Source organism: Cupressus sempervirens, chromosome 1, assembly GCF_028749045.1.
Source record: "Cupressus sempervirens isolate cs-2001-9-10 chromosome 1, ASM2874904v1, whole genome shotgun sequence".
Lineage (NCBI taxonomy): Eukaryota > Viridiplantae > Streptophyta > Pinopsida > Cupressales > Cupressaceae > Cupressus > Cupressus sempervirens.
In genome coordinates this window covers 811,017,327-811,594,042 of record NC_143118.1, presented here as the reverse complement: position 1 = coordinate 811,594,042, position 576,716 = coordinate 811,017,327, and the positions used below count along the sequence as shown (strand labels likewise).

At 36.1% G+C, this 576,716-nt stretch overlaps 2 protein-coding genes across 4 annotated transcripts; one reads left to right on the top strand and one right to left on the bottom strand.

The window, feature by feature from the left end:
• Positions 1-150,310: 150,310 nt before the first annotated feature.
• Positions 150,311-401,482, bottom strand: ARP8 (actin-related protein 8). Of its 3 annotated transcripts, none has more exons than XM_089790359.1 (12): positions 400,940-401,480; positions 363,373-363,461; positions 351,729-351,790; positions 329,334-329,401; positions 329,172-329,233; positions 296,343-296,440; positions 294,531-294,612; positions 248,048-248,190; positions 231,013-231,161; positions 151,368-151,507; positions 150,827-150,945; positions 150,311-150,702 (listed from the first exon to the last, which is right to left on the bottom strand). In XM_089790359.1, exons 1-12 carry the CDS (start codon positions 401,233-401,235, stop codon positions 150,607-150,609), a joined length of 1,404 nt encoding a protein of 467 aa, XP_089646485.1. In that variant the 5' UTR covers positions 401,236-401,480; the 3' UTR covers positions 150,311-150,606. The 3 variants fall into 3 exon arrangements, with proteins under 3 accessions (XP_089646485.1, XP_089646483.1, XP_089646491.1); XM_089790357.1 differs by having other exon boundaries at positions 351,729-351,799; positions 400,940-401,479; XM_089790365.1 differs by lacking the exon at positions 150,311-150,702 and having other exon boundaries at positions 150,821-150,941; positions 351,729-351,799; positions 400,940-401,482.
• On the top strand, positions 209,460-210,430 carry LOC149580346 (uncharacterized). The gene is made up of 2 exons (XM_089790369.1): positions 209,460-209,845; positions 209,953-210,430. The coding sequence occupies exons 1-2, from the start codon at positions 209,516-209,518 to the stop codon at positions 210,337-210,339; spliced, it is 717 nt and encodes a 238-aa protein (XP_089646495.1). The 5' UTR covers positions 209,460-209,515; the 3' UTR covers positions 210,340-210,430.
• Positions 401,483-576,716: the final 175,234 nt, after the last annotated feature.

The following is a 576,716-nucleotide window of genomic DNA, read 5'->3' as shown; positions in this document are numbered from 1 at the left end:
TGGAGTGCCCTCAACTTTTGTTCCTTTCCACTTGTCAATTAAGTGATGATGCTTAATATTCCTGCTAAAAGCTTTGACCATCATAATGAATAAAGCCATGGAGAGTGGATCACCTTGTTGGACACCTTATGTAGAAGAGAAGAAACCTAATGTTGATCCATTAATTATGAGTAAAAACCAAGCCCCATAAACGTATGCTTTTATCCACTTACACCAACACTTAGAGAAACCCATTTTCTAGAAAACTTGGAAAAGAAAATTCTAGCATGCTCTATCATATGCCTTTTGCATATCTAACTTGTAGAAATTGGAAAAGAAAATTCTAGCATACTCTATCATATGCCTTTTGCATATCTAACTTGATTACAAAATTGGAGGATTGACTAATGTTGATTGAATGAAGGACTTCATGAGCTACCATAACTCCCTCCATTGTTTCTCTGCCTAGAACAAAGCCACCTTGTTTGGGAGAAATTGTGAGCGGAAGAAAATGTTGAAGGCATAAGTAGATAGCTTTGGTGATGATCTTATATGGCTGATTGTAAAGTGAAATTGGGCAGAAGTCTACAAAAGTTTTAGGCTCCTTTATTTTTGGAATGATTGCAATGTTTGTAGAATTAAAATACTTGAGCATAGAGTTGAATTTTCTAGATTCCTCAATAGCTGTTAATAAATCCCAACCAATAAAATCCCAACATCTCTACAAAAAGAGCGCTGTAAAACCATTTGGTCCCGAAGCTTTGTCATTTGGAAAGGAGAATACTACCTCTCTGACTTCTTGAATAGTGAAAGGGGCCATGAGCTTAATATTCTCAGTGGGAGATACCATTGTTGGTATATTCTAATGAAATCCTCAACTTGTGTAGGTAGGGGCATTGGATATTTTGCTAGCACAAGAAGGTTCTTAAAAAACTTGACAGCTTCATCTCTGATTTGTTGTGCATTAGTTAAAATAGTACCCAAATCTGAATCTATAATTTGAAAGATTAATTTATCTTCTCACTTTTCTTGGGCCGAGGCATGAATTTTTTTTATGTTTTTATCTCCTTGTTGTAACCATTCTTCTCTAGACTTTTGTCTCCAATACTCTTCCTCCCTACTACACAATTCCTCCCATTCCTATTGAAGATTTTTTTGCTTTATATAAGTATCATTATCCATCCCATGTTGAATGATGTTACTATAAATTTCATCCAAATGCAATTTGAAAACCTCTTTCTACTTGAATATATTCTTAAATACATGTTGGTTCCAATTTTTGATCTACTCTTTAACATGTTTCAATTTCATGGAAAACTGATGCATCTTAGAACCTAGGACAAAGGGAGCACTGATCCACCATTGTTTTAAAAGTGGATGGAAGTGTGGATGTCACAACCACATTCTTTCAAATTTAAAAGAGGGCCTATGTTGATTTTGATCTAGAGATATTGGTTGACTAATATTTAGGAAAATTGGAAAGTGATCAGATTCTGGCATTGACAAAATCTCATATTGAATGTTGATGACTTTTCTAGAATTATGTGGCTTGCATTTCTTAAAGAAAAATTTGACGCATTTAACAAGTTCAAGATATTCAAGAATAGAGTTGAGAATGAATCATGTATGAAGATTAATTTTTTAAGATTAGATAGAGGAGGAGAATTTACTTCAAATGAGTTTAACATCTTTTTTGAAGCTAATGGAATATAAAGATAGTGATCAACTTCTAAAACCCCTGAACAAAATGACATTGTAGAAAGAAGAAACATGTCAATAACATAAGCAACAAGAGCTATGTTAGTTGAGAATGATGTATCCAAGATGTTTTGGAGAGAATCTATGAATACAAAAGTCTACATTATGAACAGAGAGCAAGTTACGAAAGACACAAACAAGACCCGTTATGAACTATGGTTTTATCACTCACCTATAGTTAAGTATTTCAAAATTTTTGGTCGCAAATGTTATATCAAAAGAGATGACGATGTTGTTAAATTTGGTGCTAGAAGTGATGAACGTATGTTTCTTGGTTATTCATTGAAAAGCAAAGCTTATAGATGTTATAATCTGAGAACTAAGACTATTATTGAAAGTACAAATGTAAGAGTTGATGAGAAATTTAGGATATAAGAAAGAATAGTTAACTACAATTATGATGATGAGAATGTTATTGTTACTAAACCAAGGAATGATGAAGTATTTTTTGAGACTAACAATGATTTGTAGGCAGGAACAAAGTTTGGAACCTAGAGTTGAGATAACAACTCTTACTTCTGGTAAGAATATGACAAAGAACCATCAAATAGAGAAGATAATTTGCAACAGAGATAAGGTGTTATGAAAAGAAGTAGAATCAATGAAGAACTATGTATAATATCTCAAGTAGAACCAAATAATGTAGATGAGGCATAAAAAATGACTATTGGAAGCAAGCTATGAAAGAAGAATTGGCTCAGATAGTGAAGAATGAGACATGGGAATTGGTCCTTAGACCAATAGATAAGAATGTGATAGGAACAAAATGGGTATTCAGGAACAAGATGAATGAACAATGTGAAGTTGTAAGGAACAAATAAAAATTGGTATAAAAAGGTTACTCACAACAAGAAGGAATAGACTATGACAAAACCTATCCTCCTATGAGAAGAATTGAAGCAGTAAGGTTATTCTTAACCTATGCATCACATAAGAAATTTAAAGTATATCAAATTGATGTCAAATCAATATTTCTAAATGGAGAACTTGAAGAAGAGGTCAAACATTAGACATTCAAGCCTCAACTACAACACCTTGTAATAAGTCATCTTGTTAAATCTCATCAATAGACAAGTGTGTACCTTATTTTATAGACAGAGAAGTTAAGTAACTCTAGTTGTCTATTAGCTTTTTGGTATAGTTAATCATTTCATACCAATACAAACTAGGAGTTAAAGAAACCAAGGAGGAAAATCTAAAACTATTGAGAGTCTTTCTATCGATATTCATTTATCTTGGAGATTGAGCCTCTTAGTTTGATCTCTTTTCAAATCTAAGTCTAGATCCCAACCATAATATTTTATGCCTCTAGGATTCATTAATGAACCCTAATGTTAACAATACCATGTATAAACTTCTTGAAAAGGTGAGACAAGACCAATTCTACTAAAGACAACATGCACAAAAAATCTATGGACAAGATGAGTCTCAATGCGCACCTCAATATGTATCCTAACATGAATCTCAACCTATTGACTCATGCTTTGATAGTGATGAGGAACTAACCAATGAGGAAATTATTTGGTTTGAACTATACAAGAAGACCTAAATTCTTATGAACATCACCCTTAATTAGGAGAAACAAAAATACTTTATGCATTTTGCATCTCTCGAAGAAAATTCCCCCTTGATTTTAATGTTGAGGGGTTAATCCAAAAAGAGAATCCATCTCCTTTCTCAATCCTAAATAAGAAAGTAGAGGAAATGAGCAAATAATTAATGCAACTAAAAAAGGAATAAAGGAAAACCTTAAATAAACTACTTGCTTGAGGCTATCTTTCCTTTCCTATTTGACAAAGATCTCAACATGTCCCCTTTTACTTCTAAAGTTGAGATGCCAAAGTATGAGAAGTATGATGGACCAATGATCCTCAGTAGCATGTAAAGGAAATTTGTGCCCTATTTATGGATTTCATGTGTAAAAAAACATACTTGATGAGACTTCTTTCTTGGAGTCTTAGCGGTCAAGCTATGGAGTGGTTCACCAAACTACTCCACCCATTCAATCCTTTGAGAAGTTGGTAAAATGATTCATCCAATAGTATTCTTACAATATCCAATATTTTGTGACCATGCTATATCTATGCAACATTAAATAAAAAACTCATAAATCATATATCACTTTCCTTAAGTGCTTAAGGAAGATATCCTTGTTCTACCCTTAGAAAATTTCAAAAACCAAAAATATTGACATCTTTTTTAATAACCTTGTCCTAGAATTACACTATAACCCATGAAAACAACTACACACTACCTTTAATTAAATGATAGAAACTATTTTAAGAATCAATGATGTCCTAATTAGAAAGGGAGAACTCTCCCTGATAAAGGACAAATCCAACAAATGTAACAAAAATAATGGAAACAAGGACAATAATAACTTCTAGAACAAGAATAAAATGTGGTTTTCGATGGTGTAGTGGAAACTTCCATGACTAAACCCAAAGAACCAATCTTCAACTTAACTAGCAAAACTTAGGTTACGAAACAAAAAGAAAACCTAAGGTTGAAAAATAATTTCAAAAAAGGTAAACCACATTGGGTACTTCAACTAGAGTATAATTTCACTCCTTTGAGGGATTCAATTGATGTTACTATAAATGCATTATTGTCTAACAAGATCATCACCTTACTTGAAAACTCAAATCTTTATAAACCTGAGGTCAAGCCTAGGTTTTAGAATGATGACTATTACTATTATTATTATAGTAACAAGGTCACAACAAAAATAAATGCATGAAGATAAAATATGTCATTCACGACTTAATCGATAGTGAAAAAATTAAAGTGGTCATAAAAAAAACACGGATATGAAGACATATTAAAAGTCATCCCCTAAGTATGAACAGGGAGAAGGGTAAAAATAAAAAGACTAAAATACTAAAGTCAATTACACATACACAAACTCTAATAATGTCATCAATATGATACAACTCATCTATGACTTTGTAAACCTGATCAAAGGAAACAAGGAATCCTCCATTCTAACTCATCTAAGTCACCTTAGAAGAGGGTTGTTCTCAAGGGTGTCAATCCATTTGGAATGCATCTTCCATCTCACATAGTGACAAATGAGAACTTGAATGCAATGATTTAAAATCAACCTATGGTCATTGTCAAGGAAGTAGATCCCTCAAAGATAACAATTAATTATTCAAATGTTGTTATACATAGCCAAGATAAGGTCACCATAAGGGGCTAGGTCCCTCAAAACAACCATATGCTACAAATATAGAAGCCTCATACTCCAAACAATCATCCACTACCTCATTGGCTAATTGCAAACTAATGGACCAACTTGAACATACAACAACACAAGTCTCAATTCTTGACTTGCTACTAATATCACCCACCCATTAAGAAATTCTAGAGAGGCAACTTCTCACTACTAGTATACCCAAAGACATCTACTCTGATAAACTCTAGACCATGGTGAATCAGTTGACTTTACCTCACTACCTCTCTTTTTACGAGGAGGATAATATATTCATTAACCACCCCTATAATTTTCCCCTTGATATTGTAACACTCATTCACAAACACCATTTAAAATTCATTCTAATAGATGAAGGTGTGAGTTTAAATATATGTATATGTACAACCTAATCTAACAATTGGGTTTTTCTAAGAATTCCATTAATTGGAGATGAAAATTTGCAATTAAGGCATATGATGAAGAGGAGATATATTTCAAAGGTCTTGTAGTGCTACCTATTTGAGTGTGATCTATCAAACAAGATGTGGTTTATTAAGTTATTGACTTACCTTTAGCATACAACATATTGTTGGGAATCCCATGGATTCATGAGATGTAGGAAATTCTATCAACATATCACTAGTGCATTAAGTTTCTCTACAATAGACTTGAGGTTACCATTCTAGGAGACATTGCAATTTATTGCAATGCTCTTCATCAAATAGAAGACACATTGGTCCTAAATAATAAAGACGCTGAAAGACCCAATGCTAGAGTAGTAGTGTGAGAAGAAACTTAATTTTCTAAATATAGGCATGGGTGAGTGTTAATAGAATCTATAAGACCACACTAGTAGAGTGTGAGAAGAAACTTAACTTTTTAAACATAGGCATGGGTGAGTGTTAAAAGAATCTAAGGACAAAAAACCTACTTCATCTAGAATGACTACTCGTGTTGGTTTATTTATACAATCCTTTGTCTCATTTACTAAAAAAAATGATGAAAAAGTTGTTTGTTCTTGGATCTACAAAGGAGGGCATAAAGAAAAAAATAGCTAAGCACACTAAGATCACCCTAGAAAAGTATGTAATGGTATTTGAATTCCTTTTAAAGATAGATATTCCTACACAATTAGTGAACTCATCTCAACCTAGAACTATAGTCTTGTAACACAATACTCTTATATTATCAAGGCACAATAATTTACTATTTCACATAGCTCATACATATTAGAAGCTTATAAAGTACCACATTATATTCAGTCTCAAGATTCATAAAACACCTTCACAATAGTGATCTCATCTGAAAAGATAATTCAAATACTAATCTCTATCTACTATTAGTTCAATCTATAATATCACATTAATCCCCATAATAGATAAATATTAACCCACGCATAAGGGTCCTACCCCAATCCTAATACTCTAGTTCCATCAATCATCGGACAAACATATATAGATACAAAGCATACAAAGGTGCCTCGACCTTAAAATTTCTAAATCATGTTTCCATATAGTGGGTCAAATCAGGACAACAAGGTTATTTTAATATTTTATAATGTAATATTCTCCTACAATTACTTTCATAATAGTTTACCCCAACTTTAATATTAAGTTACCTTATGAACACTACATAGTGTGATGAAAGTTTTATATTCATGTTTCTTATCAATCCTAATGAGAGCATGCAATAAACCATAATATCATAATACTTATCCATTCCATTATCACATCCCACTCTTCTATCCATCCTATTCTCCTATGAGATAATTACTAAAGAAATTCATATTTAATAAGTGTGTGTGAGGAGAGGTCTTACAACCTAGTTTTCCATAGTGATAGCATGTAGGCTTCTTGTTCTTTGGTTTTTCATTCCCTTGTTCTTCATGCTTTGATGATTCTCCTTACTCAGTAGATGATATGAACTTAGTATAGCTTAATCCAATGGTATCATGAGGTCTCCTTTGTGCTTTTCACTTTTCATCAAGTTATCTCATAGGCTTACCATATCTGTTCATTCTCTCAATGATTTCTTTTTCATCTCTTAACTCATTTTTCAATTATTTGTCCTTGGATATCATATTTTCAATCTCTTCCACATTCCCATCAATCTTATGATTGGCACTTAATAATTGATTGAAGATTTCAAATTAATTATGAGTTAGCCTTTATACATCATTAATGCTCTTATCAAGACTTGTAGCTATTTTCCTTTTGTCTTCATCGACCTTCACCTTGTCTTCTTCAACATCCCTTTTCTTTTTCAATCACTTCACATAGCCTCATCGATTGTATTTCATGTTCTCTTTTTAGTGCTCTTACCTCTTCATTCAATATTTTCTTTTTCTCCAATAGATCTTCTATTGTTGCATTAGTTTCACTAGATCTACCTTCATCACATAAGTCTTCAATTCTTTCTTTCTTGTATTGTGTGTCATTTTTTTGTTTTTCCATCTCCTTCCTTTTCTTCAAGGGTTTCTTCAATTCCTCATTTTCAGCCTTGAAATTCTCAAATTCAAGCTATAAATCAAGACTTTGATTCTCAATACACCTTTTCCATCTTGTAGGCTTCCATCTCCAAGATCTTTGACTCTCAAGTGGTTATAATTCTTTCTTAGAGAACTCTTCTCTAATAGTAATTATTGGAAATCTAATGGGAGAGTAAGACACTAAAGGGGGGAGGGGGTGAATCAAGATCTTCAAAACTTTTACCACATAAAATGTAAATTATTTTCAACATCTTCACCATAAACTTTAACCTTGTATGTAATCAAACATGAAACTTCATGATATATTAGATCTAACTACTACTTGCATGAATAAAACACATAAACACATAATCAATACATAAAAATAGATTTAGTAATATAGAAACCCTACAAGGTGAAGATAAAACTATGGTGTGGACGAAACCCATAAAATCTTCACTACTACAACAACAAGTGTTCCTACTAGGGCTACAAATATTGATCATTTCTAATGATTTACCCTATTAGGGGTCTACCTTGCTAAGATCTTACAAGATTGCTAATTCTACCTTGATTAAAGGATTTAAACTACACAATTAGGTGAGCACTCTGTTAAGATATTTACATAGGCCTGTTAGGACCACTTTGTTAAGAGATTCACCCTGTTACATCTATTAGAAGGTAACAATACCTTAATCCTTTGGTTTGCACTTGAATGTTGATGACATATATTCTCTTTCTAGTATGTAATCACATCTATGTGATTGATATACAATAACTACTCTGTGTATTGCTTGGTCACCTTACTTCACAACTTACCAATTTACCTTTAGCTTTGCACACATGAAAAATACTAACTCATGTCAACAAAATTATAGCTTGAAATCATTCTTAAATATACATCTTAGAAGTTTCTAGATCTAAAGAAATGATCCATATTCATCTTCTTCTTTTTTCTACTTAGTCCTTCTAATTTTTTGATTGGTTGATCTCATTGCATATGGATTAATTATGTGTAATTATAAATGTAATTACCTCCTTGACTAATGCTTTGATAATACAAACATGTTTCTATCTCAAAAAAAATAGTTTACATAAGATTTTGTGTCATTCTAAACATATATACAAAAATTGTCTAACTTGACACATATACCTTATGATGCTTGGTCATGCTTGTTCTTCATGTTGTCCCTTGACGTATACTATACTCAACTTCTATTGTATTTCTCAGCTTCTATAACACTCAACTCATGTGTTACTTCTTTTATAACTCAGAGACCACTATATACTCAGTGACTATTGATTTGTTTGGTAGTTACTACTTCTCGACAACTACTAAATGTGTACTTTTCTTGTTTACATAATTTGTTTTATATAGAGTAGCTTGGTCATAGTGTTGACTAGCCAACTTTTCCATGTAACTAAGTGTTTCACACTAACTAACAATACTATGATTTCCTTTAGGGTCAATAACCATGAGCTCAAACTATCAACCAGTGGTCAGAACACAAGCTACTAAGTACATTTCATGGGGGGAAAGTTAACTAGTTCTACACACGAGGAGGGTTGAGCCAAAAATCTTTGCCCTAGACAAATAATGAAGGGAAACAAAATGATAAAAAATTGAAAGAAAATTGAATGACAACCACTAAAAAATATCAAAAGGACAATGAAAGAAAAGGATGAGAAATAAAAATCTAGAGAAACCCATGAAGTGCAAAAAAAGAAAGTACAGAGAAAAACACCAACCCACCCATGTACAAACATGAACCATAACTTGTCTAACCCACCAGAGCACTTGTAGACTTGAGAAATGATTGCTTATAGGTGAGGTGGCAACCCAAAATAAAAATGTTTTTTTAATAGAGCACAATTGTGATTATTAAACAAAGCAACAATTAATCCCTTTATCTATCTTTAATAACCTATCTATCATGGTAATTAAAGGGTGTATTAATTTTACTTCTCCTTTACTAATAGACCTTGCCACATGTTTTCTTTGAGACCACAAAATAATTTTCATCTTGTTGAAGACATGAATGAAAGGGTTCCTAACGTATCTAGAAATTGCCTTTTCATTAGTTGTAGACCCCTTAGCATGAGGTTGGGGATCCCTACTTTCTTCTCCCACACACAAGGGACCGACAACCTAGACAAGGATGCAGGGACCCAAACATTGAAAGATGAAAGAAAACACAAAGGACTTGCCTCAAGTAAGACAAGGAAAAAAGCTAAAAGGGGTGACCCAACTTATTTCTCACAAAAAGTAGGGATAGTTACACAAGGGTAACAACAAAATTCCCTAATAATTGACTCATTCAACTCCTTGAACAATGTAATACATTTTTCATGTTGTCTAGATTCATTGAATCATTCTTTTTCATGTCAAATTTAGCCATTTAATCAAAACATATTAATAACCTTTGACTTTTATCTATTTATTATGTTGACTAATTGAAAATATATTCACTTTTTCCTGTACTAGTAGTTCACTTGTTGCCTTTCCTATTCACCAATAAAAAAACCCATTTCCTATTACCAATAAAACCTTCACCTATTTTCCTATCCACCAATTTCCTTAATCTCTTTACTGATAAGGTACAACTTTATATTGATTGGTGTAACATCACATACTTCTACAAATCACTCTCACTGATATAATGGGATGTTGGTAATGACAACCATACTTATACAAAATCATCATCAATGTCCAACACTAATGAGTTCCAATTTTTTTGGGGCCTACTCTAATGTAATAAAATATGAAAAATAACAATAATTTAGGGTTGTTTGGCCTTAGGGTCTAGGGTTAAATTTCTAGAACCTTCTTGGGTGGTCAAAAATTGTTTATTTAACGAAGGCTTTTAGGGTTATCTAAGATAGTTCTTGGATATTGGCGGTGGCTCTAAAGTACAAAATATTGTAAGGGAGACATGCATGTGGATTTGAAAGTTTCATTTCTAAAATTCTTAATTTCATTCTTTTGGAGATAGTAAGAAATTATCTTTTTATTCTCGCAACTTCTTGTTATTTCTCTATTTTTGTTATGTGTTTTTGTTATTAAGGAGACTACCCTTCATCAATAAGGTGAGAGATAACATTTGTAACTGTCAAAGGAAGGCTGGGGTCTTTTTTAGGACAAGAGGCATTAGGACATCCAAGGATGACTTTAATTGTTTTGTTGTAGATAATTGTTAGCATTAAGAAAGCGAATTTAACTCTTCTCATAGTTGATATATTGGCCAAACAAAACATCCTTATTATTCAAACATGCATCTCATATCTTAGCCTCTAAAGTAGTACCAAAAAGTATAGTACCATTAATAGATTTTTTGATAAATGAAATATTAAGAGAGGTTGTGTTGAAGAATCAACAAAGGATATAGTTTTGATCCCCTATTGGATACAAAATTTAATATTTTAAATGTATGAATTCATTGACTCTATTTTTTATAAACATGAAGATAAACCATGTTTTTCTTGGAAAACGTGGAAAGTCACTAATATATTAATAATAAAAACTAGTTCAAGGACTCATGAAGGAAAGAACTAGCAAAGAAAACCTCCAATCCATACTAAATATAAAAAAATATCATTTGGAGTCATACTATCCTAATTCAACTACAAAAGTTATATCAGATTATAACTATGGAATGAGCTTTATAATTTGGCCTTATTAAAATGGTCTTATAATCCTATTTGAAGCTCAAGGACCATTTATAAACTTCCTACCCAATACATATGATTATAATTCAAAATAGGCATTAATCGTCCATCTTCTTGATTACCCATTACATTAAAAAAAACCAAATAAATGCAAAAGGAGATCAATATATTATGGCACCAAACATGAGTAATATGTACATCTAATTAAAAATAAGGATCTCTTCATGTATGGAGAGTAATCAATAACAATCTACATATAGATAATAGGATCTTGATAAAAAATTAATTGGGAGTTATATGAGCAAAATTAGGAACTAGGTTGTGTATGTACTTCCCATAGCCAAACATCACCATTAGTAGTTCAAAAAAAAAAATTCTATCAAGCTAAATATTTATCATCCACCAAGGATTAGCTAAGGCATATGGATAATTCATTTTCTCATATCTCAAAATTTCATCCTTCTAAATACAAAGGACTCCTTAGATGGGATTGAAGTATATGAAGGTGATATAAATCCTCCCACAACATGCCAAACTACTTCCATCATTTCCAAAATGACAATTTGTTTGAGAAGATTAGTTACATATTTATATCACTCTTTTATGAGCATAAAATCTATATGACCTTCTATAGCTAGGGCTTGTTCATAATCATCCATATTATCAAGAATTGTCAAAATGAGTAAGAACTATGTGACAATGTTAATTTGGTAGCCAATTTTTGTATGAGAAAATTTTGAAACTAGCTTGTGCATTTGAATTTCCAAGAACCAAAAATTTACATTAAGAAGTTCAAAAAAAAAAGAAACATATCAAATTAAATATTTATCAACCACTAAGGATTATCCAAGGCATCATTTCCAAATACAAAAATGTATTGTTTGGAGTCCTACTATCTTAATTCAACTACCAAAAAAATACCAAATTATAACTATGGAATGATCTTTAATAATTAGCCTTATAAAAATGACCTTACAATCTCATTTGAAGCGCAAGGGACATATATAAACTTCCTGCCCAATATATATGAATAAAATTTAATATAGGCATTAATCAACCATCATACTAATGTGTCCCATTAAATAAAAAAGATACCCCAATAAAATGCAAAAGGAGATCAATATATCAAGGAACCAAACATGAGTAATATGTACACTTGATTGAAACATGAACCTCTTCATGTACAATTAGTAATCAATAACAATTTTCATATAGGTAATAGGATCCCACTAGGTTTTTACTATGGTAAAAAATGCTTTGAAGGGACCCAAAATTATTTACATCATCATTACATAGAGATATTCATCAAAGATTAACATGGACTAAAATATGAAATAGAGTCAAATAGAGAAGAAAGTTGGCATACAAAAATAGACCAAGATAGCACCAACATGACACAAAAGACAAAAAAAAGCTAGTGGATAGTCACAAGAAGACTAACAAAGAAAACGAAGTTAAGAGAAGTTCTCAAAAGATATGTCACCTCCAACAACTCCACATTGAAGACAAACCATTAGTTAATCACTAGGTAAGTTATTAAGTAACTTCTCTCCAAGTTTTCATAAGGTGCAAATATTGGACACAACAGATGTTGATAAAATAAAATGGGAGATTGTTAGATAGAAGTGAAGCTGATGAAGAACAAGGTAAGAACCAAGCTACAAAGTATATGTAGGAGAGTTAGACCAACTATTGTAATGTCATTGATATCAACTTTCTTAATAGTATTAATTCATGTAAATTGAAATCATCTAAAGGATGTAATGTTGGATAAAGAAGTGGTAGAAAAAGTATGAAGACATGTTTAGGCAGTGATGATAAGTATGTGAACCTAAATGAGCAATTGATGAATTAGTCTATGACAATATAATATTGGCTTGATTTTTTTATTTTATTTCATGAAGTATTGAGATAATGTATAAGCAATTTATTGTGGTTGGTAAAAGGAGTGAAGTTCAAAAGGAAAAAAGGAAAGGCACACCAAGCTAAAGATAGTGGTTGATAAAATAAGAGGATTAAAAGTAAAGCAAGTCATAATAGTATTGACCAAGAAAGTCAAGTGTTAACTAAATAAGTATAGTCTCAACCAAGTGCAGTATTAATTGAGTAAGAAGAAGGTTGATAGAGGAAGAAAAACATTCAAGAAATGAAGAATAGTTTGAGAAAGATTAATTAAAGGCTAACATAGTGTGAAGATTAGGGTTGTTCTAGAAGTTTCTTAAGATAAGGATGAGGTTTGTTAACAAGATCAATAACTGAAATAATTAAGACAAGATATAATGATGGATATTTGAAGTGCATATAGAGATCCAAGGATAAAATCAAAGCTCGAGGTAAAAGCATATCTAGACTCAATGTGTCTAAGCTAGAAAAGATTAATCAACAATTTTGATTAAGCAAAAAATCCTATGAAGGATATGAAGAGGTAAAAGCTTGTCTATATAAAAGATAAGTGAGAAGGAATTCTCTACTGGTCCATTTGATAGCCAAGTTGATGTGAAGAGATAAAGGAGATCATACTGAGTAGATTAGATTGTGAAGTTGAGATGAATTGAATAGTTGATGTGATGACCACTTAAAAATTAAAGATATTGAATAGAATGGAGATCTAATCAAGAAAAATGAGTTATTATTTTTAACAAATCAATTCATTGTTACTTTCTAACCATTGCAATAGAAAATATTTTAACTGAGTGGAATTAATAGTCTTAATTTGTAAATGTATTTGTATGGTGACATTTCATTGAATGTTTGTAAGTCCTTTAGAGAGGCCACTTATTGAAGAGTGAGAAGGTCAAGATGATATTTGGTGAAAATCCCCTAAATAGGGTCACATGTAGCAATGTTCTTGTAACCTTTGACATGGTTAGCTCTTAACTGAGCTCACTTTAGAAGAGTGAATTATTTTGGGTGACTAGTTCGAGATGGTTTTTACCCTAATTAGGTTTCCATGTTAAATTTTTTGGTATTCATATGTGTATGGATATTTTCATGTTATTCTATTTTATGTTAGAAATGTTATCATTTCTATAGGTTGGTTAATAAATCTAATATTTGGTATACGAAGATTTCTTTTATGAATAAGAAAGATTAAGTTTGCTATGATTGTCAAGTTGATTATTGATAAATTAACGTTGTTATATATATGGTGAATTGTTTAAAATGGCCAAAGGATAACCAATTCAACCCCATCTTAGTTATCTAACAATTGGCATCAGAGCATTGGGGCTTAAAGGAACAAGTTTAAACGACTTAAGCTAAAGATTTGAAGATGTATAAGAGAGAGGCATCAAAGATGAAAAAGAAGAACTTTACATCATGCTAATGAAGAGCGAGGTTGTACTTATCTAGAATTGGAGAATCTCCATTGTATTACCTGGACAATCAATACTCAATGCCACCTCTTTGTCCAATGATAGTTGTGCTGATGTGAAAAATAGAACACAACTTTCTAGTGATAGTGATTACTTCTTTCTTGAATGATGCAAAATTTGTTGATATTAAAGATAGTGCTACTACCAAGGAGATTTTGTAAAACTTGATACTTTTACATGCAGGAGATCAAAATGTGGTAAGAGAAAAGACTAAAATCTTGAGAGGTAAGTTTGATGACATGAGAATGAAAGAAGGTGAAAACATTATGCAATATAATATCAAATCAAGGAAATAAATTCTATCAGAGGAGATGGAGTAGTCATAAGTGATGAAGTTGTGGTAATAAATCTTCTTCAAAAACTTTTATCTATCTAGGCTATTAGAGTTTCTATTATTCAGGAATTGACATCTATAACTAGAAATATCATTACTCTTCATGCTTTAGTTGGTCAACTATGTGTTTTTGAGTTGAATAACTTTGACAATTGTATTGTAACTAAGATTTAATTTGCATATAAGACATCTCTAATGATTGGAAGTTCAAGGAAAGAGAAGAGAACTCATCACAGTAAAGATTATTGATGTAGGAGCATCCTAGCCTTTTTTGCAATCTTGCATGTTGGAGCTAAGTGCTAGTAGTTTCCAATTTTCTATTACTATCGAGCTGGTTAGTGGATGCTGAGTTACTATAGCTCTGATGGATGTTGAGTTACTATAGCTCTAATGGATGCCAAGTTACTATAGCTCCTAGTGGATGTCGAGTTAGTGTAGCAATCTTGTGTTGATCAAGTGTTCCTTCATGTGCTGAGTGAACCTGTTAGTGCCGAGTTTTCTTAGTGGATGTTGAGTGTTCTTGTATGTGCCAAGTGCCAGTATTGGTTTTGTTTCTATTCATGCCAAGTTTTATGTGAGATAACTTTTGGCATTTAATTTATGTATGGGTATTTAATTTAGTGTTGTAGCTGACTTGTGGCTTGACCTATATTTAATGTAAGGGATTTAATTTAGTTTTTAATGAGCTGGCCTGACTTGTAGCTTAGTTAGGTATATGTAAGGGGTTTTTGGATTCTTTAGGGAGTATTTATCATTCTATCTTAGAGAAGGGGATGAAGTGTAGATGCAAATTTTGAAGAGCTAGGGTTGTGGCTTGAGAACCAAAGAATTACTTGGTGGATCTGAGGGTACAAGTGTTGATTCTTCTTGGTGTTCTTATCTAGTTGTGTATTTAGACTAGCTAGGATTGGATTTGTAAGTGGATCTTATTGGATCTAGTAGAACTGATTTTATAATTGTTGTTTGTGTTTGGCCCTAACCCGGAAGGCCTTACAGTTGAGCATATTGCATGTAATCAGTTATGCCTATGAATAAAGAGTTGTGATTTGGTATCAAATCTTGCATTATTGTTGCTTTGTTGTTGAATTTCCATCATGTGGTTATTTTTTGGGTGGTTGGACTTCTTCTTTTGGGATTCTCTTTCCTTTCACTATATCAAGTGGTATCAGAGCAGGTTGTTCTTGAGTATGTGGACAGATCACCAAAGCTAAGGTAGTTTGCACTAGGATTTACAGAGAAGGTTGATCTAGTGGCTGATTGATCTTCTAGCTTTATGAATCTATTGCTTTGGGTTTACAAAATTTTTGGAAGATACCTCTGAGAAGATTGGACCCTAGGGCAACAGATGATCTTAGTGATGTTGTAGAAGAAAGGATCTTAGAGAAGATTAGAGAAGAGTTTAGATCTAAGATTACATTGATGAAGAGTGACATAATTGCTGAAATTGTATGTGTTTTAGGTGGTGTACCTAGGCATGTGGGTACTAAAGGTAGTTATGAGGAAGTTTCTAAAGACTTTGAAGCTACTAGATCTAGTGGTGAGGACATGACTGATCATATGAAGAGACCTATTGAAACTAGGTCTGGTCAATTTGCTAGACCTAGATCTTAGTTGAAGTTGAAGCATAAGATGGAGGTTTCTAATTTTTTGTGTAATTTGAATCCTATAGACCTGATTGATTAGATTGGTGAATTGGAAGACTACTTTGAGCTTGAAGATATTGAGGATCCACTTAGAGTAAGGTTGGCACAAACTAAGATGAAGGGACATGTTGCTCTTTGGTGGAAAGAACTAAAAAGAGACAAAGAAGAAGAAGGTGAATTAAAGATCTCTAGATGGAGATTGATGGTGACTAAGTTGAAGGCTAAGTTATTCCTTCTGATTATGAACTTGAGCTGTTTAAGAGGTTGCAAAATCTAAAGTAGAAGGATATGACTGTGAAAGATTATACCAAGGAGTTCTACAAATTGATTATTTAGTCTGGACATAGAGAATTGTCAAAGGAGAAGGTAGTGCGATACATTAATGGTTTGAGATTCAATATTTAGCATGAGATTGGTATGTTAAATATTTTTTCAATTGAGAATGCTTATCAATATGCACTGAAGACATAGAATAAGCTGAAGAGGTAAGGTCAAGGTAATGCTAGAGGGAAAGAGAAGTAGGATAGCTTGGAACAAGCTAAACTGAGTGCTGAAAGTGAACAAAAACCCATTGATTAGAAAAGGAGGATAGGTAGAGGTGAGTTTAGAGGTAATTATTTTAGATGTGGGAAAGAAGGGCATGGATCTTTTAAATGTCCAATTAGTAGGAAAACTGCTATTGTAAATGATGTAGTTCAAGATAGTTAGCTTGAGCAAGGAGAAAGTTTGTTGGCTCGACAAGTGGTTGGTGAGAGGACATTGGATTCCTTTCAGAGGACTAGTTTTCTTAGAACTCATTCTAAGTCTGGTGTTAAAGTCTGTAAGGTGATTGTGGATGGTGGTAGCACTGATAACCTTGTCGCTAAGGAGATGGTTCAGAAACTTGGTTTGAAGAGAGTGAGACATCCTTACCCTTATAAGAATGGGTGGTTGAAAGGTGAACATGATTTGGAAGTGAGGGAGCAATGCTTTGTTGATTCCCAAATTGGGCAGTATAATGATGCAAGGGCATCCGAGGGTCAAGGGTGTTGACTTAGATGTGGGTTTTGGTCGAGATTTACTTCTAGGGGCCAATTCTTTTGACTCAAATGTGGGTTATGGCTGTAATTTTATATGTAGTTATAGTAGAAGGAGTTATTTGGATTGCCAATCAAGCTCAGCTAGATAGGTAGTTGTTTCAACATTTTTCTGGGAGCCTAAAAACTCATCTTGATCTCTAAAATTGGCTTTTAGTGTTTTTTTCAATTTTTTTAGAATTTTGTTTTTATAATAAATCTGAAATTGTATCTTTGATTTCGTTGATTAGTTGGCAATTCATCTTGCCTTAGTTGGGGGATTTTCCTAGGAAAAATTGGGATTCATAGGATGAGTTTTAAAAATTACCAAAAATGGAAATTTCCATTTTTTCCAAAAATATGCCAAATATGGTAATTTTTGGATTTGTAATAAGTAGGTGTTTGTTTTCATTGTAGAGGAAGAGTAGAGTTGCAAAATTTTTAGTGAAGAGTTATGGCATTCTAAAACATTTGTTTTGTGTCAAATTCTAAATTATTCTTTAATGATATTAGGGTTACATTATTTGGTAACAAAGTAGTAAGATGGCTAGGAGAGAAAGAGGAAAAGGTAGGAGTTGTCATGTCGATGCAAAGATTGGTACTAGATATGCAAAGGGAGATTGAATGACTTATGAGCGGCTAGATCATCAAGAAATACAAATAGGAAATGATACTGATGAAGAGGGAGAAAATGAAGATGAGAGACTAGGGGAAATGAGCTACAAAGATAGAGTTCTCAAGGCTTTAGAAGGAAGGAGTGAAGTAATAAAAATTGATGTTTCAAACTATGCTAGTAGTCTTAAGCCAAAAGAAGAAAAGATGGGAATTTTTTTTGAATGGAAGCCCACGACAGAAGAAAAGAAGATGAAGTTTGTGTGCATAAAGCTAAAAGGACATGCAATGATATGGTGGAATCAACTCCAAAAGGAACGAGTTAGAAATGGAAAGGAGAAGATTAAGACATGGCTCAAGATGGAGAAAAAGTTGAGGGAAAAATTCTTACCCATGGATTATTCACAAACCCTCTTTCATAGATTCCATAATTTGAAGCAAAACTTGTCTTCAATGCAAGACTATAAAAATGAGTTCTACAAGCTATCCATGCACATAGACCATCAAGAAAATAACAAGCAGATGGCTGCTAGATATGTTAATGGCTTGAAATTCTCCATTCAAGATGAACTGAGCATGCATTGTGTTAACATTATGGAGGAAGCCTACCAATTAGCTTTGAAGGCTGAAGAAAAGCAGAAATAGAGGTGGTCGAAGGGGTACATCAACTCCATTTTGGGGAGGTTTTAATAATGGCCAAGGAGAGACTTTTCAAGGCTCTAGAAAATTTATAGATGCTAGGTAGGATCCTCCAAATCAAGAAAGAGGAAGGGGGTTTCAGCAAGGTCAAGGCTATGGAAGTGAAAGAGGCTGGGATTACCAGAGAAGGCCTTTCACTTGTTTTAGGTGCAGAGAAGAAGGCCATAGGGCTTTTGAGTGTTCCAATTTCAACATGCAAGATATAAATCAAGGAGGTCCATGTAGAGTGAACATAGCTCAGGCTAACAATGAACCTGAACAAGAAGTATCTCCAAATATGGGAGAAAGTCTCATGATGAGAAGGACAATGATTATTCCAGCCAAGGAGGATGTAGAGGAGAAAGGCATTGATGATTCATGGCTCAGGACCAAGATATTTTGAACAAGGTGCACCTTAGGGGGAAAGGTATGTCAAGTAACTATTGATGAAAGTAGTTGTGAGCATATGGTTTCTAAAGAAATGGTAGATAAACTAAATCTCTAGTGTGAGAAGCACCCTCATCCTTATCGGATTGCATGGTTTAAAAAAGGAAGTGAAGTCACAGTAGATAAAAGATGCCTTGTTAAATTTTCCATAGGGAAGGTCTACAAGGATGAGCTATGGTGTGATGTGATTCTAATGGATGCATGTCATGTCCTCTTGGGTCGTCCCTGGTAGTATGACAAAAAGGTTATTCATAATGGGGAAAAGAATACTTACACCTTCTGGAAGGATGGATCTAAGGTAGTCTTATTACCTCTTAATGGTGATAGAAAAACTGAAAGTATGCTATCTGAAAAGGAACTTGTCAAGGAGATGAAAGTGATAGGGTGTTGTTATGCATTGGTAGTACAAAAGGGGAAAGAAGAAGACTTGGCTATACTACTAGAAGCAGCTGTAGTGTTGGAAGAATATTTAGATGTCATTCTAGAGGAGCTACCTACTAGACTTCCCCCAAAATGAGATATCCAACATCATATTGATCTTATTCCAGGAGCAAGTCTCCCCAATCAAGTGGCATATAGAATGAGTCTAACACAACATGTAGAACTAGACAAATAGATGATTGGGCTAATACAAAAGGGCTTAGTAAAGCATGAGCCCTTGTGTCATCCCAACATTATTAACTCCAAATAAAGATGGAACATGGAGGATGTGTACAGACAGTTGAGCCATCAATAGGATAACCATCAAGTATCGTTTTCCTATCCCACATTTGGATGACATGCTAGAGCAAAGTATTTCTCTAAGATTGATCTATGAAGTGGGTACCATCAAATCTGCTTCCGAGAGGGGGATGAGTGGAAATCAACTTTGAAAACTAGGCATGGTTTGTATGAATGGAAGGTTATGCCTTTTGGTTTATCCAACACACCTAGTACTTTTATGAGACTCATGAACATTGTGTTGCATCCCTACATTGGTAAGTTTTTAGTAGTTTATTTTGATGATATACTGATTTTTAGTAGGGGAAGGGAAGAACATCTACAACACTTGAGGATAATATTGGGGGTATTGAGGAGAGAAAAAGTCTATGCTAATTTAAAGAAGTGTAGGTTCATGCAAGAAAGCTTGGTTTTTCTAGGATTTTTCATTTTTGTAGATGGTGTCAAGATGGATCCAGAGAAAGTTCGAGCCATTCTTGAATGACCTAGTCCACATAGTATCACCGAGGTGAGAATTTTCCATGGCTTGGCTACTTTCTATAGAAAGTTCATTCGTAATTTCAATAGAATTGTAGCACCTATGACATATTGCACTAAGGGTCGAGAGTTCTTATGGGCCAAAGAGGCTAAAGATAGTTTCCAATACCTAAAGAAGAAGGTCACTAAAGCTCTAGTACTAGCACTACCAAATTTTGACAAAGTGTTTGAAGTGGACTATGATGCCTTACATGTGGACATTGGTGCTGTACTTAGCCAAGAAGGTAAACCCATTTCCTTTTTTAGTGAAAAATTGAATGATGTGTGGAAGAAATATTCTACATGTGATATAGAATTCTATGCAATTGTGCAAGCTTTGAGGCACTAGAAGCATTATCTAGTATCCAAAGAATTTGTGTTGTTTATAGACCATATTGCTCTGAAATACTTGAACACACAAAAGAAATTAAACACTAGACATACAAAGTGGATCTCTTTCCTACAAGGGTATACCTTTGTTCTAAAGCATAAATCACAAAAATACAGTCAAGTTGTAGATGCCTTACGTAGTCGAGTTGTTCTTCTGAATATCATGGAAATAAAGGTGGTTGGCTTTGATGTAATCAAAGATTTGTATGAGTCTAATAGTGACTTTTGGGAAGTTGTTGATTAGTTGAAGAATCCAATACTTGGACATGCAGACACTATTCAAGATGATTATCTAATGCAAGATGGTTACTTATTCAAGGGAAAGTAGCTATGTGTTCTTGTAGGTTCAATGTGAGAAAATATTATTCAAGAATTTTATAGTAGTGGTATGGCTGGGCATTTTGGGAAGGATAAAATAATAGCTTTGGTGGTAGATAAGTACTATTGGCCAAAAATGAAGCAAGATATCACCAGGTTTGTGGAGAGGTGTCGAGTTTGCCAAGTAGCGAAAGGGCATTCCCAGAACACTGGATTATACATGCCATTACCAGTACTAGTTAGACCATGGATAGATTTGAGTATGGATTTTGTATTGGGATTGCCACATACACAGCGAGGTAATGAATCTATTTTTGTAGTTGTGGACAGATTCTCCAAACTGGTTCATTTCATTGCTTGTAAGAAAACTAGTGATGCTACTAGGGTGGTTGAGTTATTCTTTTTAGAGATAGTCAGATTGCATGGGGTTCCCAAAATAATCACCTCTAACTAAGATACCAAGTTCTTGAGTCATTTTTGGTGAACGTTATGGAAGAAAATGGGAAAAAAATTATAGTGTAGTAGTGCTTACCATCCACAAATAGATGGACAAATAGAAGTTTTCAATCATAGTTTGGGTAATCTGTTGTGATGTATTGTTGGACAGAACCCCAAATAATGGGATTTGGCATTGCCTGAAGCAAAATTTTCTTATAACAATTTAGTGAACAAGTCAACTGGTAAGTCACCATTTTAGGTTGTTTATGGACATAACCCTCAAGGTGTTCTCAATTTGATGCAACTTCCTTTAGGTGATTGAGTAAGTGATGATGGGGAATCCTTTGCACAACAACTCCACTAGTTGCAAGAAAATGTAAGACAAAAGTTGCAGGATAGCAATGAGCAGTACAAAGCTTCTATAGATGCTACTTGAAGGCATCAGGTTTTTAATGTAAGGGATCTAGTGATGGTTTACCTCAAAAGGGAGAGGTTCCCTACTAGGACTTATCATAAATTGAAATATAAGAAAATTGGTCCCTGCAAGATTTTGAAGAAGATTAATGATAATGCATATGAGGTAGAACTCCGAAGTGGTCTTGATATATCCCCTATGTTTAATATTTCTAATTTGTATACTTTCCATGGTGATGATACCTCTGTTGAACAAGAGGATGAGGTAGACTGGACACATACCACACCCATCAAAAAGAGAGAAAAGGTTGCATAGATTCTAGACAAGAAGACTGTTCAGACTTGTCAGGGTGACTACAATAGATATATTGTGCAGTGGGAAGGGTTGGCACTGACAAATAACACTTGGATTACCGAATGGGAGTTGCAGAGGCTAGATGAGCCTAAAAGGAAGTAGTTTGAGGACCAGAACTTGCAGGAGCTTCATTCTTTTCAAGCAGGGGAGAATGATGTAGGGGCATCCAAGGGTCAAGGTTGTTGACTCAGATGTGGGTTTTGGCTAAAATTTTATAGGTAGTTGCACTAGAAGGAGTTATTTGGATTACCAATCAATCTTAGTTGGATACGTGGCTATTTCAACATTTTTCTGGTAGACTAAAAACTCATCTTGACCTTTGAAATTGACTTTTAGTGTTTTTTTCAATTTTTTAGAGTTTTGTTTTTGTAATAAATCCGAAATCATATTTTTGATTTCGTTGATTAGTTGGCAATTCATCTTGCCTTAGTTGGGGGCTTTTCCTGAGAAAAAATGGGATTCATAGGATGAGTTTTAAAAATTACCAAAAATGGAAATTTCTTTTTTCCTCAAAAATCTGCCAAATATGGTAATTTTTGGATTTGTAATAAGTAGGTGTTTGTTTTCATTGTAGAGGCAGAGTAGAGTTGCAAAATTTTTAATGAAGAGTTATGGAATTTTGAAACATTTGTTTTGTGTCAAATTCTGAATTATTCTTTAATGATATTGGGGTTACATCATATAAGGATCAAGTGTTGTATGATATTGTGGACATGAATAGTTGTCATGTGTTACTTGGTAGACCTTGGTAGTATAATAGTAGGGTTGTGCATGATTGTGTCAAGAATACATTTACTATTGAGAAAGGTGGTAGAAAGTTTTCCCTAATTCTTTTGTAGAATGAATAGCTCAGTAGGAGTAACCTGAGTATTGGCAGCCAAGTTGAGTTGGTAGATTTTGAGAATGTTGAAGATTAGTGTGGAAAATAGACCTACAACACACCTAAGATGGATGTGAAGAAGCATAAGAAGAACAAGGGAAAGAGTGTACAAGTTGAAAATTTGGAGGATATGTATGCAAATAACTAGTTTGGGATTTATATGTTGAATCCCAAAAGATGTTCTTCTAGTTACTAGAACATCTTTTCAAACCTGGGGTGTCTGAGGTAGGAGGATCCTAGTCTTTCTTGCAATCTTGCATGTTGGAGCCGAGTGCTAGGGGTTTCCAATTTTCTATTACTGTCAAGCTATTTAGTGGATACCAAGTTACTGTAGGTCTAATGGATGCTAAGTTACTATAGCTCTAGTGGATGTCAAGTTATTGTAGCTCCTAGTGGATGTCGAGTTACTGTAGCAATCCTGTGTTGACCAAGTGTTCCTTTATGCATCAAGTGAACCTGTTAGTTCCAAGTTTTCTTGGTGGATGCTAAGTGTTCCCATATGTGCAGAGTGCTAGTATTGGTTTTGTTTATATTCATGCTAAGTTGTCTGAGAGCTGACTTTTGGCATTTAATTTATGTGTGGATATTTAGTTTAGTTTCGTAGCTGACTTGTGGCTCGACCTATATTTAATGTAAGGGATTTAATTTAGTTTGTAATGAGTTGGGCCAACTTGTGGCTTAGTTAGGTATAATTAAGGGGTTTTTAGAGTCTTTAGGGAGTAGTTATCATTCTAGCTTGGAGAAGGGGATGGAGTGTAGATGCAAATTTTGAAGAGCTAGCGCTGTGGCTTGAGAACTAGAGGTTTGCTTGGTGGACCTGAGGGTACAAATGTAGATTCTTCTTTGTGTTCCTATCTAGTTGCGTATCTAGACTAGTTGGGATTGGATTTGTAAGTGGATCTTGTTGGATCTTGTAGAACTAATTTTGTAATTGTTGTTTGTATTTGGCCCTAACCTAGAAGGCCTTATAGTCAAGCATATTGTATGTAATAAGTTATGCCTATGAATAAAGAGTTGTGATTTGGTATCAAGTCTTGCATTATTGTTGCTTTGTTGTTGAATTTCTATTGTGTGGTTATTTGTTGGGGGTTTGGACATCTCCTTTGGGATTCTCCTGCCTTTCACTATATCAATGACCATGGTTACAAGTTTGATTGTGATGACCTATAAGAACTTGAAGCATTGCTTGCTAAGAGGTTACTAAGAGCAAAAGGAAAGTATAAAGGTAAACTACCTTTGAATTGGTTTAAATGTAAAAAGGTTGGTCATATTGCATCTAGATGCCCTGATAGGAACACATATGAAAGTAATGACAAAAAAGAGAATAGATATAGAGGAAACAAAGATTACAAAGACAAAGGAAAGAAGGCTTTTTGAAGAGGAAGACACTAAGTATGAAATTGATAATCAATATGAAGGAGAGGAAGTTGTATATGTTGTAATGAAGGAAGATTTGGAAGGATAAGAAAGGTATGAAGTGGAAAAGAATTTTATTTCTAAAGTAAGTAAAAATGATACATGGATTTTTAATAGTGATTGCAAACATCATATGATTGTTGATATTGGTAAATTCATAATCTTGAACATTATGATGGTGGATTTGTTAAACTTGGAAATGATGTTCCATGTCTTGTGATAGGAAAATGTTCTATTATGTTGAATAAGAAGATCAAATGTGAGAAATCATATTGGGTACAAGGACAAGAATACAACCTATTGAATATGGCTTGATTAAACAAATAAACTCACTAACTAGAGTTTCAACATTGAAAGGTGAAGATATATGATGATGCTAGAAATCTGATTGATACTGGTGAACAATCAAGAGGTAATCTATTATACTTGGATGATATCAAGAATACATGTCTTATTGCAAGAATTAAAGATGTTTGATTATGGCACAAAAGGCTATGCCATGTTAATATTGACAACATAATAAAGGTTAGTAGAAAGAAAAGAGTAAGAGATTTGCCAAGCTTATCTAAACTTGATAAAGTGGTGCATAAACAATAAAAAATGGAAAAAATAACCAAGTTTTAAAAGTAATTCTTACTCATCTAGTGATATATTTGAATTTTTTCATACTGATTTATGCAGTCCTATGAAAGTGCAAAGCTACTATGGTGATAGATACTTTCTCTTATTTGTTGATGATTTCTCAAGAATGATGTTTGTTATGTTTCTAAAAGAAAAATCTGATTCATTTTAAAATGTTTAAATTTTATTGTTGTGGTGTTCACAACACATGCCCCATTCTGCACTAGGAATGGGGACCCCCTACTTTTTTCTGACTCCCAGACTCACAGTTTGAGAGTTGGGAGAAAATTGTTAGAGTTAGAATCTTAGAGTCATATAAAATTTAAAATAAAATAAAATAAATAAATAAATAAAAATTAAAAATTAAAAATAAATAAATAAATTCCAATCATGTACATGCACACGCACATAAAAGAAAGAGGACCTCTACTGAAAGGATTCAGATAGAACATGCCCCTCCCCAGCAGTAGGAACAAAGGCCACAAGGGTCCCAAGATACTAGAGCTACCCAAGTCTAGGATGAACCACAATTGCCTCCTCTTATGTCCAGCCAACCAAAAGAGGGAGAGATTTTGCAAGTCTCCATTCCTCCTACACAAGATGAACCAACTTCTCCTTCTACCTCCAAGAAGTAGAAGAAAAGAATTAAGATTCAGATGAAGAAAAGGAAAAGGATCAGTAGAAGATTAGTGCATAATCCATCTATTCCCGAAAGTATTTTGGAGGGAGATGAAGAGGAGAAATAAGAAGAATCAGAAGAGGAAGAGGAACAAGTGCCCCTATAGGGAAGAACTCGGCTAGCTAGACCCATAAAGTTGCAAAGGAGAAAGAGTGCCATGGGTACCCCACCATCCACTCAAGAAGAATCCTTATAACTCTCTTCTTTAGAAGATGAAGTACAGTAGTGGGTGGATGAGCAAAGTGAAGAAAGCAATGACATTTTCTCAATGTCAAATTTTGATTTCATGCCCATAGGTACAAAGTTGATCAGGGATAAGATCAGGGACACCCCTATAGGTGAACCTCAATAAGAAGACTAGACACAAATGCTACTAGATACATAGGGTCCTCATCTTACTCCTCCATCTCCACCATGAGTTAGAATGGTAGAAGAGAGCTCAATAACTCTCCCACCTTAGAGTTTAGAGGAAGAACATGTTCAAAAGGAACCATTACCAAAGGAGATACCAAAACAAATGGTGACCAATGAAGTGTTAGAAGGACAAATGGTGAAATATTCTTAACTACTTTCCCAAGACATCGAGGTATAGGCTACATGGTCTATTGAGATTTTGGCTACACAAGGAGAGCCCTCCCAACAGGATATGACTCCCAATAGGAGTGATAAAAGGGAAGGAAGTTGCAGAACATACTCATTCATCATTAAGAGCCAGGTCTTGAGTAGGACACATCCTTAGATGGATTCAAAAGGAAATAATGAGGAGTACTAAGCCTCAATTTTGTGCTTCAGAGGAAGACATTTGTGACATTGCAGAGATCTTAAAAAAACTTGAGTCTCCATCACATGAGGCAACACCATTGGTATTTTTCACCATCATATGAAACTAGGATTTATTTGCACAAGTGGCTCTCCCTCCTAAAGGTATAGATGTGGAAGGCCTTAGCCTTGAAGTCTATGAGTTAAAGCATGTTATGTTGGGAAGGCCTACACGGGATTCAACACAAAAAATGATGACTATGGGAGTCAAAGAGGTCCTCAAGTACATGGAACAAGAGGGATTGAACTCCAAGCACTTTGAAGGGAGGTTGAGATCCTAAAAGGATATTTAGCTGAAGTCATTGGTCCTTTTGATCCTAAAAACCCTGAGCAAACTTTGAACACTATACTTAGAGAAGGGGGAGGTGTGCAACTTGACCCATTTTTGAAAGATTTTTAGGAGTAGCAAGAAATTTTTGAGGAGAAAGGTATTACAATCATCACAGGGAATTTGAAGTTACTGCATGCTACGCAGGGGAACATGAATAAGATCATAGCAATTTTGAAGTAGGACTTCAGTATCATGGATGAGGTACATGCCTAGAGTAAGGATTTGTAGACTCTACAAGCCATAAAAGGCCAGAGATATTGAGTTTTGATTGATGTATATACTGGAGAAGAATTAGACATGATTGATGATTGGATAGAGAGAATAGATGATAGAAATAAAGTAATGAAGACATCACATGAGGAGATTCATTGGCTCAAGGACCAAGCCTGAGAGAAAATTTTGGAAGTAGAGAGACATTATAGTGATGCATGCTTGGATATTTTTGAAGATGAGGAATGAGAAAAGTTGTTACCTATAGAGATAATAGTGGAGAATTTCAAGAAGATTTTTGTGGAGGTTGTTGATGATGAGGATATCTGACAAGCCTTTAGGACAAAAGAAGCTTTGTTAGAATTGGATACCAAACTCAGGGATTTTGTTGATACTCAGATTAAGGTAGACAATTATAGATAGAAGTAAAAGATAAGTATGAGGCTTTAGATCTTTTAGATGTAGCTAAGATTACTGAGATGATAGAGAAATTCAAGGGCAAACATCCAAACATAGCTTTAGGATGAAGAAGAACAAAACCCAGATGCCAGAATTTCAGTTTTGACACTTAGTAAAATTTTGAGATTTTTTACCCTATCAAGGTCCATAGCTCCGCAAGTTCGTGGGTGCGTAGGTCCGAAGTTCCACAATTCAGAGGCACACTAATAGTTAACTTCTTGTTCCAAAAATAGTGATTTCTATGCAACAGGAACACATTCTGATGGTAGTTTAACTTTGACACACGCCTAGTGAAGGACTAGCTTCTATTTTTGGCACCTCCAGACACTCCTACTTCAACTGAAGGCTTCCTCCTACTTTCTCTCTCATGCTTTCTCTATTTTTTGACATGTAAAGGGCTCATGCATCCATGTAATGAATAAAATATGGATAGAGTCCCTCTATGCACCCAATTAATTGTTAGTCTATATATATTTAGTTTGTTTTAATGTTTTAAAAGCATTTTATTGCATAAAGATATCTCTCACTCTCAACTCAAATTGAGGAGATGATTTCTTATAAATATCCCATTGTAAAATGTAACAAGGGCTGTCATTATTATGCAATACAAATTATTCTTTTGGTGCTCGCATTTGGAGTGTAGTGATTCTTGCCTGAATGTGTCATATTTTTGTGAATGCTATTCATGAGATTGCGATTGAGCCGAAGGTTTATTGCATTATTTTTTATTGTGCAATCTCTTAGTTCTAATGTCTATTATAGATTTACAAATTTCATTGATGTATCTAGCTTGAGGAGAGATCACAAATTGTACCTACATAACTCTTTGTCTCGCATGAGCACACTTTTTGTGGCCTTGTCATTTGACAGAGAGTGAAACATCATTCAGTTATTGAAATTTCCCATCGAGGATTACATCAGTGGATTCTAGGAAGTGTTGCTCCTGTTTTCATTGGTTTCCTACCAATTTATTTGAAAGTTTAACTTGCAACATGCTGTTTTATATAGCTTATGTCCATTTAGGATTTCAATTTCATGTTATTTGCTTTCAGTTTCATTTTTTTCTTTACTAACCCCTTGTTAGAATAGGAACTCATTTTAGTTGCACTGTTAGAATTGCATTAATTGAAAAACTAGAAAATACAAAAATATTGTTCTTTTGTGTCTGATTTTGAGACAACAAATAGATTTACTTCATTCTAAGATTATAATCAAAACCAGAAAAGGCCTCCTTGTGAACAATCACATTTATCTTCAACTAAGAAAATTTTTGTACATCACAAGACAAATATCGAACCTTGGAGTTGATCCCAAAAGGATTAGCTTTTCAAGAGAGGAATTGCATAATGGATTCCTACCATTGACCTCATGTAAAATGATTGCACAATAGAAGTGACATTAGAAGGAGGGCCCCTTTTGATTCCTGGAAAGGAAGAAAATTTGTCAAAGTTTCAAATTTTTTTCACTTCTACAATAATCTGCACTTCACAAAAGTTCAAAAGATTTCCTAAGTTTTTGATAAATTCAGGTTCGCAGCTCTGCAACTCCATAGGTATGTAGGTTTGTAGGTTTGCAACTATGTAGTTCTATAGATTCACAACTTTGTAGGTGTGCAGGTGCACAAAGCTTTGTGGTGCACAAAATTCAGAAAGGTGAGAAAGTGTACTTCTATAGAGAGGTGCGCTTTTTCTAGAATTGATGCAAGCTAGAGGATATTGATCCAAAATCCCCGTTTCAGTGAGCATTAAGGTCTACACCAAGTGCACATGAGTTTCTTGAGCTTACCCACTTACACAAACCACGTAGTGACAAGGGAACATCCTGAGTTCAACCATTTCCATTTGAACTTTCATCATCTTCTTCAACTCCACCTCCACTCCAACCACCTGGTGGACCACCACATATTCCAATAGCTACTCCTCAAAAGCCACTGTTAGATCTGCCAAACCCTCCAATGGCCTTTTTTGTAAATGCCATATACTCGCCAATAAACATGAGAGGTGCACTCCATGACCTCCCTAAGAACCCCAAAAAGTTTTTGCCAAGATTCATCTATGGTGAGACACAAACTATTGAAGATCATTTTAAGGTATTCAAAGAAATTTGCAACCACAAGTAGGTTACCAATGAGGATGTGGTTCTTCATTTATCCCCTTACTCTTTGGGGGAAATTGCCTTCAATTGGTACATCAATTTGCCACCTAGATGCATTAGAGATTGGGATACATTTGAAAAATTGTTCTTGGAACAATTCAAAATATTCATCAATCTAGCTATGATACATCAACAATTCATATCAATCAAAAGGGACCCAGCTGAGATAATTTCCTGCTTTAACCACTGCTTTCATATGGCCTATCACAAGTTGGAAATGTCATAGACCATACCGGTTGAAGCCGCTATTCAGATTTATTTGAATGCTATGGATCATCTTACTGTGATTTTTCTAAGAAGACTTCCTGCAGCAAATATCGACACATTGGATAAAGTCTTCACAGAGGCAATCATGTTTACAAAGCAAGCCAATCCTAATTGAGGAGGAATGATGCTTCCAATGCAAGTAGTCACTACAATACCAACATACCTTGTGGGAGCACCTATGGTGCCTAGCCAATTCATACCTATGAACCCAGTTCCATTATAGTAGGCACCCACTCCACAAAATCAAGCGATAACATATCCAGGGTATGAGCCTCCAAAAATAGCTTTCTTTGAATAGAAGGCCACAGTTCCTATGGAAATAGACAATAACCTCATTTTAGAAGTTGATCAAATGAAGAAGGCTATGTCACAAATAAACAATGAGTTGACACATCTTAGATTATCACAAGGAAAAAATAACAACTTCCAAAGAAATAATGCTAGCCCCTACAACAACAATTTTGGTCAGAATTACAAGAACTTCAACAGGAACAATAACAACAACAATACAAGAAACAAAAATAGAGGAAACAACTTCAATCCTTCTTATCACAACAATGGCTTGCAAAGATAGAACTAATAATGGAACACCTATCCAAACAATGGAAGCATTTCTGCTGATAACAACAACAACGTTCAATATGCTGATATCAATTAGCATGATGATAGCCAAAATGTGCTTAACAATGATGGTTCTTACTATAATGGTAATTAGGAGATGAATCAAAATTCACAGGTAAATGACAATCCTCCTCCTATACAATTCAATGCTATGCTATTGGAATCTTGTGATTTTGCACAAAATACACAAGTGGAACAATCAACAAGTGACAAATTCTCATTCCCATTTAGTGAGGAACCTGATATTCAACATGATGAGATGTTTGCTTTTTTTAATGACAATTGGAACACATACAATCTCAGAAATAGAAAGGATCGCTTGATGGATGGGATTCCTCTAGGTTTACAACCAACTCCACCTGATCCAAGAGCAAGTAACAATCCACCACTAGTAAGACCAACATATGGAGGACAACATAATCAAAACCTAGTTAATGTACCAACTATACTAAAGAATCTTGCTTGGTCCACTAAAAAGTACAATGTGGGAGAGGATTTGCAAAGAACTAAAGCCAATATGTCCATGTTTGACATGTTACAGAATTGTCCACAACAATGATAAGTTCTTATGAAGACATTGGATCATACAAAGGTTTCCCACAATACGAATACTATTCCTCAAAAGACAGTATCTCAGCAATTGAATGTTGTAGAAGCAATGCCCACTATGTTCAAGGAAAAAGTTGAGGTACTCCCATTTTTGCTTAGTATCAAGATATATGGGAAGAATCTTCACAATTGCCTCATTGATTCAGGAGCTTCATGTAATGTAATGCCATTATCAATAGCTCAAAGGCTAGCAGTCAGTCCTCAACCCTCTAATCGAGTTGTGACACAGTTGGATAAAACAGAGGTAAAAGTCATTGGTGTAAAAAAAAGATGTGTAGATATAGTTAACAGTTGACCCTTAGATTTAGGATGTTATTGATATACATGTGGTTGATATTCCAAAAACATATGGGTTACTTCTAAGTAGAGAATGGACAAAATGTCTGAGAGGATGGTTTTCTATAGACTTTACTCAATTGTGGTTGCCATGGAAAGGATTGAACAATCAAATCAAGATAGATGCTATGCCCAAATTGAAAATAATGATCACAAATTACAATACCTTGAATGAGATAACATTCTTACAATCAAATTTGGGTTCATACAGAGTGATGTTATTGAACATGGTTCCAACTGACACACCTCAAGGTTAGAATGAAGAACCTAAGGTGCCAGTACCCAAAAGTGAAACCATGACATAGTTCATAGACAATATGGTGACTAATTTAGAATGTTTAGGAGAGGAAGTTGATCCCAATATCCTCCTCCTTCTAGGATTTTTTCGGTTACACAAAGTTAGTCACTCTAAGTTTGAATGCTCATCATGTCAAGAAGCAGTAGCAAAGGTATTGACACACACAATGGAAAACAAGGATAAAAGGACATCAACAATTGAACTCACAGAAAACCAAAATTTAGTGAATTCATCCAAACTTGTTGAAAAGATTGAAGAAGAAATTGAAGATTTAAATGTGTCATACAGTGATACCTTGTTAGATGGGGGAGGTTTGTCTTCTCCTCCTCTAGGGATGATTAAAGTACAAAGAAGAAGATGGTATGTGAAAGGTAAAGGATGGACTTTAGTAGTCATTCATCCTTAACCTAAAGTTGAGAAAAGCAAATAAATGATAGGGGAAATTCAAGAAAAACAAGAAAAACTCTATCTACAAATTACAAAGGGGACTCATCTAGTCCTACACAAGGAAAGTTACAATGGGTTCCTAAGAAATAGTCATTCAAGGCTCAAGTGAAATAGAAGTTAAGAACAAATAAGCATAAGGTTAGAAAACCCAAGGAAAATGCAATTTGGACACTTTGATTTGATGGTTCTAGGTGCAAGGTGGAAGCCTATGTAGGTATCAAATTGGTCAACCCAAAAGGTAGGTCTTTCTATGTTGCATATCAATTATAGTTTAGATGTACTAATAATGTTGCAGAATACAAGACATTAATTTGAGGACTTCTCTTTGCATTGGAGAAAGGAGTCACAACTCTCATAATTGAAGGGGATTCTCAATTGGTTATACGACAAGTAAAATCCATATACTCTTCCAAAGATAAAAGATTACTTGCTTACAAAAAAAGGGTATGGGATATATTGGATGACTTTGAGGCTTTAAACATCAAATCCATTCCAAGAATAAAGAACATGGTAGTAGATGCTCTCACCATTTCAGCAAGTGCTTTACAACCAGTTGAAAGAACCAACTTAAAAAGATTTTCAGTGGAATTGGTTGCTATTCCATCCATCTTGGACAATATCAAAAAAATTTAGGTCTTTCAAGATGATCAACATATACTTGAATTTATCATGTGCAGTCACCATTTTGAGGAACAAGAAATTGATGATACACCAAATGATAGACCTGAAGATGATGGGCTTGAAAATGAAGATGGGATTCTTAATCTAAAGACCAACACTATTCCAAAATGAATGGTTGAACTAGAATGCATCTTTGATCATGATGAATCAACACTCAATAGAAGGGTAACCCAAGAAAAGGGAATCAAAGAATGTGACTCATACAATTTTGGTACTAATGAAGAACCAAAAATGGTACAGATAGGAAAAGTGTGCAAGTCACAGGAAAGGGGAGACATGCTCAAATTACTCACGGAGTATAAGGATATCATTGTTTGGAGCTATGAAGAGCTGAAAACTTATGATCCTAAGATTATCACACATGAAATCCCACTAAAACTAGATGCCAAACCATTCTGACAAAGAAAAAGACCGGTAAATCCTATCATAGAACCACTAATCATGAAAGAAGTAAAGAAGCTATTGGATGCTAAGATCATATTTCCTATCCACCATTCCACATGGGTGGAAAATTTGGTTCCTGTGTGGAAGAAGACTGGAGAGATTCGTCTTTGTGTTGACTTTTGTAACTTGAATCTAGCATCCTAGAAAGATAGTTATCTTCTACCTTCACTTGATGAGGTTTTGAAAATTATAAATGATTCAAAAATGATGTCTTTCCTAGATGGGTATTTTGGATATAATCAGGTGATGGTTGATGAAGAAGATAGGCTAAAGATGGCCTTTACAACTAAATGTGGAACTTTTTCCTACATAAGAATGCCGTTTGGACTAATTAATGCAGGAGCTACATTTCAACGAGTGATGGATGAAGGTTTCAAAAGATTGATTAATAGATGTATAGTCATCTACATGGATGACTTGATTGTCTTTTCAAAAGATCAAAGTACCCACATTGCTGATCAAAGATATGTATTTAATAGATGTCATAAATATGACATATCTCTCACTCCTAAGAAATGCTCATTTGGCATTACTAAAGGAAACCTCCTAGGACATGTTATTTTTGAAGCCAAAATCTCCATTGGTCCAGATAGAGTTGAATATATTCCGAAATTAGCAGCTCCACATAGTTGAAAGGAATTGAAGTCTTTCTTTGAGAAGATCAATTTTGTATCAAAATTCATAAGTGGATTTGCAGAGATAGTTTGTCCCCTTAATGATTTACTCAAAAAGGGGGCTAAGACATAATGGGTGCCTGAGATAAAGAAATCATTTGAAGATATCAAGGTTGCCCTTTCTATGGCTTGAATTTTGATGAGTGAAGATTATGAGTTACCTTTTAGAATCTATTCCTTTTCTTTTGAACATTCTTGTGTAGGGATCCTAACATAGAAAAGGGAGAAGGAAGATGAAAGACCAATTGCTTTTATGAGTTGTCATTTGAAGAATGCAGAGTTGAATTATTCAAACCTTGAAAACAATCTTTTGCATTAATCAAGTGGTAAAGAAGTTCTGTCATTACATATTGAGAAGTAAGGTGTATGTAATTGTACTTGATCCACCAGTAAAGACATTTTTGATGCAGAATGAACTTGGTGAAAGAAGAGGAAAGTGGATGGTTATACTTCAAGAGTTTGACCTTGAAATTCAACCTATGAGATTAGTTAGAGGTCAAGGGTTGTCAAAGATAATAGCTAATAACCAAGATGGAAATGAAAAGGAATTTGAGTGTGACGATGCAACAAATGAAGATGATCAAAAAAAGATGGTGGTATCACAAGTTGATATTAATCAGGGAGTGGTAACAAATGTTTGGTATCAAGACATTGTTTATTATCTCCTACAAGACCAATTCCCAAAGTGGATGTATAGTTCACAATGCAGGGGACTTAAAATGAAGTGTGAATCTTATATGCTGCATGACAACAAGTTGTACAAGAGAAACTATGAAGGGATTTATTTGAAGTGTTTAGGCTGTGAGGAAGCAAAAGAAGTCTTAGAACACTTTCATGATAAGTATGGTACAATACATGGTTCAGTAGAAGCAATGACCCACATGATTTTGAGGTCAGGCTATTTTTGACCTTCTATATTCAAAGCCACTTTTGAGCATGTACAAGATATGCCCCTTCACAAAGTGGGAATTGGATTTCATTAGTTCGGTCAACCCACCATCATCAACTAGTCATGTATTTATTCTCACAGCTACATATTATTGTACATGATGGATAGAAGCAAAAATATTCAGAAATTGCACTGCTAAGGTGGTAACAAACTTCTTAGAAGAACACATTGTCACTAGATTCAGGATGCCTTTCACTCTCGTTTGCAATAACAAGTCTACATTTACATCCACATTCTTCACCCAATGGGAATTTGAAAATAAAGTCATTATCAAGTTTTCTTCAAATTACTACATACAAGGAAATAGGGTAGCAGAATCTACAAACAAGAACTTGATCACGATGATAAGATGGTTGTTGAAAGAGAACCTTAGGGATTGGCATATAAAACTCAAATATGCTTTATGGATAGATCGAGTGAGATTCAAAAATGCTTTGGAAACTTCTCCCTACTTGCTCATTTATGGACAAGAACCAGTGTTCCCACTTGATCTCAAAATTCTCATTTTGAAGTTCATGAGTGGGTATGTTGAAGATGCTGACAAAGTAAAAATTAGATTGATGAATCTTTTAGAGATGGACAAGAAACAAATAGCTGCATTGGAGCACATGGCTAAACATCAAGCTGTTGTGAAAAGATGATTCGACAAGAGAGCCACGATTAAGTCATTTAGGATTTCTGACCTTGTTCTACTTTGGGATAAGGCAAAAGAAAAGCTGAGCAACCATACCAAGTTTCAATGCTTATGGACAGGCCCTTATCAAATTGTGGAAATTCTCGAAGAAAACACTTTTAGGCTCATTTCCTTATAGGGGGAATTTCTACACTTGCCTATAAATGGGTAGTTCTTGAAACATTTCTTTGAAACCTAAAAGACAAAAAACCAAAAAAAATTAGTTAGATTTTATTTCTACATTTAGCTTAGATTTTCATTCCTGCAAGTGTGTTTATTTCTACAAGTGTGTTCACTTTCATGTTGTGTGTTTGCTTTCAGTCATGTGTTTCCTTTCAAAGTTGTGTCAGTACTCAGGGGTAAGGTATACTTGAGATTTTTCTCAAGATTTTACTAACCACTCTTTGGTTCTAATTTCAGGAGGAGGTATTTCTTTGTCAAAATATTTGGACAATTGTGTGTCTTATACCAACTGAGCAACAAACATTTCTTGTGGAAATAGGGGATTTTTAGTCTGAAAATCAAAAGTCTAGACCAAAAAATTCTCAACACTTTGAAAATTTTAAAATTTGATTATCTAGGTGTTGTTGGATTGAAGTTGAAGATGATAAGGAATGATCCAAACTTCAACTAGTTCAAACAAGAGGAGTCTCCTCGAGAGGTTGCTAAGATCATTGATTGGCATGAGAGTTTCTAAAAATATCTAAAAGAGGAATGCAATGGATGTTGATTGAGTCCAAGAAATGACACTGATGTCCTGACTACACAATTTAAGCATAGTTAGGATATAGAAAATAAAAGAAGAATTAGAAAAAGAAGAGAAAATAAAAGAAAATATGGTGTTAAGACTAAAGGATTCTAAAGATCTGAAATGACAAAAGATACATTCTCAAAACAAAGTATCTTGTATTCAAAATATTTCTTTGTCAAAAGTAACATTTTGAATGACATCGAGCAATTATTCAAATGGCTAGAAAATTAAAAGAACGTGGCATCCTGCCAAGAGCCCTCGAATTGATTCTCTCATCTGGTCAACCAATTGATTGATGAAAAGCCTTCATGGAGATTCTGAATGAATGAGCTGGAAGGAGTGGAAGATTGTGTCAAGTTGTCAAAAAACTCTAATAGATAACATCCTGAGGTGTCAAAGGGAATGAATACACAACACACACACTGAGTTTGAAGGTTTCAAATTCTAAGATTTTGATCATAAAGTCATCTAAAAAATGCTCAAAATGTTCAAAGTTTGGTTGGTGTTTGACACACGTTGGAGGAATGTTTTCTGATGAAGAAATGCCTTGGTCTTTTCTTCCTTTTTTGGGGCTATTTTTCATGATGTTCACAACACACGCCCCATTTTGTACTAGTAATGGGGACTCCCTACTTTTTTATGAGTCCCGCACTCATAGTTTGAGAGTCGGGAGAAAATTGTTAGAATTAGAATCTTAGAGTTGTATAATTTTTTTTAAAAAAATTAGAAAATTTAATTTATAAAATAAAATTTCAATCACGCCCATGTGCGCGCAGGCAGAGTGCATGTTGCGCACCAATGCACACATCGAGGTGAGCCGTGCAATGAGCCTAGTGTGGGGTTATAAACCCCCCCAACACTTCTTTTGTTTTCATTTGTTTTACATCAAGTTTGGCATAATGATCTCCCACGCAAGGTAGACCCATGCAGTGGCACTTTTTGCATGCCCACGCTAACTCATTTGCAATGGCATTGTTTATGCGCGTATGCTAACTCCTGCATGGCGGTGCTTCTTGCGTGCCTGCACCAACTCATTTGCGGTGGCCCTATTTGCATGCTCGAGCTAAACTGGCATGAAGATTCTTTTTTCATGTTGATGCTAACTCATTTGTGGTGGTGCTATTTGCGTGTCCACACTAACTCCCATGCGATAATGCTTCTTGCTCACCCGCACCAACTCATTTGCAGTGGCACTGTTTGCATGCCCGCGCTAATTCTTTTATGGTGGCACTTTTTTCCCTCCTATACTAAACTCGCATGGTGGCATTTTGTTGCACACCCGTGCTCACACCCATGTGATGGTGCTTCTTGAATGCCCATGCTCTTATGCCAAAGCATGACGGTGCTTTGCGCCTGCACTCAACACTTTGCGCACCACTTGCTTTGGCATTCATGCCTAAATTTTTAAAAAAATAAAAAATTATATATATATATATATATATAATTTTTTTTTTAAAAAAAGGGATAAAATAAAACATAAATAAAATGCCCAAATGGGACTCTCTTTTTTCTCATGTTTACTCATAGCTTTTACGTTATCTTTGGACTAATAACATTTTTTCTCGCAATGTATAGGTAATCAAATGGCATCCACATCTAGAGTAACACCCAAACCTATTGTGTTCAAGTTCTAAGGTGTACCCTCTAAATCAAGATTTTATGACAACCATGTAGAAATTAGAGATACTGACCTCAAAAACATAGATCTAGGAGAATTTCTCAAAATTTACAACAAAACAATAAAGAGGTCAGCCTTGGTATCTGCATTGATCCATGCTGGATTGGTGAATGTAGCTTCACCACCCATTTTAGTATAGTCAGCTAAACTAATCATGGCCCTGTCACAACATTTTGTTCTTGATGAAAGAGTGGTCAAAAGCATAACAAGGGAAGTTGTGTTGGATCTTCAACTCAACAAAATTGAAAGGGTCTTCCATCTCCCAAAAATGGATCAGTTCATCAGACTTTCCTATGAAGCAATTGAGAGATGGTATAGGGAACACCAACAGGAGGCCATAGACGTCATACAATCTTCTTACCTCATTGAGAAGCCTCCTTGGGGAAAGATAACAGGCAAAGTGGATATGACTTGAGGATACATGAAAGAAGACATTAGATACTCTATCATTCTCCTGAGAAAAATCATGGGCTTACCCACAGTAGGTCACCTTAATACATTTATGGTCAACATCATTGAGACCATCAGACAGGTGAAGATACCACTAGATTGGGCCACCACACTAAGTGAAAACTTGTGTGAGAAACTAAGGATGGTGAAGTACAAGAAGAAGTTTTACATGACTTCTTACATGGTGTACCTACTTGTAGCAAGGGCGACAAACTATCCTAGTTTGTATATGAGAGGTAGTATGTAGGATCCCAATGCCTAGTCATACATAGTCTACCCTCTGTTGGTGAAGAAGAAACTCTCAGCGTAGAGTAAGGAATATAGAATCATGAATGATGCATTCATCTTTGTGATCATTCGATTCATTGAGGGAGACCATGGGAAGAGGTTATCTAATGAAGCCAATGCACAAGTCATAGCTCTTGGAGCTAACTTTATCCAGTTCAAAATGTTCACATATCTACGGGGAGCTGGTGCATCCATCAATCCTAAGAAGCTCTCGAGATACCCAAGAGACAAATTTGTGCTATTAGGGATTTTTTAGCAAATTGAGTCAGCCTATGAGAAGATAAAGAGGTAGCAAAGACCTTGATGGGCATGGCCACTAGTCATTGGACCATATTAGGTGAAGAGGAAGCATGATATTCCATCCTTTGAATGGGAGTGGGAGAACTATCCTCTTAAAGAATACAACTCTCCCCAGCCATATTTTGACAATATCAGGAAAGTGGAGAGTCTGATAGGAAGAGACTTCCATCATGAGGATGCTATTGAAGATCATTGGATGAATACCACAAATGACTATGATGTCTACATTAGGGACTATTTTAGGATGACTTTGTATCTAGCAAAAAAGGCTCTCTAGTTGAATATCCCAGAGGAGATAAAGCAATAGGATTATAAGGAGTTACTAGACCCCTTGTTCAACACTAACAAAATTGGTGAAAGACCCATTATGAATGCTAAGGTTGACAGGGAGGAGGCCGATGATATTTATCATCGAGCAAGGCATATCATTAGAATGACAAAGGATTGGATCAAGAAACCTTTTCCACTTGATCTAATTCCTGACACAGTGATTTTCTATGCACATGCTCACCCAGAAAGAGGAAGAGGAAGGAAAGTAACAATTCCTACCTTCACAGCTCAATCTCCTATCAAGCCAAAAATAGTGTACCAACTTGATCACTTAGTTGGCTATGATCACTCAGTTGGCTATTATCACTCTCCTGAAAGGAAGGGAAAAAAAGAAAGAAAGAGGACCTCTCCTTAGAGGATTCAAACAGAACATGCCCCTCCCCAACAACAGGAATAGAGTTCACAAGGGTCCCAAGATACTGGAGCTACCCAAGTCTAGGATGAACCATAATAGCCTCCTATTATGTATAGCCAACCAAAAGAGGGAGAGATTCCACAAGTCTCCATTCCTCCTATGCAAGATGAGCCAACTTCTCCTTCGACCTCTAAGAAATAGAAGAAAAGAATTAAGATTTAGATGAAGAAAAGGGAAAGGATCAATAGAAGATTAGTGTCTAATCCATCTATTCCTAAAAGTATTTGAGGGAGATGAAGAGTAGGAGGAAGAAGAATCAAAAGAGGAAGAGGAACAAGTACCCCTACAGGGAAGAACTCAGCTAGTTAGAGCCACAGTGTTGCAAAGGAGAAAGAGTGCCATGGGTACCCCACCATCCACTCAAGTAGAACCCTTAGAACTCTCTACTTCAAAAGATGATGTACAACAGTGGGTGGATGAGCAGAGTGAAGAAAGTGATGATTTTTCCTCAATGTCAAATTTTGATTTCATGCCTGTAGGTACATAGTTGATCAAGGATAAGATCAGGGACACCCCTACAAGTGAACCTCAACAATAAGATTGGATGTAGATGCCACTAGATACACAGGGTCTTGATCTTACTCCTCCATCTCCACCACGAGTTACAATGGTAGAATAGGGCTCGATGACTCCCCCACCTCAAAGTTCAGAGGAAGAACAAGTTCAAAAGGAACCATTATCAGAGGAGAGACCAGAACAAATAGCGATTGATGAAGTGTTAGAAGGAAAAATGGTGGAATATTCTCAACCACTTTTTCAAGACACCAAGGTATAGGCTACAAGGTCTATTGAGACTAAGGCTACACAAGGAGAGCCCTCCCAATAGGATACAACTCCTAGCAAGAGCGACAAAGAGAAGGAAGTTGCAGAACATACTCCTTTGTCATCAAGAGCTGGGTCTTCAATAAGACACATCCTTAGATGGATTCGAAAGGAAATAATGAGGATTACTAAGCCTTAATTTTCTGCTTCAGAGGAAGACATTTGTGACATTGCAGAGAATTTGAACAAATCTAAGTCTCCATCACATGAGGTAGCACCATTAGCATTTGTCACCACCATACACAACCAAGATTTATTTGCACAAGTGGCTCTCCCTCCTAAAGGTATAGATGTGAAAGGCCTTAGCCTCAAAGACTATGAGTTAAAGGATGTTATGTTAGGAAGGCCTACACAGGATTCAACCCAACAAATGATGACTATGGGAGTCAAAGAGGTCCTCAAGTACATGGAACAAGAGGAGACTAAACTCCAAGCACTTCAAAGGTAGGTTGAGATCCTCAAAGGATATTTAGCCAAAGTTGTTGGTCCTATTGATCCTGAACACCCTGAGAAGACTTTGAACATTGTACTTAGAGAAGGGGGAGGTGTACAACTTGACCCATTTTTGAAAGCTTCTCAAGAGTGGCGAGAAAGTTTTGAGGAGAAAGGTATTACAATCATCACAGGGAATTTGAAGTTATTGCATGCTACATAGGGGAGTGTGAATAAGATCGTAGCAATTTTGAAGTAGGACTTTAGTATCATGGATGAGGTATGTGCTTAGAGTAAGGATTTATGTACTCTACAAGCGATAAAGGGCCAGAGATATCAGGTTTTGATTGATGTATATAATGGACAAGAATTAGACATGATTGATGATTGGATAGAGAAAATAGTAGATAACAATAAAGTAATGGAGGCATTACATGAGGAGATTCATCAGCTCAAGGACCAAGCCCGAGAGAAAATTTTGGAAGCAGAGAGACATTATAGTGATGCATGCTTAGATATTTTTGAAGATGAGGAATGAGAAAATTTTTTACTTGTAGAGATAGTGGAGAATTTTAGGAAGATTTTTGTGGAGGTTTTTGATGATGGGGATATCTAACAAGCCTTTAGGATAGAAGAAGCCTTGTTAGAATTGGATACCAAACTCAGGGATTTTGCCGATACTTGAATTGAGGTAGACAATTACAGACAGAAGGTAGAAGATAAGTATGAGGCTTTAGATCTTCTAGATGAGGCTAAGATTATTGAGATGATAGATAAATTCAAGGGCAAACATCCAAACATAGCTTTGGGATGAAGAAGAACGAAACCCAGATGCCAGAATTTCAGTTTTGACACTTAGTAAAATTTTGAGATTTTTGACCCTATCGAGGTCCATAGCTCAACAACTCCACAACTTTGTAGGTACATAGGTCTATAGGTCTATAGGTACATAGGTTTTTAGCTCTATAATTTAGAGGTGCACGGATAGTTAACTACTCATTCCAAAAAATAGCTTTTTCCATGCAACATGAATGCATTCTGACGATAGTTTAACTCTGACACATGCCTAGTGAAGGACCAACTTCTATTTTTGGCACCTCCAAACACTCCTACTTTGACTGAAGGCTTCCTCCTACTTTCTCTCTCATTCTTTCTCTATTTTTTGATATGTATAGGGCTCATGCATCCAATTAGTGAATAAAATATGGATGGAGTCCCTCTAAGCACCAGATTAATTGTTAGTCTGTATATATTTAGTTTGTTTTAATGTTTTAAAAGCATTTTATTGCATGAAAATATCTCTCACTCTCAACACAAATTGAGGAGATGATTTCTTATAAATAACCCATTGTAAAATGTAAAAAGGGCTACCATTATTATGCAATAAAATCATGCTTTTGGTGCTTGCATGTGGAGTGTAGTGATTCTTGCCTGAATGTGTCATATTTTTGTGAATTTTATTCATGAAATTGTGATTGAGCCAAAAGTTTATTGCATTGTTTCTGGTTGTGTGTGTAATCAAAATTGCAACAAATAATATAACCATTTCCACATAACCCATAATAGATCTGAAATAAACATGGAATTAAAGTCCACATGCAAGAGAATAGACAACATGCCCACAAAATTGTGACACAAGATATACCCTGGGAAACCCTCATTGAGAGAAAAAAACCAGCCTTCAAAAGCATCCATCACCATGTATTATTCAAAAAAAATGTCATTATAATACAACCATGGAAGCCTTCAAATCCATAGCCACTATCGAGAAATCTATGTAAATAAGCATGAACCCATACATCCCATGCCATGCTTCCAACCTTCACAAATGCTCCCTTGGCTAACCTGTCAAGCCTTGTCCCACTCGACTCTTGCCTTTTTGCCTTCTCCTTGTCACTCCAACAACTACCCTTGTGGCTTCTTATATAGTAGCAAGTCCCACAAAACCACCAAGTGGTATGTGCTAAAACCATGTGTTACTTAACCCACTGACCCCACATTTAATATTGGAAATTTAATTCTTTTTCCTAATATTAAATAATTACATCAAATATTATTACAATGTTATAATACAACTCATCAAGTATATCCCATGGGAATCTTTACATGTTGCACATCCATCTAGGTACAACATTACATAATAAAATAAAATAATACATTATAACAATATTATGCAATGTGTACAACACCCATTATCTCAACAATCTCCCACTTGTTGTATACATTGCATAAGGTCAATCCATAGCCACATAAATGAACAAGGGAACAATCCCTCCCAACACATCCACCATCTGGGATAAAAGCACACCAAGTGCTCCATCTTGGTACTCGCAACAAAAAATCAAAGTATTCAGCATCTCAAACATGAATGATCTAACCTCCTATTATGCCACTACCACTAGACATACATAGAAGCCATACAAAGAGAAAGCCACCCAACTTATCACATTAGAAGATCATAAAATCCTGTACCAAATAAAATGCCAAGTACAAAAACCTGATCCAAAGGTAATAACATGTATCCATAGTTGTCAAAATATCCATAGCTGAAATAGCACCCACAACAAATGTCAAAGCCATCCAACTATCCATACCTCCAAAGGTATACCAAGTGAATCTCACATCATCAACATATTCAAATTTTAACCTGCAATCACAAGCCTTAAGAGCAATACCTGCACATATTCCAAGAAGCTCCCATTGCAAAAGATAATGTCAAATCTATAACCAATCCATTCAACACATCTCAAAAAAGTGAATCCATGTAGTATCAAGGACATCCAAAATACATAAAATAATATCCTATAAGAACAACTCTCATAACAAGTCTCCAATAGTCTCCAAAATCCTCCACAACCAAAAGAGGAAAGAGATAAAGGAATAACCATGTCATCTCTCACATGAAATACATGAGCACAAACCAATGATCACAATCTACAACCAATCTCAAATCCAATGTAAGTGAAACTGAACAACCAAGAGAATAACCAAGACTAGAGAAACCATGCAAATCATAACCTGTATCATGTCCTTCTATGAACACCTCTAGATGTAAACTATGCAAGTATGATCTCTTTCATAAAACCCCAACAAGAAGCGACAACAACACCCAAATCATAATATATAACTAATCATGGATGTAATCCTCTCACAAGAAGATCAAACTCATAAACCATTCCTAATCTAAGGAATATGCCCAATATAAAACCATCTCCTAAACTCAACCAGCATAACAACATATGCAAATGGAGATAACCAATTCTAAACCATCTCCCAAATGAACCCTCTAGAACTAACTCATATACCATAGCTCAAGATCCATATCCATAAAAAACAAGCGTAAATAAAATGCACCTGAGAGAAACAATGGGCTATACCTCTCAAGTAGCAAACCACCAAGTAGACCAAGAGTGGGGAATGAGAATTCTCATCAAGATACCCAAGTCTCCAACCAAGACTCATCTAAGAATGATCTCCTCTCAAGTCCATATCAGGTGATTGCCCCTCGGACTTCTTGCTAAAACCATCAACCATTCCAACAAATACTTCTCTAATCCAAGAGAAATCAACATCACCTCTATTTCTAAGTAGCTATGAGCACCTATAACCAATCAATCCATGCCAACTCCAAATGAAACATAGCAATATCATAAATTATCTAGCTTATGATCAATGTACTCAATACCAAGAAACTAAACCAAGATCAATGTCAAAGTTCCAACCATGGCCTCAAGAACATAAACATGGCAACATGATCTAACCATCTCAACCAAAGAGATAACATGCTCCATATGAACATACCATAACATGTCACAACTCTAAATGTGTATCAAGAATATACCATAACATAATAATGAAACCATCCTCATACCAAGGATAACATGCCAAATAAAAGCATAAACCAAACCTTTACCAAGAACCCTATGAGTCCTCAAGATGCAACCATCTTCATACACCATGAAGAAAACCAACAATCCAATGAGTCATTAAGATCTAAGACAAACTTTAAACATCTACAAACACATAGTAAAATATCAGTGCCAAAAAACTCCCACTCAACCATGGTACCAAATCACCTATGGCATCATAAAATCCATCTTTTACATGAAGATCCTCCATGTCTACACTTACACAACCAAAATGTCAACACTAAGTGAAACCAAGATCTCTAAACCAAGAAGATACAAACAAAACTAGGAACTAATCCTACACTGTCACCCCATCATTGTCACAATCTCCCACTAAACCATGTATCCAAGCTATCCATGACATCATGATGAAAAATATCTTCTAACCATGAGAATCAACCAAGACATTAAGCCATCAAAGAACTCAAAGTACACATCAAGAGCTTCTCAAAAGAAACCAAATAACCATGATCTTCAACCAAAAAGATATACCACCATAAACAAATAAAAAATCCAAGCTAATGAATATCAAGCATGTACCTATATATCCAATTATGTCATTCCAAAGTCCATGGCACCATGATTACATCCATGAATCGAGAAACTAACTCTCAATGTGTCCAATCTATCAACATAAAATAGTCAACCACAATCCTTCACCATGACTATACCTAGTAACAACATCTCATACCTTCTACATGAAAAAAATTTAGCAAATCATGTGACTTAGGGCATAGAAAACCCAAATCCAAGCCACCAATATGAATATGCATCAATAATAAAAGATCAATGGGCAAAGACAACCCATAACCAAGCTATAAATGCAACCTATAAGTATAGACCGCTTAAAACACGACACAAGTTGTAGATCCGATAATTCATCATACATATTCAAAACAAATATTGATAATCATATCATTATGAGACCAATTTAAATAATGAACTAAGTATACAATGACATCAAATCTTAAATCTCCAATGCCATAAACTCACAATGTTACCATAGTTAAAATATATCTATAAACTATTTAGATGAATATATCACCAAATAAACCATGCCAAACTTACACCAAATCTAAACCAATGTGTAGAGTTCTCTAAGAGCTTTCCATTGACTACTCAAAGTCCAAAATCTGACTCCATATGCCCAAGTTATTCCCTAATCTATGCTCAAAATAAATAACTTCTAACTTTAAGGCTTTTAAAACCTAACAAAATCTCAAAATCATAGAACCCCACCTAAACTAAGTTGTAGTTTTCTAAATTATCTTTTTAACGACTATAAGAACTCAAAAATCTAATATCTTGAGAGAAAGTTATGGTCGTTTTACTAAGAAGGTCTTTTTACCATTTTCACTGTGATTTTTCATTTTTTCTTTTTTTTTGTGACAAAACTTCCGACATGATTTAATTTGATGACCATCACAAGCTGAAACTAAAAAAATTCTTTCATTTCTTCTAAACATGGCCAAACTAAGGCATATTATATATCAAAGTTTATGGAAATGTCAACTCAGATCCAATGGTGAGGTCTGTTTTTACCTAAGAGGTCATTTCTGGAAGCTCCCCCCTAAAACCCTCATTTAAATGCAACATCCAAAAAAAAAAAAAATCCTTTTGTCCAAAAATTTCACATGCCCAAATCTTATAACATTTCATCATAATAGCAAACTCAAAATCCTCAGATCTGCAATAAACAACTCATATATCTTGCCCTTTCTTTTATCTTCTCATACATTCCCATGGATTCAATCTAGTATTACAATAATAAAACTATAGCTCTGATACCATTTGTAAGGGAACTTGCAACAAAGAATATAACCATTTACACATAACTCATAAAAAAATTTGAAATAAACATAAAATTAAGATCCACATGCAAGAGAATATACAACATACCCACAAAATTGTGACACAAGATATACCATGGGAAACCCTCATTGAGAGAAAAAACTCAGCCTTCAAAAGCATCCATCACCATGTATTATTCAGAAAAAATACCATTGCAATACAACCATGGAAGCCTTCAAAGCCATAGCCACCACCAAGCAATCCATGCGAACAAGCATGAATCTACACATCCCATTCCATGCTTCCAACCTTCACAAATGCTCCCTTGGCTAACCTGTCAAGCCTTGTCCTACTCGACTCTTACTTTTTTGCCTTCTCCTTGTCACTCCAACAACTACCTTTGTGGCTGCTTATATAGTAGCAAGTCTCACAAAACCACCAAGTGGTATTACATAAACCATGTGCTACCTAACCCATTGACCCCACATTTAATATTGGGTATTTAATTCTTTTCTCCAATATTAAATAATTACATCAAATATTATTACAATGTTATAATATAACTCATCAAGTATATTGCATGGGAATCTTTACATGTTGCACGTCCATCTAGGTACAACATTACGTAATAAAATAAAATAATACAATACAACAATATTATGCAATGTGTGCAACACCCATTATCTCAATAGTGCGATCTTTTAGTTTTGGTGTTTGCTACAGATTTACACATTCTGCTGAGGTATCTAGCTTGAGGAGGGATCACAAATTGTGCCTGCATAACTCTTTGTCTCACATGATTGCACTTTTTATGGCCTTGTGATTTGATGGAGAGTGAAACATCATTCGATTATTGAAATTTCTCATTGACGATTGCATCAATAGATTCTAAGAAGTGCTGCTCCTATTTTCATTAGTTTCCTACTGATTTATTCAAAAGTTTAACTCGTAGCGTGTTATTTTCTATAGCTTATGTCTATTTATGATTTCAATTTCAAGTTATTTTCTTTCAATTTCATTATTTTCTTTGCTAATCCCTTGTTACAATAAGAACTCATTTTAGTTGCACTGTTAGAATTGCATTCATTGAAAAACCAGAAAATACAAAAATATTGTTCTTTTGTGTGTGATTTTGAGACAAAAAAATAAATTTACTTCATTCTGAGATTATAATTAGAACTAGCAAAGGCCTCCTCATGAACAATCACATTTATCTTCAACTAAGCATATTTTGGTATGTCGCAAGACAAAAACTGAACCTTGGAGTTGATCCCAAAAGGATTAGCTTTTTAAGAGATGAATTGTGCAATGGATTCTTACTGCTGACCTCATGCAAAATAACCGCCCAACAGTTATAAGGAAAGAGTTAAGAAAGAGAATGGTAAGAAATTAAAAATTTTGAGATATGAAAGAGGAGAAGAATTCATGTCTGATGTGTTTACTAACTTTTGTAATGAGAATAGAATTATGAGACAATTATCAACACCAAGGACACCACAACATAATGGAATTTCCAAAAGAAGAAATAGATCCATTATTTACTATGCTAGAATACTATTGATTGAGAAGGAAGTTGTACACATGTATTAGAGAGAGGATATTAGCATTTCCATCTATACACTAAACCAGTTTGAAGAAAGGCACACATAAGAAAACCTATGTGTTGTGGTACGTGCATACACTAAATCTAAGTTACTTTAAATATTTGGAAGTAGATGTTAAATTCTGAAAGATGCTGGAAATGAAAAATTTGATTATAAAGGTTATAAAGGTATATTCATAGGTTATTCCATCAGGAGAAAGACATAATTTTTTTAATAAGGCTACTAACACAATGATTGACAATGAAAATTTAAGAACTAACAAGTTTGTGGAAAAGAATGATGAAGAAAGAAGAAATAACCTATAGATTATAGAAGATTTATCTATATTCAATAATGATAACCATGTACATCACCTAAGAAATAAACATAAGTAACTAACAAAAAATAGGCAACACTCAAACAATAGAAACCTCCTACTAAGTAACCTATTGAACCTATTATAGAAAGGTATGTCAGATGGAACCACACACCAAACCAAACAATTGAGATAAAGATGCTAGAGTTATGACAATAAGTAAATTAAGGGACACAACATGCTTGATTTTATGAAATTGAGCCTATAATTGTGAAGGATGAATTGGAGAATGATGACTAGATCAATGCAATTAATGATGATATTGAAAAAATTGAGGAGAATAATACATGGACATTGATATCGAGACCCAAAAATAAGAATTTGATTGGTAGTAAGTGTATTTTCATAAATAAGTTGAATGAAAATGGAGAAGTAACAAGGATCAAGACTAGATTAGTTTGCAATGGATATGCACAAGAAGAAGGAATTGATCATGGAGAGACATTTTCCCCTATTGCTAGACTAGGAGTGAGAATACTACTTGCATATGCTACTTTTAAGGGATTTGAAGTTTATCAGATGGATGTCAAGTTTACATTTTTGAATGGAATACTAGAAGAAGAAGTCTACATTGAGAATACTACTTACATATGTTTCTTTTAAGGGATTCAGAGTTTATTAGATGGATGTCAAGTCAACATTTTTGAATGGAATACTAGAAGAAGAACTCTACATTGAGAAACCTGAAGGTTTTATTGATCATGATTAGAGGAACATGGTATTTAAGCCACACAAGGAACTATATGGATTGGAGCAGGAACCCCAAGCATGGTATGAAAGTTACATTCATATTTGATAGAAATTAGTTTTGTTAGAACTAGTGAGAATAATAATATGTACCTAAAAAGTCAATTTGATGATAAGATCATTGTTGCTGAAATATTTATTGATGATATTCTATTTGGAGGACATGGACTTATGTGCAATACATTTTTTGATGAAATGATGAAATAATATGAGATTTCAATGACTGGAGAGATTAATATTTTTATTTGATTGTAGGTTCAACAAGTGAAGGATGAAATATACATAACTTAGTCCAAGTATATCAAGGAAATCTAAAGACATTTGGCATGAAGATTCAATATCAATTGGTGCACCAATGGTCACAAGGTGTAAACTATCAAAGGAGGATGATATGCCCAAGGTAGATCAGACACTTTACAAATATATGATTGGTAAGCTACATTATATTGTCCATACCACACTCGATATTGTTCATGTTGTAGGTATTGTGGCAAGATTTTCTTCTAATCCTAAATAGAAACACATGATTGTTTTGGAGGGAAACTTTAGATATTTGAAAGGAACAAAAGACTATGGTTTATGGTATAAGAAAGAAGGAGATTTTGAGTGAAAATTTTATACTGATGCCGATTGGGATGGAAATGTTGATGACAAAAAGATTGATAGTGGTGAAGCTTTTTGACATGGATAGAAAGAAACAAATTGGTATCTCATGTAGTCCACTACTAAAGCTAAATATGTAATTGTTTCTATTAATTTCTCTAATATTGTATAAGTTTAGATAATTATTGGAAGGTATGCAAGAGGAAGTAACTATTATTGTAACAATCTATTATGACAATACAAGTGCTATAAATATTTCAAAGAACCTGGTGATGCATGTAAATACAAAGCATATATCTATCAGGTATCTCTATTAGAGAGAGAAAGTGTTGGATAAACAAGTTATATTAGAATATGTGAAGTCAAAGGAACATATAGATGATATATTTACAAAGCCATTACCTAAGGATGCCCTTGAATATCTAAGAGGTAAACTAGGGTTCCTTCCCCTATCTAATGTTTACTAAGAGAATATGCAATTTGTATCAATTTATGGTTTATCATGTTATCTATTTTTGAGTTGATGTAGGAGTTCACTCTTTAGGATATCCTAAAATTGCAAAGAAAGTAGAAAGGATGTAATAAAATAAAAGTGATTAGTACATGTAAGGTACAAGGTATAACTACATGGAAAATGTGAATGTTTGTAGTTACCTTTGGCATTGTTGTCAAACGGGGAGGGAATGAGTAAAGGGGGAGAGGAATTATAAAGGAGAGAATCTTTATGAATGAATAAAGGAGATTTATTGTCAAAGATGAAGATGCTAAATAATGAATCATATATACCGAAAGGGGGAATGTGTTGTAGAAGAACTAAATAAATGATAACTTTTTGAAGAATAGAGCTAAGATGAAAGATCAAGTTGAATAAAACTAATGTATTTTTTATCATATGATGATATTTGGTATTGGATGGTATGTTTCATAATGTGTTTCCATCAATGCCGAAGGAAGAGATTATTGGACACAACTAATGCCAATGAAAGAAAAGGGGAGACTATTAGATAGAAGTGATGTTGATGAAGAACAAGATCAAAACCAAGTTGCAAAGTATATGTGTAAGAGTTAGATCAGTTGTTCTATAGTCATTGATGTAAACTTGATTGATATTACTAATTCATGTAAGTTGTAATCATCTGAAGGATGTGATGTTGGATAAAGAAGTGGAATAAAAATTATGAAGATTGTTGAAGAAGTGATGCTAACTATGTGAAACTAATGAATCAATCTATGATAGTACAATTTTGGTTTGATTATTGTATATGATTTCACTAAGTATTAAGATAATGTACATGCAAGTTATTATGGTTAGTAAAAGAAGGAATGAAGTTGGCAAGTGAAAAGGCAAGGTGCACCAAGCTAGAGATAATTGTTGACAAGTGAAAAAGATGAAAAGTGAAGTAAGTTAGAATAGTATTGACCAAGTAAGTCAAGTGTTAATCGATCAAGTCTAATATTGACTGAGTGAAGTATTAATCAAGTAAGGAGAAGGCTGAAAAATGAAGAAAATCACTCAATAAATGACAAAAAGTTTGATAAATATTTATCAAAGGGGGACATAGTGCAAATATCTAGATTGTTCAAGAAGTTTCTAAAGGTAATGATGAAGTTTGTTAACAAGATCAACGAATGCAATAATGAAGAAAAAAATTGATGATGGAGGTTTGAAGCATTTTTAGAGATCCAAGGAGAAATTCAAAGTTTGAGGTAAAATCATGTTGAGATTTAATGTGTTTGAGCTAGAAAAGATTAATCAACGATTGTGATTAAGTGCAAAAGTCTATGAAAGAGATGAACTAGGAAAAGCCTATCCATATAAGAGATAAGTAAGAAGAAATTCACTATTGGTCCAATTGATAGCCAAGTTTATGTGAAGATATGAAGGAGATCATATTGAAAAGATAAAAGTGCAAAGTTGAGGTGCAAGTGAAGAGTTAATGTGATGGTTAGTAAGTAAGTAGAGATATTAAGCAGAATGGAGATCCAATCAAGAAAAATGAGTTGTTATTTTTAATAGATTACCTTACTAGTACTTTATCACCATTGTAGAAGAAACTATCTTACCTCTAATTTTCATTCTCATACAAATCCTTTTTTCTTACCTCATATTGAAAAACACAATTAGATTATTATTATTTTATGGAATTAAGGTGGTGGAAACTTGGACCTAAGTGCAACTTATTCTTGAAAAAATATTTACTATCATAGTGAAAACTCATTTTATGAGCTTTGATTTTATATTTGACTACATTTATCTCAATATTGAGGGCATCTAAATGTGATTAATAATATCCAGGACTAATCAAGAATCGGATGCATCTCTTATTTATTTTTTACACTTATCTTATTGACTTTATCTACCTTCTTGCATATTTCAATGAGAAAAAAATTGTTCTCTACATACTTCCAAAATTTATAGGGAAAACCATCATAGGTGCCAACTTTTATGTAGGAAAACCTTTAAAAGTGAATGAAGTGGCTGCCATATATTTTCACTAGCTAAATTTCCCTAGGAGAAATCATTTTTTCCTAGATCTCCTTGCAAAGATTTGAACAACCTCACGGTGAATGCATTAATTACTCTTGTGAACCTATGCCAACTCTTCTCTAGTTTTAAATATATGTAATAATTTTATACCTAAATATTATAATCAAATAATTCCATAGTTTGAAGTACTAACCAATCCCCCATGCAAGCTAGAAAAAAATATAGGAAGGAACATAAAATAATTTGTCCAATAGAAAGTTGGAAATAATTGAATGCAACTTAACACTAATAAGATTTTCCCTACCCATGTATTTTTATCTAAATATAGTAATTTAAAAAAAGAACACATTTTTATCAAAATCATGGGCATTCACATTTCCCCTTAATCTATAAAGATAGACTACAATGTGTAAAATCTCTTAAATAAAGTGTAATTTGTGCAAATTCCTAGATAATCATGACTAACCTTTCTTAGAGATAAAAAACCATTCCTTGAAAATTTTGTTATTATAATTCCACTTCTTCTTTTTGAAATATAGTTGGGATGATGTAAAATCAAAATCTACATTGACTTTCCTCTAAGACAAACAAAAAAATTAATAGTTGTCGCATTAAGAGTGATGAGAAATTATTATCATTTATACTAATTTCCCAAGTCTTTATGCATTAGAGGACTAGATATATGCATTGCATAACCACATAGAAAGTAGCTAGCTCCTACAAAACCCTCTCTACCATCCTTTCAGTTATATGAGACCTACTTCCTCTATTCACCCTTTCAAAAAAGATGGTTAAATTAATGTGCTTGAGCCTAGTATTGCCATTTTTTTGGCTAAACATTAAAAATATTCATACTGAAAATATGAACACTTCTTTTTACTATAATTTCATCTCAAACTCTTATCTTTAGAATTTGTTAAAAAGGATAAAGTGAAAATTATGGAACACAATTTTCACAATTGAATTTTCTTTAAAAATGTAGTTTTTTAGTGATGAGTGGAGCTAAATGGATGTAAGAACCACAAGTTTATCACCTTATTGTCATTAGTATGTATTTTATTTTATTTTTATTTTTAAAGTCTCTCAAATCTTCTATGCAATTCTTTGTTAGTAGGTTCTTTAAAACCTTTGTGAAAAGGAACATTGAGTACTAGATTGTTAACAACTAGTTGATTTGGAGTAGTACTATCAACGAAACTGGCCAAAATTTCAGCAAAAGGTTGAAGACCACTTGTATCTAGAGGTTCTGCTCTTGAGGATGATTTTGTGCGAAAAATAGGGCTTGCGTGCTCAAAAGAAAACTCGACTTCTTCTTCAATTTCTTGGTTCATATTCATAGACTCTCATGGAAGAAATCTCCCATATTCATCTTGTTGTATTCCTCTTTGATGCATGCAATTGATTGGTGACTTGTTAATCAAGCACACAATCTTGTTGTTTCTAACTAACACACTAATCTAAAAATAAAGGACTCATGAAGGTTCCTAGTTTGACACCATCCCTAACAATGGTGCCAAAAATGTAGGGCTTCCACAATAGATAAAGATAATCACACTGCTATTCCCCTTGAGAATACTATGTCTATTTTGAGAATTATCTCTTCCATCATGAACTACACTTAAATTGTCAACCCAAGGACGTAGAACTTGAAATGGGTCAACACAATATGTGCACTAAGTTCCTTTAAGTCTTAACATCTATGCTATAGGAAAGTAAAATGCATGAAAGGAATCCCTACTACTGATACTGATTAGCAAACATGCTTGGACTAATAATAGATAACTGTAGAAAACTTCAGAAAAGGAATTCTAAGCTAGTTAACAACTCAAACGTCCACTACGATCATTTTCCACAAGTACTATAGGAACTTTCACAGTAACTATGCTATAAGACTAATACAGTAAATCTATCTTAAAATAAGAAACTATAAGAAATGAATCTACTCTACCTAAAACTATTCCACCTCCCAAGTCGGCCCTCTTGGTTGGCTTCAACTAACTAAGAACACAAAAAGTATTCCAAAATCATTTTGTCATTAGAATTCTTCTTTTGTTACATTGACTGAATAATTCATAGAGAATAGAAAAGAGCAACTTCATAATCCCTCTAACTAACTAACTAACTTTCCCCCTCTTTCCATATATATAGAGGAGGATTGGAACTTATTACATAACATAAAAACTGTGAGCAAACATTGTCAGAAGAAAAAGGAAAAATGTCGATCATGACTTTAAAACATTGATTGAGCAACAAAATAATAGTCTACAAATAATGTAGCAGGTTGGGTCTCCTGGAATAAATCTTCTTGTAGACATGGCTTAATACTCGAAACTAACCTACACTTCTCATGCTATGACCGGTCTTCATTATTCCTTTAATACATTGTTCACCACTCTTTGTGCCACTTCTCCATTTCTTAAAAATTAGAAACATTTAAGCACATATGCACAATAACATTTCTACTCTTATTCAAATATTAGAACATAGCTTTAAATATTTATATGAAATACTATACTTTATATATAATATTAAGCAAGGTTTGTCATATCCATTATCCATAGGTTTAATAAGTTCTAGCTACATATAGCATAAGACAAATATGTTGGAAATGTTTTTGACAAGGCTCAAAGAGTAAGTTCAAACTATATAGAACTATATCAAATTTGAGACATTAATATGCCTCTTATACTCAATGAAAATTTATAACACTTCCACTATTTAACATTGGCAACGGGTGCATATACGTTTCCCCATAGCCACTACCCAAAAAGATCTGACCACACAAAAATGATTGCCAAATGTCATGTGAAGTACCAAATACATATGCATCAAAAAGATTTTAGGCAGTACCTAAGTTAAATGAACTAATCTAAAAATAATGATAAAGACCGAGGAATTTGTGTCATCATTAATTCATAAGCCAAGTGAATTCATCAACAAATCATATTTGTAAAAATTGTGCGAAGGATAAAAGTAATCAACTATTAGTACATCGTGGGACATGGAGTATAGATGGGAAAAGATTGCACCTCGTGTATATAATAGTTCAAAATCTTTCTACCAAGTTGAATGGATCCTAGAATAAATACTTATACTACTTGTGTGCCTAGCCTCATTTATTGGTCTAGTTCTCTTTAGCCACTGGTTACTACTTTTGAGCCCATCTATTACTAATGAAATCCACCTTGTCTCTGTTGTTGTCTTCTTTCAAAGTGTGCAAATTCTGCATTGCTTCCTCCACTACTACCATATGCAAGAAAATTAGTATAGAGTAGAATAGATGAATATGTCTCAATGGTTAGTGTGGGATTGGGGTGGGGGATTGGATTTGGTAAAACATTTTCAATGATAATAGGGTGGAATACACTATGGCATTGGTTTAGGTCCTTCAAAATCAAAGGGTTTTGTGGAGTTAGAGGTTTGCTTTGAATACAACATAGTTAGATTTCACTTGGAAATGTAATTTACACTCCTATATCATTTTCTTGGAAATTTGGAAAACATATTTGACAAATCCATTTTGTGCATCTCACGGAGCCAATCAATCAAACAATTCATAACATATTTGACAAATCCATTTTGTGAATCTCATAGAGGTAATCACTCACTCAAACATTTCATGTGCCTTGTTTGTGCTTTCGCATTTGCATTTTCTATTACAAGATTTAACAAAATAGTAATTCACCGTCACTTTTCTGTAAATATATTTTTAGTCAAATTATTTCTCCATGTGACCAGCTTTTATCTTATATGTGGAGAGATTTTATAGACTTGGAAAACTTGAGGATTGATTATAAATATAATAGTTGTTGTTCTCAAAATTCATTTACAAATATAGATGCTATGAAATAGAATAATGGAAGTTGAAGGCAAGAGATAGATTCATGTGTAACCTTAAATGGAAGGAAAGGCCTAGAGCACTAACCTAAAATGGCTCCCATGCAAACCAAATAACAAACTCCCACCACTAAACAAACTCGCCAAATAAGAAATGATAGATTTTAATTTTTTTCATTATGAACCTGATTTGGTCAAAATTTTGACCAACTTCGGTATTAAAAAAAAAAGAAAAAAAACATAGGGCAATATGGCCTTTAGTCAAAAAATTTGATTGAAAAACAAGGGGAAATGTACTAGTTCCATGAAGAACTGAGACTAGATCGAGAAGCTATACAGCAAGCTGAAAATCTAATAAGAGAAAAATAAAAAGAAATAGCTCTCACGATCAAAGAGCTTAGATGTGTAGAGAAAGAAAACATGATACTGCAAGATTGTGATCATGAAAAGACTAAACAACTAAGTATTTTGATTGAAGAAGCTAGACATGTGGAGGATCAAATTCAGTAGCTGATGGGTGAACTAGAGGTAGTGAAAGAAGAGTATGACATACTTGCCAGGAAAAGGGAGAATAACTCAAATGAGAAAAAAACACTTGACACTCAAGGAGAAGCAACTAACTCAACTGGTCAAGGATTCCAAGGAATCCATACATCTAAGAGAGGAGAATCCTTAAAGAATAACAACTCAAGGACCACACAGAATAAAAGAAAATAAAAAAGAGGTATGTCACCAAAAAAACCCACTTGTCTTTACTATGGAAAAATTGGATATAAATTAGATAAGAGTTGGCATAGGCAAGCAAAAACTGATAGAGTTAATACAAATAGAAAATTATGTTATAGTTATTTCTGATATGGACAAAACTAACATGAATGCAAATACCTTACAAATGAAGAAATGGGAGAAAAATATTGCTGCTACTATGACACATATGGTCATAATGAATAGAACTATGGATCAAGCACTAGATCACATTTGTCATCCCTTCCAAATAGAAGACAAATTTTTTTTGCCTATGGGAATGACAAACACATTGCATCACAATGCAACTGGTGGATGAAACAATAGAAATAAGAAATACCATGGAACAACAGAAGAAATACTTGCTACAGATGTCATAAAGTGGGACATGTAGTCAAAGATTGTTAGGTAAAGAAGAGACCCAAATAGTGCCACAATGATAAAAACGGAAAAGGCAAGGCCATTGATACCAAGTATTTCAACCAAGAGTTCACCAAGGTGTGGATTAGAAATAATGAGAAAAAAATAGAATAAAAATTGGAGAAGGAAAAGGTTTACCAATAAGTGGTGAGTTTTCATGATCAAGCTAAGAAAGATGGAATTAATAGAGACTAGGAAAGAAAGATGAGTCTTGCATTGGTCCCCTCCTACAAACTGGTACGTCATGACTAAGTGACTCCAATAGTAGTGTTTGAGCCGCATGCAAAAAGTAGAAGACAATTTTCCTTCAAAATTTGACTATTAGATTGATCGTCAAGAAATATTTATTGCACAAGGTTAGAGGTAGGTGAGAAACATGGTTACCATTTGAAGTGTAACATCACATTTTTTGACAAATCTATAAATAGGTATTTTTCCAAAGAAGGATTAAATTTGTAATCTTGAGATCAATCGAGCTCTTTCTTGTAAAACCCTAACTATCAAAAGGATACTCTATGAAGTGAGTTTGTGCAAGAAATTAACAATGACTTTGAAACTATAGGTTACACTCACTGCAAGAGATCTAGAGATAGAATCAATACTAAAAGGTCTCTATGGCACAATACAATGATTTTTTTGATGTAGAACTGGTGGACGAACATGATGAGGAATCACATATCTATGAGCTCATATTGTTAGATGCTACTAAAAGGAATATGAATGAAACCCTATCCTCAATCCCAAGAAGTGTGTTATTGCTAGAGAATGTTAATGAATCTGATGAAAAAGGTAGTAGAGATGGGAGATGAAATATTGATAAAAAATATATATATGAGAAGATTTGAGAAAAGGAAATAGGTGAAAAGTTTGTCAAAGTACTAGAAGACACAACCTTGAATCAAGCCCTTGATATCCCAAATTTATTCAAAGAGGAATGAGCAAGATTTGTGCTTAACCAAGTACACAATGAGTACATGTGGTTGGAAAATCCAAACAAAATAAAAAATAAAGTGATTGAGAGGGTAATAGGGCTCAATAAAATCAGAGAAAAGTTAACCACCAAAGCACATAGAATAAAAGAGGTGGCTAGACTAGTAGGATGCTGCATAGATGGAAGAATGTGCACCATAAAATAAATTCCAAATGATAGGGTGCAATTTGTCAAAAGATTGATAGCACATAAACTCTATTAGTCAAGTCATGCTACTAGTGTAACTGTAGGAATAGTGTATGAAGTGCACCAAATAATAATGAAACAAACCAAGCTAGATTTCAGTGGATGGTTTCATAGAAAAATGATGGGAAACCTATGAAAGATTAAGATAGTGTAGCTCACACTTTCAAATTTGGAGCTATATTGGTGTGCATCATTTTCTATTTCAAAGGTGAGTAACCTAGATACAAGAAATTTTAGTAGAAGTCAAAGAGCATGGTTACTGCACAAATAACAAGCATGCAAAATTGGTCAGGAGATAAAGGCATAGAGAAAATTAAAGTCTACTTCAAGAAGTTTAAGGAAGATATGTAGAAAATAAGATGAATATTGATTAATCTGATAAACAACTATAGGATTAGCATTTTCTTCCTGGTAGACACATACAACTACTTTATATAAATAGTTGAATGAAGATCTCATTAGTTAAACTTACTTATGAGGTAGAGGAAGAATTAATCCACCAATAGCCTCATCAAAAAACTACTGGAGAAGCTAGTTGGCAAGCAACAACAAAGATTTGGAACAATAGATGAGGTGAATAAAAAGCTCATCAAACAAGAAGCAGAAGCTTGAAAATAATTAGAGTCCAAGAAGAAGAAAAGAGTGAAATACCATACAGAGAAAAGAGAGAAAAGGACAAAGAAAAAAGGTGGAGAAATTCTGTAGATTGAAGAAGAGAGAAGCTTTACCCCTAAAAATGAGTGAGAAGAAGAGGAAGAACCAAAGAAAAAGAGGAAACAATCAACTTCTAAGCCTTCCATAGTGGATACTTACAAGAGGAAAGGCAAAAATGGAAGGAAGAAACCCCCTACTCAAATGGAAGAAGAGGAACAAAAAGAAAAATTAAATTATGAAAGTTTAAAGTCTATGAAAGGAGGTAAGAAGCTTTCATTGCAAAATATCATAGAAGATATTGAAAATAATGACAATTATAATACCATTAGAGATAGATTATTGAAGCTTAACAAACTAAATATAAATAAGATAGTACACTTTGTACTAGTAAGTTTAAGAGTGTTTAGCAGAACACCACAAAATATGGAATCTTGATTTCTTGAAGAGTTATTTGAAATAATCAAAGAGAAGTGGTCCAAGGATACCATTAAATGGAAAAGTACATTGGAAGAAGCTCTTGTGAGAATATGATTAGACCTAAACGAAAAAGAGGTCACAAAATTGGTAATTAATTCATGCAAAGAAACAACTAACCCACCCAATAATATAGCTTTGATTAACATAGGGTTGAAGGCTAATGTATACAACAATGCAAACAAATTTTGGTCACAACTCTACAAAAATGAGAAAGGATGAGCTCAAGGCAAAAAAAGAAAAAGAAAAGCCCAAAACTATAGGTCCCAAAGTCACCAAGAAGAAGCTAGTAGAGAAGTTTTCTAAATAGATCAAACAAAGACCCAGATTAGTCAAGATTTCAATTAGAGACCAAAAGAAAGTTGAGAAGTGCAACAAGCCTCTACAAGACAGAATAGCAATGGAAGTAACATCCCCAAATGATTGACATAACCGTGGGGGAAGTAAGAGAAAGCATGTAGGAAACAAGTGGTCAAGATGCATGCACAAGCCAAGAAGGAAAGGGAGATGCACTCAAAGAAAGGGAACTGGAGAAAGAATTCACAAAGTTGCATTGATAAATTACATTCATCATAAAATAGAATGTACAAAATAATTATTTTTTTGTGGTTACGTTTTAACAAAGTTGTGCAAAATTGGCAGATACTAGCAAATGCGTCCTTGTGAAAATTCACATTTATCTTCAATAGAGTTACCCAGTAGGTTGAAAAATAACCATCTAGAACCTTAGAGTTGGTCATTGATCATCTTTTCACGAGAGATTCAAGAGAATTTATGTTGTTAGTATCATGTAAAATGATTGCTCAACACAAGTGGCACTAGGAGGTCCAAAAAACATCCTTCCCAAAAAAACCAAGTTCCTATTTGATAGTTTTGCAATTTTGGAAGTTCTATGTTTTTGAAAGTCTATCACTTTCAGAAGGTGTACATTTTAGAAGGCGCACTTTTTAGAAAATTCTATTTTTAGAAGGTGCACTTTTTAGAAGGTGTGCTTTTTAGAGAAAACACAAATTGGAAGATCTTGACCCACCATCTCTATTTCAAAAATCTTTAAGGTCTTCACCCTGTGGACATGAGTTCCTAGAACTTAGTCACTTTCACAAGCCTCACAGTGATAAGGGGATACCTAGAATCTAACCACTCTCATTTCAAATCCCATCATCTTTATCTATTCCACATTCAAACTTATCCCCACATATAGTTCCACCTAACGCTCCATCCATGTATTTCTTTGCAAACATAGTAGATTCACCAATCAACTTGCAAGGTCAACATGATGACCTTCCCAAGAACCCTGAGAAATTCTACCAAAGGTTCTTCTATGGAGAAATACAACAATTGAGGATCACATCAAGGCTTTCAAAGAAATATGCAATCTAAAATAGATTCAACAAGAAAACATGGTCCTTAATTTGTTCCAATATGCATTGGAAGAGGTTGCATTTAACTGGTATGTAAATGTGTTTTCAAGATCTATTCTAAATTGAGAAACTTTTGAAAATCAGTCTTGGATCAATTCAAAACATTCATCAATCTAACCGTGTTACACCACCAGTTCATATCTATCAAGAGGGATCCAACAGACATCTCAATCATCATTTTCACATGGCATACTACAAGTTGGAAACCCCTTATACCATATTATTTGGGGCTGCAATTCAAATTTATCCAAACTCTATCAACCACCTCATTGCTATCTTCCTAAGAAGGTTGCTTGCTACAAATATTGAAACATTAGAAAAGTCCTTTCAAGAAGCAGTCACCTTCACTAAATTGACTAACCTTAATGGAGGAGGTATGATGGTTCTAACTCTTGTTAGTATGATACTACCACCATACCATATTGGAGCACAAGTGATACCTATTTAATTCATTCCATTAGCTCCAATCCCATTACAATGGGCACCAAATAATTCAGCTCTAGCTATAACCTACCCAAAATATGAACCTCCCAAAGTTGCTTCTTTGAGCAAAAGGCCATGCCATCCATTGAGGTAGAAAACAATGTCATGACCAAGATAGATCAAGTAAAAAAGACCATGCCACAGATAACCAATGAGCTAACCCATCAGAGGTTGTCACAAGGGTAGAACAACAATTTTCAAAGAACCATGAAGCCCTGTACAATAATAAATATGGTCAAAAATGGAAGTTGGATTCTAGATGGCTTGTGTTCCCACTCCCATGAAGGCTCCTACATCTTCTCCCACCCACACTACTTCTACTCCTGCTCACATTGGGGTTCAAAATGTTTCTCCTGGGGTTCAAAATGTTTCTCTTGCCTATTGTCTACAGGTTTCTACTAGGGATACCCATTGTCCTTAGGCCATAGTTGTTAAAGCTTTCTGTCCTCCTACTATGGCTTGATTCACTGTCACAAGTCTTGCTCATATTGTAGATGCTCTCTATTCTCCTAATGCTTAGCCTAGGTCTCAGGTTTTTGTGGAGAGATATGCAATTTCTTATGCAAATTTGGTTGCTTTTGAGGTAGGTATTGGTAGTCCTATTCTGATGAAGGGGACCCATTCGACTATGTCAATTTCTATAAGTAACCCACTTGTGCTTCATTTAGATCCAAAAATTGTTGATGAGATTTCCACATATGTGAATGATTACTCTTGCTCTATTGTTATTTTTTATTTTAGGGGTTTTGGCCCTCTCTTTTAGATTTGCATGCTTGAATTTCCAAATATTAGGAACCAATCAGTTTAGATTTAGTTTAGATTTAGCCTGTGGAAAGGGGTCTTTTTATTGTGAAATTTGCAAATTCCGAAGATAGAAATTCCATCCTGTGTTGTGGTTTCTCTTGGGAGGAGAGTTTCCCCTTGATGGCCAAACCTTGCTATCAGGATTTTGATCTAACTATTGAATCCTTCAGTAAGATTCCTCTTTGGGTAAGGCTAACAAATCTTCCCCTTCACTTTTGGATTGATTCAATCTTGGAGGTTGTGGGGGATGCCCTTGGGGAATTCTTGTTGGTTGATTTAGTTTCTTCCAATATCTATAAGATGACATATGCTCACATCCTAGTGGAGATTTATGTCTCCAAGGTGTTCCCTAAAATGATTAAGTTGGCTTCTCCAAATGCTTATTGGATTCAACTTCTTGATTATGAGGGTATTCCCTTCAAATGTAGAAAATGTCATAAGACTGGCCATCTCGCTGCGAAATGCTCCTTGAAAAAGGTTATATCAAAGAAATCACCTTCATGGTGGTTAGGGGTTTTGAATGATGACTATACAATTTAGAAAGCATCCATGGATGTGGATGGGTTGGATAGCTCATTCGCATTGATCTTTGTTTGGCTAAGGATTATGTTACTTCCTCTGATGATTTGAATGTTGTCCCTATGATGGTTTTGACTTGGAATATTGATGTTTTCCTTTCTTCTACTACTGAATCTAATGATTTGAATGTTGTCCCTTTGGTGGCTTTTATTTAGAATCTTGTTGTTGTCCCTTCTTCTACTGCTGACTCTATCTAGAACAATTTTTCTGGTGCCGATTCAACTATTTTATCTTCTTCTATGAGGATTTTGGGCATTGGTAGTGGGGCTACCCTTTGTCATGGGCATTGGCAAAAGGTTTTCAAGAAGATGGAGTATCGTTGGGCACTAGTTAAAGGAAAAAAGTCAAATCCTACAAACCTTCATTTGATATGTCTTTACATTCTTAAAAGACTAGGCCAAAATGTAAATCGTGATGTTCTGTGGTTTTCTAGGCTATTTTCCCTCTTGTTGGGAACTTTGGTGTGTCCCTCTAGTTTGTTAGGTGGTGTTCCACAATTATTTTAAGATCCTTCATTGTTATATCTTTCTTGCCATTTTGTACAAGGTTTAGGGTCCTTTCAAAACCTATTTTTACTTAATCAAAACAAGTATAGTTAAAATTACAACAAGAATTTTAGCAGAAATAATACCATAGGTAACAATTTCTACTTGCCAGATCGAAACAACAGTTTCTAGAGACATAATCAATAATGGAATACCCATCCACATAATGGAAGTATCCCTGTAGACAATAATAACAATGCTCAATTCATTGACATCAATCAACTTGACACCATTCAAAGTATACCTAATGATGACAACTCATTTTTCAATAGAAATCAAGAAATAAACCAGAATTTACATTGTGCTAATAATGAGTTCCCTATTTAGTTCGATACCATGTTGCTAGAATCTTATAATTCTCCAAAAAATACTAAAAAAGGAGACTAGGTCAATGGAGAATTCATCTTTCCATTCAACCAAGAATCAGACCCTGAACTAGTAGAGATGTTTGCAATTCGAAATGAAATGATAATTGGAATACTTACAACTTACACAATCAAAGGGAACCCATGACTGATGGAATTCCCATTGGATTATAGCCAACACCACTTGACCCAAGAGCATCCTTCTCAAGACAACAAATTTAGGCATAAGGAAACATACCTACTATGTTGAAGATACAAACCAAATCAAGAAGATACAAACTAAGAAGATTCCAAGATCTCCAAACCAAGAAGATACAAACCAAACCAGGAATTAATCCAACACTATGAACTCATCACTATCACAAGATCCACCTAAAGCATGCATCCAAGCTATCCATGACATCATGATGAAAAAACCATTCTCTAACCATGAGAATCAACTAAGGTATTAAACCATCAAAAAACTCAAAGTTCACATTATGAGCTCCTCAAAATAAACCAAATAACCATGATCCTCAACTAAAAAGATCTCCCATCATAACCAAATCAAGAATCCAAATCAATGAACATCAAGGATGTAACCATATATCCAATCATGTCATGTCAAAATCTATGGCACTATGATCACATACATAAAACGAGCAACTAACTCTCAATATGTCCAACTTATTAGCATAAAATAGTCAACCACAATCTTCCACCATGACTATACCTTGTAACAACATCTCATCCCTTCTACATGAAGAAAAATCAACAAATCATGTGACTTAGGGCATAGAAAACTCAAATTCAAGCCATCAATCTAAATATGCATCAATAATGAAAGATCAATGGGCAAAGACAACCCATAACCAAGCTATAAATGCAACCTATAAGTATAGACTGTTTACAAAATTGCACAACTTGTAGACCCAATAAGAAATCATACATATCCAAATGGAACACTAATAACTATATAATCATGAGACCAATTTGAAATATGAACTGAGTATACAATGACATCAAATCTTAAATCTCTAAACATACAATGTCATAAACTCATAATGCTACCATAGTCAATATATACCATAAACTATTCAGATCAATATATGACCAAATAAATCATGTCAAACCTAAACCAAATCTAAATCAATATGTAGATCTCTTTAAGAGCTTTCTATTAACAACTTGAAGTCCAAAAACTGACTTTGTATGCTCAAGTTATGCCCCAATTTGTACTCAAAATAAACAACATTCAACTTTCAAGCTCTTAAAACCTAAAAAAATTTCAAAACCATAGAACTAAACCTATACCACGTTGTAGTGTTCTAAATTAGCTTTTCAATGCCTATAAGAAGTCTAAAATATGATATCCTGAGAGAAAGTTATGGTCATTTTACTAAGACAATCATTTTTACCATTTTCACTACATTTTTTTCATTTTTCTGTAACAAAATTTTCGACGGGATTAAATTTGATGGCCATCATGGCTAAAACTAAAATCTCTTTATATATTATCTTTTCATGGCCAAACTAGGGCATATTATATATCAAAATTTATGAAAACATCGACAAAGATCCAATGGTGAGGTTTCTTTTTGCCTAGGAGGCCATTTCTACAAGCTCCTCTAAAACCCTCATTTAAATGAAACATCTGAAAAACTCTTTTGTCCAATCATTTTACATGCCCAAATTATATTGATATCCCATCATAATAGAAAACACAAAACCCTCAGATCTGCAATAAAATAATTCATATATCTTGCCCTTTCTTTTATCCTCTCATGCATACCTATGGATTCAATCTAGGGTTACAATAATAAAATTAGGCTCTGATACCACTTGTAAGGAAACTTGCAACAAATAATATAACTCTATAATAGATCTAAAATATATATGTAATTGAAATCCACATGCAAGAGAATAGAAAACATACCCAAAAATATGACATAAAATATACCGTAAGAAACCCTCATTGAGAAAAAAATCCAACCTCCAAAAGCATCTATCACCATGTATTATTCAACAAAAACACCATTGCAATACAACCATGAAAACCTTCAAAACCATAGCCACTAGAAAGAAATCTATGTGAACAAGCATGAATCCACACATCTCATGCCATGCTTCCAACCTTCGTAAATGTTCCCTTGGCTAACCTATCAATCCTTGTCCCACTTGACTCTTGCCTTTTTGCCTTCTGTCTTAGTACAACAACTACCTTTGTGACTGCTTATATAGTAGCAAGTACAACAAAACCACTAAGTGGTATTACATAAACCATGTGCTACCTAACCCATTGACTCCACATTTAATATTATAAATTTAATTCTTTTCTCCAATATTAAATAATTACATGAAATATTATCACAATGTTACAATACAACTCATCAAGTATGTCCCATGGAAATCTACATGTCGCCCATCCATCTAGGTCCAATATTACATAATAAAATAAAATAATATATTATAACAATATTATGAAATGTGTGCAACACCCATTATCTCAACAAGGTACATATGTATTCTCATAAATTCATGTACACACTCTTACAAGCCTAATTTCTTTGAGCCTCATTATCTATTTTTGATATGATCATTTGAAATTTTAATTTTTTATGATAACATTCAATATTTTTTATAATATGATCATATTTGAAAGCCAATTTCCTCCTATCATGAAACATTTAAAATCATTGAGACATTGCATTCATATCAACTAAGTATAATATTTCATTTTTTTATTTTGAATAAGAAAATTTAAGGTCTAAATGATTTATTCAAAATGTGCCTACCATGAAAGTTTTAATTTATCTTTCAAATTGATTATATTCAAATTTCTTTAGATATATATTTCTTCAAATCATTTTGAAAGATTATAATGGTGAATTATACACCATTCCTATCATGTTTTCGAAGTAGATAAAAATGTGTGCCCTACTCTAACATTTGTTGAAATGATTTAGTGGATTATTCCACAATAGAGAATGGATGTATAGAATTTTATTTATTATCTAATTGACAATGGTATCATTTTTTTGCAAGCCTAATGAAGATGGGCTCTCAAAATGGCAAAGGTGTCATTTTTCATGTGCATTGAACCAAAATCAAATCAAATGAGATAGTTTTGGTTCCAAAATTAATTTATGGTGCTCAAATCAATATAATACAATTGACTTTAAAATTTCATTAATTTTACTTTTGTAAATGTTTGTAGTGATCTTTTAAAACCCTATATTTCTTCACTGAATCATAGGAGGGAGTGGATTCACCTTGCGATGTCACAAAATTATATAAGTATGGACCAAATCATCATCCATGTAATGTGTTGTATTGAATATTTGGAAAAGGAAGAATTTTTAATTGTTCTAAAGCATCTGTGGCTAAAACAAGATTAGTGGGAGCAACAAGAGCATCTGGAGGTGTGATCTCATCTAGAGAGGATGCAGCTGCAACTAGAGGTAAAAGATCTTTTGGGAATGGAGGAATGTGTGGATCTCCATACGTCTCCCAAAGATGGATCTGACTATCATATAAATCTTTTGACTTCAAGTCATCAAGTGAATCCATAACCTCCATATCCATAAATAGAAAGAGTGCACGACAAAGGATGGAACATGTGTCCTCATCGTATAAAGGCCCTCTTGCATATGGTAGTGCATTATGATGAGTAAGATATGGGATAACCAATTAACTCCATTCCTAATAGTTGTCTAGTGTCAAGTAAATCAAATATTCCTCTTCCATGATGGACTACCGCCACACCCCCCCACCCCCCCCCAAATGTATGATTTGGGCACTTGGTAGCCACTTGCCAATTTAGGGCCTATTTCTGAAAGCAGTATTCCTATCCACAGAACCTATAATCTGATTGTAGATCTGGAAGTAGGAAAAAAAAATGCACTTTCAAAAAAATTAGAACCTGATTTGGAGTCTAGATGAGCCTATACTAAGTATTTTAAGTGGCAAAAATTAGGATTTGCGAGTTGTATAAAAATTCAAGAATAGAGATGTCAAACCACCTGCACTAATATGTAGATCACGAATTCTACCCTAAAACAAAAAAAGAAATTACTTGCAAAAAGGAGTCTGTATGAGGGAGATATCACTATTTGAAAATCACCTCTAATGTTATTCTTCCCGAATCATTGCCATCGTGCCTCCAAAAATCAAATGGCTCTAGATTTTGCCTTAGAGGTTTGATTTGGATGAAACAAAATTTGATTTGGGGGTTTTTTGACCTTCTAAATGTGATGCAAATATATGATTTGCACCAAAAAGCTTCAATCTTCACCTACAAAAATCTCTCCTACTGGCCTTATGGCCAAAAAATTTCTTGGAAAATAATGTAGATCTAAAAAAAATTGTAGAGATGCAGATGAAAAAAATTGAGATCTAAAAATTAAATTCAAAGATCTAAAATGATCATACCAAATTTGCAAATTGGGCCTTCAGGTGTCGGTTTGCAAAAAAAATTTGCCTCAAATTCAACTATGGCCTAGGGCAGGCGAATTTATAGTCGATTTACACCAAACTGACATTCTAGATGCAATGGCAAGGTCAGATCTAGCTCTAGACGCTCCTAATTTTTGTGATACTTTGGATTTAGGCCAAGGTGCTGAAGCAAGAAGATGGTCTTGAATGGCTTTGTGAAGAGAAATTCTCCAAGAACTCTGATACCATGTAAGAATTTATCTTAGGGAAAATTCACCCAAGATCGAAGAACTCAAACACAAACACAACTGTAGACCAAAAAAGAGTATGATTAGTATATCAAAGCATGTCCTCATACATCACTTTGTATTGTATGTTCAAACACACTAGGACTGCCTGTATATAAAGGCCTCTCAGGAAGCACCTAGAATGTCTCTAGAAAGAGCCAGGAGATAAGATAAGCATAAAAACTAAGCACACATCTTATCCATCATTCTAGATGAGAGGATGACAAGGTGTATCTCAAGTGGAGATGTTGTAGGCATCATATGCTTAATTAGTGTGCTAACTCTTGTGTTGTAGACACCATCGGCATAAAAGAGGTGCGAACTCTTGTGTTGTCAACATGACAACTCGCAAGAGTGCACTTTCTCCTAGGTGACTAAATAAATAAATATTAAAATAATGCATTAACCTAAGTAAACTTAAGTAAGTGTAAATAGTGAATAATTATTTACACCAATAGGTATTAAATAAAATATTTTATTTTTCATAAAACATTATTAAATAGAACATGTGAAATGTTAAACATATTAAATAAAATATTTTAAATTTATAATATGTGAAATGTTAAACATATTAAATTAAAAAAATTATTTTAAGAAAATTATTTTGTAGAGTTCCTTATCTAATATGAAAAATTCCATTAGAACAATATCTTATTAGTTCCTGTCATAGGCAGGAAACTATAGCATTGAATGCACTTCAATTTTTTAATTAGTTTGTCCAATTAGAGCAATTTATTCTTCAAATAATTTTTGAGCTATAAAGTTTGCATATTTATTGCATGAAAAATAATTCACCACAATATATTTATAGACACTTTGATTGGTTGTTTTTGTTACCGTAGGGAGTGCAACTTTTTCATATTTTTGTCCAATCAAAATAGTTTATTATTCAATTACCTTTCAAAATTATAAAGTTTTCAAAGAAAATTGTAACTGTAGACTTTTTGTTCAAATTTTTAACATTTTATTTTTCAGCATTTTTTGGTAAGCATGTAGTTTAAATTTATGTTATTTTTTTATAATCTGGAAGAAATTATTTATCTGCCATGTTCATAAAATAATCTATCCTCAATATTTGGTACCGACTATAACAAAATTTGTAACATTTATTTTAATTGTTAAACAACACTTTACATGAATATTACTTCTTTCAATTAAACTAAACAAAACTCAAAACTACTATCCGCAACACAAATCAAAACTGCTAAACTACTATAGGCAAGAACTAGACGCATTGCATCCTTGTTGATTATGTCTCGAGTATATTTAAGATTGTATGTATTTATAATTTGATTTTTATAAGTGAATTTTTTATTATAAATATTACAAATATACTTACAAATAGTGAGCAATGCGAATATCCATCAATTGAAAGAGGTTTGATGTTAAGAAGAAGCCCTAAAACCTAATATTATCGCCCTTCGATAAGTAAGTATTTTACCTTTCAAAATCACAAATAGGTAAGTCAAAGGTAAAATATTTTTATTTCATGATTCATTATTTACTATGAATTTACTTCATTGGTTTTCTTTATTGCATATAGTCCTTCTAATATTTATTTTCAAATGGCAAAATATTTGAATAATGGGATTATTTATAAGGAAAATATTTTAATTTATTATTCTATTCAAGAAATAATTAAAAATTCAATCCTGTAAAAATATATATTATGCTTTAGTAATAAAATATTCTTCAAATATAAGTTTTAATATTCTCTTTTTGAGTTAAACCCCAAATTTGCCTAATTGGAAAGCATATACAGGAATCCCAATTTCACAATTTTGCAAAGGTAAAAACTTTGGCTTCCCAAAATTTCTAAAGATAAGTGAAGGTAAGTGAGTTTTAAATCTAAAATACTAATGTCTTATCTTTACTTATTATTTAGTTAAATGTTTTAAGGAATGATTCAATTTTTCAATTATTTATTTCCATAAACTATTGTTCTTCACATTACATTTTCCAGATCTCTGAGATTTTATTTATTTGTTAGATCATTATCCTCTAGAATGTACTATTGAAAGATATATTTTCTAGAAGGCTTGAATTATGAATTGAATTTTTTTTTAAAGTGTTTAGGTAAAGTATTTTCAATTTATATGGAAGGAAAATATTGCAATTCTACAAGGAAGCATCACCAAGGTCAATATTATAAATTCCTTCAAATGAATTATCTTCTTGGCATTTCCTTTTCACCCCAAATAATACTATCTTAAGGTCAGCACATCATTTTATTTTCCAAATGATGTTGAAGGGTTATATATATATTTGGAATATTGTGACAGGTTTACTCATGGCATTGAAAGGTATAATTTTAAAATTATTTATTTTCAATTAAGTGTCCTACTAGATTACTTTTTGTGTAGGACATATTAATCAAACAAATGTTATTTGAAGCACACAAATTTATTTCTATAAGAGATCAAGGATGACCAATACAACGTTAGAGATTTAAGCCAAAGGATGTGACCTTTCATGAAGTTGAAAACAATACCAAACTTATAGATTAATTATTTCAACATTGTAGTAATAGGGTTAAGTTGCATTTTAGGTTTTAGTTAGGAAGTCTCACAATGATTGGAAGTTTGTTTACATCCTTTGGATTTCTATAAAGGATACCAAGATCATTCACATTAGATATAGGGACATAGCTAAATATTATAAGTTATGAGACACTAGATGGATTCTTATAACAGTTTGATTAGATAATACAACTTGAATACGACTCAACTGTACTTCCTTTTTTGAATCAATAAAAGATGTTTTTTTCCTCAATTTGGTTAGATGTTTTTCCAATGCTTGTATGCTATATTGTCTTCTTCAATCTAGAACTATTGTTAGATAGATTGAACTTCATGAATACTCTCGATTATCAAATATTTTCATAGTATGTTCATCTAATTGGTCTCCTTTAGTTGGTATTACATTCATTACACTAGGGTTTCATGTTTAACAAAGTTCTCTAGGAAATCAAGCTCATAGGAAGTCAACCAACAATTTTGTACACCAACAAGATGTTTGCATATAGTTGACTATAGACCCTCGGATCTAGGATATCATTGGCATACATGTGGTAGAAATTCTAGAGACATTGGTCTATTACTAAGAAGAGAATGGACCAGGTGCCTAAGAGGATGGTTCTCAACAAACTTCACACAATTATGGTTTTCTTGGAAGACACTATGCAACCGAATTAAAATAGACATCAAGCCAAAATTAAAGACAATGATCACAACGTATAATGCTTCGAATGAAGTGGCATTTCTTCAATCAGCCTTATGTTTTTACAAAGTAATGACTCTTGATATTTAACTACAATTAAAAAATCTGATAACATAATTACAAGATCACGGAACCCTACCCCATGGGAAGAAATTGTAACTCAATTCATAGAATACCATGGTTGCAAATTTATAGTGTTTGGGGGAAGAAAAAAATCAAAATATCTTGCTTCTTTCAGGATTTTGCAGGTTACACCATATAAGCCACTTAGAGTTTGAGTGCCTAGACTGTTAAGAAGCTATTACTCAAGTGCTATCTCAAATAACACATTCTACAACCGGCCAAACCACAAATGAAATACCCAAAGATAATTCAAGTCACCTATGTACACCTGAAATCACAAACAATGAAGAGGAGATAAAACAATAACTAAATGCTTCATATAGTGACACCTCTTCAGTTGGAGGATCTTTATCTTCTCCTCCACTAGGGATGATTAAAGATCTTAGAAGGAAATGCTTTATGAATGGTCAAGGTTGGACCTTGGTGGTTGTTTGACCTAAACCACAAATAACTAAAATCATGGAGCTGATTGAAGAAAATGAAGATGAACAAAATAAATGAACAATGCCTATATCAAGAGCAACCATCGGTGACTCCTCAAGCCCAACACAAGGAAGAATGCACTAGGTTTCCAAGAAACATTCTTTTAAAGACCAAGTGAAACAAAAGGTTAAGACAAATATACACAAGTTGAGGAAACCAAAATAACAACCAATATGAACACTCAAGTTTGATGGTTCCAAATGTAAACTAGGAGCCAGAGTAGGTATTGAATTGGTTAATCCCAAATGTAAGTCATTTACACTACATATCATTTACAATTCATGTGTACTAAAATGTTGCAGAATACAAAGCCTTGATATGTGGACTCCTCTTCACATTAGAAAGGGATGTCAAAGCTCTCATAGTTGAAGGAGACTCCCAGTTGGTGATTCAAAAAATCAAATCAATCTATTCTTGCAATGACTAAAGATTTCTTGCTTATAGAAAGAGAGTTTGGGACTCGATGGAAGATTTTGAAGCCCTAAATATAAGATCTATTTGAAGGAGGAATGTGGTAGCTGATGCCCTTGCAATTTTTGTTAGTGCATTACAACCCATGGAAAGAACAAAACTCAAAAGATTTTGAGTAGAACTTGTGGCTGCTCCATCCATTTTGGATAATATTACTAACTTCTAGGTCTTTCAAGATGATCAAAACATTTTGGAATTCATTATGAGCAATGGTTTGTTCGAAGGACAAGAGATTGATGATACACTTGCTGACAAACTTAAAGAAGATGAATTGGAAGATGAAGATGGGATCATAAATCTAAAAACTAATACTATTCCTAAGGGGATGGTGGAGCTGGAACACATTTTTTTATCAAGATAAGTTAACATGCAATAAGCAAGCCAATGAAGAAAAGAGAATCAAAAAATGGGAATCTTATAACCTACGCACAAAAGACAATCCTAAGATGGTGTGAATTGGAAAAACTTGTAATTCCCAAGAATGAGTAAATATGCTCTAATTACTCATAGAATATAGAGATGTTATCGCATGTAGTTATGTGGAGCTCAAGACATATGATCCTGAAATCATCACTCATGATATTCCTTTAAATCTTGATGCTAATCCTATTCGCCAAAGACAGAGGCTAGTAAATCCCATTATTGAACCCTTGACAATGAGAGAATCCAATAGTTGCTAGATGCCAAGATTATTTGTCCTATCTGACATTCTACATGGGTCGCCAACTTAGCGTGTGACGAAAAAGACCAAAAAGATTCACCTTTATGTAGACTTCCAAAATTTAAATCAGGCATCCAAGAAAGATAACTACCCTTTTCCTTTAGTTGACAAAGTATTATAGATTCTAAATGGGTCTAAGATGATGTCTATTCTAGATGGATACTTAGGATATAACTAAGTGATGGTATACGAGGAAGACAGATTAAAGACAACATTTACCACCAAATGGGGAACATTTGCTTACATAAGGATGCCCTTTAGTTTAATCAATGCAGAAGCTACATTTCGAGTGGGGGCTAGATTTTATTAGGGCTATAAATGCACCATCATCAATAGGGCATATGTTTTTTCTAACAAATACAAATTAATGAACATAGTGGACTAAAGCTAAAACATTTAGAAATTGTACAACAAAAGTGGTCGCTAACTTCCTAAAAGAACACATTGTGACTAGATTTGGAATGCCATTATTCCTATAGTGTGATAATGGGTCATCTTTCATATCAACTTTTCTTACTTAATGGTCATTAGAGAATAAATTCATAATCAAATTATCATCCAAATATTATCCATAAGGGAATGGCATAGACAAGTCCACCAACAAGAATTTGAATACAGTCATAAAATGTTTTCTCACAAAAAATTGAAAAGATCGGCATACCCAATTAAAATATGTTTCTCAACCATGCTATTGCACCTAATATTTGTGGTTCACCACTTTTTTGAGTGGGGGCTAGATTTTATTGGACATGTAAACCCATCATCATCAACAGGGAATATGTTTGTTCTAACAACTACATATTACTATACACAGTGGATTGAAGCTGAAACTTTCAAAAGTCATACAAAAAAAATGGTCACTAACTTCCTAGAAGAACACATTGTGACTAGATTTGGAATGCCATTATTCCTAGTGTGTGATAATGGGTCATCTTTTGCATTAATTTTTCTTACTTAGTGGGCATTAGAAAATCAATTCATAATCAAGTTATCATCCAATTATTATCCACAAGGGAATGGCATAGCCGAGTCCACCAACAAGAATTTGATTACAGTCATAAAATGCTTGCGTGTAGAGTATCCAAAATATTGGCATACCCAATTAAAATACATGTTATGGACATATAGGGTTAGGATAAAGAATGCCTTGGAAACATCCTTGTATTTACTAGTTTATGGCCAAGAACTAGTACTCTCACTAAATCTCAAAATTCCAGTGCTAAAACTTATGAGAGGATACACTGAGGATTTTGACATGGCCCAAATCAAATCAATGAATCTCTTAGAATTGGATGAGAAGAGGACAATAACTTTAGAACATATGTCAAAACATTAAGCTATCATAAAACGTTGGTTCAACAAGAGAACCACAATCAAATCTTTCAAAATCTTGGACCTTGTTTTTGTATAGGATAAGGAAAAGAAAAATCAAGTTGTCATACCAAGTTTCAATGCTTATGGATTGGTCCTTATCAGACTGCAAAGATTCTAGAAGAGTTTGGCATAAGAGTTTCGCAATAGTTCATTCAAATAGGAATAGAAGAGTTATCAAACTAGAAATTGATTTGGAAAATGAACCAATGCCTTGGCCACACAATCTAAACAAGATCAAGGTAAGAAAAAAGAAAGAAAAATTATAAAGGTGCCACATAAAAAATTCTAGACAATTGTAATGGTAATCAAATACAGAACCAACATTTCAGTGTGTAAGGTATGCATGTGCACATTGTTTTGGCATAATTAGGAGTTTTGGTTATTTTCTTTTGTTTTGGATAGTCTTTTATTAGTTTGAGTCATGTTTTAGGGTTGTCTTAAGATTCCACCATCAATGATATTGATATTTCTCATTTAAATAGATAAAATGGTGTCATCTCCATCCTCTATGGCCATGAAGATTACACTGAAACCAATGACCTTCAAATGTCAAGGAGTGCCTAAGAAATCCCAATTTGGAGATAAGCAATTAGAAATCGAAGACACAAAACTTGGACATATCAAGTGGAATGCCTTTCTACTATTGTGTAACAAGCCCAAGGAGAGGTTAGCCATCGTATTAGTTTTGATTTGAAGTGGATTAGTAAATGCAACCTCTCATTCGGTGTTAGTTCAATCATCAGAATTGATTATGACTCTAGCACACCATTATGTGTTGGAAGAGAAAGTGGTCAAAAGTGTGCCTGGGGATTTTTTTTTGGACATTAGACCTTGAAACATTGAGAAGGTGTTCCATCTACCATAGGTATAAAAGTACTTACAAATCACCTATGATATGGCAGATAGATGGTATAGAGATAACAAGTCAAAAGCAAAGGAGTTGATACAAGGAAAGTACCTCATTGACAAGACACCAATGAATAGGAGAAGTGGAAAGGTCAACATGATCCAAGGCTACATGATAGATGGCATTGGCTACTCTATAGTCCTTCTAAGTATAGCCATGGGCCTCCCTACAACTGGTCACTTAGAGACATGGATGGTGTACTTCATAGAGAATATTAGGATGGGGAAGATGCCCATTGATTGGGCTACTACCCTCTGTGACAATCTAGTTGAACATGTGATTTTAGTGAAGAATGATCCCTACTTCTATATGACTTCTTATATAGTATATCTTCTAGCAGCAAGACCTATAGATTACTTGGGATTATTTATGAAGAGAAGCATGCAGGATGCAAATACCTGGTTGTACATAGTTTATCCCCAACTCATGAAGAATAATCTCCCCTTAATGTGTCCTAAATATAGGCTATTCAATGATGGGTTCATATTTGTCATCACTTGGTTTATAGAAGGAGATTATGATAAGAGAATGTCGATAGAAGTAGTGGCATGGATAGCACAAATTGGAGCATATTTCATTTAATTTAACACATTTTTTTATATCTGGGTAGCTAGTACTCTCATGTGCCTGAAGAATCTCCCAATGAGTCCATCAAATATACTACTAATATAAAAGATAGCAAGGGAATTGGCCTCTACCCATGATAGGGTGAGAAAATATCATAAGAAGACATGGGTTTAGCCAATCACCATTGGGGCTTGTAAGGTCAAAAAAAAGTAGGACATTGTTACTTTTGACTCAAAATGGGACTAGTATCCTCTTAAGGATTATCAATCACCTCACTCATATTTTGACAACATTAGAATGGTACAACATTTGGTAGGGAAAAAGTCTATACCTGAGATGGCGCTTGAGGATCATTGGATGAATTTTGTAGATGACTATAATTTCTAAATTAGGACTATTGTAAGATGATTCTACAACTTGCAAAAAATATTCTTAACCTAGAAATACCTATAAAGACATGGATCAAAGATTCCCTTGAAGTGTTGGGTCCCTTATACAATAGGGATATGATATATGAGAAGCCCATTATGAATGCATAAATTGGGCGAGAGGAGAATGATATATTCATCACAAGGCCCAACATGTCATCAGATTAACAAGGGAATGGGTTAGGAAACCTTTTTTATTAGACCTAGTTCCTCAAGCCTCAACCCTAAAGGCCATGAGTTGACCCAAGAAGAGAAAAGGAACAAAACTTAATATTCCTACCTACCCCAAGAAGTCACTAGTAAGGCCATAAATGTTACATCACCATGAATGGTAAAGTACTTTCATATAGAGAGGGTAAAGAGAAAGAAAAAAAAGAGAGTCACTCGAGTAAGAGACCAACAAGAGTAGGCCCAAGTAGAGCCAGCCACAAAAGAAGAAGCTCAAGCAGAGTAAGAAGAGGCTCAACCCATAGGAGAAGGGGTATAAATATAAGAAGACCCTTCAATGCCAACAAAAGTATCCTTGTCAATGCCAAAAAGGGCTAGAAATAAGATTACGATGGTAGGTGAGACGAAAAGGAAGTTGAAGAAGAAAAATCTATCACTTGAGGTTCTAGAAACCATTCAATGGTATAGGATGAAGAAGAGGGGGAACAAATTGAATATATCCCACTTAACAAGAAGACTCGTTCAAAAAGGGCAACAAAAGAAGAAAGGAGAAGTTTGACTCAAACACCACCTTCTATTCCCCAAGAGCCTTTCTAAGTAGAGGCCTCAGAAGAACAAGAAGGATGGACCACGTAGATGGGAGGAGAAGAAGCCGATGTCTTTCACATTTAGGACTTCGATATTGGACCAAGAATTAATTGCCTTACCTCCTATGGTAATAGAGCCAAAAAGTTAGACCTTAGAGGAAAGGGAATATGTCCAATTACATACTAATGAAATATCAAAAGAGGGACACATTGCTAAGGAAAGGGAAAAAAATCTTCCCAGGACAAATACTAGGTCCTCGACTAGAGAAGATATAGAAGCTCAGTCCGTAGTTCTCCCTCAACAAGAAAAGACTCCAAAACAAGGCGATAAAGGGAAAGGACCAGCTTTGGAACCTATTGATCTCTAAGCATAAGTTGTCTATTAGTGTCAAAACACTTAGTCATTTACTAGGTAAGATTACAAGGTCATCACTATGATTAAGTTATCTAGTAAAGGTTGAGCATACAATACTTATACTGAGCATGATAGCGATTTTTGAGCATTCACTAGAGACCATGTAGATATGAAAGCTGAGCAATATAGTATGAGCCAAGAAATACAATGAAGACTAGGCATATTGATGAGTTATCAAGAGCTAATCAAATAGGTATATAGAAGATGAGTAACATCATGAAGGTTTATGCATGACCAAACATCAGAGAATTCAAGTGTTGAGTAGTTCATTTTTGATATGCTAGTTTTTAATTCCACAAACTCATATGTAAACCATTTTGGTCAACTTTTATAAGACATTTAATATTTGTAGAGTGAGATTAGATGTTGATTTCATATCATTACAGAAGGTAATGATCCCTAGGCACGCAATTCAACCAATTAAAAAATTAGAAATAAATGACAAAAGATGATGAAGTGTGAGTTGTTGATCAAGATCTAGAAACTTCATAGAATGCCTATTTAAGAGGGATTCTAACCCTAGAATCATGGTTGTTGTTGTTGAGGATTTGAAATGAGTAAGGAGTATGCACATGTGAAGGATTAAATCAAAGTTTTAGAGAAAGATCAAGCAGAGAGAAATCAAAGAAGTGAAGGATTGGACAAAGTTATTAGATTAGGAGAATCAAATTGGAGATATAGGAAAGAGGAGACCCAAGATGAGCTTGCAGAGCATACCAAATATCAGGTACTAAACAATTATTTTATAATTGATACAAGGTAAATCTCTTAATAGAGTGGTAATAGGTTCATGTAAACCTCCTAACAAAGTCCTTACTTCATTGTGAGTGTAAAATCCTTAACAAGGTGAGACCTAATAGTCTCTTAAGCTTTTAATAGGGAAGACATTTCACAGGTATATCATATCTTATGATCAAACATTATAACCTTAATAGGTTAAGTTTATTGTTGCAACAGTGAAGTTTTGTGGGTTTCATCTCCATCCTAGTTTTATCTTCATCTTGAAGTGTTTCTAGGTAACCAAATCATTGTGTTATGTGTTAAACTTTTATGGATGTGATGTATTTCACTTATGTTTTGGTAGTACAATTTTATTGATAAATATATGTGATAATTTGGATATGAATTAATGAAATTGGTTTTGAAGTCAAAAGTTAAAGATCTCGATTCAAACCCCCCCCCCCCCCCCCCGAACCCTCAATATCTTGTTCCCCATATGCTCATTCCAACATATGATATTAGAGCTCAATTCTCTTATCAAGAAGTTTAACAGCTTGGGAGGGTTAGATCATTGAGATGGAAGTATATATGATGGGAAAATCATTGACAATTAAATGATTGAAATCCAGATTGTGTTGCAACAATTAGAAACAACAAAAGAAGAGTTAAGGAAAACCCTAAAGAGAAGAAGAGAGATAGCTATTCAGCTAAATGACACTCAATACACAAAAGTTGACACAAAAGGACTATTGGACAGTGTAAAGACTGGTAACAATAATAGAGCATAGATAGAACATCTAGATAAGAACAATAACTTGGTAAAAGAAGTAAAAGATCTCAAGATAGAACATGAAACTCAATTAGTTGCACTATGTGAAGAAATTAAGAAAAAGAAGAAAGAAATGGAAGATAAGAACATGGCTGATGAAAACAAAAGGAAGATGGCTACCAAATGTGAAGAAACATCATTTGAAGTTCAAAAGCTTACAAATAATCAGCTTGATATGATAGATCAATTAGTGATTGAAAACCAGGAAGCAAACAAAAAGGATGCGGAGATCACAAATCTAAGGCTACAAAATGAGCAATTGAAAATTGTGTCAAGGCATGAAAAAGAGCTCATAGAGAGAGGGTGAACAAACCAAATAAAGAAATCAAGAACTTTGAAGACATGATGAAGTCACCAAGAGAAAAAGACACCTTTGGACTTGGATACAACAAGTAATCTTCATCTACTGAGGAAGGAGAATCATTCAAAAGTGGAGAACAAAGGAATGCAAAATCATAAAGCAAACCTACATGTCAATATATTGTAGGAAAATTGGACACACAACTAATACTTGCAGAAGCAAAAATGGTAAGCAAAATCCTAAACTAAAACCAAGTGGTAATTTTTGTAATTGCAAGAAAATAGGACATCAAACACATGAATGTAGATCGAAGAACAACGATTCAACTAGAAAGGTATCTAGATTCCAAGGTCATTGCTAAAATTGTCAAGAGTATGGACATAGAGCTTATGAGTGTAGACTTAAGAAAAAGTCAAAATGGTTACCTAAAAAACAAACTCATATAATAAGGAAAGGCAATTCCTACAATTGGAATCACAACATATGCTACAATTGTCATTATTATGGAGAGTATGGACACATTCTAGAGAATTGCATCATGACACATTTCAGAGGAAATTACAAGAAATGTTTAATTGGAAAGACAATATGTTTCAGTTGTCTCAAAGTTGGACACATCAGTAAGAACTACAAAGCTAGAACACCTACACCAGTTCTAGGGAGTGGAAATGACAAACCTAAAGGGAAGAAGACATGGATAGAGATAGTAAGAGTTGGAAGTAGTAGGGCATATGAAACTATGGTCACCCAATCTAATGGATATGGTGATCACACCACATCTCACTAAAGAAAGAAGGTATGTAGGAATTGTATTCTTAAAGTTATATTTTACATCAATTCCTAGCATAGAAGTGATGAAAAGTTAAATCTGCATGAATAAAGATGCATTAAGAACTGTTAGAAGTAGAAAATAAAAAAGTATTGAGCATCAATGGTATAGTCTAAATTGATTTAGAGTTGTAGTATAGACCAAGTGATCAAGGAAGATTACATACTGATCAAGTGACATGGTTATGACCGAGTGAGTAACCTTGACCTAACTAAAATGGAGACCATGTTAGTTGTCATACACCAATGAGGTATGAGGACATTAATTGTAGACCTAAAAATGAAAAATGAAGGTATTTATTGAATTTGAACATTCATTTTTACTCACCAAGTGATCAGAGAGCTCACGAGAAGATTTAAAGGTGATCAAAGTGATTTCAGTGACTAAAGCAAAGAATCTTAGTAAGTTATCAACAAATTTGTGACGTGGAGTAAGTATCATTCTTGGTGATAAGTAAAGTATTTAGTGAAGATATTTGTGAAATTTTTGTTTAAAACCTAGTTCACAATGGTATATGGAAGTGAAAGGATAAAGGATAGTAGTGTGCAAATCATTAGGATTGATCAGAGACCTCCACCCAATTTTAGAAATACAGTTAACATTAAAACCCATGTTGATGATGTTGGAGCTTTGTCATCAATTCCACCTAGATTCTTCATTGTTCAAGACATTAGATAGTACTACCAATATAAGATTGGAGATATTGGAGATTTTCAAATTAGGGAAGCATATGATAAGCTATGCATTGATAGTATTTTGAAAGATGAATTCAAGATTGTTGTTGATAAAGGGCTTACCAGTGCACTAAGATTTCCTAAAGTTTTCAAGGTCAAATGGATCAATATTGTGCTCAACCAAGTACATGATATGAAAATTTGGTTGGAAGGTGGGCCAATCAAGATCAACAATGCAATCATTCAAAGGCTAACTGGGTACCCTACATTAGATCGACCAAAGAGCATAAAAAGTGGAATAAGAAATTAAGTTGAAAACCTAACCAAGGTGAAGTGGAATGGTTGTGGTATGGCAATTGATGGCATTAAGAATCTAGTAATTGATTTTTTTGTTCTTATGATTGCACACAAGTTCTGTCAATCAAGTAGAATGTATAGTGTACCTTGTGTACCAGTTGATTTGGGCTACAAAATTGTGAAGAAAGATAATTCTAACGATCTTTCTGAGCTATAGCTTCACCAACTTAAAGAGAACCTAAAGGCAGTGAGAAAAGAAAAGAACACCTCCTGTAAGTTTGGTTCCCTACTAGTTTGTATATTTTTCTATGTACAAAATTATTTTCCTACAATTAGAAGGATTGCATGGAATATGAATAGGACTGCTATGAAGCATCTAAGTGCCTAATAGATAGATTGGGAGAGAGTTTTGAGCTAGTAATGGACAACTACTTTGAAGAATTTAAAGCTAAGATGAAGAATAGAATGAGGATTCCAAAGTTAGTTGTAAACAAATATAATGATGAAATATGTTTTATTGTGGACATAAATTTTGTCTATGCATAGGCAATTTACCGATGCCCTATGAGGCAAATGTTGATGATGTAACTACAACAGTTATTGCACTTTTAATAGAATATATTGATGCTAGTTCCAAGAAATTTGACACATATGTGACTATTATTGCCAACTTGACTATTGAATTTGGCACACCTAAGGTAGGGAAGCAAACAAAAAGAAAAGTTGACAAAGCTAATAAGAAGGAACAAGGAGAAGGGTCAGGAAAACCCACAAAAGTCAAGGAAGGCAAAGGAAAAGAGCTTGTAGTTGTGAAGCCAAAGGCCACTAAATAGAAAAAGGTTCTTATAATAGAACCTAAGGTGAAGGTAGACCTCTAGAAAAACATGCAAGAAACAATGACACCACAAGGTGTTGATATTGTGGCAACTGATCATGTAATAGGTGTTGATCTTGAATCTAGAATCCTTAATTGCTTCCACTCAAATTTGTATGTTGCCTATGTTCATTTTGTATTCTTTTGTTTCTACATATAACTATTTATTCTTGTATTGCTTTAGATCTATCAAACCGTAACAATTGATATTAGAGCAAGGTTTGTTGTTGTAGATTGACAGGTGTAAGAATTTTCCTAAGGGAAAAATTCACCCAGGAACTAAGAACTTAAACACAAGCACATAGTAGACCAAAGAGAGAGAGTATGATTAGAATGACAATGTATTCAATATGCCATGATTCAGAGTACACTAGGAGAGCCTGTATATAAAGGCCTCTCAGGAAGCACCTAGAATGTCTCTAGAAACAACTAGAAGATAAGACAACTAAGCACCTTATCCAACATTCTAGATGAATGGATAAGAATGACAAAGTGTCATATGTGTGTAGAAGATTCTTGTGTTGTGGATAACATGTGCTTAAAAGAGGTGTGGACCCATGTGATGTCATCATAACAACTCACAAGAGTGCACATACTCCTAAGTGTCTCACAAATAAAATAATGCATAAACTTAAGTAAACTTAAGTAAGTGTAATAAGTAAATACTTATTTACACCAACACCCCACCTTAAGTGCAACTTAGGGGAATGCCCTTAAGCTTACGAACTAGGATGAAGATGCATAATGGGTCCCGACTACTAGGCCATATTAGGTACCCATGTACATAATGAAAATGCAATCTCTCATAAAGTGGGGAAAGAGGAAAAACCTCATGGGAAAAACCCTCCCCCAAAAAGAGAGATAAATAAGGATGCATCGATGGATGGAGTAATCAAGACCCCCCCATTATGACATACATCTAGTATATACATAAGAGAATGAAAGAAGGAAGAGAGAAAGAATAGGCTCCCCCCCCCCCCCCCAAAAAAAAAAAGAAGAATGCCCACAAGTGAAAGCCGCTCCGATGAAAAAGTTGGTCCATGAATGTAGAATAGTGTTCCTCCCCTTAGGAAGAAACAAAGGAAAAGGTACACTCTTGAAGATGTGTGTTGGCCCTGAAACCTGCTCAAGTATCCCTATACTGATGTGGATGTTCACCCCTTCCAATTGTGCTAAAAAGAATGAATACAGATCTGGCAAGGATGTTTATTGAACTTGTTCCACTGAACCATCTATCTCCTCAACTGACAAAGAGACCTCCACTAATTGTTGTTCATAAGGATCCACAATCACGCCAACTTGTAAAGATTGATCATGTAGAGAATGGAAATGAGGGTCAAAGTGAGCCCTCGCAACAATTGTAGAAGGATCAACTTCATCAATGAGAAGATGAAAGTCCTCAAGTCTGTCTCCCGAGTCAACTGAAGCTGTAGCTAGAAGATGAGATGTACCATGATGTGATGGATCTTTCACTGTGGTAATGCAAGCATGTGGACTAGACTAATGTGACCTCTCACTGCAACTGTCGACAGAACCCCACATAGCTGAACCTATTGAATCACTATCACTGGTGTCACTATTAGTTTCCACTGTATACGACGTGTGGAGAGGATTTGAGGATAAGCTAGGAGAAATTTCCTCAAAGTGAACATCCTTCTCCACAAAAATCTCATGAGTCTCTGGATCCATAAGTTTGTAAGCCTTTGCATTGTCTTCATACCCGATGAAAGTACAAGGCCTAGGTGCTAGTGCCTTGCAACTCTTGGAAGATAGGTTAGCCCATGCTAGACAACCAAAGACACTAAAGTGACTCACAACTAGTTTTCTGCCGCACCATGCCTCAAAAGGAGTCTTGCCATCTAAGGTTGGATGAGGAGACCTATTAAGTATGTAAGTAGCACTGCTCATGGCTTCAACTTCAAGTGTAGGATCGAGCGACTTGGCTTTAATCAAGCAACTTGCCATGGTCTTGAGAGTCCTAATCCTCATAGCTACAACATATGTCTTGTGTAGAATGAATGCTAGTAAATTCTGAAGATCAATCCCCTCAATTCTACAAAAGTTCTTGACTCTTCTATCAACATATTTGTTCTCATTGTCCACCCTTAGTACCTTGATGGCTTTTCTTGACTTGTGTTCAACATGAGTCTTGAAGTCTTGAAGCTTATGAACCAATTCATTCTTGTGATGAAGGAAGAAGACCCAAGTGAATCTTGAAAATTCATCAACAAATGTGAGTATGTAGTGGCCTTGGCTGACTGAAGTCACTACAAAGGGTCTCGCTAAAACCATGTGAACTAGCTGAAGAACAACTAGAGCTCGAGAAGACTTCCCTTTATCATACTTCTCCTTGAGATTCACATCCACTGAACAAGATGAACATTCTCCCTTAGAAAAGATGATATTAGGTAGACCTTTGACCATATGTTTAGAGCAAAGTTGTTGAAGAGAGTGGAAGTCAAGGTGACCAAACCGCTCATGCCATAAGTTGATTTGTGAAGTAGAGTGAGTTAACAAGGCTTGAGAAGGACTCTTAGGCACAAAGTGGGAGAAAGAATAAAGCCTCTTGTCATCATTGAATTTCCCCACTGCTACCAATGAATCATCTTTGAGACATCGCACCATCACTGAATCTAGAAGGAACTCAACCTTATGACCATCTCCAAGGTGAGTGATTTGGTAAAATGATAGGAGATCAGAGCTTAGATTGAGAACGTAGAGAAAATCTTTGAATTCCCCATTTTCCATTTCAACATGTCCTTTCCCTTCAACTTCCATCTTAGTATCATCTCCCACGAAGATGTGTGGTACCTTTGACTGCTTCAATGAAGAAAAGTCTTCTTTTGAAGAACCCATGTGGTAAGAGGCACCTGAGTCAAGTATCCATTCTGAAGAAGAACTAGTGTTTTCCATAAGTGCTTGACCTTTACCCTTTGAAGAGGTGGGAGTAGAATCCTTGGAAGTACCTGACACTTGAATCTTGTTCTTCTTGAGTAGATTTTCTAACTCATCGATTCTTTTTGTCTTGCAATGATGCTCGTCATGATTTGGCTTTTTGCAGTACGCAAAAAAAAGTTTGTCCTTCTTTTCATTACTTCTCTTCTTGTTTGAAGAAGAACCGCCTTGTTGAGAAGTGGATTGGTGTGTCTCAGATTGTGTTTTCTGCTTCCACTGCTTCTTGTTGTTGTTTCTTTTCCCCCCTTGACTAGATTTCTGATCATCACTAGCCACCAAGGCTTTGGTCTTTGATGACTTGAGAAGTCCAAAATCCACCAAGTGAGATTGTTCAACAATCAACATGTCTGCAAATGCATCAAAGGAAGGCTTGAGGTAAGCAGATCCCATGGTCAACTTATGAGTATTAAAACTCAAAACAAAGTTGGCGTACTCAGAAGGTAGCATCTTCAGGATGTGATGAATCAACCTATCATCCTTCATGGGATTTCAACAATCTTTCAAAAGTGCCCTATACTCATTGAATTTAATGATGTAATCCTAAATTGTGTCATAATTCTTACGATCCAAGAGAAGTAGATCATCTTCAATCTGAAATCCCTTTTCTTTATCCACCTTATCATACAATTGTTCAAGTTTATCCCAAACTTCTTTAGAGTTTGAACAATTTTTAATGTGAAAGAGAAAATCCCCATGTACACAACTCCTGATTACTCCTAAAGCCTGTTGGTCTTGAATTTTTGAATCAATGAGTTCTTTAGCATCAGTAGGTTTGGTAATTGTACCATCAACATACAAACTATATCCTTTTTCCATTAATCTACTCCATGCAATATCTTTCCATGTAAAATAGTTGCATGAAGTTAGAGGAGGACGTTTAAAACCCATGATGTAAAAATGAAAAGAGCACAAAAGAGAGACACAAAAAACACAGTACACACCCCCACCCCCCTTTCACTCAATCAAAAGACCCCCCCCCAAAAGAGATGTTGTTGGCACTTTATAAGTAGTGCGTGTACGATGGGCCACTTTTCAAAATGAACAAAGTGGACTTTCTAATTTTGATTTTACAATTGCCTTATGAGGCTGAAATCTGTCACTTAAGCACTGTAGCTTAGTTTTACAAAAATTCTAAAAAAGAATCAAAGATTTACAATGTCGAAAAATGCCTAATTCTGAAAGTGAGAAATTGGTCCATACAACCCTAGATTCTAACTTCAAATTTGAAAAGTAGATGAAAAAATATGCACTTTCAAAAAAAAAATCTAAAAAAGTGATCAGATGTGCCCGTACAGAGCTTCTGAAGTTGCAAAACGCAGGATTATGCAACTACAGTTGCCAAAAAATGCAATTTATGAATTGGAGTCTGGATGTCTGAGTTATGGGCTCACAAAGTTAGGCTACCAAATTGAAAAGCAATCTGAAGAGGGGTCTGGAGGGAAAACTGTGAGTCTAAATTTGACGGTCAAACGACTGTCACTACAGTTGTAAAATGCCTAGAAATGACGGTCAAATGGCTATCAATTTTAATACCAGAAAAAGATTATGTCAGCAAAAAATTGCACCTTGGGGTGATGTGGTAGTTGACTATGCATCCATACTGTATGAAAAAGTACACATGTCAAATTTCGTACGTTGACGTGTCAAGTAAAGATCGACTGTCCACGTGGATTACATGGCAATTTCGGCTAGCGTGAGAAGGCAATCCGAGGTGGCAAGGCTAGTCCACCTGTTGCGGATGTGGATGAATCTGAGGTGGGTAGGGGTCCACGTGTCACTGTCTGGAGGAGCAATTGGGCAGGATTTTGGAAAAAACAACAGAGTTGGACTATACAACCCTACCGAAATACGCTTCCTCGCTATCGAATTTCGAGCATAGCATGTCGAAAAATAGCGACCAATGCCCAAAAAAGGTACAGAATGTGTGCCGAATTATATCCAAACCACGCCCAAAATCCTGTCAAATGGCCATTGAAAGAACTTGGTGCTCAACAGAAGTCTAAATGTGAATATTCCAAGATTCTGCTAAAGATGCTCTACCTCAATCTGCAGTTTGTGCTACTGGGATCTGCTTTGCAATGTCCAAAAAATACTAGAGCCGTCGAGGTTTGAAACACAACACCAAGTTTTATAAAACATCTACCAGAAAAAGGAGGTTGCTGGTGAAGTGGGATTTATATATCCCACATGTATGTTGTGGGTTTCCTTAGCGTGATTTATAAGAAAAATGTCGCCACCTATATGTTGAAGTTGGCTGCGGGATTTGTAACGACCGAAGTGGGCATTATATGTGCCGGATTTTTAGAGATGACCACTGCCAGTAGAATGTAAGAGGGGGTTAGTCTGCTAGATTTTAATCGTCAAAAATTAGTGGTATGGCCTACTGTATTGAGTCCAAAAATTTAAGGGCCACGGACTATGCCAAATTTTGACCATACCTTCAATACTGTTCTCACCGAATTTAAATGCCTTGAAATTAAATAATAAATCCCTCCAAATGGCAGATCTGGGGTGTCACTACCCGGGTCTGCTTAAAAAGATTTCTCCAAATTTTCACAAATAATGTGACAAAAATAAATAGAATAGAAATAATAAAGTTGCAGATTTGAAATAAATCAATTGAATCTGCGAAAAATGACCATACCCAAATTGCAAATCGGGGCCTCTAGGTTCTGATTTGCAAAAAAGATTTGCCTCAGTTGAATTTGGGCCAAGGTAGCTGAGTTTATAGTCAATTTTCACTGGTTCAGTGTTCTAGACACAATGGTGAGGTCAAATCTAGCTCAAGATGCTCCCAATTTCTGCAACACTCCAAATTCGAGTTGAGGTGACAAAGCAAGCGTGGTCTCGAACGACTATGTGATGAGAAAGTCTCCAAGTTTCTCTGATACCATGTAAGAATTTTTCTAAGGGAAAAATTCACCCAAGAACTAAGAACTCAAACACAAGCACACAGTAAACCAAAGAGAAAGTATGATCAGAATGACAATGTATTCAATATGCCATGATTAAGAGTACACTAGGAGAGCATGTATATAAAGACCTCTTAGGAAGCACCTAGAATGTCTCTAGAAACAACCAGAAGATAAGACAATTAAGCACCTTATCCAACATTCTAGATGAATGGATAAGAATGACAAAGTGTCATATGTGTGTAGAATATTCTTGTGTTGTAGACAACATGTGCTTAAAAGAAGTGCAGACCATTATGATGTCATCATGACAACTCACAAGAGTGCACATACTTCAAAGTGTCTCACAAATAAAATAATGCATAAACCTAAGTAAACTTAAGTAAGTGTAATAAGTAAATACTTATTTACACCAACAACAGGACTTTTAGATTTGAGAGAGAGCAATGGAGGATTCTAGATTCAAGATTGAAAAATTCGATGGCCAGAATTTCCAATTATGGAAAATGTAGATAGAATATTATCTTTATCAAAGGGATCCATGGAAGCCATTAGAAGGAAAAGCCAAGAAATAGGGAACTATCATAGATGAAGATTGAGAGATCTTGGATAGGAAGGCACTGGGATCTATTCGACTATGCCTTGCACAATCTGTAACTTTCAACATATCAGAGGAAAAAATGACTCTATAGTTGATGGAGACATTGGATATGTTATATGAGAAACCCTCAGCTTTGAATGAGGTATTTCTTATGAAGCATTTTTTTAATATGAAAATGGCTAAGGGAGGATCTATAGAAAATCATTTAAATGAATTTAATACAGTCGCCAATCATTTGCCATACGTAAAAAATTCATTTGATGAAGAGGTTATGGTTCTCCTAATATTATGTTCTTTGTTAGAAAGTTGGAATAGCTTGGTTATGGTTGTAAGTAACTCTATCTCTAGTTCAAATACTTTGAAATTTGATGTAGTTGTTAGTGTTATCCTAAGAGAGGAAATGTGACAAAAAAACATAGGTGAAACTTTGACCTCATCAGGTTCTTCTTTAAACATGGATAGAAGAGGAAGAATAAGGGAAATAAGAAAAGGGCCTTCACATGAAAAGTCACAAGTGAAGTCAAAGAAATAATGTTCTCAATACAAAGGAAAGAAAGATTGTTGGTACCGTGGAAAGCTTGGTCACTTGAAGAAAGACTATTGGTCTTGAAAAGCCAAACAAGGAGATGAAAATGAAGATGACAGTAAGAAAGCTAATGTTGCAAGTAATATTCTACAAGATGCTTGAATCTTATGTTTGGATAATGTTAATACTTCCTGGGTAATAGATTCTGGGGCTTCATTCCATGCTACATCCCACATAAAATATTTTTAAGATTATTTTCAAGGTGATTTTGGACAAGTATATTTGGGTGATGATGAACCCTGTCTTATTATTGGGAAAAGAAAAATAAAGAACAAGTTGCCAAATGAAAGTGATTGGATATTGCAGGAGGTAAGGCATGTTCCTAATTTAAGAAGAAATTTAATTTTTGCAGGACAACTAGGTAGTGAAGGCTACATAGTCACATTTTCAAACAATATCTAGAAGGTCACTAAAGGTTTATTAGTAGTAGCTAAAGGTGCAAAGGAAGGCACATTATATCTTTGTACTAGTAACACTTATTGTACCTTAGCTACTACTGATAATGTTAATGCAGGGAAAGCTACTGTAGATGTTGCAAGAACATATTAAAAAATGTGGCACCGTAGGCTTGGTCACATGAGTGAGAAAGGGATGAAAATACTTCACTCTAAAAACCTATTGCCAGGACTAAAAAAATATCAATTTAGAGTTCTGTGAAAATTGTGTTTATGGCAAATAGAAAAGAGTTAGATTTCTCAGAGCTGGGAAAAAGAAGAAGAGTGAGATGTTAGAGCTAGTGCATTCAGATGTATGGGGACCAACCTAGGTATCATCTCTTGGTGGCTTTCATTATTATGTTATTTTTATAGATGATTCAACTAGGAAAACATGGGTATACTTCTTGAAACAAAAATATGATGTTTTTGAAACATTTAAGAAATGGAAAGCTTTGGGTGAGAATGAGACAAGAAAGAAGTTGAAGTGGCTTAGATCTGATAATGAAGGTAACTATAACCCTTGAAGATTACTGATCTATTAATGGAATTCAAAGGCAGAAGACAATTCTAGAAACCCCACAAGAAAATGGGGTGTTAGAAAGAATGAATAGGACAATCATGGAACGTGCAAGGACCATGAGATCGCATGCTGGTTTGCCCCTTCATTTCTAGGTAGATGATGTAAACATTTTTGTCTATTTGATAAATAGAGGACCTTCAACCCCTTTGGATGGTGGTATTCTAGAGGAAGCATGGACTGGAAAAAAGGTAAATTATTCATTTCTGACAACTTTTAGTGGCGAAGCTTTTGTCCATGTTAATTAAGAAAATAGAACCAAGCTTGATGCTAAATCTCTAAAATGTACATTCATTAAATATGGAGTAGATGACTATGGCTATCGATTATGAGATTTTAAAAATCTGAAAATAATTAGAAGTAGAGATGTTATATTCAATGAGAAGCTCATGTATAAAGAACAGTTGCAGGAAAAGAACCATGAATAGGTGAAAAAATAATATGTGGTGTTGGATGAGACTCCTAAAAATGAAAAGCCATTGGTACCTAATGCTCAACAAGAACAAGTTATCCTACAAACTCCTATAAGTGTAAGACATTCTACAAGGTCTAGTAGACCTCCTAAAAGGTTTTCTCCTTCTTTGCATTCCATTTTATTGATTGATTCTAGTGAATTATAAGAATATGAAGAAGCAATGTAGGTGGATGCCAAACAATAGTGGAAGTTGGGCATGAAAGAGGAGATGGAATCCTTATTGAAAAATAAGACTTGGTACATAGTCCCTTTACTTGAAGGTAAAAGGGTCTTTCCTAAAAAATGGGTTTATAGGCTAAAGGAGGAAGATGGGGGAAATAAATGGTATAAGGCCAAACTTGTGGTAAAGGGTTTTGCACAAAAAAAAGGGTCTAGATTTTGATGAAATATTCTCCCCTATTGTAAAAATGACTTCAATTAGAGCTATACTAAGTCTTTTGGCTGCAGATGACTTCCATCTTGAACAACTAGTTGTCAAGACAAATTTTCTCAATGGAGATTTGGATGAAGAAATTTACATGCAACAACCAAAGGGATATGAGGTCAAGGGTGAGCATAATTTGGTGTGCAGGTTAAGGAAAAGTATGTATGGCATAAAGCAAGAACCTTGACAATGGTATTTAAAGTTTCATAGTTTCATGGATGAACAAGGTTACCATAGATGCCATTTTGATCATTGTGTATATTTTAAGAGATCGGGTAATGGGAGTTTCATTATCCTGTTACTCTATGTTGATGACATGCTTGTTGTCGAGTTTAATTTGCAACAAGTAAATAAACTTAAATAGAAATTAGCAAGGTCATTTTCTATGAAGGATTTGGGTGCTGCTAAGAAAATCCTTCGTATGAGGATTACACATGACATTAAAATAGAATCTTGAATTTGTCCTGAACAGAGTATATAAATAAGGTGTTGAAAAGATTTAATATGCAGGATGCAAAAGTAGTCAGTACAGCTTTGGTTAGTCATTTAAAATTGACTAAGGAAATGTGCCCAAAGGCATAGGAAGAGGTAGATAAAATTTCTAACATCTTGTATTCATCTGTTGTTGGTAGTTTGATGTATGAAATGGTATGCTCATGACTAGATATTTCTTATGTAGTAGGAGTTGTCAGTAGGTTTATGAGCATTATTGAAATTTGGTTTCCACAATCCATTGATAATATATTCTATAGTTTTTCTAAAATTTGATTGTGTACAATTTTTTAGCATCAACGTTTCGGATCACACACAGTGATCCATCATCAGGATGAACAACAAGAGAATATAAAAAATAAGTTAGTAGACTAGGGGAGAAACAAAGATATAAAAAGAGGAGGGAGTGTGGGCGGGGGGGGGGGGGGGGAGCACAGAGACCGAAAGGGGAGAAAAAAAGGAGAAAAAAGAAAGAATAAGATAGAAGAGCACGAAGACTGAGAGGGGAGAACAAAAGGAGAAAAAAGAAAGAAGAAGATAGAAGAGCACAAAGACCGAGAGGGGAGAACAAAAGGAGAAAAAGGATAACAAAAGGAGAACAAAAGGAGAAAAAATCCTTTTTCTCCTTTTGTTCTCCCCTCTCGGTCTTCATGCCCCCCACTCCCTCTTCTTTTTATATCTCTGTTTCTCCCCTAGTCCACCAACTTATTTTTAATATTCTCTTGCTATTCATCCTGATGTGTGATCCGAAACATTGATGCTAAAAAAATTTGCACAATCAAATTCCAGAAAAACTATAGAATATAGGTATATGAGCAATCCGAGTATGGAGCATTGGAATGTTGTCAAATGAATTCTTTGATATTTCAAAGGCACTACTACAAAGACATTATGTTTCATAAGATCCAGTTCTTCTCTGAGTGGATTTGTTGACTTTGATTTGACATGAGATATTGATATAAGTAGAAGTACTATAGGGTATGTTTTCACTCTAGGGGACACTGCAGTCAGTTGGATTTCTAGATTGTAGAAGGTTAATGCAAAATTACTATAGTAAATTGCATTGTATTTTGTTGTAACCCAAAAGGCCTTATAGTCTGGCATGCTAAATGAAAATCTTATGATTCTATTATGAGAATTGGCATTGTTTTGGATCTTAATCTATGTGTTATTGTTTATATTCCACTGTATGGTTTTTTTTGGGGGCTAGGACATCTCCTTTGGGGATTCTCCTACCTTGTACTACAAAAAATCTTCATCTTGTTTTTGAAATGTTTCAAAAGAATGAAATGATGTGTACAAATATGAAAAATCTAACATCCAATGAAATGTAGTACACAATATATTTGATAATGAAATGTCATGATTTATTGATAGAGCCAGGGGAAAATAGGTCTTACCATCCTTAATCAGGGCTTCACCTTCATCGTCCTCCATAAAATTCTCCACCACAACCTCTGAAATCTTTACATCTCTCTAGAAATTCTTTCCCACAATAGGAATTCTCATTGTATGCCAAAGATGTGACACTCATATAAACCATAATACTTGAGAGAACCCATGGAGAGAGAGTCTCAAGAGGTAGCTTATAGCTTTGTATCTATGATGCACAAGAAAAAGAAGAAGCAAATAGAGTATGAGCATGGCTCTCAAATGAACCTCAAAAGGAGAAGCTTGCAAGGTGCATCATAGAATGGAAGATTCAAAGATAAGAGAAAGAATGCCAGTATTCAAGAACCTCAAATGCAAATGCAAGCTAGAATGAGAGTGCAAAATTAAGCTAGATGCAATGAAAGAACATAGAAAGTAAAGTTAATTTAACAAGACCAAGATTATAATACCTCCTAATTAAAATTATGTGATCTAATATAATTGCAATAAAGGAAATACTAATCTAAGATGGAAGTAAAGTAAACTAGTATGCAATTAAACAAAGTGCAAGTGGGTACTCAATGATCAAGAAAGAAAGTAATTAAAATGGAAGCATAATGATAGCATGACCATGACATTATCTAAGATAGTGAGGAGAGAGCCTCATTTTAAATAGATGGATAATAGTGATTAAGTGGAAAAATCTACGATGGAGAGATATTCTCTTTTTGACATTTGGTGCACAAGATTCTCTAGAAGAAAAGTCAATGGATGTGGTTAAGAGGCAAAAGATGTGTGGAAGAGAACAAGAGGAAAAAGAGATTCCTCCCACCTAGAAAAGTGTCCATTCAATGTGTAGACAAAAAGTTTTTAAAATTTATTTTTTTAAGAAAATATTTTTTCATGTGCACACATAGGATAAAGAGAATTTTAATTACTTGATGTGGACATGTTTTTATAATTAAATAAAGACTTAGGATAAGGTGGTCAAACCATAGGATAAAATCAAATAAATGATTATATGATGATTTGGTCAAGGATTGATGATTAAATAATTATGCAAAATTGATCAAGCATAAGATGTAGTCTACCATGTAGATTAAAAATGATAAAAATGGGGCTTATAGTTAAACTAGATCATTTTGGGTGATTACATTTTTCCCTCTTTGACTAATGTATGAGCAATCTAGGAACACATTAGGTCAAAGAATGATGATGTCAATATGACAAGAGATCTAACTCCAAACTTGATTGAACAAAGCATATATGGATAACTAACCTCGAAGTTGATTAAACACAGACTATAAAAGATACCAAGATTCTAATGTACAATTTGAAGTGAACATAAAACACTGAAATAGAGATTGATAGATAAGAAAATATCAAAACTAATATTAAGCAATGAGAACTAATATGCCCAAAAGGTAATACATTAGATGAAGAATATGCTCCAAGGGAAGGAGAAAGAAGATAGATAGCAAAATCAATTCATAACATTAAGCATAGAGTATTCCTGCACCCTCAGAATTGAAATCAAAATGAGGTGGAGGAGATACAAAAAATAAGATAGATATGATCAAATTAAGATAAAAGGTCCATGATGATAAATGAGCAATTCAAAGAGCACGCAACAAAGTTTGACCCCCAACCAATGAGAATGTGCCCCAGTTTGACTAAGTTTAATGAGAAAGGTTATAGTGATCAAATCATGCCAAAGTAAGGAAAAATGAGATGGAAATGATAATATGGAGACATATAAATGATGAACTGATTGTTGCCTCAAAAAGTTAGTCAACTACACATAATAGGAAAAAAGAAAAAAAAACAACTAAAACTGAATTTTGACAATCAAGATGAAGTCAAATTTTAATTTTTATCCTAAAAATGGATCTAGGACATCGAAATTACGTTAAGGTACAATCTTTGTAGAAATATATGACCTAAAGAATTAGGTCAAAATGCTATATAAGGGGTCCAAAAGGTCATTTTCAAATCATTTATGCATTTGTCTTTTTGTGATCTAAGAGCCAATAAAGAGATTTTTTGTCATGTCCCCTTTTCAAATAATTAAAAAATAATAATCTTTGCTAAGGTAGGCAGGCCAAAAAAGGTGAAGTTTCAGCAAAAGGGGATAATCTTTGGAAGCGAATGGACTAACAAATGAAAATTATTATTAAAATATGTTTTATTAACCCCTCTTGGACCTGAGTTAGGGTTATGCCCTCTTTTAAGGGGTTTGGAGGCATTTTGGGCCGATTCCAGAACTTGATTTTTGCGCATTGCTTTGTTGTTCTTTAGAGGCTGCCAAACCTGTGAAGAAGGAGACCCAAGAATGGGATTTTTTAGGTTTTTAGGAAAGCTAAGGATAGGATTTTGAAGCCATTCCATGTGCATGCTCATGCAGAGTTTGCCTTTGTGCTGAACAATGTAGATTTGTGGGTTTTCGAGTGTAATTTTTGTAAGAGTTTGGTGTTTTCGGTTGAGTATTTCATATCAGTTTAGGTTGCTACTGTATATCAGACTTTTAAATGTTAAAATAGAGCTGAACATATGTATTTGGATATGATTATACTTTCGCGATAGATTATTAGGTTTTTGTGGTGATTCCGGACTATTTTGTGCTATTTTCGGGAGCCCGATGAGCATTGTTTTTGTCCTCCATTTGGGAGCTATTGTGTGCATGTTATACAGATCTGAAAATGTCATTTTATAGGATGTTACACTACTCAAATTTCTGTAAAAATGTCCACTTTCAGATTTATTAATAATAGGTGAAGCTGTGAAGCTTTTGGCACTATTTCTGGCATACCCGATTTGGGGTTTATTGAAAAATTGGTGGATCTTTGAAATATTGGTTGTTTGATTTTAAAGATCTGATTTGAGGCTTGAAATATCATATAAAATCAGAGAAAGAGACATTTCAGTGGTATCAGAGCTATGATCTTGCTAGCCTGAGGGTTTGTAGAAGTTTGCATGTCAGTTTTGACAACTACCCAAATCTTGCATGTCATAATTTATGGTTGCATGTTGCTTCTAATCAGCTACATGTCAAAATTTATGGTTGCATGCAACTAAGTGAAAGAGAAAAGGGATACTTGCAGTGAGAAAAGAATAAAGAAATTTTGATCAAACCTCCAGTTGAAAGTAAAAGTACAAAATCCAAAGAAGGAAAAAGTATGGCTTATCCAGATGAGATGGCAAAGAAATTCTTCCAAGACATCCAAGGTATTTGTCATAATTACTAGTTGCTGTAGCTGCATATTGCAAGTAGTTTAAGTCTCATATTTGTATTGAATATTGCCAAATTAGTTGCACATTCATGTTAAGTTACTGTTTAGACAATCTGGAGTCTTTTTGTAAGCATTCTCTTTCATGCAAATCGAAACAAGAGTCCTTGCAGCAATCTAAAAAATTAAATCAGTCATATGACCCCTTGCTTGCAAAGTGTTTGACGAAATGTCAAACAACTGAAGTATAAAGATTCTTGGTGTTTGAAGAAGTTATAACATATTGGGGTTACACTCTACTTTATCTAGAATGGACAAGTATAGTACAGAGTCTCAGAGAACACGATCTTGGACAATTGATATCCAGAGTCAGAACAGTAGAAAGGATGGTTATTTAGACATTCAAGATAAACTGAGGAAAATAAGCCATGACATGTCTGAATAGTTGGTTAAGCACCACCGTATGATGAATGACATGCTGTCTGACCCAGCTAAGGTGGATAAGTTGACTGGATTTCTATTTGGCAGATTTTCTCATAGGATAGATGACACAATTCCCAAGAACTTGCATGAGGAGTTTGAGAAACTAGCTTACAGCCAGTAGAGGTCTCAGATTCTACTCCGCCATAGGAGGTAGTGAGAAAGGATATTACACAGATTGATAGTAATGGTCAACTTGATACTCAAATTGAGACAATTGTATATAGGTCATCAAAGGGTGATGTCATAGGTATTCAAGATGGTATAGTTACAATAGGCAGTGACTACAACGTAGTGGGTTCAGATGATGATTATGAGCATGTTGTTGTGCATGATGGTGAGATACCTGGCAGAGATGAGAAGGCATTGAGCATTCATGAATTTGCTGAGAAAGAGTACCAGGCATAGTTAGACACTTCATCACATGAGGTTGAGGCTAGTAGTACTTCACATGATTTGTCTAGCCAGCTGAAAGTGAACAAAGACAGTATTGTGACTTCATTATCTCATCATGACAGGTATGTGGAGTTAGTTGGTATTGGTCATATTACTCAGGTGAGGAGTTTTCTTGAGTTACCAGCTGATTCTAGTTTACGGATATGGACTCGAGATTGTTATATTGGCATTTGGGATTCAGTTGACTGGAGATCTTTAACACTTTTTCGTAGCAGTGTTTGTTTGGGTACTATCATGGATTTGATTAGCAGATTGCACGGTGTTGTCTTTTCTTGTGCCAACAGCTTGTTCGATGTTGGTATTAGTTTTTATACACCGATGTTGGGCTTTGTTCATATATCTAGTCGACCATACTTGCTAGAATGAGTTGATGATCTTTCATATTTGGCAGTGTGTACAGATGAGTCCTAGGATCATATTGGCATTGATGACATCCAGGAGGATGCAGTGGGTAGTTTTGAAGACTTAGTTTCCTTGGAAATTTCTTTTGGTACAAAGGAGTTGGACAACAGTGCTACAATTTTTGATACTCCATATGTTGATATAAAATTTGGAGTTGATTCACAGGATATGGATGGTAATACTCTAGAGACTAGTAACTTTGAGGATACTCCTTTAGACAATGCATCAGAGGAGGTTTGTAGGAGACAATCTAGCCAGTGCCATCATGTGTCTAATTAGTTGAGAGTTAGTGAGCGAGACATTGCTATCACTTGCTAGCATTTTGATGTTGCTCGTTAGTTGTTAGCAATTTATGGATGGGGTTCTCCTACTAGTGATGAGCAGGAAGGCAGTTATCTTTCCTTGACAGAGATCCACTCTTTATGGGAGGCTATTCAGATTTTGAGACAAAATTATATGCAGTTGGTAGCTGATAGAGATTAGCTTATGGAGTGGGGGAGTACAACATATGACGCATTATTGGCCAAAGAAGATGAGGTGAGTGAGCTTACTCAGCAACTCGAGGTGACTTCTGAGATTCTTGAGAGTACACAGTTGGCTTTTGAGGAGTCGCAGTTTCATTTGACTAAGGTGACCATGGAGTTGGAGCGACTGCAATCTTTACCAGATTCTGTACAGTCACAAGCTGTGGTGTCTAGTGATCTGAGGATGTCCATGGTCAAGATTGTCAGAGACAGTGGAGATGGGGATGCATCCATCCTTGATACTAACTTTGGCATATCGGGTTCATTCCCACTAGAGTTAGGTTCAGTTGAGTTGGGTGCTGCAACAAATTGTTGTGGTATGCCTGACACGGTGGTGGCCTCTAGTACTAATGGCACAGAGACTAGATATGTTGTATCAAAGATCATGTGTGATGTTGGTGAACCGGCAGTTGGCATGGTTCCTGGTAGTAATATTACTCCCTTGGAAATGTCTTCAGAGGTAGTAGTCAATTCCAACTTGGTTAGTGATCGATTGCAGTTAGTTTCATCTGGATTGCAGTCTGAGCCACCGACTCAGATTGGCACATTCTATCAGCACTACACTGTGAGGCATGCTCATCAATTTACCCTTGATGACCATGTTGATGAGATGATGATACAGAGATGTACTTTGGTTCCTAGTGCTTGTCATCAGTTATGGGACGGTTTGACGCCTTGGGATGAGAGTTGTGATGGGCATGACATGGCAATAGGTTCTGCAGTTGACAGCTTGATAATACATGACTTAGAGCAGGAGTTTGGGAGCGATGCTTCAGCAGTTGTTGTTACTGATTCTACTCCTTTGGCTATGACATCTCCTGACTTAGCTGGTGGTCAGTCATACTAGGCTATATCACTTGTTCATGGAAAATTTGGTTTGGGTTCCATTTCTTGCTCTTTACCTTGTAATGTCTTTTCACCATCAACAATGCATGGGAGTTATGGTTATGAGATAGTGGCCAGTGATTTGCAGAGTTGTGTTGACTGCAGGAGTTGTACAGTGTGTGGATTCTCCATACTTGGTATAGTTTCATTCGAGAGCGTTCACCATTGTTGCAGAGTTGGATTTTACATTCCGTATAGGCCAGTGGAATACGTTGATGGTATTTACTGTGTTGGCAGTTTGATTTGTCCACTTTACTTGGGTTCTGATGTTCTAAGAGTTTGTGTCTCATGGGTTTCTAACGGTGGCAGTGGTGATTTTGGAGTTTGGTTGAGCTGTAATTGTCAATTTGATTATGGATTCCTCTTGGTCATATTGCAGAGGATATTGCAAGAGCCTGTGTTAATTGGCAGTAGTATAGTTCATGACTACATTTGGGATCCAGGTGGATTGATTGGTTTATTGTTCAGTCATTGCTTGAGGACAAGCAATATTTGGGAGGGGAGGACTTGTCATGTCCCCTTTTCAAATAATTAAAAAATAATAATCTTTGCTAAGGTAGGCAGGCCCAAAAAGGTGAAGTTTCAGAAAAAGGGGATAATCTTTGGAAGCGAATGGACTAATAAATGAAAATTATTATTAAAATATGTTTTATTAACCCCTCTTGGACGTGAGTTAGGGTTATGCCCTCTTTTAAGGGGTTTGGAGGCATTTTGGGCCGATTCCAGAACTTGATTTTTGCGCATTGCTTTGTTGTTCTTTAGAGGCTGCCAAACCTGTGAAGGAGACCCAAGAACGAGAGTTTGCAAGTTTCTAGGAAGGCTAAGGATGGGAGTTTGAAGCCATTCCATGTGCATTCTCATGCAGAGTTTTCCTTTGTGCTGAACAATACAGATTTGTGGATTTTCAGGTGTAATTTTTGTAAGAGTTTGGTGTTTTCGGTTGAGTATTTCATATTAGTTTGGGTTGCTGCTGTATGTCAGAATTTTAAATGTTAAAATAGAGCTGAACATATGTATTTGGATATGATTATACTTCTACGATAGATTATTAAGTTTTTGCGGTGATTCCGAGCTATTTTGTGCTATTTTCGGGAGCCCGATGAGCATTGTTTTTGTCCTCCATTTGGGAGCTATTGTGTGCATGTTATACAGATCTGAAAATGTCATTTTATAGGATGTTATGCTGCTCAAATTTCTGTAAAAATGTCCACTTTCAAATTTATTAATAATATGTGAAGCTGTGAAGCTTTTGGCACTATTTCTGGCATACCCGATTTGGGGTTTATTGAGAAATTGGTGGATCTTTGAAATATTGGTTGTTTGATTTTAAAGATCTGATTTGAGGCTTGAAATATCATATAAAATCAGAAAAAGAGACATTTCATTTTTGATGGTAGATAAGAAAGTTCTCATTGATCAACATTGATTTGAGCTTAGTTGGATGCATAATTAGTCTTGTCACTACAACTAGATGATAAGTAACTGAACATTTTGACTAATTTGAGCTCGTTTTTGCCAAAAAAATTCTTCATGTTTAAACACTTTTATTCAAAATTTTGTACGATAGAATATTGTATGGCATTTATGTGAAATATCATATGATAGTTTTGATAATAGGAAAGCGTCATTTGTCTTTCTTATGATACATTGTATGCATATCACCCCTAAATTGTGTGATCTAGTACGAAGTGTCGCCTGGTAATAAAATATTGTTGTCATATTATGTGAAGTACCATACGAATCTAGTTTAGTAGATGAAATATTGTCTAAGTGAAAAAGTTTCTTAACTACTTTTAGTGATTGTGCATTTGTACTTTTAGATGTCTCTGATGATTCTTTGATCTCCTTAGTTGCTTTCTAATATACCACTATTGCATTTTGATGTGTTTTTTCTTATGTTTGTAATGCAGAGATGATTTCTTGATTTGGTCATTATAGCATCATATTTAATAAGGCTAAGAATTGTGCCCTAACTGATAGCTGAGGATAGAGATATCTTTACTACCATGGGTCTTAGAGAGCTCCTACATATGCCCTATGTTAAGGAAAACTATGGTTTTCTCACAAAACTAGAAGAGTGATTTCATTCTGAGCATAACACATTGCATTTTCTTATAGGAGAGGTGACAATCACTGTAGAGGACATGTATTGTATTCTTTGCATTCCATGCCATGAGGAGCTAGTGAGTATCTTAATAGTTATTTTCTTTACTTGAGATGTATCCATATGATTCAATACTAATACTTGGAATTTTTTGTGATGTAGGTATACTTTGATCAATCACCTTGAGATCTGATCAAAGCTTTGGAGAGAGTGTTTGATGACCACACCATAGTAGATTGTATGGGAGTCCTTAATGGATGAGTATAGTAATGATTATATAGTAGCATGCATCCTATGTTCATTGATTAGACATTTACTCGATACTAACCAGAACTAGAAGGGCTTCTAGTTTGAATGAGGTTGTCTCATGATGGATTTGTTAGCACATCCTTGTCATATGGCATCTGGACCCTCTCTCTTGGAAGATATGTATTGTGATCTGCATGACATAGTCTTAGAAGGAGTGAAAGAGTTGGGCTTATAGAGAAATGTTTGTACAGATATGGTTGTGGGAGTATATCATTGTGATTTGCCCTAGAGTTTAGCTAAGAGCAAGAGACAAACCTTTCATTTAAAGATAGTTTGATTTCATTTAGAAGAATCAAATGGGAGAGACTTCCTACTAGCAAAGGAGGTTGGATGATTTATCACTAGTAGTTTGAAAACCTTATGTAGATTGCCAATAGTGGGTCGAGGCAAGCGACAAGTTATCACACATGTTCTATAGCTAGCCAATGGAAGGGAGACAAATAGAGGGGTTTTTTTTAGCAAATTATTGTCACAATTTGGACACAGACAAGGTGTGAGAACAAAGTTAATAGATTACACCAAATATCTTGTAGAGGAGTGTCTAGGATGGAAACCAATGTTGGGGTATGTTGTAAGTCTGCATAAGACTTACCAGCTACATCTAGTGACATGGGATCTCCTACTAAGAGTGCTAGATGCAAGGAGGTCTCTAGAGTACTAGACATGGGAGTGATAGCACCCATCCCCTAGATTCATAGATCCCACTTAGCTAGAGGGAGGAGATGGAGATAGTGAGGACAATAACAATGATGAGAATGGAGGTGGAGATGGAGGGCGAAGAGGAGGCTATATTAGTGGGACTAGGGGCAATGCCCCTTCTATTAGTAGGGCAACCACTTGATCCAAAACCAAGGGGTGACAATGGCGATGGAGGACTAGTTAGTACAGAGGCCAAAAGTAGAAAGGGGATATAGATTACAATTATGTCATAGGCAGCCAACTCAACTAGGGTAGAGAGGATAGAGAGATGATGGTCAAGTAGTACAATTAGAGGAAAAGTTGAGGGCACTCGTAAAGCTACAAAATGTCAATACTATCATAACTATGGGGACCAACTACTACTAGATGAATGAGCACAAGTGTAGGAGTTCCATCAAGAGAGGGACCAAATAGGATAGGATGCAAAGAGACATGGGACTAGAGAAGCCTATTATTATGAAACATATATAACCATGGTTCCTAAGGAACAAAGTTCTAGATTACTCCCAACATGCTAGTAGATCAGAGGGCGCTATACAACTACTAGATAGAACCCAGGTTCCTCCCCCTCGACCCACTCATGAGGGTAGGAGCCAATCATAGAGTTAGGGTTTCTCATCTTGACATTTGAGATTTTGAGACACTTTATCTAGATTTTGATCTCATGTTGTACTTGTACTTGATTCATCATGATGTATATATGAGATACTGGATTCGAATTTTGATCATTGTTGTGTATTTGTCTCATTTTCTTTATGCTCGTGTCATTGATATCATAGATGTAAATTTACTTGTAGCTCGTATGTCTCATGTGATGCTGATTATACTCATGTCTCTTTCGTTTCTTTTCGTACCATGATATGTGATTCTCTCCTAGGTATTGATACTCTAACTCTGATATATATGATATGCACTCATGATTTAAAACTTAACACATTTGGATAGATTAGGTGTGATGATATTGCTTAACCCCTTGTGATTGTTGGATAGAAGAAAGATGAAAGAAAAATGATGGTGAAAGACCAAGAAAGTGATGAAGACATGATTTCAAGATAGACAAAAAGATGATCGAGAATAGTTGATGATGCATATAAAAAGTGGAGACTCTCTGCTAACTCAAAATGAAAACTAGAATGAAACCCTAAAATGCAAGCTAACATGAAATGTGATGTGCGATTTGCAAGGGTCAGTCAAGGAGGTCCTAATTATTACCATCAAGCCTTATTAGGGACATTGCAAGATCATACAACCATCACTAGTGCAAGACTATATAGATATGAATATGATTTGTATTAGATATCATGTGGGAACCTAACTAATACATCAAAGACATAGAGGTCAAGATGATGGTGCAGTTAGATTCTTAGGTTTAATATAGAAATATTATGCTTGCATCGAGACACAAAATGTCGAGATGGCCATAAGAATGGTTTTGCAGAGCAGACACAATGTAACAAACAAGGACATAGCCCCAATTCTCCTAAGTTTCCAATAAGTCAAAGAAAGAGATGCCTAGGATCATCAAAGACTACCCCATAGGAAGAACTTGAAAAAAAGAAAAAAAATGCTCCAAGACCCTAATCCTCTAGTGAAGTGACATCCTGAAGAGACTAAGAAGGGAACACTTCCATAAACCATTATACATGAGAAAATCCATGGAGAGGGAGTCTCAAGAGGCATCTTATAGCTTCCTATCTATGATGTTCAAGGGAAAATAATAAAATAAATTATGAGTGTCACTCTCAAACAAAACTCAGAAAAGGACCCTTGCAAGGTGCACCATAAAATGGTAGATTCATAGATAAGAGCAAGAGTGGTAGTATCCAAGGACCTAAAATGAGTATGCATATGCAAATGCAAGCTAGAATGAGAGTGCAAAACTAGCATAGATACAATGATAGAACAAGGAAAGTAAAGCTAATCTAACAAGACCAAGATTACAATACCTCCTAATTAAGTTGCATTATCAAGCTAATTGCAATAAAGGAAATTGTAATCTAAGATGCAAGAAAAGTAAAGTAGTATGCAAGTAAACAAAGTGCAAGTGAGAGCTCAATGCTCAAGAATGCAAGTAGTTAACATGACAACATAACAATAGCATGAACATGACATTATCTAAAAGAGTGAGGAGGGAGTCTCCTTTTAAAGAGAAACATATGACAAAGATTGAGAGGAAAAATCTACAATGGAGAAATATTCTCAATTTGACTTTATTGCACAAGATTCTCAAGAGGGAAAATCAATGGATGTGGTTAAGAGGAAAAGGGTGTGTGGAGGAGAATAAGAGGCAAAAGAGATTTTTCCCACCTGTAAAAGTGTGCATTCAATGTGTAGATAAAAATCCTTTTCTTTTTTCATGTGCGCACATAGGATAAAGGGGATTTTATTTAATTAAAAGGGGGCTTGTTATTCTAATTAAATAGAGAGTTAGTATAAGGTGGTCAAACCATTGGTTAAAGACAAAATCTACAATGGAGAAATATTCTCAATTTGACTTTATTGCACAAGATTCTCAAGAGGGAAAATCAATGGATGTGGTTAAGAGGAAAAGGATGTGTGGAGGAGAATAAGAGGCAAAAGAGATTTGTCGCACCTATATAAGTGCGCATTCAATGTGTAGATAAAAATTCTTTTCTTTTTATCTTTTTTAAATAGAAAATTCTTTTTTCATGTTCACACATAGGATAAAGGGGATTTTATTTAATTAAAAGGGGGCATGTTCTTCTAATTAAATAGAGAGTTAGGATAAGGTGGTCAAACCATAGGATTAAAAAAAAATGATTATATGGTGATTTGGTCAACGATTGATGATTAAATAATTACATAAAATTGCTCAATCATAAGATGTAGTCTAGCATAGAGATTAAAAATGTTGAAAAGGGGCATATAATTTACTAGACCATTTTTGGGTGATTACACCCGTAACTTGAGATATAAGGTCCTTTGTTATAGTGATTTTCTACCATGAAAATTGAGAGTTCCCTCATCCCAATTTTATGGAAGAATTTGGTAACATTAGGATTGTGATGTTGTCCTTGGATTTCCACAGGAATTTCACAAATCTAGGAAACTCTACCTTAAATTAGAAGAATATGCATACCAATATTGCTCCAAATTTAAAATGTGTGCACTACTGTATCTCTTGATTTTTATCTAGTTCTCCATCATTTGCACATGTAGCCACCCGCTTAGGTTAAGATTTGATTTCTAGATTACGAGTTGGTGTGCTCCATACACTGCTTCACTAGGTTTTTTTTTTTTTGGTCTTCTAGACTAGTATAGCTTGTGGGCTATTAGCCTCACAACAAATTATTCCTTCTTATCTAGTATGCCATTTAGAGAACACATTCTACCATCATGATGGCATCCCATCATCTTGATCACTTTAGTTGGCTTGTATTTCTTGATTGACAAGTCAATCCCAATTACATTAAGCCATGCAACCCTTTCCATCACATCCTTTGTGATTTTGTAGAGTTTATTGAGCCACATATACTCGTGCACCTTGCTCAACACGAATCTCACCCATTCATCTCTGAAGAAATTTGCGATATTTACCACTCGGGCTAGGGTTGTACCTTCCAGGTCTTTGAATCTTGGTGTCCACTAGTCATCAAGACAAAACTCCTCATACTTTGATCTTATCTCTCTCTCCCAATTCCATGATCTTTTCTTTCTAGAATAATCACTAACATTTTTGATAAACAACACATTACTTGGAAGTGAATATAGGGCTCCCATCATGTCTTTTTCATCAATGCTCTTCAAGATTGGCTCATAGACTAATGCCTCTCTATTGTTTTTGTCAATCAATTCAATTTCATCTAACTCAGAATATTCTTCCTATGACATTATTTCCTTTTTGTGTTGAATAGATCTCCTTTTCACACTCTATTTCACTAGTCTAACTTTAGGGTTTCTTATCACTTTGATGCGTAGATTCACACAAAGGTTTCTCTTTTAGGTAGCTAAGGTTTTGCAAATAAAACCTCTCAAGATCTCAACTTTGCAAAAGTATTTTCTACTATGTCATGTTTCTATTTATAGATCTGGCATAAAAGGTAACATGCAGCTCCAACAGTAATCACATTTCTTACCTACCCCTATCTTTGTGCAATAAATGCCTTCTAGCAAGTTATTACATGATCAAATTTTAGAGATAAAATACCCATGACTACTTATGAGCAGGTACTTATTCATGTAGGTCTGCCTATCCACTTGTAAGTCTACAACTAGACTTGTGTCCTTGTATCCTTATGTTGCTTTCATTGCTTCTCTATGCATGCATGTCATGTCACTTCCAAACTTTCTCCTTGTTTTGTCACATTAAGGGTGAGTAGGCTATGACCATCAAACTTCCATGTGTGTCTACCTGTCATAGGCTTGTCATCCCATTCACCTTTATCAAGGCTGTTATGCCAATCCACTAGTGTTGCACTCTTTTGCAATACTTCAGTCTTCTTGTTAACCAATTACCAATCAATGAAAACACTTTAGTACTTACTCAATGTTTCTATTCACTCCTCACCATTTTGTTGGTCAACCATGTTAGTGACTTGTTTAGTCCAACATAATCCATGTTGCAATTTTGATCTAAGTTTATTTTCTTTGTGTCAACTTCATAGATGTTCTCATTTGCTTAATGCTTTCATTTGTTGATAGTAAGTTGTTTATTAGTTGAAGGTTTTAAAGGTGGAAGAGTTGATTATTTGGTTGATTACTTATTCACAATGCTCAACCATCCTCTTCTATGGGCTCTATACTATGAGTATTGGGACCCCTATCCAATTTCTAAAGAATTTACTTGCCTTTGTAAACCACATCAACATCAATGATTTGGGATTTAGATTACTCTATATTTTCCAATTTGTATGCCATGACTTTTGATGTTCTCAACACTACCCCTGATAACCTTATAGTTGAAATTAACCAAAGTGATCAAATTGTTATTAATTTTTTTATTATTCATTTCCAACCTCGAGATTTTGTCATTATAATCATAGATGAACCACTCGCAGGGCACTTGGCGAGTTGCAAAAAGTCATCGAAGCTTTGGGCCAAGTCAGGTTTTACCACATTTACTCACACCAAAAACTTGTTGATTACTTGCCAATTTTTTGCAAAAATCAAGCAACTTTTCATTAAAACTCAACCACAATCTAAAATCAGCATTTAAAGGAAAAAATTGTTACGGTTTAAATAATGACATATATCTAACAATTCCAAGCAAATTTAACTAATAAAGCGAAGGAGAATATTTTTCAAGTCCCTCCAAAAACCTACCTTGTACAAAGTCTCAGGCCTGTATAGGTGCTCTTATGATCCCTCTCCTATTTCACATCCTGTGTTTCCCATCTATCAATGTCTAGCCTCTGTGCCTAGGTCTTTGTCACTGGTAATCTCTATCGTCCATGATGGTATAGTTGGTGAAGGAGATGTTGCTTGTGTCACCTCTTGTGCCTTCACTTTTGCTTGTGTTCGGACCTCCTCTTCGAGGTCTTTCATGGCTTAGGGCGTGCTTGTTCTAGTGGCTATCCCAATTGGCATAGGGGATGCCTTTGTGGCCGTTCCTATGTCAGGCCCACGTATACATCCTTTTTCCTCAACGAAGGTGATTGTTGATGCTCAAAGTATGAGATCGATTTTGTATGTGCAGGCTATGTGTGGTCTTTTCCCTAATTGCACGTCTCAGTCAGGTGTTGGTTTACTGTAACCTATGAATTTGGGTGGTTTTGGATCTTTTTCCATGATTAAGGGTTCTATATCTATTGAGGTGGGAACAAAGGGTGGTTTTTCTTATGCCTAGACTTTAACAAATAGCAAGGGTTTGGGTCCAGTCAAGAATCAAGCATATGCTCTCACCTTTGTTGCATGCCACTCCATTTTCATGGATTTGGACAAAGAAACTATATCATATATTGATCAACAAATTGTGACTCTATTACAAGATGTGAGCTCTCTTTGGGGTTTCTATGTCACTCTCCCAGGTTTTCATGCTTCGACTAGAAAGCATTGGGAACATCTTTTGTTAGACGATTTTCAAAATTTTCCTCTTGTAAAGGTATTTTTATTACCAGTTTCGATAACTTGGAGGATGCAAGGATTGTCCTCTATAAGCACTTCTTTACTTGGGAAAACCGATACCTTTTTTAATGGTTAAACCATGGCACTAGGATTTTAACCGTTCTTCTAAATCTTTTAAAGTGCTCGTCTTGCTTCACCTTCCTAGTCTCTTGCTTCATTTGAGGGAGGAGGAAATTTTTGAATCTATGGGTGACGGGTAAGGAGATTTTTTAATGGTGTATTTTGCATCCTCTTATATTTTTTATTTGACCTATGCCTGCATCCTTGTTGATTTTGATGCATCTAAAGGCCTTCCTAAAAAGATTCATCTTCATTCTCCAAAGGGATCTTGGATTCAACCCTTGGATTATGAAGGTCTTCCATTTAGACACATAAAATGTTTCAGGATTGGTCATGTGGCAGAAAAATGCATTGTAAGAGCTAAAGCCAAGATTCTTCTTCTTGGTGGAAGGTGTTCTCATCTAAGAGTTACAATGTTGTTAAAAACTTGTATCTAGTAGTTGGGTTGAAAGAGTCTCCACGTGTTGTCTCTATTTCTATTGGCTTTGACCACCTTGATGATTTATGTTTTGGTTGTTGCCTCTACCAATGGTGCTAACAATGGTCTATTTTCTATTGGTATCAATGGTCCTGCTATGGGGGTCCAACCCCTCTCCTTTGTTGTTGCATTTGTCGGTCATCCTTCTATTGCAATTATCTCTTCTCATTCAAATTTTGTCGGTTCTCTTGAACCTATTGGCATTGGTGTTGTCTCTGTTGTTGGGGTGAGTGCTTCTAGCCATGTTGATCTTTCTTATGCCCCTATTTTACATGACCTCTTGCAACTATCGTGGTGAATTTTGGTTGTTTTTTGGATCCAAGGTCTTGGCAAGTTGAGGGCGCCAAGGTTAAAGAAGGATGGATTACTACTAAAAGCTAAACATTCAAAGAAGACATCTCCTTTTGTTATGACCTTGAGATCCCAAAATAAGGGATCAAAGGGGAAGTCTTAGTTTTGTTGGTTCCTTGTGTTGGGTAGTCTTGAGCTTTCTTGTTTCATATTTTAGTGGCTTCCATTTCTATATTGAGGGAGTAAGCATATTTCCTTGGTCTCTCATTCTTGATTTTGTCTTGTTTCATGTGAGTTCAGTTTCTTCTAGTAGAGCTCAATGCTTATCTTCTTTAGATGGGTTTCAAGTCCCCTTGTTTTAAAACTTGTTTTGTAAAGGGTTTTTTATGGCCTTTTAAAAAATTGTTTCCGTTTAATAAAACCCTAAAAAAGAAAAGGAATAAAACACAAAAATTAGAACAAGAAAACACAAAGATGTAGCGTAGTTTACCCAAAGTCACACTACATCCACCAAAAAGAGAGTCCAATATTATTATCCAGTAAATCAATTTGATTACAATCTGCAATTTCTTGTAGCTTAATATTGTTGCAAGAAGCTACTAAATTCTCATATTCAAAACCCTAACCCTTGTAGACATTCAAAACTAGTCCACATATACATGCCTCCTTTTTAACGTCTTGTATGTCTAATTTTCATTCTAGATTCACATCATAATTCTTATTAATTGACCTAGTCAATTACTTTCAAAGCCTTTTTTAGTCCTTATCAAAATCGATTCAACTTCACGTCAATGTCTTAGTTTTAGCCAAAATCAATTAATTTTCTCTTTAGAGGTAAAATAACCCATTATTTATCCCAATGTCATAGTTTGGATAAATAAATAGATTTTATTTATCTTCTTTATCCTACCTCCACAATTAACTAGTTTTACATTAATTAATTGTGCATCATTTTAGTTTACGAAATCTTACTAATTCCTAGTTTTCTAATTTGGCAGGAATAAATGAGTTTTAAATTCAAATATTCCACTCTTCCATTTCCTATAATTTAGCCTCCACTTTTCCTACTAATTTGCTTTAGCTTTCTATTCCAAATTTCCACTAATTTAGCCACAACCTTTCCCTTCAACTTATCCACTAATTTATGCATTCCAAATTGTGTTATCAATTTGTCACACTTATGACATTCTTCTATTTTGTGCATCCAATTGCCAATTTTTCAATTTGGCTTAGAAATCTCTATAACTTGAGGGCATTTTCTCAATCAAAACAAGTTGTCATCTCATGCCATCATCCTGATCATGGATCATAGAGTATGATCTGAAACGTAGATGCAAGAAATATATACACAATCAAATCCAAAAGTTTTGAAGTTATTCACAATCATCTTTCAAGTATTTCTCATCATTATAATCATTTTCTTTCATAGTCAAATGTGTTCTGTTAATATGGGAGCTACACCACTTTACTTGGAGAAGCAAGAAAGGACACGGGAGTCCAATTAAGGGAGTCTTGTTTATGTTTTGCATATTTTGTTTTTAACTCTTTCTCAATAGCTTTCATGTTTAGGATAAGATTGTTTATGCATGTTTTTATGGTTTGATGGTTGCCTTAGTATGCAACTCAATACCACTGCAAGAAGCTACTGAATTCTCATATGAAAAGCCCCAACACTAAGCCCTTTAACTACATATGTTAATTATAAAAATAGGGATAGAATATGTCGGCTAATAGAAAAATAACTTTTAGCACCTTTGTACGATAAAGTTGTTTCCCCTTTGGACCCCACAAGGGTTGTTGCCCCTTGACCCCATCTTGGGGTATTGCTCCCAAACCGAGTTGTAAAATATGGTGGGAAACTGCATTAATAAAAGTGGGGAAAAACTAACCTCTTAGCTTGATTGGGCTCCTTATAGCACCAAAAAATGACCCCAATCAATTTCATATTTCATCTCTTCACTTGTATTTTGGGAAATACTCTTTCAAACACTTGCAAACTGATTTCCACCAATTTAAAGCAGATTTGAGGTGGTTTTCTAGTGCAATTGGAGATTGTTTGAGGCCACCCACACAAAAGAAGATGAACAAGTTAGCTCAAAAACACCTCAATTACCTTGTCTTCATCTAATATAATATTTGATTGGACATAAGGAAGGCATAGAAAGCACAATATGGTCTAATTGATTTGTATGATATAGATCCTTAAAGTGATTGGACATCAGAGGAGTACCCTCCACTATTTACAAAAGATGATGTCAATGATTGGGAGAGCTAGGTTATGGAGGAGGGGGTGGAATTGGTTTTTTAGTAGATGACAATGAGGAGGATGAGTCGAATGATCAGTCATTATCAACACCATAAGAAGCTATAAGTGGAGCTACATCCCAGATAGATCATGAGCCACAATGTTATGTGACTTTTTCTCCAAGAGAAGATAAAGTTATGAAATAAAGAAACAAGTATTAAAAGGTTTATAGAAATAAAGGATATTATAAGCCTTTGGTTTAACTAAACATTATTAAATAATGTTCATGAAAACTCTCTTACAAGAGAGTAATAATAATATTTATGAAAGGGTAAATAAAAGGTGAGCTTTGTTTCCAATCCTTTGAGAGTTATATAAGTCATTTTTATAAGGCTTTGAAGGAGATCATTTAGAAGAGAAAAAGAGAAGGAAATCTTGAAGAATGGTACAAGAAGACGAATTACAAAGGGCACATAAGAGGGCATAGTTAAGTTTCTCTACTTGGGCATTAGGCATTGGAGAAGGGGCACATAGTGTGTGTCCAACTTGGGGTAGAACGTACTCTAGGGAGTGTCTTGGTCAGGGTTGTGTTATTTTTATGCATGAGGCATGTGTTTCATACCATGAAGGTATGTGGGATTCTATGTAAAACTGTGTCCTCTTGTGAATGCTTATTGCCCACAAAAAAGCCAGTACCTATAACTAATCCTCTACCTACCAATCTTCTTCAATGGACAATGACTTCCACATTGTTCATAGATATGTATCAATCCATTATTATATTATAATTATTAAGTTATTTATGATTGAGATTGCTATTACAATGGTTCTTTCATCTTATCATTGCTACATTAATAATTATAAAAATCATTGATTAACATGTTTTGAGCACAAATGTTATTTCAAAGAAATATTCAATTTAAATTACATTAGATAACTTACTTTTAGGAAAGTGATTAATTTTTATAAGAGCCTATAACAAAAGATAAATAATCTTAGTCTCAACTTATTTTATTTGGTGTAAAATGTTGAATTATACCCTAAGTCAGACATATAGATAAGACAAGATAAGATAATATTATTAATGTCCAACAAAAGACCACAATGAGGGTCTATGGGACTGGAAGCTTACATCAAGAATATAGCAGACAAATGGAGCACCAAAAGGTGACCACAAAAGAACACGTACAACAAAAGAAGAATAAGAAGAAAGTAGAAGACAACACAAAAAAGATTAGGTATCCGTCCTCACAGGGAAAAGGTCCAACAACGACTAATCAATGCGGCTACCTAGGTCCTATCATGAAGATGACTGTTACGAGAGGAGTGTCGCTGGCAAAGAGGCACCCTGCGGGGTCTCACAAATCTAGAATCACCCGTATTAAGGAAACTGTATGGACGCTTCACACCCTGAATCAAAGTTGAGGGTGAGAAAAAGGTCTTAATAAGCTTTGTTTGGGCCTAACTCCTAGGAAATGAAAGCTGCAAAGTATGATCATGAAGCTGCAAGGACTCATAGAGATAGAGCGTAATGTAACACTAATCGATGTACTTGAAAAAATTCGAGAGGGATCTTAAATCTCTAAACAAACAGTAAAATCTCCCTCTAATCTCGTAGTATACAAGGCATCTAAAAGGAAAATGAGTCTTAGATTCTGCCTCAGCTAAGTACACAGTGTGGACACCCGATCCTCTCTAGCAATATGGTGATTGACCTAGATCTGGAGTTTGTATGAGCCCACCCTGAAGGAGCCAAGGGAGATACGTAGGGCATGAGTACAGTATTTGTGTAAGTATTTAGAGCGAACAATAATCCCATCCCGAATATCTAAGAAGTGCTTGGTGTAGAAAGCCATCCTCGAATGTAGTCCCCCTGGAGGATCCACCCAGGTCCGTATGATATACGGCCTGTAGATGTCAAGTATGACATGCCCATTTAACTCCTGCCAAGAGGGGAGTAGATGAGCATGAGCATCTAATGAGAACTAGTATGGAGGGAGACAGTCGATGTCAATCCCAACTGAACTCACTACGATAGTAGCCTGAGCATACCAACAATGAGCTCTAATAGCTAAATCAGAGTCTACAATAGCAACTAAGGAGCAGTAGGCTAAGTAAGGGTATCTATGTTGGCCTTCAAATGAGTCTACTAATCACTGCCTCATAAAACCTCATGATAGACATCAATAAGATCTCAGAAATACTAATATCTCTTAGTCTCTCAAAAAGGTCCGCTTTGGGGATGGAATCAAAAGCCTTATGAAAATCCATAAAATAGCAGTAGACTTTCTTCAAGTGGTGTCGAGCCTCCTCAATAATAGCCTGAGTGTAAAGATACGATCCATGGTCTGGTAGACTGGCTTGAATCCTGCTTGATCCTTAGCCCTGCAATTCCTCCTATCAAGCACACTGGATAAAATAGTATTCAATGTTGTAGCATAAAGTTTGGCAAATGTATGCCCAATCATGATGTTCCTATAGTTTCCAAGATTAGAGGTCAGCCTAGACTTATGGATTGGGTGAATAACATGTCTCAACCAAGAGTCCAGAAAACCAAAACAAACCACTCTATAAAAGAGTGTAAAGAGATAAGAGCCCATGATCGTAGTGTCGAGCTTGAAGAGCTCAACTTGAAAACCCTCTTCATCAGCCACCCTACTACATATCGTAAGTCTAATGGCCTCGTAAATGCTGGAAGTGGAGAATAAGTGACAATGGGGGAGTAAGCTCGGAAGGGGAGTGAGCTGACCCGAGATATCATACAACATGGACAAATGAGAGGCAAGGAGGCAAAGGTCAGGGGTGGACTAGGCTTGGCTATGTCAAGGGAACATGATGCGCCAAAACAACTTGGGATACTAAATAAGTGTGTCATGGAGGGATCTGCCCTATGAAGCAATAAATAATCGCTTCTTATGGCAAAGAAAGCGTTCGTAGGAGAGGCATAAATTGGTGAAAGTGAGGGAATGAGTATCAAAAGCCAAGCGTAAGGAGCGGTGGAAGGTTTTATAGGCCTCATCAAACCACTGATTCATGGGACAAGTATTCTGTTGAATGGATCCGAGAGTGTTGGGAATGGAGCCATGAGGGATAGAGAGGAGAGTCGACTCCCAAATCGTGGTAGCTAGTGAGTGAAACATGGTGGACACCTGACTGTGATCTATGAAGCGAGCAGGGTAGAGGAATCTTCTCAAATGGAAAATGAAGAGGTCTTGATCACTATCCTTAAAATAGAAACTGGTAAGGGGGTGGTTCTGGGCAGGATGACTAGAGATGGGTGATAGAGGGTGGGAAGAAACATGAACCAAAAGGCTAAGGGCATGATCTGCCAAGGGAAGATGGGAGATAGTAAAGTTTTTGATGGAGGGGAGGAAAGAAGCCATAATGAGGATATAATCAACCATGCTCGCACCCCCACTATGAGGCCAACACATAAAAAGCTCAGAACTTGGGAAGCAAGAGAGGCCATTTAGAATCATCAGATCGGAGGGCTCACAGAGCTGGAGAAGGTGGCAACATAGCAAGTTAGAGGTCCACTGTGATCCTTGGACAAACACTGAAGCCCCATACTAGTAGGATCCCTCTTAGTAGTACAAATCAAGTCAGACCCACAATCATATTGGGGGGTTTGGAGATCTTTAATTCATGAATTAAAGTCTCCTAAGATGATGATGTCAACCCTAGCTCCAAACTTGGAGATGCTCTCGAATAGGTCTGTAAAAGGGTTCCTGTCCTTAACTCTATGAATGGCGTAAGGTGAGGAAGTCGGCAAAAAGTAACAAATGACAATGAAGATATCTCTTTGACAGTGACTGGTGCCACCAACCTAGATCCACATAAATCTGGCCCGAGAGTTAGAAAGAACTAATGTGGTAGTATTGAACAGATCATCTCTAATCAAACAAGCAACCCCACTAGAACCATGCACACCACTTGAAGCGCAGACTTCCTCTCTACAAACTAAAAGCCATTGATATCTTGTGTAACTTGCAAAGAGTCGAGCAACACTCTCACGAGTCTCGGTAACAACCAAAAAATCAGCATACCCAACTACATCATGAAGTAAACCTAGCAAAGACCACAGGGAGCCATTGCCATTCCAATTGTTGATAAGCAGAGAGTCAATGGAGGGCTTAGACTTGCCCAACTATTGGTGCTCAAACTGTATTTTGGCTTGGGTATATCTCACATCCCAACCCTTGGGAGGTGAGTCACGAATAACTTCTTTTAGATTCTTTATTACTACCCATTTCCCGTTAGTCCTTGCTTCTACCATGAGGCTCCTAGAGTGCTTTAATTTAGCTACCTGTGACTTTGTGAGGTCCTCATCAAGAAATATTTTTGTGGGAAGAAGGAAAAGCTTCTTCTTTGCCTTGAGAGCTTGTAGTCAATCAACTAGTGAGAGAAACCTAATAAAAAGGGTGCCATTGTGTCCAAACCATGCTCTGTCTAATGTAATATCTTATCTTATCAAATTATGGAAAATAGAAACTCAAATTTGGAGGATAGGGAGCCCCCCTATTTTGAGGAAATAGACTGGCATACAAAAGATAATGAAGATTCATAAGGAAGATCTTTTGTGTGCTAGTCTATTTCCTCAAAATAGGGGTACTCCCTATCCTCCAAATTTGAGTTTCCATTTTCCATAATTTGAGGAATCTTACCCTTTTATGAGTTTAAAATGCTCCATTAATAACAAGATAGCCCTTTTATGTAAAATTAGGCTTTTTTGGTTCTTATAATCTTTAATGCCTATGTAGTAGAGAATAAAATTGTATTTAGCACGTGTTAAGCTTGAGCAGGTTGGTAGTTAGAAAGTGAGTGAATGTGTTGGTTAGTCTTCTCAACTCACCAACCCTTTTATAAGCACTTATGATAAAATTAGTTTAAAATGCTCCATTAATAACAAGATAGCCCTTTTATGTAAAATTAGGCTTTTTTGGTTCTTATAATCTTTAATGCCTATGTAGTAGAGAATAAAATTGTATTTAGCACTTGTTAAGCTTGAGCAGGTTGGTAGTTAGAAAGTGAGTGAATGTGTTGGTTAGTCTTCCCAACCCACCGACCCTTTTATATTGATAATGTACTCATGATATTTTAGTATGAATAAAGTAAATCATTCTCTCATGATTCTGATATCGTGGTAATCAGGTAGATGCCATGGTATTACTATGTAGGCATATATCTTTATTAATCTATGAATTTAAGTAGTATTTTTATTCTACATTTTGGCGTTGTTGCCCAAGTCCGAACCTTGAAGTCATTGGCAAGACAAAATGGAGTAATAAGAAGACCCTTCCTACCATGTATACAAGTAAAAAATAGTGACGAAGAAGAGGAGGAAATAACCAGAGAATATCAGTTGACATGCGATTTGGTGACAACCTGGGATGTTGTGGTTGATCAGTATGTGCAAAGGGAAGCCCATGAGAGAACAATTCCTTAGAGCGTGATACACGATGACATTTTTCTACCACCAACAGTGTATGATCTACTAGGACAGATTCCTCACCTGTTGGCAAGAGACTTGGTACATGTTGAGGAAGAAAGAGTTGAAATAGTATGGGAACAAAGGAGGCAACAAGTACTCCAATAGTTTGCTAAAAGAAGGACAAGGGAATACAACTTAGAGGAGTGTGATAATCCTAGGAAGTGAAAAAAAAACCACTAAACCAATTCATTCCCCCCTAATTCCAAACAAATGTCCAAGGTGGGTATTAGAGGAAGAAACCAAGGAGGAAGTCACCTTGAGGGCATTATGTCTCTAACATCAAGAGGAGAGACGTCGTAACTTAAGGGGACAAGGGGACCCCACCCGAATCCAAGAAGGGTTGATAATGCATACAATTGAAGGAATATCCAATTTGGCTATCTCTGAGACGCTAGGAAGGAAGTTAGGCTGCAAAAATTTGAAGACCCCTACATGCAGAGAACTTCAACAAGAACAAAACCTAAGCGTAGGAGAAGGAGGTACTCTATGATTGAGCCTGTTGAGAGGGAGCTTCCAGTCAGGAGGGAGTGTTCCATCTGGAGGAAGTGTACTATCAAGGAGTGTTCCATCGAGAGGAAGTGTTCAAGCTTGAGGAAGTGTTTCACAAAGAGGAAGCATCACGCTTGGCAACATCTTGTCAAGAGAGGGTGTCCCACCAAGAGGAAAAATGGGCAACATAATGGCAATGGACAAACAAAAATTGCCTAGATTCACTAGGGATGGTTTAGAGGCCTGCTCGCCACTAACTATATGGCAAACTAATGGAGAGAATGATGCAAATGAGTGGCTAAAAGTATTTCCCGTTGCACTAAGAGGTATAGCCATCAATTAGTACATAGATTTGGAGGCAGGCAAGAAGAGGACATGGAATAATCTCCTTATGACCTTCAAAGAAGATTTCAGACTCCTGAGGGACAATGATGAAATAGTGACAAAGATTTATAATACAAGGCAAGGTAAGAATGAATCAGTTAAAGCCTATAGTAGAAGGCTAGAGGAATTGATAGGAAAAATTGACAACAAGCCCGTGGATGCACTGAAGAAAAAGTGGTTCATTAAATGACTGACACTGTCCCTAAGGAAAAAGATAAAAATAGTTCCACCATCAACATTTGTGGATGCATGTACTCGCGCATGGACATAGAAAGTGAGAACAAAACCTTCAAGGTAAGAAGGCATTGAAGCACGAGTGAAAGTTTAGAAGAAAGTGAGGATGAATCAAAAACCATCCAAGACCTGAGAAAGGACATGAGGCACTAAATGAAGGAGGTAACAAGGAATAAGGAAGAGAAAAAAGAAGGGAGGGGGCCATGGTGCACAGACTGTGAAAAGGAAGGCCATACAAAAGGGACATGCCCGACGAAAGCATTTTGTGAGATTTGTCAGGTGTTAGCACACACAATCAAAGACTATCCCTACAATCTAAAAACACGGAACACACAAGTATTATTATTCACATAAGGAGAGCAATCCACACTACCCTCCATCCCTACAAAGAACACAAATACAAAAGCGTCATTGTGAGGATATAGAAGTAACAAAAAAGAGAATAATAATAGCAACAACAACAACAATAACAACACAGACCAATGAGCAATCCAGTATGATTCTAAGGAAAGACCTATGATCCAATGTAGGCAGTGCAACGAATGGGGACATTTTTCACGAGATTGTCAAATTGGAGGAGGACAGAATGGGGGAATGTTGTGTAAATGGTGTAAACTAGGTAAACATGAGGATACAAATTGCCCCAAACAAAAGGGGGTGAAAATGTTAGACATTAATAAACTAGAAAGTGAAATACTTCCCATCACAAGCATGTAAGCCAGGAAACTGATCTACCCAAATGCTACTATGGAGAAGGAACGATTTCATGAAGCACAAAAAGTCATTGAAGTTAACATGCATGAGGAAGGGAAGGCAAGGCCAGATAAACTTACTACAGATGAGGGTGTACTGAATATTGTGACACAAGTATTGGAGACCACCATTCTAGTGAAAATTGATGATTTGTTGGAAACATTACCTCAGTTGTAGGTAGCATTAACACAAGGAGCAAGTCTAAGAGGGATAGCCTCTAAGGAAGAGAAGAAAGAAGAAGCATAGGTTGGGAAAGAAAACAATAACCTATTCACTATAGGAACAGGGAGGAGACCAACAATAGTAGAAATAGAAATATCGGGGTATAAAATATCAAATACTATTGTTGATGGAGGTTCTCATGTAAATGTCTTATCTGAAGAAACATGGAAGGCAATAGGAAAACCCGCACTCTGACCACCTACATTTCAAATGGTGGGGGCATACCAACACAAGATTAAGCCAATAGGAACCTTGATATGAAAAAAGGTAGTAATTGGTACACAACTTAAGGTATGATGCTTTGTAGGGAAGATGATGGCTGAATAGAGAGAAAGCTACCTATAATTGGAAACATAACACTCTATCTATTGAGTTAAAGGGCAGAAAGTACAATGTAGACCTGAGGAACCAATTGGTAAGTTAAGAAATGACATTGGATTTAGAAGAAGAGGGGGAAGACCGTGTAGGGGTGGAGCTAGATGAGGAAGGGGTTCTCAGACTTGGGGAATGCTCTAAAGATGAAATGAGCTCGCTCAATGGATTATTTCATTGGTAGATGGGAGACTATGAAAATTTCTAGTTAGAATGTAATATTTTGTAGATCCAAGAACCAAAGTCCAAAGAAAGGTACTCAGAAGGATATAATGAATAAAGAGAGGGTACGACAACCCTTAATAGGACACTAACACACATATTTGAGAAAGAGGTAGTATACAAGCAGGCCAAACTCGAGACTATAAACCTTGGGGAGGAAGATCAACCTAAGGAAATTCTAATAGTGGATGACTGGGATCCAGTGTTGATGGCAAAAAATTTTAGAATCTTTCTAGAGTACAAGGATTTCTTTGCTTGGACATATAGGGAGTTGAAAAGAGTGCCCCTACAACTATATGTCCATTGGATACCATTGGTCGCTGGAGCAAGACCAGTACAAAATTGACCTTATAGAATGAATAAAAATTATGTAGCCAAGGTCTAGGAAGAAATTACAAAAATGTTGGAATTAGGGATAATATTCAAAGTACAAAAAAGTGAATAGGTATCTCCTATAGTTATATCATTGAAGAAGGACGACAACCAAATTTGGATATGTGTTGACTTCAGATGTCTAAATGCAAGAGCTATAAAAATTTCTTTTCCCATTCCCTTTAAAGATACCATCTTAGACATTACTTATTAGCTACACCCTTATTAGCTAATAAGTAATGTCTAAATTTAGACATTACTTATTAGCTACACCCTTTACATTTTTTGTTGACCACCAAGCACTAATGTACCTAGTAAACAAGTCAGTGATTCTAGGAAGAGTAAGTAGATGGTTAATCATGTTGCAAGAGATAGGTCTACTATTGATAAGATTGTCACATTTCAATAGTTACCTTCTGTTCGTTATCATAACTTCTGACACTCCAGGACAACAACTTAATGTAGTTTGTTATGCTAACAGGTCTAACTATTGATAAGATTGTTACATTTCAATAGCTCCCCTCTAAATATATACATCAATGAAAAATCATCACCTTTCATAAAATAATCATAACAACACCATGTAGTAACTCACATGATATCCACCATGAACCAAGTTAGAGGGTGGACCCACCATAGTTGCTACTAGAGGGTGGAACAAGAGTTTTCATCTCAGACTTCTCTCTCATATAGGAGAGTGCATTACATAAAAAAATTGTCTTAGAACTTCTCCTCATAGAGAAGATATCATCCACAAAGGATTGCATCTCAAAATTTCTCCCTCTTAACATCGATCTAGGGAAATCAGGTCCTCTAGTTACTTCCTCATAAACTCTCTTCATCCAAGGATGCCTGTCAAACTCACTCTGAATTTTATATCGATTTTCTAATTTTCTGGTGATAAGTCATCACTTCCTCATGATATACATAAGAGTAAACCAATCAACATCATGCAGTCACCCACATGTATTTTTAGACTTCCTCTGAGTATCAAGATTCTAAGCTTTCACATTGCCTTAGGAGAAGTTTCATACTCCCTCTTAATGTAGAAGGATCTCATAATTTCAATCATCAAAGATGTTTTCTTCAAGAGGCTCACTTAATCCATCCTGATCATAGAGGTCTTTAGAGCTACTATCATTAAATTAAGTTTTCAGAATATTTAGTAAAGTACCAACTTTCTTTTCCTACAAGAACATCCTCAAACATAAAGGAAAAGACCAAGGCAAATAACTCATCATATGTATAGAATTACAAATAAGAGAGAAACTACAATGAGTAGATAAATGCAAAAGATGAGAGTCCACAGACATTAAATCAAACATTTCCTTCTTAGATTATATGAGAATGGAACATATACCCTCTAAATATGGTTCAAGTAAGAATGAACCATTGATTATTATTCCCTCGCCCCCCACAATATAAAATTCTCATTCTTATATCGTTAACCCATAAGATCCACTTCAGTCTTGTGTCTCATCATTGCTTAGGATTACACTTTCCACTTGTTCATAAGCTTACAATTGATGACTCCCTCATCATAGGAATATGGAGATTCAACCATGATAGATAACAACAATAGAATTCCTTCTACAACAATTTCTCAACAACACGGCCTAGGTTCTCTTACCAACTAATATGAATAGTGATCATGTGTGGTGTTTCTTACTGCATTAGTATGCAATTCACAATAAAAACAATTTACAAAAATACAAATAAAGATTCTGTGAAAAATGTCCAACAAAACTATATCTGAACTTTATTTACTATGGTACTCCTTACACAAGACATGATAATCTTGTTTCTCCAAAGGTTTCAATACTAATAGTAACTTTTATACACCGACCACTTTGAAATCCTTTTTCCATGCATGCATGAAGCTCTAGTGCTCGAACTCTGAGCAGTCAATAAATATATTTAGTACTTTGTCTCTCTTAGTTGGCCAACAACACCCATACTCACAGAGAATCTGCAAGTTCACATGGGTGAATCAAGTCAACAATACTCCCTTGCTTATGGTGGCTTGTTTCTTCCTAATTTTCAGCGATGATGATACCCAATGCTTGTGCTGGTTGCACTCAAACTGCTCACTGTTTGGTTAAACAAGAATGTTGTTTTGTAATGATTTTTAGTAGACCACTCATTCAAGATGAAGACTGTTGTTAGCCAAAGAGTTCCGCTTGATTCAGATATTGCAACCCTCTGTCACCTCGTGTCATTTGAAGCCTAAACATCTCACATATGATTATCTGTTTTTTCCTTTAATTCCAATCCACCAATACCCAATGGAACACCACAATCTGACGTCACAAAGTGAGCAAAACCACAAATGAAAACATTTACAAGAATAGTTTCAATGTTCAATTTGGATTTTTATTCTTAAGGATTATGTCTGATGATAAGAGGAACATTCCCGTAGAAAGTCCAACTTGATAAAATGGAGTATGAATCACTCTCTTTACTCAAAACATTAAGAATTAATGAATGGAGAGAACATAGAATATTACTACAAACCTTAGAGACACTAAGCATCAATGGATCTTCTCAGGAGTTGTGATTGCTTTGGGATGTGCATTAACACTAATGTAGATTAGTGAATGCAGTTACTCATCATAATTCATTGATCATGCTCCTTATATTTTGATGTAGTGCCAAATATGCTCTAGAGCCAGCATGTGCCCTTGAATGTAGTCTTCATTCGATGAGTTGTTAATGATTCTTTAATCCAAAGTATTTTTTGAGCCCAATGAAGCTATTGTAGTGAATCAAGCATGACAAACTTTTTTACTAGTGACTATATTTGTACCACTCCACCCATAGTTTCTCTTTGTTCTTTGTATGTATTGCGTTGACCCTACTATTGGCAATTGATCTGATTCTTAGACGATTACAAGAATCTTGACAAAACTAGTTAAACAGTTGATGGAGATCGAATATGGTTCATAATTATAGATTATCTAGTGATATTGTTAAGTATATTTGTATTTCTTCATTGATGATAATTTACCTCTTTCTACACTTCATCTGCTATAAAACTTACCTCAAGTCAATGACATAAGTCTGATGCCTTATCCTTTTTCCTACCAATGACCTGAATTGTATTCAACAAAATGGAAAATTCTGAATGAAGTTTGGATCAAGCCATACACTCTTATTAAACATGGATGTTTTCAATATCTTATCATTGCCTCTATGAACTTCTTTTACTCTTACATTGATTCTCTTGTAATTGAATGCTAACATGTGATGGTTATATCAGTCCCTTTATCATTGTTTTTGTAGTGTCTTGTCACTACTTTTCTATGATCAAGTCTACTTTTTCTTAAGCCACTAATTTATGTTTGTTTATGTTCTTGTCAATTTCTTTGATCTCCTTTCCTTTCCTTTCCTGCGAATTGGTTATTTGTTCTGAGTTCTTTATATTATTTGAATCCTATTTATCTTCGATTGTATTTTCTTATAGTTGACTCCCTGTTCCTCTATTCATATTACTATATGTGCCCAATTTTAAGAACTGTTGGTTTCTTCTTAGTATATTTTGCATCTCATTCTAAAATTATTGATAGTCTTCATAAGCTATATGAATTGGAAATAACCTTTCCCAATTAGAGAGATTAAATTCCATGAGTGTAAATTAAGCACCTGTCACAAAGAAAGGAACAATGGATCTCAAAAATAGAAAGGAAATGGTGATGCTCTTAAAAATCTGAGTCTCTTGCTTTATTGCATTTGTGACCCGGCCCTGATACCATGTTAAGTAACATGGATCAGTTTTGCAAATGTAATTATATTGTCATTGTTATAGATATGTTCCAAATGTAGATTTGGAACTCTTATAAACATGAGAGGAGACATATCTCCAAGGTTTAAGCATCATTAGTTAGTATATTAATAATATAAATAACCATATATATATATATACAATATGATGATTTACCATCAATAATGAAACTCGTGATAATATCAATCTAACTGTAACTACAAATTTAACACATAGTAGTGGCAACTGAGTATCTTACAAAATGGGTAGAAGTATGGGCTCTACTAGATAACACAACTTTAATATAGCCGAATTTATGTATGAACAAATAGTAACTAAATTTGGGATTCCATTCCAATTGACGAGTGACAAAGAGGTGTATTTTCTTAATCACACCATCAGAATAATGACAAGTGAGTACAAAAAATTTCATTCCTTTTCCAGACCTTGTTATCCAAGAGCAAACAACTAAGCACAATCCACGAATAAAATATTAGAAACAATCCTTTAAAATATTTGTGGAGTCGAAGGACAAGATTGGGAAGAATAGTTTCCAGCAATGGGATGGGTGCAGAGGACTAGTTACAAGGCTACCACTAGGCACACACCATTTCATTTAATGTATGGGCAAGAAGTAGTAATGCCAATGGAACACACAATACCAAGTTTAAGAGTAGCAATTCATAATAGATTAGGAGTTGAGGAGAGTCTAAAGGAGAGACTCCACACCCTCCTAGAACTAGATGAAAGGAGGACACTTACTCAATGGGCTATGGAAGTAGACCATCAAAGGCAGAAATATTGGCATGACAAACACTTTAAAAAGATGAATTTCAAACCAAGCCAATTGGTACTCAAATATAATGGAAAGAATGAAATAAAGCCATGAAATTTTAAAATCCAGTTGTTGGGACCATACATAATAGTAGAGGTTAAAGAAAATGGGACAGTAAAATTGTCAACTCTAGACAATAAACTAGTGAAGGACTTAGTCAATGGGTCAAAATTAAAGTCATTCCAAGAATGAAGAAAATGCATAAGCAAGTATTATATCAATATAAAGGACACTTCCAAATTTAAAAAAGATATAATAATACGAAGGGAGAAAAAGTCAGAAGACCTAAATGGAGAATATAAGGAGCACAACTGACCTACCACATTATTTTCCAAGTCTGAGCCTTGTGGGAACAAAGAAACCATAGAAAGTTGTAGGAAGGAGGAAGCTCATACTCACATAAAATTAGTGGAAGGAAGGACGTGCAACTTACGGATGACAAATAGATCAAGGGCGTACAAGCAAGGCCATACAACCAAGAGGACCCATGCAAACAGTCGTACGTACAATTTCTTTTGTAAAAAATTGTACGAGGTAGAGGTACGAGGAAAGACCATACACAACAGCCGTACAAAGTAGAGAGGCCATACAAGTGAGCAAGGACATACAAAGGGTCATATGGAAGGCATTTGTACCGAGAACGGGAGAGGAAGCCATATGAGGCAGAAGCATAAGGAGGGTCATATGGAAGAACATAGGGAGTAGAGCTGTATGAATCAAGGCTGTACGAAAAGTGGTATGAAGTAGAGGCATGGGTGTACAGATTGGTTGCAGGAAAGTGGCAAGAGATGAAGTTGTAACAAAAATCAAGGCAAGCCACGTATATAATAACTGCTGGAGTAAGAACCAACTTAAAGTCACCGACATTCCTCCTAAATGCTACAAAATGTCAAGCTAAGTTTGGGAAATCCAACTAAGGGAAAGATCTTCTAAATGCTACAAAATGGTCAAGCTAAGTCCAAGAAATCCGAGTAAGGGAAAGATCTTCTAAATGCTACAAAATGGTCAAGCTAAGTCTAGGAAATCCAAGTAAGGGAAAGACTTTGATTCCAAAATGAAGAAATTGGTCTTGCCAGTGAAGATGAAGAAGGTGCAAAAACCTATAAGCAAGGGGGACAAAGGGAAGTTCACAGAAACGATCACAGTTGCCAATATTACTTTTGAAAGTGTCATGGGCAATGAATGTTGCACTTGGTGGGAGTGTTTAGAGGGAAATCACCCTCTCAAAGAGGCATTAAGGAAAGATGATGTAGACAATTATTTGATGCCAATAATTGGTTCAAAGGAGTTTGAACCCATATTACAAAATATGGTGATAGGTTATGATAAATCATGCCATCAATCTATAGTCTAGTATTTCCAGCATTTGGTGACAATTTCTTAATTTCTTACTTAGCCAAGGAAATAAATAATATATTTGGAATCCCAAATAGAGGACAGGAACTGTAAAAAACCCTAATGTCAGTGGAAGAAAATAACAAATGGTTGAGGTTAATATGCAGGAAGAACCTTACAAATCAGGAATTGAAAGGAATTCTGAAAAATAGTAGGGGTCTTAAGAAAATCTTCATCGCCAATGATGAGTGGTGATGCATTGTGGATTTGGTGAAAAGTAAACTCTCAGCCAAAAGTTGCACCCTAGACATTGCCCTTTGGATGTTGCTTGTGGTTGACGATTTGTATAAAGGGTTGGCATATAATAGGGCACAATTCCTCTTAGACAAACATTAGATATTCGTGCAGTTAAAGTACAAAGCATTTTACATGCCCCACCATGCTGTAGCCTTATTTCTGTAAGCAATACAGACCTAGGTGGGTAATGAGCATAGAGGGACATTGATTCTAGCCAACAGGGTGGAATCCTACAAGCCAACTATGACATATTGGCTCCACATGGACACTATAGGAGTAGGATCTCACAGTAGAGAACCTTGAAAAAGAAACCAAAATAGGAAGTTGTAGATGAAGAGCAACAACAAGAGTCATCAGTTGGTAGTCAGGAAGATCAAGGACAAGTATGAGGGAGAGAGTTCTAAAGGGGATGCGAGTGACACAAATTCATCTTCCTCGGACTCCCAAGGGGCAGAAATCCACCTAAGTCACCTAAAGGGAACTTAGAGGGAAGTTGCCTTCTTACCACCAATGGAAGCGCCACTCCCAACAGGAATATCAAAATTTGTTGAGATTTACCATGATCAAAGTATTTCTCACGACCTCGAAGGAGTTTCTTTGGGGGTAGGGGAGGTAACCCATGGTTCTAGTATGATGGCAATGATGCATACGAACATCCTCGAGTAGACTCAGGAGGGAGGGCCCATAGAAGGGGATTGTAGTATGGGCCAATAACAAATTCCGCAATGAGGGGCCTCGAGATTGTCCCTACCGAGGGTGGTGCAATTGATCCCCCCAAATCAGCAAACCCATACTAAGGTGATAGACTTTAGATGCCAGACAAAGTGTGCACATAAGGCGAGTTTGCAAACACCATTAGGCCCTGAAGTAGTTCACCCTATTGCTCTCATAGTATAATCAATAGGGACAATGGATACCCAACAGGAGGGAGAGATTCACACTAGGGAGAATATGCCTATGGAAGATACAATCCTTGAGGAGGTCGACAAGTTGCTTGAGGAAGAAGGGATGGTATCCCCCCTGGCAGTAGACAACGAGGACCCAATCATATACAAAACGACGAGGTGGAATCATCTGGTACATTCCCATTTACAACTAAGGTAGAATTATTTCTCACTCAGTTGCAAGCGATGGAGTATTCCACCAGGGAGATCATGCAATAGGCTAGGTCTCAGAATATAGAAGCCATAGTGAAAGCAACGAAATCATTGGCCACATTTACGCATAATGGCTACCATATAGATTGGGAATTGTTACATTAGAGTGGACATGTGCAGGAGGAGTAGGCTGCCGAGTGGACAAAGAGGTACACCATTCCTTCTACTTGGGAACACCCACCTCTCATGGAGACCCTTGCAGATATGGAACTTTCTTTTGCCAGACATACTTGGAACTCCAACTAGAAAAAAGCTTGGCTAAGGAATGGGAGTTGGAAAGGACTATCTTCAAGATAAGTGAAAGGCCCTTAACCACCCAAGGATGGGTGGGAGGCCCTTAAAATAGTAGGGGTTGCATGGATAAGAAAGGTTGAAATGGGATGAGTGGAACAAATCTGCATGTCGACTGTTTAGATTGGATCGATAATGAGAGGAGATTGCATTTGAACAACTTTTGACCCCAAGGTCAGGTGAAGGGCTACTAGTTGGTCAGTTGAGCACTCGCCCCCATTCAATACTATCATTCACAACTCTGCATGATGATTGATATAGTGGAGTTGGTGAGACGTATATAATGCAATTCATTGTTGGTAGCCCCTCGAATCCACCAACAGTGGATCTTTTTCCGAGAGAAAGCTGCCATGGAAGAGACTTGGAGAAAGGAAAAAACTAACTTGGAAAATAGGATCACCACAGTAGAGGCAAAGAAGATGGACACCTTGTGGTCATTACTACAGGGAGTTTGGGCAAACCAAAAGGTAGTTGAACACGACCTGCAATGGCTCCGAGGAGCTTCGAGTACAGGGATGTCTTCCCAACCCTCTTCTTAAAGTCGAGTTTAGGTTCTAATTTGTTTGGTAGTCATCTAGAAGATGACCTTCTTCTTCTTCTTCTTTTCTGGTGGTGGGGGGGGGGGGGGGGTGCGGGGGCGGCGGGGGACGGGGGGTGGATAGATGTACTAGAGAATAAAGTAATATTGTATTTAGCAATTGTTAAGCTTGAGTGGGTTGGGTAGTTAGGAAGTGAGGGAATGTGTCGGTTGGTCTTTCCGACCAACTAACCCTTTTACAAGCACTTGGAATATTGATAATGTACTCATGATATTTTGGTATGAATAAAGTAAATCATTCTCTCGCCATTCTAATATTGTAGTAATTAGGTACATCCTATGGCATTACTCTATAGGCATATATATTTATTATTATGTGAATTTAAGTAGTATTTCCATTCTACAGCCTAGATCCAAAGATGATAATGGACATAATAAAATGAGATTCTATCCTTATGCTTAATATAATGACTATAAACAACTGAAAAATGACCAACATGATGAAGTATTAAATAATTGCCTTCAAGACTGGTACCCATAAGAGTTTAGTCAAACTCATGGTCATTATTGCTTTGCTTGATCAAGAACTTTCTCTCTTTACCCTTATTGAAATTTTAAACCTCAATCTCAAAAAGCTTTCTATCCTTTAAGAATTTCCTCTGCTTCAAGGACTATCTAGTCACTTGGATCAAATCTTTCATGATACTAAAGCTTTGCCAATAGACTTTAACCAGACTATTTTCCCAACCTTGAGCAAAAGCCTTGTTGATGCGAGTTTTGTATCACTTACATAACATATTACTAATTGAATATCCGATACAGAGTATCAAACATACAATTCCTCTTTTGAAAAGTTATTGCTCATGGAATGAGAGAATAACTCCAATGTTCCTTACACTTGTGGATACTCACTTAGTTTTATTGATGTGATTCGTTGGTAATCACGTAGGCGACCTTACACAAATTGTTCAGGATGACTTGGACTTTGGTGGGATGATGGAGATGATGGTGGGTTTGTGAAATATACAACCGGTAGATAATTTTGATGATGATGATGATGGAGGATGTGTCTGCCAATGATGATAATGGGAAAGCGATGGTGGTGGAAGGTGAATGGATGTGTTCTGATACTTGACTTACTTCTCTAACTTCCTTCTCTAAACTTCGACTACTTAGCTACTCACTATTCTACCCCTACTCCTACAAATGGAAGGTTAGCAAATGGACAGGGATCGAACCTAATGAAAGCTGACCAGCGGCCTCACTTCCACAGGTGCAATGATTCAAAGGAATAATCAACTAGTTTACCACACAAGGCTTCCCAACTAGCTGCTAGGATGCTAGTGGTCAAGTATTGATCCCTATCAAACATCTACCAATGATACCATGCAACTATCCATCTACTTTAACCTCACTTAAACAACTTCAAATGCAACCAACTTTAACAACTTGAAAAGAAATCTAACTATGTGGAAGTAGAAAACATGCAATAACACCTAATGTTCTTAATCACCATGCAAGTCACAACAATGAAAAAGAGAGTGATTTTGGTATTATCTTAGAAACAATTTTTCCAACACTTTACAAATGAGAGCAAATGACTTTATATAGGGGCCAAAAATACAACGGACGGTGGAGATCAAAACAAGATCAACTATCTAGATTGGATCCTCAAAACTGTAATTAGGGTTGCCACCCCATCGACCAATGAGAAGATGCCACCTCATCAATGGACCAATGAAAAAAGTGGCAACCAATGAGAAGGCACCAAAATGGTGGCCATTTAGAAACAGACACTTGTCCTATTCTAGAAGAAAAGAAAATTTACCACTTGGGCTTACATCAAACGATCTAATATAACTCTTCCCTTTTCTTTCATTTTCTTAGCTAAGGCAATGAACTTAGCTAGCCTTTCGTTAACTTCTTCCATAGGAGGTCAAGGTGTGTGCTTCGCCCTGAGTTCTGCTGACTTCACCACATTGCTTGCTGCTTGTAGTATCCTTTCATGGTCCTTCTCATATTCCTTCGCAAATCCAATAAAAGCATTAAGAGAGGAAAGGGTGCCTAAATGCCTCTTCTTGATTGCAACCTTTCCTAAGTCATCCAACCTTGATCCAAAATCTGTCTCATTGATATCCTAAAAATCAAGTGCCACCCCAACATTGCTCATCATGGTTGAAATGGAAACGTCGATGCTTGGGTTGTGTCGTGCAATCTCATTATGTATTTCTTCAAGTGTTCTAAATCTGGTAGTTAGTGCAACAAACCAAGATTCAACTGTACTCAATCCTCTCTCATTCACCAACTTGGCCCTCTCCAAATATGCTTCTGGTAGACCAATGAATGCTTGTAGCCTAGGAGTAGCCAAATCTTTGATAGGAAGGAAACCTTTCCACTCCTCTTCGAACAATCTAGACTTGTATCTGACAATCACTAATGATTGAAATGTCGAGATGAAGGAAGGCAAGAAATTTTGCCCATCTTGGATTGTATCATCGATCCAATCCTCGACTTCATGTAGCTGAGCTGATATCTCTTTTGAATTGCTCTCGCTGTCTTGAGGAAGGGTTTCCTAGTGTAGCTATTGGATGGGCTGGCAATCTCTCCAATATTTGTTCTCGGCCTCCAACTTTACTATTCTTTCATTTTCCTTCCTCAACCTTTCTCTAATTGATGCTATACCTTCCTGGATCTCCTCACATTCCATATCATCCATATTTCTTCCCAAGTTGTGTTCTGTTATCTCGTATTCCTGGGCCACAATCTCACCCACTACCTTATTGACTATTGGTATAGCAAACTAAACCTTTCAGTGACCATCATCGTCATTCCTAATTACCTTTGCCATCGTCTTTGCCATTTGTTTTTGGTTCTCACTATCACCTTTTTCTATTAATCCCTAGATGTCTTCAATTGTATGGGCAGTTACCACCTTGCCTCTTGGCATAAGCATTTGCCTTGACCATAGTGGTGCAGTGCATCTCCCCAAATCTAGATTCAGTTCGACTTACAAAGCATCACCAATAGCCTCGGGTGCCTGATTTGTTGCCTCAATGTAGCCACTTGATTCTGAATCAGAGCTCACCCACTTGATTCTGAATCAGAGCTCACCTCTACTGCGGCCCCTTTATCACTTGAATTGACTTCTTCGCTTCTAGCCTCAATTATACTCTCTCTTGAAGGCATTTCGTGTTGTATCTTGGCCGGAGGTTCTAGATGTTCTTTGCCCCTCTCGACCTCCAAAGCCTTCTTCTTACAGTTTCAAACCATTTCCTATTGTCGGCTACTTCCTTCGTTCCTCTGTCTAACTGATTTTGTTTGTCTCTCCTTTGCCTTCATCATCTCATAGGTAAGGAGAATCCTTTGCCTTTGCAGCTTCCTTAGTCTTTTATTATACCATGACTCAATATGTAAATCTACTACCCTTGTAACTACCTTCAAGGAAGGATCCTGATGGTCATCCCAATCCACTAGATTCAATTATGTTCCTTCTACTGTACCATAATACTCTCTCAGCAAATTTCCACAATCCTCCAGTTGATCTGGAATATCGAGGCCTCTCCATTTGATAGCTCTCATCATGTTCACCGATAGCCTTGAGAAAGCTAGCATTCTCACATGAAAGTCATCCTTGGCATTGGCCCAAAAATCTTCTATGGTGGGTACATGCTTGAATTCATTTTCATGAGATACCTTGATAAGACCATTAGGATCAAATCCTTGCCTTGCTATGTACCATCCTAGATGATACCATTCCAATTCCTTCTCCGCAGTTGCAAAGGAGTGGATTGGGGCAATAGAAGATAATGCCTATTTTTCCTTCGTTTCTCATTATTCTATCATAGTGCTCAAGTTGCCTAGCCAACCACATTAAAACTACCTTGTCAGGAGGGTACCTTGGAAGTCTCTTGGGACAAACTATACTTCTTGCCACTCTAATGTATGTAAATTGTGGAAATTGGATAAACCAACTCCCATACTTCCTAATTCTTGCTTCTGCTTCCGATGAAAGTCTCTTAGCAGGTGTCCGTTGTAATACCCTTACTGTCTTCATGGCGAAGGCATCACAAAATATCTTGTAATCCTTCTTGTTGTGCAAATGTAGCTGCGGATAGCATTCATGTACCAAATATTGCCCCGACCCACTTCCAATATCTCCTAAAGCCTTAAGTCTAGGATTTTTATACAATCTAGCAATCAAGTAAAACAAATAGGATCCCATGTAGAATTGTCTTTGGTTTTGTGTGATTCTAAGTTGCAATTCTAAGTTCTCGCTTATGATCCTAGCCCAATCAAATCTTCTTTTTCCCTTTTCAATTTCATCAATGAAGAAGTACATCCAGTTTTTGAATTGCATACCTTGAGCTAAGCCCACGATCTAGCTGAGAAGAACAACGAGATCACCATATTTCGGTTTGAAATCTGCCATTGTGAACCTTGATAATCGGTTAACTCCCTTCTTTCCATCGTGAATCCAATTCTGCTTTAGGTGCGTAAAATAGGCCTCTTGGTTATCTTGAAATGATTTGGTTGCCTGATCCATCATCACAACCATCATGCCTTTGTACTGGGGAATGTTTAATGTTTCTTCGATTGCTTGTTCATCGATGTTGGCCAACACTCTCTTCCCTCCATCAAAAATGATGGATTTACTATTTAGATCAAATTTGGATGCACATTCCATAATCCATTCCGAACACGGCAATGTGGGAGGAAAAGTTGTTGCGTGTACAATTCCACTTTTGTATTTCAAGGAAAATCTGCACTTGCAAGGAAAATCGCCCAACACCAAAAGCTGCTCCAAGAAGAAAATTTTCCAAACAATGGATAAATCTTCCTTGAAACAAATTCACCAAACACCAATCTACTCTTCACTAAAAAACTCGCCCAAGCATGGAGAAGAAGATGAGAAGTGAGGAATGAAGAGGAAGGGGCTTCCTCTTATAGCCAACTCCACATATCTTCCCAGCTGGCCGACTTGGTCCTGGAGGGGAGAAAAAACAAAAATTAAATCAAAATTATGGCCCACAATAGCTAAGAATTAACTTTGCCAAATGAAAACTGCCCTTTAAAATTTGCCAATTAGCTCTAAATTGTGAAGAGAAATTAAATAATGCCTGAGGGGGGGCAAGGGGCGAGGGGCGTTGTTAAATATTTCCATTTAATGAGGATTTAGTAATTAATACGTCATTCAAATTGGATTTTGGCTAACCAAAAGCCATTTTTCAATATTAAAATACCAATTTCATTAAAGGCAAAAGGTTTTCAAGGCAATTTTAATCTATTAAAACAATTTCTAGCAATTCCTATCCAAATCAATTTTGCTATTCTATTTAGAATTTTTTTTTTGGAAAAATAAAATAAAATTGCCTCTAGAGCCAAAATTGATTTTTGCAATTTAGCCTCATTTCTACGAAATTAAAATTTTCACCAAAGAAAAATTTAAGATTTACCAAAACTCAATTCTAAGATTATTCAAATTTACACAATTATGTCTGAATTTTCAAAAGAAACGTCTAAGTACAAATTTACAATTTTATGCCGCCAAATATTGCATGTTGAAATTTTGTCCGGCCCAAGGATGAAATTGGTTGCTCTAGAAAATCAAGCGAAACCGGGTGAAAATAAGCTAAGTCTTTCCCACATTTGGCTTGAAGGTGTCCAAGGCTCAAAAATCTCAAAAAAATCAAAAAATTGTTGGACAATCCAAAATTTCGCCAAGGCGATAAAGAAAAGGGGGTCCCCAAAATTTTGGGGCGATGGTGTGAAAACCTCACAACATTTGGCAACTCCATGGGTGAGATGTTCCTAAACATTTCAAGAGTAATATAACTTAGACCAAAATCTCAGGATGGCCTACCTGAAAACCTACTTAAGGATGAGCACTCAATGAGGGCAAAACTCTCAAGTTGAACCTAAGCACTCTGACCATATGTTACTCACGTGTGTGCAAATGATTTATTCCTTGCTCAACAAGAACTTGGTAATTCCTCAGATCCATCAGACTTAGCTATTATAATATCCTTACTTCAAAAGCAACCTAGATAGAGCCCTGCTACTAATCAGGCATCTATAGCCCCGACGGAGTTATCGTTGTGGCACCACAATCACAGTTCTACCTTTAGTGATTATTTTTATAGCACCAATAGAGATGATTGCACACCGTTGAACCAAATTTCATCTTTATTTTCACTTTGATACTGCTTTTTCTCTTTTCTCATGATATTTTCTCTTTTTTCTTTTCTTTTCAATCTTTTGTTTGGTTTGCAGGCAATGAAGCTTGCGGAGGGTTTGGAAGACCACAGTGGCACTGAAGCAGGTATATGATTTTTACTAAGTCTAATTTCACTGCGAAACATCAAGAACTCAGAGCAATTAAGTGTGAGTAGAATGTTGTAACCATGCCAGAGATAACTCAAGAACCTCTATCAAGTTAAACCCAAATTTAGTACAAGTCCTACCATAGACTAACGACTAAACACATCCTTTAATCTTTGAACCTCGTCAAATGTATTCAAGAAATGAACAAAACGGACTCCGTTCTGTCACCAAAATGTAAAATCTACACACCTTGCCCACAAGTGATAACATAGACCCCTTTTGCACTTGCAAAAGCCCAAAACCAAAACTACTATTGACTGAGGGAAACTAAAAGATCTCAAGTCAAATGACTTGATACAAATAAGCTTGAACTCCCTCACAAACCTAAACTAAATGATTGAGAGAAAACTACTCTAAACAACTGAAAGGGAAACTACTCTAAAGAAAAGAAAAAACAAACAAATAACTATGTACAAAAGACTCTAGATGGAGTCCTAGTTTTGGAAATAATGCTTGAGGAATTTCCCATTGATAGGCAATGGGACATCCTCACCAGTAAGTGTCTTAAGTCTAAATGCATTATCTCCAATGATCTTGAATATCTGGAAAGGACCCTTCTATAATTTATCGAATTTGTCATGTTGTCCTTTCCTCTCATGGGCTTTGTCCCAATATAAGACCAGGTCTGAGATCCTAAAGGCCTTATTTTGCGCTCTCCTATCGAACCAATGTTTCACTACCCATTGATGTTTTGCGAATTTCTCTAGGTTTCATCTCTTTTCTCATCTAACTACATCAATTGAGCCAACCTAACTTGCACTCTGTCTTCGTTCTCATCATAATATTCATGTATGAACCTTAAAGTTGGAATTTTCAATTGAATCGGGAATACAAGATCATGTCCATAAACCAAATGATAAGGCATGATTCCTATGGACTCTTTCACTCTAGTTGTGTTTGCCCACAAGGCATATCTCAGTTGTGTGTGCCAATCTCTTGGATTCCTATCTTAAAGTTTTCCAATCACAGTCAAAAAGCTCTTATTTGTAGATTCCATTAGGCCATTACCCTACAGATAGTATCCTGATGAAAATTTTAAAATAATCTCATGGTCAAATGCCCAAGTATGAAATTTCAAAGAAGTAAAAGTAGAACCATTATCACATACAAAACCAGAAGGACAACCAAACCTGGTGGTGATCTTTTCCTCTAACAACTTAATGACAATCTCAACAATGCAATTCTTGAAAGCTTGAGCTTCTAACCACCGAGTACAGTAGTCAGTTGCGGTTAGAATATACCTATGTTGTGCTAAGGAAGGCAGATTGATGGGACCAATGTTGTGCTGAGGAAGGCAGATTGATGGGACCAATGAAGTCAAGTCCCCACATTGCGAAAGGTCTCACCTCAATGATTGGCTGCAAAGGCATCGCTAGGTTCCTTTGTCCCTTTGTTGTGGTTTGGTAAACATGACAAGTCTTCACATGCTCGTGAGTGTTTTTGAACAAAGTCGGCCAGTAATATTCAACTCTTAGTATCCAATGTGTTGTGGCCAAATCTGATCCATGTCCTCTCTTCCCCATTTATCATGAAAATGTTCCAATATGTTCCTAGCTTCTTCCTTTCCGACGCATCGCAAATATACCCCTTCATGATTCTGCTTGTACAACACTGCTCCCTATAGCATATATCTTATGCTCTTGAATTTCAATGCCCGCTTTTGCATTGGGTTCAAATGTGAAGGACATCAGTGATTTAACAAATAGTTAATTATGTCCTGGTACCATTCATCGAGATGTACCTCTTCCAATTCATAAATTTGCTACACAAGTCCAGGTCCCTCTGATGTCATTGTCTGCGCCAATTGTTGTCCTCTGACCAATTTCATCAGTTGGATCTTTATGTCATATTCCTGAATAGTGGTGACCCACTTGCCTCTTCTTTCTCCAAGCTCGCTTTGCATTAAGAGTCTTTACTGCTATGTCAGGCACAATTGCATGTACTTTGCTTCTCAAAATGTAATGCCTGAATTTCTTTACTGCTTTCACCAAGGCATAAGTTTGGTTCTTCACATTTGGGTAGTTCAATTTGGCCTCCCTGAAAGGTGCACTCATGAATGCAATCGAATGCTCTTCACCTTCCTTATTCTTTTGTGTTAAAATGGTCGCACATGTGTGATCAGAGGCGAAAGAATATATGTGGAATGGCCTCTCATAATCCAAGCTTACTAGGACTGATGCATTGGTAATAGCATGGTTTATCTCCTCAAATGCCCTTTTCATTGCTGGAGTCCAATCCACTTTTGCATCCTTCTTCAACATGTCATTCATTGGTTTCACAATCTTAGAAAATACAGATATGAACTTCCTTACGAAGTTGATCTTTCCAAAGAACAATTTGAGCTCCCTTTTGCTATCTGGGATGCCAAGTTTAGAAATTGCTTCCACTCTCTTTGGATCTATCATTATACCCTTCTCTGAAATCACATGTCCCAAAAGCTTTCCTTCGGTAACTCCAAACATGCATTTTTTTTGGATTCAAAGAGACTCCAAACCTTCTACATCTCATAAAAACTTTCGTCAAGTCCATTATGTGATCCTCTCTATTTTTTGAAAATACTGTTATGTCATCCCTGTAAATGATAATGCATTTGTCTTTTAATTCCTTGAAGGCATAATCCATGGCTCTTTGAAACATTGTGCCTACATTGATCAGGCCAAAAGGCATCCTTATGTACGCAAAAGTTCCCCACTTTATGGAGAAGGTCGTTTTCAATCTATCTTCCTCTTCAACTATCACTTGATTTTATCCTGAGTATCCATCCATGAATTACATCATCTTAGCTCCATTCACAATTTGCAAAACCTCATCTAGGGATAGCAATGGGTAATTGTCCTTCTCTGATGCTCTATTCAGGTTTCTGAAATCAACACACAACCTTCTCTTCGTTCTTCTTCCTGACTGGGACAAGATTGGTGACCCACATTGAGTGTCTCACCGGGAAGATGATTCGTGCATCCCATAACTTCTACACTTCATGATATATCAATGGTTCCAACAAAGGGTTGACTAGCCTTTGTCGCTGCCTGAATGGCTTACTCCCTTCCTTTAGTGGAATCGTGTGTGTGATAATGGCAGGATTGTATGTCTTCAAATCTTCATATCCCCAAGCAATCACATCAGGGAATTCCCTCATCAAACTCAATATATCCGCCTTCTCTTTAGGTGTACAAACATTCCCAATGTGGACAATTTTGGGACAATCCTCTGTTCCCAAGTTAATTTTTTCACTCATCACCTCTTGTAGGTTGATACTGTGTTTTATGGAATTGGTCCATGTCGAATATTCTTTCCAATTCAATCATTCCCTTTGGAATGGTGTTGGTCTTTAGGCTCATTACTCCTACGTCAATTTCTGCTTCTTCATCCACTTCACCATCAATGATTTGTGCAGTGAAGACATCTAAGTTAGTCAAGAACTTGAGGATATGTCTATCATCTTTGAACACCTAGAAATTCTTGACGTTGTCTGGTACTGATGGAATCGATGCCAATTCAACTCTAAACTTCTTGAAGCCATCCAACTTAATTGGTGCTAGTGAGCTTGTAGTCTGTGTGAGGGCATTTGTCACCTAATTGTTTACTCTATAGCTGAACTTGATGTTGAAGGCATCAAAGCTTTCTATCAAATCCCAGACTCGATTTCTATAACTCTTCAACCTCCTATCATGGCAAGCGAACTTATGCTTTATCTGTTCAATTATTAGATATGAGTCCCCGAGTACATGAAGTATTTTGGCACCTTTCTTAATAACACACAACAAGCCTAGAATCAATGCTTCATATTTTGCCATATTGTTGGTGCATGGGAATTGTAATCTGTGTGCCTCCAAATATGTTGCCCCTGTTGGGTTGACTAACTCGAATCCAGCTTCGACTCCTTGCTTTGTTTTGGAGCCATCGAACCTTAGAATCCATACTCCATTGCTTTCTTGATACTTCTCTTGTAAATTCTTCAACTCATATGTTTCCTTATCTTCTTTTATTTCTGCATTGGGTGGTGTAATTTGGTTTTTCGTTTTACCCATAACGCTATTTGCAACTTCTTCAACTTGTTGAATCTCAAATTTCTGTTTGTCATGTTGATCTTCTTGTTTTAGAGCCCTTGGGATTCTCTCTTCCACTTGTTCTGAGGCCACTGTACATAAAGAGCAAGATAATTCTGAATGGAATGCATTGTGGATTTTGCACCAATTGGGAAATAATAAGTTCTCTACTGATATTCAATTACCTGACTTCATTCTTTGCTACACAGTTCTAGTCACAAAGTTCTTGAAGTTTTCAAACATGCCTTCACCCTCATCGGATGAAGCATCTAGGTCTAACTCAATCAGGATCTCAATGGAATCCCTTCCTTCTCTTATGATGTTCATAGTCAACACTTCTACCTTCTTTGGTCTGTAGGTGCTCATATTTGTTTCAACAAAAAATATTTTGTTTGGTTCTTCATATTCTGTGATTGTCAATCTCAACCTTGGGGTACTATTGATTCTGATTTGATTGGCTAGTCCTTTCCATGGGAGCCACATGTGACAGAAGTCCCTTGCCATATATCCATTCAATCTTCTAGCCCAATCTCTACCTAGGATCAATCCATAGGTATCGGCCACATCTACCACGAAAATATCTACCATGTGTTCCATTCTTGGATCAGATGCCAACTACATGTGTATATGGTGTAGCTCACCCACTACTGGCACTTGTGTCTTATCCAATTGAGTAACTCTTCTGTTGGAGCCCAAAGGCATGATTCCTAATCTTCTGCAAATGTTCAAAGGCATGGTGTTACTTGATGCTCCTGAATCTATTAAGCAATTGTGAAGCAACTTCTTGAACATCCTTACTAATAGCAAAAATGGGGTTGGCTCATCCTTTCCTTGATAATACACCACGGGTGTCTTATGTACTTGCTTTGGCTTCACTCTGAAATCTGTTGGTTGAGCAACTTCTTCTTTCTTCACTTTTTCTTTATTGTTTATCAAGTCTTGACTCCTTTGAGTTTGTTGTTCCATCGACGTTGATCCTTGAGCCACGTAAACCGGTTGAGGTCCAGACTATCTATTGAATTCACTAATATCACCATATGCAATCTCTTGTGTAGAGCTTCCTATCTCTCTGTGTGAAATATCTTGAGATGAATTTGTCATATTTGCTCCTAGAGTATCTTGGATTACATGTACCAAGTTAGGAGGTCTCCCTTGAGTATGTGTTGTTGCACCTTGAGTGTGAGATCCTTGTGATTTACTATCTTTCAAATTGTCAAGGAACGTATCTCTAATCTCCGCTAGCTTCAATAATTCGAACAAAGGGAGGCTAATTTTGACCTTCTTCGTCTCCTCTGTCACACTTTGTCCTAATCTTTTCAACTCTTCACTGTTCATGGCAATGTTTCCAGTTCTTCCTCTACTTGCCTCTTGTGTCAACTGGACATTTTGCAATTTTTTAGTACCTTGATTGTTGTGTTGTGTGTTCTATTGAAAGCTCAGTTGTCCATTTCCACTACCAAGGTTACCTTGTCTGTATTCAAGTGCATCCCTTGAAGGATTTGGTATATTACTCACATCAGGGTGCGGAGGCGTATTGAAATTGTTTGGGGGTATAGAGGATGTCAAAGGTCCATCATTTCTTTTGTTGTTCCTCTTGTAGAATCTTGCATTGCTAGCCGGTTGAAATGTTTGGTTCCCACCTGTTCCTTTGACTAGACCAGTGTCTTCCAAAGGTGGGAAAGAAAATCTGACCCATTGTTATACCCTTTTGATCTATTAACTCATCAACTAGTCCACTTGCTGACTCGAGAGGAAATCTCCCTTGGGGTTCTTCATAAGCCTCAAATTCTGGTGGGAATGAAAACTCCTCAAAAGTCAGACACTGATCGTATCCTAGGGAAGGGACAATCTCATACCTCGTAAACTTAACATCTTTCGGGTTATTCGACTCATCTATTATGTTTTGAAACAGGTTAGATGCTCTCTTGAATTCTACACATCCTAACTCCGGATGTTGATCAGTCTCATGGAATCTGCAATACTTGGACATGGCGGACTCAGCTAAGAATATTCGGTCCACTAGTCTATTATCTGTTGAAGCTTGATTATCCACTGGACCATTGTTTGGGCTTGTATTCCAAGCTCTCCTCTGGTTGGATTGATTGTTATATCCTTAGTCTTGCGACTTGTTATTGCCTTGGTAGTTATTGCTTTGATAGTTCCTTTGATAATCACCACCTTGGTTATTCCTTTAGTAGTCCCTGTCTTGATAATTCCTCTGATATCCTCCTCCTTGATGGTTTCTTTGATATCCCCCTTGATAACCTCCACCTTGATTCTAGTAATTATTCCCTTGATTATTTCTTTGGGAACTTTGGAGTTGATTGTTCTGGTTTCTCAAATAGGTGACTTCCGTAGACAGCTTCTTGACTTGGTCAATCAACTCTTTCATCTCATCCTTTTCTTTTCGCATTCTTGTGGATAAATTTGCACCTTGCAGATAAATTGGTACTAATGGCGGTGCTTGAGATAATGGAGGACCCGAATGTACTACTAACTGATTTGCTGGTGCTTGGTATGCAAGCTGTGGAATTGGATTGTTTGGATATCTTGCACCTTGGGGTTCCATTCCTTGTTGGTGCCATTGTCTTCCTATCTCAATTGCTTTAGTGTAGGCCTCGGTTAACGTTGTGGGAGCAGGATTTTCTATTCTCGTGAACATAGTCATCTAGTTGTCTAAGGCACTGCAGTATGCTTCCAATGCACAAGTTTTCGTCATTGTGTAAGGGGCTTGCAATCTCGTGTAAGCCTTATGAAAACGAGCATTGAAGGAACTTATCGTCTCTCTATCATGTCTCCTTATGTCCACAAATCTTCTATGTAACACCAATGGTGTGGTGGGCATACCAAACTTTGCAATAAAGGCTTCTTTGAGTTGAACCCATCCCATTATTGATGATGCTAGTAAATTGACAAACTAGTAATAAGGTTCTTCCGCTAATGAATAAGGGAAAATCCTACACACGACATCTTCCTCTTGAATTCTTCTATTGCACAATGCCTCTTGGAATACCTTGATGTGCTCCTTTGTTGTATGATTAGGGTCATTGACAAAAAACTTGGAGTAGAATACCACCAGATTGTTCAGTAGATCATGGTATTGTTGGAATAAGAGGGGTGAGGCATTGTTTTGGATCCATGGTGGTTGAGCCATCGTTGGTTGATTGATCTGAGCTTGAACTGGCTAATTGACTGGGGTCTAAATTGGTGGATTAACTTGAGCCTAAACTGGTGGACCAACTTGATGCTGAACTGGTGGATTGACTTGAGCCTAAACTGGTGGACTACTTGGGCAACTAGCTAAGTTTGAGGTATCAACTACCCGACGATTCCTTGGTTTCTTGGGAGATTCTAACACAACTAAGTCCTCTTCTTGGTGTGGTGTATTTCTCAATATCCTCTGCCTCCTATCAAATATTAGTCTCTCAAATCTTTCGGGGTAAAAAGACCCAATCTTCCTATCCAACTTGAAAATAATCCCAACTTGATTGTCTCTCTAATTCGAGTTCTCTTCAAAAATAGCTTGAGCTTGTCTTTGTGCTTTCCTTTCTCTCTCAAGCTTCCTTTCCAATTCTCTTTGATGTTCTAATCTCCTTTGAATTATCCTTTCAATAGCTCTTGCTTTCTTTCTTCTTGATTTAGCACATCAACGGTGTCAAGGTACTCTCTAGTGTTCTCACTTTCCTCCTGAGCGGTTGAGCACAGAATTGCTACAATGTGATTTAGAAGTGTTCTCCAAGCTACTCTAGGCTGATTTGATCTAGGAAGCACCATTCTTCTTCATAATTGAATGCCAACAAATCCTTAAAATGAAATTTTTAGGCCCTCCTAGTGCCAGATAATGTTGATGCAAGTTTTGTATCACTTACATAACATATTAGTGATTGAATATCTGATACGGAGTATCAAACATACAATTCCTCTCTTGAAAAGTTATTGCTTATGGAATGAGAGAATAACTCCAATGTTCCTTACACTTGTGAATACTCACTCGATTTTATCGATGTGATTCGCTGGTAATCACATAGGCGGCCTTACGCAAATTGTTGAGGATGACTTGGACTTTGGTCAGATGATGGAGATGATAGTGGGTTTGTGAAATATGCGAGTGCCAGATAATGTTGATGGTGACGATGATGGAGGATGTGTCTACCAATGATGATGTTAATGGGAAAGCGATGGTGGTGGAAGGTGAATGGATGTGTTCTAATACTTGACTTCTCTAACTTCCTTCTCTAAACTTCGACTACTCAGCTACTCACTATTCTACTCCTACGAATGGAAGGTTAGCAAATGGACGGCAATCGAACCTAATCAAAGCTTACCAGCGGCCTCACTTCCATAGGTGCGATGATTAAAAGGAATAATAAACTAGTTTACCACACAAGGCTTCCCAACTAGCCACTAGGATGCTAGTGGTCTAGTATTGATCCCTATCAAACATCTACCAATGCTACCATGCAACTATCCATCTACTTTAACCTCACTTAAACAACTTCAAATGCAACCAACTTTAACAACTTGAAAAGAAATCTGACTATGTGGAAGTAGAAAACATGCTATAACACCCAATGTTCTTAATCACCATGCAAGTCACAACAATGAAAAAGAGAGCAATTTTGGTATTATCTTAGCAACAATTTCTCCAACACTTTACAAATGAGAGCAAATGGCCATATATAGGGGTCAAAAATACAACAGACAGTGGAGATCAAAACAAGATCAATGATCCAGATTGGATCCTCAAAACCCTAATTAGGGTTACCACCCCATCGACCAATGAGAAGACACCACCTCATCAATGGACCAATGAAAAAAGTGCAAAAAGTGGCAACCAATGAGAAGGCACCAAAATGGTGACCAATCAAAAATAGACACTTGTCCTATTTTAGAAGAAAGGGAAATTTGCCACTTGGGCTTACATCAAATGATCTTCTAATATAACTCTTCCCTTTTCTTTCATTTTCTTAGCTAAGGCAATGAACTTAGCTAGCCTTTTATTAGCTTCTTCCATAGGAGGACAAAGTGTGTGCTTCGCCCTGAGTTCCGCTAACTTCACCACGCTACTTGTTGCCTATAGTATCCTTTCATGGTCCTCATATTCCTTCGCAAATCCAATAAAAGCATTGAGAGAGGAAAGGGTGCCTATATGCCTCTTCTTGATTGCAACCTTCTTAACTCATCCAACCTCTATCCAAAATATGTCTCATTGATATCCTCAAAATCAATTGCTACCCCAACGTCATTCATCATGGTTGAAATGGAAGTGTCGACTCTTGGTCTATGTCATGCAATCTCATTATGTATTTCTTCAAGTGTTCTAAATCTGGTAGTTCATGCAACAAACCAATATTCAATTGTACTCAATCCTCTCTCATCCACCAACTTGGCCCTCTCCAAATATGCTTCTGGTAGCCCAATCAATGCTTGTAGCCTAGGAATAGACAAATCTTTGATAGGAAGGAAACCTTTCTAGTCCTCTTTGAACAATCTGAACTTGTCTCTGACAGTCACTAATGACTAGAATGTCGAGACGAAGGAAGGCAAGAAATTTCGCCCATCTTGGATTGTATCATGGATCCAATCCCTGACTTCATGTAGCTGAGTTGATATCTCTTCTGAATTGCTCTTGTTGTGTTGAGGAAGGGTTGCTTGGTGCAGCTGTTGGATGGCCTAGCAATCTCTCAAATATTTGTTCTCGGCCTCCAACTTTACTATTCTTTCATTTGCCTTCCTCAACATTTTTTTGATTGATGTTATAACTTCTTGGATCTCCTCACATTCCATATCATCTGTATTTCTTACCAAGTTGTGTTCCATTGTCTCATATTCCTAGGTCGCAATCTCACCCACTACCTTATTGACTGTTGGTATAACAATCTGATCCTTTCAGTGACCATCATTGTCGTTCCTAATTATCTTTGCTATTGTCTTTGCCATTTGTTTTTGTTTCTCACTATCACCTTTTTCTAATAATCCCTGGATGTCTTCAACTATATGGGCAGTTACAAACTGTACTACCTGCCACTTTAATGTATGTAAATTGTGGAAATTGGATGAACCAACTCTCATACTTCCTAATTCTTGTTTCTGCTTCCAATGAAAGTCTCTTAGCAAGTGTCCCTTGTAATACCCTTACTATCTTCATGGCGAAGGCATCACAAAATATCTTGTAATCCTTCTTGTTGTGCAAATGGAGCTGTGGATAGCATTCATGTAACAAATATTGCCCCGACCCACTACCAATTTCTCTTAAAGCCTTAAGTCTAGATTTTTTATACAATCTAGCAATCAAGTAAAACGGATAAGATCCCATGTAGAATTTCCTTTGGTTTTGTACAGTTCTAAGTTGCAATTCTAAGTTCTCGCTTAGGATCCTAGCCCAATCAAATCTTCCTTTTCCCTTTTCAATTTCATCAATGAAGAAGTACATCTAGTTTTCGAATTACATACCTTGCGCTAGGCCCATGATTCGGCTGAGAAGAACAACAAGATCACCATATTCCAGTTTGAAATCTGCCATTGTGAACCTTGATGATCGGTTAACTCCCTTCTTTCCCTCGTGAATCCAATTCTGCTTTAGGTGCATAAAATAGGCCTCTTGGTTATCTTGAAATGATTTGGTTGCCTGATCCATCATCACAACCGTCATGCCTTTGTACTGGGGAATGTTTAATGTTTCTTCGATTGCTTGTTCATCGATGTTGGCCAACACTCTCTTCCCTCCATCAAAAATGACGGATTTACTATTTAGACCAAATTTGGATGCACATTCCATAATCCATTCCGAACACGACAATGTAGGAGGAAAAGTTGTTGCGTGTACAATTCCACTTTTGTATTTCTTTGCCAAGGGGGATTGTCCTTCCTTTAGTCGGTCCTTCATCCGTATCATGTCCACTGCACTGATGTTAGTGTAGGTTATTCACTTCATTTTCGAGAAGAAAGGTGTTTTGGGCATCATATCCTCTTTCTCTTTTGTAGTGTTTGTTCGCTTGGGATTCTTACTTGCACTAACATCCTCCATACTCGTCACCCTATTACAGGATGGTAGAGTGGTGGACCAGAAGGCAAGTAGAACCAAGGGAAGCAATCCTTAGACTAGAATGAAAGAAGGATGTCAGCTTAAGGACCCCCTTCAACTCTAAATGATTAAAATTTACCTTAACCAATAACCAGGGAGTGACTTTTGGGAATTAGGACTAGACCTCAAGAACTTCAAATCCACTTGCAAATTAGAATTTTACCATGTAATTCACCTCCAAATAAAATTATCAAACCTAGGGCAAAAACCGCATCTCCTTGCAAAAAATCAAAATTTGCAAAAAAATGCCAAAACCATGAAAAATCTGCCTTCTCACCAAAAATCGCCCAAGACAAGGGCCAAATCTGCCCTTAAGAAAAACCGTCAATGGAAGGGAAATCTACCGTCGACCAAAATCGCCAAAAATGGAGAAAATTTTGCACTTGCAAGGAAAATCGCCAAACACCAAAATTTGCTCCAAGAAGAAAATTTGCCAAACAATGGAGAAATCTGCCTTGAAACAAATTCGTCAAACACCAAATCTGATCTTCACTAAAAAAACTCGCCCAAGCAATGAGAAGAAGATGAGAAGAGAGGAATGAAGAGGAAGGGGCTTCCTCTTATAGCCAGCTCCACGTCTTCCCAGCTGGCCGACTTGGTCCTGGAGGGGGAGAAAAAACAAAAATTAAATGAAAATTATGGCCCACAATTAATTACTTAGCTGAGAATTAACTTTGCCAAATGAAAATTGCCCTTTAAAATTTGCCAATTAGCTCTAAATTGCAAATAGAAATTAAATAATGCCTTTGGGGGGCTTAAATATTTCTATTTAATGAGGATTTAGTAATTATTACGTCATTGAAATTGGATTTTGGCTAACCAAAATCCATTTTTCAATATTAAATTACCAATTTCATTAAAGGCAGAAGGTTTTCAAGGCAATTTTAATCTATTAAAACAATTTCTTGCAATTCCTATCCAAATCGATTTTGCTATGCTATTTAGAATTTTTTTTTTTTTTGAGAAAAAAAAATTGCCTTTAGAGCCAAAAATGATTTTTGCAATTTAGCCTCATTTCTACAAAATTAAAATTTTCACCAAAGAAAAATTTAAGATTTTCCAAAACTCAGTTCTAAGATTAGTCAAATTTACATAGTTATGTCCGAATTTTCAAAAGAAACATTAAAGGCAGAAGGTTTTCAAGGCAATTTTAATCTATTAAAACAATTTCTTGCAATTCCTATCCAAATCGATTTTGCTATGCTATTTAGAATTTTTTTTTTTTTTGAGAAAAAAAAATTGCCTTTAGAGCCAAAATTGATTTTTGCAATTTAGCCTCATTTCTACAAAATTAAAATTTTCACCAAAGAAAAATTTAAGATTTTCCAAAACTCAGTTCTAAGATTAGTCAAATTTACATAGTTATGTCCGAATTTTCAAAAGAAACATCTAAGTACAAATTTACAATTTTATCCCACCAAATGTTGCATATTGAAATTTTGTCCAGCCCAAGAATGAAATTGGTTGCTCTGGAAAATCAAGCGAAACCGGGTGAAAATAAGCTAAGTCTTTCCCACATTTGGCCTAAAGGTGTCCAAGGCTCAAAAATCTCAAAAAAAAAAAAAAAATTGTTGAACAATCCAAAAAAAAAGGGGGTCCACAAAATTTTGGGGCGATGGTGTGAAAACCTCACAACAAGCCTTAAGAGAGGTTATGATCAAAACCATGTATGTAGTCTTTCAAGTCGACCCTCCACACACACCCACCCCCGTGCGCATTCAAAATCCTCTAGATGATACTATTTTTCTTGTTCTCTTCACATGTCAGAGGCTCAGCCTATTTCTGTCTCACACCATATCAAAATTCCTAGGAATAGCCAAGAACAAAATCCTAAATTCACTGATATTTGCAGCTCTGAAACAACAAAATCTGCGAGCATTACTCTTCACAACCTCAAAGAAAGCACATAACTCACCCACAAAGTATGTCCTGATCAGAAGTAATAAAATCACAACAATATTACACATCATTAAACAAGGCTGGGATTATCTCGCACCACAATATTTGCAAGAAAATCACAAGCCCCATTGGCTTCTCTGTATTTATGTGTAATGATTACAATATCGAATGAGCTAATAATATTTGAAGCTTAATTTAGAGGCTTAAGAAGCTCATGGTTGGCGACCACTACTTCAGCTAGGTGATTGGTCAAGTTTCTCAAAGGGTGTACCACAATAAGATTTATTATTATATTCTACAGACATATATAACTAAACAATAGTCATCTAGACATATTAGTGCTCCACAAGCACAATACCCTTTCTAAAAAAATTCATTTCCAAGACAAAGATATCCCCAAGATGCACAGATGTTGAAAAAATGTACCTGTACCACCCTTCCAACGGCAGCGCCAATGAGGATATTCCCTAGGATGTTTCGTTAAAAAGGGAAACATTTCCAAGATGTCATCCCTGATGGAGAAGCATCCTTACAACAACTTCAGTACTTCCACAAGTTTGTCTCGTGTCCCTGAAGCTGTAATTGTCTCCACAAATTCTTGGTGCCATGCTAATGATTTGATTAGACTACAAGCTTTGAACAGATAGACAACATGTTAACATCTACAAATGGTTGGCCTAGGAAGAAAGAAAGAATAGTTACATGCTATCAGAGGTAAAACAGACTATTAAAATTGTTGCTATTTTTATTAGTCAAATGCACACACTTGATCTTTAAGAAATTTAGATATTTGGAAAATTCAGGAATGACGATATTCTTGTATTTAACTGCATAGCCTTCGTTGAGATCAATGAAATTCTATAGCTTCATCATTGGCATTATGAAGATTGAAGATTTGGTCAAAATAATCTCAAAATTTCTCGGAGAAAAAGTTAAAACAAAGCATGAAAAATTGATGAAAGATGGTGTTAACCATGAAGATTTGTGGTTTAGGTGGTCTAACTTTGGGTTTGTGGTGAGGGTATCACCCCTAGACCTTGTCTAGAACTACCACCAAAAATGGGTTTAAGTCAACTACCCCAAGATCACATGAGGAGCACTTGCCCTAAACCCCAACGGATCACCATTATTATGGGTGCAAATATATAAAGCCACCATCGCCCTCCTCTCTAAAAACTCTATGGAACTATGCCTAATTAAAAACAATTCTCAAGTTACTATTGATGCTTTTAGGAGATGTGCTGAAACATGAATAAATTTCATGTGGCGTTTTCTAATCTTTAGAGACGTCCCATTATGGGTACAAGGATGCATTTCTGGTATATGAGACAAAAAGTAGGAAATGTGATTAGCAAGTTTCTATAATTGTGTTCAAAGCTGAGTAGGCAAAATCGGTCATCTCATATCAGTTGCCTGATAAGCTGTATGGTCTAAAAAGTAAGCTTAATCATCATGAATACTTTTCAAAAACTGAGTGAATAATAACATGTACACATGAAGGTGAATTGCCTAAAGATCAAAACATTTGATTAAGAGCTAAATAATTAGTCCATTATACAATCAAAAAGCTCTATTGGATTATGGCTGATCAATATGGCAACTGTGACTACTAAAGACCTAGGTTCAAATTTCAGCTTGTCCCCATAAGAGACCAAAGGATGAATTTTAATGGAGACAACTTTTATCAGATTTGAGTGGATTTAGCAATTACCATGAAGAAATTTATTCAGATACTCTTAGGGGTTACCTATTCATGGTAAAGCCTTTGGGAGTGGAAACATGCCAAGACATTCTTTTCAAAGTATGCATAAGAGTTGGGATCAAAAAAATTATGGTATTCTTGACCATAAGAGATAGTTGAGAGAGTGGGAAATGCATGCAATTATAGTACCAGAGTGAACATGAATATTTATGCAGTCTTTTTGAAATGAAACAAAGAAATGACTTACAATTTGATTATGAACCTATGATATTGAAAAATGTAGCATTAAAGATTCAATGGAAACATCATAAAATCATTTTAATTAAAATTATGCATTAAAAGACCATCTTACTTTCTTATGTTCAAGTCTGGCTTATCTTTAGATAGCTATGACATCTAATAGATAATGACACAGTAATTTGCATGATTCATATAATCGGATTGCTATGATACATATACATAATGATATATAAGCACAAGTGATATGTATATTACAGAAGAGGACTCCGCTTGTATGGTTTGTTTCAATTCAGATCCACAGATATGTCAGTTGTCATGATATCAAACTTACTGAGCCTCCAGTTTAGTTCAGTCATCATCAAGAGCCATAGCATGAATGAAACTTGGACCATTTCTTCGGAATTGTTTCTTTGTTGTGCACCAGACCTGAGGGAAAGTACTCATCTGTACAATTCATTTACATATGTATGAGATCATATGAAATTTAAAGGCTGCAACATTAACTTAATATAGTGATTGAAACATAGTTTGGTAGTGGTAATATTATATTTAGCAGGCACTAACTTACATTGCTGATCATCTTTGCTCCAAACCACACAGATTCAGGTCCAGAAGGAGGTGAAAGCACTCTAATACCATTTGATATTGGAATAGGCAATATTTGGTGCAGTTCTCTTTCTAACCTTGCTGAAGGAATTTTTGAAAATTCATTATTGAATATTAAATGTCTAGCTACAAGGATAGTAATTACTTTCATCTCAAAAGTACTTAAGGCATAAAACAGAAAAGCATTACTCCATTCATAGAATGTCATAATAAATGTGTGATGAAAAAAAATCACAAAATTGGTTTTCCCAACATTATTCATTTTAAAATGCTTGCTGTTATAATAGAGTAAGAAGCTTCACTTAATGGCATATGCAGGACATAAGCACCCTTCACCTACAAGTCTAAATTTAACTACTCTCAAATATCCTGCTCGGAAAGGGTACAAAACCCAAAAGGGCTTCTAGGAAATAAGACAGACTTGTATGTACATTCTGGATTAGTTCTTAACAAACGCAAGGTCCATAACATTATTGTCAAAAAAGCCAATTTACGTGGCATACCTGCAAGGCCAGGCAAACACGCTGAGCCCCCTGCCAAAACAACAGTCTTGAACCATCCTGCATCTACAGCCTTCTCCATTTCAAAAGAATGACAATGCTCGATGCAGAGTGCAACTGCCCGATGCAAACCCATTGCTTGTCTATCACCAAATCACAAATAAATACACAATGTCAGCTTTTCAATCAAAAGTAAATTGCAGAAAATGCACGCATGTGCTGAAGAAAAATAGATGCATATCTTCTCCAAATAAGAAAACCTGCAGAATGTTGGCAAAAAAGAAAAGAAAACTTAACAAGCCTAGCTTAAGAGAAATCCGCAGCTACATTTCAACTTAATGAAATGCTCCTAGGAGAAAATAAGATGGTAAAAAGGGATATTACCACTCTTTATGAGTACATGTCTTCAAGAAGCATGCAACATTACAAGGAAAATTGTTCCAGCACCTACAAACATTCGAAGTTTAATATCCTAAGAAATGTTTCAGACTGAAAGACGAAGAGACGATCCAATACTGAAGATTGTGAAAGGTCTGGTCTGAAGCTGTGCTCCATAGGGACTCAACCCTTGGTTTGGTACACTGTCCCATTCCCGAAAATGTTTTGGGTAATCAGGGACTCAGGGTTTCATCGCCTAAGCCAGCCCTTTATAGTAGCAGTGACAAACTTAAGCTCCTCTTTTGATACAGATCTACCTTCGCTGATTAGGGACAGCCATATATTTTCTTTTTCTTTTTTGTCATTTTATAGTTGAAACTTGGAGCCTTTGGCCATTTTTTTCCAATTCTAGTATAATATATATGCACATTGACAAAAAGGCATTTGAATTTTGTTAACATTGACAATTAAAGTTTACTCCAAATGCATATGTAGAATGACAATATAACTATAATGTCTTCCGTACAAGGCAAATGTTGTTCAGCAATTGTGTAAACAATAGATGTATAAATAATGTATTTGTAGTTTCTGATATAACAGGGAATATATGCAACACTAAGATGAGTCTCAATAATTAGATACCAATTGCAATGTTTGGTCTACAATTAATTATATGCATATGTAGGTTGTACTGGATATGGCAATCGATATGTGTAGTGGTAAATGTTGATAAGGTTGTGTCTGATATGGCAACAAAACTATGCTCTGGAATGTCATTTCTGACTATGACTTCATATGCTTGCACCAAAGGGAATGCCAAAAGGCAGAGTGCTCTTGTACAGAAAATCCTTACAAGATAACAAGTAGTAAGATTCTATTCATATATATGTCTTTTATTGAATAAAGCAAACAACATTATATACTTGTGATTAAGGGAAAAAGGTGCACTTGGAAAGATGCCTCGCCTTAATTGACTTATAACGAAAATAGTTATGGAATGATTATTATGGTTATCAATTGTTAACTGATTAAAATAAAAATCGTGTCAACATCAAATGAATATTATTCCTTAGTATGCCAAGTATCGATAATGGCAATGCAAATGTGATGTGATTTCTATGAAGACATAAGCATAATATCGAATTGTTATGAGTATATGCAGGACAATATGATGTCCATATATTATGAATACGTGTACAATACGATGATGTCAATTCGTTATTAGTATATGCATCATAGTATGATGCTAATGTTGTTTACCGTACAAGTAAAGTAAATGAACGCATACAGACAATGAACATGAATAGCAGAATAATATTCGCAATAGTAGATGAATGAATGATTTACAATGATCCCAGACGGGATATTAGTACTACCGCTGAACCTTCCTGAAGGAGTCTGTCGGCCACAAATATTCTATCCGCTACAAACTATTCACTGACGACGTCGGCTGCAGAATACAAAAACACCGCCGGACCGTCGGCTATAGAATACAGAAAGACCGCCGGACCGTCGGCTACAGAATACAAAATACTGCCGGACCGTCGGCTACAGAATACAAAATACCGCCAGAACCATCCAGTCGACTAACACCATCCCCCCCAAAAAGAAAAGTCGTCTCCGAACAACAATTACAAAATATCTGAGACAAATTAATAACAAAATATATTATCAGAGTGACTACAAAAAGAAAAATCTGCTTCCGTCACATCACTTCCACATTCATCCCGTTACATCTAGAGCCTCTGCTAATACAATACTGTCTCCTCAAGCTGACCTTGATAGCCACTTGTGCTGCTTTCTCTGTTTTCAATTCCTCGGTACCCTGAGCCAAGTGTCGCTGCACTGTCTCCAACTGGATGATCAGCTCCTCCCGAGCTCTCTACGCATCCACCAAGACAACCTCACAGCCAACACCTGCTCCCACTGCCTCTGGTACACAGAAAGTTCATGCCTGCAGCAACTTCAACTCTTCTCAACTGGTCAGACTCCCACAACTGATATCCGCAACGACTGGGTGTCCAGGGGGCAACGCCCCCACGGGGAACACACCACAGAAATGCACGAAACACACCATTTTTGTCATTATCTGCCGATTCTGCACTCTTTCTGGCAACCACAGATGCATCCCCTTCCCTTTGGCATCATCTGTCACTCATTTTGAACAACTTGATTCTGTCGTTTTTTTTTTTTTTTTTTTACTGCTTCCTTTACAATCCACCACAAATCCCTCTGCACACAGAAATTCTTCTCCTTCTGGCTGAACAAGCACTCTTCTTTATGTCTCTACTTCCTCGCGGAAGTCTAGCTGGAGGAGGGAATGGAGTCTGGCGGGAATGTTTTTTTACCCACGGCCTTGTTTTTGGCGGAGGAGAAACTCTGACTAGCGGAGCTGAATCTTTTAATTTAACCCGCGTCCTTTCCGCGGCCTATCTTTCCTTACCCGCGGCCTTTCTTCTCCTACCCGCGGCCTGGTGGAGGAACAATTGTTTTATACCCGCGGACAGGTTGTTGCCCGCGGGGCTTATATTAACCCGCGGGCAGGCTGTCCGCGGGTCTTTCTTTAGTCGCCCACGGACAGGCTGTAGTCCGCGGGCCTTGTCTTCTTCACCCGCGGGCCGTCAGTTGCCCGTGGGGCTTTGTTTGTAACACCCGCGGACAGACTGTTGCCCGCGGGGTCCTCAATTTTTCTTTTTCTTTTTCTTTTTTTTTATTTTTTTCAATTTTTCTTTTTCTTTTTCTTTTTTTTTATTTTTTTCAATTTTTTTTTTTGTTTTTTTTTATTTTTCAATTTTTTTTAATTTTTTTTTTAATTTTTAATTTTTTTATTTTTTTTAATTTTTTATTTTTTTTAATAAAATTCGAATACATCAAATAACAAGGGTACCTGGGGTACCTTTGGACAACGTCGCCGCCAGAGAGTGCTGTACTGACGACGAGGGAGGATTCAATGACAGCGAGAACTTTCTTGCACGATATGGTTTCAACTTGGATCCGTTAACTAACTGAGCTATCTCCTGTCCGTCCAATGATCCAACCCATCGCACTTTGAATTTGCTCGGCTTGATTTCATTACGGCCATCATACTTGAGTACCAACTGCCCCGGCTGAAACCTACTGAGTTTGTCATACCGCACCTTATATCTGTTCTGTGTTTCCTTCGTCGCCCACTGTGCCTGCGGTCGTCGCACATCTAGCTTATTTCCTTGCTGTCAGCACCCTTCCACCAATTTTGTACTGCGGTATAACCTTTTCTTTCCGCGCGGTCCATTCGCCATGTACCAAACAGTGGGATCTTTCGTTTTTCTGTGTTCAAACTTTATATTCTTCCCCTCAGCTTCAGCCATGGCAGCTTTTCCTTCTTCCACTTCCATGCATTCCTCCGGACATTCGTTTTCCTCCTTTTTCTCATCTTCGTCGACCCTTAGCATATTGCAACTCGGAAAGAGTTCGTAGTCTTCTATCTGCCAGTAGTAAAGGCCATTCACCGAGTCCAGGTCGTCGTCATTCGATCCTCCGTCAAGTCTCAATACTCCTTCATCCAATTCCATTCTCCTCTTTCCTTCGTCATCACTCTCACCTTCACTATCAGAATCTGACAATGCTGCCTCCTCGCCAACCATTTGCGTGTGCAGGTCAATTATGAATCTTTTGCCTCTGTGCTCCATTGATAGGGTATTGCGTTTCCAATCATGTTTTACTTTTGCTTGCACCAACCAATCCCGTCCCAGAATAGCATCATAGCCTTTTCTTTTTAATGGAATGACCACAAAATTCAATAAAAATGGTTGCGTACCAATTGTTACCGGTTGCGCTTTCAGAATTCCCAACGGTTTGATTCCATGTTGGTATGCCGTGAGCAACTGAAATGTAGGTGGCCACAATGTCGGCTTTCCCAACTTCTTCCAAGTATCCTCCGGCAACACATTCACGCCGAACCCTCCGTCGATAATTGTGTCTGTCAAAACATTTCCCAAAATCCCCATTTCGACAACCGTCGGATGCCGTCCGGATGTGAGTGCCAGCAGCATTGGGTCTGTTGTCATCACTTCCCTACTATCCCTTCCTGTGTCCTCCGGTGCTTTCGGAAACGGTGTATGATTCAGAATGGCCGTCCATAACTGGGCCATTGTGAGAAGGAGGTCACTTATCTTGAACAGTATCTCCGTTTGTAAGATCTGTCGTACAATGTTTTGTTTTTGAAGTTCCTTGCCAAAGTGCCAGTAATATCCTTCAACTGAGATGTCCCCGCCGACGATGCCTTTGCAATGTCCGCCTGCGCTTCCCCCACTTTTCTCTTTTCCTTCGCTTGCCTCTGTGTAATTGCCAGAACCTCCTCTACATCCGTGCCAATAGTGATCAAGTTTACTCCAGCCTTTGGACACTTGGAATCTTCATGATCGCCGGGTCCGCACCATCTGCATAATAATTTTGGTGTGTTTGTTGTTGTACAATCCCGCGCAAAATGACCCCATAAATTACACGCTCGACATTGAACGATCAGCCGTCCATTTGCATCATACTGAGTTCGACTTCGACTCCCATTATTGTTGTTATTGTTTACATTGTTTTTATTTTGCCCTTTGTTATTATTCCTGTACCCTCCGGATGTGGCACCTGCGCTATTCATATTTCCGCTACTGCCCGACGGGGAAGCCTCCTGTGTGAAAAACACCTGCGGAGATCCTCTTGTCTTCATGTTAAAGGGGCACTCCTTTGTTGAATGGTCCATGATCTGACAAATGTCACAGAATTGGTTCTTGGGACACGATCCTTTAGTATGCCCGTCTGTCTTACACTCCGTGCACCACAGCTTACTGCCTTTTGGCTCTTTCTACATATTTTTAAACTCCTTCATCATTCGAACCATATCCTTCTGTAAGGCACGAACCTTTTTGCTACTACCTTCGTCGTCGCTACTACCATCTCCAGCAGATTCATCCTCATCAGAGTCAGAGGAGCTAGTTTTCTTCTTCTTTGTCTTCTGTACACTTTCAAGGTCTAGTGTTCTGTTATAAGCATCCACATATGACGAGGGTGGTACAATTTTCATTTTCCTCCGCAACTGTGAACGTAGGCCGTCCACAAACCACCTTTTCTGCAATCCGTCCGCCGGTTTGCTTGAAATTTTGTTTATTAAGTCTTTTAATCTCTTGGCGTAAACGCGGGCAGTTTTGTGCTTCCCTTGTTTCGTATTGAAAATCTCTGCTATGATTTCATTATCATCCCGCAAGAGTTTAAATTCCGCCAAGAACTCCTTTTTAATGTTATCCCAGCTATTTAGCTTCTGCGGATCCATATTTGAAAACCAATCAATCGCGACACCCCGTAGGGTTGCCAGAAATTGCCTGGCCCATTCGTCGACATTTGTGATTCCATTTGCCCGCCAGATCATCTCACATGTCTTACAATGTCGGATAGGGTCGGCTGTACCATCGCCTTCAAATTTTGGCAGCTTCTCTTTAGGTCCTGCCATCACAACCCTGGAGGTCTGTACTATCACACTGGAGGTCTGTACTCCAGACTCCTACACCGGCAATCGGCACTCTCGCACCGGCAGTCTGAACTCCCACACCGGTGGTCAACACTCCCACACCGGCAATCGGCACTCCCACACCGGCGGTCGGCACTCCCACACCGGTAGTTTGAACTCCCACACCGGCGGTCTGCACTCCCGCACCGGCGGTCTGCACTTCCGCACCGGAGGTGTCGACAGCTACGAACCTTGGTGAAGAAGAAGGATCCTCTAAAATTGTTTCCCACGGAAGTCTATCCTAGACAAAGACATCACTCCACGCTCGTGCTCCGTCGGCACTGCGAGCCATGCAAGTTGATGCTCTTCCGTTAGAGTTTTCCTCCCTTGGCGAACACAAGTTCAAGAACTCCTCCCATGCTTCTTCCACCAATTCCACCCGCTGCCGAGTCTCCTCCAACAATTCTTCCGCGCTCCGGTGTCCGTCGGCAATCTTCTGAAATCTCCGTCGGCGTTCGGCTTGTTGTGCCAGAATTAAATTCTCTTGTGCAGTACGGATTCCATCTTTTCCCTTCGCCTTATTTCGATCCTTGTTAAGCTGATTTGGCATTAATCTTCATTCCTCCCACCTTCTAGGTTCATAAGGCAACGGCGCCAAATGTTTACCGTATAAGTAAAGTAAATGAACGCATATAGACAATGAACATGAATAGTAGAATTATATTCGCAATAGTAGATGAATGAATGATTTACAATGATCCCAGACGGGATATAAATACTACCGCCGAACCTTCCCGAAGGAGTCCGTCGGCCACAAATATTCTATCCGCTACAAACTATTCGCCGACGACGTCGACTACAGAATACAAAATACTGCCAGACCATCGGCTACAGAATACAAAATACCGTTGGAACCATCCAGTCGGCTAACAAATGTTGGAAATATAAGAGGAGTAACTGAGAGGGGAGGGATGAATTAGTTAGTACAAAAATAAATCCCAGATCCCTTAGATGTCAGTACAAATCAAACTTTGTGAAAATTGAACTCTGTTGAAACTTGGCAAAACACACAGACAAAATGTTGTAACTCAGTAGACACTGAAATAGCTCAGAAAATGTTTAACATGAAAATCTTGTGATTAATATTACTTTAACTTAGTTAAAAACACATAAGAGAAATAGCATGAACACAATTGACACCAAGATTTAACGTGGAAACCCAATTTGAGAAAAACCACCAATTGCAACTAGTTACTAATTTTCACTCTTCTAAAGTGAGCCCTATTAGAAGTCAACCTTGTTAAATGTTACAAAACACGCTGTTAGGTGTGACCCTGTTAGAGGATTTAATCACCCTATTAGAAGTGGCCTTGTTAGAGGTCATCTAATAATTCAATAAAATGCCACCTTGTTAGAGGATTTACAAATAGTTGTTATGCTAACTCTATTAAGAGATTTAAATCACTGCTAGAATGGTTAGAGAGTAACAATGAGATGACCCGATTTTTTATGCAACTAAATTGCTGATTACAGATCTCAATTCTGGCTTGAATACTTGATCCTTCTTGATCGAATGTAGCTTTGCATCTCAACAAGGATATTTTGCTTATCCTTCTAATTTTCTTCCTCTTAGCATTATCAAATCTTCAATTATGTTCCACACATTCAATCCTTGACCTTATATTTATATGTTACATATTGATAAGTAGGAGATGATTTCCACAGCTAGTCAAATTGTGATGTGAATATCAGGATTTAACTGTGTGATTTTTGAGTCAAACTCGATGACTCATGTTTCATGAGTAGTGATTCAACATGAATCCATCTCTCATGAGAATAAATGGAACACTTAGCACTCATTGGATCTAGGTGATGCTCACAGGGGTGAAGCACCGGGACTTCCCGGGAGGTCACCCATCCCAGTACTACTCCAGCCTGAGCGCGCTTAACTACGGAGTTTCCTCCACAGTTAAACCCAAAGCTTGCAACCCCTGTGAGCATCACCTAGATCCAATGAGTGCTAAGTGTTCCATTTATTCTCATGAGAGATGGATTCATGTTGAATCACTACTCATGAAACATGAGTCATCGAGTTTGACTCAAAAATCACACAGTTAAATCCTGATATTCACATCACAATTTGACTAGCTGTGGAAATCATCTCCTACTTATCAATTGATGAGCTTAAGGGGCTTTCTAATGAATGGTTCATAAGGCACAACACTTGGTGAAGGTTTTGCAAATGGGGTTGCAAGCTTTGGGTTTAACTGTGGAGGAAACTCCGTAGTTAAGCGCGCTCAGGCTGGAGTAGTACTGGGATGGGTGACCTCCCGGGAAGTCCCGGTGCTTCACCCCTGTGAGCATCACCTAGATCCAATGAGTGCTAAGTGTTCCATTTATTCTCATGAGAGATGGATTCATGTTGAATCACTACTCATGAAACATGAGTCATCGAGTTTGACTCAAAAATCACACAGTTAAATCCTGATATTCACATCACAATTTGACTAGCTGTGGAAATCATCTCCTACTTATCAATTGATGAGCTTAAGGGGCTTTCTAATGAATGGTTCATAAGGCACAACACTTGGTGAAGGTTTTGCAAATGGGGTTGCAAGCTTTGGGTTTAACTGTGGAGGAAACTCCGTAGTTAAGCGCGCTCAGGCTGGAGTAGTACTGGGATGGGTGACCTCCCGGGAAGTCCTGGTGCTTCACCCCTGTGAGCATCACCTAGATCCAATGAGTGCTAAGTGTTCCATTTATTCTCATGAGAGATGGATTCATGTTGAATCACTACTCATGAAACATGAGTCATCGAGTTTGACTCAAAAATCACACAGTTAAATCCTGATATTCACATCACAATGTTACATATTGTCAAGTCGGCTTGAATACAACTTAAAATAATTCATATTCATCTTCTCAGTTAGCTAGAACCAACAGACAATTCAAGTGAACTCAATATGCCAAAACAAAAAAATCCTTCGTTAGCCAACCCTACTCAATAGACACTAACACAAAGCGATTTTCCTGTGTTAACCAAGTGAACTCGGTTGACACTGCATATTCACAAATTTCCTTTTGTAACTGAGAGAGCTCGGTTAACACTGGTGCCATCCAATATTTCCTTCGTTAACCAAGTGAGGTCGGTTAACACTCAACTTTCGCAAACTTTCCTTTGTCGTCCAAGTGAACTCAGTAGACACTGTCTTCTTAAATAAGCAAACACTGAAATGCTCGACAGACACAAAAAATTGTCTTTAATGCCCAAGTGAGCTTACTATACACTGACTGGTAATGATATGACATTTTGTGTACAATCAAAGACAATACACAGTTAATCAATTGTTTCCAACAATCTCCCTCTTTGGCATTAATGACAACACGTCATAATGCAATGAAATTTTAGAGCAAGAATAAAGTAAGGAACATATCCTTAGTTTCATTCTGATTCTCATCCATGAGAACTCCCTTTATCAATGTGAACTCCTTTTGCCTTTAGTTTCTCCCTCTGTCAGAAAACTTATGCTTTTGATATTTCCCTCTTTGTCATCTCTTGAAGTGATAAAATTTCTGTGAGATATGACAACAAACTTCTCCCTCTTTGACATCTCATGCCAAAGACAATATTCAGTATATATCAATGTACCTCATGTGCTGATTCATTTGCAATGTTTCTTTTGTCAATACTGCATCAACTGATTAATCTTCAACATGCTCTAGTTGATGCATCATTAAACTACATTTAGTGAGCTTCAAATAGGGGAATGACCCCTAGCTTATCTTTTAGATACATAAATGTATCCTTAGGTAATGGCTTAGTGAATATGTCTGCAATTTGTTCTTTAGTATTCACATATTCCAATCTTACTTCTTTATCTTGTACCAATTCTCTAAAAAAATGATATTTTATAACAATGTGTTTTGTTTTTGTATGCATCATTGGATTCTTTGATATATTAATTGCACTGGTGTTATCACATTATATAACCATTGGATCCTTGATCTCTATCTTCATACCTGCCAATAGTTGTTTGAACCAAACAATATTAGAACAATTAATTGCTGTTGCCACATACACTAGCTCTGCTGTGGACTGAGAAATACAATTTTGTTTCTTACTTGTCCAAGAGACTAGTCTTTTATCAAGAAAGAATGCTCCACCACCGGTGCTCTTTCTGTCATCAATACTTTCTACCCAATCAGCATCAATGAATACTTTTAAATCCAAATTGCCTCCTATTTTGTACCATAAACCATAGTTTTCAAGAATTTTAGGATATCTCATGATATTTTTATTGCCATCATGTGATTTTCTTTGGGATTTGTTAAGAATATTGCCACCATGCTGACTACTAATGCAATATCAGGCCTTGTATGCACTACATACTGCAATTTTTCAATCATTGATCTGTATGTGCTCTGATCTACCTCTTTGGAATCATCATATTTGAAAAGCTTCTGTCCAGTAGACATAGGAGTTTCAACTGGGCTTGATTCTTCCATTCCAAATTTCTTTAGTATCTCCTTGATATATTTAGATTGAGTAATGTAGATTATCATCTTTCTTCTGTTGGATCTGCAATCCAACAAAGAGTTTTCTCTCCAAACATAGACATCTCAAATTCTTTACTCATTTCTTTTGAAAATGCTTTGTGCAAGTCATCATTTCCTGTGAATAAAGTGTCATCTGTCATGTCCCCTTTCTAGCGACATGATTCCCACAGTAGATTTGCCTATCATTGACTCTCGTAGGCAAATAATTTTGGAGAGAGAGTCATCCTGTTGCCAAATGATTGCATATAGCTCTCGGAGCGTTATAATTGAGCCTACATCCTGTAAGTGGGGCCTACATGTTCTAATTTTGAGTTGTGATGGCACTTTTATTTTATAAAGTTGTTTTATAATAAAGTGCATTATAATAAGGTTTTATAAAAGATGTTTCTAGAAGTTTCTAGTGACTTCTTAGAAAAGTTAATAAATTGAAGACTGGAGGCACCCATTTGGACAAGTGATTTTGTAGATTCAACTTCTAATTATATTGGAGCAATTTGTGGTCTTTGGTCTGCAAATTTCCATGAGGTCTTTGGGAACGAAAACTCCCTTGGGTCTGCATAACTGAGGAAGTCTATACATGTCAGAGCCGTACCAAGGCTTGGGTCATAAAATTGTTCATACTTCACAAACTATTCAGAGTTTCCTTAATGTTTTTAGGGGGCTATCTAACCACCCTAGGCGATTCAGTACATACCAGTTTCGGCACTATTTTGAAGGCTGGGAATTATATAAAAAAATCGCACCAAGGCCGTACAAGTACGGCAGTGTTGACAGGCTCTAATGCCCAGACAGGAATAGCCCTGAGTTTTCCCTTCAGTTACCATTTAGTAAACTTCATCGGCAGGGCTGCAATCAGGCAGGGAGAGGTGCCATTTTGAGAATTCATGCATATGACAACTCATGGAGGCGAAAATCCCAGGTTCTTGATGTTGCTTACATTGTTTAAAAACTAAGTACATAATTGTATATGCTCAGACGTTGTTATTCATTTACCTTCAATTGAATTGTTTCAAATATTGTAAGAATTTGCTATTACCATTGGAGCATGTAACAGATCAGTCCTTAAATGCAAATTACAATAAGATTTTTTATAAATATTGTTGGTGCTACTATTCTTCATTGCATTAGTTATAGCTATCTTATTTGGTGAATTTGTTTGAGACATTACATCCTTACCCATTTAACAGTTGCATGCCAAGTATTTGACGAATTGCCATAGTTCAGTATTGGGGTTTTTAGTGGCCTTTATAGTAAGGGTCATTTCATCATCCATGAATATTTCTACCAACACAATCTTCTTGTCTGGTCCTTTGATATACAGACTACTATTATCATTTGTTCTTTGAAAACCAATCTGTATTAAGTAGTTATGAAGTCTTTTATACCAAGCGTTGAGAGCTTGCTTGAGACCATATAATGCTTTGTGTAATTTGCAGACCATATCTCTTTTGCTAGGTTTGTTCTATGTAGACTTCCTCATCAAGAATTTCATTCAAGAATGCAAATTTTACATCCATTTGATAAACTTTAAATCCTTTGTGAGTTGCATATGCTAGTAAAGTTCTAACACCTTCTAATCTTGCAACAAGAGCAAAAGTTTCACCATAATCAATACCCTCTTCTTGAGAATAACCTTTACATACTAACCTTTGTTTCTGAAAACTTCTCCATCTTCATTTAGCTTATTTTTGAATATCTATTTTGTGTCAATTATATTTTTACCCTTGGGTTTAGGAAAAAGAGTCCCCATTTTTAGCAGGTTCTTGCAGTTGGCCAAGTCAGTTCACCATCGCGACCCTCATGAGTTGACAGTGAGAGGGTCTCAATTGTGTGGTTATAGGCTTTTCAGCAACCTATGGTGTGTTTTGGCACTATTTGAGGGACTTACAATATATAGTAAGTCGATTTGTTGGTTCCAATAAGCTCAGTTGAGTTAGAGGAGTTGGAAAATGCTCTCAGTTTTTATTTCAAGCTTCCAATTTGAGTTGCAAGAATCTTGGAGGGAGCGTCTATTTATAGTAAGTGACCTCGTCAAGTTCATCCATCATCTTTCATCATCAGGATCACTATTGTGTTGTCAAATTTTGATTCTGATGTCTCTTCAGATTATTCATATTAATACACTAAGGTTGTTATTTTTTATAGTGTTGTTGGTTGGTCACCTCAGTATCATAGCTCAATAGAATTGTTGGTTGGTCACCTCAATATCATAGCTCATTAGAACTAAAATGAAAAGTTTTAAATCATGGGAACAAGAAACAGTGGCCTTACATGTCAAAATTTTAAGTTATGGTGGAAAGGGTCATTTTTGGAGCCAAAGCAATTAATAAATCAGATTATAATGGCACTTTAATATATGTTAATGTTGTGTGTGGGAAGCTTCTTAAGTGAAGTTCATTTGGGAAACTTTGGGCCATTTGAAGATTCTAAATATGAGCCCATTTGATGAGTAAAGCATCCAATTATTTGATTATCTTATTTTGCTCTTGTTGTCTTTGTGACATGTCTGAGTTTGAAGTTTGTGCCCTTGCTGAAGTATAAGTGTTTGGGATCTACAGCTGAAGTATTGTAGATTTAATTCTGAGAATCCACAGTTGAGGTATTGTGGACTTTTGAGTTTTATTATTGTCTCCTCTTTCTATATTAACTGTGCTAAGAAGCATTTATACAATTGAATATTATAATTTCTCTATTGTTGGATGAGGGTTTGGTCTGCAGATTGGAGTTTGTTTTGGGCAGCATTTGTAAGGGTAGACTGTGAACAACAGATTGAAATTGGACCAACTGGCTTTCAGTTTGACTTTGCAATTACATTCTACAACAAAGACCAGGTTCTTAATTTGTAAAATTCAGTTTATATTACGTACTTTGAAAGTAAATAGGCTGGCTTCAAATTCTGATTTATAATCAGCCAACAGTTAAATTCCCTTTCAATTATATTGTTGTATGGTTTGTTGATGAATGAATTCAGAGGCTTGTGTGAATCATTTCATAATTGTTTATAGGCATTTTGTATATATTTATTCAAAACTTATAAGGCCAAAATTAAGTAAATTTGCGAACAATTTATTGTACATCCTGATATTGTGTTTGAAAATTTAAGACATCATAGATTCAATGGTAATTGGGCTGCTTGCCAAGTGTTTGACAAAATGCCAAACCATCAAAATGTGAAAGAAATTGATCCTTGATTTAGCTATAACCATACAGGGTTACTATAGTGGTATCAAAGCGGTTTCCTGCCATCCTGTGGGGGAGAAAAATGTTATTTATTTCAGATTTGTTGTGATTGCAGTGATCAGCACTCTTGTTATTTCCAACTATGGACAGATACATGAAGCCTAGTAGTTCCAAAAGCTGGTGGAGTAGTGAGGAAGATAGCAGAAAATTAAATGCCTTGAGATAGAGTATAGAGAAACTTGAGCTTCATCAAAAGAGGTTGGCAGAGAGCTTGTCAAATCCTAAGAGGGTTGAGAGAGCCACGAGATATATGGTTTCCGCCTTTACAAGGTTGGTGGGAAGGAGGCATGATTTTTTCCCAACAAGTGTCTATGATGCAAATGGACCTCTATTTAGTACGGCACCTGCTAGTCTTATCCACAGTGTTGATGATGGACTTATTTCACAGGGGCATGTGGTTGTGTCAGTAGTAGAGGATAGCGGCACTGAGCTTCAATAGGTTGAGGCTCAAAGTTGTTGTTGTAGTTAGTGTACAGACAATTGATACAGTTGTTACTATTGATACTTCACACTCTCTCGAGGAGGGGATTATTATTGGAGATTTGTATGTGAGCTGTCAAAGTGTTGCTCTGATGCAGGAGGCAACTGCTTCCTCAGGCAGGACCAATACATGTATGGAGTCACCCAGCTGTGATGTTGGTGATTTGGGTAATACAATGGAGTCAATAGACTTGGGTTCATATTCTAGCATTATTGATTCACAGGTTGACATTGAGTCATGTGAGTAGAATCAAATGTCAACAATTGAGGCTTTATTAGGAGATGTGGATGTAGATAGTATGGACACATCTGATGATACATTTGATGATGCTATGAATTGCACTAGGTACGATGTCCCTTGCCAAGTATCAGCTAATGACTCTGAGGAGGTTTTGGATGGGTCCCAAGATCAGTGTTTACAAGATCTATCCTTTGAGGTGGAAGCTGAGACATGTGGGGATATTGATATTGTGAGGGCTTCCATTTCTTCAGATGAGGAGTTGATTGAGGTACATAGTAGTTGTATCTCGGATGTAGAGTTGTCCAAGGATGATAGCACACATGCAGTGAGTGATCTTGTGGTGGGCAGTTCTGAAATGGTTTCCTATCATAGTGCAATTAGTGAGACAAAGAGCTTCCATAGGAGGCAAGGGTTACAAAGGCATCATGTGACTTGTCAGCTGAAGGTGAGCGATAGTGACATTTCTTCAGCTCTTGAGAATTATGATGCTATTCGTCAAATGCTAGCTACATTTGGTTGGGGTGCTCTTGTCTTAGATGAGCACGGTGATAGTAATCTTTCCTTGGCAGAGATTCATATGCTTCAAAAGGATGTCAAGATCTTGAAGTATAGTTACTCTCAGTTAGTTTCCGACAAGGATTACCTTCTAGAGTGGGGTAGCACCTGTTATGAGACATTGTTAGGGAAAGAGGAGGTAGCTGAGCTTACCCAAGAGCTTGAGGTAATTGTGGACCCTCTTCAGTATACTCAGTTGGCTCTTCAAGAGTCACAGTCATAGTTGTATGAGGTCATCGTGGAGTTAGAGAAGATACAGTCGACACCAGCCCTAGACCCTGTTCAGTTACATATTATGGTTGGTGGTGAGTTTGCTTCCATGGTTGGGGATGAGGGATGTGATGATGTGGCCGACACATCCATCTGGTATATGGGTGCAGTAGGTACAAACGAGGTGAGAGCATCAAGGAAGACGAACTCTCATGGTGATTTGCTTCCTTCTACCAGAAGTAGATCTATTTCTTCATTTCATAAAGCTGGTACCATTGGACAGATGGTAGTGCCACATTTTCAGTGGGACCAGTTGTGGGTCATAGGGGAGCAAATTGATGCTTCCACATATAATTTCTACTACACAATCTTTCATGGTGTATCTTTTGGAGAGTTCAGATGTGCAGGAGGATTTGTATAGAGTGTCTAAGGGTACTTGCATCCGAGGCTCTTGTGTCATTCAAAGGTTGGTGAGAAATATTGTAGAGACGCTATCTACTATGCTTCCCTACATGGATTTCGATGTTGGGTTTGGTGAGAGGATTGCCCACGATCCTACATGACCAGTAGTTCAGAGACAGCGATTGGAGCCATCTTCTGATTCTCAGACTAATACTGATGAGCACTTGATAGAGATTGGGAGTTTTTATCGACATTACACTGTAAGGAGTGCTCATCACTTTTATTTTAACCCACAGGTAGAGGATTTGGTTTCATGTTAATGTAGGTTGGCTCCAGTTTCATACCATCCATTATAGGATGGGTTTAGCACCATCTTTTGCAGATGGGATTGATCGCTGCAAATTAGACCCCTTGCAGTATCTCCACACCCAGGATAGTTTGCCAGAGGTTGGATTTCGTGGTAGTGTTTCAGGTAACTATGGTTGTTACCATCGCCACAATGCAATTGGGTGTGAGTATCAGTTTGATGGGGACTCAGGTGTGGACAAAGTTGGTGTTTCAGTTGGATTGAGTTTTGATGTGTTGTCATCACCATCAGCGTCTACAGTTAGTTTCCAGATGATTCTGTAATTCATATCAGTTATATGGGTGCTAATACTACAAGAGTTTCTTGTACACATCAGGGATAGTACTCAGTTCTACATTTAGGATCCAAGGGGATTGCGATGTTCATTTTGCTCTAGGATTTCTTGGGGACAATAAATCTTAGGGAGGGAGGACTGTAATGTCCCGATTTTTAGCAGGTTCCTACAGTTGGCCAAGTCAGTTCACCATCGCAAACCTCGTGAGCTAATAGTGGGATTTGAGGGTCTTAGTTGTATGGTTATAGGCTTTCTAGCAGCTGATGGTGGTTTTGTCTCTATTTGACGGACTTATTATTTGTAGTAAGTTGACTTGTTGGTTCCAATGAGCTCAGTTAAGTTAAAAGAGTTGGAGGATGCTTTCAATTTTTATTTTGGGCTTCCAATTTGAGCTTTAAGAATCTTGGAGGGAGCATCTATTTATAGTAAGTCACCCTATCAGGTTCATTCATCATCTTTCATCATCAGGATCACTTCGGTGTTGTCAGATTTTGATTATGATGCCTCTTCAGTTGTTTTCGCAAGATGGGTAAATTATTATTTTTATTCATACAAATACGCTAAGGTTGTTATTTATTATAGTGTTGTTGGTTGGTCACCTCAGTGTCATAGCTTGTTGGAACTAGGAGGAAAAGCTTTAAATCATGGGAACAATAAATAGTGGCCTTACATGTCAAAATTTTAAGTTATGGTGGAAAAGGTTATTTTTAGAGCCAAAAGCAATTAATAAAACAGATTATAATGGCACTTTATTATATTTTAATGTTGTGTGTGGGAAGCTTCTTAAGTGAAGTTCATTTGGAAAACTTTGTGTCATTTGAAGATTATAAATATGAGCCCATTTGATGAGTAAAACATCCAATTATTTGATTATCTTATTTTTCTCTTATTGTCTTTGTGACATTTCTAAGTCTGAAGTTTGTACCCTTGCTGAAGTATAAGGGTTTGAGATCTACAGCTTAAGTATTTTAGATTTAATTCTAAGAATCCACAGCTGAGGTATTGTATACTTTTGAGTTTTATGATCGTCTCCTCTTTCTCTATTAACTGTGGCTGAGGAGCATTTATACAATTGTATATTATAATTTCTCTATTGCTGGATGAGAGTTTAGTCTGCAGATTGGAGTTTGTTTTGGGCAGCATTTGTAAGGGTAGACTGTGAACGCTAGATTGAAATTGGACCAGGAGGCTTTCAGTTTGACTTTGCAATTACATTCTATAGCAAAGACCAGGTTCTTAATTTGTAAAATTCAATTTATATTACATAGTTTGAAAGTAAAAAGGCTGGCTTCAAATTCTGATTTATAATCAACTAACAATTAAATTCCCTTTTCGTTATATTGTTGTATGGTTTGTTGATGAATGAATTCAGAGGCTGGTGTGAATCATTTCAAAATTGTTTATTGGCATTTGGTATTTATTTATGTAAAGCTTATAAGGCCAAAATTAAGTAAATTTATGATCAGTTTGTCATACATCTTGATATTGTATTTGAAAATTTAAGACATCATAGATTCAGTGGTAATTGGATTGCTTGCCAAGTGTTTGACAAAATGTCAAACTATCAAAAAGTGAAAGAAATTGATCCTTGATTTAGCTATAACCAGACAGGGTTACTATATTGATCTTCTCTATCTGTTTTATTTCCTCATTCATTGCGTCAATCCAACTTTTATTATCCAAAGCATCTTTAACATTTCTAGGTTCAAATTTAGCAATTAAACATGAACCTTTCAATTTGTTTCTTGTCATTGTTCCATTTGACTTGTCTCCAATGATCTAATCAGGTGCATGATGCCTTTTGACATATCTTGCTAGCACAGGTGCTTTGGATATGGAGTTTGTTTCACTGATTTCTTCATGATCTTCTGTATTAAGCTCGGCTCCTACTATCTATGAATTGGGTCCATCAGACTCAGCTCACTCTAGTAATAGCTCGGTAACTACTGACTGTGACTCGAGTTGCACTGATTGCAACTCGGTAGCTTTTGGAGATTTTGGGGACTTGGGAGGTGAGGTCTCCTATCTTCCAAATAGATTTCACAAAGTATCATGTTCATAGTAAACAAATCTTCTGTAATCCTCAGGCTCTTTGTTGATTTCTTCTTCACTCTTTTCTACAAACTTGTTAATTCTCACATGTGCACTTTCTATGATTTTATAAGTAGACAAATTCAAACATTTGTATGCTTTACTTCTGTAGGAGTATCCTAGGAATATGCCTTCATCACCTTTAATATAAAATTTATCTTTCCTAGATTCTTTCAAGATATAACATTTGCTACCAAATACTTTCAAGTAACTTACATTAGGTTTGTAGTCATACCATAGTTCATAAGGAGTTTGATTTGTCTTTCTTCAATTGTACTCTGTTAAAGGTATCCACTACAGTACAAATTGCTTCTTTCTAGTATTTGATTGCAACATTCTTTTCTATCATCAATGTTTTTGCACAATCCATAATGGATCTATTTCTTCTTTCAACTATACCATTCTATTGAGGTGCACTAGGGGCTGATACTTGTCTCTTAATTCCTTTTTCGATGCAGAATTCATTGAACTCATTGTAAATGACTTCACCACCTCTGTCTGCTCTCAAACATTTCAATTTTTTCTTGTTTCTTTTTCTACTCTTGCCAGATACCACTTAAATTTTTGAAAAGCTTCAAATTTTTCTTTTAGATACATTACAGTCATCATTCTAGAATAATCATCAATAAAAAGAATAAAAAACTTATCTCTACTATAACTCTCTATTCCAATAGGTCCACATAAGTCTATATGTACAAGCTCTAAAACTTCTTCATAATGATAGTTATTGTTTTTGAAACTAGTTTTTCCCATCTTACCAATTTGACAATTTTTGCATGGACCCATATCAAGTATCCTCAAGCTAGGAATACCTCTTACTCTTTTTTTTTTGCTTAGCTTGACTAGGTTATCAAAGTTCACATGACAATCTTTAGTTCCATAACCAGCTTTTTTCTACTTGAGCAATAAAACATGAACTTTCACTGAGATCTAGATAGAATAGATTACCTTTTATTTGTTTGCCAAATCCAACCAGATTTCCTTTTCCATCCAGTAGTTTGGCCTTTTCATTCATTAATTCTACTTTGAATCCAATGTTATTCAATTGTGCGACACTCAGTAGATTATGCTTTAGTCCTTCAACTCAATAAGTATTGTCACATCTAAGTTCATTGGTTAATGAGATGCACCTTTTTCCCTTTATGCAAAGGTTCATTGTTCCAAATTTTATAACACCACCATTATAATGTTCCATGTGTTCATACTTTCTTTTGTCTCTAGTCATAATGTGAGCAGCCACTATCAATAATCCGTATCATTTTTGCTAACATGAGAGATAAGTGCTATTTTATCTCCTTCATCATCACATTCATCTTTTACAGCAATGTATACCATTTATCTTCACTGTATTCAGAATATTTAGCCATTAAACAATATTTCTTACCTTTGTCCTTATAGTCCTTGTAGTTTTTGAATTCCTTCTTGCCTTTGTACTTATTGTTTTTCTTTTCATCCTTGTCTTCTCTATTTGGGCACCTTGCAGCAATGTGACCAACTTCTTTACAAGAAAAACAGATAAGAGGAATTTTGCCTTGGTACTTTCCTTAGGCTTTGGAGTGTTTCCTTGCAAGTAGGGCTCCAACAGCTTCAAAATCATTGTCTAAACTTTCTTCTTCTTCTTCTACACTTTCTGATTGACTGGCTTTTGATTTCTTACCCCTTTTCTTAAGTGAAAGCTTGGCTTCAAATGCAGACTCGATAATTTTGGAACTATGGATATAGTTATCATAGTTATCCAACTCAAAAGTTGTCAATCTCCCAACTAGAGCATCCAAAGTTATTTTCCTATTTGGATCACATCTCATCTCTTGAATAACAGACACTCTAATTGCATAGATAGGAAGAAGGGTTCTGAGTACCGTGCTTACAACTGTTTTGTCATCAATGTCTCCTCCAGATGTTTTGATTGCGCTCACACTTGCTTTAATTCTTTCAAAATATTTTACAATGTTATCAGCTTCCATAATCATCATCTAATCAAATTGTCCTCTAAGACTCTCAGTTTTAACACTTCTTACATTATCATATCTTCCATAGATGGCTTTCAGTTTGATCCACATATTATAAGCTGTAGTACAACTTTTGATTTCATCAAATTCAACATAATTAAGAGCAGAAGCAGTGTCAATCATCATGATGTTTTGATTTTTCTTTTCAGCAATATCTTCAACTGATAATGTTCCAATAGGAGTTTTGTATTCATTATCAAGATATTTACAACTAGAATCACTGATAGTTGTCAAATGTAATCTCATAAGTATTAGTCATGCTGCAAAGTTGTCTCAGTTCAACTTGGGAATCTCTCTTCTATAAGACATCCTAATCTTTAACTTTGGTCCTTAAAACCTTCTCTGCAAGCGCCAAACGCTCTGATACCAATTGTTGGAAATATACGAGAAGTAACTGAGAGGGGAGGGGTGAATCAGTTACCACAAAAATTAATCTCAAATCCTTTGGATATCAGTACAAATCAAACTTTGTGAAAACTGAACTTGCTGAAAGTTGGCAGACAAACAGACAAAATGTTGTAACTTGATAAACACTGAAATAGCTCGGCAAATGCTTAACACGAAAATCTTGTGATTAACATTACTTTAACTTAGTTGCAAACACATAAGAGAAATAGCATGATCACAATTGACACCAAGATTTAACGTGGAAATCCAATTTGGAAAAAACCACCAATTGCAACTAGTTACTGATTTTCACTCGTCTGAAGTAAGTCCTTTTAGGAGCCAACCCTGTTAAAAGTTACAAAACACATAGTTAAGTGTGACCCTGTTAGAGGATTTAATCATCCTGTTAGGAGTGGCCTTGTTAAAGGTCTTTTAACAATTCAATAGAAATGCCACTTTGTTAGAGTATTTACAAATAGTTGTTAGGCTAACTCTATTAAGAGATTTATATCAGTGTTACAATAGTTAGAGAGTAACAATGAGATGACCTAATTTCTGATGCAACTAAATTGTTGATTACAAATCTCAATTTTGGCTTGTATACTTGATCCTTCTTGATCGAATGTATCTTTGCATCTCAACAAGGATATTCTGCTTCTCCTTCTAATTCGCTTCCTCTTAGCATCATTATAACTTCAAATATGTTCCACACATTCAATCCTTAAATTAACCTTATATTTATATCTTACATATTGTCAAGTCGGCTTGAATACAATTTAGAATAATTAATATTCATCTTCTCAGCCGGCTAGAACTAACAAACAATTCAATTGAACTCAATATGCCAAAACAAGAAAATCCTTCATTAGCCGACCCTGCTCAGTAGATACTAACACAAACGGATTTTCCTGTGTTAACCAAGTGAACTCAGTTAACACTGCATATTCACAAAGTTCCTTTAATAACCGAGTGAGCCTGGTTAACACCGGTTCTATTCAATATTTCCTTTGTTAACCGAGTGAGCTCAGTTAACATTCAACTTCTGCAAACTTTCCTTTATTGCCCGAGTGAACTCTGTAAACACTGTCTTCTGAACTAGGCAAACTTTGGAATGTTCAGCAGACACAGAAAACTATCTTCAATGCCTGAGTGAGCTTGGCATACACTGACTGGTAATGATATGACAATTTGTGTAACATCAAAGACAATACACAATTAATCAATTGTTTGCAACAGCTAAACTATTATGGATATGTGCATGGTAGTGTATGACTATTATGGATAAGTGCATGATAGAATGCAAATATGGTGTTGTGTCATGTAGGAGCATCATTGGTGTAAGGGCAAATCTTGCATCATCCAAAAAAATTATCTGGTATGTCTTTTCAACAGTGTTACCCCAACGCAGGGGTGCGGGGGGACGGGGACGAGTTTCGGGTCGGCAAAAAAATGGCCTCAATTTGGGGACAGCGGAGGGACGGCAAGGGTGTGGCAGCAAAGGGGAGGAGGGGGAGGTGGTTGCATAGTATATATATAATATATATGACTGAAAATGCTAATTATGAAATGATACTTCAATATATTATATAACATACCAAATATAGTTAGATAGAGAAAATTGAAATGCAATTCACAAACCATAAGTTCAAACTTGAAATTTGAAACTCCATAACCATTACCAATGACCATTTAACAAATTAACTTAGTTCAAGATGCAAGATTCAAAATTCATTGTTCAAATATGAATATCATATATGATATATCATAAAGATGCTCATAATGACAAGGAGTTGAGTAGCATGAAACAATGAAATGAAATAATGTATCGTAACCATATCAAAGTGCGTACAATCAACGAAATGTGAAAATTTCAATAATGAGAATGGAATCATCCCAAGTGCTCTAAGCATGCATAAAAAACAAATTAAAAAAGAAAAGGAAAAATTATTTTTTTTAAAACTTTTTGGGCCATTCTGTCAGTCGTACCCCGTGAGCACCCTAGGAGTACCCCGCAAGCACCCTAGGAGCACGACCACACCCAAGCACCCACAAACCACCCAAGTGCTCGATCGGTGTGGCCAAGGTGCACGACACATTTTTGGCTAGCGAGGGTACTTGGGTGCGTGACACACCCACACCGAGTGTGTACGTGCATCGGGTGCTTTGGGTTTTTGACCCAGGTGTGTGCACTCGGGTTACACTGCTTTTCAATAAAGGTTATCTCAATGCAAAGTTGCTATTTTCTAGAAGCTTACTTGACGCAAGGCTAGGATGCCAAGAGGAGGCAATCCCAAGCTAGCCTTGCTAAGAGTTATACACGAAAGCCAATGTATAGGAGAAAACACAAGAAATTATATAGATTCCAATGCAAACATGATGAGACAATCTTCCATTAACATGCTAGCCTACCAAGCAGAACGCTTACCTAGTTGCAACCATAAACATCCAAATTAAAAATTGTGAGCTTAGAAGCTCAAGCTTATAGAGCCAAATCTTATTATCTTCCTTCTATCTAACTTCATTGATTGCTTTCCTAATCATAGATCTCAAAATATAGAGCCAACAAGACCATAAGTTGGCTTGTCAGGCAGATTATTACAAAATATATGTCTTGCCCGAAAAGAGAAATCTAGGACCTTACAATTAAGAAAAAGAACATTTGTGGGGACAAATATAGGTCGGCACGTAATCCAAGATGAGATTACCAAGGTTGCAAAAAGCCTTAATACCATACATAACCTCACCAAAGCCAAACCCGCACTTTACTAAAGCTGCTAGGAAAGAACATGCCACAAGCAAAGAGAAAGGATAACTTATGCATATAATAGAATTAGGTTCCGTGAACATAGGACAAGGATCCATGATAGGTCCACATTAATGATCCAACTGCGCGGTAAGAGAAAACACAAACAACAAAAGCCATTCCTCGAGCAACAAATAGGAACAATTGAACAAAAATTTATTTTGGATAATGTGAGATTGCCAAAGAATCCAAGATGCTCCTACAGCAGACACCTAGGGTACATAGAGACTGATGTCCACACCAAGTTATGTTCTTAGATGTATCATAAAAATCCAACTCAGCTTAAGAAATCTTAGAGCTGTCTTCAACTGGCTTATTCTTCCATTTCACTAAGTATTCTTTGTGGTCTTTTCCTCTGGTGCTTTTACCGACTTTGGTATCCAAAATTCTATCAATTCCCTTTGTCTTCTTAGGATAATCAAGCTTATCAGGTTTTTCTTCATCAAATTCAAAGTACTCATAAATGTCTGAAATATTGAAAATAGGCGCAAAATCCATATCGTTAGGCAATTCCATTGTCACATTTTCTTAATATCTTAAAAGGTCCAAATTTCTTCATCTTCAACTTCCTATATGTACCAACAAGAAATGTGTTCTTCAAATGTACCATCACTTCATCTCCAACCTCAAAAGTCTTATGCCTTCCCTTATTTGCACTTTCCTTCTACTCTTGATTACTATTATTCAAATTACTCCTCACTTCCTCATGCAGATTCTTCATAAAGCCCACAAATTCCTCAACTTCAGCATTATGTTTCAATTCAATGTTCAAGTTCCTCAACTCTGTAGTTCCTCTAGGACGTATTCCATTTACAATCTCAAAAGGTGTCTTCTTAGTACTTCTGTTCACCGAATGGTTATATGCAAATTCTACATGTGCCAAGACCAAGTCCCAATTAGTAGGGTTGTCTCCAATCAAACATCTCAATAAGTTACAAAACTTCTATTTACAGCTTCAGTTTGTCCATCTTTTTGTGGATGAAATGTAAGACTAAACTTGCACTCAATATTCAACTTCTTCCAAAGTATTCTCCAAAAGTATCTAGTAAACTTAGTATCTTTGTCTGAAACAATAGTCTTAGGCAGTCTATGTAGTCTCACAATCTCTCTAAAAAATAAATTAGTTGTGTACTACGTCTAATGTCTTCTAACATGGTATGAAATGTGTAGTCTTAGAAAATCTGTCAACCACTACAAAGATAGAATCATTACCTCTCTGAGTTCTAGGTAATCTCGGAACAAAGTCCCTACTGATATTTTCCTAAGGCTTACAAGGAACAGACAAAGGTGTGACAATCCAACATTCCGACTAGTTCCCTTAGCAACTAGTCAAATTCTACAACTTTTCACCATCTTTTGAAAATCCTTATATATTTGTGGCTAAAAGTATCTCTTTGAAATCAACTTTACTATCTTATCACCCCAAAATTTCCTACAAGTCTACCACTATGTTTCTCCTTAATGATATTTTCTCTCATAGATCCTCTAGGTATACATACCTGAATCCAGTTAAACAACATATCTTCCCATATGAAACAATCAACCCACTTTTCTTGCTCATCAGTTATATGGTTCTTATAAGCTTTCCAAGGTTCTGCAAAATCAAAATCAGTTTCATACAAGTTCTTCAAACCATCAAATCCAAGCACTTCAACTCTCATCTCTATCAATAACCTTCTTCTCCTACTCAAAGCATGTGCTACTCTATTTGATTGTCCACTTCTATGTTTCATAACAAAAGAAAAGGTTTGCATGTATTCAACCTATTTCATGTCTCTAGCTCAACTAATTCTGACTTCCCAGATATTGTAAAGCTTTATGATCAGTGTACAACACAAATTCTGGGAAGTCAGAATTAGGAAGTACAACACAAAGATCAGTTTACTTGATCATGTTAAGGACAATAGGATTTTTGAGGGTCATTTCCAAGATGGGAAATCCTAACCTGGAGGAACTAATCTACTAGACCAATGATCTAAAAGAAAATTTTGAGTATGAAGATATCGAAGATCCTGAGAGGGTCAAATTTGCAAAGGTCAAATTGAATGGCTAGCCAAAATTTTGGTGGCAAAAGATTCAATTGGAGAGAACTAGACGTGGAAAGGAGAAAATTACAAGATGGAATCAGATGGTGGTGAAATTAAAGAGAATTCATTCTCATTGATTATGAACTTGATCTATTGTTGAAAATGTTAGGATTACAGTTAGCGAAAATATCTGTTGAGGACAATACAAAAGCTTTCTATCAAGTCCTCATCAAAGCAGGTCATGCAAAAGCTTACAAGGAGAAAGTTGTTTGTTACCTTAATGGGTTAAGGCCAACTATTCAGGAGCAGTTAAGTTTAATTAGGATGACTAGTATTGGAGAGGCATACCAGTTTGCTTTAAGGGTGGAACAAAAGCTGAACAAAAAGGTTGAAAATGAGCAAGGTGGAAGAGGTCGTGGTGGAAGATCCAGCAAATGGTCTTACAAAGGCCAAAATGAAGATCAGAAAAAGAATGATTAGTTAAGTAGCAATCACAAGCAACGGGGAAACAATCTTAATCGTTCATGTGATCAAAATAATAGGGATCAAAAAAATAGAGGATGAATGTAAGGACATGAATAGAAGGTTTTTGTGGCACGTGTTTGCATTGTGGAGATTGTAGAGCTTACGAGTGTCCTCGACATCAAGGGTGAACTAATAGAAGACGAAAAGGCAATGCATGAGTTGCACATGTAGACAAAGATGCCAAATCATTACATTCTAAAGATGCTAAAAGAGGATCTTAGTTACCTGTAATAACCCTCAACCAGTTATGGCTCAAACAAACACTAATCTTTTTCTTATAATTTAATGGTTTGACAATTCATCAAACATTTGGCGCACAAATCTGCCTTTACTGTATATAACATTTGCTTTGGTGTTTTATATGATCTTTTTTGCATATGAATTATAAAATGAAAACAGTATGATCCAATTTGTAGTAGGAGGTAATTACAAATAATTATTGATAAGACCTGTAGTTTTCCCATCCAATTTTGCAGTCATAAATGACTTCAATCCTTAGGCCAATTGCAGGAAATTTACTAAAACAGCCCCCTGTCTGTTTGCTTCAATTTCATCAACCCCTCGCTAATACAAGCACCAATCTTTCAAGAAATCCTGCCCAATTTGATCGTAGCAATTCCCTAATGCAAGCAACAGTCATGCCCAAGTCACAGGCTTAGACCAACGTCCAGTAGTATCCGAAAAGTCGCCTCAATAGAGATTCACGTTAGAAAAATTTAATGAATAATCACAACACCCAAAACGTGCCAACTTGCAGCAGTGGGATAGATATGGTAGCAAGAATTAATTTGCCAAATCAGATGCATGATCTCCTACTGGTAAAATGCCACAATAACCACTTCTTGAAACTAAAATGCACGCACCTCAATAATTAGACCAATACTTCGTATTCAAATTGCTCTTACGCAAGAACAATCTTTATACTCATAGGAGAGATTTCAAAACATTTTCCCAATCAACAACACCAGACAATTAAGAGCATTCACAATTCCCAAATTACCAGCTAGCAATCACTTCTCCTAGCCATAGGCAATAACAGTAGGGATGTGAAAGTTACGGTGCAGGGGGCTATGTGAACTACTTCTTGCGACACATCCTGGCCTTCTAGTGTCATCTATCGTCCCTCTGTGGTCAACATCTAAGTCTCTCTAGTTTGTCAGCACCAGCAATGATTCTGAAATACCTCTCAACTTCAAACCTTTATACTTCAACAAGGGCACAAAGTTCATCAAACTCAAAAACTCTCACAGGCAACAAAAGCAAATAATCAATCAAATGCTTTTATCATCAAATGGGCTCATATTTATAATCTCCAAATGGCACAAGTTTCCCAATTTAACTCCACAACATTAAAATATAATAAAGTCCCATTATAATATAATTTATTAATTGCCTTTGGCGCCAAAAAATGACCTTTTCCACCATAACTCAATCCAACTAAAATACCAACTCTATCAATATTTGACTCCCTATCAAACTGACACTCACACCCAACTGCACTGTGGAGATGACAACAACCATATGCACTTGAATCACTATCACCTACTCCAATCTCCGATAAATTGTCCTAGGTGTGTAGATACTGCAAGTGGTCTAACTTGTAGTTGCCAATCCCATCTGCAAAAGATGGTTCTAACCCATCCCATAATACATGGTATAAAATTGGAGCCAACTTACACTGACGTGAAATCAAATGCTCTACTTGTAGGTCAAAATAAAAATGATGAGCACTCCTCACAATGTAATGCTGATAAAAACTCCCAATCTTTGTCAAGGGCTCATCAGTATCAAATTGGGAATCACAACATGGCTCCAACCTCTGACTCTGAACTACTGGTTAGGTAGGATCCTGGACAATCCTCTCAGTAAAGTCATCCTCAAAATCTCTGTGGGGAAGCATAGTAAACAACGTCTCTACACTCTTTCCCACCAACCTCCAAATGGCACGAGAGCGTCGGATGAGAGTACCCTCAAACACTTTGTATGAATCCTCCTACACATCCGAACTCCACAAAAGATACTCCATGAAAGATTTTGTGTAGTAGAAATTATATGTGGAAGCACCAACCTGCTCCCCTACGACCCACAGTTGATCCCTCTGAAAACACGACACTGCCAACTATCCAATGCTACCCGCTGTATGAAATGAAAAAATAGATTTGCTTCTGGCAGAAGGAAGCAAATCACCATTAGAGCTCATCTCCACTAATGCTCTCACCTCCTCTGTACCTACTGCACCCATATCCTAGACAGATGTGTCGGACACATCATCACGTCCCTCATCCCCAACCATGGAAGCAAACTCACAACCAACCACCATAATATGTAGTTGAACAAGGTCTGGTGCTAGTGTCGACTACACCTTCTCTAACTCCACAGTAACCTCATCCAACTATGATTGTGACTCCTGAAGAGCCAGCTGAGTACACTAAAGAGAGTCCACAGTCACCTCAAGCTCCTGGGTGAACTCAACAACCTCCTCTTTTCCTAATGTCTCATAACAGGTGCTACCCCACTCCAGAAGGTGATCTATGTTAGTAACTAACTGAGAGTAACTATGCTTCAAGATCCTGATAGCCTCTCAAAACGCATGAACCAGTGGATCTACTTACAAACTTGATTTGCTGATTAGATCCTTGAAGTATATATCACCTCTTGTGATTGATGAATCATTACTGCTCCTTGTAGACCTTGTTGAATATTCTGCTCTTCTGTTGATTCACATTTACACTTCTCAAAACATTACATGTCTCTTTTTATACTCTCATCCATATTTCATACATCTTGCAAATGATATAATACATTACATATATACCATTCCAATAATTACAATTGAAAGGTCGGCTAAAACACAAGTGAACAAAATATTACTGAGTCGGCCAAACAGTAAATAACTCGGGTTCACTGAACTGACTCGGTGACCTTCTACTACTCGACGTCCACTGCATTACTCGGCATCGTCATGTACTTTGTAGAAGTGAAGGCTCGGTCCATACTAATCACCTGACGTAGTTCTGAACTCGGTAACCATTGGAGACTCGGTGGATATAGTATCACTCAATAAAAATTGAATCCTTTGTTTACCTTGCTTTCACTCAGTAAACATTATACTTTCATTACTCGGTAAACACTACACTTCCATCACTCGGTAAACACTGCGCTTCCATTACTCGGTAGACACTGTGCTTCCATCACTCGGTAAACATTGTGAAGCTCGATGAACACTGTAAACTCGGTAGGCACTGCTGGATTGCACATTCACTCGGTAGCTATACTCAGCTCGATTAACACTAGAATGCTCGGTGTGAACTGCGAAGCTCAGTGTAAACTGCTTAAGTGATGAATGTACAAGGTAACCACTGAATGCTCGGTATACATTGTAGACTGAATGATGAGCTCGGTAGCTATACTGATACAGATAAGTGTTGTCACTAATGGCAATAATAACTTAATGCCAACAATCTCCCCCTTTGGCATTAGTGACAAAACACATATAAGTCAAAACATATGTACATAACTTGACTGAATGAATTTAGGTTTATTTCAAAATTGATCTTTGTAGAACTGCTGCATATACAAATATACTTATGTACACATGCAAACTTTATTGTGTGCTAACTCCTCCTATCACTTATAGTGATAACCCTCCTCATTTATTATGTTGAATCTCTGAATTTCTGAAATCTCTGAATCTCTACCCCTTTTTGACAATAATGCCAAAGGACTGCATATATACAATTTATATGGCTACACCAAAGTGAGATAGAAATTCTTGATGTACCTTAAGAATGGTTGCAAAAGTAGTATCCCAAGTCTGCTGCAAAATTTGACAGGTGGAGAGAGCAATTTAAACTTCTACTGATAATTGGATCAAGTGATCAGCCACTGAGAAGTTCTGATCTTGGACCAATGTTTTGCAATGCGCAAGATGTTTCTGCATTGTGTCCATGATAGGAAGGATCATGTTCTGGATGTCTATGAGTTGTGATCGGATCCTAGCTTCCTCTCTCAATAATTCTGCCTGTACATCAGCCAAATATTTGATCTTGGTGTGATGGGAGGTTGTGGAGGAGTCCACCTTCAACTTGGATGCACTTGATTGCATATCAATGTCAATCTTATTTAACTTATCCTTTATTTCTTTGGTAAAACCAGAAACATCACAAAGTTTAGCAAAAAGTGATGCTGCATTATTAAAAGAATTTTCAAAATTTCCCATAAATGTTGACAATTCAACTTGCTTTATTGCTATCTTTTGAGCAATATGCTCTAGCACTTTATTATCAAATTTCTTTTCAGCTTTCTCAATAAGTTTTTCTTGTTCGGAAGAATCCTCATTAAATTTTTGTACAACCATTTCTAACTGAATCAAAATGTTTTGAGTAGAATCTACTTCAACACCTATAGCATCTGTAATTATATTCTTGGCATTTTCAATTATTCTATATTCCTTATCCCTTTCTGATCTTAACTGTTTCTGCATAGCTTTCATCTCTATTAGTTGACTAGCTAACCTCATCTCTTCAATGGTAGCAGTGTCATAGTCAATCTTAGGTATCACTATCTCGGTGTCTAGGTCGAAGTCTTCATCAATTTCTTTTCCAGTGATCAGAAGTTTTAATGGATGCTTTTGTTTGACTTCTGTGATGACTGGTTTGACCTTAGGAACAGACACAATAGTGGAGATGGAAGGGCTAACAGTAAAAGCTGGGACAGGACTTGAGGATTGAATGCCAATAGGAGTACTAATCGGATCAAAAACTGAACCACTTCCCAAAAATGATGATACACTCGGTATAGCAGTATCTTAACTAATTGGATTTAAAGTAGATGCAGATAATGCCGACAAAACTGTAGAACTTTCTAAAATCAAAATTGTGGAACTTACTGGTACATTCACTGATGATGGAGCTGAGGAGGTTGACTTGGTGGCTGAAGAAGTGATAGACAGCTCAGTAGATGAAGTGCTTGGCACCTTTGTTTCAGATACCTGGAGCTGGGAGGAGGTCGGTGAAGATTGAGCAATTGATGTAACTGTTCTGCTCACATTTTCACTTGCAGAGGCTGTCTCCATAGTGGATGTAACAGTCTTTGTTGGAGAGTGAGGAAGGGATGCAATGTAATGTCCCCTCTTTAGTTCGACATGACCTTGATCATGGATTTTGCCTATTCTAGACTCTCGTAGGCAAATGGTGTGGAGAGAGAGTCAATTCTGCGGATCAGATGGTCATATCTTGCTCTTGAAGAAGTGTTAAGAGGTTATATTTTATTATTATGTATTATTGGGGCCTACATGTTATAATTTTAAGTTGAGTTGCACTTTTTATTTTATAAAATTACTTTATTATAAAAAGTGCATTATAATGAGATTTTATAAAGGATGTTTCTAGAAGTTCTAGAAAAAGTGCATTATAATGAGATTTTATAAAGGATGTTTCTAGAAGTTCTAGCAACTTCTTAGAAAAGTGAATAAATAGAGGGCTGGGCCTCTCATTTTGGACATGCTTGGATTTGAGATTTCTTCTACTTCTTCCATTGTGGAGCAAATTTGTAGTCTCTTGGGTCTGCAAATTATTATTTGATCTTTGGGAACGAATCACTCCCTTGGATTGGCGACTTTGAGGGTGTGAAATATCACCTAAATTGTTGCATTTGAGGAGTTGGTAATTCAGCCATCTCATTTGGACTTCATTGAGATTCAGTTATAAGGGTTTACTTTGGTTGGAATAAGGGTTTCAGTTGTGCCCTAGCATTTGTGGATTGATTAACAGGGTTTGTAAACACAGTTGTGCATTATTTTCAGACTGCCAGTCCAGGGTTTGGACCTACGTTTTTGCTCATAACTCCTAATTGGCTTGACGGATGAATTTCATATTTTAGGGGGTTATTCAGCAAGCCTAGGCGCCCAGATTTATTGCTTTTGGAGTGACAAAAAAAAACGCTGCAATATTTTTATCTAGCAGCCGTACCAGACCGTACCTGTACGGCCCTGTCAGTTGGGCAGCAGCAGCAATTTGGTGAGTCGGTTTGGGGCAGATTGTGAGGTCTTCGTGTGGCATTAATTTAGCATTCATATCCGGCAAAATTGGAGCTATTCCAGGTGCACAAAATATTGATTGCCAAAATATTGCATGTTAAGGATTAGAACAGTTAGCACTGTCATTGCATAAATAGTTATTTCCAGTCATTAATAACTGTTGTAAAAGTTTCATCATTTGCATTCCAAATCTGAACTGGGTTATTGTTCATGTCATAACATTGCATTGTCAAGAGCTTGATGTATTAGAAGTGCATAGTTGTGACAGTCTCTCATTGTAATCAGTTCTATTTGCTGTCATAAAATCAGAATTGCATTGGACTTCATATTTGAGTTTCATATTGTCATCTATCTCTTAGATTGGTAGTGTTATAATCTGAAATTATTGTTCATACATTATTGGCATCATATATTGTGGTTTCGTTGTACAACAATTAGTAATATTGCAGCCTTATTCGGTTACATGCCAACTGTTTGACAAAACTCCTAAGTCCAGTTTGAGGGTTTCAGTGGCCTTTATAGTAAGGGTCATTACATGCAATCACTTCTGCTGCAATTTTAACTAGATCCTCTTCATCTTTATCTTCCTCATGTGCTTCTTCCTCCTTGTCTTCTTCCTCTTTTTGTTCCATTAGTGCATGCAGCTCTCCTAGAGTAACTGTGATGGATGGAGTGCTATCAAAATCACCACTGTCACTGCTATCATCATCCTTGATTTCAACTGGATCTTCACTGGGCTTTTGCAGATGATAGATGTTCTTCCACATGTTTGTTGCATCATTTACAACATGCTCAATGTCTTTAATTAAAATCAAACATGTGTGAAATCTAATCATCATTTTACCTTCATGTTTCTTAATAGCTGCCTTAATGTCTGGTCCAGTGAGACTCGGTAGAATATTCCTCAAAGATTGCTCATATATGTCTTTAGTCGTTTGGGTGGCTGACTCCCATCTCGGTTGCAATCTCTCGAACAGTTCTTTGGAGATTTGAGAGGCAAGCTGGTTCGGGGAGTATTTCCATTTACCCATCTTATTGAGTACCAGTTCCTCAATCTACATTTTCTCAGCATCAGTTCTTGTTTCAAATTTCAATGCCTTGAAATTTGTGATGCTAGCTCCCTCTTCCAATTGTTTAAGCCTTTCCTCGAATGTGGGTGGAGGCCTGACCAATATAAGTTCCTACTTGCCTTTTCTGGTTCTTTTGGAGAATACTGCAGTAGGCTTTTAGGTTTGGTAATAATTACCTTACCTTTCTTCTTTGGCTATTCCTCTTCAGATTCATGTTCTTTTTCTTCTTCTCCTTCTTCTTCTTAATCATCTTCTTCATTCTCACCTTTTCCCTCGATAAGCATAAGAGGACCGATTGCAGTTTTCAATTTGGCTATCTTCCTCTTGCCTTTGCTTATGGCCTGGGGTAGCTTGATTTCAAGCTCAATTCTGGCCTTTGCCTCATCGTATGTTTCGAAAATTGGTTGTCTTGGGTCTACTGGCTCATTCACCAGTGCTTCAATAATGTCCCTCGCCTCATCAATGTTTACCTCATAAGGAAGAGGTTTCACCCATGCAACTCGGGGTCTGACTGCCTAAATGTATACCTTATCACAGTCAACCATAAAGCACACATCATCTCTGTAGTCTTCAACTAATTTTGGTGGAATCCGGAACCTGTTATTCATTCTTTCCTTGAAATCTTCAAAATAATTATCCATGATGCTATCAAAATTTTCACCCATTTCTGCTACAAACTCATTTATTTGATACAAAATTGGAATGTCTTTTCTCCATACAACTGTTCCTTTTGATGAAAAGAATTTTTGAACATAGAAAAATAAATAGATCAATAGAGAGCCGAATTTACAAGGATTATTCTTTGAAGTCCTTATACTATCCATATTTTTATTTAATTGTCTCAACAATAATTCCGACAGATCAAATTCAAGGTTTTTCTTTACAATTTTAAAGGCCAAATCCACAGCCTCACAAGGTACACTGTTCAGTCGACTAGAGCTATAGATTTTGTGGGCAATGACATGAATGCCAAATCTTAGTTCGACATCTGATACATTGCTGACCTTTAGACCTCTACCGTCCCACTCGGCTAGGGTTTGCTTCTGTAACTCCTCCCGACCTAGGGTTTTGGTGGTTTTTGCTTTGCTGAGCATAAAGAGACTCGTGATTTTGTAAATCATCTTCTTTGTAATTAACACTGGCTGCTCTAGCCATAGTTGCCCATTGTGCACCCGACTCAAAATATACCTAATCCACTTGGTTTGGAAATTTCTTGGCATATGCGAGATATGAGTCAAGCCTTTGGTTTCAAGATGCTTGTACTCGGGTTTCAGAGACCCATCTACACTCATTTCTCCTAGGGCATTGTCCATTTCTAGGTTTCCAATTTCTTGAAGAAAACATCTGAAATGAGTATGAATATCATTGATAAGAAGTACCTTAGGTGGAATTTGCGATTGAGCTCCATTCGGGTCAAGCGATTCTGCGATTGCTGGAGCTAGCTTGATATTTGGCGCCTTGCACTCTACACCTTTGACTAGCATTACTGAAACTTTTTTTGCCTTGGTGCTATTGCTACTCCCGGATGCCATTGCTGCTCGGTAAGTGTAAGAAAATTCTGAACAGATTTTCCACTTTAAAATCGCATGAAATCGCTTGGAGTCGCTTGGAATTTGCTTGAAATTTCTTAGCTCTGAAATCGCAATGAAGAATGAAATCGAATTCTGTCCTTTTGACAAAAATTTTGCCATAAATGCTTGGTACGAAGGTAGTTGAGATGACATAGTGTTTGACAAGCTGTCATTCATTTGCTCGGTAGAAGCTTGCAAATAGGTGATCGAACAAAACTTTTAGTTACTCCCGACCTAGCTCGGTAAGGTCTTCAACCGACTTTCTTCGGTAGATGCAACTCGGCGAAAGATATGCTTTCTTTGATCTTTGTGTATCTGGAATACTGATTTGATTATTTTGCTTTCTTGCATTTGGAACTGCTCTGGATATAGCTTGATGATACAGTTCTAGATCCTTTATGAATCTAATTGGAAATGATGGAGTCACCCAATTCTTGAGTGACATTGCCATCACTTGAACTATCTTGCTCAGTAAATTTTGGAATCCACTGTTGCCTCATTTGCTTCCGAATGTTTTCAGCTTTAGCTTTCTTTTCAGCTTCAATTCTTCCTATATTCATGCAGTTTTTAGCTATATGACCGAGTTCAATGCATGTATAACATCTTACTGTTGTGTCTCTTTTCCTCAAGTGATGCCTTGAGCAGTCTTTGCCTATGTGTCCATATTCTTCACAATAATGACATCTACACCAAGTATTGTAATCCCATCCAAAGATTGCTTTAACAAATTGTTCAGCTGGATTGAATGATTTGGATCTGCAGTGGAATGCCTTGTGACCATGCTTCTTGCACTTGTGACAATTGCCTTCAAATTTTGGTTTCTCCTTGCATTCATTAGCTTTATGACCATGCTAACTACAATTGTAGCATTTACCATTGAATTTACCTATTCCATTGCTCCAACACTTGTTTGATTTGTGACCTAACTTACCACAATGATTACAAGTAGGTTTTTGATTCCTTTGGGCACCTTGTTTGGAGGTTTCACCTTCTTCCTTATAACCAAGTCCAGCTTTACTTTTTTGTTTATGAAGATTCTACACACTTTGCTGATTTAATTGAGTCATGTCTGCTTGAGATTTCATCATTCTCTCATTGATTTGCCTTTTAGTGATCAAGTCATTTTCCAAACTTTCACTGATTTGTCTTTCAGATCTCAAGTCACTTTTTAAGCTTTCATTGATTTGTCTTTCAGTGATCAAGTCATTCCTCAAGCTTTCATTTTCAGATCTTAGATTCATAATTTCTTCATTTGCATTAGATAATTGACCTACAAGATCTTCATGCTGAAGGAATTGATTATTTCTTGTCTCTAAGTCTTCATTTGCCTTATTTCTCTGTTCCAAAACTTCACATAGCCTGATTGATTGAATTTCTTGTTCTCTTTTAAGCTTTCTTACTTCTTCCTGCAGGGAACTATTCTTTGCTAGGAGTTCCTTGATTGCCTCATTAGCTTCATTTGAACTGCTTGATGGTAAAAGGTCTTCAATCTTTTCTTCAACATACTGATGATCATTCATTTGTCTTGCAAGTTCCTTCCTTCTCTTCAGGGATTGAGAAAGATGCTCATTTGCTTCTTTGAGTTGAGCCATGGCTATTTCCAGATCTAGCTTTTCATTTTCAATACCTTTGTCAAGTCTGAATATCTCCATTGTCCTTGAACTTTGCTCAAGCTATCAAGCTTTGTCTTGAGAACCAAAATGCTCTGATACCAATTGTTGGAAATATTCAAGATATGATATGTTACTGAGAGGGGAGGGGTGAATCAGTAACATCAAATCTTTATATCAATACAACACTTTAACCATATATACTATTCTTAATTCATCCATCTAATCTACTGCATATATGAGAGAACAAACATTTATAACACATGTACACAGTGATTTGGTGACCCAAAAACCTTCCAAATAGAAAGTAAAACTGGGGTGGGGATGATACCCACAAAACTTCATTACTGCAGTATGAAGTTGGCCTGTTAAGGCTTACATTGACCACTTCCAGTGATCTGCCCTGTTAGGAGCATAAAGGACTGCTAGGTCCACCTTGTTAGAGGATTTACAAACATACACTGAAGTATGCACTATGTTAGGAGATTTATACAAAAGACTGTTAAGTCTACCCTGTTAAAGGATTTACAAAATTGATTCACTTGTTAGGATGAAACAGTGGATCTACTTACAAACTTGATTTGCTGATTAGATCCTGGAAGTATATATCACCTCTTGTGACTGATGAATCATTACTACTCCTTGTAGACCTTGCTGAATATTCTGCTCTTCTACTGATTTGCATTTACACTTCTCAAAACATTACATGTCTCTTTTTATACTCTCATCCATATTTCATACATCTTCCAAATGATATAATACATTACATATATACCATTCCAATAATTACAATTGCAAGGTCGGCTAAAACACAAGTGAACAAAATATTACTGAGTTGGCCAAACAGTAAATAACTCGGGTTCACTGACCTAACTCGGTGACCTTCTGATACTCGGCATCCACTGCATTACTCGGCATCGTCATGCACTCGGTAGAAGTGAAGGCTTGGTCCATACTAATCACCTGACGTAGTTCTAAACTCGGTAACCATTGGAGACTCGGTGGATATAGTATCACTCGATAAAAACTGAATCCTTCGTTTACCTTGCTTTCACTCGGTAAACATTATACTTTCATTACTTGGTACACATTGCGCTTCCATCACTCGGTAAACACTGCGCTTCCATCACTCGGTAGACACTATGCTTCCATCACTCGGTAAACACTGCGCTTCCATCACTCGATAAACACTGTGAAGCTCGGTGAACACTATAAACTCGGTAGACATTGTTGGATTGCACATTCACTCCGTAGCTATACTCAGCTCGGTTAACACTAGAATGCTCGGTGTGAACTGCGAAGCTCGGTGTAAACTGCTTCAGTGATGAATGTACAAGGTAACCACTGAATGCTCGGTATACATTGTAGACTGAGTGATGAGCTCGGTAGCTATACTGATACAGATAAGTGTTGTCACTAATGGCAATAATAACTTAATGCCAACAATAGCATCATCCAACATATCATTAGAGGTGTCCATACTATATATATCCCCATCGCCTAACAGAACCTCAATTGTTATCACCTAACTCTGCACACATGGCTCTATGCTACAATGTGAATCAATAACACTAGAGCATGAACCCACATCTACTGACTCTATTGTAACACCCAAATCACCAACATCACAGTTGGGTGACTCCATACATGCATCGGTTCCACCTAAGGAAGCAGGTTCCTCTGCACTAGAGCAACACTATGACAACTCACATACAAATCTCTAGTAATAATCCCTTCAAGAGATCCAAAATTATCAATGGTAACGATTGCATCAACTATCTTTGCGCTATCTGTAGCAACAACTCTAGGAGCCTCAGCCTATTGAAGCCCAATGTCGCTATCCACCGCTGCCACCACATGTCCCTGTGAATAAGTCCCTCATCAACACTGTAGATAGGACTAGCAGATGCCATACTAAATATAAGTACATCTACATTATGGACACCTATTGGGAAAAACTCAAGCCTCCTTCCCGCCAACCTCCTAAAGGTGGAAACAATATACCTCGCTGCCTTCTCAACCATCTCTGGATTTGACAAGCTCTTCACCATCCTCTACTAATGAAGTTTAAAGTTTATCTACACGGCAGTCTAAGACTATGGATCGTCCTCGGGTTTACCCTTCAATTACTAACTTCTTTGTGACAAGGAAGGACCCTTAGTCCTTACCTTGTCTTCTTTCTTGTTTTGTTTCTAGTTTTTGTTTCTTTTCGGTCATTGTTTGGTGCTTCTGCTTTGGCCAGCTCTTCTGTTTGTATGCTCAGTCTCATACACCTTGTTGGTTTTCCGTAGACATTAATATTATTATCTTATCGTATCTTATCTTATACTCTCTCTATCTTATCGTATACTCTCTCTCAAAGAATTTAGTTTCCTTCTATCTTCCTCACTACTCTGCAGCTCCCAAAATTACTAAGCCTCCTGTACCTGTCCATAGCTAGAAAAAAGCTAGAGTGCTCGTCACTCCCAAAACAACAACAAATATGAAATAAAAAATATTTTCCTATCCCACAGGATGGAAGGAAACTACTCTGATACCACTGTAATAACCCTCAACCAATTATGGCTCAAACACTTATATTTTCTTATAATTTAATGGTTTGACAATTTGTCAAACACTTGGCTCACAACTCTACTTTTACTGTATACGATATTTGCTTTGGTGTTTTTTACGATCTTTTTGCATATGAATTATAACTGAAAACAGTAAGATCCAATTCGCAGGAGGTAATTACAAATAATTATTGATAAGACCTGTAGTTTTTTCATCCAATTTTGCAGTCATAAATGACTTTAGTCCTTCGGCCAATTGCAGGAAATTTACTAAAATGACCCCCTGTCTGTCTGCTTCACTTTCAGCAACCCCATGCTAATACAAGCACCAATCTTTCAAGAAATCCTGCCCAACCTGATTGTAGCAGTTATCTAATGCAGCCAACAATCACGCCCAAGTCAAAAGCTTAGACCAATCCCAAAAGTCGCCACAATAGAGATTCATGTTAGAAGAATTTACTGGATAATAACAGCAACCAAAATGTCCCAACTTGCAACAATGGGATAGATATGGTAGCAAGAATTAATTTGCCAAATCAGATGCACAATCTCCTACTGGTAAAAACTTCCACAATAAACACTTCTTGAAACTAAAATGCAAGCACCCCAATAATCACACCAAAACCTCAGATGCAAATCACTCTAATGCAAGAACAATCTTTATACTCACAGGAAAGATTTCAAACCATTTTCCCAATCACCAACACCAGACAATTAAGAGCATTCACAATTCCAAAATTCTCAGCTAGCAATCACTCCTCCCGACCACAGGCAATGACAGTAGGGAAATTCAACCAGATTCAAAATTAGAGCACTATACCTCAGCAATGATTTTGAAATACCTCTCACTTCAAACCCTTATACTTCAGCAAGGACATAAACTTCATCAAACTCATAACCTCTCATAGGCAACAAAAGCAAATAATCAATCAGATGCTTTTCTCATCAATGGGCTCATATTTATAATCTCCAAATGGCACAAGTTTCCCAATTAAACTTCACAACACTAAAATATAAAAAAGTGTCATTATGATATAATTTATTAATTGCCTTTGGCTCCCAAAAATGACCTTTTGCACCATAACATAATATTTTGAGTCCTAACACACAAGGCCACCGTTTCTTGTGCCCACGATTTAAAACTTTTCGACTTGGTTCCAGCAAGCTATGATATAGCGGTGAGTAGCATACAACACCAACAAAAATAGCAACCTCAACATATTTAGATGAATAATAATAATAAATCACCTATCTTACAAAAACAACTGTAGAAGCATTAGAATTGAAATTTAACAACACCAAAGTGATTTGATGAAAAAAGACAACAAATGAACCTGACAGGGTGACTTAGTATAAATAGACACTCTCCAAGATTCTTGAAGCCCAAAATAAAAACTAAGCGCATCGCTCAACTCCTCTAACTCAAGTGAGCTCATCGGAACCAACAATTTGACTTAATATACATAGTAAATCCCTTAAGTGGACTCAAAACACACCATGGGCTACTGAAAAACCTATAACCCACAACTAAGACCCTCAAATCCCACTATCAACTCACGAGGCTCATGATGATGAACTAACCAAAACAACTATAGGAACCTGTTAACAATGGGGACATTGCATTACTAGAAGAGCCTTGTTGGATGATGTGAATGACCCTCAACAAAGGAAGATTTTATTTTGCACCAAGTGCAAGTGTAATGCTAAGTATACAATGTCATTATTGATAGTGGTGGCACAAATAATCTTGTTTCCAAGGAAATGGTTAATAAGTTAAAGTTAGAAAGACAGAAGCATTTGAATTGATAACAAATCGCTTAGTTAGAAAAGGATCATAAGGCCTTGGTTAATGACAAATGTCTAGTAAAATTTAAGATAGGGAACTATCATGATGAGGGGTTGTGTAATAATATGCCTATGGATGTTTGTCATTATTTGTTGGGGAGGTTGTGACAGTTTGATCGTCATACACTACATCATGGGTATCGTCGTACAGTATATGATGGGTATGCAAATACCTATTCTTTGACAAAGGATGGAATCCAACACAAGCAGAAGCCATTGAAGGAAGCAAAGGAAAAGGTATGCTAGCAATGCTAAAATATGTGTAGCTGATGGAAGGATGGTTTTAGAAGGAATGAGGCATGAGCATATGTGTTTTTCTTTAATTCAAAAAGTTGGTAAAGAGGAAGTGGGAGATATACCTATAGAAGTTACAGATTAGTTGGATGTGTTTTACGATATTGCATCTTGATAATGTGCCTAGTGGATTGCCACCCATGAAAAAGATTAGTCACTAGATGGACTTGATTCTACGGGCTAGTTTGTCAAATAAGGTAGCACATAGAATAACACCAACGGAAAGTGAAGAATTCAACAAACAAGTGCAAGAACTATTGCAAAAGGGGGTTGATTCGAGAGACTCTAAGTCCATGTGTTGCACCAATAGTATTAGCACCAAAGAAAAATAGAGAATAGAGGACATGTACAGATTCTCGAGCTATCAACTAGATCGCTATCAAGTATAGATTTCCCTTGTTAAGGATGGATGATGTTATGGACTGTTTGAGTGAATCTATGTATTCTCCAAAGATAGATCTGAAGAGCGGATATCACACAATTCAAATCAAAGAAGGAGATGACTGGAAGATAGCCTTGAAGACAAAGGGGGGCTTTTATGAATGGCTAGCCATGCTTTTATGGCTAAACAATACATCAAACACATTCGTGTGGCTCATGAACGATGAATCGAAAGAGTTTCAAGGTAAGTTCATCATGGCTTATCTGGATGATATTTTGATCTTCAATAAGACATTGCACGAGCATATAATGCATATTTGTAGAATGCTTGAGTGGTTAAGGGAAGATAAATTGGTGAATAAGCTAAAGAATTGTAGTTTTGTGAAGGATGCAATGTTCTAATCCCCGTAGTTGAAGATGTGACTCTTCTCTAATTTCGTCTCCATTAGGTAGTTAGAAGGCATTGGAGGGAGCGAATTGAGGCAACGTAAGGCCTGGGGGAGGAGTGTTTGATTCGCATGGTAGTGGTTGATAGGTTGTATGGTGAATGTTGAGGGGTCGTAAAGCTGTCACAGAAAAGGTCGTACAATGGAGACTGGGTGGTAGTACAGTTGTTACTAGGAGGCCGTACAGTGAGGAGGGAAGATGTTGTATGGTGATGGAGATAAGTATACAATAAGGAGTAAAAAAATCATACGGTGATGGAGGTGATGCAGTATAGTGTTGTTCTTCAAATTCGCTAAAACGACTTCAAGGAAATTGTACAAAAGAACACAACAGTATATTGAGATAATCACAGATAGATATATTCCAAACTAAAATGGAGTTCAAGATTTGCCAGATCTGGAGAAAAGAAATACAATGGATAGAACAAGGTAAGGTTTCATTCCCACCGAAACCACAAGAGCCAAGTAGGGAAGATCTCTCAATTTTGAAATGATGAACAACAGAGAACTCTAAGCAAGAATTCGTAGTACAAAGAAAATAATCCATATCACATACCAACTACTACCTACATCTCGTGCTTAAATACCCTTCAGAGGAGTTTCCCGAGGGTTTACAAAGATAGTCGATGGCCACACCTACGGAAATAGTTAAATAAAAATGGGTCCGAGATATACTAAAACAGTCGGCCCATAGACAATGGTTTGATTAATTATTTATTTTATGACGGGGACATTATAGTCCTCCCATCCCAAAAGTTGCTTGTCCTCAGGAAAATGCAATGCCGGATGCTGTAGAATGTGTTTATCTTCCCAAGTCGCGTCATCCCATGGCAAGTGTTTCCAACGTACCAAGTACTCCCTCAAGGTACGGTTCCGCAAAGTCTTCTCTAGTACATCAATGATCTCGGTTGGTTCTAACACAAACTTCCCTTCTTCATTCAGCAGCGGAAGATCTGTGGTTACTGTGATGTTTTGTCCCATGACTTTCTTCAATTGAGAAACATGAAAGACATTATGGATGCGGCTTCCTTTTGGAAGTTCCATTTCATAGGCAACTACACCAATGCGGTGAGCTACATGATAAGAACCAGAAAAACGTGGCTTCAATTTTTCTTTGCCTTTTGCCTTCAATGAGGACTACCTGTATGGTTAGAGTTTGAAATAGACCAAGTCTTCCAGTTCAAAACTTCTCTCGATCTAGTGTCTGTCAGCATAGATTTTTTGTTGATTTTGTGCCCTTTTAAAGTTCTCCTTCAAGAATCTCAGGATGTCTTGCCCTTCCTAAAGCCAGTCCCTTATCCTTGGTGTGTGGCTGTCACCTAGTATCATGTCAATAAATGAAAGGGGTTTGTACCCATATAGTGCTTTGATTGGTGTCATCCAATGGGCATGTGATAAGTGGTATTGTAACAGTATTCCCCTAAACGGATCCATTTCACCCATGCCCATTGCTGTGCTTAAACATAGTTCCGAAGGTAGCCTTCTAGCCACTTGTTTGCAATCTCCGTATGTTCGTCTGTTTGAGGGTGGTAGCTAGCACTTGGTGACAATTTTGTTCCGACTAAACTGAAACAATTTTGTTTAGAAAATATTGAAAAAGTGACGATCCCTATCACTAACAATGTTTTGAGGTAACCCATGCAGACGAAAAACTTCTCTAAAAAATAAGTCAGTTACCTGTGCAACCTAGAAATCAGAGGAGATGGAGAAGTGTGCATTCTTCGTCATTTTGCCAACCACCACAAAGATACAATCCTTCTCGTTTACCTTAGGAAGTCCAGTGATGAAGTCGATAGAGACAATTTCCCAGTTTTGTTCTAGTATAGGCAAGGGTTGTAGTAACCCGACAGGTAAAGTGTGTTTAGATTTGTTTTGCTGACAGACTGCACATTCCCATATCTCCTTTAAGTCCCTTCCATGAAAACCTCTCCCTAAGTTGTCTATAGGTTTTGAGAAAACCCAGGTGTTCAGCCAAGGGTGAGGTATGTGTTTCCTTCAGGACTCTCTACTTCAGATTGGATTCAAGCACTAAGTATATCTAATCCTTATAGTAAATGACATCATTTACCACCTTGTCTTGATCATCCTAAGTGTTGTCGTCCATTAGCTTACATGCAAATGTATTTTTGGAATATTCCACCAATAAGTGTGCTTTCCAAACTAAAATCTGAGACAGTAAGCAGATGGTGGGTTTTGTTAATGAGGCATCGTCGACCACATTGTTCTTTCCCTTCACATATTCAATGTCAAAATCAAAAGCCTGAATCTTACACATTTATGTTGCCTCTCGTTCTTATCCCGCTACTCCAAAAAATATCTGAAACTATTATGATCGGTTCGGAAGACAAACTTGGCACCTACCAGATACTGTCGGAACTTGGTCAGTGTATGCACGATGGCCAACATCTCTTTGTTATAAATGGAATATAAACGCTCTGCTTATGTAAGCTTCTGACTTTCATAGGCTATAGGGTGTCTAACTTGCATTAATACCACGCCAATGCCCTCTCCTGATGCATCACACTCTAAAATGAAAGTTTGAGTGAAATAAAGTAAGGCAAGAATCAGGCAAGTGCTCATTGCCTCTTTTAACTTATCAAAAGTGTGTTGTGCTCTTTCATTCCACTAGAAGGAACCTTTCTTAGTCAAATCTATTAATGTTGCGCTAAGAGAAACCGTTTACAAACCTCCACTAATAACTGCATAGTCCCAAGAACACTCACAACTCAGAGAGCGAATTTGGTGGGGCCAATCTAGGATAGCTTGAATCTTCTCCTGGTCTGCACCCCATATTTACTGACAACATGCCCTAGGTACAATATTTCCGATTTCACACTTGGATTGCTTGAGGAACAAAGATTGAACCTTCATGATCCCTAGGACTTCATCCAAATGCCTCAAGTGTTCTTCCCAAGTTTTGCTATAAATAAGGATATCGTAAAAAAATACCAACAAGTACTTACACAATTGTTTGTTGAAGATGTGATTCATGTAACATTAGAAAGTGGTCGGAGCATTCGTTAATCCGAATGGCATGACCAGGAACTCATAATGCCCATTGTGACAATGAAAAGCCATTTTCTCCACATGCAGATCTGATGGTATCCGGAACATAGATCTATTTTAGAAAAATAAACTGCACTATGCAGTTCATCCAATAATTCATTGATCCTAAGAATAGGGTCTCTATTTTTTGTCTTCTTATTCAGCGCACGGTATTCCACACACATGCATCGTCCCATCCTTTTTGACCAATACTACTAATGATGCAAAAGGGCTAGAGCTGGGACGGATCCATCCTTTCTTAAGCAGCTCCTAAATCGTCTTCTCGATCTCATCTTTGAATTTTTTGAGGTGGCGGTATGGTGTGGTGATAACTAGTTTAGCTCCAACTTCCAACTCGATGGTATGCTCAAACCCACAATAGGGGGGTGTGCCAGGAGGAATGTCTATAAAAAATTTATCATGGGTACTCATGATATTCTGAAGATCATCATGCCAATGGGGTGTCTGTTCTATTATTGGTTATGTCGAAACGAAACAATGTGCAGCCCATGCAATGTCATCATGTCGAAAAATGGCCTCCATCTGCTGTGACAAAACTTTCTTCGGTCCCTCATTGGCCATCCCATGGAGAAAACCTTCTTCCCATCAACAACAAAAGTGAAATCCATCCGCTTGAAACTCTGTGTGTATTCATCAAGTGTCTCCATCCACTATATGCCCAAAATAACCTCCATATCATCTAGGTCCACTATAAAGAAATCATGTGTCACCATGTGGTTAGCCATGGTGATACTCAGTTGGGGAACAAGGTGCGTACAGGGAAAAACTATTCCTTTAGTGACCTTGACCTCAAATCCTGCATGCATCTCAATAAGTAGACCTCTTCTTTTCACCAAAGTTGAGTTTATGAAGTTTAGAGTGGCTCCGCTATCGAGCATCACAATGACCCCCTACCCTTGAAGGGTCCGCTGTACAAAAAATACAGTACATCTCAGGCTCCCAGCTATAGCAATGTTATCGTCTTCTGTGAGTAGATTCTCCTGATCATCCTCATCATCAGATATGACTTCGATGTAGAATATTTGTGCCCAAGTACCCACGATCCCTTGCAATTGAAACATAATTTCTTCCTTTGGAGCTCCTGTCTGGTAGCTTTGTCCAACAAAGGCTCTTCGGCAGAGGGTTGTTATCTTTGTCCCTAGGAAATATTGGCAATTTGGAGTGGGAGTAACGTCGAGAGGATGATGTCGATGATGATGCCATGCTTTGCATCTTTTTTATAGCCTTCGAAAGGGTGGTAAGATTGAAACCTTTTACCCAACCCCTCAATGGTTTCGTCAATCCATCCATGAAGAGCACTATCTGTCTCCTTTTGGAAATGTTCGTAACCAAAACAAAGAGTTTTTGAAATTCTGTGATGTACTAGTCGATCAAACTGATTTGCAATTACCATCAAATTGATCTATCAACCTTTCAACGAATTCTGCATAAGTATTTACTTGGTCATGCCCCAATATAATAGTGCCATGATGCCATCATTCATGCACCACTCCATCCAAGTGAAGTGCTGCAAATTTAATTGCTTCTTCTTCTGGCATTGGATTAAGCTGGAAGCATCAGCCTTCATCTGGATTCGTCAAATGGTGACAAGTTTACTTTTCTCAACTTTCTTCTGAGATTGTCATTAAAATATCCTTAGTTTCCGCCTCCTAAATATCGCATTCTCAATTCTTGTCATGTCCCCTTTTTCTTAAATAGAATTTAATAATAAATGACAAAACAATTTAATAATCAATAAATTGTAACTTATTGGAATAAGTAAATAATATTAAATATAATAAGATAAATATATGTATATAATATAGCGTATACTCTATATCATTAGATATAATAACATGAACAATGACTTAATTGAAGCTTTAGAAACTATATTTGCAAGACAAACTAATTACAACCCAAACAATCTTTTCAAGCATCGAAGAGGTCTGATCTTAAGAAACACCTCTATCCAAAGAGTTTTCTCATAAGCTTTATATGGCTGGAGAGAGGTAAGGAGGGACAGAGAACAAAGGTCAGGGATTAGAATACAGACCATGTCTAGACCCATCCAACATAGCCAGTCTACTATGTTGACAATCAAAAGGAAACATCCAAGTCATTCAAACAACCGTTAAATAAGACAAGGATCCGATATATAAACTGACTACCGTCAATGGAAAGAAAAAAGAATAAGGTGAAAACATATTTGGAAGAAGCGAACATCAACTTCAGACATAACATCGAAGAGAATGATGTGAACGATACTTATTATTAATGCCCAAAAGATTATACTATGGATTTTGTTGACATTTACTGTGGAAGAAATAAGATAAATTGTTTTATGTGAATTGTCTCACAAAGAGTAGTCGACAAGGAAGATTCCAAGTCAAGTTTCATCTACCAATCCTAAGTAAGATTTAATAGGTCATGATTGAGTATTGAAGGTACATCAAATACGATCTATGTGAGCCTCTCCAATTGAACAAAAATTATAACCAAGCAAAATAGAAATATCCATCGAGAATCAACTAATCAGATCAAAGGGAAGACATAAGCGAAGAAAAGAGCAAATAGATTCTATCACCTCTGATATGAGTGGACAAAACTAGCATCATTGCAGTTATAAGGTATATCAAATACAATTATAATTGGGAGCAAGGAACAAGAAATGAGCAAGTACGAGAAGGAGACAAAATTAGATGACTACGCTACACACAAATACCCTGATCAAAAGGAGTAGACCAAGGGTTGCATACGGAAAAGACAATATAAGCAACAAAGGCTAATAGCAGTTTGAGCCAAGAATAGAAACGAAAACCATCGAATATTCATTACACACAACAAGAGGGAGCAGAGACACAGAAATACCGATGCAAACCCATTGCATAATATCACTTCAATACAAACCAAAATGAGCACATAATCATCAATGCAACGTAGATCACAAAGACATTATGGATAACTAAGGAAATAAAGTGATTTAGACAATTGCAGTCTAACTAAAAAAGTTCCAGTCTAACGAACAATAAGAGAAGCATATTATTCATATATATATGTGTGTGTGTGTGTGTGTATTTCCTTTCTGAGAGTAAGAGAAAAATCCTCTCATTAGGGGCTAAGTGAGAACCTGGAAGAGAGCACTCGTTTGAATGTCGAGTTCCTAAAAAGGGTACTCAATGAATAGAGGATATTTAAGAGTGAATGTCAAGATTCCTAAGTGGAATCTCAGTGAGGGGTTTATGGAGGATCCTTCAGAGACAATATATATAGTAGTTGTCAAACTTATGCATATGTCAAAGAACAAACACTTGGTTAGAGGTGGGATCCTTACAAGGTAAAAGTGCTTATTCAGAGATCCCAAAAAGAGGCCTTAGAAAGACACTCCTCATATGATGATCTCCTAATCGAGAAATAACTCTCACTAGAGGGTTAGGAGATTTGAGAAGAGTCTCTCTCCAAAGGATTAGGAGGGGTTAGCAGGGGTAGTAGTTAATCAATTTTAATTAGTTTAATATTTCTAATATGTCAATAAATATTTATTACTAACAATGTGTTACAGGATTCCCCAATCATTCCTCAGAAAGAGGGAACATTACAATTCTACATAGTCTTTGTAGGATATATCCTCTTCCAAGTTTGCATTCTTCCAGTCTTCTTTCAACTATTCTTGAATTTCCTCAAAGGTTGGTTCTTTCGTTCGTGTAGGAAAAGTCCGCATGGAAGGTCGATAGCATACTGGGTGAGGATTTGCCTTTTCTAAAACCAAGTCAGAACTGTGACCATTTTGTTCCACATATATCTTATTGTCTACTAGTTTTCAGAGAGTTTCTTCCATAAGTCGCTGAGTGTCAATGATTTGTGCCTGATTCCTCGAAAGAACCCTCAATAGTGCCATGACTTCCGCAGGAGTGGGTTCTTGATCTGCCATTCTATCAACTGAGTGGGACCTCCTTCACTTTCTGCAATAAAGTTTCATTTATTGTCCATAGGCTGGCAGGATCTTTGGCTCTGATACCACTGTAATGTTCCAATCCCCGCAGTTGAAGATGTGACTCCTCTGTATACCTAATTTTGTCTCCGTTAGGTAGTTAGAGGGTGTCAGAAGGAGCGAACTGAGGCAATGTATGGCCTGGGGAAGGAGTGTTTGATCCATACAGTAGTAGCAGATAGGTCGTATGATGAAAGCTGAAGGGTCGTACGGTTCTCAATGTCACAGAAAAGGTCGTATGGTTGTGATTGAGTGGTCGTGCGTAGTGCCTAGGTGGTTGTATGGTTGTTACTGGGAGGTCATACAATGAGGAGGGGAACATCTCGTACAGTGATGGAGATGAAGCGTATGGTGAGGAGTAAAAAAGTTGTACTGTGAGGGAGGTGATGCAATATGGTGTTCTTTAGATTTGCAAAAACAACTTCAAGGAAAAATACAAAAAGGACACCAAAGTATATTGAGATAATCACAGATAGATATAGATATATTCCAAACTAAAATGGTGTTCCGGATTTGACAGATCCAAAGCAAAGAAATACAGTGGACGGAATAGGGTGAGGGTTGATTCCCATCGAAACCGCAATAGCCCAATAGGGAAGATCTTTCACTTTCGAAATTGCGAACAACAAAAGACTCCAAGTGGGAATTCACAGTACAAAGAAAACAATCCAAATCCCATAGCAACTACTTCCTACATGTCGTGCTTAAATACCCTTCGGAGAAACTTCCCCAGGGGTTTACAAAAATAACTGACAACCACACCTATAGAAACAATTTAATAAAAATGGATCCGAGATATACTAGACCAATCAGCCCATAAACAATGGTTTGATTAATTATTTATTTTATGACAGGAACATTACAAAGGAGTTAGTGTACCTAGGATTTGTAGTTTCAACAGGTCTAAAAATGGACCCAAAGAAGATGAAGGCTATCCTTGAATAGCTTATACCCCAAGTAGTGCTACAAAGGTAAGATCTTTTCATAGTTTGGCTAGCTTTAGTAGGAAGTTTATTAGAAATTTTAGTATTTTTTTCGAACCCTTGACTGAAACAATCAGAGGGGATAGGAAAGAATTTAAGTGGACAATAGGAGCAAACAAGAGTTTTGAATTGTTGAAATTGAAAGTTATAGAGCAACCTGTTTTATCACTTTTAGATTTTAATAAGGTGTTTGAAATAGACTGTGATGCAAGTTGTAATGTTATTGGAGTTGTTTTGAGTCAAGAAGGTAGGCTTGTTGCTTATTTCAATGAGAAGTTATATGATGCCAAGAGAAAATAATTTGTTTATGATTAGGAATCCTATGCTATATTTCAGGCATTGAAGAAATGGAGACATTAACTTTTACCTAGATAGTTTTATTTACTGACCATCAAGCTATGCAATATTTGAGAAATCAAGGAAAGTTAAATCAAAAACATTTGAAATGGGTTGGGTTTTTGTAGAGTTACACATTTGTTTTGAAACATTTGAGTGAGATGTCTAATAGAATTACGGATAATCTTAACAAGATACAGATTTTGTTCACAAAGTTGTAGATTGAGGTTGTTGGGTTCAAGCAACTCAAGAATTTATTTCCAAACAATCCTAATTTTGGCAAAGCTTGGAAAGCTTGCACAAAACCTGTTACTCTAGAAAGAACAAAACGGTTGAACTTCATAATACAAGATGGTATGTTATTTAAAGGCAGTTAATTGTGCATTCCTAAGAGTTCTATGAGAGAAAATCTCAAAAACGAGAAGCATAGTGGAGGGTTGGCTAGACATTTTGGTCGAGAAGAACCATTGCTCTGGTCAGTGAGAATTATTATTGGCCACAGTTGTGACAAGATGTTAACAAATTTGTACAGAGTTGCAAAATATGTCAAATGGCAAAAGGAGTCAAGCATAATACAAGGTTATATCAGCCATTACCTATACCAAATAAGTCATGGGAGGATATCAATATTGACTTTGTTCTATCAAGAACTCAGAGAGGGTGTGATTCGTTTTTTGTGGTGGTTGAAAGGCTTTCAAAGATGACACATTCCACTCCTTGCAAGAAGACTAATAACATTGTTCATGGTGCAAAATTATCATTCAGAAAGGTGTGAGATAGCATGGTCTACCCAAGAGAATAGTTTCAGATTGGGACACCAAGTTTGTGGAGTACTTTTGGAGGACATTGTGGAAGAAGTTAAAGACATATTTGAAGTTCATCTCAACATATCATCCACAGCCTGATGGACAGACAAAAGTGGTGAATAGGAGTTTAGGGAATTTGTTGCAATGCTTAGTTAGAGATAAACAAACCAAAGGGATGGGATTTGATTTTACGACAAGTGGAGTTTGCATATAATAACTTCGTCAATAGGAGCACTGGTTAATCACCATTCCAAATAATATATGTAAGTAGTCCTAGAAATACGTCTAAATTGAGGAAGTTGGACAAAGAGGAGACAAGTAGTGTCAAAACGAAAGACTTTGTAGAACACTAGACGAATTTGCATTAGGAGGTGAAGAAACAAATTGCTAAAATGAATGTACAATACAAGGCTAACGCTAATGAGACAAGAGGCTAAGCAATTTCAGATTAGAGAAAAAGTCATGGTTCATTTTAAAAAGCATAGATTTCCAGTGGTAAAATATAATAAGTTGAAGATGAAGAAGCTTGGACAATGCAAGATACTGAATAAGCATGATTCAGGAAATGCCTATGAAATAGAATTGCCCAGTGAATTGAATATTTCACCAATATTTAACATTTCAGATCTGACAAAATATCATGAAGGAAATGTTGAAGATGAGGTCACAAAAGCATAGTGTAGTATTCCAACAACTACTCAAGCTACAGAGGAGATTGAAGACATTTTGGATAGTCATGTTGGCAAAACACAATAGGCAAGGCATATAAAGAATATCTGGTCAAATGGAAAGGAATACCTATTGAAGATTCATCATGGTTGTAAAGGGAGGAGGTGAACCATTATGGTTTTCCTATGAATAACTAAGATGTGACAAGGTCACTTCTCAAATTACCCCAGATGTCTGATGCAAGAGCATCCTAGGTGTAAGGGAAATCTTGCATGACCCAAAAATATTATCTAGTTTGTCTTTTCAATAAGGGTTATCACAGTGCAGAGTTGCTATTCTAGAAGCTTAATTTTTAGTAAGTTGGTCGTTGGAGTTCAATATGTTATAATTTCTTCACTAAAGGTTTACATTTTAGCATTGTTAACTACAATTCAAATTCTTTCCCACAAGCATTTGAATTCTTTGATCTAGTAGGTAATTTCTTATGATTTAGGCAACATCTAAATGTACCATCCTTTTTCTTGAACATTTCAATTACCTGGTAGGATGTTTCCTTATCAATTAGCTTGATTTCCCTAAAGATGATCTCCTTAAGTTTTTAGAAGATCCTACAACTAACTATTTTTATGATGATATTTCTTAAAAGATGTTACATATGTAAAAAAATTATGCTACCAATTTTAATACTCTTAGTGTGTGATTCTATCATAAGCTGATTGCATATGTTTGGAGCTATATCAGCTTTGAACTGAAAGGTGTGTTGTTCAATCTTGTTTGAAGTGGCCTATGTTCTTCATCCATTGTATGCCAAGAATAACAACTATACCTTCAAGCTCTAGAATGTGGAATTGTCTTGAATACTAGTGGTCTCTTATGGTAAGAGTGAGTGTAACAGTTATGGTGTCAATTTTTAGAGATGCCCCAATTGCCATTATGATGTCACCACCCTTTGCGATATCACCTAACTAGTATAGGATTGAATGATAAATCACAATAATAAATAAATGAACAAAAAGTGATAATATAATGTAATGTATTATTAGTATAATGATATAATATATTATTAATATAATAACAATAATAAAAGTATAATATGAATTAAATAATAGTATTAAATATAATGTATAAGTATACTAACGTTATTGTATTGTTTATATAATAATAATACAATAATAAAATAGGCAAGAGCTAGCCTACAACACAATGGTAACTTGTGAGCCTCTCATGTGGAAGGTCTTGGGTTCGAGCCTACTTGAGCTTAACACATTAAAATAATTAATTACAAGAAATAATAATAATTAATCTACGCTTCGGCCTATTACCGATCAAGAAAAATAATAATATTTTTAACAAATAACTATTATAAATCTAAGATTGATTGTGTCATATAGTTGATAAACTATAGTCGACAATTAAGGGCCAAGCACTAGACGGCTAAGGTATGGCACATTGGGCATTATACACATCAAAAAAAATCACTGCTGCCAGAAGAGAATAGTAAATCCGTCAAAGATTAATCCACTAGTATCACTGTCCCAGGAATGTGTAAAACAGAATCAATTTCTGTCCATAAGGATACAATACAAGACAATTGGACAAGCAATATCCTTCTAATCACTAACAAAGAAACTATTCCAGATTGACCTCCGAACATGAGATTATCCACTATATTATCAGTCTAATGAGGAGAGTTTCCTATCTGCATTAGTTTATTAACTAATGACAAATTAATCATTAAGAAGAGGCACAAATTGGTCAATGGTTACAAAAGGTTGTGGAAGTTGGGACACAACTTCTCACATCATATCCAGAATACATAAGGATGATCAGAAGTTCCCTCCAGGGGATGAAGGTGGTTTTATCATTGGATTTTCATATTCATCACAAGAGTGCCTTTATCATACATGTTTGAGGGTGTATCAAGCTGTCATATTGCAAGGGGTAACACACATAAGTAGAAGGCAGTATTCAGACACAATGCATAGAGTTATAGAAAAGACACAAAGATAAATCAGGCATAGCTACTCATTTGAGGACAAGCCTCTCTTATTCTCATCACATGAGCACATGGCCTAATCTGAAATAGAAATTTCTTATTCAGGACACTTATCATCTCAGATTTCATCTAAAATAATTCAGTTAGATTGTAGCACCATTTTTAAGTTAATTAAGTTAATTGTCTCTATTGATACACGCACACACAAAATTGATAATCATAACGATGATTAAGATAGAATTGTGTCCTTAAGCAAATTGATGGTAACATCCTAGTATTGGTTTCAAGCTGTAGCCAATATCTTAATTTGGAGACAAATTCTTGAGTTTCTCTATAAAGGACTCATTACACCCTTGTAACTAGGTACATAGTCAGCATCAACCCATTTTTGGCTAATAAAGTTATGAATGGATCCCCTGCCTACTAGTACCCTTATCTCTTTTCCATCTAGTTGGCCCTTAACTCGGAAGATTTGTTGGGCAGACCCTTCTAAGGTGGCTAAAAACCCTCCTTCCTCATATTGTATTGGTGGCTTTCCTTCTGAGTTAGAGTCAGAGTCTTCATAATCTTCATTGTTTGGTCTTACTTCAACATAGTGGATTTGTCCCTTTCCTTTGCAATGATATCTAGGACCGCACAATTCTTTGCAAGTAAAGAACAAGTTTTGCTTCCTAAGCTCTTGTTTTGTTTCAAAACCAAGATTGATTTTTGAGGGGGGGTTCCTTGTTAGGGGATCCATTGCATTCCTTGGGGCAAATGTTTATTTATTGTAAGCCTTGTTTGTGGTAGGACCTAAGTACATATCTTTGGCCTTTTTGATAGCTTGTTGTAATGAATGGGGGTTTAATACTTCTGCCTGTTACCCTGTAGCCAACGGTCCGGCGGTGTTTCTGTATTCTGTAGCCGATGGTCCAGCGGTGTTTCGGTATTCCGTAGCCGACGGTCGAGCGGTAAATAGTTTGTAACAGATAGAATAATTGTGGCCGACGGACTCCTTCAGGAAGGTTCGGCAGTAGTATTTATATCCCGTCTGGGATCATTGTAAAATATATTGATCTACTATTGCGAATATAATTCTGCTGTTTGTGTTCATTGTTTGTATGCGTTGATTTACTTTACCTGTACGGTAAACATTTGGCGCCGTTGTCGGGGAACGAACCCGTAGATCAATATATTTTACAATGATCCCAGACGGGATATAAATACTACTGCCGAACCTTCCCGAAGGAGTCTGTCGGCCACAATTATTCTATCCGTTACAAACTATTTACCGCCGGACCGTCGGCTACGAAATACCGAAACACCGTCAGACCGTCGGCTACGGGATACAGAAACACCGCCGAACCGTCGGCTACAGTAAACACCGCCGGACCGTCCAGTCAGCTAACACCATCCCCCCCCCCCCAAAAAGAAAAGTCGTCTCCTGACGACTGACAAAATATCTGAGACAAATTAACAAACAAAATATATCATCAGAGTGACTACAACAAGAAAAATCTGCTTCTGTCACATCACTTCCACGTTCATCCCGTTACATCTGGAGCCTTTGCTAACACAATACTATCTCCTCAAGCTGACCTTGATAGCCACCTGTGCTGCTTTCTTTATTTCCAATTCCTCGGTACCCTGAGCCAAGTGTCGCTGTACTGCCTCCAACTGGATGATCCGCTCCTCTCGAGCTCTCTACGCATCCACCAAGACAGCCTCACAGCCACACCTGCTCCCACTGCCTCTGGTATACAGAAAGTCCATGCCTGCAGCAACTTCAACTCTTCTCAACTGGTCAGACTCCCACAACTGATATCCGTAACGATTGGGGGTCCAGGGGGCAACACCCCTGGCGGGGTCGAGGGGCAACGCCCCGGGTGCGCTCCCTGTCGCAGTATAGGGCGGGGTTGCTTGCCGCCAAGACCAAATTAGCACTTCGAAACCCACACAAAAATGCACGGAACACACCATTTCTGTCATTATCTGCCGATTCTGCACTCTTTCTGGCAACCACGGATGTGTCCCCTTCCCTTTGGCATCATCTGCCACTCATTCTGAACAACTTGATGCTTCACAAAAGCAAATAATCTTAGTTACCGGATTCGCCTGGAAAAGGCCAGATCCGGGCTCGAGTCCGATTCGGATCCGGATCCACGTATGGATCCGTGAGGATCCGGGCAGGATTCGTAATCCTGCCTGTGGATCCGTAAGGATCCGCGGCCCGCAGATCCTTACAGATCCACAGGCAGGATTACGAATCCTGCCCGGATCCTCGAGCATCCACGCGCGGATCCGCATGAATCCGCGGCAATGAAGGAGGAGAATGCAAAAACGTGGGCCCATTATCATTTTTTAATGTTTTTTTTTTAGCCCTAAAGGCCCTAAACCCTAAAAACGACCCTCTAAATCACAATGCAAGTTCATTTGCTCTCTATTTTGCTCTCTCATTTGCTCTCTCATACTTGCTAGTTTGAAGTAAAGTGCTTGGATTCGAAGGAGATCGGTTGTGGAGCTTCAAATACCTTGCAAGAAGTGTTTAAGGTATGCATTTCAACCATATTCTTGAATTCTTTCATAGATTATTGATTTATTTTTAGTTTTCCAAATTTTCAAGTTTTTGTGCAAGTGTGAAGTATGGTTTTCTTTCACTTTTTATAGATTGCAAGAATAGAACAATGAGTAGTCAAGGCTCAGTGGGTGGGGGTGGGGCTGCATCACCAAGCTTCAAAATTGATAAGGGGTCTCCTTTATGGAGACACACAACAAGAGTTGCACAATGTCCTGGGGGTGGGGCATACATATGGAAATGTAATTTTTGCAACATACAACATAGAAGCTCCTATTCCCGAGTGAAACTACATTTTTTGGGCCCTGCGGGTGAAGGAATTCACATGTGTCAAGGTAGTGATAACAAGGGATTACCAGCTGCACAAATAGCAGCATTAGCAAAAGAGCAAGATGATGCTGATAGAGCAGTTGCAAAAGCAAAACGTGGTGCTTCCCAAAAAACAAATATACCAACACCATCATTTGATCAAACAAACACAAGAACACATCCTTTTTTGCCTATGCCAACTACAAATGATGAAGATGAAGACCCATCTCCACTCACCCGCAAGAGAGGCCCACTAGATAGGGCATTCCAAATTGAAAAGAGAGACATTGCTGATCACAAAATTGGACGTTGTTTAATTACAAATGGTGTTTCATTTAATTTTGCTAGATCACCTTATTTTAGGGAGATGGTGGAAGCAATAAATGATGCACCCCATGGTTACAAACCGCCTGGTTATGAGAAGTTGCGCACTACCATATTACATGATGAGAGGAAAAATGTAGAGGCTCAACTTCAACCAATAAGAGATTTTTGGGTTCAATCGGGTGTCTATTATTTCGGATGGTTGGAAAGATTGTAGAAACCGTCCATTGATCAATGTTATTGTTGTATGCCCTAAGGGGGCAATGTTCTTGAAGGCAGTTGATTGTGAAGGGCAAGTGAAAGATGCAGAATTTATTTCACGCATTCTCATTGATGCCATAGAGTCAGTGGGTCCTGATAATGTTGTTCAAGTGGTCACGGACAATGCAAAAGTTTGCAGGGCTGCAGGGATAATTGTAGAGTCTAGATATGATCATATCTTTTGGACACCATGCACCGTCCACTCTCTCAATTTAGTGATGAAAGCAATTGGCACCGAAATAGATTGGGTGAAAAGGATATATGAGGAAGCTGAAGAGATTCAAATGTTTGTGACAAATCACCACATGTCACAAGCAATTTTTAGGAGTTTCTCGGACTTGGAGTTATTGAAGGTAAATTTTTATATTTAATATATAATTGAATATTATTGGATTCCACAATTATTAATTTTTGTTGTTGTTTACATTAACATGTTTTAATTTTTAAATGTTTTACTAACTTGAGTTTAACATGTTCTTAGGTTGCTGAAACCCGCTTTGCCTCTCACAAAATCGTCTTGAGACGACTTGTGAAGGTAAAAGAAGCATTGAAGCATATGGTCATTAGCCCCCAATGGGGCATTTGGAAGAATTCCAATACAGCAAGGGCTTTAAATGTGAGAAGAATGATACTAGATGAGGATTGGTGGGGTCTTGTGAGTTATGTGTTGGAAATCACCAATCCAATAATGGCAATGCTTCGCTTCGCAGATAGTGATGAGCCATGCCTTGGGGATATTTATGATTCCATGGATAGTATGCTGGAAAAAATTAAAATGGTAAGTTTTACGCTCTTTTACAACAATTTTTTATTTGAGAGATATCTAGATTCTAAAGTTTAAATTGACATATTCACTAATTATAATTATTATTCATATTTCATATCTTAGGTCATACAGAGGAGGGAGAATGATCCTGAGGACACCCTTTACAAGAAGGTGGAAAAAATTGTTCATCATCGATGGAACAAGATGACCACACCTTTGCACCTCTTTGCATATGCTCTATCCCCGAGGTACTGTAGTTCTTATCAAATGTTTGTGCTTATTTTATCCAATGTTTGTGCTATTGATATTTGATAGTGTTCAATTGTCTTTTGTTATCCCCAGGTACTATAGTGCAGATGTACTTCGCCTTCCAGGTAGAGTGCCACCATTTAGAGATGCAGAGGTTGCAGATGGGTATAAGAGGGCACTAGCTAAGATATTCCAAGATCCAGAGATTGGGGCAATTGTGAGGAGTGAATTTGCTGCTTTCAACTCAGGTGAGGATTTCGACCCTATTGCCATAGCAGACCAAAGCAAGATGGGTGCCATCAAATGGTGGTACCTTCATGGGCAAGCCTTCACGTACATCCAACCTCTTGCCATAAAGGTCCTATCCCAAGTAAGTTTGTAAAATTAAGCTTAAGGTTAACATTCTCAATTCCTTGAATTTATTATTTAATTTATTTATCTTGATTGTTGTATTGATAATTTTTAATTTCTCTTTAGGTTGCCAGCTCTTCTGCCGCTGAGCGGAATTGGAGTACTTACTCCTTTATCCACTCAATCAAACGCAACCGGTTGGCTCCAAAAAAATCAGAAGACCTTGTGTTCATTCACAACAATTTGCGCTTGTTGTCACGGAAGGATCCTAAGTACAAGAAGGGGCCCGAAAAGCTTTGGGATGTAGCACCCAAGACTCCTGATTTAGATATGACCATCCGAGATCTTGCTAGATCCACTTTGATTGATGTGGATGATGAGGAGGAGGATTATGAGTTAACAATCCCCTCTACTACTAGTGGTTTGGGTTCCTCTACTAATACAGATGCAGCACTTGCAGCTCACCAGTACCCCTCTGATGCGGATTTTCTTGAAAATCCATTTGATGATTAAATTAAAAACTTTAGTGTTGACTCTTGACTCTTTTATGAGTAAATCATGTTATAAACTTTAAGTTTAATGATCTATATTTTGAATGTTACAAGCTTTCACTTTCAGTAATTCAATGTGAATGTGTTAATTTTCTTTATAATCGTGAAAATAGTAATTTATCAATGTCATTGATCAAGTATACTAGATTCATACTATGAAATGATTTAGTTTTAGAATTATGTATATTTCTCTTTTTTTTAGTATATATAATGCATATATATATATATATATATATGTGCACGAATCCTCCACGAATCATAATTGGGAAAAAAAAAAAATCCCGAATCCACGGATCCGATTCACGTGCCCGAATCGGATTCGTGTCACGAATCGGCAACTAAGCAAATAATCAATCGGATGCTTCACTCATCAAATGGGCTCATATTTATAATCACCAAATGGCACAAAGTTTCCCAAATGAGCTTTATTTAAGAAGCTTCCCACATAAAACATTAAAATATAACGAAGTGTCATATACTAATTTATTAATTGCTTTTGGCTGCAAAAATGACATTTTCTGCCATAACTTAAAATTCTAACACATGAACCTATTGTTTCTTGTTCCCGTGATTTAAAACTTTTCGTCCCAATTCCAACAAGCTATGATACTGAGGGACCAACAGAACACACCAACAAAAATAACAACCTCAGCATATTTAGATGAATAATAATAATAATTCACCTATCTTGCGAAAATAGCTGAAGTAGCATTAGAATCGAAATCTGACAACACCAAAGTGATCTTGATGATGAGAGATGACGAATGAACCTGACGAGGTGACTTACTATAAATAGAAGCTCCCTCCAACATCCTTGGAACTCAAACTAGAAGCACTAAATAAAAAACGAGAGCATCCTCCAACTCCTCTAACTCAATAGAGCTCATTGGAACCAACAGATTGACTTACTATAAATAGCAAGACCCTCAAATGGAGCCAAACACACCATAGGCTACTAAAAAGCCTATAACCACACAACTGAGAACCTCAAATCCCACTGTCAACTCACAAGGGTCGCAATGGTGAACTGACCTAGCCAACTGTAGGAACCTGCTAAAAATGGGGACATTACAGTCCCCACTCCCTAAGATTGTTTATCCCCAAGCAATCTTGTAGCAAAATGAACATCACAATCCACTTGGGTCCCAAAGGTAGAACTGCATACTATCCCTGCTATGTAGAAGCAACTCCTGTAGCACCAACACCCAAATAACAAACATCACCATCTCAAAATCATTTGAAACTGACCTGAGCTGCTGATGAAGGCAACAACCCATCGGAACTCAACCCAACTGAAATACCAACTCTGTCAACACCTGAGTCCCCATCAAATTGATACTCACACCCAATTGCACTATGGAGATGGTAACAACCATAGGTACCTAAAACACTACCACCAACTCCAACCTTTGCCAAACTATTCTAGATGCGTAGATATTGCAAAGGGTCTAATTTACAACTACCAATCCCATCTGCAAAAGATGGTGCTAACCCATCCCATTGTGGATGGTATGAAACTGGAGCCAACCCACACCGATGCGAAACCAAATCCTCTAACTATAGGTCAAAATAAAAGTGATGAGCTTTCCTCATAGTGTAATGTCGATAAAAACTCCAAATCTCTGTCAAGGGCTCATCACTATTATTCTACGAATCAAAAGGTGGCTCCAATCTCTGACTCTAATCTACTAGTCAGGCAAGATCCTAGGTAATCCTCTCAACTAACCCAACCTTGAAATCCTTGTGGGTAAGCATAGTAGATAGAGTCTCTACAATCTCTCACACCAACCTCAGAATGGCACAAGAGCCCCGGATGAGAGTACCCTTAGACGCTCTATATGAATCCTCCTGCACATCCGAACTCTCCAAAAGATACTCCATGAAAGACTCTGTGCAATAGAAATTATATGAGGAAGCATCAACTTGCTTCCTTGTGACCCACAGTTGATCCCTTTGGAAATGTGGCCCTGCCAACTGTCGAATGGTACCAGATGTATGAAATGAAGAAATAGATCCACTTCTGGCAGAAAGAAGCAAATCACCATAAGAGCTCGTCTCCACTAATGCTCTCACCTCCTCAGTACCTACTGCACCCATATGCTAGACAAATGTGTCAGCCATATTATCACGTCCACCATTCCAACCCGTAGAAGCAATCTCATCACCACCCACAATATGCAACTGAGCTGGATTTGGGGCTAGTGTAGTCTGAGCATGCTCCAACTCCACAAATCACCTCATCCAATTGTGATTGTGACTCCTGAAGAGCCAAATGAGTACACTAAAAAGAGTCCATAGTCACCTCAAGCTCTTGGGTGAGCTCAATCACCTCCTCTTTCTCTAACAATGTCTCATAACAGGTGCTACCCCACTCAAGAAGGTAATCCCTATCAGCAACTAGCTATAAATAGATATACTTCAAGATCCTCACAGCCTATCGAAGTGAATGAACCTCTGCTAGAGAAAGAGTACTATAACCGTGCTCATCAGAGATAGGAGCACCCCAACCAGATGTAGCTAGCATCTGACGGATCACATCATAATGCTTGAAAGTTGAAGAGATGTCACTTTCACTCACCTTCAACTGATTGGTCACATGATGCCTATGTAACCCCTGCCTCCTATGCAAGTGCTCTATCTCTGTAATGACCCTTACTATAAAGGCCACTGAAACCCTCAAACTGGACTTAGGAATTTTGTCAAACAGTTGGCATGTAACCGAATAAGGCTGCAATATTACTAATTGTTGTACAACGAAACCCCAATATATGATGCCAATAATGTATGAACAACAATTCCAGATTATAACACTACCAATCTAAGAGATAGATGACAATATGAAACTCAAATATGAAGTCCAATGCAATTCTGATTTTATGACAGCAAATAGAACTGATTACAATGAGAGACTGTCACAACTATGCACTTCTAATACATCAAGCTCTTGACAATGCAATGTTATGACATGAACAATAACCCAGTTCAACTTTGGAATGCAAATGACGAAACTTTTACAACAGTTATTAATGACTAGAAATAACTATTTATGCAATGACGGTGCTAACTGTTCTAATCCATAACATGCAATATTTTGGCAATCAAAACTTCAGTTTGTGCACCTGAAATAGCTCCAATTTTGCCGGATATGAATGCTGAATTAATGCCACACGAAGACCTCACAATCTGCCCCAAACCGACTCACAAAATTGCTGCTGCTGCCCAACTAACAGGGCCGTACAGGTACGGCCTACTACGGCTGCTAGATAAAAATATTGCAGCGTTTTTTGTCCCTCCAAAGAATTAAATCTGGGCGCCTAGGGTTGCTGAATAACCCCCTAAAATATGAAATTCATCCGTCAAGCCAATTAGGAGTTATGAGCAAAAACGTGGGTCCAAACCCTAGACTGGCAGTCTGAAAATAATGCACAACTGTGTCTTCAAACCCTGTTAATCAATCCACAAATGCTAGGGCACAACTGAAACCCTTATTCCAACCAAAGTAAACCCTTATAACTGGATCTCAATGAAGTCCAAATGAGATGGCTGAATTACCAACTCCTCAAATGCAACAATTCAGGTGATATTTCACACCCTCAAAGTCGCCAATCCAAGGGAGTGATTCGTTCCCAAAGATCAAATAATAATTTGCAGACCCAAGAGACTACAAATTTGCTCCACAATGGAAGAAGTAGAAGAAATCTCAAATCCAAGCATGTCCAAAATGAGAGGCCCAGCCCTCTATTTATTCACTTTTCTAAGAAGTTGCTAGAACTTCTAGAAACATCCTTTATAAAATCTCATTATAATGCACTTTTTCTAGAACTTCTAGAAACATCCTTTATAAAATTATTATGCACTTTTTATAATAAAGTAATTTTATAAAATAAAAAGTGCAACTCAACTTAAAATTATAACATGTAGGCCCCAATAACACATAATAATAAAATATAACCTCCTAACACTTCTTCAAGAGCAAGATATGACCATCTGATCCGCAGAATTGACTCTCTCGCCACACCATTTGCCTACGAGAGTCTGGAATAGGCAAAATCCATGATCAATGTCATGTCGAACTAAAGAGGGGACATTACAGTCCGCCCCTCCTGAAATTGCTTGGCCTCAAGCAATCTCAACGCCGGGTGCTGCAAAATAGCTTCCCCCTCCCAAGTAGCATCCTCAACAGGTAGATCTTTCCACTTAACCAAGTATTCTCTGATCACTCTTCTGCGAAGCTGCTTTTCTCTGCTCTCCAGGATGGATTCTGGCACTAAAATCAATTTTCCCTCATCGTCTAAAGGAGGTAATACTGCGGAAGGCACCACATTCTGACCCAACGCCTTCTTGAGGCGGGACACATGAAACACATTGTGCACCCTGCTATCTGCCAGAAGCTCCAACTCATAAGCCACCTCACCAATTCGCCTGATAACCCTAAATGGTCCATAATAGCGTGGCTTGAGTTTCTCTGCACCACTCTTATTAAGAGTAGATTGCCTGTATGGCTGCAACATGAGGTAAACCATATCATCCACCTCAAAACTACGCTCAGTCCTCTTCTGGTCTGCATACTGCTTCTGCTAGTTCTGAGCTCTCGCAATATTATCTTTGAGAGTAGCAACTATATCCTTACTCTCCTGTAATAATTCTCCTGCACTGGGTACCCGGCTGTCGCCCAACAACAAATCCAAGAAACTAGGTGCTTCATAACCGTAAAGTGCCATGAAGGGTGTCATCTGTATAGTGATGTGATATGTAGTATTGTAACAATACTTGCAGAGATATATCCATCTGACCCAAACTCGCTGCTGAGCTACCACATAATTCCTTAAATACCCTTCCACCCATTTGTTCACAATCTCCGTCTGACCATCGGTTTGTGGGTGATAGCTAGTGTTGGGTGTAAGCTCCGTGCCACATAACCGGAATACCTCCTGCCAAAAATGACTCATGAAACGGCTATCCCTGTCACTCATAATGTTCCGAAGCAATCCGTGTAATCTGAAAACCTCCCGAAAGAAAACCTCTGCCACCTGAGCTGCTGAGTGGGTAGTGGTGATAGGAAAGAAATGAGCATATTTTGTTAATCTATCTACCACCACATAAATACAATCCCGTCCTTGTACCTTGGGCAAACCTGTCATAAAGTCCATGGAGATGCATTCCCACTTCCTGTCAGGGATCGGAAGTGGTTGTAGGAACCCTGCCGGATAGGTGTGTTCTTGTTTGTTTTGCTGGCAAACAAGACACTCTCGAACGTACTGCAAAACATCAGCTTTCAACCCGTTCCAAGTGAACCGCTCTCGAACTGACCTGTAAGTCTTGAAGTACCCGGGATGGCCTGCTGTCGGTGAGTCGTGAAATGCTCTCAAAATCAGTTGCTTAACCTTCGATCCTGGGACTAGGTAAATCTTGTTCTTGTAAATGATTAAATCATCTACAAGTGTGTATCTGGTATCAATCACTGTTCCCTCCACTATACTGTAATAACCCTTACTATAAAGGCCACTGACAAACCTGCGATAGAAACCACATAAACCAAGGAACCCCCTCAACTGTGTAAGCTTCTCTGGTGGAGGCCAATCAACAATAGCGCGAATCTTTTCAGGATCCATCCGCACTCCATCTGCACTAATAATGTGTCCCAAATATAACAGCTCGGTCATCCCTAAGTCACATTTGGACTCTTTTGCATACAAGGACTCCTTCTGTAAAATGCTCAACACTATCTCCAAATGCTCTAGATGCTCCTGCTATGTTCGGCTATAGATCAAAATGTCATCAAAAAATACCAGCACGAATTTCCTCAACTGATGGTGGAAAACTCTGTTCATAGTGGACTGGAAAGTGGCAGGTGCATTGGTCAGGCCGAAAGGCATGACTACAAACTCAAAGTGCCCACAATGACATCTGAAAGCAGTTTTCTCAATATCCTGTTCACGGACTCTGATCTGGTGATATCCTGATCTCAAATCAATTTTCATGAAATAACAAGCCCCATGCAATTCATCTATCAACTCATCAATGCGAGGAATGGGATACCTGTTCTTAATGGTTCTCTTATTTAATTCCCTGTGATCAACACACATCCGAAGAGTTCCATCCTTATTTTTTACCAAAACAACAGAAGATGCAAAAGGTGACTTACTTGGTCGGATGTGCCCCATAGCTAGCAACTCCTCGATGGTCCTTTCGATCTCATCCTTGAGTCGCTTTGGGTGTCGATATGGTGTGATCATGATAGGCATAGCACCTTCCTCCAACTCAATAACATGCTCAATGCCTCTGTCCGGTGGCCTGCCTGGTGGGATCTCACTGAATACCTTTTCGTACTTAATCCTCAATTTCTGAATATCAGGATGATATTCCGTCTTATGTTGCTCCTCCTGTGTAGGTGTCAAAGTACAAACTACTGCCCACTCTATATCATTATGCCTAGTTAATCTCTCCAGCCGCCTAAATGAGATAGTCCTGATGTCTCCATTACGGATAGCCTTAAGCACATGAGTCCTACCATTCACTTCGAATTGTATCTCCATATCCTCTAGTCTGAGGGTAACCACCTTCAATGAATGTAGCCACTGCATTCCAAGTACTATATCCATGTCACCCATGTTGACCACATGATAGTCCACCTTAAACTCATAGTTGTTCAGGCGCAAAGGTAGGTCTCGTACCATCCTGTCACAACGAAGAGTGTATCCATCAGCTACCTTGACTCTTAGTCCCACGAACTCCTCAGTAATGAGTCCACGCTTCTCCACGAATCGTGCATCAATGAAATTATGTGTGGCACCTGTGTCCAATAATGTAATAACCTTCTGCCCAGCCAAAACTCCCCGAAGTCTAAAAGATCCCTCTCTCTGGATACTAGACAGTCGTGCTTCCTGTAAATGTAGCTCTGTTCCCTGATGTTGCCCTACACAGTCTATCTCCTGCTCTCCCTCTGCTTCATCAGGATCCTCATTATGATGTTCTGAACTATCTGAATCTGAGCCTTCGTAATAAGCCCACATTGCTCGGTTGGTCTTCCCTTTTGGCCTCATAGGACAGTCATGGCCATACTCATACGGGCCTTTGCAATAGAAGCATAGCTTCTTCCTACGCAAGTCATTAAGTGTCTCCTTGTCCAACCTCTTACTTTCCTCCTTAGGTAGCTGTGCCTCTCTATGAAAGGGTTTCCTGTCCCTATCTTTTCCTGAAGGGAAACTCTTTGCCTGGAATTTATTTTTAGAAGCTGAAGAGGAATCCATGTCACGAGCTTTCTTAATGGCTTCCTGCAAAGTGGGAGGGTTGAGAGCTTTAATCCACCCTCTCAATGGATCAACTAGCCCATCCATAAATAAAACCAATAGCCTCCATTCAGATACATCTGTTACTAACACTGCAAGTTTCTGAAACTCTGAAATGTATGTTTCCAATGATCCCCATTGTTTAAGCTGAGCTAACTCCTTGAAATGGAGTTCTGGATCCTTCTTATCAAAACGTTCAATCAGTCTCTCTGTAAACTCCACATATGAGGTAATGTGTGCATGACCCATAGTGATCATACCATGATGCCACCACTCATGTGCTAACCCATCCAGGTGAATTGTTGCATACTTAATAGCTTCTTCCTCAGACATAGGGTTCAATTGAAAGTATGTGTCAAGTTTTTGAACCCAAGCTCTTGCTGTAGACTTCCCCGAGCCATCATAATATGGTAACTGAAGTTTCCCTACTTTCTTTCGTAGCTCATAGCTCTGAGTCCTGTCATGTCCACGGGGCATATGCTTCATCCGCACATCCATATACTCTCTAAAGGTGATTGCAGCTGTAAAATCTGGACCTCCTGCTTCCCAATCTCTCCTCAGCTGATCCTGTATGTCAGTGATCTGGGGTTCTGGTACTGGCTGCTCTGGAGCTCTAGGAAGGAACGTGGGAATCATAGGTCTCGAACTCACTATCCTAGCTTGCTGGGGTGCATGACCGAAATTGTTCCCAATTTGTTCGCCTCCATTATGTATCCCATCCTGATTATTCCCATTCTGATTGTTACCATTCTGATTATTTCCTCCACCTATGTTAGCGTTCAACCCCATTTGACGAGCCATCATCTGCATCTAAGCTCCATTCTCTGATTCTGTTCCTGTGCTCTTTGTTCGGCTAATCGCTGTCCCTGTGCCAAGGTGTCTAATAACTGTAAAAATCTTTCCTCTTGCTGATCTGGACCGGCATTCCCGCCTCTATCCATATTGAAGTCGTAGTCTTGATCAAAGAATACCTCCCCTGTGTCTGTATGACTGGATTTTATGTCCACCTGTACAGATGAGCTAGACTGTTCGCTTTGCAGGTCTGAAATCCTATCTTGTCTTGCTTTGGTATTGCGAAAATTATAAAGCCTCTGTCGCATGCTCATAAATGTTCTGATTTTAGTGTTTTGACATTTCGTCAAACACTTTCCCTTCTATCCAGCTGTTCCAAATTCCCTATAAGACCTCCACAGGATGGCAGGACTTATAGCTCTGATACCACTGTAATGACCCTTACTATAAAGGCCACTGAAACCCTCAAACTGGACTTAGGAATTTTGTCAAATAGTTGGCATGTAACCGAATAAGGCTGCAATATTACTAATTGTTGTACAACGAAACCCCAATATATGATGCCAATAATGTATGAACAACAATTCCAGATTATAACACTACCAATCTAAGAGATAGATGACAATATGAAACTCAAATATGAAGTCCAATGCAATTCTGATTTTATGATAGCAAATAGAACTGATTACAATGAGAGACTGTCACAACTATGCACTTCTAATACATCAAGCTCTTGACAATGTAATGTTATGACATGAACAATAACCCAGTTCAGATTTGGAATGCAAATGACGAAACTTTTACAACAGTTATTAATGACTAGAAATAACTATTTATGCAATGACGGTGCTGACTGTTCTAATCCATAACATGCAATATTTTGGCAATCAAAACTTCATTTTGTGCACCTGAAATAGCTCCAATTTTGCCGGATATGAATGCTGAATTAATGCCACACGAAGACCTCACAATCTGCCCCAAACCGACTCACAAAATTGCTGCTGCTGCCCAACTAACAGGGCCGTACAGGTACGGCCTGGTACGGCTGCTAGATAAAAATATTGCAGCGTTTTTTGCCCCTCCAAAGAATTAAATCTGGGCGCCTAGGGTTGCTGAATAACCCCCTAAAATATGAAATTCATCCGTCAAGCCAATTAGGAGTTATGAGCAAAAACGTGGGTCCAAACCCTGGACTGGCAGTCTGAAAATAATGCACAACTGTGTCTTCAAAACCTGTTAATCAATCCACAAATGCTAGGGCACAACTGAAACCCTTATTCCAACCAAAGTAAACCCTTATAACTGGATCTCAATGAAGTCCAAATGAGATGGCTGAATTACCAACTCCTCAAATGCAACAATTCAGGTGATATTTCACACTCTCAAAGTCGCCAATCCAAGGGAGTGATTCGTTCCCAAAGATCAAATAATAATTTGCAGACCCAAGAGACTACAAATTTGCCCCACAATGGAAGAAGTAGAAGAAATCTCAAATCCAAGCATGTCCAAAATGAGAGGCCCAGCCCTCTATTTATTCACTTTTCTAAGAAGTTGCTAGAACTTCTAGAAACATCCTTTATAAAATCTCATTATAATGCACTTTTTCTAGAACTTCTAGAAACATCCTTTATAAAATTATAATGCACTTTTTATAATAAAGTAATTTTATAAAATAAAAAGTGCAACTCAACTTAAAATTATAACATGTAGGCCCCAATAACACATAATAATAAAATATAACCTCCTAACACTTCTTCAAGAGCAAGATATGACCATCTGATCCGCAAAATTGACTCTCTCTCCACACCATTTGCCTACGAGAGTCTGGAATAGGCAAAATCCATGATCAATGTCATGTCGAACTAAAGAGGGGACATTACAATCTCACTAACTGCATGATGATATGAAAAAGAATCAAAACTACCCACCACAAGATCACTCATTGCATGTGTGTTATTGACCTCGCACAACTCTACATCCACGATATCACTACAATGTACCTCAATCAACTCCTCATCTAAATAAATGGAAGCCCTTGCAATATCAATATCCTCACATGTCTCAGCTTCCACCTCAAAAGATAGATCTTGTATACACTGATCCTAGGACCCATCCAAAACCTCCTTGCAATCATTAATTGATACCTGGCAAGGGATATCATACCCTGTACAGCTCATAAAAATCATCAATTAGATCATCACGTGTGTCCATACTATCTGTATCCACATCTCCTGACTTTGTTGTAACACCCATATCACCAACACCACAGTTGGGTGACTCCGTACATGCCTCAGTTCCACCTAAGGAAGCAACCGCCTCCTATACAAGAGCAACACTACAGTAGCTAACATATAAGTTTCCAATAACAACGCCCTCTAGAGAATCTGAATAGTTAGTGACAACTACATCAACTGCCTCTGAACTAACCATAGCGACTACTTTGGGACCCTCAACCTACTAAAGCTCAGTGTTGGTATCCACCATGGGCATCAACATTCAACACATCCACATGTCCCAGTGAAATGAGTCCATCATCAACACTGCGGATAGGACTAGCAAGTGTCGTACTAAATATAGGTACGTCTACATCATGGACACCTGTTAGAGAAAACTCAAGCTTTCTTCCCTGCAATCTCGATGTCGGCCTTCTAAATGCAGAACCCATATACCTTGCTACCCTCTCAACTATCTCTGGATCTGACAAGCTCTCTACCAACCTCTGTTGATAAAGCTTAAGTTTCTCCATACTCTCCTACAAAGCATTCATTTTTCTGTTAACTTCCTCATTACTCCGCCTACTTCTAGAACTGCAAGTCCTATGTCTGTCCATGGCTAGAAAATGCTAGAGTGTTGGCCACTCCAAATGCAATAGCAAATCTGAAAAAATAATATAACTTTCCTACCCCACAGGATGGCAGGAAACTGGCTCTGATACCACTATACTAACCTTTTGTCGGCTATACCTTTATAACACCAAACTCTTTTATTGAATTATTAGTTTGGCAATTTGTCAAACACTTGGCAAACATTCCCACTCTATGCCAACTCCCTTTGAGCTATAGCGTTAATGGGACATTTGTTGTTTTGAATTTTTGAATATAAATAATGGTAAAGTAAAGACAATGCTAAATTTTAGCAATTCACTAATCAACCAGTTCTGAAATCAAAATGCTATTGCAACATTACTTATATGAACTCAATGGACATTAAAAATTATATAGCGCGTAACCTATGATTACTCCAACATTCTTCAACGCTGATTGCAACAGTAAATATGAGCTCCTCACATGAAACATAGTCCCTAAATTGAGTTTGCAGTCAACTAATTAATGATTGCAGGTCTCTAATTGTTGGTTCCAGGCCTGTATTGATGCCTAATCTTGTCTTAGGAAAGGGATGGCAGCCTCCAATGCTAAGCAACCGCCTCTCAAAACAATCATAAGTGCTCTAAAACCTGATCGCTGTCCTCCAATAATTGATTGCACCCTTCCACAAAGTCTGAAATCACTGCCAAATACAGCGATGACAGCCACAGTGCATTCCTCTTATAACCACGCTAAACAGTAGAAAATAATGGCGTTCTAAATCACAAGTTCTCCAGCCACAATGAAATTCCTAGGTACAGTAATGACAGTCAGGAAACACTATAATTTAATTCAAACAATTCTCAGAACTAATTCACAATACGTCAGTTGTGAATTACCAAGCACTTCTTACTTCCAAACCCCTATACTTTAGCAAGGGCAAAAAAATCCGCAAACTCAAAAACTCTTCGTAGGCAACAAAAGCAAATAATCAATCGGATGCTTTACTCATCAAATGGGCTGATATTTATAATCTCCAAATGGCACAAAGTTTCACAAATCAACTTCACTTAGGAACCTTCCCACATACAACTTTAAAATATAATAAATTGTCATTATAAACTAATTTATTAATTACTTTTGGCTCTGAAAACGACCTTTTCTGCCATAACTTAAAATCTGACATGTGGGGCCACTGTTTCTTGTTCCCATGATTTAAAACTTTTCCTCCTGATTTATATGAATAATAATAATAGCAACCTCACTGTATTTAGATGAATAATAATAATAATTCACCTGTCACGCAAAAACAATGGAATAAGCATTAAAATAAAAATCTGACAACACCAAAGTGATCTTGATGATGAAAGATGACAAATGAACCTGACAGGGTGACATACTATAAATAGACACTCCCTCCAAGATTCTTGGATCTCAAATTGGAAGCCCAAAATAAAAAACTGAAAGCGTCCTCCAACTCCTCTAACTCAGCAGAGCTCATTGGAACCAACAGATTGACTTACAATAAATAGTAAGTCCCTCAAACAGAACCAAACACACCATAGGCTACTAGAAAGCCTGTCACCACACAACTGATACCCTCAAATCCCACTGTCAACTCACGAGGGTCGCAATGGTGAATTGACCTGGCCAATTGTAGGAACTTGCTAAAAATGAGAACAGGTTTAATACTTCTGCCCAACCATTTACGGGGTTGTGTAGGCCATCCATGAAGACTACAACAAAGCATCACTCTAATATATCTATCACCAACACTATGACCCATTGGAAGTCTATGATGTGATCCCTTACGTGTAACTTGAGTTATCTCCTTGAAGTGTGCTTTGAGGTCTTTATTGTCAAATCTTTCTATCAACCTTTCCGTGAATTCTATGTAAGAGGTGATTTTAGAATGTCCATGGTTTGCATTCCATGGTACCACCATTCATGTGTTGTCCCATTAAGGTGGAGGGTTGCATATCTAATTGCCTCTTCTTCTATCATTGGGCTTAATTGGAAGTATGTATCGAGATTTTGACCCCACGCCCAAGTTTTTTTTGTCGTTCCATCAAAATAAGGGATACTTAATTTCCCAACCTCTTGTTTTAGTTTAGATGATCTTTGTTTCCTCTGTGTGATGAGTATTTCACCCTTGACTCCTCATATTCTTTGAAAGACATTTTTTTCTTGTGAATCACCTTCTTCCTAATCATGTTTTATTCAATCTTGTATCTAGGAAAAAGAGAGATAGTCCCTTCCTATTTGACCCTCGTCCAATGTCACAATGGAAATTCCTGGATGGGAGTTTTGTATCCTTGGACTTCCATTTTGTGATTATCTATCTCTCCTAATTGGTACCCTATTGCTCTTTGCTCCTCGACTAGTGTTGTATGGGTTGACATGTATATTAACTGGGTAAGTTTGCTTTGTAGTTCCCTTTGTTCATTCCGAACTTGATCTACCTTGTTACTAAGGCCTCTGTGATATCCCCAACATTTTGGAAACCAGTTGTAGTTTTGAATAAGTTTGACAAGGATTGACAAACCTTGTCCTTGTACATAATATACATTTTTCTAGAAAAGCAATAAAGTTTGTGATGATTGATGAGCTTGGCAATCACCATGGCATCCATCCATCATGTAGCTAACATGATTATGATGCCATTTATGAGTGACCTAAAAAGATCACTTATAAATCACACCATAGCATAATGACTATAAGAGGGAATGATGATATGATAAATCAACCCCTTATATTGTAATCACCTTTATTATGCATTTCATTCATATGGTGATCAAAGTTGCCATCACATACCTGCATTCATACATCTATGATAGATCATACATTATTTGCATTTTGTCATGCCCATAGAAAGAACAGTCATAAAACTACCATGCCTATATATATATATATAACAGTTGCATCATATTATCATACATATATGCAATAACAAATCAATGCCACTTATCATTCATATGATCGTGCCAAGTTCTTAGTCATATGCACATGTTGCAAGTTCCATATTGTTACTCAGCATTACCTTTTGCATATAATTGCATCACAATCACATTACCACGTTAGCATATAAATCACATCACATTTGTAATTATCAATACTCAGCCTATAAAAAGAGCATTATGGTCTGATTAATAAGATAATTGGTTAAACACTTGATTACCTTAATATCATGGTAATAATTCAATCAAGAGAGGTGCATCTCCACACACGCCTCTTACTTTTCCTTTCAAATTGCACATATATTATGTAATGTTCCCATTATAAAATAAATTATTAATCAAACTATTGTTAATGGGTCGACTAATTTAATATATCTCGGACCCATTTTTGTTTTGTTTCCATAGTTTGTGTTGTTGTCGGCTATCATTGTACACACCGTCAAAAAGTTTTCCCCAACGAGTATTTAAACACGGCTTATAGGCAGTCATTGGGTATGCTACTTGGATTATTTTCTCTGTACTATGAATTCTCGTTGGGATTCTCTGTTGTTCGCCATTTCCGAAGTGAAAGATCTTCCCTATTTGGCTCATGCAGTTTCAGTGGGATTCAACCCTCACCCTATTTTGTCTTTTCCATCGCTTGTAATACTTTGTTCGGATCTGGCAAATCGGAGCACCATCATATTGCAAATTGAAGAAACCACCGCATTTAATTTGATCAATTGTCTGTTGTATGTATTGGGTAATTCAATCTCTTTGTTTATCTTAAGTTAAACTCTATGTTGTTACACCATTCATCCACCCTTCTCCATTGCCCTCAACTCAGTGCATCACAATACGACCCCTCCCTTTAGGCATTCCTTTCCAAGCTACCGTACGACTTGCTTTGTGTTGTACGGCCCTGCATCATTACTACCGTATGGCCTATTTTCTTGTGGACTGTACGACCAGGAAACATTCCTACCATACAGTCTATTGAACACATTTGTACGGCCGTCAAACTGCAGTTGACCGTACTTCACCCCTACTCCTCACTATACGACTCCTTGCATATACTTGCCAGTTCATCCGTATGACATTCTAACTCCCCTATGTGGTTGTCCTTCAGGTCGTATGACCACTTCCATCTACTTCTCATTGTTATTTTTTTGCAGTAGACGAAAATAATTAGTTAGGAATATTACAGTGGTATCAAAGCAATTGCCTTCAGATCAAGGTCCCCTTTGGATCGAGTTGCCCTTCGGACCGAGCCCCCCTTCGGACTGAGTTTCCCTTCATGTCAATTTTTCCTTCAGACCGAGATCGCTTTCAAGCTGAGTTCACCTTGGGAACATTATAGTGATATCAGAGCAATTGTCTTCGGATCAATGTCCCCTTCTGATCGAGTTCCCCCTTCGAATTAAGTTTCCCTTCAAATCAAGGTCCCCTTCAGATCGAGTTTCCCTTCAGACCGAGATCCCCTTCAGATCAAGATCCCTTTCGGATCAATTTCCCCCTTCGGACTGATTTTCCCTTCAGATCAAATTTTCGTTCAGACCGAGATCACTTTCAGGCTAGTTCACCTTGGGAACATTACAGTGGTATCAAAGCTTCGATCCTGCCAACCTATGGATAGTGAATAAGAGTTTATAGCCAGAAGAGAACATCAAGGTCCCCTAACGATCAAGTTCCCCCTTCGGACTGAATTTCCCTTCGGATCAAGTTTTCCTTTGGATCGAGATCGCTTTCAAGCTGAGTTCACCTTGGGAACATTACATATTATGTTGATTGCTTCATTCGATCAATTATATTGGAGAACACTTATTTATTTTTTATTTTGTAAGGATCACTCTATACAAGAACCTATTGCCTTATGCATCACATTTTGCTGCAAGCAAATAGAGTTTTAGTCAGAAACATCTTAGAGTATATTATTAGCATCCTATCAGACAGCCCTATAAGCAATATTCAGAGCACATATTAATCGACATATCAGAGATGACCTGATGAAGTTACATATTTATAATTACAAATCAAACACGAAAAGCAGTAAAAGGTACTGAGACTAATCTCAATCATTGCACATAATTCCTATATATCAAAAATAGAAAACAAAAACACATCATTTTGATATTGATTGTTATGCTGACATAATTGTTCTGTATATAAAATATTGAATATATACTTATTATATTGTGCATGCATTTGGAATTGAGTCCTAGTCAGCCATATCAGATTTTTAATCATTTGCCTGATTAGACAAAACACGAATACATTGCTCATAAAAGGTTGTGAAGAATTCAGTAGTGTTCCAAATTATTGAAAAATGTGACATTACAATTGCTATCAGAGCCGCACCTAAGAAGTAAATGAGCCAAAACAAAATCATAACATACAACAGAAGAAGAGCATGACAAAAAGGTAATGCACTAATGAGAAAGGTTGAAAACATTACTAACAAACTAGACCAAGTCTTGAATGAACAAAGGATGCTAGAAAACAAACTCACCCAATTGATAAATGTATTAACTCATACAACACTCCCTCGAGCAACCGAGACCAATAAAGGATCACTCGGTCTAGAAGAACAATAAAAAAATGGACGTGATACTCGGCCTATAGTGGGTGAAGCATATAAGTCACTTCAAACAAGATTTTGCCCAAAAAAACTTCCAATTCACGATATGAGGTCAAAGATATGTGTTGCGTGAATTACATGTAGATGAAGCTCTTGACAAATGTATAAACCCCCATACTAAGAGCTCTACAAATGGTGTCCAACACAATTTTACACCCCCTAAGAAACACCCTCCTAAACATACTTAACTGAAGCATCTTCTCAAAGATTAAGAAGGCCATCTTCATGGAAAGCATGTTAAGTAATTGTCCCAAGATTTTCCCACCATCACCTCATTGCAAATGGGGACCCCCTCATTTTTCTCTAGTAGGAGTAGTGGTCTTAGATGGTCTTAGGCAGTCATAGTTGGCAACATTTTTAAGTCTCTAAGTCTAAGAGTGAGTTTGAACAACTTTGGTCTATTGGGAAGTCATGTTATCTAGAGCATGAGAAACCATTGAGCTAAGTTTGTGAGGAACTTGGAATATAAACCAAAGGATTTGGGATGAAATGAGTTAAAACCTTTAGAAAATCTTTGGTCTAGATTCAGTTTGGTCTTAGAAAGCTAGGATAGATTATCAGAGGTAAGAATGCTGAAAATGTGATAAATCCTAAAATTTGGCTGAGTTTGGAATTTCTAGAAAAACCCCAAAAATCCAAAATCTACATCTTAACTCCTATGAACTGAAACCTATCTCAAACATCCTAACAATAATTATAAAAATATAACTTAAATTATAAATGTTATATTTGTATAAATCCTCCTGTCCCCAAGTGAAAAAATGACTAAGTGCTAGAATCCTCTGATAGGATCAGATCTGACCCTCCCAAAGAATTTTGACCTCTACATCCCCCAATTTCCTACCATAGAATTCACACTTCTATCTCTCCTCGAGACTTGATGTGACTTGAGGTGATTTGAAGTGAATTTAGGCATGAAAGAGTTGAAGACTGGTGAAAATGGGGGATGTTTTGATCAAGTTTAAGTGCTAGAATCCTCTGAGAGGGTCGGATTTCAACACTCCCAGAGGATTAATTCTCTGAGGTACTGAATTTCTGACCTCTAATTTTATGTTTTTCTCTCTCCATTTCAAACCGTAGTACAAGTTGAGGTGAATAGAAGTAAAGTTAGGCAGCATTGCAAGTCAAATTTACAAGGAGATTGGATGCAGTTTGGTATAACTCAACTATTAGAATCCTTTGAGAGGGCTGGATTTTGGCCCTCCCAAATGATTAATCCTCTGAGACACCTAATCAATTTTTGGCTGCAAAGCACCAAGGTGCCTTCCTAGGTTGACACACCCATTAACTCATCAAGATCATATATAAAGGTGGCCTAGTCATCTCATATTACATCCAAAACCAAGCAACCTTACCTCTGCTGATCAATAGCGAATCTCTTCATTTGGCAGCGAAATTATATAAGAGGTTGGGCAGCAAATCATATAAATAAAGTGCAGGTCCAAGCCCTGCCATTCCCATTACTTTGGGCACAGACCCAACGGGTAGTGCATTCCACTCTTGTAACAGCGATTTTGACTGGATTTACCTCTTGTAGCAGGCAATTTTGCCAAAAATCAGGGATTAAATATGATCGAACAACAAAATCTGGGTGTGTAATTAATGGGAAAGCAGACATGTAAAGACATTCAGCTTCCAGCTTGGGACAATCAATCATTTAGTCTACCCTCGTCAGATATGATGTGAATTCTTTCATGAAATTTTCAGATTTGTTGCAAATTGTTGATTGTCATCCCATGAACTTGATGCAGTTTCTCTCCTTGTTTTGTATGGGTTGACCATAGAAGGCACTTGGAGGGATGGAGATAATGGGAAGATGACAATCAAAGACTTCAAAGGGCTTCAAGAGGATAGTTCAAGTTTGAGCACTTTCAGATGAGAAGAAGTTTCAAGTCAAGTTATCAAAGTGTAATTCAAATTCAAATCAAGATCAAGGACGGATCCAAGAAGAAGAAGAATCAAAGTCTACAAGTGAAAGACTCTCTTTTCAACTTGGATTGCCTCCAAAAATCCAAGTCTGCTTTGAAAGAGGCTAGCTACATGAAGACAACCTTATCAACTCCACAAATACAATCAAGTACGATCAATTTCAAGTCAGCATTGAGAAAATCCCAGAGGACAGAGAAAATTCGAAAGATGAAATCATAGAGGTCATTATAGTCATCCTTAAGAAATAACCTAATATACAAAATATATGATTAATGCTAACCTGATTTACAAAATATATGCTTACTATTACCATTTTTCATTAGTATGGTTTACAGCCATGCCAAATAAATTAGAATTGTATATTTTTTTATACACTAAGAGCAAAAGGATGACACATTTCAATGCAAAGAAATTTTAAAAAATCTGCTTTTTAAAATTTAATGAAAACCTCAACTACATGCTTGGAATGTTCAACTAACCGAAAAAACTAAATGATGCAAGTACACATAAAGGTTGCATAGATTGAACTTTTTAAGCACAAAGAAAAAGACTCTGATTACTGCTGCTTTCCTGATTTTATCATTTTTCTTTTAAAAATAGCACTTTGCCACTGCTGAAGGCTGTCAAAGCCCTGTGTAATGAACAAATCTTCTTCTGTACATGGCATTCAGCTGTAGGTAGAAAAAATTATAAGAACTGATACAATCTTACATTGACATTTTTTGGCCAGAACCTGCTCCAGTTTTATAATCTGCTGAAGTCCTCTGTCCTGGACCTGCTTTCATTGCCTTTTCAACTTCAAGTCTCCTTTTAAGTGTGCCCCTTGATATATCAACTAGAAATTATTTTTCTCAAGTGCATGCATCATTATAATGGGTTTGAATTTTGCACTTGAAACATCATCACCTTCAAGGGTGCACACTCTTAAATACCACATGCACTTTTGCAAAGGTTATTTGTATTTGAATATTGATTTGGCAGGGATTGCATCTACACCACAAGCACACTAGCACATTTGCAGCTCACAACAACATTTTGGGTTTGTTGCAAAATGCAGTTGTTCCCTTTAACAAACTTATATAGAATTAAGTTTTTTCCTTTTTGAAATGTTAAAATGGGATTGTTTTTCATAAATGTGCACTTCTATTGCTTACGCACAACTCTTGACAACAAAATATTGCCTTTCTATTTTTTAACAATTTGAATTTAGTGCCACATTTAAGTGTGTGCTTATAGACTTAGATACAGTGCGCTCAGGTTTGTCCCGGATGCTGGTGCTGGTGCGCACGGATGCACGGATGTGCCTGGATTCTGCACCGATGCTCTCTCGTTCCTTTCATGCTATTTTACTGGGATCCAAATGCTTTCAATTTGCAGAATACAAGTCATTCCTTTCATAATATTTACTGGGTGTTTCTAGGTGCTAATGCATGAGCCCAAATTGAAATATAACATTGGAAACTGCATTGCTTGTCAATATCTGAGCTCCTAGATAACTCTGCAGTGCTCAGACTCACAAAATCCAGCAGTTCGGTTTAAATTTCAGAAATAATAAGAAGTCATTGGGGAGACACATGTATTGCTACGCTAGAGCTTGCAGATAAATACCAGCGAGCAAGTCTAAAAACAATCTGGGTGTGATAACTGAGATCGTTACTTGAATTAGCATTGCGAGTGCGGCTGATTTCTAGAAATAATGCTTTAATCGCACAAAATTAAAGTATATATATATATAGACACACACACACACATATGCATCCAAAATCTCTATAAAATATAATACACATCAGAACCCCGCACCAGCATCAGAACCAGAACCAGAATCGGTAACTTAACTTATAGAATAGAAATGCATCTCAAAATGGAAACTTTGTAATTGGAAAAGTCAATTTGAACAAAAGTGCCTTTATTCAAAGCTAAACAAAGTAAAGAGATGGTAAGGCATGGAACTCATCAGAATACACACTTTAGTTCTTCGTCACATTCACAGCAAAAAAAATCATCTGTGGATCATTACATGGAATCACATTTCTGTCTACGTATTACCTGTGATTCATGTGAGAAATATAATATTTAAACATTAAATCATCAGTAAGGACCAAGCACGGATTATAAAGATACTGCTGAGAGCACTACCCATAACACCTATGGACTGGGAACCAATATGAATTCAACACAGCTTTGTAGTAATGCCCCCTTTATTTCATTATCCCATACAAGAAATATAAATACAAGAGTGATTCTTACAAGCCACCAAGCTGAGGCTGGAAAAGGACCTCTGTTGCTTGGAAACGCTCATGTGATAGAGTAAACACCCCTTCATCTCCAACTGAATAGGATGATTTTGTATTCTTCAACATTTCTGCATTATAATCTTCAGCCACATAACACAATTTCTGCAAGTTTTGACATTTTGAGCTGTAACAGTTTGTTTCTTCCAAGCAGTTGAGCTATGAATACATATGCAGCTTTGAAACTAAAATGGCAATGTATTCACCAACATGAAGTCATCAATACAGAACTCAAACATGATAGGATAATTATGATAACATAAGTACACCCTCAAAAGTATGTTATGCAAGCATGCTAGATACTACACAGTGTGTAACGTAAGAATGTGAACTTGAGATTTTTAAGGAAATGGTAGATCTGTTTATAAATAATCAGTGTTACGCCGGCGCGGGGGTGCGGCGGTGCGGGGGGACATCGGGACGAGTTTCGGGTGCGGGAAAAAAAAAGCCTCAATTTGGGGACGGCGGGGGGATGGCGGGGGTGCGGCGGTGGGGGAGCGGAGGGGGGGTGGGGGGGTAGGGGAGGAGGGGGAGTGGAGGGAGGGGGTTGCATAGTATATATATAATATATATGACTGAAAATGCTAATTATGAAATGATACTTCAATATATTATATAACATTAACATACCAAATATAGTTGAATACAATGAAAAGAGAAAATTGAAATTTGATTCACAAACCATAAGTTCAAACTTGAAACTTGAAACTTCATAACCGTTACTAATGACCATTTAACAAATCAACTTAGTTCAAGATGCAAGATTCAAAATTCATTCTTCAAATATGATTCTATGAATATCATATATCATAAAGATGCTCATGATGACAATGAGCCGAATAGCATGAAACAATGAAATAATAATAATGTATTATAGCCATATCAAAGTGAGTACCCATGAAGCACCCTACAAGCACTCGGGAAGCACCCAGGAAGCACCCCGCGAGCACCCAGGAAGCACCCTGCAAGCACTCGAGAAGCACCCAGGAAGCACCCGAGCACCCAAGCACCCAAGCACTGCGTCCCCCCCGGGTGCTTGACGGGTGCGGCGGGGGTGCGGCAACAGAAAAACTCCCGGCGGGGGTACTCGGGTGCGTGACGCACCCGCACCGGGTGCTTACGCACACCGGGTGCACGCACCCGGGTTACACTGTAAATAATAAGCATACAGAAGCTAACCCAACTCAAGAAAAAAATGTGCTAGCAACTATTACATCTGATCAATAACTTGAAGATCCACTATTCTATACTCAATGTCAATTAGAGCACAAGTTACTTCTACCTTTTTCCTAGCAAGTATTTGCACCAAAAACCACAAGTTACTACAAATATGACACAAAAACTTGTTGACTAACTGCCAAATGCAGTCACCAGTTTCAAAAACAGGAAGTAGTTTTCTTAAACCTTGACTCTTGCTTTTGTTATTAGAATAAATGGTAAATGATTATGAGAAGATGAGGCATACTTTTGTGATGAAGCCACCTTAGAGACTTAAGTGAGTTTTCTATTTTCACTTTTAGTTTTAGTGCTTCAGGTGAATCATGTCATGTTTATACTTTTACATGTTTGTTTGGTTTCATCCTCAAACCTCAATTTAGGGAGATAAATATATATAAGTAGATAAACCTCATTGTGATCAGTGTCGTGATATGCGATAGAATAATAATAATTTGCACTCTATTGGGTTTTACAAAATGGTATCAGAGCAGTAAGTCGCATGGAAAGGACATTTTTCATTCCTGGTACAAAAGAAAATTCAAGGGCTTTTGATGCATAAAATTGCTTAAGGGAAAAATCGTGAATGTTTGCAAGGGAGGGGTCCGATTTTAGTTGAAAATCCTAGGTTTTTTTATGTGAAATATTATATTGTTCATTTCTACAAAGAATAAAAATCGTGACTGTTTCAGTTCGAGAACATCCAATTTTTTGTGTTTAAAACCATCAGTCTCTTTTTTTTGGAGAACCAATTTTTTACTCATAACTAAGGCACATATTCATGGAAGTACCTTTTACAAATTTCTTCTGAGGTCAACAGTTAAAGCATTACAACAGTTTTTTCCTCTGTTACCAGATCCTTGCCTGACAGCCCAGGGTCCCAGTCCGGTCCAGACTAGAATTCAGCCCAGGGTCCCAGTCTGGTCTGACCATAATTCTAGTCCGAACACAGTTCATCCAAAATTTACCTAGGGTCCTGTGAATTCACTTTGGATTCCCAGTGAAGCACCCAAGAAGAACATACAAAATTTTGAGCAAATTGGTGCATGAGCAGCAGAACCCAGAAGAAATGTGACCATTTCAGTCTTTTTTTTTTACTTAGAAGTTTTTTTGTCTATTTTGGTCAATTCAACCCTCCAACCCTAAAATAGACCACTAAAAAGGTCAAAATGATAAAACATCTCATTTGTGCACATGCTACATACACTCAATAAGGAAGAAGACTACAATCTAAAAAGGAAGAAGACTTGGTCTAAGTGAATTCAAACTCAAGGCTTCTAACACACAAAAGACAATGCCTACAATAAAGGGGAGGCAAAGCATTATTGGATGATTCCATAAACCACCTTGATGCACTTGCAGTTGATGATGATGGTGATCACAATCTTGAGACTAAGATTGCAAGTACCAATGCTAATGGCACTCCTTGTGCTTCTAATTTGCCACAGCAGGAGAATGATGATATGTTTGATGATTTTGATGATATTTGATAAAGTGATAGCTGATTGTTAATGTTGATATTATTATTTTTGAGCTGAGATGTTGATATGGTGGTGTGATTTGCTATGTTGCTTTATTAGCATAGTTGCATATGAACTTATTTGCTGTTGTGTGTGTGTGTGTAGTGCAGAAGAACATGGACCCAACCCAATATAAATTTAAACAAATCTCGCATCCAAATCCAAACATGGACCAGGACAGGCAACTTAGGTTTTTTTCTGATTTTAAACCCATATCTAGGGTTTTACCAATTGTGGATAGGGCTATGGAGACTACAATAACAGAATTTTAAAAAATCAGGAGCAATTTTTAAGCCCATTTTTCAAGACTACTAGGGTTTGAATTTTAGTAGGATTGTATATACTGATGAAGAAACCAATGACATAGGTTTGCATTCTAGTGAGTGTTTTGGGTATGATAGCATTTATACTAGACATTGTAGCCAAAGCAAAGCATAAAAGGCTAATTAAAACAGATTGAATGAAAGAAGATGCATACATCCGAAATTCTTACTTTTGCAATGAAAATAGAAGCAGCATTGGCTTTAATAATTGCATCAAATGTCCTTTTAGCTCTGAAACCACTGTAATATGCAATCTTGTTTGAGCTCTGACATTTTGTTTTTCTAGTTGGGTTTGAGTTGTTTGAATAGTCTTTGCCATACAAACAATGACAATAATAGTGCAGATAAAAAGAAAAAATTGTAGCCCCTTTACAAACTCAAACTCAAATAAATGAACAAAACTCAGAATTAACACAGCTGAAAAATCCCAAATTTAATTCATGATTTGATTTTTCAATATTTCTCAATTCATAAAATGACATATCAAAATCCCAACAAAGTGCAGCCAAGAAATATTTTAAGGTTCTCACAAAATATGCATTTTGAAGGTGTCAAAATGCTTCCAGAATGGATGGCTAGGTCTAGAAATGCCAAACAGCAACAAAGCAATCGAATAAATGAAGAATCAAACTCTTACAAACTTTGAAATGTCCCTATTTTCCTGTTCTCTTGGAGTACAGCTCATGTTGGTTATTTGAATTGGTGTCAGTCAAAGATGTATTTCATCATCACTGGTGCATTTAGTGTTAGACAAATTAATGACTTGAACGACACTTTCTGGAGTGATTTTGAACAAGTTGTTAGGGACTCACTACTTTTAGTAAGTTACTATTTCTATTAAGTGTCAATTTGTCATTTTGGACACCATCTAATCAATTGGGAGTTTTGACTGACTGAATAGTTTTTAGGAATTACTATTTACAGTAATGACTACATTTGGCAGTAGGTCTTAGTTTTGGTCTCCTTCCAGCTTCAACATGCAGTATCTTCAATTTCAGGCATTGGATTGTGATGGCTATATTCAGTGTTGGGTGGATATTTTGCAACTGACAATTTTGGGTAAAAATTCAGTCGCAAAATAGGATGACCAGCCACAGCATGTGAGACAGAGTCTCTCCTACCTTAAAGGGAAGGCTCCCCCTTCTCACTGTTCCTTGGATCAACTCAAGGTAAGCAAGAAATTGAGAGATTTATAAAGAAGGTGTTACTATTATCCTTTCTTCTTAACTTTCAAGAAAGGATCCACTTATTCGTAAGACGAATAATGGGCAAGGTGAATCTCTAATTACACTTCTATCACGAGCTGGAAACAGTGATACCGATAAATTTTAACTAACTCAAAAGCTAGCCAAAATGTACCAATTTGGCTCTAAGTCCTGTTGTACTTCTATGTGGTAAAACCTTTACAATTAGGGCACAAAGACTCCTAAAAGTAATAACAATCTAACTATTTTGTGAATTAAGACGAAAATACAAGCCACAGACAAAGCTTCTAGCTATGGATTTTCACAATTGCTCCTGGTCAAAGCTCGGGATTCAATTGTTTCTTAACTCTTTTCTATCAATTACAAGATACAATATCAATAACAAAAGATAGTACGAATCAAAGGTAACTTGAATGAATTATAGACACAGCTTACAATTCACACAAATAACAATTTCACTTAATCAAAGTTAAGTCTCAAATGCTCCTTTGTATTCACTTTCTCTCAAAATAGTGCTACACAAACAAAGTTCTGCTGGCACAATTTCTCCAGAGCTCTCTTGCATAAAGATAATGATGATTTTACAATGAGGGGGGCACTCCTTTATATAGGCAAAGAAGTTGAGAAAAAGAGGGAGAAAAAAGTGGGAGCAACTCAACCAACTTTGACCAAGTCTAACTACAGAAACTAAAGGGTTACATGCAACTACACATGCAACTCGCATTACATCTTTTACATACATGCAATTCGCATTACATGCAATTACACTTTATCATGTAATGCATCTTAAACAACTATGAAGTAGAAATTACATAACAATCTTAAAGATTGCTTCTTAATGCTTTGAATTTCACAATGACGTCACGCACTTTAGGAAGATCAGCAATCTCCATTGTCTTTGATATGGCTTCGATCCTCACTGCATTCTCATATGCTGATTGAACAACTTTAGAATTTGCTATTGTATTATCCAACAAGTGTTTTGTCAAGGATTTGTACAAAACGAACTTTTTCATTGTGTGCGAACCAAATTCTTCAGAATCTACATCAGCATTGATTCTAACTGTATATTCTGAATTCACTCTCTCTGCTGCCAAAAGATTACCAAGATTATCAGTAACACGGCATCCCAATTGCTCCAAATCACAAGTAAGGCTTGTTTCAACTACTTGACAATCTTCAAGAGCCACTTGCAATTTTGTGATCAACTTTCTTAAGGTCTCTTCCTTGTAACCAATGAGTCCTTGAAATCTGAAGAACATTTCACATGACGGAAGAACGTCACATGAGACCATAGCATTTAGATCAAATTTTATCATTTCATCCCAATCCTGAAGGATTTCCTTCAGGTTATCTGCTTCTTGAGTCAAAGAAGAAATTAAGCTTAGTTCCATTTTGTTCATCTCTTTGATACGCTTTAGAAGTGCAAGTGTTTCTATGATAGCTCGAACTCCTTCAACAATGATTTCCTGTATGCAAGACTTAACAATTTCAATCAACCTTCTTTCTTTAAATGTTTGTGATGCAACAACATTCTGAGAAGATTGCTTTTGGATGACCTCATTCAAACGAGCTATTTCCTGTTTCAATTGATTCTTCTTTTCCCAAAGCTCATGACCGCTTTTTGATACATTTGCCAATGCATCATGAGCATCTTGCAAAGAACTCAAACGAGATTGCCTTCCAACTTCAACCTTAGTAAATTTATAATCAGAGCTAGTGAATTCTTCAACAGGTTTATCTACTAAAGGCTCAGCAACCTCAACATACTTGGTTTTGTCAGAATCAACCAAAATTCTAGAAACAATCTTGTCCTTCAGAGATTTGGATTTAGTCTTCTTCACAGGAAGATTGTCAGGAGGAACAACCACCTTTCTTCTCTTTGTTGTTATTCTACTCAACCATGCAGGTAGGCTGAAACTTTCATCTGTAGAAGCAAGCACAGTGGAGACCATTGGCATTGATCTAGATTGTATATCTGTAGTGACTGAACAAGATTCAATTTGCACTGCTGTAGGCATAGGAACATGTTGTCAAGATTCTGTCATGAAAAGTTCAAATCCTGTCAAAGATGTATCAAGTTGGGAAACTTGACCACTAGTAAGAGTCGGAAAATCTTCAAACACATTTGTTAAGTGTTCAAATTGATCATGTGCAGGAACACGAGAAGCAGCAGATGAAATCGGAAGAGCCATGGTATTAACTTTTGAGACGGGAATAGAGTGAGTGAAAACAGTAGAAAATGAATCTACATCATCATCAACCTCATGCAAAAAGGGCTCTTCATGTGGAGAAGACGTATAAGCTTGTGCAAGGTTAGGAGGAGATATGATTTTTATTTCTCCTTCTTCATCTGAATCTTCTTTGTCGGATTTTGTTTCCAATTCTTCTTCTAATTCTGTCACTGATTCTTGAATTGGTTCAGGAACTTGGGATGATTTAGTCCCTTTTCCGCCTTTTAATTTGATTTTGCAAGTATTCTTGACATTTGAAGATGAAGCACCATCTTTCCCCATAATTTCCAGTTGTGACTTCCTGCCAGGAGGACCAAAGCTTCCACAATCCAGACCCATTTTAGGATTTACTCTTTTTAGGCCTTTACTTTTCAACCACTTGTTAGTGTTTGCTAGGATGGATTGAAACCTATCCATAATAGATGTACCTTCTTTTTGTTGCCATTGAATAGGAAAAGGACACATTTTATCAAAACCGGCTTGATGAAGTTCCAGATCAAGGATGTCGCTGTCATCTTCAACTTGGAAATCTGGAGGAATTTCCAACATATTAAGATCGATTATTTGTTGCAAGGTTAACCTGCAATAATCCATCTTCATAATACCAAGCTCTGTTCTCATGTCAATCCAAATGTCTTCAATGCGATGAACATGAGTATAAGCCCTCTTTATCTGAGAGTTCATCTCTCGATAATCAAAGTCAAATCTAGCCTTGAACCTCATCAATGTAATCAATTGCAACTCTGCTTCCATATTCTTCACTTTAGGCACAGAAACAATTGAATAATTGCCAATAGATAAAGGCCTAGTTGAGGTGATGCCAAATTCGGGCCTATGTGACGCATGCTGATTATTCTGCATGTCCATGAGTTGTCTTGCTAACTCCATTAGAATAATTCGATCTGTAGCATACCTAGGTAAGGTATACGGCTCTCCTTTGAAATATCCAACTCTCAAGTATGTGAAAGTGGAAAATTGAAGAAAAATGCAGCCATATTGGTTTACCTATTCCCATGCTGCATTAGATACTCTTTTGATACACAACTGTTTGTCGAACAGACACCTGTAATGTCCAAAGAAAGCATCTTGGACTCTTCTGTAATGATATTTACTGTTAACCAAAGTAATTTGGTCATAGTATTCCCAGACTGGTACTTGAAGACGATCACCTTTGGTGGAAAGCCCCGAAAAAGACCCCATAGCAGCAGCAATGTAAACTAAAAATGAATTCATGTAAAAAGGTACTGATGTTCCTACATTGCATATCTGCTGACAGAGTGCAGTACTAATAAGCTCTCCCCAAAAGATATGTTCTTTGTTCTCTATGATTTGAAACATAAATTTGTACATCCATGGCTCAAAGTCGGAAGAATCCTTAAGACTACAGATTTTGCTGAGAAGGATGAAGAGATTATTGTATTCCTGTTTAAAATTGGACCGATGAAGAGTCTTTGGCCACCTGGAAAAATTACTTCTTTTGTTGTCTAACCAGTAAAGGTTAACATACTTCTGATAGTTACTTTTTTGTTCATTCCAACAAGCCAATGAGGAATCTTTGGTCAAATCAACACATTTTGATTTATGAGGAACTTTGAAGACTTGTTCAATCACTTTAGGGTCAAGGCTAATAATAACCTTGCCGTTAGCATCTTTGATATGCCTTGTCTTAGGAGTGAAGCGCCAAGCACATTCGTAGACAAAATCAGGTTCTATGGCCGCCATGGGAAATGTAGAAACCAAATGGATGTTGCTTCTTTTAATACGTTTCATCTCATGCATAGCTGGAGCTTCAATCCTTTGTAAAAAATCGGCTACATCTACGTGACCAATCTTGGTGTCTAGTATGTTATCTAGAACAGACATAACTGAAGAAGGAACTACATGAGCCAATTCTTTGTCATATTGGTATTTCATCTTGCCCTTGGATTTGGAAGGTGAGGACATTTCTTGTGCTTGTACTGTAATACAAAAATTCCAAAACACAAATACATCATCAGAAGGAATCTCCATGTAAGTGAATTCCAGAGCAACAGTGAAGATTCGAAAATGAGTGACTTTTGAAGAGAAAGCGTATGCATATGCAACGGAATGTGAAATGAAATGAAATGAAAGTATGAATATGAAAAATGGAATGGAATGAAAATGCGCGAAAGTGAAATGCATGGGAATGCGTGCAAAGTGAAAGTTGCTGATTTCAAAAGTGACTTAAATGTTTTCAAAACTTTATTGAATGAAGCATGCATATATGTAAATGCAATATGTAACAGAAAGTGAAAAAAGAAATGAAATGAGGTGTAAGTGCGAATGCATATACTTAATATGTATATGCGGATGCGGATGGAGGGTAACATGTAAAATATGTTATGAGGTGGAAACATGTATGGAAACATGTATTTATTCATGTAAGTGCAAATGCATATATGAAGATGGAAATGAAACAATGGAGGTGAGATAATGAATTATATAGTCACTTTTGGAGGAAGAAAGAAGTCAAAATTCATGGAAAGCGAAAATAACATCTTTTTGTCTTTTCAAAATATGACTTTTGATCAAAATCGGACCTTTTGGATGCAATTACACGTAAGACATTTCGTGTAATCGTGTCTTGGAAATGGAAGTGAAAAATGAGATAGATGAAAATGGAAACGAAAAATGGGATTACATGCATGTGTGGATGGCGAATAAAGTGAAAAACATGTAATCGCATTTGTCGGATGAAATGTGAGATGTAATGACATGGAAACAGAATGTGAAATGAAATGATAATGCTTTCACATGTAGTGAAGGAAAAACAAGTTTTTGGGAAAAAACTTGCAACTTCTCCAAAATGGAGAAAAACCAGCAACAAGCACGCAAAACCAAAACAAGAGAAAAACATACCTTTGAAAACAACTCAAAACATGCCAAGATGTAATGCACTCCCAAAGATGAAATTCGAATTTGGAACTTGGGGAAGAACCAAAGACATCAAAATGAAGAAGAAATTCATATTTAAAGAAAAAATGCACATTCTAAGGCAAAGATTTTCACAAATGGCATCCATCCAACGATTTCAAGCATCAAATCAGCAAGGATAAGCATGAATTAAAACACAAGAAAGAAGAAGTCCACTTACTTGATGAATATGTGCCAAAAATGAAGGAAAAGATGCTCTTTCTTTAAAATTTTCTTCAAAAATGATGAGAATTTGTCAAATCTCCAAAATCCGAATGATAGAGGGCAGCAAACAAGGAGATTATTATGCAAGATCACAAAACGTGCCCTAAATTAGCTCCTCATTGCCACGTTTTAAAAATTGAATGTTCTTGAGCCGTTTTTGTCAAAACAAGCAAAAAACGTGATCTTCAAAGTAAAGTATTTTGATGATTTAACACCAAAATAATGATCCTCAACCAATGTAATCACCTAAAAAGGTAAAAACGACTTGATCTCATGAAAAAACGTGATCAAACTTGGCAGATTTATGAATTTTTATGCAAAAAACGTGCCCTAGCTTGAAGTTTCAAACACGTTTTTGGGTGCAATAACTTGATTTTTGATGAGGGCAAAATGATCACCTCTCGAAAACATGATGAATGCAATTGATTTCATTCAAATCCATAAAGAGAATCAAAAGTTATGATCAAAATAGGAGGTTTTTGGAACAAGAACATGTTTTCTTCACATAATAGGACATTTTTGTGTTCATTGCATATTTTAAAACATGTAATAAGGTAAAATAGGACCTTTTTGATGCAATTACATGTTTTAAAATATGTCTTTGGTTATAATCTCACTTTTTGAAACCCATTACATATTTTTTAAATATGCAAGTCTCCAAAATCTCACTTTTTGGAGTTACTTACATATTTTATAAACATATCTCACCTTTTTCATGCACAAGCATGAAAACTCAACTTTTCATGTCATTGCATCAAAAAGGTCCACTTTTACAAGCTTTAGATGTAATGACTTGAAAAAGGTCCTCAAAATGAATTTTTATATGCATTAGCATGAAAAGTTTCCACTTTTCATAGTTTTTTACATGCATATGCACATAAAATGTCCACTTTTAGACTTTTAAATTATGCATTTCATTTATTTTTATAAAAATGTCAACAATATGGGTCAAAAATAATATTTATGTATTATATTAATCAATATAAGTCATAAACATTAAGTTAAAGTGACATTTATATAATATTTGATTTAAATATCAAAAATTTAAAAAGTAACTATATAGTTCTATAGTCACTTTAAGTGAAAAATTAAAAAGTAACTGAACTTAAAATTATAACATAAAGTGCACTATAGTCACTTTAAGTTATAATTTAAAAGATAAAGTAACTTAAAAACATAACAAAAAGTGAGTAAAATGTTATATTTTCAAAAAGTGAATGTCAAAATAAAAATATAACATCATATTTTTAATTCATGCTGTTGCACCTAAAATGTCCACTTTTGAGGCACTAAAATGACCATATCTCTTGACTGACAACTCGATTGACCTCTAGGTTAGACCGAATCGAAGGGGAAAACGAAAGGCATAAGATGAGCGAATTCAAAGGACCAAAAACAAGCAAACACAAACTCAAAAGCAAAGAATGGACTCTGAAGACTTCAAAAATCAAGCAAAGGCTCGACAAAAAGAGAAACAAAAACGACTTGACGAAGGCCTTCAGTAAAACAATTTGATATTCGAATTGAAATGGATCAATCAATCAATATTAAGCAATTGAATATCAAATTCAAGCTTAGAGAGACACGATTTTGTGGTGACAAAATGCAGGACAACATTCAGTAAGTACAATTTTTAGTACTTGACAAATTAATGACTTGAACGACACTTTCTAGAGTGATTTTGAACAAGTTGTTAGGGACTCACTCCTTTTAGTAAGTTACTATTTCTATTAAGTGTCGATTTGTCATTTTGGACACCATCTAATCAATTGGAAGTTTTGACTGACTGAATAGTTTTTAGGAATTACTATTTACAGTAATGACTATATTTGGCAGCAGGTCTTAGTTTTGGTCTCCTCCCAGCTTCAACATGCAGTATCTTCAGTTTCAGGCATTGGATCGTGATGGCTATATTCAGTAAGTACAATTTTTAGTACTTGAGCATGGTCTCAATACCATCTTCAGTTCAGTGCAATGAAAGTCAATGGGACTTGGCAAGTTATACCTTTTATAGAGAGATTTAATTTATTTCATTCATTAAGTCCTTATAAGTGGTTTCCCAATCAAAACAACAACAAAAAGCAAAAAAGAGCTTTTTCGAGAAAGCAATTTAAAAAGCATAAAAGTATTTTTCAGAAAAAATAGCGAAAAAGTTAAAAAGTGCTAATCTGAGAAAGAAGCAAAAATGCAGAAAAGCAATGTTCCCAAAAAATAGCAAAAAAAAGAAAAACGCTTTTTCCTAGAGTAGCTTTTGAAAAGCTATAAGTGGGAGATAAGGTTTCTCTTTTGGCATGTTGAAGATGATATCTAATGTTATGTTGCCAAATGATGTTGGAGTTCATGTTTTGACTGATTGAGTATGATCCCCTCCTTTCAAATTGTTAATTTCAGTGATGAAAGTGTTAAGTTTTCAAACCAGAATATAATCAATGCAATAATCAGAACCTTTAACAAGAAAACACAAGAAAATCAGACATGGATTTACCTTGGGAAAACCCTCCTACTCAAGCGAAAAACCCAGCCACACCCAAAAGATAGATCCTTTATTTAGATCTCAAAACAAGTACAAGTATTCTCGCTTATCATTTAAGTCCCCAACTAGTCAATCAATAAGCCTCACTTTTCTCTTACCAAAAAGTTTCACAGAGACCGACTGATTACAAATGCTATAATTCTCATAATCAGCACAATAATCTTGCTCAGAACAATTCCAAAATTGCAATAAAAAATATGCATCAGAATTAGCACGTCTACACAGTGTGATAATACTCAAGACTCGCAAAATTTTGTGATTACAATAATTGAAAATATAATGCCACTGATAAACTCTCAGAGCCAAATGAATATGAAAACTCCAAGATGGTAACACTGCAGCCTATTACATCGAACAATAACATAAATTAAGAGTTTGATCCCAATAACATAGAAGAGAGACGATACTGCTGATACTGTAAGGTCGCACATCCACATTAAATGATGACAGTTACAATATACACATGGCAACATTTAATATATGAACCAACATCTTCAAGTGATAGATGACGACATTAAACAACAGAAAATACAATAATATACGCATGGTGCCAAGTCAGCACATACGATGCCAGATCACAAAGGCGGATACTATATGTTTCACCTGAGAGCTCTTCATACAGTGGAAAGAATAGAGCTCGAACTCGATAGCTGAGACATGATACAACACTGCTCAAACAGCAATGCTTAACGGCAATGACAATCAATCTTCATCTTAAGCACAACCAAATTTTAGAGGAACTGATAACAAATAGGGAATCATCTGTAATGAAAGAAGCTTCCGGACTGGACAAAGAAAATAGGTAATGAGCTCTTTTACGGCTACAAATACCTCAACAGAAAGACCTGCCCTAGCTGGTCGGCTCTCATAGTAGCAACTTCTTTAGTGTTCTTGAAGTTTTAGGAAGGTTTGCTTTGGAGTGATGAAGTACATTGAAATTTTCTGATGTGGGTATCTGGTATTTGGTGTGTAGTGTGGTTTTCAGCAATGTGGTGTGGTTTTCTAAGTCAAAACAGACTTTTTGGAGGCTGATATCTACTCATTATTGCATCTTTTCAGATATTTTCTGATTAAGTTTGAACATTGTTTGCTAGTGTTTCTGGCACTTGCATGTGCCCCATTTTATCAAGATTACGTGAGTTTATTGCAAACTTTATGGTCTGATTTTAATGATCCGATTCTGATTTCAATTTCTTATCTTTGTTACTGTACTTGAAACTAAGTCCATATTTGAAAGGTTTTCAAGTTATTTTGTAATAGTTTTCTAATTCAGTGGCGATGGTCTCAAAGCCCCACTTAACTCAACCAAACTTTATGTTTTGTTTTAACAAAGAGGTGAAGGCTCAGCCCCCTCTAATTTTTCACTAGCAAACACTCTTTCTTCCTTCTATGATTTGTACTGAGTGAGTGGGAATGGTTTCAAACCAGTGTTAGCCAAGGATGCATTTCCACCATAATTCGACCCATCCCAAATACCAATATGTCCTAGAAACTCAAAAAAATTCAGAGACCCATCACCAGGCTGTCCCATAAAATTAATGTTTGAATTTTGATAATTTGTTTGACTTCCATTCTCATGTGAATTCTCAATCTAAATTATTTAACACAAACATTATATGCTAAGTTTCTATAGTGTATATAACCATACTTTATCCATGTTTTCATACAAATATTTAAAGTTCCCCTATATATTGTAATTTCCCCCTATCTTTTATATAGCTGTCCCACTGCCATCCCCTTGGCATAGCAATCAGAACTGTGTATATGTGTGTCTGTGTGTGTGTGTGTGTATTTATGTATACAAATGCATAAATAAAAAAAACAGCAGTCGTTCTACTTCAGTTTCAATGTTCATTCCATATTTTCAAAATAAAATCAGGGGTGGTTTTTATAGACCACAATAACAGGGTTTTCAAAAATCAGGAGCAACTTGTAAGCTGATTTTTCAAGACTACCAGGGTTTGAAATTTTGCAGGACAGTATAATTTTGTAGGATGGTACCCTAGGATGAAGAAACCAATGACATGGACTTGCATTCTAGCGAGTGTTTTGGATATGATAGCCTTTGTGCTAGACATTGCAGCCAAGGAAATAGCATAAAAAGCCTAATGAATCAGACTGAAGAAAAAAGATGCATACATCCATAAAGTCCTACTTTTGCAATGAAAATAGTAGCGGCATTGGCTTTAATAATTGCATTCAATGTCCATTGTGTTGGAGCTGCTCTAAATTACCAGCAAAATGAAGAAAAAGTTGTAGGAGAGTGTAGGTACAAATATAAAGATAAACCTTTGTCCATCACGGAGCTAGTGTTCATAATATTGATGGACTGAGGAATACTCTCTTACTTGATGCAGACAAAGATGGAGCAGACTAGGGAGGTTGGACAGCCATGCACTTTGCCTATTGTATATAAGTATACAAAATTCAAATACATACATACATACACAAATGAAAAATTAGCAGTCGTTCTATTTTAGTTTCAATGTTGCATTCTATATTTTCAAAATTAAATCAGGGTTGGTTATTATAGACCAAAATAACAGGGTTTTCAAAAATCAGGAGCAACTTGTAAGCTGATTTTTCAAGACTGCCAGATGTTGAAATCTTGTAGTACTGTATCCTAAGATGAAGAAACAATGACATGGACTTTCATTCTAGCAAGTGTTTTGGGTATGATAGCCTTTGTACTAGAAATTGCAGCCAAAGCAAAGCATAAAAAGCTTAAATAGAATCAGACTTAAAGAAAGGAGATGCATACATCCAAAACATCCTATTTTTGCAATGAAAATAGCAGCAGCATTGGCTTTAAAAATTGTATTTGTGTCCTTTTTGCTGGAGCTGCTCTAAATGACCAGCACAATGAAGTTGAAGTTGTAGGAGAGTATATGTACCAATATAAAGATAAACCTTTTGTCCATCACGGAAATAGTGTTCATAATATTGACGGACAGAGGAATATTCTCTTGCTTGATACAGACAAAGAATGAGCAGACTGGTAAGGTTGGACAGCCATGCACTTTGCCTATGGGTATCATGGAGTGAGATGTGTAGAGGTCCTTGAATCCAATTCCAACACTCTTTGTCGCCATATTGAAGGTCGTCTAGATGCATTGGAAGAAGAGCTTGGAAAGATTACTATTCCAAGGTAAATGATGATTGCATGCATTTTAAGAAGTTCACACTTTGAAGACAAGTAGGAAACCAGCGTAGACAAAGCTCAAGATTGTTAGTTGGCTAGATAGCCTGGGAATCTGCAGACCTTGGTAGCTATACCCTTATGAGGATCATGACACAACTTGATGGAGCCTTGTGAGTGTAACTCAGCATCGACTGCTGTCGAATGGTTCTGAATATCAGTGATTCAAGACTTCAAGGAGAAGGGAATCGAGGAACTTGGGAATTCAGATTGAGAGCTACACCTTTATGAGGTGTTGAGGCATCGTGTTGGAGAGATGTTATGTATTTAGGGATCTGTAATATAAAATTTAAAGTATGTCTTTAAGGATCTATAATATAAATGATGAATAACTTCTCATGCTATCATATGAATATATAAAATTTCTCAATACTTCAAGCTTTTCTTTAGGTTTTAATATTGCCATCCCCTGTTATTTCATAAAAATGGCCTCAGAAAAAATTCATTCCAAAAATGCATCCCCAAATTCCTTACCTTCCACATCTCAGAAACCTAGTCGTACCTGGCTATAAATATGTTAAAAAAAGCCTACGTAACCACTAATTCTAATGTGACATATCTATCCACACTTGTCAGATGTTATGTATTTTGGAATCTGTAATATAAACTTTAATGTTATGTATTTAAGGATCTAAAATATAAACGATGAATACCTTCTCATGCTATCATATGAATATATAAAACTTTTCAATGTTTTCAAACTTTTCTTTAGGTTTTAATATACCCCTCCCCTATTATGACCTAAAATGGCCTCAGAAAAATTTTGTCCCAAAACTGCATCCTCCAATTCCTTACCTTCCTCATCTCAGAAACCTGGTGGTACATAGCTATAAATATACTACTGAACTCTATGTAACCACTAATTCTAATATGACATATATCTTGATTTCCACATTCATCCACACTAGTTTACTAGGGTGCTAATCTAGTATGACTTAAATATGGAAATTGTGTGCACATCTATATTTTAACAAAAAAGCACTTTCCAAACGTTTACAAAATCAGACAGTTATTCAGTATGAAATAAGTATATTCACCGAAGGTAGAGAAATGTTTGTTTGAACTGATCATGAACTCTATTCCTCAAATCGTGCAATTAATGCTCATTAAAATCCAAATATCTCAACAGTAGCATAAAATACTTTAGGAATTTGAAGTATGTTTCCTATTCTACTACAATCAAACTAGATATTTCTGATCGATGAAAAACATGCTATGACCAAATCACAAGTAATTAGGAAGGGGGTGACTAATAATTTATGCTAGGTGGAAAAATACATCAAGAGCAGCAACATTATCTTGTTAATTCAACAGTGGAAATGACATGAAAAATAATTTTACTCAAACGTCAATTGTTGCTTGCAAATTCCACAATAATCTCTCACTATTACAACCATCTATTCAAAGATTTGATTAGTGAAACCTAAATGTTTAAATCTAAAATCCTGCAGAAGTAGAATATCTAATTTATAACATTAAATTAGAATATTTATTTTTCAAAGTGACAGGTTTCTTTGCTATATTATTAGCCCACAATGTGCAATGCAGCAATAAGGACATTCTCAGTTTGAGTAATTATCAACTAAAAAAGAGTACAAAATACCTCCTTAAGAACTTTTACAGTGTACATTGAGCCAAATTCAATTCCACTTGCATGCATCAATTCACTAAGAAAACCAGAAATCCGTAATGCTCCCTGGCCCACAAGTTCCACACCCACATTGCGCATGATTTTACCATACAAAACTGAAAAGACAAATAAAAAACATAACTATATTGCCCAACAGAAAACTGAGCTGTGATCTCTTCTTGATTATGTTCAAGCAAAAATTTATAAAGAAGAATAGCTAACATTGCATACTTACAAGGACATGAATTTAATCTTCAACTGGTTTATTTCCTTATCAATGCGTAAATGTGACTTTTATATCATGCTGAATGGGACGTGTCTTCAATCTTGTATTCTCATATACCTAATCTAAAAACTCTATAACTTGACCATAAAATAGACTCTGTAGCTTTGCAATTGCTGGTTTTGTATATTAACTAAAATAGGATAATAATTTCTTCTAGATAAGGCATAGGCATTTGTTAATAGGAATAGGATTGGCTTTATCACTAACTGTGTAAAATCATAGCACCATCCAACAGAAATAAAGAATCCTACAAGATTGGTCATAAATCCAATAAACAGCCGGCCAATTCTGCAAGTATTTTACTTCTAGTTCAATGGAAGGAGTTATCCATAGACATATGAAGATTCAAGCTCATAACTTTAACTAATGGATAAGTATTCTTGATCTCAGGGGCCTACTTAATTCTCATGGTTTACAAGACTATGCAAAGGGTTAGCAATAATTCTTGTCATTGGATATGTTATTTCACAAATTTTTCCACAGCTATTGACTACTCAACATTGGTTTTGGGAAAGTGTGATTTTCTATCTTTCATCTTTACGTAGGGTGCTTGGCGTCGTTTTTGGGGTGCTCAAGGTTACCTCTCATTAGCATTTTCCTCCAACTTTGGGTTGTGCATCTCGTGTTTGGAACTGTGTAGATTGTAACCAAGCTTGGTGGATAGCTTCGACGCCTCGGCTCCTACTCCTTTTCGGGTTTGCTTTTCTTTTTCTTTTTCACTACTTCTCTCCATTTGGGCTCTTGCTTCTATCCTGTAAGTGTTAAACTTTGTGTGTGTAGGCACTGTTGTGCCTCTTCTCAATGTCATTTTTCTGTTTCAGACCTAGTTTGTCCTTCTTTGCCCTTCCCTGGGCTTTCTCCATTGTTTCCCTGGTGTGCCTCAACATACCACTCGAAGGTTGCACTTGACTCTGCTTGCTCATTGTCTTGGCTAGCTGTACACACTTGTGTTTGCTCCAACTCTCTTTAAACAACGCTTGGAATTCACTTCCCTTCACTATGCCTTCTAGTTTTTGACTAACATTTTCCTTGTTCCTGATGTGTTCGTTCACTCTCTATGCATTCCTACCACTACACTGTCCATGGAGACTTATATGTTGTCAATTTCAGCTTCAGCTTCAGCTTCACAACCATCACTAACCTTACAGAGGCTATTTGACAGACTACTCAAACCAGAAGGAATCAACACCTTAAGAACACCGTCCAAACACTCACTGAGACCATTGTTATCAAACAATGGGCTGATAAGAATTCTTCAATCGTCAACAACTTCTTTGCCACATTTACTTCTAAAACAATTGATATCAGAACCCGATTCAACTCAGTAATAGAACAGCTCTGGGATTTGGACACCATCAGAGAAACCACAATGAACTTGTGGTTAAAAATACTTCTATACTATCTGAGACGAAGCAGCAAGCCAAGTCATGGGCACTCATTTGCAACAATTATGGCCCTACAGCTCTAGCGTTTGTGGAAAAGATTGTCCAGGGCTAGATTGTTGCAGAATGCTAAAGATGTGCTTGCAAACTTAATCTAAGGGTCTAGGGCCTCCCTCACTTCATGTTCGATCCCTTGCTTGTCGGATAATCCTACCTCATTGATCAGCTCGGTATTTCAAATATCACTATGGACAGGTGTTGGCTGAGACCAAATGGCACCCTTTTCCTTTAGTTTCTCTCCCTTTCAGACAAGTTATGGGTTCTTAAAGCTGAGAGGAAGTCATTCCCTCTTCCCTCTAAGATTGTTTTGGATGAAGACCTTACAAAATCATAGGTTGCAAAGTTGAGACATTCCAAAGGTTTGGCAGTAGAAGCTAGACGGGGTGGGAAGTGGGCAATCATTAAAACCTTAGCGAAGGTGTACGAGACTGCCCTCCCAGTAGTTGGGAACAATGACCAGCTTTTATAGCCAATGACGGGTTCACTAGTAATTGGATAAAAGAGAACCCTCCTCTCGTTCTCTTCTTGTCAATTGTTGGAATGCTAATGGTGCCCTTTGGTCATTCCTTGGTCTCTTTCAAGATGCTATTGGCTCTACAGATATTTTGGTTATTACGAAGACTTGTGAGTCCAAATCGACCTCTCCCTCAATTTACTGGTTATCAGTGGTTGTCTGTCTATAGAGAGGTCTGTGGTTTGGGGGGTGTTGATTGCTTGATCAGGGATGAACTTCTTAGGACTATGGTTGTGGTTCACTCTGACGTCTCTCCTAGATTCATGCGGACCCATATTGGTCATACCGATCACTGTCACAGATATATTTTTATGGCAGTCTACTATTTGCCACTAGCAACCTCTCCTGGGGACCCCTCCTTTGACTTGTAGGAGTGCTTCTCCAAGTGTTCAGGCTTGGGTGACATCATCACTCTAGAAGACTTTGGTACACAAACTAGACATCTTCAAACTCCTCTTCACGACCGCATCTTTGACTTGACTTGTACTCGGAGAGATCCCACCAACATGGGCCTTCAGTGCCACCCTCAAGACTATCATGGGTGCCTCTCATGTTATGGTCGTCATCTCCTCCAGCTCTGTGAGTCCTTTGATTTGGTGATCCTGAATGATTTGTCCTACTCCTCGAGTTATGAGCTCTTCACTTGCTAGCATCACTGTACAGGGTGCATGTGGTTGACTACGCCCTCACTAGTACCTCCTTTATCTCCTCAACAAGCCACTTCACCATCACTCGCCTTCCTTTGGCTGATTATACCCTCCTCAGCCTCACTGTCCTCTTTACCTGTAATGTCTCTTGGGTGGATATTTTGCAACCGATAGTTTTGGGTAAAAATTCAGTCGCAAAATAAGATGACCAGCCACAGCGTGTGAGACAGAGTCTCTCCTACCTTAAAGGGAAGACTCCCCCCTCTCACCATTTCTTGGATCAACTCAAGGTAAGCAAGAAGATGAGAGATTTTGTAAAAAAGGTGTTACCAATATTCTTTCTTCTTATCTTTCAAGAAATAATCCACTTACTCGTGAAGCGAGTAATGGGCAAGGTGAATCTCTACTACACTTCTATCAAGAGTTGGAATAGCGATACCAATAAACCTTCATTAACTCAAAGGCTAGCTGAAAATGTACCGGTTTGGCCCTAAGTCCAGTTGTACTTCTATATGGGAAAACTTTATAAATTAGGGCACAAAGACTCCTAAAAGTAAGAATAACTTAACTATTTTGCAATTTAAGTAAGAAGTATAAGCTACAGACAAAGCTTCTAGCTATATATTTCCACAACTACTCCCAATCAAAGCTTTGGCTCCGATTGCTTCTTAAATCACTATGCTCTATTATTTAACACACAATAATAACATGAATCAAAGACAATAGGCACAAATTATAGTCAAAGCTTCTAATTTTCTCTATCACAATTGCTTCCAGTCAAAGCTTCGAATTTAATATTCACTTTCCTCTCAAATTTGTACTACACAATCAAAGTTATGCTTGTACAAATGTGGCAGAGTTTTCTTGCATACAATAAAAGATGATTTTTACAATAAGAGGGCACTCCTTTACATAGGCATAGGAGTTGAGAAAAAGGTGGAGGAAAAAGTGGGAGCGACTCAACCAACTTTGACCTAGTCTAACTAAAAGAGAAAATATAGAGTTACATGGAACTGCAAGTGCAACTCGCATTACATCTTTTCACGTACATGCAACTCGCATTACACATAATTACACATCTTCATGTAATACATCATTTTCAATTACAAACATGAAAAAAGAAGAAGAAGAAAGATAGAAAAGAATTGAAACAATCCCTAGGGATTGTCCTAAAAGGCCTTGTACTTGGCGATGCTATCCTAGATGATCACAGGATCAGAAGTTCCTATACTTTGAAACGCTGCATTCACCTTGATAACCAGAGTATTGCATCTTTTGATAACCTCTGACTTTGATAAATTGTCCATTGTCGTTTGAAAACTTGATGTGATCCAACTTTTCTCGCTTAAGTTGTCGTGAATTCTCCTTTGTAGATCAGCACAAACTGGAGTCTCTGACATTTTGAAAAACTTCTCGATGGTGTCCCGATGTAAATTCGGAACAACTTTCCATCAGCACCTTTACCTCTCCTTTTTTTCTGAAGTAAAGTGCTTGGCATATGGGAATACATGCAAATGGAGATTGCTGATTTCCAAAATGTGACTTAGGGTTTTCAAGACATTATTGCATGAAAAATGATTACATGTAAGTGCAACATGTAACAAGGCATAAGGATGAGATGGAATGCGAAGGCGGATGGTGGACGAGCTTTTACATGTAAGTGTGAATGGAAGATGAGGTGCAAAGCATGGAAAGATTCGGAAACATTTATTTGCGCATGGAGGTGTGAATGCATATGGAGAGGCAAAAATGGAATAAAGTTTGAGGGAAAATGAACTTTATAGTCATCTTAGGTGAAAAGAAGTCAAAGTGTATGAAAGATAAAAATGACAACTTTTTGACTTTTCAAAAAGTGACTTTTAAACAAAATTCGATCTTTGAGATGCAATTGCACGTAAGGCATTTCGTGTAATTGTGTCGTGCGAATGGATGCGGAAAGTGGGATGAGTGAAAATGGAAGCGGAAAATGGGATTACATGCATGTGCGGATGGTGAATGAGATGGAAAACATGTAATCGCATTTGTCAGATGACATGCGAAGTGTTGTGAGATGGAAAATGGAAGTGGAATGTGATGATGCTTTCGCATGAAGTGAAGCACAACAAGTTGTTGGGAAAGAACTTGTAACATCTCCAAAGTGGAGAAAACCAGCAAGCAAGCACAAAACACAAAAACTCAAAAGAAAAACCTACCTTTGGAAAGTGACCCAAACATGTCACGATGAAATGCACTTCAACACACAAATTCGAATTTGTAAATTGGGGAAAGACCAAACACAAAAAAATGAACAATTTCTTCATTTTTAAAGAAAAAATGCACTTTCCATGGCATTAATTTCAACAAGTGGCAATCATCAAGCAACAATGTGTATGGAAATAGAAAGATAAGCATGAATTGATGAGCAAGTTTGAAAATGTCCAAAAGAACCAAAATAGCAAGTTTTATAGACTTGAAGACCAATTCTCCCTCAAATCCAAATTTTCAAACAACTTTTTGACTTTTTCTGTAGTTGCATGTAATGGATATTCAATGGTCGAATTTGACATCAGAAGGCCAAAAATTGGTCTCGAATGACAAGAGCACACATTAAAACTCAAAAACAATGCCTCTTGATCCAAATGTATGGGCTGAAATGCCACTTTTTTAGTTTTTTGAACAAAAGCATGACTTTTTGATGCAAAAATCTTATTAGAATATTTCTAATAATGCTCTCTATCTATCGTATGTAGATAGTTTCTATTTTCTTTTAGTTTCTAATTTTTGTATTTCCGGTTTGTATATATGAGCTTGTAAGCTCATTGTAATTCATTTCATTTTTTATTATTCAATACAAAACCTACCTTGGCTCAACTCATCTTCTGAACTTGTGTTTTCTGCAACTCCTGTCATTTGCAAATCGCGTTTTTTTTTGGCCACACTCCTCTACACATCGCAGCTTCAGGACTGCACATTCATGTTTTTTTTGGGAGGTCTATGTGCATTTTGATAGCAAACACTGCATTTTTTGTACTACCGTTTTCAGACGGCTCAGCATTTGTTTGGTGGCTCAGTATCTTCGTCTCAACCACCATTTCTTTGTTTCAAACATCAAACCCAACTTCCTCTATGGCTTCCAGGAGTTTGCAGAGACGTCAAGACATTAATCTGCCATTTTTTCTGCAACTTCGACCTTCCAAGCCACTGATTAGGGTTTTGCCTGAAACCCTAATTTTTGGGGATGAAAATTTATTTTGTTTTTAGATTCTTGGTGAGTTTTTCGAGAGCTCAACTAGTTTGTTCATTTTTTCTGGGTACCTTGTTTTCTGTGCCTCAATTTTCAAGCTAGCGTATTTGCATTGTGACTACAAATTCCTTTTGACTTTTCCATCTACTCTTATGGGTACTTGTCATTTTTTCTAAGTCACCCTAAACATTGCCTCGAACTTCGTGCAAATGGCATCCTTGACCAACTTGATGCTGGAAAACAGTCAACAGTTTAATGGCAGCAATTACAACCACTAGAAGCAGCGCATGTTAACCATCTTCGAGTATCATCGTTTGGATGCACTTGTTCTAGGCACAGAAACTCGTCCTGCCCCCACTGGCACACCTGGTGGGACCTCCGTTACAACAGATCAGGATAAGTTTGATGATCAGAATCTTGAAGCTGTTATGCTTCTCAAGCTCTCTGTCATAGATGATCAACGACCTTAGATTCCCTTTGGCAAGTCGGCTACAGACATCTAGAAATATTTAAAGGAACTGCATGAAACATCTGACAAGAGTCAAGCATTCTTTCTAAAGAATCAGTTGTTTTCCATTATGATGGATGAATATATGTCCTTACAAGAACATCTCACGAAGATTAAGGACATTCGTGATCAACTTGAAGCCATCGGTCGGACAATGGAGGAAGAAGATATGGTAGTTATTACCTTGAAAAGCTTGCCAACATCCTTTGAGCATTTCATAGAGACTCTCAACATTACCTCAACTAATGTTGATCTGAGATTCCCATAGTTGTGCACCAAACTCCTACAATAGGATCGTTGGAAGCAGTAGTTTGGCAACCGTACTTCCTCACCCTCGTCAGAACAAGCCTTTGCAACTAAGTTTCAGCCATCTCAGCCATCTTCACATGGTAATTCCCATCAATCCTCAGGCAATTTTCAGCAGAAGAGTGTTCAGTGTCATTACTGCCGTAAGCACGGCCACATGAAGAAAGATTGTCGTCAGCGACTCGCTTCCAAGCAGAAGAAGCTGGGAGTGTCCAATCAGCAGGCCAATGTTGCTAAGCATTCTGAGACAAAGGAGTCTATGTTCTACGCTTTTATGGCTAAAAACCCTTCCGATTTAGCCTGACCTTTTGCTTGGTATATTGACTCTGGTGCTTCACATCATTTCTCTCATCAACATGACTGGTTTACGGATTTCCATCCATACAGTGATTCAGTTGTGTTTGGCGGAGGACAGTTCAAAATTATTGGCAGACAAAATGTTCAGATACAATCTGGTGGGTGTCAACTCATCTTTCTCAATGTTTGCTACGTTCGTATTATGGCACTCAATCTTCTCTCTGTGAGTCAGATCATGAGAAATTCTCCTTAGTTGGATGTGGTGTTTAGTGCCCACAAATGCTCCGTTATTGATTGTGAGACTCGTCTTATTGTTGCTACTGGTCTAGAGGATCATGGCCTATATCGGCAAATTGACACTGGTGATTCTCCTAAAATAGCTATGGCAGCTTGTGATTTGTATCAGCATTTTGTGGCATCAGAGATATGGACATCTCAAAATCCAGTATCTCTCTCAGCTATCCTAGGAGGAACTTGTTTCTGGACTACCTCTGATTCGGCTGCAACACCTTGGAGTATGTGACGCCTGTCAAGCTGGCAAACAACATCGGACTCCCTTCAAAGATGGAGATTCTTGGCGCACCTCTCAGGTACTTCAATTACTTAATGCTCATATTTGTGGTCCTATGAATACATCTTCAGTTACTGGTTGCAAATATTTTTTGCTTATTGTTGATGATTTTAGTAGAAAAATGTGGGTGTACTTTCTTAAACAAAAATTAGATGCACTTAGTACATTTCAGGATTTTAAGTTGTTGGTTGAAAATGAGTCTGGTTGCAGTATCATCTTGCTTAGAACAGATAACGGGGGGGAATTTTGTTCTCATGCATTCTCCAGTTTTTGTGTTGAACAAGGCATCAAGCGCCAATTCACCACACCTTACACTCCTTAGCAAAACAGTGTTGTTGAGTGTTGCAATCGTACAATTGTTGAGATGGATCGTTCTATGTTACAACGCAAGAGTGTTCCTAACAAGTATTGGATAGAAGCAATGTTTACTATTGTTTACCTTTTGAATCGTTCCCCCACTCAAGCTGTCAAGGACAAAAATCCAAAAGAATTGTGGTATGGTCATAAAAGCCCAAGATCAGCCACCTGAAGATTTTGGCTCTCTTGCCTATGTTTGGATTCTTGATGCTAAACGTTCCAAATTAAATTTTGAGACTCAGAGACTCATGATGACAGGATATTGTGACAACCATAAGGCCTACAGATTGATAGATATCGACACTGATCATCTTATCTTTAGTCGTGATGTTGTTTTTGATGAAACTTGAGGACCATTTCTGTCCTCTTCTAAGCAATGTTCTGAGAAACAGCCTCACAGTGTTCCCCTTCCTTTAGCACCATCTGATGGGCAGAATGATACAGATAATGCCTGCCCTGGGACACCTGATGTTGATCCTGTTGAGGCTCTTGAGAATGATCCTCCTCCAGTTGGTGTTCCTGAACCTCTTCCACCTCCTCCAGCTCCTCCAGCTCCTCTAGAGGTTAGCTCTTCTACTATCCGACCCAAATGGTGGGTTAAAACTATTAGTGATCTAAGGGATGATGAGCTCATCGAAGGTTTCTCGAAATAAGCGCAAACAAACAATTAATTTAGCTCTTATGGCTAACATTCATAGTGTTTATGAGCCCCAAACTTATTCCGAGGCTAAAGGTATTCCTGAATGGGAACAAGCTATGGAAGCTGAACTTCAGAGCATTCAAAAAAATCAAACTTGGGTTCTTTCTAATCTTCCTACAGGGAAGAAGCCTGTTAGCTGCAAATGGGTATACAAGGTCAAATATAAAGTTGATGGCACCTTAGACAAGTATAAGGCTCGTCTTGTTGCTCGAGGGCTCTCACAAAGGGAAGGTATTGACTATGATGAGGATTTTGCTCTTACAGCTAAAATGAGTACCATATGGCTTCTTCTTGCTCTAGCAGCACAGTTTGGTTGGAAAGTTCATCAAATGGATGTCAAGAGTGCTTTTTTGAATGCTGACCTACAAGAAGAGGTCTACATGACGCAACCTTCTAGATTTAAGGTTGCTGATCAGGAACACAAAGTCTATAAACTTGTCAAAGCCCTCTATGGTTTGAAACAAGCTTCTCAGACTTGGTACATGAAAATTGATAAATATTTAACCGACCATGGTTTTCAGAGGAGTCCATTGGATTCAAACCTATATATCAAACATGTAGGTGATGATGTCTTGTTTATCCTTGTTTATGTGGATGATTCGATCATCACTAGAAGTTCAGAACATTTGATCGTGAAATCAAACAGGATTTGTGCAACGCTTTTGATATGACATTTTTGGGACTCTTGCACTATTGTCTCAAAATTGAGGTTGCAGTATGCTAGAAGTCTTTTGGATAGGTTCAAAATGCAGGATTACAAACCTGCTCTCACTCCTATGGAACTTGGGCTCAAATTATTCGCTCAGTCTGATTCACCTATTATAGATGAATTCTTGTTTAGACAACTAGTGGGTAGTCTCATTTTTCTTACTGCCACCAGACCTGACATTAGTTTTGTTGTAAGTTGTCTCCCGCTTTATGACAGCACCCAAGACTGATCATTGGACAGTTGCAAAGCATGTCCTGCGCTATGTGAGTGGTACTCTTGAGTCTTGATTATGGTCTTTTATGCACTCAGAAGTCTAATTCTACACTGTGGCTACACAAATTCAGATTGGGTCGGCTTTGTTGATGATCGTAAGTCTACCGTCGGATATGTGTTTAATTTAGGATCTGTTGTTGTAACATGGACTAGTAAGAAGCAACAAGCAGTGGCCCTATCTTCGACTAAAGCAGAGTATTGGGGAGCAATTAAGGCAGCTTGTGAGGCAGTTTGGCTTCAGCGGATGCTTGCAGATATGCATGTTCCCCAAACAGGATTGACTCCTATATTATGTGATAATCAAGGAGTACTCAAACTGGAAAAGAATCCAGTCTTCCATGAACGAACCAAACATGTCGAAACACATTGTCATTACATTCGTCAGTTGGTTGAAGACAAATCTATCTAGTTGTTGTATGTTCCCACCTTAGAGCAGTCTGTTGATATCTTCACCAAGTCTCCCGATTCTGATAAATTTGTAAAATTCAGGTAGGCTATTGGTGTTATTGATAAATTTAAGCATTATGGGAGGGTATTAGAATATTTCTAATAATGCTCTCTATCTATCGTATGTAGATAGTTTCTATTTTCTTTTAGTTTCTAATTTTTGCATTTCCGGTTTGTATATATGAGCTTGTAAGCTCGTTGTAATTCATTTCATTTTTTACTATTCAATACAAAAAATAATCTTTCGATTATTTTGAATCTAGGCCTTTTTTGCAAAAGCATGGCCAAAAAATGCATGTTTTTTAGTCATTTTTGACTTGTGAATGCAAAAACGACTTCTCCAAATGCATATACATGTATCCAAATATTAAAAAATGGCTGCAAAACACATAGAAGTGGATTAAAACCCCAATTTTCTGGGCATTTTAAGCAAAAACGTGATTTATTATGTAAAAACCCTCAATAAGCTATATCCTTAACAAACATCAATTTGCTTTTGCTAATCAACAATTTGATATTTTGTCAAACATTTGGCAAGCAAATTGTTATCACTCAATAAATAGTTCTTTAAGTTTAAATTCACAGCCAGCTGCTCACAATTTTAATTGATTAAGTCTTTATCAATTTGGACAAATGAACACCACTAAACAATTCAGAGGTAATTCTATAATTGATGGCAATGGTTACTAATACCCAATTTAAAAATTGACTTCTGAAAATTTACAAGAATGCATAATGAACCTAGAAATTGCCTTCAAACAGATGAAATATGGACTACAGCTCTCAAGAAATAATCCAATTTACTCGCATGTTCAAAAATACATGCTTCTTGCTTATAATCTAAGTCAATGGTTCGCCGAATTTTCAGCTCCAGGTTTGGAATTTGGCGAACTGAAAAAATAAATTAAAAATTCGTAAAAATTCGGATCAAATTCATCTTAGGTTGCAGGTCATTGTTTCTACTGTAGCTTGCAGGTCATCGTTTCTATTGTAGATCGCAAGTCGTGGGATACAAATCGTTTGTGCAAGTCGCAAGTCGATGGACACAAATCATTTGTGCAGGTCGTGGGATACAAACCTCAGCTTTCCGTCTACCTTGCAATGAACAACGATGGAGAATCAAGGCTTTTCGGCACCGTCCAAAATCATTCCATCGTGAAACTCAATGGCGTCTGCGCATTTCTTCATTCACAGTTTGGGCACAAACATTATTTTTTAATGTTAGGAGATTATTTAATTTTAGTTTTGAGGTAATAGTTTTAAATTTTTATTATAGGATGTTTAATGTTTGGAGATTATTCAACTTTAGATTTAGTTTATAGTTATAATTTTTTATTATTGAATGTTTTTTTTAATGTTATTAATTTATTATTGTTATTAATTTTAGATTATTTATTAAATAATAAAACATGTTAATATTATTTATATTATATAATCATAAATATCATATATTTATAACTAAACATGTCAATACTTATATTTTTTATATTATTTTATCAATTATTAAAATATATAATAATAAAAATAGCATATATTTATTAAAAAAATTAAATTTAAATTATATTAGGCAAATTTAATGTCGAATTTTCTCGATTTTTTGGACTTGTCGAATTTTCTCCGAATTTCATAGTCGTCAAACTTGAACTCGAACTCGAACCTTGTGACTTAGCTTATAATCGCCAGTGCTCTAAAACCTGATTGCTGCCCCTAATAATTGATTGCAGCTTACCACAAAGTCTGAAATTGCTGCCAAATGCAAGGATGACAGCCATAATACTTCCTCTTTAACCACACCAAACAATAGACAATAATGGTATTCCAAATCACAAATTCTCCAACCACAATGAAATTCCCAAGTACAGTACATAACAGTCGGGAGATACTATAATTTAATTAAGATAATTCTCATAATTAATTACTAGGCACTTCTTAATTCCAAACTCTTATACTTTAGCAAAGGCAAAAAAAATGGCAAACTCAGAAACTCTTTGTAGGAAACAAAAGAAAATAATCAATCGGATGCTTTACTCATCAAATGGGCTCACATTTACATTCTCCAAATGGCACAAAGTTTCCAAAATGAACTTCACTTAAGAAGCTTCTCACACACAACATTAAAACATAATAAAGTGTCATTATAAACTAATTTATTCATTGTTTTTTGCTCTGAAAATGACCTTTTCCACCATAAATTCAAATTCTAACATGTAAGGTCACTGTTTCTTGTTCCCATGATTTAAAAATTTTCATCCCAATTTCGACGAGCTATGATACTAAAGTGACCAACCAACAACAGTAACAAAAATAGCAAGCTCAACATATTTAGATGAATAATAATAATAATTCACCCGTCTTGCAAAAACAACTAAAGAAGCATCAGAATTGAAATCTGACAATACCAAAGTGATCTTGATGATGAAAAACGATGAATGAACTTGACGGGGTTACTATAAATAGATGCTCCCTCCAAGATTCTTGGAGCCCGAAATAAAACCTGAGAGCATCCTCCAACTCCTCTAACTCAACTAAGCTCATCGGATTCAACAGATTGACTTACTATAAATAGTAAGTCCCTCAAATGGAGCCAAAACACACCATAGGTTGTTGGAAAGCCTATAACCAAACAAATAAGACCCTCAAATCCTACTGTCACCTCACAGGAGTCGCAATGGTGAACTGACCTGGCCAACTGTAGGAACTTGCTAAAAATGGGGACATTACATATTAAAAGCCATGAAACAAAAACATTTTGGCTTTTAAACACCAAAACATGAGTCACAATGCAATGTAAAACACTTAAAAGCCAAATTGATTCCTCTTTGGGCCAAAAATTGAGCCAAAAATGATGGGTTTTTAAGATTTTTCCAAAAACGTGCCCTTGAAAGGAGTTGGAAAAAACATTTTTTTGCAAGATAAATCCATTTTTTATGTTAGAGAATCCATTGCCAAGCAAAAACGACCCTAATGGGAAATATCTCATGCAAATCCACCAAATAAATCTCTCACAATGAGCAAAATCGGGTTCTTGGAGAGCAAATGCATGTGTTCTTCCAAAATCAAATCTTTTGAGAGGCACAACATGTTCTAAAATATGTTTTTAGTTAAAATTGGAACTTTTGAGATGACATGCATATTTTAAAAACTTTCAACAAAAAAAACAGACCTTTTGGAGTGCATAATACATTTTAAAATATGCATATGGTCAAAATCAGACCTTTTGGGATGCAATGCATATTTTAAGTTGTATCTCACTTTTTGGATACAATGACACAAAAAATTACCTTTTGATGTAATGAAATCAAAAAGGTCCACTTTTGATAACCTTTTGATGTAATGACATCAAAAAAGTCCACTTACGTTTTCAAGTTGAACTTTATATGCAGTGACATGTAATATGTCCACTTTTAATGGATTTTACATCCAATTGCATATAAAAGTTCCACTTTTGATAACCTAAAGTATAAAAATGTTACTTAATGGAACCTAAACAACAATATTAATATATTATATTAAAAATATAACACATAAATATCATTTTAAAAGTAACATTTAGATGAACATTTGAAATATCAAAAATTAAACTAAAATTGTATAGTTCATATAGTCACTTTAAGTGAAAAATCAAAAAGTAACTCAACTTAAAATTATAACATAAAGTGCACTATAGTTACTTTAAGTGAAAAATTAAAAGATAAAGTAACTTAAAAACATAACATAAAGTGAATTTAAGTTATATTTTTCAAAAAGTGAATGTCAAATTAGAAATATAACATGATATTCATGCTGTTGCATCAAAAAGGTCCACTTTTGAGACACTAAAACAGCCATATATCTTGATTGACAACTCCAATTAAACTCTAGGTTAGATCAAATCGAAGGCAAAAACAAAAAGCGATGACTTGAGCAATACCAAAAGACTAAAAACTAACAAACGCATACTCAAAAGTAAAAAAAATGACGATGAAGGCCTCAAAAATCAAGCATGGGCTTGACAGAAAGAAGAACAAAAAAGACTTGACGAAAGCCTTCAATAAAATGATTTGATATATGAATTAAAATTGATCGATTGATCAACATTGAGCAATTGAATACCAAATTCAACTTAGAGAAACGCGAAACTAGCTTTAAAAAGTTTTGTACTATTACCAACATTTTCTACATCTAGATACGAAGAAGACTTGACGAAAGCCTTTAGTAAAATGATTTGATATATGAATTAAAATTGATCGATTGATCAACATTGAGCAACTGAATACCAAATTCAATTTAGAGAAACATGAAACTAGCTTTAAAAAGTTTCATACTGTTACCAACATTTTGTACCTACAGATTCATATGGGATCCTGGTACTAATTGCTTGAGGACAAGCAATTTCAAGAAGGGGAGATTTGTAATGTCCCCTTCTTGGAACATTAGAAAAATTAAAAGACACATTCATATGATATTAAAATTGACTACGAAAGCATGGACTCATTATAAAAGGTTAATTTAATATTCAAAGTGGGCTAAAGATGACAAGGAAATATAAGACAAAAATCCAGGAGAGGAGTCAAAGAGTCACAGCTATGAGGATAAAACGAGAAGAAACTCTTGCATTTGGTATGCTTGACTTATGATTCAGATTTCGGTTTCTATCTTGCAAGAGTTATTCGGAAAGCTTCAGCTTTCAGCCAGTGTGAGGACATAGCCCCTCATGCCAGCAGACAGTGGACGCAAACCATTGTCCATCAAGACGTCACTCCAAGTGTCTCGTATGCACTTACAAGTTCTCTTAGTGTTCCAATCTGACTGTAAAACTGTGTTTAAGATTGGATTTTAAATAATGGTTATTGTATTGTTGTTGTATAATGCAATAACATGTTTTAAGGGGTTGTATGAGAGTTTATTGGTTTTATACTATTGGTTTGTAACGCATTTTCATATGCTTGAATCCTGAATATTATTTTGAGAAAGAAAGAACGATTTAATATCTATTGGAGAATCTACCGATTTCTATTGTCGTTTTGTAATACATCTATCTATGTTTAAATTCTGAATATAATACTGAGGAAAAATCGAGTCAATATCCATTTGGGATATTCCCGTGCTATCAGAGTTGGTCTTCCTGCTAGCCTGTGGAGCTATAATAGAGCCTAGTTATTCTGCCAGCCTATGAAGCTATAACGAAGCCTAGTTATCTTGCTAGCCTGAAGGGTTACATTGAAACAACGATATTCTTTTTTTGAATTTTAGAAGAAGATTATTATGATGAGATAATCATTACCTGCAGAAACTAAAAATATTGTGAAGTTTATATACCTCTGCATATACACTTGGTTATTTCAAGATAATAGCTCATCTTTCTGAACAAAGGAATCATTTTTCCAAGACAGTTTGTGTTGAGATCTAAATATTTCTGAAGCAACGCGTTAATAGAAAAGGGAAGATTTGCATAGACTAAGAGTTTCCAATGACAGAGAACTCACAAAGATTAATAAGTGAATCATTAAGGGGTGAATAGTTTGGGTAAAGCCACACTGGACAGAGAAATACATGCATATGAAAATCAAAGGAAATTGTGAAGTAGTAGCTGGGAATAACTAGTTGAATGTTGTATGAAACAGTTCTGGACCTCAATAAGTTTTGGATTCAACACTTTCAGACCCAATATAATGGACTGTTAGCGGAGGGAGAAAATATTTTCTAGGATCAAGAGCCTCATTAGAAATCACAATCTGTGGAAACAAAGTTCTTGGGAGTCATCGCACACAACCCAGAAGTCAAGATGATTAGGAATCAAGGTTTTGTTGTTGGACACTATTGATCTCTGGTGACGGAAAGATTTGTGTAATGTCCCTGATTTTGGCAAATCAACATAGTGGATGGAGTTAGCTCATTATAGCAACCCTCATGAGTTGACATGGTGTTTTGGGGGTCTCCATTGTGGACTTAAGATTTTTAGTAAGTCTATTTTTGGCAATTGTTATTTTTGGCAGTGCAGTGGGTGGCTTCAACAGTTGGTCGTCACCTGTAGTTAATAAAGTAATAATTGCACGAGCTCTTATTTTTATTAATCATTGAGTTGCATTATTATAATAATGACTTCAAGAGATGTTTCTAAAAAACGAGTTGAAAAGTTTCTAGTGTTGAGTTCTTTTGGGAAACGTCCACAATTTCTGAAGTGGAGTTTTAAGGAAACTTTGCCCAATGAAAAGCTTATAAATAAGGGCTCATTTATTGGGAAATGCATGCTCGAAAATTTATTTTCTTTTGTTGCCTTTGTGGCTTTTTCTAAGTTCTGATTTTTGTGCCCTTGTTGAAGTATAAGGATCTGAATTTTGAGTTGTTCCATCCTGGCATTACATGCCAAGTTGTGTTTGATGAGGAAGCTTGTTAGTTATTGTATATTTCATGTCCAGATTTATTGTGTCTACTTGCAACACTATTGTGTCATGTCCAATAAATGAAATTGTGCTAAGGCATTTAATAAAGTGGGGAGTTGCTCATTAATTGTTTGCCAATATTCTGATATCAAATTCTAGTCAATTTGTAAATGTATCAAATTATTGAAAGACTGGAGAGCCAATTCCCATATTGGTATTATATATAGTTATGTGCATCTATCCATCTCCAGTTCATTTGCTTGAGTTTCAAGCTCACTTGCCAAGTGTTTGATGAATAGTCAAACATCTAAATAATTGATGTATTTTGAAGTTATAACTAGCTAGGGTTATTACAGTTGTATCAGCGTGGTTTCCTACCAAAATACAGGAATTGGACTCAGTTTGATTGGTGCTTTATTTTGGAGATTTGGTTTTCAGCGCTATGGATGGTGACAGGAGATTTGGTATTCATTATACCCGCAGAGGGCATACTTCTCCGCCTAGGGATGGAGAATCTGAGATACAAGGTATTGTGAAACAATTGGATGTATTAGTGAATGAGCTCAATCAAAATCACAAACGGATGACCTAACTAATTTCAAATCTAAGATTTGAGTAGAGCCTGATATCACTTTTTCAAAGAGTAAAATATGATGATATAATTGCAGCTACAAATATGTGGGACTTTTCTTACGAGACACCGCATGAGAAGGGCATAGTTGTGGTGGAGTGTAATGAGAATTCATGTCAGTTTGAGTCGGATGATGCAATTGTTGGCATGAGTTCCCAGGATCATGGATTTGATAGTCATCGCACACAACCCAGAAGTCAAGATGATTAGGAATCAAGCTTCTATTGTTGGACACTGTTGATCTCTGGTGACGGAAAGATTTGTGCAATGTCCCTGATTTTGGCAAGTCAACACAGTGGATGTAGTTAGCTCATTATAGCAACCCTCATGAGCTGACATGGTGTTTTGGGGGTCTCCATTATGGACTTACACTTTTTAATAAGTCTATTCTTGGCAATTGCTATTTTTAGCAGTGCAATGGGTGGCTTCAACAGTTAGTCGTCACCTGTAGTTAATAAAGTAATAATTGCACAAGCTCTTATTTTTATTAATCATTGAGTTGCATTATTATAATAATGACTTCAAGAGATGTTTCTAAAAAGCGAGTTGGAAAGTTTCTAGTGTTGAGTTCTTTTGGAAAACTTCCACAATTTCTAAAGTGGAGTTTTAAGGAAGCCTTGGCCAACGAAAAGCTTATAAATAAGGGCTAATTTATTGGGAAAGGCATGCTTGAATATTTATTTTCTTTTGTTGCCTTTGTGGCTTTTTCTAAGTTCTGATTTGTGTGCCCTTGTTGAAGTATAAGGGTCTGAATTTTGATTTGTTCCATCCTGGCATTACATTCCCAACTGCGTTTGAGGGAGGAAGCTTGTTAGTTATTGTATATTTCATTTCCAAATTTATTGTGTCTACTTGCAACACTATTGTGTCATGTCCAATAAATGAAATTGTGCTAAGGCATTTAATAAAGTGGGGAGTTTCTCATTAATTGTTTGCCAATATTCTGATAGCAATTTCTAGTCAATTTGTGAATGTATCAAATTATTGAAAGAGTGGAGAGCCAATTCCCATATTGGTATTATATATAGTTATGTGCATCTATCCATCTCCAGTTCATTTGCTTGAGTTTCAAGCTCATTTGCCAAGTGTTTGACGAATAGTCAAACATCTGAATAATTGATGTATTTTGAAATTATAACTAGCTAGGGTTATTACAGTTGTATCAGCGTGATTGTCTACTAACCTACAGGAATTGGACTCAGTTTGATTGGTGCTTTGTTTTGGAGATTTGGTTTTCAGCGCTATAGATGGTGACAGGAGATTTGGTATTCATTATACCCACAGAGGGCATACTTCTCTGCCTAGGGATGGAGAATTTGAGATACAAGGTATTGTGAAACAATTGGATGTGTTAGTGAATGAGCTCAATCAAAATCACAAACGGATGACCTAGCTAATTTCAAATCTAAGATTTGAGCAGAGCCTGATATCACTCTTTCAAAGAGTAAAATATGATGATATAGTTGCAGCTACAAATATGTGGGACTTTTCTTATGAGACACCGCCTGAGAAGGGCATAGTTGTAGTGAAGTGCAATGAGAATTCATGTCAGTTTGAGTTGGATGATGCAGTTGTTGGCATGAGTTCCCAGGATCATGCATTTCATAGTGAAAGAGTGGAGAGTCAATTCTCATATTGGTATTATATATAGTTATGTGCATCTAACCATCTCCAATTCATTTGCTTGAGTTTCAAGTTCACTTGCCAAGTGTTTGAAGAATTGTCAAACATCTGAATAATTGATGTATTTTGAAGTTATAACCAACTAGGGTTATTACAATTTGGAAATGAAATAACCAGGGGAGCTATTGTAATTGATGGAAGCCATATGACTAGCGCACAACCACACAATAGCGAGAGAACTGATTTTCTCGACCTTAGAGTGATTATGTTGGAGCGAAGGTTTTTTCGAATTATGGGAAATCTACAAGCCGAGAACTTATTTGAGAACGTGAAGAGAGCCATTTGTTTACCATATAGGATAAATGGTTTATTAATGCATTCACACAATAGACAATAACATGTAACATTGAAGTATTCATTTTATTATTTGCATGTATACAGAAGAGACTACAATATTCGATATAATTGATTACAATGATGATTCCAAAGTCTATTACGGATGGTGCACATATACCTTTCCGAAGGGGTTACTCAACCGTCACGTGCCCATTTGGATACTATTCTACCCATCGGCTACAATATAGATTTTACTAACAGCATCATCCCCCCCCAAAAGAAAAGTCGTCTCCGGAAGACAATTAACAAAACGGAATACATTAACTGACTAACTATAGATCTATTTCTATCACACCACTTTCGCATTCGTCCTGTGCCTGCACCAAACTGACCTCCAAAAGCATGTTGCATCTGTAGCCTTTGCTAACACAATACTGTCACGTTAGCCAATCTGACCTTGATAGCCATCTATGCCGCCTTCTCTAATTCTAACGCCACTACCTCCAACTGGATGATCAGCTCCTCCCGAGCTCTCTATGCATCCACCAAGACAGGCTCACGTCCAACACCTACCCCAAGTGCCTCAAAGCGTACCACCCTTCTCGAAAGGCTTTCTCTAGTGCTCACTCCACCTCTGGCACACAAACACTGTATGCCTGCAACAGCTCCAAGTCTCATCAGCTAGTCACACTTCCCACAACTGATAACTACACTGACTGGGGGCCTAGGGGGCAACGCCTTCATGGGAACCTGGGGCAGAGCCCCAAGCGCGCTACCTGTCACGATATAGGGCAGGCTACCTAACTAAATTAGCACCCTCAAATGAACAAAACTCCATGGAACACACCTTTTTTGCGATTTTCTTCTGATCCGATACTCTTTCTGGCAATGGCTTATGTTTTGCTACCTTTTTATGTCTTTCCCTTCCCTCCGGTATCATACATTACTCATTCTGAGCTGTTTTGATTTATCATTTTTTTTTTTTAGAACATCTTGCTTCTTGAAGAGTACGGCTCCTTCCTCTTGAATGCTCTGGTACGGCCTCCAAAGAGTAACTTTATTACTGTACCTCTGCCCTTCTCTGATCCCTTTTATTATACCACCACTTAACCCCGTACAACAGAGTATGTCACTGTCCTTGTTCCGTAAGGTCCACTCCTTTGTGCTCCTTAAGTCCGTACGTTCGTATGGTCCACACGCATCTATTCTCTTTGTTCGTACGGTTGTATGCTTGTTTGTTCCTAGTTTCCTTTTCATAATTCATCGTTCATATGGTGATGCTTCTTGGCCATACAGTGCTTCTATATCTAACTGTACGGAACCCTATTTCCTAACCGTACAGTGTCTTCTCCTTGTCTGTAAGATGGTATTCTTGCTGGCTTCCCAAGCCATATAGTGTCCTCCTAAAGCCGTATGGTGTCCTCCCAAACTCTACGATATCTCCCAAGTCGTACGATGCCTCTTCCAATCCTCTCTTGTCGTATTACTATCCGTACAGTGTTACTTGATGTCCATACGGTACTCCTCTTTGGATCTACGATACTTCTCATGTCCGTACGGTAGGCATCTACTAGGTCGTATAGTGGTAGCTCCTTGTCCGTACAATGCCTCCAATTCCTACAATGTTATTCCCTTGCCCTGTGCTTGTCGTACGGTGCACCTCCAGGTCTCTTCTTGCAAAATTTCCAGCCAAACGGTGCACCTCCAAGTCTCTTCCTGCAAATTTCCAGTCGTACAATGTATTCTTCTCTTCTCTGCATAGGTCATAGCTCTCTCTGCATTTTGGTACAATCTTTCTTGAACATGCAAATTGTTGTTTGGTCTTTGTGATTTCCTTAAGGCCATATGATGCATTAACTTGTGTTCTCCTTGAGTCCGTACGATCCAATTCACTAGCTAGTTATTATCCATACGTTAATACTTGTTCCCCTCTTGAGTTGTATGGTGTGTTATGTACAATATCTTCTCCTGTCTAGCCGTACGATGGATCACCTATGATTTCGTGTCATCTTTTACCTAGTTGTACAGCATCCTTCCTAGGTTGTACAGCATTTTTTTTTTCTTTACTGCCTTCCTTTCTTGCTTACACTTCTGATAGGCCGTGCGGCCCTATTTTATGGCGATCGTACTCCCTTCTACTCTCCTCCACATGTGCTCGTACGGCCAGAATTCCTTTTGACGCTTGTTCGTACCGTGTAATTGCTTTGCTCTCCTAAAAGACCGTACTATTTTAAATACAGTTGTTTTTAATACTGGATTCCAGTTATCTCCCACCAGTATGTTCCTTGGTTCAGTATCATCTCCCAAATTCATGGTTTGTACTACGCTCTCTTCATATTTTATTGGTTTTTCTTTATTGAATACATGTGCAGGTGTTTCATCTAGCTGTGTGTTCCCTTCTTTTATTTCTCTAAATTCTTTTGGAAATCCGTCTTCATTGTGTTCTTCCTATAGACACCTAAATCTGATTACATCACTTAAGTAATCCTATTTAGTCATCTCCTAAGGCATCATTAATTAAGTATTTAATATTTAATTAATCTATTGTCATCCCCTAGTTAATTAGTTAATTTAATTAACTATAGTCCAATTGATAAAATTAAAAGATCACCCAAAATCAATTTATCAATTAAATCCCTATTCCTCTATTAAATTGAATAAATCCTCAAATCTATTCAATTTAATTCTATATCCTCATTTTATTAAATATCTCATTTAATAAAATATCTAAAATCCTAAAAGCCTCCCTAAACCCTATCCTAACCCCTAATCCAACCCATTCACACATACTAACCTCACTTAGCCACCTAACTAACCCATCCCATCAAATCTAAGTCACTTACCCCCTAATCCCCCTCTAATCCAAGCCTAATCCTCTTCTAATCATGTGCACAATCATAAACATGGGTTAAGACTTGCTAACCCAAGCCAAAGTCAACAATCTCATTCTCCCCTCACCCTCCAACATTTATGACCCAAGCCAAAGTCAACAATCTCATTCTCCCCCCAACCATCTCCATTTATGACCCAACCATCCCCATTTGTGGCTCAACCTCCCTCATTACTCCTTTGACCAACCCATATCCTACTCTCTCACATCCAATCACCCTATGACATGTGTCACCTCTTAATTGGCTTCAAACAAGCACAATCCATGTGCTCCCCTTTGGCTCCCCTTTGAGTGCATCCTAGCCCTCCCTCACCATCTTGCCATCCTTGCACCTTCACCGTCCATCCCTCTACCCCTTGGCCTATAAATAGAAGCCTCTCCCTTCACAAACATCATCCATTTCTATGCTAATGTTATAATGCTATTTTGAGACACTAAGGACTATCAAAATACCATCATAATGGCAAAATCCATCCACAAATCCACTTTGATCCATATTTTTCATTGAACCTTGAGCAAAATTATTGAGCACACATCTCCATCCAACAACGCATCTACATCAAAGGACGCATCTACAAAATCAAGGAGGCTTTTGGAGTGATATTCCTCTTAGTTTGCACTCTCTTACACCTTCTTTTGTCTAATCTTATATGTGAATATAGTTTTAGTTTGTGAATGTTTTCTTTATTGTTAATGTTCTTTGCACACTAAATCTTGTTCTACACTTCCTTTATCATTAGTATGTTGCAGCTTTGCAAGAGTTTATAATCCTCCATTTGCTAGTGAAATAGACCATTTACTGAATCCATATCATCGTCCTTCAATCCACCTTCCAACCGTAGGACTCCTTCCTCATCCGGTTCCATTTGCTTCTTCTCTTCGTCCTCTCCTTCTGAATCGGATGATCCGGCTTCTTCTCCCAGCATTTGTGTGTGTAAATCAATAATAAATCTTCGTCCTCTGCTCTCCATTGATAGTGTATTCTTCTTCCAGTCATGTTTAACCTTTTCTTGTACGAGTCATCCTCGTTGCAGAATGGCGTCATATCTCCTTCTTTTTAGCGATATGACTACAAAGTCGAGCAGGAATGGCTATGTTCCAATAGTCACTGGTTGTGCCATCAGGATCCCAAGAGGCTTAACGCCATCTTGGTCTGCAGTTACTAATTGGAACATGGGTGGCCAAAACGTCAACTGTCCCAACTTCTTTCAGGTATCTTCTAGTAGGACATTTACCCCCGAACCTTCGTCCACAATTGTGTCTGAGAGGATCGTTCCCACAATACCTTCGTCTATTGCACTTGTTCCACTTTGCTTCTCCTTCCTAGGTTCTTCTGGTAGTTTAGCAGCCGGAACCATGTTTGAGTGTCGTTCGTAGTTGGGGCATTGTGAGGATCAGATCATTTAATTTTACTGGTACTTCAATTTGTAATATCCGCCTTATGATGTTCTATTCTGTGCGGTTTCTCATTGAGGTACCTGTAGTGTCCCCCTTCTCCGTTTGTGATTTCTCTGTCTACATCCCTTTCTCAATTTTTGCCCGTGCTTCTTCAAGTCTCTTCTTTTCTTCCGCCAGGTCTGGGTATAGCTTTGCCTGTTTACATGTAATTGCCAGGACTTCCTCCTTGTCCGTTCCTGATTCAATACTAATCAAATTCACTCCTGATTTTGATTTCGGGCACTTGGCATCTTCATGCTCTCCAGGACCACACCATCTGCATAACAATTGCGGTGTTTTTCATTGTACAGTTTCGTGCAAAGTGGCCCCACAAGTTGCATGCCCAACATTGAACCATCGATCAGCCGTTTGCATCATACTGAATTCGACTACGGCCCCAATTATTATTATTATTGTTGTTGTCAGTGCTGTTGTTTTGTCCCCTTTTGTTGTTTCTATACCCACCCGAGGTGGCACTGTCATTGTTTGTGTTTCCATTTTCTTCTAACGTGGATGCTTCCTGTGTCAGGAGCACTTGTTGATGCCCTCTTGTTTTCATATTGAACAGGCATTCCTTTGTGGAATGTCCCATAATTTGGCAAATATCACAGAACTGGTTCCTCGGACAGGATCCCTTAGTGTGACCTTCTGTTTTGCATTTTGTGCACCATAGCTCGTTTTCTTTGGTCTGGCTATTCCCTATTTGCATATTCTTAAATTCCTTCATCATCTTGATTATATCCTTCTGGAGGGCTCGGACCTTCTTACCGCCCTCTTCATCACCACTACTATCTTCAGAAGAGGATTCATCCAAGTCGGATGATCTGCTTTTCTTCTTCTTTTTTGTTTTCTGTTCACTCTCTAAGTTCATCGCTCGATTGTATGCTTCAGTGTACGACGACGGCAATACAATCTTCATTTTCCTTTTTTACTCCGGGCATAGTTCTTCTATGAACCATCTCTTTTTCAGCCTATCTGTTGGCATACTTTCCATTTTATTTACTAATTCTTTTAACTTTCTAGCATATACATGGACAGTTTCTTTTTTCCCTTGTTTTGTGGTGTAGATTTCTGCTACTATCTCATTGTCTCGTAGCAATTGAAACTCTATAATAAATTCCTTCTTTATATTTTCCCATATCATTAGCTTTGTCAGATCAATGTCAGAAAACCAATTGATTGCTGCACCCCATAAGGTGGCTAGAAATAGCCTTGCCCATTCTTCTTGATCGTTTTCTCCATTCGCTGTCCAAATCGTCTCGCAAGTCAGTCGTGCCATCCCCATCGAACTTTGGTAACTTTTCCTTTGGACTGGCAATCGGTATCCTTTCTTTCTTTTGTTGTGCTCTGTTGTCTGTACCCGCATTGTTCTGTACTTCCATAACACTCTAAACACCCGTGTCACGGACACCTACATTCTCAAGTGGCATGAAGGCTTCCTCAAGGACTTGGTTGTTTTGACCAAACTATATCTACTTGTCAAGTGTATCAGGGACAAAGAGTTCACCCCACGCTCGAGTTCCTTCGACACTCTGAGCTGCGCTGGTCCTCTCCCTTCTGTCCAGATTCCCCCTAGGCGTATACCAATTTGCCAATTCTTCTTTTGTTCCTTCGATCACCCTTTGCCTTTCTCGAGCTTCTTTTATCAACCTTTCCCTTGATTTACTTGGCAACTGCACTCCATTCGTCAGTGCTCCCGTGGTACCGTGGTCACTTCCTATGCCACCACTACCGTACCCTTCGGCAAGTTGTTTGAGTCTGCACCTCCGGTCGCTTTGTTGTGTGCGGTTTAATACTTCCCATGCCACCCTTATGCCATCATCTTCCGGATTCTTATTTCTATCTTTGTTCAATGTGTTTGGCATTCATAGTACCCGATCCTTACAGGCAACGACGCCAAATGTTTACCGTACAAGGTAAATGGTTTATTAATGCATTCAGGCAATAGACAATAACATGTAACACCGAAGTATTTTTTTTATTATTCGCATGTATACAGAAGATACTACAATATTCGATATGATTGATTACAATGATGATTCCAAAGTCCATTCCGGATGGTATACATATACCTTTCCAAAGGGGTGACTCAACCGTCACACGCCCGTTCGGATACTATTCTACCCGTCGGCTACAATATAGATTTTACTGACAACACCATTATCATTGGCAAACATTCCTCCAAAATTTTAGTCAACAGACGATGGCTTGAGCAAGGCCAAGTTCTCGCGGAGGCGATTTGACTTCAGGAATAGAGAACTATCCCCGATTTGAAAGCTATAGGATTTGGTAACAACATCGAAGGTCACAATAGGAAGTATCGGTGAACATTGTAGGCAGAATCCGTTCATTGTAATGCCCATCATTAAAAGGAATGCCAGAACAGTTTGAGAAAGGGTCCATATTGGCAATGATAGATGGCATCCGGGGAATATTGTGAATGACTCTAAAAGCCATTCATAACAGAAGCAAAGGTTGTTAGAGTCAAAGGGAATTTTGTAAATGACTGATGGTGAAATTAATAAAATTATACTGTGAAGATGTTCTTTTTTTCCAAGGAAGAAAATTGATTTATTTTGCATTGTTGTGAATACCAAAGGCATTTTAATCCTCATCGGGCCCTGGATATTATATTCTAAAAGCCAGTCATTATCAATGAGATTTGAGGTCAACTTTAAACAGTAAATGAGTAATGGAAAGGGAGCACAGTCAGTAGATTTTGAAGATTGACCATATGTGTTGGCATTGGTTCAATTTGTGCATATATTCCTTTAAGATGAGACTATCTTTCTTTTGCTGAGACTGCAACTTAAATAGGTATGGAGAAGACAAGCGTGTCAGAATGTGAAACTGGTAGATTGAATTAGTCTAATGTCACATATCCACCAATACAAATGGCAGAAAACATCCACAGAGCTGTGAATAGAAAGTGACGGGAATTCAAGAATGCATGAATAACAAGTTATGATTTTGCTTCCATCACAGTGGGAAAGAGTATTTTTCCTGAGCAACGTATTAAGTGAAGTATTATTTTCATCAAATATAACCAGTGTTTTTGCATGGAGTGTAGAGGGATTCCAGAATATCATCGAGAGTTTATGGTTGCTATTTTAACAGCCTCTTCTTCTGTTGTCGTGTCTAGGGTACTGAATGAAGAATCAGTCGTTCTCTTGAGTTTTGAGAAAGTCTAGCCCAGATATATATACAAACAATAATAAGGGAATGGTTTGAACTTCGAACAGAAATGCAATTTCAGGTCTCAAACAACAATGCCCAATGCAGACAATTTTTCCTAAATGCTGAAACATAAGTCCCAACTCGGTTATTTTTGAAAGCAAGGATAGTGTACACTTAGAAATTGCCCGTATATGCCAGTAATCTTAATACAAGAATATACAAGGAATGTCACTATGCCTAACAGGGTCTATATATTCATATCAAATCCAAAATCAGACATAAACAATCTACAGGTGAGCCTAAGCACAGAACAATAATAACTATAAGAAGCAAGGCTTAGGAAACCAAATAAGAGAAGGTATTGTTATACAAATTAGTGTTATAGACAGTGATATTTAGACTTAGTGACAGCATGGCAATAAGAGCCAACCATTAAGCAAACAACATAGCCAACCCTCAATTGTTTATTGACAATTATCTTGTTCACTCTGTCACTAAGACCTTGATAATATAGGCATAAGACAAAATATTCATCGACACTGGTGAATCTCATCTTAGAAGGAGGGTACAAATACCAGCAAACTACATCCCAATCAGCATCACAGTCAACAGCTCAAGAATCCAAATTAATACTCTTGAAATCAGCTTAGGAAAATTGATTAACAATATTTCAAGGAAGTAGGCAAACTTGGCCCAAACACTCAAGACATCCCTTTGGTAAAGCATTCTCCAAATTACTACAACAGCATTGTTAAAGATCTTTGCACGTTGGTTTTCTTCTTTATTGAAAGAGCATCCATCTTGATAATTTGGAAAATATAGGGTTTGGATAAAATTAGGAAAGGCACTGTGAAGCTACAAGCATAGTTAGCCCAAAATAATGAATCCAATATAAGAGCCGAAATACTCGACATTTATAGAGTACAAAAAACTTCCTACCCAAGTTCAAAATGAATTATCATTCAGTGATTACATTGATTTTCATCCAGAGTAGCAAAATAAGACTGATATGGAAAAAAGGAAGTTTTTGGAATTGGTTTAGGATCTCCTTGCAAAAGACCAGTGCAAATATGTGGTTGAAGAATTTCCAGCAGACCAAAGTCATCTAATTAAGGGTCTTGAAAAAGAAAAGCAATCAACTACTATTGATTTATAGTCTTACCGTGATCACATAGAAGATGTTACACAGGGTGCAAGTTTCTACGTTGGTGATTTGGAGGTTAGCTTTGACAAGCAGGTTGATGAGGTCAGTTGCACACGAGGTAATAGCAGATTGGGGCCTCTGTATGATGAGTCTTTATTTACAAATAATAACATGGTAACACTTAGGTCTTTGCATACAAATCAAGTGAACAAGGGAAAGAAGGCCTATGATTTTGAGAGGTGTGATGAACCATATATTTCTGATGGCCATGACATGAATTTAGAGGAACAATCTACAACAAAACTGCAAGATGATGAACCACCTCAACATGACAATAATAAAATGCATACCTTAAAGAACTAGCTGAAGGTTAATGAAGACATTGTTGTAGCATCATTGGTACGTTATGACAAAACTCACAAGATGGTTGAAGATCTCTACAGGAAAGCTCAAAGGGAAGTGGAAGGAGATTGGCTTATTGTTGAACTGCAGGTGATCAAAACAGCCCTTGAATCTATGAAGTCAGATTACTTATATTTGTTTGCCAACAGGGATTATACTATTAAGGTGGTGGGCATATTTGTCGATCAGTTGAATAAAGAAAGCAATGAGATTAAGGAGCTCAACAAGGAGCTTAAGTATGCTCGTGAGGCAATTAGATGATACTTAGTTTTCTCTTCATAAAGCAGAAAATCAGATCACGATCACGAACCATTTTCGAGAACATGAGGATAAAGACAGGCAGGAGTTTTTCCAAGAAGTAATTGAAGAACTTGATAGCATTCAACAGACTTATGACTTGGCAATTGTCCCAAAAGACCAAGTACTGAAATTTCAAATCACATTCAGCTCATAGACAACCATATGTTTGAAGTGGATGCTGATTGGATTTTTGATAATCCTCTTTTTGAGATGAATGAGGGAACTCCTTTTGAATGTCATGAAGAGGCTGATTTTGATTTCAGAATATTGAATCCCGGTACAATTCCTAGCAGTGAATCTTGGTCATAGAATGGAAGTGATGAATTGACTATGGTCGCTTGTCATTGGATCAATCCAACTATGGTTCCCGATTTCACACCATACAGGAACTGGATGGATTTCCTACATCAGTCATTGAGTAGATCTTGGTGGAGTATTGATGAGAGCTACGTTGTAATCATAGCAAATGGCTTTTCAGCTTCATACTTACTCATAGCCCCTATGTACTTGGGAGTTCACCAGATTATGATGACCGTATGATTTTTGATGTGCCCGTGGTGTTAGTTTTAGCTTTTAAGAAACTCGTTTCTATCATCATCTATTTAGGTTGGGTCATCACCATCTACTGGGTTATACATAGCCCCTTGATACATTTCTACCTCATCATATCAGATGGTCATGACAACAAGGTTTCGGATCCAAGTGTTGACTGTATGTATCTATGCCTTGTCGAGGATGTTGTTGTAGCTCTACTTAGTTGGAGACTGGATGCGATAATAATCAAAGTTGTCCAATTTACAAGTGCAACAATATTCCATAGACTTATATGGGATCCATGGATCCGGTTAATAGATGGGATGCAGAGTGACACCTTGCTTCGCAATGTGGCAGGATTTGTTTTCAGATTGGGCTACAGAGCTACCTGCAGATTCATATGGGATCCTAGTACTAGTTTCTTGAGGACAAGCAATTTCAAGGAGGGGAGATTTGTAATGTCCCCTTTTTGGGACATTAGAAAAATTAAAGGACACATTCATATGATATTAAAATTGACTATGAAAACGTGGACTCATATTATAAAAGGTCAATTTAATATTCAAAGTGGGCCAAAGATGACAAGGAAAGATAAGATGAAAAGCCAAGAGAGGAGTCGAAGAGTCACAGCTATGAGGATAAAAGGAGAAGAGACTCTTTCATTTAGTATGCTTGGTTTATGATTCAGATTTCAGTTTCTCTCTTGCGAGAGTTATTCGGAAAGCTTCAGCTTTCAGCAAGTGTGAGGACATAGCCCCTCATGTCGGCAAACAATGGACACAAACCCATTGTCGATGGAGACGTCACTTTAGGTGTCTCATATGTGCTTACAGGTTCTTCTCTTAGTATTCCAATCTGACTATAAAACTATGTTTAAGATTGGATTTTGAATGCTGGTTATTGTATTGCTCTTGTATAATGCAATAACATGTTTTAAGGAGTTGTATGAGAGTTTACTAGTTTTATACCGTTGATTTGCAATGTATTTGCATATGCTTGAATCCTATATATTATTTTGAGAAAGAATGATTTAATATCTATTGGAGAATCTACCGGTTTCTATTGTTGTTTCGTGATAAATCTGCCTATGTTTAAGTTATGAATATATTATTGAGGAAAAATCAAGTCAATATCCATTTGGGATATTTCATTACTCCCAAGCCTTAACCTCCCCACTTCATCTCTCATCTATGCTTGTCGGACCCCATACCTCCTTCCACTTTTTTGGGAGTGATCGTGACCTCTTCATCCTCCCTCTTAGAGGATTCCTCCCCATGATCGCTTCTCAAACTTTTGCCTTGACATTCCTTTGTATAACTTGTTTTCTTGGAATCTTGATTTCTTGGCCATAATTTCCTTGAAGTAGTCAAGCCTTTCAAGCACTTAGATTGTCCTACTTGATCCAATTTAAGTTGATCCTCTTTTGCGTGTAGCCTTGTTTCTTTGATTTCATCTTTGCATTATCATTGAGTCTCGCATTTCCACCTTGACCTTTCAAGCCATCCTCCCACTTAAAATCTTGAGATTGATGTTGCCATGATCTTTCCTTGTTCTCAAGCATCTCCCTCCTTCATTTCACCTTGCAAAACAAGAAAAGAAACCTGAATCAAACTCATGACAAAAATGGAAACTAGAATCAAAACATATTAATCTCTAAAATATGTGTAATTTCAAACTTTCTAAATCTTATTTTCTCATAAATTTTGACCTTCACCATTGGTCTGATTGAATATGATGGTGCTTGAGATCTGATTTTCATTATTTCTCAATGCCTTCTCCAAATCTAAATTGTGGTCGAATTACTTGGTTCAAAGGAGTTCGCGGAAATCTTGGGCTTCATGTCCAACTTTTTTGACATAAGGATGGTGGAATTTGCCACCAATTCACCAACTTCATGTCCACTCCTCACTTGCTCATTCACATCAGGTGGTTTTCCCATTCTTTTCCAAAAAAAAATGTGGTGGGTTTTATCTCTCCCCCCATATTTCCGTCTCTCGCCCGCAACCATGTTTCCATCTCTCACCTGCAACCATGTTTCCATCTCTGACCTATCGCCCGATCGTGCTCCTCTCTCTTGCAAAGGTTTCCATCGCCGTCGTTATTGATTTGACTTTACAGGTGTGCGTGATTGGGTTTTCCCTCTACTCAAGTTTGGTTACAAGTGTGATCGTATGCCCTTTGTCCTAGGTATTTGTTGTCGTCATCATTGTCTTTGTTGTGTGTTATAGACTTAACAGATATCTCTTGATAATTGCTCGTCGTCTTTACTGTGCCCGTAATCGTCTACCCTTTTCACTTGGTGATTGCCATCACGTCTACCTTCCACTTGGGTTTTGTTTCGGATTTAGTCAGTTTCATTGCCCTTCATCCTTGGTGATTGCAACAGCGGTCAGCTCTATCTTGATTGCTTCCTCCTCACCTTCTATTAGCTGCTAGGGTTTCTTTGGCGAAGGCTTCCGTGTTTGGTTTTTCCATGAAATTTTTTTCTTCAAGAAAGTTTTCTAGGTTACTCACAGCTGCTACTAAGACTATTGTTTCTTCTTTTCATGTTTTGCGAGATTGTTTCTTTGCTTGCTGGTTCCGTGTGGACATCTTTCTCATGGTTTGCGGATTCTTGATTATGTCAAATATAGGTGACTCACGTTCCTCACAAGGCTAGCAATTGACCTATCAACGACTTTGCGATAGGATCTCCAAGCTAGAGATGGATAACCAACAGCTAAAAGAGAAAATTATCTCTTTAACGGATACTATTTTAGAACTCAAAACTATCTCGAGTTCCAATTCGTCCCAAATCCAATGTTTTTCCGACACTTTCACCTCTGAGACAGCAAGGTTACAAACCAATATTCAGTCCATTATTCAGCAGCTTGATAGTTTGGATATCATCAAAGAGCAACATTTGGAAATCGCAGCGAAGCATTCTTCTTTGATCTTTGAAACCGAACTAAAAGTGAAATCATGGGCCCCTCTCTGCAACAATACTGTTGCAACCATGCCTCTAGCTAGTATTGACAAGATGATTCAAGGGAAGATTGATGATGAGCAGATGAGGCGGGCTCGTAAACTCAATCTACGGGTCCACAGTCTCCCTCCTACTGCTGACTCTCACTGGTGGACACTCTTTTCTTTGTGATCAGCTGGGTATATCCGACATCATACTAGAAATGCTGGTTTGGCCATGGTGATATTTTGTTCATTCGGTTTCTCACACTTTCAAATAGGCTCTGTGCTCTCAGAGATAAGACGAAGTTGTTTTCTCTCCCCTCTAAGATTATTCTAGATGAAGATCTTACGAGGACTTAGGTTGCAGAGATGAAACATGCTCGTGGAATTGTGGCAGAGGCTAGATAGGCTGGTAAATGGGCAGTTATTAGGAATCTTAAAGCAGTTATTCAGGATTCCCCCTGTCGTCAGGAAATAATGTTTCAGGATGTTCCCGACGGTGTATCGGGAGCTTCCCGACAGTGTATCAGGATGTTCATAACGGTGTATTGGGAGGTTCCCGACGGTGTATCGGGAGGTTTCTGTCAGTGTATCGAGATGTGTGTCGTCAGGCCGACATGTATTGGGATGTATCCAGAAGGTTCTATTATTGTAGTTGACATGTTGTATGTGGCCGACGGATACCTTCAAGAAGGTTTCTCGGACAGTATTTATATCTCCCTTCGGGATCATTGTAATCATCATGATGAGAACCTAATGTAATATCTTGGCATATGCAAATAAGAAGAAGAGTTCTGCTGTTTGAGTTCGTGTTCATTATCTATGTGCATTTCTTAATTAACCTATGCGGTAAACATTTGGCGTCGTTGCCCGATGGACCTGAAAGGCAGGAGAATGAAGAGTAATGCTGAATCAGCTGAACAAGAATAAGAACAAAGTAAAGGACAAGGACGAAATACGCACAGCACACGGCGATCTGATTTTGGCGCAGCAAGCTGAACGCAGAAAGAGATTCCAGAAGATTGCTGCCGACGGATGCAGAAGTGCGGAAGCATTATTGGAGGAGACGCGACAGCGTGTGGAATTGGTGGAAGAGGCAAGGGAGGAGTTTTTGAATTGGTGTTCGCCGAGGGAAGACAATCCAGACGAAAGAGAATCGACTCGCACGGCTCGGAGTGCCGAAGAAGCAAGAGCGTGGAGTGAACTCTTCGTCCAAGATCCACTTCCAGAAGGAACAGATTCACTTAACGGAGACCCTTCTTCGCCAAACACAGTTGTCGGGATACCAAGTGTGAGCGTCGGCATACCAAATGTGAGTATCGGAACACCAAATGTGAGCATCGAAATACCAAGTGTGAGCGTCGGGATGGTGGGACCAAAGGAGAAGTTACCTAAATTTGATGGTGATGGAGCAGTTGATCCCATCCGACATTGTAAAACCTGTGAAACGATTTGGAGAGCTAATGGCATAACGGATACAAATGAATGGATGAGGCAATTTCCGGCAACCCTCCGGGGTGTTGCAATTGATTGGTTTACTGATACCGATCCACAAAAGTTAAACAGTTGGGATAACATTAAGAAGGAGTTCATCGCCGAATTTCAACTCCTGCGCGATGATAATGAAATTGTAGCGGAGATATTCAATACTAAGCAGGGGAAGAATGAAACAGTCCGAGTCTTCGCAAGGAAATTGAAGGATTTGATCAATAAAATGGAGTATAAGCCAACTGACGGGTTACAGAAACGATGGTTCATTGAGGGCCTTCACCCAAAGCTGCGGAAGAAGATGAAGATCGTGCCACCATCGATATACATTGAAGCATATAATCGGGCAATGAACCTGGAAAGTGAACAGAAGACCAAGAAGAAGAAGACTAGCTCATCCGATTCAGATGACGACGCCTCTTCAGGAGAAGATAGCAGTGATGATGAAGGCAGCAGCAAGAAGGTTCGTGCCCTTCAAAAGGACATGATTCGGATGATGAAGGAATTCAAGAACATGAACAAGGAGACTAAGGGCAATGAACTGTGGTGCACGAAGTGCAAGAAAGAAGGCCATACGAAGGGATCCTGCCCGAAAGAGCAATTTTGTGAGATCTGCCAGATTCTGGGACACTCGGTAAAGGAATGTCCTTTCAACTTGAAATCAAGAACACCACAGCAAGTGTTCCTCGCGCAGGAGGCATCCCCGTCAAGAGGGAACGGGAACACCAGTACGGAAGGTGCCACATCGGGCGGATACAAAAACAACCGGCACGGTCAAAACAACAACAATAGTAGCAACAACAATAATGGCGGAAGGAGTCGAATTCAGTATGATGCGAATGGTCGGCCGATAGTTCAATGCCGCACATGCAATCTATGGGGTCACTTCGCTCGAGAGTGTACAACGGTGAACACACCGAAGTTGTTATGTAGATGGTGTGGACCTGGTGATCACGAAGATGCTAGGTGTCCAAAGTCGGGAGTAAACTTGATCACCGTCGGGACGGATGAAGAAGAGGTTCTGGCCATCACACGACAGCAAGTGAAAGTGTACCCCAACCCGGCGGAAGAAAAGAAGAGACTAAAGGAAGCACGAGCAGAGATCCAAAGAGCAACGCAAGTAGGAACGACACCCCTGAAGGACACGCCGAGTACCTCCGTATGGAACTGCGCAGAACATAACATTGTACGGCAAATATTGCAAGCCGAGATACCGTCAGGATCAATGATCTGTTGCTCACTATGCTTCAACTCCGTACGGCACTCACGAATACAGTCCCAATTGCTAAGCAACCAGTAGAGCGAGAAAAGGAGAAACAGGGAGACACAAGTGCAAAAGACCCGATGCTATTAGCTCTTTCATCTGGACGCTATCCGGCGGTTGTCGAAACGGGCATTCTCGGAACTGTGTTAACAGACACGATCGTGGACGGAGGGTCTGGTGTCAATGTGCTGCCAGAAGATACCTGGAGGAAGTTGGGACAGCCAACATTGTGGCCACCCACCTTCCAGTTGTTAACAGCCGATCAACATGGAATCAAGCCATTGGGAATACTCACAGCGCAACCAGTGACAATTGGAACACAACCATTCCTGTTGGACTTCGTGGTGATTCCTCTAAGGCGGAAAGGATACAATGCCATTCTGGGCCGGGGGTGGCTGATACAAGCCAAAGCAAAACACGATTGGAAGAAAAATACTTTATCACTTGAAAGCAAAGGCCGGAAGTATGTCATCGATCTACACACTCAGATGGTTGGAGAAGAAGCTCTATCGTCGGATTCCGAAGGAGAAGAGGATGAGAGGAGGCAGAGTATAGAACCCGATCAGGACGGAGTCCTACGATTGGAAGGAGATGACGATCTGGATTCAGTAAATGGTCTTTACCACTGGCAGAAAGAGGATTACGAGCTCTTTCCAAGTTGTAATATGCTAAGGATCGACGAAGGTAAGAAAGAAGAAGGAAATGAATGTCCGAAAGCACAGAGAAGCCAAAGGAGGAAATGAAAGTCCGAAGGAACACAGAGAAGCCGACAAAGGAAAGGAATGTTCAAAGGAACATGGAGAAGTCGAAGGAGGAAATGAATGTTCGAAACAACACAGAGAAGCCGAAGAAGGAAACGCGGGTATGATTGAAGCTGAAGGAAAGAACATACAGTACGAACCTGAAAGGAGGAAAGATTCCACTGTACGACCGCGCAAGAAGAAAGTATTACGTCGAACCACAGATATAGTAGAAGGGTGCCAACAGCAAGGAAGACACATCATACTGTCCGCACAGGAAATAAAGCAGAAGGGTTTAATAAAAGTTGCAGCAGTACGGAGTGGATGTGTTATTGACGGACAGAAGGGGCAGCTGACGGAGTCAATGGTAGCGAGCTTCGGGAACAAACATGGCGATATGGAAATGACACAGTACAGGCGTAGCAAGTATCGACTCAGACAGTGGGTGTTGAAGTACGACAACCGGAATGAGATCAAACCAGGCAAGTTCAAAATTAAATGGGTCGGGCCGTACCAGATTTGGGAAGTGGGTGATAACGAAGCAATAAAACCATGGATATTAGATGGAAAGGAGGTGGCCAACGCAATCAATAGGTGGAAGTTGAATGTCTACCATGAAAGAAGTAACGGACCTCCGTGGATGTACAACTGAGACAAGAACGACTTTAAGTACTGTATATATGTAAATATTGTACAGAGTTATCTACTAAAAAAAAAAAAAAAGAAGAAGAAAAAGACATTGTACGGTCAAGTGACTGTACGGCTTTAGGAGCATGCAATACACACCGTACGGTATTCTCAAGTTCATCACCGTACGGCATTGAGAGGTTGTGTTACCGTACGACGCCCCTAGTCCTATCACCGTACGGAAGTCCTTGCCATTTCGAAATATGTTTGTGCAATGAGCCGTACGGCTTCCTTACGGCAGTATTCAAATTAAACAGCCTATGGCATTACATTCACTGTACGGCATCCTAGATGAAGCACCATACGTCATTTTGGCCTAAGTACTTTCACCACTGTACGGCATGATCACGTCCTCTAGAAGCCGTGTCCTAGTACGGCGCAAGGTATTGGGAGGACTTGCGTACAGTGGTCAATGAGGAAGTGAATCGCAACATTACAGAGTCCTACAGGAAGGCGGTATGCAGGCCAAAAGTAGGGTGAGAGGAGGTTTTCCCTCAAAAAAAAAAACGTCGACAAATCAAGAATGCTCAGAATGAGTAACAGATGATGTTAAAGGGAAGGGGAAGTATTAGCGATTGCCAGAAAGAGTGTGGAATCAGAAGAAATTGTAGAAAGTGTGTTCCATGCAGTTTTGTGTGGGTTTCGGAGTGCTAATTTGGTCTTGGCGGCGAGGGGCGCTGCCCCTCGACCCCGCCCTGTACTGTGACAGGGAGCGCACCTGGGGCACTGCCCCTCGACCCCGCCGGGGGCGATGCCCCCTAGACCCCCAGTGTTGCGGATATCAGCCGTGAAGTGTGTCCAGTTGAGAAGACTTGAAGCTGCTGCAGGCATGGATTGTCTATGTACCAGAGGTACTAGGAGTAGGTGTTGGCCGAGAGGCTATCTTGGCGGATGCGTAGAGAGCTCGGGAAGAGCCGATCATCCAATTGAAGGCACTTCAGCGACACTTGGCTTAGTGGACCCAGAGTTGGAAGCAGACTAAGCAGCATGGTTGGCTATCAAGGTCAGCTAAGGAGAGTTTTTGTTGTCTAGTCGTCGGGAGACGACTTTTCTTTTTAGGGGGGATGATGTCGTCAGGAAATAATGTTTCAGGATGTTCCTGACAGTGTATCGGGAGGTTCTCGACGGTGTATCAGGAGCTTCCCGATGGTGTATCAGGAGGTTCCCGACGGTGTATCGGGAGGTTTCTATCAATGTATCGGGATGTGTGCCGTCAGGCCGACATGTATCGAGATGTATCCAAAAGGTTCTATTATTGTAGTTGACATGTTGTATGTGGCCGACGGATACCTTCGAGAAGGTTTCTCGAACAATATTTATATCTCCCTTCGGGATCATTGTAATCATCATGATGAGAACCTAATGTAATATCTTGGCATATGCGAATAAGAAGAGTTCTTGTTCATTATCTGTGTGCATTTCTTAATTAACCTATGCGGTAAACACCCCCTATTGGTTGGGAAGTGAGATAGGCTTCCAAGACCAAATGACGATCTCACCAATAGTCTGACAAGGGAGAGACCACTTGCTCTCTCTTCGTTAACTACTGGAATGGTAACGGTTCCTTATGATCATTACCCGGTCTTTTACATCATGCAGTGGGGTTCATTGATATAGTTATCATCACTGAGACCCACGAGAGTCCTATGCATCCTCTTCCGAGTTTCACGGGTTACCAGTGGTTATTCATTTGTAGGGAAGAGGTTTGTGCTTCTAGTGGTGTTGCTTGTTTGATTAGAGATTCTATTTTCAATTGTACACTTGTTGTCCATTTAGAAATGTTTGCTAAGTTCATGTGGGTTCATATTAATCGTAAACGACACTGATAGAAAGATTTCTTTATTGTTGTTTGCTATTTCCCGCCAGCTTCTTCCCACTATGCTATTCATGGTATCGACAACGAAGACACTTATGTTAACCATTGCGAGAGTGTCTCAATTTGTTGCTTTGGGTGATATCATCATTCTCGTTGATTTCAATGCGAGGATTAGGGAACTCCAAACTCCACTTTTTGACTGATACTCTGATTCCATCTACTCCACTGAGATTGATCAGACTACTATGGGACTTCAGTGTACTTCTAAGGATGTTCTTGGACCGATTTCTTGTTATGCTCATCATCTTTTACAGCTATGTGAGTCCTCTGGTATTGTGATCTTGAACGGTCTTTCCCGCTTTCCTGGTTCTGAGCTCTTTACTTGTTGGCTTCATTATGGTGGTGCTAGTGTGGTTGATTATGCCCTCGCCTCTCCCTCTTCCAACCCCTTCATCCACAACTTTATCATCTTTCACCTTCCTCTTGCGGATCATGCACTCCTTCGTATTCATTTGCGTCTTTCTTCGCATTCATCGCCTCATCTTCATTTACCTCTTCTCGTCCCTTTTTCTTCCCATTCCCCTGCTCGCTTCCGTTTTCTTGACGGCAATAGCGAGCTCTTTCCCTTCCATCTTTCGAGATTCCTTAATCCTGTAAGTTTTGTTGACTCTTGTGAGGCCTCCTCTATATTTGACTTACTTGTAATGGCCATTTGGGAGTCCGCCATTCTTTCTATCCCTCACCGCCCTTCAGTTTCCCCCCATAGCAAATGTTGTAATACATGCCCTATGAACCAATGGTTTGATGTGGATTGTAAAGCTTTTCATCACTTAGAACATTCTGCTTTCGAGGCTCACTCCCCTGATTATGCTCATCTCCGATTATCCTACCTTCGTCTTCTTTGCTACAAGAAATGAACTTTCATCGCTTACTAGTGTAAATCCCTTTGCTCTATGTCGATCTGCAATCCCCAACTTTTTTGGCGAACACTTTTCCCTCATCGTACCCCTCCATCTTCCATCCTTGACTTTCGCTCCCTTACCACTCACACCTTGACTCTTTATGACATTCCCAACTAGCCTCCTATTCATCCCATTCCACCTCCTTTCTGTCACTTGTTCACCCCCTCTTATATTTGTGAGGCCATCAGATCCATGAGATGCAGTAGAGCGGCAGATGATGAGGGGTTCTAGGCTGAACTCTTCAATTTTTGTGCCTCCATTATGGGCCCCTATCTATCTATACTATTTAATAAGGTGGTTTGTACTGGGTTTCCAATTTCTTGGTCAAGGCATCTTATTTATCCAATCCATAAGATTAGTTCAACATCTGATCCTAGGAACTATAGGACTATCATGATCAAACACACATTTCCCAAACTATATGCTATAGCACTCAATGCTATGTTATCTAGTGAGCTTGATAGGAAAGGGTGTAGAGCTAAAGGGCAGGCTAGTTCCCGAGCTGATTACTAGACTATGGATCACATTTTCACTTTACATGCTATTAGACACAGATCGGAGAAAGTTTATTGTTGCTTTGTTGATTTTCGCAAAGCTTTTGATTTTTTTCCTAGGATGGCTTTATTTTAGAGGGTTCAAGAGATTGGGAATTCTGATACATTACTTACGACTATCATGAGATTATATGAAACTGTTGTGGGTAGATCCAAAACTCCTGATGGTTTCTCAATCCTGATCCATAGCACCATTGGGGTTAAGCGAGGTTGCCCTCTATCTCCCACTCTGTTTGGTTTGTATATTGATGAGCTTGAAGACTTCCTTCGAAGTCTTCACTTCCAACAGACAATTGCTTCATGCATCAGGTCTTAATCTCTATTATTTTTTTCGCGGATGATGTGGTTCTTCTTGCTTCTTCTCCAGAGAATTTGCAGAGGCTTCAAGATGGTTTGGCTTCCTTTTGTGTTCAGAGATAGCTAGTGGTTAACCTAGGTAAGACTTGGGTTATGATCTTTAATTGCTTAAAGACTTCTCATCTTCATTTCTTTTTTTAGGGTAGGAGATTGAGATCACTTCCTTATATATGTATTTGGGAATTAATTTTTCTGGTCCTCGCTTCAATATGAGACCAGCAATTCAATCCAGAGTTAGTAATGGTATGGGTTCTCTTGCTATGCTTGAGAAGCAGTGTTTTAGACACCATTTCCAGGATACCTAATCCAAGTTATCCCTCTTGGACTCCCTTGTTTGACTGACTGTTCTCTATGGCTCAGTGGTCTGAGGGCCTTCACTCCTTAGTTCTAATGAGGCCTTGATTGAGTGGGTTCAGACATTGCTTCTATGACGCATCATTCAATGTCACAGATTTACTCCTCACAGTATCATTCTTGTTGAGTTTGGTGCTCATCCCTTTAATCTTGTGGCTATATTTGATTTGATTTGGTTCCTTCATCGTTTGCATGGTTTTGCAGATTCGGTTGGTGGGCGTGACAGATATTCCTACCTGGCATATTGTTCTTCTGTTGACATTCCACATTCTGATACTAGCTCTCCTGCTCATTGCTGGTATGCACAGGCCTCTTCTCTGTTGAGCTCGATTGAGATTGACATTGATCATCTCCCTCCTTATCAGTTCTCTCTAAATGCCCCTGGTCATCTTCTCCCTTCTAGACAGAAGTTAAATGAGCATGTGAGACTTGTCATTTACAGACAGTATATTATTACTACCAGGACTAATCCTCATGGTGGCGTACGTCCAAGGATGGCCTTTTATGTGGAGCACTTTCTGGAGATCAGTGATGGGATTATTGTCCATCCTAGTTACCTTTCTCAAAGGTGGAGTCATGCTCTTCGTATCTCTTTGGGGTCTTTTAGAGTTGGTTCTCACCGTCTTCGTGTCCAGCCTAACCATCACATCCACAGAGTTAAATGGATTTGTAAGCTGTGTACTTTGGTTGAGGTCGAGACAAAGATTCATTTTATTTTCCAATGCCCTATCTTTTATGAGATCACAGGGAGATTTTATTGCTTATTCCAAGACTGCTTTTCTCTTACAACTTTCTTCTGTTATTATGATCAGTGGTTTCTAGCGCTCTATCTTCAAGAGGCCACTCTGCTCCATGATAGTACTCTTCAGTCACTACTTCCTCATCGGCATAGCTCGGATCAGCCTATTATTACTTTTTTTGCACCTTTATCTCCTTTACGAGGTGTGAAAAGACCGGCTAGTTCTATCAGTGGTCATTCCAAATCGGTAGACCTCGGAGTGGTTTCTTGAGTCAGCGATACTCCTCTATGAGTTCTCAGAGACAGTTCAGGGCTCCCGTTCACTTGCAGTCTTATCCTTTTGTGACTGATTTCTTTTTGCCTAGGAAGGACTCCTAGTCTTTCTCTTGTCCTCTCTCTTCTTCCGTTCTTCTTGTTGTTCGCTTTTCACAAACATTGTTTGGTGTTCCTGCTGTTGTCAATTATTTGGTTATAAACTCTCAGTCCACTAGACCCTTTATGGTCTTATGTTGGACATTAATAATGTTATCTTATCTACCTCAAAACCTCTTGCATTTTGACTTTTCTTGTTAGCCTCAAAATCATCTCAACGTCCCCCTAATGCAATGATTTTCTCTTCAATGTTCAAGTCTCGTTCATGGATTTTCATTCTCACTGATCTGATCTTATGCCTCCATACCCAAATCAGACTTCATTTAGGCGGAAATAATACTGGTTTTTATCTTGAAATGTTTGTTTCTAACTGCCATAAAGCCCAAGCAATGAAGATCTTGTGCCAAAATGATGGTGGAAAAATGAGGGTCTTCGTTCACTTGTAGACGAGCGAGTGGTGGAATCCACCACTTTCATGTCCACAAACGTTTTCAACATGGATTTGTTAACTTTTTTTCTTCATTCCCTTTTTAATTTCTATGACTTGAATCCTCATTTTGGAATGTTAGACATGGTGTTTTCTTCTTGAGTACAGGTCCGATTAAGGTGATTTCATTGACAAGTCGATCCTTTGATTACTCAAACCAAGCCTATTTTGGGAAGAAAAACTTGATCTCCACCTTGAAACCATCATATTTCACCACAAAGAGTCAAAACAAAATCAAAACTTGCTCAATACTAATGGGCAGAAATTTGAAGTCTGATGTCCATTGATGGGCATGAGAGTGGCGGAATCCAAAACCTCCATATCCACACCTTACTTGCCTTAAATGCAAATCAGAATTAAAGGGGCCATGTGGCAAGGTGAAATACATAAAATATAAGTCACATATTTTTATACTATAAGCCATATTTAATGTATATATTGTCGGAGTGTTTGAGAGTGGTTTCAGATTCATAGAATTATAATGGAGGTCCTATATTTTGGGAGATTCAAAAAAAAAAAGACTTGGCCAAATTTCTACAGTCAACATGCTTCCATCAGTGTTATTTTTTGAGTTAAAACTTACATCTCTTCTTGCTTTGCATCTTCACTTCATCTTTTTACACTTTAGCTAATTCATTTCATCACAAACCTCTTGACTTCAATTCCACATCCTCAACCTTGCTTTCACCCACATCCTTGACTGACTTGAGTCCCTGGCAATCCAAAGTTGCTCAAACTTACCTCTTCAACTTGGAGACTTCAAAAATTCTCACTGAAGTAAGACTGCCTGGCACAACTACCCTTCACTGCCCAAAGAGAAAAAAGGGGTTCCCCATTTACAATGAGATGATGGTGTGAAAACCTCACGACAAGGAGCACTATGAGAAAACCTCAAGACAAATCTCCCATAAATATTAGAGTAGCACAATGTGAGCATGATGGAGTAACCTCAAGTTCTAGTTTTGTGCAAAAGATCAACAAGATATGAAGGAAGCAAGTGATGATGGTATCCTGCAATCAAATTAAAGAGAGAAGACACTCAAGACAGCCAGAAGTCTATTTTTTTGCCTAGATGTTGTTGTCACCACCACTATTAGCCATCACATCACGTCATTTGCACTCATATAAATGTTGTTACAGGTGTTTCCAGTCACAAAAAGGATTCATTTTCAGTTTGTGAGCGCAAATCGTGTATTTTTGATCCGTTTTATTCTCAAAATCTACACTACTAGCAATTTTCTATTAGTTTCTAGTTTGCAACTATTGTACCAATGTCATGTCACGTGTGTTGAAAATATCATGCCTGGAACTATTGTTATAAATCAAGAATAGCTACAAATTTTCTAATTCTTATAAAGTTTCATCACTGGATGATATTGCTAAAATTTCAGCTAAAGGGATCAATCATTTCAGCCATTGTACAACTTATTCGGGTGAGATATCATGTGGTTTATGGCTGTTATAACTTTTTCAGACCCGTACAAAATCTGAATTGTGCAACTTTTTAGAAGGTGAAACTTGTAACATCATTGAACGATCCATTGGTATTTTGAATTCAAAAACCATGAGAAGTATTCTCAATTCTTCATACAGAGGAGGAACCAAGACATCCAACAAAAATACAGTGTAAATATACTTGTTGCAGCCCTTGGTATTGCCAGAGTTTACAAATTACGGATATTGGGGTACATCATATCAGAGAGGATCATCTTAAGAGTGAGTTGCATTCCTTGTCTCAATATCAGAAAATTCCTTCTTCTGACACCCAACATTAGAACCATTCATTTTCATGGGAGAGAACAACTTCAGAACAATCACTGAAAGTTGGTTATACGAATAATATGAACATTTGGGTACTGTTAATGTAAGAAAGCACAGCTGCAAAACTCGCCAAAAGCTGAGACGAAAAACTTGACACCTTAAAATTTTGCTTGAATTTAATTAGAAATGCATTTGTTTCAAAATTCAATGAGGGGATGCATCTAATGTGTACATAAAAGAAATAAGCTGTCTACATATATTTAATTGATTTAAAGCAAATTGGGTACAAAATGGCATCCCCATGTGAAAGTATGTCTGGTAACCTGATTGTCTGAAGCAAAATTAAAATAGTAAAGTGTGTTTGTAAAACTGAAAGTAAATACAACATCAAAACATTTTACATTTTCCTTATCCTAAATCTAGTAAAAACTAAGGGAGAAGAAGAAATAGAGGATCTAGTCCTAGGAGTTTATTGTGGTTGCACCTCCCCACTTGGGATGACAAGTTGTGCCTTGACCTCCATCTTGAATGCAGATCTTGACAGTGGCAGTGACTCCTCATCATCCTCAATCCAATGTGAATCAAAATCCGCCTCCCTACTCCTACATAGCCTGCCTCTCCAAATCATAGATATCATCCTTGGCAAGCAATGAAGGTTGCTCCTGCACTGTCCAATCACTACAAGGACCTATATTGCCTAGATCATCTGGACGACCTGATGTCTTCTCTACCTTCCTTATGCACAACCGAATTCACTACAAGGCCCCATATTGTCCAGATCATTTGGACAACCCAATATCTCCTCTACCTTCCTTATGCACAACCAAATATTATATTACAAATAAACAAGGTCATTGAGGCATTTCTTAGCTAGCTTATTCCTTTCCTTACATGTGGATGGCTTGGAATAAGCTCCAATTGCACTTACAATCAGATGAACTACAAATTATCACTCCGTGGTCAAAAATCGCTACAAATGACCTCGTCAAAGGTTGGGAGGGTATTTATTCACTAGTGAAATAGAAATAAGTCAAAATGATATTAGAATGAGCTTTTTTACATTCAAGGCATCATATTCTTCTGCTGTAGAGTTTTTTTCCAAAAATTCTGAGTTTTTGTAGAGATTTAATGGCGTAAATACTCAAAAGCCTGAAAAACTTGCAAGTTTTTTGGTAGTCAGCAAGCATTTCATGATCATCTATGCACAAAAGAATCAAAAGATAAAACAATGGTCATCAAGTATACATGTGATGTCTGCAAATCATATTCCCCATTTTTTCTTTGATGCAAGGAAGATATGTGCTGGGGTTTCACATAATGTCTCCAAGTTTCATCCAACTGCTGCATCTTATTAGCAAACTTACATCTGTTTTTTAACATCAATGACAAATTCTTCTAACAGATCCATACAGTGGGCAATGTGTTGTTTGATCATTCTAATCCACAATTGCTTGGGGGAAAGCAGTTCTGAGTGGTCGTTCATGTCTTCTTTCTGAAAATAGTGCCAAGGAGAAAACCTTTACCCTGTCCCCATTTCTTGCAAGCTGGAGGGAAAAGGAAGGGAAATAATTTTTAAGATTATTTCAACTTGGGCTTGGTAAGGTAATATTTAATAGGGGAACTTACTGTAATACTATTTTATTTAATTAAAGTGTTTCAAACAGATAATTATAAAAACCATATCTTTTAATACTTTTGAAGAAAATTATTATTGATACCCAACTTTGAAAGGTATATAAGTAGGGCACCTAGCTTCTTTATATATGCCATACGTCATTCACTTTTGCCTTTGATTCACTCTCCTCACTGAGCATTGCCACAGATTGGCAATCTCCTCATGATGGGCCACACTCCTCTTTAATGTAGCATGCGGAAGCCTGTGGCTCTGTGACAGGATGGAAAATGTTCTGTTGATGTGCTCTCCCTCTCTCTTCTGTTTCAGGGTACAGTGTAAAGGATGGAAGAGATTAGGTATTCCACATTATATATTATTTAATTGATGTCTTACTGATTTCAAAGAGTAGAGGACTCTTATTTCTACTTAAAGTTATCCATTGTAGTTTTATAGCTCTATTTTATTACAGAAGCCTATGGCTGCCATAATCAGATAGTTTCATATGTTGTCGATGTGTTATTCTGAAGGGATCTAAATGCACATTCACGAAAAACCAAAAACTAACATCAAGTAATAATCTTGTTGAAAAAATGACTGCCGGAATACCTTATTATAATATTTTTTCAGTCATGAATTTGTATAATATTACATTTGGAGGCTAGTGCAAAACTTCATTTACAGCCACCAGCATTCATTTACAACCTTTCCACAGTCATCTAGCGTGCTGTACCAGCACTGTGAAGGGTTACACCAGTCATAATCTGGTGTACGATTTTTCTAGGGTTATATCAGACATTTATAGTGCTATTCCTGACATTCAAAGTGTTAGAAAAACAGAAGGCCCTGCCAGCAGCCATATTGTATGTATCTCATCATCTGATCACATTTAAGGTTATTTTGAAAAAATTATAATTCTGAAACTTACTTCTCACTCGAATGTTAACATTGTAATCATGTTTTCACATTAAAATTCTTACTACTTTTCAATCAGCATTTATATTGCAAGTTAAGTTGGCATTCCAATTGTATTTATTTCAGAAAACTTTCGAAAAATAAGAAAATAGCAATAGTTATAAGGGACATTACAGAGTTTCACTTGTATTAGAAACATAAACTGAATACAAGAATTTGTTCTAAATGAAAAAATGGAACATTCACAAGCATGTATCATAAAATTTAGGAAAGAAATGTAACTGACTGGGAACTATAGAAGTGATTTGGAAACCGATGTGGACAACTATTCCAGAAATTTGTTGTGCAGCATATAGAGCTAAAACTGCCTGCAAGAGTTAAAAATTAGGACATATAAATAAAGATGCTGTGCACAACCAAAACAAATTATGATTAAATATCTATGGTTTTTCAAGTTTGAGTTTGAATCTAAATAAACTGCTTGAAGGGGACTCTAAACATTAAAGGGAAGAGGGAAAAAATGCAACAAAAACAATGTTTGCATCAGCAAGGTATTGTACAAAACCTTTAAGGCTTCATGACATTGTCGAATATGTTCCACTCCAACAAAGTTCAGACCGTTAGAATGTTCAAAGACATACCATAATAGAATATCTGCTAACTTATCATAAGATATGAACAAACTATTTGTTCAACACTCTGACCCTAGATCATTAAGCAATGACCTGACCATTATGTGTAAAATTGCCTACTAGAGTTTATCCATCTTCAAAAACTACTTGTCAATTCATTCAGACTAGAAGTAGTGTTTGATCTAACTCCAACAAGTAAACTTTTACATTTTGGATTACATAATATTTTACCATCTGATAAGTTTTGACCAAAATAGAGTACCATTGAAGCGAACTCTTGGACATTACAACTTAGCAAATGATTCAATTTGAACTTATAAATATTATTTATCATTAATAAAGTCGCTTTATTAATGATAAAGTTGTTTAATAAATGGAGCCAATTGATTTTAAAAGTGTATTAAATGTCCTTTTAGTACCCCTCAAGTCGGGTTGTAAACTTTCTTCAAGTGATATAATCTATGACTTCAGCCTCTTGCTTATCAAAAAAAAAGTGTATTAAATGAATATGATAATGAGAGGACCTATTTAATATTTTCCTAACTCAATGTGAGCATATGAAAAGAAAATAGCATTTAATGATTTAAAACGCAAAAGCAAGTGTTTAGCATATGAAACATATATAAGACAAAAAGAAAAGCCGACTTCATTATTAATGAATACTTTTGACATTGTTTGGCATTAAGATCATCTTGGGAATTGGTGCGAGTTCCAAGGGTTTCTGCAATTTGGAGTGATGTGGGTTTCTTTGAGGATTTAGCATTTCAGATGTTCAAGTAAACATTGAAAGTTGCTATAATGTGGGCTTCATTCTAAGATCCCATTCAAAGCTTACAGGTGAAGAATCGGCATAGGGTTTGAAACAGTTTGAAGGGCTTTTAATTCCAGAATTCTCCATAGGTGCCCAGCAAATAAAGAAATGCAGCTTCAAATGGAATTTGTGGTGAATTTGAAGTAGCCGTCCCAACATCACAGCCCACATGACTCATACAGTTTAGACATCCAGCTTATAAGACCCAACGCATGTCTACTTGGGGTTCCTTTATCATCAGGATTGACATCCAAGTATATTTCAGTAAGGTGCAATAATCTGAAGCAAATTAGTGTTTTTGAATTTTTATGAGCTGCGTTTACATCCATGTTCATGGTTAATGCAAAATTTCATTTCTTAACTTTCAATAATTGCAAATGTTGCCATGCTATCATCAATTGATTGAATAAAAGATAAATTCCTGCCAATATTTTGCAGGGGTTAAATTCATTTTTATATTGTCGCTTAATAGTAAATATTTATTTATTTATTCTCAAAGAGCCAAAATACACAAACCCTGCAAAAAATAATCAAAATTCAGATAATAACAAGAGTGGATAAGGTTGAGCCAGCTGGGCTCATCACATTGTACAAGTTATTGTATAACTAAATTAACTTAGAAGATCTTTTAATGCACAAAAAATCATTGAGATACCTGATCAATTGCACATATAGCAGGTACATTCATATCAAACAACACTTGATATATGGCTTCTCTTAATTGATGCCTAGCAGCTTTGTCAGACTCTGTATCTGAACAATCACATTTCAATAAGATGTTCAAAATAAACATTTATTTATAATGTAAACAAAGTTGGATGCATAAAGTTGCAGTACTGTAAATTAACAATGAAACGTATTATCACTGTAATCTAACATCTATAAACCTCTGCATTATGTCATTTTTGACAAACAAGGAAACATGTAATACATTATCAAACACAGGTTAAGCAATGAAAGGACGGATGAGCTGACTAAATTGTTGGCTGTTGATATGTAAAAATATTTTCTCTAGAGTGGATATGACCTTGCTACAACAACTTGCCTCTCTGTACCAATCTGATCACTCCGTCTTGCTCCCTCAACCTAAAATCAACTCAGCTTGAGATCACCTAGCCTGGATCTGATATATGATGGAAAATGCAGACTAATGATGACTTGAATCTAGAATATCCCACGTGTGTCTCAGGGTGCTCAGCCAACAAAGCTACCAGCCTTTCACATGTTCCAGTATTTTAATTTTCTGCAATGTAGATTGAGTTTTCAGGAAACCCAATATTCTTTCCACATTAAGAAGAATAGATACATAAAATAAACAATCAAAGGCACCCTTGAGATTGTGACTAACCTCTATAACCACAAATTCTAGTCTAAGCTGAGAAGCCACACTTTGGCTTATAGAGCCTATAAGAGGGATTTTCATACAGGTAACACACTGTTCTCCATGGAGTTTCAGAATTGAAAGTTTCAAAAACTGAGGACTTACATAGTGCTTTTAATCGTGAATTTGGGGTTTGTTTTTTAATTTGAATGCAGAGATGTTCTGGCGGTTTTGGCACAAGACTTCATGGCATTTGTATGGGCTGATTTTTAGATTAAGAAAAGGTCAACCCCCTTGTTTTGAAGAGAAAGTGTTGTTATTGTGTACACAGTAGAAAATCCTTCCTGGGGTTTTTTACTCTGCATGGGCAACCAAGTTGGAAAAGGTTTTGGATCACATTGCTGCAGGTTTGATTTTTCTAGATTAAATCACTTCATTCTTGGCTGGTCTAGCATATCTAGGGTACGGTGTGACGGTTATGAAGGCTAACAATTGGGTTTTCTGGATGAATATTGCCTGAGGAGGTGGTGCCTAGTCATTTAGCATAGCGAACAGATGTTTGGAGTAGGTTTTGAGATCAAAAGAAGTTGCTGTTATATATCGAGCAAACCTGCCTTGCACCAGTATTGAAGGTGTTGACTACCAGCAAGCTTTCCTGAGCAAAAAACAGATTCTACATACCACAAAGTTCATTCCATCATCAGGTTCGTCCAATTATTCATTCCACAAAGTTCTTCTCATCCTCAGGTTCTCTCATTTCTCTGGTCCATTAGGTGCATCAATAGCTTCTTCCAGAATTAAAGCATTTCTGCTACTACTTCCCATCTTCTTACCACAAAAGTTACATTCAAAAGCTCTATGTCCTTCGTCACCACACTTAAAACAAGTACCTTTAAACCAAGATCTATCTTCCCTGTTTCCATTATTGTTATTCCTAGAGTAACCAGTATGATTACCACTAGAGTTATTACCTCTTCCTCTGCTTCCACTATCTTCTTTCCATTCAGATTTGCCTTTTTCATTATATGTGCTATCAGATCTGCTACTTTCCCCATAAGATCTTCCTCTACTTTGCTGAAATCTTCCACCTCTTGTCCTTTTTCTAGGCTCTTGTTTCTTTGCTAACTTTCCTTCAGCCTTTAAGGCATACAAATGTGCCTCCTCAATAATTTTCCATCTTTACAAAACTGAGTTCATCTTTTATAGAAGCCCTTAAACCATTCAAGTATTGAGCAACTTTCTCAACTTCATCATCAACGGGTCCGGATCGAATGTCCAACTTATAGAATTCCTCGATAAAATCTTTCACAATCATATCTTTCTGTCTAGAATTTTGGATTCTTCTCAACAAATTAACTTGAATCATCAGCAAGAAGCAATAACTTTTTTAACTTACCAACCATCTTTACCCAAATCTTGATCATTTCTTTTCCTCTTCTTTGTCTATCAATTTGCAGGTATTCCCACCAACGAGATGCATGTCCTTTCAATTTTGTAGCTGCTATCCTCACCTTATTATCATCAAGAATACTTCCATAATCAAAATACATCTCAATCTCAGATATTCAATCCAACACAGCATCATTGTCAAGTTTCCCACTCTTAAGTAGAAAGTTCAAAAGTAGGTCTTGAATTTGCTCTTGCCAAAGCCTTAAAGAGCCTTTCCTCATCTTGTTCTTCTTTAGGTTCAAGATTAGGTGTTGTTGCTTCTTCTTCATCACTAACATGTTCGAGATGTACTCCTCTTCTCTAGGTTGTTTCAACAGCTTCAAGTCTAGCTACGATCTGTCTCAACATGTCCATAATAGCATTGTCAGCATTTTCTTAACCTCGAGCCATTTTGACAATAGTTCCTGCAATAATCGTAACCCTCTGCAAGTTATAGGTCAGAAACCAAGTCTACCACCCTACAACCAATCCAATCAAGGTTCTCGACGATCCCAAAACTTCGCAAACAAAGAAACCTTCGCACTGATACCACCTAGCATAAGACGGGAGGAGACAAAATCCACTCCCAAGCTACCCTTGCTAGAGTTACACATGGAAGCCAACCAATATAGGAGAAACCACATGAAGTTATAGAGATATCAATGCAAATATGATGAGACAATCTTCATTCAACATGCCACGCATAAGGCCTACCTAGTTATAGCAATATACATCCAAAATACAATCTGTGAGCTTCAGAGCTCAAGCTTACATATGCAAAACTTAGTAGTTTTCCTTCTATCCAGCTTCATTATGTTTTCCCTAGTCCTAGATCTTCAACTATATAGCCACTGAGATCACAAGTCAGCCTGTCAAGAAGAGTATTACAAAAATATAGGTCTCGCCCTAAAGGAGAAATCACCAACCTTAAAATATAGCAAATTAATTTCTACGAAGACAAAGATAGGTCCACATGTGATCTAAGAAGAGATTCGCACAATGTAACACGGGGACGCATCCCCCTGCAAAATCCGGGCCATCTCGGAGACGAGGACATCCCCGAGACAAGGGGGACGGCGTCTCGGCATTTCAGGCGGCGACACTCAGAGCGCCACCATTGTCGGAGATGGCGAGACGTCTCCGAGACGGGGAGACATCTCCATGTGTGGGGGGTGCGAGGGGACACCAAGGAATCTCCTTCATTGTGGGGAGCCGCCTGGACGTCTCCCGTGGCAAGCAAAAGAGGCACTTATAAAATTAAAAAGATGAACTCATTCTTTTAATGTTTTAATGTTTCTAATTTTATGGTATTGGATTGTGGGGCCGATCCATTCCTCCTCCTTTGTTTAAAACCCTTCTATTCTTCATTTTAATTCACATTTGCATATCTCATTGTTTGCAACAGCAAGAAGAAGAGTGAAGAGTTGAGATAAGGGTTTGTGCAAAAGTGAAGAAAGTGTTGGCAAGTGAAAAAGGAGAGCCTAGGAGCAACAAGAAAAAGAGGGTGGTTCCGAGTTTACCGAATCTTGTTGAAGGAGCTTTTCAAGCAAAAGGTAGGGTTTGTAACTTATTTTTATGATTTTGAAATGCATGTTTATGAATGTTTTCGTTTGTTTAAACAACTTCTATTATCTCTGGACTCTTTGAAATGTCTATTTTTGTTTGTTTAAACCGACAACTTCTATTCTCTTTCAATTGTAGTTATAAGGAAAAAAAAGAAAAAAGAAAAATTGACCTCCAATGGTTCCATAGGATTTGGGCTATTCTGAGTTGATTTCAGTACGTAAGAAATAACAAAAAAAGTTAATTTTTTTTTTAATATTAAATTATTAATAAACAATAAGCCTTGTCTATCCCGATTTTTTGTTCTTTGGTTGTAACTTGTTTCATTTTGTTATAGTCATGATTATCATTTATAAATTTAAATAAATTATAATAGATTAAGATTCTTGATGTTTTAGTTTTACAGTTTTTTTATTTAGCTTTATTAACTTTTGTTTTTTTCATTTTGTGAAATGCAGTGTCACAATGAGCTCCTTCATTGATACGCATAGTGATGATGAGATGGAATTTCATTCAAATAGTGGCAGTGAATCAGAATATGAACCTAAGCCTGAGGTTGGCGCTGAGGATGATGATGACACCATTGAGAGGGGTGACCATGAGAGTGACATTGGGGTTTCCGTTGGGCCAAATCAGCAAGGGGCCCAAACTAGTTCCACGTCCATGGGTACTAATTTTATACTATCTGGTACTCCATCTATTGATTGCCCCTCCCCAGCTTTGGCAGAGTGGACTACGGGTAAGTTTGATTCAAAATCTCCTTTAAAACAATTTGCCACTAGAATAACAAGCGAATTAGGAACATGTGGAACAAGAAAATGGAGATGCAATATTTGTGGTGAAGACTGGTATGGTAGCATCACTAGAGTGAATGCACACTTCCTATTTTGTACAGGTAAAGGTGTCTTACCATGTAAGTTTTTGGCTGAATCCAAAAACTCGAAGATTAGAATTGAATTCAACAAGCTTTGGGGAGTTCCAGAGGACTTGGGCCTTCTAGTGCCTAGCTTTGGGGAGTTCCAGAGGATTTTGGCCTTCCAGTGCCTACTACCTTGGCTGGTAGGCAATAGATTCAAACTATACAGGAGGTGCATGAGCAACAAATATAGGAGCAACAGCATCGACGCATGTCTTCTTCTAGACCACAGCATAGAGCTTCATCTACTTCATTGCTAGGGGCAGCCTCCGCACCTTCCTCTATTTATAGCTCTATAGGTGTAGCAGTAGCTAAGACAAGCAAGGGGAAACGTAGGGCACAGTCTAGTCACAAAAACCCTATAGCTGAATTGTTTGCAGCCCAGATGAGAAGGAAGTTAGATGCATGCATTGGGAGAATGTTATTTGCCAATGGCATTCCACTTCACATTGCTCGATCTCCTTATTTTAAGGAGGCATTTCAGAAAGAAGCGAAGGCGGGATTACCATCATATGTGCCACTAGATGAGCACAAATTGAGGACTAAAATCTTGGATGATGAGTATGCCAAGATTAGTGAGTCCATGGAGACCATGAAGGTTGTTTGGGAGGAATCAGGGTGCAGCGTTGTCATGAATGGGTGGACAGACATTAGACACCATCCACTCATCAATGTCATAGTCACATGTACAAAGAGCCCATTCTTTCTTAGGGCGGTTGATTGTTCAGGGCATCAAAAAGATGCTGATTTTAAATTTCAGATTCTTCAGGAAGCCATTAAGGAGATTGGGCCACAAAATGTGGTCCAAGTAGTGACAGATGTAGCTCATGTGTGCAGAGCTGCAAGGAGGCCTATTGAGGCCACATATCAGCATATTTGGTGAACTCCTTGTTCTGTGCATGCTATGAACAATGCTCTAAAGGACATGGGGAAGATTAGTTGGACAAAAGGAGTGGTGAGTAATGGTAGAGATGTGCAGATGTATATCTACAACCACCACACCTCAAATGCACTATTTAGGAGCTTCGCCAAGGAGTTCCTAAAGCCAGTTGAGACACGATATGCATCCTATTTCATTCTCTTGGAGAGAATGCTTGAGTTGCAGGAGCCACTGCAACTAATGGTTATGATGAATGAATGGAATAGGTGGGATGGTTCCAGGTCAAAGCAGGGGATGAGGGTGAAGGATATAGTTAAGGGTGATGTATTTTGGAGCAATGCAAAATACATTGTCTCTATTATTAGGCCAGTCTTCGAGGTGATCAGGTATGGAGATGGGGATGCGGCCACACTTGGAGAGTTGTATGAGTGCATTGATTCTATGCTTGGGCAAATGAGGGCAATTGTGCAAGAGAAGGACCCCACATTAGCCTTCTACAATGATCACATTCGGCCTATTATTCAAGATAGATTGGACAAACTTAACACACCCTTACACATGGCTGCATATGCATTGAATCTGAGGTGGTACATGACTAGGCCTGGTAGAGTTACACCACTTCACGATGATGAGGTGATTTATATTATATAACACTTTAAGACTTAGATTCTTATCATTTTATAAATTAAAATTATTTACATTACTAGCATCTTGATTCTTCTATTTGCTAATAATTTGTACTTTTTAAATTTTTTCAGGTGAAGGAAGGGTTCTTCAAGTGCATAGATAGGATGTATGACCTTGAGACAGCAGCTAAGGTTCACATTGAGTTGAGCAAATTTGCTACTCTTAGGGGTTAAAATTAAGCGGCAAAGGCGGATATCAAGACTATGGCACAAGAGGATCCCATTTTGTGGTGGTCAGCTTATAGAGCGAAATCTACAACCACCACACTAGCTATTCGTTTGCAGTCCCAGGTACTTAGTTCCTCAACTTTTAACTTTTCATTGTTCATTGTTCAATGATCATTGTTCAACTTCTAATTCCCGAGTCTTACATTGGCCAATTATTTTTCATCTCAGGTTTCTAGTTCCTCAGCTTCTGAGAGGAATTGATCTACATATAGCTTCATCCACTCTCTTAAGAGGAATAGACTTGCCTCTCAAAGAGCAGAGAAGCTAGTGGCTGTACACAGTGTGTTGCGTATCGATGACTGCAAGACAAGTGTGTACAAGGAAAGCGCAGCATCACAATGGGATGTAGAGCCTGAGGAGCCATCGCAGATTGATGAGGAGGATGCTTTAATCCAGCCACAGGGCTAGTTGGTGTTCCCTTTTCGGCTCTTGATCTTGGAGAGACTAATAGTTCCAATTGCGATGAGTTTCAACTTCCAACCTCTAAGGGATGATCATTGGTCATTGATTTGGCATTTTGATTTGGACTCTTGGAGACTTGTAGTTTTTGTTTGCATTATATACTTATTTTGATTTCATGATTCTTGGCACATGATACTTATCGTAATCATCTTTATGTCATGACTCATATGATCATTGATTACTATTAGATAGTAGAATCTAGATACTACTACTATTGATCTAAAGACTGATATATAGAATAATATTTATTATTTTCTGATGTTCAATGTTCAATGTTCATTGTTTGTTTGTTATTTGATCATGAATCATGACGTTCTAGTTGAAAACTTCAATGCAATGTTCAATGTTTGAGTTTTTTACATCTTTGTATCTTATATTGTATAATTGTAGTACATCTTTTCATAACTAGCATTTTAAGTATCATATGTATAGTATATACACCCCTGCTCCCTCCGCCACCCCCTGTCCCCCGCCGTCGTCCCCCCACCGTCTCCCCGCCATCCCCAAATCAAGGCCCCTCTGTCCCCCTGTCTTGGAAACTTGTCCCCCAGTCTCCCAGGGCAGTGTAACTATGGATTCCTAGAGTGCCAAAACACTTGATGTCAAACAAAACCTCGCTGAAGCCAAACATGCACATTACTCAAACTTCCAAGAAACAAGCACTCCTTGAACAAAGAGAAGTATAACTTCTGCAAATGATGGAATTAGGTTCTACGAGCTTAGGTACAGGATCCACAATAGGTCACATTAAGGAGTTAACTACACGAAAAGAGAAAATTCAAAGAACAACGGCAAACAACAAACAGGATCAATAAAAGGAAATCTTTTTTGGTTGATGCAAGATTGCCAAAGTACCTAAGATGTTCCTGCATCACAAAGTCAATGTACCAGTAGTATTAGCACCAAAGAAGAATGGAGGATGGAGGATGTGTACAAATTCTCGAGCCATCAACAAAATTACTATAAGTACAGATTCCCCTTGCCAAAAATGGATGATATTATGGATTGTTTGAATAGATCAATGTATTTCACAAAGATAGATCTCAAGAGTAGATATCACCAAATCTGGATTAGAGGAGATGAATGGAAGATAGCCTTCAAAACAAAGGAGGGCTTGTATAAGTGATTAGTCCTGTTTTTTGGGCTAACCAAGGCACCGAGTACAATCATGTGACTCATGAATGAGGTATTGAAAGAGTTTCAATGTATATTCGCCATTGTTTACCTAGATGATATTTTGATCTTTAGTAAGACATTGGAAAAGCATAGAATGCATATCTATATGGTCTTTGAGAGGCTAAGGGAAGAGAGATTGTTGATTAATCTAAAGAAGTGTAGTTTTGTGAGGAGTTAGTATACCTAGGATTTGTAATTTCAGAAGGTCTAAAAATGAACCCAGAGAAGGTGAAGCTATCCTTGAATGGCCTACTCGAAGAAGTGTGAGTAAGGTAAGAAATTTCCATAAAAATAGACCCAAAGAAGGTGAAGGCTACCTTCGAATGGCCTAGACCAAGAAGTGTGAGTAAAGTAAGATATTTCCAAGGTTTGGCTAGCTTTTACAAAATGTTTATCAAGAGTTTTAGCAATGTCTGTGGACCCTTGACTGAAACAATGAGAGGGGGAGCAAGCAAGAGTTTTGAATTATTGAAACAGAAAGTTATTGAACAACATATTTTAGCACTTCCAAATTTTAATAAGGTGTTTCAAGTAGACTGCAATGCTAGTGGTAATGCGATTGGAGCTATTTTGAGCCAAGAAGGTAGACTAGTTGCATACTTCAGTGAGAAGCTAAATGATGCCAAGAGAAAATATTTTGTTTATGATCAAGAGTTTTACGCTATATTTCAAGCATTAAAGGAGTGGAAACATATATTATTCCTAAGGAGTTTGATTTATGCACTAATCATCAAGCTTTGCAATATTTGAATAGTCAAGGAAAGTTAAATCGTAGGCATTTGAAATGGGTTAAGTTTTCGCAACGTTACACATTTGTTTTGAAACACAAGAGTGGGGAATATAATAGGGTTGCAAATGCTCTTGGCATGAGACAACTTTTGGTAACAAAGATGCAAATTGAGGTTGTTGAGTTCATGGAACTCATGAGTCCGTACTAAGAGGATCATGATTTTGGTGAAGCTTGGAAAGCCTGTACAAAACCCATTACTCAAGATAGAACCAAGTGGTTAGAGTTCACCATTCAAGATGGTATTCTATTCATAGGAAGTCAGTTGTGCATTCTCAGGAGTTCTATGAGGGAGAATATCGTCAAGCATTAGCAGAGGGATGGTGGGACATTTTGGTCCAGATAAAACCATTGCTCTGATTAATGAGAATTATTACTAGCCATAGTTGCATCAAGATGTCAAGAAATTTGTACGAACTTGCAGAGTATATCAAATGGCAAAAGGAGCAAAGCAGAACACAAGGTTATATCAATTATTACCTGTACCAAAGAATCCATGTGAGGACATCAGTATGGATTTTGTTCTTGATTTACCAAGGACTCAGCAAGGGCATTATTCAACTTTTGTAGTAGTTGACATGTTTTCAAAGATGGCACATTTCATTCCTTGCAAGAAGACTACTATTGTTTATATGGAAAAATTATTGTTCATAGAAGTGGTAAGACTACATGGTCTACCAAAGAGCATAGTTTCAAATCAAGGCACCAAGTTTGTTGGGTAGTTTTGGTACACATTATGGAAGATGTTAACGACAGATATAGTTCAACTCATCACATCATCCATAGACTGATGGATAAACAAAAGTGGTGAATAGGAGTTTGTGAAATTTGTTGTGATGTTTAGTTGGAGATAAACCAAAGTACTGGGATTTTATTTTACTACGAGTGAAATTTGCATACAATAATTATGTCAATAGGAGCACTAGTAAAACACCATTCCAAATAGTGCACGGAGGTAGTCCCAAAAATGCTTCTAAATAAGGAAGTTGGATAAAGAGGAGACACATAGGGCTGAAGCTGAAGATTTTAAAGGACACCTGAAGAATATCCATGACGAGGTGCAGAAGCACACCAACTAGAATACAGAGTAAAAGGCTTAGGAAAATGGGAAAAGGAGACATAAGGAATTTGACATTGAAGATGAAGTCGTGGTTCATTTGAAAAATGAGATTTCCAGTGGGAACATATAATAAGTTGAAGATGAAAAAGTTCAAACTATGCAAGACATTAAAGAAGCAAGATTCAAGAAATGTTTACAAAGTAGAATAGTCAAGTGAACTGAAAATTTCACCAGAATTTAAAATTTCAGATCTGACAGAGTATCATGAAAGAGGTGTTGAAGATGAGGTTATAGAAGCATAGTGGAGTATTCCAGCAACTATTTCAGCTACACAAGAGATTTAAGATATTTTAGATAGTCACATTGGTAGAAACACAAGAAATAGGACATGCAGAATATGAAGTCAAATGGAAAAGACGACCTTTTGAAGATTCATCATGGCAAACAAGGGAGGAGGTTAACCACATTCATTTTCCTCTCAACACTTGAGATGTGATGGGATCACTTTTCAAACTACCCTGAGTGTCTGATGCAAGAGCATCTTGGGTGTAAGGGCAATCTTGCATCACCCAAAATTATATATGTTTTGTCTTTTCAATAAGAGTTATTTAGTAGAATTACTGTAATGTCCCTAGTTTTGAGTCATGGCAGATTTGATGGATTTAATCTATTATTGGGTCCTTGTAGGTTGATACTTGTGTTTAGGGGACCTTTTTGCAGAGTTATTAGGCTCTCTGATGGCCTATGGTGGGTTTTGGCAACATTTTGAGGAACTTACTATTTATAGTAAATCCACAATTGCTTTTGATGAGCACTGATGAGTTAGGAGTTGAGTGATGCTCTTGGCTTTTATTTTTAACTTCCGGTTTGGGCTCAAAGAATCTTGGAGGGAGTCTCAACATTTAGTAAGTCGCCCTATCAGGTTCATTCATCGTCTTTCATCATCAGGAACACTCGTGTTCTTTCATCATCAAGATCACTCATGTGTTATCAGATTTTGATTTTGATGCTTCTTCAATCATTTCCGTGGGACAGGTGAATTATAAATATTATTCAACTAAATAGGTTGAGGTTTTTATTTTTGTTAGTATTGCACATTTGCCACCTTAGTGACATAGCTCATTAGAACCGGATTGAAAAGTTTCAAATCGTGGGCACAATAAACAATGACTTTTGTGTGTCAAAATATCATAATATGGTTGAAAAGGTCATTTTTGGAACCAAAGGGAATTAATAAATTGTATTATTCAATTATGTGGCGAAGTATAAAGAAAAGGGGGCTTTTAAGTGAAAGGTCACTTCAGGAAGCCATCTTTATTTATTATAAAAGAAATGGTTTGTGAGAAGGGAATTCATTCTTGTCTATAGCTTTTAATTACTTGTGAAGTTTCTTGAGGGTTTGAAGTTCGAGAAATCTTTAGTAATGATTCCTCTTGATTTAAGCATCAATTTGTTGTTGTTGTATAGCAAATTGATTCACCTTCTAGTCTGTGGCTACTATGATTTAGAAGGTAATTTTTATGCTGAAAATTTGGCATCATTCATCTTTGTTATTATCATCTCGCTGGGCAGCAATTCTGATGCAAGAGCATCCAGAGGTATAAGGGCAATCCTGTGTCACCCAAAAATGTACTTAGACTTAGTTTATGTTTCATGTGTTTTCATTTTTGGACACCCATTTGGGTCAAATAAAGGTTCCAACTCTCACAGGTCCACTATCAGTGTGCTAGAAAATCCCGAAAAAATAGGAGTATGTAATTGGGCCATCATTTCGGTAAACTAGAAGGTGTGAATTGGCCGGATGAATGTAATTGTGATTTAGAGCATTCCAGAAAAAGAATCAGGTCAAAAGGCCCCACGGTTTGAAAGTTATTGCAGTTTTTCGGGTTTTGGAGACCTCCTAAGAATGCTTCAAAGTCAGGTTAGGGGCATTAAATGACCTCGAAAAGGGCCAAAAAATGGGGGACGAGCAAAGCTAGTCCATAGGCCTATAGAGCGCTTCGAGAGCTTTCCGAAAATGTAAACGGTTCGTCAATCGGAGCTACGGTTCAAAAGTTATGCCTCCCGGAAGTTCGACTACCGTTTCTGGATTCTTCTAGATTTGCGCCGACTTCTAACGCAACTTCTGGAACCTTCTATTTGGTCGGTGGATGCCTACTAGCACTTTCTAGAATGTATTCCTAGTTCTTAACCCTCCGGGGTCTATTTAAGGAGATTCCTGGCATTGTAAAAGGCAGTTCGGAGTGGAGTTTGAGAGGAGGTACTGAAAGGAGAAATTATCGCCACATTTATGCTATTGTAAGCCCTTAGGGCATGTTTTGAAGTTTATTTTCTCTGTACTGAATGTACTAGCTTATTTTTTAGTTAATACAATTCCCCTTTTCTATTGTGTCTGTTCTGTTCTTGGGTTGTGTCCCCATCAAGTGGTATCAAAGCTGGTTTTCCTGAGTGTGTAGACAGAGCGCCGACTGTGAGGTAGTTTGCACCAGGACTGTGTGGTTGTGGGTTTGAGTTAAGAAGATGCCTCCACAAAAAGAGCGTGGCGGAAGGGCCAGAGCTATTAATCCTGAGGAGGTTAGAGCCCCCCAAAGGCAGGTACAAGCATTGCAGGAGGAGCTCCGTAGAGGAGCAACTGTGGCCGTAGGTGATGAAAGCGAAGATGACAACGAAGAAGATGAAATTGGACCAGAAGGGGAATTTGACAGGGAAGTTCTGAATCATGCAGAGGAAAGGCTTATTAGGGCCATTACTAAGTTTGGGAAAAGACCTACAATTGAAGTAGGTGTATTTTCAGGAAATCTGAAACCAGATGAGTTGATCGATTGGATCAATGAACTGGAAGAATACTTTGAGTATGAGGATATCAAGGACCTAGATAGGGTTAAGTTTGCAAAGGCCATGCCAAAATCTGGTGGCAAGAGGTTCAATTGGAAAGAAACAGAAGAGGAAAGGAAAAGATCACAAGATGGGATCGCATGGTGGACAAATTGAAGAAGCAGTTCATTCCTGTGGACTACGAGCTTGATTTGTTTAAAAAGATGCATGGGTTAAAGCAAGCAGGAAGATTAGTCCAAGAATATACAGAGGAATTTTACCGACTCTTGATTAGAGCGGGGCATGCAGAAGCAAATAAGGAGAAGGTTGCTCGTCATATCAGTGGATTGCGACCTAGCATCCAGGAGGAATTAAGTCTGGTAAGAATGACCAACGTTGAAGAGGCATACCAGTTTGCCCTACGAGTTGAAGAGAAGCTGAATAAAAGGTTTGAAGGAAGACAAAGAGGGCGCAGTCAAGGAGGACGGGGAAGCGGTAGATCATCTGGAAGCCGCAATGAAACCCAAAAGAAAAATGAAGATGTGGGTACTAGCAGGAACCAGAGGAATGAGAGTTTCAACCGCTCCCATGTTCAAGGCTTTGGAAATCAGAGAGGAAGAGGTAGAGGACGTGGTCAAGGAAGAGGAGGCTTCTGTGGTACCTGTTTCCATTGCAATGAAGAAGGTCATCGTGCCTTTGAATGCCCTATACGACAAGGAAGGACAGATAGGAGAGCTGAGGCCCAAGCTAGGGTTTCTCATATGGATGAGGATGCACAATCATCACATTCAGAGGATGCAGAAAGAGGAGAGACCTTGGTAAATGAAAGAGTCCTACTAAGTGGTGAGATTGAACCAGAACAACGGAGGAGTTTGTTCTGTACCAGATGCAAGTGTGAGGATAAATGTTGTGACGTGATCATTGATGGTGGTAGCACTGATAAGTTGGTATCAGAAGAGATGGTCTCTAAGCTGAAGCTCAAGAGGGAGAAACATCCCCAGCCATATCGGATTGCTTGGGTAAAAGATGATCATAAGGTCCTGGTAAGTGAACAATGTTCAGTGAAATTCAAAATTGGGAGTTACCATGATGAAGTTCTCTGTGATGTTATTTCGATGGATGTTTGCCATCTATTGTTGGGTAGACCATGGCAGTTTGATAGACATGCAGTACATGATGGACATGCAAACACATACTCTCTGACAAGGATGGAGTTCGCCACAAATTGAAGCCCATGAAAAAGGAAGGTGAAAAGGTATGTAGCAGTGCTAGGATTTGTCTTGTTGATGAAAGGAAGTTTTTAGATGGCATGAAACATCAGCATATGTGCTATGCTTTGATTCCTAGGAAAGATAAAGAAGGTAGTAGTGAAATACCACTTAAAGTTTCAGATTTACTAGGGGAATTTGGAGATATTATCTCTGATAATGTTCCAGATGGATTGCCACCAGTAAGGCAAATCAGTCATCAGATAGATCTGATTCCAGGAGCTAGTTTGCCTTACAAGGCTGCTCACAGGATGACTCCTACTGAAACAGAGGAGCTAAATAGACAGGTTCAGGAGCTGTTGAGGAAGGGCTTGATTCGAGAGAGCCTGAGTCCATGTGCAGTACTTGCAGTACTCGCACCAAAGAAGGATGGAGAGTGAAGGATGTCTACAGATTCTCGAGCTATAAATAGGATAACCATCAATTACCGGTTTCCTTTGCCAAGGATGGATGATCTTATGCACTGCTTGAGTGGAGCTCAGTACTTCACAAAGATAGATCTCAAGAGTGGCTATCATCAGATACGGATTCGAGAAGGAGATGAGTGGAAAACAGCCTTCAAGACCAAGGAGGGTCTTTATGAGTGGTTAGTCATGCCCTTTGGATTGACAAACGCCCCAAGCACCTTCATGCAGCTCATGAATGAGGTACTTAAGAAGTTCTTGGGAAAATTTGTTATTGTCTATTTGGATGATATTTTAATTTTCAGCAAGACTTTGGAAGAACATTTACTGCATATTCGTAGTGTCCTCGAAAGGCTAAGGGAAGAGAAACTGTTAATTAATCTGAAGAAGTGTATCTTTGCAAAAAGGGAGTTAGTCTATTTGGGGTTTGTTATATCACCCGAAGGTCTCAAAACGGATCCAAAGAAGGTAAAAGCCATCTTGGAATGGCCTACTCCAAGGTCTGCTACTGAGGTAAGATCATTTCATGGTCTGGTTAGTTTTTACAGGAAGTTTATTAAGAATTTCAGTGGCATATGTGCACCCCTAACTGTTACAATAAGAGGGGATAGAAAAGAGTTCAAATGGACTGCAGCAGCTGCAAGAAGTTTTGAATTGCTGAAGAAGAAGGTGACAGAACAGCCTGTGTTGGCACTTCCAGATTTTGGAAAGGTATTCTAGGTGGATTGTGATGCCAGTGGCAGCGTTATCGTGGTTGTATTAAGCCAAGAAGGTAAGCCTATTGCATATTTTAGTGAAAAATTGAATGATGCAAAGAAGTATTATGTTTATGATCAAGAGTTCTATGCAATAGTTCAGGCCTTAAAGAAATGGAGGCATTATTTATTGCCAAAGAAATTTGTTTTGTATACTGATCATCAGGCATTACAATACCTAAATAGCCAAGGTAAATTGAATCAGAGGCATATGAAGTGGGTAGAGTTCTTGTAGAGTTATACATTTGTGTTGAAGCATAGAAGTGGAAAATCTAACAGAGTTGCAGATGCACTAAGTAGGAGACAGTTATTGCTTACAGTAATGCAGGTTAAAATAGTTGGGTTTGATGAACTCAAGAATTTGTACCCCGAGGATCCTAATTTTGCTAAAGCATGGAAAGCTTGTAAATGACCTGTTGCTATAGATAGAACCAAGTGGTTAGACTATTTGATTCAGGATGGCATGTTGTTCAAGGGTAGTCAATTGCGCATTCCAAGGAGTTCCATGAGGGAAAATCTGATTAAAGAGAAACACAGTGGAGGGATGGCAGGACATTTTGGTCGAGATAAGACCATTGCCATTCTTAGAGAACATTATTTTTGGCCTCAAATTTCACAGGATGTGAAGAAGTTTGTACAGAGTTGCCAGGTTTGTCAAGTTGCCAAGGGGTTTAGTCACAATACTAGCCTATATCAGCCATTGCCTGTTCCATCAAGGCCATGGAAGGACATAAGTATGGATTTTGTTCTTCGATTGCGAAGGACATAAAGGGGTAATGACTCAGTATTCGTGGTGGTTGATAGGTTCTCCAAAATGGCACATTTCATTCCATGCCACAAAACTTATGATGCTGTCCATATTGCAGACTTGTTTTTCAAAAAGGTGGTAAGACTACATGGTCTTCCAAGGAGCATAGTTTCTGACAGAGACACTAAATTTGTGGGGTATTTCTGGAGGACATTGTGGAAAAAGTTGAGAACAGACTTGAAATTTAGTTCCACGCATCACCCACAAACTGACGGCCAAGCAGAAGTGGTAAACAGAAGTCTGGGCAATTTGCTGAGATGTTTAGTTGGGGATAAGCCCAAGGGATGGGATTTGATTCTACCACAAGCAGAGTTTGCCTACAATAACTCTATAAATAGAAGTACTGGAAAATCACCATTCCAAATTGTATATGGGAATAGCCCAAGGACTGCACCAGAATTGAGGAAGATAGAGCAAAGGGAGAGGACAAGTGCTGAAGCGGAAGAATTTGCTAAACATATCAAGCATCTACATGAGGAGGTTCAGGCACACATTACCAAGATGAATCAAGAGTATAAAGCTAGGGCTGATCAAAGGAGAAGACATAAGGAATTCCAAGTAGGGGATCTAGTCATGGTGCACTTACGAAAAGAAAGATTTCCAGCCGGTACTTACAAGCTGAAGATGAAGAAATTTGGCCCCTGTAAAATTTTGAAGAAACATGACTCAGGAAATGCATATGAGGTGGAGTTGCCAGATGGTATTCACATTTCTCCCATTTTCAACATTGCAGATTTAATAGAGTATCATGAGGATGGTGCAGATGAGGAGCTGGTGTTAGAGCCATGTCCAATTCCTGCTTCTAAGAAGGAGATAGAAGACATTCTACATCATCGTGTGGGTAGGAGTACCAGAAGCAGGCAGTATGAAGAGTATTTGGTCAAATGGAAAGGACGACCAATCGAGGACTCAACTTGGATTTCAGCAGCTGAGGTTTCCCATTTGGGATTTCCTCTACCATTCATAAAGTGACGGGGTCACTTTTCAATCTACCTTGGGTGTCTGATGCAGGAGCATCCAGAGGTATAAGGGCAATCCTGTGTCACCCAAAAATGTACTTAGACTTAGACTGTGTCACTCATTTTTGGACACCCATTTGGGTCAAATAAAGGTTCCAACTCTCACAGTTCCACTATCAGTGTGCTAGAAAATCCCGAAAAAAATAGGAGTATGTAATTGGGCCATCATTTCGGTAAACTAGAAGGTGTGAATTGGCCGGATGAATGTAATTGTGATTTAGAGCATTCCAGAAAAAGAATCAGGTCAAAAGGCCCCACGGTTTGAAAGTTATTGCAGTTTTTCGGGTTTTGGAGACCTCCTAAGAATGCTTCAAAGTCAGGTTAGGGGCATTAAATGACCTCGAAAAGGGCCAAAAAATGGGGGACGAGCGAAGCTAGTCCATAGGGCTATAGAGCGCTTCGAGAGCTTTCTGGAAATGTAAACGGTTCGTCAATCGGAGCTACGGTTCAAAAGTTATGCCTCCCGGAAGTTCGGTTACCGTTTCTGGATTCTTCTAGATTTGTGCCGACTTCTAATGCAGCTTCTGGAACCTTCTATTTGGTCGGTGGATGCCTACTAGCACTTTCTAGAATGTATTCCTAGTCCTTAACCCTCCAGGGTCTATTTAAGGAGATTCCTGACATTGTAAAAGGCAGTTCGGAGTGGAGTTTGAGAGGAGGTACTGAAAGGAGAAATTATCGCCACATTTATGCTATTGTAAGCCCTTAGGGCATGTTTTGAAGTTTATTTTCTCTGTACTGAATGTACTAGCTTATTTTTCAGTTAATACAATTCCCCTTTTCTGTTGTGTCCGTTCTGTTCTTGGGTTGTGTCCCCATCAAATTCTATTAGTATTTTGGAACTATGATTGGACATCTAAAACCCTTATCAATTCACTATTTCTTAGACACCAAGAGAGATGTTTTTGTGTGAGTCCCTTCCTCATGTTTTTGGTGTGAGTACTACTACTATCATGGGTGTTATTATAGTTGTTGTGGCTTCCTTTAAGAAGCCATGATCTGACTGGTGAGAACTAGTGTTTGGCTTGGTGTCAGCATTGATGCATTGACAGTTGTAATTTGATTAGTGTTGGAGTTGTACGTGGTTTTTCCCTATCTATCTGTTGCAATTAACTTCTAACAACAGCTACTTCTAGGTTCAATAAGTGTTCACAATTAAATTAAGTGTTATTTCATGACAACTGTTTGTTAAAATGTTCCTTGGCTATAGGTAAAGATTTATGTGTAACAATTCTAATATATGCACTTGAAATGATCAAGAGTAGTTGTCATTGCTTCTTGTTCTTTGCTTAGTCATTGTTGAGTTATTTTGCAAGCATTTAAACTTTATCAAAAATCATTTCAAGCAATCATTATCAATCGGAAAATAATTTAACATGAGATAGAGGATACATGCAAAATGTTTGACAAATGTCAAACATCCAAAAGTGAAGTAATTTGACGTTTATTGAAGTTAGAACCGATTGGGGTTCTTACAGTTACTATTTTTGGAAGCTTACTATTTTTAGTAAGTTGGTTATTAGAGCTTAGAATGTTTTCATTTCATCCCTAGAGGTTCGTTTTAGATATATCAACCTGCTAGTAATGTTTCATTGCAATATCAAGTGTATCTATGAAGTTATTGAAGAATTTCAATATTGGCAATAGGGTATAAAAACTTTGAACACAATTTTGAAGGCTTTAAAGGCTTTCAAAGGGGCTCAAACCTCAATTGATTGGAATTAGTGTAAGTCGAGCGCTATAGATCACATTGTATTGTTTTCGAAAGGGATAATAATAGTCAAAAAGAGCAACTGGCAATGAATTATGGTCTCCAGAAGTCGTGCTACCTGAAATCAAAGAAAATGAAATTCGTTCGAAATTTCTTTTGAGCTGTGAAAGTCATTGGGGCCTACTCTAATGTAATAAAATATGAAAAATAATAACTAGGGTGGCCTCAGGGTCTAGGGCTAAATTTGTGGAGCTTTCTTGGGCAGTGGAAAATTGCCTATATAAAGAAGGCATGTAGGGTTCTCTAGTATAGTTATGGGATGTTGGTAGTGACTACAACTTACAGAATATTGTAAGGAAATTGCTTGTGATTCTGCATGTATTATTTCTGATATTTGTAATTCCATACTTTTGGAGATAATAAGAAGCTAGTTTTTGGCTCTTGCAATTTGTTGTTGTTTCTCTATATTTTTATTCTGTGTTTGTGTTATTAAGGCTTGGGAAGAGATAAAGTCTCTACCAAGAATTATATAGATGGATAGTCCTAAACAAATATCCATAGAGGCCTCGAAAGGGATAAAGTCTCTCCCAAGAATTATACATATAAATAAATCCTAAAGGGATATCCATAAAGGCCTGGGAAGGGATAAAGTTTCTACTAGGAATCATAAAGATGGATACATCCTAAAGAAATATCCATAGAAGATTGGGAAGATATAAAATTTCTCCTAAGGACTATAGAGATGGATATGGCCTAAGGAGATATCCATCAGAGTCTGACAAGAGATAAAGTCTCTACCAAGAATTATAAAGAATGGATGCATCCTAAAATAGTAACCATAAGGTTTAGAAAGAGATAAAGCCTCTGCCAGGAATTACAAGGATTACTCATTAGAACTCAACATGGGACAAGACAATGCATAGCTAGGAGCAGGAAGTACTACAGTCGATCAAGATACCTTCAAAAATTCAATTATTCTTAGTATTTTTAATTGTATAAGATTTGATAAGTTTATAGTTGTAAATATATTACAATTCTAACCACAAGTTAAAATTTCCATTTCGAGGTCATCAAATTGGATATTGGAGACATCACTCACACCAAAGGTTTGTATTGCTTGAGGACAAGTAATTTCAGGGAAGGGTGGAATGTAATGTACCCTGTCTCAAATAGGATTTAATAATAAATAAATAGCAAATTAATATGGTTATTTAAATAATAATAATAAAGAAGAATTTGATAGATAAATAACAATATTACATATTTAGATAATTAAATGAGTAATACAATGCAAAACAAAATAATTACAATATAGTTCAATCAATAATACTAAAAATATGAAATTAAAATAGATTTAGTTAGTAAATTTATTAGTAGTTAAGAATTAATACTAATAAAATTAAATAAACATAAAAAGAGTAAAAATTTATATAAAATAATAATATTAGCATGATTAAACATAGTTAAGTTAATGAAGGGTCAAGAGGCATGAAAGGAAAAGTTGTGACTCCCACAAACATGAGATATAAAAAGGGAAGAAAAAACCTCATTTGGAGGGGGAGATAAGATAAGATAATAATATTAATGTCGAACAAAAGACCACAATGGGTCTATGGGATTGAGCATACAAATAAGAGAGTCGACAAAAGCGGGAACATCAAATGGTGTCCGAGAAAAAGCAAGAAAGCAAGAACTAGGGGTCCTTCCTTGGCAAAAAGAAATCGATCACAAACAAATCTGAATTGAGTGATACTGGATGACCTTTTCACGCCCCATGGCAGAGACATGGGGGAGAAAAAGGCGGTGATGAGCTGATCAGAGGTATGACACTAAGGTAGCAGTGACTACAAGGTATGATCACGGAGTTGGGTGGCCTCCCGGAGGTAAAGTGCAAGGCATCGTTGGTTGATGTAGCTAAAGAACGCTAAAAGAGAGAAATAATCACTGAATAGGCAATGGAATCTCCCTCTGATCTCATAGTAGATATGGCAAACAGAAAATAAAGTGAGTGTCAATCTCGACCTCTGCCAAAGTACATAGCCGACAGATCCAGTCATCTCTATCCATATGGTGGTCGGTCTGGACTCGAAGATGGTGGAAGCCAACTCTGAAGGAGCCTAGAGAGAAACGTAGGGCATGACTCCAAAGTCGAGATAAATAGGCAGGGCAAACAATAACCCCATCATGAGTCTCAAGAAAATGCTTAGTATAGAAGGCCATCCTCGAACATAATCCTTCTGGAGGATTATGCCATGTAGTGGTAATGTATTGTCTATAGATATCCAGTCTGACCTACTCATTCAACTCCTGACGTGAGGGGAGGAGGTGAGCCGGAGCATCTAGTGAGAACTCGTATGGAGGAAGGCGATCAATCTCAATCCCAATCAAACTCGAAAGAGAGGTAGCTTGAGCGTACCAACAGCAACCTCTAGTGCTAGTATCAGGGCTCATAATCGTAACAAAGGAACTATAAGCCAGGTAAGAATATCAGTACCGATTTGTAGTTGAATCTACAGAACCACGAAGGCAATGGAGAAACCAAATCAAGTCAAATATGGCTGCAAGTCTGAAGGGATGAGCACCGAACTTGACTAAGATAATACTATAAGGCATGAATCTGTGGCATCTGATTATACGTCGCAGAAGCAAAGTCTGAATGCGCTTGATTGAGGCCCAATCCGAGACAAGAAGAGAAGGCCCCCAAACCACAGAGCCATAAAGAACGGTCGGGTGAACCAAAGAACCCAGAAGAAACAACTTGGACGAAATGTCTTGAAAATGATATCTAAAGCATTGTCTCTCAAGCATGACAAGGGATCCCATGCCCATACTGACTCTGGACTGGATAGTCAGTCTCAAACAGAAGCGGGGTCCAGAGAACTTCACTCCAAAGTACATGTAAGAAGAAGTAATCTCAACCTCCTTTCCCTGAAAAAAGAAATGAAGATAAGAGATCTTCCAATAATTGAAGATCATAACCCGAGTCTTACTCAGATTGACCATGAGTTGACATTGATCATAAAAAGAAGCCAAACCATCTAAGAGTCTCTGTAAACTGTCAGGGGAAGAAGCCAAAAGGACCACATCATCTGCAAAAAGGAGAATGGAGATCAAAACCTGATGCAAATAACACCCATCACCGGGGTGAGAGGAGTTATGAGGAAGTCCTCAAGCTCATCGATATAAAAACCAAACAGAGTGGGCGAGAGGGGGCAGCCCTGCTTCACCCCAATGGGGCTCTGGATCGAAATAGAACAAAATCTATGATTCCTAGTAGAGACTTATCTTATCTTACCTATGATTCCTTAAAAAAAGGAAAAAAGAGTATATGAATTAATAAAAGAGATTAAATTGGAAAGGTTGTGTCTCTTCTAAAGGCCACGGTAACGAAAAATTATGACTCTCTCGAAGGGAACCAATGATGAAGGGTTGTGACTCCTATATATAAAGGGTGGTAATTATTAAGGTTGTGACTATTCCAAAGGGCAACAATAATGAAGCTTTGTTACTCTTCAAATGAATAGTAATTGTAAAAAGGTTGTCACCATTGCAAAGGACGGACATGATGAAGAGGTGCAACTCTTCTCCACCTTGAAAAATATAAAGGATAAATGTTTCATTTACGAGACAAGGAAGGGAGATAAATTTGGAGAATAATATATTACTCTCAAAGGCAATAATAAAAAGTGGTGGCTCAATTCTAATGAAGGGTGGTGACCTTTTCAATAAAGAAGATTTTATTCTAAGACATCAAGGAGCAACAAGAAAGGATTATTAATCAAATTTTGAGATTGGAGCCAAAGTAAACAGTGATCCTAAAAGGAGACATTACATTCAAGATGAAGAAGACATTAAAAAAGAGGGTGGTCTACCAAACTCTATCCAAAGAAAGAAAAGGTTGGAGAGAAGAAGAGAAGAAAATAAGTCAACATTCAACTAGAAGTGGTAGGGAACATCAAAGGGCAAAGAAAACTCAAAACCGGGAAGGGCTTTTCCCTTTCTGAGGAACCACAAGTCCATTACATGGAATGTCAGAGGCTAGAATGCCTCGAACAAAAGGCATATGATCAAATATTTTCTTTATGCATGAAAGCCGACAAACTTTATTTTTCTACAAGAAACTAAATCAAGTTTGCAGGAGTTTCATATTTTGATCAAGAAATGGGAAAAAATGGAATGGCCTTTGCAAAGTTGTTGGGGTTTCTAAAGGGCTAGGTTTCTTGTGGGATCCAAATATAGGACATGCTCTTGAGTTTAACAAAGCGCCTACTAGCACATTGTCAAAGTTACTTTACCTAGAGATAACACAGAGATCTTTTTCATCAATGTCTATCAACCAACACGAACATGACACAAGCATGTTTTTTGGGAGTACCTTGGTGGTCGTATTTGGGAGATCAGCTCTTCCCTCATTATTTAAGGTGGTGATTTAAATTCCACGCTTTTTCCCACTAACAAGAAAGGGGGATTTCAAAGCATTGGTGTCATTCAGTGAGAGTTTCAATCCATCAGTAGTAATAGTTTTGTGGAAATCAACCCCAAAGAATGGTGATTTTACATGGACAAAAATAAGACGAGGCTTTGCGAATATTGTTGGAAAGCTCGATAGATTGTATTTTGTGGGCAGCTAGACTTCATCCCCTTTTTTCTTCAAAATACATATCCTCCCTTTTTCTAGGTCGAAACACTTTCTAATTTATTTAGACTTTTTAGATGGCTCTTCTCCACTTAGGCCCCTTTTCAAATTTGAAATGATGTAGCTTCCCGACTCCAACATTCCTAGTCTAATTGAGTCCTAATGGAAGAATGCTCCAAATTTTCAAGATAAGAAAGGTTACATATTTTCAAGCAGCTATGATTTCTCATGGAAAAGTTGAAGGATTGGAACAACAAATGTTTTAAAGACATTTTTGTGAAGAAAGCGAGAATTGAAGGGGAACTTGAGGTGCTGAAATCCTATATCATCTCAAGAAGCATGACAGACATAGAGTTCCCTAAGGAAAAGGTTCTTTTACAAGAGTACTCAAGGATCCTTTTCAAAGACAAGATTGTTTGGAAGAGGAAATCTAGAGGATGTCAGTTCAAAGTAGGAGAGGCACATGACGTTATTCCACTCCTTCGTAAAATCTAGGAGGTCAAATAACGGAATTTTGGATACTCATAACAGGAATGGTACTATATTGACCAATCGGTATGACATCAATAATGAAGCAACGAGATTCTTCTCTTCCCTTTCGAGTCTGTCTAATAATTGGGATGTCGAGATGGATCAAGAAATTCATGTTGTTATCCCTCAGACTATTACCCAAAACAAAAACAACTTTCTTGTCACACCTATTGAATTGGGAGAGGTTAATTGTGTTATTTTCTCTTTGGGTAATGACCATGCGCCTAGACCAAATAGTTTCCCTACAAATTTCTTCCAAAACATTTGGGAGACAATTAAATATGATCTTTGGGATGTAGTAGAGGAATCACAAGTAGAAGCCTATATTTGTAAGAACTTGAGTAACACGTTTATTGCGCTGAATCCAAAAGAAGACGTGGTTTCTACTTTCAATGATTTCAAGCATATTGTGAAATGTAGTTTACAAAGTGATTTTCCAAAAACATTGTCAATGATTGAAAAGGATCCTTGTATTTATTATCTCGGAAGAGCAAAGCAGTTTTGTGCCAAGGAGTTGCATTTTTTAAGGAATCATAATAGCTTACTAGGTTGTTCATTCCATTAGGAAAGGAAAGATAGACAAAATGCTTGTGAATTAGACATTAGAAAGGCTTGTGATCAGGTTGATCAGGTCTTCCTTCTTAAAGTTCTTCGGACCTTTGGCTTTCCCTGGGATTGGATTGCATGGATTAGGAGTTACATGTGTACACTGAGATTTTTTTTTCTTGGTAACGACAAGCAACAAGGGCCTTTTGAATCTTCCAAGGGCATACATTAGGGGGATCCTCTCACAAGTTTCCCTATTTATAATTAAAGCAGAATTCCTAGTAAGCTTGTTCACAAAACAATATAGGGAAGTAATCTTTGCTATTCCCATCTATTCAATGATACGTGTGAAAATTCTAGTTAATATTCTAAACCTTATTGAAAAGAAAATGCTCAACTTCTTTTCAAATAGAAATCAAGATTAGAACAAAACTACAAAAGGTGAAGGTTTGTGTGAATGAAGTCTTTTGAATGAAGCTTTAGGGGTTAAATTAGTGTAGCATATGTACAAGAATGCAGACCAAAAGTGGGCTAAAATACTAAGCCACAAGCATTTAGATAGTTAGGATCACAAAAGGATTCTCACCATCAGCGATCCACCAAAAGGGTCTGTTATTTGGATTTATTTTGGAATGTTGACTAGTTTCACAAGCCACCACAAATGGAAAATTAGTAATGGTGTGAAAGAAACTTTTTTGAGATGATTCCTAGGAAGGCCTCCCTCTTAGTCATTCTAGAGGATGTGAGATTCAGAGAAATTGAAAGAATTCTTGCGTACATAGGGAAAGAAAGTTGTTTCTTATGTGGTTAAAGAGAATGCTGTTTTTTCATCAAATTGGCATTGGAATAACTGCTATAATATGAACCTAAGCCAGGATGATGTTGAAATGTTAAAGAAGATGATAACAAGTAGATGTTTCCAATTCCTACTCTCTGGAGGAGACGATGAGTTCATTTAATGTGGCTCGAAACGTAGGGAAGACTTAGTCAAAAATGGATACAAATGGTTGGAAGATGCACAAGATGAAGAAATTGGCAGCATCACTTGCACAAATTTTGTTTACTCAAAGATGGATCATTTTCATAGCTTGCTTTGAAAAGAATTTTCTATGGTAGAAGGCTCATGAGGCTAGGTTCAATGGCCATTACTATGTCCCCTTTGTGGTGATATTAAGCAAAGTGTTGATCATTTTCTAGTACACTACAAAGCAATGTTGCAACTTTGTCCTACAAAAACTTAATTTGACTATCCTTTTTCCTCAAATGCTCTTGCAGATGTTCCAAAGTGACGTTTGGACACTTTTAAACTGACATCTTCAACTATATGGCAAATATGCCCATCTTTAATCATTTGCAAGTTGTGGAAGGAGCCTAATTGAAGGTTTCTTTCAAAGGAAGGCTAAGAAGGTAGAACTAGAAAGAATTTGTGTTAGAAATGAAAATTCAATAATGTAGCTTGCAAATGTTGCAATCCCTAATCAAACTTTCATCAAGTATCCTTATAATGTCTATGATTCCTTAATGCAAAAACACTGGCCTTCTCTTAAAATTTTCCCATTTATGGATTGCCATGGATTAAACCCAATAGTGAGGTGAGAATGGAAGTAAAATGGATTTAAGAATTTAAAATCAACTTTGGTGGAGCCTTCAAAGGCAATCCCCGTCCATCAAGGGTTAGATGTGTTGCACATGACATGGATGGCGACATATTGGCAACGAACACAAGCAAGGTGGATGATGGGATCAACAATGGTCCGGAGGTAAAGGCGGCATTTTTGGCAGTAGAACTAGCATACAAGATTGAGGAAGAACAATTGCACCTGGAAGATGATCTATAGTGTCATCTGTCAAAAGCTAGGCCAATTCGAGAATTTCAAGGTCACGCACATTCTGTGGGAAGGAAATTTACATTGTTGATACCCTTTCAAAATGGGCTCTTTCATTCCAAAAAAATCCAATGGATGTTCGAAGACCTGAGGGCAATTAATATCTTGCACTAGTCTCTCTTTCTCCCAATTTAAATTTTAAATTTGAAGCAAAAAGTACACCATTGTCAATTCCTGCATGGTAACTTGTGCACTCATGTGATGGAAAGGCCTTTTAATTACTTGTCGATTCATCATTATCGGAGAGGTGTAGTTTAATGTTGAACATTCTCCGAGGTTGAACGTTGGAAAACGGTGGCGAACTTGTGCACACCAAATTTTTGGGCAATTATGTGACAAAACAGGGGAGCACATGAGGTGCATGACAGGTGGTTTAATATCTATCAAAGGTTTACAGGTTGCTTTATTAATTTTCACTCACTGTGATCCAATATTGTCATTTGGTGCATTGAGTGGATTTCAAGCATGGAGGCAAATTTTACCTTGCTTGTGCAAAACAAGCAATAATGTTTCCTTGGAAAGATTTCTAAAAAGAGAATGAAAGGCATTTTTATCCTGGAGAACTGAGACCTTTAGCAAATCATGGACCTGATGTTTAGGGAGGAATTCATGATTTCTGAGCACAAATATAGGGCCAATGTAGACATCGCATCCATGTTTATGGCTTGGGCATTCGAACTTGGCACCAAGGAGGAGGTTCTTTGGGTGATGAAATCATTTGTGCATCTGGAATGGTATTGCAGGTTGACTCCATTGATTTCCATGACTGAACCAGGCATTGGCTTTAGCAAACACAAGGGTAATTGGAGTAATATTGGGGATCACCTGCCTCCGATTCAACCTTTTTTGATCTCGAGTGCCACTACTAACAAAGATGAGAGGCATGAGGAGGCCACGATTGCATAGGAGCTCCTAAAAGACCACTTGCCGGAAAAGGAGATGACAAAAAAAAAGAGGAAACAGATGCGACAGCAGGCAAGAAAAAATTTAAGGTAGTCTTCAGCCCGGAAGACTATTGGGTTAATGGTCCAATTGGCAAACAAGGGAAGAAGCAGGCCTGGATCGTTTCTCGTAGTTCACCATTTTCACTATAAAATCATAAGGTTTCTTTTGTTTCTGATTGCAGCAATTTGGTGTATTTGAAGGGATTCATAGACATGGTTACTATAAGTGATATTTGTGTAAAGGGTAGGAGTTTTTTCTGTCTATGCACTGTAAGAATTGTAATTTTTGTTTCATACATTTTGTAGTTCATGAACATTATTAGGAGATGGACATATAGTTGAAGGCATTTAAAGTGCAGAGCCCTTTTTTGTACATTTGACATTATATACTAATAAGATAGTAAAAATTTAACCAATTAAAAAAAAAGTGGTTGAGGGTGCGCGTCATTGGACATTTCACTGATATGAAGGGCAAACAAGTTTGAATTATAGCTAGAAGCACTCAGAAACATGAACAACATGGTAATCAATTTGACAAAAACCTAGAACCTTGTTAGTGCATACAAAAGTCGTTGTAGGTCATAATAGTCATAGAATACTGTAAATAAATTCTCCAATCAGAAAGAAACAATGAATTGCTTGGAAATAAGTGTTTGAATGATCAACGTGAAGGCTGGAAACCACTTTGAAAAGCTAAAACTTAATTACAGGACTGATATTCAATTGTTTGCAGGTCAAAATAGCTACAAAATATATCAAACACCTTCCCTAAACATCGAAGAATACCTCCCAACATTACCCAGTAGCAACATACACCACCAGCACCCCCAAACAGCAACAAATGGGCCAAGAAATGAAGGAATTTGTACCGAGCAGTTCATGCCAGGTTACAAGAGGTACAACCTGTACTGGGCCATACTTTCCCAGAACAACTCGTACTCCTTTAAACCCAGTAGCAACATACACCACCAGTGCCCCAAACAGCAACAAAGAAGCCAAGAAATGAAGGAAGTCATCCCCAGCAATTCATGCCAAGTTACAAGAGGTACAACCTGTACCGGGCCATACTTTTCAGGAACAACTCGTACTCCGTCAAACCAACATGCTTGGGCTGGAAATGAACATCAACAGGATCGGCTAGTATAGACTAATCGTTACCATCAATATTAGTGATCAAACAAGGGGATGTCAATGAACACAAGTGGTTAAAGTTCTTAAATGTATATATACATGCTTTATCTATGTTGTCATATGAATATAATGTATATGTGCATGTTCTATCCATTTTTGCATATAAATATTTAAAAATTCCATATACATTTTAAATTTTCCCTACATCTTACATAACATCCCCTTTGTTGTCCCCTAGCCAACAAAATCACCATCCTAGAAATGCACCCCCCCATCCCCTGTCATCCCTGTCCTGGAAACTCAGGCTAATGAAGGAAATCATCCCTAAAATAGGCCATAATCTGTTATGTTGAAGGTTGGGGTCTTAAAAAAATTCAGTTAACTGTCACTCTGTATTAATCCGTTCATGGTTTTGTTAACTTCCTTGTTCTCTATTAAAATGAAAGGTCTGTAATTGAGTTTAGAAATGGGACTAAGGCAGTGTTACACAAGGGTGCGTCCCCCTAAACCCTAGCATTCCCGGAACAGGGACGTCTTCGAGACTTGAGGATGTTACCATGTCCCTAGTTGTGCCACTAATCAGCCACCAATCATCGCCTAAGGCCCAACCTCTTGATGGATGATTTGAGGCTCCAATCACTGTATCGTAACATTTTGTACTTGTTTTGATATCATCCTACTCATTTTAATCATTGATAAGTAGGAGATAATTTCCACAACAAGTCAAATTGTGATATTGCTATCAGGATTTAACTGTGTGATTTTTGAGTCAAACCCATTGACCCATGTTTCATGAGTAGTGATCCAACCTGAATCCATCTCTCATGAGAATAAATGGAATGCTTAGCACTCATTGGATCTAGGTGATGCTCATAGGGGTGAAGCACTGGGACTTCCCGAGAGGTCACCCATCCCAGTACTACTCCAGCTTGAGCGTGCTTAACTATGGAGTTTCCTCCATGGTTAAACCCAAAGCTTGCAACCCCATTTGCAAAACCTTCACCAAGTGTTGTGCCTTATGAACCATTCATTAGAAAGCCCCTTAAGCTCATCAATTGATAAGTAGGAGTTAATGTCCACAACAAGTCAAATTGTGATATTGCTATCAGGATTTAACTGTGTGATTTTTGAGTCAAACTCAGTGACCCATGTTTCATGAGTAGTGATTCAACCTGAATCCATCTCTCATGAGAATAAATGGAACACTTAGCACTCATTGGATCTAGGTGATGCTCACAGGGGTGAAGCATTGGGACTTCCCAGGAGGTCACCCATCCCAGTACTACTCCAGCTTGAGCATGCTTAACTATGGAGTTTCCTCCATGGTTAAACCCAAAGCTTGCAACCCCATTTGCAAAACCTTCACCAAGTGTTGTGCCTTATGAACCATTCATTAGAAAGCCCCTTAAGCTCATCAATTGATAAGTAGGAGATAATTTCCACAAGAAGTCAAATTGTGATATTGCTATTAGGATTTAACTGTGTGATTTTTGAGTCAAACTCATTGACCCATGTTTCATGAGTAGTGATTCAAACTGAATCCATCTCTCATGAGAATAAATGGAACACTTAGCACTCATTGAATTGTAATGACCCCAATAGGTTATAACTTCTTCAAACACCAAAAATCTTTATACTTCAGTTGTTTGACATTTCGTCAAACACTTTGCAAGCAAGCTCTGATACCACTGTAATAATCCTGCTCAATTCCGACCTTAAAATGCTGATTGAAGGCTCGAAGAATTTTGTCAAACACTTTGCATACAAGGGGTCATATGACTGATATAACTTTTCAAATTGCAGCAATGACTCTTGTTTCGATTTGCATCAAAGAGAATGCTTGCAAAAAAGACTCCAGATTGTCTAAACAATGACCTAACATGAATGTGCTACTAATTTTGACAATATTTAGTGCATATATATGATCTAAGCATGAAAAATGAATACCTACAGCCAACTGGCATTTTTACAAACAGTTGATATGCAAACTAACTAGCTGATAAATAATGATATTGAATTGCTTAAATGACACCAGCAACTATTATCTTCTTAATTGCAATGAAATTTCTAATTCAATGCTCATGAAATATGGCCAAGACTTTTGGCATTTACATGGATTACAAAATGATAATGCTGGTATAATGCACACTTACAGCTGAAACTTATAATGCCCTAAAAACAATACTAACAAGGTAACCTGGTTGTAGAGGGCTATAATAATTTCCTTCAATGCTGCCCCTTCTGCTTTGCTTTTCCAATTTGCTTTTTCGAACTGCTTTTTCGGATCTGCTTTTTGAACTGCTTTTACGGACTACTTTTTCAGCCTGCTTTTTCGGTTCTGCTTTTTTTGGATTGCTTTTTCAGTTCCGCTTTTTTCGGACTACTTTTATGGACTGCTTTTTCAGCCTGCTTTTTCGGTTCCGCTTTTTCGGACTGCTTTTTCGTATCTGCTTTTTCGGACTGCTACCATGTTAAATCTCAAGACCATATCTTTCAATAGCGTCAAGATTTCCAGCTTGAAGGGATTTCTTCCTTCAAACTATTGAGACAATCTCCAGAAAATTTCCCAATTTCTTTGATATTTCCAAGCATACTAAAAAGAAGCTCTTCCCTTTCTTTTATAGTGTTCTCACAAGAGCTCAATCCTTCGTTTTCTCAATGTGGGATAAAACATAACTCCCTTTATGTAATTTATGTCTCCAATGTGTTATAAAATAAAGGGGACTCTTTTAATTTAAATATTTCCCACAAACTATAGTCTATGCATTAATAAAGTTAAATATTTAAATTTAACTTTATAAAATAGCTTTATCAATGCATAACAAATCTTATCAATGATAAACAAATCTTCTTGTCGATTTTAAACAATTACCATCGACATACCATCGCCATTGGATGTCCGCCCATGCCCAAGATGACTTACTATAAATAGTATGCCCAAAGTTGTCTCAAAACCCCTCAGAAAGACCTGCAACTGAAACTATCTAAGCCAAATGGCCTCTAAGTCCCTTTAATGTCCTGGTTAGTCTACGGGACCGTGGAGAAATAGGCTAATGACAACATCATGCTATGAGTGCTAAAAAGGGGACATTACATGGATCTAGGTGATGCTCACAAGGGTGAAGCACTGGGACTTCCCGGGAGGTCACCCATCCTAGTACTACTCCAGCTTGAGCATGCTTAACTATGGAGTCTCCTCCATGGTTAAACCCAAAGCTTGCAACCCCATTTGCAAAACCTTCACCAATTGTTGTGCCTTATGAACCATGGAGGAAACTCCATAGTTAAGCATGCTCAAGCTGGAGTAGTACTGGGATGGGTGACCTCCCGGGAAGACCCAGTGCTTCACCCCTGTGAGCATCACCTAGATCCAATGAGTGCTAAGTGTTCCATTTATTCTCATGAGAGATGGATTCAGGTTGAATCACTACTCATGAAACATGGGTCAATGAGTTTAACTCAAAAATCACACAGTTAAATCCTGATAGCAATATCACATTTTAATCATCTTAATGATATTTTTGATATAATAGAACTCTTCAATCTGGTAATAGCAGAACTTTAAAATTTATTTAGTACTGAGTATTCTAATTTCTAATTTCTAATTTGATATTCAAAATTTCAATTTTCAAATATTTACTATCTACTATTTGGCATATGCAGTTTTCATAGATTACTTCTTAATAGTCATATATGTCTTTTCAAAACTAGCATTTTAAGTACAATATGTATAGAATATTGTATATAGAACAGTCCACCCCCCACCCCCACCACCCAGCTCCCCCCCCCCCCCCCCCCCAGGCACTACTGTCCCCACTTGCAGCCCTTTGTCCCAATGTTCCGTAAAAACCCTCCCCCCATTCTGTCATCCACGACAGTGGTATAGCTATGGAATAAGGTGCAGATGCAGTTAAGCTTCAAGGTGGAGTCAATTTCTGAAGAAATGGTCGATCTTTAAAACGTGTAAATGCACAATTAACCCATTGCAATTAGCTCTGTAAATAAAAATTGGTACTATCAATTATTCATTTTTGTTTCTCTATGAATGTTGAATATAACAAGAGTTATATGAAACCATCGTCATTGATAGTCAACTCTGAAGTGTTGTATTGTGGAGCTGTATGGAACCACCGCAAGCCTGAAAATACATAATGTTTCAACAAAAACCCTCTTTATTCAGAAGTATGCCACCTATTTGACAAATTGTTTGAGGTATAAATAAGGTGGCCTCTTACAATCGGTGTCTTGAAGATTTGTTTTGAATATGTTTCACATATATTGTTCCAGCTTCCACCAGTTTCATCCTAAATTTTGAAATGCAGTCCACTAGAGGCATCTTTCACCAAACAAAGAAAAAAGTATCATTAAATTATAATTATTATATGCAAAAGGACATTGTAGATCTCTACTCCAACATGAAAATATTCAAATAAGGGAAGGAAAAAGGAAAACAGGATGGTAGGGAAAACTTCACAGATAAAGGATATCGATGAACACAAAGATAAAGGAAAATGAATGACTCACCATCACAATGGCATATAGGAGTGGAAATCACAAGAGGTTGTGCTAATGGTTTTACATTCAACCTAACATCAGATATCAAGTAAACAGATGTCAAGAAATAGCTTCAGATGAATTTTAGGACAATAGTTGTTTAAAGTGACAAATATTCTTCCTTTTACTTACTTGCGATAAATTGTCAAAAAAAAATGTCTAAGCTTTGAATGCATTGGAGATTCAATGTTTGCAAACTCCTACATCCAACAAACAAATTAGTATTGCAAAAAACCAATGGCATTAGAAAAATGTCAAAATAATTTAAGTACCAGGCAGGATATTAAATAATCCAGTTGGTAAACCTGTGTGAATGAGAGAGTTCTGTCTTCTTCTGTTATGCATATTTGTAAGGTGAAATTATTACGAGAACAGTAACAATTCCTTTCATAATTGAGAGATTGAGAAACATCAAATTTGTAGCATGGCAAAAGCACATACATGCACAACAACCTCATTAATTAGAAGAATAAAGATGTTATCATGTAATTATGCATTTCTTCTTAATGTTTTGAAATAAGTGAATATAGGTTTTTTTTTTTTAAATGACTTTTCTACTTCAGTCTCTACTGAGAAAATGCCAATAGAAGAGAAAAACATAAATACAGTTTTGACAATACTGACTTAAGCGTTTAAAGAAATTGTCTAACTGGCATAACTGATGCCATGAGAGGTAGTCACTTGTTAAAGGAAGAAGCTAACCATAAGCCTTCACAACTTATCCTTATAAGTTTAAGTTGATTGCCATAGACTTCCCAAGAACCATTTTCTATTAAAGATGCAAGTTAGTTACAGACTTGCATTATCTTCAAACATACAACATTTTGCAGTATTGAAATATTCTTACCACAGATTATAAAAATGTATCTCTACTTTAAAATATTCAACTTTTAGCAGTATCCAAGATTCAAATCATAGATTAAAAATGCATTGCAAAAAACGGTGCATCCAAAAAATCATGACCAAGAAGATGTAAACAAGATCAGATTGTAGATATTGACACATCCCAGTCAGATTGTAGAAATTTATTCATCCAGATGTGATAATTTGTCATCAAGGAGTTAACTGCTGCCTGGCACACGGTACTTCAAGACTATGTACAATTTGCAGGAAGTTGGGTCACTAAAATTGAAAAATCCTTGTAGATACAGTCGCAACAGTTTCCAATTATCTATTCATTCTTTAATGTATCACAGAAGTACTAGATTAATACTATGCTCCATGGTGTTTCAGGGATGGGGAAGCTTTTGGGTACAGAGACGTGTTCCTGGTACAACTACGGTTTGGATCAAATTTTTAGGGAAAGGTAGGGAACAGCTAGTTGAGAAAAATTTATATAGAGACATTTCAAATATGCATATTGTAATATTGATAAAATATTCACCATAGCCATTTTAGAAGCTCATTGCATAGCAAATTGACAAAATTTAAATACTTTCATCGTCAAAATATGGCATACATATAGCAAAAATGTCCAAAGATTCCAAGTTTCATACATGCAAGTTTGAAAACTTGAAATGACATAGCAAATATTGTAAATAGTAGACTGTAGACATACTATTATAAGTCTATAACTTAAATACTAAACAAAACATAGAAGTACAACTCTGTAATCAGCTGTCCAAAATAATCATAGTCAATATGTATCTGCAAATATATGGCTGTCCATAAACAGCACATGGTAGATTTAGGAGTCTAAATTCAAATCAGAGCCAGACTTCGAGTCATTGGTAGGATGAAAGTCTTCCTCATCCAAAGGAACCCCAAGCAATCTTGGAGGTATATCATCCTCCTCAACCTGCATCGCATCTTAAAGATTGACATCCCAACATAAGGCTAGAGTCTGTTAATATTCGACACTTTGTCAATCGTGTAGTCGCAATGCACTATGAACAGCCACTAACTTCTTTGATTGTCTAGAGGTAGAGTTGTTCCTTGTGACAAAGTAGATGAAACTATATGTGGACCAGTTCCTCTTTGCAACAAAAGAACTGGCAACCTGTCAAAGAAGATGAACAAGTAGTATTCTCAGCTTTGGTGCATTTCTACCATGCCACATCCACTATCCAGTGGGGTCAGTTTGAGCGAATGTAGCTCTATCTAGTCTGCCAAAGATTGGAGCATGAAGATTGACAAATACAAACCACTGACCCCGAAGTTTACTAGAATCATCTTCATTGTACATTATAAAAGCCTTCACTTGAGTTGAACACTAGAAAACATAGTAAATAATAAAGACATAATCATAAGGGTTCTACTTTGCTATTAAAAATTTAAATTGAAAACTTGAGATTTCAGATTTGGCAATCGCCTCCTCATCACTGGAGGGAGCCATTATCCCAAGTCTCAATGCATACCATTCGGGACTGTGGGCATAGGCTCTCATGTGAAGCGTGGTGTTCATAATGTTCCTTCGTCGCATCACAATGGGCCTAAGATACTCATAAAATCCCAACATAGGGTCCCTTATATGAATAGTTTGCTTGATCTGTCCAAGCATGCTATCAAAAGTCTCATAAATCTCTCCGAGTTTAGGAGAGTGAATATCAGCATATCTAATGACCCGCACTATTTGTAAGTACTATTTATATGGATAGAAAGCATTAAAGAGCGACCATTAGGCCTCACTAGGTACACCACCTCATGAAGCATGAGGCTAAGGGGGACAAAATTTCCACTTTTGGGCTAGGGAAGGACAATGAGGGTAACTCTTCATGTCTTTCTTATCTCATTCCTCATTATGGTTGAGATCATGGAAGCTAAGTGCTATAAGTATGTTTCTTTCATAAACCTAAATATGCATTATATTGTTACCTAATCCCTAGGTTAGGATTGTATATCTCTTTGTATTATCAATTTATAAGGCAAATAATATTACACTAAAAATATAATAGTTTGTGTGTGTATATATTTATGCACTTGTCTCTTATTTTGTGATTACAAGACTTAAATTAAGATTTACCTTGTTAAAAAGCATTTTATGTGGTAAAGTTGCATCTCTATCCATCTTACTGTTGAAGATTGTAGTTACGACAGAGATTTTTATCTTTGGGTGTTAATGTTGTTGTGGTCACCTTCATCTTTAAAGGAAAATTATGATAAATTGTAAATTTGTAATATTAAATATAATGACATGTGTCACACAACATGTGTTGAGTGATGGAAATATGAAGTGTTGTATTTGAAAATAAGAGTTATGCTTTGGAAATTGTAGAGATCTTTTGTTGGTATGTGAAGAGTCTCTTCACGTACACTTCAAGACATATATATATATATATATATATATATATATATATATATATATATATATATATATATATATCTCACTTCAAGCAAAAGGCATTGTACACTCGAATTTTATCATTAATCAAGTGATCATTTTTGTGTGGTTGGGCTTTTCCTCTTCACTCTAGAAAGGTTTTTTCATGATATTATGTATGTCTCTTGCATCTATTTTGACTCTTCTATATATATATATATATATATATATCGCTTCAAGCAAAAGGCATTGTACACTTGAATTTTATCATCAATAAAGTGATATTTTTTGTGTGGCTGGATTTTTTCCCTTTATTCTAGAAAGGTTTTCCCAGGATATTTATGTATGTCTCTTGCATCTATTTTGACTCTTTCTTATTGTTGTTTACCTTAATTTTTGGCTTAAATCTAACATGGTATTAGAGCCAGGTTCTTTATCGGCAATGAGGAAATCTATCTCCAATGGTTGTCTTTCAATCTATGTTCATGATTGTATCTATTTTGATTCTTATCATTATGTTTTATGTGATGTCTCCATGTGGTTGATGTCTTTGTCACTAAGTCTACTTATTTCTCCTTCATATGATTTGCAACTATTTTCATATTCTATTTTACTATTTTGCATCTTTGTTAATGACGACATCAATATTTTAATTTGGGATTGTAGCTTTTGGTTCTGTATGTAAATCAAGCTATTTTTTCTTTCTATTTTTGTTCGACCCCATCTAGAATGTGATTCTGATAAGAGGGTATGATGATCTAAAGAGGAATGTTGGGTTTTGCTTAATTATCTTTGGCAGTCTCACAATTGTTTTATAATATTTCTAGCAGCATGACCCATTCAGTAATCCTTGTGAATTTATCCTTTGTTTTGTATTATATTTCTCATCACCTCATATTTGGTATGATTGCTTCAGGCGTAGTCATTACATGATATTGGTCATTGCATGATTCTGGTTGTATTCAATTCCTATATTTTTCCAATTTGAGGGTGGCGATAATACAATGTTAACCCTTTTACTTTGCGATGTGGGTCCACTTTCTAGCTATGCACATCGTGGCAAACAGGTGGCACAATTTCATTTCTTGGAGAATTTCCTTGCTTCGTGGCACATTGTGACTAGATTCTAACTATCTCATGGAATGTGATGGGACCAACAAGACGCATGTCGTTCTATCGCTACTTTGCCATAATTAAAACATCCCCATCTTTTCATAACGACAAAGCGACAGCCGTGGATGTGTCTTGAGATCAACGATCCTCGTTGATGTTTCCTAATTATTGCGCATGACCGAAAGGAGGTTTCACCTGTTGGGTCCCACAAATAGGTGTCAGCTTGTCGCTATCTCGCCATGACTATTCCTTGTACAACTTTTTATAATGACATAGCGACAAGCATAGATCTTTGATCTGACAGTCGACGAGATACATCATCGAATACTTATATTTCCATCATTAAAACATCACCCATTGATCTGGTCTTCATCGACGATCTGGATTTAGTCTTCTGAACCATTTGACTTGTCAACTTTGAGACTTATATGCGCAGATTAAATATTAACCATCGATTTCATTTGAAAAAGAGTCATACCACCTTTGACTAGGTTCTTTCACCATTTCTGATGATTTATTTTCTTCTCTTGCATTCTATCTTGATTATCTGCAATATCTACCATGAAAAATTATTATATAGCATAAATCCTTGTTTTCAACATAATTAGGAACAAAGAAATATGAATCAATAGAATATCCAAACATTCTTCTCATCAGGGAAACGTATAACAAATCCTCCAAAACCTAATCACCTAGCCATTGGACTAGTTCATTGCAAATATGATTTCCCACATCAGGTTAGCTCAAAGGAATGATGAGAAGAAGGCCATCCTATGGCCAATCTAGACTCAGACTTAAGACATTGACACTTCACTTGACTCAAAACCCTAAAGCAAAAAGATATGAACTGAAACTTGGGCAACAGTTCGCTCGGTCTAGGGATTTAAGCATGATAATGCTTGAAAGAACTCTAGCAATCTCTGGTTCCACACAAAAGGTGACAACTTGAAAACAAAAAGAACAGACTAGACTAGGAAAATAGCAACAAACTACCTAGGAAAGCAAGCAACTAAACTAAAGAAAATTGCATGAAAGGAAAACCTACCTAACTACTATGCAGGGGTTACCTACTTTCAATTATGCATTTCATACATCTTCAAATCCTACCCATTGTAAGAACCAGGCAGCATTTCTCCAATGGGATATGCCAATTTGAAGGAATTACTGGGATTCACTTGAATGATCTGAAATAGCCCTTTCCACAAAGACTAAAACTTAGAGTGCATACCTCTTGGCTCATGTCTCTTATCTCATAGCAACACTAAATCACCTTCTATAAATTTTCCAGGCCTTGCTCATCTATCAAACAACTCCTTTATCCTTCCTTGATGTTCAGTGATCTTATCAAGCATCTCTTCCCTTTCTTCTTGTAGTTTGGTAAGATACAAGATCCTCTTTTCTAATCCATCCTTGAAAACATCTTCTTCAATCATAGTCTTTAATTTACAAGTAGCAAGCTCCAGAGGCAGTGGCAAAATAGCTTCCACTCCATAGACTAATTCAAAAGATGAGATAACTATAGCACTTTTAGGTGTGGTCCTGTCAGCCCATAAAGCTTCATGAATCTTCTTATGCAAACTTTTTCTGATTATCTGAGACCAATTTTTTCAAAATATTAACTAGATTTGGCCTGTCCATTTCCTTGAGGAAAATAATCAGAGGAATGATCAACTTGAATACCATTATCATAACAAAACTCAATGATTTCTGAGGAAGAAAAATAAGAAGCATTATCCAATTATCAATTTCACAAGAACTCCAAACTTGATCAATACATGCTCTTTGAGAAATTCACATACTACTTCTGATGAAGTCTTCTTCATTGGCTTTGCTTCAACCCATTTACTAAAATAGTTTGTGGCAGTCAATATGTAAGAATGTCCTTGACTGGAAGGAGGATTAATTGGGCCTATAAAATCTAAACCCCATTGATGGAAAGGAGCTTTAATTATCACTGGCCTAAGAGGTAGAGCAGTAAGCTGAGGTTTACCAGTAAACATCTTGCATTTTTCACAATTAGCAACCCACTTATGCATCTTTAAACATGTTAGGCCAATAATAGCATTGTCTCAGAATTTTGAAAGCAGTGGCAATAGAAGAAAGTGTCCTCCACATGCCTCACTATGAAAAGATGTCAACAATTTTACCTACTGCTCTTTATCCACACATCTCAAAAATGTCTCATCAATCGCTCTCTTGTACAAGAGATCATCATGAATCACATACTTCAAGGCTCTTGTTTTTAGATCTCTTCTTTGCTTAGTAGTCAATCCATCAGGGCATTCACCATATGTTAGAAAATAAGCAATGTTTATGAACTAAGGATCCTAAAGACTTACCATAAGAACTTTTGGAATATCTTCTTCTTTGAATTGTTGATCTTTTGCCAAAGCTTTACAGAGTGCATTACCTCTTACAAGTTTGGTTGGCTTTATTTCTATATCATATTCTTGGACTTTTTCTATCCACACTCCTCTATTATTACAACCAACCTCTTGTTGTGTCGAAATACTTTTTACTGCAAGAACTAGCACATATATATCAATGAATGAGAATGCAACACATAAAACCTGAAATTTTTAAGGGCTCTCACCACTGCATATGCATGTTTTTCAATCTGTGAGTATTTCAATTCCTAATTCTTCAATGGTATACTCATAAAAGCAATTGGAGTTTGTATTCTTTCTTTATTTTCTTGCATTAATATAGCTGACATAGTATGTTCTGAAGCATAATAGTAAATCATGAATGCTTTGGTGTAGTTAGGATGGACAAGCATAGGGGCTTTGGCAAGGGCACCCTTGATATCTTCAAAAGCCTTTTTCCCAAAATCACTCCATTTGAAAATTTTATTGTCTTTCATCATATCAACTATACATTTAACTATTTTAGAGAAGTAAGGAACAAATCTCCTCAAGAAATTTACCTGGCCAAAGGACTTCACTCCAGTTTTACTCAATGGCAGACTTAATTATTGAATAGCTTTGACTCTGTCTGGATCAATCTTCACTCCTTATTGGGATACAATATGACCAAACAGCTTGCCTTCTATCACACAAAACATTGACTTCTTTGGATTCAGTGAGACACCATGATCTTTACATCTTTGCAACACCCTTTCTAAATCTCTGATATGATCTTTTCTCTTCTTGGAAAAGATAGTCAAATCATTCAGGTATATGACAATAATTCTATCTTTCAAATCTTCGAAGGCCAAATTCATGCCATGCTGAAAGGTTGCACCTGCATTAATTAAGCCAAAAGGCATTCTATTGTACGCAAAAGTACCCCATGGTGTGGTAAATGCAGTTTTGAACTGATCTGCTTCATTTATCTGAATTTGATTATATCCTGAAAAACCATCTAACATGGACATCATTTTTGATCCTACAACAGTTTGTAAAAGATGATCCATATTAGGGAGGGCAAAATTATCTTTGAGTGAGGCTTGATTTAGATTTTTGAAATCTACATAAATCTTTATCTCTCCATTATTCTTCCTCACTGGTACAATATTAGCAACCCAAGTGGAATGATGAATAGGGTATATAATCCTAGCCTGCAACATTTTGTCAATCTCCTTGAAGATTGCTCCTTCAACTATAGGATTATAGTTTCTTTGTTTCTGCTTGAATGGTGTTGCTTCTGGTTTAAGAAGGATTTCATATTTGAACTTTCCACCCATGAAATTCTTTAGGTCTTCATAACTCCAAGCAAATACATTTTGAAATTCAATGAGTAATTTCTTGATTTCTACCCTATCCTCTGGTGTGCAAAACTTTCATATGTTTATCATCTTTGGGCTGACTTTTGTCCCTATATTGATTCTATCATATTCACCACAAGTTTTTCCTTTCTTATCTCTTTCCTTCTTTATGTATGCATCATGCCTATCAAAAAGGTTTTCTAAAGAGATTAGATGGGGTGGAATCTTATTACCTTTCAATCGAATCATATCAGGCTCTGGTTTCTTTTTATCACCTATCACTGAATCATCAGAATTTGCATTAGTGCTTCCTTCAAAATACAAGTTTTCAAAAGTATCTTCCCCTTCAATGAATTTTAGTATGTGTTTATCATCTTCAAACACCTGCCATGAATCCTCATTATCAAGGACATTGGGCCTAAATAGAACATCTACTTTATAAACTTGATCTAAATCAAGATGTGGTAAGAGCAATGATGTAGAAACTACCAAAAAATCAGCTCTTGAATTAAATTCTCTAAATACTAATGTAATTGAGAAGGCATCAAAACCCTCAATTTCATCCCACACCTTATTATGATAGCTCCTCAATCTTGAGTTCTTTACTGCATATTGGTTTTTGACTTGCCTCACTACCAACTCTGCATCTCCTTCAACTTTAAGTACCTTGACTCCTTTTTGTTTTGTTGCCATTATTCCAAGGAGAAGAGCTTCATATTCTACAGTATTGTTAGTATTTTTAAAATCTAACTTCAAGACATTTCCCCACTAGGTGATGTCAACACTACCCCTGCACTTGAACCAGCATTAGCACAACTACTATCAAATTCCAGAGTCCACAACTTATCACCTTTATTTTGCTCTGATTCTTCTGAAATATCAGGGGTGTCAGAGAATCGCATGTAACACCAAACTACATTTCATGATACAAGATCTGAGATCTAGGGTCATCTAATTTCAGGATAGTAAATTTTGCCTTCTCTTTTGGTTCTAGCTTCAACTTTTTATCTCCAACTTGGATAGTGGCACAAGACCAGTCTAGTTTTATGTCTTCCCCCATGTCTTTGCAGAAACTTCTACTTAGGAGCATGTCATAGCTTGCACGGATGTCTACCACTAGGATAGTAAGTTTTAGCCTTTTGGAAGGATAGGTAGCAAGGGCAACCTAAGCATCTTTTATCTGTACTATCAACAGATAAATCTTATCAATCAGAAGAAAATTACACAATTCATAGATAGACATCTACCAAAAGCTTTAGTCAGCAGAAGTCCTAAATCTTTTGCTACAGAAGCACAAATTACATTATCAAGACCTCTTGAATCTATAATGCAGTTACTCAATCTATTTCCATTGATGAAGAAGGAAATGTAGAAGGGATCTGGTTTTTCATTTGGGCATGTGGCTAAGACAAGAGGTTCTTCTTCTTTAAACAACTTAGGGAGTGCAAAATCTTCATCAATCAACGAAGTTCCACTAGTGCTAGCTTTATTGTGATGATCAACATTAGCATTAATATTAACATGACCCCCATCCTTTTATTACAATGCTCAACTAATCTTTGCAATGGATCAGGATTAGACTTCAAGTAATCCAATGGAGATATCTGGATTCTTACCTCTTCATAGTATTGTATGATGTCAAAGGAATTAGCTATCTTACCTTTGTGCTCCTTCTGTGAAGATGAGGTTACTATTCCACTGTCTTTATCAATTTTGTTTGATGGTGCATTATTCTTGATAGGAACTGAATTGTCAGTCCTCCTATTAGATTTTATAACCCGACTCTTTGATACCCAATGTTTTGGAGAGACAAAAGGATGTTTACCAACAAATGGGTCAGTTTATGTATTCTATCGCTGTCCTCTAAATTATTAGGTCCAGCTCCCTATGATTTGCAATGATATGCAATGAATATGTTTTTATGAGATCAGAAGTTTGACATTATAAGATCTTAACCTGAGAACAGTAAAGGATAACCAAATTGTTTGTAGACACAAACAATTCAAGCAAGATGGATTTGAATAACCTATCATACCCAATGGAATGACTGTAGTAGATTATTTTGATTTCTAACCCTTACTTCTATTCTAAATGCAGATTAACTATCTAAATGCAAAAGAGGAATGAAGGAGGTATGCATATGAGGGCAAATGGAATTACTTTCACTATCAGCCTTGAATGAAATGGAATCCAACCAATAACTAATAGATTCATACATATTTATCTTTCATTTCCCAATGAAACTATCTAACATGATATGAAAATAATAAAAGAAGAAACAGAACCATTTATGAAGAAAGTAAATGGAATCACCTTCATTGTAATTACCAAAATGAAATGAAATCCATATAATTATCACAGAATCACATATGATTGTCTTTCAACTTTTAATGCAGAACTAATCTATGCATGGGCAACAAAACATGACAAGCAAATAGGGTAAATGGAATTATAGACCAATTCAACATCAAGTTTGCCGACCTTTGTATTGTTGATGAGGTTTTTATAGTTTTTTGTCTTCTCTTAGTTCAACAGAGCAACAGTCACAAAATAGAACAGAGAATAAAATATGAAATTATCTAATGATATGAACACGTGGCATCCTTTCCATCGATGATTATGAATCCATAGTACTACTGGAAACACTCGATGACATTTCAGCTTCTTGCAATCTCAAGAATCCTATAGGAAATCGTTGTTTTCTTCATATTTTGCTATTTTGCACCAAGTTTGTATTATTCATATTGCAACAGTCACTATAGTTTTCAATTCGAGCTGTCGATCATAAACCAACAATCGCGATTAAAACATTATAACTATTCCTTTAAAACTTCCTTCACATGTCCCTCTGTGTCCACGTGTTAAACTATCGTTACGTCACTATGAATAACAGTCGAGTAACTTTACATAGCGACATAGCGACAAACGTAGATCTTTTTTCAATCTAATGGTGGTGATAATACGATGTTAACCCTTTTACTTTGCAATATGAGTCCACTTTCTAGCTATGCACACCGTGGCAAACAAGCAGGACAATTTCATTGCTTAGAGAATTTCCTTGCTTCGTGGCACATCGTGACTAGATTCTAACTGTCTCGTGGAATGCGATGGCCTAGTAGGACACATGTCGTTCTATCGCTACATCGCCATAATTAAAACATCCCCATCTTTTCATAACGACAAAGCAAAGGCCGTGCATGTGTCTTGAGATCAACAATCCTCGTTGATGTTTCCTAATTACTGCGCATGACTGAAAGGAGGTTTCACCTGTTGGGTACCACAGACAGGTGTCAGCTTGTCGCTATCTCACCGTGACTATTCCTCGTGCAACTTTTTATAACGACATAACAACAAGCGTAAATCTATTTTTGATCTGACGGTCAACAAGATACATCATTGAATACTTATATTTCCATCATTAAAACATCACCCTTGATATGGTCTTCATGGACGATCTGGATTTAGTCTTCTGAACCATTTGACTTGTCAACTTTGTGACTTATATGCGCGAATTATAAATTAACCATCGATTTCATTTCAAAAAGAGTCATACCACCTTTGACCAGGTTCTTTCACCATTTCTGATGATTTATTTGCTTCACTTGTATTCTATCTTGATTATCTGCAATATCTTGCATGAAAAGCTATTACATAGCATGAATACTTGTCTTCAACATGATTAGGAACAAAGAAATATGAATCAGTAAAATATCCAAACCTTCTTCTCATCAAGGAAATGCATAACAAATCCTCCAAAACCTAATCACCTAGCCATTGGACTGGTTCATTGCAAATATGATTTCCCACATCAAGTTAGCTTAAAGGAATGATGAGAAGAAGGCCATCCTATGGGCAATCTAGACTCAGACTGACACTTGACTTGACTCAAAACCCTAAAGGAAAAAGATATGAACTAAAAACTTGGGCAACACAATGGAAGCAAGACCCTAAATTTCCTAATAAGGAAACTTCCCAAACATAAGTTTCTTCTTCTAAATTCATCGAAACGAATTCTAGAAATTCAATATCGGGTGCTAGGGCAAGTAGAATCCTAGCATTTAAATTGGCCAATGCATACCAAGCATCCTCAATCTGAAGAACAACACCAAGAGGTTGAACAATATGTGAAACAAAGAGCCAATACTCTAGTTGTAGGTTCTTAATTTCAATCTAATGAGGGGGGGAACGAGCAACAACTTGCTCAACCTTGCTTTTGGCCGACCACTAGTAAGCCCTAAAAAAGGATCAACCCACATTCTAGGATTTCTTTTTTAGCACTCTTTCATGCATTCCATGAGATTTGAAAAACACCACAAATAACCCTTTTTAAATCATTCTACAAAAACTTACTTGAATCCCTAGTTTCCTCCCCCAAATGTTAGCAATCTAGTCATCAAAAAAAAATTGAGAGGGTAGGGCATCTTTATGTAAACATACAAAGAAAATGGCAATATCTTTCAACCTCGATTGTTCCTTTGTAATGGCTAAAACCATGTCTTCGTTAGGGGATAAAGAGAGAATTTTGAAGTCATTAGGAATAGACTTACCATCTCTATCTTTTCCGACATCTCCATCATCGGTTGTTCTTCCCTCTAGTCTATCTCCATTGGTTGTGGGTCTTCGAAAATTGCCATCTTTCCTACAGAAAACTCCATTAAATGATGGAGACAATGGACACTCGGGTTTAGAAAGCTTCGACAAAACTGCTTTGTAAGAAGGTCCAGTATCACTTTTATCTTTCTTAACATTCTTTTGGCCATCATTATTGGGTATGTTCTCCTCAATATCCATCCCTGAATTAATATTCCATTATTAAACGACACTCCATTGTTGGACATGAGTGAACCAGAATGGGAGCCGAGGGCATTCAGCTGCGAAGTCATTAACCCCAATCACACACGCAGAAAAAGAAAGATGCAAACGCAAAAAAAGGATGGTTAAAAAATGATAATGTAGGAAACCAAGAAAACAATGAAAAGCCAAGCAGGGGTACAGAAGCCACGTAGAGGAAGGGTAAACACTCCACGGGTTCTAAACTGTAGACGATGAGATCGTATAGTTGCAGAACCTGATTCCAACGTTATTTAAATCTTTCATAAGTATGTTTCTTTATGTTTCTTTCGTAAACCATACTATGCATTATATCATTACCTAAACCCTAGGTTAAGATTGTATATCTCTTTGTATTATTAATTTATAAAGCTTAATGTAGATTATATTACACTAACAATATCATTACTTTATATAATATTATATGCACTTGTCCCTTATTTGGTGATTGAAGGACCTAAATTAGGATTTACCATGTTAAAAGTCATTAAGTGGTAATGTTTTATCTCTAACCATCCTACAATTCTTATTTTAATGGAATTTGTTATTCTAAGAGAAAAATTAGGATAATCCCAAAAAAGTGACATTATAACTTAACAACAGGATTCAATCCTGATGACTAAGTTGATTTCTCCAACAAAAAGTAACCTTCTTCGAGTAGCCCCCTATCCCCCCCCCCCCCCCACCTTAATTAGGTTTGCATAGAGCATTGGGATTGTATCTTGACCTTGAAATTCATTTTATCTTCTTTGGTTTTGTTCTTTGGTTTAGTGAACTTTTCATCATCTCTTCATTATTCACATTTTTGGAACCATCCAAAAATTATTTATCTTTCCCTACATTAAGACACAAAAAATACAACCAAAAAAATGACGAACAAAGTTCAAAACTCAATAAATGGATTTCAGCTTGCAATATGCCGTCATATGAATATTCATATCACTACAAACACTAACAAGAGCTCGTTACCATCAGATTTATTATAAAAGAAATGAAAGTGCTTCTTGACAAGACAATTCGTTTAACCATGTGATTTGCTCAATTCATTCAGAGATCGATTCCAGAATCAGGATCCTTGGATGTGAATTACATACATAGCTCATTGCATGATTGAAGATTTTCTTTTCCCAAATCATGACGACCCACCCTCTCCTATCTATGTTAAATAGGTTGAGGCACTTGTCTATTAACATCCATCTATTAAGCAATTTTCCTAATTTTCTGGAAAAGAAGATTTTGGCATTACAAATCGTTTTCTTTTTTTTTGGGGAAGACATGGCAAGCTACATACTATATTAATATTAACGCTGGTTCAAAGGCTCATGGAGGGAACAAATCATAAACTGCTTGACCTTCATTTTATTTTCTTTGTGATGAATATTCATATGGTTTGGCCTATTAAAGTTTCATAAAAAAAATACCAATAAATGGCAAACAAAATAAATGAACAACACGACACAACAAATACAACACAAGACATAATGAAATTATTCAAGGAAACCCCTACAAGAAATACTCAGCCACACATATATCACTTATGTGTATATGTGTATATATATATATAGAGAGAGAGAGAGAGATATAATGAATGTGCAGTAGTTTGAAAAACAATTTGCCCAAACACAAGGCTCAAACTGAAGTGGTGATTAACAATAGTCCTATGATCTGCAAACAATAATAAATACTAACTTTTCTATTGATGTTGAGAAAAAACAAGATATCAATTTGTCTATATTCATACAAATTCAAACTGGAAGATAATATAAAATTCACCTGACCCTTCATTGTCTTATTGTTGCAAAGTGAAGACCCTTCGTTGTCTTGAACCTCTGGTGTCTTGACTTGTCAATGTCTTATCCCTTCAAATTAAGGACCTTTCAATGTCTTTAATTTAAAAAAAAAATTATATATATATAACGATAGTTCTCAAGGCTATAACATCAACACTCCCTCTTAGGTAGGAAGGTATCTTCAAGATGTCCCTATCATGCAATCTCTCAACATGACACCCACAATGGCTAACCCATTTGTGGAAAAGAGTTTATCACAGAATCTCTCAATGTGATAATGTTGTGGAGTCGCTCAACATGACGTCCACCATGGCTACTCCCATGTGTGGGAAGAAGCATATGCACAAGTACCCATCACAGAGTCAATGTGATGTCATCACCGAGTCTCTCAACATGGTGTCCACAATGGCTATTCCCATGAATGGAAAGAGCATCAGCTCTCAAGGACTTTTACCTCGTATTTCAAATATGCATTTTTGCACATAGTAAGAGCAACATCAAGGGCTTTCACCTCATATTTCTCTAAGAGAAATATGATTTTTAGCACATAATAAGAGCAACATCTCTCAAGGGCTTTTAACTCATATTTCTCTATCCCGAAGAAATATTCATTTTAGTGTGTAGCAAGGATTATTGATGTTGAGTCTCCCTCTCAGCAAGAGCAACATTTTCACAATGGATTGACAAAAAGATTCACATAGCTTTTATTATAATAATTAATCACAGTTGGCTCCAATGTTTGACCAAACAAGGAGCTTTCAAAGCCACACCGCTTCATAAGATGTTACACATGTTGTAATATATCAAAGAATTGCTCGCTTTATCACTTCAAAAAGTATACATGCCTTCCTCAGTCCCAATAGATAGCATATCATGTGCCTTTTGCACGGAAACCCCCTTCTATAACACAACATTCTCATCTTGTTGATCCTCCACAAAGGACTTGGTGCTATCCAATTGCAGCTCAAGCTCCCTCTCAATCTTCTTAATCCTAAACAAATCCTCCCTTTATGTAATTAACAGTATTCACTAGTCTCAACATCATGGTTATGAATAGATTCAAATGTAATTGAATCTCTAATTTGATATGAAGGAAGGGTTGTTGCAGAGTATTTGTGCACACGAACTAGAAAATATAATACACATGCTTTGCCTAATGCAAGGAAAGAATCCATAGATTGCAGTCACATCTAGATACAACCCATTGTCTATAAATTCTTGCCCAGAAATAACACGAGATGAATATTCAGTGTCTTTGTTGATGAGACATGGCTTCCATCTTCAGCAGTTGATACAGTAAAAAACACAACGCAAATGCCCAATGCAGTGTCTCTCTTGACTTTACCAAGGTTTCCTTAATAATACTAACTCAATGGATTTAGAATTATACCACTATGGTGTCTCTACAAGTATATAATTTCCAGTTGCCAACATTAGAAAGTCTAGGCAATAAATATTAAACATCAAATGTAATTACGGAATGCAACTTGCATTAGAATATTGCACAAACACACCAAATAATATGAATAATAACAATTACGGATCATCTCATTACTTCACAATAGTAATTATTGACCTACGTCAGCTATAATTTTATACTTCTTTCAATTATCCCGTGAGTAATAATAAACTCACATAATCTGGTCACATATCCGTCCATGGACATATAATTACTTAAATGAAATATCCCACTTCAAAATACAAACTCTCCAAGCAGACAAAATATTAGATTTGATAATAAGACTTATCTTCAAATTTGTCTAGCTTCTAGTTGTGTTGCATAGAAAACAAGGGAAATCAATGGTATTGGTTGAATTCCTCTAAAAAATGCATCGCAAATTATGTGTTGCCAACAAGGACCCAATGTCATCATCACCACATAACAAATAGAAAGTCGCAATTCCCACAAGGATGAATCAAAATCTTGTTCTTCCATGCTAACATGTAGTTGTTGATTTAAAAGCATGCCCTCTGTTCGAATTTGTTGTGAGCAATGATTATCCCTAGAAATTCACAATCCACATCTTAGGATGTGCCAAAGAAAATATATGAGGTAAGAAATCCCCACTGTTGTTATCAAGAGTCGCGGATGGATGTACTCTCAAGTTCGAAAATGATGTAACCAAAGAATTCAAGAAAGTGCAATTTCTAGAACTAAGTCCTTGTCTCAACTCCATTAACCAGATTATGTTTCCCAAAAATAACACTGCCCCCATCTAAAAAAAAACATATTGCCTCCTCAATTTTCAAGCAATGTAACCCAGAGACTCGCACCCCCCACCCAAACCTTGAAGTACCCGTCCTTGAGATGTCCATGCACAAGGTACTTGAGTACCTTGGCCATTCCGCAACCATGTCGCCGCTGGGATGTGTAGTTGAATTTGTATTTGAATTTTGATTTTTGAATGTTACTATTGGGTATGTAATCCATTACTATGTTAAATGTCAATGGTCGTAATTCATATTGCAATTTTTCTATGTTCAAGTATTTTAACTTGGTATGTTCTAGTAAACTACTAAAACATCATTTCATAACTAGCTTTTCAAGTTCTATGTGTATACTATACAACACACCTCTCTAGCCCATCCTCCCCTTGTCGTCATGCCCAGGCGTTCCCCCCATCGTCCTGAAAATGAGGCCCATTTTTCCCGCTTCCCGGAAGCTCACCCCAGCGTCCCACCATCCTGAAGTACTCCCGTACTGGTGTAACACTGTGATTTTGTTGAATTGCTAATCTATTATTTGTTGTTATCTAACCTAGCTCTAATACTATGTTAAAGTTTAATATTGGAAATGAAGATAAACAACAAACAAAATAAATGAACAATAAGACACAATACATACAACATGAGACACAATGAAATTATCATGGGAAAACCCACCAATTTAAGAGAGAAAAACCCAGCCACAAATATATCACTTATATATATAATGAACGTGCAGTAGTTTGAAATACAATTTGTCCAAACAAAGGGCTCAAACTGAAATGATGATCAATAACTCTCCTATGATCTGCAAACAATAATAAATACTATTTTTTGCATTGTCCTTGAGAAAGAAAAACAATATATCAATCTATATGTATATTTACACGAATTCCTTTTGGAAGAATATATTTGCCTTGACCCTTCATTGACTTGTCATTACAAAGTGGGGACCCTTCATTGTCTTGACTCTTTTGTCTTGTCCCTTCAAACTGAGGACCCTTTGATGTCTAAAAAAGAAAGATAGCTCCCAACGTTGTATCATCAACATGGCCAAAATGCACCAATATGTAGAAAGAACAATCCTTGGTAGGTGGTTTATCTCTATGCCACATTAAAAAGAGTTTTGACATTATAGTCTTTTTTTGAGTTTAGGCATGTCATGAAAACTCGAACAAGTTGCAACAACAATCCATTTGGGAAAAGCTTCACAAATTTATTTATTTAAGTACAAATCAAGAATGGAAGGTTGTGGTAACTAGATAGTGGTAATTAATGTCTTCCATAAACAGATGGCTAAAATAAGAACCAACATGTTTGGCAAGAACTTTCAGTCTTTTGATCAGAACAATCGAAACTAAAATTAACAAATCCCCACCTACAAAAACACTAATATAGAAGTCCAATAAGCCTAAGTTAGGAGCCAAAAAGGGAAGCTAGCTCTGACATTAACTAGGGTAAGAAATATCCCATGTGGAAGGAAAACAAGATGTGTGAAGCATCTGACAATATCAACACACCTTCCTATTAATCCCAAATCATCAATTTCATCTCCACATCCAACCATCTGGAACAAAACAACTAAAGTTGGCTCCGGAAGATGGAACTGTTAATGCAAGCTGGCCAAACATAAATCATACAATAAATGGACCTTCAAGACACTTGCTCATGTACAACATAGCATCACTTGACACCAACGATACAATATCAGAGAGCTCCAACACCAAAAACCCATTCAATGATTGCCACAACTTGCCTAAAAATAGGTTTCTAGGGTTGAATCTATTAATAGCTCCTAAGCTACACCTAAAGGGTTGAAATACCCAAAAATGCCTAATTTTATCCAACAAAGTCAGAAAGTTCACGTAATATTAAAGCTGGGTCAAAATATAGTTCTTCAATATCTTTACATTGGTGGCCAACATACCTTCACTTTGGACCAGCAAAAAGTTTCGTTAGTCACATGCCAAGAGATATCAAAAGTTTGTAAACTCATCAGCTAGCCCACAACTCTGCTTTTAAAAAAAATGGTCTACAATAAAGCAACTATGTTTATCTTGAAAAAAAAATAAGGGCAGAGATGGACTTGAAATTGAAATAAGTCAGAATGGTGACTCTTTATCTTGAAACAAATAAGAGTGGCGATGAACTTGAAATTGAAATAAGTCAGAATGGTGACTAGGTTTATCTTCAAACGGATAAGAGTGGCGATGAACTTGAAATTGAAACCAAGTTACAAGTGATCCTAGTAAAAGAGTACAAACAACAAATAATAAGAGTCGAAATACTAGCACTTGCACCAAAGAAGGTGCAATAGTTATGCCGATAGTAAAACATATGATGAATAATATATTAGAAGGTGTTATATTGATGTCGATTTTTGAAGATGACCTTGTAATCATTAGAGTTGATTGCCACAAAATAAAATTATAAAATTTTATGTTAAATAATATATTAGAGGGTATGATATTGATGTCGATTTTTGAAGATGGCCTTGTCATCGCTGAAGTCGATTGCCATAAAATGAAATAATTTAGGATTACTTAAAAAGTTAAAGGTCTCATTTAAATTAATATATATGGACAATAATTATTTAGATTAAATGTTAAGACATAAGCTAGTCACTAAATCACATATATATTTATTATTCTATTTATAAAATTGCCTAAAAATTTCAACAAGCTTTTTACTTATTATTTTTTACTTTCTATTTTTTTTAATAAAAAATAATAATAAAATTATTCTTTCCAGAATCTATTTCACCAAATTATTCTAATATTACAATATCTACTTGTTTCATGTGATTTCCTTTTAATTTAAATTTTAAACTTAATCTAATAATAAATTTATGTTTAAAATGGTGATTAATTTTGTTTGTCAAATAAATTTCTAATATTGCTTATGGTTTTAGATCTATTATAAGTTTTTTTTAATTTTGTTACTGATTAATTCTTTTTTTTTAAGTATTTATGTTTCATCACATTTATTTACTTAAAGTTTGTTTTTACTTCAAAATAATTATATGAAAATTTAGATTATATATTGGAAATCTTTTTGACATATTTTCATTATATTCTAAAATAAAATTAGCTAAATATGATCACAAAATTGTCAAATCTAAATCTTAAATACTATTAGCTTAAGTAAATATTTTTTAAAATTTTCAGTATTTTGTCTTGAGCTAAAAAAGTTATTAAAAAGACAAATATTAAGATGATATAACAATGTTAAATCAAATTTTGTATATCTTGTAGAACATTAAATAAAATATTTATTTCGAAGACATGCAATTATCAATTTAAACTAATAATGCTCAACAAAATTATAATTAGCTATCCAAAAACAGATAGATTTTTGCACAATATCATTATTGTAGGCTCATTATTTAGTTAAAATATATATTTGAATATTGCTGGAAGTGAGTGGCTTCAACCTGTGGATTATGAAGGCATCCCATTTAGATGTAGAAGATGTTTCCAAACCAAGCATGTGGCTACTTCTTGTTCAAAGAAAAGAGGTTATAAGAAGGCAACTTGGTGGAAAAAAGATTTTTACCAATTCTATTTGTTGGAGAAAGTGGAGGATGAAGAATCTAAGGATGCATCATAAGATGTAGTTGCAGCCACCAATCAAGTTACAGTCTCAGATATTTCACATGTGGTCAGGCCTAGTAGAAAGCAGAGGAGGTGCAAAGGGAAAAGATTTTGGAGGCTTCAAAGGTCATGAAAAGGGATATTTTCAATGGAAGTTCCACTGTTAGCTCTCTGATTAAACAAAGGGGATCTTTGACTCTGGGTGTAGGAAATGGTACAAATTTGGTCTCAAGAAGTATGAAGGATCTAGGGATTGGGAATGCTAATATGAGCGACAGTTATGGTATTGTTGTAAAAGATTCAGCTGGTCAACATTGTTGTCAGGATAATGAGGAAATGTCATCCTGTCGTGAATCCCTGCTTTGGTAGAAGGAGGCTGCAAGGCTGGAGATGGATGGCATGTGGTTATACCGTTATGGGAAAATGGACAAGAGGACAACGAACAGGGGCTTTGATATGATTCTTCACTCACACACTCAAAAGGGTTGAGCACTGTGTTATTCTTAAGACTTGATTATAGGTCTTGTATGGATTTCTTGACTATTTAGGAAGGTGATTCCCCTTTGTTACCACCTCCAGTTCAGGTCAGGCTTAAAACCTAGATTATCACTAAAAACATGAAACTATCACTGATGCAAAAAGAAATTGTTATTACTCTATTAAAAAAGGAAAAGAATTCATTCTTTCTTCCCGTCACCCTGAATATGTCAAAGCAATACCAATTTTGATATTTCCTTATAGATCTGGACCTGAGTACTTGTGGTTCATCCACATTCTCACCTCCTACCATAACATCAAGGAAAAAGCTCATGACTAAAAACTTGGGAAGTATTTACCGTTTATTATTATTATTTTTAACTGCTGAATATTCAGCATTATTATTAACTATGATATTTTAAAAAATATATTATTATAATCTTTTTTCCCTATTTAAGAACTGATCAATGTAATCTTAGATGTTATTAAATAATTAAAGATCAAGAATTCAACTGAATTATAATGCTCTGAACTTTGAAGAGAAACAACTCTATTTAATTATCTTTAAACAGTTAAGGATCATCATCTTATACAATAGTATAACAATGATCTTAAATTTTCTTCAACATAAAGAACAAATAGATTTGGTTCACTTTAGCCAAGTCTTTTTTCCCTATTTAAGAACTGATCAATGTAATCTTAGATGTTATTAAATAATTAAAGATCAAGAATTCAACTGAATTATAATGCTCTGAACTTTGAAGAGAAACAACTCTATTTAATTATCTTTAAACAGTTAAGGATCATCATCTTATACAATAGTATAACAATGATCTTAAATTTTCTTCAACATAAAGAACAAATAGATTTGGTTCACTTTAGCCAAGTGTTCCCTAACTTTTCGAACGGATTGGATTGATTTTTTTTACGAATTGTTTCCCAGCTTTTCAATTTTATAGCTTTTAAAAACTTGAACTTAAATTAAAAGGATCTCATCTAATTATAAAACTTTCATTATAAAATGTTACTGGGCCTCAAGGAAGACCATGAACTCGTGGAGGATGCATCTTCTCCTACTGACACCTTTCCATGCAAACGGCCATGTTAATATCATTTTTTTATTGAATTTACAAATTCAGCAATATATTTTACAGTCATACTTTAATAGAATTTTGAAGGGCCACATGCTTCATTTCACATGCTAATGCTCAAAAACAAAAACCTCAGTAGACCGGCATAAGTTTGTTGGCCGCCTTGATTTTTCGGACTTTTTTTCTGACAGGTGAGACTTGATGCTTTTATGGCAGGAGTTCAACCCAACAGTAGCCTATCAGCTAATTAAGCATTTTTACCAAGGATTTTTGTACTTTTTATAAGTATTTAATTTTACTTCATTTAATTCCTGTCCTAGCTTGCATTATAAAAATTGAATAAGTATTAACAGTCAAATTTATTAACATATTAAAAACCCCATCCGGGTGAGTCTTTCAAGATCCAGATATCAGTTTTAGAGAACAATTGAGAGGATATGAATTGAAAGGCAATAAAGCATACCAGAAATGTGGCTGATCTACCTGATGGTCCAGAATTCTTACTCCATCCATATTTACAATAGCCTGATCCCCCTTGAATGTCAAACATAAATTGCAAAAAACAATGATTAACACATTCTAAATGCTATTTTAACATTGACAGGCAACCAAGTATAAATTATCTCCACTAAATTAGCAAATAATGTCAAATTTTGATTTTTGTGTTACCAAATGCTATTTTATTACTTTGAATTAAAAATCTATAATTGCAATAGTGCTTACTCACTTTTTGACATCTATATGTGCAAATTTATCATCATCCAACACACTAGCTTGTATACATAGAACCATAACAAAGGCCATATAACAGCTCCAATCTTGCATTCTTTTTGACAAGATTAACGAATTGTAGAGAGATAATAAAAAAAATCCATAAAACTTGCTAAACGATTTGTGCATATAATTAATCCTTACCATACACAAGCATAGTAACCAAGAATGGATAGTGTAGCTCATTATTCATCAAATCACTCCAAAATAAAGAGGCTCGAATACCTATTATCAAAAAAGCATGGTGTTTATTATATTTCGAGACATTTAATTTTAGGAAATGGCAATGCAGGGATTACGATTCACTATTCAATAAAATATTTAATTAATTGAAAGTTAAAATATTAAAATATTTTTATTTTCAATTTTTTTAATTTAATCAATAATTCTAACCTTCTACAAACAAAAGGGTTAAAAATAAAAAATCAATTATTTTAAATTTTTGATTAATGACATTGCCTTATTTTTATGCCTATGAGCATAAAATCAAATGATTTGACCTACTAGATATTTATATAGAGAGACTCCATAAAGCTTGCACTTATCCTCTTTTTCAAATTCATGTTTGACCTCAACCAGCAGACATCATGTGATTTTTCACTGATATCAAAAAACTTTTGGCAATCCAAAAAAAAAGTTTTAACTTAATCCGAACATTATTTTTAACCCTTATCTTGATGTTTTGATAGCTTTAGTCGAGGGAATCTCGACAATACATCGTCAATTGGCGATATTTATATTTAATATTATTATGATAAAAATATAATGACATGAGAAATATTAACTATGAATATATGTATATATATTCATAATTATAATTATAATTGTCATTATGTTAATTATATAATAATGAATAGACATGTCCTATGAAGGGACATGTCTCTTTTTGCTTTATTCTCCATATAAATGGAAGAGATCGCTGCCTTTGGAAAACACATACTGAACAGGCAGTGCCAATGCATTTGCAGCGATCCTCATTTAATTGGCATGGTATTAGAGCCAAACTGCAAATGGTAGAAAGGTTCATTTGAGAAATAGATGAATAAAATTGTTTCGTACAAAGACCAACTTGGATGAAGATAATTTGCATACTTTGACAATGAGCATAGAATGCTTTCAGTATATTCAAACCGAATTCAATACACGGCGGGGAATAGATTGGAAGACCAGGGAAGCAAGTGGAATATATTAACACTCTTAATAAGAGCGACACATACGGAAATGTAGCAAAGACCTTCCCCCGTAGATTGAATATAAAATATGTGTGTGTGTGTGTGTGTGTGTGTGGACAATGAACAAAGGAACCAATAATCAAAAAGGAATATTCTGATATCTCTGAATTTATACATTTATATCTTATATATGTATGTCATATTATCCAATAAGCATCGAACAAATGAATACTATTGTAAGACAAGACACAATCCATCCTTGAGATGATACTCCCACTAACATGACCTAATTCCACATTCTCAAGCGAGAATGAGACGATGAAAGAAGGTTGAAATTGCAATGGTTTATTCATCCACGATTCTGAAATACTCAATCCCATCGAATTTTGTGCTAAAAACATTGAGAACTAGGGACATTACAAGCAAATAGTAATTGAATTATGAAGTTGAGTATGCAGATTGGCAAGGTTTGATTATTAAATTAATTCAATGTGCAATAAGCAATAACGTTTCCAACGACATCAGACAATTACTATACCTAAGAACATGATTATGGAAGTTGCATGGTTAAACAATGATTATTATTAATCGATTTAAGGAAAGTAAGCGGACGAATAAACAAGAGCCACGTCAACGTGTAAGAAGTGGGCATAATTCCACGCGGTGGATCCATACATGACAAAGGAAGATAAAGAAAGGAACTAGTAAAGTACCACCCAAAACTTGCATAGGTATTTGGACAACGTGCGGTTAGCCTACAGAGCAGCATCCACTACCATACATCCTGGGTAAAAGTACAAAGCTATGTCACCTTTCATGCTGACTTATTAGAACGACTTAGTTTGAGTATTTTTGTCTAAAAATCAATTTTGTTCAAACATATGATCTAGATAAATTCATTATAGCTAAGTTATATATGTTCTCACACTTTTCCAATTGGAAATATCTATTAAATGCATGTTTTATACTAGTTTGTTTCCAAATACTAAAGAAATAAAATTATTTTAAAAAACTAATGTTTCAATAACTCTTACTCCTTTTAATGATATTTTTTTAATAACACATAAACACCATCTTATAGAGCTCAAAGTCAAGAAAATTCTCATATAGAGTTTATAGTATTGTAATTAAAAAATACCGCAAGTAAATATTTTGACACTCAAGAAGATGTTAATTTTAAGAAAAAAAATAGTAAATCATATCAAAAAAAATTTAAGGCATTTAATATTCTAGAGGAGAGAGTCTTCTTCCAGAATGCATAAATTTTATTTTGGATAGAATAGATTTGTTTTGAAAATTGTGGTGGGAGATGAAAACCATCGATTCCAGGTGAGTTGAAGTCTGAATTTTTATAAAAGATAAAATATAGGTCAAAAGCCAATTTTTATTTTTTATTGATCTAGCTATGTATGTAATCTATAACATATATGAGATCAAAGAGAAAAATGTTTATTTCCATATAAATTTGTCATGGGAACTAGACCCCTAATTTTCAGCATGTTTTAGAAACTAAAAAATATCCTCAAAAATTAGGAAAATAAATCAATTCTGATTCCAAATAATCATTAAGAATTATAATCATAAACTTCGTCCATTTCGACACATTTCATTAGTTTACTTCATTTTCAAATTTTAAATAACAATACCAATTTTATGTCATTGAAGTTGAACAATTATACTTTTGTTATCCTTTTCCTTTATAAAAGGGTGACACAAGTTTGTGCCTTTACCTCCTTACGTCAGCAATGGTTGTGTGGGGTCGGATACTGAGGGAAAATATTACCTATGAGATAATGTGGAGCGGACACCAATACATTTGGTCACACATATATAAAAAAAGATGGTAAATTCAAAGTGCATGGTAAGTGGTAGAGTGTTTTGGCATTTATAATGTAGCAACAAATAAGGTGGAAAAGGCGTTGCATAAGGAGGCGGATATAAATGTTAAAACCTATCCAATCACCGTTCACGAAGGAAAATGGGACAAAGGTGACATGTATGCACGTGGCACCTATATGAGGGAGAACCGAACTAAGACTAATATCCCACCATTCACAACCAAGGAAGGAGAATTTGAAAAAGATATAACATGAGAACAAATGAGTGGAAGTGTGCTAAATATAAAAGATATATAAAGTTCAAAATTATTACTTCAAGAGGGAGTAATGATAACAGCATCAAGAGGATGAACCAAGAAATATAAAATTTGCATCATAGATGATGTGTAGATAAGTAATTTCCTTGAGTATTACATTTATCTATTCATCGCAGTCTCTCTCTTATTTTTTCTATATGTACTTCAAGAGCTATTTGCCTTCATCTTTTCCTTTCTCTCCGAGGATGTTATTGCAGGAAAAGGGAGATTTATACCATATTCAAAGGGAGTCTGACACTTCTTTAAAGGCGACTTTGGATGGGAAACTCAAAAGATTGATATTTGGGGGGAGTTTAAAAATCCATGTGTGACTGCATGATTTTGATGACCCTACCCCTGACATCATGAGGAAGTGACAACTTTGAAATGATTGCCACTTGTACATGTAATAGTTATTGGAAGGCGATGATCTTTCAAAAACTTAATCTTCTATTGTGATAGACTTATGATGTCTGAAATAGATCATAACGGATTATAACTTGCATGATGGATCAAGTTCTTTAAACACACCATGGCCTTCTATTGTGATGACATTTTATGATGTCTAAAATAGATCACCATAGATTATATCTTGCATGGTGGATTAAGTTCCTTTAACAAACCATGGATGTTCCTATGGGTATCATTGAGGATACGTGAGCACAATACCTTATGAACATTTTTGATTACTTGGTGAATGTCATGCAACTTGATGTTCAGGAGTCCATTACTTAGAGTACTTGGTGAATATCATGTGACTTGATGTTCAAGAGGCCATTACTCAAAGTAATTGGTGAATATTATGCATCTTGATGATCCGGAGGCCATTACTCATAGAGTACTTGGTGAATGTCATGAGACTTGGCATTCAAGAGGTCATTACTCTTGATATCATGAGAAGATATCCACATGATCAAAGACATTCTTAATCATGCCAACTTGATGTTACATTGAGGTAATATCTAAACATGTGTTCCTCCATAGGTAAGAGGGAGTGTTGATGTTCTGATAGCTTTGGTCAAATGACAAAACCATTGGAAAATATGCATATATATGTTCTCTAATATAAATATTTATATTTAATATTATTATGATAAAAATATAATGACATGAGAAATATTAATTATGAATATATGTATATGTATATGTATATATATTCATAATTATAATTATAATTGTCATTATGTTAATTATATAATAATGAATAGACATGTCCCATAAATGGACATTTCTCTTCTTGCTTTATTCTCTATATAAATGGAAGAGATCCTTGCCTTTGGAAAACGCAAACTGAACAGGCAATGCTAATACATTTGCAATGATCCCCATAAAATTGACAATCTCTTGAGTCATCTAGCTCTAATTCTGTAGTTTTTCCAAGAAAGGAAAAGAAGATAGAAACTAGGTGAATGTCATTCAATAGTAAAAGTTACTTTTGGTGTGAGTTTATTTCACCATAACATTCAAAATCAGAAGCTCAATGTTTTGAAGTGAAACACCAAATGCTCAATTCTCTCTTGTTATAAAGTTACTAAGCTTACTGTAAGTACCCCGTTTGGTTACAACTCTTTAATACACCAATTATCTGATGATGCTGTGGCAGTCAATGAACCTAATGCCACCCCCTTTGAACCAAAATGCAAAACTCCAAACTGTAAGTCGTTGGTTTGGATCCTTCTGTGGCCTCCTCCAATTCAGATTATCAACCAGCCCACTAAGATGTGTCACCTGCCTTAGTATGACTACCAATAGGGACGTGACCCATTATGTAATAAAAATCACAGGCCTGGAATCAACTCATGGACTTTAAAATGTAATCACTGGGCATGTATGAAGTGGAGGCAAAATCTAAGTCCAAAAGCAGTTGAAATAATGGATGGTAAGTGCCACTAATGCTGATGCCAAGCTTGAACTCTTTCATACAGACCTAGGTATCAAACAATAAACCCGTCCACTATGAAATATGGCCTTCGAATTGGTGTGTTAGTTCAACCAATTGTCTTAGTTCCTTTGCAAACTCATCGCCTATTGGCTTCCATTAATTGTAGCTTTTACAATCTTTGACTTCGTGTTGCTTATAAATGATGTCACTCGACTTTGTACTTAACCCTGTTCAGAATTTATTTTAGCTGATGGATTCCTTCCATTATAATCTCCTAGTGCAATTCTTGTATTGCTGCCCGAATGTTAAACCATGTTGGTCCTTTAGTGCTTTAAATATGAATCATTGTGAATCACTGACGTTACTATTCTCGTGTATGATTAGAGAGTTTGTATTCAAACTGTAGAGAACTAACAACATTATACAGTCGGTGATTTGGCAAGTTTCCTTATCACTGTCAAAAGATTTCTTCTGAAAATGATTTCATACTCTCTTTTAATCTCCAAAACTATGGCACCTTTGCATATAATTCTACCTTGCAATCATTGTGTAAACTTTTATTATATGTCTTTATCAAATGCTGATATCTATATTTCCTTTGGATTTTTAGTCTTTGTTGTTCTTCGTGTGATAGGAATTTGATCGTATTTTTGAGGAATAAGTGTCATGTTTTATTCAATGATGTGAGCCGCCATTTCTGTAAATAACTAGAATTGAATCTTTTTCTTCCCTTATTTCATGTGGTAAGTGTATGTATCCACTACTTTGTGCTTCACTCATAAAAATAAAAAATGGAGACACTAAAATTAGGGCTCCATAGGTGGCTCTTGTTGGGAACATATCCCTCTAGCGTGCATAATGCGATTCCAACTATCTCTAGAGAAGCAAACCATACTTAACTTGATGCAAAGTAAATTGGGTGGCCCTAGCCCCCCCAAAAGTGAACCTTGATCCTTTCCTCTATCGAACACTTGATTTTGATAATGCAATAACTACTTCCTTTTGATCATGGTATGCTTCCCTTCATCACTTGCTTAGGATCAGAATTTGCCCTTTCTATATCAACAGGAGTATTGGCAAAGAAAAATTTCATAATCTTTTAGCCCCAACCTCTAATCCTTTGTTGTATTAGATGCATCATCTTTATAGACAATACTTATTTCTTCATCAATGTGGTCTTTGGTATCTAACTTTTGTTTAGCATTAGAGAGGTCATCAGGTACACTATAGTCTTTGATGAATGGAGGATCCCTATGCATTCGATCATCATCTAGATCAATTTTCTCTGCTCAAATGTCTTCTTGCACACAATTTGCTCCATCTCCATACTACAAATATTGTTTCTCCTCACAAAAAAGTTTTGAAGATAGCTCATGTTTAGGAAATATTACTTCTCTTTTATCAAGAATTTGATCAAATAGACATTTGGAAAATTTTCATAACTATTCTTCAATACATTCTCCTCATTGTGCCTACCTAATTAAATCTCATCTTCACATGTTTGATTCAACTCCTGCTCATAGGATGAACTAAAGAGTATATCACAAATTTTATAAACTTCAAAACTATCATTAGGCCTGCTATCTTCATCATGATGTTGATGGACTTGATTGCATGGGAAAATCCTCTTCAAACACATAGAGAACTCAAAAATATCTTCTTTTGCTTCCTCTTCAAACAATGGGTGCAAGAGAGAACTCAAAAATATCTTCTTTTGCTTCGTCTTCAAACAATGGGTGCAAGAACATAGAGAATTCACGCATATCTCCATAAGAGCTTTTTCTAGATCATCAAATGTCCCATTACACAAGATATCAGTAAATTGTATACCTTTACTAAATTCATCCTTTTGAGAATCATCATTTCCTTGATCAACAAGACTGAAATCTTCATTAACATTATCTCCTGAAATTTCCTCCTCTTCATATACCATATGCAATTCTATTTCATATTTTCCATTTGATAGGAATCATCATCTCCTTCATCTAGTACCCCTTGAATATGCATTGATCCATTTACCTGTTTACTGTGGTGGCTTGAGAAACAATTTGGACTGTTTTTCTCATCATGTTTTTGATATTCCATGTCCAACAAATCCAAAATTTCTGCTATGCTGAGAGAATCCTCTTACTCATTTTTACATTCACTAATATCTGTTGTCATAGAGTATCATTATGGGTGGATTCTTCTTCAATTTGGTCCAACATTTCTTCAATATTTGAATCTAAAACATCACTTAACTCATATGCATCTTCAATCTTACATTCATTATCTTCTGTAGAAAGATCATTAGATTTATATTCTACTTCATTATAATAAAATTCTGCAACATTATTTGATTCACAGCAGTCTTGCTCCACAATCTTAAGCAACATATCGAAGCTAAGCTTGTCTAAGATCCCCAATTTTTTGACCTTTCTTAGACTTCTTTTCGTGAAGGCAAAAGGTTTGCAGGTATCCTCTGATATGTATTTACCACCCTCATGAAAAAATGTACAGAAGACTCCCCTTCAAATCTCTCCAAACTGAAAAAGGCATCAAGTAGAGACATGTTAGGATCTTCATCCATGCTACGGCATTGGTCTTCATACATGTACTCTTGTTTGTAATACATGTTATCTTCATTACTTGCATCTGAAATTCATATAGGAACCCTTGTTCAAATTCTTTCCATTATGAGATACTATGTGTAGGTATTGATTCATATGCTTGTCTTGCATTGTTTTTTAATGTCCTGACAAATAGCTTCATCACCTAATCTTTTGCACAAGTTTCATAATCTTCTATAAATATATAAAATACATCCAAATGTCGAAACGTTGATTCATCCCATTCTCCATGGAACTTTGGTACAAGTTTTAAGAGCTTCGGGAATAATTTGTTAGGTAAACAATCAAATCTTCTGAGATCCAATGGCCCGATGCCATCTGGAATAAAAGGCTTTCTTTGAAATGATTGATACATTTGTAATAAAACTATTTACCATTTCCTTTTGAGTCTTCTCCCTCAACAAAGCTATCAACTGAAATCTTATTGAATAGAGTCACCACCTCTTTCAAGGAATGCATTGATTTTTTGATCTTTCGAGTTCTCCATTCCAGCAGAGTGTGCTTCCCAACAAATTGATAAAACTGCATTCTGATTTTGATCTGCAAAATCTGAAATTTTAGGTAACTTAACATATATTGTGAGCAACTCTCCCCAGCAGAGTCGCCAATATGTTGGTTCCCAAAACCAAAAATTGGAAATCCAAGAGCTTTTCCAATTCTCTAATAGGATTACTCAATCAGTTTTGGTCAACAAACGGGAATAACCTCCTAATTTAATTCCGCTGCACTTTCTTTAGGTTTCACTAAACCCAGGCGGGTAAACCTTCCTTAAACCCTTATGATTTGGTTCAAAGCTTTTCTATAGCGAATTTAAATCTTGTGAGCTCTTAAGTTGGAAAAATCTTTCAACTTGATCAAAATAAAGTTAAATGAATGTTTGAAATGATTAAATGTTTATATAAGATTTTATCAATAATTGAGTTGATGCTTGCAAGGAGATATAGAAAGGAATCGTTGACTTCAACTATAAATCCAATGATTATACTTCAATAACTCCAAAGATCAGTGCCTTGTTTATTCGGGCAATAGAGTCCACCACAATGAAGATTATTATGTACAACTTTATGAGACAATATATATTAAAATGTCATCAATTACTCTTGTGCTCTAACTGCAGAAGATAAATCATATATGCAATTCGATGTTAGTCCAAAAGGATTCTAACATCTTTGGTGGAAAGTCTGATTAGACACAGATGAAGAAACACATATATTTCACACTATCCCTGATTATCAAACAAAGAATGCTATGAAAAGTACATAGGCATTGTCGGAAATAATTCAATAATCACCTTATTGACCATAAAGGACAAATCCAAATTGTATTTTATTTCTTTGCCTCAAATGAACACAAACAAAGGGCTTTTATTAATCGTTAAAATATAATATATATCAGTTCATGTTACAAGCCATGCTTTGAAATTCACTGTCCTCCTTGCAAGGTCTGAATATATCTCAGTGATTTTATTGCTATTGCTTATTATCCCCCTTTGTTGTTTTTACACCTCTTATTTATATATCAAAGGAGAGGTGCTAAACTTCTACAGTAAAACATGTCCCTTTGTAATTAATTGGTTACATTTGTTACGGAATTTGTAAATGCATAATCATTTGCCAACCGATGATTATTCTGGAAAATATTGATTTAAAATGGAATGAGGCGTCGATATGTCCTTATTATGGATGGAACAGGTAGTCTGTCATGGTAATCATCCACAACTTAAATCGCATCTCCTACATTGATGAAACACTTTGTTTTGGGTGCCTTACTTGCCAGGGAATATACGCTGCATTTCGAGAATGAATCACTGAATTGAATCGCAGTTTTTGATGCCTCTAGTGTGCTGCAAAATTTGCTCTTTGACAATCTGTAGAAAATCTAATCTCATGCCTTCGTTGCCACAACCCGTGTAAGAATAAACTTGAGCGTGTTTATGATTTAAATTTATCATCTCCGGCTAAGACGAAATGTACTTTCTGAGACTACATAGCTTCTACGCAGGCAACTGTAATGATGTTCATTACTATTCCCATCTTCTCATTAATTCTCAGTCCTGCTGAACGTCCAAAAACCCTATCACCATCATTATAAATCCATTGCAAGTTTTCCTGGCTGTTCTTATCAGTTTATTGCTTCCCGTCCTTTACTTATTCCCCTTGCAGGTTCGGTAATGATGTTCAGCACATATTCAACCAATCATCTTAATTTCTCTGCAAACTCGTCGCCTATTGGCTTCAACTTATGATGGTTTTTACCATCTTTGACTTCGTGCTACTTAAATATGATGTTGCTTGACTTTATACTTAACCCTGGTCAGATTTTATTTTAATCAATGGATTCCTTGCATTATAATCTCCTAGTGCAATTCTTGTATTGCTGTCCAAATGTTAAACTATGTTGGTCCTTTAGTGCTGAAGATATGAATCGCTGTGAATCACTGATGTTACTGTTCTCATGTATGATCAGAGAGTTTTATTCAGACTGTAGTGTACTGGCAACATTATACAGTCAGTGATTTGGCAAGTTTCCTTATCACTGTCAAAACATTTCAACTCAAATCTGTTTGTACAAAACCCAGCTCTTCCATAACACACATTGTCAAGTTACCATCATAATAGCAAAAGCATTATTTATAAAATAATAAAGAACTTGGACCAAGAGGTGTCGTTAAACATTCCAAAGCGTAGATTATCTCTAAAATGCTTCCCTTCACATTGTATCTCAAATTTCCTGGAAGCTGCTTGGAAGGGCCCAGAAAACACAAAACTAAAAACAATTAATGGAACTTATAAAAAATCATAAGGTTTTTGGAAGCCAAAAGTTAAAACATTGTGTTTCAATGAGTTCCATTACACCATAGATTCTCTCACTTATTGCAGGGGCTGCGAGACACTTCCCACATAGGTTAAAAGACTCCCATGATGAGTAAACCTTTCGTTTACAATGACCATTTGAATTCTACATATCAATGACTTATCCCATTCTGCCTTTGCACCTACATCTATAGTTGCACATAACAAAGACCAAAATAAGACAGCATAGGGGATGGCCAATAGTCATTACCTCCGAATATAAATCAGAAATAGTAGAAAGCAGACTGGTAATGACAACTTCAACACTACTCTCAGACTACTTTGGTATCTGCAATAATTAGAGAGTAATGGCTCAAACTATTCTCAGGTAAAGCTGTAAATAAGTCTCAAATTAATAAAGCCATGAGTTACTTCATTCAAGTATTGTTCTCTACCTCTACATTTTTTCTAATTAATCACTTCCACCTATAATGCATTGTTCCATATATTTGAGTTTCGCAAATATGAAAGCCAATCAAATCTGGATAGAACATTGTCCAGTGGGTTACAAATTTTAAGCATAACACACTCAAATCTCTCTGACTGATTTAGATTTTCACTAGTCAAAGGCATTTTTAAAATCAGCTCATCAATTTCCATTTAGGATAACTACAAATTCAAAGGTAACACGTATGTCTTACTAGAAAAAAACAAAGTAGAAAGGCTAGTAGGACTCTAGATTCTCACCATCTATAATGACTGAGCGCTGCAAATGTGCCCGCTGGCTATATATATCACGGAATGGCAAGTGAGTAAGTTCACTAGGAATGACAGACCTGGCCAGTGCAAGCACTTCATTTCATCAGAATTTAATAAAAGGTAAAGAAATATCGTCAGTTTTGCTGATTTAATATACTTCACTCTCGGGATATATTATGCACAAAGTGACCAAAAAGATGGCAAACAATAAAAGACATGTGAACCTGCATAATCCTTTTCAAAATTTATCTTTCACTTAACACTGAAATGCTGTCAAGTTAGCTGTGTTAATTTATTTTGTGCATAGAAAATCTAAGAAATCTGAAAGAAAATTGTTTCAAAGTATAAATGTTTATCATGTCACATTATGCATACAATATCCAAACAACTAAATTACTGAAAATAACACATATATATAGAGATGCACATTTGTCATAAAATCAATTATAAAATATTAAACTTGAAAACAACTAAAGGGTCTCGGTAAAATAATTTTTAGAACTTCACAAGCTCTAATGTTTATTGGATCACAGTGTTTATTCTATAATGTCCACAATTTTTAATAAAATATTTTAATTAGGTTAATTAATTAAATGGTTCTAAAAAATTAAATAATATCACAAGAACTTGTTTAATTAATAAAGGAGCCTAATTTTTATTAATCATCCATATGTGTTTGCCGTGTCAGCAATCTTTGTAAAACCTTAGGAGTTTTCACCAAAGGGGTATTTATGTGTGGCATGTAGGAAGTTCTTAGTATGTGATTTGGATTATTTCTTTGTAATGTGAATTCCTGTTGGAGTTTTGTATTATTTTCCATTTCGGAAGTGAACGATCTTTCCTATTTGGCTACTTCAGTTTTGGTGGACTTCAACCCTCACCCTATTCCATTCTCTAGATTCCTTGCTCAAATCTGGCAAATCGGAGCACTATCTTTGTTTGCAAATACAATAACTCTTCATCAATAATTGCATATATCCATAATTGGTGTTTATTGTTTGGCAAATTTGTTTGTGCTCTATCACCGAAGATATTCCATTCTCAGCAACAAATATTTGTACTCTGCCTGCACACCCATCTCATTGTACACCCTCTACCCCCTATCGTACACCATATGTGCAAACTCCTACACCATGTGGTCACCTCTCCTACCACCCCACAACATCTACCCTCCGTATACCCATCCTCTCTAGCCAATAGTACGCTAACCCCATCTTCACCGTACGAACCATTGATTCCAATCATCATACCGTAAGGACCATAACCATACATTACTCTTGTCTCCACTATACGACCAGTATATAGTTGGGTTCCTTATCATATGGTAATCTTGTTGCACTATACACACAATCATCCTCCACCCTACATATCATATAGTCCATTCCACATAGCATTACATTGTACAACAAAACCCGCCATTCTTGTCAAGTTGACTGGTCTCACACTTTGGCATCCAACTGGGTGTGCAGGGGTCAAGAACATTACAATGGTATCAAAGCTGGTGATTTTGCCAACCTATTGGGAGAATTGAGAGTTTGGACTTGGATCACCCTGTGGCACCAAACGATGCCATATGGTCTCTATCTCAGATTTATGTTGATTGCAAGACATGTCTATTGGTCAAATACTCCAAGAACACTTTTGCATGCAAACTAGTGGATGGTGACATTCAGGGTGATCGATACAATATTAGTCTATGACATCATCTACTAAAAAGACAAAATCTATTCGATACCCAAGTCCAAGAAGAAGGAAAGGATTCTAGGAAGAAGATACTTGCACAAAGGGCATTGAACCAACGCCCAAGGATCAACCTGATGGATATAAAAGTTCTACCAGCAACCCTCTAAATAAGTAGGCTCTACCGATACTTGTTCAACTTCCTGGTGATATGGACTAGTTGCATGAGCAATGTTTACAGTTGGTTGAACATAGAGTTTACCCTTTAGCTGGGATCGATACATACATGATTGTCACCTCTTTGTACGAGGGTCATTTGCATGGAAATTACAAGTTGTACCTGAGCGATGAGATTCCAAAAGAAATTTATGATGATATGAAGGCTTTGGATCTGATCATCAAGGTATCCCAATGGGATCCTAATGACTCCGAGGATGACCATGTTTATATTAGAGTGGTGCAACAAAAGCTTGATGGATATTTACTTTTTTCGCCTACCTCCAAGTGCGTGTACGTGATCATAATGTGGCATCAAGACTTTAGTACATACGACAATCTGTGCTTGGTTTGGGATCTTGGAGTTGCAGATGATGGATTGCTTGAGGGCCAACAATGTTTGGCCGCCAAGGATTTGTAATGTCCCCAAATTTTAATTGGGTTGATTAATCAAATGGTCCTAAAAAATAATAATATCACAAGGACTTATTAAATTAATTGATTTAATTAATAAAAGGGGCCAATTTCTATTAGTTATCCATAGGTGTTTGCAGTGTTGGCATTCTTTGCAAACCCTTCGGAGTTTTCTCAAAAGGGGTATTTATGTGTACCATATAGGAAGTTGTTAGTATGTGATTTGGATTATTTCTTTATATTGTGAATTCCTCTTGAAATTCATATTGTTGGCCATTTCAGAAGTGAAAGATCTCCCCTATTTGGCTACTTCAATTTCGGTGGGATTCAACCCTCACCCTATTCCGTTCTTTGTATTCCTTGCTCAGATCTGGCAAATCGAAGCACTACCTTTGTTTGCAAATACAGTTACTCTTCATCAATAATTGCATATATCCATAATTGATGTTTATTGTTTGGCAAATTTGTTTGTGCTTTATCATCTTCACTATGGTTGGCATCACAAAGATATTTCACTCTCAGCAATACATATCCATACTTCGCCTGCACACCCATCTCGCCGTACACCCTCTACTTCCTACCGTATGCCATCTATGCAAACTCCTACACCATGTGGTCACCTTCTCTCCTATCACCCCACGACATCTACCCTCTATACACCCATCCTCTCCAGCCAACAACACACTACCCTTGTCTTCACCATACGAACCATTGATTCGAACCATCACCGTACGTTACTCATGTATCCACTATACAAACCATCACCATATGGCCAGTATATAGTCAACTACCTTACCGTTTGGTAACCTTGTCACACCGTACGCACAATCATCCTCCACCCTACATACCATATGGTCCATTCCAAACAGCATTACATTGTATGAGAAAACCTGCCATTCTCTTTCTTATGGCTCAAAGTTGCAATTATCAAGTTGATTGGTCTCACACTTTGGCGTCCAACTTGGTTTGCAAGGGTTGGGAACATTACATACTCTCCTATTGGATGAGATGAAATAGTGAAAATAATTAATAATGCATTCCAAATAGAGTAGTGGAAGTATATCTTATTTGCACATAAAGTTATTACAAAAGTAGGCCAAAAATGGGCAGCCAATGATCAAAGTCTAACTAACTATATCTTACTACTTTCCTTGACAATACCAAATTTATACAAAGGTTCTGACACTTGGCAAGACGAACACAACTACTAACACATTCTTAAAACTATCCAAAGTTGACAAACAATTAATACATAGTCAGATAAGCCATATTATCTAAACATAACAGTCATAAAGAAAAACAAGTAAACATGATGTCGGAGCAACCTTGGGTAGTTGGCAATCTTGCATCACCCAAAAATATTTCCTTTCAATTTATCTGTTTTCTATTCCAATTGGGTAGTTTCCTATGTTCTACGTAGCGATCATTTCAATTTTCTCATTATCTTATGTGATCCTTATGGTGTGTTCTAGACATCATGGATGTCATGATGTCTAGCTTTGCAACTCAATCTGATGTTTCTGGATAAAGATATCTTATGATTGGTCATGTCCTATAGTTCGTTTTATGTTCTAATGGCTAGGTTGGCAAATTTTGGCTTGCGATGGAGATTCACGCTTTGCGAAGCTTAATGGTGAATTGGTCTGTGTTCTTAAACATGTGGCTGACCTCCATGTATGTTCACAAGTCATGGTTTATCTACTTTGGAGTGTTCTTATGGATTGGGTCCGGACATATTTGATGTAAAACGTTTTCTTTATATTGTGGATTGTTGACTAGATAAGTTGATTTGTGGTTGGCGATCTTGTATATATGTAGAGTAGTAGTTCTTGTTCAATGCATCTCAGTAGGAGTCAAGAATAGAAGAGTAGCCAAGAAGATCAAATAGTGAAGATTAGGAATATGACTTATGTCCTCAATAATGAGACATGTTTGATTGAAATCTATAATCTGCTCTTGTAGGTTGATTTGATGATAATTGAAAGCTATCGTTCTTCATTTGTTGTAGTTCTTTATTGAGTTGTTTTGTCATTTATGTTCTGTAATCTCTAAGCTACAAAGTTAGACATCTCTATAGGGGATTTCTCTTCCCTTTATTAGGTCAAATGGTATCAGAGCTAGTTGCGGACTTGCATTGGAGATCCGAGTTCCTAATCTTGCAAAGTTGTAAATTTGTTGTGTGGGGTGGCAGAACCAAGGATCTGACCTAAATTAAAAAGATGTTGGTGCAAGGGGTTGAGATTAAGATTTGTTGTTGGTCGTATAGGACAAATAGATAAACAGAGTTCAGCAAATAGGAATTGATCAAATCGAGTTCCCGAGATTATGAATCCTGAGATCCGAGTACTAGGGAGGTAGAAAAGAAGCTCTGACTTGCAATTGCAAAGGATTGCACAAGGGAACCAAGGAAAAGTCAATGAATCAGTTGAAAGACAAGTAGGTGATTTCTAGCAAACACTTGATTAATGAACTAGAAGATTACTTTGAGCTTGAAGATGTTAAGGATCCACAGAGAGTTGGGTTAGCACAGACTAGGTTGAAGGGTCATGTTGCTTTATTGTGGAAAAAGTTACAAAAGGTCAGAGGAGATAATGATGAACCTACTAGGTGGAAAGTTATGGTTTCTAGACTAAAGGCCAAGTTCATACTAGAAAATTATGAATTGGAATTGTTAAAGAGGTTGCAAAATCTTAAACAAAAAGATTTGACAATTAAAGAGTATATATCGAAGAATTCTACAAGATGACAATCGGTTATGAACACCAAGAATCATCTAAGGAGAAAGTGGCTAGGTTTGTTAATGGTTTAAGACTTAACATTCACGACGAGTTGAGTGTGTTAAGGATAGTTCAATTGAGGATGCTTATCAGTAGTATTATAAAGGAAGAAGAAAAGTTGAAAAGGAGACAATGCAACAATGTAACCCTAGGGCAAGGGATAAATCAATTGCTAATAAGGGAAAAGACAAACTTAGATGAACCTGATCAAAAGATTCTCAAAAGAGGCAGTAAGAACAGAGAGTTCAAATGTACTTGTTTCAAATGAGGGAATGTTGGTTGTAGGGCTTACTATGTTCAGAGGGTTCTAACAAAGGTAAGAATAAAAAGGAGCCAAAGATTGCGTAGAGAAGGCAACTATTTCGAACTATCTGCAAAGCACAAGGCAAATGTTGTAAGGTGATTATGGATGGTGGCAATATTGATAATTTGGTACAGAAACTTAGACTGGTGAGACTCAAACATCCTTGTCCTTATGGGATAAGTTGGTTTCAAGATAATTACATAGTGGAAGTGAGAGAGCAATGTTGGGTTAAGTTTTACATTGGACCATACTAGGATGAAGTATCATGTGGTGTGGTTAACATGAGTACTTGCCATGTCTTGTAAGGAAGACCTTGGCAATATGATGTTGGAGTTGTTCATGATTGTTGAAGGAATGTTGTTTCTATTATGAAGAATGGCATAAAGTTCACATTAATTCCTTTGAAGGAGGAAGGAAGTAGCACTAGGAACTTGAGTGTAATGGAGACTTATGCCTTGGAGGAACAGACTATGTTAGATCAGAAGGTGATGGATTTCCAACAAATAACTGAGAAGGATTTTGAGGTGGTATAATAGATGAGGGAATTGATAGATGGAGTTAAACCGGTAGAGTTGAAGGTTAAGGACAATTGGAGGATGTTGCACCAACAAGTTATCGAAGTGGTATCACGTGAGCGGCAAGATCTCGTGAACAGATTAGAGGCAAAGAAGTTATTGAGTGCTAAAAAATGTGGAGTCAAGCAACAAAAAAGGAAGCAAACGTTGACTATTGACAATAGAAGTAACAAAGGCAAAAGCAATTGTTGTCCAATGGAGAATCAAAGGAGAGATTGTGGAAGCAGTAGCAGAATTTGTGCATGGTGATGGGAGGTATATTGTTGAGCTGGTGTAATTAAATAATCAACCAAGCCATTACCAAAGGATGTACCTTGCAGATGAAGAGGACAAGTGGATCAAGAATGAGCATGGGATTTATGTCTTGAATCCTATTAGATGTTCATAAGTTCCTCTTATAGAACATCTTATTCACCTGGGGTGTCTAATGTAAGAGCATCCTTGGGTAATTGGGAATCTTGCATCGCACAAAAATATTTCCTTTCAGTTTATTTGTATTCTATTCCTATTGGGCAGTTCCCTACGTTCTATGTATTGATCCTTCCAATTGGCTGGTTATCTTATGTGATCCTTGTGACATGTTCTAGACATCATGGTGATCCTATGTCTAGCTTCATAGCTCGATCTGATGTTTCTGGATAAAGATATCTTATGAATTTGTTTATTCCTATATTTTATTTCCTATTCTAAAAACCAAGACGCTGAGTTTCGGCTTGCAATGGAGATTTACAATTTGTGAAGCCTAATGGCACATTAATCTATGTTCTTAAACACGTGGCCCACCTCCATGTATGTTTGCACATCATGGTGATGTATGTTCGCACATTAATCTATGATCTTATGGATTTTGGTCCTGACCTATTTGATGTAATATGTTTTCTTTATCTTCAAGATTGTTGATCTGATAAGCCAACTTGTGGCTAGCGATCTTGTATATATGTAGAGTAGCAGTTCTTGTTGAAGTTATCTCAGTAGGAGTTGGGAATAAGAAACTAGCCAACAAGATCTAATAGTGAAGATTGGGAATAAGGCTTATGTCCTTAGTAATGAGGGATGCCTGATTGAAAATCTTTAATCTGCTCTTGCAGGAACTTGATGATAGTTGAAAGCTCTCCATTTGTTGGTGTTCTTGTGTTGTTTTGTCATTACTGTCGTGTAATCTCTAAGCTGCAATTTTAGACATCTCTATAGGGGAGTTCTCTTCCCTTGACTACATCAAAACAACAAGCAAACATCAAGGAAGGATTTACAAACTAATGACAATATTGTAGATAAAGACTTGAGGGCAAAGTTGGAAGCATAATTCGCAACCTCGTACATGAAGATAAATAGGCAAATCAAATGAATTTGGTGTGAATTCAAGGTTAGCACCCAAATTGCAGTCAAGGAGAAACATCCCTTTCACATTCCCCATTGCAATATGAGAGAAGGTCAAGGAGTGGAGCCCCCACCACAAAGCCAAAGCGATCACCTCCAAAATCACACAAGGCATATTGGCACATGTCATTTTCATGATGTTGAAGAAAACAAATATTAATGCTCATAAAGACAAAAAAAAAGAGTTTTTTTGGAATGTTTAACCAACATATGCCACTATATAAAAAATGCTTATAACCAAACAAGGGACATCATTAGATTGCACATTGATAATTAATAGTACTACACCCAATACATCAATGAGACCAAATAGTACTACGAGCACTTCAAAAGCATTTTGATCATGAAAATGGTGTTTAGTACCCCATAGTCCAAGGATGCACTTTCATCCAATTCACCAATTTGTATGAGTGATTCCCTATTTTTACTTAAGGCAAAATTGGAGGAAAAACCATCTACAATGTCCTTAATCAAAGTCTAAGAATAATTGTGATTTTTTTCTAAGGAGGAACAACATTTCAATGGGTTTTTTAGCAGATGATGGAGATACAAACCATACGAAAGAGAAATTCAGTTCAAGTGATACAATAATTAATGTTTGTGAAGTCCATGCAAAGGAAAACCTTTTATGAGAGTGCAGCATACAATAGAGCAAATCTGAGCAAAGACCGTACAATATAACATGACAAAATTCACACTTGAAGTCATACAACAAGCATTTATTAAAGGCAATATGGCAAAGGATGAAATTGAGTCATAGAGCATAGAAGCGAGTAGGGGTCATAAGGTGTTTGAAGCTCCAAATAGTAACAAATTTAAGGTGTACAAATGTTGACATTGAAGACTAGGTGATCAAGTCATATAGAGGAGACACAATTGGGTCATATGCTGGAATTAAAGAAAGATCATGCAATGGAAAATATAATCAACAAAATATGTACTTAAAAACAAACTATGATCTTACATCTGGCAAAAGTACAAAATATGCAAGCAGAGGGAATAGTACAAGAGGGAGTGGTACAACATATTTAATGAAGATTGTACAAACTTGAGGTAATGCAGGTGTATGACAATGTTGGAAGGGAGACATGCATTGGTAAGTGAGGACCACACAATAGTGCTCAAAAATGAGACAATGTGGTTGTGTTGGAAGGAAAAAATAAAGTTGAATGAGAATGCAAACAATACAATAGCAATCGAAGGAGCATATCATATGGATGTATACTGCAGTTGACAATGTCAAATACTGTGAATCTTTTACTATGTCACATAAACTATCTATTTTTCGAGTTCATATTATCATTGCATGATCTTTGTTCATATGCATTGATCTTTATGCCTCAAATAAGAATACAATTTGACATGAGTATTTCATAATCCCCTACTCACGAATGAAGTGGGTGACAAAAAGAATGTGTTTGATCCTTTGAACATGATTATACTTACCAAATTCCTTTATCATTCACTTCTATCATGCATTCTATTCCATAATCCAAATCTAACAAAATCAAGGAAGTTGCTTCAACACTAACTAGTTGATTCTTCAAATTGATTATATACTTCCAACCCTTGTTATCAGTGGAGATTGTATTGTTTTTGTAGTTCTGGTCAGATTTGGCGACCATCACCCAACCCTGACCAAAAAATGCACTGTATACTTTCTTTAGTAATGATATAACCGCAAAATTCAACAAGAATGCTTGGGTTCCATAATTACCTTTCGGCCACCTTAAAACTCCAAGTACCCTAATGGCTTGTACATGATCTTCCTCTTTCAATGAAGATATGTATCATCAATACAGTCCCATGACTACAAGCAGCAACTCTATGTTCATTTCTATAGTTTGCAAATAACCTCTCATCATCTCAATATTTCTTGCCCTACAAACATGAGTGATTAATAATAACTAACAAACTCAATTGATCATGAAGATATATATAGAGATCAATGCTAAAAGCAAACACTATTCACAATGCTATAAAAAAATCATAACCAATATTCAAAATATAATCATAGAATACTTATCACTTTGTAGTCTGGATTCACAAGAACTTGGCTCTACAAGAAAACATTGTCAAGAGATCATTATCACATACATCTGCCTCTCAGGAAATTATTGAATCCTCCTAGCGACTATATGCAAGAATATTTCTAGAACCATCTATTTGGTAACCTTTTTCGAATGACTCTAGGCAACCTTTGAATGTGTGTGACATCTCCCCAACTCTATGGGTGTGTTGTCTAGTTTTCTTAGAGCTCTCAACAACTCAAGCAAGAGGCAGACTTCATTACAGTAGTAGATAATCTTCCAAAACATGGCAATATGGTAGACTCAACACTATCAATATCTGCTACCAATTGGACGATGAAAGAAATCCATATGGCAATCTAATCAAATTGCTTTCGTACAAGGTTAACTTAATCTCAATTAATTAACACCCCCTCAAACGTAGATTAAATTCGAAAAATAGCTAGACATAGCCAAGATAAGCCATGAGATCTCAAAAAAATTGTTGACACAAAAATATTAGAGTTAACCCAGAACTTATGGGTTGCTTCAATATGCACTGACAAATACTCAAAATATATAAACTTTACAAATTGGACATGAATCACTTGCACAATACTAACTTCGAAAGATATGTGATATATGTTCTAAACAATATCAGACAATCTGAAATAATCAAATATTGTCCACAAATATATTTGAATGCAAAAACAAAAGTGATCACCTAAAGAATATCACACAGAAAATACCAAAATCATCTCTCTATTATCGATACTTGTCTTCTTTGCCAAAACAGTATAACATTTGTACTCAAGTGCGGCAGATTGAAGGGCCTTTGATCAACAAGAAACTTAGTTGGTGATCATTGGAATGGAGCACTATCCAGCATACCCATACCCATGTTTATTCCGCTAGTGTCTCCCTAGCAAATTGACAGAATTAAACAAATTGCCTGCCAAATGGTCACTAGCAAAAGAGATCATCAAATGAATTGTGACCAAAGAAATCCTCAATAAGACTACGTCCTCTTTCGCCAAAGATGCCAAATCCTTCAAATGGGTTTGGAAACCCTTCGCCAAAGAAGCCCTTGTTTCTATTACAATGACCATCACCTTTGTTACCTGAACCCATTCTGCTTAACATTTATGTGCTTTACACGATAAGAACATGATAACATTTTCTTTTCAATGACATCGTCATACAACCTTAGAATACAATCAATGCTTATTAAATGATAAAATTGTCACCCGTATCACACAACACCAATAATCCAAAGAATTAAAAAACATATGATCAGAAAAACAAAACATCGTGTAGACAAAAAATGAAGTGATGCCATATTGAAACTAACATCTTCAATAGCCAAATGGAATCATTGACACATGTAATAAATACACTTGCATATTGTCCAACTACCAAACAGTGAACCTGAACCATTAGTAGTCTGTTGAATGTGATGAATATCACTGCGGATGTATACGCACAATGTAAGAAAAGTTCATATGCTACAATGAATCGATAGATATTCTTAATGATACACAACAATATTAATGAAATGATGCTTCACACTGCAATCCACAATATAAATTGATGCCTTCACATATGCCATAATATAAACAAAATTATCACCCAAGAATTAGAAGCAACATGAGTAGGAGTCCAAATCAATAAATTGAGCACATCCATCACATGAATACACAACATGACGTTTCTCTACAGAATAGTTAAAGACAACAAGAAGCACACAATGAATTCTAAGAAGTATTAAATGTAGACAAGCATTATTGAACTTAAGTCTCTATCACGGCTATACTATACAACAATTATATATAGTTTACAAAGATACTCAAAGCATTTTGCAATAGAAAAACTAAAACAATAAAAAACTCCATTATATGTAGTTATCTAACCTGCTCTGATACCATGTTGATGTTTTGCCTAAAAATAAAGATAAGACACAAGAACTTATATTGGAAAAACCCTTCAACTTGAAGGGAAAAACCCAACCACACTAGAAAAATATCTTTTATTGATAATAAATGTTCAAGTACAATGCTTTCCACTTGATACAATATATAAACACACAAAACAATCACATATATATAGAATTGAGACCTTCATATCACAGCTGAAGGTCTCTTCAATTTCCAGAAGAAAGACTCTTTATAATTCCAAATGCATGATTATTCGTATGACACTAGTCTCTTTATATAATATTCTCAAATATTATCATAAATATCTTCTCCAACTATTGACACAATAGAAAAATCATAGAGAAAGATCTCTATCGTAGTTACAATCTTCAACATCTTCTACATCCGGTTGGGAGCATCTACCATTTGTGTACATTCTACATTGTAGGGGGGCACATGATCTCTCCTCTCTTGGGGGGGGGTTAACTTTTTCCTCGCCTGGTGTTTTGTTCTTTGCATTCTTCATTGAGACTATTTTGTATTTTTATGTCTCTTTTAGGGAGGAGATTTTTTCCACTCGGTTTTCTCCTTCCCTTTGTGATAAAATGCATTGTACTTGTACATGGGTGCCTCTAACATGGCCTAATAGTCAAGACCTGTGTTGCATTGTGTGCATACATTCTCCCTAAGTTGCACTTAAGAGGGGGTGTTCGTGTGTTTTGTACCTAAAAAGTAATTCTCCTATGAAATAGACATACATATTAATATAGGAGCTTTTAGGAACATCTCCACTTTAGGTGGTGTAAGCATGTTATCACATTCCACTTTATGTGGTGTCTCCACCTTTACTGCACTTATCACTTGTAATGTCCCCTTTTCTAGCTATTAACCTCGGATGCATCATTAGCCTTTTGCATCATTATCTCATGGGTTAACCTCGTCTTGCCAGGAATAAATGAGTTTCGACATAGGTATCTTCACTTTTAGGCAAATCGGAGTTGAAATAGCAAGAGTTTCTGATACTTACTATTTATAGTAAGTCATTTGGGGTTTGTAATTTTTGGTTTGCAATATTAGACTTTGAGCTTCTTGCAGAGAGCTTTCCGAAAAGGTATTATACATGGCTTTCTGAGTTCAACGCCATATTTATTTTAATGTCTGAAATTATTATTTTTAATTTACTTTAAAATTAATAAGTCACTTTAGCTTATAAAGTTATATTATTCTCTTAAGTGGGAAAAAGACAAAAGGAAAAAGAGAATTAAAATGAAGAGTCGGGCAAGGGAATACGAAGAGTCATGTTGTTGTGCTTAAAAGGGGAGAAGGAGCTCATTTTCAACATGCTTGGATATTGATTTGGTTTGAGATTTCTCTTGGAGAAATTAAGCTTCAACTTCTATTCAAGATTTGAGGACGAAAACCCTTAGGTTCTTCTTGGGTGGATTGGACGTAGCTACCCCATTCATCATCTATGGTGAATTCGTGACGGAGTTCACAGTCGCATTTCAGGTTCATTTATGGTTATCCAATTTGACTGTTGTCATTGTTTTTACAATTGGATTGTTATTGTATTGATGAATACTATAATACAATAACATTTTGAGTAATTTCTATAAGCATTTACTAGTTGATATTGCTGATCCTCATTGCATAATTTATCTATTTATATTCTGAATATTACTGTGGTAGAAATTAGGGAGAATATCTAACTGGGATATTATATCACTTTTGCACCTTTAGTGGTTGTATTGCACAAATATTGATGCAGGAGCATCCTAGGGAAGTTAGTAATCTTGTATGCAGGGGCTTCCAACTCAGATTTGGAGAGTTATGGTTTGCGCAATTCGCGGTGTGGTCGAGACATTTTGGGAAACCTTGTCCTAAGTGCGAATAGAGTTTGGAGTTACCATCTTGGAGTTAGAGTTGTTTTGGTGGATGCTGGTAACGTGTTCCTAATTTACAGGCAGACTTTGGAGATTGTATTCGCAAGCTTTGATCCAAGGGAGGTGGCATGTGCATTCCTAGATTTCAATCATTGGATAGCACGTGGATCTATCTCTAAATGTGCATACTCTTATGTGGTCTTTTGAGTTAGTTATGCATTGTAAACTTGGGGCTTGTCCTAAGTATTAAATTACTTCATGTATTTAATGTCTGTTGCAAGCCAACTTGTGGCTTGAGGATGTATTTGTTAAATTTAAGGATCTCTAATAGATAAAACTATTATATCAAAATTGAACAAAAATAAATATCCTTACTTGTTATCTCAGATTGTAGAAACAGAGATGCAGATCTTTGCCTTTGAATGGCAGTCGATGTATAGTGATCTTCAATTTATTGCACCAATGGAGGATCAACGAAACTAAATGTATTTAACCTATAGTGAAAAGTAGATTGTTGGGACTTGTATGCCGTAGATAGATATTTATCCTAATGACTTGCTTGACAGATATATAACAATGTGGAGAGTCATGTCTCCATAGACTCATGACTCTATGTGGTCAAAGGCCACGTAGGGTCATGCCTCTACGGAAGCATGATTAATCATTAGTTTGCTTCTTAAATGAGTCGACTTTCATATTAGACCTTTTGTAATCAGCGGCAAACTAATTGAATATAAAGTCCCCTGATAATGATAACAGTCTTCTCATGATATCAACCCGATAACTATAAAGTCCCCCGATAATAATAATAGTCTTCTCATGAACAATTTAATGTATCTATAAATATAAATATATACATATGTCTATATGTATAGGTATATATATATATAAATATGTATTTCATCTAAAAAAACAGAGTTCACATAAAACATGAACTCAAGTATTTAACATTATTTCAACTGATGCTATACATCAACACTCCCTCTTAGCAAGGGAGAAGTAATACACTATTTAATAGATAACAGAATAGAATATCTAAACAAATCATCTGACTTTAACACTCTGAAATAGTGACTTGTCAAATAATTAAAATCACCACGATATGAACACTATCATAACATATATTATGATCTATAACTGTCTGAAACAATATCTAGAGTAATCATAAGGCATTCATTATCAATGACTTCCAATGGTTCCGGAACAAAACATCATGATAACAAGCCTATCATTGCAAGATCGTCACCTTACAAAAGATTACCTTCTGAATATATATGTCCATGAAAGATCATCACCTTTCATTACATATCTAATGCAATTAAACAACTATAGAAGCATAAACACGTATAAATTGATTTTTAAATTCAATATTCAATATTACAATTTAATCATACCAAGTTTTCCTCTAAAGTATTCCAACTTCACTTTAGCAAGGGGCTTGGTAAAAACATCTATTGTTTGCTCATTAGTATTGATGTACTCTAGTTTAATGACACCTCGATCTACCATATCTCTAATGCAGTGATAATGAATCTCAATATGCTTAGACCGATTGTGAAAAATTGGATTAGCTGAAAGTTTGATACAACTCTGATTGTTGCAATGAATTATAGTGGCTTTTAAACAAATCAACTAGTAACTTCCGTAACCATATAGCTTCTCTGACTCCCAAGGAAGAGGCTATATATTCTGCTTCAGTAGAGCTTAATGAGATCGAGGATTGTTTTCTGCTAAACCAAGAAATCATCCCAGTTCCAAGACTGAAGCAACATCCAAAAGTACTTGTACACTCAGTAGTATTGCCTACCCAACCAGAATCTGAATATCCATGAAGATTTATTTCTACTTGATCATATCTGTTTCTTATGCCAATAGTGCATTTTAGATATCTTAAGATATATTTAGCTGCCATTAGATGTATCTTCTTTGGTGCACACATACACTAGCTTAAGGTGTTAGTAGCATAACATATATCAGGACGAGTATTCACCAAATACACTAAGGATCTGATAATCTACATATAGTGAGTAGGATCCGTGTATTCGGATTTAATCATATCATCCTTCAGCTTGTGCAGGTTGACTTTCATAGGAGTAGTAGCTGGTTTACAACCCATCATTCCAAATTTTGTCAAAATATCAATATTATATTTTCTCTTATTTAGAAAAATGTAGTTTCCATTTTGCTAGACTTCTAGTCCTAGGAAGTAGTAAAGAAGACCCAGATCTTTCATATCAAATTCAGTTGTTAGTTCTTGTTTGCACTTCTTTATGAGATGTTCTTCATTTTTTATCAACAAATAATCAACATATAATACTAGAATAATCATGTCATCACCATCTATCTTGAAGTACAAGTTAGGATCAACTTCATTTTTAGAATACCCTTTGTTAGATAGTTGTCTATTCTTTCATACCATGCTCTAAGAGCCTGTTTAAGACCATATAGTGCTTTCTTTAACTTACACACATGAGATTTTCTGTCATGAGTGAAGAACCCTTCTGGTTGCTCAATATAAACTTCTTCAATCTCACCGTTTAAGAATGTTGTTTTAACATCCATTTGATGAAATTTCCATCCATTGGATGTTGTGATTGCCAAGATAGTCCTAACGATGTGTATCTAGCAAATGGGGCAAATGTTTCTTCATAATCAGTACCTTCTTTCTATGAGAAATCGCGAGCTACAAATTTGGCTTTGTATTTTTCAATGCTGTCATCAGGTGCATGCTTGATTTTGAAAAATCACTTAGAAGAAACAACTGATTTTTTTTAGGTCTGGGTACAACATCCCTTACATCATTTTTTAGCATAGAATTATATTCTTCAATCATTGCTTCTTTCCAAGGTTTGTTTGATAAGGCTTCTTCAACATTTAAAGGTTTTGTTTTGATAAGTTCGGTTAATAATGCCATATAACATGACTGGTTTCTTGTTCTTTTACTTTCTCAAATTACTTCATTGGGTTCAACGTGATTCTCTTCTATCATTTTCCTAACCCAAAGTGGCCTCTTTTTATTGTTAATATTTTCAGTATCCTCACAATTTGAAATAGTAGGTGAAGGAGATTCATAATCATTCTCCCTCTCATTTTCTGTTGGGTGGTTTTCATCTATTTCAGTGATAGGTTGTGTATGTGATTTATCACTATTCTTAGAAAGATTAAAGGCAATATCTTCTTCAAATTTAACATCTCTACTGATCTCAATTGTCCTTTCACTTGGAACATAGGTCTTGTAGCCTTTGGTTGTTTCACTGTATCCAATGAGTATTCCCTTCTTTCCAGATGGTTCTAGTTTTGTTCTTGTCTCTTTAGGAATATGAATATAAACTGGACACCCAAAAATTCTTAGGTGACTTAGATCTGGTTTGATACCCATAAATATTTCTTCATGAGTGGTGTTTTCTAATACTGAGTCTAGACATCTATTTTGAATGTAAATTTCAGTGTTAGATGCTTCGGCCCAAAAAGAAGTATGAAGATTTTGGTCATGCATCATTGCTCTGGCTGATTCAACAATGGATCTATTTATGCTCTGCAACTCCATTCTATTGTGGATTATATGGTACAGAAAACTTCCTCTTAATCCCAACAGTAATGCAAAAATCTTTGAAAATTTCAAAGATTATTCACCTCAATTGTCTGACCTTAGTATTTTTATCTTCTGTCCTGACTGTTTTTTAACTAAAGCTTTGAATTTCTTGAATTTTGATAATACTTCAATAGATTTCTTTTGTTTTAGGAAGTAGATCCAAGTTCTTCTAGAATAGTCAACATAATAGAGGCACCCATTTAGAGAAGGTACAGACATAGGACCACATAGGTCAGTGTGAATAAGTTCAAATATAGATTTTGATTTGTGAACACTTTTAGGAAAGGATAGCTTAGTGTTTTTGCCTAGGGCACATCCTTTGCAAATGCCTAAGTGATCAGTTTTGAGACTAGGCAATTCTTTTACAATTTTCCCTATTGATGACAATGCACAAAAGTGAAGGTGGCCTAGTCTCCTATGCCAAATTTCAATATAATTTGAAGTTCCATGACTTAGGGCTAAATTTTGTTGATTACAAAGTTTATATAGACTTTTGTCTCTAAATCCAATAGATATAGTTTTCTTGATATTAGAGTTCTTTGGCCAAGATAGAACTCTATCCTCTTTAAAGATGACTCTGAATCCTTGATCACCAAGACCAAATATACAAACCAAATTTCTTTTTATACCAAGTACGTCTAAAACATTTTTAAGTTAGAAAGTAATATCTGAATTTAGATGAATTGAGCAAGACCCAATACCTTTGATCGGATGTGTAGAATTATCTCCAATTGTTACTTCTTCTAAGGAGTATTCTAAGCTTTCAAATTTGTCTCCAAAACCTATTATATGCCGAGATGCTCAACTATCTATAATCCAAATATTTTTGTTTGAGTTTAATTCACTTGAAAGAGCTAAATAAAATACAAAGTTTTCTTTCCTTCTTTCTCTTTTTTGACTTCTATTAGGGCTACTTGAATTCTTTTCTGTTCAAGGCAAAAGTTGTGAGAGTGACCAATTTTGTCACATTTGAAGCATTTTACTTTAAACCAATCTTGTTTCTTATATGGTTTGTCAAATTTCTTCTTATTACATTTGAATTTTCTTTTCTTGTTTGAATTTGCATGAAGAGCTTGAATGTCTTGTTGTCAGTAGATTCTATATAGTAGTCGACGGGTAGAATTGTATCCAAAAGCGTGAGTGATGGTTGAGTCACCCCTTCGGAAAGGTATGTGTACACCATCTAGAATGGACTTTGGATCATCATAATCAGAATTGTAATCATCATTGTAATCAATCATATCGAATATTGTAGTATCTTCTGTATACATGAGAATAATAAAGGGAATACTTCTGTGTTACATGTTCTTGTCTATTGTCTGAATGCATTAATAAACAGCTTACCCTATAAGGTAAACATTTGGCGCCGTTGCCTATAAGGACCAAGTGCTATGAACGTCGAACACATTGAATAAAGATAGAAATTAGAATCCAGAAGATGACGACATAAGGGTGGCACGGGAAGTATTAAACCGCACACAGCAAAGCGACCAGAAGCACAAACTCCAACAACTCGCCGAAGGGTACGGCAGTGGTGGCACAGGAGGTGACCACGGTACCATAGGAGGATTGACGAATGGAGTGCAATCGCCAAGTCGATCAAGGGAAAGGTTGATAGAAGAAGCCCGATAAAGGCGAAAGGTGATCAAAGGAACAAAGGAAGAATTGGCAAACTAGTATACACCCAGGGGGAATTTGAACGGAAGGGAAAGGACCAACACAACTCGAAGTATCAAAGGAACTCAAGCGTGGGGTGAACTCTTTGTCCCAAATACACCTAACAAACAAATACAGTTTGGTCAAAACAACCAAGTCCTTGAAGAAGTTGTCACACTACTTAAGAACGTAGGTGTCTATAACGCAAGTGTTCAGAGCGGTACGAAAGTACAAAACAATGCGGGTACAAGCGCACAACAAAAGAAAGAAATGGTACCAATGGCCCGTCCAAAGGAAAAGTTACCAAAGTTTGATGAGGATGGCACGGCTGACCCAATCAGACATTGCAAAACTTGCAAGACGCTTTGGACAGCGAATGGAGAAAACGACCAGGACGAATGGGCAAGGCTATTTCCAACCACCTTACGAGGTGTAGCAATCGATTGGTTTTCTGACATCGATCCGACAAAGCTAATAACATGGGGAAACATAAAGAAGGAATTTATTACAGAGTTTCAACTGCTACAAGATGATAATGATATAGTAGCAGAAATTTAGACCACCAAACAAGGAAAAAATGAAACAGTCTATGTATATGCTAGAAAGCTAAAAGAATTAGTAAATAAAATGGAAAGCAAGCCAGTAGACGGACTGAAAAAGAGATGGTTCATAGGACTACGCCCAAAGTTAAAAAGAAAAATGAAGATTGTACCGCCATTTTCGTACACTGAAGCATACAATCGAGCGATGGACTTAGAGAGTGAACAAAAAACAAAAAAGAAGAAGAAAAGCAAATCATCCGACTCGGATGAATCCTCTTTTGAAGATAGCAATGGTGATGAAAAGGGCAGTAAGAAGGTCTGAGCCCTCCAGAAGGATATGATCAAGATGATGAAGGAATTTAAGAATATGCAGAAAGGGAATAGCCAGACCAAAGAAAATGAGCTATGGTGCACAGAATGCAAGACAGAAAGTCACACTAAGGGATCTTGTCTGAAGAATCAGTTCTGTGATATCTGCCAAATCAGGGGGCATTCCACAAAGGAATGCCCCGTTCAATATGAAAACAAGAGGGCATCAACAATTGCTGCTGACACAGGAAGCATCCACGTCAGAAGGGAACAGAAACATAAATAATGATGGTGCCACCTCGGGTGGGTATAGAAACAACAGAAAGGGACAAAACAACAACAACAATAATAACAATAATAATGGGGGCCATAGTCGAATTCAATATGATGCAAACAATCGACCGATGGTTTCATGTCGGGCATGCAACTTGTGGGGCCACTTTGCACAAAACTGTACAACGACGAACACACCGAAGTTGTTATGCAAATGGTGTGGTCCTAGAGACCATGAAGATGCCAAGTGCCCAAAATCATAAGTGAATTTGATCAGTACCGAATCAGGAACGGATGAAGAGGAAGTCCTAGCAATTACACGTAAACAGGCAAAGTTGTACCCAGACCCGATAGAAGAAAAGAAGAGACTGGAAGAAGCACGGGTGGAAATTGGGAAAGGGATGCAGACAGAGAAATCACAAACGGAGAAGGGCGACACTGCGGGTACCTCGATGAAGAACTACGCAAAACATAACATCATAAGGCGGATATACAAACTGAAGTGCTAGTAAAATTAAATGATCTGATTCTCACAATGCCCCAACTACGAACGACACTCACAAACATGGCTCTGGTTGCTAAACTACCAAAAGAACCAAGAAAGGAGAAGGAAAGCGGAACAAGCGTAGCAGACCCAATATTGCTAGCCCTCACATCAAGAAGGCATCTGGCGGTCGTAGAAATGGGTATTTTGGAAACGATCCTCTCAAACACAATTGTGGACGAAGGTTCAAGAGTAAATGTCCTACCAGAAGATACCTGGAAGAAGTTGGGACAGTCGACGTTGTGGTCACCCACATTCCAATTGCTAACTGCAGACCAACATGGCATTAAGCCTCTTGGGATCTTGATGGCACAACCATTGACTATTGGAACACAGTCGTTCCTGCTCGACTTTGTAGTCATACCGCTAAAAAAAAGGGGATATGATGCCATTCTGGGACGAGGATGGCTCGTAAAAGAAAAGGTTAAACACGAATGGAAGAAGAATACACTATCAATGGAGAGCAAAGGATGAAGATTCATTATTGATTTACACACACAAATGGTGGGAGAAGAAGCTGGATCGTCTCATTCAGAAGGAGAGGACAAAGGGAAGAAGCAAATGGAACTGGATGAGGAAGGAGTCCTACTTTTGAAAGGTGGATTGAAGGACGACGATCTGGAATTGGTGAACAATCTATTTCACTGGCAGATGGAGGATTATGAACTCTTCCAAAGCTGCAACATACTAACAATAGAGGAAGAACGCAACGGAGACAAATTTTCAAAAGAATTTAGGGAAATAAAAGAAGAGAACACACAGCTGGATGAAAAACCTGCACATGTATTTAATAAGGAAAAGCCAATAAAATATGAAGAGGCCACAGTACAAACCATGAATCTGGGAGATAATACCGAACCAAAGAACATACTGGTGGGAGATAACTGGAATCCAATATTAAAAACAGCTGCATTTAAAATAGTACGGCCTTTTAGGAGAGCAAAGCAAGTATACCGTATGGACAAGCGTCAAAAAGAATTTTGTCCGTACGAGCACGTGTGGAGGAGAGTAAAAGGGAGTATGGTCGCCATAAAATAGGGCAGTACGGCCTATCAAGAGCGTAAGCAAGAAAGGAAGGCAGTAAAGAAAAACAAAACATTGTACAACCTAGGAAGGACACCGTACGGCCAGGCAAAAGACGGCCAAAAATCGCAGGTGATCCACCATACAACCAGACAGAAGAAGATATTGTACATGACACACTGTATGGTTCAAGAGGGGAATAAGTATCACCGTACAGGTAATAACCAGCTAGTGAATTGGACAATACGGACTCAAGGAGAACACAAATTAATGCATCATACAGCCTTAAGGAAATCACAAAGACCATACAGCAATTTGCATGTTCAGGAAATATTGTACCAAAATCCAGATAAAGCTTTGACCACGTGGAGAAGAGAAGGAACACCGTCCGGCCCATTTCCGTATAGCTAAAAGCTTTTGGGAAATTAGAACATTGTACGGCGAAGAAAAGCAAAAAAATATCTTCCATATGGCTCATAAAGAAGAAGAAGGCAGCGTACGGTGGTTCGTACGACAACCTTGGAGCACACCGTACAAGAGCTTTGGAGCAGTTACTGTACAGCCGTATGGCAATAGGAAATCACATAGAAGAGATAGACAGACATCGTACAGCTATAAGAAGAAGAATGGCCCCATACAGACAAAAAGAACACATGCGTATGGACCGTACGAACGTACGAGCTTAGGAGCACAAAAGGAGTGGACCGTACGACACAAGGACAGTGACATACTTTGTCGTATGGGGTTAAGTGGTGTTGTTGGTAAAATCATAAAACAGCCAACAGGTAGATTAGCATGTAGTCGGCAATTGTTATGTAGCCGACGAGCCCCTTCGGGAAGGTTCTTCGGCATGGTATATGTACAACTTTGGATCATTGTTTGTAATCATCATGGGAAGCACTATGTAATCTCTTTGGCATATGTGCGAATAATAAAAGAAGTATTGTTGTATTACATGTTCTTGTCCATTGTCTGTATGCATTAAACTATTTACCCCATACAATAAAGTGGTGAAGGAGCTAGAGGGAGTGGTATCTTTTATGAGATCAGGATGCCCGGTTGCCTTTACAGTTTGCTTTGAGGATAGAGGTTGGCCAAGTGTGGAAACTACGAAAATGCGTTAGGAATGGACCGCCACGAGGAGTCCGAGCTTGAGGAGCCGAATAAAGACATTGACTCAGGAGATTGTATAGATATACACGGAAGCATATTACACCCTTTGGAGGAGCCAGGCAAATCAAGCAGCAGTTGAAAGAGCTCGGGAGGAGTCAGTTGTCGGGTTAGCTGTGGAAAGGGCAGCCTGGGAATCCAAGAGGGCAGCCTTGCTAGAAAAACAGAGTCAGTTGCAGCAATTGGCAGCAAAGAAAGAGAAGCTAGCAGATGAGAAAGAAAAGGAATTGGGAGAGATTGTTGGGATGATGCAGTTAGCTCTGGAGCTTCAGATGGAAGCGGAAGCTGAATTGAAGGTTCAAAAGGAGCAGGTGTATAAGCTACGAGCTGAGTTGAGTGAACTGAGAGCACAGACACCTACCACCCCAGGGACACATCCCCTTGCCTAGTATCTGTGTATTGATGTAATTAGTTGTGCAATTTTCATTTTTGAGTTTTGTAATTGTCGTCTGGAGACGACTTTTCTTTTTTTGGAGGGGGGGGATGATATTATTGGTAAAATTATAAAATAGCCGACGGGTAGATTAGTATTTAGTCGTTAATTGTTATGTAGCCGACGGTCCCCTTCGAGAAGGTTTTTCGGAATGGTATATGTACAACTTTGGATCATTGTTGTAATCATCATGGGAAGCACTATGTAATCTCTTCGGCATATATGCGAATAATAAAAAGAGTACTGTTGTGTTACATGTTCTTGTCTATTGTCTGTATGCATTAAACTATTTACCCCATACAATAAACAAGTAGTGGTATAATAAAAGGGATCAAAGAAGGATAGAGGTACAGTAATAAAGAGGAAGGAGTCATATTCTTCAGGAAGCAGGAGGTTCTTAAAAAAAAACGACGACAAATCAAAACAGTTGACAATGGAAAATGTATGGTACCGGAGGGATAGACATAAACAGGTAATAAAGTAAACATAAGCTGCTGGCAGAAAGAGTGTAGGATCAAAAGAAAATCACAAAAATGGTGTGTTCCATAGAGTTTTGTGTGGGTTTGAAAGTGTTAATTTGGTCTTGGCGGCAAGGGCGCTACCCTCGACCCCGCCCTGTATCATGATAGGAAGCGCACCTAGGGCTCTGCCCCTCAACCCCGCTGGGGGCATTGCCCCCTAGACCCCCAATCAATGCAATTATCAGTCATGGGAAGTGTGACTAGTTAATGAGACCTAGAGCTACTACCAGAGGTGGAGAGAGCACTAGAGCAAGCCTTTCGAGAAGGGTGCTACGCTTTGAGGCACTCGGAGTAGGTGTTGGATATGAGGCTCTCTTGGTGGATGCATAGAGAGCTCGGGAGGAGCTGATCATCCAATTGGAGGCAGGGGCATTGGAAGTAGAGAAGAGATGGCTATCAAGGTCAGATTGGCTAAGGTGATAGTATTGTGTTAGCTGAGGCTATAGATGCAACATGTGTTGGAGACCAATTTGGTGCAGGCACGAGACGAATATGAAAGTGGTGTGACGGAAAAAGATCTATCTTGTTATAGTTTTGTTATATTGTCATCCGGAGACGACTTTTCTTTTGGGGAGGATGATGTTGTCAGTAGATTCTATATAGTAGCCGACGGGTAGAATTGTATCCGAAAGGGCGCGTGATGGTTGAGTCACCCCTTCGGGAAGGTATATGTACACCATCTGAAATGGACTTTGGATCATAATAATTAGAATTGTAATCAATCATATTGAATATTGTAGTATCTTCTGTATACATGCGAATAATAAAAGGAATACTTTTGTATTACATGTTCTTGTCTATTCTCTGAATGAATTAGTAAACCGTTTACCTTGTACGGTAAACATGTCTCCCTCTTGATTTATGTTTAATCCTCTTGAGACTAATCTTGATTCTTTTTGTGTGCACTCATTTTTGAGTAATTCAAATTTAGAAAGCTTAGGTCAAGAGCTTAGACCTCGAATAAAAGTTTTCCAAGATAGAGAAAGTCCTCTTAAAGCTATCATACTAAGTTCTTTGTCATCAACTCTATTTTCAATTGCTACAAGTTAATCTTTTAATTCAGAAATTCTTAGAAAGTAAGATGTAGTAGACTCCCCATTATTCATCTTTATGTATAGAAGATCTTGTTTTAAAGTTAACAATCTACTAGTATTATTGATTTCAAAAGTGTCCTTAAGGGCCCGTTTGTTTGCTGGAATTAACCTGGAATAGGGAAATGGGAATAGAAAAATTGGAATAAATCTATTCCAATTTTGGTCCAATGCAAGAATAAATCTAATTCCAAAAAATACTTGAAATTCGATTTATTCTCATTTTGGGCCAAAATTGGAATAGATTTATTCCAATTTTCGTATTCCCATTTTCCTATTCCAGGTTAATTCCAGCAAACAAACGGGCCCTAATAGAATGCAGTTTTAAGACTGGATATAAAAGGGAGAATATGATCCTTTACGAAGTCTATAATAATTTTCATAACCTTTTTGTTGTGTCTCTTCCATGTCGTTTTATCTGGATCGTTTTTAGGAATGGATTTGTTTGATTCTATGTATTCAATTAATTCCATTTCTCATAATATTATCATGACTCGAATTTTCCATGATGAAAAATTTGATGCTCCCTCAAGTCTATCCTATAATCTTACGTGATTAACCATCTTGAATTTGAGGATATGATTAAATTTTATAAATCTGAGATTTCAGATTTAATTCTGAATAATAGGGTTTCTTATCAGGATGGCTCTGATACCATGTTAAATTTAAGGGTCTCTGATAGATGAAACTATTAATCAAAATTGAACAATAATAAATATCCTTACTTGTTATCTCAGACTATAGAAACAAAGATGCAGATCTTTGTCTTTGAATGGCAATCGATGTATAGTAATCTTCAGTTTATTGCACCAATGGAGGATCAACGAAACTAAATGTATTTAACCTGCAGTGAGAAAGTAAGCAAATTGCTGGGACCTGTATGTTGTAGATAGATATTTATCCCAACAACTTGCTCAGCAGATATATAACAATGTGGAGAGTCATGTCTCCGTAGAGTCATGACTCTGCGTGGCCAAAGGCCACGTAGGGTCATGCCTCTACGAAAGCATGACTTATCATTAGTTTGCTTCTTAAATGAGTCGACTTTCATATAACACCTTTTGTAATCGGCGGCAAACTAATTGAATATAAAGTCCCCCAATAATGATAATAGTCTTCTCATGATATCAGCTCGATAACTATAAAGTTTATTATGTGAACAATTTTATATATCTATATATATATATATATGTATTTCATCTGAAAAACAAAGTTCACATAAAACATGAATTTCAAGTATTTAACATTACTTCAATTGATGCTATACATCAACAGCATTTAAAGTGAGTATTTATTTAATGTCTATTATGATAGGCCGACTTGTTGTTTGGTTTAGTATAAGTAGAGGGGTCTTGTGATGTCTTGAGTAAATATCATTATCATAAGGTAGATGGAGTAGCTGAGAAAAGCAAAGTTTGAGCAGAACTAGTAGCTAAGTGAGGGCTTGGGAAACAAGAAGGTTGCTTGGTGGCTTGCAAGCACAAGTTTAGATTCTTCTTAGGGTTTTCTACTAGATTGTAGACCTGGTCTAGCTAGAGGTTGGATCTTGCGAGCTCTTGCAAAACTATTATGGTAATTGCTGACGTATTTGGTGGTAAACCGGAAGGCCTTTCAGCCGGGCATATTGGATGAAAATCTTATGATTCTATTATGAGAATTGACATTGTTGTGGATCTAAATCTCTATGTTATTGTTATATTCCATTGTCTGTTAATTTGTTGGGGGCTAGGACATCCCCTTTGGGGATTCTCCTACCTTGCAGTGCGTCAAATACATGTGACACACTTTTCTACCTTGGGTGGGTGATAAGTTGTCTCTTTGATTATCATGTCATAAGTTGTGCTCCAAGGGGACATATCCCTTAGAGTTTTACCCCTAAACCCATCCCATCGACAGTATGGGGACACGAAGACCATTGTTTCTAGTACCCTATGCATTTCTTTTCTACGCCAACAGCTGGGACATTTCAAAAATGGGCAGCAGATGCGCCAGCAGCTGTATAGTTCTATGATGGACTGGAAACTTGTGACAGACTTGTCCTTGGCCTTTCTTAACAATTTTCGTATTGTTTGGATATTGCAAATATGATGCATCATTGATTTGAGTCTTTGCGAGGAGTCTACTGCATGTCTGCAGTTGATTCTGCATGATTTAGATGACTATGTGGAGCCAAACAGTTAATGGTGTGACAGCAAATGCATGACAATCCTACAAGATACCCTGTTTTGGCAAGTGTAAGTTGCTAGTGATCACTGTGTGCACGTGGTGCTGCTCAATCCAAATCAGTGATACCAAATGCAAGTTAGAAGGGAAACTTAAGGAGGTAATAAACTCCCATGCCGTGAAGAATACCAACAGCAAGCCTGTTACAGTTCATTCAAGTATTATTCAATCAGCAATAATTTCTTCATCCCTACTTACTAGGTAATTATGTTGGTGCTTGCATTTGTATGCCTACATTCAGATTTTTTTTTAAAAGACTATATTTTAACAGCCATTCCTTATTATCCCCTAAATTGGCCCAAAAGTACCTGCATACCGGAAATGTGTTTTGTCGTTCCATACCACCATGTCCCGTAAACTCAGTGGAGCACAATCACAAGATTATGACACCTATCATAATCTTGTGCACTCCTATATTTACACCTTGGCCTATTTAACCAGGGAATCTCCTATGTACTTTGAGTTATCTTATTGCATTCTTGGTGAGGATACAATTTCTTATTGTCATATTATTGTCTCTGATTGTGCTTTCCATTAGGCTTCTATATCTTGGGTGAATATCTCAATAGCCAAAACATACAAAAGGCAATCGGGAAGCCCAACTGACATAGAGGAAAAATATTCCAAATCTCAAGGAGCAATAATTTGCATGTTTCAATGTAAAAGTACCCTGAAAAAGTCTTTTTTAAAACAATCTTCCACAAAAGCAAAAAGAAAGAAAAACAAGTGATCCTAAACAAACCTAGAAAATGTAAAATTTGATAATTGCTCCTAAGGTTAGCAAACACTCTTACTCATGCAAGAAGTTGAAATAAAAGACGAGAAAAAAACTTGCCAATGAAATAATTTCAAACCATAGCAACTTTGCACATTCCCACATAAAATATTACCCCCAATAAATGCTTCTCAAAAACAAGAAGTCATAATCAAAAGTAAATAAGAAATACAAATCTTGAAAAGCATATTTTAAACAATCTCAAATGAATATTAAAGAAATTCCTTCTAATATACAATTTTCAAAACAACTAAAATAACAAATGTAATTAAAAGATTTTAGCTTTGCACATTAGATTAAAAAGTGTGTCTAGATGCAATTAGAATACACAAAAATCACTTTCAATTTTCAAACAGCAACCAAACTTGCGCATTTCAATATGGAGAGAAATTCCTCCAAACATCTTATTAAAGTGAAAAAAAAATCCTCAATACCTTATTAACATTTCCCTAAGGATATCAAAGGTGTTTCTTTACAAGCATCTATTTCAAAATAAATATTGTGTAGTTTAATGGTCAAAAATAATTTCCTAAACCCCCTGTTTATGGGGTAAAGCAGGTTCATGTATCTGGAGGAGTGAGAAAGGACATCAAATGGAAGCCATCTAACAAAGATTAGGTAAAGCGGTTCTCCGAACCTTCAACCAAAAAACAATCCTCTTCAAACATAACAAAATTTAACAATATCAAAAAAATCAATAATTAATAACATTTCTCCCATGAACATTTAGGGAGCTATTTGTTTGAAACTTTGGAGTGAAGAGTCAATAAGGAATAGGGCTAGACCATAATCACAAATCAAGAACCAATGAAGAAAACATTGAGAGGGTAATTACAAATCAAAGGTTAATAAAGAAAGAGGCTAGAGGATAATTACAAATCAAGCACCACTGAGAAAGGAAGTTGGAGTAAAAAAACTCAAAACAGGCCCAAACTAGTTGATTACATTCACCATTTCATCTCTATTAGCTTACATAATGATGCAAGAGCATCCTGGGTGTAAAAGCAATCTTGCATCACCCAAAAATATTTTCATTTCAGTCTTTCTATTTTAATAAGGACTAATAGACAGGGTGGTTACTATTAATGGGAACTTGCTATTTTTAGTAAGTTTGTCATACGAGCTCGGAATGTTCTCATTTTCTGCATGAAGGTTCATTTTAGAGTTATAAGTCTACCATAAAAATCTCATTGCTCCAGCTTAAGTATCAGAGAAGTTATTGCAGATTTTCAATGGAAAAATTTGCAAAAAAATCTATAGGCTCACTGTCGGAGGCCTTAGAGTGCTCAGATGAGGTTCGAAAACTCGATGAAACGCACTTCCAAGGTTCCACGCCCATAGATGAGGAGCTGGCATTTTCAAAAAGTGGTTATAAGCCAATCAAAACAACGGTTCGTGAGTGTAGGGCTACCCGAAATATCTAAAATAATTGTCAAAAATGTATTTGGCTGACTCTATATGTATTGTTAGGGTTTGTCGGCCCTAGGTATTAAGTTTCAATGTCTAGAACCTTCCCAGGCGGCATAAAATTGCCTATTTAAGAAAGGCCCGAACATTGTCTAAGACAGCTCTAGGTAATAATTCGCAGGCATTCTCTTGCAGATTATTGTAATGAAGGCGCCCATGTGGGTTAGCATATTGTGCTTGTGAATTTTGTAATTCTACATTTGCATTGCAAATAAAAAGTCCAAATTTTATTCTTGCATTTGTTGTTGTTTCTTTGTTTCTATTATGGTTTATGGTGTTAAGGGGAGCACCCATCATCAAGTGGTATCAGAGCTAGAGTTTTTGAGTGTGTGGACAAATCACCTACTGTGAAACAGTTCGCACCAGAACCGTGGTTTGGGTTGAGCGTGTAGACAGATTGCCGATTGTGAGGCAATTTGCACTAGGGTTTGAGCAGGAGCACGAAAATGCCTCCATGAAGAGAGAGTGGCGAAAGAGTTGTAGGTGTTACAACTAAGGGTTTTAGAGCCCTCCAAAGACAAATGCAAGCATTGGAAGAACAAATGCGTAGAGGAATAAATCTTCCCATAAGAGATAAAAGCAAGGATGAGGACAAAGTAGAAGAAAATGTCGAAGTAGAGGCAGTTCTAAACCCAAAGGAAGAGAGGCTTTTTAGGGCCATCTCCAAGATTGGAAAAAGACCTAAGTTTGAGGTTCCCACATTTTCGGGAAATCTTAACCTAGAGGAGTTGATCGATTGGATCAATGAACTGGAGGAGTACATTGAATATGAAGATATTGAGGATCCTAATAGGGTCAAGATTGCGAAGGCAAAATTGAAGGGACATGCAAAGATCTGGTGGCAGGAGGTTCAATTGGAGCAAAATAGAAAGGGAAAGGACAAAATCCCCAGATGGGAGTGGATGATAGCTACACTGAAGCAACAATTCATTCCTGTGGATTATGAGCTTGATTTGTTGAAGAAGATTCAAGGGTTGAAGTAAGCAGGAAAATCTGTTCAAGAGTATACCAAAGAGTTCTACCGAGTTCTCATTAGAACCGACCATGCAGAAACTGATAAGGAGAAAGTGGTTCGTTATCTTAATGGGTTAAGGCCAAGTATTCAAGACGAGTTGAGTCTGGTTCGAATGAACAGTATTGAGGAGGCATACCAGTTTGCCCTGAGAGTTGAGAAAAAACTGAGCAAGAAGTTTGACAACAAGAATAGAGGAAGAGGTTGCAGTGGAAGATCTGGCGGACGATTTTATGGTGATCGTAATGATGATCAGAGGAACAAGGATGAGAGTGGGAGTAGCAATCAGAACTAGATAGGGAACAATTCCAATCATTTCCATGATCGGAACAATAGAGATCAGAGGGGAAGAGGCAGGGGACAAGGATCTAGAAGAGGAGGCTTCCGTGGGAAATGTTTTCACTGCAGAAAAGAAAGCCATAGAGCATTTGAATGTACCCAACGCCAAGGAAAGACAAATCAAAGAACAGAAGGCCAGGCCAAAGTTGCACATATTGATGAAGATGTTTGATCCTCACATTCTGAAGATATAGAAAGAGGAGAAGTCCTAGTTAACAAAAGAGTCCTGTTGAGTGGTGAGAATGAACCTAATCAAAGAAGGAGTTTGTTTCACACAAGGTGCAGATGTGAAGATAAGTGTTGTGATGTGCTAATTGATGGCGGAAATACTGACAATCTGGTGTGTCATGCCCACTTTTTACTACCCAAAACTTACTTGAATTTAATTAATAAATAACAAGTTTTAGATTCAATAAGTTAGATATGTAATAGATATTTTGATAACATATCTTGAACATTAGTTAATAGTCTCTAAATGAAATCATCTACAAATTTTAAATCCAAAACAATTTCCCAATTATCAAAAACAACTTAACTATCAATACCATAAATAACAATAGCTTTTTAGAAAAGATTTACAATTTCTCAAATAGCAATAGCATAATTTCTATAATTTTTATCACAAACTTCGTCTCTCATACACAATTTAGATCTATTAACAAAGACTTTAAGATCTAATTTCCATTTATATTTATTTACAAGAATACCACAAAAATTACCAAAAACCATTCACACAAATGCCCGTTTCCACCCTACCATAATGGTATCAAGAGGCCTCTTGTGCCCTAGCCATACCCTCGGGCAAGAGAACTCATTTCAACCAAGAGATCATGGATGCAATCCTAAGAGTTCACTCTAAAACATTATAGAATAATTCTTCTAACAATATTTCATTTCAATAAGTAACAACTATTCTAAATGCATATTAGTTACTTATCTTTTCAAGAGCTCTCCCTTTAGATTAATCTTCATCTTCAACCAAGAATCATTCCTCCTCTTCCTCCATCTCCTCCTAACTCCATCAAACAAAATTTGTCTTCAAAATGAAGAATGGTTGCCTCCCTGAATGTTTTCCCCTACTCTTCTTAAAATTCTCTCCTTCCACATCTCCCAAGCGTTCTTGGGAAGGGTGTGGGTGACATTGGTTTCTCCTCCTTACCTATCTTATTCACATTAATTGTCTTTGGTTGGTGTTCCTCCTTTCACAATCTTCAAGAGAAGCTTTTGTCCTTCCAAGTCTTCACATTCTACAAGAACTGTCCTTCATTTTCGGCCACCTTGGTAAAACCAACTTTTGGGTGGTCCCCTAAGTCCATAATAAGAGTATAAATGATTAAAAATGTCCCAAACCCCTAGGTCTACCATGTGGGCATTCAAAACAAGTCCTAAACTACCACTAGGAGTCATCCTAACCCTCCAAAAGCTCACTTAAAGTTTGCATACGAATTTTACCTATGTTTGACCCTATTCAAAGCTACATAACCAAGGTTTCACATAAGGACCTACATGACCCAACCTAAAACATAGTTTCCAACCTATCCATCCTCCATAGGACTTCTCACTTTTCCACTTGATCGCATCACACCTTCCACTTGGCATGCCTTATAGGAGATGTATAATTACATAATTACAAATTTTCTAGTTTTCATTTGAGCTATCTTTCAAAGAATCTCCTTTACAAACAAGTTATGTTGCCACGAGGTATTGTAGGCCCAACTATCGCACATGAGTTTTATCCCTAGTTCACAGTAATTTTCCTGCACAATTTAACTTGTTTATCAGTAGCAAACAAAATCATATACATATTAGTGTAAATAAATTGCATAATCAACATAATTCCATCTCATGCTTCAACTAGATAGATCAAATCACTAGTATTCATTGTGTTATCTACATTCTAATCATTTCTGTACTTCTTTATTTTGAATTAAATGATACATAATTTATTTCAAAACAATAGTCACATAACCCAAGCTTGATTTCCATTTTCACAATCACCTTAAGTAGAATGTATTCATCACAACACAATATCTATTCAATTCAATTGGCCATAATTTCAATTACTAAAACTATCTAATTATCATGACAAGATAAGATGAACAATATAAGGTATTTATCCATAAGGTAACTCACATTAGCTAATCAAGATGTTAACATAAATTAGACAATCCATCATAGTGTGGATTAGGTCTAATGCTACCAGTCTCATAAACTATCTAAACTATTGTGTCATATGTAAAGATGTCCAACCATTTCTATTTGTAATCATTGTCAATTGTATGAACAAAATCCATAGTTGGTCATAAGTTGAGTCTAACTTTGCACATTAATTAAATAAGCAAAATTCTACTATAGGAAGTATCACATACACATTTGCACCTAATATTCAAATGGTTACAAATGATAAGTCAATCTTATGTAAATAATACTAATCATAGCAAGTCACATAAGGATTCTCCCTAATCATGTTATTGCATAAGCCATATAATGTTCTCTAATGACAAAATTAATATTTACTTCTAATCAAATTATATTGTAGACAAATTAACAATCCTTCAAGTCCTTACTTAGACGGGACCTTACATGGTGTTAGAAAAGATGGTCACCAAGTTGAAGCTAACGAGACAGAAGCACCTACGTCCATACCGTGTTGTTTGGGTGCAGGATGACCACAAGGTCATGGTCAATGAGCAGTGCTCAATGAAGTTCAAGATTGGAAGCTACTAAGATGAGGTACTATATGATATCATACCTATGGACATATGTCATATGTTGTTGGGTAGGTCGTGGCAGTTTAACAGACATGTTGTATACGATGGGCGAGCAAATACCTACACTCTAACCAAGGATGGAATGAAACATAAGTTGAAGTCATTGAAGGAGAAAGAAGAAAAGGTATGTAGTGCTGTCAAAATATGTTTTGTTGATGGAAAAGAGTTTCTCAAAAGTATGAAGCATGAGTATATGTGTTTTGCTACGATTCCTAAAGATAGTAAAGAAGAAGTAGAGGAGGTAGCTACAGAAGTTGTAGATATGTTAGAAGAGTTTTTTGATAATGTATCAGATAATGTAAACAAAATAATCCTTTCCTTCAATTCCACTGTCCTGTTACACTAAAACATGAGTATCTTTGTTTTGTACAATTTGTACTAACTTTCGAGGTTATACACGTCATCAGCAACATGTATACTATATCCATCTAACTTCGCTAGTCATAATATGACGTCAACAACAGGTTATAAACAGAACAATACACTGTCGTCACCAAATGGATTTGGTTCCAGGAGCCAGTTTGTCAATCAAGGCAGCGCACAAAATGACACCAACAGAAAGTGAAGAGTTGAATGGGCAAGTTCATGAGTTGTTGCAAAAGGGGTTGATTCGAGAGAGTCTGAGTCCATGTGTTGTACCAGTCGTATTAGCACCAAAGAAGAATGGAGAATAAAGGATGTGCACAGAATCTCTCGCTATCAACAAAATCACAATCAAATACAAATTTTCATTGCCAACGATGGATGATATTATGGACTGTTTGAGTGGAGCTGAGTATTTCACAAAGACAGATCTGAAGAGTGGATACCATCAGATTCGTATCAGAGAAGGTGATGAGTGGAAGACTACTTTCAAGGCAAAAGAAGTATTGTACAAGTGGTGAGTCATGTCTTTTGGGCTAACCAATGCACCAAGCACTTTCATGAGGCTCATGAATGAGGTACTAAAGGAGTTTCTAGGTAAGTTTGTCACTATTTACCTATATGATATTTTGATCTAATTCAAGACATTGGAGGAGCACTTGATCCATATTCACAAAGTGTTTAATAAGTTGAGGGAAGAAAAGTTGTTGATAAATCAAAAGAAGCACAGTTTTGTAAAGGAATTGGTGTACCTGGGATTTGTAGTCTTAGCAGAAGGTCTGAAAATGGACCCAGAGAAAGTGAAGGCTATCCTTGAATGGCCTACTCCAACGAGTGCGACAGAGGTAAGATCTTTTCATGGACTAGCTAGTTTTTATAGAAAGTGCATAAGAGGTTTTAGCAGTATTTGTGGACCCTTGACTAAAACAATGAAAGGGCATAGGAAAGAATTTAAGTGGACTGTAGGAGCAAATAAGAGCCTAATCTGTTGAAACAGAAAGTTACTGAGCAGTCTATTTTAGCACTTCCTGATTTTAACAAGGTGTTTCAAGTAAACTGTGATGCTAGTGGTACTGCAATAGGAGTTGTTATCAGCCAAGAAGGTAGACCTGTTGCTTATTTTAGTGAGAAGTTGAATGATGCAAAAAGAAAATATTTTGTTTATGATCACGAATTTTATGCTATAGTTCAAGCATTGAAAAAGTGGAGACACTATCTTCTTCCTAAAGATTTTGTTTTGTATACTGATCATTAAGCTTTGCAATATTTGAGTAATCAAGGAAAATTGAACCAAAGGCATTTGAAGTGGGTTGAGTTTTTGCAAAGTTATACATTTGTTTTGAAACACACGAGTGAGAATTCTAACAGAGTTGTAGATGCTCTTAGTAGAAGACAATTTTTGCTGATAGAAATGCAAATGGAGGTGGTTGGGTTCAAAAAACTCAGTACATTGTATCTAGATGATCCTGATTTTGGTGAAGCGTAGAAGGCTTGTATAGAACCTGTTACACTTGACAGGACAAAGTGGTTGGATTTCATGATCCAGGATAGTATGTTGTTTAAAGGAAGTCAATTGTGCATTCCTAGAAGTTCAATGAGAGAGAATCTCATCAAGGAGAAGCATAGTGGAGGGTTGGCTAGACATTTTGGCAGAGATAAAACCATAGCTTTGGTTGCTGAGAATTATTACTAGCCACAGTTGTAGCAAAATGTGAAGAAGTTTGTACAGAGTTGCAGAGTATGTCAGATGGCAAAAGGAGTAAAGCAGAATACAGGGTTGTATCAACCATTACCTGTACCAGAGAAGCCGTGAGAGGATGTCAGTATGGATTTTGTTCTTGGATTATTGAGGACTTAGCGTGGGCATGATTCTATTTTTGTGGTGGTTGATAGATTTACAAAGATAGCACATTTTATTCCTTGCAAGAACACTAGTGATGTTCATGTAGCAGAGTTGTTTTTCAGAGAAGTGGTGAGACTACGTGGTCTGCCAAAAAGTATAATTTCAGATTCAGATACCAAATTTGTTCAATATTTCTGACGTACATTGTGGAAGAAGTTGAAGACAAATTTGAAGTTCAGTTCATTGCATCATCCACAAACTAATGGACAGACAGAAGTTGTGAATCGCAATTTGGGAAACTTGCTGAGATGCCCGGTTAGAGATAAACCAAAAGGATGGGATATGATTTTACCACAGGCGGAATTTGCATATAATAATTATGTCAATAGAAGTACTAGTAAATCACCATTCCAGATTGTCTATGGGAGTAGTCCCAGAAATGTTTCTGAATTGAGCCAGTTGGGTAAAGGAGAGGCAAGTAGTGTTGAAGCAAAAGAATTTGCTGAACATTTGAAGAACATCCACGAGGAGGTAACGAAGCACATCATAAAGATGAATACACAGTATAAGGCTAACGTAGATGTGAAAAGGAGGTATAAGGAATTTCTGATTGGAGATGAAGTCATACTTTGTTTGAGAAAGGAGCATTTTCCAATGGGTACATATAATAAGCTGAAGATGAAGAAGTTTGAACCGTGCAAGATAGTGAAAAGGCATGATTCTTGAAATGCCTATGAAGTGGAGTTGCCTGCTGAATTGAATATTTCACCAGTATTTAATATTTCAAATTTGACAGAGTATTATGAAGGAGGTGATGGAGATGAAGTTGCACAAAGCGTCGTAGAGTATTCTAGCAGCTAGTTCGGCTACAAGGGAGATTGCGAAGATATTGGACAGTTGTATTGGCAAAAGTACTAGGAACAAAACTTATGAGGAATATCTAGTCAAATGGAAAGAGAGGTCAATAGAAGATTCATCATGGCTAGCAAAGGAGGAGGATAACCGTCTTGGTTTTCCTCTAAACACCTGATACGTGACAGGATCACTTCTCAAATTACCCCGAGTATCTGATGCAGGAGCATCTGGGTGTAAGAGCAATCTTGCATCACCCAAAAATATTTTCATTTCAGTCTTTTCTATTTTAATAAGGACTAGTAGACAGAGTGGTTACTATTTATGGGAACTTGCTATTTTTAGTAAGTTTGTCATACGAGCTCAGAATGTTCTCATTTTCTACATAAAGGTTCATTTTAGAATTATAAGCCTACCATAAAAATCTCATTGCTCCAACTTAAGTACCAGAGTAGTTATTACAAATTTTCGCTAGAAAATTTTGCAGATAAATCTTCACGGTCACCATTGGAGGCCTTAGAGTGCCTGGATGAGGTCTGAAAATTGGAGGAAAGGGCGCTTGCGCAATTTTAAGGCTATAGATCAGCAACTAGCATTTACAAAAAGTGGTTATAATAGCCAATCGGAGCAACGGTTCGTGAGTTATATCTAAAATAATTGTCAAAGATGTATTTGGCCGACTCTATACATATTGTTAGGCTCTTTCAGCCTTAGGTATTAAGTTTCAATGTCTAGAACCTTCGCGGGCGGCATAAAATTGTCTATTTAAAAGAGGCCCAAACATTGTCTAGGACAACTCTAGGTGATAGTTCACAGCATTGTCTTGCAGATTATTGTAATGGAGGCGCTCATGTGGGTTAGCACATTGTACTTGTGAATTCTGTAATTCTGCATATGCGGTGCAAATAAGAAGTCCATATTTTGTTCTCACATTTGTTGTTGTTTCTTTGTTTCTATTATGGTTTATGGTATTAAGGCGAGCACCCATCATCACATAATTTGTTATAATACTACAAATTGTACCAATAAAAATACAATATCATTATTACATTCGTAACAATTTTTCATATCTAGACCCACTTAACACAAATGCAGACCCAATTAGCCTTGTTTCTTGCTTGATAAATCTTTTTGGTGTATTACATCTAATCACTTTACTTTTTGTCCCTCCACAAAAAAATTAGATACACGGCATCTAATCACCTTCATAAACATCTTTCCACATTGACAAAACTTTTGGTGCATTGCATCTAATCACCCCATTTAGCCTCTTTCCCAATTGACAAAACATTCAGTACCTTGCATTTAATTAACCCCACTTACCGTCTCTCCCTATTAGCCAAGCTTTTACTAAATGCAATGCTCATAAGTCACTGGCAACAGTTCTCAATCACAAATTAATCATTTGTGTCTCAAGCAGATACAATAGAATCTATATTTTATTTATCTCCGCATTACCAATTACAAAAAAACCGCTCTAAACATGAAACAGCAAACCAATAAAGAAATTCAAAATCTCCTCGCAGAATTTGAAGAAACTGAAAAAGTCCTAAACCTTCAAAACGCCCACAAATTTCCGGTCATCATCACGGAGCAAGCGAGGCTCACCTGAGTGGAAGGCCAGCCCGCAAATAGGTCTCTGCAAAAACCGTAGCCTGCCACACCTCCCCGCACTCCTCCTTCAGGAAAGACTCCCAAAGCCTCTCGTCTTCGACAAAATTCCTCCATGTCCTGCAAATAACAGCAGCCCTAGCGGAACCCCTCGGCCCCAACCGCTTCAATATCAGCTCAAACAAATCCGCACTCAAATTTTCCGCGGGAGACAACTCTCCGGGCGCCGTATCCTCGCTGTTCTGCGACGGAGAACTTTTCCGCAAAGAATTCCAAACTCTGCGCAGCAACATGGCCTTTGAATTCTCAGAAACAACTGCCTGTCTCTGTCTCTGTAGAGTTTACGAGTGAGTTCGATGTAATTTAATGGGAGGAGAGTGTTTATGGGGATGACGTGGGTTGCGTCACCGAGATCATTGTTAACGGATAATTAGTCGCTGTTGTGGAGAAATTCTAGTCAAATTTATTTGACTATCTGTTAAAACATATGAGAGATGTACCTGCATAGGTTTTTGGTTTACTCTGAGACCTCGTCTTCGTTATCAAGAAAATGAACGCGGCATCAAACGGTCGACTTTTATCATTTGAATCGGACGTTTTCGTTTTTAGTTCAACATTTTACTATTCACCGCTTTTACCTACTCCAGATCATACCTCGACTTTCACGTAGACCTTACCTTGTCATATAAAATATATAATTTCTGAAAATGTTTAATAGTTTTATAGTTTTATACATGTTATCAATCATATAAGAAAAAATATCAATTTCTATGCTAGAAAAAAATTAATGTTTAGTTATATGAGTTGAATTAAGAAGGTATTTTCAAATAAAGAGTGTAGTAAAGATATTTTCCAAATCAAGTCAAATTGTATATTACTAGCAATCGCACCTTAGTGTGCAATAGGTACACCGTATTTTGGTGTAAATTTTTTTGCTTAACTAATACAAACGAGACATTTTATTTGTTTTTCATATTTAATACAATATGTTTGGTAATCAAAAAGCACTTTGATAATTAGGCAGGAGAGTGAAAGTGGCAAATATTAATGTGGAGGACTCTCCATACCTTTCTCTATATCCTTACTATCTATCTCTCTTACTCTTCCCTCTACACCTTGCCCTCTTTCTATCCTTATCTCTCCCTATATATTCCCTCCTCTCTCTCTATATCCCTATTTCTCTATCAATCTCCCTCCATTTCACTCTCTCCATTTTTATCTCACTATCTCTCCTGTCTCCCTCTATATATCTCCCCCTTTCTATTTTCTAATATCCCTTTACTTATCCTTGTTATCTCTCTATCAATATATTTCGCTATTTATATCTCTTCCTATCTATCTCTCCCTCTCCATGTATCCCTTTCTATCTCCCTATTTATCTTACTATCTTTACCTCTTGATGGATCTCTAACTCTTTATCCATTTTTCTTCTATCCTCTCACTCTATATCTATCTAGACATATATCCCTCTCCATATCCATCCATCTCTCCTCATTCTCTGTGTGTGTGTGTGTGTGTGTGTGTGTGTGTGTGTGTGTGTGAGTCTCCATCTCCACACCTCTATTTATCTCCTTACTCTCTCCTTCTCTTCCCTCTACATCACCCCCTCTTTATTTTCCCTACTCTCTCTCTCTCTCTCTCTCTCTCTCTCTCTCTCTCTCTCATGTCTCCTCTATAAATATTTTCTATATAGTATTAATTTAATTTATATCAAGACATTAGATTCTACAATCTATATTAATTACAATAGGCTTTGGATTCAACTATTCAAATTTTATTTGCCTCAAATAATGTTTCAAATCATACTCAATGAACCACCATCGAGAAATTGTATCAAGTTGACTTGTACAAATCTAATAGTATTATTTTCATATCTATCTTTACTTCTTTCTTCCAATCTATCTCCCTCCCTTGTTCGTATCTCCTTACCTTTCCTCACCCTCTCTCCCTCCATACACATATTTTCTCTCCTTGCTTTGTCTCTATCTCCTTACCTCTCCTCACCCCCTCTTCCTACATATGTAGGCTTTCTTTTTGCCTCCTTTGTTTCTATATCCTTACCTCTTGATCTCACCCCCTTTCCTACATTTGTATCCTTTCTATCTCCCTCCTTTATCTCTATCTCCTTACCCCTCCTCACCCCCTCTCTTTACATATGTATCCTATCTCTATGTATATCTATCTATCCAACTATATGTTATTAATTTTACATGTCACATATTCACTCTAACTAAATCTCACTATCTTTCCCCACCCTCTTCTCTATACATATCTTATTAACTTTATATGTCCCATATTCATTTCTACTATAACACATTATCTCTCTATCTCTCTCTTTATCTTCTCATGCATATTTATGGTCTTCCCATATATATCTATATTTCACTCTTTTTCTTTCTCTTTCTCTTTCCTCCCCTCTATCTCTTGTATATCTCCACCTCCCATCTCTAGATCTCCTCTTCTCATCATCTCTATTTCTTTGTCTCTATCCTCTTTCTATATGTTTGTATCTTTATCTATTTCTATAAATATCCCTCTAAATCCCCTTATATACCTAACTCTCTATCTCACTATCTCTATATATGTTTGTACCCCTTCCTTTCTATTTATCACTATCTATGTCTTTATATATTTGTATCCTTTCCTTTTTATCTCCCTATCTATCTATATTTATATCTCTTTTCTTGCTCAAACCGACTGCCACATAATTGTACGAGCCTCGAAAGAGGGGATGGAATCACCAACTGCTTGTCAATGCACCACATAAAACTCTACTTATCTTTTCTTTCACCACGAACTCTGATATACAACCCTCATTGTTGTTCACGTCACTGACACCTCTCTTCTGTTGCCCTCATCTTTGTCTCTTACTCCTAAGCTCACCAAAGTATTTGAAACTCCCTTTATAATTTCCTCATCAGAGAGTCATTCAAGCTCCAAATATTCTTTCCCAACGAACCAAGCAAGCAATTAACAATCTCATTATGCTTGATTCATCTCGAATAGCAAGTCCTATCAACAAAGGAAAAAAAAACACTTGAAAACAAACTTACAATCGAGCATGTCGTCAAAACCAATTGAATACCCAATATCCAATTCGTTAATCACACGGCAGAGGAGATGGATAGAACACATACCAAAAGTAGCCTGAGCTGGAATGAAGATTTCATGCTGGTATGATCTATGGGATACCTTGACTTTAATCATAGGGCCAGTTGTAGCAGCTCCATCATCTCTTCTCTGCACTAACATACCTCCAGGCCTGAATGTCAATTAATAAAACAAATTAAAATAATCATTGAAAAAAATGCTTTTCCATATTATGTAATAATTGTAGGATATGCATTTTCTTCCACATACACACGAAACAACAATAAAAAAATTAACCATGAATAACTAGTACTCCATATCATATGTCGTTAGTATTTGGTTGAGAGCTTGCAAAGCCTTTGTAATACATCCATTTTGTAAATATCATACAAACATAGCATCTCATTAGATGACTTTATTCTCTAGGGATTTTATCAAATAGTATAGGAAGATGGAATATATACAAACACCCCTCCAAAAATGTGCTTTCTCTTTTGGTGTATCCTAATATAAAAGATATTTGGCCTAGGCAAGGAAGGTGTTTGAACTGGATAGCCAAAAAGTTAAGGTAACAACCTAATCTATCTAGATTTTGTGTACATGTCAACCAAGACATTTGTAAGTACTCAACAAAATATTGATTTTATTTTATCTTTTGTTGTATGTCTATTTCAAGATCCTTGTCCTAAGGAGGAGTATATTTGAACTACATAATCGAGAAATTAAGAAAACAACCAGACGTAGTGTTTGTCGAGTTACATAGATGGTGGTTTCTGGATGTTTCCCCAGCTTAGTCCCATCGATCTACCAAACTACCACATGTCTTTCAACTTTCAAGCACATTGATGGGATACATGCTTTCAAATCCAAAGTGAGTTATTAGATTTTTATACGTAGTTGGATTTCAATTTTAAGAATATTGAATAATATTTGAAAAGGCATTATATTATACATCATTATACAACAAATTTATTCTATCCAATTTCTTTTTCTGTTAGACAAATTGTGAAAGTGAAATGAAACCTCTACAAGGAAGAACTCTTGCAAGAAAAATTCAATTAAAAATTTAGAACATACTTTTCTTTACCCTCTACATCATCTAGTGAAATGCATAAACCTTTTTTTTTAGCAATAAAGACAAAGCACTTCTTTGCATAGGAAGCAAAGTTTTCTCTTTAGATTGTTGCTCATAATTCAGTTCTATATTTTGCTGGAATGAGGAACTATGAAAGCATTCTCTTGTTGTACATAAATACTACTTTTTCTTACGAATTTTGATTTTGTATTATGCAGATTATACAAATTCAATGCACTAACTTTCACTTTTGGCAAATCATCTTTATACCAATCCTTTTATGTATCTCTGTACAAAGTGCCAATGAGCTTCACATTCTTTGACGAACTCTCTCCCCCATTCTCTCTTCTTTGCAAAATTGGTGTCTCTCTATTTGTCCCCTTCTCCCTCCTCCTCTCTACCATCTCCTCTCTCTAGTTGTGTGTGTGTGTGTACGCACTGTCATCTCTCTCTCTCTAGACACTTAAATTTTAGGTTCTAATATCCAATGAGTGAGCTACATCTTTCATTTATTCTCATGAGAGATGGATTCATGTTGAATCACTACTCATGAAATATGTGTCAATGAGTTTGACTAAAAAACTACATAGTTAAATCTTGATAGTAATAGCACAATTTGACTTGTGGAAATTATCTCCTACTTATTTTTATTAGTTTTCTTAAAAAAATGTATTAATTTATTAAATTTAAATGTGTGAGTGTTTTTCTGAAAATTTTACTTAATTCTTATTTCTAACCACTTTTTATGTTAGACTAAATAAACTTTTAAAAATAACTAAGAATTCTACAAAATACAATAACATATGTTATGATTGAAGCAAGAGCCTACAACACAATGGTATATATATATATATATATATATATATATATATATATATATATAAAATTCTAAAATTGTTTATATATTAAATATATATAATTAAATCATTAAATGACATATTTGCTCCGATTTCGGTTCTATTATTAATTATGTGGATTTAAGAACATATTGTTTGTGAAGCTTCCCTCTTCAAAAACTTGCACTTAGTGGATTGTTTGTAAAATATGCTACTCACTCTTAATAAAAAAGTAATGTTCAACTATATATGAATAATGGTAATGTAGAGTTTAGGTGGGTTTGTAAAGATGGTATGGTTGTGGGTTGTGTCTGGCCATTCTTTCGCTTCATTTGGATGAAGAATGATTCAATTTGAGTCATTTTTTGGCTGCATAAAATGAAAAGATCTTCTTCCCCATTCATTCTTGAAGATCATTTATCTGTCTATCTTAAGGCCACGCTTTCGTCTGATTCAAGTTGAATCATGTTTTTGCTACATAAAATACAAATATTTGTCTTCATATAAAATGTAGACAACCGAAGGTGGCGGAGCAGTGGAGGCATCTCTGGTGCATTACTGTCGTTGCACATTGCCGAGAGTGAGGCTTCCACCATTCTTGCTAGAAAAGGCATCTCCTCTCAACGCCACTTCCATTGCTTTCTTCTCTAGCTACATAACAAACCACACGCTCTCTGACCACATTGCTGCAGATGTCCTTTGTATGTGCACAAAAGTTGATTCAGAGTAGAAATTAGTCTCCAACCTATCCGATTTCAAGAGCTACAATGATAACAAAGCTGAAAGAGCAAAGATCGTCAGTTCGAATTCACCGCCCTTCATTAGTTTGAATTCGCTGCCCTTATGGAAGATCAAAGAGTTTGAGGAATACATCTCGTCTGGGTATATTCGGTGTCCCTCAGGTAGCACACACTTCACAGATGGGGAAGGAAGAGCAACTGAGCCAGAGAGTGAAAGTGAAGAAGACTTCTCTCTATGTCTGCCCTAGTGGAGACCTAGAACACCTTTGTTCTATCTGAGGTAGGGGAACTATTGATGTAGACGTTTATTACTGGCAACAGAACCCAAGAAAATGACAGGAGGAAAAAGGTGGACGAGAAAGTAGAGGCCAAAAGCGGACGGTAAAGATTATTTCTATGGTCGTCCATTATGTATAGATTGATGTCAGCCATTGATCGATTAAATGAGCTTCTCCATCTCATATAAGGGAACAGAGGTGGACCTTTTTTTTTTGAACAGTGAAAAGGTAAGATCTACATCACAAATCCTCTCAATGGCAGTCATTCGCTCTCCTTGATTGTCTACCATTGGATGTCAAACTGAGCCTCTCAACTTCATAGAGGAAACACCTACGACATAATTATTATTGATTAAATATTTATATTTAGCGCTTATAACATGGATTGATGAGTTTGACTAAAGATTGATGTATTTTGCAATCATATATGAATGCAAAAGCATTTGTTGATAAATAGATGATCCCTTCAATTTGATGGTTTGCACCATGAGTGATTGATAAATGAAATAAATTAAAAATATTAGTATCATATTTGAATATGCTTGGAGTAATAAAAGAAATGGAGATTACCATTTAATTTACATTTAATTTGTGACAATAAAATCAGCCTTAACAATTGCATTCATCATTACTAATCTTGTCAACAATTGATCAATAACTCAACACTTAGGGCAATGAATACGTTTTAAATTTACGATTAGGTTTTAATGCATGGTGGAGAATATCATATGCCTTGCAATTACGATTCCATAAAATGTGTGTTTAAAGGTGGGTACAAGATTGGGGAATATCACATGTCACTATTTCTTCCAATGATGTTTTGTTGTCTCGCCAACTTAAATATAGGTTTAGATTTCATCTAGGAATACAACAACTATTTGATACATCTAAGCATATTTTCATGGAATCTTCATGAAGAACCAAGTAGATGCTAAAAAGTTTCTAAAATGACAATCATTAAAAAGCTACCACCTACAATTGCCTTAAACTACCTCTTGTAACCTTAGCTTTTTTTGTTACTTCATTTGTGAATTTGCCAAAATGGATCAACTTATACCTTTTTTTTTACACTTATGAGATTTTTTTTATTTGAAAGATAAAATATGATGTAGGTAAGAAAACACAAAAGAGAATAGCACCATAGAGAGAGAGAGAGAGAGAGAGAGAGAGAGAGAGAGAGAGAGAGAGAGAGAGAGAGAGAGAGAGAGAGAGAGAGAGAGAGAGATTCTTTATTGATTCATTAAAATATCATCATACATGCCCAGCTGTAAGGCCTTCTGTGTTATGGCCAGATACAAAATACATTCAAATCCAAAGATCCAACTTCAAGCTTGAATTTTCATCAATTATCTCCCCTCAATTATGATTAAGACTCTAACGAAGACCCCTACTTATACCAATCTAAGCCACAAGTCGGTCTGCATCAGCAATTAAATATCCAGAAATTGATGTTCGAGAAAAATCGTGATATCTCCTAGCTCCGACCGAATTAGAACTTGTGCTTTGAAGCGTAGGTAGTACTTTAGGTCCTCTACAATCCCTTAAATGTGCAAAGGTTGATTCATCAAAGATAAGTGTGCATCCATCCCGAAAGTCAAGCACAGAAAACTATCACATAAAATTGCCAGAAATCGATACTCTAGGAGAATTGTCCATCTCCCAACTTATGAGGAATTAGAACTTGTGCCTTTAACCATAGATGGTACTCTAGGCCCTCTTCAATCCTCAAAAAGTGCATCCTCTCATTCATTATGTAAAATTAGTTATATGATCTACAACAGGCACCCAGAAACCAGAAAATACAATTTCAGCAGCAAGGTAAAAATTGAAAACATGAAAGATAGCAGTGCAACGCAAGATGCTCCTACATTAGACAACCAGGGTTGGAAGAAATGATTCTCCTGAATCAGTAAGATGTCACAACCTGAGCTAAATCCAACTCAGATTGAGAAATCCATGAAGCATCTTCCATAGGTATGTTCTTCCACTTCACCAAATATTCATAATAATCTTTTCCCCTTGTGCTCTTACCAACTCTCTGATCCAATATCTGTTCAACTTCTTCAATCTACTTCTTAGGATAGTCCTCTAATATAATAAATTCATCATCTGACTCATGATACTTGTATAAGTTAGCAACATTGAATATAGGAGATATATTCATGTCATCAGGTAACTCAATTTCATAAGTGTTTCCACTATTAAACTTCTTCAAGATCTTACAAGGTCCAAACTTCTTCATCTTCATCTTACTGTATGTTCCAACAAGAAATATTCGTTTCTTCAAATGAACCATCACCTCATCACTAACTTGAAAATCATGATGTCTCCTACACTGATCAGCATTCTCCTTATACTTTTGATTACTTTGTTCTATCCTCAACTTCACTTCCTTATGTAAAGATTTCATAAATTCAGGAAATTCTTCTGCTGTAGCACTTCTCTTTTCTTCACCAGCAATATCTCTCAAATTCGATACTCCTCTAGGCTTCATTCCAGTAATAATCTCAAAAGGTGTCTTTCCTGTACTTCTATTCACAAAATTATTATATGAAAACTTAGCTTGTGCTAATACCATCTCCCAATTATATGTTTCATCTCCAACTAAGCATCTTAAAAAATTACCCGAGCTTCTATTCACAACCTATGTTTGTCCATCAATCTGTGGATGGAATGTAGAACTAAACTTTAGCTCGAAACCCATCTTCTTCCACAAAGTCCTCCAAAATAACCAACAAACTTACTATCTCTGTCAAAAATAATACTTCTTGGTAGTCCATGCAATCTAACAATCTCTTTGAAGAAAAGTTCAGCAACATGCTCATCATCTAATGTCTTCTTACATGGTATAAAATGAGCCATCTTAGAAATATGTCCACAACAACAAATATAGAATCATACCCCTTCATTTTTTTAGGTAATCCAAGAACAAAATCCATACTGATGTCACTCCAAGGTTTCTCAAGAATAATAATAATTGTATATAAACCAGTATTTTGGCTCGATCCTTTTGCAACTTGACAAACTCCACAACTCTTTACAAATTTTTGAACACCCTTATACATTTGTGGCCAATAATACTTATCTTTCAGCAAACTCAATGTCTTATCAATTCTAAAATGTCCAGCCAATCCACCACTATGCTTTTTCTTAATCAAAGTCAACCTCATAGAACTTCTAGGAATACACAACTGAATACCTTTGAACAACATACCTTCTTGAATGAAGTATTCAACATACTTACTCATGTGATCTATCAGATTTGGTGCTTTACACTCTCTCCACACCTCAGAAAAAATAGGATCAACATCATTCAACTCTTTCATTTCATCAAAACCAAGAACTTCAACCTTCATTTATGTCAACAAAGAACATCTTCTACTCAATTCATCAATAGCTCTATTAGTAACTCCACTCTTATGCTTGATCACAAATGTAAAATTCTACAAGTACTCAACCCACTTCATATGTCTTTGATTCAATTTATGTTGACTTCCCAAATATTATAAAGCTTTATGATCAACATACAACACAAACTCCTTAGGAATCAAATAATGTCTCCACTTCTTCAATGCTTCGACAATAGCATAAAATTCTTAGTCATACACAGAATACTTCCTTTTAGCATCATTCAACTTTTCACTAAAGAAAGCAACATGTTTACCTTCTTGACTTAATACGGCTCCTATTGCACTACCACTTGCATCACCTTCAAATTAAAATACTTTATTGAAATTAGGTAAAGCCAATACAAGTAATTCAACAACCTTTTGTTTCAAAGTCTCAAAACTCTTATCAGCTCCATGGGTCCACTTGAATTGCTTTTTATCTCCTATCATTGTCTCAATCATAGTATTACAAACATCCCTAAAATTCTTTATAAACTTTTTGTAAAAACTAGCCAAACCATGAAATGATCTTACCTCACCCACATTCTCAGGTGTAGGCCATTCCAAAATTGCTTTAACCTTCTCAAAAACCCATCTTCAATCCCTCAGTTGAAATCATAAATCCCAAATACACAATCTCCTCTTGCATAAAGATGTGAGGCCTAACCCCGACCCATTATAGCCTGGATGTTTTATTCATATTTTGATATTTGAGACCTTGATATTTTGACAGATTTAGATAGATAGTGGATTTACTTTATCTATGGATTTGATACTATAGTAGTGTCTTACATGGTTATATGCACAAAGAAACCTGTTATTGTATAGGAAATGTTTGAATATATTTGGGTGTAGTTTTATGACATGATATTATCAGATTTCGACGTAATGCAAAATGTTAGTTTGCTTCTGAAAATTTCAGTGTAAGGATGAATAGTAATTTGATTATGATGCTCATGATATACAAATTTTGATATCTTAATATTTTGTGTGGAATAAATTGAAGGGTTAAGAAAGGATATTTAATTTGAATTATACTCATATGGATATTATTGTTTTTTTCACTTACATGATGTATGCTTATTTGATTCCTTGGACTATTGATGCTTGAGGTTGATGTGCAAGAAAAGGAACCATGGAAACTTAACGAGCAAACAAGGTATAGACACATGTTAAATGACTCTGCCAAGGTGAATCTTTGTAAGATTCGTAAACCTGGTTGTGATGTGCTTATTTCATGAACGTGAGATGTATGTGTGTGTGTGGTATGTGTTCCATGTGTTTATTTTGAACGTGTCATGTGTGACATTTTAGTGCATTTTGTGTGTGCCACTTGGCACTTGTGCTTGCTATGTGAAATGACATGTTATTCGTCAATGGATCATGTGGCCACCTTGTTCCGTGTTATATGCCTCAATTGAGAAATTTGATTATTGCCTTGGTTAGAAAAAGGACAAGGTTATCATCTTTGGAAAAAAAATTGAAATTTGAATTACTTAGCTTTGGGAGGGTCATAAAGTCACTTTAAGGTAAGTTGTGATTAAAATTAACCCCACCCATGTTAGTGCTATAGGTTGGGGAGCTATTAATGACCTCTATGGTGTCTAGTGGATCTAGGAGACCCCATGAAAATGACATTCTTCATTGAATCCGAAAATAAGAGGGTTATAAATAGAGGCATGGCTAAATTGAACCTCACTTGGCCACTCTCTACCTTTAGAGATTATTAGGGTTTGAAGAAGGAGGAGGGAGCTCTACTACAATTATTCATTGCCTTACTTGGAGGAAGGTTGGTAACATGATCCATGAATCTTCTTCATTCTGCATGTAGATTAGAAATGGTGTTCTTCATTTCATGATGAGATTGGGGTGTATTGTGGTGTGTTTGTGAATAAATCTTTGTTGTGTGTTGCATGAGGGTAGTGTTGTGTGAGTCTTTCTTTGATTTTTTTTGTTTCATGTTCTATGTCTTGTGAATTGGGTGTGAGGCGTCACTCACCCTTGGGAGGGAAGAGATGCTTGGGTGAAGGGGTTAGTTGGGCTCACATATGGAGTTGAGGAATTCTTCCTTGTGTGGAGAAGGTTGTATATGTTCTATGGAATGCGAATTATCTTGCTCGCTTGCATCTTGGGAGGTATAAGGAGGTATGTAGAAGGGAAGATGTTGATTTCCCTGAAAGGGCATTTTGATATTGAAAAGATGTATATTTTGTGAATGAAAGCTATGTAAATCCTCCTCATGAGGAGAGCCCACCTTCACCCTATTCTAGATTCATTTGTTGAATCTTTGTGCATAACCTTAAATGGGATGTGTTGTGATGTCTTGTGCCAAATCTTGTCTTATTGCTGTGTATATGCATGGCATGGGAATGTGAAGATTGCAACCATTTATGCCTTATTTTCCCAAGCTCAGTGGGTGGCCTCCTTGAGGCCTAGGTTGGGAGGTGAGCCTCCATGGTTCCCAATTTGTCTTTCTTTTGTAGGTTTTCACTTGAAGAGTTTGGAAATTTGATGGTTAAGAAGTTTATTATTTGCATGGAGAAAGACACCTTTATGGTTGGTGTCAAAATGGAGAAGTGAGCTCCATCTTATGATGAGCATTCATTGTGTAGCAATGTGTTGTTAGTGGCTTTATGTAGAGAGGTTTTGGGATATCTTGTTGTATGATTCTTCATTGTGTATTTTGAGTAATGTTTTCCACCACCTTGTGATTATTTGATATTGTGTTGATGATGTTTAATTATTGCTTAAGCTTGGAATGTGTTGAAGATACTTTTATCTTCTCAGAATTGCATGAGCATAAAATTAGTTGTACATGTTCAATATTGAAAGTAAAAATTAATTGAAAGATATGCATTGGATAGAATGGAATTGTAGATAGTATACTTGTTGAGATTAGATGATATTAAAGTTTTCTTAATGTATATTTGATGATTTGAAAATTAGTTTCAAGAAATCTTGAGTTCTTTATTGCAAATTTGATCTTTTGATAATAGTATATAGTTGTTTCATGATAAATTGTTAATTAAACTAGCAAACTAAAATTAAACTAGAAGATGGTTAGGTGTAATGCAACATTAGACCATCACAAATTTAGCCTTAATATTCCTCAAGAATGTTTAAAGGGATCTATTGATTAGTAAACTAAAAAAAGCCTGTAGATGCACAATTTCATTTTGGAAAATGTATGGGCAAACCCAAGGAAACTCATTCTATTTCAGGCATTAAAAAAAAAAAAAAAGAAGTCAAAATAGATACTATCATGTCACCAAATATAATTTTTAAATGTTAGTCATACTAAGTGGTGATAAGATAGAAATAAAAATACATTCATTGAGCAGCCTTCTTCTATGGGCGACCTAGTATTTAAAGGATGTCAGGGTGTGATTAAAAAAATAATAATAATAAAATTCAAGTGGGGATGGTCACATCCCCACCCACCTCTCTAGGTCGAATGGTGATAGGATACACATTATACTACACAAGTCAAACTAAACAAAACTATCTCAAGCCTTAATAAGAGTTCTTCCTATCCTACGCGCCTCACAAATTTCAAATCCCACTTAATGTGGTAGATGGACCTGTCTTGTTGAGTACCCTCTTTCTCCATACCACGTGAGTAGCCAAAAAAGACTTAGGCGGCCATGAAGGGGAGGGGGTAGTTGAAAGTTTAAATGTTCAAAAAAGCAAGACTTCAACTTACCTCCATAATTCAAAAAAAACATGTCCATATTTTCCCTAGGTGCCTAGCCATAGGCATGGGGATTCAAATAACTTTATCCTCTTCCCACCCATGCCTAGGAAGACATAACACACATGTGGCAGCAAGGGGTTTGTAGCATAAAGTTAGGATGTATTCCAATGTATGGATGAAAGGTATAGAATAGAATGTTTTATTTTGGAGATTATGCATAATAATATATAACTAAGGATATAGATATCACTAGGCTTAATTTAGTGGTCTTAGATGTGATTATAATTTGGTGGTCTAATTTAAAGGTTAAAAGAAATTAAGGAGATAGTTGATACTTCAAAGACTTTGATCTAGTTACGTTGAATTGTAGATCATTTTAGAAATAAATAAATATTTATCATTAGCTTATAGTAAAGTAATGAAGATGATAGTCATAATAATGATAAGTAATGAAAAATAAATAAATTAATTAATTAAATAAGTTTTCAAAATCAATAAATAAATGGGAAGAGGCCTAGTATAAATAGAAATTGAATTTTAAAAAAATAAAAATAAAAATAAAAAAATGATATAGCATCTTCTCGTCACAATTTTGGAACCATCATTAGTGTAATAAAACAAATTGAATACCATTCATATAATTTGGGAAAACTCATATAGAGTAAGAACAAAAAAAAAATTGTTATGTTTTGCCTTGTATAATGTTGGCATGTTTGGCCTTGTAAAATGTTGGCATGACAAAAAGAACACTTTTTCAGATTAATTAGCAACATTTCCTCTTTCAACCTCTGCAGTACTTGTCTAATATGCTCAAGATGTTCTTCCTTGGTCTTACTGAATATCAGAATGTCATCCAAATAAACAATCATGAACTTACTCAAGAATCTTTTCAGAACTTCATTCATCAACCTCATGAAAGTACTAGGTGCATTAGTCAAACCAAAAGGCATAACCAACCATTCATACAAACCATCTTTTGTCTTAAAAGTAGTTTTCCATTCATCACCTTCTCTAATTCTGATTTGATGATAAACATTCTTCAAATCAATCTTGGTAAAATACTTTGCTCCACTTAAACAATCCATTATGTCATCCATCCTCGGCATAGGAAACCTATATTTCACTGTGATCTTGTTAATAGCTCTATAATCAATACACATTCTCCATTCTCCATTCTTTTTAGGTGCTACTACAATAGGTATAGCACATGGGCTCAAACTTTCTCTGATTAATCCCTTTTGTAGCAACTCATGCACTTGTTTGTTAAGTTCTTCATTCTCTGTAGGTGTTAATCTATATGGTGCTTTGTTTGGCAAACTAGCTCCAGAAATTAGATCCATACAATGACTTATACTTCTGAGTGGTGGTAAACCATCAGGAATATCTTGAGCAACAATATCCTTACACTCATTCAAAAATTTTGTAATTTCCTCTAATACTCAACTACCACTATTTGTTGTCACTTTGTTATTACCAACTTATGTTGCTCGATCATTACTACCAACACTAGGTCTAGGAACTATAGCAAAACAAACCCAATTCTTCTTTACTTCCTTTTCAAAATTTCTTTCCATTAACCATGCAAACTTTTATTGTAGTACAATTGACCTCATATGGACTTTCAATCAAAGGTAGCAATATTGATTTCTCCCCATTTACCCAAAGAGTATATTGGTTCAATATTCCATCATGCACAACATATATATCATATTTCCAAGGTCTACCCAACAAAATATGACAACAATCCATGGGCATAATATCACACAAAACTTCATCAAAGTAATGTCCAATCTTGAACTTCACAATACATTGCTCACTTACCAATATCTTATGCTCATCTTTGATCCATGAAATATGATAAAATTTGGGATATTTTAGCCTCTACAACTGCAACTTTTTAACTAGCTCTTCTGATGCCAAATTTTTTGAACTTCCACTATCAATAATTACCTTGCAACATTTTCCATCCATCTTACATCTAGTCTTGAAAAGACTTCTTCTAAGGACAGGTTCCTCATCACTTCCCTTATTACATAAGGTTCTTCTCGCCATCAATTTTTTTCCAACCTCATGTCCACTTGGGGAACTCTCAATTTCTCCTTGAATAATAAAATTTCTATTATTCTACCAACTTTCAGAAGATCTACATTCAAAAGATCTATGTCCTCCTTTACCACATCTGAAACAATTACCACGAAAACCACCTCTAGGATAAAAATTACCTCTTCCTCGATAAGATCTAGTACCTCCTCAATAAGAACTACCACCTTTCCACTTAGTCTTGTCTTTGTCATCATTCTTCCATTTAGATTTTCCTTTATCTTGTACAAAACTTTCAAAGCTGCCACCTTCACAATAAATCTACCTCTGCCTCTTTGGAATCTACCACCTCTACCTCTTTGTCTTTGTTCATGCTTCTTTGTCAAGATCTCCTAAGCTTTCAAGGCATATTGATATGCTTCTTCCACACTTTCCAACTTCACAAAAATTATTTCATCTTGAATTCCAGATCTCAATCCATTTATGTACCTTGCAATTTTCTCAACATCATCATCCACATCTGATGTCCAATCTATAGAATTCCTCAATATACTCTTTCACAGTCATGTCCTTTTATCTCAAATTTTACATCTTATCATCATCCACATTTGATGTCCAATCTGTAGAATTCCTCAGTATACTCTTTCATAGTCATGTCCTTTTGACTCAAATTTTGTATCTTTCTCAACAAGCTAACTTGGTAATCAGTAGGAAGGAATTTGTTCTTTACCTTGTTCACCATCTTTGGCCAAGTTCTGATCTTCTCCTCTCCTCTCCTTTGTCTATCAGTTTGCAAATGCTCCCACCACAGTGAAGCATGACCTTTCAACCTAGTAACTACAATCTTCACCTTCTTATTATCAGGAGTGTTTTCATCCTCAAAGAACTTCTCCATATCTAAGATCCAATCTAACATAACATTGGTATCCAATTTTCCATCATAAGGAACAACTTCTATAATAGGATTCGAATGTGCCCTAGATAATACTCTCAACAATCTTTCCTCATTTTGATCTTCTTCAGGTTTTAGATTATGATTTGGTGTTACTACTTTATCATCACTTACATCATCAAGATGTGCTCCTCTCCTTTGGGCTATCTCCATAGCATCTAATCTAGCTATAATTTGTCTCAATAGATCCAATATAACATTATCAGCATTTTCTCTGCCATGAACCATCTTTACAAATCAGGTTCCTACAAGATCGTAACCTTTTGCAAGTTATAGGTCAAATTCGCAAATCTGCAACCCTACAACCGATATCTGAAATAGGGTTCTACACGATCCAATCTCCACAAGGACAAACCTCAAGCTCTGATACCACCTGATGTAGGGAAGCAAACACAAAAGATAACAACAACATAGGGAGAGAGAGAGAGAGAGAGAGAGAGAGAGAGAGAGAGAGAGAGAGAGAGAGAGAGAGAGAGAGAGAGAGAGTACAAGATTATTTATTGATTCATGAAAATATCATCATACATGCCCAACTGTAAGGCCTTCTAGGTTACGTCCAGATACAAAATACATTCAAATCCAAGATCTAGCTTCAAGTTCGGATTTCCATCAATTATCTCCCCTTAATTATGATTAAGACTCTACCCAAGACCCTTACTTATACTAATTTAAGCCACAAGTTAGCCCATAATGCTAAAAACTAAAATTAAATACTTGAAGAGCCACAAGTTGGCCTGCATCAACAATAAAATATCCAAAAATTGATGTTCGAGAAAAATCACAATATCTCCTAGCTCTGATTGAATTATAACTCATGCTTCAAACTGTAGGTAGTACTTTAGATCCTCTACAACCCTTTAAATGCACAAAGGTTGATTCATCAAGGATAAGTGTGCATCCATCCCAAAAGTCAAGCACAAAAAATTGTTGTGCAGAACTACTAGAAATCAATACTCTAGGAGAATTGCCATATCTCCGAACTTGTGAGGAATTAGAACATGCACCTTTAACAATAGATATTACTCTAGGCCCTCTTCAATCTTGAAAAGTACATCCTCTCATTCATTATGAAAATTTAGTTACATGGTCTACAACAAACACCCAGAAACCATAAAACACAATTTCAGCAACAAGGGAAAAACTGAAAACATGTAGGCTAACAGTGTAACCCAAGATGCTCCTACATCAAAATAGATGGAAATATTTGGAATAGATATTGGGTTTGGCATTTGTACAAACACCATTATAGAAGAACAAATGTGGCATTTGCAATAGAAGCCTATCATAGTTTGCATCATACCTTTTAAAGGTTATACAAATCACATAGGACATCTCTGACATCTTTAACATAATTATGTCTTGATGCCTGCATAATTATGTCTTGATGCCTGTGTACATATGAAAAATAGTTATTCCTACTTAAAATAGTAAATTGATCATAGCAGTCTCATATATCTTTCTTAGTTTTAAAGTTAAGGTTACCCCTTTTTTCTTTCTAAATGGGTCTTTCTTTCTGTTTTATTTCATTTTGTTCAATATTCTATACCTTTAATTTATGGTTATTGTAGTTCGCAGGAACTAACCTCACATACATTCAAAGCTTATATTTGTTTTTCAAATGCTTATTTTCATAATAATCAAGTTCAACCTTAGAAATGGCTCTCGAAATGGAGACCTTTTTTTTGTACCACTTTAGATAAACCTCCAAATCAAGTGATCGAGTCTTGATAAGAAACATTTTTTATATGCATATAAATAAAATGATATTACCTTTTTTTTCAATAGACATAAAAAATATTGGTTTGGTAAATTTCATTATATTAGTGAAAGTCCATTCAGACATTAATCCTATCAAAACTATACTTAGTCATGTTTACATTTTAACCCTTTTGAAATTTCTCAAAACATTGTTAGCAATAGACAAGGTTTCCCTAACTATTATTTTTGTGACAATCTTTATATACTCACCCTATGTCAATGTTTCAAGTTAAATAATTTATTGTATATTTAAATCAAGTTTATCAAGTCAAACTTCATTTGTGTAATGGTGTTTCAATTCTTTTCATTAACTTTGAAGGTTCTAGAAACTTCTCAAACCTCTGAAACTCTTTAACATCCATTATATTTTAGAATGTTAATAAATTATAAGGTTTTCAATCTTAAAAAAATTCCTTGTCAAAATTTATGTATAGTATGTCAATAATTTTCAAGGTTCCAAAACCTTAAAAACCTAAAGGTTAACCTTTAAAAGATTCCACTAGGAGAAGCTCTAAATATGGTCAATGAAAAAGGAAATTCATAAAACTTAGACAAGTATTGACTAGAGCTCCAAATTGTTGTAATGGAACAAATTTGTATGCCGGTGTAAATTTTTTGTTAAGAAATACCCCTATGTTAGCCTAATATTCAAAATTCCACATGACTCTTTTATGCTTACTTGCTTATCCTTTTCATTGCCCACTTTGAATCAGTTGCACGACATTTCAAGCAAAGGATGCATGTACACTATGAACATGTACATGTTGTGCACACTCATTCAAGAATTTTCAAGTGTATAGAGTGTCAACGAGGCATTATGAATTTTCACCCTATTAATGTAACACTTGAATCAACCATCCACTGATACCCAAATTTGACAACATTTTTTAACCATCATTTGGATCTCTAAATTTTTTTTCATACATTCAACACACTTATCATCTTATTATTCATTCTCACTACATACTGTAAAAGTTTCTTCATGCTCTAAATAGATATACACAACCTCCCATAGCATCTCATGTTTGATATTCATTTGATTGTTCTTAGCTTCATCACATCAATCTTTTCTTCATTGTGATGAAGGGGAAATTGTCTATAAATTTTGTTTGTCTTTAATAGTATATTGTATTCTCCAGCTATGTCTAGTAATATTTTTCCTTATTTACTTCATCCACACAATTGTCTATCACAATTTCATGTCCATTCGACTATTGTCGTGGTATAAACAATAAAGTAGGGACTTGACTAAAGTAGGCCTCCAAACATCCCAGACATTTTCCTTGTTTTTGTATGTGTAAGTTGTTGGAAAAGTGAGTTTGAGTTGCTAGTTTTTACAGGCATCAAATTAGGTGGTATCTTCATTCTTCTTTTTACTTTCATAATATAATTGGACTCTATTTGGATTTTCTTGTTTCCATTTGGTTTAGTATTATTATACTATAGTTAATTTTTTTTTTGCATCAATCCTAGTTTTTTTCATCTTATGTACTTTATTTATATAGAACACACACATCAAATTGGAGACTTGTACGCCCACTAGAGTGTTATACATGTGTTGGCATCCAAGTTTTACATGTGTTTTTGGGGGTAGTGAGATTACATTGCTCGATAATTATTTGTTGTCCTTAGCTCTTTTCTTTGTTGTAATCAAAGTATTTGTATCATTTGGAATATTACAATTATTTACATTATCTTCATTTAGTGTTTATTTAATTTAAGTTGCTTGTAGTTAAGCACTATAATAAATCAAAATTCTCTCCAACACAAATTATATTTGGTCTCACACACTTTCTATACTAGTAAAAGTGAGTTGGTGCAAGGAAAGGTCCATCCTTTGAGATTTTAGTTGGTCTTGAGGTCACTATATTTTTTCCTTCACACTTTGGTGAATAGGATGTGAAATCTCACATTTGATAAGCTCATTTGATTATCTAGATATTGTGAACTTCTATGAGCTTTATCAATCCAAATGACTTTGGGAATTTTTTTTCAAAGTTCTATGAGACATATCATTCCTCCTAAACCATACAATCCTAGTAGCTAGGTCCTATGTTTATTGAGAATATACAACACAATGATACAATTGGATCTCACTTCTTCCAAGGGCTCATGTTGTTATTTAGTGGTAAAATGGAAACGCTTTAACTAATATGTAGACTTTCACTTTACATGGTCACTAAGCCATTAAAATATGTGTGTGAAGGAAAGAGGGGAATTTCCAAGTATGATTCCACTTATGATTCAAATTAGATTAGCTAAGACCCAAAGGGAGAAGGGAGCTAATAGGAAATCCAAATTATAAAAAGTAATGCAATATAAAGAAATGTACTCTCTTTGGCCCTTGATAGGATAATGTGCGTGGGAAATTGAAGTAATTGGTTAAATAGTGTAAATCTAGATGCTATATAAAGACACTTAACCCAATTAAGATATAAATCTAGGGTAAAGATATGAAAGGAAATAAAATATAAATGACTCACCTTGAAATGTGTAGAAGAATATATGTTTTCACTCCAAAACTCATAGATCTAAATTATATTCGAATATCCTTTTATGAATCTCAGAATGAATTGATGAAAGGAAAAAAACCCATAAATCTCCATAGAATCTAAGGCTAAAGGACTAAGTCAACTTGGGTAGACATCCTACAACTAGGTTGATATAGTCTAACGATCTGCAACTGACAATTCTAGAAAGCTTGTGAACAATAGGTTCTAGATTTGTAATCCTTTTCACTCCCACCTTCTGGATCAACATAGAAAAGAGAGGTTTGGGGTTTGATCTAGGTTAAGAAATTAACCATAATTTAGAAATGTTAATGTAAATGACTAAAAGACAAGATAAATGTTAGGATTCACCTTACTTATGTGTATGTATTGTATTGTAGATCTTGAATTAGGAATGCAGGCTATCTCCACTCTTTACAATGGATCTACCATAATATCATCATGGTGCCATGGATATAAGAGTGTAGGAGTGAAGAAGATGATGACTACTTCAATGTAGAGTTACTCCCTTGATGGAAAAAAATAAGCTAGATCTTGAAGAAGAAATGATCACAAAGGATTCTTCAACACTATATAGAAATTCCCTTGCTTGAACACTTGAAAGTCTCGAATGCAAAAGGTGGAAATATGGACTTGAGAGGAAGAGCTTGAGTGTATGAATGAATTGTGAATATGAATTATGAAAATAAAGCCTCCTAGTCTCCTTATATATGAATTTTTAGGCAATAAAACAATACATGATGATTGGATAATAGTAATAAACTAATTAAACCCCCAAGGCCTTTCCAACCCTAATCTCTAGAAATGGGGGGGACTTGGTTGACCTGGGTCGACCTAGTCCAAGACTATGTCAACCTGGGAGGATGAGGTCTACCTTGGTTAACCTAGTGCACTAGAGGTCAGTCTCAGGTGCCAAAAAAAAGAAAAAGTAGGTTCTAGAGAGATAAGGTTGGAAAGGGGAAGAAGATAGGGAAAAAAGGAGATCAACCATAGACATATCCATGGTTTGAAGAGGGAATTATGAAGAGGGAGCTCAAGGTCTTAAAATGCAAGTGTGTTCATTTTAAGATGGTACATTAAGCCCCCACTTTAGCGGAAGTATAGATTTCCTCAAACTCACGATAAAGTTGATTAAGAGAAAATGAGAAAATATTATCATGATCTAGGAGGAAAAGAAATCGTCAAGCCCCCAAGAGAATTGAATCTTTGTCACATCTAGAATCATACTAAGAGAGATAAGCACTACAAAATAGGTGTGTAGTTTCTTACCCAATAAGATTTTTGTACCTTATTGTGAACCACACAAGAAAAATAAAAAGAAAGGGGTAAAGGTCTCCACAAAAAAGGGAATGGTGTTGAATGGTCTAGCAAGTGTGTGGCATGCCAATCAGTTTATTGAACGATTCAACTTCAAGGGAACTATGTGTCCCAAAAAGAAGAATAAAAAAGAAACCTAGGTATAAGGATGTGTGTGTGCTTAAGGGATCAAAACAAGACCAGGCTTTCCAAAGTGTCAGTAGTTAAAAGAAGGGTTGAAAGAAGGACCAAGCCTACTAAATTGTCAGTAGTTTAGAGAGAGATCCAAAAAGAAAATAGACCAAGCCCCCATGAACACTTCTTGGAAACTAGAAGAAAAAAATGAGAGATAGGATAAACATGAAATAAAAATGCATAGATTTGGGTATACCTTAGAAATCATACCAAGCACTAAAGGTTGAAGTACTCCAAGTTATACATAAAAATCATATTTTTATTCCATGGAAAAAGAATGAGAAGAGTGTATGCCCCCACATTAAAGTGATTGCAAATACATTAACGATAGCAATAACTTTAATGAAAGTGTACATGCATCCACTGAATAACGTTTCCACTATAACATGCCCCTAAGAAGAGAAACATGTCAAGGGAAATTAACACATAATAAAAAAGAAAGAGCACTAAAGAGATCTACTAACTTTGGGTTCAATAAGATCATATGATAATATGTAATATTATATCAAGTATGAAAATATCATCATTCTGCTACAAAGAAGAGTCTTTTTGGGCCAATAACATGGAGATAAAAAAATAATTGGTGCTACCATATCATAGCAGCCAAGAAGACTATACAAGACCACTTGTATGAATAATAGCACAAGTATAATATAATAGATAACAACATACCGAAGAAACAAGATACAAATAGAAGAATGTAGAGGACATGACAATTACTTTATCCTCTTGAACTCAACAAAGCAACAAGGATTGTCTAAAGCAATCAAAAGACAGAACATAAAACAAAGACACAACACAGGGGAAAACACAACACAAGAACACAAATACTATTGTAATAAATAAAGTCTACATCAAGCATTATGTGCCCCCCAACCCAGCTAGGCTTGAAATTCTAGGGGAAGGATAGCGACTCATGAGAGGAACAATATCTATTATAGTAGGAATCACAACAAGTTCTAAGCAAGGACTTTGAAAGTCACTATGCTCATTACAAGGAGTGATTGAAAGTTTTGTAGAAAGAATGTTAGGCAAATAACTATCCATATCAACTAAATCGTAATCACTACTATCTAAAGTATCTTTCATATCTAGATTAACATTATCTAAAAATAAGAACATAATCTTCATGTTTATCCATATGCAAAATGTTACCTTGTTTAACTTCCTCCAAAGACTCATGCATGGGTTGATCAAAGGAAGGTAAAGGTTGAGAAGAAGATGTAGGATAAGAAGCAAGAGAATGAGCTACAACCTTAGCTTTAGCTTGATCATTCTTGCGGCACTAACAAGCATGTTGATTACAAATGGTCTTATGAGATAGAGTAGAAGTATTAGGATCAACTACCATAGGTTCCAAAGAAGGAATATTAATAGGTTCAATATATGTAGAGGGAATAATAGGTTTAGAAGTAGAGGAGCAGATGGAGTAGGCAAGATAGGTGTAGGTGAACAACCTTTAGGAAGACTCATTCCATTATCTTGGCTGCTTTACGTCTTTGATAGTTTCTATAGAGATGATTGGGACAAGTAGGTGGTTTTTTAGGATGAGATGGCCAATAACTATCAATCTCAACCCAATCTCTAGGATGTTATGGTTTGTAAAGAGAATTATTAATAGTAATAATGTTTCCATCATGAGGTAATTTAAGACATTCATGAATAGGAGAAGTTACAACTTGCATGGAAGAAAGTCATGGAATACCAAGCTTAACTTGAAATCGATTAGAAGTAGGAATAAAAACAAAGTTAGTAAAAATATATTTGCTTGATAAAGTAGTAGTCAAAGTGATAAAACCTTGAGGATGATAGAGAAAACCATTACAAGTTTGAATCAACATAGGAGTAGTATTGTAAGTATCTCTATGTAATTGTTTATTAAAAAGATGTTCTTTAGTGATAACATTCACAATAGAGGAAGGATCAAACAAAGTACCATGAGAAGGAAAATGAGCAACTCTAGTAGTAATGTAAAGAGAACCATTAGGTGCCTTTAAGATATCAAACTAACTAAAGGTAATAATTGTTGATCTCTAAGACCAAGTTTCCTATTAGTGTCTAACACTTAGTCATTTCCAAGGTAGTGTTGGATGGTCATCACTATGATCGAGTCATCCAAAGAAGGCTAAGCTATAGAGAACTTGTTTATGTTTATTTATATACTGAGCAAGTCAGAGGTTGCTAAGAACCCTAATAGAGACTGAGTCAACATATAAGCCAATTTACATAGAAGAGACTGATCATTTGGATAGTTAATTAATTTCAAGTGAGTTAGTATATGTCAAGTGTATAGAAGTTGAGCGACAACATGAATGTTAGTTATGACCAAGCGTCAAAACATACAAGTGTCGAGTAAACTAATTTTGACATATGAGTTTTTAATTGTACAAATACTCATGTAAATCATTTTAGCTAACTTCTATGTGATATTAAAATATTTTAGAGATAATTACAGAGAGGATTACACATTTTGTCAAATGGAATTAATCCCAAGAAAAGTAGATTAACCAATCACAAAATTAGAAGGGTAAAATGATAAAAGGATTAAAGGATTAAAGGGTTAGATTCTAAGATCATAGTATGAGTGGAAGCAAAGAGAAGAAGTGAACAAGCTAAATACAGAGCGAAGAAAGGCCAAGTCTAAAAGGAGATCAGACAGAGAAACTAGAGCAGTGAAGGACAGAACTGAGATATCAAATAAGGAGATCATATTGAGATTTTGAAGAGAGGAGATCCATAAATAGCTTGCAGAGAAAACTAAAGGATTGGGTACTGAATTAGTTTTAACAAATTGAGTTAGGGAAAATCTCTCAACAGAGTGGTTCTAATAGCCTTAATTAAATCTCCTAATAGAGTCCTTACTTTATTGTAAATGTAAAATCCATTAAGAGGGTAAGACGTAATAGTCTTAAACACTTTTAACAAAGTAGACCCTTCATAGGGTAGATCATCAGAAGTGATCAAATTATAGCCCTAATGCAAAAACTTTTTTTTTTACAACAATAAAGATTCATGTGTTTCATCCCCACCCTAGTTTTACCTTTAACTTGAAGTGTTTCTGGGTTACCAAAGTCATTGTGTTATGAGCTTATGTTTTCATATATGTTATGCTTAGATAGATTTTATTTCAGCATTACATGTTTATGATCATATGATATGAGATGTATTAGGTGTGAATCTAGTTAATTGTTTTATCAATGAAATTTTTATAGATCCTAATTCAACACTGCCCCCCCCCAGTCTTTTATTTCCCATTGAGATCTCCACAATTAGTATCAAAGATGAGTTCTCTTGAATGAAGCCTAATAGCTTGAGAGGACAAGATCTTGAAATGAGGAATACAAAATGGGAAAAATCATTGAGAATCAGATGATTGAAATCCAGATCATACTGCGGAAACTTGATGGAGCAAAAGATGAGTTAAGGAAATCCTTAATGAAAAGGAAAGATATGGCCATTTAGCAGAATGACACACTATACAAGGAAGTTGATGTCATAGGATTGTTTAAAAATGAGAATATTGATGACAGTGATGAAACAATTACAAATCTACTAGAGAAGAATATCATTCTAAATAGAGAAGTCAAAGAACTCAAAAGAGAATAGGAAATTCAATCAATAAGACTATGTGAGGTGGTTGAACAAAAGAAGAAAGTTGAAGAAGACAAAAGAAAAATTGTGACTAGATTTGAAGAAAAATCATTTGATGTACACAAACTTACAAACAATCATTTGGATATGATGAACCAATTGTTAATTACAAATAATGAGTTGAATAGAAAGGACATGGAGGTCACAAATCTGAGATTATAGAGTTACCAACTAAGAAATGATTTGAGATCTTAGAAAGAAATTCTACAAAGAATGAATAAACCAAGTGAATCTATTAGATATTTTGAAGAATTGATGAGATCACCAAGTTCATCCAATGATACTTTTGGTCTAGGACATGCCAAGCACTCTTCATCTACTGAGGAAGGAGAGTCATCAAAGAGTAGCAAGCAAAGAAATGCAAAATCGAAAGGCAAACTTACTTGTTTATATATTCTTCTATGTACAAAATCCATTTCTTGTAGTAAGAATAATTTCATGGGATAGAAGCAGAACAACTATTGAGAAAATAAATGATTTGATCAGTCAATTGGGAAATTTTTTTGAAGCTATAATGGATAACGATTTTTAGGAATTCAAGAACAAAATGAAGAATTGAATGAGGATACCTAAGTCAGTTATAGATAATTATTTTGATGATATATGCTTTATGGTAGATACAAATTTTATTTATGCACATGCGGTACTACCAAGGGTTACATGGTTGAGGCCGATGCAATATGAAGTAAATGCTGATGAAGTTATAGTAGTAGTAACTACAATGCTATCTAAAGAGATTGATGTGAATGCCAAGCCATTCGACACATATGACACAACCAAGAGTAGAATAACATTGGAAACAAAAATGCCCAAGATAGATAAGAAAAGGAAGACAAATCTAGAGGGAAAAATTGGCAAGGGTCTAGGAGAGGATGAGGAATCCAAAGATGAAGTTGAAGACAAGTCATCAAAGGGCAAAGAGCTAGATATTGCAAATACCAAGGTAGCAAAGCATAAGAAAGTAGTAATTGTTGATCCAAAACTAAAAGAGGATCTAAAGAAAGGTGTAAAGAAGGTTGTCAAATCAGCTGAGCCAAAGGTGAAAAGAAGAGTGATTACAAGGTCAAAGGAAACACAACCCCCAAATGTAAAGGAGAAAGGTAGACCATCAAAGAGAAAATGACCAAATAACCAAAGAAAATTTGCCTGAGGGACCTGAGGAGAAAATTGGTCATGACACATGAGCGGGAAGAAGAAGATGAAGAAATAGAGTATGATGATCTAAGAAAACTTCATATTGTACCAAGAACACCTCAAACGATTTTTGACTAGGTATGTGAGACAATGAAAGAGTCAGCTAGTATAGAAGCATTAAAGACAATTGATTTTGATTCTTTAAATTAAGAAGATTAAGAGAAGCTTGAAAAAGATTGATATGATGATACAATTCAAAATTACACCTATAGAGTTAGGTTAAGGCATTCCTAAAAATTTGTATAATAGAGTTGATGCTAAGTGAAAGTGGAAATTATCTACTGAAAGACAAATCAGGGAGACCACTTTAGCCCAAAAAATGCGAGATTTAGGGAAGACACATATGTCTATAGCCCTTAAAGATTTTGTGAAGAAATTCATGCCTAATGAGAGAATTTACAAAATTCTTATGAATAAAGCTAATGAAGTAGAAAAAGAGAGCATAATTATATGGAAGGAAGCATTTGGGTTGCTTATTCCATCAATTGACAAAGAAGATGAAGAAGAAGAAGAAGACGATACAGAAGAAGTTGCAAAACTTACAAAATAAATAAGAAAATTGGAAGAAGGGTGTGAACAACATGATGGTGTCATAATTGAGGACATTTCTGATTCATCTCCACATAATCAAAATGTATTGACTAAGGAAGATCTAAAAAATGCTACAACAGATGCCTCAGATCCTTGTACTAGTCTAGTATTATTGCAAATACAAGATTATCTAAGGATTGAGAGTGCAAGTATTGAAGGTTTTAATATTGCATTAGTTACAGTGGTTCCAGACATAAGTATTGAGAAATAGGGAAAGACAATAGTCATGTTTCCACAATTCACCCATGTCACAAATGTCAAACCATATGAGAGTAAGGTAGAAGAAGAGATAGAGACAACAAAGATAGAGAAACCTAAAGAACAAGAGGCTATCCAATCTCTTACACAACTATCGAGTGCCATACCAACTGAGATAATAATTATTACACATGTACAAGAGGTTAAATCAACTCAACAAGACAAGCCACTTGGATCGAGTGCAAAGGGAAAACAACTGCAAATATCACTACCCAATGATAGCACCCCTTGATCTTAGACAATGACACAACAAGATGATACAATAGAGGAAACAATGAGTTTAGATGAAGTTATCACATTACCTATGTATGACACGAACAACATGACATTGGAATAGATGGAAGTATTTCAAACCTTGCTATGTCACAAGACAAAGAAGGAATAGTTGAGAATAGAACACAAAAAGAAACATGTATGCATAATATCAAAGATATTTTTGTTTGTGCATTTAAGATTTCTTATGTTAATGTGCAACATCCAATTTTGGATCAATTAGTGTATATAGTTGATAAAGTTTAGACATAAAACATAAATACCAATGATAAATTGATTAGATGGTCTGAAAAGAAATTTGGGCACAAAGTTTTGTAGAATGTTTCAATAGAACTTGTAATTAGGCAGGTTGAACTTTCTATTATTACCACTCAATTGGAAGGAATTTTGAAGATCATTCATTCTATATACATGAAATTTTGTGATGTTGAGTTCTTCACATTAGAGAATCAACGATCTATTGATTTGATATAGGCAAATGCGAAGGCATGTACAATTTCATTGGGCAAGAATGCATGATCAAGCTCACCTTCATATAACAAGTTGACATTTGATCAATAGAGAGTAGCCATATTAATGGCTAGAGATAGTGGTGTACAAAAAAAATTTATTTCTATTCAATTCATGCTACTACTGCACTTGGAGATAATTTAGATGAAATTGTCTATAACTTAGAACTTAACGAAGAAAGATACACATCTTTCAACTACAAAGAGCTTAACTAATCTAGCTACTCAGCTAGAGATTCATATCTAAGTCATGGAATCAGCTAGAGATAGATGGAATAAAGGACTTGAAGAAATTTTGGCTAGTCATCAAATATTTTTGGATAAATATAAAACCACCCCAACAAACCCCAAGCCATAAGTGATAAAAATAAGGGGGAAACATTTGAATAAAGGGAAGATGATACAAAGGGGGAGATAGAAATTAGAAACAAAATTATTATATGAATCAACAGTAGAGTTTACAGACATTTATATATTGTATAACAGAGCTTAATTTTTCAAGATCGAGTTACAATTTCAGGGGGAGCATTATTTTTGCATGGAAAGCTAAGTCACGACAAAGTATTTTTGCCACTAATGTCAAAGGAGGAGATTGTTGATCTCTAAGCCTAGGTTTCCTATTAGTGTCTAATATTTAGTCATTTCCAAGGTAGTTTTGGATGATCATTAGTACAATTGATCCATCGAGAGAAGATCGAGCTACAAAGGACTTGTTTATATTTCTTTATATGTTGAGCAAGCAAGAGGTTGTTGAGCACTGTTGAGTAGTCATTTTGCGTGATGCTTAATGACATATTTCCTTTCAAATTTCTCTCTTTAAAAGTTGATTGATGACCAACTCCAAGGTCCTAGATGGCTTTTTTTCAACCTGCTCGGTAACTCAATTGAAGATAAATGTGTATGTTTACAAGGAGGCCTTTTTTTGGTACCCATCAACCTATACAAATATGCTAAAACATAACCACAACAAAGATATGTTTTTGTATTTTTGTTTTATGATGAATTCAATTTATCAATGCAACTATATGAATTCCTATTTTAACTAAGTGTTTGAAAAGAAAATAACATAGATAGAGTAATAAGAGATTAAACAAAACTACTAAAAGGGGAATTCCTAATGGACATAAGCCAAAGTAACAACACATTTATGAATTAAATTATCAAAAGAATCTTGGTGGGAAACTAATAAAATTAGGAGCAATGCTTCCTCAACTCCACTGATGCAATCATTGATGGGAAATTTAATAGAAACCGAAAGATGTTTCATGTTTCATCAAATTGCGAGGCTACGGAAAGTGCACTCACACAAGACAAAATGGTATGCAATAAAAAAGATGATCCTTTCTCTAATTTGTCACAAAAACAAATTTTGTTGACATAAGGAAAACACCAGAATTAAAAGATCACACAATAATAAAAATGCAATAAAACCATTAGCTCCATTATTATTCATGAACATGCATTCACAAAAATAACACACTTCGACAAGATTTACTACACTCAAAATGAGAACACCAATATAATATATTATTACATCAAAATAATGGTCTAGAGTACATATTACATCATTTTTTTCAAAAAAAATCCTCTCCTCCCTTGGTGTTAGGAGTGAAAGCTCTTCTAATGCAACTCATACTAAAAAGTCTAATAAAATAAAGCTATTTACATACAAAATGACTGTCTAAATGGTGCTAACTAGGTCTCCACCCTTGTTTATATCAATTAATGGGTGCATGAGCCTTTACATAAATTAAAATAATAAAAGAATGGGAAGATAAGAAGATAGAAGCCATAAGATGATCTAGGAGTTACTAAGAGCTCTAAAAATGGAAGCTCAACCTTCTCTAGGTATCTTTGGGAGTTGAACTACCGTCAAAATGCATTTTTTATGCATAGAATGCTTTAAAATAGCAACTGATAGTTAACTATCGGTGAACTACTTCTTCTTCAAGATTTTTGGAGCACCTCTAAATAACGCACCTTAGAAAAGTGTAGCTTCAAAAAGTCCACCTTAGTGAAGAACACTTTCAAAAAGTGCACCTTGGTGAAGCACATCATCAAAAAGTGCACCTTGGTGGCAAGACATAAAAATCCAAAAAACTCTACTAAGTATCAAAATTTGATTTCCAACATCTAGGTTTTCTTCTCCTTTATACCAAAATGATGTTTGGATGTTTGCTTTTGAGTTTCTCTATGATCTCTATTACTTCCTTAGCCTCTGGAAATCTAATAAATCATACTTATTTTGAACTGCTTGCCATTAGTTTCTCACTTCAATCTTGAGGAAGTTGTCTCAAATGTATCATTGAATTGCAGAACTATTGTTTGTACTAAGGAGAGTTTAGTCTTTGACTCATCTAAAAAAATCTCAAGCTAGTAGCATTGTAGTATTTATCAGCTTTCAAAAATTTCTCATGAGTCTTATTCTTTATTTGTTGAATATCTTTGTGTAGTCCTTCCATGAGTTTATTCCCACAAGATATCCTCTCTATCCAGTCATCTAATTAACCTAATTCCTCCGCTGATTATATCTCCATAAGCATCTAGTACCTTCACCCTTTAATAGATTTGAGTGCTTGCAAATCATTGGACCAAGTACGTACCTCATCCATCAACCCAAAATTGTGGTTTATAATGACAAGCAATTTTTTGGCATTAGTCTTGATGTTGTGCAAAAGGTTCAAATTACCTTGTATTATTTATTGTCCCCTTTCCTCAAAACTATGATGCCATTTTGAAAAGTGTCGAGAAATGAATCCATTGGTGGCTCTATCTATTTCATTTCTAATGCAAACCCCAGAGCAATTTTGGGATTTGTAAAGTCTATCAGCCCCACTACCTCATTTAGGTATCCCCTCAATAGCTCATTTTGTTTCTACAAAATTATAAGCTCTCACTAATCCTTATCTAAGTGTGAAAATACTTGTTTGAGTCTCATGGTAATTAAGACCTTTCTAGTATCCACTGTGGGCTTACCCAATATGAACTCCTTCATTTGATAATCTTTTGGAGTCAACTCTTATGTGTCTGTGTGGGGAGGTGGAATGATGATATGTAACAAAAGTACCTGATCTTGATTCTTCATTTTGAAGGCAATTGCTCTAGCATCACCCTTAGGGGGCTTAGGTTTCTTGATCACCTTTATGAATCCTTCCATTCCCTCCTCTTCCATTAGTTCCATCTATTTCTTTTGCCTAAACATGACCTCTTTCTTGAGAAATGATGGCATTGTCCCCATTGGTGACATAAATTGTGATGAAGAAGTTGTTTTGGTGCAAGTTCCTCTCCCTTATTGCTCATCTTTGGATTCTTCTCATGTTGAGGAAGAACTCCAAAGTGAGTTTTTGTATCATGTTGACCTAGAAACCCAACCTCTATATATGAAGGAGATTGCTATCTTTCTTCTACTATTTGTCCTTCCTTAGATACTTTATCAGGAAGTAATTGCACATATTCTCATTCCCCTATATTTTGACTTTTAGATTCAATTGTCAGAGGAGGTGGAGCTACTGATCCTTGATCCATTAATTTAAGCATACCCTATACTGGTGGAGGAGGAATTCCAAGAGCTCCCTATGGTAGCAGAGGTAGTTGATTCCAATCTTCCCCCAATGACTCATTCCAAGGGGTGTCCCATATTTTCTCTCCTACCATCTCGGTGCCTATAGGCATGAAATAAAAATTTGAGAGGTCAAAAATGTCTGCCCCCTCACCCTGCATTTCTACAATCCATTTGTGTTGCTCATCTTCAGAGTTCTCAACCTGGATGGGCTCCCCAGGGACATAAGGAGGTATTTGATTAGAGCTTATTCTCCTCTCTTCTTTAGACATAGTAGTTAAGTGAGTCCTATTATTCAAAGGTAAAAAATTAGTTTGTTCTCCTTCCTCCTCGTCTTTCACCTCAAGGATGGTTTTTGGCATTTGAGGTGAGGGAGTACTCTTCTTCTTTAGTATCCTCATCTTTACACCTACCACCATCATCTCTGTCTGGGCTCTCTTAGACATTGATGAGGAGCCTATTGCATCTGGAGGAGGTTGTGGTGGTGGGACTTCTTCATGTACTCATTGCACTTGTTCTTGCTCTTGTTGAGATTGTTCTGGCTATTGTTGGGATTCTTCTTCCTGAGAAGCCAATTCTTCTTAAGCCTCTACTTCTTTCTCTCTTACCCTAGGGGCTCCTTTTCTCTTCTTTCTCTTACCCTTCCATGTCTCAAAATACTCAACCTCCCACTTATGTTTTTGTATCGGCTCTGGCCTCATTGGTGATTTGGCAAGGTAGGTTGGTATTGTGAGCTTTGTTCCTTTACCTCTTTTAGGTCGAGTTATTACCTAAAGAGGTAGGGACTTTGGAATTAGATCCATTCAAAAAGGTTTCTTGATCCATTCCCTTGTCATTTCAATCACATGTCGACCTTGATGATTAATATCATCATTCTCCTTGCAACTAATTTTTGCATTCATAATGGGCCTTTCATAGATCTTGTCTCAGTTATACAAGGATCCAAGATCTTAGAGACATCCTTAACCTCATCCTTGAGGGGAATCTCCATATTCAACACTTTTTCTGTGAGTTGTCTTGCAATAGTCCCTAATGTGGACATCATAATCATCTATTGCATTCATCTAGTAGTCTTCCAAGGCTTCTTAAGGTACAAATTTCTTCCCCACTAGGTGTTGCACCATCCCAATGTTGTCAAAATATGGGTGGGGTTCCTGGCAATCATTGAGAGGATATTGGGCCCATTCTAAGTCAAATATGGCAATATCTTAGTTCTGCTTCACCTCAAAGGCTTTGATGGTGATCGACCACACCCAAGTCTTCTTGTACTAGTTTCTTACCCTGTCATATGAAAAGGAAAGTTTTTCGGGCTACTTCCAATAGTATAAGTCTATCTGATAGGTACCTCAAGAGCTTCTTAAGATACGAGATAGTACTAGCTACCCAAAGATAAGTGAAAGTCTTAAAATAAATGTAGTAAGCACCAACCTGTGTTATCCATGTTGTAGCTTCTATTAACATCCTTTTTGTATAGTCCCCTTGAATAAACCCAATGATGCCAAATATGAAACCATCATTGACCACCCTGTATTCCACACTTTGTAGTGGGAGCTTCTTCTTTATCAATTGTGGATATGCTACATAGGGCTCATTTGCATCCTACATGCTTCCCTTTTTATACAATCCTAGATAATCTATAGTCCTAGCTGCCAAGAGATATACCATATATGAGGTCATATAGAAATGGTGTTCTTTCTTCACTGAAATCAATTTCTCATCTAGATTGTCACTAAGAATTGTAGCCCAATTGCTAGGCATCTTGCCTATCCTAATGGTTTCTATAAAGTGTACCATCCATGTCTCTAGATGGCTTGCTACAAGAAGAGCCATGGATCTACTTAGGAGAACTATAGAGTAGCCAATACCATTAATCATATATCCATGTGTCATATCAACCTTGCCAACTCTTCTCCCAAAGGGTGTCCTATCAATTAGGTACTTTGATTGTAACCTTTATTTGGCCTGTGTCTCATTTTTCTTGTACCATGTATTTGCACCCTCATAAGTGATCTAAAGGTATTGATCTACCCATGGAAGATGGAATAACTTTATAATGTTCTATGGTCTTAGATCTAAAATTATCTCTTGAGTTACATTTTTGACAACCTTTTCCTTTGGTATGTAGTGATGGGCTAAGGTCATGACCATTTCAGATGATTGAACTTATGTTGGTGAGAAGCCATGTTCACAAACTCACTTTGGATCAGGGTTGAAACCATGGCTAACCTCTCTTTAAGTTTGTTACAGAGGGCCATCAAGACATTCCAATCAATGTGTCATAGTTCAGTGTCTTCGATCTCCGTGTGTTTATCTTGAAACCAATATTTCTTTAATGCTCCTTAATACTTGAAAGCCACTAATTTTAGTGCCATCTTTTTTATCATCAAGGATGAGGATGATGCTATTATATCTACATAAAAGGAAGAAATTTCAGTATCCTGATGTCAAAAAACCATGATGACACTCAGATGGGATCCAGATTGATGAGAAATGGAGGTAAAATAGGATAAAACTAATTAAAAACCCAAAAGTATGATATGTGCACCTTTGCACCAAGTGCACCTAGTTTCCTTGCACTTGAATATTTCCTTTTCAAAAAACAAAGTGCATAGTTGTGCACTACGCACACCTATGCAACTGTGCAAGGTGTACATGTGCATAACTTCGCACATGCAAAGTGAAGTCTTTATGTTTAATAGGGGTTTGTGATTTGGTTTTGGTGCACATATGCACACCTATTAATGGTGCAAACATGCACATGTGCGCACCTCAATAGGTGGTGTTTTTACCTTTTGAAAGGTAGAAGGCTAGAGATGCAGAGCAATGTAGTTTTGGACCTCAAGAGGGTGCAAAGGTGCAGTGCTTGGAGGAAACAAAGAAGATAAGTGAAGATGATAGAAGATAAGGGTTCTATTTATATACCTAAGGATGATTATGCACCTCTGAGGTTTCACACATGCACAAGTGTGCATCCTCTAAAGGAGGTGAGTGCGCATGTGCACACTTAACGCACATGCCCATGTGCACAAGTGCACACTTCTACACTTAAAAACCTTCAAAAATGAATTTTTATCCCTTCTGACTACCTGATATTGCTTGATTAGAGAACAAAAACATGATGTAGACCTAGTGAAAGGTCCAAGATGACCATGAAACCTAACCGTATTCTCTAAGAGGACTTTGAAACTAGGGTGTCCCCATTTTGTGACTCAAAATGGGGTGTTTTGTGAGACCACAAAAAATAATCTTGATAAAAGGGAAGACATGACAAGGACATTTATTTATTAGAAAACATTCTTCTAACACATGCTAAGTAATAGCTGGATTTCAATTTTACAAGAAAATTTCAAGTCCTTTGGAAGTCGAAACTTCAAAATCTCAAATCTTTAGGATCAGTGTTCAAATTCCTTTTGACATCTTAAAGTGTCATCTTTCATGAGTATCTAGCAACTCAAAAAAAATATTTTGCCTAATCGACACAAACATTGGAAATCCTCATAAACATGTTTATCCATCACTCTATGACAAGATGAGAGAATCTATTTTGAGGGCACTTAACGACTTATCAATTCCTTTTCTTTGAGTCTTTGGTAATCTTATCTAACTTGCTTCATTGAGCTCCCATGTTTCCACTTGATTCATCCTTGAAGCCTTTCATTCAATGTATAGAACAAGATAGCAATTCAGAAGTGTGTATCCCTATATTTGATTACTATTTACAATTGTATAGAATCTTTACATTTAATGCCTTTATGATTCTTTTTATTTCTTTTCTACCATGACCACATTTAGATTGTGTGGCCAAGGCATTGGTGTTCGTTTCCAGATTGGTACTTATTTTGATAACTCTTGTGTTCCTCTTTTAATGAACCTTTTGGGAAATTCTCATGCCAAATAGTGATCTTTGCAGGTCTTCAAAGAGACCCTTTATTTGAATCAATAAGTTTTGAATTATTCCTTGCTACTACAACCTAGATTTGAAGAGAACATAGATGATCAATACTTTAAATTTACAAAGTCTTGAGAGAAATCAATCTTAGATTCTGACTTTAAGGCAAGAAGTCCTTTATGACTGTAAGTAATACCCTTTTTTTTTGGGTACCAGAAACAAAGTTATCTAAATGATTTGACAAATAAATAACTCTTCTCTAAAATTGAAAGCAAATGGGATGGTCTTGGTTATGCATCAAGAAGGAATCTTGATTACGCTTAACCCCCAGACCAATAAGAAAGAAAATACACATACTATAAGAAAATGCACATGCTAAAAGAATACATACATACTAAAAGAAAACAAACAACATTTTTGTTGTTGTTAGGCTTTGAAATAACATTTTGAAGAAATTGGCCATTAACTAGTAATGGGACCAATTCCCCTTGAAATGTACTTAGTCTAAAAGTATTTTCCCCCAAAATCTTTGCAATCTAATAAGGACCATTCCAAAAGTGTTGAAACTTGGTATGAATGCTTGGTTTTTCCTTTTCCTTGTCCCACAAAAGAAAAAAGGTTTAAGATTTTGAAAGATTTGATCGTGGCTCACTTTTGAAACCAAAATTTATGATAGATTGATGTTTTGACATATGTTCTAAAGTTGATGTCTTTTTTCAATCCAATTCCAAAAGATTCATCAATCTGATTTGGAGCCTATTAGCATCCTTGACATACCCTCTCATGATTGTTGAAGTTTATGAAAGATAAACTCCACAACTTTCAAGAATTATTTGCATGTAAACACTTGTCAGAGAAAGAGAGATGCAAAAGCTATGGAGGCTAAATTGCCAGATCCATATATGAGACATTCTTGATGAGAAAAAAGAGAGATTGCTATTATTAAAAATGACTTAATCTCTATGAATATTTATAATGAGAGATCATGCTTATAAAGGAGATCAAAACCCTAAAAAGGTCTAACCTAGGTTGCATCATAATAATTAATAAAAGAATTAAGTATTTGATGCCTAGAGTTTAGCTTAAGTAGACTAGATTTAATTAGGAAATATCTAATTACTCTAACACCCCCCTTATGATAAACTAAGGGAGTAGTTAAAAATCTAGAAACTACTACTAGAAGTAGAAATGGGTTCTGACAAACAAGGCCTAATAAGGTACCCAAGCACAACCAAATCTCTACAAAGAGGAGAAATAGAGAAAACCACATGGGAAAAACCCTACTCCAAAAAGAGATGGAAAACATGTTGAAAGATACTAGTAAAGGATTGAAGAGTCCTCCAAACTAAGGAATGCCCTAGAAGATAGGAACAAAAGATGATCATGTAGAATGCCACTAAAGCATGGAGAAGCTAAAAAGATTTGTCAAAAGTAATGGTTGATCTAAAGAACCTCCACTAAAATAGAACCTAACCAAGTAGCAAAGACTGCAATCTACATCGAATTAGGAGGCACAAAAAGGCAAACAACTAAACTCAAAAATACAAATGACATGAAACACCAAAGCTTGAAGAGTTGATCAATCGAACCAAGGAAGCATGAGAAATAATAAAAGAACCCCCCTAATGTAGAAAAGGGTGAGGTGACAAGTAAATGGAAAAGTGAGCCAAAAGAATTGCATGTCAAGGAACCACAGTCAAGATGCACAAAAGAGTACATATGTGTATACTGAGGTGATCAATCTTAGACACATCATGAGGCTAATGTCACAGAAGGGACACTCACTAGAAAAAGGAAGATGGAAAATAAAGGCAAAAACATCAACCCCCCATGGCAGTTTATCATAGTAGTGCATGTATAATAATGTACAAGATATGATGAATCTCAAGGATACAATAATCTATACGAGTGTCCTCAGATGAAACTACTCGAATAAAAAGGCAAAACAAGGCAAAACAACTAAAATAAAAATATAGATGCAATATGGCACTTTATCTTAGTGTGTTTATAAGAATGCATACAAATGATATCTAAATAGACTAGAAGAGACATAAGACTAATATAATAGATAGTATAATTCATGAAGAATCACTTAAAGCAATGAAATCGATCCTTAGACCTAAAATAACCAAGATATCTAACAAAATGCAAAAATAAAAAAAGACTAGATATAATGTGACTAGAGCAGGATCTAGAAAAATAACTAACATCACTAGAAAGAGCTTCGAAAGAAATTTTCAATGATATAAAAAATTCCCAAATCAGAGATTAGATGCTCAAGATATGTCTCCCAGAGTGCAAAATTGTACCCCTGACTTTGATAGCAAGAAACATCCATAAAAAATGTATCAAAACTAAAAATAACCTGTACCATTATGATGGGCTTAGAACTATCTTTCCAATGATATCTCATTTTTAGAAAGTAGATTCTATATGCCTAAGATATGAGCAAAAAATTGAAGGTAGGTCCAAATAGAGGTCGAGGAGGTGATAGGAACACTCATGCAATGCTAACATGGCATTGATGTTAGTAGGTGACAGGCCCAAATTTGATGGGAAAATGGTCATCGAGGAAAGAAAATTCCATAAAAAGACCCTTGATGTCAGAAAAATACATCTTGTCTTCCAAAAAAAAAAGTTACCTAAAAAACAAAGGACTGGTGCTAGATTAAAAATTGGTGGCCAATGGAAAAAGTATCATTGGTGGTAGAAAAAAATGGGAAAAAATAGGTGGATGGAAGTCAACTTCATTGGGAAACATGTCTGAGCTGGTAAAAGTAAACGATGACAAAAAATATTGATGTGTTTGAAAAATAAACTACCCAATATCACATGAGTTCCAATATCCATGCAAATTACTATTGATCTTGGTTCCCATGAAAGTGGAGTGAAACTGGAATTATGTCCCAGTGGGTGCCAAAAAATGTGCACAAGCACCTAAGCATAAGCACAAAAAATGTATTCTCCAAAGAAATTGAACCACCACACATGGTAGAGTTGAGGAAGGTTACATGGGGTCAGTGTCTTTGGAAATAGGAGTGAACTAGGACCGATGCATGTTACGAGGCTCCAAAGAAAGTAGTGACACAGAATCCCATTACTTCTTAACATTGCCCATTAACTCAATCCCAAAAACACTTTCATGCATATCTTGAATTCTACCAATGATCCCACCCAATAAAAATTTTGACCTTCAGAGCCTATACATAAACTATGATGCACATGGGATGATCGATGGGGCATATAAAGGCTTCACACTCACACTTTCCTTGTCCACAAAACAAAAATCATGTTGTGATTTGTACGAGCCCAAAATACTGTTAGTGACAGGTATGCCACATGATATGAGAGGTAGTAGATCATGAGGGAGAAAACAACCCTCAAAGAGGCAAAAAACTAAGGTTCTTGGGCTGGAAATAAGATCCATAAATAAGGTCTTGGGTGCGTAGAGAGATAGGTGGGGTGCAAACTAGTTACCTACATGTCACCCAAAAAAATAATTGCTAATACTTCCAAAAAATATGCTTCTTTAATAACTTGACATAAAAAAAATGATGAGTCAACATGCATAAAATAGCATGCACGTGGTTGAAACAAGAGGACGAGTTAGAATACTTGAACCATGTTGTCATGTCCCCTTTTCAAATAATTAAAAAATAATAATCTTTGCTAAGGCAGGCAGGCCCAAGAAAGTGAAGTTTCAGAAAAAGGGGGTTAATCTTTGGAAACCGTTGGACTAATAAATGAAAATTATTATTAAAATATGTTTCATTAACCTCTCTTGGACGTGAGTTACAGTTATGCCCTCTTTTAAGGGGTTTGGAGGCATTTTGGGCACATTCCAGAACTTGATTTTCGCTCATTCTTTGTTATTCTTCAGAGGCTGCCAAACTTGTGGAGAAGGAGACCCAATAACGAGAGTTTGCAGGTTTCCAGGGAGACCCAAGAATGAGAGTTTGCAGGTTTCCAGGAAGGCTAAGGATGGGAGTTTGAAGCCATTCCATGTGCATTCTCATATAGAGTTTGCCTTTGTGCTGAACAGTGTAGATTTGTGGGTTTTTGGGTGTGTTTTTTGCATGAGTTTGGTGTTTTCAGTTGAGCATTTCATATCAGTTTTGGTTGCTTCTGTATTCCAGACTTTAAGCTGTTAAAATAGAGCTGAATATATTTGTTGGGACATGATTAAACTTCTGAGATAGTTTATTAGTATTTTTGTGGTGTTTTCGGGCATTTTTGTGTTAATTTCGGGAGCCCGATGAGCATAGTTTTTGTCCTACATTTGAGAACTGTTGTGTAAAGGTTATACAGATTTGGAAATGTCATTTTGTAGGCTGTTATGCTGCTGAAATTTCTCTCAAAATGTCCACTTTCAGATTTATTAATAATTGGTGAAGCTGTGAAGCTTTTGGCACCATTTCTGGCATACCCGATTTGGGGGATTCTTGAGAAAATTGGTGGATCTTTGTAAGATTGGTTGTTTAATTTTAAAGATTTGATTTGAGGCTTGAAATATCATAAAAAATCAGAAAAGGGACATTATAGTGGTATCAGAGCCATGATCTTGCCAGCTTGAGGGTTTGTAGAAGTTTGCAGGTCAGTTTTGACAACTACCCAGATCTTGCATTTCAGTTTTGAGAACTACCCAAATCTTGCATGTCATAATTTATGATTGCATGTTGCTTCTAATCAGCTGCATGTCAAAATTTATGGTTGCATGCTACTTCTAATCATTTTCATGTTAGTTCTTGGTGAATTTGGTGGTTGTAGAAGTTTGCATTTCAGTTTTGACAAGTACCCAGATCTTGCATGTCAGTTTTGACAACTACCCAGATCTTGCATGTCATAATTTGGTGGTTGCATGTTGCTTCTAATCAGTTGCATGTCCAAATATATGGTTTCATGCTACTTCTAATCATTTGCATGTTAGTTCTTGGTGAATTTGGTGGTTGTAGAAGTTTGCATGTCAGTTTTGACAACTACCCAGATCTTGCATGTCAGTTTTGACAACTACCCAGATCTTGCATGTCATAATTTGGTGGTTGCATTTTGCTTCTAATTAGTTGCATGTCCAAATCTATGGTTGCATGCTACTTCTAATCATTTGCATGTTAGTTCTTGGTGTTTGAAGAAGTTATATCCTATTGGGGTTACACTCTACTTTATCCAGAATGGACAGGTATAGTACAGAGTCTCACAGGGAACGATCTTGGACAATTGATAGCCAGAGTCAAAATAGTAGAAAGGATGGTTATTTAGACATTCGAGATAAACTTATGAAAATAAGCCATGACATGTCTAAACAGTTGGTTGAGCACCACTGTATAATGAATGACATGTTATCTAACCCAGCTAAGGTGGATAAGTTGACTGGATTTGTATTTGGCAGATTTTCTCACAGGACAGATGACACAATTCCCAAGAACTTGCATGAGGAGTTTGAGAAACTAGCTGATAGCCAGGTAGAGGTCTCAAATTATACTTTCCCATAGGAGGTGGTGGGAAAGGATATTACACAGATTGATAGTAACGGTCAACTTGATACTCAAATTGAGACAATTGTTTACAGGTTGTCAAAGGGTGATGCCACAGGTATTCAGGATGGTATAGTTACAACAGGCAGTGACTACAGTGTAGTGGGTTCAGATGATGATTATGAGGATGTTGTTGTGCAGGATGGTGAGATACCTGGTAGAGATGAGCAGACATTGAGCATTCATGACTTTGTTGAGAAAGAGTACTAGGCACAGTTAGATGCTTCATCACATGAGGTTGAGGCAGGTAGTACTTCACATGATTTATCCCGCCAGCTGAAGGTGAGTGAAGATAGTATTTTGACTTCATTATCTCATCATGATAGGTATGTGGAGTTAGTTGGTATTGGTCATATTACTCAAGTAAGGATTTTGCTTGAGTTACCAGCTGATTCTAGTTTACACATATGGACTCAAGATTGTTATATTGGCATTTGGGATTCAGTTAACAGGAGATCTTTAACACTTTTTGGTAGCAGTGTTTGTTTGGGTGCTATCATGGATTTGATTAGCAGATTGCACGGTGTTGTCTTTTCTTGTGCTAGCACCTTGTTCGATTTGGTATTAGTTTTTATACACTGGTGTTGGGCTTTGTTCATATATCCAGTCGACCATACTTGCTGGAATGTGTTGATGATCTTTCATATTTGGCAGTGTGTACAGATGAGTCCCAAGATCATATTGGCATTGATGACATCCAAGAGGATGCAGTGGGCAATTTTGAAGACTTAATTTCTTTGGGTACAAAGGAGTTGGACAGCAGTGCTATAGTTTTTGATACTCCGTATGTTGATATGAGCTTTAAAGTTGATTCACAGGACATGGATGGTAATACTCTAGAGACTAGTAACTTTGAGGATACTCCTTTAGATAGTGCATCAGAGGAGGTTTGTAGGAGACAATCAAGCCAGTGCCATCATGTGTCTAATCAGTTGAGAGTTAGTGATCGAGACATTGCTATCACTTGCCAGCATTTCGATGCTACTCGTCAGTTGTTAGAAGTTTATGGATGGGGTTCTCCTACTAGTGATGAGAAGGAAGGAAGTTATCTTTCCTTGACAGAGATCCACTCTTTATGGGAGGCTATTCGGATTTTGAGACAGAATTATATGCAGTTGGTAGCCGACAGAGATTATCTTATGGAGTGGGGCAGTACAGCATATGATGCATTGTTGGCCAAGGAAGATGAGGTGAGTGAGCTTACTGAGCAACTTGAGGTGACTTCTAAGATTCTTGAGAGTACACAGTTGGCTTTCAAGGAGTCACCGTTTCATTTGGCTAAGGTGACCATGGAGTTAGAGCGACTACAGTCTTTACCTGATTCTATACAGTCACAAGCTATGGTGTTTGGTGATCCGAGGATGTCCATGGCCGAGATTGTTAGAGACAATGGAGATGGGGATGCATCCATCCTTGATACTAACATTGGCATATCAGGTTCATTCCCACTAGAGTCAGGTTCAGTTGAGTTGGGTGTTGTAGCAGATTGTTGTATGCTTGACATGGTGGTGGCCTCTAGTATTGATGGCACAAAGAATAGAGATGTATCAAAGATCATGTGTGATGTTGGTGAGTCAGTAGTTAGCATCGTTCCTGCTAGTAATACTACTCCCTTGGTGATATCTTCGGAGGTAGTAGTCAGTTCCAACATGGTTAATGATCAATTGCAGTTAGTTTCATCTAGATTACAGTCTGAGCCACTCACTGAGATTGGCAAATTCTATCAGCATTACATTGTGAGGTACGCTCATCGATTTACCTTTGATGACCATGTTGATGAGATGATGATACAGAGATGTACTTTAGTTCCTAGTGCTTATCATCAGTTATGGGATAGTTTGATGCCTCAAGATGAGAGTTGTGATGGGCATGACATGGTGATAGGTTTTGCAGTTGACAACTTGATAATATGTGACTTAGAGCAGGAGTTTGGGAGTGATGCTTCAGTGGGTGTTGTTATTGATTCTACTCCTTTGGCTATGACATCTCCTAACTTAGCTAGTGATCAGTCACAGTGGGTTGTATCACTTGTTCATGGTGAGCTATTGACTGAGGTTGGTTTTTTTAATCAACATTATATTGCAGGGTATGTACATCAGTTAGCATTTGATCCTTGTTTTGAGGAGTTGATGGCAGGCAAATTTGGTTTGAATTCCATTTCTTACTCTTTATCTTGTAATGTCTTTTCACCATCAGCAGTGCATGGGAGTTATGGTTATGAGATAGTGGCCAGTGATTTGCAGAGTTGTGTTGACTGCAGGAGTTGTATAGTGTGTGGATTCTCCATACTTGGTACAGTTTCATTCGAGAGCATTCACCATTGTTGCAAAGTTGGATTGTACATTTCGTATAGGCCAGTGGAATGCATTGATGGTATTTACTGTGTTGGTAGTCCACTTTACTTGGATTTTGATGTTCTAAGAGTTTGTGTCTCATGGGTTTATGACTATGGAAGTTGTGATTTTGGAGTTTGGTTGAGCTATAATTGTCAGTTTGATTATGGATTCCTCTTGGTCATATTGCAGAGGATATTGCAGGAGCCTATGTTAATTGGTAGTAGTATAGTTCATGACTACATTTGGGATCCAGGTGGATTGATTGATTTATTTTTCAGCCATTGCTTGAGGACAAGAAATGTTTGGGAGGGGAGGACTTGTCATGTCCCCTTTTTAAATAATTAAAAAATAATAATCTTTGCTAAGGCAGGCAGGCCCAAGAAAGTGAAGTTTCAGAAAAAGGGGGTTAATCTTTGGAAATCGTTGGACTAATAAATGAAAATTATTATTAAAATATGTTTCATTAACCTCTCTTGGATGTGAGTTACAGTTATGCCCTCTTTTAAGGGGTTTGGAGGCATTTTGGGCACATTCCAGAACTTGATTTTCGCTCATTCTTTGTTATTCTTCAGAGGCTGCCAAACTTGTGGAGAAGGAGACCCAAGAACGGGAGTTTGCAGGTTTCCAGGGAGACCCAAGAACGGGAGTTTGAAAGTTTCTAGGAAGGCTAAGGATGGGAGTTTGAATCCATTCCATGTGCATGCTCATACAGAGTTTGCCTTTGTGCTGAACAATGTAGATTTGTGGGTTTTTGGGTGTGTTTTTTGCATGAGTTTGGTGTTTTCAGTTGAGCATTTCATATCAATTTTGGTTGCTGCTGTATGTTAGACTTTAAGCTGTTAAAATAGAGCTGAATATATGTATTGGGACGTGATTAAACTTCTGAGATAGTTTATTAGTGTTTTTGTGGTGTTTTCGAGCATTTTTGTGTTAATTTCGGGAGCCCGATGAGCATAGTTTTTGTCCTACATTTGAGAACTGTTGTGTAAAGGTTATACGGATCTGAAAATGTCATTTTGTAGGCTATTATGCTGCTAAAATTTCTGTGAAAATTTCCACTTTCAGATTTATTAATAATTGGTGAAGCTGTGAAGCTTTTGGCACCATTTCTGGCATACCTGATTTGGGGGATTCTTGAGAAAATTGGTGGATCTTTGTAAGATTGGTTGTTTAATTTTAAAGATTTGATTTGAGGCTTGAAATATCATACAAAATCAGAAAAGGGACATCACACATGTCGATGAAGAGGCATCCACTAGAAATTCTGAATAAATTGCCATAATTAAAATAGTGGCTCCCATGAATGACTTGGGTCATTGACATAACCAATGCTCCCCCAAAAAAAATCACCACCTACATCAATAAAGAAACAACATGGGGCCCAAGGAATTAGTTCAATCCCACAAATTGTGAGCTCAAAAAAATAATTATTTTGTCGAGCTTCTTAAATAGGGTGCCAAAAAACTCCAAAGGGCCACAAAAACCACAGTGATGTTGTGATTAAAAAATAGTTGACTCCAAATGTTTCTCCACCAATAAATGTAGTGGGAATCTAGGTTGAATATCTTTGATGGGTAGTGGGTAGTTGTCTACAGTGAGCTCCAAAGGGCCTTAATAGGTTTCATCTCCTCCTACTACTCCCCTGATGAAGAACCTCGATGTGTTTGAATTACCATATGCAGTAGCTAGGGAAGTTTTGAGGGAGGAGATGGATGGTATGTGAAGGATAACCACATCCTTAGAACTGTTAGATGGTAGAACACCCTTGCAACACATCCTTTCAAAAAAGATTTCCAAATTGGGAGTTCAAGTTTCTCAAGATTTCCTTCGAAGGACAAAGTTTACTCATCTCATATGCTTCAAAGAAGTTGGAGTAATAAGGTCAAGAAGAAGATAGGAAAAAACCTTCCTTATCAATATAGGCAGCCTTGAGGCCAAGTAGAGTTGTAGGGCCCATAAAAAGTCTGACATAGGTGGAGCCCGAGATGTGACCAGCATAGGTGTAGGGTATGGACAATGCTCATAGGCTCTACATCTTTGAAATTTTGATTAAAAATAAAAAATAAAAAAAATTTGAAATATTTTTTTAATAAAAAAATATCGCTGCCCCATTTTGCGTGCCCAAGTAAAAATGACTTGGGTGCAATTTTTTTTTGCCTCATATTTCAACAACATCCAAACTAGACATATTTTATATGGAAATAGGGGTTTTCAAGTGCTCTAAACTCAACGGTGATGTTCATTTTTTGCTCAAAGTGCCTCAAAAATCAGTGACCCCCTAGATCCAATTAAAAAATGTTGAAAGCTCAGATCTGAAAATTGATGCCAAATCTCTCACAAACAAAATAAGGGCATGAAGATTTGGAGCTTTTATACCATGTTTAAGTTTATGAAAGATCAAGGAATCACCTACATGCAAACACATATCACAGAAAGAGAGAAGCAAAAGCTATGGAGGCTGAAATTGCCAGATCCATAGATGAGACATTCTTGATGAGCAAAAAGAGATATTGCTATTATCAACAATAAATTAATCTCTATGAATGTTTACAATGAGATATCATCCTTATAAAGGAGACAAAAACCATAAAAAGGTCAATTCTAGATTGCATAATAATAATTAATAAAAAAATTAATTATTAGATGCCTAAAGTTTAGCTTAAGTGGTGCAGAGCATCTAACAAAAAGTTTGTTTTTGTTCAATGTAATAAGGTCTTGGGATTGATTAAGAGATCTCCCTAATGTAGGAGTTGATGAAATCCAACTCCGTAGTCGCCCAGATCACCTACATGCAAAATAACCTATCGAAGGGAAACCAAGAAGGAAGAGATGGAGCTTGGATAAACCCTAAATGAACATGAGCGAGAGAAAATATGCAAAACAATGAAATTGTATTTACAATGAGAATGCATTTTTTACAATGAGAGAGAGACTGCTTATAAAGGCCTCAAGGAAGCTTGTAGAACAAGCTGGAAGGTGGTAGAAGATAAGGTTGACAACTAAGCACTCTTCCACAAAAAAGGTGGAACATGCTAGAAGGGAACTGTAGACACTAAAAATTGTCCTGAATGATTTTATTAATCTAATTAGTACTAGTCACATTCCTCTACTTATTTAATTAAATTATTTTAATTAAATAGGTTCATTTTTGTCTAAGTATTTAAATTTAATTTAAATACTCCTAGCTCTAATGTGTTAATTTAAATTAACACATGATTCTCCACATATTCTTTTTTTTTAAAAAATAAATTTTATTTATTTAAAATCCTCCATATTCCCATTAATTCTTCTAGACCTTGATTAAATTAAATTTTATTTAATTTAATCTTTATTCAAACTGCCTAGAAGTATGTGCATTCATATGAGTTGTCATCACATCTTTTAAGCACAAGTTGTCTACACCATAGGAATCTTCTACATGCACATGCCATCTCATCAGTCTTATCTATCTATCTAGAATGTGAGATAAGGTGCTTAGTTTTCAATTCTTATCCTTATCTCCTGTGCTTAGTTGTCGATCCCTATCCTTATCTCCTAGTGGTTTCTAAGCACATTCTAGATGCTTCCTCCATCCACTTTAAATAGATGTCTTGTCTCAAGCTTTCGTTAGAGGGAAGAAGCAAGAAACGAAGAGAACCCCGGCTGGGTTAGGAGTCATTAGAGGTCCATTAGAATTTCTTATCGTTGCATCATCATTTGGTCATTTTGATTTCTCATATCATCTAGTCTAGGTACATATTCCATCATTCCATTTGTATTCACACATCCAAGAGATTCATCCATTGTTGTGTTCCTAAGAGCATACCAAACATACTCTCCATTGTTATGTTCATAGTTTGAGGTTTGCATAATCTTGGTTACAATTTTATGCAACACAGGAACAAACTCTCGTGTTGTCAGTAACTCATTACTACATGCATTAAATACTAAATATTTAAATAAATGCATTAACCTAAGTAAGTTTAAGTAAATAGGATAAATAATAAATAAATAATTAATTATTTACTCTAACACCCCCCCTTAAGTGCAACTTAGGCGAATGCCTTAAGCTCCCAAAACTAAGATGAAAATGTAGAATGGGTCCCGGCAACAAGGCCATGTTAGGTACCCATGTATAATGTAAGAAAATGCAACCTCTGGAAATGGAGAAAGAGAGAAAACTACGTGGAGAAAAACCTCCCCCAAAAAGAGGTAAACCTAGTGAAGAACTAAAGAAGCCTCCAACTAGGGCAATGTCCCCTAAAATAGGAATAAGAAGTGATCATGAAGAGCATCACTGAAGCATGAAGAAGTCGCAAAATCTACCATCTGAAAGAAAATTACTGATCTGAATAACCTCCATGGAAGAAGAAGGCATGAACCGAGTGTGTCTATATGGTAGATGATCCATCTCACCAAAATGCATAGGTATCCAGCCATTGCAATCGCCTCATATATAGGATCAACCACTGAATACATAGTTCACACTATCGAACCATCGAACCACAGATGCATTAGAACAATAACATAAACCCCCCTTAATGCAGACAGGGTGAGATGATAGGCAACTGAGAAGGTGGGCCAAAAATCTCTTGCAAACAAACCAAGAATGATGAGAGAGGAAGAGGTACAAACACCTATAAAGACACAATCACAATGACACTACATGGGAAAACAAAAGGAAGAAGGCCTAAAATAGCAAACAAGTATCCCCCCCATGGTGCTTTATAAAAATAGTGCATGTACAACTGACTCAAAAACAACATTCATGAACTCGAAATGCAAAAGTGACACTTTATCTTAGTGCGTACACAAAAGTGTCTACAAATGATGTCTACAATGATCAGAAAAGGAAAAAAGCGAACACAAGAGATAGGATAGTAAAAAAAAAAAGAAACCATGCTAGGAAAATGATCCTTGAACCTAAAAAATCCAAGATATCCACCATAGAGCAAAAATGCCAAAAATATGATAGAAAGAACATGGGCTAGAATTTAAGGAAAAAGAGTATATTTCTAAAAAAATGAGAAAACCAGCTTTCCAAAAATATAATTTTTTCAAAAAATTGACATGAGATGCAAAAGATATGCATGCTAGAGTTAAAAATAGAACTTTAGACTTCAACTAAAAAAATGGGAAACAAAATTGCATCAAAACCTAAAAATATCTACACCAATGTTTTTGCCTTAGAACCAGCTTTCTGGTGCTTCTTTCAGATTGAAAAAATACCTCCGTATGCTTAAGTTATGGCCAAAAAACCAAAAGTAGGTCAAAATGACCCTGGAGATGTGCAAGAGGCACATGATGTAGTGATGTCATGATGACATCAGCAAAATGCTAGGTTAAAATTGACAGCTTGAAGACTATCGTAGCAAAAAAGAATGCCATGAGGCAGGTCCACATTGTAGCCACGTGGCAAAGCTGATGTGGCGATGGTGACGTGGTAGGTCCACATGGCACCTAGGCCACGTGTCACCCTCGCGTTGTGCCAAGTGGTGCTGACCTATTCTCAAAAGTTGACTAGGCAGAATATGCTAGCACTGACTATGCTATAACTTGTAGAGTAAGATCCATGTGTACAAGCACTGTAGAAGTTGACTGGGCACAAGAAGCGAGCTGATGTGACACAGGCGGAGTGAAGCGTCTGACACCGGCAAAGCGGCGAGTTGGAGGTGACTAGGTGGCCCGCTGGCGGTGGCGGGGCCAAAGCTAAAGAAGGGAGGCATAGTTGGTCGAGGTGAGGCATAGGCTGCATACTAACGGGGCTGCAATGGTCCTGTGGCGGCAGCGGCCTTTCTAAATATTTTTAAATTTTTTTCGCCAAATTATCCGTACAGTCCGTACGGAAAGCCCTACAACCAATTTTTTTTTTGCCTCCCGAAGCTTTGTCTCCAAAATTGATAAGTTTTATATGAATCCTAGCTGAAAAGTGCCTTGTAAATCCAATGGCAGCGTCCATTTGGGCCCAAAGTGCTCCAAAAAAATGCTCTCCCCTTGGATTGAAAAAAAAATCACAAACAAACTAGGGTTTGTGTCTTCGAATCATGGCTTCAAAAAACCTTCAACAAAGCAGCAGTAGGGGGGCTCTGATACCATGTAGTAGTTGATGAAATCCAACTCCATATTCACCAAGATCACCTATATGAAAAATAATTTGTCGAAGGGAAACCAAGAAGGAAGAGGTGGAGCTTGGAAAAACCCTAAACGAACACGAGAGAGAGAAAATATGCAAAATAATGAAATTGTATTTACAATGAGAGAGAAATCGCTTATAAAGGCCTCAAGGAAGCTTGTAGAACAAGCTAGAAGGTGGTAGAAGATAAAGTTGACAACTAAGCACTCTTCCACAAAAAAGGTGGAACATGTTGGAAGGGAACAAACTCCCGTGTTGTCAATGACTCATCACTACATGCATTAAATACTAAATATTAAATAAATGCATTAGCCTAAGTAAGCTTAAGTAGATAGAATAAATAATTAATAATTAATTAATTATTTACTCTAACACCTAAGACCATCCACCCATGTAATGGATACAAGACCCCATGGTGTTAATATAAACATGGGCATCATTTGATCCAAATAAGGTGGAATTTGGTTTGTTTTATGTTTGCTAGGGTAGTTTAAGTGTTTAGAGATTTAAGATACAATTTAGGAATGGTTTGAAGTAAATTAGGAAGAAGATTTGCTAATATAGAAAAAATTGCAAAAATTGCAAAAAGTTGCATTAGCAACTTTTGCAAGTTTTTGACAACTTTTTCAAACAACGAACCCCAATGGCTAAAACTGCCATGGGGTGGTTCTAACCACCTAGAATGGCCTATAAAGGCTCTAGAAACCCAAAGGAATGATGGAATGAAGAACACAATTGTAATTGCTCTTTTAAATCAATAAAAATATGCTATTTCTGGATAGTTTTGACTGGTTTTTTCGTATAGTACGACATTGAATGTCTGGAGGGTGAAACTTTTATACTGATTTGATAGCCCAATTTATTTATGAAGTTTTGGTTTTTATTTCAAGTGTTCATCAATTAGGATATTCAAGTTATTGATTTTTCTTGGTCACTGCCCTGTGAAACCCTTAAAATTAGGGTTTGGCCAAAGGAATGGCCCTAATTTGAAACTCCATTGTTGGAATTTGTTCCAAATGGGCATGGAGCAAGTTAGGGCAATGTGATTTCATATTTTAAAAGTCTTAGAGTAGGAGGTTACAGTAGTGAATTATTGGAGCAAGCCCTATTCCTTATGTATTAGACCTTGTTTTATGCAATCTGGTTAGATAATGAGAAGGAAGGAAGTTGGGGATTTGGTGTAAGAACAAAACATCCTTATTTGGGTTAGGAGAACACTCTAAAGTTTTTGGTTTGATTTCATGAATCAATCTCTTGTCGATTAGCTTGTAGACCACACCTAAAGTAGCTAATAAGGCCTGAGTGCATGGTTTGGGTTAAGGCATGTTGGAGTAGAGTGAAGCCTTTTAACTTTGGAGTCTTTTAATACTTGAAAAAGGGTATTCAAAACTATACTTTTTTGGCTAGGTCCTTTGGAAAGTTTTTGAGTCATTGTTGAAAAACTAAATTAGGAGGCCTAATTGGGCTACTAGGTCAAATGTTGCATTTTGCATTTTGGGTTGTTAGGAGGGGATCCAACTATTGATTTGCTTTTTTTTGGTCATGTTGGAGTTGTCTCAAGCCTTTGGTTGGTGTTAGGAAGGTTGGGAACTTCAAAAACCCATTTTTGCCAAATTGGGGGCAGTAAGCCTTGTTGCTCCAAATAGGGAGAAGTTGGATTTATGTCTTGATTGAAGAGTTGGGGTTGTAAACCTATTGAAGAGATTGTAAAATCAAAGTATGGTCTTTGGGAAGTGAGTCAAGCCTTTGAGTAACCCTTTATGTAGTTTGGAGGTTTGAGTAAAAGGTTGAAGTAACCTTTGCTTCCTTGTGCTTACTTTGCATCATTAAGTAGACTTTAGTTAATTAGGAAATATCTAATTACTTTATTAATGAATTTCAACACTAGAATCTTGAGATTGAGTGGGAATACTGGTTAAACTAGTAGATACGAGGATGTCCCCAAAGCATTCTTTATCCTAACCCTATCTGTCCATAATGCATATTTCAATTGGGTATGCCAATCTTTTTTATTATCTATGAGCAAGAATTTTATCACTAAAATCAAATTATTGTTAGTGGACTCAACCACACCATTCCTTTTGGGATAATAATTGGATGAGAATTTGATTATGACTTGATTGTCCAATGCCCATTAAGGAAAATTGATGCAAAAGATGAGTCGTTTGTTAGAAATAATAGTCCACCAAGATAACTGAGAGGGGGGAGGGGGTGAATAAATTATCCAATTAAAACATTTATCAACCTTTGCTCTTAACCATTCAATCAAAATAAACAATATCCATAACAAGATGCACATACACAATTACACTAGATTTGTTAACTAGGGAAACCCTTGATTAGAGGGAAAACCCTAGTGGGAATGATGCCCACAAAGATTTATTGATATATATATATTCCTTTTTATAGGATGGACCCTATTATGCATCTATAAACACATTCAATACATAAGAGTCCCTGTCAGGAAACTTTAAATCCTTGTTAGAAGATTCCAACCTTGTTAGGAGTTGCAGAAGGTAGAAGGACCCACTGTCCAAACAATTTATGGGGTAAGACCACTGAACTTCATTGTCCAACTGATCTCTCAAATATTCCTTGCAGAATAATTGTTCATACTGTGATTTATCCTCTTTCCTCTATCTTGTCAACTAGACCAATCACTGTCAGACCTTGTAAACCAAGTCACAAACCTTAGATCCAAATATCAAACCTTGAATCTTAAAATAAAACCTTGGCAACAAAGTCTTCTTCAACTTCACTTTGCTCTGCTTATCTTCACAATTACTTAGTGTTCATGTCTTTTCTCCTCTTTTCCATTATTTGTACTTCATGTAATCATTCATGCATAAAAAAGGAAAATGTCCTTTCTTTATATCAAATCCATAAAATAATTTCCTTGAGTCAACTATTACACCTTCTTAATTAATTATTATAGGACCTCGTTAAGAACACATTTTACTTAGTGATAACATCAATCTATCACCTTGTAACTTGAATAAATTTCTATATGTATAATGTTATGATGAGTGCGCTTAGTCACATCATCTCCAACATGTCTTCTACATGCATTTAATCTTGCTCCTTAGAATAATAAATCTGCTAAGAGATATAACAAGTTTACCAGAATGTGCTTCTATAAACTCTATCTCAGAATACTCTTCACCAAAATTTTCATAACTTCTTCTAGACTTAATATATTTTTCTCCTGAGGTTAGTTACATATACTAGACACTAAGTAGTATATCCCTTTAACCTTACTAGTGAAAATAATCAATGATTTGTTTGTACCAATTTGATCTTTACTGCTATTCTTTTGTAAATACCATAGAAAACTACTATGTTGACATCAATGACAAATACATTCACGAATTTAACATATCATCATGATAATGATCTAATCATATTTCTACAATACTCCCCCATAGGAGTATCATTAGCATTCATGCTTGGAACAATCTCCCCCTTTGGCATTGATTGTAACATAGATGAAAAAACATCTAGTTCCAAGAACACCAACTATTGTAGACTGTTATCCTTTCTTTTCAAATCCTCTTCATAAGTCATTAGCCCCCATTGATGTAGCTTCTCCATGTATCAATTTTTTTTTCATGTTGTAATATCTCCCCCATTGATATCAATGTCAAAGGTTTCAACAACCATTAACCATTGCATCCTGTCAATCTCTACAACAACTGTCTTTGACCTGCTCAAGTGTCCACAAACACTAATCAAAACAACACCTATCAAGCATCCTAGATGACTCTATCCATCATGAATACTCCCCCATGTAGGAAGCATCAAAGTTCATTCCAAACAAACAATAGTGCTTTGTATCACTAGATTGATGCACTCTTGCATCATCTACTCTCTAGTAGTTAGGGGCATAACCCCTAGCATACCTCACAAATACTCAAAAGTCTCTTTGGGAAGAGACCTGGTGAAAATATCTAAAATTTTCTCTTTGGTGCTTACATACTCCAGTCTGATTTCTTTTTTTGCAACTTTCTCTCTCAACATGCGATATTTGATAGAAATTTTCTTAGTCTTAGAATGCAACACTAGATTCTTAGACATATTCACTGTACTTGTGTTATCACAATGTATGACAATAGGTTCACTAAATTCTATCCTTATATCATTTAGCATCTACTTCATCCAAACAAATTGATTACAATTGTTTGTTGTTGCAACATATTCTTCCTCTATTGTACTTTGTGAGATATAATGTTGCTTCTTGCTTAACCAAGTGACCAATCTTCCTCCAAGAAAAAATTCTCCACCACTGGTGCTCTTTCTACCATCCATACTACCTACCCAATTAGCATTAGTATAAGCATATAAAGTGAAATCATTAGATCTATCATACCATAGTCCAAACTTTGGTGTTCCCTTTAGATATCTAAATATCCTTTTAATTGTCACATAATGTGCTTCTTTGGGATCAACTTGAAATCTTGTAACAATTCCAACTGCATTTGCTATATCTAACCTTGTGTGAGTCAGATATTGCAATCCCCCAATCATAGATCTATACTTCTTCTGCTCAATAGCAGGTGTCTCGTCCTTTGTAGATAACTTGTGTCTAGTTATCATAGGTGTTCCAACTAGTTTACATGTTTCCAAACCAAACCTTTTCAATAAATCTTTCAAATACTTAGTCTAAGAAGTAAATATTCCTTCTTTATCTTGCACAATCTATAATCCTAGGAAGTATTTCATTTCCCCTATCATGCTCATTTCAAATTCCTTGTTCATTCCTTTTGCAAACTTGTCACTTTCATTATCATCTCCTCCAAATATGATTTCATTAACAAATATTACCAAAATCATCAATCCATCATCTATTTCTTTCCAATAGAGATTACTGTCTGCCATACCTTTGCTAAATCTAAGTTTTGTCAAATACTTGTCCAACCTTGCATAGCAGGTTTTGGGTTCTTGTTTTAAGCCATACAATGGTTTCTTTAATTTTTAGATCATGTCCTTGTCATTTGTTAAAGGAAAATCTTTAGGCTATTCTATGTATACCTCTTCTTCAAGTTCTCCATTGAAAAATGTTGACTTGACATCCATCTGATACACTTTGAATTTCTCATGTGCTGCATAGGCTAAGAATAACCTTACTGCTTCAATTCTTGTGACAAGACCATATGTTTCTTCATAGTATATTCCTTCTTGTTGTGAGTAACCTTTACATATCAATCTTTCTTTGTTCCTTACAACTTCACCTTGTTAATTCATCTTGTTCCTGAATACCCATTTTGTTCCTATCACTTTCTTGTCTGCTAATCTAGGGACCAATTCCCAATCTCATTCTTCACTATCTGATCTAATTCTTCTTTCATACCTTTCTTCTAATAGTCACCTTTTCATACCTCATTTGCATTCTTTGTTTCTACTTGAGTGATCAAATATAGTTCTTCATTGATTCTACTTCTTTACATCACACTGTTATCTCTGTTGCTGCTGATATGCTTTGTTGGATGATTCTTTGTCATATTCTTACTAGAAGTAGGAGTTTTTATCTCAACTCTTCACTCCATTCTAGATTTTGAACTTTGTTCCTACCTTAGTTCACCTTCATTCTGCAAATCATTGTTAGTCTCAAAAAGAACTTCACCATTCTGTCTAACAATTCCAAAATTATCCTCTTTTTCACAATCATCAATAATAGTTAGCAAAGTTGTCTCTTCTAATACTTCCTTTTTCAATTCACTCTTATCATCATAATTATTCAAGAATCTTTCTATACTTGCATTAAATTCTTCATCTTCATCAAAAAGTGAACTCTTTCTATTTTTCCTTATTCTCTTAGGGCATGTATATGAAAAATGACCAAACTCATTACATGTCCAACAAGCAAAAATTTTCATACCTTTTGGCTCCCTTTTTATAATAAGATCAATATGTTCCTTGATCTTCATGTCTTCTTTGGATCTGGATCTATCTTTGCTTTTGCCTCTATTCTTTTGTATGCAACAAAAGGATTTTAGATCTAAAAGCTCAATGCTCTGATCTCTACACAAATTTGATAACTTATGTGTCAAAATTTCCTGTATTTGACTTAAGACTATCTTTTCTCGCCATGATCTCCCAAAGTTGTTAAACTTTATCTTCAAGGACCTACTTCTCTAATGCTAATTGTTAGAACTAATCATCCACCAAGATAATTGAGAGGGGGGCGGAGATGGGAGGGGTGAATCAATTATCCTATTAAAACATCTATCAACCTTAATTAATCTTAACCAATCAATCAAAGTAAACAACAACCATAACAAGATGCACATACACAATTACACCAAATTTGTTAACTCAAAAAATCCTTGATCAAAAGGAAAACCCCAGTGGGAATGATGCCCATAAAGATACATTGATATATTTATTCCTTGTTGAAGGATGGACCCTATTAGGAGTCTATAAACACATTTAGTACATAAGAGTCCCTGTTAGAAGACTTTGAATCCTTGTTAGAAGATTCCATCCCTGTTAGGAGTTGTGCTAACCCATTAGGAGTTGTATAAGGTAGAAGGACCCATTGTCCAAACAACTTCTAGGGCAAGACCACTAAACTTCACTATCCAACTAATCTCTCAACTATTCCTCGTAGAAAAATTGTTTGTACTATGCTTAGTCCTCTTTCCTCTCTCCTATCAATTGGACCAATTACTATAAGACCTTTTAGACTAGGTCACAAACCTTTCATCCAAATATTAAACCTCATATCTTAAAATAAAACCTCAACAATGAAGTTTTCTTCAACTCCGCTCTTCTCTGCTTATCTTTGCAATTACTCAGCGTTCATCTCTTTTCTCCTCTTTTTTGCTCTTTGTACTTCATGAAATCATTCATACATAACAAAGGAAAATGTCCTTTCTTTATACTAAATCCATAAAACAATTCTCTTGGGTCAACTATTACACCTTCTGAATTAATTATTATAGAACCTAATTAAGAACATGTTTTACTTAGCGATAACACCAATTTGTCACCTTGTAACTTGAATAAATTTTTGTACGTGTAATATTATGATGAGAAAACTTAGCCATGTAATCTCCAACATGCATTCTACACACCTTTAATCTTTTTTCTCAGAATAACAACTCTGCTAAGAGATATAACAAGTTTATTAGAACATGCTTTTGTAAACTCTATCTCACAATAGTCTTCACCAATACTTGCATAACTTCTTAGACTTAATATCTTTTTCTCCTAAGATTAGTTACATATACTAGACACTTATTAGTATCCCCCTTTAACCTCACTAGTGAAAATACTCAATGATCTATCTGTACCAACTTGATCTTTATGGCTGTTCTTTTGTCAAATACCACAGAAAACTACTATGTTGAATGTTAAGTTTCAAGATTTGCACCTAGTACTGAACTGAAAGAGTTTAGTAATCCTTACTTAACATGGGAATCACTTCACTTTGTGGGACATGCAAATGAAATGAGACCTTTGGGTTCTAGGCTGGCTCCTATTGGATCTTTTAGTGAAAATCTCTAAAATATTTAATGAAAACTTGTAGGGAAAAGGTATGAAATTACTAAAAGCAAACCTAAAACCTAAAGTTTAAAATAAGGAGGTGATACACCAAAAGTGATTATGAAGATGTAACAAACACATAATAGAGAGGATTATGTAGCTGTATGAAATGCAAATAAAACACTTCTTGCTATAAAGACTTGCACAAATGATTTATGATAAGGTTTCAATACTGAACTGATAAAAGGAGGACAAAGTAACACCTCACTTTGATTAATTTCACCTATAAACACATATCATAACCTGCAAGAAAACTTACTTTTCTACAAAAAGGTGCTAGAATGAGACAGAAAGACAAGGAATAGTGAAACATTCACAAGTTAAACCATCAAATCATTCGAAAGACACATACAAAATTTGTAGAAAGGAAAAGGCTTAACAATGAACTCCATAAAGCATGATCACATTGTTGTCACTAGTATTATATCTCCAAAATGTTGAATTACAGACCCTGCAATAAAGCTTAGGACTCAGAATGAGGTCTCAAAAACTCTATCATAAAATCAAAACTCTGAAAAATGAGTTCATCCATTCAAGCTCATATATTCACCCATACACAAACCAAATGGTCGACTATGACGGTTTCAAATCCTAAAGTTGATACTTGAGTTCTGACCTTGCATACCCATCAATCTAATAAGAGTTTCAGGTCTTACTAAACTCACGTGCATGCATTCAAAACTAAACTAGCAACTTTAGAAGTCGCTTTGTGTCAGGTCTAGGTTCTAGGAATGCATAAACAAACTCTATGCCCAACAAATATAGAACATTTACAAGCAGAGGAGATAGAGAAAAGCTCAACACATGCAATCCCAATAGTCATGGCGGCTTGATTTTTTAGTTCAGCAAATACATAGCTGGAAGGGACAATTGATGTTAAAAAAATAAAATAAAAATCTGGAAATATCTTTCTAGCCTTGTGAGGCTGGTAATCATGCAAGCAAGAATAATGAGATGGGCAAGTCTAGAGCGAAATTCAGTTTGAAAACAAAACAATGAATGGTATTTTTTATTTCCAGCAAAACTCAGATGGCCAACAAAGCAAAAAATGACCCAGAAGCAATAAAACTTTTTTGAGCAACAATGGAAAATATTCTCAAATACCTTTCAAGTTCGACAGAGGCAGCTTCAACCTCAAAGACCAGAAAATATGCATGACAGTGGTGGCAAACAACAAGTGTCATAAAAACCAATAAATTCTCCAGTATCATCGCACTTGAAAACTAGTAAATCTTCCTAATGGCGGCTGTGAAGACCAAGAAACCCTCATTTTTCTCCCTCAACATCTTGAATTCTCAAATGCCAAATGTAAAAATGAATGAAACTTAGGGTATTCAAGCCTTATTGTGTCCTATTTTATTTTTCATTAAGTTTTGAAGTCCGTAGGTATTAAATGGGATTGTATTCCCTTTAGAAATATTTATATTTGTTATGAAAGGGGGGTAGTTTATATCATGCCGTATGGGTTTTTGTGGTAGTTATGCTACCTTATTTTTTTATAAGTGTAAATTTTGTAAAGAAATAATATTAAATGATAAATATCCATCATTTAATATTATTTTCTTATTTTTAAAATGCAAAATAAGAGACATTGTTCAATTCTTTTTGCATAAGTTAGTAGCTGTAAAGGATTAATATTTAATGATGAGTTATAAATCGTTAAATATTACCTCCTATTTTAAATGTAAAAAAAAGTAGTTTGACCTTATTTATTATGGTCCTTCATGGAAGAAGTCATTTTGTAGACATTAGGAATCCTTTTAGGAGGGAATATAGGCTTTTTGGGTCGAATTTGACTTTGCCTTGGTAGTTGGAGGATATTTATTGGTTGTTAGAGCATTTTTAGGGCAGTTGTGAGTGTCTCATTGGTTTCTTTATGAGGAAGTGGAGTTTTCCCAGGGGTAGGACTTCATTATGTGACTTATTGGGCCTTGATTTTTAGGCTTTCTTTCTGCATACAACCCAAGGAGCTGGGCATTGTACTTAATGAGTTTGGCAACTCATTTTTCAGGGTTCTAATTTTATGATAGAGTTTTTCAGACTTCTTCTTTGAGTCCTGAGCTTTGTTACAGAGTCCGTAATTCATCATTTTGGAGACATAATACAAGTGACAATAGTGTGATGATGCTTTGTGGAGTTCATTGTTAAGCCTTTTTCCTTTCTGCAAATTTTGTGTGCATCTTTTGAATGATTTGATGGATTAATTTGAGAATGTTTCATTATTCCTTGTCTTTCTATCTCATTCCAGCACCTTTTTGTAGAAAAGTAAGTTTTCTTGCAGGTTATGATATGTGTTTAGAGGTGAAATTAATTAAAGTGAGGGGTTAGTTTATCCTCCTTTTGTAGTTTCAGTACTGAAATTTTATCATAAATCATTTCTGCAAGCCTTTACAAGAAGTTGTGCTTTATGTGTATTTCATATAGCTATATAATCCTCTCTGTTACATGTTTGTTACATCTTCATAATCACTTATAGTGTATCACCTCCTTAGTTTAAACTTTAGGTTTTAGGTTTGTTTTCAGAAACTTCTTACCTTTTCCTTGCAAGTTTTCATTGAGTTTTAGAGATTATCATTGAAGGATCCAATAGGAGCCGGCCTAGAATCTGGAGGTTTCATTTCATTATCTAGTCTCACATAGTGAAATGACTCCCATGTAAAGTAAGGATTACTGAACCCTTTTAGTTCAGTACTGGGTGCAAATCCTGAAACTTAACATTGACATCAATGACAACCATAGTCATGAATGTATAATATCCTCATGATAATGATCTAATCATGTTTCTACAATACTCCCCCATAGGAGTATCATCAAAATTCATGCTTCCAACATCGTTATCATACACTAGGAAGAATGATATTCTAAACCTAGTCACAATGCATTCTTCTAAGAAGTTAGTGACCTCTTTTGCTGTATAATTTTTGAAAGTTTCAATTTTAATCCACTATGTGCAATAATTTGTGGCTATGAGGACAAAAATATATCATGTTCATGATGATGGGTTTATAGGTCCAATAAAATCCAACCCCCACTTGGCAAAGGGGCATACCTCAAACATTGGTTGTAATGACATAGATGGGTTTCTTTCTCTATTGGCACTTGTTTGACAAGTGTGCTATGAATGTACATGTTCAAATGTATCTTTGAAAATTGTTGGTCAAAAGTAACCTAATCTCAAAATTTGATGGGTTGTAGCCTCTTCTGATCCATGTTCAATGTCGTACTTGTAATGATACTGTTGTAGTACCTCTTGCTTCTTCACTTCCTAAACATTTTAAATAAACCCCTTCATAGTGTTTCTTGTAAATTTTCCTATCTTGAAGCATGTAGGATTCACATTTTATTTTTATTCCTTTGCATTGGGAACTATTCATCCATTGAGGGTATTGATTTTGCAAGAGGTAGTATACAATATCTTTGTACCATACATCTGTGATTTTTCCTTCATTAATGTTTGCTTGAGACACTATGATTTGTTCTTCATTGTCAACTATCATTTTGGTTAGTCCTTGTCCTCTCACTAGCTTCATTAGTTGAATTCACAAATTAGGTTCTTGTAATACAACCATCCATTTCCCTCTCCTTTCACCTAACTTATTCTCCATCAACAATGATTTGACTATAAGATCTGACACAATAGCATATACCTTACTCCTAACTATGTAGTAGAAAAATTTCTTGACTACTTTTATTAGGGTGAATTATTATTTTTCAAGATTGAAATAGTTCAATTCAACGTTCTTCATTGTCAAGCTCATAAATGCGACAGGTCTCTCATCTTCTTTATCTTTCTTTTGTGTGAGGATTGCTGCAAATGAGTGTTCTGAAGCAAAAGAATAGAATTTAAAAGAAAACTCATAATTAGGACTTTTGAGTACTAGGGCGATGGAAATAGCCACTTTGATATCTTCAAAATATTTCTTGACTTCAGGAATCTAGTCATTTTTTCTCCCTTCTTTAGTAAGTCATTGAGGGGGCAAACTATCTCAGAAAACCTACTACTGAACTTGCGTACAAAATTAATCTTCCCAAAGAAAGATTTAAGCTCTTTGCGACTATGTGAAGGTGACAACTTTATAATTTCTTCTATCATTTCAGGATCAATGTAAATAACAACTTCAGATAGGATGTGATACAATAGCTTTCCTTTGGTAACCCCAAATGCACATTTCATAGGGTTAAGAGATGTATCATATTTTCAACATCAGTTGAAAACTTTTTTTAGGTCAGCAATATGAGTACTCCTATCTTTTTAAAAGACTATTGGGTCATCCATATAGATAACTATGCATTTTTTATAAACCCCTTAAATGCCTCATCCATTTCCCTTTGAAATGTATCTCCCACATTGATTAATCCAAAAGGCATCCTTCTATATGCAAATGTTTCCCATTTTGTTGTGAATGAAGTATTTAATCTATCTTCCTCATCTACCATTACTTGGTTATTTCCTAAATATCCATCTAGAAAAGACATCATTTTAGACCCATTCACAATTTGTAATACTTCATCAAGTGAAGGAAAAGGGTAATTATCTTTCTGGATTCATTGGTTCAAATTCTGAAAGTCTATGCAAAGGAAAAACTCTCCAGTATTTTTCCTTATTGGTACCAAATTAGAAACCCATGTAGAATGTCAAATTGGAAAGCTAATCTTGGCATCAAGAAACATTTGGACCTCTTTCATAATCAATAGTTCAATAAGGGGTTTACCGGTCTCTATCTTTGATGAGAAGGCTTAGCATCAGTAAAGTTACTAGATATAAAATTCCTAGTTTAGGTCTCAAATTACCCAAAATATCCAAGGCTTCTCCTAAGACTATATAGGGTTACAACCTAACCCTATTCCCAAGAGTATCTCTCACACGTGTCCCCTTGTATGAGATCTATTACACCAATTTGTATCTCACTTCTTTTCTCCCTTAACTCACCTAGGCTCCCAACAAGGAATTTATTGCTATCTTGCAAGGTAAGGCAAAAATCCAATGTATCATCCAAAATAAATGAATATTACTTCCTCAAGCTTGATATAAGATTCCCTATAAATCTTGGGCGATGACTCACAAACCCACTTGATGCAGGAGCATCTTGGGTTGCACTGCTATCCTAGATGTTCTCAGTTTGCTTTCCTAGTTTTTTTGAGTTGCAATGTATTGAATTGTGTGATTTTAATAGTTGTTGAGTGTTGGAGACACATTGGGGAACTTTTTCCTATGTGCACAAAGAGATTGGAGTTATTGTGTTAAGGTTTGAGCTGTTTTTACCTTGCTTCTAGAATTGTGTTTTTCTAGTTTCTAGGTGCCTATTGTAGGCCGTGTAACAAATTTTATACAATGAGTTAGAGGCTGAAATTTTAGGGATTGAAGAGGGCCTAGATTAATCAATTTAATCTAAGGTGAAAGTCATAATTCATTATAAATAGGGAGATATGACAATTCTCCTAGAGTATAAAAATCTGATAGTTTGTGCGATGGGTTTCTGTGCTTAACTTCTGGGATGGATGCACACTTATCCTAGGGTGAATTAGCCTTTGTTCCTTTAAGGGGGTTATAGAGGACCTAAAGTAATATCTTCAATTAAAATCATGAGTTCTAATTCAATCAAAGCTAGGAGATATCATGATTTTTTTTGGGTATCAATTTCTGGACATTTAATTGCTGTTGTAGGCCGACTTGTGGCTCTTCAAGTATTTAATGTTAGGTTTAGTTTCATGATGGGTATTTAATATTTGCTAAGATCTGACTTGTGTCTTCTCTATGTTCTAGAATGATATGTAAGCTATTTTAGCTAGTATAAATAGAGTGTTTAGCCTTAGAGCTAGAGTAGTTTTTAGAGATGATTGGAGAGCAAAACTAGAAAGTGAGAATTTGAAGCTAGATCTTAGATCATGAATGTATTTTGTATTTGGCCGTAACCTAGAAGGCCTTACAATTGGGCATGTATTCTAATCATTTCATGAATCAATTAAAAAATATTATTCTCTCTCTATGTTGCTATTCTCTTTTGTGTTTTCTTCCGTTGTGTTAACTCTTGTGAGGTGGTTTGGATTGCTTGGTGTACCTTTGGCCCTAGTTCTTTCCATGCCCTCCTTGCATCATCACTTCACCAAACTCCAAATATCTCTTCTTAGGCCTAGTAGCCCTAGGAGCCTCCAATTAGGTCTCCTATCAAGGTTTACAAACCATAACTCTTAAAACTTGAAAATAACCTTTCAAACTAACTAATGATCCATATACCCTTTCAAAGACCTTCAAGATTATGTAGGTTTTAGTCTCCCAACCTGTCTGTACACGACCTTAGCATAATACCCTATTTTTAAGGGTTTTGAGGGTTTGAATTTAACATAACCAATACTAACTTTAAGACCTTTCCAAATTGTATTTATTGATCAAAAAAATTGGTTCAAGGTATTTTGCACCTTTTTCTCCACCTACTCTTCTTGGATTGGCACAAACCGATCCCAATCATTCAATTGCTAGCTCTATAACAACATATAACTCCTAGCTAGGGACACCAGACTCACCTAGGGCATGCTTGAAAATATGGAAAACCAATTCCTCGAAACCTCAAAATGGATATGTACATTATTTACAGAGTGATCTTCTTGATTCCAGTGGGCCATGGTGATTTGAGTAGTGGAATTCAAGAAAGAACTATTTCTCTTGTAGCAACTCAAAATATGACAATGAACTATACAATGACAAAATGAATTTGAAAAACCCACCTAATCAACATGTCAAGATAACAAAATGATATGAAAATACCTAAATTGAAACCTATAACTATACATGAAATAAAGAAAACCCAATCAATCCATTAACATTGGATGTTAGGGTATGCAAATAAATTGTAACTGGAAATGCTTCAAATTGTGTTATTGCTCCAACTCTAGTTCATACAATATGAAATCCAACCATTCTTATAAGCATGTGATGGTGTTATATAGTGTTTTTCCACATGTATAAACCTTGTTTATGGACCCAATAACTAAAAATTATAAGTTTGTTTAGTTTGGGCAAAAAGTTGTCAATGTTGTCAAATGCAACTTTTGCAAAATTGCAAAATTGTTTGAGCAACTCTTGCAACTTTTTCCTGTAACCATGTATGGATATAAAAACCTTAAATATGTGTTCCATATGGTCTAAAAATTACTTCTAAAACTATTTCCCAATAATAAAGTTTTTGGTCAACCCTTGACCTATGCAAGCCATTACAAGCAATATTGGCAACCCTAAGACTCCTCATTGATTCACCTATTTATCTACCCCTAATCACACCCTTGAGGCTTTATATTTAGCCATTATTCATTTATGGTTTGCTAGAACCATCTAAAAGCCAAATTGTGTTAAGACCTTAACCTAGATCCTAGGTGCTCTTGCACCATTCTCCCCTTGTAACAAAGAACTCATTGTGGATCAACATTAAGAAGTTCAGTAGAGATACCTTTCTTCCTAAACTCACTCTTAGCTATCCATTTTTCCTTAGGTTATGTTTGATTCTTCCATTTGATAAGATGTTTCATATATATGCCATACCTAGTCTTCTTCTTCACTCTAGAATTCAAAACTCTTTCAATTTGAGGCTTGGATTTTGTTGGAATTTTGACCTCTTTAGTGTCTCATTTGACCTCTATTTCTTGGTGTCCCTCTTTTATTTCAAGTCCTTTCTACTAAATCATATCTTTCACATTAAAGATAGGAGAAATTGCCAAATCTTGTGGTAAGTCTATCTTATAAGCATTAGAACCATATTTTACAAGCACTTTACAAGGCACTATTCTTCTCATCGATAAATTTGTAGGAATTCCTTTAGTAAGTATAGCTTTGTTCAAATGCACTAACACCCAATCTCCTACCTTGAATTGCACATCTTTCATGTTTGTATCCATCTTTGACTTCAAATTTTGAGTAGCCTCACCCAATGGTCTCTTGATTTGTTCATGTACTTCCCTCATGGATTGTGCAAAGCCATCTGCATACCCACTCATTTCTTCATTTGTTTCAAATCTTTGAGTTCACATATTCCTCTAGGATGGTAACCATACACTATCTAAAATGGATGTTTCCTTGTAGTTCCATTCATATTGTCATTATAGGAAAACTTTTCTTGTGATAGGACTTGATCCCAAGTTTTACCCTACTCTTTTGTGAGACACCTTAATAGGTTTCAAAGTACCCTATTAATTACTTTAGTTTGACTATCTATTTGTGGATGGTAAGTTGAACCATGGGCAATATTTGTGCCTAGTATCTTCGATAAATTTTTCCAAAAGTATCCCATGAACTTAACATCCCTATCAAAAACAATGTTGATGGGTAACCCATGTATTCTCACAATCTCCTTGAAAAAGGGATGAGCTATGTAATTGGCATCATGTGTGGTCTTGTAAGGATTAAAATGGTTCATCTTACTAAATCTATCAAAAACAACAAAAATATTCTCCCAACTTTAGTTTGACAATCTATTTGTGGATTAAGATGAACCATGGGCTAGATTTTTGCCTAGTCCTTCCATAAAGTTTTCCAAAAGTGTGTCATGAACTTAACATCCCTATCAAAAATAATGATGATAGGCAACCCATGTATTCTCATAATCTCCTTGAAAAATGGACAAGCTATGTAATTGGCATCATTTTTGGTCTTGCAAGGATTAAAATGGCCCATCTTACTAAACCTATCAACAAAAACAAAATTATTTTCCCAACCCACAATAAAATCAATACTAATGCACTGCCATGGCCTGTTTGGTATGGAAGGGTTGATACAATCCTAAATTTGTAGAAGTTCCTTTGGCTTTTTGACATACCATACATTAATCCAAATACTTCTTAACATCTATTTGCATTCTTGATCAATAGTAGAACCTCTCCACTATCTCTAGTGTCTTATTTATACCAAAAAGTCCACTAAGACTTCCATTATGTTTCTACTAAATTATATTTTCTCTCATGGACTCTCTAGGTACACACAACTGATTTCCCCTAAAAAATAATCCATCTTTCAAAGTGAAATTAGAATATTTTCTATGAAAATTATTATTGTACTAGGCATACCTTGTACTAGGCATACCTAGATCCAATGAGTGCTAAGTGTTCCATTTATTCTCATGAGAGATGGATTCATGTTGAATCACTACTCATGAAACATGGGTCATCGAGTTTGACTCAAAATCACACAGTTAAATCCTGATATTCACATCACAATTTGACTAGCTGTGGAAATCATCTCCTACTTATCAATTGATGAGCTTAAGGGGCTTTCTAATGAATGGTTCATAAGGCACAACACTTGGTGAAGGTTTTGCAAATGGGGTTGCAAGCTTTGGGTTTAACTGTGGAGGAAACTCCGTAGTTAAGCGCGCTCAGGCTGGAGTAGTACTGGGATGGGTGACCTCCCGGGAAGTCCCGGTGCTTCACCCCTGTGAGCATCACCTAGATCCAATGAGTGCTAAGTGTTCCATTTATTCTCATGAGAGATGGATTCATGTTGAATCACTACTCATGAAACATGGGTCATCGAGTTTGACTCAAAATCACACAGTTAAATCCTGATATTCACATCACAATTTGACTAGCTGTGGAAATCATCTCCTACTTATCAATTGATGAGCTTAAGGGGCTTTCTAATGAATGGTTCATAAGGCACAACACTTGGTGAAGGTTTTGCAAATGGGGTTGCAAGCTTTGGGTTTAACTGTGGAGGAAACTCCGTAGTTAAGCGCGCTCAGGCTGGAGTAGTACTGGGATGGGTGACCTCCCGGGAAGTCCCGGTGCTTCACCCCTGTGAGCATCACCTAGATCCAATGAGTGCTAAGTGTTCCATTTATTCTCATGAGAGATGGATTCATGTTGAATCACTACTCATGAAACATGGGTCATCGAGTTTGACTCAAAATCACACAGTTAAATCCTGATATTCACATCACAATTTGACTAGCTGTGGAAATCATCTCCTACTTATCAATTGATGAGCTTAAGGGGCTTTCTAATGAATGGTTCATAAGGCACAACACTTGGTGAAGGTTTTGCAAATGGGGTTGCAAGCTTTGGGTTTAACTGTGGAGGAAACTCCGTAGTTAAGCGCGCTCAGGCTGGAGTAGTACTGGGATGGGTGACCTCCCGGGAAGTCCCGGTGCTTCACCCCTGTGAGCATCACCTAGATCCAATGAGTGCTAAGTGTTCCATTTATTCTCATGAGAGATGGATTCATGTTGAATCACTACTCATGAAACATGGGTCATCGAGTTTGACTCAAAATCACACAGTTAAATCCTGATATTCACATCACAATTTGACTAGCTGTGGAAATCATCTCCTACTTATCAAAATCTTCATCTTCAACATATAAGTCCTTAAAACTATCCACTCTAATGTTTTCCAATTAGATTTCTTGGATGGTGAGTAACCTTCTACTCAATGCATAAAAACTCTATTTTCTTGGCCTTTCATGTGTTTAATGGTATAGTTATATGATTGGAGAAACTCTATCCATTTGATGTGCCTTAAGCTCAACTTCTCTTGAGAGTTTATGTAACTCAATGCTTGGTTATCTATATAGACAACAAAGTCTTTTGGTAAAAGGTCATGCCTATATTTCTCGAGTTCTTGTACTAAAGCATATAATTCCAAATCATAAGAGGAATATCTTGACTTAGCCTCATTTAATCTCTCACTAAAGAAGGATACCAGTCTCCCTTCTTGGCTTAAAATTGCCCCAACAACAACATTGCTTGCATCACATTCCACAATGAATAACTTGTTAGAAATAGGTAACACAAATATAAGATTTGTATCTACATCTCTTTTCAATCTTTCAAATCCCTTATTTGCATCTTTGGTCCATACAAACTTAGTTCTCATTCCACTTTTGATAATATCCAAAATTGGAGTACATATCTCACTAAATCTCCTTATGAACTTCCTATAGAACTGTGCCAAGCCATGAAAAATCCTCTTAGTTTTACCTATCTTTGGTGTGGGCTAGTGAAGTATGAATTCAAATTTAACCTCATCCATCTTCAAGTTACCTTGTGAAACAACAAATCCAAGGTAAACTAGTTCTTACTTCAAAAAATCACTCTTCTCTAGGTTGAGGGTAAAATGCTCCTTCTGCAACCTCCTCAAGACAATTTCTAAGTGCTTTAAATGTTCTTCTTTATCATCACTATAAATCAATATATCATCCAAATATACTACCACAAAGTTACCTATGTAGTTCTTTTACACGTCATTCATGAGTCTCATGAATTTACTAGGTGCATTGGTGAGGCTAAATGGAATGACCAACCATTCATATAGTCCTTTAGTGGTTTTGAAGGTTGTCTTCCACTCATCACCTTCTTTCATTCTGATTTGGTGGTAACCACTTTTAAGATCAAATCCTCTATTCTAAGGATAGGAAACCTATACCTTATGGTTATCCTATTTGTGGCTCTAGAATTTGTACATGACTTCCATTTACCTCATTTTTTTGTGTGCCAACACCACTGGAACAACACATGGACTAATGCTTTTCTTAATCAAACCTTGATCTTGTAATACCCCAAAATTGGCTCATTGCCATGATACCAATTATGGTCTATTGTAAATCAATTCTAAAGTCCTATTTCATTAGGCAAATTCTTATTCAGCTACTCACTACTTGACTTAATTGTCAGATGCAGAAGACCCTAATCTGCATTCATCACATTTATTATTTAATTCCTATAGTATTTACTCATATTAGTCACATTAAACCTATTGATTAATATTTAATTTAATTACTAAGTATTTATACTTTAATTAATTAAATTATATCTTAAGGCTAATGTATTATGGAATTAAATTTATTTAATTTAATAAATGTGCCTATTTTAATTAATTAAACAAAATTATTTAATTAAATGGAGTACTTACTTCTAATTAATTAAACAAAATTATTTAATTAAATGGGAAGCCATTCCTAATTAATTAAATGAAGTTATTTAATTAAATAAGAAAAGTGTCTCTAATTAACTAAAGGATTATTTAATTAATTAAAATAGGCACATTTATTAAATTAAATAAATTTAATTTCATAATACATTAGCCTTAAGATATAATTTAATTTAATTAAAGTATAAATACTTAGTAATTAAATTAAATATTAAATGCTAACACACACACTTCAACAAAGTATTTATTTGTGGATTCATCTCAGAATGAACATTGGATTGTTCATCTGAAAATCAGCCGGCAAGGTGACCTATTGCCTTCTATCTAAAGGGAATTGCTTGTTAGATATCCTCAGATTTGAGGTGTTAAGCAACCAAACCCTCTACGAACGAAGGATTTGAAAGAAAATGTGACTAATCTATATGAGAATGCAGATTAATCTAGAATGGAGTATGCACGTTTAATCTAAGAACATGTAAAAGAAGATTATGCTAAAATGTATGCATATTATGCTAAATGAGATTAAACTAGAAAATGAATATCTTATGAAAGTAAGGAGCTCAAATGAATGCACAATCCAGAAGTAATTCGATGCAAATTCTCATTCAACCTCTCTCAAAATGAAGAGATGAGGGTCTCTTAAATAGACTTTCCTGGAATCCATCAATGGTTGAGATTAATTTCAATCAATGGTCAGGATTAAAGGTGAAGTTCAGTCATAAAGGAAGATTCCCAAATTAAAGGGAGTTAACTAATTTAATGCGTAGAAATACGGCCTATGCTAACACACACACTTCAACACGGTCATTGTATGTGGATTCATCCCGAAATGGACATTGGATTGTTCATCCGAAAATCAGTTGGCAAGGTGACCTGTTGCCTTTTATCTAAAGGGAATTACTTGTTAGATATCCTTAGATTTGAGGTGTTAAGCAACCAGAAATGTATGCGTGAATATGCGGCCTATGCTAACTCACACACTTGAACACGATCCTTATTTGCGAATTCATCCCAGAATGAACATTGGATTGTTCATTCAAAAATTAGTCGGTAAGGCGACCTGTTGCCTTGTATCTAAAGGAAATTGCTTGTTAGATATCCTCAGATTTGAGGTGTTAAGCAACCAGACCCTCTACAAACGAAGGATTTGAAAGAAAATGCAACTAATCTATATGAGAATGTAGATTAATCTAGAATGGAGTATGCACGTTTAATCTAAGAACATGTAAAAGAAGATTATGCTAAAATGTATGCATATTATGCTAAATGAGATTAAACTAGAAAATGAATATCTTATGAAAGTAAGGAGCTCAAATGAATTAGAATTTGCATTGAATTACTGTTGAAATTCATACTCACATTTGCTCACATTTTTGCATACATTTTGCATCCTTAGCTTAATTTCATTTAGCTTAATATGCATAGGTTAATCTAGTTTTGTTTCAATTGTTCCTAGATTAGAATGCATTTCTCATTCTAGATTAATTTGCACAATCATATAGATTAATTTCATTTCTTAAATCCTTCATTCTTAGAGGGTCTAGTTTCTTAACACCTCAAATATGAGGATATCTAACAAGAAATTCCCTTTAGATAGAAGGCAATAGGTCGCCTTGCCGACTGATTTTTGGATGAACAATCCAATGTTCATTTCGGGATGAATCTGCATACAATGACCGTGTTGAAGTGTGTGTGTTAGCATAGGCTACATATTCACGCATACAGATCTAACAATTCTTGGACTTGCATAGCAATCTCTTTGTCATGTTTTGGAGTCATCTTGTAAGCAACCTTATTTGGTAATGAACCCCCTAGCACAAAGTCTATTTGATGACTAAGTTCCCTTTGAGGAGGAAGTGTAGAAGGTGTGCCATTACTAATAATTTCCTTAAATTGATCTAATAGTTATTGTACCTCCCTAGGTAACATGGTTTATTTCTTCATCTCTTCTTCCTTAGGTTTCAACATAATTGCAAACTCAACCTCTTGTTTCTCTTTGAAATCATTCAAAAACTCCTTCCCACTCATAAGTAGGAGGTTTTGACTTGTTGTTAGATCCATGCCTTCTTGAACAAGTGATTTAATCTTATATGCCACTCCATCCTTCTTGAAGATATGTAAATTCTTCTTTGCATGGTAGATAGCATCCCTATCATATTGCCATGGTCTACCTAGAAGTAGATGACAAGCATCCATGGGTAACACATCACATATTATTTTTCTTGGTACCCTCCAATTGAAAAATCTACCCAAACTTGTTCATTTACCAAAACTTTATGGACTTTATTGAACCATGTAATTCTATAAGGGTGATCATGTGGAATTCTTACTGATTGAAGTTTTTGAGAATCTTTCTTTGATATGATGCTACCAATTGATCTTGAATCCACTATGACTTTACAAACCTTGGCTTGCATCTTGCATTTAACTTTGAAAAGTGCTTTCCTTTCTTTGGGTTCTTCTTTTCTTGGCTCCTTAAGAAAAACTCTCTTAAACATCAAGTTCTCCCCTTTTGCTAAATTAAGACCCAGTTCTTGATTAATGCTACTACTCTAGTCCTCATGAATATAGTTGACCTTCCTTTCACCTTGTGAAAATGATTCTTTCTCAAGAATTCTATAAGTAGGGTGCCCCAATTTTCCACAATTGTAACACTTCATGCTAGGAAAGTGTGAACCTTTGATGTAAGTTCTTGATCTCCCTCTACCTCTATCATTAAAACTTCTTCCTCTACCATAATTTACCATATTATCACTATCATTTCTTAGCTCACTAGATTTTGTATCCCCTTGTGATCTAGTGCTACTAGTTTTTCCTCCATATCCACCTCTATAGGTGCCTCTAGCATTTATACCTTTGCCTCTACCTCTGATATGTGAGTCTTGTTTCTTTTTGTTCCCCTCTTCCACCTTGAGAGCTAGTTGGAAGAATCTCTATACAGCAATGGGGGTACATAGAATGACTTCTTCTTGGATACCACATCTCAATCCTCCTAAATACCTAGCCACCTTTACTACCTCATCTTCCTAGATCTTGGACCTCAAGCATAATTTTTGAAACTCCTCAGCATACGAGGCTACATCCATATCCTTTTATTTCAGAATTTGTCTCTTCTTATGCAGTTGGATTTCATAATCCTCTAGTAGATAGTTCTCCTTGAACTTGATCACCATTTTCTTCTAATTAGTTATAGGTTTCTTTCTTTCTATCTCCTTCTCTTCTTAAAGAAACTTCCAGCAAGTTAGGGCTAGTTCCCTTAACCTAGATTTTGCAACCTTCACCTTCTGAGCTTCAGTAACCCCTTCATAATCAAAATGATTCTCCATGCCCTCTATCCATTCTATCATTAAATCAAGATCCATCTTACCCATGAACAAGGGTACTCCTTCAAAAGACTTTCTACTCAAGGCTTTAATAGCCTTAAGAGGAGGTTCTTCTTGAATTAGAGGACCAACTTCAAGTTCTATATCTTCTTTATCAATTTCTTTACCCTTGTCTTTACCAATATCTATTTTTTCCTTCATCTTGTTAGTTGTTTCTGTAGACACCTAAAAATCCTTTAGAAAATAAAGTATTTTTATTTTCTGAAAAAGTCCTGATGACATCATCATTTATTAATTAATTAATTATTTAATTAATTAATTAATTTTCATGCCATTAAATCCCTTTATCTTAATTAAAAATATTTAATTAAGGAATCCCTCCCAAAAATGTTTAAATCTTATTTAAACATTATTTTCTTATTTATTAATTATTTAATTAATAAATTGACCAAAAATCCTAAAATAAATAAAAAATTTATTTTTTTCCCAAAAGTTGGCCAATTTCCTTATGACCAATAACCTCTTCCAAAATCTTCTAATCCTTCTTTAATTTTGATTAAAGGCTAATCCCATCATTTCCTACCCCTAATCCCAACTCAAAATATTTAATTAAAATTAAATATTAATCCTCATGTTTATTAAATAAATTTTAATAAATATCTCCTCAACCCAAACCCTTGAAATAAATAAAACTTTATTTATTTCCTAAAAATCTAATTTATCCTCATCCTAGGAAATTCTAGACTATTCTAGAAAGTCTTTATCCTCATCCAAAGTCTAGACTCTTCTAGAAGATGTCTTTAAACCTAATCCTAATCCCCTCCTAACCTTGTCACATTCCCTAAACATGGGTTAAAACTTACTAACCCAAGCCAAAGTTAACAAATATCTCCTCCTTCACCCACCCTCATTAAATGCCATCCACTTGCCTATCCCTAAGCTAATCCTAAACCATCCTAATCCATCCTCTAATCATTTGCACAAGCCTAAGCAAGCTTAAAACCTTCCTAATCAAGTCCAAGTCTAATTTTCTCTCATCACCCTCAAAATATCTCAACCATAAAACTTTATGAAGTCCACTAGGTCATAAATGACTCTTACAAGCCCTTTTATTGCTCTTACAAGTCATTATGAGGGTCTTTATGAAGATTTTATCTCTTGAGCCTCCTTTGTTGACTCATCCTTGCCCTTTCCTCCATCCTCTCACCATGTGACATGTGTCACTCCTTGATTGGCTATAAGGAAGCACAATCCATGTGCTATCCTCTCATGCAATCTGAGCCTTCCATAAGCTTTTTCCCATCCTTGCATCTTAGCCCTCAATCCCTCAAGCCTCTTGCCTATAAATTGGATCCTTCCCCTTTTCAAAATAACACAATCCATGAAGTAAAGTTATAATGCTATTTTGAGAGCCAAATCCATACTAAAGCCATCTATCCACACCAAAAATCCACAATCATCCATTGAAGCCTTTGGAAGCATATTGAGCATACATCCTATCTATTTAGACAAAGCCACTCAACAAGAGAGCTTCTCATTGAGAGAGCCCATTAATGGCTCATATTTTCAATTGAGAGCTCATCTTAGTCTATCTTGAAGTTTATGAATTTTGTTTAGTTTGTAGAAGCTTTATTTAAATTTAGTTTCTATTAGCATACTAACATTGCTCATATACATTTTGGCACGCCCGGTGGGACCCCGCATGGGTCATCTTCATTAGCTTTTTTAGTCAAAGTTTTGTATGTTATTTGCTGATTTTGGCTAATTTTTCTTATTTTTGTGATTGGTAGGATTGTATAAATTGGTTTTGTAGGTCCACATGAGCATGAAGAAGACAAAGGAACTCATAATCTATCTCATAGTGTTTGCAGATTTTTCAAGCTTATAGGTGGACAAAGAACTTGAAATTCTTCTTCCTCTTCTTGTCTATATTCTTCTTATTCCATCTACTTCTTCTTCTTCTTCTTGTGGGAGATCTTGGCCATTTTTTTTTTTAAGGAAGCAAAATCATACACACTTCTTTTTAGTGCTTAAAATGAACCCCCAAATCATACTTAAATCCATTAAAAAATTAAAAATTGGCAAGAAAGAAAAAATCTTTTAACAAGTGAAACTAAACCAATCTAATCATTTGCATCCTTGCAACATCAAGGTTTTAGATGCATTCATGCAAAATTAGGAACACTTCATTTTTGGGAATTTAAAAAGAACTTCAAGTTTCCATTTCAAAAGGTTCAAAATCAACACTAAGTGCACACTAAAGTTCTTTTAAAAAATCTCATGAAAACTAAGAGTCCTAAATGGTTGCCAAAAATTTTCCTAAAAGCTTTATTATTTGTTCCAAACAAATGTCTTGTTACAAAATCTTGAATTTTTCTTAGGTTTTTCATGCATCAAAAAAATCTAGGAATATCATTTTTGGGCTTAAAATATGCAAACTAGAACACAAAATCTTGAATGAAAACCAAAGTCCAAAGAGTCATTTTCACTTTTGAGTCAAAAAACAATCTTGAATGATCTAAGGTTAAAACAAAGCACTTCAAAGTTCTTAAAACAACACACAAAATCTCAATCTTGAATGCTCAAAGGAAAAAACTTGAATGTTTAATCACTTGTCTTTGAATGCATGTTGCTAAACACACTCTTGAATGCCATGGATTAAAATCAAATTTTCGTTGAATGCACATTAATCTCGCTCACACTTCATTTGGGCATAAAAATTGGACAAATCTTGACGTGGAGGGGCTCCAGGTGCGCGCTTGGCAATCGAGTTTCACACATCTTTGTTTTGGGCTTAAAATAAACTCACACTCAATCTTGAATGCTTAAAAATCAATGAACATCGCATGGTTTTGATGCATTTTCAATGGCACTCACATTTCTTATGTTGACGATCTCTCGACTTTCATTATGCTAATGACGCTGTCAAATTGGAATAACCATTGTATCTTAAACATGAGTGCTTGCAAAGTCTAGATCAGAAAACTTAAGCGTCAGTTGGTAAAAGAACAAGCGTGTTTTTTAGCCCAAGATCATCTGAGTCTTCTCTCCCCTTGTCGTCTTTCGAGGCCATCTTGGGTGCATAAGATTAGGATCCAAAATCTTGTCTTAGCTTTTTAGGAGGCCTGCTTGGGGATTTCATCACCCCTTGGGACGACCTCAACTCCAGCGTTCCGGCGGAGTATAAAGATCGAGAGGTGAATCCAAAGAAACCTCTCTTGGGATCAAAATTTTGTCACTCGGGCTAAGCCTCAAGGAACTTTATACCCTTGAGAAGTGAAAGAGGAGAAGTGGGTTACCGCTCCTCTCGGCTGTGTGACATCTTTTTGGTTTCATCTACGGATTTGGGCCTCACGTACCTTCCGTATATCGAGGACTCCCTAGCTAAACCAAACTTCATCCTTGTAGAAAGCTTCCTAAGATGTTGGTGTGTTTGACATGCTTGCTCAAAACTTTTGTCTACTTGTTTGTTCATAGCTTTTGAATGAATGTTTGCCAATTTTGGTCGAAATCCCAGAAAAGCAGAAATCTCCCAACTCAAGGCATACTTAGCGTAGTCACTATCTTATCAAAAAATCATCCAAGCTCCCTCGATGCAACCGAATCTATCTAGTTCTTTGCCTTAGAAAAATCCCAAATCCAAAGTCCATCCAAATCATCCCCCCAGCCAGCTAGCAACCCAATCCAAAATCACCCAAGCCTTTAAAGAGTTGTTGTCACTTTGTTAGATTTTGCTATCCAATCAATCCAACCAATCCACTAGCCTCACCAAGGTTATCCCTTTGACAGAGCTTTGTCTAGGGTAATCTAGCTTTGTCACTGGTTATCCCTCATCACCTTGAGCTAAAGGTTGGGATCCACAAGTGATCAATCTCGTGTCATGCCCATAGGATCATTAGTCTATTCTTAGGTTGACACAATCTCCACCAATCCTGCACATAGGAAAGCAAAACTCTCACTTTTTGACAGCATACCCTTGAAATCTTCCACCCACAAGACAGCCAAAAATCTCTAGCCAATCCTCCTTAGGTTTGTCATGCAACTTTGACTCTCCCTAGGAAATCTTTCATCAGCCAATCCAAAATCTGTGCTTAACCCAAATCCAACCATGAGCTTCCGTGTTCATCCATACGCAAGACCCCATCCCCATCAAACTCATCATCAAAGCATGAAGTACCAATCCTATCATGATGTGTTTGGTCGCATTGTCCTTGCTCCTGCCACCTCCTATTCCAATGATGATGAAAATCTTGTTGACTATGACGGGTATATTGAAAGCCTTAGAAACATTCCCCCAAGCATCCCCCAAAATCCAAGAGTTATTCCAAACTATCTAGTCATGCCATCTGATATTCCAGCTTCCCCTCCATCACCCCATCAACCAAGCTTCCAATCTTCCACCCCCATCACACTAGCTATTCCTGTCAATCCACCTCCACCTTCGACACACAAGTCTCCGAGGAATCTCCTAGAGGAAATACAAGAAAAGTCACCTCCAATAGTTGATAAGCCATGTCATCTAATCCAACCATGTGAAGTATTCAGTGATGAAGCTTCCCCATCTATAATATCACCTCCATCTCCCATAGCTATCATCCCCATACCATCCATCAAATTGCTTAAAATCCTTCCACTTCCCACAAGCATCAAAATCCCACCACCTATCAAATCCCTCCAAATCCTATCCACATCGCCTCCAAGCATTTCCCAAATCTCTTGTAATGACCCTTATGCATCCATCTTCTACTCACCCATCTCCACTACTGAATCTCCCATCTATCCATCCACTGCCTTTGAAGAATCCATCCCTTCACCTCCTATCGCACCATCCACTCCAAACCAATCCTATCAAGATCCTACCCAAAAGCATGTTGACATCCCCCAAAGCATAAATGAAGATATCATCGTACCATGTCTTCCATCCATAGTGTAGTCGCCATCTCCTCCATCTCCAAAACCTCGAGCCATATCTCCTCTAGTACAAGATATCTTGTCATCCCACCAGCTACATCAAGATCCTATCCTTCCATCTCCCCCGCTCCATGCTTCCATCTTACCACCTATCCAAGCTAATCCACCATCTATAATCTACCCTCTTGGTTCACTTACATTCATCCACGGTGGCCCTCTCTTAGCAGAAGAATTAAGAACAGTATCTCCCCATTGCAATACACCTAATAAATCACTTCTACCATTTTCTGCAAGAAAAAAGTTTCCTCAGCTTGTTCAAATGCTCAATCGATGGCATTATCAAGGTCAAGGTTTAGGACCACAAGAGAAAGGAATCAGAGAGCCTATTATTGCACAAAAAAATCTAGGATTTCATGGTCTTGGATATGTATCCAAAGGCTCACCATCTAAAGGTGTTGGTACACCACACCCCCAAACCAAGCCTATCTCCAAGCCCACCATGCCAACCTCCCATCACTCCTTCAAGAAATCTTATGTCATCCCCCCTCCACCATCTTTGCAACCCAAAACAACCTACCATATCCCCCCTTCATCCGCTAAATCCATTTTGGGTCCCTATGTCCCAAAATCTACCATCCTCCATCCTCCTATCAGCCATCATAAAAATCCTATTCCATCCATTTCTATGCAAGATCAACAAAGGCACATATCAAGGCACATCATCCATCATCATCCCCCTACATGTTCTTTCATATCCTCTCCATCTCACAAAGCTTCTCCTAACCATCTTCCCAAAGCTTACCACGGCAATGTGAATGCCAACTTCAAAATGCATAAAGCTAAAAATCCACATCCTAGGCAATCATATGTCTATTCTAAAAGACATACTCCAAAAAGGCAAAATCCAATCAAAGAATGCAAAACAATGCAAAAGCCTATGAAAAGAAAATCCAAAACCATGTGGATCCCCAAGAAAAAAGTTGAAACCCAATGCATAATGGCATCCACCATTGCTAATCCCCCATCTAGTGACTCATGTCCCCCATCTCCTAACTCCATCTTGGGTGCCTGTATCCCCAGGCACGCTTCCACAAATCCTCCATCACGCTCGCATCTACCATCTATCCCCCATATGCTCTTTTCACACCCGTTCCAACATGTGCCAATGTTGCTCTTGCAAGCATCCCCATCTCATGCTCCTTTCCAGCATTTTCATCCCTCCATCTCCTACCATCAATCCCATCTAATTCGATCTATTGCATAAATCACACATCCGGTGTACCAACAGCTAGCAACAAAATTGAACATTCCAACAGCTAGTGAAAAATCCCAAAAAAGCCAAAATAGCTGAAGAAAGCCAAAATCATTCCAGCTAAGTCCAAAGTCAAAAAGTCAAAAAACTAAAGAAAAATAAAGCGTCCACTAGTGAAAACTTGGCAATTCAAGTGCCTTGGACAAGTACCATGATGAAAACTTGGCAAACAAGCGTTATGCGTAATCCCGCCATCCCTAGCTTAGCCTATCACCCTCATGCTTTTGGTCATCTCTTGACATCCAACTCCATCTTCCAATCTATCCACCTATCCTCCATCTTCCATCTCACACCATCCACTAATCTTATGCAGCTTCAGCCAATCATCTCAGCTATCATCCATCTCCCTAGCCCCTTCAGCTTTTTCCATCCTAGCTTCAATCCTATCACATCCATCATAAGACCTCCTTTCGCATGTTATCTTCTGATTGGGGGCACTATATTCCTTGGAGATCTTGTCTTGTCCATCCTCCCTTGTCATTGGTATCTAGCTCTAGGCTATCCTCATGCAAACCCAATGTCATCTCTTTATATTCATCATAATCCTAGCTATCTACCATCCTATCCAGCCATCTCATCCTGCTCCTCTAGCTATCCTTGGTCATAAAATCTCTCATCATCATTGGATGCATCCTACCAAATCCATATCTTTCGCTATCACCCCACCCTTAGCTTTCGCATCTTGCACAACATCGAACCATCCCGCTATCCTATCATCTTAAGCTTTTGCCTGCTTGTAACTATCTTGGTCCATCAGCTTGTACATTCTCTTTAGCTTACTACCATTGTATCTATCTAGCTTTTGTGTTAGTTCCTCCTTGATCAACATCTTGCACACATCGCACATCTTGGTTAGCTATTCCAATGCATCCTTTAGCTAGATCTCCTGTCACCAAAGTGTTATCCTTCTTAGTTCAGCTTGCCAGACGCATCACTCATCCAGATCCACCAGCTTAGGTGCTCTCCGATAGATCCTTGTAGGATATAGCTTTCCTCATGTCTGATCTTGGTCTGTTAGTACCTCATCCTACCCATCTCGTTGGCAAATAGTTCTCTTTTGGATTTTCGCTTTCTTTTGATTTGGACTCTTCTCTGTTGGGTCTTGAAGTATCTTTTCCAAACAATCTCCTTGTTCCCTCCTCAAGGTTGCCACAATCTTCCATATCATGGTATGCTGCGAATGGGGCAATTAGAGCATAAGGTCTTGATCAGGTCTTTCGTTTGTTTTTCTTTTCTGCTTGTGGGTTCTCCAGTGTCATTTCCACGCTGCTTCCTCTAGGATTCATGTGTGATGCTGGGGAAATCCTTGCGTGTTTGTTTTGAGTTAGCTTGTTAGTCCTTTGGACGATTGGTGAAAAGGCCTTGATGTTCTTGGTAACCTTGGCAATTAACCAATAGTCCTATAGCAAATCTAGTGCTCAACTACATGGTGGTACTTCTCTTTGAAGTATCCCCCCCGCTCAAAAAGCTTCAATGGTTCTCCTTCATCTCCATTATCCCCCATCCATATCCAGCATCCGTCTCTCCTACCCCAGCTGATGCATCAATATCTCTTTGAATCACTCCTCACCTTTAGCTTTAGGGATCCACAATCCTAGTCTTAGGGATCCACCAATCCAAATCAATCCACCAAGCCTCATCTTTCGAGATCCACAATCCTAGTCCTAGGGATCTCTGAAACCCATCTTCTGCCAATCTAACTCTTTGAAATCCTGTTGCATCAGCTTTATAATCCCCTCATCCATATCCCTATCCTGGATTCTTTTTTATAGCGCTCCACTCCTTCATCCTTTGCAATCCCTGAGGTCTTAAGCTTGCTTCCTCTTGTGCATCTGATTCTCCTTTATCATTCTCCCATAGTGAGAGTTTGAGCTAATTCAGCCCCTTCTCTTTGCCAATTTGAGTCTCCTTGCTCATCCCAGATTCTTGTATTTTTCAAGAAGCCACCAAGCCTCGCTTTCTCTCCCCGCTGCCTTCTTGAGGGGGCATCTCATAGTCCATTCTCTCCTCTTCTGCTCTAGCCTTGGGCATCTTATTTTCTTATCTTTGATGTCATGCCACTTGCGGCATCACATCAAAGAGGGGCAAAATGTAGACACCTAAAAATCCTTTAGAAAATAAAGTATTTTTATTTTCTGAAAAAGTCCTGATGACATCATCATTTATTAATTAATTAATTATTTAATTAATTAATTAATTTTCATGCCATTGAATCCCTTTATCTTAATTAAAAATATTTAATTAAGGAATCCCTCCCAAAAATGTTTAAATCTTATTTAAACATTATTTTCTTATTTATTAATTATTTAATTAATAAATTGACCAAAAATCCTAAAATAAATAAAAAATTTATTTTTTTCCCAAAAGTTGGCCAATTTCCTTATGACCAATAACCTCTTCCAAAATCTTCTAATCTTTCTTTAATTTTGATTAAAGGCTAATCCCATCATTTCCTACCCCTAATCCCAACTCAAAATATTTAATTAAAATTAAATATTAATCCTCATGTTTATTAAATAAGTTTTAATAAATATCTCCTCAACCCAAACCCTTGAAATAAATAAAACTTTATTTATTTCCTAAAAATCTAATTTATCCTCATCCTAGGAAATTCTAGACTATTCTAGAAAGTCTTTATCCTCATCCAAAGTCTAGACTCTTCTAGAAGATGTCTTTAAACCTAATCCTAATCCCCTCCTAACCTTGTCACATTCCCTAAACATGGGTTAAAACTTACTAACCCAAGCCAAAGTTAACAAATATCTCCTCCTTCACCCACCCTCATTAAATGCCATCCACTTGCCTATCCCTAAGCTAATCCTAAACCATCCTAATCCATCCTCTAATCATTTGCACAAGCCTAAGCAAGCTTAAAACCTTCCTAATCAAGTCCAAGTCAAATTTTCTCTCATCACCCTCAAAATATCTCAACCATAAAACTTTATGAAGTCCACTAGGTCATAAATGACTCTTACAAGCCCTTTTATTGCTCTTACAAGTCATTATGAGGGTCTTTATGAAGATTTTATCTCTTGAGCCTCCTTTGTTGACTCATCCTTGCCCTTTCCTCCATCCTCTCACCATGTGACATGTGTCACTCCTTGATTGGCTATAAGGAAGCACAATCCATGTGCTCTCCTCTCATGCAATCTGAGCCTTCCATAAGCTTTTTCCCATCCTTGCATCTTAGCCCTCAATCCCTCAAGCCTCTTGCCTATAAATTGGATCCTTCCCCTTTGCAAAATAACACAATCCATGAAGTAAAGTTATAATGCTATTTTGAGAGCCAAATCCATACTAAAGCCATCTATCCACACCAAAAATCCACAATCATCCATTGAAGCCTTTGGAAGCATATTGAGCATACATCCTATCTATTTAGACAAAGCCACTCAACAAGAGAGCTTCTCATTGAGAGAGCCCATTAATGGCTCATATTTTCAATTGAGAGCTCATCTTAGTCTATCTTGAAGTTTATGAATTTTGTTTAGTTTGTAGAAGCTTTATTTAAATTTAGTTTCTATTAGCATACTAACATTGCTCATATACAGTTTCTATTACTTCATCAAGTTTTTCCTTTATAGCCTCTAAGGCTTCCTCTAGGAGTCTATTCTTGTCATTTTGTTCTATCACTTCTTTTTCCAACTCAAAATTTCTCACCATAGTGGTTTCTCCCATCGATTCACCTTAAAATTCAGACATACACAATGCCTTATCCCATATCTTTTATGATCTGATACCAATTTGATGTAACTAGATCCAAAATTCCCAGTTTAGGTCTCAAATTACCCAAACTCTCCTAGGCTTCTCCTAAGACTATACAGGATTACTACTTGACCCTATTCCTAAGAGGATCTTTCACACTTGTCCCCTTCTACAAGATCTATTACACCAATTTGTGTTTCACTTCTTTTCTCCCTCAACTCACCTAGAATCCTAACTAGGCATTTCTTGCTATCTTTCAAGGTAAGGCACAAATCCTAATGTAGCATCCAAAATCCATCAAAATGTATTCCTCAAGCTTGATATGAACTTCCCTAGCAATCTTGGGTCTTGTCTCACAAACCAACTTCGCCAAACTCCAAATATCTCTTCTTAGGCCCCGTAGCCCTAAGAGCCCCCAATTAGGTCTCCTATCAAGGTTTACAAACCATAAATCTTAAAACTTGAAAATAACATTCCAAGCTAACTATTGATCTAGATACCCTTTTCAAAGACCTTTAATATTATGTAGGCTTTAGTCTCCCAACCTGTCTGTCCATGACCTTAGCATAATACCCTATTTTTAAGGGTTTTAATTCAACATAACCAATACTGACTTGAAGACCTTGCTAAATGGTCTTTCTTGATCACCAAAATTGGTTCAAGGTATCTTCACACCTTTTTCTCCACCTCCTCTTCTTGGATTGGCACAAAATAATCCCAATCACTCAATTTCTAGCTATGCAACAACATATAACTCCTAGCTAGGTACATCAAACTCTCTTAGGGCATGCTTGAAAATATAACAAACCAACAACTCAACACCTCAAAATGGATATGTAGGGCCATGGTGATTTGACCGGTGGAATTCAAGAAAGAGCCATTTCTCTTGTAGCAAGTCAAAATAGGACAGTGAACTATACAATGACAAAATGAATTTAAAACACCTACCTAATCAACACTTCAGGATACCAAAATAATACAAAAATTCCTACATTCAAACCTCAAACTATCCATGGAACAAAGAAAACCGAATCAATCCATTAAATTGGATATTAGGGTATGCAAATAGACTATGACTAGAAATGCTTCAAATTGTGTTATTGCTCCAACTCCAATTCATACAATTTGAACACCAAACCTTCTCTTGGGAATGTGATGGTGTTATATAGTGTTTGTGAACATGTGGAAACCTCCTATATAGACCCAATAACTGAAAAATGTAAGTTTGGTTAGTTTGGGCAAAATGTTGTCAAAGTTGTCAAATGCAACTTTTGCAAAATTGCAAAATTGCTTCAACAACTTTTGAAACTTTTTACTTTGACCATGTATGGATCCAAAAACATTACATATGTGTTCCATATGGTCTAAAACTAACTTCTAACATCATTTCCCAACATTAGAGTTTTTGGTCAACCTTTGACCTATGTAAGCCATTACAAGCAATATTGATAACCTTAAGACTCCTTATTCATCCACCTATTTATTTACCCCTAATCACACCCTTGAGGCTCTATATTTAGCCCTTATTAATTTATGGTTGGATAGATCCATGTACAAGCCAAAATGTGTTAGGACCTTAACCTAGATCCTAGGTGCTCCTACACCAATTAGGTTTTAAGAGAATATCATGAGTAATGATGTTAGGATCATATGTCTTGAGTTCTTCATAACTCCACACAATGCCATCTTTGTATTATATGAGTAATTGGAGCATAATTTCTTGTTCTTAGGGATTACATGCCTTCCTAATTCTCACCAACTTAGGTTCTTCTTCTGTGCCTAGATTATAGGAGTCACATTCTTTGATTCCCTTTTCTTCAATGGTCCTCTTACTACACACTGATTTGTCTTGGTCAAAGATATGTTCCAAATCCACCATCCCCTTAGGAATAGTATTAGTTTTTAGATTTATGATACCATCCTCATCTTCTAGTTCATCTTCTTTAGGTTTTTCATTGTGTCATCAACTTCTTTTCCTTTGAATAAACCATTACACATAATGAACTCCAGAATATGTTGATCATCTTGGAAGGCCTAGAATTTAGTAATTTTATCTAGAATAGATGGGGCAGCCACAAGTTCAATTGAAAACCTTTTGAGTTTTGTTCTTTCAATAGGCTATAATGCACTGGATGATATTGCAAGGGCATCAACTACCATATTTCTTCTTCTTGGAATAGATCTTATGTTTAGGGCTTCAAAATCTTCCATCAAGTCCCAAAATATCTTTCGATAAGAAAGCAATCTTCTATCATTGGAAGAATAGATAAATTTGACTTGTCAAATCACCAACTAAGAGTATCCTTCAACTATTATAGATTTGACATCCTTTTCTAATGCAACGAGTCTACGGATCAAGGCTTCATATTCTGTAACATTGTTAGTACACTTGAATTGTAAATGATATGCAACATAAAAAGACCTACATTGGGGATTAATTAGTTAAATACCTACTATGACTCCTAATTTTCATTTAGAACCATAAAACCTAAGTTCCCATATTGTTTGTTGTTTTGGCTTCCTTGACTTGTGTTTATTTGTCCAAAGCTTTTCCTTTACTTGGATTTTTAAGGATTGTTTCTTCAGGACCCATTACATTCTTTCACATGTAGGGCTTGATGAGTTACTACTGGTTAATTTTGATATAGTGATTATTCATTTCTTTTGTTCATATTTTATTTCACCAATCAACTATGTGATTTTATCAATTTTTGGTTTAGGTTGAACAACCACCAAGGTCCAGCCTTGACCTTTCACAAAGCATCTCCTTCTAAAAACTTTAATCATCCTCGGTGGAGGAGAAGACAAAGCTCCCTTATCTGAAGAGGTGTCATTGTATGACAAATTTAGATCTTCATTTTCCTCTTCTTTATTATTTATGACTTCATATGTGCATGTAGGACTTGAATTACCTTTGGCATTTCACTTGTGGCTTGACTAGTTATCGAGTGTGTTATCTGAGTTAGTACTTGTGAAACTGCTTCTTGACAGTCTAAGTATTCAAAATCTGAATGTCTCACCTTATGGAACTTGCAAAATCCTGGAAGGAGCAAGTTATTCTGATCTACCTCTTCCCCTAAACACTACAAATTGGAAAACATACTATCTATGAATTGCATCATGATCTCTTTGCATGAGATATGGTTGGTTTTTCAACTGAAGTTATGTCAAGAACCATTACCCTGTATGAGGCTAAGTCTGATTAAAGAAATGCTATTTTTTCCAGAGCATTGTACTATGTGATCATTGTCTTTAGTTTTGGCTCAACATCTATTTTAATTTGGTTATTCAATCCCTTCTGAGGCAACCACAACTGGGTGAAATCAATTGAGAGCCATCTTTTAGGCACTGAGTCCACTCTCTACCTAGTAATAGGCCATATGTTTCCAAATTCTCCACCACATTTATGTCTTCGATATCTTGAATCTGGGGGTCTATCATCAACTATATGTGAACACCTTTCAATATCCCTATGACCTTCACTTCTATTTTTTCAAGTTGAATCACTATTCAATTCATGGGTTGTGGGGTGGCTCCCAACTTCTAAGCTATCAATAGTGGAGTGACATTGCAAGAAGTTGCTAAATCTATGAGACAATTATGATGGTTTCTTCCAAGAATTCTTAGACTAAGTAAGAAAGGGGGCACTCCAGTGTTGTCTTTATACATGGTAGGCATAGCCTCAGAGGTGTTAACCTATGGTATCTTTTGAGGGCCTATGCCAGGAGTTGTCTTTGCATGATCAAGAGTTTTCAACAATGCTTCTCTTTGAGTAGGACAACTTTGTAGCATATCATACATGGATATATTGGCCTTGGTCCTCTATGGCTCCTCAATGGAACTATACTTTTTAGTTTACTAGGAGAGATTCTTTAGTATTATAGGTATATTTCCTTGGTTCTAAATTTGTTGTCTTGAAAAGGGTACTCTTGCAGGTGTAGGATTATTATCTGCTCTTGGATCTGGAGGTGTTCGCTACAATCTAGGGGGAATTCCATTAGTCATGGGTTCCCTTAAATTTCATAAGTTGTAAGTATTCTAGTTGTCATTCTAAAAAGAAAACATTTCTATTGGTTCAGTGTCTGATTCTTGATTGAATAGAGAGACAAATTCCTTGTTAAGTTGGTCTCCTATTTCAATATTATATGGATAATTATAAGATTCTAACAACATGGCATTAAACTGAATATGGGACTCATTGTTATTGCACTGTGAATTCTGGTTCACTTCTTGATTTCCATTAAAATATGAGCCACCATCATTGGATATGTTTTGACTGGTGTCTATTTGATTGATGTCCACAAACTAAGGGTTATTATTCTTTTCTGTTAGGATACTTCCATTGTTTGGACAAGTATTCCATTGTCGATTATGTCTTTGGAAATTATTGTTACGATCTGGTGGGTTGAAATTATTCCTTGCATTATTATTTCTTCTAAAATTATTTTTATAATTTTGACCATAGTTGTTGTAAGGGGTCACATTTGTTCTTTGGAAGTTGTTATTCTACCCTTGGGACAACCTTAGATGAGTTATCTCATTGGTTATCTAAGACATGGTCATTTTCATTTGATCTAGCTTGATTGTGATATTATGTTCTACCTCAGCAGATGGTGGTACCTTTTTCTCAAAGAAGACAACTTTTGGAGGTTCATAACCTAGGTAAGTTATAGCTGGAGTTGGTGCAACTAGTGCCTATTTTAGTGGGATTGGCTTTAATGGAATGAATTGACTAAGCACCACTTTTGTTCCAGGATGGTATATTGGTACTGTTGTACTGGCATGAGTTGGAACCATCATCCCTCCTCCATTAGAGTTAACATATTTAATAAAGGTGACAACTTCTTTGAAGACCTTTTGTAGTGTATCAATATCTATAGTGAGGTGGTCCATATAGTTTCAATAAATCTAAATTATAGCCCCAACTAGTATGGTATAAGGGGTTTCCAACTTGTGGTATGCCATGTGAAAGTGATGATTGAAGCATGAAATGGTCTCTGTTGGATCCCTCTTGATAGATATTAACTAGTGGTGTATCACAATCAAATTGATGAATGTTTTGAATTGATCTAAGAACAACTTTTGAAAATTTATTCAATTTTGAATAGATCCTAATGGCATATTCATGTACCAATTAAATGCAACCTCTTCTAATGTATATGGGAACAAACAAAGGACCACATTCTCTTGTTAAATATGTTTTCAATTGCATATTTCTTTGAAGACCTTAATATGATCCTCACCTATCTGTGTTTCTCTATAGATGAACCTTGGGCATAATTTCTCAGGGTTCTTGGGAAGATCATTGAGTGGACCTTGCAAATTGATTGGTGAATCTACTACATTTGCAAAGAAATTCATTGATGGAGGGTTGGGTGGAATGATAGGTGGAGGTATGTTTGAAGGTAGAACTATGAAAGATGATGAAATTTGAAATGGGAGTGGTAGAATTCTTGGTATCCCTTTATCATTGTGAGGCTTGTAGAAGTGACTAAGTTCTAGGAACTCATGTCCACTGGATGAAGACCTTAAAGCTCTCTAAAATGGAGATGGTGGATTAGGATCTCTTAGTTTTTATTTATTCTAGAAATGCACACCTCCAAAAAATGCACGTCTCTAAAACACACCTTTAAAAAGTGCACCTTCTAATAGTGAAAAACTTTAAAAATTTTAGAACTTCCAAAAAATACAAAACTTTCAAACATCAAATTGGGTTTTTGGGAAAAATGGTTTTGGGCACTCCTAGCACCATTTTTGTTGAGCACTCATTTTGCATGATGTTTAATGACAAAGATCCTTTCAAATCTCTTTGTCTTGAAAAGTTGATCAATGACCAACTCTAAGGTTCTAGATGGCTATTTTTCAACCTCCTAAATAACACAATTGAAGATAATGTGAATGTTCACAAGGAGGCCTTTTCTAGTAGCCACCAATCTGGACAACTCTACTGAAATGTAACCACAAAATAGATATATTTTTGTATTTTGTATTTTATGATGAATGTATTTTACCAATACAACTATATGAATTTCCTTTTTAACCAAAAGTTTGAAAAGAAAATAATAAAGATAGAGTAACAAGAGATTAAATCAAATTACTGAAAGGGAAATTCATAATGGACATAAGCCAAAGTAACAATACATATGTGAATTAAATAGCAAAAGGATCTTGGTGGGAAACTAATGAAATTAGAAGCAATACTTCCTCAACTCCATTGATGCAATCATTGATGGGAAATTTAATAGCAAATGAAAGATGTTTTATGTTTAATTAAATCATGAGGCCATAGAAAGTGCACTCACACATGAAAAAAGAACAAACATGATCCTTTCTCCAATTCGTTAGAACAATGGAATTCATTAACATAAGGCAAACACCAAAATTAAAAGATTGCACAATCATAACAACACAATAAAACCATTAGCTCCATTATTATTCATTAACATGCATTCACAAAAATAACACACTCCAACAAGATTTACTACACTTTGCAAGGAGAGCGCCAATAGCATATATTATTGTATCAAAATAACAACCTAGAGTACATATTACATCCATGTATTTAAAATAAATCCTCTCCCCCCTTTGTGTTAGGAGTGAGATCTCTTCTAATGCAACTCATGCTTAAAAAAACCTTTAAAATAAAGTTATTTATATACAAACTAACTCTCTAAATAGTGCTAAGTAGGTCTCCACCCCTTTTTATATCAATTAATGGGTGCATGAGCATTTACATGACTTAAAATAATAAAAATATGAGAAGATAAGAAGATAGAAGCCATAAGATGATCTGGGAGTTACTGAGAGATCTAAAAATGGAAGCTCAACCTTCTCTAGGTATCTATGGGAGTTAAACTTCCATCAAAATGCATGGAATACTCTAAAATAGCAACTGACAATTAACTGTCTATGCACTGCTTCTTCAAAATTATCGGTGCACCTTTGAAACACACACCTTGGAAAATGCTCACCTTGGTGAAGTGCACCTTCAAAAAATGCACATTGGTGAAGCGCACTTTCAAAAAACATACCTTGGTGAAGCACACCTTCAAAAATCACACCTTGGTGCAAGGACCCAAAAATCCAAAATAATCTATAAATTGTCAAAACTTGATTTCCAACACCTAGTTTTTCTTCCCCTTTATACCAAAATGATGTTTGGATGCTTGATTTTGAATTTCTCTATGATATCCATTACATCCTTAGCCTCTAGAAAATATAATGAATCATACTTATTTCAAACTACTTGTCAATAGTTTCTCACTTCAATCCTCATATCCACAAAATCCTCCAACTTAGAATTTAGTTCGAACAATGCTTGTTCTATTTTGAAAGCTAGTCTGATATCATCTCCTGAAAAAGCTATCTCAAATGTATCAATGAATTTTTGAACTACTATTTGTACCGAGCAGAGCTTAGTCTATTACTTATCTTCAAAAATCTCAAGGCTAGCGGCATTGTAGTATTTATCCGCTTCCAAAAATTTCTCTTGAGTCTTATCCTTTATTTGTTGAATATCTTCGTGTAGTCCTTCCATGAGTTTATTCGCAAAAGATATATTCTCTATCCAAACAGCTAATTTATCTAATTACTCCATTGGGTATATCTCCATAAGCATATGTTACCTTTTCCCTTTAATAGATTTGAGTGCTTGCAAATCATTGGCCCAAGTATGTACCTCATCTATCAGCCAAAAATCTTGGTTTATAATGGCAACCAATTTATGTGTATTAGTCTAGATGTTGTGCAAAAGGTTCAAATTACCTTGTATTATTTGCAGTCCTCTTTCCTTAAAACTATGATGCCATTTCTAACAAGCATCCAAAAATGAATCCATTGGTGGCCCTATCTATTTCCTTTCCAATGCAACCCCCAGAGCAATTTTAGGATTAGCAATGTCTTTCAACCAGACTACCTCATTTAGGTATCCCCTCAATAGCTCATTTTGTTTTTGCAATATTATAATCTCTAAATTATCCTTATCTAAGTGTGAAAATACTTGTTTGAGTCCAATGGCAATCAATACCTTTGTAGTATCCACCGTGGACTTACCCAGTATGACCTCCTTCATTTGATAATCTTTTAGAGTCAAATCGTCTGTGTCTGCATGGAGAGGCAAAATGGCGATATGTACAAGAAGGTCCTAATCTTGATTCTTCATTATGAAGGAAAGTGTTCTAGCATCACCCTTTGGAGGCTCAAGTTTCTTGACCGCCTTTATCAATTCTTCCATTCCCTCTTCTTCTATTAATTCCATCTGTTTCTTTTGCCTAAAAATGACCTCTTTCTTAAGTCTGATGGCGTTGTCCCCATTGGTGACATATATTATTCTAAAGAGGTTGATTCTACTGTCAGTTTCTTTCCCTTATCACTCCTCTCCGAAGTCTTCTCACATTGAATAAGAATTCTAGAGTGAGTTTCTATATCATGTTGGGCTAGGGATCTAGCCTCTTTATTTGGAGGAGTTTGCTACCTTTCTTCTACTATATATTCTTCATTAGATACTTCATGGGCATGCAATTTCAAATATTCTCCATCCTCTAAATTTTGAGTTTTTGATTCAATTTTCAGAGGAGGTGGAACCACTAATCCTTGATCCATTAATTTAGGTATACCTTGTGTTGGTAGAGGAGGAATTTCAAGAGGTCCCTTTGGTAGCAGAGGTAGTTGATTCCAATCTTCCCTAATGACTCATTCCTAGGGGTGTCTCATATTTTCTGTCCTACCATCTTAGTGTCTATAGGCATGAAATCAAAATTTGAGAGGTAAAAAATTTTGGCCCCTTCACTCTCCATTTCCACAATCCATTTATGTTGCTCATCTTTAGAGGTCTCAACCTGGATGGGATCCCTAGGGACAAAAAGAGCTGCTTGAGTCAAGATTCTTCTCCTCACTTCTTTAGCTATTTTAGTTGAGTGAGTCCTCTTATTCAAAGGTAAAAACCCAATTTGTTCCCCTTCCTCCTAGTATTCCACCTCAGGGATGGTTTTTGGCATTTGAGGTGAGGGAGTACTCTTCTTCTTTAATATCCTCCTCTTCACACCTACCTTTTTCATCTTTGTCTGGGTTCTTTTGGGAACTGATGGGGAGGCTTCTACATTTTGAGGAGGTTGTGGTGGTGTGACTCTTGCCTATTCCTATTGCACCTATTCTTTCTCTTTTTGAGCTTTTCCTAGCTCTTGTTGGGATTCTTCTTTCTGAGTAGTCAGTTCTACTTGAGCCTCTACTTCTTTCTCTCTTACCCTAGGGGCTCTATTTTTATTATTTTCCTTACCATTCTATGTTTGAAAATACTCAAGCTCCTATTCATGCTGGTGTATTATCTTTGAACTTATAGGTGATTTGATAGGGTAGGTTGGTATAGTGACCTTTATTCCTTTACCTCTTTTTTTAAGTTGTTGCATGAAGAGATAGATCTTGGTGAATTGGATTCATCCAAAGAGGTTTGCCAATCCATTCTATTGTCAGTTCAACCCCATATCAACTTTGATGATTAATATCATCATTCTCCACATGCCCAATTTTTGCATTCATAATGGGTCTTTCAAAGATCTTGTCTCTCTTATACAAAGGATCCAAGATCTTAGGGACATGCTCCAGGTCTTAAGGGGAATCTCCATATTCATTAAATTTTATATGAGCTATGGACTCATCCTACAATATTTCCTAATGTGGACATCATATTCATTTATTGTGTTCATTCAGTGGTATTCCAAGGCTTCTTCAGGTTAAAATTTATTCCCCACTAGTTGTTACACCATCCTGATGTTGTCAAAATATATGCGCAGTTCCTTGTAATCCTCAAGAAAATATTGGTCACATTTTGAGTCAAATATGATGATATATTTCTTCTACTTCACCTCAAAGGTTTTGATGGTGATTGATCATACCCAAGTCTTCTTGTGTTGTTTTCTTACCCTATCGTATCCAGAGGCAAGTTTGTAGGCTATGTCTAATAGTATAAGCCTATTTGACAGGTATCTCAGAAGCTTCTTAGGACACAAGAGAGTACCAACTACCCGAGATAAGTGAAGGTCTTAAACTTGATGTAGTAAGCACTAACCTATGTTATCCATGCTACAACTTCTACTAACATCCTCTTTACATAGTCCTCTTTAATAAAACTGATGATGGAAAATATGAAACCATCATTGACCACCCTGTATTCCACACTTTGTAGTGGGAGCTTCTTCTTTACCAACCATGAATATACTACATAGGGCCAAGCATTTACATCCTACATTCTTCCATTTCTATACAATCTCAAATAATCTATATAATTTTTTTCCAAGAGATATACCATATATGAGGTCATTTAGAAATAGGGGTCATTCTTCACTGAAATCGATTACTCATCTAGATTGTCACTAAGAATTATGGCCTAATCGATAGGCATATTCTTGTCTATCCTGATGGTTTCTATAAAGTGTACCATCCATGTTTTCTAGATGAATTGTTTTAGGAAGTCCCTCTACTTAGGAGAAATATCAAGTAGCCAATATCATCAATCATATACCCATGCATCATATCAACCTTGCTAGCTCTTCTCCCAAAGGATGTCATTTCAATTAGGTACTTTAATGGTACCATTTATTTGGCCTTTGTCTCATTTTCCTTGTACCATCTATCTATCTACACCCTCATAAGTGATCTAAAGATATTATTTTCCCGTAGAAGGTGGAAGACCTTTTCAATGTTTCATGGTCTTAGATCTAAAACTATCTCTCTAGTTACACTTTTGATGACCTTTTCCTTTGGTACGTAGTGATGGGATAAGGTCATGATCAATGAAGATGATTGAACTGATGTTGGGTGAGAAACCATGTTCACCAACGTACTTTGGTTTAGGGCTGACACCATGGCTGATCTTTCTTTGGGTTTGTTGGTGATAATTGAAAGCCACTATCTTTGGTGCCATCTTTTCTGCCATAGAGGATGAGGATGACACCATTATATCTATAAAAAAGGAAGAAATGTTAGTATCCTAATGTCAAAAAACCATGATGACACTAAGATAAGACCTAGACTTGCAAGAAACTAAGCTAAAATGGGAGAAAATTGATCAAAAACTGAAAAAGTATGATATGCGTACATGTACACCAAATGCACACGTGCTTAACTATGCACATGTAAAATGGAGTCCTTCTATTTAATAGGAGTTTATGATTTGGTTTTGGTCCACATATACACACCTATTAAGGGTGCATATATGCATTTATGTGCACTTCAATGGGTGGTGTTTTTACCATTTGAAAGGTAGAAGGATTGAGATGTGAAGGAGTGGAGCAAAGTAGTTGGGGAGCTTGGGAGGGTGCGAAGGTGTGGTGCTCAGAGGAAATGAAGAAGACAAGTAAAGATGATAGGAGAGGGGGGGTCTATTTGTAGACCCAAGGATGATTGTGTGACTCTGAGGGTGCACACCTATGGAGGTCCACACATGTACATGTGTGCATCTAAAGGAGGTGAGTGCATAGGTGCATGCTTAGTGGACATGCACATGTGTGCAAGTATGCACTTCTGTAGTTAAAAAGCCCCCAAAATTAGATTTTTACCCCTTTTCGCTACCCAATACTTGTTGGCATTATGATTATTTTGTCATTAGTGACAACACTTACTCAATTCTGTATGCTTACCAAGCATCCAAGTGGTTACCTTGTAAGCATTCGCAGTTCAAAAATTTACACCGAGCAGACAGTGGCTACCGAGTAAATACAGACAATGTGAAGTCTAGTAGTGTCTACCAAGCTTATCAGTATCTACCATGCTTCATAGTGTCTACAGAGTAGATAGTTTGTGTCATGAAGATTCAGTGCAAACTAAGCGATGAAAGATTTAGTGTTTACCAAGTGAAGCAAGGTAAACTCAGTGTATAGTATCTACTGAGTGACACTACATCTATCAAGTCACCAGTGGTTACTGAGTTCAAAACTACATCGAGTAATTAGTATGGACCGAGCCTTCACTTCTACCAAGTGCATGATGATGCCGAGTAATGTAGTGGATGCCAAGTATTGAAAGGTTACCGAGTCAGTTCAGTGAACCCGAGTTATTTACTATTGGGCCGACTCTGTAATATATTTGTTTACTTGTATTTTGGCCGACCTTGTAATTTTATAAGTTTGAAAGATATGTATGTAAGCTGTTTGTAAGATATCAAGTATGTATGAATGAATGTATGATGCATGGAATAAGAAGGAATTGAAAAGTAATGTGAAGTATATGTGAAAGATCATCAGTAGTAGTTCAAGGTACACATCAAGGTCAATTTAGAGACTAAAAAGTTATATCCATCACATGAGGTGATCAGTGCATAAGGGATCTTATCAACAATCAGTTGCAAGTAGATCCACTGCTTCATCCTAATAGATGAATCATATTTTCAAATCCTCTAACAAGGTAGACTTAATAGTCTTTGTAAAAATCTCCTAACAGAGTGCATACTTCATTGTATGTTTGCAAATCCTCTAACAAGGTGGACCTAGCAGTCCTTTGTGCTCCTAATAGGGCAGATCACCAGAAGTGGTCAATGTAAGCCTTGACCGGCCAACTTTATACTGTAGCATTGAAGTCTTGTGGGTATCTTCCCCACCCCAGTTTTACTTTCTATTTGGAAGGTTTCTAGGTCACCAAATATTGTGTTCTCTTGTGTAATGATTGTTTTATGTTTCATAATTTATGCATGTAGTAGTATAGATGGATGTGTGGTAAATTAATGAAAAATTTAAGGTTACTAATTCACTCCTCCCCTCTCAGTAACCTATCATATCCTAAATATTTCAAAAAATTGGTATCAAAGCTTTGTGTTTCTTAGGATAAAAGTTTAGTAGCTTGAGCAAAGATCTAAGGATAAATGGAGATATTCAGACTTGACAAGGCAATTGAAAATGAGAGGCTAGATCTGGAAATGGCCATGGCTCAACTCAATGAAGCAAAGGAGTATCTTTCTTAATCCCTAAAGAGAAGGAAGGAACTTGCAAGACAAATGAATGACCATCAGTATGTTGAAGAAAAAATTGAAGACCTTTTACCATCAAGTAGCTTAGATGAAGCTAATGAGGCAATCAAGGAACTCCTAGCAAAGAATGGCTCTCTACAGGAAGAAGTAAGAAAACTTAAAAGAGTACAAGAAATCCAATCAATCAGGCTATGTGAAGTTTTGGAACAAAGAAATAAGGAAAATGAAGACTTGGAGGAAAGAAATAATCAATCCAATTAGCATGAAGACCTCATGGATCAAATCTCTAGAGAAAATGAAGAAACCAGGATTCTCAAAGCATAGAATGAAAGAATAAGAAGTGATCTAAATAGTGAAAGGGAAATTAATGAAAGAATACTAAGAGAACTGAGATGTGAAAAGAAAATTGTTGAAAAATTAAAGAATGACCTAAATACTAAGTTTATAGTAGAAATGGGTGTAAATTTTGATAGTATTATGGATAAGTATTTTGAAGACTTCAAGGAGAGGATGAACAACAGGTTTAGAATCCCTCCTAAACTTGTTGAAGATTACAAAGATGATGTTTGTTTTATGGTTGATTGTGAAAGAGTACATATTCAGGTAGTCAGGTCTCGAGTTGCATGGGTAAAACCTCTACCTTATGAGGTAAACATTGATGAAACTAGAGATATTATTGAAGCACTGGTAAATAAACCAGTAGATCCCAAGCAACCAATTTTTGCAACCTATGATGAGGCTAAAGCCCGAATAAAATTGGAGATCAAACTTCCCCAAACAATCAACAAAGGTAAAAGGAAGGTTGCTAAGTTGAAAACTACTACCGAGCCTTTAATAATTACCAAAGGAAAATGTGAGGATGAGGAAGAGGAGTAGGAACCCGAAAATGATGAGGAAGAATCAGAAAAAGAGGCAGAGCTAGCCAAGAAGAAAGGAAGGGTTATCATCACAAAACCCCCAAAGGCCTCCACAACTATTTTCACCTGAAGAGGCAAAGGTAAGAATAAGGGTGAAGTAGTATTCAATAAGCCCCAACTGACCTTCCAAGAAAGATTAAAATAGATGGAAGAGGGAGCTAGCATCACAAATTTTAAAGCTCTAAAGTTTGAAACAAGGACTGACACAGAAAAGATGCAAATTGAGGAACTGGTACTTAATAAGATGGGAAAATGGAAATACTCCCCAGACTAGCTTGCCCCTCAAATCTCCAAAGAGCTGTTGGTAAGATTGCAACCAAGGTGGGAGTCAACTAGCCAAACAACCAAGGACATATATGAGCAATCCTTGAAGAATCTTCTATCGAGTCTTACTAAGGTAGAAATAAAGGTAGCAATGAAGAACAACGAAGGTAAAATGATGATTATATTTCACACATGTTTGATTCTAATTAAGGATATTGAGCATGTTGTAAGAGATGCAACAAACATGTGGAAGAACATATATAATTTCCAAAAGCCTCGTAATGATCCGGTTGTGATTGAAGATGATGGTGGTACTGATAGTGATGAAAGAGATGATAGTGCTCCAAGTGCTAGTGATGATCAGGCACTAAGGTCTGATGATGAAGGAAAAGGGGAAGAAGCTGAAGAAGAAGACAAGGAGGAAGAGGATGAAGAAGATGATCCAATGAAGATTGTAGCACAAGTCATTGCTTCCCTTCCTTACTCTCCACCTAAGATGATCACATCATCAGGGTTGGAGACAGCTTCAACAGGATTGACCACATCAGAAAAATCATCTACTTCTGCTACCCCACAACTCCAAGCATCCTCTATGGAAGTAACAATTACTTCATCTACCAAGTTGTAGCCTTCTTCATCAACACTCAAGCAATCAGTCATTGTAGCATCAACTATTTCAACCTCCACTATTATATGTACAGTAAGTTCTATAGTTCTTTCTACAATTTTGTCTACAACTCCAATTATGAATATTCTAGTTTGTACACTACCTGTTTGTGCATCATTTTTGGGAAGCACACCAATTTTGGATTCAGTCGATACTTCTCTTAGTTTTCCTCCAGTTGCATCTATTCAAGTTTTTTCTGCTAGTCCATCTATGTCAACTATTGTTTCTACTTCTAAATCCAAGGAAGTAAGCATAGAAGTAAAACCAAAGTCTCCTCTAAAAATTTTTCTTACTGGAAAACAAACTGATGAAGAAATAGACTTGGATACATAAATTTTTATTCCAAAGATAGACTTGGAAAATGCCTCAGCGAGTGAGATGAGAATGGTCAATCAACTTCTAGAGCAGAAGGCAAGGTAGAAGCAACTCATAGAAGAGAGAGATAGAGAATACACCATAATAGAGAATGCTAAAAACATAATTACTAAAGCCATTGGTGTTGATGTTGATTCATCTCAACACATTTTGTTGCAGTTAGAAGAGGCTATAAATAAGTTCAAAGAGGACACCTCTGGGCAAGAGAAACTCATTGAAAAGGTAGAAAAGAAATTTGACAATAAGGTGCTTGAGCACATTGCTCAACACATTGCAATAAAGTAGGTTGAATTATCATCAATTTTGAGCAACCTTGAGCAAGCATTTACAAATGTAACATCATTTTTTGGGAAGCTCTGTGATGTTACTGAGTACACTAAGGAGATCAAAGAAAAATTAAATAAGTTAGATGTGGAAATGAAGGCTAGTGCTCAAAAGTTGCAGCTTGACCATAGTTCAAGATCATCCCATCACAAAAAAGTGAAAATTTTGTCCAAAATGTAGGCAGTGTTACTCAGAGAAGAAGCCAAAATCTAGTCTACACTGATTAAAATTCAAAATATGATTCTTCCAATCATGGATCAAATGCAAAAACATAGATTCATGACAGCAATTTTTTTAATAGTAGATCATATGATTGAATTTTCTACAGAAGTTCAAGTGGCTCTCTCCACCTGCAAAATTTTGCAAGATAATTGTGATAAGACATTGTCTCTTATTCTAAAGGTACACTCTGAATTTCTCTCACATTTTAGTGTCTCTATTTAAATTTATTGTATATACATTCTTTGGCATTATTGTCAAAAAGGGGAAGATGAGATTGTTGACAGGGGGAGATAAGATTGTTGACATTGGGAATATGAGATGAATAAGGAATAAGAGAGACATTGTATAGATAAAAGCTATGCATGCCATATGTATGGGGGAGATATGTGATACATGTAAGATATGTATATAGAAGATTTATAAAGATCAATTATGGTAAATCAGAATGTTAGTTTTGATTCATAAGTGTTTTTATCACTAATGCCAAAGGGGGAGATTGTTGCATTATGATTATTTTGTCATTAGTGACAACACTTACTCAATTCTGTATGCTTACCAAACATCCAAGTGGTTACCTTGTAAGAATTCGCAGTTCAACAGTTTACACCGAGTAGACAGTGGCTACCGAGTAAATACAAACAATGTGAAGTCCAACAATGTCTACCAAGCTTATTAGTATCTACCATGCTTCATAGTGTCTACGGAGTAGATAGTTTGTGTCATGAAGATTTAGTGCAAACCGAGCAATGAAATATTTAGTGTTTACCAAGTAAAGCAAGGTAAACTTAGTGTATAGTATCTATTGAGTGACACTACATCTACCAAGTCACTAGTGGTTACCGAGTTCAAAACTACATCGAGTGATTAGTATGGACCAAGCCTTCACTTCTACTGAGTGCATGATGATGCCAAGTAATGTAGTGGACATTGAGTATCAAAAGGTCATCGAGTCAGTTCAGTGAACCCAAGTTATTTACTATTGGGCCGACTCTATAATGTATTTGTTTACTTGTATTTTGGCCGACCTTGTAATTTTGTAAGTTTGAAAGATATATATGTAAGATGTATTGTAAGATATCAAGTATGTATGAATGAATGTATCATGCATGGAATGAGAAGGAATTATGAAGTAATGTGAAGTATATGCAAAAGATCATCAAAAACAGTTCAAGGTACACAACAAGGTCAATTCAGAGACTGAAAACTTATATCCATCACATGAGGTGATCAGTGCATAAGGGATCTTATCACCAATCAGTTGCAAGTAGATCCACTACTTCATCCTAACAGGTGAATCAGATTTTGAAATCCTCTAACAAGGTAGACTTAACAGTCTTTGTACAAATCTCCTAACAGAGTGCATACTTCATTGTATGTTTGCAGTCCTTTGTGCTCCTAATAGGGTAGATCACTAGAAGTGGTCAATGTAAGCCTTGACTGGCCAAATTTATACTACAACACTGAAGTCTTGTGGGTATCATCCCCACCCCAGTTTTACTTTCTATTTGGAAGGTTTTTGGGTCACCAAATATTGTGTTTTCTTGTGTAATGATTGTTTTATGTTTCAGAATTTATGCATGCAGTAGTATAGATGGATGTGTGGTAAATTAATGAAAAGTTTAAGGTTACTGATTCACCCCTACCCTCTTAGCAACCTATCATATCCTAAATATTTTAAACAATACTACCCAATTGAAGACTAGGGACATGACATAGACCAAGAGGAATCAAGGAACCTAATTGGATACTCTAAGAGGATTTTGAAACTAGAGGTCCCCATTTTGTGACTCAAAAAGGGCTGTGTGGTTTGAGACCACAAGAAGCACCCCAGTAGAAACTGAGTCAGCATAAAAGCCAAGTAACATAGAAGAGACTTATCATTTGGAAAGTTAGTTAATGTTGAGTGAGTTAGTATATGTTGAGTGATGGCATGCATGTTATTTATGACCTAGCGTCAGAACATTCAAGTGTTGATTAGACCAATTTTTATATATGAGTTTGTAATTGCACAAACACTTATGTAAATCATTTTAGTTAACTTTTACACTATATTTAAATACTATGGAGACAATTAAGGAGATAATTATGCATTTTTCTGGATGGCATTAATCCAAAGAAAAGAAGATTAACCAATCAAAAAATCAAAAGGGTAAAACAAGAAAAGGATGAAATATGGATTGTTGACCCTAATCTAAAACTTTCTATAATTATATATTTAAGAAGGGTTAGATCTTAGGATCCTAGTATGAGTGGAAGCAAAGAGAAGAAGTGAAAAAGCTAAGTATAGAGCAAAGGAAGGCCAAGTCTAAAAGGAGATCAAACAAAGCAACCAGAGTAGTGAAGGACTGAACAGAGATATTAGATAAGGAGATCAAATTGAGATTTTGAAGAAAGGAAATTTGTAAATAGATTTCAGAGAAAATTGAAGGATCAATTACTAAATAAATTTTAACAAATTAAATTAGGGAAATCTCCTAACAAAGTATTTCTAACAGACCTTATTAAATCTCCTAATAGAGTCCTTACTTTATTGTATGTGTAAAATCCTTTAACAGGGTAAGACCTAACAGTCATAAACACTTTTAACAGAGTAGACTCCTCAAAGGGTAGATCAGTAGAAGTGATCAAATTGTATCCCTAGTAGAAAACAATTGTTTTTGTGGTAGTAAAGATTTGTGGGTTTCATCCCCACCCCAGTTTTACCTTCAACTTGAAGTGTTTTTGGGTTACCAAAATCATTGTGTTATGAATTTATGTTTTCATGGATGTTATGCTTAGATAGATTTCATTTAGCATTACATGTTTATGATTATATGATATGAGATCTAAGATGTGAGATGGATTAGGTGTGAATCTAATAAATTATTTTATTAATGAAAAGTTTTATAGATCCTAATTCACCCCCCTCTCATTATCTTTTTTCCCATTGAGATTTCCAACAATAGATGTCTATTGAGGTTCAGGTGGAGAATAAATCAAAGATTGAGATGCTAACTCAACATTATTAACCACATGGTTCTCTTCTTATATCTTCTCATCATAATCAATATGGAAATCAAAGTAAGAAGGATGAATACTAATATTTGTTGAGTGAGAAGGTAGAGGATTAGTGTAAATCAGAAATTTTTTATTATGTGGAACAACAAATTTATTCGTGTTATCAACTTCAGAATCAAAAAATATCACCTTAGAATCAATTGTTAGAAATATGAGAGGAGTAACCAAGATGGGAGAGGTGAATCCATTACCACAAAAATAATTCTAAATGCCTTAGATATAAATACAAATTTCCTTTAAACTCATAGCTCAATTAGAACTAGATAAACAATGTAACTTGGTTAACAAAGAAATCTAATATATTAATATTTTAACCTTTAGTAACTTAGTTTCATAAAGATAAAGCATTAAGAAAATAACATCAACACATGAGACACCAAGATTTAACATGGAAACCCAATTTGGGAAAACCGCCAATGCAACTAGTCACAACTTTTCACTCTTCTGAAGTGAGCTCTATTAGGTGCCCACCCTATTAAAGGTTACAAAAGATGTTGTTAGGTGTAACCCTATTAAAGTATTTAAATAACCTTGTTAGGAGTGCCCTTATTAAAATTTTTAGGATACTTCAATCTAGAAATGCCATCTGGTTAGATGATTTACAAAATGACTATTAAGTCAACTCTATTAAGAGATTTCTTCACTACTACAATTGTTAGAGAGTAACAATGATTGACCTGATTTATGAAGCAACTAAATTGTAGATTTAGATCACTATTCTAGCTTATCCTCTAGATCCTCCTTGATCAAAGTATTCTTTGCTGCTCCTTGAATGCTCTACTCTTAATTAGATATAGTTATCTATTCACATCTTATCTTCTTCACTTCATTCTCTCATATCAATCCACAACTTGACCTTTCATATATATGAAACCCAAAGTCAAGTTGGCTTTAATACCCTTTCAAATAAAAAATAATATACATTGAGTCAACTTGTGAAAACCAATAAATGAATAAAACTAATTTATTGAAAGTCAACTAAAAATTGGGTCACTTAGTTACCACTAAGTTCCTTGGTAACTGACCTAACTCAGTTTACATTGAACTCCTTTGGTAACCAACCTGACTTAGTTTTCATAGGAATTCCTTAACTTCTCTTCTTGTGAAATTTTTCTAGGTGAATACTGGATTCTTCTGAACTCAGTTCCAACTGGCAGTGCTCAGTAAGAGTATAACATTTGTGTAACATCAATGACAATATAGAATTGTATAATCTTAATTAAAATTCTTCCTCTTTGACATTGATGGAAACACAACATGTCATTAAGAAAATAAAACTTAAAGCAATCAAAAGTATTTATAAGATTTTATAATATCCTTAGTTTCATTTTAAATCTCCATCCATCCATGAGAACTCCCTCTAAGATTCTCCCTCCATCCATGAGAACTCCCTCTAAGATTCTCCTTCTACCATATTATCTTAATATTTAGACTCCATCGGATCAAGTTCTCCCCCTTGCAGATTAATGCCTCTAATCTTAATTATACCAATATCTCTCAATGAATAAATTGCATGATTCTCACCCTCTTTGACAACAAGTGCTAAACCCTTGACATATTGATTTTACAATGTACCTAATTTACTAATTCATATACAATGAGTTCTGAATTCTTTGCATCAACTAGATAGACCTTCAATGCAGTTTGGTTGATGCATCACTAATCTGTATTCTAGTGAGCATCATATAGGGTAATGACCCCTAGCTTTCCTCTTAGATACAAAAATTCATCATTAGGTAATGGTTTGATAAATATTTTAGTAACCTGATCTATTGTGTTAACATATTCAAATCTAGCCTCTTCATCTTGAACCAATTCTCTTAGAAAATGATACTTGATTACAATGTGTTTTGTCTTGGTGTGCATCACTAGATTTTTAGATATATTGATTGCACTTATGTTATCACAAAATATAACCACTAGATCCTTGATTTCTTTCTTCATTCCTGATAATAGATACTTGAACCACATAATGTTGGAGCAATTAATTATTGCAACAACATATTCTGCCTCTTCTGTATATTGAGAGATGCAATTCTACTTTTTACTTGTCTAAGATACTAACCTCTTTCGAAGAAAGAATGCTCCTCCATTGGTGCTCATCTGGTCATCAATGCTTCCAGCACAATCAACATCAATAAAGGATTTCAACTTGAAGTTTCCCCCTTTCTTGTACCATAAACCATAGTCTTGAGTTCCTTTTAGATATCTTATAATTCTTTTGATTTCCATCATATGATTTTCTCTAGGATTTGCAGAGAATATTGCAACTATACCAACTGCTAATGCAATACCAGGTCTTGTATGAATAACATACTGAAGTTTACCAATAATAGATCTATAGGTAGTCTGATTTACGTCTTTTGAATCATCATTCTTGGGTAACTTATGTCTAGTAGACATAGGCATTCCATCTAGTTTGGAATCTTCTATTCCAAAGGTCTTCAATATTTGCTTGACATATTTTGACTAAGTAATATAAATGTCATCCTTCATTTTATGAACTTGTAAACCAACAAAGAATTTTATCTCTCCAAACATTGACATTTCAAACTCTTTACTCATTTCTTCAAAGAATGACTTGCATGAGTCATCATGACCTATAAATGGAATATCGTCCACAAATAATTATCCTAAAAAAAAATTCTTCTCTGGTCCCTCTTTAATATACAAACTATTGTTATCATTGGTTCTTTGAAAGCCAATCTTTACCAAATATCCATGAAATCTCTCATACCATGCTCTAGGAGCTTAGTTCAGACCATATAAAGCTTTATGTAACTTACATAACATGTCTCTTTTGTTTGGATCAATGAAAGCTTTAGGCTGATCAATGTAGATTTCTTCTTCTAGAATTCCATTCAAGAAAGCTTATTTTACATGCATTTGATACACTTTGAATTCTTTAAATGAAACATATGTAAGTAGCGTTTAGACTCCTTCAAGTCTAGCAATAGGAGGAAACCTCTCTCCATACTCTATACCTTCTTCTTGAGCATATCCTTTGCAAACTAGCCTTGCCTTATTCCTTGATACTTCACCATTTTCATTCAATTTATTTCTTAATACCCACTTTGTACTAATTACATTTTATCCTTGGGTTTAGGAACAAGAGTCCAAGTACTACTCCTTTCAATTTTCTCAATCTCTTCATTCATTACCTCTATCCAAATTTCATTTTTCAATGCATCATTGACAATTCTAGGTTCAAATTCAGTAATAAAACATGTACCTTTGAACAATAACAAATTTCCATAATCCATTTGTAAAGTGCTAAGTTTTTTGGATTCAATTGTGTGTGTTTATTTATCATCAACATTTTGGATCACACTACATGATCCATCATCAGGATGAGAAAGTGCAAGATAGTAAGATATGTAGACTAGACCTTCTCTTCTTATATTTCTTGAGAAAGATCTAGTCTACATATCTTACTATCCTACACTTTCTCATCCTGATGATGGATCATGTAGTGTGATCTGAAACATTGATGATAAATAAACACACACAATCAAATCCAGAAAACTTAGTACTTTAATGTACCTTTTAGTTTGTTCCTTGTCATTATGCCTCCTGTCTGATGTCCAATAATTTTCTTAGGTCAATGATGCCTTCTAGCATATCTAGCAAGTACAGGAAACTTACTTCTAGATTCTAGATTGGATTCACTTGGTTCACCATGCTCAAAGGTTCTATGGATTTCCAAGTTTTGCTATGTTTTTGCTATCTGAGGCTTGGTTTCCATAGACTATGACTTGGGTTCCTCTGTCCAAGATTTAGTTCAAACTATCTCCAACTTAGGTTGCACTGGCTACAACTTGGTCGACACTCGATGCAACTCAGTGGACACTCTAGACTTGGGTGACTTGGGTGGGGTAATCTGTTGAATGCTAGGTAAGGTATCAGGTTCAAAGTAGAATTTTTTTTTGTAATAATTAGGTTCTTGTTGATTTGTTCTTCATTCTTTTTTGCAAACTCATCAATTTTTACATGTGTACTTTCTATAACCTAGTAAGTAGCAAGATTCAAACACTTCTATGCTTTGCTCTTGTTGGAGTATCCTAGGAAAATCCCTTCATCAATTTTCACATTAAACTTTCCTTTCCTTGACTCTATCAGGATATAAAATTTGCTTCCAAATACTTTGAAATAATAGACATTAGGTTTATAAAAATACCACAATTCATAAGATGTTTGATCTATACCTTTCTTTAGTTGAACCTGGTTAAGGGTATGAATTGTTGTACTAATTGCTTCCTTCTAGAATTTGTTTGCAACATTTTTCTCTATCACCAGTGTTCTTGCACAATAGATGATGGATCTATTTTTTCTTTCTACTCTACCATTTTGCTAAGGTGTACCAGGTGCAAATACCTATCTTTTGTTTCCTCTTTCATTGTAGAACTCATTGAATTCATTAGATATAAATTATCCTCCTCTGTCTAATCTTAAGAATTTTAACTTCTTACCTATTTCCTTCGCAACTCTAGCCAGATACCACTTGGTTTTTTGAAAGGCTTCAAATTTACCCTTCAAGTACATAACTGTCATCATTCTAGAATAATCATCAACAAATAAAATGAAGAATTTGTCTCCAGTGTAGCTCTCTATACCTATTGGTCCATAAAGATCTGTATGAACTAGTTCTAGGACTTCTTTAGTATTGAAATTCTTTCTTTTGAAGATAATTTTACCCATCTTTCCAATCTAACATTTTTCACATATGTCGATTTCAAGTTTCTCCAGATTTGGAATACCTCTTACTCTTCTTTTCTTGCTTATAGTAATCAGCTTATTAAAGTTTACATGACACATCCTTTTATGCTATAACCAACTTTCCTCTACATGTGCCAAGAAGCATGAACTATTAAAGAGATCAAGATATAATATATTACCTTTTGTCTGATTACCTATTCTAACTAGGTTTCTTTTACCATTCAAAACCCTAGCCTTCCCATTCATGAATTCTATCTTGAATCTAATGTTGTGTAGTTGTGCCACACTTAGAATATTGTGTCTTAGTCCTTCAATCTAGTAGGCATTATCACATTTGATTCCATTAGGTAATGTAATGCTACCTTTTCCCTTCACATAATATGGTTCATTGTTTCCAAATTTAACACTTCCACCACCATAGTGCTCCAAGTGTTCAAACATAGTTTTATCACCAGTCATGTGATGAGAACAACCACTATCTATTATCCATGTGTCATTCTTGCTAACATGAGAAATAAGTGCCATCTTTTCATTGTCTTCATAATCTAATTCATCTTTAATAGCAATATATAAAATTTCATCTTCATTATCATTATTTGTATCTTTAGCAATATAACAAGATTTCATACCTTGTCTTTGTAGTCTTTGTAGATTTTGAAATCTTTCTTGCCTTTGAACTTTCTAGATTTTCTATCATCTTTACTTTCCTTGTTTGGACACCTTGTAGTAGTGTGACAAAATTCTTCTTAAGAAAATAATAATAATGGAATTTGGTCTTTATATTTACATTTTCCTTTTGGTAACCTTCTTGCAAGTAGGGCTTCAATGATTTCATTATCATCGTCCGATTCTTCATCTTCTTCACTATCAGACTATTTGCCTTTTGAGTTTCCTCCCTTCCTACCAAGGGTTAGTTTTTCTTTGAATGTTGATTCTATGTTGCAAGATCTAGGAAGATAGTTATCAAAGTTATCCAAATCAAAAGTTGTTAACCTTCTTACTAGTGCATCCAAAGTTATATCACTTTTGTGATCATAGCTCATCTTGAGTAGTTGGAACTCTAATTACATAAATAGGAATAAGAGTTCTTAATACCTTGCTGACTACTATTGCATTTTAAATTTTTCCTCCCGAGGCTCTGATTGCACTCACACTTTCTTTGATTTTCTCACTATTGCAATTTTTTCAACCTCTCTCATTTTCATTTGATCAAATTGACCTCTTAAACTTTTTTCTTTGGCTCTCCTCACATTTTCAGCTCCTCCATAGATCTTTTTCAACTTGTTCCACATTTCATGAGTAGTAGGACAATCTTTGACTTCATCAAATTCAACATAATTAAGAGTAGAAGCAATGCCAATCATCATTCTATTGTGATTCTTTTAATCTACCATTTGATCCATAGTCAAAGGATCAGGAAGTGACACATATTAGTTCTCTAGGAATTTTAGGCCCATGTCTCCAATGGTTCCCAAATGTAGCCTCATGAGTTCTTTCCATGCTTTGAAGTTATCTCTGTTCAACTTGGGAATCTCTCTATTGTAAGACATCTTGATCTTTAGCTTAGGTCCTTCAAACCTTTTCTGCAAGCACCAATGTCTCTGATACCAATAGATGAATAACTAAGAGGGGATGGGTGAATAAATTACCACTAAAACAATTCCAAATCCCTTAGATGTTACTATAAACTTCCTTTAAACTCACAACTTGGTTATAACTATATAAAAACTATAGCTTAGTTAATAAAGAAAACTGATATATTTATGTGTATTAACCTTTAGTAACTTAGTTGCAGAAAGATAAAGTAGTAAGAAAATAACATGAACACATAAGGCACCAAGATTTAATGTGGAAACCCAATTTGGGAAAACCACCAATGCAACTAGTTAAAACTTTTCACTCTTCTAAAGTGAGCCTTGTTAGGAGCCAACCTATTAAAAGTTACAGAACACACTGTTAGGTGCAACCCTATTAAAGGATTTAAATCACCCTATTAGGAGTGGCCTTGTTAGAGGTATTAAGACACTTAAATCTAGAAATGCCACTTGGTTAGAGGATTTACAATATGATTATTTTTTATTAGATAAACAGGTTTTACAGGGATCCTAAAACCTAATATTTAAAACATATAAGGTTGATAAAAAGTGTGAAGGCCTAACCGAAAAAGTAAAAGTTCAGAGGTTGATAATAAGCATAAAGCCCAGCCAAAAAGTAGAGTTCTGAGAAAAGACCAGGAAAAAAGACAAGTAAAACCACGACTTAAAGCTAGACCAAAAGCCAAAAGACAATGAAAAATAAAAGAGAGTTATTCCTCGGTCTTTCACTCTAGCTCTTGCATAACCTGAGTAGCCTCGAAGGCCAGTTGTTTCTCCTCCACATCTAGCTATTGCGCCCTTTGAAGCTGTTGGTCCTGATCAAGAATGGTGTTATCCTTTGCGGAGTCAAGTTCCCTTTTGGCTTCTTCCCTATCTTTTCCATCCTCATCATCCTGCATTGCTCTATCTTTGATCCAGCCTGTGAGAGAGATGATGTTGTTGTTAATGGAGCTTAACAAAGAGAACATCTGATTTGCAAGTTTATGATTGTAGTTCTCTAGGTTGTGTATCCTTCTCTCCATTAGACTGAGCTTGTCAGTCGAATCCATCCTCCTATTAGCATCCATCCCTTTCCTTGTTGCCTCAATATGTCTCACCTATTCTTTGACCTCCTCCAGCTCATGGAAAATCCATTTGATTGATCTATAATTGTCAATCATACTATTATGATCATTGTTCAAGAGGTTCATCCCTATCTCCTTGGCTCTGTCCAAAATAGCCACTATCGCCGGGTTAATGAGTTCTTCCATCCGCTATTCCTCTTGATTTTCCATGAGGATTTTGGGATTTATGGCCTCCCTGAAGATGCCCATCTTTGAAGTCTCGACATTAAAGTTTATCCAAGCTTTCCTCCTATCATCAACCTACACTTCCCCTTCTACATACCTTGTATTCTCCTCTTTCTTTTCCTTAGTTTGGGCATGGTGGTGGATAGGAGATAGGGGCAGCACAGGCGCCTCCTCAAACTATGAGCGCACATCCTCCAAACTCTCCATCTTGCATTTCTTCCTTCCACTTTCATCCTTAATTTCCTCCTACGTCTCCTTAACCACCTCCTTAGACTCCGGCTCCTCCTCATCATCACTAACTCCCTCCTCATACTTCTCAGGAGGCTTCTGCCCAAAATCCCTAGGGATTTTTCTGCTAGGGGTTATGTGGGAGGGCAATTTTTTAGCTTGGTGAGTCGCTAATTTCCTCGAAGAAGAGATCCCTCCTTCCTCAGAGTTGAGGCTCTAAATTTCATCCGAGTTAGAGGAGTAACTAGAGCTATCAGACTCCACCTTCTCTACCTGAGGGGGAGCGATGCTTATAGTTTGAGCCTTAAAGTGCTCATGGATAAGCAACAATAGCCCATCATGCAGAGCTGGGTTTGCGATGGGCTTCTTTTTGAAGCTTTCCACCACCTTGCTCATCGAGGTTAATAGATAATATGGAAAGGAAATATTTGCATTATGCTAGAAGTGATTCAATATAACAAAGTGGTGGGTGCGAGCTCTATCAAACCTAGGGTCCAACATGATGTACTCGATAATAGCTCTTAGAACATACCTCCACCGCTTCTTCATGGAGTCAGGGACATAGTAGGTGTCAATATTTCTCAATGCCTTTAGTTCCTTCTCACTCTCCACAAAGTCCCTTACCACATTGGCCGAGAGCTTCTTATCCTTGAAGAATTTAAAACCCTCGTTAGGGATTTTGGTGACAGTCACAATCACCTCCTCCATTATCTGGAAGTAGACCCCGTTCACCTTCACCCTGCCATCCTTCCAGGACCCCACCATGGTTTTGGTCACTTCCTAGTCGAAACCATACAACTTCATGATATAATTGGTTACCCCAACCTCTTTTAGCTTTTCCCAAACCTTCTCCCTAGATCTCCATTTCTCAAAATCTCCCACCGGCTCCTTTCTGTACCTTTCACCTACCATTTCTACACACTGGCCACCCTCTTTACTCATGTGCTCCTCACTTTGTGACTGAAAGGGACCACCAAGAGTTAGCAATAACCAGAGAAAAATAGCCCTGCTATTGTTCCTGAAGTGAGTGCAAAAAACAACCCATAAAGCATGTCGATTAATCTATAATGAATTACTGCAGTTATGATTTCCCATGCTTCCATATTGAAAAGTACCCTTATTACTTAAAACCTTCATAATCATAATATGACTTGATTTTATCTGTGCTTCCTTGGATCTTGTCCAAGTTGATCACACTTTTAATGTCCGTCGGCAAAGAAATTTACAAAATGATTGTTAAGTCAACCTTGTTAAGAGATTTCTTCACTGCTATATGTGTTAGAGAGTAACAATGATAGACTTGATTTATGAAGCAACTAGATTGTAGATTCAAATCACTATTCTAGCTTATCCTCTCGATCCTCCTTGATCAAAATATTCTTTGCTACTCCTTAGATACTCTACTCTTAATTAGTTATACTTCTCTATTCACATCTTATCTTCTTCACTTTATTCTCTCATATCAATCCACAACTTGAACTTTCATATATATGAAAACCAAAGTCAAGCCATCTTGAATACCCTTCCAAATAAACAAATAACATCCAATAAGTTGGCTTGCATAAACCAAAAAATGAATAAAACTAATATGATGAAAGTTGGCTAAAAAATAGGTCACTCAGTTACCACTAAGTTCCTTGGTAACTGACCTAACTTGGTTTACACTTAACTCCTTTGGTAACCAACCTACTTAGTTTACATAGGAATTCCTAAATTTCTCTTCTTTTGAACTTTTCCTTGGCTAATATTAGAGACTTTTGAATGTGGTTCCAACTAGTAGTGCTCAGCAAGAGTATAACATTTGTGTAACATCAATGAAAATATACAATTGAATATTTTTTATGAACATCAATAAGGTCTTGAATAACATTCTTGAAACCATAAAACTTTTGAGTATCAGGGCTTGGTTAACAATGATATTGATAGAAAGTATTTGAATCAAAAGACATAGGTAATGGTTTATTTGGATCAATAGTACAAATAGGAGGAAGGTTAAGAACATGATCATGAATCAAATTAATCATCACCTTAGACATAGGCTCAAATAGTTGAGTATACTAATAATTAGGATGAAATACAGAGGAAAAAGTAGCCGTGCCTCAGGATGTAGTAATCACTTGATCATCAACTATATTTTTAGACTTGGTTTTGATGAAATTGTTAGATTTAGAGAACTTTTTTGAATTTCAGGTAGCATCACTCTTATCACTAGAAATATGAGTCATTGAAGTAGAGCTCTTTAGTTGACTAACTTGTAACTGATAATGATGGAACACTAGACATAGGTGTGAAAAGGAGGTATACCTAGTAAGAAAAATTTTAACCTTAATGTCTTAATGTAAATTAGAAATAAAGATACATTTAATATCACAATTAGGCATAGGATAAGAAATCTAAGCATACACATGTTTAAATCTTGCAATAAATTAACTGTTTCTTTAACAGTCTTCTTAGCATGCATTTAATCAGTTAAAGAAACTTTAGGACCAATATTATTTTGAAATGATTGAATGAAAGCATTAGCAAGAGTGTGAAAAGAATCAATAGAATAAGGAGGTAGAGATCAATACCATTGCAAGGCTCTATCCCTAAAAGTACATGGGAACAATGTAGCCAAAATCCTATAGTTGTGAGAAAAATCACTACATATAGTCTGAAAAGTTTTAACATGCATTACAGAATCTCCCTTACCATTAAAAGTGTCAGGATGAGGTACCTCAAAATGTTGTGGGATAACAACATGAAGGATATCTAAGGAAAGGTAATTAGCAACATCACATGTAAGAATATTGTACTTACATTTAGTTAATTGAGAAAGCTGTTGTAAAGTAGTGGCAGTTTGAACCTATTGAAAACTATAATTGAGACAATTGTTATTTTCTCATTGATATCAAACCTTATTGGTAAGACAATGTTATCTTACCAGAGTGCCATATCAAGATGATTGATGAAGAGCATTTGAGAAGGACATAACAAAAGGACCTAGAGGAAAGGTTGAGTTATGAGGAATTACAATGGGCACTTGAATTAGTTGGACTTTGACAAGATAAAGTGATTGTTTAATCAAGTTGCAAGAGAATAAGATAGTTGTATTGAAGCCTGGAAGAAGTGATCAAAAAATGACCAAATGTGTAGGCTTGACTGAGAAAAAAGTTGAAGATTAAGGAACTTGAAGTGTAATCTAAGTGATACTAGAGTTGACTAAGTGATGGTATAAGTCGAGAAAACATAGTGTCAACTAGGCATCAATATTGACCAAGTGTTAGTCTATGTGTTGAACATAAAAGTTAGTAGCGACTGAGTAATCTAGTCATGACTAAGTGTCAGAAAATAGTGTTGGGAGAGGGACAAAATTTGATAAATAAAGAGAAAATTTTGATTTCCATTTGACATAATTGATTTCTTGGAATATGTAAAGCACATGGAAGATAAGGATAGATGACCTAGAACATTTAACTTGAGGGAAACTATGTCTAAGAATTTCTATGCAAGAATTCAATGAGAGGTTTCTAGAAGAAAAAAGGAGAGACAAAATGATACAAGGATTTGATGAATCTAACCTAACCTTAAGATCTACGGTGATGTTTAAGTGACAAAAGATTTGAATCACCTATTTAAGGAGGTACATGGGGCTAAGTTAATAGAGTTTAGCAGAGTTGGTGAAGACCTAGTAAGGTTGGAGCAACTATTGATGCTATTGATTGATGAACTTGAGTAGGAGGCTAAAAAGTGTTGTGGAGAGGTGAAGTGTGATTGCTTGAAGGAGTGCCAAGTAGATTAGAGATAGAGATGACAATGGAGGCCAGTCAATGGTTCAAAATGTGAACTAAATTATGATATGTATTTGCAAAGTGAGTTGTATTTGTTGGATCAAACATGTTGTTACTTTCTAACAATTGTATCAGTATTGAAATCCTTTAATCAAAGTTAACCTAATAGTCATATATAAATCCTTTAATAAAGGTGACATTCTAATATAATATTCTTAAGTTCTCTACCAAGGCCACTCCTAATAGGGTAACTAAATCCTTTAATGATGTCACATTTAATAGTGTATTTTGTAATCTTTAATAGGGTTTTCTCCTAATAGAGCTCTCTTCAGAAGAGTGAAAAAGTGGTGACATGTTACTAGTGGTTTTTCCCAAATTGGGTTTCCATTTTAAATCCTAGTGTCATAATTGTGTGGATGTCATATGAGATATTTTACTATTAATGTTTTACATTATGCAAGTTTCTTACCATTAGGACAATGGAATACAAGTATATGCTATATGTTATTTATTATAGACAGTGAGCTATTGAATATTTAGATATTGTATTTGAGGTGATTGAAGTTTAATTGATACATTTGGACCTTAGATAATTGATTCACCCCCTTCTCAGTTACTATAAATCATTCTAATAATTGGTATTAGAGACTTGGGTACTTAGAGCTAAAGATCAAGATGTGCAAAAATGAGGTGCCAAGGTTTGATAAACAAAACTTTCTTGCATTGAAGAGTTTGATGAGATTGCATCTAGTAGGAATTGGAGATGTTGCAATACACTATATAAAACATGAGTATGTGACTATATTAGTTCCTTTAAAAGCCGAATAGATGAAAGAGAAGTAAGAGCACAATTGAGCTATGTTGGAGATTTCATTAGCCCTAAGCTATACTATGTTTTATGGCTTAAAGGAATGTATGACTTCTAAGAAAATGTGGGATACACTGTAGACCATCTATAAAGGAGATACAAATATTTTGAGAGTAAAATTAGAAAGCTTGAGAGGCAAATTTGATGAAATGTAAATGATGGAACGTGAGAATATTGTTCAATATTGTGGAAGAATAAAAAAAGTGGTAAATTCTATAAGAGTGGTAAATGCTGTAAGATGGGCAAATGAAAAGATTGAGGATAAGACTATTATCAACAAGGTATTTAGAACTCTACTTCCTATTTATGCTATTATCATTTCTATAATACAAGAACTAAGATGTACCCCTAGTAATAACTTAACTTTGGAAGGTGTAATTGGTAGGCTTACTACTTTTAAAATGTCAAATTTTGATAATTTCATTCCTGCTACTATTGAATCTACTTTCAAATATTTTTTTATTCTTAATAAGAAAGGAAAAGGAAAATGTGTGAATAGTGATAGTGATGTTTCTAATGGTGACATTGATAAGGTTGAAGCTTTTATTGAAAGGATACTTCCAAGAGGCAGAGGAAAATACAAAGGTAAAATTCCTATAATCTTTTTTCATGTAACAAAGTTGGTCATATTGGTGTAAGATGTCCTGGCAATGAAGACAAGGATGAAAGAAGGGAAAACAAGTACACAGGGAGAAGATATGACAAAGACAATAGAAGAAACAAGAATTACAAAGAAAAGGTAAGAAATCTCATTACATTGCTAAAGAAAAAGTTGATAATGAGTCTCATAGTAATGATGAAGATGTTATCCATGTTGCTATCAAAGAAGATTTTGATGAATATGTGAGAACCATATTAATTTCATATGTGAGTAAAGGTGATAAGTGCATAATGTTGGACTAACTTCTAACATTCCCCTTCGAGATTTGTGACATGACTTAACTACCTCCTATGTTCTATAAGTCTAGTGGTTGTATTGAGCATTAACAAGTCAATTTTTTGGTGCAACAACAACCCTAGTTTTTAACAAGTGGTATTAGAGCTTGGTCATAGGTTTGAATCTCCTCGGGTAGAGGGGGATTGTTGGGCTAATCACCAATGTTCCCTTCAAGATTTGTGACATGGTTTAATTATCTTTTGTGTTCTATAAGTCTAGTGGTTGTATCAAGCATTAACAAGTTGATCTTTTGGTACAACTATAGAAGTTGATGAAAGCCAACTTCATAGCTCACCAAGATCACCTACATGCAAATAACCTGTCAAAGGGAAACCAAAGAAGGAACAAGTGGAGCTTGGAAAAACACTAAATGGACTTGAGAGAGAAGATATTGCAAACAAGAAAAATGTATTTACAATATCCCTTGCAAAATGAGTTAAGAAAATACAATGGGAGAGACTGAATATAAAGGCCTCATGGAAGCTTGTAGAACAAGCTGAAAAGTGCAAAAAGATAAGGTTGACAACTAAGCATGCTTCCAAAAAAAGGTGGAATACAATAGAAGGGAAAAAACTCTAGTGTTGTCAACAACTCATCAACTACAACTGTTAATGCATTAACCTAAGTAAACTTAAGTAATATAATAAATAATTAATAAATAATTATTTACTCTAACACCCCCCCTTAAGTGCAACTTAGAGGAATGCCTTAAGCTTACAAAAAGTAAGATATAATGCAAAATGGGTCCCAAAAACAAGGCCATGTTAGGTACCCATGAACAATGCAAAGAAATGTAACCTTTGAAAATGGAGAAAGAGAGAAAACCACATGGGAAAAACCCTCCCCTAAAAAGAGGTAAGAACACCTAGTGAAGGACTAAAGAAGCCTCCAACTAGAGGAATGTCCCAAAAATAGGAACAAAGAGTGATCATGAAGAGCATCACTAAAGTATGAAGAAGCCACAAATTCTATCATCAGAAAGAAACTGCTAATCTGAAGAACCTCCATGGAAGAAGTCACGAACCAAGCGTGTCTATACGGTTGATTATCCATCTCACCGAAATGCATAGGTAGCCAACCATTGCAATCACCTATTATATAGGATCAGGTACTAAATACATAGTTCACACTATTGAACCATCGAACCAAGGAAGCATTAGAACACCAGAATAACCCCCCTTAATGCAGATAGGGTGAGATGACAAGAAATTGAGAAGGTGGGCCAAAATCCTCAGTAGAAAGAATCAAGAATGAAGAGAGAGTTGAAGAGGTACAAACACCTATAAAGGCATGGTCACACTGATGATGCATTGGGAACAAAAGGAAGAGGGCACAAAAATGGCAAACAAATATCTACCTATGGTGCTTTATATAATAGTGCAAGTACAATTATCTCAAAACAACATTCATGAACTTGAAATGCAAGAGTGGCACTTTATCTTAGTGTGTATACATAAAGATGCTCGATAGTGATCAAAAAAGGAAAAAAACTGATACAAAAGATAGTACAACCCAAAACAAAAGATCCCATGCCATGAAAATGATCCTTGGACCTGGAACACCCAAGATATTCACCATAGAGAAAAAACCCCATTATAGAAAGAGCATGGGGCAAAATCAAAAAGGAAATGACAAAATTTTTGAAAATATGACAAAACCAACTTTCCAAAAATATAACATTTTCAAAAAATGGAGATGGGCCACAAAAGATATGCTTGCCAGAGTGAAAAATAGAAATTTAGACTTTGAAAAAAATAAGCAAAAAAATTGCATAAAAACCTAAAAATACCTACACCAATGTCTCCGTCTTGAAACTAGCTTTTTGACTCTTCTTTTGGATTAGAGAAATACCTCCGTATGCTCAAGATATGGCCAAAAAATTGCAAGTAGGTCAATAAGGACCATGGAGAGCCTACAAGTGATACTGATGCAATGTTGATGTCAAAAAAACCCTAGCTTAAATTTGACAGCCTAGGGGCTATTGTAGCAAAAAAAACATGCCACATGGCATCCACGTGGCAAAAAGTTAACTAGTCCAGGTGACGTGGCAAGGGCCACGTGGCAAGTGCCAACATGGCACTCAAATAACATGCCAAATGGACTATAGAATCCATGTGGGCACTAATTGTAGGTGAGCTACAGATGGGCGGTGGTTACTGGTGATGGTAGTCATAGGAGCGACTGATGCCAACGATGCCACTGGCAAAGGTGGTGGGCAAGTGGCCAGTCAGTGGTAGCTAAGCCACGGTGGTTCTACAGACACATAGCTAGCTATGGTGGCTTTGAGCTATGCAACAGTGGCCTTGCAGTGGCATGGTGGTGGCTACTCGGCTGTAGCCAAAAAAGAAATTATTTTTTCCAAACAAATCATCCATATGGCTACTTGTAGTGGGCCAAAAAAATTGCCTAGATGCCCAAAAGCCAAAATTAAATTTTTTAATATCAATCTTGACTATAACAGGCTTTCTAAACTCAATGGCAGTGTCCATTTAGGCAAAAAGTGCTCTGAAAAAATGCTCTTCCCCCGAATTGAAGAAAAATGCACAAAACAAACTAGGGTTTGTGTCTCCGAATCATGGCTTCAAAAATCCTTCAACCAAAAAGCAACATGGATGTTCTGATACCATGTAGAAGTTGATGAAAGCCAACTTCATAGCTCACCAAGATCACCTGCATGCAAATAACCTATCGAAGGGAAACCAAAGAAGGAAGAGGTGGAGCTTGGAAAAAAACTAAACAAACTTGAGAGAGAATATATTGCAAACAATAAAAATGTATTTACAATATGCCTTCCGAAATGAGTTGAGAAAATACAATAAGAGAGACTGAATATAAAGGCCTCACAGAAGCTTGTAGAACAAGCTAGAAAGAGTAAGAAGATAAGGTTGACAAATAAGCATACTTCCACAAAAAGGTGGAATACACTAGAAGGGAAAAAACTCCCATGTTTTCAACAACTCATCAACTAAAACTATTAATGCATTAACATAAGTAAACTTAAGTAATAGAATAAATAATTAATAAATAATTATTTACTCTAACAACAAAAAAAACACTAGTTTTTAATAGATAATTGATAGTGGTTGTTCACATCACATGACTAGTGATAAAAGTAAGGTTGAAACCATGGAACCATACAAAGGTAGTTGTGTTAAGTTTAGTAATGATGCACAGTGTCTTGCAAAAAGTAAATGATCAATCCAATTGACTGATAAGATCAAGTGTGAAAATGTTTATTGGGTTGAAGGACTTATCTATAACTTGTTGAGTGTTTCATAGTTGAAGAAATTAGGATACAAAGTTTAATTCCATCACAAGAATAACAAGATATTTGATGCTATTGGTGAGTTGATTGGAAGTGGTGATAACATAAGAGATAATTTGTTTCTATCTAGATTTATCTTATGAGACATGTTTGTTTGCATAAAATGAAGATATATGGCTATGGCATAAGACGTTATGTCATGTGAACTTTGACAATTTGGTAAGCATTAGTAAGATGAAAAGAGTAAGAGGGTTACCAAGATTGAAGAAACTTGATAGTGCTATCTGTAAACAATGTCAATTGGGAAAAATGACAAAGTCTAGTTTCATGAGCAAGACATACTCATTTGATGATATTTTGGAATTGGTTCATATTGAACTTTGTGGACCTATTGGTGAGAAAAGCTACTATGGTGAAAAATATTTCATTTTATTTGATGATGAATATTCTAGAACGATGACTGCAATGTTCCATAAAGAAAAATATGATGATTTTTAGTTGTTTATGTGGTATTTGGTCAAAGTTGAAATGGAAACAACCTAGAGTTTGAAGTGCTTGAGATCTAATAGAGGAGGATAATTTATCTCCAATGAATTCAATAAATTTTGCAATGATAGAGTAATCAAAAGGTAGATATCAACACCTAGGACCCCTCCCCAAAATGGAATAGCTAAAAGAAGGAACAAATGAATCATGGATTGTGCTAGAAGATTGACGATGGAGAAGAATGCATCAAGAAAGGTACAAATGTTACACCCTTTGAGTTATGGTATGGGTATGGAAATAATGTGATGTATTTTAATTTTTTTGGAAGAAAATGCTACATACTAAAGGATAATAGAAATGGAAAACTTGATGCTGAAAGTGATGAAGGCATATTCCTAAGATATTCCACTAAGTGAAAAGCTTATAAGTGTTTGAATTCCAACACTAACAAAGTTTGTGAAATTACAAATGTGAAATTTGATGAAAATACAAAAAAGAATGAAGTTGCATGCAAGATAGAACCTGAAGACTACAATACATTCATTTATGTGAATAAAAGTGTTTTTTGAATCAAATGCTACATACTAAAGGATAATAGAAATGGAAAAAATGATGCTAAAAGTGACAAAATAATATTCTTAGGATATTCCACTAAGAGAAAATCTTATAAGTGTTTGAATTCTAACACTAACAAAGTTGTGGAAAGTACAAATGTGAAAGTTGATAAATATGCAGAAAGGAATAAGTTGCATGCAAGATAGAACCTAAAGAATACAATACATTCATTTATTTGAATAAAGGTGTTTATTGCACCTTAAATGGACCAAAGAACAAAGCTACCAAGCAACAACAAAATGTGAATTCCAAGTCGTACTAGCAGACTACTAAGCAATAGACTATAAGCATCGAGTGACAAAAAAATGATGTTGAGATACATGTAGTAGATGTAGAATGTTAGGAAGTCAATGCCAAGAAATCATAATCTAAACTAGAACCTGAAGTAGAGATACAAAATGAACTTGAAATCATTTTTCTAGATGAACTTGTGCAAGAAGAAAGAAGAAAAGAACCTACACTAGAAAAGCATGTGAGAGGACACCATGCACTTGAGAAAATCATTGGTAATAAAAAAATTGGAGTCATGAAAAGGAAAAGACTTAGAAGTGATGCATCTTTACTTTCTAAGATTAAGCCTAAATCAATAAAATATGCTTTGAATAATGAATATTGGATTCAATCAATGAATGAAAAATTTAAACAGATAGAGAAGACCAAATCCTAGACACTAGTAACTAGACGTAAGGACAAGAATGTTAATGGAACAAAGCGGGTATTTAGGAACAAGTTGAATGAGAAAGGAGAAGTCAAAAAGAACAAGGATGGAATTGTATGGAAAAGATAGTTACAACAAGAAGAAATTAACTATGGGGAAACATTTTCCCCAGTTGCAAGACTAGGAGTAAGAACACTACTTGCATATTCTGCTTACAAAGGATTTAAAGTGTACCAAATGGATGTAAAATCTACATTTCTAAATGGAATACTAGAAGAATAAGTTTAAATAGAATAGCCAAAAGGATTTATGGATCCCAATAAGAAGAACATGATATGTAAACTACACAAAGATCTATATGGTTTAAAACAAGCCTCTAGAGCATGGTATGAAAGGCTACACAATTATTTGGTAAAGATTGGATTTGCAAGAACTAATGATAACAATAAACTGTACTTGAAAACTAGAGGCAACAATAATATATTTTTATCTAATTTTTTTGTTGATTATATCATATTTGGAGGAAAGGATGCATTATGCAAATCATTTGCAGATGAGATGAGGAAGGAATTTGAAATGTCTATGTTTGGTAAGATCAAGTTCTTTGTTGGTTTACAAGTATATTAGATGAATCAAGGTATCTACATTACTCAATCAAAATACATCAAGTAGATACTAAAAAATTGGAATGAAAAATTCAAGACCAGTCAACACACAATATATAAGCTATCTAAGATGGATGATTCTATTGATGTGAACCAAGCATTGCATAGATCAACGATTGGAAAGTTATACTATGTTGTTCATAATAGACTTATATTGCACTGGTAGTTGGGATTCTCACAAGATTTTCTACAAGTATTAAGGAGAATCATATGATTGTAGTGAAAAGGATACTGAGATATATGGAAGGAACATAAGACTATGGCTTATATTACAAGAAGAATGACAAGTTTGAACTAAACGTGTACACAAATGCTGATTGGGTAGTCAATGATGATGACAAAAAGAGTACAAGTGGTGGAGATTTCTTTGTAGGAAAGAGACTACTCTCATGGATAAGAAACAAGAATAATTATATTTCATAATCAACAACTAAACCTAAATGTGTGGCAACAGTAGTGAATTGTTCAAATATTGTGTGGATTAAGCTATTGTTGAAAGGGATGAAGGAAGAGATCATTGATCCTATTATTATCCATTGTGACAACACAAGTTCAATAAACATATCAAAGAACCCTGTGATTCACACAAAGACCAATCATATTTCTATGAAGTATCATTATCATTACTTGAGAGAGTTAGTTCAAGATAAAGAAGAAAGATTGGAGTATGTGAACACTAAGGAGAAAATAGCTAATATTTTAACTAAGGTTTTACCTAAGGATGCAAATAAATATCTAAGACTTAAGTTAGGGATGATTCCCCTAGACAAGGCTAGTTAACATGAGATGGAGTTCTGCATCAAATGTGTTTATCAGAATATCTTATAAGTTGATGTAGAAAGTCAAAATTTAGGAGTTGCCTAAAATAGTAAGGAAGGAGAAAAAAATGTTGTATCAGTCATAAGAATAGATGACATTTGGTGAATAAGTTTCATAAGTACTAACATGAAGATATCTACATGATAAAGATACATGAGATAGATGAAGTGTCTTTGGAATCATTTTCAAAGAGGGAGAGTATAGATTAGTTACCATGGAATAGGTAGAGAGTGTAAAAAAGGGATATTGTGAAGGAGTTACAATATAAAGAGGGATAGTTCAAAGAGATGTTGCACATAGGGAGCATATGGTGTTGCCAACAATACAAAGGAAGTTGATTGATTTCATGATCTAATATGATAGAGGGAGATTATGTGTTGCATATCAAAGCTACATGGATGAGAACCAAAATAAAACTAAAAGAGAGATTGTTGGATACATAGATAAGATCTGAATGAAACTAAGGATATTAATGAAGATATGATACTAAACATAGAGGGAGATGCTTGAAGTAGTACATGTTTTGGATTGCATGTTAACTAGAGGTGTTACCATTAGTGCCAAATTAGGAGATTGTTGAAAAATTAAATTCACACAATTGTTATTTTGTCATTGATTTCAAACCTTATTGGTAAGATAGTGCTATCTTACTAGAGTTCCATATCAAGATGATTGATGAAGAGGATTTAGGAAAGGTTGAGTTATGGGGAATTAAAATGGCCACTTGAATTAGTTATACTTTGACAAGATAAAGTGATTGTTTGATTATAATACAATAGAAGAATACATTTGTACTGAAGCCTAGAAGAAGTGATTAAAGAATGACCAAATGTGTAGGCTTGACTGAGTAAGATAGAAGAAGATTAAGGAACTTGAAGTGTAAACTAAGTAATTATAGAGTTGATTGAGTGATAGTATATGAAAATCAAATATAGTGTTGATTGAGCATCAATAATTATCGAGTGTCAATATATGTGCCAAACAAAAAAGTAGTAGAAATTGATTATTCTAGTGATGAGCTAGTGTTAGAACATAGTGTTGGTTGAGGAAAAAATTTAATAAATTATGAGGAAATTATGACTTCCATTTGACATAGTTGATTTCATGGAATATGTAAAGTGTGTTGAAGATAGTGATGGATGACCTTGAACATTTAATTCAAGGGAAACTAGGTTTGAGCATTTCTATACAAGAATTTGAGGAGAAGAGAAGAAAGGAGAAAAAATAATGGAAGGATTTTATGAATCTACCCTAACCCTAAGATCTATGGTGATACTTAAGCAATAAAAGATTTGGATTACCTATTTAAGGAGGTATAAGGGCTAAGATGATAGAGGTTAGCATAGCTAGTGAAGACCTAGTAAGGTTGGAGCAATTGTTGATGCTATTGATTGATGAACTTGAGTAGGAGGCTAAAAAGTGTTATGGAGAGTTGAAGTATGATTTCTTGAAGGTGTGCCAAGAAAATCAAAGAAAAAGATGAAAATGGAGGCTAGATAGTGGATCAACATGTGAACCAAATCTTGATCTGTATTTGCAAAATGAATTGTATTTATTATATCAAACCTACTATTACTTTCTAACCATTGTATTAGTACCAAAATCCTTTAATCAAGGTGACATTCCAATGGAATGTTCTTAAGTCCTCTAACAAGGCCACTCCTAATAGGGTGGATAAATCCTTTAACAAGGTCACATTTAATAGTGTATTTTGTAACCTTTAATAGGGTTGGCTCCTAACAGAGCTTACTTTAGAAGAGTGAAAAATTGGTGACATGTTACTGGTGGTTTTTTCCAAATTAGGTTTCCATGTTAAGTCCTAGTAACATACTTGTGTGGATGTCATATGAGATGTTTTATTGTTAATGTTTAATGTTCTACAAGTTTGTTACTATTAGGACTATGAACTACAAGTATATGTTATTGATTATCTGATATAGAGATTGAGGTATTGAATGTTTAGATATGAAGTATTTGAAGTAATTACAAGTTCAATTGGTACATCTAGACCTTGGATAATTGACTCACCCCCTCTTAGTTATTCTAAATAATTCTAATAGAACCAAGGTACTAAAAATATGATCTGAAGAAATGCCAATAGGAATAGATATGCTAGATGGATTAAGAAAGTTATAAGAAGTAGAAGGAATATGTTAGGATTTTGACGAAGGATGAGAAGGAATAGGAAAAGGGTTTAGATAAGTAAAAGGAACTACATTGTACAAGGGTAATGAAGAAAGAAAAAAATTAATAGGACTGCCCATGGGAAGTGAAAGGATAGGAAGACCGACACTTAAAGGAGTGGATATATGGGTAGAAGTAGTCATAAGAGGTGGAGTATATGTAGGTATACTAGAAATAGTGGTGGAAATACAAATGGAAGGTTCATTGAATGTGGAAGGAGGAGGTTATCTCATCTCTTGAGCACATTCCATTAAAGACTTAGCATGAGTATTAATACGGTGAAATATACCATGTAAGATACAAATGTTTTTGTCATTGTTATTAACAATCTTCTTAAGAGCTTCAACAATAACAACACTATCAAGGTTATTGAGAAAGATAAGTTTCCAATTTATCAAATTTACTAGAAAGCTTATTGAATTATGAAGGAGGAAATCTTAAGGCATCATCATCATCACCATGGGATGAATGAGAAGAGCTATGCTTTGTTATAGGATAAGATCACAAGTAAAGATGTGAGTGCAATTATGAGTCCTAGTAAGAAAAGAGGAATCATTATCAAAGGAGACCATGAGTCTATGATTTCATGTAACATAAATGCTATAGGTTAGAATTCATGTAATTAATCTAATGAAAAGAGGAGATCAAAAAAGGAAACCCTAGTGTGAGCTAATCATGAAAATGTAATAAAGAGCATAAAAGAGAGATCTAACCACACACTAGATACAAAAATCTAACTCTATGAAAGGTAATATAATACCTCAAAATAAATGATCTTACTCCAAAAAAAGGGGCACAAGGTAGGTTCACCAAAAGAAGGTGAAGCTGAGGACAAAGAAGAGAGATAAAGGGATCTAAATCCAAAATGAAAAAGCGGGGACTCATCAGGTTCAACAAAATGTTTAGTGGTAAAATGGGAGCAATTTAAATAACATGTAGATTTCCACTTTACATGGTCTTTAAGCCATTTAAATATGTGTGAGATGGAAATTTCAAACTATGATTCCACTTATGATTCAAATTATATTAGCTAGGACCCAAAGGGTGAATGGAGCTAACACTAAATCTGAATTATAAAGAGGAATGCAATACAAGGAAATGCACTCTTTTTGGCCCTTAATAGGATAATGTGCATGTGAAATCAAATTAATTGCTTAAATAATGTAAATCTAGATGCTATGTAAAGATAAATAGCCCAATTAAGATGTAAATCTGGGGTAAATATATGAAAGGAAATGAAATATAAATGACTCACCTTGAAATGTGTAGAGGAAGATATGTTTTTTCTTCAAAACTTGTAGATCTAAACTATATCTGAATATCTGTCTTTAGATTTTGAAATAAATTGATGATAGAAAACAAGAAAAGAGAGGTTTGGGGGTTTGGGTTTAATGAGGGATTGCCTTGGTCAAGCCCTAGGTTAAGGAATTAATCGTAATTGAGAAATTTAAATATAAATTACTTAAAGACAAGATAAATGTTAGTATTCACCTTGCTTGTATGTATGTATTATATTGTACATCTTGACTTAGGATTGTAGGGTATCTCCACTCTTTGCAATAGATCTACCATAGTCTCATCATGATTCCATGTATATAAGATGCATCGATGAAGAATATGGTGGATTCTTCAATGTAGATCTCCTCCCTTGATGGCGAACAATAAGCTAGATCTTGAAGAAGAAATGCTCACAAAGGATTTTTAAACCCTAGATAGAAATCTCTTTGCTTGAATGCTTGAAAGATTTGAAAGCTTGAACTCCTTAAATGCAACAGGCATAAATCTAGACTTGAGAGAAAGATCTTGAGTGCATGAATTAATTGTAAATATGAATTATGAAAATGAAGCCTCTGAGTCTCCTTATATATGAGTTTTCAGGTAGGAAAATAATACAGATTGATTGGATAATGATAACAAAATAATTAATTACTAGGGACTATGTCACCTAGGTCAACCTAATCTAGGACTATGTCAACCTAGGAGGACAAGGTTAACTTGGGTTGACCTAATCTAGACTAGGGTGACTTGAGTCAACTTGGTCCTAGAGGTCTAGTCCCAAGTGCCACATAAAGTAGAGGTAGTTGGTAGAGAGATAAGGGTGGAAATGGGAAAAAGGAAATCAAGCACAGACATATCCATGCTCTAAAGAGGGAATTATGAAGAGGGTGCCAAAAGGTATTAAAATGCAAGTGCATCTATTTAAGATAGTACAATTGTAACTTAAAACGTCTTTGAAGGTGTGAATCTAATACTCTATATGAGCAATATTTCTATCCAACTCCCCACTCACATTTGATCATTAATCAATTCTTACTATTGAATTTTATAAGATCAATACCTTGAAGATAATCTAAGGTATTTTAGGAAATTCCCCAAGAAAAGTGTGTTTGTTGAGAACCAATGGATGCTATTTTTAACAAGAGAGAAGTATTGATCTCAAATAAGGATGGTCTCAAAGGATTATTCACACTAGGATGGATAGTGGATGATAATGTACTGATCCCTCCTCCCAAATCTTATAGGCACTAATCCAACCTTATGAGAGAACAAGTTATTATCATAATACCTAGGGTATTATGTGCATATAGTAAAGTTATCACCAAGCACTACCCCTTTAAATAATGGTGGCAATCCTAATATTGCTATAATAATAATCCTTGGGGGTATATTAAAATCCTAATAGTGGTTAGAAAGGAGTCAATGCTAGTATCGTCTACTCCCCCTAATGGTGGAGGCAACCTACCTCCTCCATCACCTAATAACCCTATATTAAATACTAAGGTGTAGAGTATGGGATAGTTACAATAATAACTAAATGACTTGTTTAATATGCTATTAAAATTTATTTGAACCCATTCTATTGTTTTAGTCCATTAACCATGCAAATGTTGAACATAATGCTATGGGGACCCATATATCCACATCAATTCCTTCCTGACTCAATGCATTAAATACCATAATTTGAACAATGTATTTCTTAATTGTTCTCTTGGTCCCTTAAAGGGACCTTTATGGAATGGTATAATTCTCTACTTGATTGTTCTTATTTTAACTTTTAATCATTTTATGGATGTTGTGGCCTTACAACACATGCCCCATTTTGAGTCACAAAATGGGGACCCCCAAGTTTTAAAATTCCCTATGAGGCATTTAGTCTAAAGCCTCATTCATTTTGGACCCTCCTCAAGGTCTAGGTGAAACCCTAGTGATTGATTTAACAAATGGGCTGAAACACAATATTTGGTGAGAATCAAGTACCTGTGATATCAATGTTTAATTTCTAGAAAAACTTGGAAAAAATTAAAAGAGTTGTATGCAAACCAAAAACCATCATATTACTTGAAAATGTAAGAATATATATAATGATGGAACATCAAAATTCACCATAGCCATGATTTTGAAAAGTATATGTGGCTATAATAAAAACAATAAGATTTAACTAAAACTATTTAAAACTAGGTGTTTATTTACCCCAACTTGTTGGGGTCATAAGTTTTGACCTAGAGCTTGGAATTCAAAACTATTTACACCATTGGGAAGAAGAACTAAAAATCTAATTTCAGTTCTTAAAATAGTGAGCCTTTTGCTACCCAATTTTAGGGACCAATGAAAGTTTCAACTTGAAATTTTGAGCTGAAGACCTCTAAAAAAGCTAATTAAAAAGGCCTAGAAAAGCTTTAAAAAAAATGATTTTTTTTCAAACATTTGATCATTCTAGATAATTTGGATCATCTAGTCTCTAAATGAGAAGGATCCAATAGTCAGAGAGAAGAAAAAATCAAGGAATAGACTTCATAGTGCACGACAAGTACACATAACACAAAGGTGTGGCACATAGCGGGCAAGTGCACATATTATTATAGCATCTTCATTATTAGTAGCAATAGAGATCTCACCTAAGATGGTGACCTTCACCTTCAAATGAGTCCCATGTAAGTTTTGATTCATGAATTTACACTGAAGATCAAAGATATAGAGGTTGGACAAATGAACTAGAATAGGTTCCTCATCTTAAGCAACTATTAATGACAAGATTCAACACATGTACTTTGGAAGTTTAGATAGAAGAAGTAGAAGGAGTTCAAGTCTATGAAATGTTGGGATATAAAGAGTATATAATTCATCAAAAAGGGAAAAATAATACATAAGAGTGCTCCCAGATCTTGTCTGAGAAAAAACCACAAATTTTTTTCAAAATAGAGAACTTTGTTTTTTTGGTGAATTGAGCACCTTGCACAATTCCTTGAAGGTGCGTAGGTGCACAATTTGAAGATTTTGTGAATGAATTGTCTCTTAAGGTGTACAGGTGCACATATCTAAAACATCTAGAGCCCCCTCCCCCTCCCCCCTCCCCCCAAACATTACCATGGCCTCCTTTTCTTCTATAGTAGCTAAGATCACACTTAAACCCATACATTTCAAGTTCCAAGGAATACCCAAGAAGTCACACTTCATGATTTCCATAGGGAAGTGAGGGTAAAGTATGAAGATTCAGACTTATTAGATCCTTAATAAATCACCTTTTCTATCCAAAACTTCAAAGGGAAACATCTACACATCATTTTGGTTAAAGGTCAACAAGACCTAGATGATGGAAACTGGAAAATTGTGAAGTTGAAAAAAATTCTAACTCTGGGAAATTGTGAAGTTGAAAAAAAATCTAACTCTAGAAAATTGAAGTTGAAAAAAATTCTAACCCTAGAAAATTGTAAAGTTGAAACAAATTCCAACTCTAGAAAATTGTGAAGTTGAAAAAAATTCTAATTCTAGAAAATTGTGAAGCTAAAAAAAATTCTAACTCTAGAAAATTGTGAAGTTAGAAAAAATTCTAACTCTGGAAAATTGTGAAGTTAGAAAAATTCTAACTCTGGAAAATTGTGAAGATAAGAAAATTCTAACTCTAAAAAATTGACACTTAAAAGAATTTTTGGATTTTTGGGTCTTGTCACCAAGGTGCACCTTTTAAATGTGTGCTTTTCTTAGAGGTGCATCGATAGTTTTTGAAGAAGTAGTGCACTAATAGTTAACTTCTAGTTGCTATTTTAGAGCATTCCATGCACTAGAAACACATTTCTATGGTAGTTCAACTCCTAGAAACATTTAGAGAAGACCAAGCTTCCATTTTTAGAGCTTCCAGTGACTCTTAGATCCTCTTGCATCTTCCTTCTTCTTATTTTCTTCTTCTTTCATTATTTTAAGTCATGTATAGGCTCATACACCCATCAATTGATATAAACAAGGGTGGAGTCCTTCTTAGCACCATTTAGAGAGTCAATTTGTATATAATTAGATTTTTTTTGTTAGATTAGGAGGTCTCTCACTCTCAACACAAATTGAGGAAGTGATTTCTTTCAAATATAGGGATGTAATATGTACTCCAGATTGTTATTTTGATGCTATAATATATGTTTTTGGTGCTCTCATTCCTAGTTTAGTTATTCTTTTTGGAATGTGCTATTTTTGTGGATTCTTGTTCATGCTAATAATGAAGCCAATAGTTTTGTTGTGATGATTTGATTGTGCAATATTTTAGTTATGGTGTTTGCTATGTGTTGACGAATTCCAGTGACATACCATGTTGGAGAAGAGATCACCCTATTGTTCCTACATAGTGTAGACACTTAAAATTGTCCTGAAAGACTATATTAATTTATTTAATATTGTCATTGACATTATAATTAATTATTAATTAATTAATTATATTTATCATATTCTTCTACCTATTTAATTAAATTTATTTAATTAAGTAGGTTCACTTTCCATCCTTAGTGTGTTAAATTTATTTAATGCATGACCCTCCATAAATCCCCCTTTTAAATAAATCTTATTTATTTAAATCTCTTCCATCTCATTAATTCTCTAAACCAATTATTAAATTAAATCTTGTTTAATTTAGTCTTAAACCTAGCCTAAAAACTAGTCTACACCCATCACTTTCATCCTTCTAAGCTTATCCACCATTTAATCTCACTTAATTATCCTAAACACCTTGCTAAACCCCTTTTTAAGCCTAAGTGTGTGCTCACACATGTGCAAGGACCACTCACACTTCCCACACCCCTCACACTTCTCACACCTCTTACAACTTTGTCCGCCACTCCTCTCTCCAAGTTTGCTCATACATGTGTGAGAAAACTTTGAATGTTGACCATGTGCATCACTTGCTCACATGTCTCCTATGTGGCACCTATGTGGATGCCACATAGATGCCACCTCACCAAGCCCTCTCTCAAGCCTATAAATAGAGCCCTTGTCTCAAGAATTTTCCATCTCCCTCATATGCATTGTTATGATGCTAGTTTGATCTTAGAGCTTGTTAGTGATTTTCATGCTTGCATACTAACCTTTGCTAGTTGATACCTTTCATTGCATTTGCATTAATAGATTAGATTGTTTCTTGCATTTTCATTCTCATTTCACTTTCATTGTTAGAGTAGTTTCTTTCTTGCATTTTCACCTCCATATATTTGAATGCTCTCAAGAATGGCTACTTCCATAGCCATTGTTTGAGGTGTTCTTCATTCATTTAGAATAGGATCATTATCATACTTACATTTCAAATATCAAGAGATTCACCATAGTTCTATTTTGGGAGAGCACATCAACATTCCTCCAATCTAAACACACCAACACGACCTCTCATTGGTGCATTTGTTGAGTTGTTCGAAGTTGCTTGAGGACTTGATCTTTTGGTTTCTTTGAGTTGCAAAACTCAATAAAGTGTTAGTCTCTTTTTTATTGTTGAACATTTGATATATGCATATTGGCTAACATTTTCTTATTTTCTCTTGCTCCCACTAGGTCTAGTTTTCTAGCATACACATAGCTTCTCATCTCACATGAGCACACTTTCCATGACCTTGAGATCTAATAAGAAATGAAACATCTTTCAATTTTACTAAGTTTCCATTGACGATTGCATTAGTAGATTTGAGGAAGTGTTGCTCCTACTTTCATTGGTTTCCTACCTGATTGTTTCAACAATTAACTCACAGATGTGTTGTTACCATGGTTTATGGCCGTTAGAAATTTCCCTTTCATGCTATTTTATTTCATCTCTCATTACTTTATTTTCATTATTTTCTTTGCTAATGCTTGGTTGAATTAGGAATTCATATAGTTGCATTGTTAAATTATATTCATTTAAAAATATAAAATACCAAAAACATATCTTTGTTTTGTGGTTAATTTTGAAACAACAAGCAGAATGATCATCTTATCTAAAATTGGTTCAAACTAGAAAAGGCCTCTTTGTGAAAAAAACATTTATCTTCAATTGAGAGGATTCTAATAGGTCACAAGATCGCCTAGAACCTTGGAGTTGATAATAGATTAGCTTTTCAAGAGAGGAGTTCAAAAGGATTCCTACTATTAAGCATCATACAAAATGACAACTCAACAAAGGACACATTTCTCATTTGATTCTAAGACAACATAAAAAGAATGGTCACCATCATTAATCTTGTTCATTTTAATCAAAAATTGAGTGAGAAGATAATTTATTTTATCTAAGGGTATCAGTCTATTTCTACAAAAGTACCTTGTGCCTTTCTTGACACCAATATCCAAATAATGTTCAAACACTAAGGAGAAAATTTTCATTGAATAGGTACTTAAATTTCACCTACCTTTCTATTGCATTAGTAGATTTTCAACATATTAGGTTTCAATTTTTGGAATTTTCCTCAAATGCCTATAAATGGGTCTCTTCCTCAAAAAAAAAGGCTGTGGCTAATGTTATGACATTATCATAGTCTACTAAAATAAAATACTTTGTGACCAATTCATAGAGAGTTTATACATTTCCTAAAATATCTAACTAATATACAAGGGTTTATAAGAGCTTGTTAAATGAAAACCTAGTAACCCTTCTAAAAATTTGACCCCTTCTTGATAATCATCCCTATCCTTGATGGTACAAAGAATAAAAATTGCACAATCGTGTATGGTCATGATAAAAAATTAGTGCATGTATTTTTCATCTAGTATAAGAAATCATAGATAGGGGCACCATAAAGGTGGATTAAAGGAAACTAAAAACTAATAAATTCATGGATAAGGAAAATAGTAAATTGTAGATCTATACAAATCTATTCCCACCAAATTTGTATTATTTTTATCATGAGATCTTCATCATCTCCTGCTTCAATGAGTTATAGTCCCTACATCAACATGGTAACTATAATTTTTATTTCCCTACCTACATGGAAGGAGCTTGAGATGACTATCACATTCACCCCTTTAGATGAGTCATACATTAGATATTTTCTCCCCTTTATGTCTTACCATTAATCAATGCTTTCTATGTGAAGGGAATCTTAGTTGACCCTACTTGTTTGGTTGATATAATTGTTGACAATTAGATAATAGTGATATGTAATTGTTGTCATTTATGGCAACACATGATGTACATGCTGATAGGAAACCTCAGAAATAAAGATATGTAGTGTTTGGTAATCTAGAAAACTGTCTAAGTATAGAATTTGTTTTTAGAAATGTATTGTTTTATTTATAACATGTTGTAGATGTCATACTAGGTCTAGCAAAGTTACATGGAGAAAGTATACATGTTGGTGATGATGTGTATAACCTTGGAAGTTTGTATAGACTGTATATAATAGAGATAATCTTGTTTTGATGATGCATGACAACAAAATTGAAGGAAATAATTGCTCTATTTACAAAACAATTACTTGTCCAATCAGGCCGACATCCTAGATTTTTAGTCTAACTTGGAAAATTGAATTGTGGTCTTAGCTAACTCAACAATAATTTGTGTAAAGGCATGATATTTATGCAAAGGACTTCTTGCGATAAGAAGTTTACTATCTTGGTGTAGTATGTAAGCAAAGTGTGAGTATGAATTGCAAATTGTGACTATATGTGAAAATGATATATGAGAAATTTTATATGAGCTATTTGGTGATCCAAGATCAAGTTAAAGATCAAATATTATACAAGGAAAGAAAATGAGAGTAAATTACTTGATTGAGTAGTGTGATCTTCTTGTAGTTGAAATTGCATGTTAGGGCAGTGGGCTCTTCTTGCATACATTGTACTACAACTCCTAACAAGGATACAAAGGATCCTAACAAGGATCACTTTTACTAAATTTTCTCATTGACTCCTAATAGGGTCCATCTTCTAACAAGGAACCTATATATCAATATATTATCTAGTGGGTATCATCCCCACTGGGGTTTTCCCTTGGCCAGGGCTTCTCTAGTTAACAAAATACTGTGTTATGAGTTATCTTTGTGCATTTCTATTGTTATTTTTCATCATTACTTTATTTCTTTGTTATGCATGGTTTAAAGTAGGTAATAATATCCAATTGGTGACTAAAGTTTGTAGATTACTGATTCACCCCCCTCTCAATAATCCCTATTTCTAACAATTGGTATTAGAGCCCAGTTACTTTGAAGAGGCTTAACAACTTAAGTAAGATCCTTATGGATATGGAATAGTTGATGAAGAACCTCAAAGAAGCTCTTGAACAAATTGATCTCATTATTGTAGAAAAAGATAAGCTAAAGGATAGATATGAAGACTCTAAAGTATACATTGGTTAGTTGAAGAAAAAGATTGAACATCTAAAATCCAAGCTTGGGTCTACTAAATTTGGAACTACTAATGATGACTATTCAAAGTTGGAGACATAATACAAGATCTTGAAGCATGAGTTGAAGATTACAAATCTAAAAGTTAACTTTGAGAAATGATCCTAGCAAAATTGACTTTTATTTGAAGACTAAAAATGTAGATCTAAGAGCAAGTCTAGCAAAAAGAACATCTGAGTTTAAAACATTGAAAGAAGATCATGAAAAACTCCTTAAGTACAATACTATTGTGAAAGGTGAATTGACATAGTGCAAACAATAACTTGAGAAGCTTTATTATAGTAGAGAAAAGCTTGATTATTCAATGTCTATATAGAGACCTTCTTATGATAAGACTAGTCTTGGCTATCTAATTAACATGTCTATGAAGAAATGTAAGATTAGATCAGATCTGAAAGAAAAAGACAAATCTGATGACAAGATTGAATCTAGTCAATCTCCTAAGAAACCTAAAGAAGTACAAAAAAATAAGGACGCTGAACTCTTGGATGAACTAGGGCAAGTGGAAACTCCTAAGGCAACCAGGTATGAATTTAGAGGTAAGTGCTTTTTATGTAATGAAATAGGTCATATGAAAAGAGATTGTACTAATAAGTCATTCAATCATGTTAAGGAATTTTATTGTCATAATTATCATGGTATGGGTCATAATGTAATTGATTGTAGGAAACCTAAGTATGATAATGATAAGAGAAATAGTAGAATGTCTAGATATACTAACCCTGTAGATAGAAGAAGATCTAATGAAAAGACATTGAGAGAAGGAAGATCTTATGAAGATAGAAGATGAATTGTGTGTTATAAGTGTAACAACTTAGGACATATTACTTATAATTGTCATGCACCCAATGATTAGTAGAATCCTAGAAGTAGAGCATCTATATATTAGTTATGCAACAACTTCAAACACATAGTGAAGTACTATAGAATGGACAAAAAATTTAGAGATAGAAGAAACAATAGATGAAACTTTGAGAATAGAAGGAATGATAGAAGGAACCATGAAAGGAACTCCAGAACTAGCAAAGACAATGAAGAAGAAAGAAACATTGTGAGTGAACTTCAATAAGAACTTAATGAAGCATTCATGAAAGGAACATATATTTCAAAAGAAAAGTTAGATAATGATGAAATAGGAAGATCGAAGTTAGTCATTGATTTTGATTCAATTAAGTTGAATTAAGCTTGTTCACAACATCAAAGTTTGAGAACTTTAGTCAAAGACCAAATTAGAGGTAGTGAAGTTGGGAAAAGGTGTATCTTGTTATGTTTAGATGGTACCTAAGCTCTCTTGTGATTTAGATCTCATTTAAATAAGTTATGATGGAATTCAAAGTTAATGGTATTACAGTAAAGGCTAATTCTATAATAGAAGATGAAACATAAGTTTTTCAAAGAATTTTGTGTATAAAATCTTGAGGATATTTATCATGATGGAAGGAGGCTATAATAAAATAGATAGATGATCTTGAATAGTTAATTGATTAAAGAATGTAAGTAACATCTTTTTCATATTTATGAAGTACACAATTAATGCAAGTTCAAGTTGAGGGATAAATGGAGTACATAATTGATTATACTTCATTGTGAACACATTCAAAGTGAAGAGCATTCTGAAGCGAATTGTCAGAGTGATTTTTAAGCAAACCCTATTTTTGGAAAGAGGTATTTTATCATTTTTCTACAAATTTTTTCGGTAAAAGTTCATATTGATAAAGATCATGGATATGTCATTAGTACACAGTTTTGAGAATGAGGATAGACCTAAGTTTAAGATTGCTTTTGTAAAAACTAATGAACAAAACCCTAACTCTACATTGTTTATCACTTTGAACAATGTAGTTTACCTTGAAGACATAGAATTTTTTTTGAATTGCAAGTTTGAGTCAATTGGCAGTGAATATATGAATAAGGATATGGAACTAGTCTTTAACTTTGACATGACTATGAAGCCTAGATGTGAACACTTAAAGGAACTTGACTTCTTTAAGTATCATTTCCAAGGAACATATATTTCAAAAGAAAAGTTAGATAATGATGAAACGAGAAGATTGAAGTTAGTCATTGATTTTGATTCAATTAAGTTGAATTAAGCTTGTTAACAACATCAAAGTTTGAGAATTTTAGTCAGAGACCAAAATAGAGGTAGTGAAGTTGGGAAAAGGTATATCTTGTTATGTTTAGATGGTAACTAAGCTCTCTTGTGATTTAGATCTCATCTAAATAAGTTATCATAGAATTCAAAGTTATTGGTATTACAGTAAAGGCTAATTCTATAATAGAAGATGAAATATAAGTTTTTCAAAGAATTTTGTGTATAAAATCTTGAGGATATTTGCCATGATGGAAGGAGGCTATAATAAAATAGATAGATGATCTTGAATAGTTAATTGATTAAAGAATGTAACATCTTTTTCATATTTGTGAAGTACACAATTAATGTAAGTTCAAGTTGAGGGATAAATGGAGTACATAATTTATTATACTTCATTGTGAACACATTCAAAGTGAAGAGCATTTTGCAGTGACTTGTCAGAGTGATTTTGAAGCAAACCCTATTTTTGGAAAGAGGTATTTTATCATTTTTCTACAAATTTTCTCAATAAAAGTTCATATTGATAAAGATCATGGATATGTCATTGGTACACAGTGTTGAGAATGAGGATAGACCTAAGTTTAAGATTGTTTTTGTAAAACCTAATGAACAAAACCCTAACTCTACATTGTTTATCACTTTGAACAATGTAGTTTACCTTGAAGACATAGAAATTTTTTTGAATTGCAAGTTTGAGTCAATTGGCAGTGAATATATGAATAAGGATATGGAACTAGTCTTTAACTTTGACATGACTATGAAGCCCAGATATGAACACTTAAAGGAACTTGAATTGTTTAAGTATCATTTCTACTATGAGCTAGATACAGATGAATGTACTCAAATTATATTGAGTAGGATACATGATGGAAAATTGTGGATGAAAGATAATGTAGTAGACATTTCTACCGACCTCATTCATGAGGTAACTAGTCTTTTAGCAAACAAGGTAGTGTACCCATAGATGAGAAGATGATTAAGAAGAAAGTGGAAAGTTACACTAAGGTAGTATACAATGGGAAGGCCATGGTGATCAACTCCATCAAGCAAGATGATGTGAGATTTCTTAGTAGAATTATTTCTTATTCAGTTAATTTAAGTTCTAAGATTGATGAACTTTCAACAAGATTTATATATGCAACTTATAAGGTATGTGTTGAGAAAGAGCAAGTAAATCTAAGTGAAATACTAAGAATGCAACTCTTGGAAAACCTTGAAAAGATTAAGAGAACCAAGAATGGTGTGTTTGGATTCCAATCATTGATAAATCACATATTCTTCCATGTACTGAAGAGATTTCCCTACTTTTCAATCACAGACATAATGAGTAGTGAGATATACACTATAGAGAAGATCACAGAGCTATGTAGAAGGCACCTTGTAGACAAGATATTGGATAGTGGAAACTTAATTATGAGGACTTTTCAAAATGATATGAAACAAAGATTTAGGATTTCACCTACAATTATGGATAGATTCAAGGAAGACATTTGTATATTAGTTGATATAGATCATAATTATATTCAAGCAATGGAACCTTAGGAGACATTTTTGGATCCCTTGAGCTATGAGTTGAATGATGATGTTGCAGTTGTTTACATTGATTTGTTGTTGAATTCAGAGAAAGATAAATTTGAAGATAGATTTGGAATGCATGATGAGATCAAACAACATGCTCATCAAACAACCTTGGAGAAGGCATCACATAAAAAGGTTGAATCAATAATGAAGAAGGCACTATCAGAGGCTAGAATGATAGAGAGTGAATTTGAGGCTTTGAGACAAACATTGAAGCAAGGTGTATTGAACATACAACCCTTGTCAGTATAAGTTGCTAGAAAATCTTCAGAATAGAGCATACCATATGCAACAATATCTGATGTTTAGCCCAGTGAACATAAATGATAATTAGAGAGATTGGTGGAAGCAGTATCTTCAAAGACTAAGAGAATCAAATAGTTGGCTACAAGATGTGGCAAGAGGTAGAAAACATTGTTAAAAATTGAGTCAAGTGATGAAGAAGATGAGGAACAAGAAACTAAACAAGCAGAAAAGGTGACTCCACCTAAAAAACTAGCAGGAAAAGCTTGACAACCTTAGAAGCTAAAGATTGAGAAGATAAATACAACAATTTCCAATGAAGGTAACTTTTTTTAGATGAATAAGTTTTATAACTTATATAATAATTTTGAGAAGGATCAAATTGATATATCTACTATAAGATATATATCATAGAAAATGATCTAAGTTTTAAAGATATTGAAGGAGTAGTGGACAAGAAAGTCTATGAGAGACTTATAGATAAAATGACTCCTACAAGAGAAGAAAACCTTGAACTTTGGAAATCTATGCTAAAGACTATCTGTAAGACTGATGATGAAGGAGAAATAAAAGGATTGTTGAATAACCTCATGCCATACTTAAGAAATAAGTTGAGACCATTTGTATTCATGGTTGGTGAAAAGGATAAGTTAAGAAAGGAGACTAAAATCACTATTAATAAGATGTTGATAGAATCATAGGCATGATCTTCTCTAACTCTTAGAACCTTGGAAGTGTTAGTAAGTGGTGACACTATGCAGATTGATCAAACCAATGTTACAATTAACATTGATGATACCAATCCATTTGGTCATTTCGAACCAAATGTACCTGAAATTGAAGATATTGAGGATAAGTTGAAGCAAACTAAGGAAGATAAGAGATTACTAGAAGTAGAAAAGAAGAAGATATAAGAAGCCAAGCATCAATTGCTTAAGGAAGAAAGGAAAAGAAATGAAGATGAAGATAAAAGAAGGATTGTAGAAGAAGAAAAGGAAAGGAAAAGAGAGGAAGAAGAGAATAAAATATCATAAGAGAAGAGAGAAAGAGAGGAAAAGGAAAAGAAAGAAGAGGAAGAAAGAATATTTAAAGAAGTAATAAAGAAATAGAGGGAGGATGAGACTAAACCATCTAGTTCATCTACTCCACTCTCTCTTTCTAGTTTAGCTACTAATGATGATGATCAAATAGATCTGATCTCATCCCTATCCAAACTCATATAGGAGAACAAAATTGTGAAAGGTTTGCAAAAAAAATTAATGGAAGTAACAAATAGACTGCACAATACTTTGAGAATGCAACATACTGAGTCAGATCCCAAACAAAGAGCACAATAAGTGCTAAAATATTTGGATGAAGAGTTCACAAATCTATTGAATGTTGCAGAGGCAAAGGCTCAAATATCACATGATGCTAACTTGTTTAGCACCATCTTCCAAAATATCAAGAATGACTTAGTTAATCTTGATACATGTATAAAAGAATTTTGGAAATGTCAGTTGATGATTTTGAGAGTCAAATCCAACATCCATCTAGCAAAGTTGATGATTTTGAGAGTCAAGTTGCTAGTATTCATAGTGACATCAAGAAATTGAAACTTTCAAAAGAGCATATTTTGAAGAGAACATATGATTTTAGAGAATCCATTTTTCTAAAGTTATCTTTTGTTGAGAAGCAACTAGAGGAATGTGTCAAGGCCAAGGACACATATTCAAACTTTTTGTATTAAGATATCAATGCAGTTGAGATTGCATCATATGCTTTATGTGCAATTCTCACATCAGCTAAATCTACCAAAGAGACATTGAACAAAGATATGGACAATTTGAAGACTATTTTTTATGATTGTATGAAGATTAATTCAGGACAAAGAAGGACAATAGTTATGATAGTTTTTGGATAGTAGCTTGACATTTTAACCTTTGTCATTGATGTCAAAGGGGGAGATATTTGAAAATTGTATACATGACAAAAGTAGAGATTCATGGTAAAGATACAATGGGGAGAGATACATGTGAATATTGTAAAAGTATAGTATATTGTAAGGGGTAGCATATATGTTAAGTTGAACCAGTTATAATAGATGTAATACTTATTTTGATAGTTAAGTTTTTGTCACTTAGCCAACTTTCCCTATTTTGTTGCCATCAATGCCAAAGGGGGAGATTCTTTATAGTTGGCTAATAGTGATATGTAATTGTTGTCATTTATGCAACACATGATGTACATGCTAATAAGAAACCTCAAAAATAAAGATACTTAGTATTTGGTAATTAGAAAATTCTCTAAGTATAGAATTTGTTTACTGCAATGTATTATTTTGTTTATAACATGTTGCAGATGTCATATTATGACTAGAAAAGTTACATGGAGAAAGTATACATGTTGGTGATGATGTGTATAACCTTAGAAGTTTGTATGGACTATACAAAAAAAGATAATCATGTTTTGATGATGCATGACAACAAAATTGAAGGAAAGAATTGTTATGTTTACAAAATAATTACTTGTCCAATTAGGGCCGACATCCTAGATGTTTAATCTAACCTAGAAAAGTGAATTGTCATCTTAGCTAACCCAACAGTAATTTATGTAAAGGCATGGTATTTATGCAAAGGGCTTCTTGCGATAAGAAGTGTACTATCTTGGTGTAGTATGTAAGCGAAGTGCAAGTATGAATTGAAAATTGTGACTATATGTGAAAATGATATATGAAAAGTTTTATATGAGCTATTTGGTGATCCGAGATCAAGTTGAAGATCAAAGATTAGAAAAGGAAAGAAAATAATAGTAAATTACTTGATTGAGAAGTGAGCTCTTCTTGCAGTTGAAATTACATGTTAGGGTAGTGAGCTCTTCTTGCATACATTGTACAACAATTTTGAATAGGGTTGTAATGTCCTAATAGGAACACAAAGTCTCCTAATAGGGACTGTTTATACTGAATTTTCTCGTTGAGTCCTAACAAGGTCCATCCTCTAACAAGGAACTTATATATCAGTATATTATCTAGTGGATATCATCCCCACCGGGGTTTTCCCTTGGCCAGGGTTTCCCTAGTTAACAAAATATGGTGTTATGAGTTATCTTTGTGCATTGTTATTGTTATTGTTCAACATTAATTAATTAATTTTTTATACATCGTTTAAAGTCATAATATTCATTTAGCGACTAAAGTTTGTAGATTACTGATTCACCCCCCCCCCCCCCTCACTAATCCCTATTTCTATAAATAATCATACTTTTTGTTGATGGCTTAAACTATGGTAAATATGATGAGCACCTTGCCACCATCAGAATATATAATTGGATAGCTCTTCCTCCATTTGGGTCCACCACTTTGAAGTTTCAAGTAGGACCTAAGGAAGTGTTCTTGACATTCATTTTGATTCACAATGAGACCTCTTTAAGGTCAAATTAGGCACTCCCTAGTTAACCTCCATGGGATTATTCCCTTTGGTTATTTATAAAATTTTGAAGAATCCACATGAAGGGACCATTCATGCATTGCATATTGCATTTTTTTGTCTTGTGTGAGATATTCTCTTGATCTATGGCCTAATTTAATAAGGCCTCTACATCCCTCATAGTATGTGATATTCATTACCTACCAAAAGTATGAAGTTAGGGAATAAATATGAAACCTATTGCACCTTCCCCTACTCAAACCTCTCATAAGGCCTAACATACTTCATTTTATGCCCCTCCCTTATTGACGGATCAAGAAAAGTGTGTTCCCATGAAAAGCCTGCTTTCTTTTATTTGGATACACAATATCCAACAATGTCATGTGTTCCTACCTCCACATCTAGCATTGATAAAGGAAAGGCACCCATGCTACCAAATATCAAGGTATTTCTACCTTTTCCCTTTATTAACATCATATAAATACCTCACACTATCACTTATGGAAAGGGCAAGAGATATCCTAGGATCATGTCATTGCCTTTGGTAGCATCTCCTGAGTCTTTGAGGGAATCCTCTATTCTTCCCATTGGCCATAAGTTAAAGAGAAGAGTGGAATTAACAACTAATCCATCATTTTTTGTATCATATTTATCTCCTAATCCATTGAAAATTGTATCTCATTTTTCATTGACATAATTAATTAACTCCCCCATGGAGCATGATTGTATTTTTCCCTCATAGGCTTCCTAGGCAGACCCATATCTAAATTTGAACTAACTTGTGTCAGGGTGTAAATATTTTTGAAGAGATGGGGCATTGAAATACAAGGTTTTCTCAAGGTAAGAGAATGTATTTTTTAATTTTTTGTTTATCATTTCTTTAACCTTCAACTATATCTATACTATCACTTTTAATATAGCTACATTAGTCCTAAACCATGTGACCTATTTTGTCACACTTCCCACTTCACTAGAGTATCCATTGGACCTCACAATAACTAGGTCCAAAATTTCATCTCTCCCTCATAGGAGGTGTCTTTCATCACCAATTTACTACATCTCCTACATTTTCTTAGCAAGTGAGCCTATTGCATACTTAAGTGGTATCAAATGTAGTGATGTACACCTAGCCTACACTTGTCCCATATCAGGATTTTGATTCTAGATTTTGTGATGTCCTAAAGGCTACTAAAATATAGCAGAGGTCTTCATATTTATCTTAACATAAATTTTAGGTATTTCCCTATCCCAAATTTGAGGCATTGATCTATTCTAACATATCCCCTTTCAACAATAGTCCTCATTATACCATCCTAAAATGAAATCACTTTCTTTTATGGCCTTATAGCCCTCAATGTGGTTTGGTACATTAAGACCTCCTTTTGCATATAATTAATTAAATAAAGGTCCTTTCTTATTACAACTTTGCACAAAACTCTATGTTTACTATCATTTGTATGCATTTCTTCCTATTTATTCCTCCAACTACATAAATTGTACTTAAAATGCATTTCAAACTAATTTCCCTATATATGACCATTTTTTCTCAATTTTAAAATATTTCTTGGATGTGGACCCAATTCTATGCCTCTTCACCTTAAAGTTAGGGATGACTTCATCCCTCACCTTGGATAAGAAATGAGGTCATCTCTTACCTAATTGGTACCCTTACTCAGGTGATTTTCCTAAAGAAATTTTGGGCTTGATGTCAATTATTATGTTTTCTTGCTTTAATGTATCAACCCTTTTTAGTGTTTGTACCAAAGTTCACTGTAAAATAATTCATTCTCTCTTAATTTTGAAATCCATGATTTATTTAAGATATTGTACATAGTTACTAAGATTTCATCTAAGAGATAGATTCAAGCAAGGGCATTCAAGGATTTTCGAGCAAGCAAGGCATTCTTCACTCATGTATTCAAGACCTTCACCCTTCATCATGCATTTTTTCTCCTAGATATATCTATATTGTGAAGTTTAGACATCAAAAAGGTGATATAATTTCACACTTTTACTCATCATCGAGGCATATTCACACATAAGTTTTTGTCTTACATGATATCATTTTCATTATTGTGTTGAGTCATAGCCATTGCATTAACACACTTGATCACATATTAAACATAATTTCACTGACATTGATATGATATCCATATTTTCTTATATTTACTACTATTACATGTTATCATTCCTTTATATTTATCTATTTCAATTTAAGGTTGATTCCTCACTTGGGACTTGGCTAAGGCAACGCCCTCCCCACCAACCAAATTTCCCCATCCATTTTGAGCAAGTGTAGAGTCAAAGTAAAGTTTCAATAAAATATATGAGGTCTATTCATGAATCACTTTCCATAATCATATTTAATTTTGAGTTCTAACATTCTAGGGTTGAGTTTAAGGTCATCCCTGATCCTGTTGTTTCAGTGGTAGTCCAGTTGCAAATCTAATACTCTAGAGTGTAGATTGAGGGATTTTGGCATCTAGTTTTGGTCTAGGTAAGGGATGAGGTTGTCCCTAATCATAGGTACCTCCTACGCTATCCCTGTACATTCCCAAAAATAAAATCCAACCTAGTTTATATATTTTTTAATTTATGGGGGCTCACATTATAAATCAACTCCTTCCAAGATTCTCATTAGCAATAAATTAGTCATTTGGTCATTTTATCCATCAATATCAAATGTGCACACATTCCTATCTCTAATCCTTAAATTTACTTTCCTAGATCAAAATTTTCACACATATTCATACTAGGGTCCAACAACAAGGATGCAATGTTGAGGTCCTATTCTTTAGCCCTTCTGCTTTTCGTTGATCTTGTCAGATATACTTTGTGGGTTTGGTGTCTTCCTCTTGAATCCAAATTGCAAGGGTGGAAGTGCCTACTATTTTCTCCTTTCTACTCACAATGGAAAAAGATTCAAATTCTCCTAAGTTCATCGTTTCCCTTTTGTAGCAATCAACAACAATTATTATTCATTTGCACCTCTACATGGGTCCCCCATGAGATATGATGCTTGCATTCTTAACTCATTAAAGGAGATTATAACATTGATAACACTCTTCACACATTCCCTCCTACTCATGATAGATTACCTATTAGATGATGATGTCAAGATGACTTCATCCTTGGCTTTGGCTACTAGTTGGGCAATTGGGGATACCATTCTGCCCATACAATTTCAATACCAATCTCCCTCCCTATATTATAGAGATTGGAAGGATAGTGATCTACAAATGGATGACCTGAATGTTGCGATTTAAAATATGATATTCATTAGTAGAGTGCTCATGATAATAGTACTACATGCAAAAAAAAAAAGTCATAGTATTTTGACTATGATTTTTCCCCATCAAGGTTGAGTAATCATCTTGACATAAAAAAGGTTAGGAAAAAGGATTTCCTGATTCAAGCTAGGTATAGAAGAAATTTTAGATGGTAAAAGGAGTAGATTTGAAACTGTATACTTTGATTGGTTTATCATGCAATTGAAAGATGTATTGTAAATGGTTTAAAATATATTTGAGGTTAGAAGTTAAAATGGTAGGAGAATAAGGTTGAACAAATGATAAGCTAGGTCCTCTTAAGGGTCTTGTAGTAAAGTTATAAATTTTTTGTTCACCCACAAAATATTTTATAAATTCTAATGACCCCTAGGCATTGTCTAAGTGAAAACTTATAGGAGAATAAGTATCTTTAGGAGGAGAAGATGTGTTTTATTTAAATGGCATATGAATAGATGTTGAATCAAATTTAGTATGTAAGTAATTTCATATCGTACCATCAACAACAAGGATATACATGATGTTTTTATGAATTAATTCATATTACGATGAAGTTTTTAAGGAAAAACATGCATAACATGTAGTTATGGTCATTATAAAAGAAGGTTATAATTAAAGGCATCAATAATTAAATGAATAGGTTGGGTAAACCTACCTTAACATGTAAACTACCCATAGTTTACTTATCAAAACTATCAAACCCATGGATATAAATAGAATCAAGTTTGACTAAAGAAACATCTAGATTTATCTTGTGTAAAAAGTCAATACTACAAACATTAAGACCATATGTATTATCAATTAAAGTTCTTCAAATAATATTACTATTGACAAGGACATAAGCCATAAGACAATCATGTCGATATTGGATTTCCTTAGAAGGCAAAACATGTCGAGAAAACACAATTAGGGGGGATGAATCAGTAATCATACACAAAATAAATTTTTTAACTCCTTTCAAAAACTTCATTTAACTTGCGAAATATTAAATCAAATAGTGCACATAACAATAGGCAGACATTTTGGGGTTTTCTTCCCCATTATTTTTCCCTCAATGTCTTCTCTTTGTACAAGGTACAACTATATAATTATAAAAAATATTTTGAAATGTAATAAAAATAGGGCATTATCCTTTTACAATTTTTAAAAAAAACCACACATTATATGCAAAAAATTGACAAAATTATTTTCTTGAGTGAAAACCCTTATGTTCTTCCAAATATAGTTGCATCAACAATTAGATCATATCATTGTTACTCTCTAAAAATTGTAGCAGTGAATCAAATCTCCTAATAGAGTTAGCTTAATAACTATTTTCCAAATCCTCTAACAAGGTGGCATTTCTAGATCGAAGTGTTTAAAGACCTCTAACAAGGACACTCATAATAGGGTGAACTAAATCCTTTAACAGGGTCACACCTAACAATGTGTTTTGTAACTTTAACAGGGTTGGCTCCTAACATGACTCACTTCAGAAGAGTGAAAAATAGTAACTAGTTGCAATTGGTGTTTTTTCTCGAATTGGGTTTCCATGTTAAATCTTGATGTCTCTTGTGTTTGTGTTATTTTCTTTATGATTTTGAAGCTAAGTTAATTAAGGTTAATAAATTAAACATCTTAAGAATTAATTTTCTTAGTATTTGCTGAGTGTTCCTGTGTTAACCAAGATACATTAGTATTTCAATTTTAGCGGAGTTTGGTTTAAAATTGTATTGACATCTTAACGATCTTGGATTTATTTTTGTGGTAATTGATTCACCCCTCCCCTCTCAATTAATCCTCTTATATTTCCAACAAATTTAAGATTCACTTGAAAAGGGTAAATGAAAAAAATGTATTGAAATAAATGAACACATAAACCCTAAAGTAGGTTTTGTATAATAAACAAAATCACAACATATCCATTTCTACCAAGAGAGGAAAAATGATATGCAAAGGATGGATTCTTAAAATATAGTTAACAACACAAACATACATTGATCATACTAAAATTACCAATTCCTTTTCTATAAAACCATTACTTTGACAAACACATCAAAGGTTTAACAAAGTACACACAAATACAAATCCTTTGAAGAATGAATTAATCACATAGCTTAATACATTTTAAAAACTGAAATATGTAATTGCTAAAAAAAAAGAAATATTTAAATTTCAAATAAACACAATTCAAAGAACTAAAAAATGAAAAGAATAGGAATCATATACATCTAGAGTGTAATCCACTGTATTTTTGCAACCAAAATCCCAATTTCAAGAATCTTCCTTCTAACTATTGTCCCAATCTTAGTTCACAACTAAATAGTGTATCTTGTAGGGAAAGTTGAGAATGAATGAGATGCCCTAGATCAATAGAGCTAGGATTAACTTAGTAGTTAACCAAACTAAAGAGGTATATCAAATGTGACACTCCAAATTACATTTATCTTTAATTATCATAACTTCCATGTTAGTGTGGTATTTTATATTGAAGACCCTTCTTTGTAAGAGGAAGAAAGTGGTTAGGAACTTACCAAAACCCAAAAGTGGTATAGGAGAACTTGACATTTTTGGAATGAAAACCCATATTTTTTCTTAGATAGCCTTAAACGGAATCTCAAAATTAATAATGAAAAGCTATAAGCTGACTTGGATGGTTTGGTAAAGTGTGATGTCATTTTGTTCTAGTTGGATCGATTAGGGGAAAAGCTGCCATAGTTGTAAAAGCATGAAACTTGACCTATCTATGAGTTAGAAGGGGTCAATTGAGTTAATTTTGGGATAGGAAGGGAGTAGGGGTCATTAGGAACCAAAATTAACCAATAAGTAATAATGTTGCACTTAGGGAAGCAAAGTTATTTTAGAGATACATGCAAATGTTGCACGACAACTTTGCAACATTGTAATAGTTGCTCAAGCAAGAAAATGCAACTTTTACATTTTCATGAAAAATCTATTATAAGGAAAAAATTTCAGTTGGAAACTATTTAGGAAGCCTAGATATGGATCTTGGATCTATTATACTTAGGTTGGAGATTATAATAGACATTTCTTGCAATTTTGCATTTGTGACCTTTATTGCAATCTTGTACAGCTCTGTTGCTAGTTGAATAACTTGTACATTTTGTATTAAATAATTTCTTATTTTATTGTAATTAGTTATATTTCACCGAGATCTTCATTTCTACATTATTTATTTCATTTTTTTTCCAAGCAAAAATCAAATTATAAATCACCCTTCATTGGCAGTCTTAGGGTTTGAACACAAAAATGCTCCTATCTTGAAACTCTACCATGGAAAAATTGTGGCCATTGGAGGGATGATAGTAGGGTAGATGTACATTAGGATGAAATTTATATTTTATAAAAATATCTCGCCTTCTAATTTTGCAAGAAATCCCTAAGCAAGCAAACATAATGTTTGGCTAGGAAATTTGCATAGTAGACAATATATCTTGAAGGAGTGGATTAACTGATTGAAAAAATGGTAGAGTACTTTTAAATGAAGTTAGGGTAGACTATGGAAAATGTTAAAATCAATATTTTAATCTATCCTATGATCATTGTGTAAGAAAGACTAGTTCTAAGCACTAATAAGCCCAAATAGGCCTAATTATGGAATATGGCACTGTACAAAGGGTACTATCCTAAAACCTATAAAATCTATTAGACCTTCCAAAAGGGTATCTATGAAAATCATTAGTTTTGGAATTATTTGGAAATATTTTGAGTAAAGTGTCAAAAACTAAAAACCTAGGCCAGATTGGGGCTTATTCATAGTAGTTCTTCCTTGCTTATTTGTAAACTTGGTAAGATTTGGTATTAAGAAACTATCAAGTTGAATTGAATTGAGGCTGATAGGAGTTTCTTGTGATCATTCCACTCCTAGATTGGCTATGCATTTACTTGGGGAAATTTTTGAATAGGCATATGAAGAAAACCTTGACAAAAGAGAAGTTTCACTAGTTTAACTTGGGAATTTCTAGGAGTGAGTTTGTAGGAGATTGAGACCATTAGGGAAAGAGTCTAAATCTTGATTATTCATGTCCTTTACTATGGAAATATTACATATGTAGATTCAATATTTTAAAGGAACATAGAGAGTTAATTCCTAGGGAATCCCTATCATAGTGGTTTGAGAGCCAAAAGATTTGGACAAGAGTAAAATTTCATGTCAACTACAAAATTAGTTGCGGAAACCAATATGATGACCAATGTAGAGCTTTCCAAGGAAGTAAAAGAAAAAGAGAATGATAATTTATTTATCAAGGAAAATTTGGACTAGTTGGAAAATAATATTGGAGAGATATAAACAAAAGTTGAGAAGGTGACTTGGAAGAAAGTAGAGAAGAAAGTTGCTGAGGAGGATGAGGTTATAGAGCCTGACCCTATCCCGCTTGAAGAGTCATTTCTTAAGGAGCTCAAATCCATTGGAGGTAAATAACTAGAAGGGATAATTTATTTAGTGGGAATATGGAACTTGAATTAATGATGGAGTGGATCAAGGCACTTAAGAATAATTTTGAGTGTAAAGGAATTAGTGAAGCATAAAGGTGAAAGTAGCTAAATCCAAGTTGAGAGGAACCACTTTGACTTAGTGGAAGTTTGTATATATAGAAAAATATAAAGAAGGTAAGAAATCCATTGTTACATGGAAGGGAATGGTTTTCAAGATTAGGGAAACTTATGTGCCAAAGGATTATGAAATCCAATTGCACAAGAAAAGACAAAATTTGAAGCAAAAGGTGCTGGGAAGTTGGATGAGGTAAGTAGATAGATGCTTATATTAATGGAAACATTATGCTATGGTAAGATCACTGAAGGAAAATATTAATTTTGGTATTCAATAATGAAGAAAATTGTCTAAGTACCAATCAAGATATCTATGCATAAGAAGATAGTTAATTTTGGAGAGCTTCACAGGAAGAAGATATACAACTACACATATTGGAGGGATAATATTATGGATAGTATATATGATGTGTATAAGGATGATAAAATTATTTTTATTTTTGACACTAGTTTTGGAAATAAATTCCAAGGATGGTTTATTATCATGAAAACATAGCATATGATAGAGTATGATCAAATTGGCTAAGGAATCGATACGACTTGTCAAATCAAGAAGTTGAAAAGGTAGGGATGACATCCTAGATATTAACCCTTACCTAGTAAAATATAATATTTTTTTTTGGTAATGTGTGAGAAAGTGGAAGGATGATAGGTTAAAGAAAACAATATAAAGCAGGAGTTTTTGGTTTAGTGAAGATGCCATGTGTAATCAAATGATATGATTTTGATATGTGCATTTTATTTGTGTTGGATAGATGTTATTTTGGTGGTTAGAGAAAATTAGAGACTTATATACATGGTTAAATACAAGGAACAACATAGGACTAACTAGATATTTGTGATATCAATAGTAGTCAAGGTTTGATATTTCTTTGTACTACTTGTAAAGTTGTATATTGTGTTGGAAACTATAATTGGAACAATTTTTATATTGTAATTGATGTCAAACCTTATTGGTAAGAAATTTTATAATAGTGTAGAGTGTTATATTAGTTGATTGATGAAGAGGATTTGAAAAGAAGAGATATAAAGATAAACTATTAGAGTTGTTGAGTAAAGAGAAGTAAGAGAGATGGAATTACAATGGGCACTTGATCAGTTAGTATTTGAAAAGATACTAGGTTGTTTGATCATTATATTAAGCAAAGAAGAAAGTTGAGTTGAAGTATGGAGGAGATGGTTGATGAAAGAGAAGAAGAATAGTAAAATACTAAGCTTGACTGAGTGAGAGTTTATAAGGTCAATGAAGAAGTTGAAAAAAAATATTAAGGAACTTAAGAGACAACTAAGAAAAATAGTATTAGTTGAGTGATAGTAATGGTTGAGCAAGATAAAGAGAAAAGTGAAGAAGTGACCAAGAACAGAGTAGGCCAAGTGAGCAAGTGTAAGTTGAGTGAGACAAGATCACTAGAGACCAATTTACCTAGTAATGACCAAGTTGAAGAACATAGTAATGATCAAGTGCCATTATTTTAACATTTTGTGAAAGAATCAAGATTTGAGGATGACAGTTGAATTTACAAATTGGTCAAAATACATAAATAATAAGGATTGATGAGATGGCATATTCAATGCATGAATTGAGTTTTTTAAGTGATCTAAGGTGAAGATTTGATGAGAAGTTTCCAAAAATTTCAAGAAAGAAGAAGGACTAAATGATGGACATATTCAATGAACTCGATAAAACCCTAAGATCTACAAAGATGTCTAAGTGGAAAAAGATCAAAGTTGCCTATTTAAGGAGGCACAAGAGATGTTTTATGGTTGTTGATTGTAAAAATTATGAAGAACTGTAAAAATTTAGCTTAGGCTAGAATTCACCCAAGACTAAGGAACTCAAACACAAGCACAAAATAGACCAAATAGAGAGAGTATGATCAAAATGACGATATTCGTTCAATATGCCAACTTGAGAGTACACTAGGAGTGCCTATATATAAAGGCCTCAGGAGAGCTTCTAGAATGCATAGAATTCAACATCATGATAAGTCATACAACTAAGCACATGTCCACCAGATATGGGTTATCCTCCATTAAGTATAGAATTAAGATTGATGATGTGAGGATAAGCCTACAATGGTGTAGTACACAAATCAGTGGTGTAGACAACATGTGCTAAATTAGGAGTGCAGATAACATTACAACTCAGTGAATGATGCAAACTCATGTGTTGTAGACACCATGTGCATAATTAGAGTTGCGTAAGTCATGAGAGTTCACAAACTCCTAAGTATCTCACCTAAATAAATAATAAAATAATGCAAAATAATTAAATAATGCATTAACCTAATTAAAATTAAGTAAGTGAAATAAGTAAATACTTATTTACACCAAAACCCCCCCTTAAGTGCAACTTAGGGGAATACCCTTAAGCTTATGAAATCTAGGATGGAATGCAATATGGGTCCCAGTTACTAGGCCATGTTAGGTACCCATGTACATAATGATATGAAAATCTCTCATAAAGTGGTGAAAGAGGGCAAACCTCATGGGAAAAACTCTCCCCCAAAAAGTGAGATGAATAGGGATGCATGGATGGATGGAGTAATCAAGACCCTCCCATTACAAAATACATCCAATATATACATAAGAGAATGAAGAGAAGAGGAAGAGAGATAGGATAGGCTTCCCCCCCACAATGAAGAATGCCAAATAGTGACTACTCTGATGAAGAAGCTTATCCAAGACTATAGAATGGTGTTCCTCCCCTTAGGAAGAAAAAATGGCAAGGGTAAAAATGAGACGCTTTCGTTATGTGTGGAAAGAATCCCATGGATAAGTGATGTCTCTAAAACCTACTCAACTGGCTAAAGAACTTGTCTCAAAGAATTTCCTATCTCTACAATTGATGAAGAATCCTGTTGCAACTGCTGATCATAAGTATCCACAATCACTTCAACCCATAAGGATTGATCATGTAGAGAATGAAAAAGAGAGTCAAATGGTGCCCTCATGACAACTGAAGAAGGTGCTTCTGCATCAAGAAGAATAGGCAAATCATCAATACTATCTCCCAAATCTATCATTGAACCTATATCGGGAAGATTGAATGTACCCTGATGTTATGGACCTATCACTATGGCTATGTATGCCTGTGGACTAAACTGATGTAGTGACTTCTCACTGCATTTGTCGATAGAACCCCACATGTCTGAATCTATTAAAGCACTATCATTGGTACCACTATCAATTTCCATATTGTATGATGTGCGAAGAGGATGAAAGGAAAAGCTGGGTGAACTTTCCTCAAAGTATACATCCTTCTCCAAAAAAAATTGATGTGTCTTTAGATCCAATAGTCTATATGCCTCCACACCATCTTCATAACCAATGAAGGTACAAGGCTTAGATGACTATGCCTTACAACCCCTGGAAGATATCTTTGCCCATGTAGGATAATCAAAGACTCTAAAGTGTGTCACAATAGGTTTTCTGCCACACCATGCCTCAAAAGGAGTTTTTTCATCTAAGGCTGGATGAGGAGAACAATTAAGAATGTGAGTGGCACTAGAGATTTCTTCAACTTCTAATGATAGATCTATAGACTTGACATGTATCATGCAACTTGCCATAGAATTAAGAGTTCAAATCCTCAAAGCTGCAACATCTATCTTATGCAGACTGAATGCTGGTGAAGTCTGAAGATCAATTCCCCAGAGTCTACAAAAGTCCATAAGTCTTCTGTTCACATGCATGCTTCCATTGTCCATTCAGAGAACTTTGATGGCCTTTCTAGATTTTTTTTCTACATTAGTCTTGAAGTCTATAAATTTTTCCAACACTTCATTCTTACTATGTAGAAAGTAGACCCAAGTGAACCTTGAAAAGTCATCAATAAAGGTAAGTATGTAGCGACCCTGGCTGAATGCAAAAGGACCTGCTAATACCATGTGAACCATCTATAGAACACCTATTGCTCTAGAAAACTTCCCTCTTTGTAACTTCCTATCTAGATGCATATCCACTGAATATGTTGAACATTCACCCTTAGAAAAGTTGATTTGAGGTAGACCTTTCACAATTTAGTTTGTGCAAAGTTGTTAAAGATAGTGGAAGTCAAGATGACCATACCACTCATGCCATAATTACATGCTTGAATTGGATTGTGATAACAAGGCCTTTGAAGGAGACTTGGGCACAAAATGAGAGAAAGAGTATAACCTTTTGTTGTGATTCACTTTCCCCACTGCAACCAAGGAGTCATTTTTAAGACTATGCACTTTTACTGAGTCTAGAAGGAACTCAACTCTATGCCCATCTCTGAGGTGAGTGATTTGGTAGATTGATAGGAGATTTGAACTTAGGTTTGGAAAATAGAGAACATTTTGAAACTCTCCATTTTCCATCTCCATGTTTCCTTTTCCTTCAACTTCCATTTTTCTACCATCTTCCATGAAGATGTGTGGTACTTTGGATTGCTTCATTGAAGAAAAATCCTCCTTTGAAGAACCCATATGATAAGAGGCACCTGAGTCAAATATCCATTCCTTTGAAGAGTTTTAATTTTCCATGAGTGCTTGCCCTTTGCCCTTTGAATCTAAAGAAAAACCTTTATCTTTATAAGCATTATACAATGGAACATTATGTTTCTTCATGATGTTAGTCAACTCATCAATCTTTTTAAGATAACACTCATGCTCTTCATGACCCAATTTTTTGCAATAAGTGCATTTCTTCTTCTCCTTATTGTTGTCCCCCTTCCTCTTGGAATTTGAAGACTTGCCTTGTTGATTGGATTGTGGTGTTGTCTTTTCTGCATCCTTAGATTTGTTCTTCCACTTCTTCTTACACTTTCCTTTATTTGAAGATTGTCTAGCTGAATGTTGAGAACGCTCATTGTTGGCCACTAATGCTTTGGACTGAGGTGATTTGAGAATCCCCATTGATTTCAACTTCTTTTCTTCATCATCCAATAGTTTAGCATATTCATCAAAAGTGGCTTTCTTGTAGGCAGACCCTAAGGTAGTCTTAGATGTGTTAGAAGAAGATACATATGTGGAATACTCTAATGGCAGCTTGTTATTTATGAGATAAATTAGTTTATCATCTTTGATAGAACTCCCACAATCAGTAAGCTTTGTCCTTAGTTCATTCACCTTGATGATGAAATCCTATATTGAGTCATATGACTTAGGATCGAAGGACACAAGCTCATTGTAATGCCCCGCTCAAAGATCCTTGGAAACAAGGATGAAAAACAAGCCAGATTTTTTTTTTTTGAAACTAAGTGTAAGTGCACATGATAACAACTTACACATATCATAAAGATAACAACGAAAGACTGTGACACTATCCAACACCAATGGATCTCCAAATGCCACTACTACCAAAACCATGAACACAAAATCATAAGAGATCGACCAAGCTAAAAGACCAAAGAAAACTCTTGAAAATTGGCTAAGTCTAAATTTTGAAGCCCTGAAATTTCCTAGAATCTTTACCTTAGCTCGTAGGGGTCTGAAACCCATTTCAAATGATTTTTCGCATATATTAAAATATATCTCAAGTATAAGGAATTAAATTTAGGCTAACTTATACTTCAACAAAATATTTTAAACCCCGAAGGACAACAATGGAAGACACAAAACTAGAAAAGAACAAAAACAACCTAGATCCAAAAGGCGACACCTTACGGTTGAAGAACACCGAAGAGGGTATCCAAAACAACTCTCAAAAAGTTTGGATCAACTCGAAATGTGCCCACTGTATCAACACTAAAAAGTATCATGTGACATTTCTTACAAAGCAAGGTGACACTTTCAGAGTTTGAGTGATACTTTTCTCAAAGGCATGTGATACTTTTAGGGTATTGTATGACATTTCTCCAAAGGAGGTGCAATACTTTCTAGTATCATGTGATATTTCTCCAAGAGTTGTGTGATACTTTCCAGCATCATATGACACAATTTCTATGGGCGTGTGATACATTTTTATGTCACACCATGCTGATAAAATATTGCTCAAAGAAACACAAGAAGACCTAAAGAGAACACAAAAATAGAGTATAAAACCTCCACATCGAGGAGTACCAAATTAACATCTTGAGGCATGAACACTCAAACTATAACTGAATAATTAAAAGATGGAAAGCTGAAATCTAACCATCTATCAAATAGTGAAGGGAAAGTACAGAAAGGAAAACATCACAAAGAATTGAAAGAAATATTGCAATTAAACTTAATTAACATCGTAATGAGAAAAATAACCACTAAGTATGTGGTTCCTCCCAACCATCAATGGCATCATAAGACCATCATGGGCCCTAGCCATCCCCCACGTGTAACATCCCAAGCCACCGATCAGATCATCGGTGCTGTCGTGATAGGGACGTCACTACTAAACATGCTACAATATAAGAAAAGGAAATCTAACATGCTAATAGTAAAGCATAAGATAATCCTATAAGTAGATAACATCACCTACCACATGCTAATCATCATAATAAGGAATGTGTTAAAACTACCATAATCTAAACATGATAAAAAACATCCCAAGGAAAGCATAAATCATAAGAAAGCATACTCTGTAAACTAAAGTACCAAATGACCACATCTAGTAATGGTCGCACTAGGATACAAGATGGTCTTTGTACATTGGTTCCTAGCGGTGGTGAAGGTAGCTATGCCTCCCAACCACATAGTACCTGTAGGTCCACACCCGCCATGCTGATGGAGATAATGATCCAACCACACACACACAAAACAACAACCATGGCTAACACACATGCCAAGTAGTATGATGACTGAATCCAAGACAAAGACAATTCATTATCTACAGGTCCTAGTTAGACACCTCGATGGGCTACTATGTAGGGGCTGACATCATGGAGAGTCACTTAGCATCGACAAGCCCAAGCTCAAATCGTGTGTCCTCAAACTTAATTGGGTGCTCACACATTATGTCCTCAAACTTAATCGAGTGCTCACACATTTTATTATCTTAAGTTTATTACCACCCAATATTTCATTTAGTTATCACTTATATAAAGCTTCCTCTGCCAACTCATGATGCCATGATCGTCGGGCTGCAAGAAAGAAGCCCCCTCCATATGCTACTCTACCTACCAATGCTCATCCAATGATGTGTTCCTGTAGGCATGCAAATTCCCAACCCAACCCCAATGATCATAACTTTTGAAAGTACCACGAAAGATCGGGACTCGTAAGTCATCCAAAAATGTACACTCATGTACTTGTGTGTGGCACACCACCATCATGAAGATCATAACAAAAAGACTGGAAGACAACACAAAGCAACAAGTCCCTCAACTGAAAATAGAATCGAGAGGATAGGTGCAACACGCATCCCAATGCAATAAAAATGCAAAAGTGGTCTGACTGATATCCAAATGGATCATCTAGGTCCACGAACCACATAGTGCCAAAAAAATTGAGAAAATAGGGTGGCACACAAAACGAGGTAAAAACTCCAAATTTAAATTTTTTTTTGAAATTAAAACCCATTTGGCATTTGGGTTCAAAAACCCAAAAAATCCAAAAAAAACAAAATTAGACACCGTATGCAAAAATGGCCAGCATAACGGTTCGAAATCTCAAACTCTCATCCTGAAAATGAAGAAAACATTCATACCCAACCAACCGGGTAGAACCAATGAACATAAATGGAGGGGAACACTAGTTCTCAACCTCCTAACATATAGCTACAAGAAATAGAAGTTGAAATGGAGCAAAAACAATAAAATGAGAAGGCCCTACCTGATAGCAAAAAGGGAAGAAACTAAAACCCGCACTAAAATAAATCACCTGTCAAATCTACTAGAAATGACAGCAAAGCATAAACTCCCTGAGCTAAATCCAACGAGCCAACCTCGCGTAGATCCCATGCTCACAACTCCTAGAATGAACAAAAAAAGAATCCTTCAGAAGAGAATTTCCAAATTTTCTCTCCAAATTATATTTTTAAAATGTGAGAAGTGAATAATGAATTCACTCTTCCAACACTTATTCACTTTTTGTGTGAATAGTTGATTATGGAAAATAGCCAACTATAGTAGCTAAACTTTGAATCAACCCAAACAAAAATAGGTTATTATCCATAATAGAAATTCACCTAAGGAAAAGCTGCCAAAAATTAAATTCGAAAAGATTTAAAACCCATAAACCCAAAATCACAAAAAATCACTTAACACTTTCATGAAAAAGTGAACTTCTAAATGCACAAACATGCTCACTGGTCTAATCACATAATGTAGATGAGTTCGGATTTACTAATCATCAAAAGGTTTTAATTTAAATAATTAAATAAGGGTGCGTCGACCATACAGGGATGACATTGGTAATTATGAATAGCAGAATCACGAACTCCATGTGCCACTGCCAAGGATATAATTCCTACACACTAAAACACACGATAAAGTGTAATTGCATATAATATCGTAGCCGAAGCAACATGTATTAAAATACCTATTTAATCCATTTACATCACTGACATTTGCAAAAAGTGTAAAGATACAAGAATGAAGTAAATAACCATAGCATAAAATTAATCTCATGACATAATCAACAAATATATCCAAAAAAACCACATAACTAGATATCCTCAAAGATCTATTGTCATCTCAAAATAGCATCAACATGCAAAATGATAATTGAACAGCATAGGAGTAAAACATCATAGTACCAAAACAAGTATAACATTTGACCCTTAGGTCAACATAAGGTACAAAAGAAAAGTATCAAGTATCTCTTGAATCAAAATAGACAAGTTATAGACTGCAAACACAAGAGGCACTACACTCATCTTTGATTTTGAAAACATCCTCTTCAGACACACTACCATAAAGGTTTTTGAGGGTATCCCAAGCTTCGTTGGATGTAGAACACTTCTTGATTTGATACATGATCTTATCATCTACCCCCAAACATGTATCACCTAGGACTTTTTGATCCATTGCTACCCAAGCTAAAATATCATTTTCTAATACTTTATCACTTGCTGGTTTAGCAAGAGTACCATCAACATATTGTGAAACTCCATTATGCATTAAGTGATACCACATTTTGATGGACCATGCAACATAGTTATGAGGAGTTAATTTACAAAAATTAAATTTTCCCATAATGCATAAAATAAAAGAAAATTGCAGAAAAGAGAGAACACAAGACCAAGAACACCCCCCCCTTTTTACTAAATCAAGAAATCCCCCCAAAATAGATGCTTTGAGCACTTTATTAGCAGTGTGATTACAATGGGCTACTTGCAAATTTTGGCCGTTATGGACTTCTAATTTTTCTTGTTACAATCTCTTGATGGAGTACAAATCTAAAACTTTACAATGTGCTACAATTCTGAAGCATTACAAAGAAAAGAAAGGCCCTATTTCTGAAAGTGACACTTTTTTCCATGCAACCCTACAATCTGATAGCAGATCTAAAAAGTAGACAAAAAATAACACAATTTTAAAAAAACAAAACCTATTTTTGACTCCAAATGTGCATGTACGGAGTGTTTGAAGTTGTAAAATGTAGGATTCTACAGGTACAATCACCAAAATGCAACTTTTGAAAAATTCATGCACCAAAATTAGAAAAAATCTATACCACTAAAATGTTTAAGAAATTCTACCCAATTTCAAAAAAAATTGCACCTGATTTTGGTCTAGTTGTTTGAGTTATGGCCTCCTGAATTTGGATTGCAAAAACTAAAATCAATCTGGAGAGGGGTTGCATCAGCGAATGACAGGGTTAAATTTGACAGTCATATGGCCATTGTAGCACTTGTATTTTGGCCTATTTTGATGGTTAGTTGACCATCAATTTCAGGCCAGTGGAATGACAATGCTAGCAACCTAGCAGCCCCGTGATGATGCCACCTATACGGATAATGATGTCAGTAGCATGCGTGGTAGTTTTGTACCATATGAACTATATAGAAAAATCAATGCATGCTATATGGAGTGCCTACATGGATGTATGGTGCTGACTGTACTAGTCTGATGTGTTTGTTGACATGGATTGACAACATATCCACTAACTAGACTTCTTGTACAGGTTAGGAATAGACACGTGTCTATCAAAGGGTGATGTGGCCAAGTAATTTGATTAGACTTTTTTTGCGTGTCACATGATTTAGGACCATTCAATGTGTGTTGCATGTCCTGCCTGCGTAGTGTGGTCTGAAACAATTACACGGGTGGGAGGGTTTAATCCATCATCGAGGTTCAGAATTTGTAGGCGACGCTATCAAAATATGCCCTATTAGATATAGAAATTGCCATCAAAATTTATTTCAATAGTTTCCATGAAAACTAAGGATGCTGCCAAGATTCAAAGCAACGGCAGTTAGAATATGCTCTCCCTACCACTAGGATCCTTTGATGCCGCCCTGGTTTACAAGGTAAAATCCCACATTGGTGGGATGTACGCTCTCTGCACTATTAAAAATGAGAATGCTTGTGAGTTATTAACAAAGCCACACATTTTGGAGGATGCTTGCTACTTAGTGGTTCGGGATGAAAGTTTAAGCGCTTGGCTGAATTATATGCGTAGTATGGATCGAAAATGTATGTTGTCCGCAGTGATAATGAATGTCCTTGCAAAATTAATAAAATTCCTCCAAAATTATAGAGTTGAGCTGAGGTGTCACTGCCCAATTTGGAAAAAATATTTTCTCTACCTGTGCTAATAAATCCAAAAATACCTAGATCAAAAAATTAATGCAAAGAAAAAAATAAATATCAGATCTAAAAAATTAGTTAATCAGATTGTTAGTTGCATATAGAGTCGCCATTTTCCAAAGGTTTTTCTTTCAAATGTTTTCCCATTCAATTATTGAAGTCCTCTTGTCGCCCATGTATACTGTTGGATACAATTGCTCAAATTGTGTGTTGTCTTTGATGTCACATAAATTTCATATTAGTCATCAAACAATGTCTATTGAGCTTAGAAGGTTAGCAAGGCAAAGGACAGTGTCTACTGAGCTCAGAAGGTAAGCTAGACAAAAGACAGAGTCTATCGAGCTCAAAAGATCAACAAGGCAAAGGATAGTGACTACCAAGCTAAGAAGGTCATCAAAGGTAATGTGGAAGAAGCAATTCTTACTGAGTTCACTCAGTCATCAAAGGTAATGTGGAAGAAGCAGTTCTTATCAAGCTCACTCGATCATCAAAGGTAATTTGGAAGAAGCAATTCTTATCGAGCTCACTCAGTCATCAAAGGTAATTTGGAAGAAGTAGTTCTTATCGAGGGGTTTAGTTCTTATTGAGTAAACTTGGCAACCAAAGGATTTTAAGGATATTGCAATGTTAACTGAGTCAAGAAGGTTAACTCAAAAAATTTCTGAAAATAGTATTTACCGAGCAGGGTCGGCCAGTAAAGGATTTCATTGTTTTATGAAATAACGTTTATTTGTTTAAAGTTATATCTATAGCCGACTGATGTATGATTTATTGGTAAATGTAACATGTAAATGGGCTGACCTAACAATTTGAATGGTATAAGTAAGAGGTCAAGTTGCGAATTCTAAGTTTGAGTGTGATGAAAGTGTGGAATTAATGAGATATGAGGACTGCTTATTGTGGAAGCAAATTTGAAGTATGATTAGAGACCATTAAGGAGCAATAGAGCCATATTTGATCAAGAAGGATCTAATGAAGCAAAATAGAGACCTGTAATTAGCAAGTTTAGTTGCATCTTGTTCAGGTTAATTCATTGTTTCTTTCTAACCATTGTAGAAGTGATTCCAAATCTCTTAACAGAGTTGGTTTAACAACAATTTTGTAAATCCTCTAACAAGGTGACAATTCAGTTGAATTGTTCTAAAGACCTCTAGCAAGGCCACTCCTAATAGGGTGATTAAATCCTCTAACAGGGTCACACCTAACAGTGTGTATTGTAGCCTTTAACAGGGTTGGCTCCTAACAGGGCTCACTTCATAAGAGTGAAAAATTGGTGACTAGTTACTTGGTGGTTTTACCCATATCGGGTTTCCACATTAAATATGGTGTCTCTTGTGTTCACTTTTTTTTCAGTTACATGTATGAATGCTTGAAAATAAGTAATAATTTAATTTACTGAGTTATAGCATTTGTTTACCGAGTATCATCAATAACTAGATCCTTAAGACATCTAAGGGATATGTGGATTAATTTTATTAGTAATTGATTCACCCCCCTCTTAGTTACTCTATCTTTAATCCCAATAGTATTCACCATCTCCCAAAGTGAATGGTTGAAGTAACTAGTGCCCGTAGTCACGGTCGCTTCTCTTGAACCACTTTGAACCACTTCAAACCTCGGTTTGAAGTAGTTCAAAGAAGTTCAACCAAAGGTTTTATACTAATAATATTTTTGGCAGGTAATGTACATTAACTCGATGGAGCTTTCTTTTGAATCACTTTGAACCACTTCAAACCTCGGTTTGAAGTAGTTCAAAGTTGTTCAATGATGAAGGTGATTGGTACCTTCAAATCTTGAAGTATGGTGCACCGTCATCTTGTGAGATAATTAATGATCATGCCAGAGAATAATGATAAAAAGGACATTTTTATTTCCAAGGAAGAAAGTCATCATTATTAGGGAAAGTGGGAAATCTTTAGCCAAAAAAGTGATCGGATGTCTCATTAAGCTAATCATTATCAATACATCTGAAAAAGGAAATCATTAAATAGAAATTCATGCAACAAGGCTTTCAAACATGTGAAGGTTAACAAGAGGTGATGTGTCATTAATGCCTAGTAATCATCTTGTACTTCTGCACGTAAATACTTTCTTTTAAGAAAAACTCATCCAGTTTCCTTTTTAATTATCATGCAAAGAATTGAAAGTGTGGAAAAGGAGCTGTTAAGGGAGATAGGGAAAATTGTTGATTTCTCAGCAGAATATAGGTGAGAACTTAGCAATCCTTGTTTTTTTCTACAAATCTCTATATTTTTCAAGCTTTATCTATTTGAAGCCTTGTTGTTTGATTGAGAATGAGGTCAGCATTGCATTTCTTCAATACTGTCTCAAGCCTAGAATGTAGAAAACTGATGATCTGTGATACAAATTTGCAAGGGGTGAAGATGGAGAATTTACAAGGAAAATTTATTGAATATGCTAATGAAGTGAATGGATGTATGGAAGTCTTAACTAGTGCGTTGGTTGAGGTTGCCGCTTTCCCTTCAGCCTTTGTGAGTCCTAAACTCCTACAAATCTGTATTGATCACTATGATGTTAAAAGCAAGAGTATTATAAGTAAAAATGGCAATGTGATACCCATGATTTCAAGAGACACTATTGCCTTCGTATTGTGTTTGCCAGAAAATACCTTTGCTACATTCTCTCCTATTCAAGCCCATGCTGAATACCAAGAGACCCCAAATTAATTCTATAATACCATGGCTAGGAAATGGACTGAAACCATCTATGGCAGAGGTTCTAGGCTCCCCAAGGTCATCACTAAAGATCACCTAAAACCCCATATTCATGATCTAGTGGTGTTATTACATAGGGTAAAAGGTTCAATGGATGTGCTTCTTTTTGAAGAATGGATGTATAGGTATATAGAAATCATTTTGAAGGGTGAACAATGGATGGATTGGGCAGATATTATTGCTAGTTCAATGAGGTCTCAACTCAGACATGCTAAGGAATTTTGAGAGGATTTTTATATGGCTTCCTATTTAACTTACTATATTGCCTATACTTGTGATCTTACCCCTCTTCCTCATGGAGTGTGGAGTGAAGAAATGATAGATTTCTAGTATTGCCCTCTGCTACAGAAAGGTAGAGTCTTGGAAGATTTCATGAAAGTTCATGACCTACTGATAGAAAGGGTTTATATGTCCCTAAAGTAAGTGCCCATGCCTAGACTATCCCCTAAAGCTCAAAGGTTAATTCAGCAAAATGGAAGCTACTTTATACAATTCCCCAAGTTCACGTATTTGAAAATTGGTGGGTTTGAGGATGAACCTATGAAGTTGCCTTTGTATGCCTTAGATTGTTTTGTTTTGGTCAAAATATGTAGACAACTCTTCTCCATTATAAAAGATAATCTACTGTAAGAAGATTGGGAAACAACCTTCCCTATTAAGTTGGGCTCACTGGTTGGTAATAACATGGGTAGTGCTTCCATCATTGGAAGTAATTTACTTGGGTTCAACCTCAACTTCTACCATAGCAGGAGGAATTTTGATAGTAAAGGGTATGTAGCCTAGATCCTTGGCCTTGAAGTTAACCCATCAACCACTCCACAGTTGGAAGACCTTTGGTAGGATTGCAAGGATGAAGGAGAAGTTATGAGGAAGGATCATTCAAGACTAACCTTGCAAAAAATTGACTCCTTCAGGTTGAAGTTCAAAATAGAGGGAGTAGTTGATGATGGCTCAGATATAGTTGAACTTGGTTGGGAGGAATCTAGTGAATTGAAGTCCCTATCAGTTGACTAGAGTAAGGATGAAGAGGATGATATTAATCTAAGGGCTAGGTTTATACTAACCTTCACAGATGACTAGTTATAGAGAAAGAACACAAAAATCATCAATGAACCTTCTGTAGAGGTGATTTCTTTCCCTGAATCACTTCCGTCTGACATCCCACTTTCTCCTATTACAGGTGATATATTGGTTCAATATAAAAAAAATAAGTGGCCTCCTCACTTGGGAACTATGGCTCCAAGAACAAGGTCTCAATCCAAATCTGAAGCCCTGAAGTAGCATAAAGTTTAGAAAGAGAGAATGTCTACTCAGAGGTAGGATTCGGGTGATGGCCTCCATTTCTCTGACAATGCAGATGGTAATGTTCAATTCATTAAAGTTCCCAAGGTAGATCAACCTAGGTTCCTAACTCTAACTAGAGATGCCTAGGTGTTGTCTGTGAACCCTACTATTCATTCTTGGTTATCAAGCACAATTAACAAGAAAAGGAATTTGCAACTAGTGTCCACACTGGTGAAAGTCATCGTCACTAGGTATGAAGCCAAAGGTTTGAAGGTAAAGAAGTTGAAAATGGATGCTCACCTTACCAAGGATCTGGTAATAGGAAAAATCACTACCAAAATAGCTACCTACAAGAAAAATAAGGAGTCCAGGGATATTGATGATGAAGGGTTTAAGGTTACCTCTATTGAACTGGAAACTATTAATTGAAGCATCGGTAACCATTTCTTTAAATTCTCTACTAACCATATGCTTATGCAATCTGAGAAATATAGTAAAGAGGAGAAGGAATTAAAGGGTATGGTAATGACAATGGCTACCTACATTGATTCCTTAATGAACCTTGGAGCTTTACCAATTGTCCAAGTTATGCAGCCATTTGATCCTAATTTAGTAGGAAGTCAACAATTGATGAAGCAAATGCAGAGAGGGAAGCTATTAGCCAATTTCATGAAGAGTTGGGTAGAAATCATAATAAAGGAAGCTAATACATTCATCTCTGAATTTACTAGTATTTACGCTAAGGGAGAGACATTGCTAGGAGAAATTCAGACCTTGGTTCTAATTTGGGAAACATAACTAGGTTGATGCTAAGCGATCATTTTTTAGGTAGCAAAAGTTGAATAGTTTAGGGTCCTCAAATTCTTAAATGAGAATCTAATGAAAATGTGGATCCTTCTATGTTTTTCATTCTGAAGAAAAATATGGGTTGGATAGAAACAGTCTACAAGGAGACAATCAAAGAAGTGCAGGGTGTTGAAAGTAGGATTGTAGAGATGCACAAAAACCTCTTGAAGGATATGAATATTATGAACCCCATAGGGATCTTGTAGTTTGATGAAGGAAACATGGATTCTGAGATGCTAATTAAGAGCTTCAATGAAGTCGTGGAAAAAATCAAGGATAGTGAATCACCAAGTGCCGAAAACTTCACTATGTTGGCAAATATTGAATCAATGTTGCATCTCAATAAGAACTTGATGCCACATTAGAGTTTGAAGGTAAATGAATACAGGTGGTAGAAAGATACATGTAGGGCCTAGCTGCTGAGCCTAAAGAACCCTTACTCCTAAGCTGGTACATCAAACTATTGGTGAGGAGGAGAAAACTGGCAAAGATACCTAAACTAAACCATTACTTTAGTTACTTTTTGGTGCCTTTTTTTTTAAAAGAGTTGCTTTCTCATTTTGTAACTATTTCTTGTATTATCTAAAATGGCTGGGTTTTGATGTAGGCCTTTTAGATTTGGAAAAACTATAAATGATATGACATTGAATTGGGTTAAGGTTAGCAATAGATAGCTAGAAGATAGATAGTAGAAAAACTCTGTTAAAGTAGATAGTTTTAAGCAATGATCAAGGATAATATATGGATTTTTGGCTTATAAATGACTGTGTGCATGGGAAGGTTTAATTTACATATATAAATTGCCTCAAATTCTACTTTGGAACTTGGTGTTTAGAGTGTTCAATCATTGTTACTTTGTGAATGTTGATTTGATGATTTAGGATCTTGATTGTTGTTCACTTTGTAAGTTTATTTCAGTTCTGATGTTTAAATTATTTATGTTAGTTTTTGGTATAATTAATTCTTTGAAGTAGATTTTCTATATGAGTAAATTTGAGTGGATGTTTCTTTGAGAAAATTATATTGATATGCACCTTACTACCTAAGAGTAGTCGAGAGATCTTTACACACTTTCAGGTAAAAGTGCAAAGATAACCTTAAATTCATTGCAAATCTAATAAGGGAGTTGTACCTTTAGAAATTTAGAGATAAATTCAAACAACGTGAGACTTTCTTAATTGTTGTGAACAATTTTGTACTTTTCATAATTTTGGGCATAGAGTAAACTTGATAAATTGGTTGAAAGGATAATCTGTTCACTAACAGATTTTTGGCAACTCTACTGGGGAGAGTCCCTTTGAAAAAGAACCTAAATTTTCATAAGCATGTATAAAAATGGTTCTTCCACATAATGAGGTCTTCCCTATACTACAACCTAACCTTCAATTTGAAGACACTCAAGAAGACATAATCTCATACTTGGTTGCAATTACTTGGGCATTGCACAGAAGTAAGCAACAATACCAAAAAGTATTGGGTGTTTTAGAAAGAGAAGAAGAAAGAGTTGAGTTGTTAAGAGGAATACTGGAAGTTCAAGAGGAAGAAGTTGTAAATAGACTTGCTCAGGCCCCCACAAGACCCTAAACTTGCAATCAAAATTAGAATTGGCTACCCATAGATACACAAGGGGGGAAAGAGAAAAGGGGATTCTTGATGAAAGTTTTGAGCCATTGGAGAATCTGAAGTTTTTACCAGATTTTAATGATCCTAAGAAGAAGAGTATTAAATCTCAAAGTAGGCCCAGTTCACCACCAAAGAAATCTCCTCTTTCACCTTTAATATAATCTTTTTTTCCATTGAATACTCTCATCCATGTTGTTATAACCGTTCAACCTTTGCAAGTTATACCACCAATCATGGCCACAAACCAACCATCGGAACAAAACATAGGGCCATTGAACTTGGGTGTAAATCCAACCCCATTACCCAAAGGAGCCATTGAAAATTTACCCAAATTTAGTGGAGATGGCAAGGTTTCAACGAAGGGCCACTTAAGGCCCTTTCATTCAACCCGTGCTATAATAAGTGTCCCCACACAAGAAGTTGCTATAAGATTGTTTGTGTGGACCCTGACTAATGTTGTTGCAAATTCGTTTAACCATCTACCTCATCATTCTATCACCAGTTGGGATGATATGAAAAATGCTTTCAAAGATAGATTCAAAGCTCCTAAAAATGAAAGTTCTATGTTTTTCCAACTTAGTCAGATGAAAAAAGAGATACATGAACCAATGAGGGAATTTGTAGCTAAATTTAATAGACTCATTCAAGGAATCCCCACTACATCTAGGCCTGATGCAAAGAATCAAAAATCATTCTTCATTAATGTCATTCATCTAGACATAAGTTTCAATCTTATAAAAGATGCATGCACTGATTTGGCCGCTGCTCAAAGACTGGCTATTCAGTTAGAGGATGCATTTATTAATGTGGGTAAATGGAAGTGAGAGGTTCAAACATTGGGAACACCTTCATCTTCAAACTCTACTAATCATATCTTACAAAAACTAATGAATGATGTAGTATTGATGAAGAGGCAACAAAACAAAATCCATGGCTCTTACCAAACTCCTTACCAAGATATCCATAGATGGCAAAAATCTCAAAACTTTGGTAAGAATCCCACCTTGACCCCTCCTCCAACGAGATTACAAATTGAAGATGCTCCCAAGGAGGCAATGTGTTCATTCCATATGACTTATGATCATGATGAATGGGATTGTCCTGAATGGCTAAATTGTATTCAATTAGTAAAGAATGCCCTTACAGTAGGGCAAATACCTAAGAGTCAAAATGTTGAAAATGAAAATTCAGGTGCTTATTTTGTTGAATACGGATCTGATTCAGAAAGAGGAGGTACCATGTTCACAAGTCTCCAAGATCCTGCTTGCATGGTGATGACTAAAGGATAGAGAAGTCAAAAACCTCACCTGGGAGCTAGTCTGAATGTGCCCACTTCCAAAGGTAAAGAACATATAAACACTGATTTAGCAAAAACTATTGAACCAAGAATCTTGTCCAAAATAGAAACAATGGCTAGTACTTCAGCTTTTGATATTGTTGAATTTTGCAAATCCTCTTCCATATCTATTTCTCCAGTTGAGTACCTAAAGCTTAATCCTAAAGAATTAGATAAATTGGTTCAATATGTGAGAGGAAGTTCTACCAATAATGCATAATTTGTGAGTGGTGCATCTAAAAGTTCTAAGGATTGGAATGAACCTAATTTTGTTTCTAGAAGAGGTAGAGTAGAGGTTCCTTATGGTGAAGTAGTCACCAATTCTGTTGAAAAGGAGGTAGAAGAGAAGAAGCCTAATCCATTCTATATTTTGCTATTGCTGAATGGCCAAAGAATTAGTAATTGCATTATTGATTTTGGGGGATCAGATAACATCATGCCTAAAGTTGTTGCACAAGCCCTTAGCTTGGAACTTACCAAAACTCTCAAGTGTTACTATTCTATGGATGGAAAACAAGTGCCTTTAGTTGGTCAAGTGAAGGATGTACAAATTGTTCTCTATACTTGCCCTAAGAAAAGAGTGAAGCTCACAATTCTTGTGGCTAATATACCAGCTAGTTACAGAATGCTACTCAATAGAACTTTTTTGTAAAGATATGGGCGAAGAAATCAAACTTGACTAGTCTGAAGCATACATCTTGGTGGAAAAGAAGCAGATAAAGTTGGAACCTGAGCCAAAGAACAAGTATAGAGTGGTGCCTTCAGATAACCCCAAAGTGAAAATATTGTTTGAAGAATGTCAATTTGGGAATTATGTAATATTGCCTGAAGAGAAATGTAAAAAGGATGAAGTAATAAACTATGAAGAAGCCCTCTAGACTCTTGAATTTGACAGAAGTTGTTCAAATTTAGGTTTAGGTGTTTGTGTTGTCCTCATTTCACCCTCAGGAGACATTTTCCCTTTCTCTTTCAAATTGGATTTCCATAATAATAATAATACTGCCAAGTATGAAGCATTGCTTCTGGGGCTATAGGAAGCCAAGACGAAGGGAGTAAAGTAGTTGAGGGTAAGAGGTGATGTTGATCTTATCGTAAAATAGGTAAGAAAGCAATTTTCTATTAAAAATGATAGCCTAAAGCATTATAGAAATTTAATTTGGGATGAAATTGAAGCATTTTCTATTGAATTCATTCCTCACTCCCAAAACACCAAGGCTGATTCTTTGGTTGTTTCAGCATCATTACTATTGCCTCATCTAGAATTCAAAAATGACACTTATAGAATTGAGATGATCTACAGACCTAGAGTTTTGGACAATGTTAATCATTGGTAGGTCTTTAATGATGATGCACAATTCAAAGAATTCATAGAATGTGTTGGACACTTTGCTATAACCTTCTTCGAAGGATCTGAACATGATGGTTAATTGATTGGAGAAGAATCAATTGAGTCTGGGGAGATTATTCAACTCAAAGGAAATCAGCTTCCTAAAGGGTTGGTTTCTTTGGAGCATTTTTTTGGTAGAAAAGATGATAGCACCTTGAAGAGAGATGTTGATTCTAAAGAAAAGTTGGAAGAACATGACAAAATTAACATTGGAACCAAGGAAAATCTTAAATTAGTTTCTATAGGAAATACCTATTCCGTAAGGGAAAAGGAGAAATTTTCTAAACTTTTAATTCAATATCAAGATGTCTTTGCTTGGTGTTATGAGGATCTGAAGAATTTTAGGAATGGTGAATTTGTGCATCACATAAAACCACTAAAACCAGAGGCAATACCTTTTAGACAAAAGCTCAGGAATTACAATCCTAAGGTTTCTAAGGCCATTTTTAGAGAGGTGGAGAAGATGTTGAAAGCTCATATAATATATCCCATACACTATTCAACATGGGTGGCTAAAATTGTTCTTGTGAGGAAGAAGAACAAAGAAATAAGGATTTGTGTTGATTTTAGGAACTTGAACTAGGCAAGTCTTAAAGATATCTATGCACTTCCCACTATGGATCACGTCTTGCAAACAGTGGCTGGATCTAAAGTCATGTCTATGCTCAATGGTTATTCAGGATACAATAAGATCAACATTGCACCTAAGGACCACCATAAAACAACTTTCATTACCCCATGGGGCACATTCACCTATAATTAGATGCCTTTTTGGTTTGATTAACGTTGGAGTGACCTTTCAGAGAGCAATGAACTCATCTTTCAAGGATCCGCAAGACAAGATAATTGTGATATATCTTGATGATTTGATCGTCTACTCTAAAAGAAGAAAACATCACTTAAGGGACTTGGAAAAGGTGCTAAGTAGATGCAGACAACATGGTATATCCTTGAATCCTAAAAAGTCTATATTCTTTGTGGAAGAAGGTAAATTGCTTGGGAATATTATCTCTAAAGATGGTATAAAATTGATCCAGAGAGGGTGAAAGTGACACAAAAGCTGGCTCTGCCCATCAATAGAAGTGATTTGAAATCCTTCTTTGGTCAAATCAATTTCCTACAAAGTTTTGTTCCTGATTTTTCTGAGAAAGTGAGATACATGCTAGATATGATGAGTGAAAAACATCCTTTTAGGTTGGAAGAGGAAGGTAAAAAGACTTTCAAAGATATTAAAATAGCCATTGCAAATGCCCCAATCCTGATAAGTCCAAATTTTGAAAAGTATTTCATTATCTATTGCTATGCTTCTGAACACTCTTTATCTGATATTTTAACTTAGCAGGATGATAAAGGTAATGAGGCTCTAATTGCCTTTATGAGTGTTCCATTAAAGAAACATGAGTTAAACTATACTCCAATAGAAAAACATGCATTTGTTGTAGTGAAGGCATTGAAAAAATTTAGATATTATATACTACATTCTCATTTTGTTGCGTATGTGCCTGAAACAACAGTCAAAAGTATATTAACTCAACAGGAAGTAGGAATGAATAAAAGAGCAGTGTGGGTAGCTAAAGTTCAAGAATATGACCTAACTATCAAGCCTAATTCTTTGGTGAGAGGGCATGGTTTGTGTAAAATGATGGCTGAGAACAAAGATGTATCCCTTGATGAACCTGATGAAACCTCTACTATCTTATTTGTCAGCCTTATAGATCCTTGGTTCTTAGATATTGCATATTTTATGACATATAGTGAGTTTCCCCCAAACATGAGTCATAAGGAAAGGTGAAAAATCAGATTAAAGGTTGTGAAGTATGTAATTTTGAATGGTGTTCTATATAACAGAGGAATTTATGGAACCTTTTTAAGGTGTGTGGATGCAGAAGAGCAAGAGAAATTGTTAAAAGAATATCATTTAGAGACTTGTGGAGGGCACTTCTCATCCACGGTTACTACTTTCAAAATTCTCAAGAATTGCTTCTATTGGCCAGGCATGTTCAAAGATGCTCATAAATTTACGAACTATGAGAAATGTCAACTTTTTACTGGATGCCCTCAGTTAGCAACACTACCTCTCAGGTCTGTTGTCATTGATGAGCCCTTTCAACAATGGAGTATTGATTTTGTTGGACCTTTAAGTCCTCCATCTAGTGATGGAAATATATACCTAGTAGCAACAACAAATTATTTCACTAAATGGATAGAGTTAGTTCCAACCAAAAAAGCCAACTCTCGGGTGGTATGTGATTTCCTGATGGAGCATATTTTTTTTAGATTTGGGATACCTCAGAAGATAGTTTTAGATGATGCCACTTACTTTTCATCTGAGGAAATCTCTCTTATTTGGTATGAGCATGGTATATCACTGGCCCATTCATCAGATTATTTCCCACAAGGGAATGGATAGGAAAATTCTAGCAATAAAAACTTGGTAGCCATAATTAAAAAGCTAGTGGCTGAAAATTCTCGGGACTGGCATAAAAAACTTTATGAAGCATTGTGGGCAGATCAGATTACACTAAAAAGAGCTATTGGTATAGCTCCATTTGAATTGGTACATGGAATTGGAGCTCGAGTATTATTGCCTCTAGAATTATCTGCTGCAAAATTGCAAACGGTTATTGAAGATCAATTCTTTAATGATTCACTGGAGAAGAGAATAATGTACCTTCATAAGCTAGAAGATGAAAGGAACAAACTGGTTGATCACATTACCAAGCATCAAATGAGGGTGAAACAAATTTTTTATAAGAGAGCCATACCACACAATTTCCTCAAAAATGATGAAGTGCCTCTTTGGGATAAGAGGAGGGAACCGAAGGGTGCACATGGAAAATTTGAGTCTCTTTGGAAAGGCCCATTCATTATTTCAGAAGTTGTTAGCCCAAATACCTTTCATTTGAAGTACCTAGATGGAATAGTTTTGCCCTTTACTTATAATGGGTAGGACTTAAAGTTGATCAAGTTCTAAGTTTAGAAGTCCCCCATTGTGTACATAGCCTTTTTTTGTGTTGTGTTTTTCCTTTTCCTATCATTTCCCTTTCTGTTAGTTTAGTTATGTTTGTGCTTTTTTTTTTTGAGTTCTCTATGTATTTCGCATACACAGTCCCCAGTTAGAGTCCCTATTAGTTGCATATAGAGTTGCAATTTTCCAAAAGTTTTTCCTTCAAATATTTTCCCAATCAATTATTGAAGTCCTTCTCTTGTCGCCCATGTATTCACTGTCTCTTGAAGTGAATGGTTGAAGTAACTAGTGCCTGCAGTCATGGTCCCTTCCCTTGAACTACTTTGAACTACTTCAAACCAAAGTAACTAGTGCCTATGGTCACAATCCCTTCCCTTGAACCACTTTGAACCACTTTGAACCTTGGTTCGAAGTAGTTCAAAGCAGTTCAACCAAAGGTTTTATACTAATGATCTTTTTGGAAGGTAATGTACATTAACCCAATGGAGCTTTCTTCTAAATCACTTTGAACCACTTCAAACTAAGGTTTGAAGTAGTTCAAATTTTTTCAACGGTGGAGGTGTTTGGCAACTTCAAATCTAGAAGTACGGTGTGCCATCATCTTGTAAGACAATTAATGATCGTGCCAAAAAAAATGATAAAAAGGACATTTCTATTTCCAAGGAAGGAAGTCATCATTATTGGGGAAAGTCAGAAATCTTTAGCTATAAAAGTGATCGGATATCACATTAAGCTAATCACCATCAATACATCCGAAAAAGGAAATCATTAAATATAAATTCATGCAACAAGGCTTTCAAATGTGTGAAGGTTAACAAGAGGTGATGTGTCATTAATGCCTAATAATCATCCTATACTTCTGTATGTAAACACTTTATTTTAAGAAAAACTCTTTCAATTTCCTTTTTAATTATCATGCAAAGAATTGAAAGTGTGGAGAAGGAGTTGTTAAGGGAGATAAGGAAAATTGTTGATTTCTTAGTGGAATACATGTGAGAACTTAGCAATCCTCGTTTTGTTTTGCAAATCTATGTATTTTCCAAGCTTTATCTGTTCGAAGCCTTGTTGTTTGATTGAGAATGAGGTCAGTATTGCATTTCTTCGATAATGTCTCAAGCCTAAAATGTAGAAAATTGGTCATCTATGATATGAATTTGCAATGGTTGAAGTTGGAGAATTTATAGGAAAATTTTCTTGAATATGCTAATGAAGTGAATGGATGTATGGAAGTCTTAACTAGTGGGTTGGTTGAGGCTACCACTTTCCTCTTAGCCTTTGTGAGTCTTGAACTCCTACAAATCTATATTGATCACTATGATGTTAAAAGAAAGAGTATTGTAAGTAAAAATGGCAATGCGATAATCATGATTTGAAGAGATGCTATTGCCTCTGTATTGCATTTGCCAAAAAATACCTATGCTGCATTCTCCCCTGTTCAAGCCTAGGCCAAATACCAAGAGACCCCAAATCAATTCTATAATATCATGGCTAGGAAATGGACCAAAACCATGTATGGTAGAGGTTCTAGGCTCCCTAAGGTCATCACTAAAGATCACCTAAAACCTCATATTCATGATCTATTGGTGTTATTGCATAGGGTAAAAGGCTCAACTGATGTGCTTCTTTTTGAAGAATGGATGTATAGGTGTATAAAAATCATTTTGAAGGGTGAACAATGGATGGATTGGGTAGAGATTATTGCCAGTTCAATGAGGTCTCAACTTAGATATGCTAAGGAATTATGAGAGGATTTTTATATGGCTTCCTATTTAACTTACTGTATTGCCTGTACTTGTGATCTTACCCCTCTTCCTCATGTAGTGTGGAGTGAAGAAATGACAATTTTCCAGTATTGCCCTCTGCTATAGAAAGGTAGAGTCTTGGAATATTTTAGGAAAGTTCACGACCTACTGATAGAAAGGGTTTATATGTCTATGAAGGAAGTGCCCATGCCTAGACTATCCCCTGAAGCTCAAAGGTTAATTCAGAAATATGGAAGCTACTTTATATAGCTCCCCAAGTTCACGTATTTGAGAATTGGTGGGTTTAAGGATGAACCTACAAAGTTGCCTCGGTATGCCTTAGACTATTTTTTTTTGGCTAAAATATGCAAACAACTCTTCTCCATTATAAAAGATAATCTATCGCAAGAAGAATGGGAAACAAACTTCCCTATTAAGTTAGGCTCATTGGTTTTTAATAACATGGATAAAACTTCCATCATTGTAAGTAATTTACTTGGGTTCAACCTCACTTCTACCATAGCAGGAGGAATTTTGATAGTAAAGGGTATGTAGCCTAGATCCTTAGCCTTGAAGTTAACCCATCAGCCACTCCATGGTTGGAAGACCTTTGGAGGGATTGCAAGGATGAAGGAGAAGTTTTGAGGAAGGATCAAAGACTAACCTTGCAACAAATTGACTCCTTCAGGTTGAAGTTCAAAACAGAGGGAGTAGTTGATAATGGCTCGGATATAGTTGAAGCTGGTTTGCGAGGAATCTAGTTAATTGAAGTCCCTAGCAGTCCAATGGAGTAAGGATGAAGAGGATGATATTATTATAAGGGATAGGTTCATATTGACCTTCACAGATGACTAGTTATAGAGAAAGAACACAAAAATCATCAATGAACCTTCTATAGAGGTGGTTTCTTTCCCTGAATCACTTCCATCTGACATCCCACTTTCTCCTATTGTAGGTAATATTGGTTCAAGATAAATAGAAGAAGTTTGCTCCTCACTTGCAAACTATGGCTACAAGAACAAGGTATTAATCCAAATTTGAAGCCCTTAAGCAACATTAAGTTTAGAAAGAGAGAATGTCTACTCAAGGGCAGGATTCAGGTGATGGAATCCATTTCTCTGACAATGCAGATGGTAATGTTCAATTCATTAAAGTTCCCAAGGTAGATCAACCTAGATTCCTTACTCCAACCAGAGATGCCCAGGTGTTGTCTGTGAACCCTGCTATTCCTTCTTGGTTATCAAGTACAATTAACAAGAAAAGGAATTTGCAACTAGTGTCCACACCGGTGAAAGATATCATCACTAGGTATGTAGCCAGAGGTTTGAAGGTAAAGAAGTTGAAAATGGATGCTCACCTTACCAAGGATCTGATAACAGGAAAAATCACTGCCAAAATAGCTACTTGCAAGCAAAAGAAGTTTGAGCATATTGATGATGAAGGGTTTAAGGTTACCTCTGTTGAATTAGGAACTATTAATAGAAGCACCGACAACTATTTCTTTAAATTCTCTACTGACCATATTCTTATGCAATCTAAGAAAGAGAGTAAAGAGAAGAAGGAATTAAAGGGTATGGTAATGATAATGGCTGCCTACATTGATTCCTTGATGAACCTTGGAGCTTTACCAATTGTCCAAGTTCTGCAACCATTTGATCCCAATTCAGCAGGAAGTCAACAATTGATGAAGCAAATGTAGAGAGGGAAGCTATTAGCCGATGCCATGAAGAGATGGGTAGACATCATAATAAAGGAAGGTAATAAATTCATCTATGAATTTACTAGTATTTATGCTGAGGGAGAGACATTGCTGGGAGAAATTTAGACCTTGGTTCCAATTTGGGAAACATAACTAGTTTGATGCCAATAAGTCATTTTTCAAGTAACAGAAGTTGAATGGTTTGGGGTCCTCAAGTTCTTAAACAAGAATCCAACGAAAAATGTGGATCCTTGTATGTTGTTCATTTTGAAGAACAATATGGGCTCAAAAGAAATAGTCTACAAGGAGACAATCAAAGAAGTGCAAGGTATTGAAAGTAGGATTGTAGAGATGCACGAAGAGCTCTTGAAGGATTGGTAGTTTGTGAACCCCATAGGGATCTTGTAATTTGATGAAGGAAACATGGATGATGAGATGCTTATTATGAGCTTCAATGAAACTAGGGAACAAATCAAGGATAGTGAATCACCAAGTGCCGACAACTTCACTACATTGGCAATTATTGAATCAATGTTGCATCTCAATAAGAACTCGATGCCACTTCAGAGTTGCAAGGTAAAGGAATACAAGTGGCAAAAAGATGCATGTAGGGCCTAGTTGCTATGCCTAAATAACCCTCACTCCCAAGCAACACAAAATTTTATGAACATGTTTCGAATTTGGAAGCTGGTACGTCAAACAGTCGGTGAGGAGGAGAAAACTAGCAAAGATACTTGAACTAAACCATTTGTTTAGTTACTTTTTGGCACTTTTTTTTTTTTAAATAGCTACTTTCTCATTTTTTAACTATTTCTTGTATTATCCAAAATGGCTGGGTTTTGATGGAGGCCTTTTGGATTTGGAAAAAACTATAAATGCTGGGGCATTGAACTAGTTCAGGGTCAGCAATAGATAACTAGAAGATAGACAGTAGAAAAACTTTATTAATAGTTTTAAACAATGATCAAGGATAATATATGGATTTTTGGATTTCAAATGACTGTGTGCATGGGAAGGTTTAATTTACATATATAAATTGCCTCGAATTTTACTTTGGAACTTGGTGTTTAGAGTGTTCAATCATTGTTACTTTATGAATGTTGATTTAATGATTCGGGATCTTGATTGTTGTTCACTTTGTAAGTTTATTTCAACTTTGATGTTTGAATGATTTATGTTAGTTTGTGGTATAATTCATTCTTTGAAGTATATTTTCTATATGAGTAAATTTGAATGGATGTTTCTTTAAGAAAATTGTATTGATATTCACCTCACTGCCTAAGAGTAGTCGAGAGATCCCTACGCACTTTTAGATAAAAGTGTAAAGATAACCTTAAATTCATTGCAAATATAATAAGGGAGCTGCACCTTTAGAAATTTAGAGAGAAAGTTAAACAAC

Bases quoted from the DNA above. Each gene is read 5' to 3' on its own strand.
- LOC149580346 (XM_089790369.1), top strand. From the start codon at position 209,516: ATGTTTGTGCTATTGATATTTGATAGTGTTCAATTGTCTTTTGTTATC. The intron at 209,846-209,952 runs GTAAGTTTGTAA...ATTTCTCTTTAG, and splicing joins CCATAAAGGTCCTATCCCAA to GTTGCCAGCTCTTCTGCCGC.
- ARP8 (XM_089790357.1), bottom strand. From the start codon at position 401,235: ATGTTGCTGCGCAGAGTTTGGAATTCTTTGCGGAAAAGTTCTCCGTCG. The intron at 329,234-329,333 runs GTAAGTAAAAGG...ATCTGATGTTAG, and splicing joins TTTTTGACAATTTATCGCAA to GTTGAATGTAAAACCATTAG. The intron at 150,703-150,826 runs GTAAGTTAGTGC...TGAATTGTACAG, and splicing joins GAGCAAAGATGATCAGCAAT to ATGAGTACTTTCCCTCAGGT.